The sequence below is a fragment of the Polypterus senegalus genome, chromosome 8 (genome assembly GCF_016835505.1).
Source record: "Polypterus senegalus isolate Bchr_013 chromosome 8, ASM1683550v1, whole genome shotgun sequence".
NCBI lineage: Eukaryota > Metazoa > Chordata > Cladistia > Polypteriformes > Polypteridae > Polypterus > Polypterus senegalus.
In genome coordinates this window covers 99,039,179-99,599,491 of record NC_053161.1, presented here as the reverse complement: position 1 = coordinate 99,599,491, position 560,313 = coordinate 99,039,179, and the positions used below count along the sequence as shown (strand labels likewise).

General features: G+C 37.9%; 2 protein-coding genes across 4 annotated transcripts; one reads left to right on the top strand and one right to left on the bottom strand.

The window, feature by feature from the left end:
- Positions 1-15,352: 15,352 nt before the first annotated feature.
- Positions 15,353-105,602, top strand: elapor2b (endosome-lysosome associated apoptosis and autophagy regulator family member 2b). Its single transcript, XM_039761477.1, has 22 exons — positions 15,353-15,675; positions 50,784-50,904; positions 54,477-54,666; positions 58,524-58,671; positions 63,154-63,240; positions 65,806-65,911; positions 66,314-66,466; positions 66,708-66,796; positions 67,376-67,556; positions 68,399-68,527; positions 69,477-69,567; positions 70,972-71,074; positions 74,399-74,536; positions 78,206-78,469; positions 80,490-80,663; positions 86,192-86,381; positions 92,099-92,195; positions 92,370-92,471; positions 95,379-95,505; positions 96,141-96,319; positions 99,426-99,588; positions 103,637-105,602. The coding sequence occupies exons 1-22, from the start codon at positions 15,541-15,543 to the stop codon at positions 103,694-103,696; spliced, it is 3,027 nt and encodes a 1,008-aa protein (XP_039617411.1). The 5' UTR covers positions 15,353-15,540; the 3' UTR covers positions 103,697-105,602.
- A 1,102-nt stretch (positions 105,603-106,704) lies between these two features.
- On the bottom strand, positions 106,705-374,516 carry grm3 (glutamate receptor, metabotropic 3). 3 transcript variants are annotated; one of them, XM_039761475.1, is made up of 6 exons: positions 373,777-374,516; positions 260,087-260,684; positions 254,350-255,205; positions 120,395-121,458; positions 115,368-115,542; positions 106,705-107,333 (listed from the first exon to the last, which is right to left on the bottom strand). In XM_039761475.1, exons 2-6 carry the CDS (start codon positions 260,546-260,548, stop codon positions 107,257-107,259), a joined length of 2,634 nt encoding a protein of 877 aa, XP_039617409.1. In that variant the 5' UTR covers positions 260,549-260,684; positions 373,777-374,516; the 3' UTR covers positions 106,705-107,256. The 3 variants fall into 3 exon arrangements, with proteins under 3 accessions (XP_039617409.1, XP_039617407.1, XP_039617410.1); XM_039761473.1 differs by lacking the exon at positions 106,705-107,333 and adding an exon at positions 115,076-115,218; XM_039761476.1 differs by lacking the exons at positions 106,705-107,333; positions 115,368-115,542; positions 120,395-121,458 and adding an exon at positions 229,313-230,089.
- Between the last annotated feature and the right edge of the window lie 185,797 nt (positions 374,517-560,313).

Below are 560,313 nucleotides of genomic sequence, written 5' to 3'. Positions count from 1 at the left end.
TGTACACTGAGGGAACATAGGTTTGTTTTAAATCACCAAATGTGATTAGCAGTGCCTTTTTTGTAAACAAAAAGGTGACAGTACATGTACATTGTGTCTGGATCAGGTTTGAGGTACTGTGAAGGTATATAGAAGGCCGAGAGTCCTAGAGCTGCATTTTGTTTATTTGGTTAGAAACATGTTTAAATATGAAATTTACCAATTGCCTAGTATAATAATACATTCTTTATATATAGAACACTTTACTGACTACTAAAAGCACTTTGCAAACTCCATTCAGGGAGAACCTGGTGAACCCATGATCTACTTATTGTAAAGCAGCAGCGGTACTATTGTACCAACTGTGCAGGTTTACCATACAACATAATATTGGGCTTGTTAGTTTAAATTTACAAATACAGAATTTCTAAAATCAAAGAATATCAACCACAGGTTAATAACAAACTCTTCATTCTACAAAAGAGTTATGTAGTCCCTCAAAGCAATCAGTGCTTAATTTGAGTTTTAAAGAAAATTCCAAACTTTTTGCATGTTTTTATTGAATACAGTCTTTCTAATTCGGTCTTTTCTTTGAGTGTCAATGGCTGATGTTGTTCTTATAACAGCTATAAATCAGCATGATCAAAGCATGTGAGTGGAGGGCCAACCAATCATTTGAAGAGAAGTTCTCATTGGAGTAACAATTAAATTAATTTGTGAAAACCCGCTTTATCACTTACTTGATGAAACTGGACTACATCTAAGACTCAGCACACAATTTATTATAGAATCATTTAATATGTACTCGATGCAATGAACAGCTGTCGCGGCTGAGGTGCCAGTATGACATGCAGGCAAGTACCATAATTTCTGGATACACAAAAACGTGCTGCGTTGTGGGTTGAATGTTGCTAGTCTACGCAGAGTGTTGCATTCATGGGCTGTACTGCTGTATGAATTTATGTAGGAATTTCTTAAGGTTCGCAAAATGTGTTTTCCTTGATTTTTTTCTTTTTCTGGTGAAACCACATCCTGGACCACTCTGAGGTTGCTTCTGGGCGGCATGTGGCCAGCGGGCTGCCATTTGAATAGGTCAGGTTTAGATCATCCTACATTACCTTAAGTAAATGTGGTTATGTAAGGATTTGCATGCTATAAGCTAAATGCTAAAGATGCTTTTCCATATTCATATCTATAAAAGCTTTGTATGAATAAAGAATATCAGTGCAGGCCTAGCAGCTTGGATGGTATGCTCCTTAGACATCTCTCTATTAAAAAGAAAATCTTGAGATGAGATGAGACTATTGGAAAGAACTTTTTTCAAGTCCCACAAAACGAGACTAATGCCAAGAGATTTTTTCAAGTCACGCCCTCTACTCAACCATTTCCAGTTAACAGCTCACATCCATGGTCCTCTCATCTGTGTGAATGCTTTTGTCAGATAAAGTTACTGCACTCTCAGCTCTTGTACATTTTTATGTTTTCCTCACTTTAATTTCCCAATAAAACAAGACTTGTTATGTCCAAATTGTATTGAAGAATTTCATCCCAAAGGGTTATCAACAGAAGAAATGAGTACATGGGCAATCCCAGCACCGAGAAACAATGAAGTCAAATAAATTAACGCGAATATTGTCGATTGGTTACATGGCAAATTGGTTAAATACGTATTAATAAACAATTAAGTCCAAACACGGAATCAAAATTCAATGTTGACGAAAAGTTAATTCCAAATATTGTTTTTACTAAAGTTTTACAGTAAAAGTTTAAGTTTAAAAAGTATTTGCGTGTTAATTTCAAAGCCAAACAGAATGAAAACGTATAATGCAACAAATACCTCTAAAGCAACATGAAACATAATTTCCTTTCAATTTATTACGTTTTACTATTTTTTACTATGGTTAATTACTCGCTGAAATGTAAAATAGTTACATCTATTATGCATATGTAACAATTCCCATGAAAATAACAATCTGTTTAAATTGTACATCCGCTTTCCCTTATATGAGCAGCAAAGTGGCATGTGCGTAGCGCCCGCCTGGGTGTTGGTGAGCGAAGCGAGCAGGGGGCAGAGCCCCCTAGTGTTTGTTAAATACATTTCTTGTAAGCTTGCTTGAGTCTTGAAACCCCTGAATGCTTGTGCCAAAGTTAGCTGAGGATCAAGAGGAATCTGAAATAAACCGAAGCCCTGACTCTCTATGGTCATAAAAGAACCCTGGGCGTCTTTTGTAAAGAGTAGAGTGTTTCATGACATGCTGGCTAAATTGCCCATCATGGCCTGTGTTTTATCTTGGTAGAATAATATATATATTGCTCTACTTTCCCCTATTGTATTATTAATATGTAGCCTTAGAATGCCTAATCTCACAGACTTACCACTGTTTATAAGGTATTATTGTATATAACTTATCCCCGCCTTCCCTTATATATCTATAACCTCAGGCAATTAGATGTAGTAAAAAGACAAGCAGGAGTTAAGTTACACATAAAATAATGTATTATTGGTAATATTCATCCTCATCATGATCTTCCTTATTACCAATAATACAAGCTAGTAAACCTCTTATAACAGCAGCTGTCTTCTTTAAACCTGATCTCTGTTTTCTTGCTTTTAATCCTTCCAGCCCCTTCCATTTTGTGGCATACTCAGCTCAGCTTCTGCTTTCTCTACCTGCACTACAGGTTTCATAGCTTTAGCCTGCTTGCCTCTGCCACTCCACTGGAAGATGGCTGACTTTAATATAAATTTAGGCATTTCTGAGTCTACAATTTTACTCTAATACAATTTGCCAAATTCATTATGGGTTGGCCTACTTTTGCCCCTGTAAACAAACATACATAAAGATCCTAAATAAATAAGTACCATATGAATGACGAATGCATGTCCCATCACTCCCTAGCACTTTAACCACTTAAATGCCATATGAATGACACATGCATCTTTCATCACTCCCTAGCACTTTAATTAGGGACTCACTACACCAGCACTAACAAACACGAGGGTGTCCTGGTGACACACATAAAGTCTCTACACTTTGTTGGTTATATTCCATTCAGCAACCAAACAATGTTTTACTTCCACTGCATTTGTACACTGGGTGCCCTAAAATTCACATGCATAAACAAACACATACATCAAAACAGTATTTGCAAACAGGGTGCAAAACATGGTTACCCCAAAATCCTGCTGGACTATGCCAATTGTTTTATCTTGGTAGAGTAATATATATATTGCTCTACTTTCCCCTATTGTATTATTAATATGTAGCCTTAGAATGCATAATCTCACAGATTTACCACTGTTTATAAGGTATTATTGAATATAACTTATCCCCACCTTCCCTTCTATATCTATAACCTCAGGCAATTAGATGTAGTAAAAAGACAAGCAGGAGTTAAGTTACACATAAAATAATGCATTATTGATAATATTCATAAATAATAACAAAATGCAAAATACGTTTGAATATTGGCAACCATACAACCTGATTAAATGAAGATGTGTAGTTTCAGGTGGCATACAGACTTATTAGTTACTTAATGTCTCTAGTTAAGGTATCATTGGTGCTCAGCTTTCAGCCACATGTCTGTTCAATATGTCTGCTGAGCTGTGCTCTTCATTGTGCTGTTCTTGTCAGTTCACATGATGTGATGGTCTTCATCAGTTCAGTAAGAGAGAGCTTCTTTCAGATGTTAGTAACAGAGATGCTTCTTCATCATATGTTGGTTAGTAAGAGAGAGATACTTCTACATCATCACAGGTTAGCAAGAGAGATGCTTCTTTCAGATGTTAGTAAGACAGAAAGCGTGAGATAAAGCAAGCAAATTTATGGGTTTTCTGTCCAGCACCTACAGCCAATAGGACATCATGGTACTTAGAGGCCTCTGAGACAAGCCAATTCCAAACAGCCATACCTCAGACCAATGGGGGAAATAGAACATCTTAACACCTGCCCCCAAACCATATGTTAACGTAACCTGGCTTCCTTGAGGGTGTTGAAAGACTTTAGCAGAGAAATACTTATCAAACTGGTTTAAGACACATCCCCCAAATCCTGTCGTAAAATTAGCCATAAACGGGGGGGCAAACACGAATGCCTCTCACCAAAGTAACACTAAATTACATTGCTTTGCCTAAATTATAAATAAAGACATACAAAATATTCAGTTATATGCAAAATCTCACATCACAACAGCCGGGTTGTTCTGGCCCATTAATCATCCCCTGTCCCTTCATCACTTAATAACTAATGTGTGGTGAGCATACTGGTGCAAAATGACTGCCGTAGCACATGCACATTGGTGGTGGATGAAGTGAATTGTCCTGTTAGATGATGTTTCTTTCTTTAATAAGATGTTAAATTTCAACCACAAAGGCCAGTTTAGAATCATCAATTAACCTAACCAGTAGATCTATGGAAATGTGGGAAGAAAACTGGAGTACCCAGAAGACAACCCATTCAGACACAGGCATAGCATGCAAACTCCAAAAAGACAACAGTCAGGGGCTTTTTGCAGACACTATAAGAAAACCGTTTCTCAGCTGTAAGTCAAGACAATTTTTAAATGTAAACATAAAGAGATAAATGACAAAACTATTCTTATATTGGTTCAAGAATCTTGCGATTATCCTGATTTTGTCATCTGGTCAATGTGAGTTAGTGGCTTATCACTATGTTAGTAGTCAGGTTTCAATGGTTTATTCACTTTGAAAGTTGTGGTCCCAAGGTACTATCTTGGGGGAATTTAGGTAAACTCTACACAGGCGGTAACCTGGCCTGGGGTATAAACCTTCAGTTCTGACACTGTAAGGCAATAGCACTAAACACTGCAATATCAGTAATTATAATTTCTGCAAAGCAATTGAGGTAACAGGTAACTTATTATGTTTTACTGTACTTGTTGCCCAGGTACTACTTTTGTTTTTATTACAGATTTGCAGTTAATTTGCCTCATTGAATATAGTACATTAAGATGTTATGTTGCTGGCAATGTACTATGTTGATCTTTAAGTCTTTATGAGTTAGACTGTTACTGTTACATTGTTGCATTTATTTAAAAAACAAGGTATGAAGTATTTAACCTGTAAACACATTTGTGTGCCTTCCTCTCAGGTTCTGTAATAATGTGTGCTATTAATGGCACACTGTATCCTACTGATTGCTACAATAGATGTGTCAACAAATATATCAATGTATTTGCATCAAGGAGTAAAAATAATTACATACTGTATTATAGCCAGAAGCCACATGGAGACCCCCTCCTGGGTTCAGGTAACTGGATCTGAATCCCAACATAATCATTGTCAAATGGAGATCTTACGTCTTATCAATGTGAGGTATTTCAGTTTCCTTCCAAATACTAAATATGTGCAGGGTAGGTTGACTGTTAATAAGTCATGTCTTTTGCCAAATTTTAGGCATGACAGACTGCAATAAAAATACAGTAGTATTATTTGTAATGCATTAACATTTGCAAACTTGTTAAGGTTGTGAATATTTTTGAGGGATTGCAAATTGTTCAAACCAACATGACGTAGCTCCAAGTGACTATAGGCCAGTAAGCATAACATGTATGACAGGTAAATTATTAAGGGAAAGACTGAGCATCACGTGGCTGTAACTGGAGTGTTAGTGAACTGTCAACTTGGGTTGACATGTGAAAGGTCATGCTTTACTAATATGATGGAATTGTTTGAAGAAGCAACAAAGGTATATGATCAGAGAGATGCACATGGTATTATTTATTTTGATTTTCAGATGAAATTTGATAAACACCCAAATGAGAGGTTGGGTATCAAACTTAAAGAAGCAGGAATTCTGGGCATAGTGTGTAGATGGCTCAAACACAGGAAACAAAGAATTATGGTGTAAGGAACTGTATTAGAATTAAATTTTAAAAGTGGTGACCCTCAGGGCTCGGTGCCTGGACCACGGCTATTTTTAATAACTATAAATGAGCTGCATAGGAATATACATAACAAGCTGGTTAAGTTGGCAGATAGCACCAAGCTAGGTGGAAGGTCAAATAAAGAATCAGTTAAATTGTTACAAAGAAATTTAGATAGAATACAGGCTTGGGCAGATTTGTGGCAGGTGTAGATTAATGTAAGTAAATGTAAAGTAATATATGTAGGAAGTAAAAATGTTAGATTCAAAGTCAAAGTCAAAATGAACTTTATTGTCATCTCAACCATATACAAGTATACAGATAGACGAAATTGCGAAGCTCAGGGTCCACAGTGTAACAACATGAAGTGCAAATAATACATTAAAAATAGAATTAAAAATTTTATTTAAATTTAAAACACAAACAAGACAAGACATTGTGCAAAGACAAGACAAAGAAGTAGCAGCAATATTGAAGTGTAGTTAGCAATATGAACATTGATGCAATGTATGGTATTTGCAATTTAGCAATATGAACATTGATGCAATGTATGGTATTTGCAATCTAGATACATAAATATAGTCAACAGATATGTAATATAATAAATAAATAATAAATAATAGATATAGATAATACAGAAATTATCAGTGTATGATAATAGTTGTTTAAGACGTGTAAACAATGACAGGTCAGAATGTTTCACAGCAGAAGGATATCAAGAGTGTCAAAATACTTAAAAGGTCAGTATGAGATTTTCAGTTCTTTTCTACATGCACACTCAATTCAAGTGTATAATGTACATAATGGGGGGTGTGAAACATGAATGTACACCTGATAATGAGGACCTAGTAGTCACAGTGGACTCATCACTATTTACATTAATAGCGTACAAATGTGATGATAATGTTGGGTTATAGATCACGAGGTTATCCTTAAGTTATATAAAGCATTATTGAGGCCTCACATGGAGTACTGTGTATAGTGTTAATCTCTATATTACAAAATAAAATGTAGCACCACTATATGAGATCCAGAGAAGAGCAAATAGGTTAATTCCAGGACTAAGAGGTATGAAATATGAAGAAACAGTAAAGGAGTTGAACCTTTTCAGTTTAACCAAACAGAAATTAAAAGGTGACATGACTGAAGTATTTAAAATTATTAAAGGAATTACTATAGTAGAACTCAGGTGTTACTTTAAAATAAATTCTGCAACATGAACATGGGAACACAGTTGGAAATGTTATCAAGAACAGATTTTGCACAAAATGTCCTTTACGCAGAGAACCATAGATGCATAAAATAAATTACCAAGTAGTGTGATGGAGTGTAGGACTTTAAGGACTTTCAAATCTCAACTTGATATCTAGCGGAACAGAACTGACTAGATTGTGGGCTGAATTACCTGTTCTATTCATAGTTGTTCTAATGCTGTAATGTTCTAACAAAAACAGTACGAAGCAAATCTCTGTTCACTTTCACTGCACGACAAATACAAATTCAATTTATTAAATACTGATTCTCTGGTGGGTACAAAGCAGAAAAAGTGTAAAGAAACATTTCTTTAAAAGTATTATTTGTCTAATTATAATTAATTTTATAACTACATTTTAATAGGAATGAGTCTTGTTCTCTTAACCTGTCCAATATTTTTATCAAAGTTGTTTTTAAATTTTTAGTGTGCACTAAATTGCAAAATCTCATTTTAAAAAATTATATATTTGAGTCTATCAATTTTACAAGAGTTCTTAATTTGCTAAATCTTTCAGAAAGTTTATATGGAATTGTACTTGTACGGTATTTTGTTTCACATCATGCTCAACCAGAATGTCATGTTTATCTGTTTCTCATGTGATGAATTAAATCAATACTCTATGAGACTCTCATTTCTGTAAAAGATGTAATTGAATACAATGTACCTGCATAAAAAAATACATGACAATAACGTCACAAAGCACCAACTGATTCATGGAACACCTTAACACAATTTACCAGTGCAGAGTTTCATTCCTATCTCTTTATCTTACTGCATTCACAAACACATATGTGGGGGAGGAAATAAGAAATAAAACACTGCTGTCAGTGCTGTACAGTCATAGCTGAATAAATGTTTCTTTAGCACTTTAGATACTATTCTTGGTATGTTCAAATATTTTCCTCTGACTTTTAGTAGGTATTGATGGCTAAATCATTTTCCACAGACCACCAAACCTCATAATATTTTAGATTTGTCATTTTTCTTATCACTTTAGCTATAAATTTCATGAAGTAACCTTTAAAATACTCTTTCTGAAGCTCTATGGTTGTAGTCGAGATCACCCTGATAGTGATGATCCTACCCTTCGCCCCTTAAGTTCATCAGTACCTTAAGGAACCATGAGTTCCCTTCCATGATTACGAGTAAAACAGGTACTTATCATCCAGTGGCATCCAACATTTACAGGAAAAAATGTCCTCCAAAATGCAGACATTCCAAGAAGAAGTTCTCTTTTTTCTCCTTAAAAGAAGATTCTCAAACTCATTGCTAGCAGGGTACAGGTTAGAAGCAGGTTTACATTCCAGACATTTTTTAATACATTGGAACATTTTTTTTTTGGCTGCGTTTAATTTACTTATTTCTTTAAATGTTAAAAGTCAAAAACCTAAATATATTGTAACCAAATGAAAATGTAAAATAAGATGCAAAAAAAGAGCAAAAAACAGCTAACCAGGTAAGTTAACCGCATTTACAACTTTGTGGATTTGTCACAGACGGTTAGTTTCAGTAGAATGTTTGGAAAGAACTGAGAAAACTGTAAAGCACAGAGAAGATCAAAACTGCAATGTCGGAAATGTTTTAAGACAGAATTAAGGAAGAGCACTAACAAGCCATGAAATTAAACACAACTTTTCAATAACAGCAATTTTGTTTTATAATTATGGAGCAAAAATGTGCCACTGCCATGGGCTTCCATAAACTCAAAATTATGTAAACATTTAGAGGGTGTGAGGGTTCATTTCCATGCAGCCACTACAAATAAGAAAATATCACATACAAATTAATTCAAAATTTAAGATAGCATCTGTATTACAGAAAAAAGGTATGCTGATTTATTCATTAATGGTCTTAGTTAAAGTTTTACATTCGGATGCAATTCCTGACAGTAACCTTTTCTCTTGGTGGCTAGATTAGTTAACATGTTCTTTTGACAAGACTTACAGTAGTTAAAGAAGAGAAGGCCAAATAGACTTTCCAATGTAAATAAAGAATTACAAGGTCATAAATTGGGAAAGTGTGACAGCACAGCATAAAGTGGTGGTGATGGACTGGGAGATTAGAATCAGCAAGAGAATGAAACCAGAGTAAGCAGCAACAAAAATAAAGTGGTGGAGATTAAAAGTGGAAGGGCTTAGGAACAGTTTAGAGAGAACGTTTCGAATGACATTGTGGAGGAACAATGGAAGAAGAACAGAAAGGTGTACTAAGAATAGGTAAAAAGGTGTTGGGTAGGACAACAGGAAGTAGACAATCTTGGGTACAAAGAGATATAGTGGATTGAACAGGGAGGTATAGGATATGATAAAAGCTAAGAAAAAGTAAAAGAAGACATGGTATCAATCAGGAAGGGAGTAAGATAAAGACATGTATAGGGTGACAAACAAGGAGACATAGAAGGCACTGTCAAAAGCCAGGGCATAGGCTTTGGAGGCGGTGTATGACAAATTGGTGTCATTATCGAGAGAGATTTTTTGACTGGAGATGGCTAGGAACAAGGCAGGGAAGGATTATTCAGATAAGGAGAAAGATGAGCAAGTTGTGGTGTTGAGTGTTCATGATAGCATCAATCATAGATGGAAGCAGTAGTCTAAAATTCTGTTGAATGACAAAAACCAAGGCTAGTAATTGGGGATGGAATCTCAAATGAAGGGTTAGTACCAAGAATAAGAATAATGGAGGCACTGAAAGAATGACTAATGGAAAGGCAACAGGACAAAATACCAGTGGAAGTCTGGAAGAGTTTAGACAGGAGAAAATGCCATTAGGAGTGGAGGAACAGTGTGATTGTACCCATTTATAACGACGAGGGAGATATTCAGGATTGTGGAAACTATAGTGGGATAAAACTTGCAACACACGATGAAAATCTGGGAAAGTGTTATAGAAAGAAGGCCTAGGTATATGACAACCATAAAGGAGGAGCAGTTTAGTTTTATGCCAGGCAGAGGAACAACTGCTACATTTTTTGCACTGAGTCAGTTCAAAAAGAAACACCAAAAAAAAAAAAACAAAAGAGAAAGGTATGAAAAAGCTGTTTACTGATTTGGAGAAGGCTGCCACATGAAGAGGACTGGAGGTTCATAAGAGAGAAAGCTGTACTAGAGAGAAAGCTGTACTAGAGAAGTATGTGAAGACTAAGGACCTGTGTAAAAAGCGGTGTCAGGTAACAGACATGATTCCAGTTATAGCAGGTTTGCAGCAGGGATCTTCTTTAAGATGTTACTTATTTGATCTAGATATGGATGTGTTGACACATGGCATAAAAGACAGATCCCCCTCATTTCATACTTTTTGCTGATGACATTTTGTTTTGTAGCGCCAGAAAGGAGGAAGTGGAGAGAAAGACAGAAAAATGCAGAAGGGCTTTAGAAGATAGAGGAAATACAAAAAATGGGAAAAAGTGCCTTTCAGACAGTCTTGGTGTCACAATCCCTCCTGACCAATTAACAGCTGTGTTTGGGGTTCTTCCATTTGGGTTTAAAGTGGAGAAGGACAAACAAACTATGACTGCATTCACTACACTTTTGGCACGCAGACTTATTTTGCTAAACTGGAAGAATCCTAATTCTCCTCTTTTAATTCAGTGGGAAACCGATGTTTTATACTATCTGAAATTGGAAAAAATCAAATACTCAGTTAGAGTATCTGTATAGATTTTTTTCAAAACATGGCAGGATCTAATCAATAATATTTTAGAATAAGCTTTTAAAGCACCGAGGAAGCAATTATTTGCGCATTTCTTTTTCTTCTCCATTCACCTCTATTGCTTATCAAAGTCATCAATTTAGGTATGTTTACAAGCCTAGTTTTACCCCATTGGCCATGCTCTCTCACTCAGGGGTGGGGGTCGACTTGTTCTCAATCCTGCTTTCTGTAAAAATTGATTGATTTGTATGGAATGATTACAATAAAATTAATTTTAAAAAATGGGAAAAAGAATATTTGAAGTTTAAATATGATTAGGATGCAGAGGTCAGGCTGCAGGGAGAGCTATTTAAAATTTAAATACCTACAATTAATGGTAAGCCAAGATGAAGAACTGGATGCAATGGAAATTTATACAGTGCAGTGTGGACAGAACAATTGAAAGAAGGCATTAGGAATACTGTGTTATCAAAGAATCAAGGCAAGGATGAAACGTAAGGTTTTTAAGAGAATGACAAGACCAGTAATAACATATGCAGCTGAGACATGGGCAGCAAAGGGAGTGCAGTAGCAGAAGCTGAATGTGGCAGAAATAAGAAATTACAGATGGATGTATGGAGTTGCAAAAAAGGACAGAATAAGAAATGAGACAATAAGAGGTACAACAAAAGTAGGAGAGATATATAAGAATGTTCATGAAGGTAGACTGAAGTGGTATGAACATTTGATGAGGAAAGACAATAAATATTTGAGCAAAAGAATGATGGTGATGAAAGTACAGGGGAAGAGAAAGTGGAAAAAGCTCACACTGAGGCAGATATAGAGTTAAGGAAAAGGTTTTAACTGGGAGGAGTTGCAGGACACAGCTGCATGGTGAAGGTTGGTCAAAAACTTTGACTCCAAGTAAAAGGAGGAAAAGGTGAAGATAAGATTAGTTGCCTAATCCCTTCGTTTTAGAGATTAATTTAATTTTCATGAGTGCATCACTACAGGTGTGTATTATTTTACTCTCTGCTTACCTGTAACGTGGTCAAGGCAACAGATGTTTCAAACCAACCCTACATATTTCTATAAAAAACATTTAAAAACAACTTTCTATCTATTTCTGGACAATAAAAGGGCATGTTTCTAACCTTCTAAATATAAATTTGAAAATAGTGATTTAGAGTAAAAAATGTGTAGGAAATGCTTGATTCAGGTTTGTTTCCACCTCAACTGACATTAATGATGAGGGCAACCGATGCTCATTTTTTCCCATGTGTTCAAGAAAGACTTTAAATTTGTTAAATTAGCTTTTCTTTTGATTTTGGTTTCCTTATATTATCCTTTGGTTTCTTTTTTATTTTTTGTGAGAAAAATGGTTGTGATTGAGTTGTTAAAGTATCAAGGCATTTTAGGACTTCAGTTTTGAATTCAATTAATTTTCCTTCATATTTATCCAGTGTGTGTAAAAATATAAAATAACAATACACCAAAAATTTTAAAATAGACTCTAAACTTATTTTAATATGTGAATATTGCCATAAATAATAGTAACCTAACAATCCAGTTTCTGAATCCCTATGTTTATGTCAGGGCTGTGAGAAATAAATAATAAAGCTTATGAAATGATAAAATTTGGTATTAATTAAAAGCAGGAAACAATATCTGATATTTCCTAGCATGATTTACATTTACAAAAGCTAATTAAATTATGCCCTTTGCCCATACAGAAAAAGAGGCTGTCAAAATCAAAAAGGATGCTGAAAAACAAGTAATAAAACATGCTGTGAGCCAAGATAGCAATTACTGAGATGTTGCCATGGAGGAATGGCACTGCTATGTTTTTGCTTCAACAAGAGGAAACAAAAAAGTAGCATCAAGAAGGAAATGTAAAACTGAAATGCATTTATTTATTTAGACAAAATTCTTATTCGTAAATAAATAAATTCACCCGTATGCTGTTCTTTATAAGTACTTATATTTTTCTACTGCTGGGTGACTAACATGTTAAGTGACTCGCTCAGTATCACATAGTGAATTAGTGGTGGGTTTTCAGTCCAATGCATTAGGCACTAGGTCAAACTACTAATGTAGAACATTGACAAACCCTGAAGCAACAACAGTGATATTAATGTTGCTATTTTGGAAGCCCTTAGAAGTACACGTGAGGTGTATTGCCCTAATAGGTGTTAACAGACATGAAATATTTAAAGTAAAATACACAGTTTAGGAAATGTAAAAGGAATGTAAAAAATAATTCAAAATAGATATATGTACAATGTGTAAAAGGAAATACAAAAAAGGCTACATCTGAAGGGAAGCTTAACAGGCAAATTTTTGCTGTCACCTGTAACCCATTACATGTAGCCAATAAGAGCCTCAAACTGTACGGTTTTTGGCCAGATTTGCTTTTGTATCGTACATAAATAAGACAAGAAGTGCTAATAAGGCCAAAACTGTACATTTTCTTTAGAAAAAAAGTGAACACACAAATTAGTCAATTAAGGATTAGGAAATCACTTATGTTGAATAAGGTAATATGTACAGGTGGGGATACAGTTTTGTTTAAAGCAAATTGTTAAGACAAAGTTTCCTGTACTGTACAGCAAAGTGAGAAAATGGCTATGAAAACCATTTTGCAAATGTGCTGAAAAAAACTTAAATGAAATATAAAGGAGTGGAAGTTATGATATATTATTTTAGCCGTTAAAAAGTAAGAAACATCAGAAATTACTCTACTTTATATTAATGATGGAGCCTTCAGACATTAAACTGATATCATATTTGTAATTATGTTGCTGATATGATCGACATATGATTGCTTGCAGGAAAAGCACAAAAAAGCAGTCTTGAGGACTGTGAAAAAGGCTACAGTACAAAAACTTGAGAATAAATAGAACCAAGTAAACAGATTTTCAGTTATTTTTATTTTGCAAAACAAACACATAGTAAAAGAAACAGCCAAATGGACCCAAGTGCTACAGATTTATTGAAAACCAAAACACAGGAAAGAGATGTGGTCATGAACAAGAAAGATGTCAGAAACCAGGAAAGACTTTGGCTCGAAAGAAGTGTGATCTACACTGATCATAAGAATTTAGCCTATAAGTCTTGTAAAAAACTGACTGCCAGGCAGATTAGATATTTTTTATTTTTCAGTTGGTTTGCTTTTGTAATTACCAAGAGCTGGTGAAAATCAATGCAAAGGAGACACATTTTCACATCAGTTTTAACCAGATCAGTTTTTCTTTTAAGAAGGACATAAAAACTGCACAGATATCTGACCAGATCCTGATCAGGACTTTCAATTGCATTGTACTGCTTAAACATAATCTGCACTCCATACTGTGTGCATTTTACCTCAACATCTCAGTTTAAAATGGTTTTATTATCCCTTCTTATTCTATAGTAATGTCAAATTCACTTACAACATCTGATGACACTTGACCAAGCTTAACTGTGTTTTGGAGCATTTTGACATTTTTTTTTTTTTTGCTTTTCCTTGATTGCACTTTGGTTTGATCTTTAAATCTTTTCATCTTAAGCAAACACAAGAAGTGTTAAAATCAGGAAGGGATGTAAGTAACATACATTACATTAAAATAATGTCTACTGTACAACAAGAACATGAAAACTAAATATCAGACACAAATGTTAGAAACTATTTCTCACAAAAAACTGGAGATTCATGATAAAGTTACCAAACAGGGTATTTAAAAGTTTTGGAACTATTTAGCAAACAAGAATTGATGAGCCTGTTCTAACTAAAATGTTCATATTCTCTTGGAGTGTAACAGAATTGTACAGTAATTGAAATAAATAATACTAATAATATTATGTCTGTCAGAACAGACAATGGCATTTATCAGTATGATGTACTATCGATCAATACATACCGTATAGTACCCATTACAATACTGAAATAAGAGTATTTGTATTTGTAAGGAACACATAAAACCAGGTAATTGTTTCCCCTTCCAGATTTACTTTAATTTTGGGACAGCTGGGAATTTGTGGTTCTGTATAGGCAGCGTCATCGTAACTTACTGGTTTTTAGTTTTTTTGTTTTCCCGAAATCCATTTTCATGAATTATTAATATTCAAAATTGAACTATTCATTTAAATACCTAACATCGGGACCGTGAACATACAACGCATCCATCAATATTCTGAGCTACGTTTACAAATAACGCACATCGCATTATCTTTAATATGGTTGATCACATTATAAGAACTGACGAAAGAATTAGAACACCACATAAAATGATTCCAAGATTTGTGCTTTCTACAAGACCAAGAAAATTACAATGCATCCATCAATATTCTGAGCTATTATTACAAATGAATAACGCATATCGTATTACCTTTAACATGGTTCGTTACATTATAAGAACCAAGGAAGAAAGACCGGGGTGTTCAAAAGGGATTCGACAAAGAGCATAAACTTGTTCAGCCCTCTCCCGTTGAAATATGTTAAGCTTTTATATAACCCAGTTATTTCGTAACGACCATTCCTCTCTTCCTTATGTATGTTCATCCCTCCTCATATACAGCCATGCACCTGCTCCCATCTCCAGCGGCGAATGTGCGCGTGCCCGTGACGTCATCACCAGAGCCTGTCAATCGGCCGAGGGACAGACAGACGAGCCTCAGGCCGGAGAAAGGGAGCGTGAACTAGCAGTACCTGGAACCGCTGGGATTGCTCATTTTAAACTAGTTTACCTGCTAAACATACCTAGAGAGTCACCGCAATTCCCTTTGCGTTGTACCCTGTGAAAGCGAAAGGAATGAAGACATATAGGGTGATACAAGCCCTCTGCTGCGTGCCTCCTTCATTCCGGCTTTGCCGTGTGGTAATCAGCTTGCTTTTACTCCTTCGGACAACCGTCGTTGTAGCCACGGACCTTCCTCAGTGTCAAGAGGTAAGATAATGTTGTTTTCTGAATTATGATTTCTCGCGTGTCTTCTTCAGTTGTACAGGTACAAGTGCTAGGATGCGCAACAAATCTCGAACCACTATAGGCGCTGTTTTGCCGCGACCGATGAGAGCAGTTTGAGATTGGTTTTAAGATACTTACAGGTAAAAATTTGGGAAAGACACTTTAGTCCACCCTTTACTCAAAAAAGAAACAAACAGTCTAGTTGTGTGGTCACTTTAAAGGGTTCGCCACAACAGTAACAGTACTAAAGTTTGTCCTATGTATGACTGGCATATCTAGAACGCCCAAAGATTCGTACTGTAAGAGTTTGTTTGCAGGTGCCTCATCAGCACAAAGAGTCGACCGGCCAAGCCCTAAAGCCGGCTCAATTTTCCAGAGGGAATCCCGTACGTAGTCACCCCCTCCTTTCACCACTAAACGTGTCAAACAGTCAGCCCGTCCATGTCAATATTATTAGATGACACTGTATCCATGAGCCTTAAGACCTCACAAAAGGATTTGGCATGACAACCCCCACCCGGCTGTTATCATCAGAAACAGGATCTGCACGCCCCAGGAAGCAAAAAAAAAATATCTTGTTACCCAGCACCGTCCAGTGATTGATTATTTTAGGTATTTTAACATCACAATAATGTCCTGGATGTTATGCCTTTCAATTCTGAAAGTACACGATGTATAACTTTAAAGAGGAAACCCACTATTTTTTTCCTTGCTGCTTTACGCCCCCTTAGTAGCTCACCAAACTGACGGACTACATTTCCAGAAACAGGAAAGTAGACAAGACGGTGGTGTGTATTATTTGCCTGGCCTGGCATGACTTTCAGCGCTTGATGTTCAAAACAGGAAAGCGTAATGTGGGGGAGGAATGTTGGCGCTGCATTGTTCTGACATACTTTAAAGAGACTGCTTGGCATAATGGTTAACGTAACTCCTTGGTGTTCATGTCCTAATGGATGGAGAGGCCATACATTGATTTGCGGTTTAATGTATCCAGTGCTAAGATAAGTGCACCAAAGAAGTAAATTAGAAAAATATTTTTTAACCGGAAAATGAAAAAAAAAAAGAAAAAAAAAAAATCAGTAGGTTAAGATTTTTTGACGCCAGTTTACATATTCAACACTTTTTCACAGCTGTGAAAATCCTGTTTTATTTATTGTAACGAGTACTGTTCTATGCTCTGTAATCAGAATCTTTCCTAATTTCAAATTATAGTTATTTGGTTTGAGTTTTTTTTTGTTTGCTTTGTTTTTGTATGATCTTTTTATTTTTAACCTTCTTCAATAGTATTTTGCTAATTTGGATCTTTTTGCAGTACATGCAAGAAAGCATCTGCCACAAATTTAGAGGCAAAATGAATTAATCTCTGACACCTTAATTTTTTTCTTTTCCAGTTTTGGTCATTTACTTGTTGCATTAAACAGAAATAATTAGTGGGCCTTTTAGTTTTAGTTCACAAAGATTTTAACAGAAGACCATTATCAGTGGAGAAAATAGTATAGATTTTTTGATTTTCAGAAATGGAGCAAGAAAAAGGGTCATACATTACAATGAATGTATTAATTGTGTAAGGGAGTGAGGCATTTGTGTCTAGGTTACTGAAATTTAAACCAGAGGTCACTGTCAGAATTCCCTATAAAATCTTGAAAAAATTAGTTTATTATATGTGTTCTTTGTCTTTATGTGGACTAATGTATTTAGTAATTTGTAAAATTTATACTTCCATTTTACCTGAGAACTTGTCATAGTGCTCTGTACCTACACTCAGTGAAGATCACTATACAAAAATAAACTGAAGTGAATTCAATTCTAGTTATTCACACCAATAAGTAATGTATATACATGCTTGTAAAAAAGTGTTCTCTATAAAAAGGGTTTTTTGTTTGTGTATTATTGTGTATATTGTATTGTGAGATGTTTAAATGTTGAAATAGCAAACTCTACTTTAGGTTAAAAAGAAATGTTTTTAGAATAATCCCAGAATATGTATATGTTTTAAGGTTTGATACCTGTAGAACACCTTTGAAGAGAGCATTTGAATAATCATATAATACACATATTTTGATTATTCTATCTTTGATGTTGGAAGCACACCAAAACCTTCTTCCAGTAAATTGTAGCTCACAAATCACCTAATGGCAATTTAATCTGAATGAATGTGGACTGTAAAATTAAGAAGGACTTCTGTGCTTGCTAAAAAATTTCAGAAGCTTAGTTAGAGATCATGGAATATATAGGGACTATTGAATGCCTTATCTGTTACTTTACTGCGCTAACTAAATTTCTATAAAGCTTAGGAACTTTGGTACTAGTGACTACTGTATATACAGTACATGTTATTGCTTTCAATGTTTTTATATTCAACACAATATCAAAAAATGTAAAACAAATTGACAAGGTACTGTAAAGTACCTATTTATAAACTCATTACCAAATGCTTCTCTTATGATCCCATTTATAACTAATTGTTTCTGGAGAAAATCATGATTTCAATAGAACTTGCAAATATTGTTGGTGATAATGGACAGCCTTGTCATCTTTCTCCTTCCATTATAAAATAGTCAGAATGTATATTTGTTTCATACAAAAAGATGCTACTGATCTTGAATATAAAATTTGGGTTGGAATTTGATCCAAACACCTGTATTGTGTCTGCCTTTTATTTGCACTATAATGAGATATACCCAGTCATCTCTACTAGAAGCTTTTTAATCAAGGATAATAGTGTCTCAGGAAGCTCTGATACTGCTTTGGTATATACGTATCCTACTAAATGGCTGCCAAACATTTGATCATAGATACCTACCTTTAATAAAGAGGGGAGCACTTTCTCCATTCTTTTGGCTAAATCATTTTCCAGGATCTTTGCATTGTTGTTCAGAGTAAAACAGGTCTGTAGACACATAAACAAGCATGTATTCCTTTCAGAAAAGACCGTATTTAGTGCCTGGATAGTGTTTTCTATTTTCCTTAAAACGAAGACAGCTTTTCAGCAGAATTCTACTGAATGGCTATCTGGACTTGTGGCTTTATATATTTAACTTTAGTAGTTTCTCTTTGGAAAAGTAATGCCAATATTTAAAAAATCCTGGCTGCCAAGGCCCAAGACAGGAAACAGTTGTTAATGGGACTGTCAAGTTTATTGTCTCGTGTACATGGTACAATGAAGTTTTAAACTAAAACTCTGTGTAGGACACTCATTCATCTGTCCAATTTCTAGTCAACTATGCATTTTCTGATCCTACCTTTTCCAGTTCATTGCTCTTCAGATCATTAGCTTTTCCTGATAGCATTTGAAGGTAGCAAGTGACTCTAAGTGAGGAACGTTCTATTACTAGATGCATTCATATAAGTATGTACACTTGGTCATAGATTTACCAAAAGGGACAGAGGAATAATGTATAATGTGTGAAAATCTAACTCAGATGTATGGAACAGTAAGGTAACACTACTGCACTACACTGTTGCCAATATTTCAGATAAAGGGTAGAGAAAAGGACCTTGATTTGTTATTGCTTTCTGTGTTATTGGATAACCAGCAGTAGAAGTCATACTCATTAATGTACCTTGGGGATGTCTTATTCCCTTTCTTTATAGATTTAAGCTAGCAGAATCAGTTTCAAAAATTAATTTACGTCTCTGGTTCCTTAAGTTTATTTATTTATTTTTCTTTGAAAGAATCATAGATACCCAGTAGGAAGAGGGAGCTTTATAGAATTAATACTGTAAGTCACCTTTAGCCAGATGTGCAAGTACATTGGTGGTATGCTTATGCTTTTTATATATAAAATAGCATTTTGTGTTGGGGACTTGTATTTTATGAACAAAATGTGCTCAAGGGTTTGCTTTTAAACTTACGCCATGCCAAGAAAAGAAAAAAAAAAAACAACTCGACCTTACAAAATGGTCCGTGTAGCAGAAGCTGTTGAGAAATCAGTTACCAATTTTTCTTTTGCTACCTGCTAACCATTATTCTGGCAATTCAAGGAGCCAACTTAGTCATTACGTTTTTGAAAGACCTTTAAATTTAGATGCATTTTGCTCATAAGCACACACATTTCTCCTTCGGCTTATTTGTTAAAGCTCTGACATATTTTCATTTGATCTGCAGGACAAAAACTTTTTGTTTAGAGCACTGAGAAATTTTGTTAAACACTGAGGAACAGTGCACAAAATTACCATTACACTATTTATATTAAGGTTTTTATATAATTATTATGTACTGTGTTTAGTAAGGATGATATGGTTGTACATTTGTTAACTCTCCTCTAACATCCCAAAAGTGTGAAGGTTTGATTAGCTGATTTCTTTAAATTTGCCTCTTATGAATGACTGTTATGTATTGTTCATAGCTAATTCTTTCCTTGTGCTCAATGTTGCTTGGACAGGCTGTGCCCTACTTTGACTCTGAATCAAATTAAGTGTTTTTGAAAATGATTGAATGCTTGGATAAAAAGTAGAATTCAGTTCTCACTATACCGTCATAAATCGGAGGAATATAACTTGCTTTTCTACTTTGTTTTGAAACATTCTAGGCTTTTTATAGTTTATAGAATCTCTCTTGATCTCTCTTGTATTAAATTTATTTTTTATAGCATTTTCACCAAGTGTAGGCTCAGGGCAAAGTAATAATTTCACCAGGAAAATGTAATTAAACTTTACTAATTCAGTAATGCATATACATAAAAACATGCATTAAAGCAAGTACATTCCAAACTGATAAAGATAAAAGGAACCTAACAATAACATTTACATAATTGTTGAACTATGGGTATTTGACAACGGAGGCTAGGAAGGCTCCAGTTAGCAGCATTCCTGTAGAAGATGCGCTGTTTTGGATGTCCTCAATTAGTTAAAATGTAAAAGACAATGTCAGACACAGTCACATTCTTGGAGATCAAAGCCAGCTGGCTGGCCTCCCACTCCTGGACATTCACTAATATAAGTCTGTGCTGGGCCATCTGGTATAAGAACATAATCCTTCCTTCTTTTGATTCTAAGATTCGGGTGTCTTTTCACCTGAAAAGCAGTAGAGCAGTGGCACCAAGAGCCACAGCAAAATGCCAAGAAGAGAAACAGAACAGAGGAGGGTTAGTAATGGTTCATAGTTAATTTTAATACTTCCATTTTTATACAAATGACTAACAAAGAGAGATAAAATACACACAGCTAATCCACCGCTCTAATCAGGGTATACTAGGCTAAAGTAGTATGTCTTCAGCCTGGATTTAATGCAGACACCATTTCTCATATAAGTGGGTAGATCATAGGTTTTGGGCCCTCTCAATATTATTTTGTTAATCCTTAAAATTTTCAGTAGGCCTGTATCATTACACAAGTAGATGTTAAATGCATGTTCCAGTTTATTAAAAATTATAAGTTCAGATAGTTTAGTGTGGCCTTGACTATTTAAATCCTTGAATGAATAAAGGGAGATTTTGAAGTCCATCCAAAGTTTATCTGGAGTCAAGGTACAGACCTAAGAACAGTAGTTTTGTTGTCCTACTTTGTAGCTGTTGAAATTATTCTTGCAACCTTATTTTGAATTTTCTGAAAGGATATAGAACAGTCAATGGCTAACACATCAAAACATTTAATCCTACTAAAAATAAAATGCATCAATTAATTTCTTGTTATACTCTATATTTTTGCCTTAATTCACCAAAAATTTCTTAACTGGAAAAAGAGGTTTTAGATAGCATTATATACAGAGTGAGTCAAAATTATGTTAATATTAATGGTACTGCTATGTATATACTTATATACAATTTTTGTGGACAATTTATGTGCCAGATATGGTACATGTGTTGAAAATGATGGCGAAAAGATTGAGACATTCCTGTAAATCATCTTGCACTTATGAAGTATGCTTTGTGAATAAATTGTTTCCGCCATTCAAATGTTAACATAATTTTGTCGCCCCCTGTATTTTAAAAGACATACAGGTGTAAAAAAGTAACACTCAAGTTGCGTGTTAATTTGGTCACACTGTCTTTCCCTAGCTTTAGATTGTGATCTTTCTCAAAATATGAAGTAGTAACTAGAACAGATACAGTATATTACTTACATCAGCAGCTATTCAAAATTTGATTCCAGATTTGTTAGGTTTACAGTAATCCCTCCTCGATCGCGGGGGTTGCGTTCCAGAACCCACCGCGATAGATGAAAATCCGCAAAGTAGAAACCATATGTTTGTATAGTTATTTTTATATATTTTAAGCCCTTATAAACTCTCCCACACTGTTAACATTATTAGAGCCCTCTAGACATGAAATAACACCCTTTAGTCAAAAGTTTAAACTGTGTTCCATGACAAGACAGAGATGACAGTTCTTTCTTACAATTAAAAGAATGCAAATATATCTTCTCTTCAAAGGAGTGTCCGCATCAGGAGCAGAGAATTTCAGAGAAAGAGAGTGCTCGCAAAGAAAAGCAAACAATCAAGAAATCAATACGTGTGCTTTTAAGTATGCTGAAGCACCGCAATAAAGTGGCATTTTTTAGAGGAGCGTCAGTATCCACTAGGCAAACAGCCTCTGTGCAAACAGCCCCTCTGCTCACACCCCCTCCGTCAGGCGCAGAGAATGTCAGAGAGGGTGAGAGAGAGGCAGAGACAAGCAAACAATCAAGCAACGCACGGGAAGCATATCTTATAGCATTGAGGAGTTTTAGTTAATATGTAATACATGCTCTGATTGGGTAGCTTCTAAGCCATCCACCAATAGCGCCCCTTGTATGAAATCAACTGGGCAAACAAACTGAGGAAGCATGTACCATAAATTAAAAGACCCATTGTCTGCAGAAATCCGTGAACCAGCGAAAAATCTGTGATATATATTTAGATATGCTTACATTTAAAATCCGCGAAAGTTGAATCGCGATATAGCGAGGGATTACTGTATTTGACTTTCAATGCATGAAAGTGCATTTTATCAGTAACAACTGCTTATGAGCAGGTATGTCTGCCTTTACTTGTAACACATTATGCAGTTCTTCACAGTGTGCCAAGTATATAATTTAGTGCATAGCCAACATCAGTTTTATGTGCAAAAAAGAGAACATGAGATATGACACATTGATCTAGAAGTGAATGTGTCTTACTTGCAATGTTTTTGCAGACACAGCAGACTTGACAATGCATGCAACCACAAGAATAAACGGATGCTTTTCTTTGCATTTGTACAAATCTGCCATCAGACCTTGTGTGTGATTCAGTATATGGGATTATGTGTTTGTAATTCAATACACGCATTGGTCTTCCAATTTTACAAAGAAAACCCTCCATTTTCACATTTGCATTCATTGTTGGGTGTGCAGCGTCAATGAAAACTTTGCGAGTGAGGTGATGTTCACTGCTGCAGTCTTTATTCATGGCTGAACGAGTCTGCCACTATGTGCCACTTCACATGTTCTCCCTTCACTTTGTCAAATTCATGCTGGCAGTGAACTATGAATTTCACAGTGTGTGGAAAACATTGCGATGCCAAGTGAGTTTAAAGTCAATTTTTTGCCTAATGACAAAACTGGAGTGCCAACAGTTTTCAAATTAGTTTTTTCTTTTTCACATGTAGTGAAACAATGTAAATAATTTTAATTGTGACTTTTTTTGTTGATTATTTTATATTTGTGTGTTGAAGACAGACAGCAATTCACATCTGGAAAACCATGTTCATTAATGGAGTGGATTTTCTGAAGTAAAAATAACAAATGCAGTCAAGTGCAAGCCAGGGGAGAAAGACAATGATTCACATCTGAGTATCAATGTTGGTTCTTTTGTAGTAATAAAACGGTCTTTTGAGTTTCAAAAAAAAAAAAAAAAATCTGTGACCTGTTTCATTTTCTGAACATAATTTCAGAGTTGCAACAACATGGACATTTGAAGTTCAGCTAATTAGGAGTGGTCAAGGAAGGAGAGGCCACTGCACACTGATTTAAAAAAAAAAATTTTTTTTAAAATTTGGTGTCAGCCATGGTCCTTCTAGTGTTTATGATCTCTTGTATTCAATTTCATATTTTAAATGTGAAATTGAGCCTGCTGTGTATTATACAAGAGCCGAAATCATCCTTGAAAATGAAGCTTAAAAATAAAAAAAAATTAACTTACCAACTGACATTATATCTGTAATTATGTGTTTTTCTTACACCATGTTTTTTGGAGGACGAAACAAAGTGCTTATTGATTGTTGAATTTGTAAGTTTGTTAGCGTATCTTCCAGTCTGGGCATGCTGCATTCTGTTGCACTCTTGGTGAAAGTTCAAACTTGGTTTTGTTTTGACATGTAGTACTTGAGTATTTAATTCTTTTATTGAATAAAACACTATGCATTGCTTGTAAACTTGCTGTGTAAACAGTGCTTTTTGAATTATATTCATCATTCCAAAGGTTTGAATATATAGAACTTAAAAATAAAAAACTGTTTATTATTACATCTGTTGCATGTAATGCTGTACACTGAATATATGATTATTGTTAAAACTTGATTTGTGAATATAAAATGTATGGTTTATATTTTACCTTTTAATACCCTCAAGAAAGTTGTCTGAAGCCTGCATATATCTGCCTGCAGTACAGGCTCTTATGTTCAGTCTGGAAATTTAATTTTCTATCCTTCCCTCTTTTATCCTGGAATACTATTTTGAGAAATATCTTCTTTTCCTCTGAAAATATTAATCCCCAATATGCCCAATTTAATTTTGTTTAACATCCATACCTTTCACCACAAAAGCTTAATGCCTATAAATGCCCCTGGCACATTTTTCAGATGTTTTAGCACTGACCCACCGCCGTCCCCATCATGTGTATATTCCTTCTGGTCTTTTATTTTAAATACAGTTGTAACTGTTTGCTATGCCAGCTAAATGTGTCTGTTGAATGCAGTAAACAATTGATCCCACAAAAAGGTAATGTCTGAAGCCCCATTTGAAGAAGCGAGCAACACAAAAGAATATGTAGTATGTGTGCTGAACTAGTATAGCATCGACTTTTGGCAGTTTAGAGCACATAAGTCCCTGAGAACAAGGGGATTGCAAAATTCCACACAGCATTTACTTTTGCTAGAGACTGAACTAATCATTGATGCACAGTAAAAGGCAAAAACACGGTGCAGAGTGGTTTTAGTTTCATAGAAAAATAGTTATGATTCATGAGAGTCACACTTTATGTCAGCTATTCTTCATTCAAAGAAATATTTTGAGGTTTGTTCTCACTTTTTTCATCAGTTAGAAGTAATAGACACAAGATGCTGAAGTATTAGGATTATGCATAGAATGTTAATACTTGCCATTTCAGGTATCATTGTTAATAAATAATGCAACATTTTAAGCTAGTACACAAATAATTCACATTTACAAACTCGCCAACTACAGTATATACAGTGTTTATGGAATGATTTTGATTCAGTTTAGTATTTCTACCTTTGTTTGCTTGTTTATCACAAATTAAGGAAATATATATTCAAAAAGTATAAACTTTAAATATATATAAACCCAAATTGTTGGAATTGAGTCACTATATGAAATATTAAAAAAGATTATATAACTGAATTTTCTTAAATGTTTTTTCTTCATTTTAATACCTGTAGATATTTCCGTTTCAACCAGACTGAGGTGTTCATATTGACCCTGCTTTTGTTCCTTCTGGCAAAGCTTTGAATAATAAGGGAAACTGTTAATATAAATTTATTTATTTATTTTTATATGTAAATATATATATATATATATGCCTGAGTGGGACCTGCAGTAGAACAGACAGGGTCCCAGTCCTGGGCTGTTTCCTCTCTTACACCCAGTGCTACAAATGAAAGGCTTTATTATCTTGATTAAGCAGTTATTACTAAACCAGGACTAACACAGTGCATGCCATTATATTGAAATATGAATGTGTGGAAAAGGGTGTGCCTGCCTTGAGCCAATATTGACATATTTTATTTAGAAATGTGTAAAGTGGCTTTCCATTTGCAATATACATATAAATGGGGAATTATTATTGTATTGTTTTATTTTAGGAAATCAAACTAATACTTTTATTTGTTGCTTATTAAGAATAATTATATTTAACTTGGCCTGGCATAGCCAATCATAATTCTGCTGTGATGGTTACTGTTGTATCTTTTTGTTTTTTCTCCTTAAACTCTATGTCATATTAAGTATGACCTGTATGAACAAATTATAGTTTCAGTTGTTATAGGTCAGTGTAGCCAAAAATGCCATAGTTAATGTCATTGATATGTTTTTAATAATTAGCTACTACAGATCACAAAGTGATAAATAAAAGTGTGCTTAACTGTGTAATAAACTTAGAAGCAAGTTTTAATTTTAGATTTCCAGGAATGTTGATCTCTAGAAAAAATGTAACATTTTTAATTTTTAATAATCTAGCATATTTACAATCTTCAGTCATCCAATTTTAGTAACCATGTTTCCTCTGTAGACTTATCTTCCTGCTCTTGGCTAACAACAGTAGAACCTGGTGAAGTTTTCAGTTTCTGTGGCCTGTCACCTTCAAGGTCCAACGCAATGTTTTTTTTCCAGAGATGACTTTCTTAACATCGCTGCTATAAAAAACACTCTGAGTATTTGAGACCTTTCAGTTAGCTTGGATGAGTCAGTCTAGTCGCCTCTGATCCTCCTCATTGATATTGTTGTTTATCCCACTATGGTCTGTAAACTATAGAAATGTAGTGGATGAAAATTACAGCTGTTTCAGAGATGCTTGAATCATAATCTCTTGTAATTGCAGTCATACTAAGGCCAATGTTGTTAAGTTTACACTTACCATTGTTGTGTTTAGTTGAGCAATCAGAAATGATAGTTCATGATTTAAAAAATACAATCAGTGCAATGCCATTAGTGCATTTTAAAGAACTAGCCAACTCGCGGCGTACCATACGCCGCATAATCAGGCTAGTTTTTTAATGATTTTTAAGCACAGGGAGAAAATGAACATTTGAAAAATCGATAATGTAATAAATCAGCAAGAAAAGCAACATTGTAACAATGCACGAAACGAACCAACACACAATTCTCCGTGACTGAAAACTGGCGGACCGCAATCGCGCCTTCTCTTGCCAGACGGAGGGATGGGGGTGCATGGCGCGGAGTGTGGAGCGGGAGGAGAGGAGAAGGACGTCCATTCAGCTTCTTCCGTCATGCTAGTCTCCTGAATTCTCGTTCGGTATGTACTGCCTGCTCATGTGCCCACCTCCAACTCGTCACTTGAGTCGTTTGCTGCTTTTCTAAATATAATCCACCAAGACACCCGACCACGGTAGTAACGAGGTGGGAGGGGGGTGTGTACAAAGGGTAGGGATGTAACCAGTGGGAGCGTATGAGTCACACTTAGTGGGAATTCCACGGTTTGCAGCCCGAATGGGGTTCAACGGCTTACTCACGCCTCTCTGCGCCGTGTAGACACACGCTCAATCTCATGCATAATTATTTATTGAATGCTAAACACTTCTGGAAAGACACGGTTGTCTAAAACGGGTTGGTGTGAGAATACAACAGTAAGTGAATGAGAAGATGGAACTCTGGAGAGAGCAAAATACAACACAATAGTGAACCCGCAGCATAACAAATGACGCATAATTATTTATTGATAGTTGAACACTTCTGGAAAGACACAGTTGTCCAAAAAGGGAGGGTTTGAGGATACAACAGAAAGTGAATGAAAAGATGGAACTCTGGAGAGAGCAACATATAATTGTCCGTGAGTGAAGAAGACGCATGTTTGTCGCGGATGCGAATTGCTGTAGGTAGCGTGTAAAACAGTTTTGTATGGTGCACGCAGCCATGCGTCGTAACCGAAAACTTGTTTTTTAAACACTGCTTACTTCATTGTGTTTTAACCTCAGTTGTAAAGGATTGTTTTAAGGATCCCGTGGGATACCCCTCGCAAACTGTTTTACACGCTGCATATGGCGACTCACCTCCGCGAGAAACATGCCTCTATGAACAGTCAAGGTGGCTTGGAGGTACATGAGTGCTCTACGACAGACGAATATAAATGACGCCGTTCTTTCTGTGTCGTCGCGCCCGAGTTGGTGGGCGTGGCTCTGCGAGTTGTCGTCCTATCCAGTGGTCTTGGAGTTGGTGGGCGTGGCTTCTCCCTGCATGAACCATAGGTGTCTTACTTGTCGGTAGCTTAGTGAATCCACGCCCCTTCCGGCGTGCTTTCCATGGGTGTCTTGCCTTAGTGAATTATATATATAGAAGATGTGTGAATTACAAATGAAAGTCTGCACCTATTTGTTTACAAAAGAAATGGGGAAAGGCCACAAGGCTCCTGTGTTAACAGTTTTTAGCAATGATAGAATGTAACAAGAATGAACTGTAATAGGACATGATCTTGGTATATACATTATTTTTTAAAACAAAGCATTTTTGGGTCATATGCTAGACTGATATGATGACACAATAATTCTAAGCCTTAGAAGTAAAAATGTTCACTGAACACTGTGGCTTGCTGGGTATAATGTTGGTTATATGGTAGTTTTTCACAGGGAATGTCACCAACAGCAAAAAGGAGTATGCAGCAATTGTTATGAAAATGATCTAAGTAATAATAGTAAATTGTAAGATAAAAAAATGCAACACATTTTAACCAGTAATACAAAATAACAGATTTGTCTTGGTTTTTGATATACAATATCACTTTTTACAATATATGGAGCAGCTGGTATATCCCTTAATTTGTTTATAGCCTTTTCCTATTCAAAATAAAATCCTTGCTATCACACCTACAACAGAAATTATTCAGGTTATTTGCAAAAATAAGTTCATTTTAACAGTCATACTGTGCATTTTATGCTTATTACATAAGGTGAAAGTAATTATAGGATTACATTTTCACACTTCAAATATACACTGTTATACAGTACATACACCATTTTTAAATTATTTAGACAAATACTCCTAACATAACAAGCTGTGTCCTAATGTATTACTGTATCTGCTAAGCAGTTGTACAATGTAAGATAGTAAATTCCTTGAGTTAAAATAGAGGGGAATCAGAGTTTAAAATAAAAGGTTTTCATTGTCATCATTTTTAGCAGGCTTTTTGAGCTTATCCATTGCAAGGAACTGTAGCTTTTCTTCATAACAGAGAACAAGACAGCAAGGTGACATAAGTCCTTTGCAATTTTCATTAAATCATTTGTCTTCTGAAACTCCCTGTACATTTTAAATTAGTATTTTGTATGTGATTCTGTTTAATTAAAAAAATAAAATCCTCTGGATGACTTGATTGATGTTTTTGAGAATTTTGAAACGTGGGTTAGGTCCCCATGTAGTCTTCCCTCCTTATGACTAAAAGGGATGATTCACATCTGACTGAGCAGGACATGCCCCAAAACCTAGAATGCACTTGGATGCTGCTGTTTCTCTTTGTAGTGTCGTGACCAGAACTGTGTATAATACTCCAGATGAAGCACACTATCATGGTATACAATCTAAGCATAACATTGTTTAATTTATATTTAAATAATTTTTTAGAGTTTGTTTCCTGTAAGACAGCATTGCTCATCATGTATTTTATTATTAATATCCCGTTTGCCTGCCAGTAACTCTTAAAAATTTCTACATTTTTATTTTCCTTTTTTTTGTTTCCTCAGTATATGCAAATCCTCTAGTTTTAGTATTATCTCAAAATGTAACAGATTTTCTAAATATTTATTTAAATTAGAAAAAGTGACAGTCCAAGCACAGACTCTTGAGGAACTCCACTGATGTCCTCACTCCACATGGATCATTCTTCTCTTAGCTGAACTCTTTGCCTTCTGTCAATTAGGCAACTTGAAATCCAGTTTTGTAAGCTACCTCCGATGCCAGTGCCCTCTAGATTCAAAATCAATCTTCAGTTGGAACTCTGTCAAATTCTTTTTGAAAGTCTGATGACATCTTGTGTGCTTTGTATTTGTCTGCTACTCCAGTTGTACATTACAAAATGTCTGACATATTGTTTTCAACCAAACTGGCTGTTATTTATTGTGTTATTTCACATACATTGTTTTCTAATTTATTTCTTACTAGCAAAATACCCGTGCTTAGCAGCGGAGTAGTGTGTTAAATAAGTTATGAAAAAGAAAAGGAAACATTTTAAAAATGATGTAACATGATTGTCAATGTAATTGTTTTGTCACTGTTATGAGTGTTGCTGTCATCAAGGATTTGATTATCCTGATTTCTTTCAATCACGTTCGTATTTGTATGACGTGTTGTGTTCAAGTTACATTCCGTGTTTGTCAACCGTTGTAAAGATAACAGGTTTCATTCATCGAAGTGTTCACTACCCTAATCGCTACTCGTGAATCTAAGATGTTTAACAGGCATTCCCGGTATTAAGTTGTGGATTTACCTGCAAATATTTAGCGGCAGTGTCTCTATTAAGTTGTGGATTTGCCTCTGAGTATTTAGCGACAGCGTGTCTATTAACTTGTAGATTTTTCTGCGAGTATTTGGTGGCAGAGTCACAAAGTTGTTTTCGTCTAGCTGCATCAGAAAATGTACCACGTCGTCTGAAACGCCTCCTTTTTACTGTTTTCTCACGGCTTAGATTGCTGATGTCATAATCGGTTCGAGTTTCATGGTTTGTTTCAATTACGTATTATTACGTATTTGCAGGAATTGTGTCGAAGTGACATTCGGCATCTGTCAAGCGTTGTAAGCATACAACCGGCTTCATCGATAACTTTGCATCCACCATATGGGTTAAAGGTTGCTAGTGGGACATACTACAACTGAAGTTCTTTAAAAATGGCAGTCTCATGAAAAATATGTATTAAGTAATTTCTGTGATATTTTGTTAAATTTTGGCTCTGATGCTCCATAGTCTTCATTTGTAAGTTGCTCTATATATATTTTTATTCATATCTTTATAAATTGCTGTTAATGAAGTTTTAATGTTTCTCAGACAGATGAATTTAGGCCATGATTGTAAAAAAACGTTTTCTTCAAAAAGCTAGTCTGATGTGAATGGATATGGTTTTTGATGAGCCAGGACCCTACATTATACCCACTGCTGCTGGAATAAGCTATGTATCTTCACAGTCTTATTCTGTATTGTACTTTAACCTCTGTGTGTTACTTTTTGTGGTGTTTTTTTTTAGGGCCTGATTTTTTTTTTTTTTGCCAGTTCAACAAAAATAGTCTCTGGTTTCCAATAACTGATAATAGTGGATAATAATAGTCCCCCCAGGCTTAGAAAAACAAGAACATAAATGTTGAAATAAATGTTTTATAACAAAATGTACCTACAAACTAGGTTATTTCATCTATGTACAAAAAAGTGTTAATTAAAAATTATTCAGGAAAATAATAATTAGAATAAATAAATACATATAACAGTAACAGTATAACTGAATTAGACTATATTAGTAAGTTAAATAAATAAAATCGTGAGTCAATATTATATTCTTAAATTGTATTCTAAATGCTCTATTTCCTCCATTGTGCCTTCAGATTAATTCTGGCTTCATGTTACTCCATATATGCTGTGCTGCAATACTTTGGTATTTTTCATATGTTTTGTACATCACTTCAACGATATGGATTTTTATAATTTAACATTTTTTTTAAAACTGTTAATTTGCTCATCTATACTAATAAAAGGCAAAGCCCTCACTCACTGACTGACTCACTGACTCACTCATCACTAATTCTCCAACTTCCCGTGTAGGTAGAAGGCTGAAATTTGGCAGGCTCATTCCTTACAGCTTACTTACAAAGTTAAGCAGGTTTCTTTTTGAAATTCTACACGTAACGGTCATAACTGAATCCTACTTACGTGCATTTATACGGCCATAGCCTGCAGCTCGGTCGCCGTGTGAGGCATAGTTGCGTCCCCCATCACCATGCCTGCCTATATTGCGTCCCCCATACGCACGCCTCCCACGTAATTGAGTGCCTGCCCATATAAGGCCGTCCGTCAGCAGCAATCCAATAGACACGCTGCCGCTAAATATTCGCAGGCAAATCAAAAAGTTAATACCGGGAATGCCTGTTAAACATCTTAGATTCACGAGTAGCGATTTGGGTGGTGAGATGTCTATTGAGGTGATCACTGTAATATTTATATGTCATTGAAATGTATTATTATCAGGCATGGTTTAGGCACCTATGTCATTAGGAAGGCACCAGAAAAATGGACCTCAAGGTTGCTATTATGGAAGTTAATTTAGAGCACAGATGCCGTGAATGTAAGAGCTATAATACATAAAGTTCCCCTGCATACTTTAAAAGAAAGTCTCCCCATCATTTAATTTTTCACAGTTTGTGAAAACAAGACATGATGTCAGAATAGAGGACAGTCATGGATTTTGTTGGAGTTCCCTCGCCACGAATTGACTGGGATTCTCTTAACCTGCCGGGAGAATGGAAAAAGTTCCGACAGCACGTGGAGCTGATGTTTTCTGGCCTGCTAAAAGGCAAAGGCGGGAGTGAGAAATGCAGTTACCTGCTCCTGTGGACTGGGGAAAAAGGAAGACACATTTTTAACATATGGACTCTCACCCAGGCGGAAGCCAAGGTACTGAAAACTTACTATGACCGTTTTGAGGCGTTTGTCATGCCTAAGACGAATACGATATTCACTAGATACAAGTTTAATGAGAAGACGCAGGGTATAAACGAGACTTTTGATCACTTTGTGATGGAGTTAAAATTGCTGGTGAAGGACTGTGCTTATGCAGACGAAGATGAGATGGTCAGGGATAGAATAGTGTTTGGCACAAACTCGACTAAAGTGTGACAGAAACTTTTAAGTACCGGGTCTGAGCTAACATTAAATAAAGCTGTGGACATCGCAAGATCGCACAAGATAGCACAAGCACAGCTGAGAACCTTCGATGCATGTACTTCGAGCAGCTCACGTGAACTGACTGTGAACGCAGTACGCAGACAACAAGTAAGAGCTCCAAAGAGCGCTGAACAAAAAACGCATTACACAATTGACAAGGCAGCAAAAGAATATGAAGCGAGTGACGCATACAAGCATATTCATGAGTGCAGCTACTGCGGAAACAAAGCACACGGAAAAAGTCAATGTCAAGCTAAAGGAAGACAGTGTAATAAATGTGGTAAATTAAACCACTTCGCTAAAGTTTGCAGGACTGGGAAAGGTAAACCCGTGCATGCAGTGTGTGATATCTCAGATAAAGAGGAGACAAGCTGTTTATTGATGCAGTAAGAAAGGAACAACCCTCTGAAGCTGAACAAGCCTTTGTAGACATATCAATATGAAAACAAGGTGTAAAGCTTAAGTTTAAATTAAGTTCAGAGACACACTGCCGCTAAATATTTGCAGGTAAATCCACAACTTAATACCGGGAATGCCTGTTAAACATCTTAGATTCACGAGTAGCGATTAGGGTAGTGAACACTTCGATGAATGAAACCTGTTATTTTTACAACGTTTGACAAACACAACTTGAATACAACACATCCTCCAAATACGAACCTGATTCAAAGAAATAATGATAGTCAAATCCTTGATGACAGCAACACTCATAACAGTCACAAAACAATTACATTGACAATCCTGTTACGTTATTTTTAAAATGTTTCCTTTTCTTTTTCATAACTTCTTTAACACATTACTTCTCCACTGCGAAGCTAGTAACTTATAAAACTGACACATTTTCTACTTCACTGCTCAGCTTTTTGATTAACTGGTGTATTTCTTATTGCAAATAAGAAAGGGCTCAAAGCTGATCCCTGATGTAATCCCACTTCTACCTTGAATGCATCCATCATTCCTATAGCAGACCTTACCACTGTCACATTTCCCTCCTACAAATTCTGTACAACTCCTACATTCTTCTCTGCCATTCCTGACCTCCTTGTACAATTTCACACTTCCTCTCAAGGCACCCTGTCATGGGCTTTCTCCAGGTCTACAAAGACACAATGCAACTCCTTCTGGCCCTCCTCTACCACCCCATCAACACCCTCAGGACAAACATTGCATCTGTGGTGCTATTTACCGGCATGAAACAATACTGCTGCTCACTAATCATTACCTCCCTTCTTAACCTAACTTCCACTAATTTTTTCCATAACCTAATTCTGTGGCTCATCAATTTTATCCCTCTGTAGTTACTACAGCTCTACACATCCCCTTTATTTTTTGTCTTCCTCTGTGTTCTCTCCTTAATTTCCCCATTCCACCACCAGGTTTCCTTTTCCTCCATCCTCTGTTCATATGTCACACCAAGCACCCTTCTTGCTGTCCTCCTTACTTATTCGGCTGTAGTTGCCCAGCTGTCTGGTAACTCTTCACTGCCAACTAGTGGCTGTCTTACCTCCTTTCTGAAATCAACCTTGCAGTCTTCATTTTTCAACTTCCATTTAATCCTTGACTCTGCCCTCTCCCTCCTCCTCTTCTTGATCTCCGAAGTCATCCTACAGACCACCATCCTATGCTGCCTAACTACACTATCCTCTGCCACCACTTTGTAGTCTATAATCTCCTTTAGACTGACTCTCCTACATAGGATATACTGTACCTATGTGTCTCTTCCTCCACTCTTATACATCGCCCTATGTTCCTCCCTTTTCTTAAAATACATATTCACCACAGCTGTGTCCATCCTTTTCGCGAAATCCACTACCATCTGACCTGCATTCTTCTCCTTAACACCATACCTACCCATCACCTCCTCATCTCCTCTTTTCCCTTCACCAACATGTCTATTGAAGTCTGCTCCAATCACCACTTTCTCTCCCTTGGGTCACACTTTCCACAACTTCAGCCAACTAACTCCAGAAATCATCTTTCTCATCAATCATACACCCAACTTGTGGGGCATATGCAGTAACAAAATTCATCATCACACCTACAATTCCCAGCTTCATAATCATCACTCTGTCTGACACTGTTTTCACCTCCAAAACACCCTTGACATGCAGTTTCTTCAGGATAACTCCAACCCCATTTCTCCTACCGTCCAAACCATGATAGTACAATTTGCTCCCACCAAGCCCTACTTCCCTTCCATTTAGTCTCTTGCACACACAGTATATCAACCTTCCTTCTCTCCATCACATCAGCTAACTCTCTCCCCTTACCAGTCATACTGCCAACATTCAAAGTTCCTACCCTCACTTCCACTTTCTTTACCTGCCTTCTCCCCTCCTCCTGCCTCTGGACATGCCTTCCTCCTCCTCTTCTCCTTCTTCGGCCAACAGTAGCCCAATTTCCGCCAGCACCCTGTTGGCTGACAGTACTGGTGAAGGCTGTTGTTAACCCGGGCCTCGAACGATCCAGTATGGAAATCTGTATTGTTGTCCGCTTATTTATCTGGCAAAGTTTACACGGATACCCTTCCTGACGTAACTCCCACCATTTTTCCTGGCTTGGGACCGGCACAAAGAAACACTTGTTTGTGCATTCCCTGTTGCTGAGTTCATTGTCTTTTTAAAGAACCTTTTCAGGTTCTGAAAAGCATACTTGGCTCACTCAACACTTTTGGATGCTACTGAAACATAATTCCTAATCAAAGCCATAATGAACAAGAAATAATGCGATTATATCTGTTATATTTTCACTGAGTCTGAAGTTAAAGAATCCAATTTAATTTTGTTTGTTTTTCTTTGATTGACTACTGGAGATCTGCCGCAGCACTTTGAAAAGCAGGAAAAAAATTCCTCTTCATGTGATTGAATAGTGAATTAACTTAAACAATTCATCGTCCATCATTGTTTAAAAATATAGGCAACATTTATGGCTCAATACATTGTAACTATATTGGAGTTTTTTTCAGTAACTTTTCAACAGGTTTCAGTAGCTGGCTGCATAACTGAACAGGAGTAAAGCGCATGTCAGGGTAGTGTTGTAATATCTACATAGTGTGATTGAAATGTATTCAAATACCATGAAATAAAAGTTTGCAATGTGCAGTTAATTTGCTTCCGAATAGTTTCATAATTTTAAACTGTAGAGCAGAGGGATAAATCAAGGAAAAAAAATTCTCTTTGTCAAATCATTATGGAGTGCACTGTATCTAATGTATAATAAAGACAGAGAAAATAGTAAGACCATGAGTACAGTAGAAATGCATTGCTGAAGTCTGAGGCAGGGAGGAGGTCAAATCACTTTGTCTCTTATATATGTTAGTTATAAGCCAAGCTGAAAACTTTTAGGATTTTATAGCTTTTTAATAAACAGCAAGTCTGTTTTCTTAAGTCAGTTTATGTTTTTGTTTGTGTATGGTATGATTCAGGCTTTTGCCATCAGTATTTTGAATTTTTCAGGCTTTATCGGACATCAGAGTGTTAAGAGTGAATACAGTTTTTAAGGTTCATGTTTGGATGATGTTGTATTTGAGCAGAAATTCAGCAATTAGCAATGCAGTCATGAATTGTTAAATTGCTAAAATCATTTACATAATCTGATCTTATATTTTGTTGTATATCGTTCGTGCAGATCCATTGTATTCCAATTTTATTTTTTTATTTTTGTCTGGACATCAATTGAACCCTTTAGCAATCTTCATGACATTGATACAACCTGTATATGGTGGGTCCCACATCTAAGGGAAGGGCATTAAGAATACTATTGGATTTGCACATTACCCCTATTAAATTTAAAGTTTCTGTCCAAATTTTGTGTATGTGATTGGAATGTCAGAGTAAAACTGAGATAAGTAGCCTGCTGAAGTAGGCTTAAAATGTTCCAGTAGCAGATTGTCTTTATTGCTGATACAGTTTATGACATTTGAGAATTAATATTCTTTAGGCAGTAAGATCTTCATGTGGATTTTGCACCTTCATATGTACAGAACATGAAACCACATTGTGGAGCCACATGCCAAAATGGAAAAATGTAGTAGAGAAATTTACTGAGCACAGAATTTTGAGAAGTACTAGGGCTGGGCAATATAGACAAAAAATCATATCTCGGTATATTTTGCCAGAATGGTGATTATCTATATCTATACTAATAAAAGGCAAAGCCCTCACTCACTCACTCACTCACTCACTCACTCACTCACTCACTCACTGACTCATCACTCCAACTTCCCGTGTGGGTGGAAGGCTGAAATTTGGCAGGTTCATTCCTTACAGCTTCCTTACAAAAGTTGGGCAGGTTTTATATTGAAATTCTACGCGTAATGGTCATAACTGGAAGCAGTTTTTCTCCATTTACTGTAATGGAGATGAGCTTCAACGCCGTGGGGGCGGAGTTTCGTGTGACATCATCACGCCTCCCACGTAATCACGCAGTACATAGAAAACCAGGAAGACCTCAAAAAGCGCTGAAGAAAACATGCATTATATAATTGAGAAGGCAGCTAAACAATAAGAAGCGGCGAAAGTGACATATACAACCATATTCATGAGTTCTGCTACTTCGGAAACAAAGCACGATGTAAACCTACACTTTAAATTAAGTTCATAGACAGGCTGCGCTGGCGTTTGTAATTTAGTGCCTGCCCATATAAGGCCGTCCGTCAGCGGCAATCCAATAGCAAACTGCCACGGGTAAATATTCACGGGTGAAGGACTGTGCTTATGGAGAGGAAGATGAGATGGTCAGGGTGGTGTTTGACACAAACTCAGCGAAACTGCGAGAGAAAGTTTTAAGTGCCAGGACTAAGGTAACATTAAATACAGCCATGGACATAGCACGAGATGGCACCAGCACAGCTGGGAACCTTCGATGCATGTACACCGAGTGGCTCACGTGAACTGGCGCAGTGCACAGATAAAAGGCAACAGTTCCAAAGAGCTGAACAAAACCGAATTACACAATTGAAAAGGCAGCAAAAAATATGAAGCGTCTCATACATACAAGCATATTCATAAATCCAACTACTGCGGAAACAAAGCACACGTTGGAAAAAGTCAATGTCCCGCTAAAGGAAGACAGTGTAAAAAACCCCTGCATGCAGTGTGTCAGGTCTCAGATAAAGAAGAAGACGAGCTGTTTATTGATGCAGTAAGAAACGAATCGATGAATGAAACCTGTCATCTTTACAACGATTGACAAACACGGAATGTAACTTGAACACAACACATCCTACAAATACGAACCTGATTGAAAGAAATAATGATAATCAAATCCTTGATGACAGCAACACTCAGTAACACTCACAAAACAAATACTGTATATTGACAGTCATGTTACGTTATTTTTAAAATGTTCCCTTTTCTTTTTCTAGCTTTTTTAACACACTACTTCTCCGCTGCGATATGCGGGTATATATATATATATGTATATATATATAACCCGATCTACATACTCGAATAATGGATACTTTATTCGCCATCAATGATTGTTTTGGTAAAGCCATACTCAGTGTATTCATTAGATGAACGGTAAAAAAGTAAGAGCGAGGGAGGATGACTTATTGAGGCATGCAGGCTGTAGTGCGCGTCAACTCTATCTGAATTGCGCGATCACATTTGAAAAAATATATCTTTTCAAGTTCTATTTAGTCCATATGTGTCAAACTCAAGGGCGCGGGCCACATCCGGCCGGCGTGTAATTATATCCGCCCGAGATCATTTTATATACTGTATTATTGTTATTAAAGCCCGGGTATATGAAGCGCTGGTAACACAATAAACTACAGATCCCATAATGCAGCGCTTCAGCTGCCTTGCCGAACAGTTACGCGTTAATCAAGTCTACCTTAAGATGCTGCAAGTTATTGCGAAGCTAGCTCACACGATGCTGAAGAGAAAAGTTGATTCTGAAAATAGAGCCTTTAAAACCGATGGGAGGCTGAGTATATGTTTACTGAACCCGTGTGTCTCATTTGTGGAGCTAATGTGGCTGTAATTACAGAATTTAATCTAAGACGGCACTATAAAACAAAACATCAGGGTAACCTGAAAGACCTGAATGCAATGCAGAAGATACAGAAAGCAGAAGAATTAAATAAGAATCTGACACTTCAGCGGACGTTTTACCGTGCACAATCACAAAGTGATTTCAATTGAGCTGCTTTTATGGGAGACACAACCACTTGCCCCACTTTCCCTATTACCAAGTAATGTTAAACCAAGTCGTCACTACGGTGTTCCCAAATCGCACTTTGCTGATAAACTGAGCGCACTGAGTTTGCACGGCGCTTTGGTGACTTTGAAGAACAAAAAGTCCGTCTACATGCGGCTCGAACCTTGTGCATGTTTGGTAGCACATATCTGTGTGAGAAGCTCTTCTCAGTGATAAAGACTAACAAAACAGCACACAGGAGTCGCCTCACTGATGAGCACCTGCAATCCATCCTGAGAATCTCCACAACACAGAACCTCACACCAAACAGAAACGAACCTGTGCCAAAAAGATGCCAGGCGTCCAGCTCTAAAATGACATATGAGCAAAGACAACTGAATGATTTGATTTGTTATTGCTGAAAGGAACACATTTTATTTATATTTCCAGGTTTTGTTATGCAGCATGTTCATATTTGAATTTGTATAATTTTGACAGGATATATTTTTATGGAGAGCAAAATCTTTTGGGATATTTAAAATCTAAGTTTATTTTTATAAAATATAAAATTACATAAGAGTAAAGAAATTTGAATGTTTGTTCTTTTAATGTTTACTTTATTTCTAACTTGTATAATTTAGACAGGATATATTTTTATGGAGAGCAAAATATTATAAGTTGTTTAAGGTTTGAGTTGATTTATTCAGGAATAATATTCCTGTCTGTTTTACCATTCCTACCAAAGATATTTCTGTCGACTAAATAAAAATTCCTTCTATTTAAAATTTAAATAGAACTTGAACAAATACGATAGTTCATAATATCCACAGACTTGCACGTAAGAGCGGGTGTCATCCGTTTTAACAAACAGCGTATTGCACTGATCTGAAATAGCTGTGTGTGTATATATGTAGATATGTATGTATATGTATATATATGTTTATATATGTGTGTGTGTGTATGTATATATATATATATGTATTTGTGTGTATGTATGTGTGTATGTATATGTATGTGTATATGTATAGATATGTATATATATATGTTTGTGTGTGTGTGTATATATATATATTTATATATATATATATATATATATATATATATATATATATATATATATATATATATGACAACAACACTCATCACTCACAACAGTGACAAAACAATAACATTGACAATCTTGTTACGTTATTTTCAAAATGTTTCCTTTTTTTTTTCATTGCTTCTTTAACACACTACTTCTCCGCTGCGAAGCGCGGGTATTTTGCTAGTCTATACTAATAAAAGGCAAAGCCCTCACTGACTGACTGACTTACTCACTGACTCATCACTAATTCTCCAACTTCCCGTGTAGGTAGAAGGCTGAAATTTGGCAGGCTTATTCCTTACAGTTTATTTACAAAAGTTAAGCAGGTTTCATTTCGAAATTCTACACGTAATGATCATAACGGTCGACAACGTCCGCCATTTTGAACTTTCTTATTTATGGCCCCATCTTCACGAAGTTTGGTAGGCGGCCTACCTGCGCTAACCGAAACCAATGTACGTACTTTTTTCAGTGGTATGACGCCACTGTCATCCGCCATATTGAATTTTCCAACGTCACTAATTCTCCAACTTCCCATGTAGGTAGAAGGCTGAAATTTGGTACTTGTTTCGGTGGTATGATGCCACTGTCGGCCGCCATATCGAACATTTCAACAGTCTTTGTTACTTATGGGCCCATCTTCAAGAAATTTGGTACGTGGGTTCCCAACGCTAACTGAATCCTACTTACGTACATATATACGTCCATAGCCTGCAGCTCAGTCACTGTGTGAGGCGGTGTTGGGTCCCCCATCCCAACGCCTCCCACATTGTTGGCTGCCTTCCTATATAAGGCCGTCCGTCGCTCCAGTCTCTACATTCCCTTCCTTGCTTCGCCACGGGATTCACGTCTCCCTGCTGATAACTACAGCCTTTTTATTTAATCCACGGCTTCTCCGCTGTTTTATTGTTCATTTATTACGATTATAGTTATTGTGTAGGTATTTTAGACTTACTGTACATTGTTCAGATACCCATTTCCTTTATCATTCCAACCGTACCCGCATTAACATGTCTATCGAGGTGATCACCATCGATCAAACAAATGTCACTTACCGAGTGGTTTCCATGCCCGGAGATGGCACCTACCTTTTCCATTCTCTTTGGTACATATTGCATGCCCATATCAGGCTCACTCTTGATATCCGGAGGAACATTGTGTCTTATTTATTGAATGACTGGGACAGGTTCAAGGTGTGGACTGATGGTACCGGAGATAATTATACTACACAGGAGCACAATAAGAGTGAAATGCTTAAGCCCTTCACCTATGCATCTGCATGTGAGTTGATGGCTGACGCTGAATTGTTCGGTTATCGCTTTCAAGTGTACCGAAATGACCAAATATTTTACACCTTTGGAGAACCGCCAATGCCTCTTAAACATCTTAGATTCACAGGTGATGATCTGAGTAGTGGACACTTTGATGTTTATGAATGTTTAAACTCTCAAAAGCTGGATGTGAAGTTATCGATGAAACCGGTTGTATACTTACAACGCTTGACAGATGCTGAATGTCACTTCAACAAAAGTCCTACAAATACTGTCGTAATTGAAACAAACCATGAAACTGAAACCGATTATTACAGCAGCAGTCTAAGCTGTGAGATTTGAGACAAGATTGCTTTTCACATGGCCAACTGTACATTGCATGCTTAAGAGTAAGCTCAGCACACAGCTTGGTCATATTACAACCGGAAGGCCAAACTCACAATGTGGTATACAAAGAGATCCTTAACAAATAATTATTGGTATATTTTCCCTCAGTTTATAAAGGTTTAATTTTCTTCTTAATAAAACTTTTAGGGCAGTACTTCGCCGCTGTGAAGCGTGGGTATTTCGCTAGTATACAGTATAAAAGCCAAATACCACTGACTCACTCATCACAAAATCTCCCGAACCATGAGGACTTAGGACTTGAAATTTGGAATGTAGGTTACCCTTGACCCATAGGTAAGAAACGGTTTTAAAAATTTTGTGGTCCAATTGTGTTCTGTCTGTATGTATGTCCACTTTTCTTGAGAGAATTACTTAATGAATTTAGATCTGGGTGCTTTCTAGAATTTTGCTTGAACTTTCTGGTTGATTTTGTGACTTTTATTTTTGCGCTAAGTACCATAGTTCACTTGTGGTACCGATGTATTTATGCAAATCCAAGAGAGTGGCTGTGGGCCGAGAGCGGGGGGGGGGGGGAGTGTGGGGCTTTCCTTATTCACTCGCCAGCCTCTGTTCGAATTGGTCTATGACTTGCAACATGTTGGAGTGCACCTTGCCACCACTTAGCTAGCGATACATGTTTATTCAACAGACCTTATCATCTACAGATTGTTAAGGAGCAATGTTTCAACATTTTTGAGAGAGAGTGCAGAGCTCCATGTGTTTTAGAGGGTAGCTGCTGATTGCCAGAGATATCACGGCCATGTGCTTTTCTCCCCATGCAGGAACACGATCAGATATACAGTACACCCTCAAAATTCGTGGGGGTTACATTCCTAGAGCACCCACAAATTGTGAAAAACCACGACTTAAAAATGCGTTTTACAGTGCATCTGGAAAGTATTCACAGCGCATCACTTTTTCCACATTTTGTTATGTTACAGCCTTATTCCAAAATGGATTAAATTCATTTTTTTCCTCAGAATTCTACACACAACACCCCCTAATGACAACATGAAAAAAGTTTATTTGAGGTTTTTACAAATTTATTAAAAATAAAAAAATTGAGAAAGCACATGTGCGTAAGTATTCACAGCCTTTGCCTTGAAGTTCAAAATTGAGCTCAGGTGCATCATGTTTCCCCTGATCATCCTTGAGATGTTTCTGTAGCTTAATTGGAGTCCACCTGTGGTAAATTCAGTTGATTAGACAGGATTTGGAAAGGCACACACCTGTCTGTATAAGGTCCCACAGTTGACAGTTCATGTCAGAGCACAAACCAAGCATGAAGTCAAAGGAATTGTCTGCAGACCTCCGAGACAGGGTTGTCTCGATGCACAAATCTGGGGACGGTTACAGAAAACTTTCTGCTGCTTTGAAGCTCCCAATGAGCACAGTGGCCTCCATCATCCGTAAGTGAAAGAAGTTCGAAACCACCAGGACTCTTCCTAGAGCTGGCTGGCCATCTAAACTGAGCGATCGGGGGAGAAGGGCCTTAGTCAAGGAGGTGACCAAGAACCTGATGGTCACTCTGTCAGAGCTCCAGAGGTCCTCTGTGTAGAGAGGAGAACCTTCCAGAAAGACAACCATCTCTGCAGCAATCCACCAATCAGGCCTGTATGGTAGAGTGGCCAGATGGAAGCCTCTCCTTAGTAAAAGGCACACGGCAGGTCCGCCTGGAGTTTGCCAAAAGGCACTTGAAGGACTCTCAGATCATGAGAAACAAAATTCTCTGGTCTGATGAGACAAAGATTGAACTCTTTGGTTTGAATGCCAGGCTTCACATTTGGAGGAAACCAGGCACCGCTCATCACCAGGCCAATACCATCCCTACAGTGATGCATGGTGGTGGCAGCATCATGCTGTGGGGATGTTTTTCAGCGGCATGAACTGGGAGACTAGTCAGGATAAAGGGAAAGATGACTGCAGCAATGTACAGAGACATCCTGGATGAAAACCTGCTCCAGAGCGCTCTTGACCTCAGACTGAGGCGACGGTTCATCTTTCAGCAGGACAACGACCCTAAGCACACAGCCAAGATATCAAAGGAGTGGCTTCAGGACAACTCTGTGAATGTCCTTGAGTGGCCCAGCCAGAGCCCAGACTTGAATCTGATTGAACATCTCTGGAGAGATCTTCAAATGGGTGTGCACTGATGTTTCCCATCCAACCTGATGGAGCTTGAGAGGTGCTGCAAAGAGGAATGGGTGAAACTGGCCAAGGATAGGTGTGCCAAGCTTGTGACATCATATTCAAAAAGACTTGAGGCTGTAATTGCTGCCAGAGGTGCATCAACAAAGTACAGTATTGAGCAAAGGCTGTGAATACTTACATACATGTGATTTCTCAGTTTTTTTATTTTTAATAAATTTGCAAAAACCTCAAGTAAACTTTTTTTCCACGTTGTCATTATGGGGTGTTGTGTGTAGAATTCTGAGGAAAAAATTAATTTAATCCATTTTGGAATAAGGCTGTGACATAACAAAATGTGGAAAAAGTGATGCACTGTGAATACTTTCCTGATGCACTATAAATGCCTATTTTTATAGTTTAAACCCTAAATACAGTATGCCCCCAAAGCACTTTAATTTCATGGCAAACTCAGCTTAATACATTAATACATAACCTAAAAATGACCTTAATATATTACCTATAAACCGAATGTAAAGGTAAACCTGTATACTGTACAATACTATACTGCTATGTCTTCCACGGTGCTAGAATGTAAAATACTGATGTTATCGCTATACGTATTGTAATTTCTGCAATTGCGATTTCTTTGGTATGCGCTGTTGTTTTCTTTGTTATAAGCAGAGTAAATACATAATTTAATTTAATTAAAACACAGTAAAATGTACGGGTACTTACTAATGATGAATGATATTGATGATGACAAAAACGATCAAACTATCCCTTACTGGCTTGAAAAATCTTCAGGCTCCGGTGCTGTTGATGGTCCTGGTTGCGGTTCATCTGTACTTTCTACACTGTCTCTTGCAGCGAACTGCTGGTACAATTTCCGTGCTTTCTCATGGATGATGCTACCGTCCAAGGGGATGTTCTTCATCCTGCAGTCGGTGATCTACAGTGCCAAGGCAGATTCCATCCTAATGATATTTTTATTCCTTACGGTCGTTACCTTTTTGGAACTATCACAGAAACTTACAGATACGGTACTCCGGATCGCTGGTTTGTTCTGCTTTATGTAGCGTACAGTGTTTTCATTAATGCCATAGTTACGCGCTACTGCAGCATAACTTTTTAGTTCCTGGAGAAAATCCAGTGGTTCAACCTTCTCCTGGAGTGTTTTACATTTCTTCTGGTGCTTAGGCTCAGTGCCAGAAGCCTTAGAAGGTGCAGGACGTTTCTGCGACATCTTGTGCGTTTAAGAATAACAAAATTAATACAATAACAAAATGGAAAACACGAGGACACTCAGCTGGAAATGTGTCACAGGTCAGCAATCAATCAGCAGCAAGGAGAAATGAATAACACTCTTGGATTGGCTACTTTCACCATCCCAAAACACGTTTCCCTCAGCGGTTGCTTCCTGTTCGCTCTACAGCACAGTATTGCCATGAGAAAGGCCATAAAAAATTGTGGAGGATATTTGCACTTTCCGCCAACAATTAATAGTTAGATTCTAAGGAAAAATCCATGAACGACTGAGTCTGCGAACCCTGAACCGCGTCTTCGCGGAGGCTTACTGTAGTGCCAAGGTCTATTGATTTTTAAAGTTTGTCCTGTTTCATTACTATGTGGGCACAGCCACAGGGTACAGCTATCTGTATATATAAAAATCAATGTATGTATGTATGTTCCAGCATCACTTCCGCACGGCTGGACCGAGTTTTCATGAAACTTGGTACATGTTTCTCATTGGTTGACTAAAAATACTGTAGGGTGAAATCAACCCTAACCAACCCCCTTTTGGGTAGGGTTGGGAGTGATCTTGCAGTTTTGTATGCATGTTATCATCCAGTTGACACTCGGAACCACCGCCAGAGGGGAACTGGAGGTGACTGCCGGCATTCTTTATGTTTGAGCACCATCATGCCCCTGTTGCTTTTAAAATTAAATATAGTTAACCAGTTCTGAGCGCCAACTGGATGATAACGTACATACAAGACCGCAAGACAAGCACATTAGTCTTCATTGTTTTTTAATTTATTTCTATTTTTAAAGTTGTGTTTTTTTAAATTATATTTTTCTCAAATAATTAAAAAAACACTTTATTTTCCTCCCAGACAATGCTGGGTATTTCAGCTAGTATAATATATGTAGATATTTTTATAAAGTGAGAAGAATTTTCAGTTGTAAGCCAAAGCCATACAAGATGTCACAAGAATGTATTTATTTATCAAAGTAAAGCTTGAAATACTCAACAAATGACAGAACATTCTCAATTTTTTGCCACTTTGATGCTGTGGAGGTAGGTGGGGGCTGTTGTCTGCATGAAAAAGCTTACAAAGGATTTTTTCGTTTTAAGTGGTTCCCCTGTTGGCTGGTCTGTAGGCTTAGACACAGTGTTGCTCACAGCTGAGTCACTTGTCTTGCAGCAGCTTTTCTCAGAGGCCAGTGATTCAATTTCCAATACAGCTCTGAGCTTCAGTGCCTTAATCCTGTCAACTGCAATATAACATGGATCAACAAATGTTGCCAAGTGCAACAGGTTGCTAGATGATGTGTCAGCATACTTTTTATTCAGGTAGCCCACAGTAGCAGATTTTATAGATTTGCCAGCTGACTGTCTCCTTCATCTTATACCAGGATAGTAGAGTTAAAAAGTTGGAGTACTGGCTTAACCTATAAAAGGGTGACCTAGTCCTCCAAAGATAACGCATCTTCAAATTCCTAAAGAAGTTTCAGAGCTTCTTCTCTCCTGCTCAAGAACCCTCTCTATCATTTTCTGCCTTGATCCCCATCATGTTGACATCTCTGCATGAACTGGTGAGCAGGCAGACCAGGCTGCATCTGAAATTCAGCCTCCTTTCAAGCTTTAGGAGTAGCTGCCGACAGTTCTTTTGAATAATTTTCATACTGTATTTTGTGTCACTGTTTTAAGTGATGAAAAAGATTGGCAGTGCTCCCACTTTTTAACACTACCTACTTTCGGAATTCCCTGCAGATTATGCGATTATGCTGCTCATCTGACCTGTGAAATCCAAACCATCTCCAAATAAATGATCCATTTTTCTTTTACTTAAGTCATCTTCAGTCATAACTTGTGTGTCATGTCCCTTCTTATTGCAATACAGTTGTTTGTATGCATGCGAGCAAGTAGGTCTCGCTATGGGTTGTAGGATGGGGCGGAGATGGAGCTCAGGTTGGCAGGGTACAGAGCTCAGAGGGGAGTGCACATACATGGCAGTGTTAGGATTTCAGACCCGCCTATGTAACTTTACCCATGTTTGCATAGTTAGATGTGGAAAGTTGGCAGAGCAGAAGTAGTGTAGCCTGGAGACAGCAGTGAGGCCACCAGGCAAGCACTCCCACAGTATCTTGAAATCTTGTTGTACCTGTTTGGCCTGTCTGGTTGCTTGTAAAAAGTGTAATGTGTTTGTTTTGAATTTGTAACGTATCCAGGTGTGTTCACCAGGTTTACAGTGTTGTGTTTATAATATATATATATATATATATATATATATATATATATATATATATATATATATATACACACACCTAAAGGATTATTAGGAACACCTGTTCAATTTCTCATTAATGCAATTACCTAATCAACCAATCACATGGCAGTTGCTTCAATGCATTTAGGGGTGTGGTCCTGGTCAAGACAATCTCCTGAACTCCAAACTGAATGTCAGAATGGGAAAGAAAGGTGATTTAAGCAATTTTGAGCGTGGCATGGTTGTTGGTGCCAGACGGGCCGGTCTGAGTATTTCACAATCTGCTCAGTTACTGGGATTTTCACGCACAACCATTTCTAGGGTTTACAAAGAATGGTGTGAAAAGGAAAAAACATCCAGTATGCGGCAGTCCTGTGGGCAAAAATGCCTTGTTGATGCTAGAGGTCAGAGGAGAATGGGCCGACTGATTCAAGCTGATAGAAGAGCAACTTTGACTGAAATAACCACTCGTTACAACTGAGGTATGCAGCAAAGCATTTGTGAAGCCACAACACGCACAACCTTGAGGCGGATGGGCTACAACAGCAGAAGACCCCACCGGGTTCCACTCATCTCCACTACAAATAGGAAAAAGACAAATCTCCATCAACTGCAAGATGCTATCCTATCAATATGGGCCAACATTTCTAAAGAATGCTTTCAGCACCTTGTTGAATCAATGCCACGTAGAATTAAGGCAGTTCTGAAGGCGAAAGGGGGTCAAACACCGTATTAGTATGGTGTTCCTAATAATCCTTTAGGTGAGTGTATACATACACACATACAGTATATATATATATATATATATATATATATATATATAATATATACAGTATATAAATAATAATTATTATATATATATATATATAAAATAATATATGTGTGTATATGTATGTATATGTACATATTAATCTGGTTATGCAATGCATTTCATAATTAAAATGCTGCTAAATGTGCTTTACTAATAAGAAAATGAAAAATGTAGAAAATCTATACAACAGGCAGATTACCTAATTGAAAAAATACAAACAAAAATAGGATAAATAGAAATATTTGCACTTGTACAGTATCTCTAAGTTGATGCTCCTATTTAATAAATATATATTTGTAGAGCACTTTGATAATAATTTAAATCAAAGTATCACAGTATTTCTTGTCACCAAGGTGGCAAAAATCTTTCCAGTTCAAAGCAGAGAATGCAACACTGATGGAAAGCAGTGTTTATTAATTTTTTTCCAGCTATACCAAATAAGTGGCCCAAACTTTCCTGTGCATTGTAAACCTATTGTGTATGCTGAACTTTTCTTTAATGGCGAAAACATTCCAAGAAGCAAAATAATGAAAAGTTATTTCTTTATGCTGCAATTAGGGTAATTTAGTAAGCCAGCATTTGATGTTCTGAGAAAACAATGAAACATAGGCACATTCTACGCAATTAAACTTATTTTAAAGTGAGCTCAAAGTTACAAATGAGTAAAGTGATTTTATACTGGTGTGATATGCTTAAATACTTGTTTTCTAATTTAAACTCTACTTGGTACATTTTGAAAATACTGCAGCATATTTGTTCCTTTCTTTGGACACTTTATTAAAACAAATTAAGTACATTACAGTTATCCTAATTGGTACAAGTAGGTTTCAAGTACATTTTGCCTTGCAGTTCCGTCCTTTTGTTTTTATCATCATCATCACCACAAATGTCATCAGGTTTATCATAAGCCATAGTCTGAACTATATATAATGAAATATTTTTAATTTTCTTGATATGAAGACAATTATAATAATACCACCTGTTCTTTTGAGCAAGTCCTGCTACCATATAGAAATATATTTGTGATGTTGGTTTGACATCTAAGGTTACCTTAGCCTGAAATTCACATGGGCAATGCAAGTATTTACTTCAAAAACTTCAAACATTTCTAGTTTATTTTGCCATTGACAAGCGTGCAGCTGTGACCAGAGATGGAGTCCTTATACAGACAACCATGTCATCACTTCTGGGATATATTTGATTTACAATGGTTATACCCGAACTTCTTACTGTTGTTAAAAATCTTCTGCCAACATCTGGGATCTTTGGTTTATATCTGGGTTTGCCATTTCATGAACAACACTCTTGCAGTCACTTTTTTTCATAAGACTCTCAGTCTATGATGTGCCCAGTTGTTTTGCTATTTTCTATATTACTTTGGCCCAAGAAGCCAAAATATTAATTATTTGTTGTGTTTTGCCACCCACAGCTATTTCTTTAAACTATATGACAGACTGGTCTCCCTACACTTTTAGGTGCTGTGCTGGCATTTAGAAGTATCTGGTATATCTTGTTTCTCCTAGAAGTCAGACAATTTCTTTGTTTGCACCCCTTTACTACACCCCAATCTCCAGGTTCAAATGAATGGGCTGTTAACTATTGATGGGCTAGGACACAGGAGTCAAACTCCAGTCCTGGAGGGCCGCAGTGGCTGCAGGTTTTCATTCTGACCACCTTCTTAATTAATGACCAGTGTTTGATGCTTATTAACTTCTTTTGCCTTAATTTTAATTAACGAGACTCAAGCCCCTTAGTTGTTTATTTTCCTTAATGATCAGCCAAACAATAAAGCGACACAAAATAAGATGCCACATGACCAGCTAACCTGTGCCTGTCACACAAGATCTGAAAATAAAAAAGGGGAAGTTCTCAGTAACGTTGATCTCTCAGGTCACCAACACATTTTGAGGATGTTCTCAGAAAAAATAGAAAATCAACAGTTTTGGAAATGTCTGATGTGGCAGAACGAGAGCATCAATGAGCCATGGAATTAAATAACGAGTTTAATTAACAGCAAGAATTGGCTTCTCTTTAAGAAACTGGTTGGAGTGAAATTGGCTGGAGTTTGACATTCCAATTTAGCTGGTCATTGGTTGGCTCGTTTCACATCTCAGTTCTGTTTGGCTGCCATTTAATGAAGAAACAAATCAATTCAGAACACTGAACCCTTAAAAACAGGGTTATTAAAATTAAAGAGAAAAGAAGTTAAATAGCAGTGGAAGTGCTCGTTGAGTAAGAAAAGGGTTAGAAAGAAAACCTGCAGCCACTACGGCCCTCCAGGCCTGGAGTTTGACACCCCTGGGCTAGGAAGAGCAGTGTTTACCTGCAGGAATAAAGGTGTACCAGTTTGCTCATTTTTAGTCAGTATTGCAATCCTTCATCTTTAATTACTAAAAGTTACTTATGTATCCCATAAAGCAGCAGAAGCCAGCTGTTGTACTCGTAATTCTATTAATATCTGATGAAGTGATAGTCCTGTTTCATTTGGGGTACCTCATTAATATTAATGTTAACAGTAAAACATATTAGTGTATATAAACATAAAGAATCATTATTATTATTACACGTGATAGTTTGTCAATTTCAAATTTTAAACGTCGTTTTTTCACCAAATAAATAAAATTTGTAGCACTAATACTGTCAGCCATTATATACCTTCACAGTACAGTACTTCAAATTTGACCCAAACGCAAAATATGTATTCTGCCACCTTTTTCACACATGTGGTGATTTAAAATGAACCTGTGTTCCCTCAGTGTGCAGCAGACATTGTACAACTTTTTTATTCTACTGTCCGCTTATTTTAATGCCGGAATAAATAAGTCTGTTTTGCAAACTAATTTTCATAATTTTTAAGTGTAGCTGTTTCTCGCTGTCTGTGTGCCATACTTTGTTTGCATAACAGAAATCTATTCACTGTTTTTGCAGTGCATATGAACTTTTTAACAATATGTTTATTTTAACTGTTATTATTTTGCAGGGTGATTATTATTTTGAATATACAGAATGTGACAGTACTGGGTCTCGTTGGAGAGTTGCAGTTCCAAACAGAGAAGGATCTTGCTCAGGGCTGCCTGATCCTGTAAGGGGCACAGAATGCAGTAAGTAAGAAGTTACACTACTAGTTTCCTGTAAACTCAGGAAGGCTAAAATTTGTCTACTACTGTTCTTCAACCTAGTAAGCTGTTCAGTTTAATCTAAATAATTAAACAATTTAGAAAAGTAATTTCATATAAGAATTGTGTACTTTGTTCTTTATACATAGCTCGAATCTAAAGGGAGGTTTGTGAATACTATGTAGATACATCACAACTTCCACAGATAATTAATTGTTCACACTATTGTTATTGTACAGGTACTCCTCACTTTATGACCTATTTGCTTAACGACCACTCGCACTTGCGACCAATCGAGTTTCGACCTGCAATTCGGGGAATCCCCTTTCTCAGCTTGAGTGTCGGTCAGTGGCGAATGGTGACATGCGCACTGAGCTTACTATAGGCTTGCTATGCATTTTTTCAGTCAGTTTCATTCCTACAAGCACTGTGTAACCTCGTTTTTTTTTTTTTTTACATATTTGTAACCACAAAATAGTACAGATGTTGACGAAAAGAAAAAGTATGGCATCATCTGAAGAAATTGTTAAGAAACGAAGGAAAGCTATCGACCTTGAAATGAAAATAAAAATCATACAAGACTACTAAGCTGGTAAAACAGTTAAAAAAATAGCATGTGACTTGAAATTGGCACATTCGACAATTTCAACGATTTTAAAGGATAAAGTTAGAGTGAAAGAGGCGGTGAAATTATCGACAGGATTTAAAGCCATAATAACTAGGCAGCAAAAAGGTCTTATTAAAGAGATGGAGAAATTATTGGCGATCTGGTTTGACAACCAAATGCAAAATAATATGCCAGTAAGCCTTTTAATAATTCAAGCTAAGGCACTCAGTATCTTTGAGACTTTGAAGGCACATGAAGGCGAAAAATCGACAGAATCATTTACAGCAAACCATGGATGGTTTCAACGGTTTAGGCAGAGATTCAACCTGCATAATTGGAGAATCAGCGGTGTGGCGGCAAGCGTGGATGTAGAAGCAGCAGAAAAATTTGTTGACGAATTGGATGGAATGATTAAAAAAGGCAGCTACTGCCCGAAACAGATATTCAATGTGGATGAAACCGGGCTTTGGTGGAAAAAAATGCCTGAAAAGTCCTATATGCACAAAGAAGCTAAGACAGTGCCCGGTTTCAAGGCTTTTAAAGACAGGATCACGTTGTTGGGAGGGAATGCCGCTGAGTTCAAGTTAAAGCCTTTCCTGGTCTATCGCTCTGAAAACCCACGTGCATTAAAGAACGTCAGTAAAAACAGTCTGCCCGTTTACTATCATGCAAATAAAAAGCCGTGGATGACACAAACTTTATTTTAAGATTGTTTTTTGAACTGCTTCATACCCCCAGTCCAGCATTATTGTTTGGAAATGGGAGTTCCTTTTAAAATTATTCTCCTGCTTGATAATGCTCCAGGCCACCCCAGCATCTTGATGATCTACACCCAGACGTAAAGGTAGCATATCTTCCTAAAAACACAACTGCTGTTCTACAGCCAATGGATCAGGGCGCTATAGCTATGTTCAAAGCGTTTTATTTGCGCACAACTTTTTCCCAAGCTGTAGCAGCAACAGAAAATGATGTAGTAACCCTTTGTGATTTATGGAAATTGTACAGTATTTTAGATTGCATTAAAAACATTAAATCAGCTTGGAACAAAGTGACAGATAAGTGTATGCAAGGCATATGGAAAAAATGCATAAAAAATTTCGATACTATATTCCCAACTCAAGCTCCTCGCTTATCGACCAATTCGCTTAACGACATTGTCAACAGAGCCCTTGTGCCTTCAACTCCAGGGAAGAAAGTGAAAGAATGTTTCCAAAGTTGTAAAAATGAGTACTAATATGCACAAAATTATTCATTATCAGTGTATCCAAAACTGCAGTAATGAAGTGAAAAGAAAATACAATGTGACCTATTTATTCATGGATTTTTTTATAGATCAGTAAAATGAGGATTTTAAGTCATATTTATCTGTGTTATGAAATTTGGAACAATGAACCAATGAAATCCTTAAAATTTTAAAATCTGCTTTTAATTTCAAACCTAGCCAGTAGTAAACTGTTGGATCTTATTTGTTTATTTATTTTTTTTTAGCAAAAATACAATACATTTTTTACAGAATAAGAGGATTACAGATTTTATTGCTTCTGTGACTAAAGAAGATAAAGCTACAGAGGCACCATATACGTTATTGCTATTGTTTGCAAAGATTGGAAAATATCAGAAAGCACTGCAGAACTTTGATCAAGACTGCTGCAGAAATATCTGCATATACTGTATAATGCTTTTGTGAAAAACTAAAACTACCATGGTGAACATATCCCTTTCAAAAATATTGTTCAGCTATAAAATAGAAGCCATGCCAGAGAATGTGTAATGCCAGCTCTTACCACAACTGTGTTAAAATCAGTATTCTGTTCTAAACCTTTATGAATCTGCCAATATACTGCATAATACTGACCACAGCAAGGTAACACTGCTCTCGGGGTTGTGTTCTTCCTCCTGCTCTGTTCAGTGCTTGCATTGACTGGGTGTTGGGCTGGGTCATGGGGTCCAGCGGCTGTGGGACGTCTGTTGGTTAAGAAAGATTCAGTGATCTTGACTTTGCCAACGATGCAGTGATCTTTGCAGAGTTAATGGAGGCTCTGATTGGGGCTCTCGAGAGACTGAGCGAAGAGTCTGAGTGTCTGGGCTTGCGAGAGAAATGAATATAAAGCAAGATCCAGGTCTTTAATATCCTTTTGGGAATAGACATTGTCAGTGTGTCTGTTTGTAGAGAGATTGTCAACCTTTGAGAGGTTTACTTACATGCAGCGACATTCATGTCTCTGGTGACTTTTCATAATTGGGAGAGCATATGGGGGGTTTATGAGGTAACTGGTGAGGGGTGTGTGGTGCTCCTGATATCTTCGCAGAAGGACAAATGTCCAAGTCTTAAGAGTCCTGGTGCTTCCTGTTTTGCTATATGGTTGCGAGACGTGGATGCTATCCAGTGACCAGATATGAAGACTGGACTCCTTCGGTACAGTGTCTCTTTGGAGGATCCTTGGGTACTCCTGGTTCAACTTTGTGTTGAACAAGTGGCTGCTCACGGAATCCGAAATGAGGCACATTACCCGCATTGCAAGGGAGTGTCAGTAACGGCACTATGGCCATGTGGCATGATTTCCCGCAGGTGGTCCTGCTCACAGGATCCTCATTGTTGAGGACCAGAGCGGCTGGCCAGGCTAAAGGGATGCCCATGTAACACTTTGCAGTGGCAGACAGGTGGCCATTTCTGTGGAGTGGGACAGGACCACATGTCTGCCTGGGGGGGTTGCCAACTAGGATCCCAAGCTGTTTTGTTGTGTGGTGGGTGCGGCAACATGCTGTACTAATGCATGCCCTCCAACTTAAACTGACCTGACTACCTGAAGCAACAAGATGAGGAAAGTGATTGTTTTTGCTACCTTTCTCATGTCGTAAACTATAGATGCCTTACAATGATAGATATATTAAAATTTATTTGTTATACAATATTTTAACATTATTTTTCTTGGTTTTGTTTTATTTTTAGCATTTTCATGTGAAGCAGGTCAGTTTCTGGAAATGTCTTCTCAGGAGTGCACAGAATGTGCTGCTGGGACATATTCTTTGGGTAGTGGTGTTCGCTTTGATGAATGGGATGATCTGCCCCCTGGATTCACTAATGTAGCTACGTACATGGATAATGGACCTGGAACTGGAGAAATTGTCAGTTGCAATAGGTTAGTGGTTTTACGGTTAAATTGCTTTGGTACCATCTTGCTGAAGACAATATGCCTTATAAACTGCTCAAAAAAAATGAAAGGAACACTTTGAAAACACATCAGATCTTAATGGGGAAAAAAATCATGCTGGATATCTATACTGATGGACTTGGTAATGTGTTAGGAACAAAAGGATGTCACATCGTTTGATGGAAATGAAAATTATCAATCTATAGAGGGCTGAATACAAAGTGAAAAAATGATGCGGCACACCATTTTGCCGAAATTTCATTGCATCAACTGCAAATGTAGTTTGTGTGACCCCCATGTGCTTGTATGCATGCCTGACAACATCGGGGCATGCTCCTAATGAGACAATGTATGGTGTCCTGGAGTATCTCCTCCCAGACCTGGATCAGGGCATCACTGAGCTCCTGGACAGTCTGAGGTGCAACACGGCAACGTCAGATGGACTGAAACAATGTCCCAGAGGTGTTCTATTGGATTTAGGTCAGGTGAGCATGGGAGCAGTCATGGTATCAATTCTTTCATCCTCCAGGAACTGCCTGCATACTCTCACCACATAAGGCTGGGCATTGTCATGCACCAGGAGGATCCCAGGACCCACTTCACCAACATCGGGTCTGACAATTGGTCCAAGGATTTCATCCCGATACCCACCGGCAGTCAAGGTGCCGTTGTCTAGCATGTATAGATCTGTGCATCCCTCCATGGATATACCTTCCCAGATTATCACTGACCCACCACCAAACTGATTATGCTGAACAATGTTACAGGCAGCATAAGGTTCTCCATGGTTTCTCCAGACCCTTTCACATCTGTCAAGTGTGCACAGGCTGAACCTGCTCTCATCTGTGAAAAGCACAGGGCACCAGTGGTGGACCTACCAATTTTGGTATTCTATGGCAAATGCCAATGCCTGTGCAGTGGGCACAGGGCCCACTAGAGAACGTTGGGGCCCTTAGACCACCTTCATGTAGCCTGTTTCTGATTGTTTGGTCAGAGACATTCACACCAGTGGCCCGCTGGAGGTCATTTTGTAGGGCTCTGGCAGTGTTCATCCTGTTCCTCCTTGCCCAAAGGAGCAGATCCCGGTCCTGCTGATGGGTTAAGGACCTTCTATGGCCATGTCCAGCTCTCCTAGAGTAACTGCCTGTCTCCTGGGATCTCCTCCATGCCCTTGAGACTGTGTTGGGAGACACCGCAGACCTTCTGCCAATGGCACATATTGCTGTGCCATCCTGCAGAAGTTGGACTACCTATGCAACCTTTGTAGGGTCCAGGTATCGCCTCATGCTACCAGTAGTGACACTGACCATAGCCAAATGCAAAACTAGTGAAAAAACAGTCAGAAAAGATGAGGAGGGAAAGATGTCATTCCTGTTTTAGGGGTTGTCTCATTGTTGCCCCTCTAGTGCACCTGTTCCTAATTTCATTAACACCAAAGCAGCTGAAACTGATTACCAATCCCCTCTGCTACTTAACTGACCAGATCAATATCCCAGAGGTGTCATTGACTTAATGCTATACTCTGAATAAAAAGTGTTTCTTTAATTTTTTGAGCAGTATATATACAGTATATATTTGTTCAATCAACCTTACCTTTTAATCGATTTTTTTTTTAACCGAAAATTAGTAACCATTTCTCCTTAAAATGAAGTGTTGGCTATGAAGCAACCTGCTCAGTATACTGTAGTAACAAGTATTATGATTTATATAAGATACAGTAGTGCATACAAATAAATAATACATAGAACTTAAAAACAGTAGAGAATAACTGATATAATAATGACAGTGATAGTACAGTTGTGCTTGAAAGTTTGTGAACCCTTTAGAATTTTCTATATTTCTGCATAAATATGACCTAAAACATCATCAGATTTTCACTCAAGTCCTAAAAGTAGATAAAGAGAAACCAGTTAAACAAAATGTAGACAAAAATATTTTACTTGGTCATTTATTTATTAAGGAAAATGATCGAATATTACATATTTGTGAGTGGCAAAAGTAAAACCTCTAGGATTAGCAGTTAGTTTGAAGGTGAAATTAGAGTCAGGTGCTTTTAATCAATGGGATGACAATCAGGTGTAAGTGGGCACCCCGTGTTATTTAAAGAACAGGGATCTATCAAAGTCTGCTCTTCACAACACATGTTTGAGGAAGTGTATCATGGCACGAACAAAGGAGATTTCTGAGGACCTCAGAAAAAGAGTTGTTGACGCTCATCAGGCTGGAAAAGGTTACAAAACCATCTCTAAAGAGTTTGGACTCCACCAATCCACAGACAGACAGATTGTGTACAAATGGAGGAAATTCAAGACCATTGTTACCCTCCCAAGGAGTGGTTGACCAACAAAGATCACTCCAAGAGCAAGGCGTGTAATAGTCGGCGAGGTCACAAAGGACCCCAGGGTAACTTCTAAGCAACTGAAGGCCTCTCTCACATTGGCTCATGTTCATAAGTCCACCATCAGGAGAACACTGAACAACAATGGTGTGCATGGCAGGGTTGCAAGGAGAAAGCCACTGCTCTCCAAAAAAAACATTGCTGCTCGTCTGCAGTTTGCTAAAGATCACGTGGGCAAACCAGATGGCTACTGGAAGAATGTTTTGTGGATGGAATGAGACAAAAATAGAACTTTTTGGTTTAAATGAAAAGCGTTATGTTTGGAGAAAGGAAAACACTGCATCCCAGCATAAGAACCTTATCCCATCTGTGAAACATGGTGGTGGTAGTATCATGGTTTGGTCCTGTTTCGCTGCATATGGGCCAGGACGGCTTGCCATCATTGATGGAACAATGAATTCTGAATTATATCAGAGAATTCTAAAAGAAAATGTCAGGACATCTGTCCATGAACTGAATCTCAAGAGAAGGTGGGTCATGTAGCAAGACAATGACCCTAAGCAGACAAGTCATTCTACCAAAGAATGGTTAAGGAAGTATAAAGTTAATGTTTTGGAATGGCCAAGTCAAAGTACTGACCTTAATCCAATCGAAATGTTGTGGAAGGACCTGAAGCGAGCAGTTAATGTGAGGAAACCCACCAACATCACAGAGTTGAAGCTGTTCTGTACGGAGGAATGGGCTAAAATTCCTCCAAGCCGGTGTGCAGGAATGATCAAATGTTACTGGATACGTTTAGTTGCAGTTATTGCTGCAAAGGGGGTGTCATACCAGATACAGTACTGAAAGCAAAGGTTCACATACTTTTGCCACTCACAAATATGTAATATTCGATCATTTTCCTCAATAAATAAATGACCAATTATAATATTTTTGTCTCATTGGTTTAACTGGTTTCTCTTTATCTACTTTTAGGACTTGAGTAAAAATCTGATGATGTTTTAGGTCATATCTATGAAGAAATATAGAAAATTCTAAAGGTTTCACAAACTTTCAAGCACAACTGTATATAAGGAATCAAAAGCCAAAAACCCTTTTAGTCCCTGTTCCCAGGATGCAGAGCACAGGCTTACCAAACAAACAAATGGCAATTAGTCAAACAAGAGATGGAATAGAGCTATTAGAAATTCTTACAAATTGACAGAAATGAACTTGTTACTATATTTTTTAGAATAAAACAACATGCTAGAATAGTTTTTATTTTGATATTCAAAAGATTTTTTTCTCTGGCCAATTAAAATTTTGTTTTGGAATTGGATAAGGGGTAAGTATGGGTATAGATGCCTCATGTGTCCAAAATGAACATGAAAGTATTTTTTTACAATTTACTTAACCTTAAGACTGCTTTGGGAGAGTGACAGTGGGCTGGGTGAGCATGTATGTTGATGTAAAACAATATTTAACTAGGATAATATGCATTAATTCATTTTTTTTTTGTTCTTTACAGTTCTACATGGGTTCCCCAGGGGAACTACTTGGAATCCAATAGAGATGATTGCACTGTTTCCTTGATCTATGCTGTGCATCTTAAAAAGCAAGGTTCGGTCACTTTTGAGTATCAATATGTGGACAATAACATCTTTTTTGAATTTTTTGTAAGTTCTCTTTTAATTTCTTACTGTATAATATCTAATATATACATTTTTAATCAAAATAGATGAGGTGTTGAAAAATCTAAAAATAGATTTCCTTTGTTAAGGTTTTCAAATTGTTCACTCTATGATAACTAAAACGTCTAATGTATTCTGTGCTACAAATGGGATACTTTTTTAAAGTTTATCATACTTATTAAAAATTGCAAAATACTTACTTACAAAATGCATACAAAATAAGTCCGAAATTTTAATTGATTTAAAATGTATGAATGTTTCAGTAGTCTGTATCTCAGCAATCAAAGCAAACGCATGTAGGTAGTGATATGTTTGATATCTAAAATTAGTTATATATTCTTTAATTTTAATGTTATGAGGGTCTCTCTTTGAATATTCAAAACCTAAGAAATAAAGTAAATAAAGAACTCAGATCAGTCAAAAAATAAAAAATAGTGCTTTTTTTGTAAAAAGTTGAGTGTATAGTTTTTGGGTCTGTACTGAAGTTATTTTTTTATTTTTTTGCTTTCACTTCACTTCAGCGAAATGTATGCATAGTTGTCCATTGGAAAACATAATATATGACTTATTTTTTAAGTTATGTAAAGTAGGAATAGAATGAATAAAGTTTTTTGGTGCAATATAAGAATAGTTGAAACTATGGTATGTATGAACCACGGTAGGGTTTTTTGCCAGCAAGCTTAGGAGTTATTCGAAACAAATAATGAAACTATATCCCTGACTTTCTCTGAAGTTTGCATTTTTTTTTCACTATATTTATGTGGACTCCCTCTTTTCTTTCTTTCTTTGGTTCCAAAGATTTGATGTTGCTTTTATTGCCAGTACCAAATTAGTTTGGATTCATTGTATGTGCATGTCCCCTAAGGTTGTTTGTTCATAGTATTTTAGATCATATTATTACATTTCTAGACTGCCACTCGTTTTTATAGCAATAAGTGTGTTCCAAAGAGTTCTTTTCACAATTTGTTGGTGTGCTTAATGTGTATCAGTTTTATATGTGCAGTGAAAAAGGCTAGGGAAAGCTACTTCTTAACCTTCTGCTGTCACAGCTTGCCGGCCTGGTAAATTCACCTGCAGCATCCATAAATAATAGATAAAAAGTTGAAAAACCTGTTTTTTTGCCAAGTGATTGATTTCTAATAGAAAGAAACAAATATTCTTGGGTTTCTGTTGCCATGTACAAAATCCTGTGATGTGATTCTATACATTTAAATGCAGCAAAGTAGAGATTTAGAGCTGGCAAAATAGATGCATTTATGCCAGTTACTCATTTATGTGTTAATCTGAGCAGCATTACATTCAATAGAACATGTCTGAAATATTTAGTTATGTTTTAAAAATTTAGCATGTTCAACACTCGGTATATTGGGAAACTTTAGTCTTTTACAAGGTACCTTTCTTCTTCTAATGTATTTATACAAGCAACTAACTCTATCTGCTCATGCCAGAAGAACTGAGATTCCCCAATGTTCCTGAGTTTAAGGCTTTAGCCTTTAAGTTCCTGCAGGAAACATTAGAACAGTAGTGATGAGAAAAGGTCATTCAGCCCAACAAGCTCTTTTTCAAATAGATTATCCAAAATAACATGAAGTTTGGATCTAAAGGTGTCAAATCTTGCTGTCTATCACACGTAACTGTAGTTTATTACATATACCTAGGATTCTTTTTGTGAAGAAAAGCTTTCAAACATTTCTGTGACATTTGCCCATAATATATTTTCAACCCTGTTCTTGTTGAAAGATTTATTTTAAAGTGACACTGTACTAATTCCATTCATGATTTTAAGAACTATAACCATGTCACCCTGAGTCTCGGCATACATATGCTGAAAAGGTTAATCTCCATCAATTTCTCCTCATAGCACATCCCTCCCAGTCCTGAAATCCGACAACTTACTCTCCTCTATAGTAAGGCTACATCCTTTTTGTAATTGTTGACCAAAACTGGTAAAAAGTACCCCAGGTGGGGCCTGCCTTAGTATGTTATCTAAGTTTAGCATATCCTTTCTTGACTTGTACTACAAAATTATGCTATACAACCTAATATTCTGGTAGCCTTTTTAATTGCTTCTGTACGCTGTCTTGATGTAGATAAAGATGAGTCCACTATGACTGCTAATTCCTTCTATGGTATTTTTAATATGATATATGTTAAAATTTCAAACCTGCACTTGTGTATTCAAATGTAACATGTCTACTTTCATTGTATTACATTCACTTACATTAAATTTCATGCAATAATAATAATAGTACAAATCTGCCCAATATTGTATGCTGCCCAAGGCCCTCTTCAGCAGTTCAACTGATTATACATTATATGCCCATCTGCCTAGTTTGGTATCACCTGCAAGCAACACCAGCTTGTTGTATATTTTCTTATCTATATTGTTTATGTATATTAAAAGATCAGTGGCTCCAGCGCTGATCCTGAGTTTTAACATTACCTAATTCTGAAAAAGTTCCTCTCATCTTAAGTCTCTTTCAGGTGTTTAAGCCAATTTTGTACTTGTCTACACACTGTGCCTTGAATTCCCCCTTCTTTTAGCTCTATAAATAACCTCACATATGGTACCTTATCCAAAATCTTCTAAAAATGCAGATAAATATCATATGCACCTTTTGTGGTCATATGCTTTTTTTGCTTCATCATTAAATACCAGCATATTGGTGAAAGACAATCTTATCCATATTAACCCAGGCTGAGTATATGCTAATACTACTTTTCGTACATGTGGTGTTTGATGTCAGTGAAGCACTGGGCTGTTGTTATTTGGATCATCCTTGTCATCTGTTTTATACAATGTGATATTTGCTAGCCTCCAGTCTTTCCCCATTGGGCAGATATTTATGAAATATGTGTCAATGGTTTATATGTACTCACTGACTGCTTAAGCATTTGATGATAAATATGAACTGGCCATGATGTTGCTAGATTTCAGTCGAATCTAAGCAGTACTACTTCGTCTTCAATTTCCAAATCAACATGTACCTACTTAGTAGTCTTAATTACTTTTGGGAGGATATTGGCTTTTTAGTTCTTAAAACTTAACATAAGTGCAGTTTCAGTGCTTTGCTTTTTAACTGAATTTTCTTGCTCGCATTGCTAATTACTAATACCTTCTTTCTTTTACTACTAAAATATTTACCTTTTTAACAGCATTTCAAGCTGCCTTTTTGCTTTCCAAATAAAACATAATTTTACATAATATTTGTTTTGTTAGTACACATTAAATCAAGAATTTATATCAGAATGCAACTCCCCAAACCCTAAGGTGGTAACATAGTCATATTATGCCTTTCTTAGGACATGCAATTTAAAAATGCATCATTGGTATGCAGGTTCCCTTGTTGTATTTGTCTTCCAATCATAGAGCACCTTTTTACACAGTTAACCAACACAGTGGATTTTACACAATACACAAGAATATAAATTAGTGCCTCAGAATAAAGGGTCAGTTTGCGATTTTAAGCCTTCAAAGAAAATATTGTAGTAATCTTGGCATTGTTGGATGCTAGTAAAAAGATGACATACCTGTGTCTGAAAAGACTCACACTTAGTGAAGTGAGCCAGTCGTATAGTAGAATCACTGTTTAAACACTGCTTAACAAATATTTTTTAAAATATGTTCCTCTTTGAAATAATATTTTGGTTACAATCTAAAAATAATGAAATCTTGGAAGAAAGTTTCACCTGTTCTAGAGGATTTTTCAAAGTGTTTTTGCAATTTAATTTTCTAAAAGATGTCTTAAATGATTTACTTCCCAGTATATGCATTCTTATGTCTAACCATTTTTGAGCATCTTTGTCTATTCATATACTTGTAAGCCAGTTAAAGCATAGTTCCCATAATGAGAGCCTATATGGATATGAATTTCAGATAATTTAACATCCTTTTTGGTACAAAATGCTAGATGTTTATTCATGTTGTTGACTTTATTAATAACTTGTATGCTAGTAGCATGTTCAATAGGAACAGCATTCTAAACCACAGATTATGTGTAGCAAACTCTTCATAAGCTACCACACGGAAATGGATGGGAAACAAATCATTGCTGAAACATTTTGAAAAATACTTATTTTCCCCAAAGTCAAATTTGAATGAATATTTTGTTTTTATTAATGTATTTTATTTTTGGCCCCTCAACTGAAACAGAAACACTTTCACTTTCTCGGTAGATCTCAAAAATGCTTTGGTTTAAATCCATTTGTTTTGTTACATTCTATTTTCTTAGTTGTCTTTTATACTCTTTCAACTATGTGAAGCTTGTGACAAAAGGTATGCTTATATCAAAGTAGCACAGTGCATATGATTTCCTTGTGTTTCTGTTTTCCTTTGACTGCATCAAAGTTGTCACTTATTGGACAGGCATGGACCAATAGAAACCCAAGGAAAGCATATTATTTGAGCAAAACAGCTGATTTTAATTGCTGATTGATAATTTATAATAATTTTTTTATTTGCCACAGATTCAGAATGATCAATGCCAGGAAATGGACACATCTGATCAAAAATTTGTGAAACTAACTGATAATGGTGAATGGGGAACTCACACTGTAAGTTTATATTTGTACCTTTTATGATTTAGTTTGTCAGTCATCTACAAATAAATATGGCATTGTTTAAGATATTTAGGGAAGCTCTTCAGTTTACTTGTTTGCTATTCTGCACTATCATTGAGCTTGACTAATAGTACAAATTAAGCAGCTGGGATAGGTATTTTTCTGCCCTACCTTTGCATTTAGTTCTTTGTTCAGTTTGAAATGTTTAACTTCTTTAAACATGTGACCAGAAATAATGCAATATTCTGCTTCTTGATATGATTACAAACATTATCCTGTTTCATTACTTATTAGGTAAAAAATAGTTAACATAAACTTAGAGGTCAGCATGTGCAAAATTAATTAAACTGTAATTTAATTTAGCTTAATTTAATAAACTGTACATTTAATCACTCAAACCATATGTTTCCTGTAGTGGATGATCAGGCCCTCTCATCTCCTTAGAGGGCCATTTTCCGTTTAATTCTTGTAAAACTTATTCAGCAACTTTACATTTGTTAGCCGATTTTCATGAACATCTTGACTTTGCAGCGCATCTAGTATTAAAACTGCCCATTCCAGAACACACAACATCTTTCTCTTTTCAAATCTGTGTTATATCTGCTAAAAATCTTCATGATCATTACTGTTGTGATGGTAGACAGATTTATGGATGAGAATTTAACTTTTAGCTCTAGAATATTGTGTTATAACTGAATTTATAATCTCCTCTGTGCTAACAAATGAGGGTAGAAACGCAGCCTTAAATCTTTGCATCCTTTATTTTGGTATTTTTTGCTGTGGTTGAAAAAAAATCACCTTGCAATTTGTTTTTCTATTTATATCCCAGGATCATCACACAGCCCTTTGCCAGCTTATTTTGAGCAGAAATATTCTTTATGAGAGTACAATTTTCACTTGGCAGTGCTCTGTGAAAGCCAGCGCTATGGAAATTATTTTGCATTATGGTGGTATAAACATGGACACAAGTGAAGCTTTATAGATCGGTAGATGCTTGGATGTGTTATTCCTCATTGCCTAATATTCTAAAATATCCACATCTACCTTGAAGCACTGTGGTGTGACCTTTTTTTTTTAAAATGTGTAAATGACTTTTTTTATGTTAGATTCAAAAACTCTAAACTGTTTTGATATAGTTTTGTAGCCCATCCAGATTTATGTCCTCTTCTTGTGGACTTTTTACCCAGTGGCGTAGCGTGTTTCCATTTTCAAGAACTGTTATAAAACCTAAAATTAACACAAAAATGTTTCTATGTACCGTAGTAAGCTACGATTTGCTTTTTTTATTGAATTTATTAAAAGCACGTAACATTCCATACTAACAAGTCAAACTTAACAAAACTAAATTCAGTTCAACCCCCCCCAAGGAAAAGAGGGAAGATAATCCTTTCCCTCAATATTCTAAAATGTTATTGATTAGATCCTGCCAGGCTTTTAAAAAGTTTTGAACAGATCGTCTTTGTGAGAATTTGATTTTTTTCTAATTTCAAATAGTATATGACATCAGTTACTCACTGACATAAAAGAGATGGGATAGGATTCTTCCAGTTGAACAAGAAAAGTCTATGTGCTAATAGTAAAGTAAAGGCAATTACAGTTTGTTTTTCCTACTCTAGTTTAAGCACATCTGGGAGTACACCAAACACAGCTGTTAAAGGATTATTAGTGATTGTAACACCAAGGTTGTTTGATAGGCATTTAAAGATTTTGGTCCAGAAAGATGTTATTTTTTTAATTCTCCCCTCCACCAAAACAGGATAGTTATTCATGATTTGAGAGTATGAGTATGAGATTTATATTCAAACTATAGCAAAGACATGAAAGGTGATTTAGTTAAAATATTGTGAAAACCATAAAGTTTAGAGAAAAAACAAACAACCAAAATAGAAAAAACAATATGAAAATGACTTAAGCATGCTTGATTTAAGCCAGCAGAATGATTTTGCTGAAAAATAATGGAATTAAGCAATAGCTATTATAATATACCAAGAGCCATGCCTTTAGAGCCAGGCACCCTTTAAGACTTCGACTAGCTGCAATCACATAATTCCAGTGAAGTGCATGTACGCTCTATGCTTGAGTTCTATGTAACAGGGTCCTTTAAGAAAAACCTTGTGTATAATTCTGAGTGTTCTGAGGGTTTTTTTACCCTTGCAGATTTTTGGTGATCTTCTCTTTCCTTGCTCTGAAGAATTATCCATTTTGTTTGAGCTACCAGATAGTAAGTTGCTAAAATTGCCTTCCTATAGCCAGTGTCATATCAGACATTTCAGTCTATATTGATAGAGATTCATTGTATATTTAGGGTATTCAAATTGCATTTTATTGATATGTTTTTAGGCAAATTCATCAGATTTGTACAAGTGAGCATAAATCACAAATTCTATAGTATCCTGCTGTGTTTCGTGAACTAACTACAAACTGTCGTGGTAGTACAGAATAAAAACTCATATTGTTTGATATATTTTAAAATTTTGTTTAGATAGGTAGAAGACTAGATATACTGTCTGCATAATCACATTTTTACATAAATTATATAATTAAACTATCTTAATGCAGGTAAATTTGAAGTCAGGTACTAATATTTTATACTGGAGGACTACTGGAATTCTGCTTGGAACGAAAATAGTAAAGCCAGTTCTCCTTAAGAATATAGAAATTCAAGGTAGGAGATTTTTACATTTTTTTTATTTCTCTTTCAAAATTGTTACACAAGATTATTTACATTTAAGATATGACTTCATTGCAGGAGTTGTAAGAATTAGCTCATAAGAATGATATCTCAAATTCAATGGGAGGTGTTTACCAATGTAAAAAGTGAACAATTAAGTACATTAATAATACAATTTTATGGCTTTTTTTTCTAATTTCGTCAGTAATGTTGGTTGTGTGTCTGCTTATCAGAGGGCTGTAAGCACTATGGCCATTGTTCAGGTTCAGTTTAGGGTCTTAGTAAACCCAGAGGCTGACTCTGTTTTTGGGTGAAACAAACTATTTTCAAAAAAATTACCCTAGTAAACTAACTTGTTTTAATGTTTACATTATTTTATTGTGTTAATATTTTTAGGAGTTGCTTACACATCTGAGTGTTTTCCATGTAAACCTGGAACTTACAGTGAAAAACCTGGTTCTACATCTTGTAATTTGTGTCCTATGAACACATTTTCAGGAAAAGGTGCAAGCTCATGTACAAAATGTAATGTAGCTGATGAATATTCAGGTTTGTATAATATTTAATTAAAGCCCGAGAGGCCTATTTTTGAGCAAATTAAGTTTTTACCTCATTTGAAAAAGCTTTATTTTATCAAGATTAAATTAAAATAGGATGTTACCATCAGAATCAATTATTTTAATGCAATAAGGTTCTTAAGAATGTCTGTTTTTTCTGACTGTTCATTAATTTTTCTCACATTTTTGTAATTGTCTTTTATGAGACAATTTTTTTGCTTTGTCACCTTTAGAGGAAGGATCAGCTGAATGCAAAAAAAGACCAGTATGTTCAGTAAGCGACTATTTTCAGATTCACACACCTTGTGATCAAGAAGGAAAAGTGAGTGTTAAATACACTACTGAGCTGTTATTAATTATTTAAACAATTTTCTTATTGCAGATTTTACTTTACATAATTCTCTCATACTGCACAGTACATTTCTTTTCTGTTTTATGTTCAGTGTTTTGTGTCAGTGTCATTACCAAAAAAAAAGAACAATTCTTTTGTATTGTCAGAGATTCAAAACAACCTATTATGTACTCATTTTTTGATTTATTGTTGAGTATGCTCTCTGTAGACCCCAATGAAAGTAGTTTTTGGTTATTCATTAGGTGCTATTCTATGCGTACACCACCCATGTATTTTTCAGGGTGCACAACTAACACACTGAAAAAGGCAGAATGAATTCATTACATGATATGCCAGTTTGTTAGGTGGAGATGTGTTGTTGAATAATCTCAGAAAAAAGAACTAAGACTAATGTTTAAAATTGATTTTATTTCAGCCATCCTTTCTTGGCATTTTACTCTCCAGGTCAATGTTGACTAATTGGAATGCATATTTGGAAAGGATTATGAATGTGTTTTTATTAATCAAAATTTTATTAGATTTATTTATTTTGTATACTATTCATTTTAGACTCAGATTATGTACAAATGGATAGAACCTAAAATCTGCTTACATGAAGCAGAAAACGCAGCAACGTTGCCTCCTTCTGGGGAGAAATTACCCTGTCCTCCCTGTAATCCTGGTTTCTTCAGCAATGACACAGCAAACTGTTTTCCCTGCCCTCCTGGTGCTTTTTCAAATGGATTAACAGGTATGGGTTTTTCCACTATTCAAATTAATTTTTTTCACTCAAAATTCAGAATTATATAACTCTGTCAATTGTCATACAAACATTTTGTCAATATGAATGTTCAATTTGTTTTCAGCTGGGCAATATTTTGATTTAAATCACTAAAAATTGTTAAGTATATCCATGCATTCATGATGCAGTAAATCTGGCAATTTAGACAAGAGTTCTGCAACAGTTTTGGAAACATTATAAGTCCTTGCCCTAAAAGGACAATGCCTCTTACTTTATTAAAATATATACTATATATATAAGTTCTTTCTCTTTAACAGTTTATATGTTATCCATATAAAGATTATTAAAAACAAAAATTCAAATTTCAGTAATTTATTTTGAATTAATAACTGAAGTGAAATAAAATTCACTGCCTCCTATTTTTTTTTTTTATCAGAGCCAACATTCAAATTGCTGTTGGAATTTGGTGTAGTTTTGATTGGAGGGCACAATAGTATGGCAGTTATTAGTCTACAATTTAAACTTAACAAGTCAGAGTGGTATGATAAAGTGATCTCTAATGGGGAGTCTTTAATTTTCCTAATGCACTGTTGAATTTTGTAATTATGATTTTCAAGAAGACTATGTTGAAAGTGCATGAAATTTACCAGACTGAATTCTCTTTTAAAAGCAGGTACTCCTTATTCCCACAGGGAAAAATCTGTGCAATTGAATGTTGTCAATTACATTTCAACATGCACTTTACAGAAATAAAGTAATAAAAATATCTAAAGTACATACTTGTAATGTTTATAATAATACATGATTGTGATTTCCTAATTATTTCTGCTTAAATATTTTTTTCTTTAAAGACTGTCAGAAATGTCCTGCTGGAACAGAACCACTTTTGGGATATGAATATAAATGGTGGAATGTTTTGCCTAAAAATATGAAAACTTCCTGCTTCAATGTTGCCAACTCAAAATGTGATGGCATGAATGGTAAATATCTTTTTTACATTTCCTATATGTTAGTATTATTGTGCTTAAACAACTACTTCACACTGTGAATGAAATGTTTCAAGTACTGTACTACTATACTACTGCTATAGTTTATAATGGGGTCGCCAAGTCCAGTCCTGGAGTACCACCATGGCTGCAGGTTTTCATTCTAACCCTTTTTTTAATAAGTGTCCTGTTTGTGCTGCTAATTAACTTCTTGTGAATTCATTTTAATTGAATTGCTTTTTTTTTAAAGATTTGTTCCCCTTAATTTCTTCATCATTCCTCTGAATTGTTTTGTTTCTTTTAATGGCACCCAAACAAAAATCAAATGTGAAGTGAGGAAGCCAACAGAAGACCAACTATGTCAGGGCCTCCAACTCCAACCAATTTTACTCCAACCAGCTGCTTAATGAGGTGCTGATTCTTGTCGTTAATTAAACCCGTTCTTTAATTCCGTGGCTTGTTGCTGCTCTCATGGTGCATTAGCAGACATTTCTGAAATTGTTGATTTTTCTCTTTCTAAGAGCCCTGTTAAAATGTTTTGGGGACCTGAGCAGATCAACATTCCTGATCATCTTTCTTTATTTTCAGATATTGTATAATAGACACCAGTTGTTTTGGCTCATTTTATATCTCATTATTGTTTGGCTGCTAATTACGGGAAAAGAAACAATTAAGGGGTCTGAGTCTTCAAGAACAAGTCAATTAGAATTAGTTCAAAAGAAGTGAATTAGCAGCAGAAACAGGTCACTCATTAAGAAAAGGGTTAGAATACCTGCAGCCACGGTGGTCCTCCAGGACCGGAGTTGGTGACCCCTGGTTTGTATAACTCCTAATTGTTGCCCAATTTTTCTATTCTCCATTCAAATTATTGAGTTGGTTATTTGTAAATAGGTTTTAAATGCAAATTATAAAAGTGTGATTTTTTTCCTTCTGTTTGTTACAGGGTGGGAAGTAGCTGGAGATTTTATTCATAGTGGATCTGGGGGATCGGACAATGATTACCTTATCTTAAATCTCCATGTTCCAGGTTTTAGGTAAGATTTATTTATTTACTTATTTATATTTTGTAGACTGAAGCATGTGCAATAATAGCAATAAAATTTTGATATTTTTTTAGCAATATGTATTTGTCATCCTTTGATACAAAATGTAATAATGCATTTGTGTGTTTATCCATCCATCTGTCCATTATCCAACCCGCTATATCCTAACTACAGGGTCACAGGAGTCTGCTGGAGCCAATCCCAGCCAACACAGGGCGCAAGGCAGGGAACAAACCCTGGGCACCGCGCCAGCCCACCACAGGGAACACACAAACACACACACACCCCAAGTACACACTAGGGACAATTTAGGATCGCCAATGCACCTAACCTGCATGTCTTTCGACTGTGGGAGGAAACCGGAGCACCCGGAGGAACCCCACGCAGACACGAGGAGAACATGCAAACTCCACGCAGGGATGACCTGGGAAGCAAACCCAGACCTCCTTTCTGCGAGGCAGCAGTGCTACCACTGCGCCACCGTGCCGCCCATTTGTGTGTGTGTTTTAGTTTTATTTTTTTGCTTTTTTATATTTTTGTCATGTTTGCAGATAATTACTGTATCTATTAGCATTTTAAATTGGGACTCGGATTTTGACTATTAGATCTCGGTACCAAAACAAATAACACATTACTTTCCAACCCATCCACCATCACCCACCTCAAGGTGGTGTAGTTGAGTCACTAACGTATATATTTACATATATATATATTTGTAGCATGATGAGCGGGTGGTTCTTAGCCCGCATATGTTTCATTGAAAAGCATACATCTTGCTTATATTTCCAAGCAGCATATAATGTAAAATCTCACAACATCAAGTTACACGTAGTATACATATTCATTTTCACATCTTTCATTTGCACTTATAGTTGTGAGTGCTGTGTACTCATCCAGTATTACAGCTTTGTTTCACAAATGGCAGGACTTGCTGTTATGGCTAGTATATATTGTCCTGTCCTGATATCTGAGTTGCAAAAAAGAAATTAATAAACAGATCTTTTGGAGCAAACTTTATTCTTGTAATTGCAAAAACAGTTTTGAAGTCTTCAATCAAAACTTGACTCTGATTCAATCTTCTCAGATTTCTTAAAATCCAAAACTGAATTTTTCTGAGCTTCTTTTATGGAGAGCGGTGGATATGCTACATTAGAACCACATCTGAAAGACAAAAGCACCCCTGCTAGGGCAAGGCTGTTTGCATTTGAGAAACAAGCACTTACTGTATAAAGATTTTTATTACTGTGAGATATGAGACTTGCATGTTAAGGCATTTGAAATAAAACTGATTGTCTTTCTGACTTTCGGATGTAATAAAGTATATGCACAAAATGTACAATTTACGCTTAAACACTGTTGTTTTTTTAATTGTATAGCCAATGTCTTGTGTTTTAGACCTCCTACATCACAAACAGGGGCTACAGGGAATGAAATTGGAAGAGTCACATTTGTTTTTGAAACTATATGTTCCACTGACTGTGAACTTTACTTTATGATGGTAAGTATCTGTGAAAAGTTCAATGGAAGTACTTTAAACTATACATTATTATTCTACTTTAGTAATTTACTTATATATAAATATATACATGTATGCACAGAAGTAAAACAGAAGCACACCAGAATACACAACAAAAGGAAAAAGTATATGCAATGATTATAGAATGTATCTTCTTACATTTAAATAGTGACCTCCATTATTTGTTTGTTTTTTTAAGTTTTTTTCTTACTGCCACATGTCACACATTCTTTTTCTTATTGTCATCACCCTCTCAATTAAATAGATCACCATTATTTGGTGATCTGCCAGCTTTTCCTGCTCCTGTTCAGCTCCTTTGACAGTGTTCTCAGTGACTGCATATATAGTCTACGTATATAACCTGTACACACATATATATATATATATATATATATATATATATATATATATATATATATATATATATATATATATATATATATATATATATATATATATTTATTAGTGACAGTAGGGGGCACTGTCGCACCTCCAAATCCACAGAAAATATGCCAAAACACCAGGTAAAAGTCCAATAATGTTATTTATTATAATAATGTGCACAAAACACTGATCTTCCGCAATACTCAATAGTAATCACAAACAGTAATCAATAGCAATATACAATCCTCCAACTCCCAACAGCTCAGTCACCCTTCCTCCCAACTTGGCCCAACCCTGGGATCTCCCGCAGTCCTTTTTAAAGTCCATGACCCGGAAGTGTTTCTGTCCCTCAGTCCATGTGACTTTGTAACACTTCCGGGTCTGGTGAAATCTCCTTTTCTTCGTTAGCCCGGAAGCTTCCGTCCTCGTGACATTGAAGTACTTCTGGGCTTTATGGAAAATAAACATCTCTGAGCCTCCCTGCAGCGGCCCCTGGCGGCCCCAACATTATCCAGCAGGGTTGTGCACATAGTCCATGATTTCCTGCTGGAATTTGGGGCATCTCCATGTTGCAGGGAGGGCTCCCTCTGGTGGCCTGGAGGTATTGGCCGGGATGAATGGCCGGCCATAGTCCACAATATATATATATATATATATACACACACACACACACACTAGCAAAATACCCGCGCTTCGCAGCGGAGAAGAAGTGTGTTTAAGAAATTATGAAACAGAAAAGGAAACATTTTAAAAATAACGTAACATTTGCTTTCTATTCGTTTGCATAAGCACAGTCCTTCACCAGCAATTATTTAATGTTAGCTCAGACCCGGCACTTAAAAGTTTCTGTCGCACTTTTGCTGAGTTTGTGCCAAACACTATTCTATCCCTGACCATCTAATTTTTGTTTGCATAAGCACAGTCTTTCACCAGCAATTTTAACTTAGTTACAAAGTGATCCAAAGTATCGTTTATACTTCTTGTCTTCTCATTAAACTTGTAGCGAATATTGTATTCATCGTAGGCATGAGAAACGCCAGCGGCACTCAATTGCATGGGAGGCGTGATGATGCGGGACGCAACTCCGCCTCACACGGCGACCGAGCTGCAGACTACGGCCCTATATATATGGTTGAAAGTAGGTTCCAGTTATGACCGTTACACGTAGAATTTCGAAATGAAACCTGCCTAACTTTTGTAACTAAGCTGTAAGGAATGAGCCTGCCAAATTTCAGCCTTCCACCTGCATGGGAAGTTGGAGAATTAGTGATGAGTGAGTGAGTCAGTCAGTCAATCAGTGAGGGCTTTGCCTTTTATTAGTATAGATATATATATATATATATACAATACACACACACACATTCTACAATAACTTAAAAGGATGAAAGTTAAAATAGAGAAACTGCTGACTTGGCAGTGACAGTCAGAGTGAGGCATTATGCATAATAATGCATAATAATCTGTCCAACCAGTGCCTTAAGTGGTAATACATGAGAGTCTGTGCTGTCTTTTAAAGTCTGATTTCTTAATAGAGTAGAGATTTTATCGTCCAGATTTACTTACAGTAGATCACAGAGTGGGGTTCCCTCTGGGAGTTTTGTCGGTCAAGATTGCTAACATCAGATCAAAGCTGTTGTCCTACCTCCAGATTCTTGAATCAAGATTTACTAACCTTTAAACCAAGTAGCGGGAGAGATATGGGTATGTACCCCTTAGAGTTTTAAGCGTCCAGATGTATTATGGTTGTAACATGATTACATTTTCATTCAAAATATTATCTAAAGTGTTCGCATTAGCTAAAAAACATGAACTGGGAGTTCAATGAGTTTTTTGGACCAGGAATGATATTCTACAAACTGGTATTGGTTGGGAAACAGTGCTGTTAATCGGCATGCATTCTTCTTTTTGTATTCTTACAGAAATGTAATACTTATTTTGTATTCATGAACATGTATGTTGTTGTATAGGGAGTATATATAAGTCCTAGTAGCAGCCTGTAAATTTGGTTTATATGTAGTTCTGGTGCAATATATAGAAACATTGTAACATATGAGAGGTCAGGCAACTTTTTTTAAGCCCAGTTAAGTATAATGAAGCAGAAATATAGACTTCAAGCCAGGTTAAGGCAGGTACTCCATGCATCTTTGTTTAAAGTTGTGGCAGATTAGTATCCTAGATTTATGCAATCAGGACCTCAGGTGTGTTTTAGGGTTTTGACTTTGGTGAAAGTGTTATTTGACCTGACCAGCAACAATTGTGGTCTTCATATAAATTGCTGCTAACAATCATGGCTATTTTCTTACTTACCAAGAAATAAGCCCAACACAAATTACTTCCTTCATACTGCTTCTCTTGTAACTAGACTTGCAAACAGTACAGTTATATAAGTCCAGAATGGTCTCTCTTTTTCCAGATCTTTTGGTTTTGACCAGAAATATACAGTATGCTAATGCTCACATTATGTCCTAAGCCCAATCACTGTCATAAGTCCAGGCCCATGAACAGTGTTCCAGTGGAAGTATTTGTTTTAGCTGATATTCATTTGCAAGTGCTGTAACTTGCATACTATAACTTCTGATTAATTCTGTGGACTTAACTAATAAACAGGGAGACAAGGCAACTAATTGAGTGAATGCAAGAATAAACAAGCAACTGCAGTGTAAATGTGATTTTCTATTACTCTCGTTCAATTCATTTTCAGTATGTACTGTATATAGGTTATAGCGAAAGGCATGTGATTCAGCTGTTTTTAATCACTAGTATTTTGATCGGTAGGTAGATAGTTTGGTACCGTGAAGAATTATTTTGTTACAATGGGATTGTAATAGACTACTTTTTAAACTAAAGTTTATAGACCATAACAAGTAAAGAAGTGTGTGAAGAAAATAGATAACACAGTTCTGACTTCTTTTTGTGTTTAAGGATGTAAACCGAAAGAGCACCAATGTTGTGGAATCTTGGGAGGGATCTAAAGAAAAACAGTCTTATTCTCACATTGTGACAAAAAATGCCTCTGTTTCTTATACATGGGCATTTCAGCGAACAAATCAGGCACAGGATGTAAGTAATGTATAACTAATGGTAATATATTTTCTTTAGAAAAGCAGCATCTTACCCACTAACATAATAACCATTTTATTTTTAGGGAGCATCTATTTTTCAGTCTCCTTTTATATTTTTGAGGATTTTCTAGTGTTCTTGTGTTTTTATCTATTTAATTTTTAAAGTGCTTCAAAAGTTTAAACTTGGTTTATCACCACTGAAGGATCCCAGTTTAGGTCATTATCCAAATGTACTTCTATGTAGTGTGAATGATCTCTGTCTATTTCAGGGAGTCTTAAAGGAACACCACCCAAAAATGATTTTTTTAACATGTTACTTACAATTTAATTTAATATTTTCTTGGAGAGAGTTCATAACATAGATTTCTTATGAATGGGATTGATTAATGCTTTGAAAACGATCTGTAGAGAAATGAGGGGAATAAAAATACTTGTGTTACTTGTGTTGCCTAATTCACATACAGTGTCTTTTTGACTTGAAAACTCACCTCTCCTCGTCATGTGTTGGTAAAGAACCCTGATTTCAATTCAAAGCATGCTGTTTCTCCTGGCTTGTGTTGTACCCAGGTCTTGAAATGAACTGGTACACTGTATGGCCCTTCACTGTTTCTGTTTTGCAAACAGGAGCGTAACTGTACAACGGGGTCTGACTTCCAGGTGGACACCCTAGTTCTTTGCAGTATTGCTTGTGTTTCACCACAAAGGGCTCATTGTTTCCCATCCATTTGTTTGAAGTATATGCATTATACATAATTCCAATTAACAATCTAAGGGGGACAATGTCCCTTTTAATTTGTATATATTTTTTATCAGATCACAAGGAATAAGAAGAAGTTGACAGAATAGGGAGTAATGTGTGTACCTAAGGAGTAATGTGTGTACCCAAGGAGGCAACTTACTAAACATGTGTGCTTTGACCTTCTTGGAACTTTCATCCTTTCCCTTCACTTCTGGTAGCAGTCCTCACTTCCATAAAATGTCAGTCCCAGTTCTCTGCGCAGTTCCTTCCCTTCCTTCATGGATTCTCAGCAGAAAAAGTATGCTGTCCCTAAGAATAGCCTACTCTTAATTATTTCCAACAAATAAAAAAATAATGTGTTGACTAATTTTCTTTTTTTCTGTAACTCAACAAACTTCAGTTAAATGTGTCAAGGCATTTTTGAGATTTTGGGGTATTTAGTTTTTCTATTGTGCTGTTTATCTCTAAATATAGGTATATCAAAATGAGTCTCTGCCATGTGATTAGATGATTAGATATTTGTATTAACAAGCAGTTGAGCAGATCTATAGTCACCAGATAGAGGTGAGTGAATGTATTTTGTATATACTGCTCAAAAAAATTAAAAGAACACTTTTTAATCAGAGTATAGCATCAAGTCAGTGAAACTTCTGGGGTATTGATCTGGTCAGTTAAGTAGCAGAGGGGGTTTTTAATCAGTTTTAGCTGCTTTGGTGTCAATGAAATGAACAAAGTGTGCACTAGAGGGGCAACGATGAGACAACCCCCTAAACAGAAATAGTTTAACAAGTGGAGGCCATTGACATTTTTCCCTCCTCATCTTTTCTGACTGTTTTTTCACTAGTTTTGCATTTGACCATGGTCAGTGTCACTACTGGTAGCATGAGGTGATACTTGGACCCTACAGAGGTTGCACAGGTAGTTCCAACTTCCCCAGGATGGTATATCAATATGTGCCATTGGCAGAAGGGCTGCTGTGTCTCCCAGCACAGTCTCAAGGGCATGGAGGAGATTCCAGAAGGCAGGCAGTTACTCTAGGAAAGCTGGACAGGGCCGTAGAAGGTCCTTAACCCATCAGCAGGACCGGTATCTGCTCCTTTGGGCAAGGAGGAACAGGATGAGCACTGCCAGAACCCTACAAAATGACCTCCAGCAGGCCACTGGTGTGAATGTCTCTGACCAAACAATCAGAAACAGACTTCATGAGGGTGGCCTGAGGCCCCAATGTCCTCTAGTGGGCCCTGTACTCCCTACTGGCACCATGGAGCTCAATTGGCATTTGCCATAGAATACCAAAATTGGCAGGTCCACCACTGGCGCCCTGTGCTTTTCACAGATGAGAGCAGGTTCACCCTGAGCACGTGACAGATGTGAAAGGGTCTGGAGAAGCCATGTAGAATGTTATGCTGCCTATAACATCATTCAGCGTGATCGGTTTGGTGGTGGGTTAGGCATATCCATGGAGGGATGCACAGACCTCTATGGGATAGGCAACCTTGACTGCAATTAGGTATCGGGATGAAATCCTTGGACCCATTGTCAGACCCTATGGTGGTGCAGTGAGTCCTAGGTTCCTCCTGGTGCACAACAATGCTTGGCCTCATGTGGCGAGAGTATGCAGGCAGTTCCTTGAGGATGAAGGAATTGATACCATTGACTGGCCCCCACGCTCGCCTGACCTAAATCCAATAAAACACCTTTGGAACATTATGTTTCAGTCCATTCGACTCTGCCAGATTGCACCTCAGACTGTCCAGGATCTCAGTGATGCCCTGCTCCAGATCTGAGTGGAGATCCCCCAGGACACCATCCGTCGTCTCATTAGGAGCATGCCCTGACTTTGTCAGGCATGCATACAAGCACGTGGGGACCATACAAACTACTTAATACGATTTTGAGTTGCCTCAGTGAAATTTTGGCAAAATGGAGTAGCCTGCCGCATCATTTTTTCACTTAGATTTTCAGGGTGTCTTTGAGTTCAGCCCCTCTGTAGGTTGATAATTTTCATTTTCATCAAACAATGTAGCATCCTTTCATTCCTAACACATTACCCAGTCCATATCAGTAGAGTTCCAGTATGATTTTTTTTTTTTCCCGTTGAGATCTGATGCGTTTTCAAAGCATTCCTTTAATTTTTTGGAGCTATATATATATATATATATATATATATATATATATATATATATATATAATGTGTGTGTGTGTGTCATAAATACATGGATCAGGCAGGTACAACAGTACATGGCATTTTAGAACTAAAATTTTTAATATGAAATTATTTTATTTAACTAAAACATGAGGTATTTTGATACAGTATATATTTCTTTGAGTAAAAATGAATAAAAGAGCACTTAATACTAGCTTTTTTAAGCTGTATGGTTATGGTAGAAATAATGAAAATATGTATAGAAATGTTTTAGACAGTAATTAATTAATAAATGCTACTTTCTGTTTCATTATTTTATTTATATTTGGAATTATTCTTTTAATGCAAGAATTTACAAAAAGCAAAACAAAAACAAAATTGTATTCAATTAATTATACTAAGTGTTTTATCCATACTCCTTGGTTGTTTCACAAAGGTTAATAGTGTTATAATTTCCACAACTCCATTAAAAGTTAATTACTACTGTAGACCTTTTATTAAGTTTATATCTTTGACGTATGTCATTGATAGTGTTAAGTTTTTAATTGGATTTAATTTGTTTTCAATTGGTGTGGGAGTTGGGGGGTGGCTTATTTATTTATATATTACTTTTCAACTAGGGCTCAACAGTTTTTTCCTGTTAATATTGTGATTACTTGTGATCTTTGTTTTCATATAAATCTTGAACTACGATCAATTAGATAATTAACACTAGTACTATTGTTAAATTAGTTATTTTTATTTCCTGATTCAATACTTTCCTTTTTTTTTTAATGTTACAGACCAGAAGATTTGTTAATGATGTGGCAAAAATATATTCTATCACTGTTACAAATGCTGTGGATGGTGTTGCTTCTTCATGCCATGCCTGTGCCCTGATATCAGAGCAGTCTGGGTCATCATGTGTACCTTGTCCACCAGGACATTATATTGACAAAGATAATAATCAATGTAAAGAATGTCCACCAAACACATACTTATCACCCCATCAGATTTTTGGCAAGGAGTCGTGTATTGCTTGTGGACCTGGCAGCCGAAGCAATAAGGTAGAATCCTTGTAGAGATATGTCATCATAACAGCCTTTACATTTTGATTTATGTATAGTTCTATTGCAAATAGTAGTAATATTATGACAGCATGACTGGTCAAGATTCCAATACTGAGTTTTTACTAAAATCAAGCTTAATAAGTATAGTGTGTTATAAAATTAGACCTATAATGAAATAGTTATTTTTCCCATACATACTGTGTAAACATGAGTGCTTACTCTTATGCTAAAGGTAACAAATGGTTTATACACCTTAAATGTGAACATCCTTGATTGGGAAAAAAAAAATATCTAAGCGGTAGCCATTACATACTATCATAGCCGAAAGAGAGCTGTTAAAATGAGAGGATTTATGCATTAAATGAGGGAAAAATTACACATCTTAAAGAGAATACAGTTTCTATTTAAATTTACTTTAAAGGTATCTAGTTCTTTTAATGTCAAAATAGACATCTGTTTTCAGATTACCCTTCAGTGCATATAGGTTAATAGGGAAGAGGAAGAATAGGAGCTGGAACTGACAGAAGTATATTTTGTTTGTTGTTTTGGGTTAATCAGTTGCAAATCTCCTTTCTAACATTACCTGTAATAGGTAAGAGCAATGTGCGTTTCATTATTTTGTCAATTTTTAGCACTCCCTCTGTACCTTTGTAAACAATTTTGTTTTGATATTTTTTCTAGAACCAGATATAAGGGAACTAGTGAGTATGTTTATTTTTGAAGTAATAAAAATCAAATCAGTCACTGAAACCAGACTACATTGTTCCTAAACTTTTATTTAGGGATATAGAATAAGGTTTATTAAGGCAAGTGTTTATAAAAGAGAGCTCTATAGTGTTAGTGTGGTAAGATAAAATCAGTTCATATTTGCACATGTCTTTGTTAGTAGTCTAAATAATATTTCTAATATAAAGTAACACACAACATTTCGTAACAGTGTAGAATATGGTATACAGTAATACGAATTTCAAATAACCTTTGACAAGTTATCCAATTACATTCTCATCAGTAAACTGCAGGAGACATACATTCATGGTGTAATGTGCAAATAGTTATAGAATCGTTTTAAACAGTGCACCGTGATAAGAAACCCTGAAGCAAATATATAAATTTAAATATAAGATTTACATTTAAATGTTTTAAACAAAGTGGATATGCAGATACTTTAGCTCCTGCAAGATTAATAAAGATTTTAATGCATAAAAATACATTTGTGACAGGTGTTTGGAAAGTGAAATTTAGTGTAAAAAGATGTAAAGCTTAAATTATTTTTATGGGAAGTAAATTAATTGGTTAGAATTACGCAATTGGAAGGTTTGGATATAGAAAATATGTCTTAAGCGAACTTGGAGTGGTGAACTAGTCATTCTCTACAGATACTACAGAAGTGCTTCAGAAGCAAACATAAATAAATTATGTATACTATACTTTGTAAAATACAAGTCAATGTTATTATGCATCTGGCAAATGCAAGTATTTTCAGTTCAAGCAAGTCACACTTAATAACACATATGATAGCAATTGCTTAAAATAATGAAGGCAGATGCCAGCTTTTTCCTTCAAAATACATTTTTAAGCAAGATCTTAGGGACAATGCTGGAATTTGGCTTTGGATAAAAATGGTAGGCATTTCTTTACACTGAATAAGACAAATTCAAGGAAGAAAGTACTTAGAAGTGTGAAAGTTGAGTATGGTTAATGTTATTTTGAAAAAGTTAATTACATTATAAGCTGATAAGCTGTCTTCAGATTAACGGTTGCTATTTGGAAAAAAGAAATGTGTGATTTCATTGGATACGAATGCTGTATTTATATAAATAACCTGTACAGTATTTTTGTATTGTTTTTTACTGTTCTTGCGCTATTTCACTGAAATTTAAAATAATTTAAATATACTGCTCTTGCTACTTATAGTCAATTTAAATTTGGAATAGTTTTATTATAAAGCTATTAAATAATTAACCGTACTTAAAAAAAAAATAAATAAATAAATTTACTCAAGCCCATTTTTTGGCAGGATCACTCTGCTTGCTTCAATGACTGCACCTTCAGATATCATTCTGACAATCATAGTTTGACTTATGATTTTAGTCTTCTGAGCCAAGTAGGATCTATAATGAATGGACCAAGTTTTACATCTAGAGGAACAAAGTACTACCATTTCTTTAACCTAAGCTTATGTGAACCTGAGGTAAGTCCTGAAGAGTTGCACTTTTTAATTAGTTAACCATATATTATGTATGTTGAAGTATTAAGGAACATTAAAATACAGGTTTTATATATATATATATATATATATATATATATATATATATATATATATATATATATATATATATATTCTTCAAAACACTCATTTGAAACAAAAATCTAAAGTGCAGTTTTTTCCCCTTTAATATTTCATCATAATGTTATGTATTGATTCTTTCTTAATTTTATTACAACAAAGGTATGAGTAAACATCTACAAAAGAACATAAATATAAATAGATTTTAAAAAATACAAAAGTAATTCATGGATGATATACATACAACCCAAAGATAAGTGTAATTGAGCTTGAGCTAAGGATTCATGGTTACATATTTAGTAATGTAGAAAATTAAATTTAAATTCAGTTTAGAACTGATCAAATGTCATCACTGTAACATAAAGATATAAAAAAATGTACAAGATAAAGTGGAAACAAAAGTTTCTACCCATGTAGTTATTTTCACAAAATAAATGAAATCCAGGACATATAAATAAATAGATAGATAGATACTTTATTAATCCCAAGGGGAAATTCACATAATCCAGCAGCAGTATACTGATACAAAGAAACAATATTAAATTAAATAGTAATTAAAATGAAAAAATTAAAATAAAATTAATGTTAGCATTTACTCCGGGTGGAATTGAAGAGTCGATAGTGTGGGGAGGAACGATCTCCTCAGTCTGTCAGTGGAGCAGGACAGTGACAAAAGTCTGTCACTGAAGCTACTCCTCTGTCTGGAGATGACACTGTTAAGTGGATGCAGTGGATTATTCATGATTGACAGGAGTTTGCTTAGTGCCCGTCGCTCTGCCACAGATGTTAAACTGTCCAACTTTAATCCTACAATAGAGCCTGCCTTCTTAACAAGTTTGTCCAGGCGTGAGGTGTCTTTCATCTTTATGCTGCCACCCCAGCACACCACCGCGTAGAAGAGGGCACTCGCCACAACCGTTTGGTAGAACATCTGCAGCATCTTACTGCAGATGTTGAAGGATGCCAACCTTCTCAGAAAGTATAGTCTGCTCTGACCTTTCTTACATAGAGCATCAGTATTGGCAGTCCAGTCCAATTTGTCATCCAGCTGCACTCCCAGATATTTATAGGTCTGTACCCTCTGCACACAGTCACCTCTGATGATCACAGGGTCCATGAGGGGCCTAGGCCTCCGCTGGTGTTAAGGTGTAAGTGGTTTGAGTCGCACCATTTAACAAAGTCTTTGATTAACTTTCTGTACTCCTCCTCCTGCCCACACCTGATGCAGCCCACAATAGCAGTGTCATCAGCGAATTTTTGGACGTGGCAGGACTCCGAGTCATATTGGAAGTCTGATGTATATAGATTGAACAGGACCGAGAAAGTACAGTCCCGCGGCGCCCTGTATTGCTGAACACAATGTCAGACCTGCAGTTCCCAAGACGCACATATTGAGGTCTGTCTGTAAGATAGTCCACAATCCATGCCACCAGGTGTGAGTCTACTCCCATCTCAGTCAGCTTGTCTCTAAGGAGCAGAGGTTGGATGGTGTTGAAGGCGCTAGAGAAGTCCAAAAACATAATTCTTACAGCACCACTGCCTCTGTCCAGGTGGGAGAGGGATCGTGTAGCATATAGATGATGGCATCCTCCGCTCCCACCTTCTCCTGGTATGCGAACTGCAGAGGGTCGAGGGCGTGACGGACCTGTGGCCTCAGGTGGTGAAGCAGCAGCCGTCCATGGTCTTCATCAGATGTGACGTCAGAGCAACAGGCCGGAAGTCATTCAGCTCACTAGGACGTGATACCTTTGGGACAGGGTGATACAAGATGTTTTCCAAAGCCTTGGGACTCTCCCCTGTTCCAGGCTCAGGTTGAAGATGCGCTGTAGAGGACTCCCAGTTCCAAGCACATGCCTTCAGCAGTCGTGGCGATACACCATCTGGACCCGCTGCTTTGCTGGCACAAAGTCTTTTCAGCTCTCTGCTCACATGGGCTGCTGTAATTGTGGGTGGGGATGTCTCACCTATGCTGGTATCAGCAGAAGGATGGTTGGAGGATGCAGTACTCGAGGTGAGAGTGGGTTACTGTGATCAAACCTATTAAAGAAGTTGTTCATTTGGTTTGCTCTCTCCACGTCTGTCTCGATGGTGGCACCCCGCTCGAGCTGCAGCCAGTGATAATCTTCATCCCATCCCACACTTCCTTCATGCTGTTGTTCTGCAACTTCTGCTCCAGCTTTCTCCTGTACTGCTCTTTCGCCCCCTGAGCTGGACTCGAGTTCCTTCTGCACGCACTTGAGCTCATGCTGATCACCACCTTTAAAAGCCCTTTTCTTCTGGTTCAAAAGGCCCTTGATGTCACTTGTAACCCATGGCTTGTTGTTAGCATAGCAGCATACTGTTCTTACTGGAACTACAATGTCCATACAGAAGTTGATGTAATCAGTTGTGCATTCAACAGCCTCTTCAATGTTCTCACTATGTGACCCAAGCAATATATCCCAGTCTGTAGTTCCAAAGCAGTCTCTCAGAGCCTGCTCTGCCTCAGGGGACCACTTCCTGAATGAGCGTGTAGTTGTAGGTATCGCCCTCACTCTTGGTTTGTATTGAGGCTGAAGCAGAACCAGGTTATGATCTGCTTTCCCAAGCGCAGGCAGCGGGTGGCGCTGTATGCCTTTAACGCTTGCATACAGTAGGTCGATAGTCCTGTTTCCCCGAGTGTTACAATCCACATACTGGGAGAAGGCAGGTAATGTTTTGTCCAGCGTTACATGGTTAAAGTCTCCAGCGATTAGCACAAGTGCCTCAGGGTGCTGCGTTTGTAACTTAGCAACTGCGGAATGGATGATGTCACTCGCCATCTCCGCGTTCGCTTGAGGGGGGATGTAAACGATAACAGCAATCACGTGTCCAAACTCTCTGGGCAAGTAATAGGGGCGCGGACTTACGGCCAACAGTTCGATGTCCCTGCAGCAAGTGGAGATTTTAACGTTTACATGTCCTGAGTTGCACCACTTTGTATTGACATAGAGAGCGAGTCCTCCTCCTCCTTTCTTCTTTCCGCAGGTACTTGCGTCTCTGTCCGCTCTAACTGTGCTAAACCCGGGTAGCTCCACGTTAGCATCTGGGATGGTAGACGTTAGCCACGTTTCACTAAAACACAGCAAGCTGCATTCTCTGTAGGTTAAATCACATAGTAAGTGAGGTAATACAAATCCGCTAAAACCCGCACGTTAAGAGCAAGTACTAAGAATAATCTAAATATCACTTTAAAAGGGGTTTGGTGCAAGATATAAAACAATTATATTATAAAACAGAAAATTCACAAAAACTGTTTTTAACATCCAAAATTCTTTTATTAAGAATTTTTTGTTATTATTGTATTATTATATGTTACCGATTTGTATTTGTTTACCTCAATTACTGAAGCATTATTTTTTCTGTTTTTTGTCTGTTGTATGCTCAAGCTTCTTTTTTTTTTTTTTTTCTTCGCCATAGCCAGCCAATAAAGCTGCAACACTGAATCATGCTTTACATTAACCTATTAAAAAAAAGCAACAACGTTTACAGGCTGCAAATTTAGTTGGCCTATGCAATGAATTAATTGTTTAAAATATTTAGGAATTAACACACAGCATACTGAAATGCACCTCTGCATGCCTTGTTGAGCCAGCCACACAGGAATTGGATTGATATGTAAAAATAGCATTTGACTAAAAACTTGTGTTTAATGGAACCTACAGTATCTGTAAAAATCCAATGGGTAGATTTTTCTGTGTTATGAGGAAAATAATATGCGTCATAAGATTTTTCAGTACAACATAACTCCACAGGGTGAGTTGGAGTAATGCTGCTCGGCAGGATGTTTACAGCATAACACAAATTCACAACTATCCTGATTTTTTTTTTTTTTTTAGATGTTACAGGTCTGCTATAATCAAGACAGTAAATGTTTCTATGTAGTGTATGAGAGAAAATATCAACATATGTTGATTACCAGAGAAAGAGAACATATTAATTATGAATTAATTGAATATTTATTAACACGGCAGATAATATATATATTTTAGTACACAATGTAAGCATTTCAGTATATTCTGCATGAAACAAAATATTAATTATATAATGTATGCTTTTCAGAATCTGGTGTATGTGCTGTTAAGAAAGAATTAAGTCCCAAACAACACCTTATAGAAAAGAAATAGTATTGTGAACTATATGTACAATCACTGTAGATGCTAGTATTTTTGGTACGCAAGGCCCAATGGATTCTCAATGGTCAATCCTCAGTCCTGGCTGCAGGTTTTTGTTCCAACCAGTTTTTCAATCAGTTTATCATTATTATTATAATTGATCTCATTGTTTAATTAGCTCACCCATTTTTCCTTTTATTTTGCATTTAGAAAAGTGCAGTAGTTTTTGATTTACGCTGAAAGAATATTAAACCATATTTGTATATTTTCTGTAACTTTAAATGTTTAATTTGTTTTATTTCAATTATATTTACTTTTTATGCTTCCTTTTTTAATTCTGTTTGAACGCAGACAATTAATGTTGAGCAGAGCAGACATCAGCAAAAAAAACACTGAAAGGAGCAGCAGCTTCGTTGTTAACCACTTCAGTGAATATTAGTAAATAATTTGCAACTTTCTAAATACAAAATCAAAGGGAAAAAAAAGGTCAACTAATTAAACAATGAGATCATTTAAAGATGATAATGACAGAATGATTGAGAAACTGATTGGAACAAAATCCTGAAACCACAGGGGGATCTGAGGAATGAAAGTTGAGAACCACTGCCCTAGGTGAAGGTGAATATTGCGGCCATACATGGTTGCTTTGATGCCGATGTTTTGCACATGGAGATGAATCGTCGCATGCAATGCAGTTTATATAAAAAAGTGAATTGGGCTGTGTTCCCCTTGGTGGAATGTTCATGCATAGGACTCAACTATGCACCTATATAGATAGATAGATAGATATATAGATATATATATATATATAGATATAGATATATAGATATATATATATATAGATATATAGATATGGAAGATACTGTTAAAAATGGAAAAACTATTTAGTTAAATGAGTAAAATCTGAATTTCTATATTGAAATACAGACATTGATAAAAAAAAAAAAAAACTGCATGTATAGTGTTTATCTGAAAAAGAAAAGTTTTGTTTCACTCAAAAAAAACTCAAAACAGTTTTTCTTTTATGGACTCATTAAAATCAAATGCAATAAATAGTTTGAATCATATGAATGAGTAGTGCTATTAAAATGTTTACTTTTGTTAGAAGTAGCTATGCAAACCTTTTTTATTTTTTTTTTATAACACAAAATGGAATCAACTTAGCCATTTGTCCATTTGTGCTAACTGGGTTATATTTTTATTTAAGGCAAATAATATACGTTATACCTAAACACAATTTTAAGTGATGGTTGACAATTCAGAGAAATATAATTTTACTATTTGTTTATTTTGATGCAGGGGAAAAGAATGGCAATTTGCATGGACAATGTTACAGATATTTCATCCAAGGATTCTCAAAATGAAGCAAATGACTATACTAATTTTGTGCAAACTTTTATCTGTCAATCAACCATTATTCCATCAGATGGACGAGGTTTCAAGACTGCACTTTCATCACAGTCCATCAGTCTTGCAGATTCCTTTATAGGTAAGTAGAAATTTCATCTGGGGTTATCTTACATTCTACCATCTCGTGTTTTATACTGTGGAGTCTAGCCTGAGGTGTTTTAAATAGACAGATTTTGCTGCATATAAGAATATAGACAAACCCATGTTTAATAATAATATTATGAAGACTTATTTTCACAGGGAATTACAAATTATCTTATAATTAGGAAGGTGAAAATAACGTTTGTAAAAGCACAAAATTGTATAGATAGATAGATTCTTTATCCCCTAGGGGAAATTCACATACTCCAGGGGCAGCATACTGATAAAAACAATATTAATTAAAGAGTGATAAAAATGCAGTGCAAGTTAAAAAATGCAAGGTGGAGAGTACATGGCAGGTATAACAGTCAATAACATTGTATAATGTTAACGTTTACCCCAAACACCGGGTGGAATTGAAGAGTCGCATGGTGTGGGGGAGGAACGATCTCCTTAGTCTGTCAGTGGAGCAGGACAGTGATAACAATCTGTCGCTGAAGCTGCTCCTCTGTCTGGAGATGACACTGTTCAGTGGATGCAGTGGATTCTCCATGATTGACAGGAGCCTGCGCAGCGCCCGTCGCTCCACCACAGATGTCAAACTGTCCTGCTCTGTGCCTACAATAGAGCCTGCCTCACCGGTTTGTCCAGGTGTAAGGTGTCCCTCTTCTTAATGCTGCTTCCCCAGTGCACCACCGCATAGAAGAGGGCACTTGCCACAACCATCTGATAGAACATCTGCAGTATCTTATTGCAGATGTTGAAGGACACCAGCCTTCTAACACTAGAATTATCAGAGCCTCCGAAAAAAACTCGTAAATCCGTCCCACCTTAAATCGCTTCTTAAATCCCTTCACACCTCTCCGCCAGCGTCCTTTGTCCTCTAAATGTGCTGATAAAGAGAAGGTAGAAGCAGCCGGCTATTCCATCCCCCCACCAATTTAGAACGTGCATGAACTTCTCTCAGCTCATGCCTTGATTGAGTATCTGGGAGTGAAGTGAAGTTTTAGAGTGGAAATAATAGATCGTTGTTTGGAACACACGCATTTCATGTCTGTTCCGTTTCTACAGTAATATGTGTAAACACATTGTTAAAACAGAAACGTTTTTTATATTCTAGTAGTAGATGACAAAATGTAGGCATAAACTATGTAATATATGAAGCCTGAAGTCCAGATATCAAAGAAACTTTTTCACAAAAGGTACAAATATAACACAACAGTTGCGCTTTTATTCAAAAATATAACTGCAGAAACAAAAAGTCGCCTTAACATGCGAGCATTGACACCCGTTTATTATGATTGCCTGCGTGGCGCAATAGATTCTGCTGCCGACTGGGAACCAAAGGGTCGCGAGTTCGAACCTGCACTGCTTCGTTTTGAGAAGTAATCTGCTCTTAGTCTTACTATTTTAGAATAAAAGCATACATTTGATTTCAGTCTGTAACAGCCGGTGTAATTTATGATCCTTATAAAGGTTAGCTTTGTTTTTTTTTTTTAATTCACTTTCCATTCTCTCAGTTGCGTTCAGAATCAATCCATACAACCCCATCTGACACGGCAGTTTTCACATAAAGACACGCTATAGCTCTGCAGTGTACTTGTGACTGCATTCTTGTACCAATGTTTGTGAAATGAAGTGTCTGCGTGCACTTTTCGTGGCATTACATGTGTATTTTTTGAGCATGCTCAATCACAGGAACATATTTTGGTGTAAAAGTATAACAAAACAAGTGCACTTTTATTCAAGACTACCTGTATAACCGAAGAAAAAAGAAAGCAAGTTACAGTAGGCGATTGATACGACAGCTTGCATGGTGCAATGCTAAGAAGTGCTGATTTCCATTCCGTGCTATATAAAATCATCAAATTCAAATATTAACAGTTCCCACACACCAAAGGACCATCCTTCCTATATTTACGACATGTGTACTTGTTGCAGTGTACACACCTCTCTGTGCTATGGTTCCTATTACACTGAATGAGCACCTGACACTGTACTTTCTTCCCTGGGGGAAGGTCCCACATCAGAGAATTTCCAGTTCCTACATAAATTCACACCCGATCTGACGCTGTTCATTTTCAAATGATATTGCATTAGTGCGGTGATGTTTTCACATATATTGTCTCTTTCTTTCAGGTGTATAATAGAAAGCACAGCATAGAGAGAAGTGTGTACATTGCTTCTTACAGGAAATACTTTTACACCAACATATGTTCCTGTGTTTGAGTGACACTTTTCATTCTCTCAGTCGCGTTCAGAATCAATCCATACAACCCCATCTGACATGGCTGTTTTCACATAAAGATGCGCTATAGCTCTGCAGTGTACTATGATGCATACTAACGCCCCCTCCCCCCCAAAGTGTTTTGACACACAAACGCTGGCGAAGCTGCCTTCTTTGTATCTCACTGTCACTTGATTTTCTTTTTATTCAGTTTTATTGAGTGTTCCTGCCAGTCCCCGCATGTTGCTGTATGCTGTTTCTTTTGTACTCCAGGACATGCAGAGGAGAGAATGGTAAAGAGCAGTAACTTCAGCGCTATATGCAATCATCAGACACTCCCCATATGCCCGTGTCACTCAAACACAGGAACTTATGTTGGTGTAAAAGTATAACAAAGTGCACATTTATTCAAGTGCACTTTTTCCATCTCCTTTTTCTGTAAGAAGCAATGTACACACTTCTCTCTATGCTGTGGTTTCTCCCGTTTGAGCATCAGCTCAAAAAATACACATGTAATGCCACGAAAAATGCGCGCAGACACTTCATTTCGCAAACATTGGTATGAGAATGCAGTCACAAGTACGCTGCAGTGCTATAGCAGGTCTTTATGTGAAAACAGCCGTGTCAGATGGGGTTGTATGGATTGATTCTGAACGCGACTGAGAAAATGAAAAGTGAATTAAAAAAAAAAAAAAACAAAGCTAAACTTTATAAGGATCATAAATTACATTGGCTGTTATAGACTGAAATCAAATGTATGCTTTTATACTAAAATAGTAAGACTAAGAGCAGTTTACTTCTCAAAACGGAGTAGTGCAGGTTCGAGCTCGCGACCCTTTGGTTTCCAGTCGGCAGCAGAATCTATTGCGCCACGCAGGCAATCATAATAAACGGGTGTCAATGTCGCATGTTAAGGCAGCTTTTTGTTTCTGCAGTTATATTTTTGAATAAAAGCGCAACTGTTGTGTTATATTTGTACCTTTTGTGAAAATGTTTCTTTGATATCTGGACCTCAGGCTTCATACATTATATAGTTTATGCCTACATTTTGTTATCTACTACTAGAATATAAAAAAATGTTTCTGTTTTAACAATGTGTTTACACGTATTACTGTAGAAACAGAACAGACATGAAATGCGTGTGTTCCAAATAACGACCTATTATTTCCACTCTAAAACTTCACTCCCAGATACTCAACCAAGGTATGAGCTGAGAGAAGTTTGTGCACGTTCTAAATTGGCGGGGGGGTGGAATAGCTGGCTGCTTCTACCTTCTCTTTATCAGCACATTTAGAGGACAAAGGATGCTGGCGGAGAGGTGTGAAGGGATTTAATAAGCGATTTAAGGTGGGATGGATTTACGAGTTTTTTCGTAGGCTCTGGTAATTCTAGTGCTAAGGAAGTATAGTCGGCTCTGTCCTCTCTTGCACAGAGCATCAGTATTGGCAGTCCAGTTCAATTTATCATCCAGCTGCACTCCCAGGTATGTATAGGTCTGCACTCTCTGCACACATTCACCTCTGAAGATCACAGGGTCCGTGAGGGGCCTGGGCCTTCTAAAGTCCACCACCAGCTCCTTGGTTTTGCTGGTGTTCAGTTGTAGGTGGTTTGAGTTGCACCATTTCACAAAGTCCTTGATTAGGTTCCTGTACTCTGCCTCCTGATGCCGCCCACAATAGCAGTGTCGTCAGCAAACTTTTGCACATGGCAGGACTCCGAGTTGTATTGGAAGTCCGATGTATATAGGCTGAACAGGACCGGAGAAAGCACAGTCCCCTGCAGCACTCCTGTGCTGCTGACCACAGTGTCAGACCTGCAGTTTCTGAGACGCACATACTGAGGTCTGTCTGTAAGATAGTCCACTATCTATGCCACAAGTTATGAATCTACTCCCATCTCTGTCAGCTTGTCCCTAAGGGGCAGAGGTTGGATGGTGTTGAAGGCACTACAGAAGTCCAGGAACATAATTATTACTGCAACACTGCCTCTGTCCAAGTGTGAGAGGGATTGGTGTAGCGTGTAGATGATGGCATCCTCCACTACCACATTCCCTTGGTCTGTGAACTGCAGAGGGTCGAGGGCATGGCAGACCTGTGGCCTCAGGTGGGAGAAGCAGCAGCCACTCCATGGTCTTCATCACATGTGTCGTCAGGGCAACAGGTCTGAAGTCATTCAGCACACCAGGACGTGATACCTTTGGTACTGGGGTGATACAAGATGTTTTCCAAAGCCTCGGGTCTCTTCCCTGTTCCAGGCTCAGGTTGAAGTTCCACTGTAGGGGACGCCCCAGCTCCAACACACACGCCTTCAGCAGTTGTGGCGATATTCCATCTGGACCCACTACTTTGCTGACACGAAGCCTCCTCAGCTCTCCGCTTACCTGAGCTGCTGTACTTGTCGGTGGGGGGAAACTCTCTCCTATGCTGGTATCAGCAGAAGAATGGGTAGAGGGTGCAGTACTCTGAGGTAAGGGTGAGAATGGGTTAGGGTGGTCAAACCTGCTAAAGTAAGTTCTTCATCAGGATTGCTTTCTCTACGTCCCTCTCAGTGGAGGCACCCCGCTTCAAGCTGCAGCCAGTGATGATCTTCATCCCATCCCACACTTCCTTCATGCTGTTATTCTGCAACTTTTGCTCCAACTTTCTCCTGTACTGCTTCTTCACCGCCCTGAGTTGGACTCAGAGTTTCTCCTGCATGCGCTTGAGCTCATGCTGATCACTGCCTTTAAAAGCCCTCTTCTGGTTCAAAAGGCCCTATAAATCTCATTTATACACTTTCTGAATTCCCCGATAAAATCTGAGAAATGGTAAGTGAGAACAGAAGAAAAGATACTTTTGAAGGAAACCACTTGGGTAATGCTATTGTACTACAATAAATCTGACAGAAGAATGAATATCAAATGATTAATATGCAGTTCTTGTCAATCATGAAGAAATATACTGTATCTATATGTTTATTAACGTATACCCCAATACCTCCTTGCATTTGTTGTTTTCAAAGTTTAAATTTTCCTCATTAGTGGAGAAGCTGTTGCTGATAAAGAATAAAGAGCCACTTGGAAAAAAATTGTTTATTTTAAGTACGCATACTGTGTGGATTGCATTGATCACACTAGTGTATTCATCTAGTGCTTTAGGTACCATAGAAAATGATGTTTGAGCAGAAGTAAAGCAATATAAATTCTCAGTACTGCTCTATATTTTTCATAAATCACTCTGAATTATACTTGTTTACCATGGTATGGGAGAGTGGAGCATTTTTATCTCGCATGTCTGTACACATGACAATACTATATTTCTACCACTACATATTTGTGATTATGTGAAAATTCTGCATCATTAAAAGCCTACTTTCGAAATTGTGTTATATTGTTACCAGTGAATGATGCTTTATACATTATCCTTGTGTGGCCTCACTTCTCATATGACACTGTTGCATCTAACTAAATATAATTAATTGTAGGTATTTGTTTTTTTTTTTTATTGTAGGGGCGACTACTGAAAATACTCTTAATGACATTACTGTAAAATCGGATATCTTCCCAGAAAATTCCAAGAAAATCCCCGATATTAATTTTTTTTATAGGTGAGTATATTTGGATTTGAAATAATACCTATTACTTTTTAAATAATTTTATTATAAATATTTTATATTACTATGGAAGGGCATTGAATTTTTGACTTGCATACGGTACTACATTTATGTTACCTTTTAGACAAACTTTTCTGATTATATTATAAAGAATTTCTTCATCCCTAGAGCACCCCAGCCAACCTCTTCTTGTGAAAATGGACGCAATTCTGTAATATCACTGAGATGCAACCCTGAGAAAACTGGGAGAGGGCAGCTTTCTGTACCAAGGTATTCAAAATAACTTCAGTCTTATTCAATCTTCTCCAATTACATTGAACTGTTTTTATTTTAATAATTGGATGAAATACTTTCAGATAGTTTTCTTTGTAAACATTAGCATTTTTTTCCATTTTCTAGACTGTACATGTACATAACTAACAGCTACATAATACAGCAGTCTTTTTTATGTTATGAAGTGCTTTACTCAGAGATCATTACAAGTGTTTTATCAACCATCGGATCATCTTTTTATTTCCTAATAAAACATAGCATTTCAATGCAGTTTTCATTGCTTATTGCTCAGATACTGAGATGCATGTGCAAAGAACTGTGATTTTTCTGGCTACTCCACTCTCATCAAAATTGAATGTAAAATTTCTAGGTTACTGTGCACAGCAGGAGAATATGCTGTATCAATGAACTAGGTTTAATGCTGGAAAATGCACTGTGGAATGGTTGTTCCACTTACATTATTGTCTCATTGTCAAAATGGTAACAAAATAACCACAACAACAACAAAAACCGATCATGGCCAAAATAACAATTTTATACTAATATTAAAGAAATACACAGCACAAACCCATGATCGGGATTGTAGGAGTTCCTTGATAAAAGTTGACAGAGATGCACGTGGCAGGTTGCTAAAGTGCCTTCAGAACACTACTAGTTACTTTCTCCAGATGATGGAAGAATTTGGAGTGGTAGAAGGTTACAGTGTACTGAAATTCATAAGTACCATGGTTGAGCAAGCAGGTTAGCAGCTACAGTATTCCAGTGTTTCCAGGATTCAGTAGTTGTGGGGTCTCAAAGGCCAGTGTGTGGGAATACTTTTTGTAACTTGAAGATAACTTTGTTTTGGTAAACCAATTTGTTTCTTACCTGCAGCTTTGCCACTGTCCCCATCCCTAATGACCTCGCTACTACAAGTCTCAAGAAAAAATGTTCTTAATGTTTCTCCTGGTATAGCCCAAGAAATACTGTACTTTCCCACAGTCTAATGAAGAATAATGACAAACACATGGCAAGAATACCTAAAAAAGGAAAAGCTAGCAATGTACCCAAATGATAGATAGAAATAACACACACAGGTATATGCAGTATATGCATACCCCTTCCTTTCTGCACACTTTGTGTTCTAGATTTGGTTTTTAATGGATACATTTGGTGTTTTTGCCTATTAATGTACACTCCATAAACCATAATGACAATGTGAAAATTTGTTTTTAGAAAGTTTTACAAATTTATTAAAAATCAAAACCAAAACTCATTCATATAAATATTCACAGATTTTGCTGTGGCACATGTGGCCGGGTGCATCCTGTTTGCTTTAATTATCCTTGATGTGTCTGAAACTTGATTGGGAGGCTACCTGTAGTAAATTGAATTGATTGGACACAATTCAGAAAGGCACACCCACTTATACATATAAAGTCCCACACTTCACACTGTATGTCAAGACAAAAAACAAACTATGAAGTCCAAAGAACTCTCTGTAGACCTTAGCACTAAAATTGTGGTGAAGCATATGTCAGGACAAAGGTATATGTCAGAAGAATGACTATCTCTGCATCACTCGGTCAATTAGGCATTTATGGTAAAGTGAGTAGATGGAAGACACTATTAAGTAAAAGGCAGATGACAGCCTGCTTGGAGTTCACCAAGTGGCATTTAAAGGACTTGAGAGTATAAAATAATTCTCTAGTCTAATGAGACAAAAGATTTAATTTTTTTCAATTCATTTGGGCAGAACTCCAAATTCTAATTCTGACAAAAACACACTGACCTAATACCATCCCCACTGTGCAGCATTGTGATGGCAGCATCGTGCTATGGAGGATCTTCTCAGTGGCAGGAACAGAAAGCAGAAATGTCATATCCATTTAAACATTAATTTGTGTGAATATCTATCGTACATAATAAGACTATGCAGTTCCTATAAAAAGTATTTACTTCCCATTTGACGTTTTTATATTGTTATACTGTATAACATTAAATTTCAGTGGATTTTATTTGGCTTTTTAACACTGATCATCAGAGAAGGACTTTTAATGTCAACATGAAAAGAGTTCTTTGCAATGTGGTCCAAATTAATTCTAGATATAAAACACAAAATAATTAATTGAATAAGTATTCACCCCTGTGAAGTTAGTATTTAACAGATGCAACTTTGGCAGCAATTTCAGTCTTGAGTATGTGTGACCAGGTCTTTATCAGTTTTGCACAACTGGACACTGCAGTTTCTCCATTTTTCTTTGTGAAACTGCTCTTTCAGCTTGGATTGTGGTTCAGTGTTTAATGTGGCCACTCCAGGACAATTAACATTGTTGTTTTCCTATGTAGCTTTGGCTTTATGCTTGGAACTCTCTCTAGGATTCTGTAGTATTTTGTTGCATTCATTTTATCCTGGACCCTCGTAAGCCTTCCAGGCCCTGCTGCAGAGAAGCATGATATGTTGCATTCCCGCTGCATGATGCTGCCACTCCCGTGATTCACAGTGAGAATCTGATGAACAAAAAGCTTAATTATTGCCAGTCCATAGAATTTTCTCCCATCTGCTTTCTGGCAAACTCTAGCCAAGATGTCATGGGGATTTGTTTTTTCTTCCTTTTGTTCAAACAGGAGTGTTCTCTATGACAGGTGAAGCACCCAGATAACAGCTGTTGTTTTGCTCATTCTCTCTAATCTGAGCCACTGTAGCTTGTAATTCCTTCAGAGTTATCATAGGTTTCTTGCTCAGCTTTTGGGGCCACACTCTTTCAATTTTTTAATTATTGATTTTACTCCAAGGGGTATTCTGTGATTTACATATTTTCTTGTATTACTCCCCTAACTTTTTCTTTAAGCACTTCTTAACAGAATTGCTTGGAAACATAAAGTTTCACAGATTTTAATAAAAAAATTGTTTTTTTTTTCCAGTCAGTGCCCAGCAGGAACCTGTGATGGTTGCAACTTCTATTTTTTATGGGAAAGCGCTGAAGCCTGTCCTCTCTGTACAGAGTCAGACTACCATGAAATAGAAGGTGCCTGCAAAGGTGGAATTCAGGTAAAGATGTTTTTATTTTACAAAAAAACAAAAGACAAAGATCGATATTCTTTGTTTTCCAAATTTTCTTTTTACACTCCATGCATGGAATATTAGCCAATTTGTTATTCTGTGTCAGTAGGTTGCTTCAGATACCATGCCACTAAACCAGGTTTTTAATTAAATTTAAGGTAAACGGATGTAACACCTTTCACTGCCATAATTTTTAGGTTTTGTATTTTGTGTATTTATAATTGGTGTAATATTCTTTTACAGGCTAGTAATTATAATAGGCAAGCAAGTAAGTGTAAATTTATGGGTCACAGCTGTAAAAGTAGAAATATTTCAAAGAAGCAACTGCGACAGCTGTTCTGAGATATCGAAATTCTGAGTTTTGTAGGTAATTAGCACTGTCTTGAAAATGGTTGTGGAATGATTAGCTAGCAGCTGTAGACAAATTACCTAAATCTTAGTAAAGTCAACTCAGTTATCTGTGTCAGAAAAAAAAGTGCAGTGGTTCAGAAGGGAAACATTACAATAAAAGATTTGTATGTACTGACTGTATCAGTTTCACATAAAAAGTGTGAATTTTTATTTATTTTTTTTTCCTCTATTGGTACTATAATTGACAATGCATCTTTTATTAACCCTTTAAGGAAACCTTATTTGTGTGGAGTGAACCCAAGCTTTGCAAAAATGGTGTACACCTTCCTGATAAAAAGAGATCCCAATGTGAGGCCATTGACTTCTGGTTAAAAGCTGGTGCTGGACTGGCTGCATTCATGGCTGTTCTTCTAATATCTTTAACATGCTATTTCTGGAAGAAAAACAAAAAGTAGGTACTTGCTACAAATATTATCACTGGGAATTAAAATGTAAACAGCACTGTTAAGTATTGAAATATGAAATACATTTAAGTACATCGGACTTTTTAAAGGACATTTCATTAATATAAACCCACAGTGGCGAGCACTACTGCTGCACTACACCATTGTCCCAGATTTAGATCCCTTACTGAGCCATTTTTGCCTTTGCTCGTTGAATGTGTTCTTTAGATACCGATTCTTCCTTCCTAATGCTGAGATTTGGTTGATTTCCCTATGGAAGTGAGAGGACAACATGAAGGACCGATGACCTGTGATGCAGTGGCATTTCACTTTGAGTTGATTTGATGCTGCAGGGTTTGGTATTCTGATTATTCCCTATTGATTTTAAAGTTTAATTCCGCTAGTTGTACAATACCAACAAGCTACCCTATCATTTTATTGTACAGTACACTAAATTGGCTGTAACAGAGTTTTACAGTTCCTGGGTTAACCCATACTTCTCTTAACTTCTCATCATTCTGTTTGTTCATAATCAATTATTGAGAGAATTACCTTTAGTTTACCATTATAAGAATTTACATCACAAGAAAAAGCTTCAGCAGTATTAATAACTTATTATATTTTAATTTTGTGTGAAGTTATTATGTGTAGTCCCTTCAGATTTTGTGTCCAATAATTATTTTACATATATAAACTATTAATTTCCAAGTCACAGTTGAAAGTGGAGAATGGACTAAACTTTCTCACAAAAAATTTTATCTGAAATGTTCTGATGTGTGGCTGTGTGTGTGTGCCCAGTGGTGGGCTGGCGCCCTGCCCGGGGTTTGTTTCCTGCCTTGCACCCTGTGATGGCTGGGATTGGCTCCAGCAGACCCCCGTGATCCTGTAGTTAGGATATAGCGGGTTGGATAATGGATGGATGGATGTTCTTATAGGCTGTCAGCTTCAGAGTAAAGGCCAAATACAGCTTTATTTGTAGTGCTTATTTTGCCCTAACACCAATAAGCATTAGGAATCAGAATCAAATGGAAAATTTGCTTCCAAATGTGTGTCGTGTTTTGTTTGTTTTTCTTTTACAAGCAAGACTATTGCCTAGGTTATATCAAACATAAGTAATTAACTTGTTTATTATTACACACTTTGCATGGTACTTTAACCTTTACCTTTTTATTTTTTCATTAAACATCAAAGTTTCCTACTTGTGCTCAACAATGTAGTGAGTGCATGCACTTTGCAGTATAGTACACTTGTGACACCATTTGTGTAAAATTTGAACAACTGATGTAGACAAAATCTACTGGAACCATTAAAGTGCATATGTATAAATGATGCCTAGTGCAACAACGTGAGAACTTCAGGATGCAAACTGCACTCAAAGCAAATTTGTCTGTGTCTTAAAGATGCACTGACATGACCTTGCAATCAACTGGTAAAAAGCTACAGATTTACAGCACTAGGCAGTAGTTTGCAATTATACCTTGAACATCCTTTGTGATAAAGTCCAGAGTAATGGAGTGAACAGACACCTCTAATCAGGATGTTTGGTCGAAGAGCCAATGCTGTACGTAGAAATAAGTAGGGAGGTCAGTTCCCTATTTCATTCTTTCAGTTTCTTCCAAATAGCCAGTCTTTATTTCCATGCGTTTGTCAGTCTTAATCAGCCATTAATCCTCATGGCACCTTCACCTTTCACTTTTGTTGGTTGCAGAAATGTAGAATAACCTCCCGTAATTTAGTCTGCTCCATTGTAATTTCATGCAGCCTGATCCCAGTCTGCTAAGTGTAATCTTTCTAGAAGCCCAAGCCTCCCCAAAACACCCCAGAGAGATTTAGGGCACATAGGTTCCTCCACAAAGGTATGCCAATTTTATTGACTGAGTTTATTTTTTCCAACCTAATATTAAATTGTGGGTGTTTGGTGGCTAGCACTGCCACCTCATTGCTTCAGGGACCCAGATTTGATGGACGATCCAGTCTCTGTCCATTTGGAGTTTACATATTCTCTCCATACCTAAGTGGGATTTCTTTTGGTACTCAGACTTTTTCTTTACATTTCCAAAGGTGAGTATATTAGATTATTTACCAACATAAAATTTGGTGTCCTGTCCTGGGATGTCTCCTGCTTTGCATTCAAAGCTGCTGGAATAGCTTCTGGTTTGCTACAACTGTGTTAAGTAAAACAGTATAAGGATTTATTGAATAAAAACTGTTATGTGAACTCTATTTTTAAATCTCTGTAAATGTTTATTTGGTATGCTGAATTATAATTACAAGCATTTAATGTTTGTAAGAATTTTTTTGACAATTACATTAAGTTTATGCAAAGAGTCAATATTTGCAGTGTTGGCCCTTCTTTTTCAAGACCTCTGCAGTTCATCCTGGCGTGCTGTCAGTCAACGTCTGGGCCAAAGTCTGATTGATGGTAGTCCATTTTTGCATAATTAATGCTTGGAGCTTGTCAGAATTTGTGGGTTTTTGTTTGCCCATCTGCCTCTTGAGGATTGACCACAAGTTATCATTGAGATTAAGTCCTGTGGAGTTTCCTGACCATGGGCCCAAAATTTTGATGTTTTGTTCCCCAAGCCGCTTAGTTATCACTTTTGCCTTATGGCTTAGTGCTCCACCATGCTGGAATGACATTGTTCTTCACCAAACTGTTCTTGGATGGTTGGGAGAAGTTACCCCCGAGGATGTTTTGGTAGAAACGTCCTACAAAAAGATCTGAAAACACTGCAGCAAACTTTGTGAAAACCAATACTTGTGTCATTCTCAAAACCTTTGGCCACTACTGACTGTCTGTCTGTCTCTCTCTGTCTCTCTATCTTATCTATCTACTCTGTCTTAAGTGATTTGAAATTACTGTAGGATTTGTCAGTCCTGGTCTTGGGATTTCAAGTGGAGTTGCTAGAAATTTTATTATTAATTTCTGTGTTTTTCCTGAATAAATATATACATACAAAAATTTTTATAATATAGAAAAATAAAATATTTTGTCTGTTAAGTAAAACTTATACATTTTTAAATGATTTTAACTCTGCAAGTATTTCATTTTCTTGTATCATATGTGCTCTAAATTCCAGAAAATAATTGCCATATATCACTTTAATTTTTAAGGCTTGAGTACAAATATTCAAAGCTGGTCATGACCTCTAATAAAGAATGTGAATTACCAGCAGCAGATAGCTGTGCCATTATGGAGGGTGAAGATAATGATGAAGATGTAGTATATTCAAATAAATCATCCTTGCTAGGAAAACTAAAATCTATTGCAACAAAAGTAAGTATTGAGTTTTAAACTTTTTATAACATAAGAGTAGTAAATGAAACCATTTAAACTTATTAATGATACTTTTAAAACACTGTTAAGTTAATTTTAAAATGAATTCTGCATGTCAGCTTTAATCAATTAATTGACCTGGTAGACGTGAGTGTAGCTAGCTGTTCATGAGTGTGTCCAAAAAAATGCTAACTTGTCCTTCATGAGATGTTTGTTGTTTTTTGCCCCATACTGCTGAGAGACTTCATTCACTTGTAACAATGTAACAGTCAAATTAAGTTTAATGCATGTGGCTTTTAATAGCACAGTAAAATAACTTCATTTAATTTGTAATGCATATCGTGGATATCATCTGTGAGCTGTTGCCAATGACTTTCATCAAATGCATTGGGTATTTTTCATTAAATGCAGTTTACATATTGATGGATGCTATTCATTCATTATACGGTTACTTATTTTTCAGTTTCACACTGCATTTCCACTTCTGAAAATGTTGTATTCTTCAGAAACATAACCTGACTGTGCAGATCACACCATCTTCTTTTGACATTTACACACTAGGTTTCCTTAGTGTATGTTTTACTTTTTAGCTGAAAGAAATTTCCATAGACCTCCCACCTTTGAGTTATATTCCCTCTAAGCCTTGTGCATGTTTGCTCTCACTACAGATTGTTAACCTTGTGTGCACAACAGAAGAGAGTGGGTACACAAGTAAAACATTATTACTTTATTACAGCGATTTTAGGAAATTCTCCATTGATTCAAAAATATTTTAGGTTTGCAATGCACCATTTTAAAAACTAAAACTACCCCAAATCCAGTCAAGTAGTGCAAGATGCCAAGTGCATGTTAGAATTATGTTTACCACTCACTTCTATATTCATGCTAGCATTTGATGTGAGAGTAGCACTCACTTCTACAAAACGATTACATTTGTAGACATACATACATTATTTTTCATGTCGGTCAAAATTAGTTAATTTTAATCACTGTGAGCATACTTGCAGGTCTCCTTACTTTTTGTATGCTTAACTAGGCAGTTTTGTCTGTCTTTATATAGTACACTTTGCAGTTGCTGGAAATCCCCAGGAATTATACTAGGTTTTGATCTGGTAATTACAGGATCAGGAATCCAGAGATGTGTGGATTCTAATTTGTTATAAATGCTCTTGACATATGAATTTACTGGAAAAGTTCACTGCATGTGAGATATGGTCTTTTGAGGAATCTTAACTCCTAGATCAGGTTTCTGTAAACTCTTCTCTGATGAGAAGTAAAAAAATTAGCTTCCCTGCATCTGTCAGAATAAGCCTTGCACTTTAGTTCTGGGGTGCGCTTGAATGTATGAAAGTTTATTTATACAAATGCACTTGTGTGTTTTCTGTAACAAAGTAGCCAACATGACACGCATCTTTCATTTAAAATTCCAGACTGATATTGCTTGTAGGATAAGGATGCATCAGATTAGACACCAGTATTTTATAGGTCTGTTACAAGTGACTTGGCTGCATGATGATAGTTTATAGTTTTACCTTTTTTTAGTTTAAATAAATAACTGAAAAAATCAGTACAGTCTATACTGCATTTTATGATTTTGAAGAGTTCTCTCATCTGATTGATGACATGCTGAATGAACAGACTGACCATCTTGCCTGTGTGCAGAGTATTATTGTTTTTTCTTTATTTTTATTGTAAGTATTCATTTTTTGTTTCTGTGCAAAGCAAATAAAATTACAATATTATAAAATTACAAAGGTAAAAGAAACATGACAATAATTAAATTTAAAATTACATTATACAGTACACAATAAATATTCTAGCCTGCAGATGTTTTAGGAAGTTGTCAAAAGTAAAAAGAATTAATCGAACAATGCACATTGTTTGGTAGTCCAGGTAAGGTAATTGCAATATTAAGACAGCACTGATTTTAATGTTGACAGTAAACATCAAAAATAGATTTAAGAAGATAGGGTCAAGATTAGGAGCCATTAGGTCAAATGAACATCTGCCAAAAGATGAGCAGAAGGGCCTTTGGCTGACATCAGGTGTTCGCAAATGTCTGTCAGGTTTTTTATGAGATAGACAGGGAAGATAAGTGTAAAGTTTTTGACATTTTAAAAGAAACCTATTTAGGTAAGCCAGCTTGAGGGCTGATGTGATCAGAATATTGTGTTTGAATTATGAGAGGAGCAGAAGAATTATGCACTTATAACCTTTTGAATCTTTATGCAAGAAGACCATTTAAAAGAAAACAACGATAGCCAAGTCAAGATGTATGACAGAAAAAAGGCATCTGAAACAGAAAGTAGGGACTTGACTTTTAGCATAGCAGTGAAATAGAGGTCAATTGGCAAATTAAGCATCATAGTGACAGCATGAAGAGCTTAAAAGTATTAAGTACAAAACCTCTGTGTATGCAACCATAGGAGAGGAACTGCAGGCTCGAGTCATTGTTGTAAATGACTTATTGAAAAGAATCAGTGAAGCAGGAAGACATCCCAAGAGTAGAATAGCCCTCTCAGTTCACTAAACATCCTTAGACTTGTAGGAAGATCTTACTTGCTTGTAGTGTTATATTGGAGGCTTCTATGTAACGTGTATAGTATAAATGGTTTCTAAAGTGTAATACATTTATACTGGCCAGAAGGTGTGTATTCAAGACTTTACAATGTGATTTACATAATAGCTGACAAAAGACCTTATTTTGTATAAGTTTACTTATATCTGCTAAATAATTAAATGCAATTATTTTGTAGAAAGAAGTCATCGTTTCAGTATATTCCTTTTCTCACACTGGTAATTATAATATTAAATTGAAATAGAATATAATAAACATACAATAAAAATGTGATGACTTTTAATTGTTCATATTTAATGATTATTTACTTTAGAACCACCTCATCTGAACTACTAAAAGTTCAGATCAGGGTATGTTGTTCACTTCCTAGCAGGATATTTTTTGTATGTTGTATGTGCATGTTCTTTTTTCCTTCTTTTCTAGCAGCTTTCTTCCTATAGTATACACTGTTAGGATAATTATTGAATATCTGCTCTGAAATGGCTGTGAGTTGGTGTTTATGTGGCTATGTTGTTGAGTCCCCAATAGTGGAGTATAATTATAATACTGGATTGTTACTCTCAGGTTAAGCTCCAGCTTGATAAATCAGCAAATGAAGTCAATTACACTCTGAAAGTACAAATGTTATAAATCACTGAGCAGACACTATCTGACTAAAATCTCTGTTCTCCCCTTGTCTATGCAGGTTTTTCTTTTGGTTCTCTGGTTTTCTATCTCAAATGCATGCATATGAAATCAAAACTGATCCCATATGAGTGAGAATAGATTTATTTTAATGTGCCATGATATTTGTTGCTGTCCTTTTGACTCTGAAGTGGGTTATATGGATTTACAAATGGATGTATTGAAGGACAAATGACTGTTCTTTTCTACTATTTGAATTTTCAAGTTGTTTTCATTTGTTATGTAATAATTTCATATTTACATTACATGTAGAAAAAAAACTCAATTTTTTATTTTAACTTTAAAGGCACCTGTACTCACCTTAAAATATGCACAAAGTGGCTATTTTATAACAAATCTATAGTGCAGTATACATTGAAGCAGGAGATATCAAACTTTTTCAAGCATATTATTCATAATTTTAAACAGATTTTGTGGGACAGGCAGATTGTAAAGTGTGCTATTGGGCTGTTGAGGACTGAGCATTACAAATGAGATACATCTTTACACTTGTCTTTTCTTATTCAAATGTTTGATAACTGCCTTACTGCTGTCACATACTGAATGTGGGAGAATGTTAAATTCCTAGATGTATGCCTATGTATTAATTACTGGCTCATACAGTAAGTAATTCTGATTCTGGAAATGAGTAACTATTGGTACACACTATTATGAATCCGCCATAGGCAAGAAGGAATGGATGTAGCTTGCTAATTTTGGAACTGTAACATTATTTCAGACATTAATAAATATTTGTTAGTAATGTTACTGTATTTACCCTGTTAACTGTGGGATTTTTTTTTTAAGGGAAATGGAGACATTTTTGAATCTGTTCAACTGAAGTCATCCAGAGCCCACAATATATGAAAAATAGAAAATGTTTTACATGTGTCATATACTAATTCTAAAAGGAAAACCTGTGCAAAACCACCTTGTGCCCCATCCTGGGTGATGTGGAAGTCAGCAATGCAGTTACAAAAGATTATAAACAATTGGTTGCCTTATTACCGGGAATTCATTCCTTGCCAAAGGGATTTTTGGACATGTAATTGCCAGGCTGGTGATAAGTTCAACTCAGGAAGAGACATAGAACTTGAATTTGCCAGAGAAAGGAACATTTTAATATATTTTACATTTTGGTTCTTGAACAATTTTGAACATTGATTTCAGCATTTCTATACATGTAAGTTTTGAAAAGAATGAGAGGTATATAAAGATTAAACTACCAGTTATGAGTGGAAAGGGAAGATCCAATTTTAACATTGGCTGTTTGTGATGCTCATGTTAAAATGATAGAAAGGTATTGGAATAAATGGAAATTTATTTACAGTTGACATATTTCATAATACATTAACTGCATTCACTAAAATGGGTGGCATGAATTATTAACATTTTGATTGGAAACCAACATAGAGAAAAAGATTATTTTTCATTTTAAATCAGTAACCTGTAAAATAAGAATCCTATAACCTAAGAAAGTTTATTTATGTTTGTTGTTAGTCTAATTTGCTTTACCTTGGGGTAAATCTTATCTTTTTCTTTAAAACTGAAGATTGGGAATGTTTGGATGAACATTTTATTATTAATGAAACATAATTTTACAGAAAGGAAATATATATATGTCTCCTTCTAAAAGCAACTTAGAATTTTAGAACTTTGCTTTGTCTTGTACAAATCAGAATATTTAGTCTTTTTGGCAAACTGTACTAAATACGGTCACATTTATATCATTTATCTTCATAATCCTGGGAATACAACAATGTGTTTCCATACAAATGGAAACTATCTTTTGGATTTTCATTTGAATACATTCAGTAAGTAAAAGTCAATTTCTTTATCGATGATATAATTTTAATAAGGTTTGTTAAAGACCTGAATATTTAAAATTAAAAAGAAATGTTTGTTTTTCAAAAAAAAAAAAAACTTATGTGCCCACACCAAAGTGCATAGACCTCTGAAAGGAAATAGCAACACATCAACAAAGATTTGATCATGTAATCATAATTCAAGGAACATAATGCTATGCAAAATTAATTCAAGAATAGGAAATAGGTGCCATGTGCTTGGTAAGATACACAAAGCAAAAGCTTGCCAGTTTGCTAATATATGGAAGCATGTTTCATAAGAATGAGCCATGCATTAAAAGGAGAATTGGAAAGTAGAATGTCCTGACCATTTGTTAATAAGAACACGATCTGGTACAATGCATAAGCTTGAAAAAAGTGCATCCCATCTCAAAGTTGGTTATTGCTGACAGTACTGCTTTAAATTATTTCTTGCACTTTGTTTCAATATATAGATATTGGCTAAAATAAAAAGAAACATCAATGTTTATATGCTGCAATGTATCAGAGTATATATTATTCCATTTTTCTTTATTTTTGTCCAATTTTCAGAATTGTATGTTTAAAATTCTTTTTGATTAATGCTTTTACTTGTCTGTATTGCATAATATTTTTACTTTATAAACTGTGTTATGTGCTTTATTGTAAATCCTCTTGTTACATTCAGCATATTCCCTTCTTTGAAAAAGATGGTAAGCATAAAAGGCAAATTACCTCTCATTCAGAAACATATAATATGTATATTTTTTATTATTTTTAAGTGTATTTTTTGTACAAGTTGTTAAATAATTTGTTTTAAGTGTTTATACATCAATAAATTGTGTTTTTATTTGTATAAAATAGTTGGTAAATTGTTAAGATAAAAGTCTCCCACCCCTTTTTTGCTGGAGAATTGATTTATGTAAATAAAGTTTATTGGTCATCATTTATTTGCGTTATTGAATATTTTCACATTTTGAAGTCATGTATGCCTTTCTTTGGCAGAACCAATTCCTTATAACCTTAGACATTGTTTACATGCAGTTTAATATTTTGGTTATTTGTAGCATACGTATGCAACTGGAATATAATTCCTTAACATTATTAAAGGATAAAAAGCCAATTCCCTTTTTAATTAACTTAGTGCAGCTATAAAAATAAAAAGTTGCCCTTTTTAAAATTTTTCTTGGTAATGCTGCTTATGTCTTGGGGGTTTATATTTTTTGGTACTAAAGCCACTGCACCATATGATATATACAGTGTATGTGCAGTATATTTAGAATGTGTGAATATTATATAGATGCATACATGCACATAAATTATATATGTGATGTATGTGTGTGTATATAATGCTTATATAAATGGAATAATGGAATGAATTGGTTAATTCCATGCAGAAAATAAAAAAGAATGTTTGAGCCATCAACAAGTGTACGGCATATCTGAGGAGTCTTTCTAACCCTTTATTTTGCAGTACGGAATTTACTGTTATTTTTTTTATTTTTTTGAGATACACACATACAGCCATTAAACGTGGTCTATACACTGTGTGTTTATATATATATATATATATATATATATATATATATATATATATATATATATATATATATATATATATATATATATATATATATATATATATATATATAGTTAAGTGTATCTGTTTTTTTTTTTAAATTGTCATTACTGTAAAATCTGAAAAAAATTATTTGTGAATCACTTTGTATGTAATTTATGTTGTTTGTTTGTATATGTTGTGGTGTACATTAAATGCTGGGTTATATATGCTCATTGTCAAAGAATTGTTTTTGGTTGTTGGTCAATATCTAATAAACTATTTTGGAAGTATTTATGTATTTCACCAAGATTTTTTTTGTTTTCTTGATTTGTTACAGTACAATTGTTCATGATATTCTGTAGATTGTATAGCTTGTTTGTTTTTTTTTAATCTTTTGTCAAGAAAAGTAGCAAATTATTTTTAATATTCATACTTTATACCTCACAGGATACAGTATATTGTTAATAATGTTAAAAGTGTGCAAGTTATTTTTTATTTATTCTTGAATACTTGGTAATTAGTTTTCCCAATTTAAAAAAATAAAATTTTACATGCAAGACATATTTTACCTAATACTTATTTTGCTTAATAATGTTCAAGAGAACTATTGTGGTCTTTATACAGGTTTTATTATAAAATCTTGCTTAAATCTGTCAGTTTATATAAGTTGTAACACATTTTATTTACATTTTTTAATAATTATGCATCAATGAGACCTACAAAAGTAGTTCATGTCAAAGAAATTTGTCTAATATTGCAAATGCAATAGGTCATTCCTTTACTGCTAAGTAAAATTCACAATATTCATCAGTGCAGGTCATGGTTATTTACAGAGTTTTAATAAAACTATCAAAAACATAAAATGCTAAAAACATTCTAGAAAGTTTTCTACAACACTGTCAGTTTTTATATTTACAGCTCTTAGAAATAATTTAATACACAATTTTCTACATACAGAATCAAATTCACTGCAAATGCACAATATGTGCAATTTTTCTAACAGTCTAACAGCTTGAAACTATGATCAGGCTATTCAATGTAGGTCACAGAGACGAAGTGGTTGAGTCAATTATTTCTCTTCCATTACATACAGTTGGAACGTAGTGAGCACTCACTGATGCTGAAAGGCATAGAAAAAAAAGAAGTTAGAAAGTTTTTGTCTGCTTTCTGTTGTGTAATTATTAAAGTTTACATTAAATTTGCCATGACCATGTGAACGCCATTACTTTTTTTAAAAAGCAATAAAATTGGTGAAATGTAATTTTATTCCAAAAACACAACAAATCTAAAAGCAACCTTTTGTTTTTGATATGTTTTTGAAATCAGCTGTTTTCAATTGTTTTTTTGTTCCAGATTTAATTTGACACAGCTATGTTCTAATACCACCAGGTAACATGTTTTGTATAGCAACATATTGTAAACTCTTTGATAGATTTAGTAATGTAAATAACATCAAAACGGTACTTCCATATATTCTAAAAAGGTAGCAATGTTAACTTATGATCATAAACAATTCAGCATATTTTGATACATTTTGGTGGATTGTAAGCATGTGTTCAAATGTCTTCTGACAATAAAACTGCATTTTTAATTTAGTCACAGCCAATTGTTAAATAGTTTACAGTATTTGCCTGCACTGCTCCGCTAACAAAAGGGCTGACCACCCATAGGTGGCGCATTCATAAGTTAGTTGAGGGCTTTTTATACTAGTCAGTGTACTGGAGAAGGCTTAGGAGAGAGCAGGTTTAACAACAACAACATTTATTTCTATAGCACATTTTAATACAAAGTGTGCTACTCAAAGTGCTTTGCAAGAAAATGTTACAAAGGAAGAAAATCAAATTAGAACTTGATAAAAAAAAAAAAATAAGAATGAGTAAATACCAAAACTGCATATTAACAGTATTAGTAACATTAAGAGAAGGAGGATAATAGAAATAGCTGAAGTAAAATCTAACATTTCCAGTACTGTATACGAAAGTAAATACTGTTTGTCTTAATGTTAAATATAAAAAAACTAAAAACAAAGTTGGAGACAATGCATGTCAATCGGTCTTCAAAATTAACAGCAATAAAAGGCTGATGGGAAATGAAGATGGGGTGGGAGGTTAGAAGAAAGACATCACTATGATGCTTATAAGAAAAAATAACTGACAGTTTTCTAGGGCTTAGGGACATATGCACGGAAAACTGTTAAAATGGAAACTAGAAATGTCAAATAGCAGGTGGTAATAAAGAATACCACTAGTGGATAAAGTGTCAAGCACAGCTGAAGAAGATGTAAAGTGTTTTAAGGAGAGCAATAGTTTAAATATAGAAGTAAGCAAATAGCAAATATACTGAATTTGTATTTTGAGGCGGTCACCTCTGTAGAAGTCAGTAGGAAAAAGAAATATGAAAGAAATGCTAAATTAGAGATTACAGGAAATAGAGTACAATTAGGATTGGAAATGTTACTAGTAAATACACCATTCAACCTAGAGGGAGGAAGAAAAGCAATCTTGTATTAACAGGAATAACAACTTGTATAAACAAATAATGCTATGATTTATTTTACCCAAAATTTGTCATAATGATATAGTGGTTTCCAAACATGATTTTAAATAAGGAATGCTATATTTTCTTTGCAGAAATTTGGGAGAGCTACAGCATTTGTAGCACAAAGCTTTTTATTATTGTGTTTAATATGAAGGGCTCTTGACCCATTCCTGTATGTATAAATGTCCTTAAAACATCACTTATTGAGATCCCCAAGTTCTTAAAACGGTTTTGACTCTGGAAAATGCAATTTTGTTTTCAGTCAACTAGTTGTTTGTTACAGTGAGTTTAGGGCCAATGTGAAGTTTTAGATTTAAGATTCAGAGCTTAGTGAGCAGGTGCCATGTTGGCTTAAAGAGAAGGTGCTATGGCACAGAGAAATTTATTAGCATCATTTATTAGGTCAGTGCAAGGATGTAGTTCTTATTAATTTACATAAACATTTTAGATTAAAGTGTAACTGAAAATGTAGTTACATTTGCTAATGACACTTGGCAGGTAAGTCATCAATATCAACAAACAGAGACCTGGAGGGAATGTAAACAGCATAATATCAAATCAGCTACACAATAATATGTCTGCAACTAATGGATTTACCTTGTAGGAAAGTTTGGGTGTCCTAGTGGACAGGCCACTGTCTTAAATGGGACTGGGTCAATTATTAAGGAAGTAAGTGTGGTAAGTTACCAACTGCTTATTTACCATTTGTCTGAAATGAGGGAAAGTTGGGAGCACGCACTGATAGAGCGCACTACCACATCCACCACCATCACATTCAGTTTTAGACAAAAGGAATTATTTCATGATGTGAAGAACTTTGGGTTAATGTATCGTGTCAACATAGCAGAGAGTAGCACTTTGAGGACTTCACATCTTAATATTATTTCAAGATGTCACACAAACTGACAACAAATAATGAAGCTAGGCCATTCTTATTAGTCAGCAGTCATGTCCTTTCTTCACTTGTTTTCCTAATTTAATTTAACTGAATATTTTGCAAGTTTTTGCTTTCTGCATTTGCTAAATCAGTCCAAAAGTACCTTACTGGAATATGCTTTACTGATATAAATTAATTTTCCTAAAATTATTTCAAGTATTTCTCTTTTTAGCCCACAGTATTATTAGGTTGACCACTTGCTGATAAGTGCAAAGGCTAGAGTGGATGTGAATCAACAGTTCCATTTAGGACACATTGGCATTTAGGTTTGTTTTTAATTTTTGAAATTGCCATTCTGACAACAGAGGTGCACCCACATGAGGAATGGTATGGATTGGAAGTGGTTGACTTGGTTTAGGATTAACAATTACATTTTTTTTTTTTTTTTATTTCTCATTCAAGAAAGGGTTCAATGCAAAATCAGTCAGATGCTATATTTTTATAACTTGCATGTTTATATATTAATTTACTGGGTGTTTCAAAGTTTTAGTTAGAATAAGGTTAACAAGGAGGAATGAATCCACACTCCCAGGATCAGCGTATTGTTGCCTAATCAATGATAGATTTAAACCAGTGCGAAGGTCTTTTCTACCTGAGAATAACAAAAACCTGCTGTGCGGCTGCATCTGCTGTGACTACAAAATGAGCCACCTGGATGGAGAACAGCAGATTCTATTGGCTTCTAATTTAGGTAACTAGGTTAGAGCAAAAACCCACAGGCACCATGGTTGTTGAACGTGAAGACTCCTGCAGTACTCTGTTTTGTACAATTTCTAGGCATTTTGTCCTTAATCTAAACAGGACGACAGGAGCTTTAAATTTCATAGAAAAGTGTATATGCCTGTACAAAGTTTAATATACAGTAGACACAACACATTTACACATGGTGATTTGCAGGAGGAATTAGCCAAAAGATAATCCATTAACCACAGTGACAGAGCTGAGGAACATCTGCATTATAGTGTTAAGCTGGAGCATATATAGCAGCATAAAGTACAAAAAAAGATACCAGACAGGACATTTGAATTATTTTCATGTTGGGCCACTTCTGTTGGGTTAGTATCAACAGTTAGTCTAACATGAACGTTTTGATATGTGCAAGGAAACCACAGGACATGGTGAATGTGTGTGGGGCATCATGTATAAATCCTTGCATAGATTCCAACTAAAATTTGTGTTCAAACAAAAAAAAAAATTGTATTCTTAAAACCACACATACAACATGTGCCACACCAAACTCCTTTATAAATCTCAAATCAATTTAAGCCATGTGTACATGCACAAGCTTTTTATCTATTCTGTATCGCCTCCCCCCAGTGACCATGTATGGCTTAAAAAATGGCTTTTTAAATTAATCGTCACATAAATTTGTTTGTGCTCCTAATTGCCATCTTTATGACAAACCATAGAAAAATGAAAGTTCAGTGAATGTGAACTTGAGGTATTACTGACTGAAGTGGTGACCCGCAGAAACCTTATTTTTTCTGGCCTCTCTGTAGGAGTCACTGATAAAAGAAAAAAAGGAGTAAGAGCAGCTCCTCAATTGCCTCAGGCAAGCTAAGCACCTATCAGCTTCATTCAAGATCCAGATTTTCCACACTTTGTGTCTGAGCATCATTCTCTATGACAGCGAAACATGTACACTCAACAATTAATTCAAAACTATCTTAGACAGTTACATAATGAACTGCTATAGAATCATGTTCAGAATTTAGTACATCAACCATACTATGATTTTTACAAGCACATGAATCAAAAACCGTTGCCAAGAGGTAGCTCATATGGGAACGACATATGTACTGTGAAGTATAGCGGCCCGGACACACACAGACGGACACCGTTTTAATCATCACCCACGTTTATTTACACAATGCTATACAAAAGTCAAGTGCACCGCCACCAAACCCCCAGCTCCCCAAAGTCCACAAACACAGTCCTCTTCACACAAATACTCAGGCCTCTCTTCGCCTCCTCTGCCTCGACCTTGTCCTCCTCCTTACCCGACTCCAGCCTTGATTGCTGGGCGGCGGCTCCTTAAGTAGGTGGCTGATTGGTGACCACGCCCAGCCACCTGCCACAGTACATTGAGACCCATTAGAAGATGCATCCTCTACCAACTATTGGAACAATTCGGAATTCCCAAAATCGGGCAACAAACAATGTTTTTCTGACAGCATATCGCCAATACCATCAATAAAGATGTTTGTCTCTACCCCCCATGAGATTGGAAAAGTGGCACTGGATCAGGAGATGTGGAGGAAGCTTATTCTCGACTGGATTAAATCTGTCAACAGTCAAATGAAACATGTAGCTGATTGATGACAATGAAGTTAAGAGCAGCTGAGTGGAGAGAGACCGAGATAGTAATGTGCTATACTGCAGCAGACCCAAAAGGAAACCCAGTGTGAATTGATGCAAGTGCCATGCACAGGCCTGAGTAGCTTGTTAAACTTATTTAAATTGAGATCACTTTGCAAAATGAATGTCAGAGTGCAATACTTTACTTACAAATCTGTTTACATTTGACATACATGATCTTAGAATTGCCACTGCATTGATGTCCTGAAGGACAGGGTGTAGGTCATCGGTGTGCCTGTATCCGGTGGCAGAGGCAGTTCATATTTCTGCGCTACCTTGTGCAGCACTACTCAGGCCATCACAATGCGGCTAACCTTAGTGGGGCTGTACAGCAGTTTGCCACCTTACGAATCCAAAACCCTGTCATCTACCTTTAAATGAACCAACGGTCTGTTCCGTCTCCGACTGTGTGCCGGAGTGCCTTTCATTATTTCTCCTCTCTTGTGGTGTTTGCCTGTTGGTGAATGGTGTAAGAAACCAGGCTTCGAAAGGACAAACACTATCTCCTTCACTTTTAGGGTATTTGGTGATGGGTGCATTTATAATGGGATGTTATGATTAAGAAGCTACTCAGAAGAAAAAATGAAAAGGCAATTTGTAGTGATTATTGAATTACCTAATGTGATCAGCCCAATTGAATACACACATGTCACAGAATGACTTTGCCTTTGTAAACATAAATCACTTTTTTTTCACTTAATATACAACTAATATGCGATGTTCAAATGTGCCTGAATAACAATCAATAACAATCTTATCAAATAGTAGGAAGCAGGGTCATGCTGTGTGTAATTGTTGGCTTGTTAGTAACACTGCTATTGCCAGTCATGCTGTAAAGCACACACCTTCTGTATAAAAACAGATTGACTGCACACTAAGGTAACTAACATTACGTGTATGCATTAATCGTTATTACCAATAATGAAGGCATCTGTATTTAGAAAACCTGTCAATAACTGTGATATAATCAGTTCAAGAATATGGCTAAATGTGTAATGACATGAGATATTCTTTCTTATTTCGTTGTCATGCTGCCTACAATTCCTAAAATGCCAACACCAAAGGTTTCTGCGTAGGACTTACAGTTCGGCAAAATTTTCTGTAACCGTATGCCATTTTTCACGCAGAGTTCGTGTTTTATAAACCCTGAATTTTGTGCAAGAAATGGCATAAGCACGTTTCTGAGTGTAAGCAAGTCCATAGTTCAGTGAAGTAGCAGCATTATGCTCTGAGCCACACAAACAAAATTATTTTACTTTCTTATTATGTTCAACGTTTATTCAACACCTCTTCTTAAGTGTATATATAATGTGGTAAAAATTGCAATGACAATGCAACACCACCATCTCACACACAGTAGAACAGTAACCCGCAAGAACTCAGATTATCTATACCCCAATTTATAAAAGTTATGCATTATCTGAGGTGAACCTGTAAGTCTAATATATTGCTTTTTCTTATAATTCATAAAAGCTTTACCGTGTATACTGTACCAAGCATGTAAATACTGTAGTTTTAACCTCGACTATACAGAGCGAGCGGTCATGGAGCTGGTAACTTTGGGAATGTGGGTGTGACTTACTCACTCCTCCCTCGACTACTGTCAGTGTAACGCCGGCGTTGAGCGTTTACACATGCTGTATTGTTTCAGATTTTTGTGTTTATACATTTAAAGCCACTGTCATGAACTGCAGGTGGGAACTACAAACGCACGTTCTCCGGCTGAGAGGTAAGCACTTTGCGACATGAGCTAAATAGGGAGCTCCATCCATGAGCCACACAGAACCTGTCATTGACCACTGCGAGTGGTGCATTTTCCATGGTGACATCAGCTGATGAGACCTCAGCAGCTCCACGATTCAGTATCTCTGCTGGACAGCCAATTGGATTAAGGTTTTCTGTCACTTGGATTACTTGATTTATGTCAGGTAACCCCATCCTAATCTTAACCATAGTGTTAAGTGTTATCACTGATGCAAGTGACAAACTCCTGAATGGAGTGGGACTCAGGTGGTCCACGGCTTGACTCTGTTGCAGCTGATCTCTCTCTGTGTCAGCCCCCACCTTCTCTGCGTTGTTTTGCCACTGCACTGCACCCGTCCACGATGCAAATCCCACCCTTATTGCCAACTGAATTTCTGTGGACTGACACCACCTCAGTTCGAAGATTTGCACTGTGGTGAGCTGTGAACTCACAGTCTCTGGCTCAGAGATGAGTGCTTTGCAGTGTGAGCTTAATGGAGTGCTCCATCAGCTGTGCAGAGCTCATCTCTGGCCAATGGGAGCACTGCACTTCCCTGGTGACAATCAGCTGATTGCTCTCTGTATCAGCACCCACCTCCTCTGCGAATCAACATCACTACAGGGGCCATTTGTTTTTTTCCGTTTTCAGCTGTCCAAGGTAGCATTAGTCCACATTACCTCAGATAAACAGGATTTTACTGTATGCAAAAAATATGTTCATTCCTTTTGGAAGTTTTCACATTTTGTTCTTAAACATTGTATATTAAATACTTTTTTATAGGCACAGTGTTGTGAGACTTTTGAATGTGTTAGGTGTTGCCTAGCATAACAGCAATAATGTAAAGTAGACAATTACAAATTATTATTATAGGGTGTTGTGAAGCATTGTGGTGCAGAGGTCTGAACTAACTACATCACACCCCAAAGATCATCTGCTTGATGCTTGGCTTGATCACTGTGTGTGTGGAGTGCAAATTCTGTCCTTGCCTGTGTCATATTCTAATATCCTCCTACATCTCAGACACATGAGAGTTTGCATAGTTGGCCTGAGATGAATTACATGTGTCCGGAGAGGGACTGGATGCGGTCTTGGTCGGGTTCCTTCTTTGCACCTGATGCTATGGGGAATATGCTCCAGCATCTCACAAGTGGGTAATGGAAAATTAAATGCTTTTTTTTATGTACCATAAGAAAGCTCCATTTTTTGTTTATTTTTGGTAACAATTTCAAATTCCCTAAAGTAAGGACAAATTTTGAACACATCTCCACACCACCCATTCGTGACGTTTAGAAGAAAATATTTACATGTTAGTTGGGCACATATTCTGGTTTTTGTAGTAGCAATATTTACCACTCTCTTGGATAAGTGACCACCATGAAAGCTTAGAGGCTCTCCACAGTCTTGGGAGGAGCACAACTGTGCTACAGGCTGTTAAAAAGACACTTTTTTTTATAAGGGTTTCACAGAGAACAAATTACAATATCCTCACACAAATCTGTAGGTAAACATTTGTGATATAAATAAAGCTGGACATTGGAGTAGCCATGTAAATCAGAATTTAAATGCATGCTACTTACAGTGTGAATATGTGGTTCCTGTCCCACTGACGCTGAATCTGTTCATATGCAGTCTGTGACTTGCTACATTCTTCTGAGGCTGAAACATGATGATGTGCACCTTTGGGGCAAACATACAGCCCAACACTACAAACCCACTGAGGCTGACAGAAATACACATGGTGGTAATTTGGACCTGTGAAAATAACAAATGGTGTTCCAAGTTAAAACCTACAAGTATAATTACTTAAAAGTCAAGTGTTGCATATTTTATACATGCAAGAATATTAGGCAGTACCTATATGCAGATGATTGCTTTTCATTAACAAAGTCAGCACATAGTTTTAAGATGAAAACACATTCTTAAATTAGAAACAATTTTGTGATTATTCATTCACTCTTTTAAAACATCTCCAGTAATCACACTTGTAGCTCTTGGTTCTTTTATCCAGCACCCCACAAAGTCTAATCTCCCTTTTAGAGTGGCCCTCTCCAATATGACCTTATAGCGTCTTGTCTGCTAACAAGTGAGTCCACCAACCTACATCACTGATCAAGAGTTAATGCCATTTTTATTGAAACATTTCACGTTAGTTCTTTTGAAACTTGTCCTCCTTGTCCTACCATCTTGTTCTTTGCCTTAGACAACACATGTGGGGTTCTCAGTGCTAGATCAATCACGTTTCATGAATGAAATGTATGAAATTTTTTTAACTCGCATCCATAAAAATGGGTCACATAGTGGCATTTAGTGTGATGGTGTGCCATGCTGTGTTTTCATCTTCTTTCTTTCAATTTCATCTTCTTTCTGTCAATTTTTTGCTTTGTTAAATTGTGCTATAAAAAAGTGTGACGAGTTGGGTTTACTGCATTTCAAATAATTACAAGTATGAGGTTAAATGAAAAAGTAATTGCAATTTAAAAATTATGTGGTAACTGCAATGGATAGAAGCTGACGCAATACAACACGTTTGCGATGACTTATGGGTGGTTTGAACACACACTTAGTGGAACCTGCTATTAACTTTACTGACCCTAAAGTGTGAGAGTAAATAAGACAGAGAAGAGTGAAACTTTGTTTTGTCAGAGTGCCATCTGAGCAGCATTCAAAACGTAAGTATGTCTCCTCCTTTATTCTGGCAATATTAAAGGTGCTGCATATGTTCTGGGGCCTCATGTATAAACAGTGCATATGCACAGAAATGTTGCGTACACCTGTTTCCACGCTCACATCTCAATGCATAAAAACTAAACTTGGCATAAAGCCATGCACATTTCCATGCCAGCTCAATCCCTGGCGTATACAAGTTCTCTGCTCAGTTTTGCAAACTGCCGGTACCCAGCATCAAAGTAGTGCTACTGTTCCTGTGTGGTTTCCCTTTATTTTTTAGATTCACATCCCTGACACAGCTTTATCAAATTCACTGAAATTAACCACATATCATTTATTAGTTTAAGGCATCTGATTGTAATTAACCTGTAACCATTTAATAGTGCACAGATTGGCCAAATTATTCCAAATACTATAGTATAGCTGCTTTAGCGTTGTTACTCTCAGTGCTCCACTCAGAGTATTTTAACCCAGTGTATCTGAGTGTGGAATCACAGCTCTACAGCAGCTGATTGGAAAGCTCTACCTCAAATTGTGTCAAGAGTGGGGAGAAATATCGGGATAGAGCCTCTACCACACGCTGCCTCAGCCATGCACACAGTCTATTTAAACATCTCCCATTCAGCAAATGCTTCAGAGCCTTTCCTGCACGAACCTCGCGGTTCAGAAACAGTTTCATCCCAAGAGTTCTAAATGCACTCAATCAGTCCATCAAGTGATCCTGGTAGAACTGTTTCTACTCATAAGTACAATTGCCTTACTGCAGACTTGCATTACAGTTGTAATATTGCGCAACCTGAGCCACTTATGTTTTCATATTGTATATTTTTCCCTGTTTTTCATCCTATTATTATTATTATTATTGTTTTTGTTGTTATTTTACCATTTTACAGGAAAATAAGTTTATGGAGGATTTGCATATTGAATCTCTCTGTACCATACAATAACAATAAAGGAATTCAATTCAATTGAGAGCGCGTATTTACAGATGATGACGAATGGCTTCTAAGTGGATTTAGATTTCCAGGCGCTATCTTGATATCATTTTAAAGATGAAATGCATTAAAATATATGTATTACATTATACAGATACATTTTAAACTTCATTTAAAAAATTTATATTTTTAATGATTAAATATGCGAGGACTCGGTGGCACAGCGTCAGCAATGAGCTGGCACCCTGTTCAGGGATTGTTCCTGACTTGCACTGTATGCTTGCTGGGGTTGGCACGACCCTGGATGGATAAATGGATGGAATAATTAAACATGTACTACGAAGATATTTCAATGTTCCTTAAAGGTTTTCAAGAATTGGCGTTCTACGCTTACAGATGGTTTGATATTTATTAAAGAGCTGATTGTGTGGCGATTGGTTATTTGGACAAAGAAAAGGAAGTACAGGAATCGGGGGTTAGTATGTTTGAAAGAGACAGTGCTGCTGTAATAAATTATTTTATTGAGGGTCGTGCATGGGGCAGCAAGCATCTTGTGGGTGGCAGGAACAATTTCTGGAAGGAGCGCTAGCTTGTCACTACCACTGCGCCAACATGCCTCAATATTTTTTACATGCATATACATCTTAGTATGTAAATTGTTCAAAGAGCTGTAACATCATGAATGTAATGTATTCTGTGTTCTGTCAGCGTAAGAGAAAGCCCGTTTAAGAAGTACGTAGTGGATCAAACACATAAGAGTACATAGAATACGAAGCATTTAACGTGCTACTTTAGTTATGATGGGATTTGAGAAACTATTAAATTAAACAATTTTAAGATAAAGTTTATGACGCTCTACTTTAATGACAAAATAAACTATGTGATTAAAGTGGAAATTTCGACCTTTTCTTCACACTGTGTCCCAGTTTTTTTTTCCTTTCTCCGTACCCTACTACGCTTTCATATAACACTCAGATGGTGAGCTACGATTTTCAAAGCGACTTTAATATCTGACCACTTCTTATTTATTTCGGGCACTGTGCGACTTTCTTAACTTGAACCTTTAATTTTCTCCTCCACTCTGTCAAATTCAATCAACTTCCTTTTGTTGTTATATCACTGCTTAAACCAAAAAATAATATGTTTTTTCCTTGCCTCTACTTGGTATTCGCTGAAATTCTTTTTCCCTGTGTTTTTGCCATTGTCTTTTCACAGAACGCAAAACATAAAGGGCTATTAATATTGATTTGCATATTCAAAGAGGCGTAATTCTGGGGCGGAGAAACAAGAGCGTGCACGAATGTTATTTTTCACGCTGACCGGGATTTATGGAGCGGAAGAACGTGGAAGTTGGTGTATGCACAGATTTCTGCACCTGGATTTTTTTGTGCATATACACATTTCTGCTTTTGTCCGTACAACATGTTTTAGTGTGAATTCTATGCACGCCATAATGTATGAGGCCCCTGGTCTTTTATCTGTGGCTTTGCCTCTGAGACCATGGCTCCTCATTTTTGGGGATAACAATTATAAACATTATAAATACATGAAATATTCTTAGTTTAACGTATCTCATAAAATATAGTAAACTTACTTATTCGCTTTACATATTTAACTTTAACAGAGAGTTTACTCCCTGGCACTTTAGGTATAAAAAGACAACTTACACAATAAACCAGACATATTAACTGAACTGCCACACATTATTTGTAAGCATAATAAAATCTTCTCTCTATATATAAAATGACAAAATGTCCACCGTTCATCTGATGCTGGGCAGAATATACAATACTTACTGGTGTCTGTCCTTGCCTGGGTGTAACACAGCAGTATTTACATCTGTCAACATTGCTCATATGGCCCGGTGTCCACAAGAATATCTTTGAACTATTAGTTACTTTGAATTAATCCCCTCCAGAATTAATAAAACCTCAAATGATTTCTTCTTTTGATGAGGCTTCCAGTGTCAGTCTATGCCCAGGTGTAACAAAGCAAACTGTCCAGCTTTCGTCAGTGCTCATGCGAAGCAGCATGCAACACTTATATTAATGTCAATCATGTCATCCAGCATCCACAACAATAAAATAAGAATAGAACCTGATCTATCAAACAATTGTATAGAAATGGGGCATTATTCAATCTTAATATCACTATAAGATAAACCTTCCCTCTTCCTGTTTTTTTACTTCAGTTACCTTCCTATTCTACCACTGTACCATTGTGCCCATTTTGCTGAAGGGGCTTTTTGCTAATGCGCTACTGTAGCAGAACAAACAGAATTGATTGACAAAAGTGGACCTTCGAACACATGAATTGAGTTCAGATCAGTTTACATTCCTTTAAAAGATCTTAATATTAACTGCTGTTTCAAACTGAAACAGTAGAAAATACATCAACTTTTCTAACATTATAGGTTAGTGGAATCCAGTCCCTCTACCAGTGGGTACAAGGCAGGAGCCAGATTTGAATGTATTAGGTGTTAATCTTGCCCACATCTGCACTTGACTATAAAGTTTAGAATATATACTTAGCAGGTTCATTTTTAAGAAAAACCCAGACATCTATAATGACACAGAAACTGAGTCCAGGTCTCTGGATTTGTAAGTCAGCAGTGCCAATCACTGGTCCACTGCACCACACCGGCAAACTTTATGAATATTTTAACTCCAGTTTTTCCAAACCAGGGTCATGGATTCTCAAGAAAATTGGTCTCAAGGAGGGGATCCATCCAGACAGGTCTCCAGTCTATCACAAAGCCCACTGACTCAAAAATCCGTGATCAGTTATACAAGTTAATTTTAGACTGCATGACAGGGAAACAGACAAAAGTCCAAAGCATCCACAGCACAGACACAAGGAAAATGTGAAGACTCTAGATAAGATTTTTTTTTTCTGGTCATGAATCTGATTCGGTGGCTCTGGAACCGTGAAGCTGTAGAATTCCTCTCTATATCCCTAAGAGAAAAACACAAATATTGAAACAAAAGAAATGCACTACTTACCCTATAATCACTAGACGTCACATAAAATATTGGCAGGAAGGCCAGCCAAATGATGCAGGTGGTGTACATTGTAAAGCCAATGAATTTTGCCTCGTTAAAGTTTTCTGGACACTTCCTAGTTTTAAAAGCATACACAGTACACAGAATTACTAGCACAACATCATATGACAAAGAGATTAACATGCTAGAGTCTCTGACGTTACATTTCAGAATCACGGTTTCTCTCTTTTCAGGCAGAGTGAACCGTCTCGTGCCAGGTACTTCCAGTATAAGCCATATTGACACAATAACTATCTGCACAGATATCAGACTCATGCAGATAAACACCTGCGAGCTTGGGCTAATAAATTTGGGCCTCTGGGTCCCTTCCTTGACACCATTGAAAATTCTAGCAATACGGTTAGTTTTGGTGAGGAGAGCAGAATAGCAGACAGCAAAAGATGTCCCAAGGCCAAGGCGACGCAAGGTACAAATAGCTGGAGAAGGCTTTGCTATGAAGAAAAAAGTCATGCAGTAGGACATAAATACACCAAACAATAAAATGTAACAAAGTTCACGGCCAGAAGCTTTAACCAGCGGTGTGTTGTTATGTTTAATGAAAACTGCTGTAACCATAAAGGTGCAAATGAAGCCAACACAAGCAATGGTGATTGGACCAATAGCCCAGGCATCTTCCCACATAATGTAATCTTCAGGCAAGTCATAGCAACCTGTCAGGTCTTCAGTGGGCCACTGTCCTGGATTGCAGCCCATACAGGTAAATTCGTCGGCCAGATATTCGTAAGGTTCGCAGGGGATACAAATCCAGCAGCAGTAGTCGCCCGCCTGCATGTTTTTCATTTCATTTCTTGCACATGGATCACTGCACTGTGAGGTGGGGACTGAGTAGTGAGGCCAGTGGATCAGCTCTGTGTTGAGGGACAAGGTTTCAGCCCACTGGCCAACCTTAACATAAGAGTATTTGCCAGATGTTTTCTGGAAGTTAAACACATTGTATCGGCCAATTCCGTCTCCAAAACTATCAAATTTTATGATATTGTCTGCATCAGGAGGCCAGTAGGGAGCTGTAAAATAAAATAATGGTAATTAGCAACAATTCTTGAAGCTACTATAATGCTTTTTGACATTCTTCACAGTGTTTCTGTATTTTTATAACACAAAGATAACATAACATAACCATTAACAGAATAATGTTGATATATCTGTAACCACTTACAGCAATATAGATCTAAAGTGAGATGAGACTCACCTTTAAAACACTAAATAGAAAATGCATTAAAATGATGTTGCTAGAGAGAAAAAAATTAAAACAACAGGGCTGTGATTTGTGGCCTTTCCCTTAAAGATAGGGTGAGAAGCTCAGTCATCCGGGAGGGGCTCAGAGTAGAGCCGCTGCTCCTCCGCATCGAGAGGAGTCAGATGAGGTGGCTCGGGCATCTGATCAGGATGCCTCCTGGACGCCTCCCTGGTGAGGTGTTCCGGGCACGTCCAACCGGGAGGAGGCCCCGGGGAAGACCCAGGACACGCTGGAGGGACTATGTCTCCCGGCTGGCCTGGGAACGCTTGGGATTCTCCCGGAAGAGCTGGAAGAAGTGGCCGGGAGAGGGAAGTCTGGGCCTCTCTGCTTAAGCTGCTGCCCCCGCGACCCGACCTCGGATAAGCGGAAGAGAATGGATGGATGGATGGATGGGCTGTGATTTTATATCAGCCATATAATAATGTTTTTGTTATTTTTTTCTGAGCTTGGGGAGAGGTGCTAGCCATTTAGGAGTTGTACCCCTCTAGCTCAGGAGTGGGTAGAGAACAAAATAAAAAAACCTTGAAGCCTGCTTATCTTTTAAGCAAGAATTTGGTAGAAGTTTGTGGAGAGCTCGCCATTCTAGATATGGCTGACCTGATGTTATTATTTCAAACCATCTCACAATTTCAGTCTCCCATTTTTACTTAGCTTGATCCATCACGTTTGGTCTCTTTTGTGATCTCATCGCTGTTACCCTTTTGAAAATTATTTTATGCCCCATTTAAAATTTTAATCGAGAAACCCAATCAAGAGTATATTTCTCCTTTGACAGCTGTGCAAGGATGAATAAATCACACTAATGATGGGAGAAGTGTGGGGATAATCTTTACTGGTAATGTCACCTAAAGCCTTGCAGCATAATATTACAATTATAATATTCCTGATGTTTTAAATCACAATTGTGTACTAATAACCCAAAGGAGAGATATTAAACACATTAAAATATAAATAATCATCCACACATATATTAAAGAAGCTGCGATCCCCTGAAGTTAATATACTGAAAGAAATCCCATAAAAATCCTGGAAGAAATGTAATTTTATGCACAGTACAAATGGTATCAAATCACAGAAGATACTGTAAGGGTAACAAAGTCATTTAATGTTTAATAATGAAAAAATGGAAACCAGGCATTACATGACATTTAAGATTAAAATTTGCCTTTTCAAGACTGAAGCTTACACAATACTTAATAACTGAAAATGCAATTGGTATCAGGAATCGTAATTTATACACATCCATTAGCTTTTACCTGAACTGTTGCTAACCTTTTTATGGTTAATGACTAGTTTTATATCACAGACAGTAGTAATGATCAGCACAAGAAATTATTAAATGTGCAGTATTCCCCCTAATGTACCAGGCGTCTGTAACAAAAAGAACAGGACTGATAAATGATCGTCTTTTCAGTGGCGCTGTTTCTCTGCTTCCAAAAGTCTGATGGCCAACAGTTTTCAGAAACAAAAAGTATTAGTTGAATCAAACTGAGTGAAACAACACATAAAGCAGTGTTCTTCAACCTCACTACTATGGGCCCACCATGGTTGCAGTTTTTTTGCTTCCCAATCAGTGAGCTGCTTTTATATCAAATTGACCTCATTCTTCAATTAGCCTGTCTTTTTTCTTCTCTTTTGCTGCATTCAGGAGAGTAAAGTATGAGAGATTTAGTTTTCTCAGAAATTTAGAAATTTTTGTATTTTTAGCATAGCTTTGTATGTTAAACTGTGTGACAGATTGGGACCGTATCGCTCCCTTGAACCCCTGTCCACGACTCCAGACACCAGGTAAAAGTCCACAAGTTGACTTTATTTAATCGCCACAGTGCACAACGCACCTTCTCCTCCACTATACTCATACAAACACAAACACAATTACAAATACAGTAAATCAATCCTCCAACTCCCAGACGCGTTGCCACCCTTCCACCCAGCTCAGCTCGCCGTCTGGGAGTTCTCACAGTCCTTTTATACTCCCTGACCCGGAAGTGTTCCCAATCTCCAGTCCATATGATCTCGCATCACTTCCGGGTCACGCACCCGTCGTTTTCCTTCAACCCGGAAGCACGTCGCTTTTCCTCTGACAAACTTCCGGGTTATAGGGCACAAAGGTATCCTCCCTGCAGCTCCCTCTTGCAGCCCCTGTGGTATCCAAATGACAAACCGGCCAGATACCACAACTGTTGTGGTCAGTAGTAGGGTTGCCACTGACTTACTAACCCCAGACACAACTACACAAAGACAATCTAGGCTGCAACCAAAGGTTATTTTTATTTTCAGACAGTAAGCCAATTCAATCCAAATCTTTTCTCTTTCACTCTTCCCAAGCAAGTGCTACCCAGCCCCTCTCCCAACTCTGACTCCTTTTAACACAGAATCCAACACAGTATCTCCATGGGACTACAACTCCAATGCTGCCCTGTGGGTGTGCATACTGGAGCTTGCTAGGTACTCAGTGTACAGGGGGACTACTCTGCTCATAGCCGGCAGTCACCCACTGTCCTATACTTCCAGCCTATCAGCCTCTCCTGGGCTGCTTGAACATCAGCTCCAGAGTAATTGCTGGAGTAGCATCCTTCCATGTCCACATTCTGGTGCAGAAAGGGAATATCACAGCTCCCTCTCTAACCTTCCATTATAATGGTCAGAATAAGTGCCAGATATACTCTGCTGTGCCATGGACCTGACTGGGATAATTTATCATGAGCATATTAGCACAAAATCCTGAGCAGAGGTGTTTCCTCAAGTGTTGTGGATGTGCACATAGCTTGCAGGTTAGTAAGACATGTTCAGTGTCATAGGAAGACAGGACACTACCAAGAAGGAAAATAAAAAAAAAATCTGTCCATCCATTGTGAAATCTGTTCAATCCAGTTAAGGGTAAATTAACAAAATAATCGCAGAATTTCAGCTACTTAGTGTTGTCTATGTATAGTGTTTTATGAATTTTATTACAATAACTCCAACAATATTCAATAGGTTAACAAAAAAATAAAGAAAGAAAAAACACCACCAGACTGTGAACTGCACCAGAATAATGATGTTACAGCTGGAAGTCGTTATTGCATAATTGTTCGTCAACTTTGTATATCGTCATGAAGGTTTTTAATTCTTCTTGCACCAAATCTGTCTGAGGATCATTGATTGACAGGAATTTTCATAAAATATGTTCTTTGGATTGCTGTCTAAAGATGATCTGGGTTACTCAAGCAAATTTTCTCTCTTCATGATTAGAAAGTCTACTGCTCCTCTGACACCATACGTTTGAATTGAACTTTATGCAAATTTTTACACCAGTAGTTCTTAAGCAGACTAAAGTAAAATGTCCTCTGCTGTTTGTGCTTGCTGTATTCATTTTCTTCTCTTTTTGGACAGCTTTTTAACATTTTTTACTGATGTGTTTGAGTTACTGGACACCTGAATTTCCCAGAGGGGATGAATAAAGTATCTATCTATCTATCTATCTATCTATCTATCTATCTATCTATCTATCTATCTATCTATCTATCTATCTATCTATCTATCTATCTATCTATCTATCTGTCTGTCTGTCTGTCTGTCTATTGTTATCTATGCATTAGATAATGCTATCATTGTTATTTATTATGGAATGAATAATTCTGAAAATGTTTTGTAACAGAAGACTTTTTCAAAAGGTAGAAACAACTCAGGGCAGTACAGTGGTGGGCATTGCTGCTGCTCCATGATTCTAGCATCCTCTGATTGAATTCAATGCTAAGTTGTCTGTTATGGGGTATGCTTATTCCTTCCATATTTATACATTACCTGCTGTGGAAAGCAACCCGGACACAGACAGGCAGACATCGTTTGAATCACCCAACATCACGCTTTATTGACACTAATATATACAGTGTAGCACACACAAACTCAAACTCTCCCAAAGTCCAGGCCTTCACCAAATGCCTTTCTCTCTTCAGGCTGCCTCCTTTCCTCTCCTCCCAAGCTCCGTCCTTCTCCGCTCCTGACTCTAGCCCCTGAACGGAGGGACGCGGCCCCTTTTATAATCGCCCGGATGTGCTCCAGGTGCCTCCCGATAATCTTCCACCGGCCCTCCACAATGTGGCGGAAATACCGGCTGCACACCTGGAAACACTCTGGGTGTCCCTGGTCTTCTTCCCCCCAGCACTTCCAGGTGTGGCGGAAGTGCTGAGGGCCAGGGGTCCTCAGGCATTGGGGCGCCCCCTGGCGGTGACCATGGGTCCCTATAAGGTTGAGCTTCTAAGCTCTGTTCCTGTGGTCCCCAAAGCCACCAGGGCGGTCACCCCCTCATGGTGGTCTGGAGGAGGCAGAAGCCCTCCTTCGGTCTTCCAGGGCGTCCCGGCTGGGTACCACCCCCAGCCACTCGCCACACTGGCTAAATTTATAACATCTGAGAATAAAAGAGACTCTGAAGAATGTAAAATAGGTTATATTAAACATTCCCGTATTCACCTGGTATTACTGCGGTCACCGCCAACTAAAAGCTGCTTGTCCAAAAATGAAAAGGGGCGAATATCCGGAGCAAAGATAAAAGTTACGAGCTTATCTAGAAATGGAAGAGATGAAGATCCCAAGTGAGGATAAAAGTAAGGCAGAAAGAATTCAGATCAGGCCTGACTTCATATACTGAGAAATGTTCTATTACTTTCATTTAAATTGTTTGAACTGTTATATTTCATAGTGATATTTACTGGAATATTTGGGTAGTGTGGAGAACAGGCTTACCCCTCTTATTTTAGGTGATATTTTAATGCTGGACAGGATTCATCAGACTGAGTAGAAAAAGCAGGAGGAGGACTGAAGAATTTTGTGAATGTGTAATGATGAAAAAAGGCAGTAAAATTAAAGCTAAAATGTGTGATCAAAACATTGAAATTCAGGCTGAATTTGTCCTTGATACTGTCCCGGAAAGTAAGTTACATCATCCTGGCTGACTCAGCAACAGAAAATGTGTCAATATCTTAATGATTAATCATTCTGAATGCTGGTGACTTCAAACAAGGAATCAAGTATCCATTACACATGTTTCATTCTTGGACACTGCAAGCTGGTCCTGCTCTAGTCAAGTATTAATGACTTTAAATTAAACCTGTGGCACAATCCGAGCCAGTCTGACCTAATTGTACTGCCACATATATGCCTGGTTTTGACAGCTGCAGCTCTCTGTTATCCAAGCCACAATTTGTTATGTGTGTATGGGGGAATTGCTGTTTCATTTTTATTGGATTTATTTTTCTTTGGTAGCTTTGCAAAATTTTAATTTCCCCTTGGGGACAAATAGATAGATAGATAGATAGATAGATAGATAGATAGATAGATAGATAGATAAATTATCTATCTATCTATCTATCTATCTATCTATCTATCTATCTATCTATCTATCTATCTATCTATCTATCTATCTATCTACACTCACCTAAAGGATTATTAGGAACACAATACTAATACGGTGTTTGACCCCCTTTCGCCTTCAGAACTGCCTTAATTCTACGTGGCATTGATTCAACAAGGTGCTGAAAGCATTCTTTAGAAATGTTGGCTCATATTGATAGGATAGCATCTTGCAGTTGATGGAGATTTGTGGGATGCACATCCAGGGCACGAAGCTCCCGTTCCACCACATCCCAAAGATGCTCTATTGGGTTGAGATCTGGTGACTGTGGCGGCCATTTTAGTACAGTGAACTCATTGTCATGTTCAAGAAACCAATTTGAAATGATTCAAGCTTTGTGACATGGTGCATTATCCTGCTGGAAGTAGCCATCAGAGGATGGGTACATGGTGGTCATGAAGGGATGGACATGGTCAGAAACAATGCTCAGGTAGCCTGTGGCATTTAAACGATGCCCAATTGGCACTAAGGGGCCTAAAGTGTGCCAAGAAATCATCCCCCACACCATTACACCACCACCACCAGCCTGCACAGTGGTAACAAGGCATGATGGATCCATGTTCTCATTCTGTTTACGCCAAATTCTGACTCTACCATTTGAATGTCTCAACAGAAATCGAGACTTCATCAGACCAGGCAACATTTTTTCAGTCTTCAACTGTCCAATTTTGGTGAGCTTGTGCAAATTGTAGCCTTTTTTTCCTATTTGTAGTGGAGATGAGTGATACCCGGAGGGGTCTTCTGCTGTTGTAGCCCATCTGCCTCAAGTTTGTGCGTGTTGTGGCTTCACAAATGCTTTGCTGCATACCTCGGTTGTAGCGAGTGGTTATTTCAGTCAAAGTTGCTCTTCTATCAGCTTGAATCAGTCGGCCCATTCTCCTCTGACCTATAGCATCAACAAGGGATTTTTGCCCACAGGACTGCTGCATACTGGATGTTTTTCCCTTTTCACACCATTCTTTGTAAACCCTAGAAATGGTTGTGCGTGAAAATCCCAGTGACTGAGCAGATTGTGAAATACTCAGACTGGCCCGTCTGGCACCAACAACCATGCCACGCTCAGAAATGCTTAAATCACCTTTCTTTCCCATTCTGACATTCAGTTTGGAGTTCAGGAGATTGTCTTGACCAGGACCACACCCCTAAATGCATTGAAGCAACTGCCATGTGATTGGTTGATTAGATAATTGCATTAATGAGAAATTGAACAGGTGTTCCTAATAATCCTTTAGGTGAGTGTATCTATCTATCTATCTATCTATCTGCCTGTGTTTGTGGACACTCGGGTTCTCCTCTCACGTGGCGGCTTTAAACTGACCTCATGGATGTGTGCATAAGTGGGCTCTGCAATGAATTGGACCTCTGTGCAGGGCCTTGTACCCAGTGCTGCTGGGGTAGTCTCTTGCAGTCTGTGATTCTGAATTATATTATATTATATTATATTATATTATATTATATTATATTATATTATACCAGTAAACCCCTGATTCTCTAAAGAATCACAAATCCAAGAATGCCAATCACTTTCTGTTCCCTCCGATATTTGGAGAGATGAAAAATCATGGATGGTGGGAGCGTCCTGGGAAAGTTTTTATTTAATGAAATAAATATTTTTGTACTAAAACTAACCAAGTTATTAAAACTAAAATTGACATTTAATTGTTATATCATTTAAGTCCAAAATGTGTTTGAGTTGCTGAACTCATAAGTAAAAAAAATATTGGAGTGCAAAGGTTTAAATGAAGTAAATTGGAAATAAAAAATTCATGTTAGGAATCATAATTCAACTTACTTTTAATACTGAATTACCCTAATGTGATTCAAATAAACCACACTGACAGCTGCCACACTGACTGTTGGCACAGTGGATTAGAGCACACTGACTGTTGGCACTGTGTAGTACAGTAGCTGCTGGTACTTTGGAGTGGAGTACTGCTGGCACTGTGTTTACAGGTTGTGTTGTGTTGTTTTGGCGCCACCTACTGACTCTGGGAAGCCGCTGGATTTGACTCTGGGGCGCTAAGGTGCTGTGTGCATGTGCTTTCGCCGCTGCTTGCTTCTGGCGTCTGGCATCCGTGCGCACGGCTTGCTTCTGGCCTCTGGCATCCGTGCTTACAACCCTCAGTTAGTAATGTATTATTAAAGAAATTAGCCTTCATATCTAGAGATACAGAAACAGGATCTTGAAATAACTCAGGACTGAATCATGGTGCAATCAAAAACCATGCCCACTACCACCCTATTCATCTACAGCCCATGTCGACTGTATCTCACTGTTAAATTTCCATGTATCTTTTTCTGGCAGATTATAACTGAGATAGCTTATGCCAGTTGAGGAGAGAAGAAAGTATTTCAGCCAGCATTTGCCTCCATCTAGTGTGAGGTCACTGTGCTTCCTTATGATTCCATCTTTTGACTGCATAACAATAATTATTCCAAAATATTTTCATCAAAAAGAAAACAAATAAAATTATGTAAATGTGATCTGAAAAGAATAGATAGATTGAGGACCTTTCTGTTATGGTTTCTCTGACTTTTATTCTTTGTTTTCACATTTGTTTCAGTTTGATCTTTTGGTGTTCTGACCCCAGTCTGACTCTTGATTCCTCTTTCAGCAGTTGCTTTTTTGTGTCTTCCTTTTCCTGTTGTTCTTTATCACATAAATTCTGCATGAACACTTACTTTTTGAGATGTAATTATCTATGTTCCTTCTAAGCTGTTATCTCTAAGCCGTGTGCCTGTTTTCAGAATGCTGTGCAGCACTTCTGTACCACCATGCAGCTGTTATCTCACTGCTAACTCTCCATCCTGCTCAGCAACTCTTTGGTAAGGCAACAATGGCTCTCGATACTCCACAGGGGACTAAGTGCTTGTCGGTTGTGTGTTGTTGCTTTGCGGTGCTTGCTACTTCATGAAAGAACCCCAAACTCATGTAGTGGTGCTTCACACCACTAGAAATTCAAATAGATTTGAGGAAATCAATTGTAAACAGTTAAGTATCAGCTCATTTGTTATTCACATCCACTCATCAGTGCAAAAAGTTAGAGGGAATATTAGTGGTCATAAAACCTTTATTCTGCATCTCTGAAACCCAGGGCTCATTAATGCATTCATCCATGTTCGCACAGCGCCAAAGGACTCATTTGAAGGTGAGCTATGTCTCCTGAAATAAATTATGGGCATTGCGTCAGCACCACAAAGAGTGAATTAACTACTTGGACAATGCTTGATGATGATATCTGTTATGGTGACACAAGATAACAGGAATACCAACTGCAAAAACTTTGGGAGATTTTCTTTAGCATTGCTTGTTCGGTCTGAGGTTGGCCTGGGAGTGTCCTTAGGTTTCATCTCAAAAGGGAAATAGGCTGTGGTGGGGGTGAAGGGCAAAAAAATCTTCATTTGCAGTGTTTTATGTCAAGAAAGACTTTTCTTTCAGTTTTTTTAATTAGTGGTACGAATTTAAAGCATTGTCTTTTGTAACCTGATGCAGTAGCATTTCTGGACAATAAACAAAATGGAAGCAGATCAATAAATTGTGTGAATGTTGATGTACAGATTTCAATCACCAAGCTATTGCTTTCTTGAATAATTCCAGTTATAATGCAAAAATTGACTATGAGAGCAATGGCACTCTGTTAAAGACTCACTTACGCCAAGACAGTTTGGAGTTGCCAGTTAACCTTACCTCTTCATGCTGGAAAATAAAAGGAAACTAAAGTACCCAGAGGAAACCCACAAAGACAAGAGGTGAAGTTGCAACACCACAGATAATAACAAAGTCAGTTCTTAACAGTCTTTCATTCATTTTACAACCCTACTTATTTCTAGTAAAAACCATATAGATTTATTCAATTTAACACTCAATCTTATATGATTGCAATGTTTGGAAGGTGCAAAAAAAGCCTCCTATACTCCAGAACTACATTACCTTAAATCAGTGGCGTGCTCAGTGTGAATTCTGCAGTGTATTCTGCAGCTCCTTCAGTTTCTAAAAGCTGCGCTGTTGCAGTTGCCTAACTTCGGCGACCAGGAGCCTGTGCCTTATGTGACTGTGCAGTCAAGGCTGTATTGCTGGAAGTCACCTCTGATTGTCTAGTGGTTCAGTTTTAGCTAACACAAAATCAACATTAGTGGATTCAGTGTTGAAAGGCCAATGAAAGTCCCACAACTCCCAGGTACATGTGCACATCCTTCTCAGGAGTCTGCTGGAAATATCACTTGATAAACGAAAGGCCTCCAGTAGCTCTTGGATGGCCTGACACTGCAAGCAATGTTTTCAGCTCCTGGGGATCTCTGAAAGTGAAATGTCAGTTCAGGACCACATCTAAGACTGCATTCAAAATCAGCAGAGAGTTTCTTTTAGACAAGAAAGTTTCTGTTTTCATAATAATCTGTGTGCTGCGTATGGTAAACTGTGAATCAGCACCTAAAGAATTACCTGTAAAGTGGAAGTTGACCTTCAATATTTCTCTTTGCAATTTGCTAGAATAACTTGAAATCCTGTGCTGGCCTGGAGCTCCATCTAGGGCTGGTTACCCCCTTCCACAAAGATAACCTCTGGTGTCGCTCGAACCTCGCACTGAAATAACAGGTTGGTCAATGGAGACAAAGTGAGAAAGAGATGAGCACTGCTGTCTAGCAGTTCCAGAATCCTGACGTTAAGTTACAGTCCAGTCACTGCTTGGGTGTGAAGTCTGCTCCTTCTACTTGAGTGTGTGTATGTCTTCCCTCTGCCTTCCAAAGACTAAAGTTAACACATAACTCTTAGATGGCCATGTGTAAATCAATGAAGGTATCCAGAATAGGTTCCTGCTTTGGCCTTTCCTACTACTCTGAACTGGATTAAACAGGTTCAGTAATGGATGACTTCAAAGGTCAATAAAACTGATGATGTCAGTGTTAGAAGTGGACTCTGCAAATCAATCTCCTTGATATAGGAGCTGGTTTAACTCCATGTGCTTGATATCAATTAGAATTAGTTATTTTATGTCTGCAGCTGCTTAATGCCAGTAATCACCTGCAAAACCAGTTAAATCAGTTCTATTTACAGTTCTTGTTCACATCACTTTGGAGGTGAAGTGCATTTTTTTTTTAATTTGACATGGGGTGTATTTTCCACCTGAACACACATCAAAACGCACCACTGTGCACATTACTGTATTTTATCCATAGGAAAGCTCACTACGATCATTACTCGGTTAACAATGTCCCGACTAATGAAGCTGTGCTTTAACCACGCAGCTTCCACAAAGATACAATAAATGAAATTGAATTGAATTACAAGTAGTCATTATACAGTATTAATATTGTTAGATAGATAGATAGATAGATAGATAGATAGATAGATAGATAGATAGATACTTTATTAATCCCAAGGGGAAATTCACATAATCCAGCAGCAGTATACTGATACAAAAAACAATATTAAATTAAAGAGTAATAAAAATGCATGTAAAAGCAGACAATAACTTTGAGTAATGTTAGCATTTACTCCCCTGGGTGGAATTGAAGAGTCACATAGTGTGGGAGAGGAACGATCTCCTCAGTCTGTCAGTGGAGCAGGACGGTGACAAAAGTCTGTCACTGAAGCTACTCCTCTGTCTGGAGATGACACTGTTCAGTGGATGCAGTGGATTCTCCATGATTGACAGGAGTTTGCTTAGTGCCCGTCACTCTGCCACAGATGTTAAACTGTCCAACTTTACTCCTACAATAGAGCCTGCCTTCCTCACAAGTTTGTCCAGGCGTGAGGCGTCTTTCATCTTTATGCTGCCTCCCCAGCACACCACGGCGTAGAAGAGGGCACTCGCCACAACCGTCTGGTAGAACATCTGCAGCATCTTACTGCAGATGTTGAAGGATGCCAACCTTCTAAGAAAGTATAGTCTGCTTTGACCTTTCTTACATAGAGCATCAGTATTGGCAGTCCAGTCCAATTTGTCATCCAGCTGCACTCCCAGATATTTAAAGCTCTGCACCCTCTGCACACAGTCACCTCTGATGATCACAGGGTCCATGAGGGGCCTAGGCCTCCTAAAATCCACCACCAGTTCCTTGGTCTTGCTGGTGTTCAGTAAGTGGTTTGAGTCGCACCATTTAACAAAGTCTTTGATTAGCTTCCTGTACTCCTCCTCCTGCCCACTCCTGATGCAGCCCATAATAGCAGTTTCATCAGCAAACTGTTATTATTCATGCATTATTTTTTACTGTACTTCAATAATTATTATTCATTCATTCATGTTATGTATATATTATGCTAATGTTAGATTAGGTTACTTGAAGTTAGGTTACGTTATGTCAGGTCAGGTCAGGTCAGGTCAGGTCAGGTGAGGTGTATAAGTGATGTGTCATCTCAGTGAAAATGACACAAAAGTGCATCCCTGCATGCAGCTGGCGCTCAGCTAAGTTTTCACCATGCACTGTGAGTGGTGAAAATAACATCATACACAGATGCACACCACCATCCCCTTAATGTTGAAATCGACTAACAGCGTACTGGTTGGAGCCATATGCTGTCATTTAGTGAGATATGACTGTACATGGAAAGCCACTTGTTTACACCTGTCAACCCTCCTCCCGCTGTGACCTAGCAACTGCCTTATCCTGTTTTATATGCTTGTCCGCTGTATTTAATTTCTGTCTCCAATGCATCTTTAGGATTGCGATCACCAAGATTGACATCATAATTTGCAAAGTGGCCATCCTCTTACCAGTACATACACAAAACATGATTTATGGCTCAAGAAAATGTTCACACTTGACAGGATATTATATATTTTTTTCACTATTTCTTTATTTACTGTAAATACTACATTACAGGGCACATACTTGTGTAATTAATGCGTGAAAACTCTTTCAAACAGGAAATAAACACTTTTCTTCTTGCGTCAAAGGAACAAATTTAGCAGGAAGTGGAATGCCAATTGTTTTGCTCATCGCCATGTTTAATCCAGTTCAGAGTCACAGGTAGCCAATGCATGTATGGATGAAGTCCATCATGGACAGCAGTTAGGCTATGTTCGCACTGTTGCTCAATATAACACTTTTTAGAGACACTTGAAGAGTAAATAGGTATCAATTTTCAGATAAGATTTAGAACACCGTCATATGTGATACGAAATCTGATATTGACATACACAACTTGAGTGTGACTAATGAGCACTTGAATCAGAATTGTCTGGAAATGTACACTATTTTATGTCACTGCTAATGCAATGTTTTTCATAATTTGGCATTGAAAGTCAATATGAGTGAGAGTACCAATTCATTGTGCCATTTGAAGGTAAGCCAAGTGGCTGGTTTAGTAAGAATTTGGATGTTTTCAGCCAAAATTGCAGATTGCTATTCATTTTCCAGCAGAAATAGTATACCTCATGTGCAGCGTTTTTCAGAGAATCTTACAGACAGATACCCATATAGGTAACTAAACATTCCCCTTAACATTCTGGAACTGCCAAACTACTGTTTTGAATCAAACTCCAACACATCTCAATCTTAGCAGTTCTGGCTCTTCTCTCATGTATCAGCTGACAATGTCAACCCAACTAGGATCATTTAAAGTCTGTTTTATGTGCTTGTATGCTGTAAGGGGAGGACAGGCATCCTGACCAGGAAAGGGGATAATTTCATACCTGGAAGGGAAGCCAGAAAGGAATGAAAGTCAAAATGGCCGGCGGAACAAGAATTTAACTTTGTGTCTGTACAGTATCCAATAATGGAAGAGAAAGCAATAGCTCGGAGCAGTTCAATCCCCCGTACACCAGGTGGCAGTGGTCCTCACACTCGCAGCGGTGCTTGGGATATGGAGTCTGAAAGTGCAATCCTGTCAGGGTCGCTATGTTCCAATAGAGGGCACTGTCAGGGCCAGGACCTCCCTACATTCGTTATGACCCAGAAGACAAGGCTTGGCCCTGGAGGCAACCCAGATCATGGCATAAAAGAAAGCCACTCAGTGGGAGGTATAGAGGAGGAAGAATTGTTGAATTTATTTGTATTGTTACTGCGGCTGATTACTGGGGGATTGTGAAGAAGTGTTATTGTTTGAATAAATATTCTGGAGGGCATTACTTGTGTCTTGAGTTTGGGGCTCAGTGGTGCCCTCTACTGGTGACAATACTTGTTTGAGTTGGGCAAAAATCAGACACAAGAAGAAAAATAAAACACGAAGGAGGTAGTGATCCAATAAAAGCAAAACTGAGCTTCAGTCAAATATATTGTAGCGTTCTGTTCTTTATTGTAGAGTTCTGTTTTGCAGTTTGTGTTCTGTGATTTGCATCCCTCAGTTATTTATTCTGTTGTCCCTGTTATTTCTCATGTAATAGAGTGGAAGGTAAAGGAGGTTCCGGAGGGATGGGGGGGTGGAGCCGAGGAGGAGGGCGGGAGCGCTGGGGTTGTAACGAGGAGGGTGGAGACAGGAGAGAAGTTCGGTCATGTCGCTCTCGCTGTGAGATTGTTTTTTTTAAGTTCTGTCTGTTCGGCGTGGTTGCGGCCAACAGCAACCGTTTTTTTATTTATTAAAGAAAGGACTAACCAAGTGACCGTCTCGGATCGTCATTACGTCTGGGAAGACGCTACACTGGTGTCAGAAGTAAACACCGGCGGATTGTGCTCGGCTTTCGGGTGAGCTATCTAGCAGCTTCCAGCTAACCCTGCTATCACCGTGAGCAGCATGGCCGCACAGCGGGACAACGCAGGCGCTCGACCAAAAGTCAAGGAGGAGGTGGAGTACGGTGATAACGCTGATTATCCGGGACGTGGGATAGACGCTCTCTGGGATACGGAGCACGAGCTCGCCTGAGGCAGACGGCCAGGAAGCTAGCTGCTGACGCCGGATTCAGCGCGGGGTTGGCGGGGGACGGCGCTGGCGCGCAAATACTCACCAGGAAGGAGGGGAAGCCGAACGGAAACAGAAATGGCGGCCCCCTATGTGTCCAGCCGCAGATGAAAACGCCGAAATATTCTGGTAAGACTGACTGGGAGGCCTTTTATGCCCAATTTGAACTGCTGGCGAAGGCTGCGGGATGGTCCGAAGACATCAAAGCACTTCAGCTGGCTCTGTGCCTCACGGATGATGCCTCGCGCTGTCTGCTGTTACTTAGCCCAGAAGAACGGGGTGACTATGAGGCCTTAGTTGGGGCCTTGCAGCGCGGTTTGGACAATTTAATCAGCCCGCTGTCCTGCGCTCTGAACTAGCTAATAGACAGAGACTGACAGGGAGCGCTCCGCGTTTAGCTGCAGAGATTGAAACACTGACGAGGAGGGCTTACTCGCACATGCCAGCCGTGGTGCAGAGCGAGCTTGCAAGGGACCAATTCATCCGGGCTCTGTCCCGAGGGATCTGCGGTACAGACGCAGCTGGCCCACCCTCGCACGCTGCAGAACGCTTTAGAGATAGCGCTGGAGAGGGAGCTAGTGGGAGCTACGGTTGAGACTGATGCCTTCACCTGTAGCCCTGTTGCAAGGGCCGTGGGTAGCGAAATTCAAGGACCAGAGAGGCGGCGTGGGTCAGCGAGCTGACAGAGATGATTCGAGCTGTGTCACTCCAGCCCCCGCAGAGCAGCCGACCTCGCCGGAGATCTTGTCTGCTGGGTGTGCGGCCAGGGCGGCCACATCAGCGTACAGTGCCCAAAGCGTGCTGACCGACAGGGAAACGGCCCAGGGTCTGCGTAGAAGGGACGGCGCAGACCCCTACTCATCCGTCCCACTCCGTGGGTCCGTCGGGGGGTAGAGCCCACTTGCAAAGCCGGGAAAGTATGGCTCAGCTTTCCCCAGAAGCAGACGACGGCGCGAATGGATCAGGGTCGTCGGCTGGACTCATGTTGGGGACTTCTGCCATGTCCCTATCACCCTGAAGGGGGCGCTCTGTGTAGCTCTAATAGATACGGGCTCCACTGCCACGCTCCTCAGACCCGACATGGTTCCAGCAGGGACGCAGTTGGAAGCCACATCTGTCAAGCTTCGAACTGTGACGGGGGAGTTAACTCCCATGCTGGGGCGGGGGCTGGTGAACATCCGGGTAGGTGGCCTAGTAGTGGACTTTAAGGTGTGGGTTGCAGCTGTACAGGATGAGTGCATATTAGGCCTAGACTTTCTAAGGGCAGCTCGGTGTGTACTGGACTTGGGGAAAAACACACTACAGTTCCCGGAGGGTCCCATGGTGCAGATGGTCCGACCTGCGCAGTCCCAAAGCTCACCTCCAGCGGCATCGAAAGCAGCGGGACCCATCAGATGGAGGACTTACCCCTGCAGGTGGCCCCGCCTGTCCCCGTGCACCCTGTCATCCACACCAGGGGAGATGTACAGCCACAGTCCTTGGTCCAACAGCCGTGTCGGGGAGGCTGACAGGTTGACGGCAGTGAAAGAGATCTGGAGGCGCAGCTGTGATGGCCTGCAACCCGAGCAACAAGGGCAGCTGTGGCAGGTGTTGTGGGAATTCAAGGACATCTTCGCACTCTCAGAAGAGACCGGCCTGACACACCTGGTCCACCATGAGATCGACACAGGGGACGCCGGCCGATCAAGACACGCCCCCGCCGCCTCCCCCTGGCACATCAGGAGGCCGCTGACACGGCGATTGAGGAAATGCTCAACGCAGGGATCATTGAGCGTCCAATAGCCCGTGGGCTTCGGGGGTTGTGATGGTCCACAAAAAGAAGAGTCAGAAAATGAGGTTCTGCGTAGACTACAGGCCTCTGAACAGTGTGACTAAAAAGACTGCACCCGCTACCCGCATAGATGAGTCCTTGGATCTGGTGTCGGGTCATCGTGGTTCTCCTCATTAGACCTACGCAGCGGTTATTGGCAGGTCCCACTCAGCCCAGAGGCCCGTCCAAGACCGCTTTCTGCACCGGGCGGGGGTTGTGGCAGTTCAAGGTCCTCAGCTTTGGCCTTTGTAACGCCCCAGCCACATTTGAGCGGCTAATGGAAAGGGTCCTGGATGCCATTCCCCGCCAAGAATGCTTGGTTTATTTGGACGATATTCTTGTGCATGGGGGCTCCTTCGAGGCGGCACTGAGTTCGCTGAGGAGAGTCCTACAGAGGATAGCAGCAGCAGGACTGAAGCTGCACCCAGAAAAGTGCTGCTTCATGAGGAAGGAACTGGAATTTTGGGACACAGGATCGGGGTGAGGGATCAGCACTTTGGAGGACAAGGTCCGATCGGTAAGGACTGGTCGACGCCTACCAGCATCAAGGACTTGAAGAGCTTCCTTGGGCTGGCCTCCTATTACAGGCGGTTCGTCAGGGGGTTCTCCTGTATAGCTGCACCCCTGTTCCGCCTGCAGGGAAAGGGCTGTGACTTTGTGTGGACACCAGAGTGCGAGCAGGCCTTCAGCTCCTTGAAGATGGCACTGACAAACGCTCCGATCCTCACCCCCCCCGACCCCAGTCGGCCGTTCATCCTTGACACGGATGCCAGTGGTGTTGGGATGGGGGCGGTGCTGAGCCAAGTAGGGGAAGAAGGGGAAAAAGTAGTGGCCTATTTTAGCAGGACTTTCAACAAAGCTGAGCGGCGCTATTGCGTGACCGCAGGGAGCTCCTTGCAGTTGTTAAGGCCATAGGACATTTCAGGTACTACCTGTGCGGCCTCCCTTTCACCGTCCGTTCCGACCACTCTGCCCTACAGTGGCTGATGTCCTTTAAAGAACCAGAGGGCCAGATAGCCCGCTGGCTTGAGGAGCTGGCATCGTATTCCTTCACAGTGGAGCACAGGGCGGGAACCCGGCACACTAATGCTGACGCCATGTCCCGACGCCCTTGTGTGCATGCGGGCTGCAAGTACTGTGAGAAGAGAGAGGCCAGGGAGGCCGAGATCAAGGGGGAGGAGGAGCAAGATGCTACATGTGAGGGGGGTGGACCGGTTTGCAGATTGACTCAAATGTTGGACCAAACAGAGTGGAGAGCTCAACAAGGGCTAGACGCTGATCTACAGCCGGTGCTACGCTGGGTGGAGGCAGGCCGCAAACCACAGTGGGAGGAGGTGGCAGGGTGTTCTCCTGCCTCCAAAGGACTATTTGAGAAATTTGATGCCCTTAGGGTAGAGAACGGGTACTGCAGAGGGCCTGGAAGGAGCCGGCCACTGGAGAGGAGAGGTGGCAGGTGGTGGTTCCCGGTCCCTGAGGGACTATATCCTCCAGGCATGCCATGGTGCCACAGGGACTGGTCACTTTGGGGTGGCAAAGACTCTCCGTCGCATCAGGCAAGGGTTTTACTGGGGTCAGGTCAGGAGGGACGTGGAAGACTTCTGCCGTCGCTGTGACCTCTGCACAGCGCACAAGGGTCCCCCTCATCAGTCCCATGCCGAACTTCAGCAGATGGCAGTGGGAGCCCCGATGGAGAGAGTCGCGGTGGACATAGTGGGCCCGTTCCCCTGTACAGATAAGGGGAACCGTTATATCCTTGTTGCAATGGACTACTTTACCAAGTGGCCAGAGGCTATGCCATTCCAGACCAGGAGGCAGAGACCGTGGCTGATGCCCTGGTGGAGGGCATGTTTGCAAGGTTTGGAGCCGCAGAGACCATCCACAGTGACCAGGGAAGGAACTTTGAGTCGGCTGTGTTTTCAGCCATGTGCGCGCCTGGGCATGCGGAAGACCCGGACCACACCATTGCACCCCAGAGCGACGGCTTGGTTGAACGCTTCAATCGAACCCTGGTGAAACAGTTAGCCATCCTCACGGCAGAGCACCAGCGGGACTGGGACACTCACCTTCCCTCGTCTTATTGGCCTACAGGTCTGCGGTACAGGACTCCACCCTATGCACACCAGCCCTGCTCATGTTGGGACGAGAACTGCGCACACCACCGGAGATGACCTTTGGGAGACCCCTGACGTGGCCGCTGTTCCGCCAGGGCCGGAATATGCTAGCAAGCTCCAGCACAGAATGGATTCAGCTCATGCCTTTGCCCGTGACCAGCTACAAAAAGCAGGCATAAGACAGAAGAGGTGTTATGACATGCGGGCTAAAGGTCATGACTTCCAGGCCGGGGATCTGGTCTGGGTCTATAGCCCAAAAAAAAAGAAGGGTCTCTGTCCTAAGTTGGACTGCCACTGGGTGGGCCCTTGTAGAGTGCTTGAAAGACTGGGAGAGGTGGTTTATAGAGTTCAGCTCCCTCCTAGGGGAAGGCGGGTGGCCCTCCACAGGGACAGGTTGGCACCCTACAGGGGCACTGGTCAGCCTCAACAGAGCCCTAGGCGGCCCATGCCCTCTCAAAGGGACCGGGTGGCCACCACCCCCTTCCCAGCTGCTATTCCATCTGCTGACCCTTTGACTTCCCCCCCTGCGCTGCACCCTCCTGCTGCGGGACCACAGGCACAGCCACCTGCGTTCACACCCCGCAGGCCTCGGAGACTGAGAAGACCCCCCGGGCACCTCAGGGACTTTTGTGGGACCCTCGGGACGAGGGTCTTAGTGGGGAGGGAGCAGTGTAGCGTTCTGTTCTTTATTGTAGAGTTCTGTTTTGCAGTTTGTGTTCTGTGATTTGCATCCCTCAGTTATTTATTCTGTTGTCCCTGTTATTTCTCATGTAATAGAGTGGAAGGTAAAGGAGGTTCCGGAGGGATGGGGGGGTGGAGCCGAGGAGGAGGGCGGGAGCGCTGGGGTTGTAACGAGGAGGGTGGAGACAGGAGAGAAGTTCGGTCATGTCGCTCTCGCTGTGAGATTGTTTTTTTTAAGTTCTGTCTGTTCGGCGTGGTTGCGGCCAACAGCAACCGTTTTATCTATTAAAGAAAGGACTAACCAAGTGACCGTCTCGGATCGTCATTACGTCTGGGAAGACGCTACAATATTATGAAATGTACAACATGTAATAAATTTGGGGAGGACTCATGTTTCAACTGGGAGTTTGTTGTCATCAAAATTTTGCACCTGGAAAAATGCAAGTTGAACACAAAGTTGTACAGAACAAGAAGTTCAATTATAACAGAATATACTTAGAAACTTTGAATACAATAAATACGTTGCTTGCCAGTTTAGATCACCTTAGTGGAGTGCCATGACACCCATGCTTAGCTCTAAATGAAACTCAAGTCACAACCTTTAGCACAAATGAATTAATTGAATATTTCAGTCTTGATTTAATAAAAACTTGGTAAATCTTTCAGAAGAGGTGGTCAGGACTTTTTGAATGGAATATTGGCTGGAAGCATATGTACACAATGCTCAACAGTTTTCTAGCCGCTCGACAGTCTGCTTGTAAAATTAGAAATGCAACAGATAGAAATTGCTTGTACAGGGAGAGATAAGCTGAGTGAATGAGCTGAAGTAAACTGGAGCTACTACGTCATCAGGAACATGACAATTAAAATAAGCACATACATTACAGCTCTTTAATGAAATGGAGCATTTATATTTCTTCTTTCGAATGTTCAGTACATAGCTTAAAGAATTCATGGGTAGCAACACCAGTTGAATCACACCAGACATTAATTTAAATAGGAGAATTCCTGAACGAAATGAACATATCTTCATGTCCTCAAGCCGTTATAGGGCAATATAATAGCTTTGTGGTGTTGTGGTGAGGACAGACTCTTACATTTTGTTCTGCTGTTTAATTTACCCTCTAGTCCCCCCACCCCCAAAAGAAGATATAGAAATATTTAACTGTATATTTTTTAAACCAACTAATGCAAATATGTTTAAATGCCACAGCTTCAGTGGCTGCTGCTTAAAGCATATGTAATACAGATTTGTTCTGCATCAGTGAAATGTTAATCTACACTCTTGACATTAATGTGAAGGCCTGCTGTGAATCACTATTTTCACAGATTCAAGTGTGAATAAATTTCAGTAAAATACATGGAAAAAGTTCTGGTCTTCCAAATGTCATACAATAAATGAATATAAAGTACAGGGTGGTTAAAATTGCACATTATTATACTCATGAATTTAACATGCCAATAATTTTTCAGTCTACTGAATTCCCCAAAAGTCAGTGATTAGCAGGGTATTGTTAAAGCAATAAGAAGACATTTCTTTGAGTATTCCAATATCTTGCTACCTTCCAAAGATGAGTGTGCTAGCTTGATCAATGACTCTGAACTGGACTACCATGACTACAGCATGCACACCGCCAACTGATGGCGTTCAAGCTCAGCAACTATAGCATACACCTCTATACAGCTATGGATTTTACTTTATGTAGAAACATGGATGGATATTTTTACTGAGGTTTTAGAATTGACCACTAGGTGGCAATGTTGTATTTCTGAATTAAGGGAGGTACTCCAGAAATTCGTTTGATAGTTAATAGATATTTACAGTACTGGGTACCATTTCTTGAAATATAAAAATATTCAAAAAATCTCACTAAGGTTATTAGTTATTAATCTTCTTGGAAGAAGAAAGTTATGCTGTAGCACACATTGGTAAACTCTCTTTAAGAATGCAATTTTTGATTTATTGTTTTACACTTTGTGGCTTTATTGAAGTGAATGTGTTTACTTCTCCTCTCTCCCTATATTGAGTACATTGGCTGAGTCCCTCTGTTTCCTGTGTGAAGCACTTTATAACTATGCTCACTAAAGATGGCACTGATATTTTTTATACAGTATATATATTTATATATATATACACCAGCTCAAGTAGCTATTCGGTGCATATATTACAGCCTTTTGTAAATAGTATTTGATAACTGAATCACAAATGCTTTTTAAAGAAATTCTATAGTGCCTTCTGTTTTTACATTTTGGGATTGAAATTTAGCAATAAAGTCTGAGGTGGTCTGATCTACACACAACTCAAAGTTTTAACTTTGGCCTCAAGTACGTGCATACATTCATACATAGATTCACACAAGTGCGAGAAGGGGAGCAGACTGGACTGGGAACCTTGAATCGCTAAATGAAACAGTGATGGATTATGTGGTAGCACGCATTCTAATCTTTCTAATAATTCAAGAGTGACCATAAAACCCTGCAGACATAAAATTGAGTCTCCCACCAGAAGTAGGTAGTCAGTCTGTACCCAGCAACTGTAGGAACCAAACTCAGCAGCTCTTGGTCGCCTCACTGTAAAGAGCCCTAGCAATAGTGAATATTGCTTTTCTTTATTTTTGCTGTTATTTTAAGTTGTATAGTTGTTGCAAGTTGCGACAATTATATGAGGTGTGGCAGACCAACCTTTACCTTCCTCCTTGCAGAGTCACTATGTATGTACATATATTACACTAGACATGGTGTCAGCACCCTTCCTTTGTAGTTGCCTGTGTGAACATCACTTCACTGGTGCTCCCTCTCTCAAGTGCATTCCTGTAAAGCTTGCATCTCAGATTCTCATTATTTTCAGGGCATCTTTCCGCTTCCACCTGTCCGCTTTTATACTTGCCATCTTTGAAAGCAACTCTCTCAGTTTGGCTTGTACACCTTTACTGCTCCCTGTGCGTCTCACACTTGCACTTCCTCTTTCGTCACATCACCAAAGCCAAGCTGACCAATCAGATTGCTATGAGGGGCTGGCCACACAGACCTTAGTGTTTTATTATATAGTAGATATACTATATATAGTTATGCATGTGCATCTGGGGACCTTCCTGACTCTGGTAAGATAAGGTAACAAGTTCCACCCTGATATGAGATGGGGCACTGGTACTAACATTGTGTCTTCCTTCTGCCTCCATAGCCAAAAAAAAATGCTCACGAAGAATGACTGACCCCGCCCCACAAAACCCGGAGAAAACCCCGCCCCACCACCCAGAGAAAACCCCGCCCCTTCCAGTCTCAGTCCTATGAAGCTGGCCCATCCCTGGAAGATGACATCAGATACAAAAGTGACTCTAGCAAAGGACAGAGCTTCTGTAAGCTCACTCGAGTGCTGAAGCCTTGAAATATTGCCTTTTTCTTCGAGCCACTGTTGCTGTCATTTTGTTACAATTAAAAGGGTTTCCCAGGGTGGTACACCATCCTTTCTTTGACTCCTTGCCATTGTCTGTTTAGCTGACCACCCTTATAATATATATGTATGTGTGTGTGTGTACATTTTTTCATTTAGATATTCAAAGTAAAGTATTGTAAACAGACATTTCCAGAACATATAGAGTGATCAGGTAAAGCATTACAGTACAACACTTCCTGATAAACACATTTTTTATTATGTTATGAGAGTAATTACAGATTGCCTGATTGTTGCTCAGCACCAAGCAAGCCACACAAAGCTGGCCTCGGGTGAGCATCTTGAGCATTAAGTCGATGTGCTCTGAAAGCCTTGCCCCATGCCTTAGTAACAGTCAGAGTAAAGCAGAGACTGACAGGCAACTGATGATGTTTGAAGAGGAATGGCTAATTAGATCATATCAAAGGACTTTGGGGATGAATACTGAATACCACATTCCAGAAAAATTGTTGCCTCGATCACCTTTTGGTGGAGGGTTTTAACTCAAAGTCATCATGCTCCTTGTCATACTTTTGGAGGGCTTAAATTGCATAACATGATTATCAGCACTCACCGATTTTCAGGCCCACATCAGCTATACCTCTTAATCTCCTGCTCCCACTAAATTGGTTAAATTTGAATGTATCAGTTATAAAACTGACCTACTAATCAAATGCTCACCTGTTTGTTTATTTGTATGGGCACTATTGTGAATTTATGGCAGCCATTTTCTTTTCAGACAATTACCAGACCATACCTTTTTCTAAGTTCACTTACACAGGGATGGGTCAATAGGTTAGGGCTGGAGCCTATCCCAGCAAGCACAGGGTGCAGGGGTAGGAACAATTCCTGGACAAAACAGACACACACATTCACATGCAAATGCCTTCACACACACTACAACCAATTTTAGCATCGCCAGTCCACCTAAACTGCATCTAAACTGAGCACATTTACAGCTTCCTCTTAAACTTCATAAAAATCAGTCAAGCAAATATTAACAAACACATAGGAAGAAGCATAATGGGTGAGTTAAGATGTAATATTGTATGTATTGGTAACACAGGATTTATTCATTGTAATACAATCCTTAAATTAATGCAGTATGTTAAAATATCATTGTAATGCAATCAATAAAATTAATAGAATATATTAAAACAATTCAAAGACTGAGTCACTGATTCATTGACACCTCCAAGTTAATGGCATCTTGCATTTCAAGATACTTTGCTCTCCTTTATAGTACAGAAACACTCAGCCACTTTTTATTTGATCCAAGCAGAGGGTCACAGGGGGACAAAAATGGGGTACAAAGTAGGGTCCAGCTATGGAACAGGTACCAATTCAACACATTTCTCATACTTCCCTACCTTAAACCACAAATTCAACTTTACACAGACTGGGGCATAACTTAAATAAGTAGAAGAGTGTAAAAAACTTAAATTGGCATGGCACAAGAAGTGTTAAATGCTCACTGCTGCATGCTGTGGTGTGAGAAGAACTGAGGCTCAATCCTTCTATATGCTTACTCCATCTCACTTAACATGGTGCACTTAGCCACGAGAGAGAGTAGGACATGTTCCTTGTATACAATTGCCCCGTCTCACATACTGTAGCATGAGAAGAAGCAAAATGCACCGCTTCCATAGAATTGCCCACTGTGGTGGTGTGAGAACAAGGTAAATGTGACCCTCTTATACTATCACTCTGCCTTAATCTGCTCCATGTATCTTCTTATCTGCAGCTCTTGCTGGGCTAACTGTGATTTTCATGAAACAGCATAATGCTGCTTTGAACTTCTACAAGGTCAGATGTCTGCAACTGCTGCAGACTCATATGTGGATGAGGAGTTGTCCACAAAATAGCAGTGTACTCTATTTATAGCTGTTGATGTAAATGCCTGTGGTAAACATGTGTTACTGAAGAGTGGCAAAGTCAAGTTAGCTGTAGTTTAAAGGCAATGTGTTGTTTAGGGACATTTCACTATTCATAATAACTTTCTACCATACATGGTGTCTATAAGGGTATCCTTCGTGCAGAGGAATTCTTCAATAATTATCAGCAAAATAGGCAAAATGTAGAGCTGGAGTGTTCCATCTCATTTTTAACATTAGCATTCAAATTATAATCCTTTTGTAATTTAAATTTATATTCCAGAAAGAGCAGCTCATACTTCTGCCAGCCTTAGAGAATTTTTCAGTATGTTGCTAGGATACATAATTGATAATACTTTTATTACAGAACAAGAGAGGCAATAACTTTATGATAGATAGATAGATAGATAGATAGATAGATAGATAGATAGATAGATAGATAGATAGATAGATAGATAATGTTTTGTCATTTTTGTGTAGGTTTTCTAACCTACGTAAAAATATCTCAGTTCACACATTACTTGTCCAGATCTTCAATTTAAAAGTGGCCTATGTGTGTATGCATTTTTCAACATAATCCCAGCACACAAAGATTTCATTAGAATGCAGCAGCATTCTCGGCTAGCTCACGCTTTACCACCCTTACACTGAAGCCTTTAATGCCGAATACCCATGCCGTAAACACAAACCACATTTTTTTTTGTTAACACAAGCTCTTTCCCACTGTAAAGTTAAGAGCACCTCGCTAAGCACAGCAGGAGTTTCAGACCTCAACCACTACAAATCAACTAGAGCAGTATATGCTACAATACAGCTAGCCAATGCCCTATTAATGTGATTCGACAGACAATGGTCATATTCTGCAGTAATAAAAGTCTGAATTGCTTTAAATAATATAAAATGCAATGAATATTTTGGATATTATTCACCACTTTGTCACAAGTAAAGGGTTCAGTACACTGAAAGAATAAAAAAGTCCATAAAGTTAATAAAAAATCTAAAAAAAATGTAAAAAACAAATAATCCTCTCAGATTATGGAAGATCTGCAAATGGCTGACTTGGAATAGATAAGCTGACGGATGAGACAGAAGACTGATGATGAAACTACATCACTGGGAAGCTTTGTTGAGACAGGTTACTGAAAAATCATAGTTGTGAATAATTTAGCTGGTAGTGCGTCAAAGATGTCCCGTATCTTAATGGATGTACAGAAATAACGCTGTACAAAATGGTGAAAACCATAAATCAATGTATGGTGGTTGATGGGAAAACTTCTGAAGGACTTCACTATCAGTGGTTACAAGTTACAAAATATCCAACTTTCAGATGCTGCAGTGCATCACAGAAAAGGAAATATGAGAAAGGAATTAATGAAAATATTGGCACTGACGTAGTGAGGCCTTCTTGTCGCTACTCGACCCTGGATAGATTTCTTGTCAGCCCTAATCCAGCCCTTTGTTCTGTGTGTGACCACATTAGTAACTTGCACAGAGCTAGTGTTGCGTTAAAGGTTTGACTTGCCTTCCATAGAAAAAAAAAATGCTAGCAAATATTAATTGCAGCTTTTTGGATGGGGAAGCAGATAACAAAGATGATTAGTCTGCCTCTTCTGTCTGTTATTTACTTTAGCTGGCATGACACTACCAACCTTTTTCCAGCAATGTTCATTTGCAGCTATCACTTACATAATCTTTCCAGCAGTTGTGTAATGTGGCAGCCCTTTCAACTCACTACTACAGGCTCAAACTGGATCCACTACAACCTACGGAGTCACAATGTGGGCTGTTATAGCTGCAAGATGTAACAATCATTGCATGCTTAATTAGAAGTACTGTACAAGGCACATAAGGCTCATAAACAGTGACAACATTTTGGAAATGGAGGGGAGGCCCATGGAACTTTACAGGCTGCACAGGTGCCCATTTTGATGTTTCGTATTTCTTGTATCAAGATGGATGGACTGAGATTACAGATTATTATGGTGTGATTACTTTGATCAAGTGACAAGATGAAGGCACATTGTGGTACTTTTGAGGCTAAACATGAGATTAGAAACTGTGACAAAAACACATAAGAGGACTGTGTGACCAGTCACCCCCAATTTTTGAAAGTGAATCAGAGGTTTGCAATGTAATGCCATCCTTATTATGTTCCTCTTGACCTGTCTGTATTGCTGACCTTATGTTTCTTTTTATTTTCAACCAAGAATCCCTGTACCATGTTGTTACAACTCAGTTTCTTCATCTTATTATTAACAAGATTCCCACTTCTTTAGATACTGATCCCAAAACAGCCATTAAAACTTCATACTTCTTCACAACTGAACTGTGCTTTTTGGATGCCTGCAAGATTGTTTTGAAATACCAGAAGTCCTACAGTATGTTGTAATGGCTTTAATCCTCAATGGTGATTCATTTCCAGTCGTGATAGTAGCCACTTATTGACTATCTCTCTCACCCCTTTGCAATCTAGTAGCTAATGTGTGGTGAGGATACAAGGGGAAAGAATAGCTGCCATCGCATCATCCAAGGGGATGCTCCACATTCTTCTTCACCTTCTTTTGGCTGCTCCAGTTAGGGATTCCCACAGCAGATCATCTTCTTCCATATCTTTCTGTCCTCTGCATCTTGTTCTATTACACCCATCACCTGCATGTCCTCTCTCACCACATCCATAAACCTTCTCTTAGGCCTTCCTCTTGCCTGGTAGCTCTATCCTTAGCATCCTTTTCCCAATATACCCAGCATATCTCCACATTGGTGGTGGTTAAAGTGGATCCTCACTGTCTATGTAAAATGCTTTGAACAGGTTAGGAAATTGGTATGTTAATGTAATTAATTATTGATTATTATATCGTCACACAAATCTACAGTGCTGTCCTATAAGTTCCATACTTAGCCCACTTTAGTGAAATATCTACAAGCATCCATTGGGTCACCAAATTTTCCAAAGCTGTATTATGCCTCACAATACTGCCTGCTGGTCGTATTCATAGATAACTTCTGCACTTTGGTATGTTTCCATATTAAATAGCTTCAGAGCAGCATGGTGGTACAATGGTTAGAGCAGCTGCTTCATATGTTGACTGCTAGCTTCAGCAGGGGTCTACAAGTCCTTCTTGCAACTATGTGATGTTTTTCTCCAGGTCCTTCAGTTTTTCTTCAAAATTCCTAAATCATGTACTTGAGCACTCTTAGATGAGTGAATGTGGATTTTGTACATCAATGTGAGTAGCAATTCACCCTGGATTATTTCCCACCTTGTGCTCAGTTCTGGTATAGGTGGTATAGCTGACCTCAAACTGGGTTAACTGGGCTTAGTGATGGATGAATGAATATAAGGAGAAATCAGCCAAACCATTATGTGTCACCACTATTTGCTCTATTCTTAAATATTTGTTAAAACAAATATCTCCATACAAAAAGAGCATCATTCCTTTTTAGATTTATAAATACATATGGAAAATGAAGGCAGTCATGCACAGAATTCACTGTAGATCCGTATGTGGCAAAGCATACAATGATTCAACTTAAAATATTTTATCGAGCTCATCGATCGCTTACAAAATTGTCGAAAATATTTTCAAGGCAAGATCCAACCTGTGAACGTTGCAATCGAGCTCCAGCCTCACTGAGTAATGTGTTTTGGGTGTGCACCAAATTAATATTATTCTGGACCAAAATCTTTAAATGTCTATCAGACAGCCTTGGTGTCACAATCTCTCCTAATCCATTAATAGCTGTGTTTGGTGGATTCCCAGATGGGCTTAAAGTGGAGAAAAACAAACTGTAATTGCCTTTACTTCACTATTGGCACGTAGACTTATGTTGCTCAACTGGAAGGATCCTACCCCACCTCTTTTAAGTCAGTGGGTAACTGATGTTATATACATTAAATTCACTCTTAGGGAATCTGTTTTAAAACCTGGTAGGATCTAATCAATAACATTTTTTTTACTGGGGAAAAGGATTTTCTTTCCTCTTTACTACTCTCAAAATTTTAATCTAGCTGTTGGCCTTCTTCATTTTCTGTTGGGTGGGGGTTAAATTTACTTTTGTTAAGCTTGACTTGACTTGCTTTTAATAAAATCAATTAAAAAAAAAAAAAGATTTATAAATACATAAACCACTGCAGTCTTTCACTCCTTACCTAGATAAGGCCAGGTTTATACCTGTAATGTTTGCAATGTTTGCACTTGCACATGTACTTTACCTAAATCTGGAAGATTCCCCCAGGTGGCAGTGCGAAATATCATCATGGTGAGAAAACAACGTCTGGCTTCCCTGTGTTGTGTATTGCCTGAAACACCCATTAAATTCCGAGGACACCTAGGCACAATATCCCTGAAAAGGATGTTTAATGATAACATCCATCAATCTAGGGATGCACCAACTCCAGCATGCATCAGGCGCGAGAAAGATACAATCTCTGGATGGGGCATCAGCTCATCGCAAGCTGAATACAAGCACACACATACACTAGCGTCATTTTAGTGTCACCAAATCCCCAAAACCTGCATGTCCTTGGAAAGAAATTGGAGCACACTGTGGAAACCCAACAGGAAAACATGTTAACTCCAGGCAGCGAACACCAGCAACGTGACTCCCTGTGAGGCAGCAGTGTTACCGCTCCCGTAACCGTGTCGCCACCACATGTGTAATTATTAACAGTATTCATTATTTAAACAAAGTTAACGACTTATGTGTAAAATGTAATCTACATACTTTAATGCGTTTCATCATGAAAGTGATATGAAGTATAAATCTAAGGATTATAAATGTACAGAGAGCTAGAATATCATAGATTTAATGTGTTCTGTGTGATAATTGCTGCTTGCTGCTGCTGTGAACGCAGGAGGGAGCCTCAGAATCACGTAGCAATTAAGAACGGGGTCGGTTTGAAGATGACGTTTACGACGGTACTTTAATGACAAAACAAACTATGAGATTAAAGTGGACATTTCAAGATTAAAGACGAAATTTCCACTTCAATCAAAAAATAGACCTTTTCACTGTATCTTTAATTTTTTTTTCAGTGTTGCAAAATAATAAAAAAAAGATGGTAATAGAGAATATGGTATGCATCATGTAATTGTGTTGGGGAATATGCAACACTTAAATATAAAAGCACCACAAATGCATTTGTATGTCGGCATTTTGCTTCACCACAGCGAACCATTCGTCAAGCACACACATTGATCCTGTAGAATCCATAAAATGGCTTTCTGTCACAAGTAGATAGTAAACAGAGACTCTGATGTCACGTTCTGACTTGATCACACTGCGCCCACCGACTTTTTGCTGGTACTGCAACTTGTGCACATGTCGCGTTAATTTCTGAGGACGTGCTCAGAGGATGCATCAAATGAACACTGGAAACGCGTGGTAGCCATGATGAGTGGATGTATGCTTTCTGAGCGTGAAGTACAATCCGGCTCTAAGCCTGCCTTGTATTACCTATACCTGTCCTTACCTATAAACTACAATATCAAAAGGTCATGACTTACAGAGATTGTGTGCCTGTCTCACATTATGAACACAAGCTTCTTTAAACATTCTCAAAATCATCTAGAAAATTATGAGGACAACCTATAAAACTTTGAAAAGCAACATCCCCCATTTTCTTCTCTAAACTTCTCACATCATTTAAATACATTTTTTCTGTGTCTTCGGAATTTTGATTCTTTTTCCATTCATAAGATTACAAATTGTAAGTGAATCCATCTATTTTTTCAATCAATTCATTTAAGGTGTTCAATTTCAGACTTATGGAAGAGTCTGCATGACCACTATACAGTGGCATAGCTAGGGGGCGGTCCGCCCCGGGCGGCACATTTTTGGGGGTGGCATTATTGGCCACAAGGCTTAGCACAATTTGTGTGTAAGCAGCAGGGTTCGGAAAAATATCACTCATGTATGAAAAAAGTCAAATTCTCTGATTTTTTAACCACAAATGCTTGAAAAATAATGTTCAGACTGTCCTTCTGCATCAGACACAGCAGTTGAAATGTATGAGGCAATGACAAAAATAAACATAAACATTACACCGATAACAATTTCTAGGAAGATAAAAAACTAATTTACAATTTATAATTCCATTATTAATCCATTTGTGTTCTTGTTCTGTGCAGAAAATATCCCCACCAATCACTGGTACCCTACTTTGGTTGTGGTTTTCGTAGTGTAATTATATTAAACTAATAATCAGAACACGGCTTATCAGCACGTCTATACTATATTCTTGTCTAGTTGATGCTTATAAATGTATATAAAAAAAATTACTGTTTCTTTACATATGAATACATATATGCAAAATGTATCTTAATTTTTCTCTATACGTCATTTTAATTTTCTATTTAAATAGTTAAATATATTCAGATATGTTGGAGGGCGGCAAATTGAAGCACCGCCCTGCCCCGCCCCGCCCCGAGCGGCACGAACTCCAGCTACACCACTGCCACTATAAAAACAAACTACTGCAATTTTCATTTTTCATTGTGTATTCTCCATAGTGTCATGTGTATAGAGTACAGGGCAATTCTTACTTGCTTGTGCTAAACAAGTCAAGTTCCTTTTTATTGTCAAATAACTTCTCAAGAATGTATAAGTGAATGAAAAATGTGTGGGAAAGGCCCACCATAGTAGATCAATATTAACACAATGGAGTATACACTTAATAAATACATTAAATTATGAATTCACCAATCAACATGCAACATGTCACCACTCCAGTGCTATGATCAGTGAGTATTACTACCTTAACTCAACATTTCTCTCTTCCTAACCCCAAAAAATCTCAGAACGCCTTTGTCATTGCCATTGCAAGTTAAATCCAATACAATCTTGAAACATGTACAGTGTATAAATTAGAGCTTAAAAACAGGTACATGAGCTGGCAGATTACGATAATGACCAAGCAGGCACAGCGTTTAGTGCTGCTGCCTCACATCCCCAGGGACTTGGGCTTGTTTCCCAGTTGAACCACAGTGTGTGTGGAGTTTAAACATGCCTCCTGTGTCCATGAGGGTGTCTCTGCAGTTACTCTACTTTCCTCCCATATGCCAAACTCTAAATTAGACAGGTATGAATTTGCTTGTGTGTGCATTATGATGGACTTGAATTGTTCTCCACTTCATGTCCAGTTGGTCATTGTAATGGAAAAAAAGTGCTTCGAACTGCCTGCCTGTTAAACTAAGCCATCCCAACTTCATTTTTACTAGCACCCATATATAAGGATATTATATAACATTTTATTTTGTGCTTTTTCTAAGGAAGCAGTTTACATATAAGAAGTCCTATCCTGTAAACCAAATATTTAGACAAGACTTTTAATGATTAGCTATTTTGGGACCTTGGGATGTTACTTAGTGGCAGAGGGGTGTTGCTAGAATGTTCAATTTGTCTGAGTACTCATTGGTGGGAATGAAGTGTTTATTTGCTACTATATGTAAATGAACCTAAGTGATAACAGAAGCTGTTCTCTTAAGATCTCTAAGTGTTTATGTATTGTTCATTTGCTTACCTAAATGGTTTAATTGTAAAATACTAATAATATACTGTAGTATATTGTCTTTGTATTGCTGTAGAATTCAGATGATGTGATGAGCACAGGACATAAAAATAAATGAGGTCTGACAAAGTATGGCACATGACTGGTGCTTTGTTCTTGATTGCATCATGGTTATATCTTTAAATGTACTCCAGACTAGCCAGACTTGCTATGGAGAGCCTTGGAGAGAGTGAATGTCCACCATTTGGTGTAAATAAAGGGCACTCTTGGGTTTCCCTTATAGTGATGACTCAAGACTTTTTCATTAGTATTAGTAAGTATTTTCCACAACAGTTATGACAGATTTTGTTTGGGTTCATAAAACGAATGCATAGATTATCATTACCATCACTACTGTATTGGATATTTTATTTGGAGATAGTCAGTAATCACTTATTCTGGCACTAAAAACTCAGATATACAGGACACAAGAAAATATAATGACTGACAACATCACAAAAAATGACTAGTCATTTACATTTACTGTACTCATTATATTTAGATGTAGTGCTTATTTGGGAAGATTCTTGGATGATTGGCAAGTCATGTGCATACAACATATGGTATAGACACACCGTGCAGAAAAGATCACAAAAGAATGGATATGTTTACTGAAAAAGGAATCTCTGTCCTCTTCGCTCATTAACTCCTCACTCTCGGTTCACCTCCTCATTTTTCTGGGAGTGTTACATTTCAACCACCTTTAAATACCATCACTTTTAAGGCAAACAATAGTATTATTATATGGTATTAAATCAGAACAGCTTCTAAACATTTTCTTCCAGATGGCAGCAAATTGGAGTCTTATCGACATTCTGTTGTCAAAATCAGGGAGAAAACAATTGAAATAACAAATTGGGAGGAAACAAGTGCTTAGGACTTGTTTCACTTGTTCCTTTTCACTTCTCCTTCCCCTGCCCTGCTATCCATGTTTTTTTACTTACTTACTTCCATTCATCCTTTTGACATCAAAGTATTCCTATTCATCGATGCACCTCTCCCCGAATTCCGCAGGCAAGCAGCCCTATGAATGCATGTACCAATTTAACACAAAAATCGTCAAGGGATGTAACACCAAGATGAGAGAAAATGCTTTTTGCACCATTATCTTAGGCCATCTTTCGGTGTCACTGCACAAAGTGAAATCAGAATTATGCCACTCAGAATTAATTGAAAAACATTTGTTAGAACTAAAACATGTATTTTGTTAACATGGCTTGTTAAAAGTAATTATCACTTCAGAAATTACAAACACAGTGTTTTGCATTGGTAAAGGTAGATACTGTATTTATTGGTCTTCCATCAATTGTATGTTAGATTTTTTTCAACAGGGAAAGTGAATTTTCAAAATAAACATGGAATTGTCAATAATTAATAGATTTACCTGGAATTATACATTAAATGCAACTAAGTGGCAAAAGTGTGCAATGCGTAGCCCTGTCACCTTAAGGATCCATATTCCTCATTATGTGTTTGGAGATTGCATATTGTCCCCATGTCTCTGTGGGCTTTTCTCCAGAAATTCTGGCCCCTTCACACATCCAAAGAAGACGGCAATCAATTTATTTGGTGGTTCTAAACTGGGACTGTGTGAATGAAGATGGGTGTTTTTGTGAATGAGTCATGTGATACACTGGCACACTCTGTCTAGCGCTGTTCCTTGCCTTATGATTAATGCTGTTGGGATAGACTCCGCCCCCCTATGACTCTCGAATGGATTAAGCAGATTTGAAAATATTATGTTATGTTATTTGTATCTCTCCTGCAGAGTTTGCTATGTGGTGATGCAACTGCCCACTAATCCTGAAACTAGGACCTTCAGATAACAAAGAAGCCATTGCATTTTGATGAGTTAAAGGAAGATGCCCTCCTACCCACACTCTGTGAACAGGACAGTTTTTAACCCTCAATGGCACAATATGAGATGTCAGGCAGGCTCTGTCCCAGTCCTGGCTCCTATACATGCCTGGATTGTTACAATTATCTTTGTATACATATATTTATACATACACACACACACACACACATATAATCCATTCATCTATTATCCATTCTGCTATATCCTAACTACAGGGTCACAGGGGTCTGCTGGAGCAAATCCCAGCCAAAACAGGGTGCAAGGCAGGAAACAAACCCTGGGCAGGGCGCCAGCCCACCACAGGATGTACACACACACACACACACACACACACCAAGGACAATTTAGAATCACCAGTGCACCTAACCTGCATGTCTTTGGACTGTGGGAAGAAAGCAGAGTACCTGGAGGAAACCTATGTAGGCACGGGGAGAACATGCAAACTCCATGCAGGGAGGACCCAGGAAGCGAACCCGGGTCTCCTAACTATAAGGTAGCAGCACTACCTACTGCACCACCGTACCACCCACACACATATAATAAAAGGGGAAAATATAATTAAAAGTATCAATTACACACATAAGCAGTTAAAATGTTGTTTATTGTGATTTTTCAAACCTGCTCACTTCCCTGTGGAATCTAATTAGCATTATCTTTATTCCCAGAAAAACATGCCAAAAAATGTAGAATATTTTTCAACAAGAAAAAATATTATGTGTACTAAAACATGTAAATATCAAAAAGTCAATATAAATACAGTAGGAGAGTTATCCCTAATGTGACATGTTTTAAAACATTCACCAAGGTACAGACCGATGTTGCAATCAGGACAGCAGAATTGTGTTTCTTTGCGCACATTTCAGTATTTAGTATTTTTATTCGCTGCATGCACATGGAAGGCTAGAATGTCAGGGCCTAAACAACATAATCGATGTGCCTAATGTGTTATTGTAGTCTGCCACAGCACAAGGCTTAGTCACTTCCACATTTCCACTGACACGAACATTTACAGGTGTTGCATTGTCAACAGTGCTGATGGCTAACGTGTTTCTTGTTCTTTACATGATCGCAATCATTTTTGAAGATGTCACCAAACTTTGCTGCATTCAGGTTTCCCTCTACCTCATACACCTTTCAGGGTCTTCTGCAGAGCAGCATCCCTCAGAGCATGACGCTGCTGCCACCACCATACTTCACAGTGGGTATCTGATGGCCAAGAAGCTCAATTTTATTTTAATTAGACCATGAAACCTTCTTCCAGCTGATTTCAGAGTCTCCTACGTGACCTCTGGCAAACTCCAGTGAAGAGGTCATGTCTCTTTTTTTGCCTCTTTCTCATGAAGCTATGACTTGGGAAGCACCAGGCAACAGCTTCTTTTACACACAGCTCATTCACTTTCAGATTTATCATAGCTCTCTTGGTTGTCTTTCTCAATAGTCTTCTTCTTGCACAATCGCTCATTTGTGGATGGCCTGTTCTAGCCAGATTTACAGCTATGAAACACTCTTTACATTTTTTAATGATTCATATAATCAAATTCCAAAAGATGTTTTCTTGTCTCCATCCTGACTTGTGCTTTTTGAGTCCCTTTTCTCGCAGAGCTGCTTTGAGTGTTCTTTTTCCCTTTATTGTGTATGTAGGTGTAACTCACTTGATCATTTATATTATGATCAAATATATTATTATGTGACTTGTAAATTGGGTCCGCTAGTAATGAGTCAGGTGTGTCATAATAATGGGGGGGGAGGGGGATATTAATATGTATTTATATTTGTAATTCATTTAGACTACTTTGCAAAGATCTGTTTGACATTAAAAGGTCTTTATCTGCTAACCAGTGTGAAAAAACAAATTAAATCCACTGTGATTCAGTGTTGTATAGTAGAGGTGGCCCATTCTGACCCTGGAGGGGCACAGTGGCTACAGGTTTTCATTCTAACCCTTTCCTTAATTAGTGGCCTTCTTTGCCTTCATTTTAATCTACGTTATTTAGGATTTAGACCCCTTAATTGCTCCATTTTTTTAATATTAGCAGCCAGAGATACAACCCATGACCAGCTAACCTGTATCCACCATACAATATCTGAAAACCAGTAGTGGCACACTGTACGATAATGTGCAGTGAGTACACTTGACTTGAACATCCCTAGTTTTCCTCCTCTTTCTCTGTATGTTTAGCATTCATTTGCTCAGAGGTTGATGTGCCTGCTGATTTCTGAGCAGCTCTTCTCTTCTCCACCCTAGCGACCTGCTTCTTCTCTTCTTTCGTCTTTTCGCATTAAAACTGATTAAGTTAGTTTTTGTGTTGCAATTACTTAGTACATTGTCTTTAATTTTTCACTTAAGCTGGCACTTAAGTCTTCAATTTGCCTCAAGGATGATTTAAGATATGAATAGGTAAGGGAAGTGACGGCGAAGGTGGTAGGGATGAGAACGGCACTCATATGCATGCACTGCATGGCCGCCCTGCTGGCTGATGCCGAGAGTTGATTCTATAATACAATAAAATAAAATTAAAAGGAGGAATAACCTTGGAGGTCAATCATCACCCCTAAAGCAGATAGTAGACGTCACATAGTATATGTGTACCAGATTTCAGGTCAGTAGTTCAAACGGTTTGCAAGCTACATGTGATTTTAAATCCTGGACAGACAAACGAACAGTGTATTATATATAAGGATAAAGAAAGGTGACGGTCTCAGTAATGTTGATTTGCTCAGCTTTTCAAAAAATTTTAACGGGGTGAACACCAACAAGCCGTGGAATTTAATAATGGGTTTAATTAACAAGAATTGGCTTCTACTTGAAAAAACTGGCTGGAGTGAAATTGGTTGTAGTTTGTGGCCCAAACATAGCAGTTCATCTGTTGGATCACTTAACATCTCAATTTCATTTGGAAAAAAGAGTAAATTCAGAGGACAGAGTTGCAAAAAAACATGGCAATTAAAATGTGGGGAAAAGAAAGTCAATAAATAGCACAAGTTTCTCACTGATGAAGAAAGTGGCAGGATGAAAAACATTCAGCCATTTTGTAAAGCAATAACATTTCTAAGGTGGTGAATAATTTCTTAAGGTACTGTATATGGTGTAAGGACATTTGGAGGCAACACAACACTGATGCTGACAACAGACCATCTGTAGCCATGAAACAAAATCACCAGAAAGACAGTAAACAAAAAAGTGTTGTGATGGCATTATTAAAATAACAGTAACATTTCATAACAAAACAACACGGTAACATAGCATAACACGGTACAGCACTCTACTGCTATAACAAAACAAAAAATGCATCCCTACCATGTGGAAGGCAAATTTGCTTTTAAACAAAATTATGGTGTGATAATTCATTTTTATAGTCATTCTTGAATATGAGAAAGACGGAGGCAATTTCAGGAAAGCCATAGCAACTCTTCCAAATGCCATTACTTGAAGTCTGTTTGTGTTATTTGGGGCCAAGTTACAGTCAGAGTAAATGTGGCCGAGTAGATAAGACACTTGACGTTATACTCCAAGGATGCTGATTGAACCCTTCCTCTGCCCATGCTCCAAGTGTTGTTTACTTCTATACTTTTAAAGCATCTTGGAAAGGTGCTCCCTACAAAAATGTTTTATACGGAATCAGAGTTATTTAGTGAAACATAATGAACCTATTAAAAAAAGTCAGCAAAGGTTCTATTGTTAAGGAAATGTAATATTTGATTTTAAAATGATTATTGTATTTGTCTTCAGGACAGATACCTGAGAGTTTTCCTGCCTCATCAGGGAAGCTCTTTGACATTATTACATCCCTGAAATAACGATTTACACAAGACAATCATCTCTTTAAGGAGTTTGATCTCTCTGTTTCCTGGAGCATCAGAACCCCAACTGATGGTGATGAATGGCTTTTAATGTCCAACAACTGGGTGGAGTTGAAATGGAAATAAAATACTTGTGATAATGGTGACATATTATCTGTCTGATTGGAGACAATAATTCACTGTTTTTTGTTTTTTTTGTTCCTTTAAAAATAATCTCTATTGGCGCTAATGAATAGTCACATTTGCAACTAGCATTTGATTTATGTTTTTGCTTCTATGTGTTTCACTCCCTGTGCTACTTTCAAGTTTATATGCAGTACTTTTTAGCCCTGACACATGGTTGCCAGGCATTCCTTCTCCCCAAAGATGTTCAACATATTATTGTGTTTAAAGCCTTTAAAAACATGATTGTTTCAAATTGCTAATTACTGTAAATCTAATTTGCAAATTCTTATGCTAAAATTATGGAAATACCAATCAATGAAATTCAGATTGCCCAGGAAACTGTAGACCAACAGGGCCTTCGAATGATGCACTGTATACAGCAGCACAGAGTGATGGAAGTCACTCTGAGGTTGTTGGTCGATTCCGGACAGGACTGGGAACCGTTTCTGAGTGTTTTTTGCTTTTGGAAACATTAACACTGACAGATAGCTTTTGGCACATATCTACTGAGAAAAAAGAAAAACCTTCATTTGAAGGACAAATTGGCAAATAAGAATCTATTTCAATTTGTCAAGGATAAAGAAAACCCGAAAATGAAAGGCATGGCCTAGGGCATGCAGTAGTTTCCAGGATGAAAACCTACTAAAAATGTGATGAGGGAATAAGGAATCCATGTAGTGGCCATTGGTGCCCACACAGCTGATATCCCATTAATGTTGTGAAGCTGTAAAGGGCAATCATCCTGACTCAAACTGAAATCTAGAGAGTGCTGGTGTGGTTACAGGATCAGGGGCTCTAAAAGTGCACTTGCCATTGTGATTTGCTTAAGGCTGTTAGAGTGTTAGTCGAGCTAACATGTATAAACAAATGATGATGAAAGCCAGAATTTTTTGTTTGACTGGGAGCAGGGCACATCTGGCACACTGATTACCTGGATATACAGTATAAGGATGATCTCTCATAAGAGTCTATAATCCAGATTAATCAATTCATTTTTTTCTGCCTGTTAGCATGGCTTATTCTAAGCATCAATGAGTAAATGATGGAAACCACCTTTGGACAGGATACCTGTTAAATAAAGGGTACTAACATATAAAACACACACCCACAGTGAGGCTAAGCGACATGGCACATTTTCTTTAGCAGTAAGGGAAAGAAATATCTTAGTCAGGTGAACACAGACAAGAAAAGCAAACTTCTCAAAGGAAGGGCAACCACCTGGAAGTGGACCATTACCCACAGAGCTACTGTATTAGTACTGCTACAACACGGGATGTGAAAATGTCACAGACGCCACATAATAGGCCTTATTCATTGTCTTCACTTTCATAGCCAACTTTGGCTCACAAGGACTGGGGCTTTTTTTACCTTAGCATCTAATTTCCCCTTGGGATTAAATAAGTATCTATCTATCTATCTATCTATCTATCTATCTATCTATCTATCTATCTATCTATCTATCTATCTATCTATCTATCTATCTATCTATCTAACATGGCACCAACACTAGACTGGATGCATATTCATTCAATGTATAGTCACTGTTTAATCTAACATGCACGTGTTTGAGAATAACCAGAGAAAAAAATCACAGTGGAAATGTACACACTCCACACAAAGACTATTGACCAGGAATCACACACACTGTCGTCCATAGGTGTGAGACAGAAGTGCGAACCAATGGCCTTGACTACACCTTTTTGTAGTCCTTGCTAAAATTAATGAAGATGGCAGGGAGTGAGAATTTTTCTGCTTGTCGCACTGCTCACGGATCATTTAAAAGCCTGTACAGCAGCTGTCCTTTTGTCTTACTGCCTTGTCTTGCGGGACGTCAAATTGTCTTCCGAGAAGATCATGTATCGTCTCCTTCCAAGCCTTCCAAGATTTTTTTTATAATAGAGATATTTAAAAGGACTATCTTCATATTTTTTGTGCTTAGTTATCAGGCGCCATGTGTCCTGTAATTTTTACTATTCTAGTTACAGGTTTCAATTTCTTGTCTAAAGTTTTTTCATGAGTAGGGTGTTGTAGATAGATAGATAGATAGATAGATAGATAGATAGATAGATAGATAGATAGATAGATACTTTATTAATCCCAAGGGGAAATTCACATAATCCAGCAGCAGTATACTGATACAAAAAACAATATTAAATTAAAGAGTAATAAAAATGCATGTAAAAGCAGACAATAACTTTGAGTAATGTTAGCATTTACTCCCCCAGGTGGAATTGAAGAGTCGCATAGTGTGGGGGAGGAACGATCTCCTCAGTCTGTCAGTGGAGCAGGACGGTGACAAAAGTCTGTCACTGAAGCTACTCCTCTGTCTGGAGATGACACTGTTCAGTGGATGCCACGTATGGGGCTGTCCATTTTTAGTATGTCCTGTTTAATTGTAGGTGTATGTGACTGAAAATAGTGAATGTACAGAGATGCCTGGGTTATAAATTTAAGGTCTGAGTATTTTAACAAGGATGTTGCAAGGCTTATGAGAATTAGTGTTTATTTGTATGCACTGTAAATATTAAAGCCGGAAGTGGAGGATATGGTGAAACGTTTTTGAATTTCAATCAACATACCAAACTTTCTGCAAACTGCAATATACTGCTGAGATGACTTCAGTTTCTAAGGACTGTGGTGAGCATTTGTGCCATACCTGCCTGGGGTGCTCTTAATGGATGGAGGCACCTCAGAAGATATTTCACAACTTCTGTATACAGATGGTAGGGCTGTGATGTTAATCCTTTTATCAGCAAGCAGTTTACAAAGGGAAAACCATATATTACATCTTTTATACCAGATAAACTGTTTATTTCACTTTGGGAATCATAGGGCTTTCAAGACTCTGGGGAGATACTGCAAATGAACGTCTTACACATTTACAGTCGTTTGTTGTTGCTGTGTTTATAAATAGCTATACAGCATACATTTTGGTGTTTGTTATTTAGTTTATTTAGACATTCCTTGGTGTGATTATATCAAAATTGGGGTGGTGGAGTGGAAAAATATATTAGGGCTTAGGTGTTGGTCCCTCATTTTTAAAGCATAGCAGCACAGTCGTTATACAAATCTGTGATCTCATCAGTATTCAGAGGTAGGGATCATTGGAGTGTGAACCTTTGTGTATTGGGAAGGTAGCTTCTGGATGGAAGAATAAGATCATGAGCACTATTGGTGTACATTTTTGTCATCCAGGTTATTACATTCATCCTGTACCCACTGATTCCTAGTTTTTGATTATAAGGGGATGGTTGCTCTTAGGCACAACAAATTAACAATTCAATTAATATCAAATTTAGTAGCTGGTTTCAGGAACTCATGCCATCTATACAAAACAACAGATATGGATAAATATTAGGAAAATAAATCTTAAAGGACAAGACATGTAATTGTCATTTTGCTGAGGGGAATGTTTATATAATCGATTGAAAGCAGCATGGTGGCACACTGGTGGGTAAGGCTGTCTAACTCTTTATGGAAATTAGTTTACTTTAGTCATTGCTTTTGTAGAGCTTCTATCTGTCTACATGAGTTCTTTTTCTATTGAGCCTTGCATCCTTAACACATGTGTTTGCTTTTTGAACCCCTATTTTCCTTTACAAGGTCTTTGGCAGTAATTGTTTGTTCCAGCAGCTTCAGGTGCAAGACAACAGACAATATTGGATGTGATGCCAGTCCTTCATAGGGCTGAAGTACAAATGTTGGAATTGCCTCCTATTTTCCAGGCTTTCGATGACATACAAAGCCTGTTCTCTGCTAAGAAATAACAGAGATACAGAACGTTATCTGCATATCCCCACCTGCTTTTCAGAAGAATTTCTAGTAGTTGGCTGAGCTGTTCTGCAACTATATGGATAGCCATTATCTGATCCACTCACTTTCTGAGTTTCATTTGATACCCAGAAGTGTTACTCAAGGATAAGCCCCTGCAGACAAAGTGGCACCTAAAAGAACAATTAATCCTAAATTTGTAAGTGCATGCTGACCCTTTTTACCTTGATGGACAAAATAACATACCCATAAGCAGCTATTGAATCTGTAGCTAGAAGAGACCTTGACTCAATCACTAGAAGCTACAACTTCTCTAACACTAGGTGCATACATGTCTTCCTTATTTTTTGAGAAAGAGGCTAACAAGTTCTCTTGTCAGCAGGTAGGACAGCTAGACTCTAAAGCCTGAAAGCTTCTTTCAACAGCAATGTTGGAGAAGGAAACTGTGAAATCTCCCTGAACACACAGTGTAGGTGTGTGTGTTTTGGGGTGGGGAATACCTTTGAATTCCATTTTTCCAAGTTAACAAGCAGCGCCACTGATTGAGCCCAAACTTAGAAGACTGAGAAGATGCCATGCTCCAAGAAGATAATTTCTGCACCAATAATCCTAACCCTAAGCCTAACTGTATGCAGCTTTACACTACATGGGAAAGAGCCTAACATTAAGAATGAAGATAACAGCTTAGATATGAACACAGAATCGTGCATCAAGAACAAGAAGTGCACACCACTGCAAGGAAATTTCTTTACTTGAAACCTGGGGGAATCATGAGCAGCTATACAAAACATCGTATATTATCCTAAAAAGGCTTGGGATTGAAAAATTATTATTTTTGTCAACATAAATTACAACTCTAGGTAGACATTCATCTTATGACATAATGAGCCCATGACTGCCTGTATCTGGTTAAACTTCTAGTTTTCATCAATTTTGAATACAGTTGGAAACAAAAGTCTTGCGCTGTCATCTAAACGTTTTAACTCTCTTTCACCCACAGTTGTGGATCTCAGCAAGTGCAAACTGAAGTGACATCATGGTAAAATTCCAAACGTGAAAAACTAACAAAAAGCTTATACAAACAAGAAAACCCAGAGAACACCGTAAATGAGTAAAGAGAAGTTTGTGATAACTTATGTCTTGTCCGTTTTGCATTTCATCTTTATGTCAATATAACAGCAATTATTGTATTTCTATTAGCTGTTTTCATTAATACATGGTATAATTGTTTCTTAAAATGAGTATGCTTTAGTTACTATGATAAAATCCGGAAGGCCAGTCAACAAGAAGTTAAGGAAATAAAGCAGGGGCATTACCAAAATGTATTATTAATTGTATTTCCAGTGCCTAAATGGGATTTTCTCTGGTTTTCCTCCCAAGTTTTTAAAGTTGTGCAGGATAGCTTTATTGTGGATTGCAAATTTGCTTTGTAAGTGTGACTTCTGTGATGGCCTGGCATAACATCCAACTATCATGTCACAGTCAGGGTTCCTCTTCTGGTTGAAGTTCTATTCCTGTTTGGTGTCTCTTTTGTTAATTTTTGATTCTTCTATTTAGATTGATTATGTATATCATTTATGTTTGGTTTTGTCTATGTACATCAGTTGCCTTTACTATGTTACATGTGTTTTGTGGGTGTTCCTCCAACAGGCGGGGCCACCTCACAGTCACTGCCAGGAACTACCCTTCACCCTATAAATCCGGAGGATATTCCAAAGTTCCTGGCAGTTTATTTCAAACATGCTAGGGAGTTAGTGAGTTTACTTGTATTCCTTTGATTTGTTTGGATTTTTATTCCTATACATTATTCCTCTGTGTTTTGACTACTTTTCTGGATTTGTATATTGAGACTTATTTACAATAGATTGTCTTAATGTTTATGGGCAATTCCTTTGCTTCTTGTGTTCTGTGGAGCTTTTTTGTTATAGAAGACTATTTTGAGAATAAAGTTTTTATTTTAATAAAGATTCAATGCGTGTCCTTATTACTAGCTGGGGTTTGATGGTGATGTCCCCCTCTAGTGGGTATTTTTTGGATGTGCTTATTGGGATTTTTGTGCTTTGAGACTCCTAGAGGACAGGCTCTGGCTTAGGTGTGACTCTGATTGGAAAGATTATGAATTAACTGATTGGAATATTTATGTCAATAAGACCTAATTTTTTACAAGTATTTGACTTTCATTAGCTTTTATGCTGTTTGTACTTTTTTTATTATACTTATGATCTGCAATAGAAGGCCTTTGATGTCTGGCCTTTCAGCAATTGGCCACAATGATGTTTGGTTCAATACACCTATACCTTTAACAATGTACTGTTCTCTGGAACTGAGGATTGTTTAGGATTTGTGGGTACAGAATGTTATACAAACAAACTTTGTCATGTATGTGTAAAGAAAAGTAAAATAATGTATCTCATTGTATGATGTGGATGCTACAAATAAACTAGGAAAACATATGAAAATGGCTCAAGAATTCACTAGCAGGAGTTGGTCAAATTGGTCCATGTAACAGCAGTATTAAGATATGAGGGTCAGAGTGAAAATCTGCAGCAAAGCTACTGCATTATATTAAAATCGACTTCAAGGTAAGTGACAAATGGCTTTTGTGATTTTGCATGGAATTATGAACAAGAGTACTGATGGAGAATATTTAAGTACTTCAAAAACTGAAATATAGCCATTTTGACAAAACATTCTAAGTATGATAGATGATGAAAACTCAGAAGAGACTGGTTGGTTTTGGTATTCACGTCCTGAAAACAACCAAACTATAATGCCAACTCCTAGAAAAGAAATAAATAAGGAGAGGATGATGGATCTCAAATCAAGATGCCCAAAACTCCCATTAGATTGTACTGAATCAACTCCCAGTCATATGTATATTAAGATTCATAAAATACAACACATACCACCACAACATTTTAAAACTCTTTTACTATTATACAACGCTATTGATAAGTGCAAATCTTAGGTGTATATGTTTGCCAAAAAAGGCATCCAACATCCAGCCCATTCAACAGATGATAATTCTTTCAATGAAAAAGACTGTATACGAAAAGATTTTTGAGTATTTTCTTGTTAAAATCATTAAGCTGGCAAGCCTTTGGGCCTTTTCTCCAAACCAAGCTACTAAGCTACAGCAGAAGAAATAAGATGTCAGCCATAGACTAGAAGGTTTCCCATGATCCTGTTGTGCCAGAGACAGAAACACTTCTGGTGATGTGTTGAGCCTTAACAGGTGTTTATTTTAGGAAGTTAAATCTGCGTTAAAACTCAAGCTAAGAGCTACTTTTTTCCTGCAATGTCTGAGTTTTTTGTCCTTCCATCACCTCTTTGAAGATATATACAGTAATAGCTGTCCCCTGCGGCACTCCTGGTGTAGTTGTGAAACAGGACAAACTTTAAAAATCAATAAAAAACAGGTATAACTATCTAAGTGGAGGCAAGGTATGCTCCAAAACGTGGTCAGTGGTAGACCGTTTTGAACGGAGGCTGGCACAATAGTGAAGAGGACCCCACCCGACTCCCCACTTCTGATGTCATACTTCCCCCTTCCCTCGGCCTGCAGCCTCTATCTCGAATTAGCATGAATAAGTTGCTTTTGCAAGCGAACTGTGATACTTAGCGTGATGAGAGAAGTAACACAATCAACCGGAATGTTCAAGCAAATTATACAAAAAAAACCCGATCTAAACCCGTTAAGTAGTTCTCTCATGAAAAGCAGACGGTCATACAGACAAACAGGTGTTGCATTTTATATATATAGAGATATGTGTAGAAGGATGACACCTCTTGGCATTTCTTGTTTCAATTTTGTATATTTCTCCCTCATTTGCTACCCCTGCCTTTTACTGTACAATAAAACCCTTATTCATTTGAAAACTGGGGTGGTCTAACATTCATTTACTTTGACTTGTGGTAAGTGCCAAGTGAGGCTGTTGTAATATCACACAAATCAATTACTCATATGACACTTCTAGTTAATAACAAAACAAAAAAACAAAACTACAATCTCATATGCCAATGTCACAATATAAGGTGTTAGGACCAGCTGTGACCTTCTGAAGTCTGCTATCCTAAAGCTCCTCTGGGTAAATGCTCTTCTGGGTTTGTAGCACCTACTCAATCCTCTCCATCACCCATTTCAAACATCAGCTTCTTTCCACTTTTTTCCCTTACTTCCTTTATAATGTCTCATACTTTGTCCCTGTGGCTTACCTCTAGTTCTCTGTTATGCCCCGCAGCGCATCTCACCGTCTTGATTTTGCTATTTTGTATATGCAATACATTGTTTTAATATGATACTTTCAGTAAGCACTCCGAGGTATTAAATAAAATAAACAATTAATGCCACCCCCACCCCCAAATCCCACTAGATCGATAAAGTACAATATACACATGAGGACCAGAAACACTGCTAGTAGGTTGATGATGTGCCATTAAAGGGGTTAAGAAAAGTAATTGATTCTTGTAAGAGACCTGAAAGCAAATGCCTTTTCTGTAATAGATCTTTTAGAAACTGACATACATCAACCACGTATTCAGATTCAGGTTATAGAGCCATAAGTTCCCCTCGGTGAAAATGGTGGGAATTTAATTAGCCCCCATGTACTATATCACTGGCTATGCAAAGAAAAGTAATTGGAAATGATTTTTCCCCAGGTAAGAATGCACACAACCGTTCAATTGATTTTGAGTGCTGATTTAAATATCAATGCGCATATTGAAGTATTTCCAAACACACACACACACGCACACACCCACACACTCCACAGTTCTACCTGGTTGCCTAAAAATATATTGCAAGCAACATTCCAATAGCTCAAATGCTATCACTGCATTGCACCAAAAAAGCGTTGCAGCTACAAACACTTAAATTACTTCTATTCTCTTTTGAATCAACTCAGCTTATCATGAAAATTTACCATGCAATTTTGTTTTTACATTTTTATTAATTCTTTAGCTGACACTTAGAGAACAAAAGTATATGATTTGAATGTTTAGAAAATTGAGCGACCTAAGTTTAGTTCACCAAAAGAGTCTTAATAATAAAACTAAAAAGCAGCAAACAACTCTGAACGGGGGTCTCTGTTATTGGAGAAAAAGCAAAAAGTCCAATTTCATGACCAAATGGCATATAAGATTGTACGATACAAAATTAAAGAGAAAAAATAAGGCTATAGTATTTTCAGCACTGCAAGAGCACAACAATATGGTAATTTGTTTCATGTATTTTAATATGGTAATAACTTGTACTGTACTGACTTAATCCTCTTTTATGGAAATATATAATATGTGGATTGCACTTATCCCAGAAAAGCATCCATGTTACAGAATACACTTTTGTCATACTTTTTGAAGAAAAAGTAGCCCTGTGGCTTTTTTTTCCAGCTCAATATTATATTAGAGCAAGGATCTTTTCCCTGGCTAGTATTTGTTGTATGTTTTCATACTTTTGATAAATCTGAATTATTATTTTTCATGTTATTTTTGTTCACACAAATAAAATTCTATCTATTCATCCATCCATCTATCTTCTATAATTATGTACTGTCACTTTAACTTTGTGTCTGTTTCGTGTTTTCTGTGACTGGCACCACAATGGACGGTGCCATCTGAGACCACCCTCTTGCTATTTAAGAATTTGAATTTGCAGGAGGGTAAATATAAGACATATTTATGTAAACTTATCCAGACACCAAATTATTCCCACTTATTTTCTCTGTTTTTTATTGTTAGACTTATGCAAAAATATATACCTGACTGTTACTGTAACTGCCAAGTCAAAAGTTTTTTTTTTGGTTTTTTAGCTTTTCTTCTTTTCAGTTTTTAGTTTGCTTCCTTTTTAGTCATTCTTGTTTACATTTGAAAGGGGTTTGTTGTTTGTCATGGTGTAATAATTCTAGCTGATCTAGGCCTCGGAGATAACGTTAGCAGTGCACCATCTAAAGAAAAATTTCCAAATGTTTGTGCAAAATTTATCTTTAACAAGTTTGCAGCTGTGTCCCCGTGTTTTTGATGAACTGTCTCAATATACTGTATTAATTCACTTCATAATTTTAAACACTTCAATCATGTCACCTCTTAATCTTCTCTTGCTTAAACTGTATAGGCTCAGCTCTTTTAATCTTTCCTCATAACTCATCCCCTGTAGCCCTGGAATTAGCCCAGTTGCTCTTCTCTGGACCTTTTCTAGCACTGCTATGTCCTTTTTGTAGCCTGGAGACCAAAACTGCACGCAGGACCCCAGATAAAGCCTCACCAGTGCATTATAAAGGTTGAGCAGAACCTCCTTGGACTTGTACTCCACGTATCGTACTATATAACCTAACATTCTGTTAGCCTTCTTAACGGCTTCTGAAGACTGTCGGGAAGTTGATAGCTTAGAGTCCACTATGACTTCTAAAAACTTCTCCTCTTGTGCTCCTCCATTTGCAAGGTCATCCAAGTTAATATTCAGATAATTAAAGCCCCCCATGACTAAATGTCACCCTGTAATCTTGCCTTTTTAATATTACTTAAAAGATGTGGGTGGTCTATAACACACTCCTAAAATAAGGCCTCTTTACCTAATGCTTTCCAGGTAAAGCCACGTGTCCTCACTTAGATGGGGCCCATCGTCCAACTACAGAGGACTTGCATTTAAATTCTGTTTGACATAAACAGCAACTCCACCTCCTTTTCTTTTCTGTTTTAACATTCCTAAAAATGTGTATCCCTCTATGTTATACTCATCCCCAGCTTTGTTATTTAGCCAGATTTCTGTTATTACTAAAATATCATAATTATGCTCGCTAGATATAGCTCCAACTCAATTGCTTATTTTTGATACTTCTAGCATTAAAGAAATTTATTTTTAATGTGTGACTCCTTCTATATTTAGATGTTTGCTTAGAATTTATATTACTATGCATTTTTATTTCTTTACCGTTGATCTATCTATCTATCTATCTATCTATCTATCTATCTATCTATCTATCTATCTATCTACTTATTTTTTAATTATGGAAGCAAATAATAAAATGTAGAAAATACTTAGTCAAGTAGCCCACATTTCTAGCATGAAGAGCTGTTATCCATCCAGGTTGTACTTTTATGAATTGTCACATCTATTTACTTTGCATCTGCTTTTGGCACATTAAGAACTATAGAAAATGTTGTTCTATACTCAGTGCATTAACTTCTAAACCCACTTGTCTAGTTTGCTTTAAAGTCTTTCTGAGTTGTCCTAAGTCCCGAGATAAGAGAAGGGAGGAAGTATTTTAACATTAGATGCAGTCAACCCGAGTTCATCCAGAAGGCAACCACATGTGTAACTACAGATTTCAGCTGCATCTCCATTACAGGCTGGTAAAGTTAAAGGTTTGGGATACGTAGATCTACATAGACAGTCATAAAGCAAAGATAGGGTCACCATTGGACCCTTCTATGACAAAACAGCTTATTATGGTCTCTGTCTAAACAGCTTTAAAATTGGAAAGTATAGTTTCAAAAATGTATGCAATAGTCTTGTAGTGGTGCCATGTTACTCAAACTTGTGATGTACAAATTGCCAGCACATTAGAAAAAGAATAAGCACAAAATATTAATAAGCATTTGGAATAGATATCTTGTTGAAATTTAAATGTATAGCTTTGCCAAATTACTTTATTCTTTATTCTCTAATAAGAAAGTAGACCAACCATGCAGCCCAATTAAACCAAACCACAACAAGGGGATCTATAGAGATACTGTTCTAGAATTTACTGTACATACTGTACACTATACTCTTTCTCTATATACACACTATATAAACACTATACACAGTAGAGATTTTGGGCCCTATGAAAGGACAGCATATTGCAGTTTAATCAGGGTTTTGGAGGGGCATCGCGTCTCCTTAGGGTGCATTCAGCCCCCCTCTTCACAACGGCACATAACAGTCAACTGGAAGGGGTTGACAAGCAAAACGAGCACCGGGCGAAGAATTGAAACACACTTTATTTATTTAATGGACACTGGATGTTTAAATAAATCTGTACAATTCACTAATTTAAATCCGCACAATGCACTAATTTGTACCAACACTTGTTTTTTGTCCTAATGGCTTCAGCATTCCCAGTCATGACTATCGATGTACAGGTTGAAGGAGAAGATGCCAAGGCTGAGGGCAACCTGGGCATCACAGACAATTTCTGTTACATAAGCTGAGACACTGTGACTGAATTGAATGAAACGATACACAAACACAGGCAACTGAATATATTAAATGTGGCACTGTAATGACCTGCAAATGTTTAGTACTCCTTAGAAGTTTTATTTAGATGTTTTGAAAGCAAATTCAATTCTGTAAAATGGGTCTGAGTGTTTACCAGGAAAGTACTAAGTTAACAAACAACAGAGAGCAAAATTTTGAATGAAAATTACAAGAAGCATAGAATGCATTTAGCTTAAAAAAATGCAGTGGGTGCAACAACCCTGTAAATTGATTTGCTTGCACCTCATATGGAGAAGGGACTAATGTAATGAGAAAAATTAAGTGACCAACTGTTGCCCCTCTCTTCTCTTTTTCAAGCTTTTCTTGTCTTTCTTTGCTGGAACTTAAAATCTGGCTTCAGCATTTCAATATATAAGCAAAATAAAAACACGTCTAATGTTAGCTAGCAAGTGTATGGATTACTACTCTGCGATTCAAGTGGTAAAGAGAGCAGAGAAAATACAACATAGAGACTGCCTGGATTACTACTTTTAGCAAATACCATTAGTTTGTAAATTGTAAGTAAATTATTCTTTTAAATATAATTTCAATAAATGGACAATTATACATTGCAATAATATTGTGGGCCCCTGGCAGTCCGATGCCCTTAGAATCATCCTAACCTCCTAACCCCCAACACCCCCCCAAAATGCTGCATTTGTTCAAGATAGATAACCGTGATTTTTGCATTTGAATGTATATTTTATTTTTTGATGCACTCATTAAAAGCAATACCAATATTTCTTAAGGTACTTTATTATAGCAACTAGTTATAAGTGGTATAAATTACCAGTTGATTAAAAAAAACACTCTTTTAATTACAGGAGGGATTGGGAACTCATTTGCAATACTAATTATACTCGCACAACATAATTTGTCATAATATTTGTACACAGCATCTGTGAAGCCATGAAGAAGCTGGCCAAGGTCTCACAGCTTTTCTCACACAGCCTTCTGGGTTCTTTGGAGGCTCATTGACAAATTAAAGAAGCTCATGCTGCTTTCTAGGTAAACAGAGAGCCATGTTTGTATGACTCTCTACTAAAGGTGCTCTAAATATATTTTTTAAAATATGTACTGCCATTCTTATTCCTTCCTTCCAGGCAAGCCAGCATATAGAGGAAGAAGCTCTCAGTATATTTCAAAGCAGTGAGTGTGAGGTGGCCTCTATGAAGGTTCATTTGCAGCAAAATAATACCCATCCCCAGAAGGATGGCAGTCAACCTACACCCTTTAGATATATAGCCATTCTCAACTGGAGGACATCTCCCAGGCCTGTGAAATCCCCAAACAAATTCTATTGTGTCATTCAGTCTTAAAGGCTATTTTGTGTGGTTCAGTCTGATGTCACCATTTTGGAAGCTATCATCATCTATTAATGATAGAACTATTCTTTTAAGTACAGCATATTCTTCACAGAATTAATTTGGAAGTTGCTCCTAAGTATGTGGGATTGAAAAAATTATGATATGAGAGAATGCCATTCAATTAATAGTATCCTTAAGCAGCTACTCTGCTTTTATCAAACAGCAATTACAGCCTCAAATGTGACTCAGGATAGAAGCAATGTTTAGTGTTAAATGCAGAAAACAGTATTTGACAATAGCCTTCTATAATGGAGTTCATTATGACGGCCATATGGTCGATTTGTTTGCTCACCTATCACTTGATAAACTATTCGCTCAAACATAAACTAGCTCATATAGAGCAAAAAACACCATATGCTCAAATAACAGAAAGGGTGAAACAAAAAAGTGTTATGATCTTGCCACTCTAAAATATTAAAATCCTGCACCAGAGGTAGCCTTATCCCAAACTCAAAATGCAGGGTTATGGCCTGCACAGGCACAACATAAGGCAAAACCTTTGAAATTTAAAAATGTCCACAAAAGGAGTACAGTAATTCCTCGCTATATCGCGCTTCGAGTTTCACGGCTTCAATCTACCGCAGATTTTATATGTAAGCATATCTACATATATAATGCAGATTTTTCTCTGCTTCGCGGGTTCTGCGGACAATGGGTCTTTTTACTTCCTGTACATGCTTCCTCAGTTAGTTTGCCCAGTTGATTTCATACAAGGGACGCTATTGGAGGATGGCTGAGAAGCTAACCAATCAGAGCACGCAGTTAAGTTCCTGTGTGCTGAATGCAGTGTTAACCAGGAAGTCTTGTCTCGCTCATTCAGCATCAACGTGTTTCACTGTGTAAAGAGTTAACTTTTCTGCTCTTTTATGTTTATCTTTGTGCATAGTCAAGCCCTTCATTAAGGCTCCAAAACGATCTGCTCCTGCTACTGCTTCAGGGTCTGTGCCCAAGTGCCAATGGAAGATGTTAATGATTGCCGAAAAGGTAAACATTTTGGATATGTTGAAGGAAGGGAAAAGCTACAGCTACAGACGCAGTGTCCTTTTAACCAGGGTGCTAAATGAGTTGTAAGTGGATGTAATAAGGCAGTAGTCCAGATGGAATCTGCTTTAGGGATTTGGATTGAAGAAGAACAACGGCGGTGCTACACAGTTGCCTGAAAAGGCTCCTTTAGAAGAGCTGTAACGCTCTCCTTTGTTGTGCAGTAAAACTAAACTCATCGTTATCGGATAAGTCATCGTGTCATTGTTGGTGAGTAACTATAATTAATTTTGTACTTACAGTACTTAGTACATGTACGTACGTTTAGTGTCACTGTACACACATTTACTGTATACAATTTTTCTTGCATTGTACGTATTTATTGCTGGTGGCCTGTCTATCGTAATGGCTGTAACATGTGATATCGGAGACACTCGATATCTTTAAAATAATATTTAGGGTTTACTGTATATAAACAGTGTGTTTACATACATAATTTCAATGAATCTTACCTAATATCTAAGAGAATGCAAAGGGTTTATGCTGTATAACTCTGCGGGGAATATTTATAAACAGTGTGGGAGAGTTTGTAAGGGCTTAAAATATATAAAAATAACCATACAAACATATGGTTTCTACTTCGCAGATTTTCACCTATCGTGGGGGGTCTGGAACGCAACCCCCGCGATCGAGGAGGGATTACTGTAAATGAAAACTGGCACAATGTCTGGTCCAAATAAAAAACAGAGTTTTTAAAATATTTATCTAAAGGTCTATTCAGAATTGTAGCAATGTGGCAAAATAAGCCAAAGGCAGGAAAACAGAAAAAAAAGTGCTTTGCCTAAAAGTCAAGTCTAATCATAATGTATTCTGGTGGGAAATCAAAAGACAGTACCTTAAAATGAAAGAGGGAGTTGAAAAGCTTGGTCCAATAACAAAAGCACAAATCAAAGATCAACACCTAAAGGAGCAGTCCCCTGCAGCAAACTCAGGTGGCCCCGTCTCCCTGGGCTCCATGAAAAGAATACTAGGAACATACTTTCAAAAAACTTGATGCAACGAAACTTTCTGTATACATAAATGCAAAATAATTTAAAAGGGAAATACTCACTAGCCGACAATACATACAACAGAAAACAAAAACAAACTCGATACTATTTAAAAAATAATTTATAAAAATTCACGGAAAGATCAAACAAAAAAGGAACAATTAAGCCAGGGATGAAAAATTGAAACAGTTACAAAAACAAATAGTGGATCTGTAACTGCACAGTATTGCTGACTGCAGAACGATTAATGCTGCCTAACTTGTTGCTGCTTGCACATTGCTAAAAGCATGTATGAGAGGTGTATTGCCAACAGTAATGGTGTCATACACATCTAACGGTAATACACAAGTGTTCACTTCTCAGCATTACAAAGCATAACTGTTTATTCAATCTGTGCTGTGAAATGTCAAAACCTTTACTGATGTCTGCAGCCAATGGACATTAGCAATAACTGGCATGCATTCATAAATTCTTTGGGAATTACATTGTGACATTGACCAAGAGTAAGAGAATCTGGCTGCTCAGTGATAATCCTTCTACAATAAAGTCTAAAAATATACCCAATGAATTACAACATATACAAAGTAGCTCTTTATCCAAACAAATGAAAAATTTTATGTTTGAAGGACATAACCTCAATGTAAGTAAACAAACTTCTACCTAAATAACATTGTTTGACACCCAGTAATAATGCAAATGTCCTTGAATATACATGTATTTACGTTATAACATGACAGCTTTGTTACCTTTCAAAGACAGGTAATAGAATATATTTAAAAATATTTAATATCTCTTGCCTTACGTGTACCCTCAGCGTTCATCCTATGTGTTTCTTTGGTAACCTTGTGTGTCTAAAGCTCATGCCCTTCCTTTCTTGATTGTGTTCACGTAAAGCTTGCTTTTCAGACTCCGCCATTTCAAGGCAGTCTACTTTTTCATTGCCACTGTTATCCGTTGTGAAAACAATATTTTTTTTTCTTGTAAATACTTCCCATCTTTGAAGGTGACTCTCAGCATTCCTCCTATTCCTTTACCTGAGCAATCACAGCAAAGCTGATCAAACAGACCAAAGCCAAAATAACCAATCAGATTGCTTTAAGGGACTGGGTACACATACAGACATTAGAGCTTTGATTAATTTCTCATCCATTGACTATTTTCTGATACTGTTTTTTTCCCATCACGGGATTACAGGTAGCATTATGGAGATCCAGACAGGAACCAGCCCTGGACATGAGGTCAATCTACCACAAGGTCCAGCCACTCATACCAAAGCATTTAGAACTGTAAAAATGCCCTCTTACACATGTATTTGACCTGGCAATGAACTGAAGTCAAATCCCTAGAACTTTGAAGCAAGTGGCTTTTGATGACACAACTTTTGTCACCTTATTACCTAAATAATAGTTTATTTTTTCATTCATTATTTTTCCATCCTTCCATCCATCCACCCATCCATTTTCTAAACATGCTTATCAGAGCATAGTTGCAAAGAAGTTGACGTCTATCCTAGCACACACTGGGCAGAATCCCTTGATAGTGCATTAGTCCATTATAAGGTGATTCCTTAATTATCTGACAAGCAAACATGAATAAATTCAGAACAATGAAAAATGGACAATAGTTCCCCCCTAACAGAAACAATTAAAAAATATCAAATGTATTCAGATTTTATGCCTTTACAGTATAACACAAAACATAGCATTTCAAAATCTCAAGCACTGTATCCAGAAATATTATTAGCTTTTAATAATATAATATAATATAATATAATATAATATAATATAATATAATATAATATAATATAATATAATATAATATATAAACATCTACGTGTGGAAGTGTGTGTGTGTCTGCCTGGCCTGGAAGTGACAGGTAGAGTCTGGGTAAGGGTTCATCCTCCGAGGAAACAGAAAACTTGCTTAGCTGCTAATAACACAAGTGAGGCCAGCATGTCAGCAAAATGAAACCTCTGAAGAAAGACAAAGTCACTTAGCTGCTAACATCGGCAAAACAGTACCCCTTTTACTTTTCCTCCCGCCGCTAATAATCAAGAGATGCGAGCACATCAGGCTAAACGAATCCTCCTAGGAAAGAGACGCCCAGAGTATCTGATGATTTCAATAGTTTCTAGGACCCTGGGCTTTTTACAGCATAGGCTTATACAGCTAGTATAATATAATAAACTTTTATTGTATTTTTGGCACTGTTCTGAAAAGACACAAGTAAGAATTTAATTGTACTACGTTCACATGACAATGAAGTGTCTTGATTTGATGGTTTTGCAGAGCTGCAAGCTTTGCTGCCTCATAACTCTAGCAGACTAGGTTCAAAAAATGATTGAGAGTTTGTACATTCTTCCCATGTTTGTGTGGATTTTACTCTGGCTGCTTTGGTCTTCCTCCCCAACACCAAAGAGGATTGTTGACTCTAAACTGGCCTGATGTGAGTGGATCTGAATGTGTTCCGGGTTAGATCCTCCCTTGCGCCCATTACTGTTGTGATAGGCTCCCTGTGTCCTCATAGTTTAGGGTTAAACTGGCTCAGCAATGGATAGATACTTTTAAAAATACTTTATTTATCTGGCAAACATCCATCCATCCATTATCCAACCCGCTATATCCTAACTACAGGGTCACGGGGGTCTGCTGGAGCCAATCCCAGCCAACACAGGACATAAGGCAGAAAACAAACACTGGGCAGGGTGCCATTCCACTGCAGGGCACACACACACACACCAAGCACACACTAGGGACAATTTACAATTGCCTATGCACCTAACCTGCATGTCTTTGGACTGTGGGAGGAAACCGGAGCACCCGGAGGAAACCCACAGAGACACGGGGAGAACATGCAAACTCCACACAGGGAGGACCTGGGTCTCCTAACTGTGAGGCAGCAGCGCTACCCACTGTGCCACCATGCTGCCCCTGGCAAACATACTTGTGTAAATATTGATTGTTATAAGTGTTCTAAACGTTTCCTTTGCATGAGCTATTAATAAGAAAATCTAGTAGACATGCATTTCTTTACATGTATAAACTCAGCTGAACAAAGGGAGCACATGCAAATTTCACACTGAAGGTGACTCAGCACAGGAATCAAAGTTGGACCCAAGTGCTTATTCATGTGGTGAGATGCAACTAAATGAAGCAGCCTAGAATTAAACTTCAGGTTTTGAGATTAAGCCTAAAAAAATTTTGGAAGATTTTTGTTAATTCTGCTTAGTGTGAGGCTGGTGCCCAGCTGGCAGTACTTTAATGCCCATAAAAAGTATTTACTTCCTTAGAGGTTTTCACATTTTATTGTTGTACAGCATTGAATCACAGTGGATTTAATTTTGCTTTTTTGACATTCATCAACAGAAAAAGATTCTTTAATGTCAAAGTGAAAACTGATCTTTGCAAAAATGTTCAAATAACAATATCTGAATTGGTAAAATTGTTATAATGTCCAATTTAGTCATGCATAAACTGCTGCATTTCATCACTGTAAAATGCATTTAAATGGGCTTCTCTGTAAATGCTGTTTAAGGTTGAAATCATTATGAAAGTGTCAAAAAATGAAGAAGAGAATGAACACAGCAGCTGTGCACCACTAAGTTTATTCTCAGTCTCTCAGCAGATTTCATTTGATCAAGGCACCATAGGTAGCTTGAGTTGTATTTTGTGGAAGCCATTGCCGTTCACTCCAGAAAAAAAAAATATAAAAGTACATTTTAAATGCTTCAAAGCACACTTTAACAACAAAATCCGGACATTTTCTAAATGTTGGTTTCATTTCCTTGCTCTCATTTTGAAATGAGGTGGTTTAATGCATGCTAAGAGCAGGCTAGCTCCTGCTGCTTCTGTTCGTGCTTGTCGGATGAGGAATGGTATTGTGAAAGAATAGGACATTTTGCTTTGTTTCCAGCATCTCATTGTTTCTATAACAATGGCACTTTTCTCCTGCATCACACTACCTTGTACAAGCCACTAGAATATCAGTGAGAGCATCCCTTTAAAATCCTTTTAACTTTTTACTGGAGTACACAGCAGCGTGGGAACACAGGGTGCTTGTATACCAGGAAAAATCTAATTGCATTTTATCACATATACTGCTACCATATATGGTGTCATCATTCTTTTCTCTGTTGAAAATGATGGAGCAAAGCATTCTTTGTTCATATTCGTTTTACAGCATGTAAGATAATGCATTTTTTAAACATCTTGTCAGCCACAGATCGCATTCTGCATTTACAAGTGTCAGCTGTTTGAAAAAAACCAATTATTTGCTCAATTTATTAAATTGTGCCTATCTAAAATTAGGCATGATTAACCATTTTAGTCAATTAAGAGCTGCTGAGCCCAGTGCTGCTATCAGTGCCAAGGGTTTATTCAGAGTGTGAAAGACTGCAGTGGGTACTAACTTGTATGGCTAGCTTGGAAGCCTTTGCATGAAAATTTCCAAATTACTTTTTAAATCCATAGATAAAGAGCTGAATGAAAGGAATGATTGAGAGTTTAATGGTGGAAACTTTATTAAAGACTACACATCTCAGTCCTTGAGTGCAACTGTTAGATGTTAATGATAGATAGATAGATAGATAGATAGATAGATAGATAGATAGATAGATAGATAGATAGATAGATAGATAGATAGATAGATAGATAGATAAAACTTTATTTGTCCTCAGGGGGAATTTGTTTTTTCTAAATAAATATTAGTATAACAAGCAACAAATACACACTACAACAGTGCTGTTCAATTACAATTTCAGTTGGGCCAGATTTTCAAACCAAGAAATTTAGCTGAGCCAGACATTTTCAGCGGCCGGAAAGCAGCAAGAAATGGCAAATTTTAAATCAACACAAACTAATGTATTTAAAAACAAATAATGTTTAGTCATTGATTTACCTGAATTACATAGTATAATCTCTCAACTGAAACCCTCCACCTGCGTCCTTGACCCAATACCAACAAGGTTTTTCAAAGAAATATCAGGCGTGCTAATTGACAATATTCTGGACATAGTTAATTCGTCATTAGATACGGGGGTCTTTCCAGACTGTCTTAAGACTGCTGTAGTTAAACCCCTGCTCAAGAAAAATAATCTTGACCCCTCTGCTTTTGAAAATTTTAGACCCATCTCTAACCTGCCCTTCTTAAGTAAAATTCTAGAGAAGGCAGTCATTATGCAGTTAAATGACCACCTAAATAAACATGCTATTCTTGATAAATTTCAGTCAGGTTTCAGAACAAATCACAGCACAGAAACTGCACTTGTTAAAGTAGTAAATGACTTGCGGGTAAATGCAGACAGAGGCCATTTATCTGTTCTCATCCTCTTAGATCTGAGTGCTGCATTTGACACCATTGATCATAATATTCTTAGAAATCGCCTTAGTCAATGGGTGGGCCTCTCTGGCAGTGTCTTAAATTGGTTTGAATCCTACCTGGCAGGGAGAAAATTCTTTGTGAGTTGTGGTAATTAAATCTCAAAGACAAATGATATCCGATATGGTGTTCCACAAGGCTCTATCCTGGGTCTGCTGCTCTTCTCAATCTACATGCTTCCGTTAGGTCAGATTATCTCAGGTTACAACGTGAGCTACCACAGCTATGCTGATGACACACAGCTGTACTTATCAATAGCACCTGATGACTCCGACTCTTTCGATACACTAACACAATGTCTGACTTGTATTTCTGAATGGATGAATAGTAATTTTCTCAAACTAAATAAAGAGAAAACTGAAATTTTAGTAATTGGCAATAATGGATTCAATGAGGTTATCAGAAATAAACTTGATGCACTAGGATTGAAAGTTAAGACGGAAGTAAAAAAATTAGGGGTAACCGTTGACTGTAATCTGAATTTTAAATCGCATATTCATCAGACCACTAGGACAGCATTTTTTCACTTAAGAAACATAGCTAAAGTTAGACCTCTTATATCATTGAAAGATGCTGAGAAATTAATTCACGCTTTTGTTTTCAGTCGACTAGATTACTGTAATGCACTCCTCTCAGGACTACCCAAAAAAGACATAAATCACTTGCAACGAGTGCAGAATGCAGCTGCTAGAATCCTAACTGGGAAAAGAAAATCCGAACACATTTCTCCAGTTTTGATGTCACTACACTGGTTGCCTGTGTCATTCAGGATTGACTTTAAAATACTGCTTATGGTTTATAAAGCCTTAAATAATCGCTCCATCTTATATATCGGAATGCCTGACACGTTATATTCCAAATCGTAACCTTAGATCTTCAAATGAGTGCCTCCTTATAATTCCAAAAGCTAAACTTAAAAGAAGTGGTGAGGCGGCCTTCTGCTGTTATGCACCTAAAATCTGGAATAGCCTGCCAATAGGAATTCGCCAGGCAAATACAGTGGAGCACTTTAAAACACTGCTGAAAACACATTACTTTAACATGGCCTTCTCATAACTTCACTTTAACTTAATCCTGATACTCTGTATGTTCAATTCTTCATAATAACTATTCACAGTGGCTCCAAAATCCATACTGACCCCAACTCTCTCTTCTGTTTCTTTTTCCGGTTTCTTTGTGGTGGCGGCCTGCGCCACCACCACCTACTCAAAGCATCATGATGCACCAACATTGATGGACTGAAAGCCAGAAGTCTACGTGACCATCATCATCAGGTCCTTCCATGAAAACCCTAAATACAAAGAGGACTGTTTGACTTATGTTAGGTAGATTGCCCAGAGGGGACTGGGCGGTCTCGTGGTCTGGAACTCCTACAGATTTTTTTTTTTTTTCTCCAGCCTTTGGAGTTTTTTTTTTTTTTTTTTTTCCACCCTGGCCATCGGACCTTACTCTTATTCTATGTTAATTAATGTTGACTTATGTTTATTTTTTATTGTGTCTTCTATTTTTCTATTCATTTTGTAAAGCACTTTGAGCTACATTTTTTTGTATGAATATGTGCTATATAAATAAATGTTGATTGATAAATGTTGATTGATTGTTTCCCTTTTAAATTTGGTCTGACACAGGTACATAAAAAATGTATTAAAAAAACACAACAAAAATCTATACCTGAACAGAATCTGAGGTAGCAGCAATATTTTTCTCCTACTTTTTGAAATAAAAAAATAAACATTTGGCTCTCATCTGACCCAGGCACATCTCAAAGTGCATAAAATCAAAGAACTGCACAGTATTACAACATATAACATTTGTTTCCCTTTTGAAATATGAGCTCCTCCCCCAATCTAAAGGGGGCAAGTGATTTTTTTTTTCACAGAACTTAACACTAGAATTACCAGAGACAATGAACAAACTTGTAAATCCGTCCCACCTTAAATCCCTTCGCACCTCTCCGTCAGTGTCTTTTGTCTTGTAAATGTGTCGATAAGCAGCAAGCAGCCTGCTATACCATCCCAAACCCTCCCCCGGCCCCCCACCACCTCAGAACAAGCAAGAAATTCTCCCAGATCCTGCCTTGATTGATTATTTGGGAGTGAGCTACTCATAATTGTAAGGGGAAATAATCTGATGTGTGTTTTGTGTCTATAACAATCTACAGTATGTAAAGACCGTTAAAATAGAAATGTTTTTCATGTTTTAGTAATAAACAGCAAATATAGACATGAATTGTATAATGTGTGAAGGCTGATGGTCAAATATCAAATAAACACTTTCACAAAAGGTGCAAGTACACCATTGGTTAGAACTGCTGACTTTAAATCCAGAGGTTGTGAGTTCGAAGCCAGCTCCCCGGCATAATTTATCGTTTTGAGTAGTGAACTGCTATTATTGTTAATATTATACAATAAAAACATACATTTGATTTGTGTTTGTAACAGCCGGTGTAAATTTATAGTACTTGTAAAAGTTAGTGTTTTTTTTTTCACTTTTATTCTATCAGTCCCAATCACGATACATACTAACGCCCCCCCAGAGGGATCTGTTAGTTTTTATTTGAAACTGGGAATAACTGTAGATGTGAGTGGTGTTTTGAGACAATGGAAATGGTCATTCTCTGATCTGGAGGGATAAAAGCTGACACACAAATGCTGGTGAATCTGCCTTCTTCGTATCTCACCGTCACTTGAATTTTTTTTATTCAGTTTCATTAAGTGTTCCTCCTCACGCTGAATTAGTATGCACCTTATGGTCCATGATGTCAAAGCCACACTGACAAAAAATCAGAGAGATAGGTATATAAGATATTTGGAATAACTCATTTTATGACCTGTATAGTACATTTCGGAAAACATTGTGGCACTGATGCAACATTTTATTCATATTCATTCTCATGCCTTCTTGCGCTTGTAATCAGTGACCGTGTTTTTTTTTTTTGATCTTGCCCGTGCAGTCTTGATGCATGGGGGTGTTTCTTTTGTACTCCAGGACATGCAGTGGAAAGAATAGTACAGAAAGGTCAGTTCCACACTATATGCAATCAATACCCAAACTATTCTGAAGCAACGTTTGCACTGATTTGTATTTTTTGTATCTCACATCCTCATACACCTTTATCGTAAGAGCATCCCTTATCTGTGAAGGAGCGTTTGATCAGAAGGAAATATGAAACTGGTTTTAAATTAAAAGTCGTTGACGTGGCAAAAGAAATTGGTAACTGCGCTGCTGCAACAAACTTCAATGCACCCGAGAAACTGATGCGAGATTGGAGGAGGCAAGAATAGGAACAAAAAAAATTGTACAGTAAGTGTCACATTTTTTGAACAGGCACATAAGTTGGTGTCTGATTTTATGTATTGTGATAAGATGCTACATTACTCTTCAGCTGGGGTGCACGTCTTCCCCGTACTCCCCCCAGCCACAACACAGTCCCAAACACCAGTACAATAAAGCACAGCACAAGCACTCTTCCCTTCCTTGGCACTACCACTCCTCCCTCGCAACCTTGTCCTCCTCCACCCCACTCTGGCCGATGAGTGGTGGTTGCTGGCTCCCTTTTATAGGTCACCTGGAAGTGCTCCAGGTGTTTGATCACCAAGATCCGGCGGCACTTCCAGGTGTGATGAAGCTGTTGCCCACACGGGCTCAGGAGTCCCAAACACAGCACCCCCTGGCAGTACCTGCGGGACCCAACAGGGCTGCCCCCAACTCCAATTCCCAGGGAGCCCTGTAGGAAACCGAGGCACTACACCATCCCAGGAGGGTGGCCATCTAGCGTCCAAGGGGAGGTATTGCACAGTGTGCAGGGGCGTCCCGGCAGGGCATGGACGCCAGGTGCCTGTCACAGTATATATACGGCAAGTGAATTCAGAGTTACAGAAAGCAGTGTCTATATTGGCAGCAAAGGGTTCAAAACCAGAATCAGTCCCTGATGGGGACAAAAAAACAAAATCCACGAGCTATATAAAGAACGTGCAAACTCCATGCAAATATCAACCAGACGCAGGATTTGAACCTAGCAATGCTAACTATATTGCCATAGTAAACACTTTACCAATACAACAATTAGTTTATTTTCAGTTTAAAACATTTACTTTCAGATTATTGATAAAACCTTGTACTTCACAATTTAATGTATAATATTTTATAAGGTCTTTGCAAATTAATTGTTCCAGATCTATTTTGTGTGCTGTGCCTCTCACTTACTGCATGTGGTAAATGTGTATTCATAGGAACATGAAAGAGAAAAATGAAGTGGTTAAGGCTAAAATATTAATGATTAAAGAAAGAAAAAGTGTGTATGGAAATTCAAATGCAGGGACCAAATTATATTAAGCTCTTTAACTCTGAATTATACTCAATAATTTTCAGTTTAAAAGGACAAAAATGCTGAGAGGGAAATCTTGCTGCATATAGGCTAAATAGCATGATTAACTCTTTCAATACAATGTCCAGCTTTAAACAAGACAAAAAAATATATATTTTTGAATTTCTGAAGGCACTTTTTTGGAAATAAGGAAAGAAGAAAGAAAACATTTTGGAATGCATCATACTCTTCTGAACCCCTTCCTCCCAGTTCCAAGGAGAATGTTACTGTACTGCAGAGTCAATAATAGGGAAATAGGGAAGAGAGGAGTGTTTAAAAAACAAAGGACTGAACAGAAAGAGGCAGAGAGAGCATTCCAGCTGGCACTGAATCACAGAGCATTCTCAAACCTGCTTGCTTTAGGATGAAGGGGTAGGATGAAACCAATCCTGACAGTCAGACACAAAGCAAAAACCAAACCAGGGTGCCTACCTTTGGAATGAAAGAGGCATTGAGAAGACATGTAAGCTCCACAGTGACAGGACTCAAATAAAGGATTCAGGACGTGCAAGGCAGTGATGCTGAAAACAAAGCCATTCATGACTGATTGCATGATTGCCCACAACATACGGCCACATTGAGATATGAAATATTGCAAGAAGGTGCTTCAATTATCAGACATCTGATTCATTGGATTTCAACATTCCAGACAATGAACGGAAAAGCTCCACCAGAAACACAGAAGAGGAAATCAAAATGTTGACCATGCAACAGATTCCTCTCTCATCTAGATTGTCTCAAGGTTAAGAAGGGCAAAGCCTTTGTAGATCCTATCAATTCTGACAACAAAGGACAGAGTAAGGGAAACAGAAGTGATTGATTCTTTGATCAACTTCAGACACACTATGGGTTACAATGAAAGAGTTTTTAAAACACCCAAATGCAGAAATCAGTGACATTGAATGAGGAGACATCTGCTAAAGGTAAATGAAGAAATGAAGATACTTAAAATAACCGTGGTACAAAGTAAAAATGTTCCAAAAGCAAACAAAATTAAAATATAAAATAAATGGAGGAATGACAACATGCAGATACCTAATTCAGTTATGGAAATTTCTCAATGTTTTTAAAAAGGTTTATGCTCCTATTAAATGGCAGTTTATGTCACTTGGAAATAGATAGATAGATAGATAGATAGATAGATAGATAGATACTTTATTAATCCCATGTTAAGGAACATATAGAGTTTTGGCAATCTGGAAAAAGCAACTAAGAAAGAAGCTGAAGAGGACACTCTGAGAGCTGTAAAAATATCTGAGATATTTAAAATATCTTACCTATTGTCTACTTAAATAATTGTGATGGACTGAAAAGTCTCCACTCGTTTGTAAAAATATCAATGTTTGTTCCATTTCATGCTCCAGGAAACCCACACAGACTTTAGGATAGAATGTGAATTCTACAAAGAAGTCACCAAATTGAGACAAAGTCCATGTCCTGAAATCCACCTTTTCACCACCATGCCCCTTCATGTGAAAATACTTAATCAGCACTTTACAAAACTAATCGAATACTTTCACCTGAGCTTCTGAGTGATGTCTCTGTGCTTAGAGTGACTTCTTCATGATTGTACTTGCAATTAGCTGCATGATATGAACAGGGGTGTGTTAGAGGAAGTTTGACTGCAAATGGACTTCTCTTTCAGATCTTCATTTTTGAAATTGTAGCATCCAATGATCAAGGGACATAAAGAAAACTTAGGACAGGTGGCCAACTCCACAATATTAAAGTAATCCGAAGCACAATGAACACTAGAGTCTTATCATTTTATCTGAATCAATGTCATTTTGTGTGTCGCTTTTAAGGAAGTAGATCCTCAAGCTCTAAGACTGAGGTATAGTTAAGGAAAGAAACGAAAGGTGCAGGAGTTCATTGTGGTGAATGGTGATGATGGTGGTGGCAGGGAGATTCAAAATGACAGCAGTTTTCTTTTTTTTTCTGTTGCCTTAAAAGTTGGGAGTGTGAGACATTTCAATTTTCGTGATAAGATGAATAGAGGAAAAGAGGGAAGGTGTGGTAATTCTGACTAATTTTAAAATTGTCTGTGTCTTTACAAAACAAAAACTTGTTGGGGTGAACTGCAAGACACCATTGCTTATTTTACACTGTAGCATTGAGGTGCATTGTTCATTTTATGAGTTATATTTAAACAAAATATAATAAGCATTTGTCTTGTATAATATCCTTAGCAAACCTTAAATACTGTACATAGTTATCCAGCATGGACCATAATGCATCATGCAAAGATGCTACCATAGTGTAGGACAGGAGTCAAGTCATGTGACAATTATAACATTGCTGCTATGTTTTAGAAGTTTCTTTTTTTTCCTCCTGGCTTATGCTTACTAGTGATGACTGAACCGTTCTGAATCTGCTTTGTCTCAAGTTTATTCGAGAAGCTCAGCAAACTGCTTGGAAGACAACTGGGGAGAAAAAGCTGAAATAGTTTTTATGGTGCAACTGTCTATTAAGTGTTCCTGATGGCTAGGAAAATGTCTGCCAACTATGTTGGACTCATTTTTCTGGCCAAAAATGTGGTCTGACCTGTGAGGAAGCAGTGCGAACCACTGTACTATGATGTCTCCCAGAGATCAAATTAATAGAATTAAATCTCAGAACAGTAAGATTTCCTGCAGACAGTGGCAGACATGAAGCATGAATTCGCTAAGTTTATACCCTCCACCTATTCGATAGCTGGTATTCATCCCTGTTGAACTGAAAAGTATAGTTTGTCTTTCTTCTCCCGATGATTTTGTCGGTTCACTGCTACTGCTTCCAAATAAGTGCAACATTAAAGATTGTGGGTATTAAAGGGGTAAGCTCATGCATTACACACAGGTCACATACAAGTCCATACAAAAAACTATTACCTTTAAGATTCAAATACACTAACACATTTCCAGTTTTCCTCTGCTTTCACATTTTGTGTTCAAATGTATTCACAGGTTCTCTGATAATTCTTAGTACTACTACGGTCAGTGTTATATACTCATGGGGCTGTCTTATCTGACATTGGCTCATCCAGCTTTGTGATGTCATGCTGGCCTCGTAAAGCATCATGGCACGCTTAGAAAAAAAGTTTGTCTAAGCCTGCCACACAGTGAACTTGCAGGAAAATATTCAGTGAATAAAGTCACTGACAAACACGGCATATTCATGCTTTGCCAAATTTTGCAGATCAACACTAATGTTCACGTGATTTTTCTATGTCTTTTTCATTTATTTTAAAATACTTGTCATACATTAATATATAACTTGTATTAATATTGTTCTTTTTTTAGATATATTTTGTATTGTCATCTCAAGTTATTTGTGTTTGTAGGTGAATACCAAAAAAGTGAGGCCACCTTTATGTCACTGCTGTGGTCAAACCTCAACCTTTATATTCAGGCTGAGAGTTGAGTGTTGAGGCGGTCATTAAGTTTGTGTTTGTTCCTTATTGATTGCAATTTATAAGTACTTCTTTTCTGTTACTGAATGTTTGCTATTATTCTGGTTTTTTTTTTGCTCCTGGATTGCAATATGGATTGCTTTGCTCTGCATTGTCTTTTTCAGGCAAATCCATTTTTAGCTTTTTTTCTGCCTTTGCCTTATTTTTCTTTTTCATCTACTAAATGTATTATTCATAAAATGGTTGTGGCCTTGTCCTTCTCAAGCCAGAGGTTTTTATGGTTTCTCTCTATCTGAATAGGGATTTTTTTTTTGATCTTCCTAGACTATTTTTGAGCTGTGTCTTTAATTTCATTTTAGGCCTTGGTAGGCCGAGACCTGCTGATTACTTGAAGCTCATGCTACCCTAGGGCAAGGCCTAAATTTGGGGCAGGCCAATAAGGTTCTTTGTTTTTGAAAGCCTCACCCATTTTGCTATTTTGTGGTGCCTGAATGATATCAATTACAGTACAGTTACAGTAGGCCACCATCAACATGGGGACTTAGGCCTCAATTCTGTGAGCAGAGCCCTTAAGGTTCAGTTCTGGGCAGTGCGGGGATGATGCGAATGAAACATGTGGGTTCTGGATTGCAGGGTTGCCTGAGACCAGTAGGGAGAGTTCTTGACATTACCATTGACCTTGAAATGGTCTCAGGATCTGTCCCAGAAGTGCCTGGCACTTAAAAGTCCCTTTGGGTGACCGGTTCAGGAAGTGTGAAATTAAGTGTAAAAGGGATAGTCAAGAGCTCATTTGGTAAGAAGATTAGAAAGAAAGAAAAATAGGAACACTTGGGACGTGAATCAATGTAGACAGAAACAAAGTTGTAGGGTTTTGTTATCTTAATTACTATTTTTCTGTTTTGTGTCTCCTAACCCTGGCACCCCTGAATGTACTTACCTTTTAAGAATGGGCTACACATCCTGCTGTTTTTCTGGTTACTACTGTATATTCATTCTTACCTTGTTACCTCTATAAAATTTCCAGATAACTTATAAATATAAGTATAAATATAAATTTCTGTACGTAAATATGTTTAAATGTATGGAGCATGCTTATAAAACATCATTGAAAGCTATGAACAAAACAATATCACTGAATGCAGCATTACTGCCTCACAGAGTGGAAACAAGTTTTAACTCTGTAATTATACGTCAAAAACCTAGGATATGAATACCAGCCATTTTTTATAACTCACAACACACTGTCCTCTATCTTTTCATCTAAAATCCTTTCATTATCTTGCAGGGGCCTGGACTGTAATTCTAAAAGGCATAGAAAAAGAAACTGCATGAAAATTTTTAATGAAGGATCCTCTTTGTTATTTTTTCTCTTCTCTATCTGGCGTCCTTTTTATTTAGCAGGATGTCTAAAAGTTACCCTGTGTTAAAACATTCCACAGAACCTACCACAATTATAATGAATTTAAGGCTCCTAGTATTTGTTTATCATGGAAGATTATTATGCACATAATATAATGGACATAATTTACAGTATCACTGATGCTGAGCAGACAGTTCTCAAAGCTGTTTGTAAGCTAAGGGATGCCAAGCTGTCATGATGTAATTTTTTGTGTGCATACACAATGTAGCAGGTGCCTCATGTACTTTTCGGCCTTTTATTAGCTTGACTCCCCTTAATGTATTCCAGAAAAAATGGGTTGCTGTTGGTTTGCCCCATAATGGGGGTCTGCATCTTTAAGGAGGAGATAACAACACAGATGGGACTGATTACCTAAAGACGATTTAAACCAGAAAAAGGAGGAGGAGAGAGAGGGACAGTGGGTGGTGAAGCAAAGAGCTACGACATGTTAGCACAGAAAATCTGCAACGGGAGCCAGCTGCTGGAAGATGGATTTTTGACTTCGGGATACAAGAGAGACACGTCTCAGAAGATGAAAATTACCATTGGTATTTATTCTCGCGCAACCAGCTTGTGTAGGTCAGAATGTTAGCAATATCGGTGTAATCTATTTGTGTATTCCATTTTGCTTTTCATTGTCCTCTTCTAACTTTAAAGACAGTAAAACCAGACTGTGCGATTTTTGGGTGCTATCTCACACCATAATTTAATACCTTCTGACTATGTGCTAGTAATGTATTGATTGTTTGGTTGGAAATGTCCAAAGTATTTGTCTTATCTATATATAAATATACTTCATTTCCTTACTGCTTCCTTGAGTGCTGGTCTGGGATTTGTGGTGAGTGGGTTAAATAGGACAAGTGTTGGTCACGGAACCCCTAAAGATTTCTGTTAAGATTTTCAAGTATTACTGCTATTGCGATAGCGGTGTTCTGATCTTGTGCTGCACTGGGCTTTCCTAGTCTCCTGGGGTAGCGGTACACACACACCCACCAGGGTGGTCTGGGTTCAGCAATCAACCCAATACATTTTTTAAACATAAGAGAAAGTTCCCAGAGAAACCACAATGAAAAAAAAATAAAAGAGACCTCAAATACAGCAATCCAAATTCAACAAATGAGCTCACTTGTGCTGAGAGTGAATACTGCTTTCTTCCATTTCATTCTGTTTACCATTCCTTTCTATATGCAAATTTTCACATTCAAAAGTTGCATTGTTCATACATAAAAACCTGACAGTAATTAATGATGGATCTCCAGAAACTGGGAAGTCATGTCTTCATGGGTTCATAAAATGTCATCCAAATAGCACAAAATATATAATGAAAAAAAAATATTTGAAATCCTCATAATCCAAAGCCTAATTAAGGCCAATTAAAGAAAAGAACATTTCTGAGAGCATAACACTTCCAAAAGTAAGAACAAAAAAAAAAACATAAAATTGGCCCGGTACTAAAAATGTTCAGGTACTGCCATAAATACGACACAACAGGTGTTACTAACCCTCTTTTCACTAGATGGCGCTGGAAATGCAGGTTTAGCTATTTCATAGCCAATGCTAGTGGCTCTCCAGTTCAATCCTGGGGTCCACCCAACCAACTTCTACTCTTAACTGGACTTCCACTTTATGTTATTTTTGAATTTTTGCATGTTGGCATCATTCCAGAAATTACAAAATTGGGTTTGCTAAATTTTTGTAGGAATGTGTTTTGTACCTCTGTGTGCTTTTAAAATATTCACCAGCTATCATCATGATTTTCGTTGCACTTTACCACATGTTCTGGTTACTGAAGCCATAATTTCCTAATGAGCATGCAAGTGAGTATGACACAGAAGTAGCTGCAGCATTTTGGGATTCTATATCATTTGCTCTGGAGTCTACCTCAGTAATTGTTGATTATCATCCTTTATTTGCATAAAAGTAAGGAAGAAAACTTCTTGTTAATGGTTAATTAATAGGAAAATTAAAAAAGACAGTTAAGCATTTAAAGCTCTTGCAAAAATACAAATATTTCCAAATTTCTTAATAAATGTAAATCTCACACTATTTCTGAATATAGAAAAAGTGAAGAAATGAAAGATCAGTTAAATAAAGAACAAGGCCAGTTAAAGTTAAAAATGACTGACTGATTGTAAAGCTGGTTAGAGCAAAAACGGTGGGCCCAGGAATAAACTTGAGAACTAGTGGCCTAAAGTATGTCTGTATACTTAATTCATGTAAATATAATGAACAAAATAGATCCAGAACTTAACACCATTCTTTGAAGCTAGATTTGGACTTTCTAACTGGCAGACCTCAGCATCTGCAGACTGGAAGCATGACTTCCTTCACATTGACTTTGAGGGCAGAGACATCTCAAATGCCATCTTTCCATCACCTGATGACACCACCATCAAATGCCTGATCATCAAAAATGGTAAGACAGAAAAGAGACTTGCTTTCTGACACAGTTGCCCGTTAACCCATAAAAACCAAGGAGATGGTCATAGACTTCAGGAAGCAGCAGGCAGACCATGTTCCCATCAGCTCATTTTTAAATTTCTTGGAATTACCATCACTGCTGACCTAACAGTAGCATACCACATCTCAGTTATCACTAAGAAGGCTCTCCAACACATTAACATCAAACATTTCAGCTCTTGGTCTATGCTTACTTAAATGCACAGTCTATCCCCACTAGCTGCATAACATCCTGGAACATCATCTGCTCAGATTGAGACCTCAAAGTCCTGCAGAGTGTTGTGAGGTCAGGTTATAATATTGTTAGAATGCAGCTTGCATACTACCTTATAGAGGCAAAGAGTAGCATTAAATATCTCAGCCATGTTACATTATCACCCTTCTGCCTTCTCTCTTCTGCCAAATAGTTCAGGACCATTAGTGCTTACACCATTAAATTCAGTGACAGATTTTACCCTCAGGCCATAAGGCTACTCAAGGGTCACTCACTAACACTACTGCATTGACATGACAACTGTACGTATGAACTAATTTTAAGGTAACTAAAAAGATTTTCTTCAAATAAAGCAACCTAACTTTTTTTAAAGCACAAAGGCAATGAGATAGCAATGTAAATTACTTAGTAAAATACCCTGCTATATTTGTATTAGGGGATTGTTAGTTTTGTGCTGTCTTCAGCATATATATACAATATATATAATCTGCTAGTTTTAACAGCAAGGTATCTAAATTTTGGGTTTTTTCCAAAAATAAAGTTGAAGTTGTTTTTAAATGAAAAAAAAAAAGACTGAAACAGAGTTAAAGTAGAAGGCTTTCATTGGTACCCCACAAATAATATGAGGCACTGTCAGGGCGAGTTCACAGTTCTCCCTGCACCACCTACCAAAATCCTCAGCCAACTCTGGAGGAGTCTTCTGAGTATGCCTGTAAATATCATAAATTGAAATTGTACATCATAACAATTGCACACAGGGTGAAAAGAGGGACACTGGACAGTTTACAGGGGTTCCTCCAATCCCCCCAAGGCATTATTGATGGCCCTCTCTGCCAAACAATTAAGTAGTCACACAAGCTGTCATTTAGTAGTTAACTCCCATTAAATATTCTATTTAATGTGCCCCAACCGTCTCTTAAAGCATTCAGCAATTCAGGAATGAGTACTACTGACCACTAAACATTTGGCACAGGGATTACTACCGTCTTTTTGAAGCAGGTGGAAACTATTAATTCTCTCAGTGAAATATTCAAAACCATCAGCCAGTTGCTTTCTACAGGTTTTTAAAGCTTGACATCTGCACATACCTTTTTGTCCTGTTCGTAGGATGTTAGTTTTATATTGTGAAGGACAGGCAAGACCCTTGCCTGGCAGAACTCTCTCATTGCGGAAAAACAGCATGCACAGGGCATTGTCTCCCTGAAATGATAGATAACAGCCTCCCTGCGTTGCAGCAGTGCCACAGATTTCCTCAGGGCATCATGGAAAATGGGGTTCTTTGGCTCAGCCCTGTTGGGTTCTGTGGCTGCCACCAAGGGGTGTTGCAGGCATTAATGAGCCCTACTTGTGGGGCTCCCACTTTAACTGGCAGTGCTCCCGGGCCAAACCTTTGGGACACCAGAAATACTTCCTGGGATTACTTAAAAGAAGCTGCCTGACACAACTCCAGGAGCCGGGGGCAGAAGGCAAGGAGGAAGCAGAGAAAGAGAGAGAGAGAAACATAGAAGAAGATAAAGGATTGCTGTTTGCTGTGCTTACTGTACTGTGTTTGAGTTATTGGAAACACTTGCTGGAAGAGTTTCCAACGAAATAAAAAGAATCTTCTTATTTACTGACAACTTGTGTCCAGAGTGTGTCGGGTATTTGGGGAAATGGAGCACCCCCGGTGTTCATTCTTCCACGTTCCAAACCGGTTTTGTTTCATTAAAATGTTACAGGAAAGAATAAGGCTTATGCTAGCCCACCAACATTGCAGTGCTGGACAGACCCAAACACTTGCACACAGTCTCATCACACCCAGCCAGTTACGTGCCAACGGATGAATAAAACAGGAATTGGCCCCTGAAGCTGTGAAGTGTGTGAGAATGTGCCTTCTGCTATGCTCCCTATCCAAAGGTGGCTCCTGCTTTATGCCTGATGCTGCTCTCTGTGGTCTCTGATTTGGAAAAAAAGCGTTACATTAATGAATGGAAAGACACTTTTAAAACTAAACTATAACAAAAGAAAAATGTGAGATTAAAATGAAAAACATATTTAGTTATGTTGTCTCCATTAATATTAGATAAACACAACATTGATTCTTGTTATTTTTTTATCGCATTTGAATAATTACAAATGGAATTTAAAAAAAAATCTATATAGAATTTTAATTGTATATCAAAACATACCACAGGGGCACCATTGTGGGGTACTTTAATCTGCCTCTTTACAGCTTCAGGGACTGGCTTTATCTCCTGCTCATTTATTATCTACAGTATGTGCCTGGGTTTTCTCTGGGTACTCAGATTCCTCCCACACTTCAGAAATGTGGGAAGAAAACAGAACGATTCAAAGATCAAACACCTGAACCATTTAATGTATAGAATAACAATTCATGTAAGATACAGTGAATACAAGCATTTTGTAGGTTGAAATAATCTGTATACAGTGAAAAAAATGTGAATCTAACCTGTACCTTTGCAGAATGTTATTAAATGGCAACAAAGCAATAAAGTAAATCATTTAAGTTAATAAAGCAAACCAACTGTTTCTTGGAGAAATAGATTTTTTTTATCTGGAATCTTGAGTGTGTTGCAAGCTGGAGAAGTGTACATAGACACTAGGTCTTTTTTATCTCATTCATAGATAAATGCGGTATTTGACCTCAATTGGGCTGAGTAAATTCACTCCCCAAACTATAATGAAGAGAGAGAGAGAGAGAAACTGGCTCTGTGGTGGGTAAAAAACATGTTTAGCAATGACCTCTTTGGACTGCATGGAAAAAGACTACAAAGCACTTGTCGCAGCAAGTGAAGGCTTTGTGAAAGTCTTGTCAGCGAGAATGGCACAATTTACCCTTGTAAGGCCATAATGTGAAAGTAGGGCAATTTCATTAACTCCTTTAAATGGTTGATTCTAGCTACTTCAAACATCAGAATAATTTAAGAAAAAAAAGATACTTTTTTTCCTCGGAAGCATTGTTTTTAATGGAGTAGAATAGAATATTCACTTCATTCCTTTTTCTTTTTTTTATTGATGGTTATATCAGTATAAGCACTGCAACTTATAATGTATTACAAAGGCAAGGGCCCCTTTAAAATGCAGCATCCTGCATTATTGTATTTCATTTGATTTCTGGATAGTTAAAATAAAAGTATTTGGATGTTGGCATTTTCATAAGATGAGGAACATACCATGACTTTGCACCTCATTAAATTTCTATTAGCAGCATTATATGGCTGACTTTAATAAAAGCATAGATACTATGTTAATAATTTAAAGGGAGCATGAAAGGTGGCGGGTGTATGATGTTTACATTCAGGAATAATGTATCAAAGAATTATTTTAGCATGAATATTATCATGCAAAAGACATAATATGATTTGGTTCTTCGGATATTGTCATTTTGTTCCTTCAGTATCGAATCATTCCAAGATCTATATTTAAATTGTGCTTATTATACTACATAAGATACCTTTTCTTGCCAACTTGACAAAAACATGAATAATGATTTTATTCTCAATAAATCAATCTATTTTATTTTTGGCACTTTGCATTGTGTATGGTATTGCAAGTGCTGTAATTCATTACAATAAAACTCAAAGAAATTTGCCAGATATACAGTAAGCAGCTGCAGGATTTGAACCATTCCCTTAATCGGTGCTGCCATTATTTGTGTTGACATTGGTGTCTGCAGCAGAAACATTTCCTACTGAATATGAAATGCTGTTGTCAGGATGTCATGTTAAAGAATGGCTACTGGACTGTGCAGTGATCTGTCACTGCTAAGGTAATGTCAAACCCCTGGACCTCAGCTAACATGGACTGCTATAAAGTTTGATCCTCAGGCAAGGTTTTATTTAATCTGAAGTCAGGCAGGACAAAGTGAAAATTTATTCTGGAAACAACCTCACATAGCATTTTAGTCCTGGAATATATTATATGATTATAAAACGGTGATTAGTGAATAAATCATGTTAAGATAAAAGATTTGCAATACAAGACCTTTTTGATACAGACCATGTTTTATTCTTTCCCTAGTATTCTCAATAGTCAATCTACACTTCAATTGTCCATATACTGCAGAATAAGCAAAATGATCTACCTGACACATGTTTTAGAGTTACCTGGAGCACAAAATCTATTTTATCATCCAGCATAGTATAGTATCTAATCTTGTATATAAACGTCTATGCGTGGAAGTGTGTGTGTCTGTCTGTCCGGCCCTGAAGTGCGAGGCTACAGCATGAAGCTCTAAGAAAGCGAGTCTGTCGCCAAAGTGAAACCGCCGAAAAAATCGAGAAACTAGCTTAGCCGCTAATACACAAGCGAGGTGAGCACATCAGCAAAATGAAACATCCGAGGAGAGAGAAACTCACGTAGCCACTGCTAGACAATGGAGGCAAGCATGTCAGCAAAATGAAATCACAGAGAAAATAGGACCTTAAATGCTTAACTGCTAATGCACAACCGATGCGATTGATTGATTGATTGAAGTGCCAGAATCCATGGTTTCTAGGAGCCCGGGCTTTTTACAGCATGGGCTTATACAGCTAGCAAATAATAATAATTAATTACATTTAAATAGAGCTTTTCTCGTTACTCAAAGCTCTTTACATAGACAGAGGATGCCCATGGATCTTTTATGACCACAGAAAGTCAGGACCTCGGTTTTACGTCTCATCCAAAGGATGGCACTATTTTTCCAGCACAGTATCCCAGTAGTCATCTAACTGGGGCATTGGGATCTTCATACAGACCACAGGGTAAGTGCTCCTTGCTGGCTTCACCAACATCTCTTCCAGCAGCAACCCAAACATTTCCTGGTTGGTCTCCCATCCCAGGTGGATGACCTCTTCTGAAGTGCATTGGGTTTGGCTGTTGACGAATGTGGGAAGCACCTCCTAACCTGATATCAGACCAAAGAACCTAAGCCTAACATTTATGCTGATTAACTTGCAGTTTCTAAAAAAGTCAGTATTTAAAAGTCTCTAAAGTCTCAGTTATGTAAACCCTAACTGATAACCTCTTTATATTATACAATGCCCTGATAAACATGGGTGGTGGTAGTCCCCATTTTTAAATAGAGGACTAGACAGTTTGTTCCAATAAATGAGTGATCATACTCTTCGGGCTCACAGGAAAAGCCTATACCACAGCTCAGAGAAACCCAGATTAAGAAAGAACAGTGCAGGTTCCGTGCTTTCTGTGGAAATGTACACCAACTCTTTGTCCACCTTGCATTTATATGTAACTAGCAAAATACCCGCGCTTCGCAGCGGAGAAGTAGTGTGTTAAAGAAGTAAAGAAAAAGAAAAGGAAACATTTTGAAAATAACGTAACATGATTGTCAATGTAATTGTTTTGTCACTGTTATGAGTGTTGCTGTCATATATATTTATATATATATATATATATATATAGCAAAATACCCGCGCTTCACAGCGAAATTGTGCGTTAAAGAAGTTATGAAAAAGAAAAGGAAACATTTTAAAAATAACGTAACATGATTGTCAAAGTAATTGTTTTGTATTTTTGGCGGCAGCGTCACGAAGTTGTTTTCGTCTAGCTGCATCAGAAAATGTCCCACGACGTCTGACACGCCTCCTTTTTAGTATTTTCTCACAGCTTGGATTGCTGCTGTCATAATCGGTTTGAGTATACATACATATATATATATATACACATACATATCTTCATATCTATATACATATATACATATCTATATACGTATCTACATATACACATATATATATATATATACATACCTATGTACATCATATATAAACACACATACATACATACATACATACATACACACACATATATAGTGCCGATGACCGAGGTTCGATTCCCGAGAGGGGATGCACTGAGTATGTACGCACGCATTTTTATTCATTTTAACTTCGCATCCCCTTGGTTTGAGACGTATGAAAAAATATGCGGTTAACGCAGAAAGACAGATCACCAATTGAAGCTTTATGAATAATGGATACTTTATTCGCGATCAATGATTGTTTTGGTAAAGCCATACTCAGTGTATTCATTAGATGAACGGTAAAAAAGTAAGAGCGAGGGGAGGGTAACTTATTGAGGCACGCAGGCAAAACCACAATAGCACGCGGGCTGGATGTACTGTAGTGCGTATCAACTCGATCTGAATTACGCAATCACGTTTGAAAAAATATATCTTTTCAAGTTCTATTTAGTCCATATGTGTCAAACTCAAGGCCCACGGGCCACATCTGGCCCGGTGTGTAATTAAATCTGGCCTGCGAGATCATTTTATATATACTGTATTATTGTTATTAATGGCCCAGGGAGATGAAGCGCTGGTAACACAATAAACTATAGATCCCATAATGCAGCACTTCAGCTGCCTTGCCGAACACTTACCGCGTTAATCAAGTCTAGCTTAGGATGCTGCAAGTTATTGCGAAGCTATCCCACACGATGCCGAAGAGAAAAGGTGATTCTGAACATAGAGCCTTTAAAAACCGATGGGAGGCTGAGTATATGTTTACTGACATTGCCGGTAAACCCGTGTGTCTCATTTGTGGAGCTAATGTGGCTGTAATTACAGAATTTAATCTAAGACGGCACTATGAGACAAACATCAAGATACCCTGAAAGACCTGAATGCAATGCAGAAGATACAGAAAGCAGAAGAGTTAAAGAAGAATCTGACACTTCAGCAGACGTTTTTACCCGTACAAAATCACAAAGTGATTTCAAGTGAAGCTGCTTTTATGGGAGACACAAATGCACCAGTGCAACTTGCCCCACTTTCCCTGTTGCCAAGTAATGTTGAACCAAGTCGGCACAACGGTGTTCCCAAATACGCACTTTGCTGATAAACTGAGCGCACTGCGCACTGAGTTCACACGGCGCTTTGGTGGCTTTGAAGAACAAAAAAAGAATTTTGAGTTGTTTCGCAACCCATTTGCCGTCGATGTGGAAACTGCACCTGTGCAGATTCAGATGGAGGTGATTGAGCTGCAGTGTAATGGCACACTGAAGGCAAAGTACGATACTCCATTCCCGCACAAATGCTCCAGCTCCGTCTACATGCGGCTCGAACCTTGTGCACCACATATCTGTGTGAGAAGCTCTTCTCAGTCATGAAGACTAACAAAACAGCACACAGGAGTCACCTCACCGATGAGCACCTGCAGTCCATCCTGAGAATCTCCACAACACAGAACCTCACACCAAACATAAACGAACTTGTTGCCAAAAAAAGATGCCAGGCTTCCAGCTCTGATAAAATGACATAAGAGCAAAGACAACTGAATGATTTGATTTGTTATTGCTGAAAAGAAAAAATTTTATTTATATTTCCAGGTTTTGTTATGCACCATGTTCATATTTGAATTTGTATAATTTTGACAGGATATATTTTTATGGAGAGCAAAATCTTTTGGGATATTTAAAATTTAAGTTTATTTTTTATATAAAATTACATAAGAGTAAAGAAATTTGAATGTTTGTTCTTTTAACATTTACTTTATTTCTAACTTGTATAATTTAGACAGGATATATTTTTATGGAGAGCAAAATATTATAAGTTATTTAAGGTTTGAGTTGATTTATTCTGGAATAATATTCTGTCGACTAAATAAAAATTCCTTCTATTTAAAATTTAAATAGAACTTGAACAGAAACGTAATAATCATAATATCCACGCAGACTTGCACGTAAGAGCACCCCCAGCAACAGTTACTCGCACCCCAAAGACTGTATATATGTGTATATATATGTATATATATATATATATATATGTGTGTGTGTGTGTGCACATGTGTGTGTGTGTGTGTGTGTGTGTGTGTGTGTGTATATGTATATATGTAGATATGTATATATATATATATGTTTATATACTCAGCAGAAAAAGAAACGTTCCTTTTTCAGGACTGTGTATTTCAACAATAATGTTTTAAAAATCCAAATAACTTTACAGATCTTCATTGTAAAGGGTTTAAACAATGTTTTCCATGCATGTTCAATTAACCATAATCAATTAATTAACATGCACCTGTGGAATGGTCGTTAAGACCTTAACAGCTTACAGAAAGTAGGCATTTAAGGTCACAGTTCTAAAAACGCAGGACACTAAAGAGACTTGTCTACCGACTGTGAAAAACACCCAAAGAAAGATGCCAAGGGTCCCTGCTCATCTGCGTGAACGTGCATTAGGCATGCTGCAGGAAGGCATGAGGACTGCTGATGTGGCTAGGGCAATAAATTGCCATGTCCGCACTGTGAGACGCCTAAGACAGCGCTACAAGGAGACAGGAAGGACAGCTGATCATCCTCGCAGTGGAAGAGCCCGGATCTCAATCCCATTGAGCACGTCTGGGACCTGTTGGATCGCACGGTGAGGGCTAGGGCCATTCCCCCCAGAAATGTCCAGGAACTTGCAGGTGCCTTGGTGGAAGAGTGGGGTAACATCTCACAGCAAGAACTGACAAATCTGGTCCAGTCCATGAGGAGGAGATGCACTGCAGTACTTCAAGCAGCTGGTGGCCACACCAGATACTGACTGGTACTTTTGATTTTGAGCCTCCCTTCATTCAGGGACACATTGTGAAACATTTTTAGTTTTGTCTTATGGTGTTGACTCTTTTAGTGTTCATACAAATATTTACACATTAAGTTTACTGAAAGTAAAAACAGTTGAAAGTCAGAGGACGTTTCTTTTTTTGCTGAGTATATGTGTGTGTGTGTGTGTATGTGTGTATATGTAGATATGTATATATATATGTATATATATGTGGATGTATATGTATATATGTATGGATATGTATATATATATGTTTATATGTGTGTGTGTGTATATACTGTATGTATATATATATATATATATATATATATATATATATATATATATATATATATATATGTCAGCAACACTCATGACAATGACAAAACAATTACATTGTCAATCATGTTACGTTATTATTAAAATGTTTCCTTTTCTTTTTCATTACTTCTTTAACACACTACTTCTCCTCTGCGAAGCGCGGGTATTTTGCTAGTGTGTATATATATGTATGTGTCTATATATGTGTGTGTATAGCTTTGGTCACTGAGTGCAAGGGAAAATTAATAAAATGTAGTCTATAAGTTATTAAACTGTAAAACATTAACGTTTTAAGAAGTAAAGCTACATTGAGCACTACTGGAGTGGTTTTGAGTAAGCTACATTTTAAAGACGGTGTAACACAACAGGTAAGTAGTACTAACAGCAGCTAAAATGTATATGGATCATCTCTCAGTAATAGATCCACTTTGAAAGGCGCTACAGGACAGCTGTGGTATAGAAATTATATTTTCTATGTGAACGTCCAAATTTCTGCCTCTGGTAATGTGCCTTACCGGCATTACCAGCAATTAAAGAAAATTAGTTTTGTGTCCTCTGCAGTGTTAAGAGAGAAAGACATTGGTTTGGGATAAAAGGAAAAAGGGTGTAAAGAAAGGAAAGTTGCCTTCTTCTTTTATATAGTGTAGAGAGACGTCTTCGCTGATGATATGAGCGCCTTTTGGGGACAGTCTTGGGGTGGGTCTTGTGTAGACTGTTGAGACGTCCCAGCCATTAATTGGCTGTGATGGCACTGTCAGTCCTCCACTCCTGTGCGTGTCTTCATAATCCGAGCTGACGACCTCATAATTGTATACGTGAAAAAGAAAGTGCGAAGCGCCTTAATATTAGTTTCCCGCAGTGTAGAAAAGGGGTCCCGTGTTTGCACTTGTCTGGGCTATAACTCGGGGGAGGATGAAAAAAATTAAAAGTGCTCACTTTGACTTAAGGCAGAAGCGCAGTCAGCGTCTCAAAGGCCGGCACAGCTATGCGCGCGGACCGGCTGCTCGAGTTTTGTAGGGCAGGAGACGCCACTTTTTGCAGACACGTTCACGTGATCAAAAGTCTCAGCTCTTTGAGGTCATTCATATATATATATATATATATATATATATATATATATATATATATATATATATATATATATATATATATATATATATATATATATATATATATATATATATATATATATATATATAGTAAAATACCAAGCCAGAGCGGAGAAGTAGTGTGTTAAAGAAGTAATGAAAAAGAAAAGGAAACATTTTAATAATAACGTAACATGATTGACATTGTCATTGTCATGAGTGTTGCTGTCATACATATATATATATATACATATATACACACACACACATAAACATATATATATATACATATACACACATATATACAGTATATATACATATACATCCATATATATATACATACAGTATATATATGTGCACAAAACCACACTTTTATCAAGGCTTCCATAAGGTAGTCTTTTGAAATAAAATTTTCCTCCAATCAGTCGTAGCAACGCGCTTTCTTCCGACTGTTACATTTTTGTAGTTTTGATGTGTACATCAATGTAATCGGTGTACCAGGAAATCATGTACTGCCAGAAGTTCCCCTTTGCTTAGAATGCAAAGTGTGAGTAATTGTGTTATTTTTTAACACGTTATGGAGCACATGCATCGAAGCTTCTCAGCTGTGCTTGTGCTAAGAAAAGGAAACATTTTAAAAATAACGTAACACGATTGTCAATGTAACCTTTTGTAAGTAGTGCCTGGAGGTTTTAGAATGTGGAGAAAGTTTAGAGACAGCATGTGTATTAACTTGTGGATTTTTCTGTGAGTATTTGGTGGCAGCGTCACAAAGTTGGTTCGTCAAGACTGCGTTAGCTGCGGAGCTCAGCTCACAGCGAAATGAGGTGAATGGGAGGGGAGATGATGACGTGACTCTCCCACCCGCCTTAACTGTCAATCCCCCCCCAAAGACAGTCTCTCGGAATTTGCATAAGCACAGCCCCTCACCAGTAATTTTAATTTAGTTTCAAAGTGATCAAAACTCTTGTTTATATCCTGCGTCCTCTCATTAAACTTGTATCCCGCATTAGCTTTGGGCATGACAAACGCCAGCGGCAGCCTGTCTATGAAGTTAATTTAAATTTTAGGTTTACACCGTGCTTTGTTTCTGAAGTAGCTGTACTCATGAATATGGTTGTATGTGTGACTCGGTCCCTTCTTATTGTTTCGCTGCCTTCTCAATTGTATAATGCATGTTTTCTTCAGTGCTTTTTGGAGCTCTTCCTTGTTTTCTACATATTGCATTGACAGTCAGTTCACGTGATTACGTGGGAGGCGTGATAATGTAACACGAAAGTCCGCCCCCCACGGCCATCGAGCTCAACTCCATTACATTATTTGGATAAAAATAGCTTTCAGTTATGACCATTACGCGTAAAATTTCGAAAATGAAACCTGCCCAACTTTTGTAAGTAAGCTGTAAGTAATGAGCCTGCCAAATTTCAGCCTTCTTCCTACACGGGAAGTTGGAGAATTAGTGATGATTGAGTGAGTGAGTGAGTGAGTGAGTCAGTCAGTGAGGGCTTTGCCTTTTATTAGTATAGATAAGTCACAAGATTTTTCTAATACTTTCATTATGGAGGTGGGAAACGCATATGACTGTAGGACAAAGTATCATATGGACGGAGCTAGAAGAGTCCAGGGTTTTGGAGCCACTCCTGTGTTCACTGATGTGATGTTCAATAAGACATGTACTAATCAAGGACTAATCAATGAACTGATACAGCTCATTGCCGCACCCACATAAAGTAAAAGGCAGTGTGTTCCGTGGTTGCTTTCTCTGTTGGGCATCTCTTGAACCAATAGCGTGAGTTTTCTGCATTCGACTTATACGAATGACATTATAAAATACCAGAAATTATATGGTAAAATCAAGTCCCGACTTATCCGCGGGAGAACTTATCCACGAGTACATACAGTACTAAAATCAAAACACTGCAGAAAAAGTCATTTGTTTTTAACATAACGGAAAACACTTCAAATAAAATATTTAACGATTAAATACCTTGACATCTAAAACATAAGATGACACTAAAGAAAACATATAGAAAGACACTTAAAAAACACAATCCTGTTTTTTCTTGTTGAAGTCCAATAAAAAGTTGATCATGAAAAAAAAGGGAGTGACTTGGGCAAACTCCCAGCCAAATCCTCAAATAAAATACCAACCAAGGTTGTGTTTCCAGACATATCCTAAAATATAAAAGAAAACAAAGAAATAAGTGAGGATTGGCCTCCACAATGAACAGGGTCAGGCACACCTTGTCCTGTGGTCTAATACTTAGGTATGCTCCCTCTGGGAGGCAAGAATTAGTGTACATCTCATAAAACATACAAAAGATACTTGGGAAAAGCCAATCCCTTGGAAAATGGAGCTCAGGAAACACATGCTCAGAAAATCATATCTACTTTATGGGGACTTGGTCACAGGAACACATTCAGTGGAGATTTTAACACTGGAACTGGACACTGGAACCAGACAGTATGGGAAATCTAGAACCTCTGGATACTCAGGTAGTGACCAAAAATATAAGGCACATTTTCAGGTTCAAGCAACTGAAGTGTAACTCCTGAGCTGGGTCATTGGCCAGAGTAGTGAGGTTGAGTGTTTGAACCAACACTGTTTGGACTACCAGGAACAGCCCACAGTGACAAAAGCCAGGACAGTGTCAAAGAATGGGGTTTTCTCTCTCTAATGCCATGGAGGAACCTGAGAAATTACCTAGGAAGAGTTGGGGACTACTGCTAAGAATATTCTTGTATGCTCGGTTGGTTTGTTGCCACTGTGACCCTCATCAAAACAGCAGATGGAAAGTTTTTTTCTAATATATTTGCTCAAGTCTGAGTTCAGTCTTAGCCCACCTCAAATGATTTTCATGATTCTATGGTATCTGCTAATCCACTTGGTTCAGTACCTTCTGTTCATTTAATTAGTTAATAACATTTTAATCAGACCATTTAAATTAATTAATTTAACAGCAACTACCCATTAAATGCTGCCTTTTTAAACATCACTATGTTTAAAGAGAGATTTCTCGCACCATATCCAGTGTTCTGTGTTTAACCAGGTTTTTCACTATTTCTTCATAATGTGCCCTAAAGTCTACCACTTTAATATGATTAATATTCTCTTACAAGTGTACTTTTTCAAAAACCTTTAGAAAATCAAGATAAATATCCTCATAAAATTCTACAATATTTGTTAAACACAATATTCACTATGGGTGGCACAGTGGTGCAGTGGGTAGCGCTGCTGCCTCGCAGTTAGGAGACCCAGGTTCGCTTCCCAGGTCCTCCCTGCATAGAGTCTGCATGTTCTCCCCGTGTCTGCGTGGGTTTCCTCCCACAGTTCAAAGACATGCAGGATAGGTGTATTGGCGATCCTAAATTGTCCCTGGTGTGTGTGTGCGCCCTGTGGTGGGCTTGCGCCCTGTTAGGGGTTTGTTTCCTGCCTTGTGCCCTGTGTTGGCTGGGATTGGCTCCAGCAGACCCCCCACGACCCTGTAGTTAGGATATAGTGGGTTGGATGAGTGGATGGATATCCACTATGAGTTATTGCTAATATCTCTGTATTGAATGTGGTTCTTTATCTAAGTGCTTCCGTTATTTTTCCCATGACACAGGTTAAGCTTTTTGATTAAAATGCAACTTGGTTGCATGTTTTACGCAACAGAATACTATTTGCTAAATTTTATCTTTATGACATTACCTAGTACGTATTTATTTCCATAAAATGTGTTAAAGATATACATGAAATCAGAAAATTTTCCAGTAATGGTGATTTATTTTAGCCTGTTTAACACAAGTAGTACAATTTTATCTCACATCAACATTATTTACTGTTTCTTTAGTAATTCCTGGAGGCTTCTAATGTCTCCAATTCTGAAAAAAACATTCTTTTTGTTTTAGTTTTTTGGGCTATTGTGACCATAAGTAAAACCCTGCTAAGACCAAGGAAAATCATATTTAAAATCTAACAAGAGTTTTAAGTCTCTCACTCTCTGTATATGATTGAAGCGATTATTTCCTGATTGCAGAATAAGTCCTACAGGCTATAGTTATAATACTAAAATTATTTAAAATGCTTTGGGACCTTGCATTGGGTAATAAATTAGTAAAACAATCAAGCACACTGCTGAAAAAGAATATAACAAAAAAGAATATAACACTGTCAAACCCTCTTAAACCAATTCAAGGCTATTGAGAACTACAGTCCATGCAGATACCCTGTACAGGGTGCTAGTCCTTCACAGGATGCATTCACGCACCAACACTCTCAGTAGAATTACCAGTTAATTTCATCTGCACATCTTCGGTGATTTTAAAAGAAAACCGTAGTACCCTGAGCATAACCAACACATCTACTTAGATTTTCCTTGAAATTTCCCTGACAGGGTACTTCTCTCATTTGAGTTACATAACAATCATTAATCACATCTATGAACTCTTGTTCATGTGCGTAGCCCTTTACTGAATTTTCCCATTTTAAATTAGGGTAATTAAGGTTTTCTATTATTATAACATTCACAGCTAAACTTGTTTATATAAAAATTGTTTCTAACACTGCTACCAGCATTGAGAAAACTGTAGTACACTCCCCATCTTAATAACTTTCCATTCAAACTCAAATATCTTTGGTAGGGTGTAGTTCACCTCTGTTTGAAGCAGTCTTACAGTATATCTATATTTTCTTTATTATACCATATACAGGTGCCGGTCATAAAATTAGAATATCATGATAAAGTTGATTTATTTCAGTAATTCCATTCAAAAAAGTGAAACTTGTATATTAGATTCATTCATTACACACAGACTGATGTATTTCAAATGTTTATTTCTGTTAATTTTGATGATTATAACTGACAACTAATGAAAGTCCGAAATTCAGTATCTCGGAAAATTAGAATATTGTGAAAAGGTTCAATATTGAAGACACCTGGTGCCACACTCTAATCAGCTAATTAACTCAAAACACCTGCAAAAGCCTTTAAATGGTCTCTCCGTCTAGTTCTGTAGGCTACACAATCATGGGGAAGACTGCTGACTTGACAGTTGTCCAAAAGACGACCATTGACACCTTGCACAAGGAGGGCAAGACACAAAAGGTCATTGCTAAAGAGGCTGGCTGTTCACAGAGCTCTGTGTCCAAGCACATTAATAGAGAGGTGAAGGGAAGGACAAGATGTGGTAGAAAAAAGTGTACAAGCAATAGGGATAACCGCACCCTGGAGAGGATTGTGAAACAAAACCCATTCAAAACTGTGGGGGAGATTCACAAAGAGTGGACTGCAGCTGGAGTCAGTGCTTCAAGAACCACCACGTGCAGACGTATGCAAGACATGGGTTTCAGCTGTCGAATTCCTTGTGTCAAGCGACTCTTGAACAAGAGACAGCGTCAGAAGCATCTGCCTGGGCTAAAGACAAAACTGCTGCTGAGTGGTCCAAAGTTATGTTCTCTGATGAAAGTAAATTTTGCATTTCCTTTGGAAATCAAGGTCCCAGAGTCTGGAGGAAGAGAGAGAGGCACAGAATCCACATTGCTTGAGGTCCAGTGTAAAGTTTCCACAGTCAGTGATAGTTTGGGGTGCCGTGTCATCTGCTGGTGTTGGTCCATTGTGTTTTCTGAGGTCCAAAGTCAACGCAGCCATCTACCAGGAAGTTTTAGAGCACTTCATGCTTCCTGCTGCTGATGTTCTTTATGGAGATGCAGATTTCATTTTCCAACAGGACCTGGCACCTGCACAAAGTGCCAAAGCTACCAGTACCTGGTTTAAGGACCATGGTATCCCTGTTCTTGATTGGCCAGCAAACTCGCCTGACCTTAACCCCATAGAAAATCTATGGGGTATTGTGAAGAGGAAGATGCAATACGCCAGACCCAACAATTCAGAAGAGCTGAAGGCCACTATCAGAGCAACATGGGCTCTCATAACACCTGAGCAGTGCCACAGACTGATCGACTCCATGCCATGCCGCATTGCTGCAGTAATCCAGGCCAAAGGAGCCCCAACTAAATACTGAGTGCTGTACATGCTCATACTTTTCATGTTCATACCTTTCAGTTGGCCAACATTTCTAAAAATCCTTTTTTTGCATTGGTCTTAATTGATATTCTAATTTTCCGAGATACTGAATTTGGGACTTTCATTAGTTGTCAGTTATAATAACCAAAATTAAAAAAATAAACATTTTCAAATACATCACTCTGTGTGTAATGAATGAATCTAATATACAAGTTTCACTTTTTGAATGGAATTACTGAAATAAATCACCTTTGTCATGATATTCTAATTTTATGACCGGCACCTGTATATACTCATGTATAAGTTGGGTCTTAAAACCCGAAAAATCAGATCCCAACTTATGCACCCGTTCAAAATGCAACACTTACATTTGTTCTTTGTTTTACATCTTTTAGCCTCCTACAATCTCTCAACAGTTTCTCAGGCACATTGAAGTTTGTTGCAGCAGCGCAGTTACCAATTTCTTTCACTACTTCAACGACATTTAATTTAAAGCCAGCATCATATTTTCTTCTGATCGAACGCTCCATTGTAGATAAGGGATGCTCTTACGATAAAGGTGTATGAGGGTGAGAGATACAAAAAATACAAAACAGTGCAAATGTCGCTTCGGAAGAGTTCAGGTGTTACTGTGTGGTCACGTAGGCACAATAGAGAGAGATAGAGAGAGAGAGAGGTTGTAAGCACATGCTGATACAGCGCATTGCCGCACCCACATAGAAAAATAAGGCAGTGTGCTCCGCAGTTACTTTCTCAGGTGGGCGTTAGCATATCATAATCTCTTGGACCAATAGTGTGAGATTTCTAAATTCCAACCAACATTATAAAATACCAGAAATTATACATTAAAATCAACTCCCGACTTATCCGCGGGAGAACCTTTCTGCGCGTATATACGGTAAGTGGAATTTTTGATCTTGATTGTCCAGTTGCATTATACTTATTAACATCTCTAGGATTCAGCCAGGTTCTTTAAAAAGAGTATATTATTGTATTCATGTGTAGGGATACACAATTCAAATTAATTAGATTTTTGATATTTAAAACAAGGCAAATAGATTTTAGTCTATTACTGATTCTATGTCTGCTTATTCCCTACTGGTTGGTAATTTTAAAGCAATATTGTAGTGTTTTTAATAACTTTTCAGTATTATTGCAATACCTTACAAAATCTGCCATACTTGGCCTCTGTTAGGTCAGCCCATTCCTTGATTTAAAAGGATCTCAACTAATCTGCATATATGTCATGCTATTACATTACTGCTCTGCTTCTGAGATGTAACTTGTTCTGGTGAAACAAGTTTTATTTGCCCTAAAGCAGCTCCCCTATGACACATAAGCCTGTTTCACCTTTTTCCTATACCAATACCAAACATGAAACCATCTGGCCTTCCTAATCTTATCTGTACTGGCATTTAGCAGGGAAGACCATAACTTTTACCAAGAAAATCCATGCACACTGCAGCAAACAAACCCTAATAACACAAAGAGAAGATCGCAAAGTCCACAATCTGTATGTCAGCAAAGCAAAGGCTATTTCTCTGCCAAGTATATTTACCAATCAACCTAACAGCATATGTTTAGATTGTGAGAATCTGTGTTGCGAGAGAACATTAAAATTTCAAAGGGATTGAGAACCTCTGGTGTCAATCTACTGTAATGTGCTCAAAGTGTTTTGCATGCAGAACACTACCCTCTGTGCTACCATGCTGCTTGGTACTACTCATCCCCATTATATTTAGTAGCATTGTTTGGCTGGAAATACAGTACTTAAACAATAGGTCTAGTTTGTTCTCTTTAGTGAAGCTTATACTGTAACACTGAAGAAGAAACACACTCTGGCCAATAAAATTCTTGGCATCTAATTAATATATTTTAATTTTATTCATAAGTCTTATCTGTCTCTCAGGAGACACTTCTCTGTGGATTTTAATAACATTCCTAATTATGCATTGTTTTCCCTGGGTACCAATCTTAAATCTTTTCCATAATGTGGGCATTCCCAGTGTTTTGGGAAAGATCTCTTTATTAATCATGTTACTTTTGGGAAAATCTACTGCTGTACTCCACTGCCTTTGCCAGATAACAAAAACCCTGCTGTATATTTACCAGTGCATCAAAAGCAAATCTTGTTTCACTGTTATTAAAAAGATTTTGTCCAAGCCCTGGAGGGCATGGGAGGCTTCTAGTGTTACCTGACCAGTCTTGTTCAAAACTGCAGTGACGAAAGATAGTTTTTTATATTTAAAAACAGTGTAAATTGTTTCATATACTTCAGGAGACTTAAATAATAATTGAAAATGGTTAAATTAATGTCATATTTAAATGTTAATTAGTTCTACACTTTCTATTTTCTTTTTATGGCTTTTGAAAGACTGCAACAAAAAAGAAATATTTTATTAGAAATCTACCATCTTTATACAGTTTGACAATATAAATATCTTTGTAACAAATTATTCGGATGCTAATATTTTAATTGTAATTGTTTCACTATAAGTAAATTAAAAATCCTTATCACATAGTAATTAAATCGGAACTGTTTAGTTCCTGACACACAAAAGTTATAAACAGGTTCCACATTTAGGTCTAATCTTTGTCCTATGTGAAATAAAATATATAAGGTGCTTGAAACATATATGACTTTGTCTTTGGTGACACGCAAAGGCAGTTGAATCAGCTGGGATGGCTCAAGGTACCTTACCTAGATGGGAGGCCAGCATTTGAATGGCCCAAGAAAGAAGGCAAAGATCATCCTGGCTCGGCAAACACAAAGGCGAAAGATGCCAGTGCAGCAGAGGGGCTACAGGATTGAACCAAAGAACAATACCCGGCTGGGAGATCAGTGTGGCAGAAGGACAAACAGAAACAACCTGACAGGGCTACATGTTCTGTGACACGTTATGTGGCAGCCTAAATGTGCAGACACCCACAAAGCATACTGGGAGCTGTAGTCCCATAGAGCAGCCTGGTCTGGTTCTGCGTGTGCTGCTAGGGAATGCTGCAGGGATCCATCATCCCTACTTTTTGGGACTTCCTTTTGACTTGGAAGTACTTCCAAAGGGCTATGACCTAGCACTGGAAGAACTTCTGGGTCTAAGACAGAAGAAATATCTCAACCTCATCGAGGCGAACTGGAGTCGGGTGGAAGATGGGCAAAGCCCACCTGGAGGAGTGGAAGGACAGGGAAAAGAGAAAAGGAGAAGAATAAGTGCTTATGTCACTTTCATTGCCTTTTGTAAGGTATTTGTGCTAATAAATCTTTTATCTGAACCCAGGACTTTTGTCGGTACAATTGTGTCTGGTGTTTGGGGTATGGCAATGCCTACTACTGGTCTTATATTCAAAAAGGAAAAGTCAGGAAAAAAGAGTACCTGCCCTCAAATATTAATAACAAGAAATATCAAGCTCCAAATCCTCAACATGAACAATCTATAAATTTACTTTCATTAAATAATAGTTTTTAGCTAGGTTATCATAAAATAAAATAAAATTCAAGCCTCAAAGTCAATAAAATATTCTTATATACATATGTAGAATTTGGTAGACACATATTTAGGTGAATTAACAAAGAATAATGCCTGAATTCTACATATTGCAATTTTTCAAATATAAGTGAATAAATAATGTTATATATTTAATAGCCATAGCACATGCAACTCAGAAGAGGTCATCCACCTGAAGCTAAGCATGTTTGGGCCCTGCCTGTACTTTGATGGGAGACCATCTAGGAAAAGATTTGGATTGCTGCTGGATGAGGTGTTGGTGTGGCCAGCAGAAGGCGCTAACCTCGTGGTCTGTGTGTGTATCCCAATGCCCCAGTGCAGTGATGGGGGCACTGTGTTTCTTAAAGATTGCTGGGCATCCTTCATAAAGAGCTGGGTGTAGCTCGATGTCCTGGCTAAATTGCCCACCATGGCCTAATTATTCTGGACCCCTAATCACCCCCTGTCTCTAACTGGCTATCTTTCTCTCTCACCTCTTTATCACCTAAAAGTTAATATGTACTGGTGCTAAAATGGCTGCCATTGCAATATCCATGTGGAGACTACATATTGGTGGTGGCTGAAACCGCTCCCCACACACTGAACTGGTGAGAAATGTGCTATATATATGTAAAGAATTATTAAACCAAATTGTATATTAGAATCAAAATAATCTCATACATAAACTGAAAATAATGTGCTATCATTTTTTAAATATAAAAGTATAATTTTAAAAACTAAAACTATTTTGTAAGCATGATGGACTGGAGGAAAATTACTTTTATAACAACAACAACATTTATTTATATAGCACATTTTCATACAAACAGTAGCTCAAAGTGCTTTACATAATAAAGAATAGAAAAATAAAAGACACAATAAGAAAACAAAATAAATCAACATTAATTAACATCAAATAAGAGTAAGGTTCAATGGCCAGGGGGGACAGAAAAAACAAAAAAACTCCAGATGGCTATATACTATATGTAATGTACATCATCCATTTTCAAGCATTTATCATGAGCGGGGCTGCAGGGAAGCAGGAGCCTATTTCAGCAAGCAACATACATAAGGCAGGAACCATCCCTTGGCGGTCTTTTGCAGGGTGAACACACTCGGACACATCCATACACTAGAGCCAGTTAAATAATATAATAATAATAGGAATGTTTGCCCAAAAATGATAATGTTAATTTTTTATTTTTACTAGTTCTAGATGTTTTCCTATTAAGTAAAACCCAACAGAATGCTAAATGGAGAATGTCACTGTAACTGTACTTCTGCTTGATGAGCGACATTAATTATATTTCATGCTGTATTGTTCCTTCAGTAGTGGACAAAAGGCATCAGTCCTGAACAGGAAGACAGCTCATATTTTAAGAATTCACCTGATGTTTGCAGAAAATGCTCCACAAAGTTTTGTTACCAAAAACACACACTACTTGGTAATTTCTTAGACCTCTGTGAAGAAATACAAGCGGGAGTCAAGCTAAAGCTAGAAAATTTATTACAGAATGGAACGAACCTTAACAAAGTTTATAATGGCATTTCTCAATGTAATCTCCACACTTTTCAATGCACTTGCCTGGATGTGCCTGGATTCTAGCAGAATAAAAGGCTTTGTCTTGTCTTCACAACCACTTGTGCACCCGAGTTATTGTCGAACACTACATGCTGAGGAGTACTACAGTCTCTTGTACAAGTTACTGTGACTTGCTGGAGACCAATGTGAAGCCTGCTATTTGATCCAAGCAGCGGGGACAGTGGTCTCAAGGAGTCCTTTTGCTACAAGACACTGCCCATCCACATACTGTTAAGAACACCAAGGCTTGTCTGGAGAAACTGAAGTTTGAGGTATAGCCACATCCTCCTTATTCACCAGATTTGGCAACTGGTGATTTCCACCTTTTTGCACCGCTAAAAAAAAACATCTTGGTGGTCGTCGATTCAAGACAGATGATAACGTAAAGAAAGCAGTGCATGAGTGCCACATGAGAGGTTGGGCATCAAGTTAAAAGAAGTGGGAGTTCAGGGTGATGTTTTTAGATGGGTGCAGAACTGTCTCAGACACAGGAAGCAGAGGGTGATGGTGTGAGGAATCTCATCAGAACTGGCCGATGTTAAGAGTGGTGTTCCACAGGGGTCAGTGCTAGGGCCGCTGCTATTTTTACTATATATAAATGATTTAGATAGGAATATAAGTAACAAGCTGGTTAAGTTTGCAGATGATACCAAGATAGATGGATTAGCAGATACACTGTGTGCACAATTATTAGGCAAGTGAGTATTTTGACCATATCATCATTTTTATGCGTATATTCCAACTCCAAGCTGTATTGACTTGAATGCTTATTGGATTTAAGCACGTCAGGTGATGTGTATTTGTGTAATGAGGGAGGGTGTGGCCTAAGGACATCAACACCCTATATCAAGGTGTGCAGAATTATTAGGCAGCTAGTTTTCCTCGGGCAAAACGGGCCAAAAAAGAGATTTAACTGACTCTGAAAAGTCAAAAATTGTAAAAAGTCTTTCAGAGGGATGCAGCACTTTTGGAATTGCTAAGATATTGGTGTGTGATCACAGAACCATCAAACATTTTGTTGCAAATAGTCAACAGGGTCGCAAGAAACGTGTTGAGAACAAAAGATGCAAATTAGCTGCCGAAGATTTGAGAAGAATCAAACGTGAAGCTACCAGGAACCCATTATCCTCCAGTACTTTCATATTCCAGAGCTGCAACCTACCTGGAGTGCCCAGAAGTACAAGGTGTTCAGTGCTCAAAGACATGGCCAAGGTAAGGAGGGCTGAAACCCAACCACCACTGAACAAGAAACATAAGTTGAAACGTCAAAACTGGGCCAAGAAATATCTGAAGACAGATTTTTTTCAAAGGTTTTATGGACCGATGAGATGAGAGTGACTCTTGATGGACCAGATGGATGGACCTGTGGATCAGTAATGGGCACAGAGCTCCACTCCAACGTGGAGGTGGGGTACTGGTATGAGCTGGTATTTTTAAAGATGAGCTAGTTGGACCTTTTTGCATTGAAGATGAACTCAAAATCAACTCCCAAACCTACTGCCAGTTTTTCAAGACACTTTCTTCAAACAGTGATACAGGAAAAGACCATGATTTTTATGCAGGCCAATGCTCCATCACTTGCATCGAAGTTCTCCACTGCGTGGCCAGCCAGTAAAGGCCTTAAAGATGAAGGAATAATGACATGGCCCCCCTTCCTCATCTGACCTAAACCCTATCGAGAACTTGTGGACACTTCTTAAACGCTAGATTTACGGGGGAGAAAAACAATACACCTCTCTGAAGAGTGTCTGGGAGGCTGTAGTCACTGCTCCACAAAAAGCTGATCGTCAACAGATCAAGAAACTGACAGACTCCATGAATGGAAAGGCTTATGACTGTTATTGGAAAGAAGGGTGGCTATATTGGTCATTGATTGATTGATTTATTTTTTTTTGAAATGTCAGAGATGTTTATTTGTAAATTTTGAGGTGTTTGTTTATTATTCTCACTATAACAGATGAAAATAAACAAGTGAGATGGGAAAATTTTCATTCAATTTGCATAATAAATCTGCACACTAATAGTTGCCTGATAATTGTGCGCACATATGTATTCTCCTGATGATGTTCACATTCACATTTCCGTTGTGAAACATTCAGGTTTCAGGTTTATTAACATTTTGGATTGACTGATAGCACTGTGTTTGTTCCATATTAAAATTAATCCTCAAAAATACAACTTGCCTAATAATTGTGCACACAGTGTAATTTGGAATCTATTATATCATTACAGAAGGACTTGGATAGCATACAGGCTTGGGCAGATTTGTGGCAGATGAAATTTAATGTCAGTAAATGTAAAGTATTACACATAGGAAGTCAAAATGTTAGGTTTGAATACACAATGGCCGGTCAGAAAATCGAGAGTACACCTTATGAGAAGGATTTAGGAGTCATAGTTGACTCTAAGCTATCGACTTCCCGACAGTGTTCAGAAGCCATTAAGAAGGCTAACAGAATGTTAGGTTATATAGCATGATATGTGGAGTACAAGTCCAAGGAGGTTCTGCTCAACCTTTATAATGCACTGGTGAGGCCTCATCTTGAGTACTGTGTGCAGTTTTGGTCTCCAGGCTACAAAAAGGACATAGCAGAGCTAGAAAAGGTCCAGAGAAGAGCGACTAGGCTGATTCCAGGTCTACAGGGGTTGAATTATGAGGAAAGATTAAAAGAGCTGAGCCTTTACAGTTTAAGCAAAAGAAGATTAAGAGGTGACATGATTGAAGTGTTTAAAATTATGAAGGGAATTAGTACAGTGGATCGAGACTGTTATTTTAAAATGAGTTCATCAAGAACACGGGGACACAGTTGGAAACTTGTTAAGGGTAAATTTCGCACAAACATTAAGAAGTTTTTCTTTACACAAAGAACGATAGACACTTGGAATAAGCTACCAAGTAGTGTGGTAGACAGTAAGACGTTAGGGACTTTCAAAACTCGACTTGATGTTTTCTTGGAGGAAACAAGCGGATAGGACTGGTGAGCTTTGTTGGGCTGAATGTCCTGTTCTCGTCTAGATTGTTCTAATGTTCTAATGAGTGGTTGCGAGGACAAGACAAAACCTTTTATTCTGCTGGAATTCAGGCACTTCCAGGCAGGTGGCACAAGTGCATTGAGAAGGGTGGAAACTACATTGAGAAATGACATTATCAGTTTTCTTAAGGCTCATTCCATTTTCTGATAAATCCCATTTTTTAACTTTAGCTTCACTCCCACTCATACACTGTAACACAGGTGATTGTACCCTTACCCTGTTATATTATCAGTTAAAGTAGAGTGAACATTTATCATGTCTGGAAATGTTTTCTGTATCCTCAGTGAGTGTATGATATAGGCTTACTGCTCTAGTAAACCTTAGGAAGAAGATATTATCCAAGGTTTTATTCCATCTAAATTCATTTTATGAGGTCAGTGAGCTTGTGCCAAAGGGCCAGCCTCTACTTCAAAGAAAGACCTCTTCAGTCATCAGACAAAATTGGATCTGTCGAATGTACTGTACTATAGATCAAAAATGTTCAAGCACTGAGTTAAAAACAAACCCTCTGTAGTTCTTGGGTGGTTGTCATAGCACTCAGATGCTCATGTCGTGAGCACCTGTACATGAAATACCTCTGCTCTTGCCACAGCTGCCTTGCAGACCAAATCAGTTGCTGCACAGCTGGGGTTATATCATTTACTTCTGTTTGATGAAATCTAAGGCAACAGACCTTGGCAGTAGCACTGGCACATCACTTTAAAATGAACATGGAAGCTAAGCAAGCAGGACAGAAAAAAAGACTGAAGTAAGACATGTCAGTTTAAGTAGCAGGAAATAAAGGACTAAGAATAAATGAACATTCAACACATTTCTATAGAAACACCTAACCTCTTATCACCAAGGTTTGGCCCAATTTCCTTATTATGTAATGGTACAATTCTAAATTTTGCTATTATTACAGAATATCAAGTTAGGATTTGTACTTTATATAAACCAATGCCCAGGTTGAATTAGTTCCAAAACACACAGCAATGCCCGATACGTTTCTTTTTACAACAACATTTCAGATTTGATTACATCCTAACCTCTTCATTCCTATATTGCACGCGAAGAATTCAAAAGACCATCTTGTCAGTTGTTTCTTTACCCTTTTCATTTATCTCTCTATATCTGTTTTGTCGTTGTGTCTTGATTTGCTCCTGCATGGACAATGAAAGGTGAATCTAGCCCACATGTTTTCACAATATTTTTACAATACATGCTCAAGGTTGCCAGAGAATCATTTGAGATTCCCTATCATTCCTGAAAGCCTACATTTCAGAACACCTCATAATGAAGTTCCTTACAATCATGACTTCCTTGTGTATAAAACTGACACACACACACAACTACTACATAATAAAACGCTACCATCTGTGTGTGTGTCCGGTCCTTGGAGTAACCCTGATTAGTCTGTTTGACTTTGGTCTGGTTGGTGTTAACATATGACTGTGAAATGCTCTCAATTGCAAGATATGTTCCTTTGTTTAATACTCAAGTGATTTTGCTGAACAGTGGTGCGCATGTGCGTGTAAACGTGTGTGTGTTTATAATACAAGGTAACTGCAAGACCGGTGTGTTCCCTGGTCGAGAAGTTTCAGAGAGTGTTGAGTTATTTTTCCTCCATCAGTATATTATCTTCCCTATATCCAGTGTTTATTTTCACCTTATTCCTAAGCATACATTGTTAATAATTTTCTTGCCGTTGCACAGACATTTAGTCTATGAGTCAACATTTGGTGAGTTTGACTTTAGTATGATTGGTCAGTTTCACTTTGGTTGCTACGTCAAACATGATCAAGACAGGAAGTGCTGGGCAAGACACACAAAAGGATACCAAGGAGAAACAATGAGAGTCAACATCAAACACAGGACGTATTCTTAAGGCTATGAATGAGGTTTTCACAGCAGGTAATAAGGGCCCTTCTACAATTGGTGGTAGTCAAAAAGCAGACAAGAGGTGAACAACATGCCTTGAGATGACAGAGTCTGAGAAGGAAGGTTTGCAGGAAAGTGATCAAGACAGGATGCGCCAGGCATGACAGGTTAAGACACATGAGGATACAGAAGAAAGGCGCAGGTGGGATTCTGGCAGTACACATAAGGCAAGAGATGTCAGATATTTTAAAATGTATTCAATTACTTGTCTTTAACAGATAACATAGATAATATAAATTTAAAAACCGAAGCCAACTTAGTCCTTTAAGGTCCTCAGGATCCCAAAAAGATTCTAACTGCAAAACTAAATAATTGTTATTAATAATTGTTATGATTGGTTATGTTTACTATTTTTTTTGCTTGTTTCTGATGGTCTATATGTTTGGTGGTTTGAAAGCCTGAGATTTCATTTCTTAATTATCTTTTCATGTTTTTTTATGTTGCATATTAATCCTCAACTCATTATGCTACAAATAAGATTACCCAGCAGATGCTCAGCATGACTACTAATGCACACAAAAAGTCACGCATAATGCACAGTATTTTTATGTAGTTACATCGCTCCCATGCTGTATCACATTCAAACCTCATGCGAACCAGTCCATGGTTTGCTTGGAACTGCACCAAGACCACCTTTTCCAAAGGGTCTTAGCGTAGTTGTTTTGGTGAACATGAGAGTGAGTTTGGGATGTTCACATCTGCATAAGAAAAACTGACTTTCAGGGAAATCGCAGCAGGGTTTGAAAAAACGTGTCCACATGAACAAGATGTGAAAATGTCTTACAAATCCTCAGAGATGTGCATCAAAACATGAGCAGCAAGCAGCAAATTAGTTATAATTATTAAAATAAAAAGGTCTTAGACAAGAGTGAAAAACAACATCCAAATTAAAAAATATTACATAAAGAAACAATACACATATTTTTTTGGGTGTAATGAAGACTAGCAAATCTCCTGAATCTGAGGAACTTTTATTGCTAGCACCAAAACAAAGTTGTGTCAAAGTCATTTTTAATACATTTTCAGTAAGCACATTTTTGTAATTGCAGAAGTATTTAGTGACCAATAATGTGACTCAATTTCTTAAAAAAGGAAACCAAGAGGATATTAAAAAATAAAGATGTGGGTGGGCTTCTCATTCAAATGGATGAAAATGTCATTCTCAAGGGAGTCTGATGGCAGGATGAGGGGGTGGATATTGCCAATTGCAAAAGTCCAGTCTGTCCGACTATTCAATTATTAGCATAGATATTTAATGTTTTATGAAATTATAAGGGAATAAATGGGCAAATGCCTTATGCCTAAGTAATATATCTGTTTATCTGAAATGTATGAAGAAAAAAAATGTGTCAGCTTTCAGTTTACGTTTTGTGGCTCTGCTATCTTCTGTAATATATCTTTAGTGTGGCAAGCTGCACTGCTACACAATAGACAGATCTGTTTAGTCCTATTAGTTTAGTTGTTTGGACTACTATAGTACCATAAAACACAAACATTAACATTTGGGATATAAGGCATTGAGGAGTGAGCTTGCTGTAACATAGCACAAACATCAAAAAAAATTCGGGGTCTGTTCATTTAAAAATTATATTTAGGTCACGCTATAAGTCCCTGTCTTACACCTAAAAACACGAGGCTTAGTCTTAGTACTTTATCAAAACCAGCTTTATTTAGCTTGAAACAAGAACAGCACAGTTATTTATTGTAGCATGATCTGCCACTCTCCTATACACAGACACAGCAGTTAGGCAGGGACATGGCCAGGTTAGTGAACAAGAAATTCTGTTCCCTGCGTTTACAATGTTCCTTGCATCACCCATCGAGATCTTTTCCGTTTGCTTTTGTGGAGAGACGCAGTAGAGCTGTAAGCCTGCTGTTGCCCTGGCAACATATAAACAATCTTCCACAGACACAGTGATTGCACTTCGGGACGCTCTTTGGCGTGTTGTCCAATTGGGGGAGGTTCCAAGAGAGTTTAGAAACCTCACATTTTCTTGAATAAATGCCGCATTAATAGGAATGTTTCTTGAATGAGCATCACTGAACCACATAAAACTGCTTTTACGACGTCTTCAAATGCAGCAGTTCACATACATTTGCAACCCGAGATTTTTCTTCTTTTTTTGGCTCGGTCCTTCAAGCTGACAGTGTCGATGGCAAAATTCCAAATTCAGTGGCAACATCTTTTTCTTTTTGCTGCAATCAAGTGCTACAAAAATTTTGATTTTTTTTTCTAATATGAACTGTTATCGTTTTTTGGTGTCTGCCGTTTCTATAGGAGGGTGACAATGAGTTAAATTCCAATGGATGTTTTTCAAATGTTGATGAGCAATAAGCAAAAGGTATCACTGAAAACCACAGAAAACAAAAACAGCAAAAAACAATATGAGCAAAGTTCAAAGAAAGACATTTTTTTTACAATGTTTCTGTTTGGGGATTGTTGTGCACAACTGAGCTGCGACCACAGAACTAACTGCTCTGCGGATGATTCATTCAGGCATTTTAAGGTCTTTTGGACACTTCGTTGTAATGAAAGTATGTGCTGAATGTACTTCATAGTAACAACATTTCTATAGACTCGTGCAATATGGGGAAACTGTCTGGACCGTAAAAATACTTTGTTGTAATGAAAATTTCATTGTATAGATATTTCCTCTCCTTCTACTCCTTCAGGCAAGCTTTGTCCTCCTCAACCAGACTCTGATTCCTGGATGAGGCCGAGTGGCTCCTTTTATTTTGGACCCTGGAGTACTTCCAGTGCCAGGGCATAGCCTGATGAAAGTACTGCAGGGTGAATTGGAAGTCCCAAAAAGTAGGGGATTGGGATTGGGAATCCCTTCATCTCCAACAGGCAGCCTCCACTGAACCCAACAGGGCTGCCCGACAGGCATACCGGTCCCAGCATGCCCTGCGTGCATCCAGGAATCCTAAATCAGTCAGTCTGCGACCTCTCATACTGGGGGAAATAATAATCAGCAATCCTCATCTAACACAGTCCATCCAATACAGTGGCCTCCCGACCCGATAAGGATCCCTGTTTTACCTGACTGGGTTGCCATTACCTATATGGTGTCTGTTACACTATTAAAATGACAAAAGGAAAATTAGGCATATGGCATTTATTTTGCCATGAAATCACATAATGATACATCCCAGGTTGCACATTTGCGCCGTGGTAACTTTCAGTGATCTGCCACTAACCTGTGTAGCATAAAGTTGGCATGCCCATTCTGCAAGGTCTTTTAAGACTGCAGAATTAACAGAGATGCAGAAATTCAGGTGCACCTCCCCTCCCACAATTTCTGAATGAATGGTTTAGCAGCTCATACCACACTTGGTTATCCCTGTACTTCATCTTATAACCAATATGTAAATCAGAGTTGAGCTGAAACCTTTACAGAGGCACTTTGAGACATGAAGGCACCAAACAGACATTCATCTTAGGCTTATAATTATAAATGTAACCATTTCTGGATGTGATGGAAAAAATAATGCACATATAAGCAAACACTGGTTCTGTAACTGACCTGACCTTGATCTAGTCACCAGAGGTTACAGCTTCCTTCAAAACTAGCTGCATTAATCTTTTCTCTTATTGTTTCTCTGAAAACAAAAAAGCTGATGAGCCGCTCCCTCTTTGGGGACCTCAAAGCTGACAATCCTATTCTCTTTGGGGATCTGAAAGCTGAGATCCACTCCTCTGCCATGCAAAGCTCTGTACCAGTGACTGAGCCCAGTCTGAGAAGACCGAGAAGCAGCCATTACTTCTACCATCTAAATTCTCAAGCTGGAAAGATGCAGAGGGTACAGCAAAGAGCCTTACGGCAAACCATGGAAGGTGGCATCAAACCACAGGCAGGGGGACATGTGGCAAAGAGAAAGAGTGCTCTCGTCATATTAACCTGGAGCAACAACAGCAATAGCTCCATACAACATAAGAACATCCTCTTTAAAGACTTGGTATTGTAAAACTGGTTATCTTTATGAAGATAGATTAGCATTCTAAATAGCCATAAACAGCCGTCCCTCTCTGTGTTATATGTTAGACTTTCTTGTCTGTCTTGCATCCTGCCTTACATGTTAATATATGTAGTTATTATATTTCTATAATCCTTGTGCTTCTCAATAAATTGTATTATTCTCATTCTTAAAACAAGTGTATCTTCAAACAAGTCTAATGGCTGGGGACCCGCTTCTACAGAGAAAGGTAAATAAAGTGGGACCCTTACCAAATTGTTTAATTAATTACTGGCATTGCTGAAGGCAAAACTAAAAATAAAGTACAAATCCCTCTTCCTACACCTGTGACTTCTGGATTACAAAGGCAGTCAGAAGCAGCTCTGCTTTCTATGCCGTGAGGAATAAGAGATTTCTTATCCTCGGGTGCACAGGGACTTCCTTTCTGGTGATGTCAGCTGAGCTTTCTCTCACTCAGCCCCCAGCTTCAGTGTACCATCACCAGTATAGCACTAATGGCAGTTATTTTTAAAGAAAACAAGCTGCCATTTGTTTGTTTGGATTGCTGTTTAAAATGTTTTAGTGCATATATGCCCTAAGTCAGGCTTCTTAGGTCTAAGCCATCACTTAAACACCATAATCAAAGGCCAAACTAAATTGAAATTCACATTAAACACAAAAGTAAGCAAAAAAAAAAAAAAAAAGTATTTTTTTATTGAAATAATGTGGTCCGTAGCAAAGGTTTATTGAATCCATGAGGCATGTGACTGGCACTATGAGGCACACATTCTGATAGTTGCCCCAGTTGCAGGACACAACTTGATATGGGGCATGATGAAAGGGTGGTTTTGTGGGTTACACTGTGATTGGGAAGCTTTTAATGACTCTTATAGGCCTACATTATATCCTGTGTTTGCTGTCAGGCAAACAGTCACAGGAGATAAAACCACAAATACTGAACTCCTAGTGGGGTTTACAGATATGGTAAGGATTATTGTTTATGTTCATGGCATACATTAAATAAATAACATGCATAATTTTTGAAAATGACCTAGCTAGCCAGTTTTGACCCTTCAGCCTTGGTTTGGGCACACTGTTATAGATCAATAAGCCTCCTTTATATCAAATGTAGGGTTGTATAATTGACTGCTAGAATTAAATGTTGGCTAATTATCTGAAAATAATATTCTATTTTTTATAACATTTTATTGAATTTATTAAAAGCAAATAACATTCCATATAAGCAAGTCAAACTTGACAAAACTAAGTTCAACCCCTACCCATTAGAAAGAGAGCAAGGCCAAAAGCCTGAGTAAAACCTTAAGAGTGGAAAAAAAGGGGGAAGAAATGTTATTGATTAGATCTTGCCAGGTTTTAAAAAAGTTTTGAACAAATCCACTACGTGAGAATTAGATTTTTTCCAATTACAAATAGTATATAACATCAGTTACCCACTGACTTAAAAGAGGTGGGCTAGGATTCTTCCAGTTGAGCAAGATAAGTGCTAATAGTGAAGTAAAGGCGATTACAGTTTGTTTGTCCTTCTCCACTTTAAGCCCATCTGGGTGTACACCAAACACAGCTGTTAATGGGTTAAGAGTGATTGTGACATCAAGGCTGTCTGGAAGGCATTTAAAGATTTTGTTTCCAGAATGATGTTAATTTGGTGCATGCCGAAAACATGTGGCCCAGTGAGACAGGCGCTCGACTGCAATATTCACAGGCTGGATCTTGACCTGGTAACACTTTGGAAAATAATATTCTAACTAACGTAATGTGGCTATTTGAGAAAGATCCTCCTAAACAAGTTGTTGGAATGAGAATTGGAAAACTGTGTGGAACTTAAAGCTTAGATTATTCTAAATGTGAGTATATTGGAGGAATCTGAGACAACGGGAAACATTAGCTATAACCCAATCAAATGAACATGAAGGACCGCATAATGTACTCTTGTTCATCAAATGCTACTCTTATATTATTCTGAAGCTGACCCTGAGGCAGTTTGCAAACTCTTGTCCTGAGTTTACATTTATTGATGATAATCTTGTCTCTTTTTTCAAACTTGAGTCTCTTGTCAAAGTATTGATGTTTTTCACATTATCTCCCTGAAGACTGTGTGGGCAAATTCTACTTTGCAGAAAATTATTTTCTAACATTCTATGATTTTGATCTGAAAATGTTGCAGAAACAGATGTAGTCTTTTTGGAATGCTTTATTTTATGGACCCAAATGTCTAACAAATCTGACACTGCAAAGTCTTCATTTATCAGTTTTTAGGGAATATTTTTTATAAGAAATCAATTCAAAGCTGCAAAATACAATTAGCATTGTATAATTTTCCCCCAAGTAACAAGTTGTGTAGCAAGTCTCTAACACTTGAGCTATTAATTCAAATATTACTATGCACAGAAGGAAATCAGTAGAGCCTTGAGACTTGTTAGGAACTGTCCAATACATATACAAAAAATTACAGACGTAAAAAGTAACATTCTCAAAAATAACATATAGTTAAGAACATGACTATATATGAGAAAATATTAAATTGTTGTGAGTAAAAAACAGAAATTGGAAAAATGATTACTAGTATTTGAAATAATCTTCTTTCTGTACATTAATGCTCCTTAACCTTAAACACTGATGACAAAAAAAGCTTGAATTCCAAATATGCTGGAATGGTGCTATTTGAACAAGTGCCCTCTGCTTTCAGAATTTTTAGCACCAATTATCTGTCTTACACTTTAATATTTTTACAAGCTGCTAGGCCTCTGAGGTCATCTGATCAGTATCTCTCCACTATCTTTAAACTCACATACATATACTTACAGTGGATTAACATTTTGCAAGTCTTTCATATCTTCTCTCCTGATTGAGAATTTATCACTATGTGCCAGTAGCTCACATGGATTAACTTTTATACTATTCTACTCCTCCAAGTTTACCCCATGTCATCACGTCTTTCTACAGCAGATTAAACTTCAACTTAAAAGTCCGTTGCCTACTGGCTTTGCAGTGAACATCTACTCATACACATGATTGCTGTGCAGGCATTTAAATCCTAAAGAGAAAGGAGCTGCAATCTATACATATGTCCTTAGATGCTGATATTCATAGCAACATTTTTAAATGAACACACATATTATACACAGCACATCAAGTAAGTGAAGTCACATAGATAGATAGATAGATAGATAGATAGATAGATAGATAAATAGATAAATAGATAGATAGATAGATAGATAGATAGATAGATAGAAAAAACAAACAAGTAGATAAGTAATTTAAATAAATAAATAAATAAATAAAGAAATAAATAAATAAATAAACACACACACTTTGATCTGAACACACACCAGAATGACTAAAAAGGAAGAAAATACACAAAGAAAGAAAAGTTCTGACTTGGCTGTCACAGTCACAGTGTGGCTTTATGCAGATATATTGCTGTTGGTATAAAGGTAGCGCTTCTTGACACACTTCTGCTGAGTGATTCACTGGCTGAAAGTACACAGTGGTAGTTATAATAATAGCCAGGCTGGTGAGATAGAGTGTAGCCCTCACAACCCCCTGACTCTGAGGTGGATTTGCATTTTGTGTTATAATAGAGTTCTAGGTTCAAACTCCTGAGTATTATCCGTGCACAGTTAATAACTTCTCTCTGTGTTTGCACGAATGTTCTTCCCACATCATAATGATGTGGCATTTGAAATTTTAAAAAATTGCTTATGACAATATAATTAGTTTTGTGTTAACTGTGAACTTTTTATGTCTATTTGTTAAGGATTTCTTCTGGTTTAAAACATGAAAAATGCCATCCTGTCTTACGGTGCTGCTGATAAGTCTCCATTGTTTAAGGCATCAGTATTTAGCTGTTTTGTCCTTCTGAGACATGCAAACCGCTCATGCAGCACTCCCAAAGGTCTAAGTGTAAGAACTGTTTTCTTTCTGATATTCTTTGAACTGTTGCATTAGGAAATGCTTCTGTTCCCTTGCTGGAAATATTAATAAATGACCTCCCATTGTTAATTAATATTGTGGCTTATTTTTCTTCCACATTAGGTAACTGGGGCTAAGTAAGTGTGCAAGTGTTTGTGAGTGATGAACTGGCATGCTGATAAGGTGGGTTTCATCTCCAAAAATCCTAAACTGTATTAAGCGGTATGACTAATCAGTAGATGAATAATGCAATATAATACTGAGCAACATGGTGTGCAGCAGTTAGCGTTGGTCAAGGAGAATTAATCATTTTATTAAATGGACAGATAATTTATTAGTATTCTAAATTTATCTTATAAAACATTTATTCCATTTTAACAGTTGATTCCTGATGAAATGATCATGCTTACCTTTCTCAGTGTGGATAAGAATTTCTGTGATTTCTTAACAGAAAAGTGTTGCAGTTTTTTTGAGTCTGATTTGTTTGTTGTATTTGTAAACATTAGAGTGCCTTCAATAATCATTTACTTTATTTAGTCAAGAAATTGTTAATAATTGTCGGATCTTGTCCGTTACACTTATCAGTACCATTTCATTATACACGTAGGGTGTTCATTTATTTAATGGATGCTTCACTATGTGAAGCAATTAAAAATGCATGACGGAAAGATGAAATAATTCCTGGATAAGGGTGAATATCAGCAAAGTTAGGGTGTCTTCATGATGCAGGTGAAAGTGTCATGGAGTTGTTCTATTTTAGATGGACAAATTTAATACATTTTGGAAAATGAGATTCTGAGAAATATCATTTTCTGATGCTTTCACAGGAAGGGAAAGTCAAGTCTTGGAAAGTCTGAATCCTTTCCGGGTCCATCTACAATGAGTAGACTCTATCTACCATTTCACCTGGGGCCTTATGTATAAACAGTGCGTACGCACAAAAATGTTGCGCACTCCCGTTTCCATGCTCAAATCACGATGTATAAAGCCTAAACTTGGCATAAAGCCCTGCACATTTTCACAGTAGCTCAAACCCTGGCGCACGCAAGTTCTCCGCTTAGTTTTGTAAACTGGTGGCACCCAGCGTCAAAGCAGGGCTGCTGATCCTGTGTGGTTTCCCTTTCTTTTTTAGATCCACATCCGTGATGTGGCTTTATCAGATACACTGACATTAACTGCATATTGTTTATTAATTTAAGGCATCTGATTGTAATTAACCTGTAACAATATAATGGTCCATGGAATGGCCAAACTATTCCAAATACCATAGCTGCTTTAGAGTTGTTACTCTCACTGCACCTTTTTCTTCTTCTTTTAGCTGCTCCTGTTAGGAGTTGCCACAGCCTATCATCTTTATCCATATTACTCTCACTGCACCACTCAGAATATTTATATCATTGTATCTGAGTGTGGAATCACATATCTATATCCGCTGATTGGAAAGAGAAAAATCGGTATACAGCATCAAGCACACGCTGCCTCAGCCATGGTGTCTATTGAACTGCTCTCATATAACAAATGCTTCAGAGCCTTTCCTGTACTGACCTCGCAGATCAGAAACAGTTTCATCCCAAGAACTATAAACGCACTCAATCAGTCCATCAAGTGCTCCTTGTAGAACTGTTTGTATTTATAAGTACAATTACGTCACTGTAAACTTGCAATACAGTTATAATATTTGCAGCTGGAAATCTACAAAGGGAGAAAATGAATCAGGTATCATAAAGTAGTTTTTATTCCTGAGCTTTCAGCCCCTGCCAGAGGCCTTCATCAGAGGATAATGCTTAGACTTACAAGAATCAAAGGAAATAAATAGCAAAAATTACATTGGGGTGGGGGGGGGGTATTGGTGTAAAGTTTTATTTATTATGAACATGTTCTTCTTAAGTTTGCATATGCTGGGTTTATGTCCAAATGTCTGTTGATGCCGTTCTCGTTTGATAGCCATGATTCAGCCAGCTCTCTGGCACTTTTAGTACTGGCCTTAAATCTTACTTGTGCATTGTCCCAGTTAAATGTATGTCCTGTTGATTTAGTATGCGTATAGATCAGTGATCGTGAGTCCTTTCTTCTGATGGCATTGCGATGTTCATGTATACATGTTTATCTTTAATGCTAAAAACAATAAATCGACAGCACAAACAAGAAATGCAGTTTATAGCATTCCATGCAGTTCTTGCCAAGCTACATACATAGGACAAACATCAAAAAGAATTGCAACACGTATACATGAACATCGCAACGCCATCAATAAAACTTTACAACCAATACCCCCCTACCCGAGCACACTGACCTACACATCCTCACATAATTTTTGCTATTTATTGCCTTTGAAGCTTAAGGACTATTTATATTGATATGCATATTAAAAGAGGCGCAATTCTGGGAGGAGCTTAGGGAGTTGCGGCAGGCACGTGCACGCGCATTACTTTTCACGATGACCGGGATTTATGGAGCGGAAGAACGTGGAAGTTGCCAAACGCACAAATTTATGCATCTGGATTTTTTTGTGCATACGAACATTTCCACTTTTGTCTGTACACCATGTTATAATGGGAATTCTACGCACGCCGTTATGCATGAGGCCTCTGGTCATCTTCTATGTTAAATTTTTTTTAGTTACTTTGTTTATCAAGATTATGTAAAAAAAAGTCACAGACCTGGCGCGAGAAGCACACTTTTAACATAATCTAATTCACAAAATTTTCCAAACCATAATTTGTTAGTCTCTATGTTTAAGTTAGTCTTTTACTCATCTGCACACAGTCTTTTGAGTTTCCATAACTTGTGGTTTTATCACTAGCTTCTCATGCGGTAACTTATAAAGAACTTTTTAAAAATCAAATAACATTGTTTGTACCACTAGTGCTTACTTTGTTACCTCACAGTATACTGTATTAGTGAAACAAACTTGAGCTCTCCCATCTACAGCCATGCTTGGTCTTTGTTTGTAGACCCATACTTGACATGGTACTCAATCTTGTCTTAACAGTTGCTTCTATTAATTTTACCACAAAACATGCTAAGATAACTGGCCTGTAATTACTATGGTTGCCCTGATTGATTTTTAATATAATAACACAGTATGCCATCTTAAAGTCATTAAGAATTTCCCAGGTATGCAACAACTGAAATATCTACAGTATGTTACAAGTTTATATACTGTATGTAATGAGTAACTCCCTGAAAGCACTCTTGAGGAAATGTTTTCCTACACCAGCAATTTATTTGATTGCATGCATTTTATGACTTGCAGTACATTTCTCTCATCTCTCTTCTCTCAATCCCCATCTCTAACCTTTTTGTTTATTAATATTCCACAAAGGTTTTTAATGTCTATACAGGTGTCAATTTAAAAATAAACTGACAACAACTGTTATTAAGATTCCTATTTATTTCATTTCTCCCTTCCTTTTTTTTTACACACTTCACCTCCTTGTTGATCTTGTTGTCTTAGTATTAAATACAAAAATAACCTCTTCAGCTGATATTTGTACTTTCAGCAATACTCCCCATTAGTTGTGTAACTTTTTTAGATTGCTTTTTTATTTGGGTAGTAGTCAAAAATTAGACAGAAGGTGAGCAACGCACCTCAAAATGAATCTGAGAAAGAGAGAGCAAGCGCAGGCCAAGACAGGCTGAGACACACAAGAATACCAAAGAAGTGTGTAGAATGAACGCTGTGGGTATCTGTAAGGCAAAAGACATCAAATATCCAATTTTTTAAAATTTATTTAATTACTTGTCTTTAACAGGTTTAACTAGTTGCTAATAAAATTGGAAACAAAAAAAAAGTAAACCTTTTTGAGCACTATAATCTGTTGTTCCAGCCAGAGGGTTTAAAAGTAATCATTGCCAGGAGAGGAATGCAGGAGTAGAAGTTGAACAGACTGGAATTATTGATTTTGTAGGCTGGAATTGATATCCTGGCTTAGTGAGATGCTGCCAAACAGTTATTGTTGGCTTAAAAGTCTCAGTTTGCCTGACAGTTCCTACCTTTAGACTGCCTCTGCAACCTTATCCAATACAGTGATCAATACCAGACCCTATAATAGCCAGGAACATCTCTGTTGTGAGTGCAAACTGAACACTCAAGTTCTAAACAAAGCACCATAAATCAAGGATGAGGAATATTGATGGATAGAACTTTTCACCAGTGGTCAACCAAAAGGATGGGCTCATGTGTACCTGAAATGCAAATGGCAAGACCTCTGTTCCTAATTATAGAAACACACCCCAACTGCTCTTTCCCAACAAGTTACACCTCAACCTGGCCAACTTTCACTGCTCATTGCCGGAATCTATAATTGATGGGATGTGGCATAAGCTGAAGAAATAATTTTTACTCCAAAGTGCTTAACTGGAAGGGTGTAATACTTGACAGTAATGAAGTCTGGACAAGGCTTCCATTAGCCCAAACTTGCTCTGGACAGCAAGCACATCTGCAAAAGAGACAGAGACATACATTAACCACATGTTCGTCTTGCTGTAACAGTTTCACCAGTTGCTCAGAAGATGTAAATTTGCTAGCTATATAAAACCTTTGAAAAGAAACTGTAGTACCTCCTGTATCCAGAAGGTGTGCTTGAGGAGGGGGATGAAAAAAAAAGAAAGCACACTTAAAATTTCTGCAAGTGTCTGGAGAAAGTTGACCTAGAAAGGAACAAGAATCATTCACCTTAACCATAAGTATTACTTTGATTTCGAGAACTATTAATTGTAATTTAATAGGACAAAGCCAGCTGATGTGTTATGGTAATGTAACTGTAACTAAAGACAATAACCTTGTGAAGGATAAGTTCTAGCACTATGTTAAAAGTTTCTTCTAAATTCAGTCAGAAAGTGCACAGCAGTATATCACATGCTCATGCACACATAGAGAGAGAGAGAGAGAGAGAGAGAGAGAGAGAGAGAGAGAGAGAGAGAGAGAGAGAGAGCTCTGTGTCGGGGTTGGTGGCAAGCCAAGGCAGGGGCTCACTGCTGCAAGCAAATGAGTGCCGCTTGCAGACAAAAGAAGCTTCACAACCAGCCAAAGAACTTATCTATCTTAACCACATGAATTGAAAAATAAAAGTTCATTAAATTATGTGCCTTTTCCTATAAGACAGAAAAGACTTCATAGGTTTTTTGCCTTTCTCTTTGTGAGCAAAAAAGTTAAACAAAACTTTATTTTTGTCTCTGAAATAACTTGAAACTGACAAAAGTAATTGGCACCCATCATTGTTCATTCTGTATTTAACAAAAATCATCCTTGCTTTAGAGTTTTGATTCAGCAGAATATTTCAAATAATAACACAAATAAAAATGGCATGCACAAAAATGATGGGACCCTTAACCTAATATTTTTTGTATAATCTTTGGAGACAATCACTGCTAACAAGCAATTCCTGTAGTTCTCAATGAGAAGCATTGAGGCTTATTAATTTGCATTTTAGCATATTGTAGCTTGCACTTGTATCAGAAAGGCGGGCCCTAGCAACAAGACAAAGGGCTTCATGTATAAACGGTGCAAACATACAAAAATGTTGCGTACGCCCGTTTCCACACTCACTTAGAGATGTATGGAAATTAAACTTGCCATAAAGTCACATACATTTTTACAGCAGTCTCAGACCTTGCATGAGCACTTTTCTGCTTGGTTTTGCAAACTGGCAGCACCCAGCGTCAAAGAAGTGCTACTGTTTCTGTGTCGTTTACCATTCTTTTTCATATTTGCAACCATGAAGATAGCTTTATCAAATACACCAAAATGAATTAAATGCATATCATTTACAAATTTAATTCACTTGATTGTAATCATTTTGCAGCAATATAATGGTGTATGATATGACTAAACTATTCCAATTACCATAGCTGCTTTAAGGTTGTTAGAAGACATCGCAAATGGAGGAATTAGAAGAGAGCGCATATTTAGAGATGATGACGACTGGCTTCTAAGTCGATTTCAATTTCTAAGAGCTATCCTCTTTTAATTCACAACTCGGATTGAAATAGCTGAAAATTTAGCTGCCAGTGCTGAAGAAAAAGCAATAAACGTCAGCTCCAAATGCAAAAAACTCGGAGACAGACTGGCTTCTTTGGAAGATGGAAGCAGAAGGAGTAATGTCAGAATTGAAGGTCTGCCTGAGAATCGAGAAAGTCCAAACCCTGTGAAGCAGATTCTGAGACAGCTGCGGCTTACCACGTACGTGGATGAAATACCGTTAGACCTAAATGTTTTATTATTCTCTATGAAAGATTATCATTTAAGCTAGATGTGATTGCACTCCTCAGAAACAAGCAAAAGATTATATATGAAAATAACCACATTCGTATCTTCCCTGACTTCTCTCCAGGAAAAGCTACTAAATGCGCAGCCTTCTACAACATTAAACAGCGGTTACGGCAAGCCAACGTCAAATACAGCCTCTTGTATCCGGCTAAACTGAAAGTGGAATTGCAGGGTCAATTCTATGTCTTCGCTAGCAAGGAAGAAGCAGAAAAGGAATTAAGAAAGCTGATCCTGGGACTATTCTGATACATAATAGTTAGTCATGGCCGTTAATGATATGGCAAGGATTAATAATCTACTGTCTGATCTATTTGTTTAAAATACGAGTTTTTATCATCATATTGTGGTGTTATGGGTCCACAGCTCGTTGAGAAAAGGCCATTCATTTTAATAAATAATCACCGCACCCGAGGCGGCTTCGTGAGGGGGTTGTTGTAGTAGAGCGCTGGCGATGTCGTCGATGTGGGCGTTTCTCACCGTGTGCACAGGTGAGGAACTGCCCACATTTGTGGTTGCTCCCGTGGCTAATGCTACAGCTGTAATGGCCCCTCACGTTTTAAAAGAAGCGCGAGTTGGTTTTATTGGGAGAAAGAAACGTTCGGTGAAAAAGAAACGATCGGAGAGAAAAAAAGGAAAGGAAAGAGGACGGAGGTTACAGGGAGCGAGGAAGCAGGCAGGCGGTGCGTGCGTGTGGTGAGCGTGCGATCGAGCGCTCGAGGGCAGCTGTATGGAAGCTGGGTGTTAGGCCAACACCCAGACGTTTGAGTTGATGTTGCTCCCGCTGAGTGACCAGGTAGCGGGAGTGCCCAGAAGAAAGCGATGAGCCGCAGAAGGCCGCGGAAAGGCAGTGGAAGTCGGGAGGCTTGGTGGTGGAGTCCCCAATGTGTGCGTCCTGGCTATTGGGGTAATCAAGTCTCGGGGACTGGGATGAGAGCCAAACCGAAGCCAGGGATCGGGAGGTCTCCAGTCTCGCGAAAGTGTAAGAGGAGGGCAGCTGCAGAGAGCGTCTTGCCTGCTGCTAAGCCCAAACGGGATAAGCAAGTGAGACGCTAACAGAAACGTTACACCGGATTTGTTGTTGTTTTAAGACTGCTTCCATAAGAAGATTTTAACCTCTGGTTTTAAAGGATTGTTTTTTCTATTGTTGTTTTAACCTCCACGTTTTTTTCATTTTATGGATTTATTTATTGAAAAACTGCACTATTTATTGGAACACTGTTTTTGTTGACTGTTTTTAATAAAAGCACTTTTGCACTTTCTACCTTCCCCTTGCTCAGTAATTTGCCTCCATTGACTAGCTCACTCGGTTACATTATCGACGGTGTTGGGTTCAAGGGTTCCCAAACAGCCATGGGAGTGTGGAGCCAGAACCCACATCGTCACACATATGTTCTCATAATTACTTATTATTACTAGGGCGCTATCTGTTTATGTTTTATTGTGCTTAATTACTTTTTCTTTTTTCTCTTTTTTTTATTATGTAACTAGCAAAATACCCACGCTTCGCAGCGCCGAAGTACTGCATTAAAATTTTTATTAAGAAGAAAATTTAACCTTTTTTAAACTGAGGGAAAATATGCCAATAATTATTTGTTAAGGATCTCTTTGTATACCATGTTGTCAGTTCGGCCCTCCGGTTGTTACATGACCAAGCTGTGCGCTGAGCTTACTCTTGAGCATGTAACTTACAGTTGGCCATGTGAACAGTAATCTTGTCTCAAATCTCACAGCTTGGATTGCTGCTGTCATAATCGGTTTGAGTTTCATGGTTTGTTTCAATTATGACAGTATTTCCAGGATTTGTTGTATTGAAGTGACATTCGGCATCTGTCAAGCGTTGTAAGCACACAACCGGTTTCAGCGATAAAATGACATCCAGCTTTTCACAGTTTAAACATTCATAAACATCAAAGTGTCCACTACTGAAATCGTCACCTGTGAATCTAAGATGTTTAAGAGGCATTAGCGGTTGTAGAAAGGTGTAAAATATTTGGCCATTTCGGTACACTTGAAAGCGACAACCAAACAATTCAGCGGCAGCCATCAACTCACATGCAGAACCATAGGTGAAGGGCTTAAGCATTTCACTCTTATAGTGCTACTGTGTAGTATAATTATCTCCTGTACCGTCATCAGTCCACACCTTGAACCTGTCCCAGTCATTCAATACATAAGACACAATGTTCCTCCGGATATCAAGAGTGAGCCCGATATGGCCGTGCAATATGTAACAAAGAGAATGGAAAAGGTAGGTGGTATATCCGGGCATGGAAACCACTCGGTAAGTGATAGTTCTTTGATCGATAGTGATCATCTCGATAACCATGGTAATGGGGGTTGGAATGATAAAGGAAATGGGTACCTGAGCAATGTAAAGTAAGTGTAAAATACCTATACAATAACTATATTTGTAATAAACAAACAATAAAACAGCGGAGAAGCTGTGGATTAAACAAAAAGGCTGTAGTTATCAGTAGGGAGATGTGAATCCTGTGGCGAAGCAAGGAAGGGAATGTAGAGACCGGAGCGACGGACGGCCTTATATAAGCAGGCAGCCAACAACGTGGGAGGCATTGGGATGGGGGACCCAACACCGCCTCACATGGTAACCGAGCTGCAGGCTATGGACGTATATATGTACGTAAGTAGGATTCAGTTAGCGTTGGGAACCCGTGTACCAAATTTCTTGAAGATGGGCCTATAAGTAACAAAGACTGTTGGAAAGTTCAATATGGCAGCCGACAGTGGCATCATACCACCGAAATAAGTACATACATTGGTTTCGGTTAGTGCAGGGAAGCCGCCTACCAAATTTCGAGAAGATAGGGCCATAAATAAGAAAGTTCAACATGGCGGACGTTGTTGACCGTTATGACCATTACGCGTAGAATTTCGAAATGAAACCTGCTTAACTTTTGTAAGTAAGCTGTAAGGAATGAGCCTGCCAAATTTCAGCCTTCTACCTATATGGGAAGTTGGAGAATTAGTGATGTTGGAAAATTCAATATGGCAGCTGACAGTGGCGTCATACCACCGAAATAAGTACGTACATTGGTTTCGGTTAGCTCAGGGAAGCCACCTACCAAATTTCGTGAAGATGGGGCCGTAAATAATAAAGTTCAACTTGGCGGACGTTGTTGATCGTTATGACCGTTACGCCTAGAATTTTGAAATGAAACCTGCTTCACTTTTGTAAGTAAGCTGTAAGGAATGGGCCTGCCAAATTTCAGCCTTCTACCTACACGGGAAGTTGGAGAATTAGTGATGTTGGAAAGTTCAATATGGCGGCCGACAGTGGCGTCATACTATCGAAAATAAGTAAGTACATCGGTTTTGGTTAGCGCAGGGAAGCCGCCTACCAAATTTCGTGAAGATGGGGCCATAAATAAGAGAATTCAACATGGCGGACGTTGTCGACCGTTATGACCGTTATGTGTAGAATTTCGAAATGAAACCTGCTTACCTTTTGTAAGTAAGCTGTAAGGAATAAGCCTGCCAAATTTCAGCCTTCTACCTACATGGGAAGTTGGAGAATTAGTGATGAGTCAGTGAGTCAGTGAGTCAGTCAGTCAGTGAGGGCTTTGCCTTTTATCATTATAGATTATTTTCTCTCCAACCTAAACGAGACTGTTCAACATCATACCCTTGGTTTATTGTTATTGCTATTATTGCATTAAGACTTATTATGATTATTCTGGACAAATTTCTAACACAAATCCCCAGGTTTATTATCTTGGTGTATTATCTTAATACACTAAGATTGCTGAAGATTATATATATTTTAAGAGCACAATTTTTTAGACTATATTGGTAATAGATATCTCTATTTTTTAACCCTAAAACGCCGCTCTGTGGGGGCTTGTTTTGCTTTGGGCGTGCTCTGTCTCTGGGTATGTCAAAGGACTGGGACTGTGTGAAGTGGGTTCTAGCCTCACGTGGGGAGGCAAAAAGGGAGGGTGGGGGTTAAGAAAGAGAGCAGGCTTGATCTATACCTAATTTATCCTTTTAATCTTTACTAGCCAACCCGCAGCATAGCATACGCCGCATAATCAGGCCGCTTTTTAAATGATTTTTAAGCACAGAGGAAAAAATAAATATTTGAAAAATCCGTAATTAAGGCCTTGTTCACACGGGCGTTAAAATCAAGCGTTTTTTTTGCATTCGTAGCGTCCGGGGAGCGCGGATCAAGCGCCGAGTGTTTTCTACACGTAGGAGTCAATGAGACAGCGTGTTTATACGGCATCAAAAAAACATTGCATGCAGCATTTTCTTGGCGTTCAAAACCCAACGAACGCAAGGAAACTGCTTCTAGTTCGTTTTCTGCGCATTTATTTTACGCTTCGGAGGCACGGATATATCCCAATAATAATAATAAAATAAAATAATAATAATAATAATAAATAAAATAATAATAAAATAATAATAATAAAAATAAATATTGTTTATGATGAAAAATTCAATGAAAGTAATTTTATTATAAAATAAACAATATAAAAGTTTACATGTTGTATATGAAAAAATATTATTTTTATGTTTTCATATACAACATATATATTTTCATATTGCTTATTTTATTTTATTGTCTCATGTAATTTGTAAACCATGAACCTATTAATTTATGTTCAAATATAATATTTGATAACGATTATGTAGGGGGGGCAATCCATGGCGGGGGGGGGATTTCAGTGCATAACACCGGTGTAAGCGTACACTCGACTACTGTTTCCTTACCTCCAAGTGACAAGTAGTCTCTTCGGGCTAACACCAAGTCGCATATTGGTTGATCGGCGTGCAATGTAGCATTGCACCAGCTGCAGCAGACAATCAAAAGTGGAAACCGACATCCGACAGTAATTAAAAAACTTGCGCGGAAATTTTCGCATTTCTTCATTAAGCACAAAAAAACTTCCTTTAACCCGACGTTGTGCAGTCAGAGGATGAACCCAGTAGCGGGCGATTTTTCTCTCCCTACGCCAGATTACGCAGTATTTTAAAACAAGAAGATTAATATCTAACATAGCAAAATGGTCCATATTGAAAGGAGGCACCTCAAATAAAACGACAAGGGCTTTCATATCCAGTTCCCGACACTGCCTCCACAGGTTAACACATAAACTACAATTTGGGCTGCAGGCTGGCGTTAGACAGAGACAAACGAACGCCGGTGTAGAAGTCAATCGATCGCCACCACAAAATGCAACATAAACGTCTAGGACATTCAGAGCAAGTTCGTTTATCCAAAAACTTAACGCCCGTGTGAACAAGGCCTTAATAAACCACCAAGAAATGTAACATTGCAACAATGCACGCTACAAACCAACATACAATTGTCCGTGACTGAGAACCGGAGGAGCGCCAAAGCGAAGGGGTTGAACAGCACTCGTTCAGTACGCACTGCCCGCTTATGTGTCTGCCCCCAACTCCCTACTTGAGTCGCTTTCGTCTGTGTACAGTCCACACGAACCTGTGAGTCACGTTGACTGTTAATTTTCCAAACACGAATGGGGTTCAAAGGCTTACCTACGCCTCCCCGCGCCGGGTAGACACACGTTGATCCATTCAGTGTAGCGCGCGTGCAGTACCGGACATACAAGTGCATCACAGACCTGTTAATGCTCAATCTCACGTGGCTGAAAGCCACTTGTCCCTCTAAGAATTTGGACACCGACCGCTGTTGGGTCGTGTAACTATTTGGCAGGCGGGAGTCTCGTTCGTTTTTCGGAAATAACCAGCCAAATCACTCCACCAACTAAGACTGCCATACACCACCACCCACAGAATCGAGAAAGAGCTATCAATCTGTCAATCCTCTTTGGCTGCCTTTCTATATATAATCCACCAAGACACCCGACCACGGTAGTAGCGAGGTGGGAGGGGGGTGTGTACAAAGTTTAGGAGCATCTAAGAAGACGCATGTTTGTCGCGGATGCGAATTGCTGTATGTAGCATGTAAAACAGTTTGCTAAGCTGCACGCGGTCGTGCGTCGTAACCGAAAACTCGTTTTTTAAAGACTGCTCACTTCATTGTGTTTTAACCTCAGTTGTAAAGGAATGTTTTAATGATCCCATGGGATACCCCTCGCAAACAGTTTTACACGCTGCATATGGCGATTCACCTCCGAGAAACATGCCTCTATTAACAGTCAATGTGTGGGAGGGGGGTGTGTACAAAGGGTACGGATGAAAACAGTGGGAGCGTATGAGTCGCACTTAGTGGCAATTCCACGGTTTGCAGCCCGAATGGGGTTCAACAGCTTACCCACGCCTAGACACACGCTCAATCTCATGCATAGTTATTTATTGAATGGTAAACACTTCTGGAAAGACATGGTTTTCTAAAACAGGTTAGTGTGAGAATACAACAGTAAGTGAATGAAAAGATGGAACTCTGGAGAGAGCAAAATACAACACAATAGTGAACCCTCGGCATAACAAACGCCGCATAATTATTTATTGATGGTTGAACACTTCTGGAAAGACACAGGGACACCCCTCGCAAACTGTTCTACACGCCGCATACAGCGATTCACATCTGCGACAAACTGTTTTACACGCTGCATACAGCGGATCACATCCTCGACATGATTTTTCCTAGATGGTCCTGTCGCGTCCACCCTCGCACTCGAAGTATACACACTGCCTGCTCATGTGCCCGGTCGCAAGCGCTCCAGCCTCATTCTCGAAGCATACACACCGAGAATGCTCACAGAGAAACTCACGGAGAGCCGCCCACCAGCTGCCTGTGTGTGTGCCTCTGTCTGTCTCTGGCGCGGCTTTCTCTTGCGCTGCCTCTGTGTGAACTAGTCAGGCACAGAGAAGGTCAGCTGCTGACAGAGCGTCTCGACTGTTGCAGGGCCTGCATTGGTGAAGCAGGTGAGACGGTAATGAAACAGAGGCACAGGGCTTATTGGTTTTTAAAGACTGATTCCTTCATTGTGCTTTAACCTCAGTTTTAAAGGATTGTTTTAAGGATCCCATGGGATACCCCTCGCAAACCGTTTCACACGCTGCATATGGCGATTCACCTCCGCGAGAAACATGCCTCTATGAACAGTCAATGTAGCTCGGAGGTACATGACATTAACCTGACCTGCACTGCATGTGGCCTCTACGACAGACAAACATAAATGACACTATTTTTTCTGTGTTGTCGTGTCCGAGTTGGTGGGTGTGGCCCTGCGAGTTGTCGTTGTATCCAATGGTCTTGGAGTTGGTGGGCGTGGCTCCTTCCTGTGTGCGCCATAGGTGTCTCACTTGTCTTAGTAAATCCACACCCCTTCCGGCGTGCTTTTAATGGTTGTCTTGCCTTAGTGAATTATATATATAGATAATTATAACCACCAACTTAATAATAAGCTGCATGGCAATAACTCTAGGGGAAATAGGAAATTAAGGCCAAAGCTGTCTCACTTCCAGTTAAGACTATAAAATGACATCAAAAACTCAGAATCAATGTCCCCATGATGGGACAGTTAACTTCGTGAGCTGGAATGTTAAAGGCCTGAATCACAAATTAAAGAGAAAGAATGTAGTCTAACAGGTCTAAACACTAAAATAGTATTTTTACAAGAGGCCCATTTACTAAGCAAGGATCAGTTCCGGCTGCAAAAAGACTGGACTGGCCAAATGTTCCATTCTAGTTTTACAAAGAAAACTACGAGGTGTGGCAGAAAAGTAATGAGATTGGCAACACTGCAAGCGATCTGGCAACGCTGTGCTGTTGTCCTTGATAGACCACGTGTATCAGTACCCTTCCATAGCTCAGTGCGAGTTTCAACTCCTTCTGTTAACTACGTGATTTTTGTGACTGCTATTAGCGAAGTTGTGTTTTTGGTTGTACATCACGCAAAATGGAACAGCGGAATTTGGAGCAACGTTGTGCCATTAAATTTTGTGTTAAGCTTGGAGAATCGGCAAGTGTGACGTTTGAAAAGTTAAAACAGGCCTATGGGGAACATTCTTTATCCCCTCAAGTTTTTCGCTGGCACAAATCATTTTTGGAAGGCAGAAAACACGTTGAACGATGAACACCGTTCAGGGAGGCCTTCCACTTTGAAAACCAATGAAAACCTCGAACGTGTGAACACTCTTGTGAGATCAGACCGTCGTTTAACATTAAGAATGTTGAGTGAACAATTAAATTTGAACAGATTTACCGTTCATCAAATTTTGACTGAACATTTGCACATGCGAAAGGTCTGTGCCAAAATGGTGCAGAAAAACTGCCCTCTCCATAATAGAATTTTTGACCGCAAAAGGCATTCCTGTGGTTCCCCAGCCCCCTTATTCACCTGACCTCAGTCCGTGTGACTTTTTCCTTTTTCCTAAACTGAAAAATGTCCTCAAAGGACGTCATTTCAGAAAACATCCAAAAGAGTGTAACGGACATGCTGAAGACCTTACCGGTTGAAGACTTCCAGCGCTGGTACCAACAGTGGGAACAATGTCTCCATCGGTGTGTATCTGTCCATGGGAACTACTTTGAAGGGGATAACATTGATGTTTGAAAAAAATAAAAACTTTGGTAAATAAAAAATCAGTCTCATTACTTTTCTGCGGTGTGGGAATTTTCTTACATAGAACAGTATCATTTGTAGCATCAGATGTAGTATTGGATCCTGAAGGGAGATATGTAATGGTCATGGGAGACTTATCTAACTGTAAAATGATTTTGATAAATGTTTATGCACCTAATGTTGATGATAAGGAATTTATACAAAATTTATTTGCATCCATTCCCAATCTGAACACTCATAAAGTTATAATGGCTGGGGACTTTAATTGTGTTCTAAATCCACTTTTAGATAGGACTTCTCCACAGGGGAACGCATCTAACACCACAAAGATAATTACAAAGTTTATAACTGATCACAACTTATCAGACCCTGGAGGTTTTAAACCCAAATTCAAGAACGTATTCTTTCTACTCACCTGTACATCATTGCTACTCAAGGATTGATTACTTCTTTATAGACAATAACTTCTGGCCTATGATTAAATCTTGCAAATACAATGCTATTGTTATTTCTGACCATGCACCTATGATCTTTTCAGCTAAAATTACTAAGCCCCATACACTCACCCTGCAGATGGCGTCTTAACCCACTTCTATTAGCAGATGAGAATTGTACAGAATTTATATCCAAACAAATCAAATTCTTTCTAGAGACAAATACATCCTCTGAGATCTCTGCAGGAATACTCTGGGAAACTCTTAAGGCCTTCTTAAGAGGACAGATTATCTCATATCTTTCCCACAGAAATAAATTCAAAGCCAAGAAAGTAGCAGAGATAAAAAGCGAAATTACTAAAATAGATGAAGAACATGCCAGACTACCAAGCGAGACTCTACATAGGAAAAGGCAGGCTCTACATTCAGAATTAAACCTCTTGACAACTAAAGAAACTGAACAACTAATTTACAAATCCAGACATCATTACTATGAACATGGAGAGAAAGCTAATAAGCTTTTAGCTCAACAAATTCACAAGCAAAAAGTGCGAAATGCAATCTCAGTAATCACCAACGAATGGAGATAAAATCATCGACCACAAAAATATAATGCACACTTTCAGAGACTACTATAAATCCCTATATACTACTGAGTTTAAAGAAGACAATACACTAATGCATTTCTGGATACATTACAGATACCACAAATAGACACTTTTAGTGGAGGAACTTGATAAACCTCTGGCATTATCAGAATTACTAGATGCTATAAAGTCACTCCAAGACGGGAAAGCAGCAGGCCCTGATGGCTACCCTGCAGAATTTTACAAGAAATTCTCCGCTCAGCTAGCTCCTCTCCTATTAGCAACATTTACAGAAGCCAGAGATAACCAATCTCTTCCTCAAACCTTTCACCAAGCACTAATCACTGTTTTTCCAAAACAAAATAAGGACTTATTACAATGTGCATCATACAGACCAATTTCACTTCTGAATAATGACGTTAAAATACTCTCTAAAATCATAGCTAGAAGGATGGAGAAAGTGCTCCCCTTAGTAATATCACAAGACCAAACTGGATTTATTAGGGGCCGACACTTATCTTCAAATCTTCGACGCCTGTTTAATGTAATATACTCACCAACTAAATCAAACACCCCAGAAATATTATTATCATTGGATGCAGAAAAAGCATTGACATGATTGAATGGAAATACCTTTTACTACATTGGAGAAGTTTGGGTTTGGCCCAACATTTGTGCATGGATTAAATTACTGTATACTAACCCAGAAGCTTCAGTTTGCATCAACAACATTTGCTCAGACTACTTTAAACTAGAACGTGGCACTAGACAAGGATGCCCTTTGTCACCGCTACTGTTTGCAATTGCCATTGAACCACTGGCAATACATTGTCGAAATACTGATCAGATAAAGGGGATTAGCAGAGAAGGACTGGAACAGAAAATCTCATTATATGCAGATGATATGGTACTGTATATATATCGGACCCAGAAAATTCTGTGCCTGCAGTCTTAGCAGCACTCACAGAATTTCAAAAGATCTCTGGTCTCAGAATTAATCTGAATAAAAGTGTACTCTTTCCAGTGAATTCTCAAGCATATAATATTAGATTAGATACCCTACCTTTTATCATTGCAGAACAGTTTAAATACCTCGGGTAAACATCACAAGTAAACATAAAACTCTTCATCAACAAAATTTCTTCGTCTCCATTGAAAAAATTAAGCAAGACTTGCATAGATGGTCAACCCTTCATCTCACACTAGCTGGAAGAATTAACACTGTTAAGATGAATATTCTTCCTAAGCTCCTTTTTTTATTTCAAAACATTCCAATATACATTAATAAATCATTCTTTAAGCAATTAGATTCAACAATAACCTCATTTATTTGGAATTCAAAACATCCACACATCCAAAGAGCGACCCTACAAAGACAAAAGGCAGAATGCGGCATGGCTCTACCTAACTTCCAGTTTTATTAATGGGCAGCAAATATACAGGCGATAAGAACCTGGACACAAATAGAAGAACATACACAGGCTTGGTCCGCAATAGAAGTAAAATCCTGCAGTACTTCTTTGTATTCCTTGCTCTGTGCTCCAATAAACACGTTATCGGCAATATACTAATAACCCAATTGTGCTTCACTCACTTAGAATCTGGAACCAATGTAGAAAGCATTTTAAGACGGAGAAGCTTCTATCTGTGGCACCTCTGCAAGAGAGCCACCTCTTTCAACCTTCGCAAACATATGCAGTTTTTAATATCTGGAAAAAAACTGGAATTAACTTTATATAGACAACGTCTTTGCATCCTATGAACAAGTACATTCCTAATTTAACATTCCAGCTACACATTTCTTTCACTATCTTCAAATAAAAAGTCTTTAAAACTCAGTCAAAAGAACACTTGGTGAGTTTTGCAATTGTGGACCTGCCCGTAAATTTTGTGAAACTGTGCAAAACAAACCTTGCTTTATTCAGTCATCACTAGTCTTTTGCAACTAGCATGGAGATTTCCTAACTACGTATGAGTACAAAAATAACATACATCATTTAGGTGCTAGAAAATAATTGTCCTGTTGCTTTTGTCTTCACTTAGACTGAGTATAAATTTAGGAGTCATGCTGACATGTATGCCTGGCCACAATTTAACAAGCAATCTAATATTCTACTGTAAATACCTATACCACTAAGCCTAATTGCCTCCCATTATATGCGACCATGTTTATATTCTGGTGTTCATTCATCAGATCAGTGCTGTACTGTGTTAGCCATTTATCGATATCATGAGAATGAAACAAAATGACACCAGTCATCAGTTCTGATATTTGTCTTTATTTTAAAAGGTATACTATTTTGGGAAAAAGCAAAACAACAGAAAGAAACAAAGCAAATTAAAAGAATAAGGATGGGTGTCTGAAGTGGGCAAAACTGTGAAAGAATGGCTCCTGGCCAATGCCTTCACTTATATAATTATTTAACAAAAGTAAAAAAAAAAAAAAAAAAAAGCTGTTTACATGCTCAGCTTGAATACAATCACTCTTATGTATGTATGTGTTTTATGTGTCAGGTTACTTTAGAAAGCACACTGGGCGGTTAAGCAAGGACCTGACGAGGTGGGTGTTGATTATCAATGTAAACAATGAGGAGTAAATTGAACAAACATCCTAGAAAACACTGCTGCTTAAATGAACTATGTAGGATTAGTGGTCAAAAGTGTAGGATGCTTATGAACAGCTTAGCCTACACTCCCTTCAGGCTAGTATAAACAAACATTTAACAAGATTGTGATGGTTGTAACTGCCTTAAATCATCAATTTAAAGAACTATATTTTATAAATTGTGAATTTTAAGCCATTTTCCGTTTATGTGTCAATCTGATCCATGTACAGTATTTATTACCATTTTTAAAGTGGTATTTCTCATGACATATTGTTTGGACTTTTGGATTTCTAACTATATTTGTGTACATAGGACTACATGATGCTTTGCCACAGCATAGCAGATGCACTCAAAAATTCAAGTTCAGAAAGTCACACAGTGCCTGAAATAAAAAAGAAGTGGTCAAATATCAAAGTCGATGTGAAAAGGCAAGTTACAGCCCACCATCTGAGTGTCAACACCATTGGAGGGGGGAGCGGAATTCCGGGGCTCACACTGTTTGAGCTGCAAGCTGTTGCAATTATTGACAAGGCACTTATAACCAGCATTTTACAATCACCTGAGCCTGAAAATGGAGGTCATTAATAATATCGCTCTTGTTCAGTCAGTAGGTTGGCAAGCAGGGTGAGAAGCCATGTTTTCAGTGGGTAACCGCTGTCACCAAAATATTCATGTTATTTGGTTACATCATACAGATAACTTAAAATTTTTAATTATCTTTCTAAGAAGCCAGTAATCAAACACATCATTTTCAAGTTTGTTCTCAGCACTCCTTTTTCTCAAAATGAATGAGCCAGGCCATCTTGCCATCTTGCCACAACATTATTGAGACACATTTTCACATCACAGGTAATTTGAACATTAATAGAGTGGAAATGCTTTCTATTTACATAAGCAAATTCTTTCTCTGAAGGCATCTTTATAGCAACGTGTGTGCAGTCGATTACTCTGATTACATTTGGAAAACCGGACATTGCTGTGAATTGCACTTTAATGATAGTTTCAAAGATAGTTTAAGGAAACCTTATATATGTCGATGAAAAACAGATTATACCATACCATACAGCTGGCATGGTGCAACTCAGTGGTAAATACCCAATCAGTCAGCCAGCTCACATTGAAAAGCTCCTGTGGCTAAAAACCCTAGAGTGGACAGAGCTTGCAAAGGAGCAGGTAGAGCACAATTCCTCAAATTCTGCGTTTGTAAAGCTGGCCCCAGTTCATCACAAAGCTCCGTGAGGATATCTTTTGGAAATTTAAATCCATGTAAGAGCCAGTCATCATCATGGAACAAAAAAAACAGTATGATCTTCTAATTCTTCCATTTGCAATGTCTACTAGCAATTCTATAGCAGCCATGGTAGATGGAATAGCTTGGTCATACTGTGCACTATTACATTGTTGCAGACTGATTACAATCAAGTGCCATAAATTTGTAAACAATATGCAATTAATTTTGTCGTATTTGATAAAGCCCACATCATAGATGCAAATCTAAAAAAGAAATGGAAACCACGCAGAAATAGTAGCACTGCTTTGATGCTCTGTGCCATCCGTTACAAAACCGAGCAGAAATCTGTGTACACATGGTCTGAGGCTGTTGTAAAATTGTGCATAGCATTATAGCATTACACTAAGTTTAGTTTTTATACATCTCCATGTGAGTGTGGAAATGGACATATGCAACATTTTTGTGTGTTTGCACCAGTTATATATGAGACCCCAGGTCATGTGCAAAAACCTGCTTAAGGTGGAGGCAGATATGTTTTCTTTTGGAGGGGTCTACCATCCAAAACCAGCTAGTCTATGCAGTTAGCAATATAATGAGAGAACTTATTTTACTTCTAATACAGAATCAACAAGGGTCTCATGACTATCCACACCCAGATGAGAAATCATCAGTTATCCACCAAAATCAGCTTCCTGTTTGACCACCAGTGGAAGTTTTACTCAGATCTGAATGTATCACTGACCCCAGAAAAATAAGGAGATCTTTCTGGGGATGTCAATGTAAATGTATGTGCAAGTATGGTGCAGTATAATTGGATGGGGAGGTATATGGAAGGCCAACTCCAAAGGTATGCTTTTTCTAAACAAATTCAAAGAAAACAACCCTGTCATTGTTAGCATCCTGTTCCTTCAGAAGAACAAAAGCAAGACATCACGATCCATCCCTAATCCAAACACTGACATCCACTGTACTGTGTAATCACCTATGCCTTTCACTTGAAGGATGTTCACATCATACAGACTAGGTGTGGAATTGTTTGCTTGACCATTGTCTACTTTGCACAGTAGAATTTTTGTCTGGTCTGCAAATTCTAAAGACATCCAAAGCATGAAGAAACTTAACATCAGAGCACTCCAAAAGACCACAAAGAAGGTCAATCTTCAGAAATGCCTCTCTGTTCAACCTGAAGACCTTGATCCTCACTTGTACTAATCTCAGCGTTTCTCAACCATCATCTATGAGACAGTTCCAGTCTTCTACTAACACCAGGTGCCTCACTTATAAATGGTGCATATGCAAATAAATGTTGCGTAAGCCCATTTCAACACTCACATTGCGATGTATAAAAATTAAACTTTGCATAAAGCCAAGCATATTCTCATGGCAGCCCAAACCCTTGCATACACACTTTTCTGCTCTGTTTTGCAAACTAGCGGCACCCAGCATCAAAGTTGTGCAACTGTTTCTGTGAGGTCTCCCAGTGACAAGGGATTTATCAAATTCAACAAAATTAATTGCATATCATTTACAAATTGAATTCCCTTGATTGTAATCATTCTGTAACAATGTAATGGAGCATGGTAGGAACAAAGTATTCCAGATACCGTAGCTGATTTAGCGTTGTTACTCTCAGTACACCACTCAGCATATTTTAACCCATTGTATGTGTGTGTGGTATCATAGCTGCAAAGCAGCTGATCAGAAAGCTCTACGGCGGGTTGTGTCGAGAATGAAGAGGATTATCAGGATACAGCTTCCAGCCCTGGAGAATATTTATAGCACACTGTATGTACATGTTTATTGTACTTATGCTTTCATATTGTATATTTTTCATTATTTTTTATTATATTGTTATTATTGTTATTTTATCATTTTATAGGGAAATAGGTTTATGGAGGATTTGCAAATTGAATCTCATTATACCATACAATGACAATAAATGATTTCAGTTCTATTCAATAGAGTAGAGTGCATATTTACAGGTGATGATGACTGACTTCTAAGTTGATTTATGATTTCTAAGAGCTGTCCTCTTGGAACTGTGTACTGGTAGAATACTAGGGTGTATACTTGTAATAATTTTTATGATGAAATCCATTAAACTATGTGTATTACATTTTACAGATAAATCGTTACCTTCATTTAAATAATGTATACTGTTAATAATTAAACATGTGAGGGCACAATGAGGCAGCAGTAACGATGAACTGCCACCCCATCCAGAGATTGTTTCCATAATTTTCACTTGGTGCTTGCTGGGACTGGCACAACCCTGAATGGATGAAGAAATTAAACATGTAAAATGAAGATTTTTCAATGTTCTATGAAAGTTTTGAAGAATCTGCATTCTAAGCTTACAGCTGGTTTTACATTTATTACAGAGCATATTGTGTGGTGATTAGTTATGTGAAGAAAGAAAACGAAAGGACAGGAATTGAGGGTTGGTAAGTTTGACGGAGACCGTACTGCTGCATTAAATTATTCGATTCAGGGTCACACATGTCCCAGCAATTATCTTGTGGGAGGCATGAACAATCTGTGGACAGGGCACCTAGCTCATTGCTACCACTGTGCCACCATACCCTCACATATTTAATACTGTACTTGCTTTAATGCATTACATCATGAAAATGATATCAAGTATACAACTTACTATTCTGAAATGTTCAGGGAGCTGTAATATCATGAATGTATTGCACAGTGCACCCCCAAAATTCGTGGGGATTATGTTTCTAGAGCACCTGCAAATTGTGAAAAACTACGACTTTTGGATGTGGTTAAAATGCCTTTTAAATGCCTATTTTTATAGTTTAAACCCTAAATACAGTATGCTGCAAACCACTTTAATTTCATTGCAAACCCAGCTTAATACATTAATACATTACCTAAAAAATTACCTTAATACATTACCTAAAAACAGAATGTAAAGGTAAACCCCTATACTGTATAGTACTGTACTGCTGTGTCTCCCGTGGTGCTAGAATGTAAAATACCGATGTTACCACTATACGTAGTATACTTCATGCAAGCCTGTTTTCTTTGGTATGCGCTGTCGTTTTCTTTGTTATAAGTAGAGTAAATACATAATAATTTAATTTAATTAAAATACAGTAAAATGTATGGGTACTCACCAATGATGAATGATGTTGATGATGAAGTAGCTGTGCAGTACAATGCAGAGGATTTAAAACTCCTCGGGTAGCGCCTCTTCTTCAGGCTGGCTTTTCTTTACAGGTTTTAGGAACATTGTGATGGGAAGTTGCTACATTGTCTCCTGTAGCGAACTGCTGGTACAGTTTCCCTGCTTTCTCACGGATGATGTTACCATCCAAGGGGATGTTCTTCTTCCTGCAGTCAGTGATCCACAATGCCATGGCAGGTTTCTTCCTAACGATATTTTTATTCCTTACGGTCGTTATCTTTTTGACACTATCACAAAAACTTACAGATACAGTACTCCAGATTGCTGCTTTGTTCTTCTTTATGTAGTGTACGGTGCTTTCATTAATGGTAAACCCACTCACCTGGAGATGCGTCACAGGGCAGCAGTCAATCAGCAGCAAGGAGAAATGAATAACACTCTCAGATTGGCTACTTTCACCATCCCAATTACCTCAGTTGCTTCCTGTTCTCTCTACTGCACAGTATTGCCACGAAAAAAGCCATAAAAATTGCGGAGGATATTTGTGCTTTCCGCTAACAATTAATAGTTAGGTTCTAAGGAAAAATCCGCGAATGACTGAGTCCACGAATTCTGAAACGCGTCTTTGCGGGAGTCTACTGTGTTCTGTGTGATGATCTCTGCCTGTGCGCTCTTGTCAACGAAAAAGAAAGACAGTTTAAAAAGCATGTAGTGATTAATGACTGGGTTGGGCAACACATAGAATACAAAGCATTTAATTTGCTACTTTAGTTATGATGGGATTTGAGAAACTCCAGTAACGATTCATTTTAAGATGAGGTTTACAATGCTCTACTTTAATGAGAAAATAAACTATAAGATTAAAGTGGAAATTTTGAGATTAAAGTGAAAATTATGAGATTAAGTTCTACATTTAGACCATTTTTTTCTTCACTGTGTGCCTCATTTTTTTTTTTTTTCCCTGTGCCCTAATATGCTTCCGAATGACACTCTGAAGGCAGGCTACGACTCGCCTGTTCAACACAACTTTGCCATTTGACCACTCCTTTTTTATTTCGGCACTGAGCGACTTTCTGAAATTGAACTTTTGAGTGCCACTCCATCACTTTCCTTTTGTTGCTCATACCAATGCCTAAGCCACAAAAAAGTATGTTCTTCCTTGTCTCCACTTCACCGAGTAATACCTCCATTTTGCATTCACTGAAGTTTTTTTTTTCCCCTGTGCTTTTGCCATTGTCTTTTCACAAAACACTGAATGTAAGGGGCTATTTATATTGATTAGCATATTTAAAGGGGCGTAATTCTGTGAGAAGTCAGGGTTATGTGGCAGGTGTGTGCTCTGCACGTGCATTACATTTCATGCTGACTGGGATTTATGGATCTGAAATCTGTGGAAGTTGACTTATGCACATTTTTGTGCATCTGAATTTTTTTCTTTTGTCCATATGCCATGTTTTAGCCAGGACTAGTATGAGGTGAATGAAATAGAAATCCAGATCAAAAATTCAGCACATTAAAATGATAGCATATAATTTATCTAAGAATAAATTTTATTAGGAGAATTCTAAGGAAATGTAAAGTTCTACCAGCTGCCATGATATAATGTAAACAGTTTCTTCCAAATGATGAAACCTCTGTACAGACTAAGACTCACTTGGTTCCAACTTTTCCTCTGCTCGTTCCAAGGTAAAATCCTCCTGAAAGCTAATGTTTTCATTTTGCAATGCCAGAAGAAGCACTTTGAACAATGGATAACTTTTGAATCTATAGCATAGTGATTCCTCAACATCCAGAAAATCTCTCTGGACAAGCCACCTACCTTACAAGAGATCCATCAAGCCAATAAACCTAATAAATAAAGGACAACAACACCTGCGGCTGAGGGGATTTTGCAGTCGGGTGCATGCAAACTTCAGGAAGTCACTAACAAGATGTGGAACGTCAGAAATGGCAAAAATATTCACGAAGTGTGGCAAGTCAGAGTGTGAAACCTACTGCGGTATTGTTCTGCTCTCTATCACACCGGTACCTTGTCTGTGCTCTCCTAAACTATTTGCTTTCATTTGCCAAAGGAAATATTTCCTTTTTATCAGCGTGGCTGTAGTCCATGTCAATGCCCTACCAGGATGATACAAGCAAATTCCTAAGAGCAGCAATGTAAAGTATGCTTTTGACTGAAGAAACTAACTAAGATTTTGTCTAGATCCAAATGTCTTGTGAAATTTATCTCTATCTGGAGGGTGCTCTATAATCAGGTACCATTCAACTCTTCTTTGCAAAGAGACAGAAAGAAATCCCTTCATCATCTGAACAAAGGTTACCCACTAACCCAACTCATGGTTTACTTCCATTTTATTTTCCTTGTGATCTTTGAGTGCTCTCATTGTGACACAGAGACTGAAAACTTTTTTGATGAAAGGTTTGTTAACTTAACATACCACCATTAAGAGTTTAGGTCTAACGTTCTAGACTGGAAAAAAATATAACAATATTTCTTGGGTGCCATTACAGTGTGTCTTTACACTGCTTAATGCATCTACAACGATCAATGAAGGCAATACCATCTTGATCTCAAAGACAAAGATGCCCTACACTCTGCACTTCGACTGAAAACAGAAATCAAATGGGTCACATTCCTGATGCTGCAATATCAAGATGTTAACAGTTCATTATAACTAGTGTTGTATTTAATGATAATGCAAGAAGTTCTTGTCCATGTGTTGTGCTTAATGTGCCTTTGGTGATTTATTTTTTCTATTAATCCTATACCCAAACTAGTAATGAAGAACTTGATGATTATCATTACTGACAAATGGTAAATTTAACCCATGTTTAGAATGGAAAATAAAAATGAAAGATTCACATAAGAAAAGTAAGAGAAAGAAAGGTCCATGTGGAATACAGGAGAAATCATTTTAAAAATGTCTGGACATTCCCATAGTGCACTAAGCTGGTCTAAAAATTAGATGCAAAATTATTTTTTTTCACATTTGAGAGGTCTTCTGGTCAAACCCTAATGTAGTTTCTTGTTTGTTTATAACCTTTTGAAAAGCCTTGTGTAGGTATCTAAACATGGAAAAAAAAATCAGCAGGCTGCATCAGTTAAACTATGCTTTCTGAAAGCCTAAACATGACAAAGCCAAAGACGCAAAATATTTTTTTTTACATTTTTGAAGGTCTGCTCCTACCAAGTGGTGTCATCTGGACCAAACATTTTGATTTTGTTAAATATTTTATATATAAAGGTACAGAGCCTGCTAGGTGGTTTATTTCTTGAGACATGGTCTTGTGAAATTGATGAAAAAACAAAGCTGTGTCAAAAATTGGCTTATCTTGGAAAGTATTGATCTTACATCAAAATAATTTTACAGGGTGTCTCCTGGTATTTTTTTCAGAATTGTGTGAAGTGTGTGGTGTTTCTGGAAAATAAGCATGATTTGACATGGAATGAACCATAAGCAGAAGATTCAATTTATCAACTGTTAGGATTACCACACAAATTCTAGTATCCTCAGCCATGATCCAGATGAACCAACTTCCTTTGATGGGCCACTGCTTCAAAATGACAAATGCTCTGCTCCCACCATAGCTTACCTGGGTTTCAGAGTCATCATGAATGGCAGAGAATGTGGTTCAAAGACATCATCAAGGCCTACCTTACAAATGATCAGATCTAGATCACCAGTTAGGAAACCCCGGCATTGCAACATCCTTTATCATGCCACAGGATTCATAAAGCAACATTGCACTTTCAGAACTTTCTAATGAGGTGAACAATACACATGAACAGAAGGCGAGGAAGGAGAATGTAGAATCAACCCTCATACTAAACCTCAAGACCTTATTTTACCAAGATCTACGATGTAAAGATTACACTACTCAGCCATCTAGACGCACAGGTAACCTTGATGAGTGTCAGATTCATTTTTAGTGATTGCCAAAACTCCAAGCATATTTAATTGTCAGTCAAATTATAAGAGCAGAGATTTCAGAGATCATGCTTGTGTTATAGGAGAACACTTCATCTTTTGTTCAAACAGAAGGTATCTTATAATACTGCAGTGAAAAAGTGCTTGATGTTTAGATGCAAAACATATTCCTCAAGGGAACACAATTATGGATATAGTACTTTCGGCAAATGTTTTCAATATTTAACTTAACTGTTCTTTATCAGATTTTTTTTAGACTTGTACTGCAGCAAACTATACGTTTTTTTAATAATTTTGTTAAAAAGGAACATTCTTTATTCTGTTCTTTCAGAAATGACTAATATGAAAAACAGAAAAACAAAATAGTTAAATATGAAATCATTAGCAGCTCAGCCTTCAGACATAGGTTTGACTGTGGGTATGAATTTTAATGAGGCTGCACGAAGGTATCCATAATTGGCTGGGAATACAACAAAAGTGCTATGTTAATTAATCAGACTCACTCAGGGAACCAAGTCTGGGGATTTCAATTTGCAAACTTGTGTATTCAAGGTCAAATCCTTAGCCTCCAGAAGGCTCTGGCTGCCAAAGTTGTAAACATTCATGGGAAGTAGGGTTTTCCTTCATTTGAGACACCCAATGCATGATGTGTTTTTGTGACAGACTACACAGCATTTAAAAATGAAAGTAAAAATAATTTTCTTTTGTTCAAAAAATGTATATCACATGACCAAGTTATGCTATTAATATGTTTTAACACTTTGCAAAAAGAGTATGTGTTTTTTTTAGAATTCATAATTACATCTGCTATTGCTCATCTATACGTGCATTTTCACAGGTGCAGCAGATTTCTCTCCCAAAAGCTTACATTTTAATTGTAAACCTGCTGACATCATCATTTATTTAGCCATCGCTCTAGAGATAAATCCAAATGGTATAAAATAAACTGTCCTAGGTGGATACCCATGTGGCCCATCTTATTATAACTGAAATAATTATAATCGTGTATATTTAGTCCATCCTGCAGATGTTATAACGGCCCTTTGGATTGCACAGATTGTGCAACAGTTTTTTATTAATAACCATTCCACGAAATTTTCTCTTGGATAATGAATCTTCTGCAGCCTAAGGATAGACAGCATTGAATGTGTTAGGAAGGAACTACAGAGGGGGTTACCACATAGAGATCTCTGCTTCCAGCTGGTTCACCATTTCTGTCACTTTAAATAAGAGGATAGGCTGCTCTCTCATTTTTACATCACTGTTACTGCTGGGATTTAACAATACTACAGAATGAATAAAAGTCCCTAAAGGTCTTATTTTAATTAATACAGCCTCTGGAGTACCTTTAATCCTACCATACATACATTGTAATGCTGAATTTCTGGTTAAATTTCTTAAACTTGTCATCAAAATAAGACCAGCATACAGTTTGCATATTTTTATATAAACTGAACAAAGTACAATGATGTTTGATCACTTTCAAACTGCAATGATCTTTTTGGACAAAGCTGTGAGGATGCACTCTCATAAATCTATCTGAACACTAATACAAATATGAGGGAACAATATATTTAATAACTATATATTTTAAAATAACAAGACTCAACATTTTTGACTTGTGCTAAACACATCATGACGTAATTCATATATTTTATCTTTCTTAAAAACCTTAAAGGTTTTTCATTGCTTTTCTTTGTTCGCAACCTTAATTCTCGATAACTGTACCCTTCATGATATTGTTCAATATCTTTGTAAGAGGTAATCCACATAATAGGTCTTAAACAAAAGAACTGAAATTATATCCTGCAAGCCAACAATTATCTGCATCTTAGCTTGAGAAAATTCTTACAGCATTTCTGCTCATGTAGCTTTAAAATATGATTCCTTCTGTGAGGATCTGCTTTATAGTCATTTTCAAGGTTTCTTAGCTATACATTTAAGATCAATTAAACGTAAGCAATGAAAAAATAAAAAGTAACTTACCACTAAAATTTACTTTCAGTAAAAAATCCTTGTATAATCTTTTCCCATCAAGTGGTTTAACAGCATCGCACAACTTTGTAGTGTTAGAGCACAAAGTTCTCTGCATCTTGTGTAAGGCATGAGCCATCGCATACACAGCATTGATGACAAACATAATTTTAGACTCTTGTTCATAATTGGAGCTGTCAATTGACAGATGTTTGTCACACACTTTCACCTGAGAATGTCCGTTTTGCAAGACGCACTGGAATTTCTGCTCCCAGAAATCCTTGAACCATGGGTTACGTCTGTTACTACTGGGATGCAGACTCTGGAAATATCTATCAAACTCTTTAACAGGATGTGCTGCAAGTTCCAGCGTTATTGCTCCATTTGCCACATTTTCATTCCCTTTTACAACACTTTCCTGAGCTCCCCATCCATCACTAGCTATCCAGGTAAAGGAGGCGTTGAGTCGGTTGGCAGCTGCCAGTAATTCCCTTGTGTCATCACTGCGCATGAAGAGTACCACCACCTTTGCATTTGGTTTTTGAAGCAGTTCCCTGATGACTGCATCTGAGGACTTTTTAACATTTGAACTTCCAACTTTTTCAGATGTCGCAATACAGATGTTTCGGAGTCTGGCCTCTTGCTCAAAAGCTTCAATTCCGGTTTCACCATAATCTCCTTCAGAGGCCACTGTGGAGACATATGTCCAGTTAAAGAATCTTAAAATCTCGGCCATTGCTTTCGCCTGATAAAAATCAGGTGGCACTGTTCTTGCAAAGTAGTCATATCTGGATTTATCGCTCAGCTTTGCACTAGTGGAAGCATAACTTATTTGTGGAATCTGAAATAACCTTAGCAAATTTGCAACCTGCAGGAAGAAACAAGATAACATTTTACATTTTGAAAATTAGTTGTTTTTTTTTTATTTTATTAAATGTAAATGACGGTACTTTCCTTTTGATATTTCATTCCAGTTTTATATGTAACATATTTAACTATTCAGTCATCCAATTACCATGATCAGCCAAGGGTACTACAACTAAGGCCTATTCACCTAGAAAATTTCACACAGCTAATAACCTATAAAACAAATGAAGTAAGACTCTTTAATACTTTCATTTGGTGGTTGTATTGTATGATTATGTGTTGATAGATCCTTATTTTAATTTCTTATGGCATTATTCAGCTGCCATTTTATTATTACTTGTGGAGGTATTCTAATATATTGTGAAATATAGTTTAACTCTTTGGGTTCCTCATAATTTAACAAAGGCCCTCTAACTTCACCGGCCACCCTCAAATGCTTCTGTGGCTCATCTACTTCACTTTTTTTAAATAATGTAAACCAATAATTGAGGTTTGCATTTAAAAATATATAAAAATGTGTTATTAAAAATAATGGGGCTATGAAGATACCTTTGGATTAACGTACTGTTTTCACAATAAATTATTAAGCTTTCATACAGAAGTATAATCGGTTAAACACTTCTCAATTCTCAAATACAGATAAAAATTGTAATTAACCACAAGGGAAAAAAATCATTCTTTTACTTTACTTTTTTAGAGGACAATAACCTTCATTAGCTTTTTTTACAGCTCACACAAGGTGAAATTGGCCATAGCATCTGCAGGAGTTTGTGACTTCTACTCTAATGTCAGTGTAAATCAGCTTTCAAGCTAAGCCTACGTTAGAGAGACAGCTGTGGTTTGTAGTTTACCAGAGTACTTTATTTTAAAATGACGCTGCTCACAAATCGCAATTGCTTTTAATTAAGCTTATTCCTTGCAGTAACATTGTGAAAACCAAAATTAACCCAGGCACTGGACCAAAATGAGCATTTGACAAGCAAAGCTCTGCAGCAGTACTAATGTTTATAGTGCAATGTTTGTGCTTAAAGTAGAAAGAATGCATTTTATTATGCAATTACCATAAAATATATTGCCTCTGCAAGGAAGAAAAACCCAAATTTTAGCATTGCTGCATCAATTGTTATACCTTTATATGACTGAAAAACCCCAGAAAAAAAAATTTTGACAATCACCCTCACTGTAGATATAAGATAACACAATATTGCAATAATCTGCTGTATTGATTTTTCCCAATGTACTCAAGTGCTGCTCTAAAATTAGGTTTTACTGTAATAGTTTGTTATTTTCTGACTGGACATTAACTTTTTATTTCGCTTTCTTCCTGCTAAACAAAGGTCATAGAAAAGTTTTTTTTAACACCACACAAAACAAAATTCACTCTTTCCAATATTGACTTCGCCTTGCAGTGGCAAGGTTCTGACAGTGTCTGTCACATTCTTTATATAATATGACATCCATTATCCAACCCACTATATCCTAACTACAGGGTCACAGGGCTCTGCTGGAGCCAATCCCAGCCAACACAGGGCACAAGGTAGGAAACAAACCCTGGGCAGGGCGCCAGCCTACCATAGGGCACACATACACACACACACACACACTAGGGACAATTTAGAATCGCCAATGCATCTAACCTGCATGTCTTTGGACTGTGGGAGGAAACCGGAGTACTCGGAGGAAACCCATGCAGACACAGAGAGAACATGCAAACTCCACGCAGGAAGGACCCAGGGTCTCCTAATTGTGAGGCAGCAGTGCTACCCACTGCGCCACCCCTATAATATGACACTCATTGCAATATCATCAAAATGCAGAAATAAGACATAGCATGGAATTCAATTAAAACCAAATCTAATGAGAACAAAACACACTCAGGCTTCACCAAATCCTGACAGACCCCCTCACACAAAATAAATAAATATGGCGTTTAAGGGTACATGGTGTACCAAGAAGTGTATGCCTTATGACAACTCCAAAACAACTGGACCTGATCCCCAGCTACTTATGGTAGCTCAAGTACAAGGGCTCTGACTGTCCTTAGCAAACACTACGTTTAAATATGCTGTATTTCATGGTCATTAGTGGCAGCCAGAGACTTGGCATTTATTGGGAATTTAAACAAACGTCTTATTATAATTCTTTTCTCTTCATTAAAATCCCACTCGTCTTTTTCGATTGCAAGAATTCAAAAACGTTAGTCTAAGAAAAATGAATTAAGATATTCTTTTAGACCCAAATGTTCATCTTCTGTACCTGAAATGAAAAGAATCTGAAATGTTGTGTTTGTTACTTACAGAGTACAGAATTAACTTGAATTTTAAAGTTCGTTCGCAGGTGCATGCTGATGTGGCTCCCTCTTAGCTGTTTAATGCCCAAGCATATGTTTTAGAAAAATAAAACCAGATAGTTAGACCTAGTTGTAACACTTTTGTTGGCAACTGTGGTGTGAAAATATATGGAAAGTGCATAAAATAAAAACTGTAATTGTGGTCAGAGCAGTCTACAAAGTTAAGAGAACTATTGCTACTCCACTGCATGTTAAAAAGTTTATCCAGATGTTTGAAACACACAATTTATGTAAGATGATTGCTATTATAAATAAGCTCTATGTGGCAGAAAAATTATAGTTATTAACAAACTGTATTTATCATTAGCCAAAAATGAAGTTCCTTATTTTTACAAAAACATGGGGCTACTCTTTGCATTGTATTATTTTACAGCCTAACTTCTGATGGTTTTCCCGAATTTTGAAACTGTCATTTGAAATGTACATTGTGTTTTGAAATGCAAAAATTTTTATGTGTTGGATGTGACAGTACACATAGCAATTTACTTGACAACACCATAGTTATATGTATTTATACTGAAATTGCATATCTTTTGGAAAATGATCAAAGTTAACACTATGAAATATTGGGCAATTAAATAACGGTCTGTACCAAGCCAGAAGAGAAATAGTCCCATTGTAAAATAGTGCCATCTAACTTGGGTTCTTGAGGTCAGATTCAGCTTGGCAAATGAAGGCTTGCATACTCAGATTAAAAAAAAAATAAACCTTGTATGTATATATAGAAGCAGAGTAGAAAAATTGCTTTCTTGCAAAGTCCACTGAGCTAGATAAGAGTCTTTATACTAATATATGCAAAAAATCTAAACTCTTTTACAAAGGCTGACAGAAATCATTAGTATTCCACTGTACACTGCAAAAATATATCCTATCAGATAAAGGTAATGATCTATAGACCTTCTGAGGCAGGGTGCAGTACTGGTAGAGATGCATAAAAGCTATTGCCAGTGTTAACAAGGACATCTCATATATTTAATATGTAATACAAGTTACTGAACAACAATGCAAAAAAAAAATATATTTTTTAACATAAGGTGTTCCAAACATAGAACTAAGTTTTAAATTAGAAAGAAAGTGGAAAAGTCCATCTCTTGAGAATTTGTCTATCCTGGGACGAATCCTCAAGAGATTTAGACAATTCTTTCTTTTATCTGCAATGAGATGTGCATCACTTAAATCTGGCAATTGTGGAAACAGTTCTCTCCATTACTTTTATCTATCCATCCTTCTTCCATCACAGGGTCTCAGAAGACCCTATTACTTTAAGTAATTTATCATATCTTTTTAACATTAAAATAACTGAATGAATTACCCAATTCATTTATAAATAATTTAATTAATCTGTCTAATCATACAAAGCTGCTACTGTGAATCTGCATTCTAAAAAGGTATGTCTTTAACAGATTCCTCAGGTGATCAGTATTCTGAAATGGTGAACAAGTGTGGATGCAAGCAGTTCATGCAAATGACTGCACACAGACAAAGACTGACCTGGGAATTTAACCCAAGCTCCTTAAATTGTATGGCAGCAGTGCTAATTTTTATCTATTTATGGAAACAAAATCTAGCAATTACAAGTACAATGCTTACCTAGTCTAGTTTAGAGGAGCTGGTGTCTATTCTGGGAGCACCAGGCACAAAGAAAAGAGGATTGTGGCAAAATTGGATGCTATCATGAAAAGTCCCCTTTATGCTCTCCAGGAGGCGCTCTCTTGGATCACTGTTAGCCACAGGCTCATTCCACCATGGTGCAATAAGAAGCACCTCTGGGGTCTTTTCATCCCACTGCTATCAGACAACTCAATGCTTCCTCCCCAGTGTATTTGTTTAGTTCATTTTGAAATATTTGCACAATATAAATGTATTTATTTATCAATTGATTGATTGGCTGTATTATTTCCCTTGTGAACCTGTATCCTTGTTTATTATGTTTCTGCTGCCGTATGAATCTGAATTTCCCCAGGGGATTAATAAAGGCTATCTAATCTAATCTAATCTAATCTAATCTAATCTAATCTAATCTAATCTAATCTAATCTAAACCTAACCAGGTCTGGGCTCCAGTCCACAACAGGGCATACCTGCTTATACACCCACACTCACTCACAATGAATAACTCATTCTGAAATAAATTTCTTTGGGACAGAGGAGGATAACCAGTGAATCCAAACAAAAGCCATGCAGTCATGAAAATCAACTCCAGTCCCTTGGAGTTTACAGACAGGAACATTGACTGCTGTCGAAGCACGCACTCCTCACCTAAAGGCGAATGTAACAATTTAAAAATGACCCTATTGTCACTGACTTTTGTGCACTGAAATTAGGTTGAATTTAAAATGTGTTGCTCCAGAGGAACACTGTGTAAGGCTGAATCTACGTAAATGCTCTTTACTCTTTTGAAGAGTATATAAATGAGACAATGATTTCAGTGAATTATATACTTTGAAGAATGATAAATATCCTTACAGTTCTATTTTTTATATTATCATGTTTTGAGATTATGCAATTTTTAAATATTTAAAGAAATATTTACCTGAATAGAAACACTACTATATGATCCTCCAATTACTCCAGCAATAACTAAAGGATTGTTGCCTTGAATGGCATAGGATCCATCAGGGCAGATGTACTCAGTTTCATCAACCTTAGTTAGAGATGCCCTGACAAATTCCAGCGACTGCTCTAAAGCATAAGTATCCCGAGAGCATGTATCCAATATGTGAACACCAAGAGCAACTCCAGGGAGTAAATAAGTGTCTTTGTTGATTTCATCAATTGCAAAAAGCATTGCTTCCAGTCGTTGTATTCCTCGATCTTCATTTATTCTTCCACATTCATCCATTCCTGCTCCTTTCTCATGTATGGGAAACAGGCCACCTAAAACAATGTCCCCGTCTATTTTGATTTCCTTTCTGACAAAGTTCAAGTCGCATAAGGATAATAAAATCCCTTTTAGAAATAAAATTAAACTTAATGTTTGAAGTGTGGTTATCATTTTCAGAGGATCTCTTTACAGACAAAGAAAGACATCAGTTGTTGAGGGGCAACTTTTTGTCATCCATTGGAATTCAAAGGAAACGGTCTTCCCTCGGTGCATGGAAATGTCAGTGCAGATCCTTTTGAAGAAACCCCTATTAAAAAAATCAAAAACAATTGAGATTATGATCCAAATAAATAACATTACACAATACCTAAAATGCCACACTTGAATAACGGAAACTTTTAATCTTGCTTAATGTATATGTATATGCCCTTTGTGAGGCATGCTACAAAAATGTCATCCTGCTTCTACAGAAACTAGTGATGCTGCACAGTATCAAATTAGTTCTCCAGAAGATTTTTGCCAAATTACTGATGCTCAAATTTTACTGGTTTTATAACTGATCATTAGGGCCCATGAATTTACAGAATTTAATACCACGCCGCGGAATTTAGGGTTTTGCTGCTGTGAAACACCACGCTGTGGAATTAACCTAACTGCCACGGAAAATACCAAATCTGAATGAAATCTCACCATTCGTGGCATATTGATATTAGTACGATTAGTTTTGATTACTTCTTTAAGTTCTTTCTTTAGCCTATTGCATCATCTCATTAATATCTCGTTTGTTGCTACTGAAATCGAACACAGTGGAGCTACAGTCCAGTTAAAGAAGCTGTCGGCGTTGCTGCAAAGTACTGATAAATTTAACGAGCTGAGAGCTGAACTTGAATTTTTTATCTGTGCACTGCCAGCCAATTATGAACACTCTGACTTCTTTTGAGGCACAGTCATTCATGTCTGTCAATGTCTACAACAAAGTGTCTGACTTACTGTCTTGCCTGAAATCATCCGGATTTCCAATTGCAACCAGCAGCTGTGAAGATGCAAAGCACAATGCTGCTGCTAAACTTGAAGAATATTTTGTGCGAACCAAACAGCCGGCAATAGACCTATTCACATCTGTGAGAATATTTGATACACGACAGCTGCCACTCTTATCGAAGAATTTTGCTGATCATGCACAATCAGTGCCAACAATGATGGTTGCAGCAGATGAATGGCAAGCTTATCTGGACATAGCATCTCGTGAAGTAATTCCAGCTGATATCACTGCTATTTGGCATGCCTTGGAGGACAGACTGCCTCACTTAGCAGCTCTTGGTAAAGTTTACATTGCGTTGACGATCTCTTCTGTTGATGTGGAACGTTCGTTCTCAAAATATGGATCGGTGTTGTCACCACTGCAATATTCTCTGTCACAAGAAAACCTACGAGCTTACAGTGCCGTTTTCTTTGACAATAAATAAACAATAACTTTAGAAATTATAGAAATTTAGATTATTCGATAGTTTGTTGAGAATAATATTATACCCACATATGTTTCAGCATTGTTTGCCTAAAGCAAATCTGTGGATTAAAATGTGCGGCTGTGAATCCTTTGATAAACCTATTTGATTAGTATTACGAATTATAACTGATTATTATTAAGGATTAAGAATAATAAAAATTGCATTTATTTTACTTGGGTTATGAATTAGTCTTATGGAGTTCTGGTACTGCATTTGCCACACCGCGGAATTTAAAAAAACGCCGCGGAATTTACGATTTCTTGCCGCGGTAAATAGTGGGCCCTACTGATCATTCAAACAGTTTGCACCAAAGCTACAGAACAGTGTCACAACTGTCCTGTGTCACAGTCAAATGCTCGGCATTTCAATGAACTGTAAAATATAAGCACATTAGAACTTCAGTTGTCATTCTAAGTCAAGTAATTTTATTGTCACATCACTTAACATGGATGTACAGGTGAGCGCATACCTCATTTAGAACAAAAAAAAATAGCCTTCTATAACAATAATTAATAGCCTTTCCAGATACTTCTAGTTGTCCACTTTGAATACTCCTGTATCCTGCTATAGCTGCGTGACCTGTTTATTTCAGTCAATGAAAACTACTCTGTTAAACCTCTGTGTACAACTGTGTCCTAGGCCAGCTCTGTTTCTGCCTTTTAGTTAATCAGTTTTATTACTTACTAGCCATCTCCCTTGGCTTTGCCCACGTATTAGTAAAACAGGACAGTAAGTAGGGCATCGCCCAGCTCCCTACTCCTGACGTCACGCTTCCCCCTCCCCTCAGCCCACAGCCTCTATCTCGGATTAGCGAGCATATATCACTCCTGCAAGTGAACTATGATTCTTAGCGCAATGACAGAACTCACAGAATCAACTGGACTGTTGAAGCAAATTATAGAAAAAAAAAAAAATCTAAATCTGTTAAGTAATTGTCTCGTTCTCTAGCTAAGCAGAGGTAAGGAATACCCCGTGGAAGACGCGTGAGTGAGGAGGCCCCGCCACCCTCGCCACAGTCCAATGAGTCTCTCTCGGATTCGCGCTAATAAATCGGTACCACAAGCGAACTATGATATTTAGCTCAATGAGAAAGTCGCAAAATCAATGGACTGTTCAAGCAAATTATAGAAAAAAACCTGATCTAAATCTGTTAAGTAGTTCTCTCGTGAAAAGCGGACAGACATACAAATGGGTCTAAAAAACTATAAGAAATTTCGACCACAAAACTTTTAAAACCATTTCTTATCGAACATCTATGGGCCAAGGAAACCTACATTCCAAATTTCAAGTCCCAAATCCTTCTGGTTCGGGAGATTTTGTGATGAGTGAGCGTGTCAGTGGTATTTGGCTTTTATATATATATAGATTAGCAGATTCTTTTAACTATTATAATATACTGTATATGTGTGGGGTCAGTGCGAGTTTATCTATTAGCAGAAGTGCAGTTAGAAAGCTTGAACACTACCAAGATGAATAATGAAGAACTGGAAGCTGTAGGGTAGTTATGAGAAACTTTTTTCACGTTTGAGACTGAAGAAATAAGAAAAAGTCATAGAAAGTGCAGTTAACAGGTAGGATTATTATATTCAAATAAGACAAAGGTGAGTGTATAGTGCAAATTGGTAGGTAGAGAACAAAAAAGTTCTTTCTTCGGGGGACAAACTGGAAGAAGGCTGTCCTTTGTGGAAGTTGTGAAATCATTTATGAAAATCCTTTCCTACATTTGTTTCTGACAACTACTTAAACACTAGTCTCTTGCAAGGCCTTTCCTGTACAAGTAAAGATTGAACGCTGCTTAAGATGCACAGCCTTCTTTTATAATGTGGCATTATAATGTTTTATTTAATACACTGTGTCTATTTTGTATAAAAAGGCAGCTCCCTTAGAACAACAAACACCATATGAAGATATGACACTGTAATAAGGATAAAATATAAACATAATGAAATAAAAATTACTATTGTACAAAAACAAAGCTAAAAGCACAAAAAAGAAGGATACATTTCTGACAGACTTACACAGAAAAAAACTTCTTGAAGGGGCATAAAGATAGTCCAGAGATTGTGGGCGGCAAGGAGCACAACTCTGCACAGACCTTTAGGCCAAGGTTCCAAGGAACACCTCAAAGTAAGCTAAGGAAATGAGGAGTGTGTGTGTTTGTGAGTGTGTAATGGAAGTATGGAAACAATACAATGAAACTTTTTTATTTATGTAAAAAATAGTTAAGGAAATCATTTGGTAGGAACAAGTTTTTATCCTGTAATACAATAATATAATTTAATCATTTGATGTTGAGGAATCCATCCAATATTAGGATATATCAACTATTTCATATCAACTGTGATCTGTCAATGTTTATTCAAAGTGTCCTTCCTCTCACATGACTTCAGAACTGTCACAGAAATACAAATTTAACTCTTTAATATACAAATGTAGATACCAACCTGTTTATCTAGTCAATTTGCTTCATTGTGTTATAAATGCTCTTTTGGGAAACATTTTTGTGTTGAGTTGAACAGTGCACTACTGCATTGTGTTGAAGGCTCAAAGAAAATTAAAATGTAAACCTAGACCAAGTGTGTGTCAATATCACTTCCTTAAACGAATTTGAAAAATACAGATGTTATTGGGATTCTGCAGGGTCAGCAATGAAATGTGGTGATTGAAGATAAAGGAACAATCCAAGGTTAGACCAAAATTTCTAACAGTTGTTGCAGGCAGTGTGCCATAGTGGTTAAGGGTTTGGACTTCAAACCCTGAGGTTGTAGATTCTGATATTGTTTGTCCATGAGGAAGTCACTTGACCTGTCTGTGCTTCAGTTGGAAAACCAAAAAAAATGTAACCAATTGTATCCTTGTATGAATGTTGTAAGTCATCTTGGATAAAGGTGCCAGCAAAATAAATAAATGTAATGTTGTTTGTGAAAGTGTTATATTACCTAGAATATTACAAATAGAGGGGAAGGTAACTTGTGGAGGTTAAGCTTCAGATCATGTTTTATTTATCTACATTAAGATGACAGAGAGGTATTTGGAATGAAAAATGAGGGTTGATAGAAGGGATATTAGACAGACCTGAACATCATCAGTATCAATATGGTACAAGCACTCAGGAAAAAATGAGTGTTTACTGAAGAAAGAGTGGAAGGTCTGGGTTTGACCTATGAAGCACACCAATGGAAGCCTTCTGAGAGGAAGACAGCAAGTCATGTCATGAGAAAATGAGAGGATCACTGTGAAGGGCAGGGCTTGAACCAATATGGCATACATTGCAAAAAGCCTCATTCCATGTTTAGAAAGTGATGAGGTCGATGGGATTCAGTTATAGTATTAAAAGGTGATAGAAGCTTGAGAAGCAGAAAGAGGGGGCGAGAGGGAAGCTGCTCAAGCAGAGTCAATATAATTTTCTAATGAAAATAAAGAATAGAATTACTACTGTATTGATGAATTATTGAGTTAAGTACTAATTCATCTCATAACTAGGAGAGAAGGCAGAACCTGAATGAGCACATGAAAATCGCAAAAAAGGAAAGAAGGTGGAGAAGCTGGACTCAGCGGGGGTATTTCACAATTTTCAGATCAAGCTGGTGTTCCTTTATGGTGATTAGCAGATTAGCAATTCATATCCATAAGGCTACAAGCATCAAACCACAAAATTAACTGTGTACCACTGGTGAATACTCCAGTGCAGTGGATAAAAAAAACACTGAGAGTGCCATGCAGGAAACAAGCATGAATGGTCTATCAAATCCATCATAAAACACTTAGCCTGCAGCATATTCCAGTAGCTTTTGGCATGGGAAGGGGGATGCCAAGGGTGCTATAAAACAGCATACTGGAGCACACAGTATTCAATGTTTTATGTGAATATAAAATTAATCCAAAGGTAAAACTGCTGTCAAGTGATAATGGTGAAAACAGCAGGGTGAAGATGAAAATGTATGTTTTGAGTAATTTACACAATTACTTGTATAATTTTGAACAATTATGATGCAATACAGGCATCAAAGCAAGAAAGCTGTATAGAAAATCTGTAAAAATGGCCATTGGCTAGAAATAAATTTCAGAATTTTCTGTTATAAATAATATTATCCACTAATATCAAACTCACTTAATCACTTTAAGGTCATGAGTGATGTAGTTTTTCTTCATTGTTGCGTATTCTTGTCTGTTGCTGTGTATTCTTGTTTATTGCTGGAGGACTCACAGAAGAAGATTTTCATTGTACTGAGTATGTATGTCAATTAAGTTGAAGTTAAAGTATCACACACCCTGGCAGTATTGGTCACAAGGTAGAAATCAATACAAATAATTGTAGATTTCAAATGTGAATGAAAAGTCAAAAAATTGAAGTCTCAACACAAATAACTGAAAGCATTTTGCTGTTTTCACAGTAGCTAGTGATGGGCTGAGCACGAGCACAGCATGTAATCTGGAGAAACAGCAGGACAGAATTGCACCTGTGACTGTTATAACCACTACCAGATTTGCTGAGACACTGCAAGTAAGACATCAGCTTTATTTATTTATTGTTCATATGTAGTGGTTTTTATAATAATGCTGGAACTGCCCTGTATTTTTGTTTTCTTAGTGTTTTGAATTAGTTCATATTTTTTATGCTGTTACAGTCAACACCTCCTCATATAAGGCAGCGTTTACACATTTGTTTTGACAGATTGGTTGCTCATTTAACTACCTATTCTTCAGGAGAAAAGCGGAGTCCTGTAGTGAACTAATATGAAAGCAAAGAATTTAATTTTCTCATTTATAAAGCTTAAGTGTTTATCGTTACATGATCTCACAGCAAAGGTGCACCTTTCACTAAATTCTCTAAAATTTGCATACAACACTGTAACATTAGTAGGTTACTTATATTAAGTAAAAGCAAATTGAGCTGTGTGCTTCATATTTAACATTGATGATGCCTACCTGTAGTTATATTTCTGCAGAACATGTCTTCTATTATTTAAAAATGTAATGACATCACAAATTTACTTTCTTCTGATAGAAACCTTATCCATGTCCTACCATGCCTCTAGAAGCTTTGATAACACAGGGGTTTAATGACATTGAAAGGTTTGCTGCTTTGGTATCTGAGAGGGGTTAAGATGAGCCAGCATGCAACCTGAGCATAAGTGGTAGAAAGTTGTTGCCCTACATGTATCTTCAGTGCCTTTTCTTCGTATTTGCACATGTATGAACGACTCTTCACCGGCAATCCCTCTCTTGAGCGTATTCCTGTAAAACCTCATACTCTTTCCTTGTTTGTGAGGCATGTTTCTTGTCTCCTGTCTGGGTTATACTTGACGTCTTTTAAGGCGACTCTCTTGGTGTGCTCCATACACCTTTACTCCTCCACTTTGTCTCACACTCACACTTCCTTTCTTCAGTCACCAGAGCCAAACTGACCAATCAGATTGCTCTGAGGGATTGGACACTGAGACTTTGGCATTTTACCATGCAGTAGATAAACAGTATTTTTAAAATCACACTTTTGCCTTCTTTCTTTATGAAAAAATTAAAATAGTCTAAAGAATTTGAAACCGTTGCATCAACAACAAAAATTAATATAACAAAGATTTTAGGGGCAGGAGTTTTTTGAAGGGAACAATTTATTTCATTGCGCTGCATTTGCCATTCTTGCCATTAATTCTCCTGTTAGTCTCAAAGTCTTTGAACAAGACGCTTAGTCTGCTTTATCCATTAACACTTCATTATCTAATGTTTTTCCAGTTAAAAGAAAACATCAAAAGAAAGCATTACTTGTATGCTGATTAAATGAAGCTTAGACAGATGCCCACAAAAATGGAGAAAATTATTAGGATGCTAACAGTACTTTTTGCTGCTATTTATGCTTTACTTTTATCTATTTATTTACCTTTTCCTGTCCTTGTTCAGTGCTCCACATGCAGGAGAGTTGTTTATATTTTATTTATTGGTTCCAATAACCAATAAAACAAGAAGACTAAATATATTCCAAAATTGATAATTAAATGATAATAATTACAAAAAAATACAAACTGAAAAGATTACCATAGAAGACAGTTAAGAAAATAAAAAATTGTAACTTAGATAAATACCAGAGACCAAAACAGCATTTAAAGTTCAAAACAGAAACACAAAAAATTGCTAGTGAAGTAAAAATAAACAGCAAGCAATTTTTTGAACACTATTCCAGTAAAAAGACAGGAAGTGAGAATTTAAGAAATCTCTGGGACACAAAAGAGGAAATCATTGAAAATGAGAAGGGAATGGAAAATGAATTAAATAAAAATTTCACTGACGTATTTGTAAACTAATAACCAAAAGGAATGCCTCATGCAGAAGTAAAATCAAGGCCTTGGTGTGTAGATTTGAAAATAGATGTGCTCCAAGACTAATAAAACCTTCAGGCCTGATGGGATTTTACTTGTTATATTGAAAGAAAAGAAAGACATCATCTTTAAACCTTATTAGGCATATCTGTGCAATCATTTTAGAAAGAAGTGTTAGGAGACTTAAAAATTGTAAATGTGTCTCCAGTCTACAAGAAGGGAGACCAAATAGATCCTGGTAATTACAGATCAATTAAGTCTTAATTCTAGGACATGTAAAACTATGGACAAATATTAACAAAAAAACTACAAAAGTATCTGCATGAAAACAGCACGAAAGGAAGATCCTGTAAAACCAATCTTTTAGATTTTTGAAGCTGGAACAGTTTACAAAAATGAAACATAACACTTAATTCACTTAGACTTCCCACTCCAAAGATTAATTTTGAAACTAGAAGCTGTAGACATCACAGATAACCTAGAAAATTATATCTCACATTGGTTAACCATCAGGAGGCAAAGAATACAGATAAGAGGAGAATGCTCCTCGTGGTGCGAGCTCATCACTGGAGTCCTTCAGGTGTCTGGCCATGGGTTTCTTCTTTTTCTAATTTATATTAATGACATTAATTCAGGTGTATGTAATAAACTTGTGAAATTTGCAAAAGATACTAACATTGGATGATCAACAGATACTGATTCAGAGACCTGGGGCCTCATGTATAACGGCGTGCGTAGAACTCGCACTATAACATGGCGTAAGCACAAAAGCCGAAATGTGCTTACGCACAGAAAAATCCAGATGTAGGAATCTGTGCGTACTCCAACTTCCACGTCCTTCCGTTACATAAATCCCGATCAGCGTGAAAACTAACGCTCGTGCACGCGCATTATGTAACGCCCCAAATCCTCCCAGAATTACGCCTCTTTGAATATGCAAATCAATAAATCAGAAGCGCAGCCTTCTGTGAAAAGACAATGGGAAAAGCACGGGGAAAATATAAGAATTTCAGCGAATACCAAGTGGAGGCAAAGGAAAAACATACTATTTGTTCAAATAAACCGTGGTATAATCAACAAAATGAAGTTGATCAGGTGACATAGCGTGTTGGAGTAATTTGAAAGCTCACATTCACAAAATCGCACCGTGCCGAAAATAAAAAGAAGTCACATATCAAAGTTGCCGTGAAAAGAAGAGTTGTAAGCCCACTGTCTGAGTGTCATATGAAAGTTTATTAGGGTACAGAGAAAAAAGGCACGGTGGGGAAAAAGCACGAAATGTCAACTTTAATCTCGAATTTTCCACTTTAATCACGTAGTTTATTTTGTCATTTAGTAGAACATTATAAACTTCATCTTAAAATCGTTTAATTAACCAGTTTCTCAAAATTACATCGTAATTAAAGTAGCACGTTAAATGCTTTGTTTTGTATTTGATCTTCTACTCGTATGTGATCTATGTGTGTGAATCACTACTTGCTTCTTAAACTGGCTCTCTTCCTCCAACTGGACACAGAGTCCATTACATTTGTGATATTACAGCTCTCTGAATAACTAAAATACTGAGATGTATACGTGATATCATTTTCATGATGATAGGAGCTAAAGCACATTATTAAACATGTGTTTCATGAGCCTCGTGCTCATGACAAACATTTATCTTTTGTCGAAATTTGTCGCTGCGTTTTTAGCTGTGTTGTTATTTTCTCTTTCTGTTTTATATTCAATATATATTGGCGTAGCCGTCACTGCAGTCCTTGCTTTTCTTTCCCCAAGTAACCGATCGCCATACAATCAGCTCTGTAATAGACATTAAGCCATCTGTAAGCTTAGCGCCGATTCTTCAAAACGTTTAAAGAACATTGAAATATCTTCGTAGTACATGTTTAATTATTCTATCCTTCACGACACTCCCAGTGAAGAATATAGATTATTTAAATGAAGTTAAAGTTTTATGTGTATAATTTAACAAACATATTTTGCTGCATTTCACCTTAAAAATGATATCGTCATCATATGTAAATCGCGCTTTATAAAGTGGCCCAGGTTGTGAGATATTATAACTGTAGTGCAAGTTTACAGTGGGGTGATTGTACTTATAAGTACAAACCGTTCTTCAAGGAGCAATTGATTGAGTGCATTTAAAGTTCTTGGGATTAAACTGTTTCTGAACCGCGAGGTCCGTACAGGAAAGGCTTTAAAACATTTTGCAGTGGCTGAGACAGCGTGTCCTTAAAGCTGTATACCGATAATTCTCTTTCCGATCAGCTTCTGCTGTGATTCACACTCAAATACAGTGATATAAATACTCCGAGTCGTGCAGTGAGAGTAATATGGAAAAAGATGATCCGCTGTGGCAACTCCTAACGGGAGGAGCTGAAAGAAGAAGAAGAAGAAGAAGTGAGAGTAACAACGCTAAAACAGTTATGGTATTTGGAATACTATGGCTGTTCCCTGGACCATTATATTGTTACGAGTTAATTACAATCAGATGCATTACACTAATAAACAATATGCGGTTAGTTTCTGTGTATTTATAAAGCCGCGTCATGAAAATAATGAGTAATCACACAAGAACAGTACCATTGCTTTGACGCTGGGTGCCGCCAGTTTGCAAAACCGAGCGGAGAACTTGCGTACGACAAGGTATGAGGTACCGTGGAAAAGTGCGTGGCTTTACGCCAAGTGTAGGTTTTATACATCGCGATTTGAACGTGGAAAAGTTCTTACGCAACATTTCTGTGCGTACGCATCGTTTATACATGAGGCCCCAGGACAATCTTGAGAAATATGCAAACACACTGAAAAGTACAAAGTGCTAGACATGGACAAAAGGAACATCAATTATAGATACAAGATAGGAGACACTACCATACAAGAAGCGCACTCTGGAAAGCATTTAGGGCCACTTTGAATATGTAAATCAATATAAATAGGCCCTAACATTCAGCGTTTTTTGAAAAGACAATGGCAAAAGCACCGGAAAAAAGAAACTTCAGCGAATGCAAAGTGGAGGTCCTACTCAGTGAAGTGGAGGCAAGGAAAAGCATACTTTTTAGTGGCTTAGGCAGTGGTATGAGCAACGAAAGGAACTTGATGGAATGACACTCAAAATTTAAAGTTCAAAAAGTCGCACAGTGCCCAGAATTAAAAAGTGGTCAGAAGTAAAGTTAGAAGTCAGAAAAGACGAGTCGCAGCCCACTCTCAGAGTGCCATACTAAAGCATATTAGGGCAAAGAGAAAAGAAAAAAACATAGGGACACAGTGAAGAAACAAATGTTACGACAGTCCCAGCAAGCATCAAGCATGAGCAGTCTCTGGATGGGGCCACAGCTCACACTGCACCACCACACCTTCACATGTTTAATTATTAACAGTATAAATTATTTGAATGAAGTGAACAATTTATCTGTAAAATGTAATCTATATACTTAAATGCATTTCATCTTAAAAATGATATCAACTATACATCCTAGTATTCTAAGAGCACAGGGCTCCAAGAGGATAGCTCTTGGAAATCTAAATTGATTTATAAGCCAGTCATGGTCATCTGTAAATAAACAATCTCTTCTGTTGAATTCCTTTATTGTCATTGTATGGAACAATGAGATTCAATATGGAAATTCTCCATAAACTTATTTTCCTATAAAGTGATAAAATAACATCAATAATAATACAATAAAAAGTAATTAAAAATATATAATATGAAAGTATAAGTATAATAAACATGTACATACAGTGCAGACAGTGCAATTCTTCATTCATTCCGTGCACCATTATATTGTTACAGAATGATGACAATCAAGTGATAAGCAATTCATTTCGGTGTATTTGACAAATCCTGCGTCACTGATGCAAATTTGAAAAAAGTGAGACCACACAGAAACAGTAGCACTGCTTGACGTTGGGTGCCACCAGTGGGCACAACTGAGCAGAAAAGTGTGTACGCAAGGGGGTTGGGGAGGGCTGCCGTAAAAATGGGCGTGGCTTTAGTTTTTATACATTGCAAAGTGAGCATGGAAAAGGGAGTATGCAATATTCTTGTGCGATGCACCATTTATACATGAGGCCCCTGGTTAACACCTATAAAAAACACATAGCAGCTTGTGAAGCTGCACCGAGGAGAACGATAAGGGGCATCTCTAAGGAGGAATAGTTTGGACAAAATTAAATAAACAAACATACAGTTAAATAAAAGTACTGTAAAAGTGAAATAAATAACTAATAACAAAATGAATATGAGTATAATTGTATGTATCACAAAATACAATTTTTTTGCTTATTTCTTTATCTATATATTTAGTTATTTCATTTATTTATAGCAATCAAAAAAACAGTACTTGCTAGAGCTCGTCCACTCAACTTTGACGAGTGAAATTGGTAGGTTCCATTTTAGGGCTATTTTAAATTGCATGGATTGTCACTGAAATAAATAAATGTAGAAAAAATGTAATAAATAAAAAAATAAACAACAAAAATATGTATTCTGTGACATATTTAATTATTTATCCAAACATTTCATGTTGTTATTATTCATTTATTGTCACATTTCACTGTACTTTTACTTATTTGCGTATTTATATATTTGTTCATTTAATTTTGTCCGAAACATTCCTCAATACATCCCAGAACTTAAGGACATGCCCTTCTCTGGCAGAACCAGAGAATTAAAACTTTATTTTCGACCAGAGGAGACTGGGTGATAACCTAATCCAGGTATTTAAAATTCTCAAAGGCATTGATAAACTAAATGCAGCAGAACTCTTGAACCTAAATGGTGAATCCTGTTCTTGAGGGCACCAGTGCTAATTAAGTGGAACTTCATTAAAGACTGAGCCAGAAGGGTCATTAAAATAATGTTCTAAGCAAAAAAAGAAAGAATTTGAAAATGGAATGATTATCAATAATTCTTTCAGTACAGTCTAGTCATGTATTGTATGACAGAAACTAGAATCAATCAGTTTAACATGGGTTCCACATACAAAGCAAGCAACTATCCACAGCACAAAACTTCACAGAGATGGAGTCAGGAACCTTTGGAAAAAATGTAATGGAAACAAAACAGTAAGCACATGAGTTCTGGTGCTAGTGGGAAAACAGCATAGGAGGAAAAATCAGGTTCAGTTATTATCGATTGCGGCATTCTATCCTCTTGTAAAGGAGAAACAGGCATTATGAATAAAAATTACCCAATAAATAAACTAAAAAAATGCCATTTTTTATCTTGTAAATTGATTGTTTGCGTTTTTTCATTCAACTTAAAGAATTCATTTTTCTTAAAAATGTACATATACCTACTTTTCACATTTTTACAGTTTGTAAATGCATTAAGTGCATGTTTAAATGCATTTACCCAATAGTTAAATGACTTAAACTTAAAAAGTATTTTTTGATCAATCAAATGGACAGTAGGAAATTCTCTGGAATTTGTTTTCCTATCCTATTGTACCATTTTTTAAACACAATTTTATTTTAAAAACCTGCTACATAAGAGTAACGTAAGGAAGACCGACAATAAAAATCTAACATTCCTTCTTTTACAGGACTATGTGGAGGCTTTCCTGACATCCTGAGGCAAAAATAGGTAAAGATACTAGTTAGGATGGCAGTTCATCACAAGCCACACGCAGAAACACACACAAACTTACAAAGATACAGCCAATAAATCTGTTGATCCAGTGTAGAGGACGTGCAAGAAAACTGGTGTATACCGATAACATTTGAGCCTTAAAAGAACGTCCTGACTCAGCACTGAGAGTTAAGAGGCCAATGATCACAGTAAGGTTCCTGGAGTTGTGAGGCAGCAATGAAAACAACATGCCACCAACAACAAAGGTGTTGTTGTTTATTTTTTTTGGAGGCCAAATCAATATTTACAGTGGTGTGAAAAAGTAATTGCCCCCTTGTTAAAAAATAACCTAACTGTGGTGTATCACACCTGAGTTCAATTTCCGTAGCCACCCCCAGGCCTGATTACTGCCACACCTGTTTCAATCAAGAAATCACTTAAATAGGAGCTGCCTGACACAGAGAAGTAGACCAAAAGCACCTCAAAAGCTAGACATCATGCCAAGATCCAAAGAAATTCAGGAACAAATGAGAACAGAAGTAATTGAGATCTATCAGTCTGGTAAAGGTTATAAAGCCATTTCTAAAGCTTTGGGACTCCAGCGAACCACAGTGAGAGCCATTATCCACAAATGGCAAAAACATGGAACAGTGGTGAACCTTCCCAGGAGTGGCCGGCCGACCAAAATTATCCCAAGAGCGCAGAGACGACTAATCCGAGAGGCCACAAAAGACCCCAGGACAACATCTAAAGAACTGCAGGCCTCACTTGCCACAATTAAGGTCAGTGTTCACGACTCCACCATAAGAAAGAGACTGGGCAAAAATGGCCTGCATGGCAGATTTCCAAGACGCAAATCACTGTTAAGCAAAAAGAACATTAGGGCTCGTCTCAATTTTGCTAAGAAACATCTCAATGATTGCCAAGACTTTTGGGAAAATACCTTGTGGACTGATGAGACAAAAGTTCAACTTTATGGAAGGCAAATGTCCCATTACATCTGGCGTAAAAGGAACACAGCATTTCAGAAAAAGAACATCATACCAACAGTAAAATATGGTGGTGGTAGTGTGATGGTCTGGGGTTGTTTTGCTGCTTCAGGACCTGGAAGGCTTGCTGTGATAGATGGAACCATGAATTCTATTGTCTACCAAAAAATCCTGAAGGAGAATGTCCGGCCATCTGTTCGTCAACTCAAGCTGAAGCGATCTTGGGTCCTGCAACAGGACAATGACCCAAAACACACCAGCAAATCCACCTCTGAATGGCTGAAGAAAAACAAAATGAAGACTTTGGAGTGGCCTAGTCAAAGTCCTGACCTGAATCAAATTGAGATGCTATGGCATGACCTTAAAAATGGTGTTCATGCTAGAAAACCCTCAAATAAAGCTGAATTACAACAATTCTGCAAAGATGAGTGGGCCAAAATTCCTCCAGAGTGCTGTAAAAGACTCATTGCAAGTTATCGCAAACGCTTGATTGCAGTTATTGCTGCTAAGGGTGGCCCAACCAGTTATTAGGTTCAGGGGGCAATTACATTTTCACACAGGGCCATGTAGGTTTGGATTTTTTCTCCTAAATAATAAAACCATCATTTAAAAACTGCATTTTGTGTTTACTTGTGTTATATTTGACTAATGGTTAAATGTGTTTGATGATCAGAAACATTTTGTGTGACAAACATGCAAAAGAATAAGAAATCAGGAAATGGGCAAATAGTTTTTCACACCACTGTATTTATTATTTATATATCATACTTTTAACAGATAGTTTTTTATATATTTAGTCATTTTTTATTCAGAATTCTGATTGACTTTAGAAATTTTTATGATTTCAAAGAAATGGGTTAGTAAACGTAATACAAATGCATACCTTTAATTGGCTTCTCTCATACAGTATATATATATATATATATATATATATATATATATATATATATATATATATATATATATATATATATATATATATATATATATATATATATATATATATATATATGTCAATCTAAACAGGAAAACAATTTACAGTATTTTGCTAAACACAACTCTGTTGCCATATGTTCTGTCAAGCTGATGAAATGTACCTCATCTATCTCCTTCATCTGTCTTTTGAAACTGTGAAAGCTGCTGCAATGGGAGTATAAATCCTTGTCAATGCAAGAGAGTGAAGTGCTAGGTGCACACCAGCTGGAAGAGCTCCTGAAGCACGGCAGGAGCCAGGGTTTCAGGGAAAACTTGCTGCATTTGACAGGCACTGTGTAAGAAATGGCTTTTGTCATTGTGACCAGTCTATACTGAAGGCTTTTGGATTTGAATCTGGCCACAGCATCCCGAATAAAATTATACTGCTGTGTGCTCCAGTGTTATCCCTCCAACATGCTAAAAGACTAATAAAATGCAAAAACAAGAAATGAATTCTGTACAAAAAGACATTATCTTCAAATAACACTATTAAAAGTTTACTTACACAACTAATGATAATACAGAAATAATTACAGTTAATATGACTGTAAATTGAACTTTTGTAATTGTTTTTTGCCTCTGAATTTATCCTCTTGCTGAGATACTAGTAGAAACTGGGCTTCATGAAATAACAATAAGAGGAAAATAATAATTTATAATGTAATAGTATAAAATGTAATTTCATATAATTTAATTTTGACATACTACAAAGAGCAATATATGGACCTTAGGTGGAACCATGAAGGAACCATATTTCTGAGTTTTTTAGAGGCTTCAGCTCTTTGTTTCCTGATGGAAGGAGAGGATTTTCTCCTGTGATAACACTGTACATTGGTTAAAGTATTACAACCACTTTAATATATTTTAGCTCTGTTTTAATAGAATTTGGTCTTTATTTATCATGTGTTGTTCATAACAATTTGTTTGGTTTGGCATTGTGGCATCACACAAAGGGGGTAGCCGAATGTATCATTTGATTTCATTTTCCCTTCGAAAGAATGTTTGGTGATATGGCATTATCTTATCTTTGTTAGGAAAATCATTGCATTGGTTTGGTGATCTTTACATTGCAATGTGTATCATGCATTTCCTCTTTGTTGATTTTGCACAGTGTTTTGTGGTTTATTTTTTGCTTCTTTTTTCAGCCCAGTGGTTTCCAGCACTTAGTTAGGTGAGCAAAGCAAGCCCTTGCAGGCTCATCCATTAGTAATGTGTACCTTAACCAATGCAAGTGTTTCTAACACCATGTGCTGCTTTCTGTAATCTTACCATTACAGCAGTATTTTTTGACTAATAAGAGTCAACATTTGAGTTTTGCACTTCCTAGAAAATGTATTTTGTATTTTTGGTGCAGCTCAGTTTTGACAGTTGCAGTGATTTTTAAGGCCGATTGGAACATTTCTGTAAAATTAACAAGTACACAAACATGATGTAGATAGCCACTTTTGTCTATTCAATTTATGATAATTTGGAGTGCTTCATTATGCATCTTACCTAGCATATACAGTTATTTTTAATCATTCTTGGTTGACTTAGCAGAGGACATATTGCTTGAATAATCCTTGTTCTACAATCAAAGCTCAATTACAGTAGATCCACAAATGCAAAGTGTTTCTCGTTAACTCAAGAAGGGCAATGAATATATGCACACTCATGATATTCAAACAGCTCTGAGACAGGATTGTTGAGAATATCCATCATTGCTCAGAAAGACACAGAGGACAGTGTAACAGCTACAGATTAAGTTCCCATAACATTAAGTGTAAAGCTGATGGGATGTATGGTGTGAGATATGGTATGAGACAGAGAAAATCTTATTTTTTTACTAATGGTATAAAAGCCCAATATACAAAATACTCCTTCATCTATCGGATTTTCAAGAAATGGCTATGTCATATTTGGGTAGTAGAGAGCATACCAAATTCTTATCTGCTGAATTTAACCATAAAAAAATCTGCATGCAATTCATCAGGATGGATACCCATAACTGTATGTTTTATAATTAATGTTTCTATTTTACTGGAAGATACTCAATTATAAAACATTCTGCATCTCTACAACCTTACTAACGAAAAGGAGAACATGGATTCTTAAAAATAATAATGAGGATGTTTGGAATTGTTATTGAGCTGTGTAATGCAGTCTATTAATATACATGAATATGTTCTACAAATAGTTTACTTTTTATAATTCCACAGTATGCTTACAGATATTGTCATTACATATACTGTATTTTAAAAATATGCTGGTGGTCTAAAAGCTCTACATGTCATATGAGCTCTGACCACATTGTGGTTGATCCTAAAAGGTTATGAATTGTTTACTCTACATTACTGTGAATGTTCCTATACTACTTACTGTTAGAATAAATTTTAGCTTAAGGAAACACAACATTATACAACTATTTGTATTACTATTTTATATATTTGTTTTCTTTTCCCTTTCATTGACAAACAATGGCAATGAATGACATTATTTAAATATAACACTTAGTGTTTAATGTTTTACCATTTTGTAATGGCAATTTCATATTTATAAAAATTGCAGTACCAATAAGACTGCAACAATATTTCATATGCAGAAAAAGGTGAGAATCTTTTCCTGAGGTTTTGTTTCTCACTAAATGGGGGTTTCAGGCCATAACCCTCTGTTAAGTGACATCCTTAGCCTGCTACTTGCCTATTCAGAATGAAAAGCTTGAAATAAGTGTGACTTGTCAGTTAAGCAAGACTTTTCCTCTTAGCTGACCTTGTGGAATACCCCAAAACTGAGAGACATGTGCAGTCTCTCCTTCAGACAAATATTTAGAATTTTGTATTGCTTTTTACTTGCAGTGCCATTGTCCTCTATAAGAATCACTTTGGTGGGTTTTTATAAAAGCTATTGGTATTTTAAAGATTTTAAATCACATTTTGCTAAAAAAACAAAGTGCTGAAATGTATACATTCCTAGCAGCTCAAAATGTTGTAAAAGCTGGCCTCCCTGCAACATCAATTAATTACAGAGAATTTTCCCATGTATGTTTTTTAATTGCTGACTATAACATATGTCTAATTAAAAACTGACAGGCACTGAACATAGATATAATCAGAATAGTTCTAAATGCAATGGAAGAAGAAAATAAAGAAAAATCGGCAGAATAACCTACCAGCATCTGACTTTGTCACACTGTTGCAAGTTCAGTTGGCGTATTTCATTTCAGACAAGAAGTTTATGTATTGACATACTAAAGAAGGATTTAAACAAATACAAAGGCACACTCAAGTGTGCACTAGTGCACCTAAAACAACAGTACTAACTAGTTTATAGTAGTTGTAGTGATTTCATGACACCTCTTCTTTTACCATTAAATACCATCTGCTATTGTTTGCTTTTTTTTTTTTATTTTTATTAATTTTATTACAATCAATACATAGCAATCAAGTTTTTACAAAAAAAAAAGAATTATGCTAAGAACAGATCGATCCCCACCCTTGAGAGAGAGAGCAAGCCAAACGGTGTAAAATTTAAGGCTTTTAAAAATACCTAAATCAACAAATTCTATGTGCTTTATGAAATCATTTCAAAATATTACTGATTAGATCCTGCCATGTTTTGAAAAAAGTCTGCACAGATTGTTTGCTTTTTTACTGTATATTGAAAACACTCCCTTAAAAGTGGAGTATCTTGTAACATATGTGAATTTAAGGAGATCTGATTCTCGCTTCAATATTATCCATACAAATGGTAATTCAGTAAAAAAATAATACTATAATATTATATCAATCAATGAAAAAAAAAAAAAAACAGAAAAACAATATTTAGGAATATAGTCAGGATAACCCTTATTACTTATCATCGTCTGCGCAGATTACAACTCTATCAGATGCACCTAAACAACTGCAAACCATTAAGAGTGTACCATTCTTTAGTGTGGTCTGAAGTACACAGGTGAGTACTAACACATCACGCTAAGATTAATAGTGTCCCCAGGGGTCTCAGAAGAAATCTGCAAATTCTCATGTGAATAGGTGGAAATAAAAATATTTATTCCTGAGCATGACACATAATCAACACATGGAGAAAATGAAGATCAGCAGCAATCTACCAGGAGAAGGTTGTCATGCTAAATTATGTGTACTGAATGAAAGATAATGAAAATAATAATCTTCAGAAACCCTTCATTAAGATCACAGGACCTATAGGCATCTATATCCAGTCTAAGTCAAAATGGCGGCATCCACTTGAAATTGGAAAAAATCAAATACTCAGTTAGAGGATCTGTACAGATTTTTTTCAGAACATGGCAGGATCTAATCAGTAATGTTTTAGAATAAGCACTTAAAGCACAGAGGAAGCAATTATTTCTGTATTTCTTTTTCTTCTCCATTCATCTCTATTGGCTTATCAAACTCATCAATTTAGGTATGTTTACAAGCCTTAAATTTTACTCTGTTGGCCATGCTCTCTCTCTCAGGGGTGGGGGTCGATTTGCTCTCAATCCTGCTTTTTGTAAAAATTGATTGATTTGTATAAAAATGAGTGCAATAAAATGAATAACATTTCAACAAAAAAAAAACAAAATGGCGGCATCCATGAAAAACAAAAGGTCATCGCAATACGAAATGAAATATTTTTTGCCACCGTAAAACAAACTCAAAATTGCAATTAAAGTAAATAGTTGGACTCCTCATATTTGAAACCCCTGCAAAGGGAAGAAAAATTAAGAGATTTCAAAAATGCTAAACCAAACAAAAATTAAAAAGAAACCAAAATCAAGACAATCAATGGGTTCTTATTTCCACCAAATTGCAAAGACACAAACATTCTGAAGGTGTAGCATTGTGAAGGGGTGATGTTGCATCTGATGCACTGTTTAATGAAATGCTTGTGCTGGCTAATTTGTGGAAACAACAGGTACTGAAGCGAAACACTTACGGGGGTTTTATCTTTTCTGCATTGTTTTTTCTTTTTTTTTTGTTTCTGGATCTGTGCACTACAATTGCTACATCTAACAAAAAATGCTCTGAAAGCATTTTTAAAAAAGTGATTGAAAACAATACCATGATATGGCGGAGTCACAAGACTACATACCACAAGACTGCAATTTCAATTACAGTCTCTGCCAAACTAACCCTAAATAAAAATTAACTCTAGATACTGTAGGATCTAATCTAGTATTCTACTCAAACAGCAAGCCATATGGAGAATGCCCTGCTGCTAAACAACATTTCTAAACATCTAAACATCAGTTTTGGGATGCACTCTGGAGGCCTTGAAGATTGTAGCAAAGGAGAAATAAAAAAAAACAAAAATAAACTGAATGTCATTATGAACATTGCTGTATATCCTGAGGACTTTCAGCCAACAAGTTACCCAACAGAAGTGTATTAAGAAACACTGGTGGGGCTCCTTTATACCAACAGCAATACACCAGCATGATTATATACTGTGATTGTGACAAGTTTTTTTTTCTTTTTTTTATATTTTCTCCCTTTAAGTCATTCTGGTGTGTATTCAGAGCACAGTATGGGTATATTATATATTTATTTATTTATATAGAGGTTCTGTAAAAACATAAATTCCCCCTTGGGTCAAATATCTATCTATCTATCTATCTATCTATCTATCTATCTATCTATCTATCTATCTATCTATCTATCTATCTATCTATCTACTCAAGATTGTATTTACAGGATTTAAAAATGAATTCAGTACAAATCAGTTGCATATTCTGATTGAGAGGTTGCCCTGCAAGCACTCTGCAAGTCATAATCTCCATATTCTATTCTATAGACAATTAAGTGTCATCTTCCGACTAATACAATTTTTTACATATGCTAATGATACAGCATTGATTTTATTTTAATCTGACATTTCATTCCAAGAGTATTTTCTAAGTAAGACATGAAATGGTGCTCTGATAACTTTCTCAAGGTAAAAGACAGACATCCCACCTACTCAAAAGAAAATGGCAAATTAATTAAATGTGTTTTATCTTAAATATTTAATTTAATGATTAATTTAAATATTCTGATTATACCTTGATTGTAGTTAAGAAATTTCAATATATATATTTTTTTCGAATACTGAATAATTTATGTGTTAACTACTATACACCTGTCTGCTTTGCAGCATGTTCTGTCCCCTGGACTGATCTGTGTTTTTGGAAACGTAAACCAGATGATGTACCTTGAAGTTGATGAAAAGGTTGTTGAGCATTTATTAGAACTTTGGACCAAATGTGATGAGAACAAGTCATTCAGCCCATCATGCTCGCTAACCTCATTCATCCAGTTTTTCTACAACATCAAGATGAGACCTTAACATACAAAGGTTGTACCAAAAAAAAAGTGTAATGTAAACATGATGAGGTATCTTGTTGATCAAATGTTATACACACATTTTGTACTAAAAATGTAAAATATATAACCTTAGCGACTCAGTTTATCCTCTATAATATAAATACTATTTTAACAATTTGATACAAAATGGAATCCAACAGTACAGAATAAAAATACAGTAATGCAAAAGAAGATCATTTGTATCTTCAGAAATTAGGATAAGACTAGCTCATATGTAGACTGCAAAGCATTACTTAGATCAAAAAAAAAACTGCACATTTTTAATAACCTTCCTATAGACAGTATGACTTAGTTTTTCTTATTATCTAATATTTTGTCATTTATTTGTAATATATGTGAACAAGAATGTCTCATTGTCACATAATGCAGTTTTCTTTAGCCTCGACCTGACCTCTTTTTTCTAACCTACAAATTGCAATTCTCTTCTGTTTTTGACTAAATAACTAGAAAGTGCATTACTTCAGTATAAATTTTGATATAAACCACATGGTCAACTATTGATCAAATTGTCTATTGACAGCATTGAATTGGCCATAAGATGTCCATGCTTAAATATATTAAAAGATACAGTGCTTTTTATGCTGTCTACCATTCTCAAATCACTATACATTTTATTATAATTATGGTGTTCAGTAAGAATTAAATTATAAATATGCATTTATACTGAATATGGTGGGGATGGTGTGAGAGTTGGTCTCTGCCAGGGCTGTCCTTTGTGACCGATTCTGTTCATAACTTTTATGGACGGAATTTCTAGGTGCAGCCAGGGTGTTGAGGGGGTCCAGTTTGGTGGACTCAGGATTGGGTCACTGCTTTTTGCAGATGATGTTGTCCTGTTTGCTTCATCAGGCCATGATCTTCAGCTCTCTCTGGATCGGTTTGCAGCTGAGTGTGAAGTGGCTGGGATGGTAATCAGCACCTCCAAATCCGAGACCATGGTCCTCAGCCGGAAAAGGGTGGAGTGCCCTCTAAGGGTTGGGAGCGAGATCCTGCCCTAAGTGGAGGAGTTCAAGTATCTTGGGGTCTTGTTCACGAGTGAGGGAAGAATGGAGCGTGAGATTGACAGGCAGATCGGCGTGGCGTCCTCAGTGCTGCGGGCTCTGCATCGGTCTGTCGTGGTGAAAAAGGAGCTGAGCTATAAGACGAAGCTCTCAATTTACCAGTCGATCTACGCTCCTACCCACACCTATGGTCAAGAGCTATGGGTAGTGACCGAAAGAACAAGATTGCAAATACAAGCGTCTGAAATGAGTTTCCTCTGCAGAGTGTCTGGGCTTTCCCTTAAGGATAGGGTGAGAAGCTCAGTCATCCTGGAGGGGCTCAGAGTAGAGCTGCTGCTCTTCAGTATCGAGAGGAATCGGATGAGGTGGCTTGGGCATGTGATGCTTCCTGGACACCTCCCTGGTGAGGTATTCTGGGCACGTCTTACTTTAAGGAGGCTCCAGGGAAGACCCAGGACACGCTAGAGGGATTATGTCTCCCGGCTGGCCTGGGAACGCCTCGGAATTCCCCTAGAGCTAGAAGAAGTGGCCGGGGAGAAGGAAGTCTGGGCATCTCTGCTCAAGTTGCTGCCCCTGCGACCCGACCTCGGATAAGCGGAAGAAAATGGATGGATGGATGGCATTTACAAATAAAAGTAAAAATCTGATCTAATGTCATTCTTTTAAGTTTTAAGTTTTTTTCTCTACAGTACTCCTTTACTGTGAACTGTTTTCGACCTTTAGGTGTTATCTTTATAATAGGCACTGTCATGTTTTTCAGATCTAAAACCTTACCTTTTTAAGGTGTTAAAATTCTGAAAGGTTTTAAGTTATTGTGCATGAGTATAGTTTTAGTTTGTTTTTATTTAATGGTCACTTTTGCTCAAGTTCTATGCATCCACCACTTTTGAAGCCTAAAAGTATATGGGCTACATGTTCATATGTATAATACATGCACATACGCGTACACTGCACTGGTAGTGCCTTGCATCCATAATTTATAATTCCCCAAATGTAATATATACATACATCTTTTTCATTTGGAATTCGGTTCAAAGCTAAGGGAATCACACTTTATTTTGATAATAAGATGCAATGTTAGTCCACATGGAGGGCACTCATACACATAAGCCTATAAATGTAATCAGAGTGCATAAAAGGCATTTAGAAAAAACAATATAAAATGTAACAGGTACAACATGAGTGCAGTGATGTGTGCTATGACCCTGATCTTCAGCTGTGTCACAGTTTGTATTGCATTTGTATGGTCTCTGCTTGTTCACATTGGTTTTCTCCTAACACTCTGGGCTCCTCTCGCATTCCAGAGATTTAGTGACACAGGGAAGGTGACATTTCAAAGCCCCCTGAATGAAATATGCAGGTGCCAATGAATAAGGAGATTATGGAAACATCCAACAATGCATTATCCAACCCGCTGTATCCTAACTACAGGGTCATGGGGGTCTGCCCTAGCCAAAACAGGGCGCAAGGCAGGAAACAAACCCTGGGCAGGGTGCCAGCCCACCACAGGTTATGGAAACAGAAAAAATTAATAAAACTTGAAAGCAAAATGAAACAAACAATCTATGGTTGAACCCAGTGTTAAGCTCGCAAAGGGCTGGAGACTAGGCCAGCAACATTTGGCTGAAAGAAGTCCAGTCCTGAATCGGCTGGAAATAAAAGCCTTTATACCTATAATCAGGCAGGCAGATCTCTAGAAAAGCAGTATAATTAATGCTGGATGGTCCACCATTTTAATAGCTTGTTCAACTTACTTCCTAAATGATATAAACACATCAAATGAGATACATTGTACAAACCCAGCTGTTGTCACCTTACGCACTTAACACAGAAATCAATATTTCTCTTTTGCCCTTCTGCCTAAAGAATAATAAAATCAGTTTATATGTAAGGAATAAAAAAAGAAAACCAGAGGATCAGTATTTCATTCTAGTGCCCTTTTGCTGTGGGTCTCTTTTCAAATGTTTGAATGAATCTGAATAAACTAGAGGAAGCATCATTGTTGGTTCCATTTTTTTAAATGCAGCTGCACCAGCTATCCATACACTGAAACATAATATGGATTCTTGTTGTGCTCTACAAAGACCCAGCAGTTTTTATTCCTTCCTTGCAGGCATAGTCGTTTTCCCAGGGTACCCTCTTACTGTATGACCTGGTGAGCATGCCTTCTATTTAGTTGAGATTGCTGGGGGTGCACTCTTAAATAACCATGAAAGGTGGGATGAGGAGCATCTCCTTTCCTATTCTGAAATAAAGTAAATTCAGAGGAATGTTCATGTCATATTTTTAAGATGATACAGTGGAGACTATTTATGTGTTCTACCCCAAGATTTTTTCAATCTAAATAGTGGTGGTCTTGTTCAATAGTTGTAAGACTTGTTAATATTGCATGTTTTAATGCAACCTATAGTGTAGTGTGGTCCTTCAATACCTAAAAAGTATTTAATATCCCAGTAGTATTCATGAAATTAAACTATTATTTAAAAAAAATAAATTATTATAACATTAGTGTTTAGTCTCCTCTTATTGCTTTTTACTTAATCTGAAAACCTTCATAATAATTATCTAAGCCTTCTGTGTGTGACTTATTTAGCAGTTCACAGTCAGGACACCATTTGGTGGGGAAGAACAGTCCAGACACAGCAAGAAACCAACACAGGAGGTAGGAATCCAGCAGAAAGCCTTAAATCAAGTGACATGATTAGAAAATGATGCTCTGAGATTGACAAACACCATTTTCAGCATTAGACTGTGCCTTGCATCCACTGATGGTGGTGGAAAAGGTTCCACATCCCAGTAACTCTGAATTTAGATTAAGAAGAATTAAGAGGATTAATTTAATAAAGGACATCTCCTGTAACTTTAGATTGATAGGTGACTCTGACTTGGCTCAGAAGATATCCATCCATCCATCCATTATCCAACACGCTATATCCTAACTACAGGGTCACTGGGGTCTGCTGGAGCCAATCCTAGCCAACACAGGGTGCAAGGCAGGAAATAAACCCACCGCAGCATGAAGGTATCATGACTTTAATTGTGTATATTAAAATATTCTGGCATAAACTTTGAAGTTTTGTTTTTTTACCATATGTTTCATACTGCCAGAGCCCAAGATCAAGTCATAGGAAAAGAGAGTAACAATTAGATGAATTAATCAGTGAAAAGATTTAACCTTCAACGTCTGATATGCATAAAAAAGTTCACTTAAAATATCTAGTCTTCTGTAAGAATGGCAAAATGAAAGCAGAAAGTGGAAAGTCAATGAGTACCAGAAAGTAGTTGATGGCAAGTAGAAGAAAGTTCTCTTTAGTGTGTGTTGAAACCTGACTTTTACAGGTTTAGCGTTAAGTGATAAATTTGGCACAAGCACAACGTGTCATCCTCAGACTCTCTTTAAGTTAACCATGAGAGCTACAAATCTTAAGGGATTCTGCTTTGCAAGCCAAAGAAAGCCTGGAGGAAATCATGTGGCAATTTGAAAACCAGAGTTGGGGGTATTGCAATACAAAGTAATGTGTTGCTTCAGTCTAATTACATTTCACAGTAGCAAAGTAGTGTAACACATTACAGTTTAAATTCTTGTAATCGCATCACAGTTACTGATTTAGCTAGAATTTCTTTACTTGCCTTACACATGTTCCTAAGCAAATACTACACTACATAAAAACATTACTAATATCAAAGCAATAATAATAATACCAGACTTAGCCACACAAATGCATACAGATATGGTGTTGTTAAGCCTGTGTCATTAATAATATCCGTATCTGCAATTGGGCACGTATGTGCTCTCTGCCACAGCTGATTTGTACAATGAGGACTATAGATGAAACCAATACAAGAACAAACATGGGGGAAACGGAATATAGCTGAGAGGAAGGAAAGTGGAATGTTTTTTTACTATTTTTAATTAATTGCACATAGAGATAAAAACATTACCGTAAAATATAAACTGTGTCCAAGCTGGAAACTATGTTCCACTGTGACGCGATTGTCCCAACCACAAATGAGGAAGTCAGACTTGATTTTGTTTTTAAGATAGATAGATAGATAGATAGATAGATAGATAGATAGATAGATAGATAGATAGATAGATAGATAGAATACAAATAACTTTATTTGTCCCGAGTGTGAAATTTGCCTTTTTACTGAAGCTCTTTAAATAAATAAACACATAAATAGATAGATAAATAAATAGATAAATAAATAAATAAATAAATAAATACATACATACAAACATAAATAAATACACACTTTGGTCTGAACACACACTATATAACCCAATAAAAGAGGAGGGAACTTATTGCAAGATACATAGTCGAGGAAATGATGCATTTGTTTACCATACAGCCACCATAATTTACAGTAGGTGAAAATATTGATACCTATGACTAAGAGATGAGTAGCACCATCTGACCTAAAAACATTTGCAAACTGCAGCTTAAATGCTATGCTGACATGGGGTCTGAACTTACAAAACACTTGAGGGTTTGGAACATGTGTATGGAGAAGCCATGACAAGTCACAATAAACGTTTTCTTGGGATGACAGCCCACTGGATAAACCCAATGAATCAGTAACAGAAAAAAAAACTGCAATAACTTGTAAAACATTTAAGAAAAGGTACGACAAATTCAATTAAGCAGGTACATTCAGCTTACAGACTGTCACATTAAGTCACTGCAATTGTCACAAATAATGGATCAGATTATCTCAAAACCTTTAAAACATTTGAGCCTGCCCAGTAGATGGGAATCAGACTCTATTAAGGAGCCAGGTGACTAAAGGTTTGATATTCACAGATATTTCCCAGGCTCTCTCTACTGATTCCCCCCATGACATGCATGTAACTTGATATCAAGTAATGAGAATAAATGACTAACAACCAAAAATAAGTCCAAAGCAATCTAAAGAAATGTAATCAGAAAATGCTCAGCTATTTGGAAAAAGGCCAGCCATTTTCCTTAGAGCACGTTACGGATGTGACAAAAAAAGCTTAATTTACAACTGTAGCCAGATCAAACTCACTCTCTGATGCCCTTTTTTGCATCACTGAAATCCTAATCATAGACCTAAACACCATTTGAACTTGACTGGCGATAAAATCTTTCTCAGAAAGGGAGTATCAGTTTCTGGAGGTAATACTGCACACTGCTAAAGCTATTCACCGATGCACTAGACATATTACAAGAAGAAGATAACTGCTATTATTGAACGCTCCTACCACTTTTGGAGAGTTTCACGTCTAGGAGACAGCCACTGCAGTGTGGACTTTCTTGGTTGACAGCTGGCTTGCCTGTTGCTGCTGTACAGGTAAGCCTTTAGATTATATGATATGAAGCAGACTTATGTAAACTAACCTTCTACTATTAAGAGGTACCTCTAGAGAATTTTACATAGGGTGGCAAAAGGGTGGTAGGACGATGGCTGCAACATGAACACCAGCTTGTTCCACCAGCAAATCTAATATTAATTATTAATTGCTCAGAAATGGCACAGTTGTTTAGATTCAATTGCCCTACCTTCTGTGAAATTCCTCTTTCTTGGTGGTTATTTGATTCTGTCTTAGAAAGACAGTGTGTGTGTTTCTAAGCAGACACAGCTTCAAAGCTTTGCCATTATGTGCACATTCTCCAATGCTAAGACGATAGCCCCTCTGTACCGAAAAAAAGGCTTGAAATCTCCATTATTTGCACTAGTCTCAGCTCAAAGCCACGATGTGTGACACGTGTCATGTTTTAGAAGGTTGCTTAGACCTCAGATATAAAATGGTAACGTTAATGTCTGATCGCAGTCTAATTACTTCTTTCTTGGTAGAATTTGGTAAAGGGAGTTGTGGTTTTATGCAGACTGTTCACTCAGGAAGGGCATGACATTTTCAACATTTTGTCTTTTTTTGTTTCCTAAAAAGTGCAGCTGGGATCAGCATTTCTGACATGACATTTACTGACTTTGACCTTATGATTCGATGTTCTAATTCTTAATTACAGTATGGAGGCTACACAGTGTTAAACCTGCTGTTTTGCAGATTAGATTCAGAGCATTGGTTGCCCCAGTAACTGAGCTGGGCTTCATCAAATCTTTCTTTTTGGAACTAGTAAATCCTGAGCCTATTTCAAAAAGCAGGATTAATGAGTTATCTGTATCCTTTGGACTCAAGGATCATGTAATTCTGGCTTAATCTATTCTAGAAATGTAAGTTTTGCTTAATCCATTCTTTCTGGAACAGAATTAGCCCAATTTCCATAAATCCCATCTTAGATTTCACATGAATCCTGCTTTCTGGAACAGACCCCTGATTTCTGTTTTCACTGGGTTACTCACCTTAACTTCGTTTAAGTTTGTTCTCGTAAACATGCTGAGTGTTAAGTAACTGCTGACTTCCCAGTCATCTGAGAAGCACGTATTGAGGCCTGCAGAACAGAATCTGCCACATCCAATCACAGTGATGAGGAAAATTCTTCTTATTCTGTGGAAACTAAAGTCATGGAGTATATCTGCTGGACCAGATCTGGAAGTTCTCACTCAGTTCCCCATGATAAAGGTTTTTCAATAAATAAAACACTGTAAAAACATAAAGTGCTCCTGTAAACAAAAACACAAACTAGTTTCACAAAAATAATATGTTTTCAAGTTAAATACTACTGCCCATGAAACTCAGCTATGGCCCGATCTAAACAGAGCTCTAGTATAGCAAGAATGTCTCCAGTATATTTTTATCAGTCATATGAAACTTAGTGAGCTAAAATAGGTCAATGGTTGAGCTCAAGGAAGTGATGAGATCAGTCCAGGAAATTGTGGCATGCTAGCTATATTGATATGAAGGCTAGAGGATTCTGGGAAAATACCTATGAAAGTCTGTTTTGAAACACCTGGAAGGCGCTGAAGAAAAACTTCTTTAGAGTAGTTGCAGATCGTTTAGGAGTATGTCAGAGCACATTTGTCAATGTGGATGAAATGACATACTCCAAATGTAGCAACATGAATGAGCCAACATCTTGTAGATATGGATTATGGAATGCCATTCACAAAGCCCATTGCAATGCATGCTGTTAATTGTCTAATTTTGGTGTTAGGATTGAGCAACCTGGATGAGTACTGAATCATCTTCAGCATATCATACATGGGGAATGATGTCCAGCAAATGTGAACACAGAGACAACATTGCTATCTTGATGAGATCTTTGAGTGGCATACCGAACATATCAAAACAGCCCATGTAAATGTGTAGGGCACCAATGCATGCTATAGCACATATCACACTCTCAGCTTTTTATCTGGGCAGTGTCACTGCACATCTACAACATATGTTTATACGATCCTGACATCTGTGGACCCATCTCCAACAGTGTTTGTGTGGAACATTCTTTTAAGTTAATCAGTCTCCGGCTCATCACCCATGAAACACTGCATCCTTGGAGAAACAGCTACACAATTCTAGGTTGGATTTGCCATAAAGAGTTCATTATTCACAGTTTGTATGAAGTTTACATATGTCAGCATGGTGTTTCCTCCAACTTCTCTTAGATTAAACAAGTACTGTAACATATCTCCATCATGAGAATGGTGAATATTATTCTCTCCAATGGACTAGTCTCCTATCAGTAACTTATTCCTACTATTTTGCAAGGGATTCGGGCTTACTATATGTACGTCACAATAAAGGCAGCCTCAGAAAATAACATAGCCTTCTTAAAGCTGCTTAATCCAATTCAGAATCATGGGGGCTGAAGCTATCCCTGCATCAGATGCAAGGCTCTGAAGAAAATAAGATGGATAAAAATGTTACTGAAAAATGGACATTATTGTATTTTATTCCATAAACAAATATTTTTAATGTAATGAGTAGTAACTTAGTTTTTTTATGTGTCAGACTTTGGTATAGAATATTATTAAGCTATTTTACCATAAGCAGCTTTATCAATTTATAATAACTGCAACTGCACACCAATGCAAAATTCTACATTTTGTTTCAAAAGCACACTGACTTTTTTCCTCAGATATCTGTATTTAGTACATATAGCTAAAAGGCTTAAGATTAAAACTTATTTCCTCTAGGGTTTCATGCATGGTGAGTAATGGTCTCTAGACCTTTCTCTTACTCTCTGCATGCAAGAGGCGAATTCTTGTTGTTTCATTAGTATGTTCCCTGTGGTTTTCTTGGGGAACCTTGATGATCAGACTGATCAGCAGCTACCTGCTCTTTGCAGCAGTTCTGTCAAGTGAACAAATTAATAACCTTCACTTGCAAGAAAAAAGACTCTTAGGTTAAAGTCAGTCAGAAATAAAGGTTTAGACTATATAAGGCAAGTACTGTATATTAATACACTGGATAAAAGACCCCTCCTCCAACTATCTTTTTATGTATAAACACATCTGATGAACAGAAAGCAAGTAATTGAATAATATGTATGTGCTCAAGTGACACCTCATTAGTGAGAATGCTATGAGACCTGAATTACAGCACAAGATTTGTTTCTGTCCTTATGTGCATGAATCTATTTTTGTATGCATACATGCTGTAAACTGCATATGTTATGGAGCTCTATTACATTCTGGGTGTAGTCGTGCCTTATTTGAAGTGTGTGTGCAAGCTGGCATAGTGCTTTTCCACTCTATTCAGGAAGTTTAGACTAATATTCTTAATGTTACTTGTGGTATCTAATCCATTTCATTATTTTGACACATAAACTACAGAAAGTCATAAACAGTAACTAGAATAATGGACATTTCTTTAGCCTATGTAATATAGTAGGATAAAATCCTCAAGATACTCAAATCAACAATCAAAGGAGGTGACATTACTTGTTGCTGTGGGAAGCCTCTGATAGCTCCATGAATTTTAGATAATGTAATGTAAACTACCATCAACTGGCAATAATGTGAACAAATGTCCTTCACCCCTTCTTGTGGAAAACATAATAATAATTATAAATAACTTGACACTATTTTAAATTTTATATAGCACATTGTGCTTTTAAGTGGAAATGTGCTTAAGCACATTATATTGAAGTACCCGGCATTGCCCTGGTATATTTTAATAATGGGTTAAGGTAAGACAGCAAACATTAATGCGTTCTTCAAATGTAGACCCTTTTGCCATTGCTGGCTGAAATAGAAAGTGTCCCAGCTGTCATGTACACTACCACTCATCAACATCAATTCCTCATCTCTCATCTTTTTGTGTATGACTGGATTCCATAACTGCTATAACTCTTTGCTGTGTAGGAACCATGAACGCTACTTGTTTGTATTTCGTGGTTTAGTGTGGTTGCTTAAATAGATTTTTATTCCTATATAAATAAACTGGGTGGATTTCTAGCATGTAAGCTGGGCAAAACTACCTATTTTTGTACTGTTCCCTCCATTGAACCCTTGTTCATAATAAAACATTTGACACTCCACAGACTCTATATGTTAACTTGTGTTAACTATAATATACATGTAAAATTTCATGAACATCCCCTCAGCCATTTTGAAGTAATGCATGGTTTTTGTGGTGTTGATCTTCCCATTAAGACTTAGAACAAAAAGTATATATAGCCATTTTTAGGTGATGCACCATTTTTGTGATGGTCCCTGATTACAACACCACCATCCACACCCTCTTGATTCCATTGAATCACTGATGTGGTATGTAGGCCTTCACTGTAAGCTGGACCAGACCTAAACAGTATGCCAAATTCATTACCATCAGCTGAGCTACTTTGGCTTGATAATGTGGTTTTGGTTTTACCACCAATCCCATTATAACTTCATTTCCTAAAGAAACTTTTGAAAGTCCTTAAAGTCTAGACTTTAGGTTGCATTAGCACTAATATGCATGTACTTTTTTTAGATAGATTATCCAATTAAGAATAATGCATAGTTTTTAGTTTATTCCTCCATTACAACCCCCTGTGGTATAGCGGGTCCAAGCCTCTCGCTAGAAAAGCCCAGTTTTAAATGGATAATCGCCGCACTTGTGGCTTATAGAGGGGATGTGGTAGTGTGGCCAGAGTGGTTCCCGGGTGCTTTGTGATGCAGGCGGTCCTCGCTTAAGTTCACAGGTGAAGAGTCATCTGCATCTGTAATTGATACCGGGAGCTGCTAATCGCCACACCTGAACCACGTCCCCATTATAAATAGTAGGAGTGCGAGTGTGGAGGGGGAAGTTAAAAGAAAAAGAAAAAGTGAACAGAGGTTAAGGGAGAAGAAGGTTGGCAAGAAGCAGGAAGGAGAAAGCCGGTGCGTGAGCGAGCGAATGCACACTCGCTGTAGAGAGCAGAAGGCAGGTGAGCAGTGAGCTCTAGCGGGGTGTTTGGCCGGCACCTGGGGTAGTCAGTGGTGGTCGTTTCTGCTGAGCATTTAGTGAGGAGCAGGAGTGACCAGAAGGAGGATGGCTCGCCGTGGATGACAGCAGGAGTTGGGAGGCTTGAGAAGTGGAAATCGAGGCTTGGTCTGGAGATAGCAGAACAAAGCCAGGGATCGGGAAGCCATCAGTCCAGAAGGCAGAGAAGGTCAGCTGCAGGTAGGGTGACTCCCCGGTGCATATCCTGAATGGGAGAAGCAGGGGAGTCACCAGCAGAAGAATGCACTAGGATTTGTTTTAAAAGACTGCTTCCAGCCATTGTTTTTAACCTCGCTTTTATGGATTTATTTATGGGATTTTAACCTCCACCCTTTCACTGGTTTTATTGGATTATTTATTTACAGTATTTGAAGCACTGCACTATTTATTTGAACACTTTGTTTGAACAGGTTTTAAATAAAAGCACTCTTGCATTTTTTTTTGCACCATCCCCTTGCTTCGTTGTGTCTTCATTGATCAGCTCATCCGGTGACATTACCGACAGTGTCGGGTTCAAAAGCTCCTAAAAAGGTAGTGGGAGCATGGAGCAAGAACTCACATCGTCACAACCCCTCCCAAATGAAAGTTTTGAAATGCCATGTTGGTCATATTTTAATTTAAACCCACGGCAAATTACATACCTAATGTCATTAAAATTGTTTCTGCTGTTTTTGTGTGACTGGTGAAGAAAAAAACAAACAAATGGATTCCATTAAGTACATGGAGATAAAAAAGACTTATCCAACAGATGTGCATATTGTGGTGCAAGGGCAGTAATGCCTCCTTATAGTAAGCATTGCAAGGGATTTGCCATTTTTTGGTGAGCATTTTGGGGAGTATAGATATATTCTATGAATACATGCAGATGTAGTAGTACTGGGTGCAAGGCAGGAGTCAATATTCAATTCACATCTCAGAGTACTCACATTTATATACCCATAATCCATCATTTTTAGCCAAGTTGGAGCTGTTAATTAACCTTGCATTTGCTTTGGATGTGACAAAATGAGAATAAAACACACAGATCCAAGGGGAGGACATTGAGGTGGTTGTACTCTTCTTTACTGTCATGTGTTAGGGAGGCAGTACGACTGATAAACACATAAAGAGACAAGACAAGGCAAGACAAGAGGCAAGACGAAGGTATAGGCCATCCTTGACAATGGCAGTCACTCTCTACTCAACATTTTGGCAGGTCAGAGAAGTAAACGTAGCAGTCGTCTTCTCTCACAGTACTGTAGAAGAGAATGCTTTAGAAGATCATTTGTTCCCACTGCTGTGACAAGTGATTCATGATCTGGTGACCACTCTTCCTTCCGACACTGTAACAATTGACCATTTGTTTTTATTCCTATTTATTTATGTATGTGTATGTATGTTTGTTTGGTTCTGCTTATTTTTTTTTTTTTTGATGCTTTGAGCTACTGGACACTTGAATTTTCCTTCCCTGAGGGGAAGAATAAAGTACCTGTCTATCTATATTGGGAAAATGTGCAAATTACACATAAATAAAGAACACACTGGAATTTGAACACAGCCTTAGAGGTAGAGACATGGGCCAGTGCTAAATGTTTGCCACTCATCTGTTATTTTTTTCTTTTTAATTGTCTTCTCTTTTTGCTTTGCCTTGTCTTTGTGCATCTGTCTGTCACATTAACTGACAGCATAACAAAACTTAGAAAGTACCTTTTCAAGAGTGCCTTTTGAGTTGTTTTAATAAGCGAATTGGCAATGAGCAGGATCAACAAGCATGTTCCGCACTCTGCCACATGAACATGTATTATTAATACATCACATATTTTTCTCTTTGTCTGACACTTTTCTCTTGAAATGTGAATATGGTGCATTTAAGTTAGTTGCACCTTAGTGATCACAATCCATCACTATACAACTGTATTGTTAAAGAAGTAAAAAATATGAACAGAAAATATTTATGTCATCATATTTTTAACTCTTTTAAAACACTACAGCAAAAGCTAATTTATTTTCTGGAATAATTTGTATATTACAAAATTTATGTTAGCAAATAGCTCACTTGCTGTGCTCGAAGTAGCTTAATTCAGCTCTTTGGCTGTTGTTAATTTATTTGACTTACAGGATGAGACCAAAAATATTTATTTACATAATGGGAGCATTTTTAAATGATCAATGTATAAATTATATTGCCTTATAAAGCAAAACTTTACTATAAATATACTTATCAAAAATAAGATGTATTAAAGATATACAAACTTTTTCTAAGACTGGATGTTGCAGATGGCACACAGTGGAAACAACTGTGGCAGATAGCCTGCAGCTCATCATGGCCGGGATGCCCCTGAGACGGAAGGATGGGGAAAGGCAGCTTTTCCAGGACACTGCCTCCCCCAAAATGCTAGATGGCAGCTCCCTTGGAGTGTAACAGTGCCCCGGATTCCCACAGGGCATCCTGGAACTTGGAGTACGGTTTCTCAGCCCTGTTGAGTACTGTGGGTGCTGCCAGGTGGAGCTGTAGAAGGACCGGAGGAGCCATGCCTCATCCATAGGCTGAAGATTAAAACCAATTCTCCATCTGACCTGGAAGTGCTAGCAAGTCACATGAGCAGAAGGACAGAAGCACTTCTGGGTCAAGGACTATTTAAAGGACTGCTGGAGACCCAGCAAGGGAGCCTGAGTTGTGAGGAGGTGGACAACACTCGCTGGGAGGTGGAGGAGAAAGAGTATTGTGTTTATTGTGCTTATTACCGTATTTACTCATGTACCACTCACCATCGTGTAAGACGCACACCCAAATTTTTACAAAGAAAATCATGAAAACTGTTTTTCCCTGTGTACGAGGTGCGTTGTGGTTGTATATGAAGCGTTTAGAGAGAGAAAGAGCACGAGAGAGAGAGAGCGCGAGTCCACGAGCAAGAGCACAAGTGCGCGAGTAAGCGAGAGAGAGAGAGCACAAGCAAGCGAGAGCGCAAGCAAGCGAGCGAGAGTGAGTGGGAGTGCTCGAGCAAGTGAGCGAGAGAGAGAGAGCGAGGAGTGCGCGAGAGAGAGAGAGCGCGAGCAAGCAAGCGAGAGAGAGCGCGAGTGAGAGAGAGAGCACGGAGTGCACGTGCAAGCGAGCGAGAAAGAGAACATGAGTGTGTGAGCAAGCGAGAGAGAGAGAGAGAGTGCGAGCGAGAGTGCGAGCCCAAGCAGTTTCCTTGTGTATGACGCGCAGTTTCCTTGTGTATGACATGTACCTGATTTTCTAATGCTAATTTTCGGAAAAGCATATGCGCGTGGTACACGTGTAAATGCGGTATTATGGCTGTGGTGCTTTGGAGGCACTTTGCAGGAAAAAAATTATTTAAAAAATCTTCTTGGTGTTTTTACCCTGTGTCCTGTGTGTCTGTCTGTTGGGAATAAAGGTGGGCAAGAGTGCCTGGGCAATCACGCATGAAATTACCAAGCGTTACTGTTTGTGGCTGTGTATTGGAACCTCCAAATCCTGCTACCTCCTGCTATGCTTTATGCTGCTTTGCTATCGCCGCTCATCTCATCTACACTACCACACCCTCCTGTCCTAATGGTTCCGCTATGCTGTGCTGCTTCTCCACTGCTTTTCAGATAAGTATTGCCAAGTATCATGCTAAAATACTCTCATGACAAACTCCTTCTTATTAAACAGTTTGCCCAGAGCAAATGGTCTGATTGGAACATCCTAAAAGACGCTGGTATTTTGCAGCGCCCGAAATATATACATCTCGGGTCAGGTCACCGCCACCGCCGTGCTGCGAATGAAAAGACAACCGGCAGCATTTGCTCAGGAATAAGCCTTCCTTATCATGGCCCTGGAAATACAAGTATCAGTGTGCCAAATTTACATTGTGTGGAAATAAACCCTGATCATGGCTCTGTGCAAAAAGATGCCTCATTAACTAATATTGCACTGTTTAACTCGAGATCTCTTAATGGCAAAGCATTGGTGCTGTCAGAACTCATCACTGACACCAAACTTGATATACTGTGTTTAACGGAGACTTGGCAAAAACCAAACGAATTGACGTCTCTCATGGAGGTGACTCCACCTGGTTTCATTTTCCATACAGAACCTCGCAGCTCTAGACAAGAAGGTGGGCTTACAGTAATAATCAGAGCAGACTTAAATATCAAACGAATCCCAATTGACTGTCCACTGTCTTTTGAGTGCCTGGCTCTTAAACTAATAACGGAAACAGGTCCTGTCTCACTCATTGTTCTTTATCGTCCCCCAAAATACAATGCATCCTTCTTATCTGATCTGATTGAACTTTTAACCCACCTAAGCTCTCTACTCTCAGAGAATTATCCTTCTTGGTGATTTCAACATCCATATTGACACTACTACATCTAAACTGAGAAATGAATTCCTATCCTTACTGGACTGTTTTGACTTGACACAACATGTTGATTTTCCCACCCACTCTGGTGGTCATATATTGGATCTGATCTGCACTTCTGGACTATCTGTTGCCAATATTTACAGCACTGATTTGGGACTCTCTGACCATAAAGCAGTATTTTTCACTGTCTCACTGCCTTTTCCCTCCTCTTACCTGTAAACGACAAATTTCTTACAGAAACCTTAAAAATATCTGTCCCTCTATCCTTTCTGGATCCATTTCTGATCTTTTACTGTCTGCACCTATTCCGTCAACACTAGATAGTCTTGTTGACCACTATAACTCAGCCCTTCATTCAGCATTAGATAAAACAGCTCCTTTAAAACATAAGGAGGTTTCCTTTAAACGTTCAGCTCCTTGGTATAACTCAGAATTGCGATCTATGAAAGCAGCTGGCCGACGCCTTGAGAGAATGTCACGTAAGACTGGCCTTACCGTGCACATCCAGGCTTTCTCTGACCACCAAAGAGCTTACAGAGAAGCACTAACTGCTGCTAAGAACACCCACTATGGCAGAATAATAGAAAGTGGCCACGATAACCCAAGGGTTTTGTTTTCTGTAGTTAATAAACTACTCGAACCTGCATCTGGCCCAACTACCTCTTCTACTGAAGTCTGTGAGGATTTCCTCCACTTTTCCGTAACAAAATTAAAGATCTAAATAATTCAACTAACATAAATACATCATCTGTTTATATCTCTCCCTGTTTTCCCACTCCATCCAGCTCCTTCTCTAAGTTCTCACCAGTCACATCTGCTTTGTTAATAACCTGCTTTGTAAGATGACCGACTACTTGTGTACTGGACCCCATCCCCAGCACACTACTTAAATCCTGCCTTCATGCCATAATCCCGACTGTTACAACAATAATAAACTCATCCCTTGACACTGGCTCTGTGCCTCTCAGTTTTAAAATCGCTTGTGTAACCCCAATGTTAAAAAAGTCTGGTCTTGATGCTGACAATCTTAACAATTTCCGGCCTATTTCCCACTTACCTTTCCTGTCAAAAGCTCTTGAGTGTGTTGTAGCCTCCCAGCTCACCAATTACTTAACCACTAATAATTTGATTGAACCCTTTCAGTCTGGTTTCAGGGTGCAGCACAGCTGTGAAACTGCTCTGCTACGGGTAACCAATGATTTGCTTATGGCAGCAGACTCTGGACAAACCAGCATATTAATTCTATTAGACCTCAGTGCAGCATTTGACACTGTCAGACATGACATTCTACTGTCCAGAATGGAGAACATGCTGGGTATCTCTGGCACTGCCCTCCAGTGGTTCAAGTCCTATCTGACTGATAGGCAAGAGTTTGTTAGTCTTGGCAACAGCAGATCCAGCTGGCGCCAGTCACACAAGGAGTTCCTCAGGGCTCTGTCCTGGCCCTCTTCTCTTCTGTATTTATATGCTTCCCTTGGCCATATTATTCGTAGCTATGGACTGGGTTATCATTTTATGCAGATGATACTCAACTCTACTTCAATGTTAAAAGTGGAACTTCATCAGAGCTTTCTCAGCTCACAACCTGCCTTAGTGAAATTAAAACCTGGATGGAGCAGAACTCTTTAAAATTAAACTGCAACAAAACTGAACTCCTGCAAATTGGGACTAAAATGCAACTTAATAAAATGAGCTCCTTCCCAGTCCATCTTGGCGGTGATCTCATCAGACCTGCCTCTACTGCAAAGAATCTTGGTGTCATTTTTGATTCCTCCCTTTCTTACTCCGCCCACATAAATCACATTAAGAAACTTTCTTACTTTCACCTCCGTAACATATCCCGTGTTCGCTCCTTCCTCTCCTTTTCTAATGCTGAGAAACTTGTCCATGCTTTTATCACATCCCGCATAGATTATTGTAACTCACTGCTGGCAGGTGCCCCTTCTAATCTTATATCACAGCTCCAGCTTATTCAAAACTCAGCTGCAAGAGTCCTTACTCGAACCAGCAGCAGCGAGCACATCACACCCATCCTGCTCCGTCTTCACTGGCTCCCTGTGTCTTACAGAATCGAATATAAAATCCTACTAATAACCTACAAAGCCTTAAATAACCTCGCCAAACTACATCATTGACCTTCTCCATCGCTACGTGCTTGTCCGCCCACTAAGGTCCTCAGATTCTGGAAATCTTGTTGTGCCCCACACTAATCTACACTCCATGGGTGACAGGGCCTTCAGCTGTATAGCCCAGACTCTGGAATGACCTGCCGAAATTAATCAGATCAGCTGACTCCATGAATTCTTTTAAAAAACAACTCAAAACTCATCTGTTCAGGAAGGCTTTTAGCTCTACTTGACTTTATTACCCTTCTCTCAGTTTACCTCTCTGTCAAGATGCTCATGTAACCTGTATGTGTGTGTGCTAGACCATCAATTATGTTGTCTGTTAGGCTTTCTCTGAATTTACTGTCTTAATCTTCTTTATTTATCTATTTGGTTTGTACAATGCTATACACTGTATACCCTGCCGTTCTTTCTTCTGTAAGTGCCTTGAGCATGGGAAAGGTGCTATATAAATAAAATGTATTATTATTATTATTATTATTATTATTATATTAATATTCTACTACTGACCTTTTAAATTCCAGCTTAAGCTCTTTAAACATTCTTCCATGATGATTCTTTAAGCTCTGAGGATCTCTCACACTTTTTGTTGAAGAGACTGCCTACTAAGAGACTGTCCAATAAGGATCAGTTAATTCCATCATAGTGGTCATGCTACATTTCTGAAAGACATACTACTGAAACACTTAAAAAGAAGAATCACGTGCAGTGGATTTAGAAAGTATTTAGACCCCCTCAAATATTTTACATTTTGCTATGCTGCAGCCTTGTTGCTATAATAAACATAATAAAAAAACAGTTTTTCCCTACATCAAATAACACTTAATGCCATAGAAAGACAGAAAGCAAAAAGAGGATTTTATAAATTTTAAAAATAAACAAAGTGAAATATCACAAAAGGCAAAGGAGTCTGAACACTTTCTGAATCTACTATATGTAACACGAAAATCCAAAGGCATTTTATTTTGAATTATTTTTCTATAATCTACTAGGGAGCTTTGCCCCCTGCTCGCTTCGCTTGCCAACCCCCTGTCCTGCTCTACACGCTAGCCACTTCGCCTCTCTGCCGCTAGCGTATGTGTTTTTCACTTTCACCAAACAACAAATCTTTTAATTCTTGCGGATACGCCTCTTCATTGGGAAGAAACACTACTTTTCCCTGATGGCAACAGAATTAGACATTCTACATGTCTCCGACTTAAAGTTTAAATCTGAACAATACAGTATATTCCATCTCTTTTCACTGTTCCATTATTTCACAGAGTAATAATTTCCGTTTGTTTGCGCTAATGCGATCTTTACTATCATTTTTTTGAGACTTTCGAATTTTAGTAGTTTCATTATCTCTAACCTGTGTATTGCACCAACATTTTTGAACCTCTTTACAATGTTCTACTTTGTCATCTACTCTTTGTCATTTATTTCTGGCCCCGGGTGTGGTTAAATTTCTTGGCACAAAATCTTGTCTCTGGGACTTCAAAGTATCTCTCTGAAAAAGTCATGTCTTGTCCCAGGCTAAAAAGTCTCATCTTGTCCCCGGATTTTTTTTTTATAATAGAGAGATATAACTTACAGTATGTGTTTCATACAATTTTGGTCTCTGCTTTGTTTTTAGCAAGTTTTTTTTTTTTAACATTACTATTATCACTGTGATTATGTATGTCACCAATAACACAACTGTTCAGTTGAACCAAAAGAAGATTAAATTAAGACATGACTGAAGTATTTAAATGAGTTCATGAGCAACACAGGGACATGGCTGGAAACTTGTTAAGGGTCAATCTTGCACAAACATTTGGAGATTTTTCTTTACATAGAGAACCACAGACACTTGGAATAAGCTACCAAGCAGTACATCAGGACTTCAAAACTAGACAAAACTAGACTAGACACACCACCTTCAAATTAAGACTTACTGTAATGTTATTTTAGAAGAATTAAGTGGATAAGACTGGTGAACTTAATAACAATAAAATTAATGATACATTTTATTTATAGAGCACCTTTCCCATGCTCAAGGTGCTTGTTGGGCAGAATGGCCTATTCCTGTCTAGATTGTTCTAATGCTCTAAATGTTCTAACCTGTAATTGTAAAACTATTTCTCCTATGGCACTGGACCTTCTTAAATCACAAACAAACTTGCTGCATTTTCAAATCACACCAGTAGATGCTGCTGTAGTAATCACTACACTGATATGCTCATACATACATACATACATACATACATACATACATACATACTTTACCCTTATTAACCATTTTCGATTGCAAATGTACAACTGTGAATGTGCAAACAGGTTTGAAGGAAAATGGTACTATACTGTAGTTCAAGGAATGGAGGAGAAGTATATTTTGCAAAATTGGAAAACTAAAATATAAACAGAAGATATACAAAACATTGTGCATTTCTTTGTTCTTAATGCTTTCACTGGCAAAAGCAGAATCCTACGGTATGAAGTTAATTGTTTAAAAAGTCCCCTTACTTTTTACATACTCAACTTTATAAATCTAAAAGTGATTGAAGAGTGATGTCTTATGTTACAAACAGTAAAGAGTAGCATAATTTACGTCTGTATCATTGATGATGTGACAGGTTTATTTTCACAGCTGGCTTACCAAACTGTTATAATTCAAAATGCAATCCTCTTTGAGACACCACTGAAACAATAAGGGTTGAAACACATTTCTGAAACTGATTGCATCTCAATCTAAATTCAAGAAAGGTCCAGATGCCATTCCATCGCTTAATACAGTAACCATCATTTTCATTTAGGGCAGCAAGATTTTTAAAAATACACAAAGCAAAGGTCTAATGTCTAGAGTATGTAAAGACTGTCTACAGTTAAACCAGGGTTGAAACTTGAGGTAATAGTTGCTTTTTTAGCTTCTATAGCATTTCTACTGATTTTGGTTCAGTTAAGCAAGTCTTGAAATATAAATGTATGACTAACATAGGTAATATAACAAGTTATAAAAAATATTTGCTGCTTTGTTACAAAAAAGGTAACCATGTTTCTTGAACTCCTTTTGCTGTTAAAAAAGAACAAAACAGGAATTAAGTTAAAATGATCAAGCCTTTTATATAACAACTATGAACAGATGAGGTTATCTGTTTGATTTCAACCAACAATGACTGATTCTGTGAGCCCATGCTACTGTAACATCGTGCTTTCCTGATGAAATTATGTACTCATATTAAAAAAAAAAAAACTCCGATTGAAATAGAACATTTACTGTACTAAAGGCTTTACACCTAACACTATGCTGAATTGGAAATTAGCAGATTTTAAATGTACTTGTTTCATATTTAAGATAGATCTGTCAAAAATACCATCATTACAGTAATACAATCACTGTTTTCCGTCAGACTGCACACTCAGCTTTCTTCCCCTACCAAAATTAGAGAGCTACCTGGCATGATAGCCCAGTCTAATGCACTTCCCCATTTATAGAACATTAAGACAGCTGAAAAGGTTTAGCAGAGACCTGATGTGATCATTTTAGAATAATATTAACAAATTAATTCCAAATTCTGCAAAAGAAAATCTTACCCTGTTCCTTGCAAAGATATTTTTGTCAAAAGGATAAGATAAGATAAGATAAGTAAGATATTACTTCTCGTTGAGTTAAGGGAGGCGGTTAGGATTCTTCTTGTTGGTTATCCATGGCTACTGTTTAACATCATTCCCTGGGTTTACTCTTTCAGGACTGTTTAAAATTATATTTAACATTTATAGTACTTGGACTGTATTGTCAATAGATATCCCTATTTTAATCCTTATACACCGCTGCAGGGGGGCTTGTTTTGTTTTGGATGTGCTCTGTCTCTAGGAATGTCATAGGACTGGGACTTTGTGAAATGTGGTCTAGCCTCATGTGGGGAGGCAAAATTGGGGGCTTTGGGAAGAGAGCAAGCTATCTGTAATCTATCCTTTTAATCCTTATAATTGTAAGTGCCAATGTAACAATAGGCTTCACGGCAATAATTCCTGGAAAAATTGGAAATTAAGTTTGTTAGCTGCAATGTTAAGGGTCTCAATTCACAAATTAATGAGAAAGAAACAGGTCTAAACGCTAAAATAGTATTTTTGCAGGAGACCCACTTATTAAGCAAGGATCAGTTTTGGTTGCACAGAGATTGAACTGGCCATATATTCCATTCCAGCTATACAAAGAAAACTAGAGGTGTGGGAATTCTTATACACAGAACAATTTAATTTGTAGTATCTGATTCTGAAGGGCAATATGAAATCATCATGGATAATTTATTTAACTGTAAAGCGATTTTGATAAATGTTTATGCACCCAATGTGGATGATAGGGACTTCATCCAATATGTGTTTGCATCTATTCCTAATGTGGATACTCATAAAATTATAATGGCTGGTGACTTTAATTGTCTTTTAAATCCAGATCTGGATAGGTCTCCTTCCACAGGGGCGTTGACATCTAACATTGCAAAAACAATTAAATAGTTTGTAACTGATGACAACTTATCAGACCCCTGAAGATTTCTAAACCCAAACTCAATCACTGTTACTCAAGAACTGATTATTTCTTTATAGATAACAATTTCTTGCCTACGATTAAATCTTGCAAGTACGACGCTATTGTATCTCTGACCACGCCCCTCTGATCATGGCGATCAAATCATTAAGCCCCACATACTCATCTCACAGCTGGCATCTTAACCCCCTTTTATTAGCAGATGATTCTTCTTATTAAACAAATTGAGTCTCTGTGTTCCCAATAATGTAGTGTTATAAATCAAATCATATTTTTTCACAGCACACTCTTATTCCATCTGGTGTTAGTCTGAATATAGCTGATTATAGCCGAAAGGATATCTATATGATTTGCAATTATTCTAACCAAGTGCTTCCAAAACTCAGTCCTGGGGACCCCCTGTGGCTGCAGGTTTTTGTTCCAACCAGCTTCATAATCAGCGAAAACACCTGATAACACTAACCGTATTTAATTAGCTGGTATTTTTTTTCTCTTATTCTACATTCAGAAAAGCACAGCAGCATGATTTTTATATTTATAAGACATTTGGAAATATTTCTGCTTTTGCTATAGATTTAAAGGCTTAACTCTCTTTCGTTGATTTCATTATATTTGACTCTTTTTCTGTGCAATTTCCCCCCTTTGCTGTATCTTAATAATGACAATTAAAAATGAGCACAGCAGATACGCTGGCAAACAACATTGAATAATCAAAGGCTGCTACTTTAGGGTTAGACCCACTGATTGGTAAATAATGGATTAATTAAGCAATTATAACACCTGGAAAAGTAGAATGAAAATCAAAATGAAAAATATTGTTAGAAAGAAAAAAAATGCATTATTCCCATATAACTACTTGGTTCATTTTAATATATCTATATATATTACCAGACTTAGTTTATTGTTCTCAAAAAATATAACATGGGAAATAACAGTTCACTTAATTATCCCAGGAGTCCAATTAAAAAAAGAAGCTGGTTGGAACAAAACCCTGCAGCCACAGTGGGTCCCCGGGACAGAGTTTGGGAAGCACTGTTCTAACCCAAAACGATCTAAGTGTAGAGAATTCCTGAACCGTATGACCTACCATTTGGATATTGTCCAGGATACATCTATCTTCATCAAAACAGGCATCTTGTAGTAATTCAGGCACAGATACTGAAGGAAGATAAGGGAAGTTTATGTCATAGATTCCAGATCGTATATTGAAAAATCATGTGTTGCTGGATGATTGTATTTGAGATATAGTAGTACAAAGTATACATACACATTATTTATGTAAAAATAATTCAGGTCCACTTACCAAACAATATAAATATAATGAATGCTGTACCATGTATAGATTAAAGAAGGCTGAAATGTTATTATTATACACCCACTTTGCTGATATAAGCATCTCTGCCTTGAAGTATAGCATACAGTGGTACCATATCTTGAGTGAGCTGTGGACCACAGGGTTGCTAATAAATTGATGCTAACTAGTGTTGACTGAAGCACAGTGCAAAGCATACAGAGTGGCTTTTGAATAGTTCAGCAACAGAACTGAACATTAAGCAGTGCCATATCCCCTTCTGTTTTAGATCTCTATAGAATCATTCATTTAATGACAAAAGTTTGAATTTCACTTAGACACGTACTGTCCAACTTTGTTTAACATAATAAAAAACAGACCTTTAATATACACTATTTGGCCAAACATTTATGAATGCAAGACCATCACATCTATATGAACTTGTTTGACATTTCATTTCAAAACCATAGACATTAATATGGAGTTGACCAAGCTTGTGTCTATAACAGGTTCCACTCTTCTGACAATACTTTCCACAAGATTTTGGATTGTATTTGTGGGAATTTGTGATAGAGCAAGATGCAGATGACACAGAACAAGATACAGAAGACAGGAAGATGTGGAAAAAGATGATCTGCTGTGGCAACCCCTAATGGAAGCAGCCAAAAGATGACGTTTGTGGGAATTTGTGCCCATTCAGCTAAAAGAGCATTTGTAAAGGCAGGTACTGTTGTTAGACAAGAAGACCTGGCTTGCAATCAGTATTTCAGTTTATCCCGGAATTGTTAAATAGGGTTGAGGTCCGGACTCTGTTCAGGCCAATCCAGTTCCTCCACACCAAACTCACAAGGCTTGGACATGGGGGCACAGTCTTGCTGTACAAGACAAAGGGCTTGCCCAAACTGTTGGCACAAAATTGGAAACACACAATTGTTTAAAGTGTCTTTTTACACTGTAGCATTAAGAATTCTTTTCACTAGAACCAATGGGCCTAGCCCAAATCCTTGAAAACAACCCCACATCATTATCTGTCCTCCACCAAAGTTTACACTACAGAAGATAGTGTTCTCCTAGCATCCACCAAACCCAGATTCATCCATCAGACTACTAGATCATGAAGCATGATTCATCATCCCAGAGAACACATTTCCACTGCTCCAGAGTGCAATGGTGGCATGCTTTACACAACTATAGCTGGCAATTTTTAAGCATTATATGGTTCAGCATTTGGCAGCCCAGCTCTTTGAGACTGTGTGGTTTACAATGTCCTGGCTAAGCTCTTGTTGCTGCTAGACACTTCATAATAATAGCACTAACAGTTGACTGGGGTAGATCTAAATTTCACATACTGATTTGTGGTAAAGGAGGCATTCTATGACTGTGCCATGTTTAAATTCAACAAACTCTTCAGTACGACCTATTCTACTGCCAATGTTCGTCAATGGAGATTGAATGGCTATGCATTTGATTTTATGCACCTGTTTACAATGGGTGTAGATGAAACCCCTGAACTTAATAATTTGGTGTATATCATGGTGCTCTGAAAACAAAATAGATTCTACACAGAAAAAAATATCATTTTCTTTAGTTAAAGTAAAACTGAGGAATGACGATCTGCAATAATCTTGCTTAATGCTTTCACTCAAGCCCAGATTAAGACCCACACAGGCCCCTCAACAATCAGTCGACCATACTTTGAACAATGCAGTGCACAAACACAAAGTGGTTTAATGCTGCATTGTACTTTCCACTCCGCATTCACCATGTGGATGCTTGTTCATTTCATCAAGCAGGTTGTCCCACCCTTGGTCATTTTGGCATGCAGGGGTTCTATTGTTTCAAAGTTTTGATTGGTGAAAAGACCTTTGCTGCCACACCCAGAAGACTCTGATGGTAGATCCACCCCATACTTTCTCTTCTGAAATTGAGCTCAAAGTAATCTTGAAGTTTTCTTGTAGTAATAACTGTTGTAACTGTTCTAAGACAATCAACAAAAAGTGATCTAGTTTACTCTAACAAATCTAATACAAGTGTCAATGATGGGTATGCTTTCTACAAACAGTTGTAGTTGTAGAGTTGTGCAGAGTGCAGTTAAATTTTACATATGCAACACATCACTACTCTCTACGGCCAAAAGAAACAAGTATGATTCAGATAGATCTACCACCTTGGCTAATGTCAAGTAACGCATATAGTGGCCATCAATAAGATGTGCTGATTTCAGGGTAAATTAATCAAAAAGAAGACATTCAGCTACAGTATATGACTTGGGTGTTTGTCCAAGATATTTATGACCCTTTGCACTTCCTGTATTTCATCATGTATGCTGCTCCTGTTAATATCCAACAGTTCTATGGATTTACTATTTACTATTATCCATCCATCCATTATCCGACCAGCTATATCTTAACTACAGGGTCACGGGGGTCTGCTGGAGCCAATCCCAGCCAACACAGGGAGCAAGGCAGGAAACAAACCCCGGGCAGGGCGCCAGCCCACCGCAGCTATTTACTCTTACTACTGGTATAATTTGAGTTCACCAATTTTATTGATGACTTTGAATTAGGTCACTAAGCAGTATTTTCTGCCCCAATACTCATTGTATGACTTTCTGTATTTCTGAAGCACCTTGGGATAGTGCTATAATAAATTTAAAAAAAAAAAAAGAAAGGTTTATTTACTTGCTCAGATGAATATTTCCCTCCTGATGTAAAAAACATGAGAATGATATCTGCAAGTGCTGTGCATATTAGAATGGCCTGTTATATTTTACACATATTTCTATTTTAGTTCTGTTTATGTCAAGCAGGAACTTTTTTGTCTAAATAATGTTACTGTAACTGCGTGTCAACATGAAGGTGCATAAAAGACGCCTGACATTTTTTGCTTCCTCTAGCTATGTGATTTCAGAAAATATGAATATGTCTCTTGAGAGCAACTGCTGAAAAACTCTAAGCAGGAAAAGTTCAGTTGCTAATCGGGTTAAAAATGTACAAACTGCTCTCAAAAGTAAGTTAGAAATCAGCAGTGATATGCTCATGCTTAGAAATGTTGCATATTCAAGTTTACCAAAATGAAAATTAACACTGAGGAACTCCTACAGGAGTTTGATTAAAAAAATGCCAGAGAAAAATAAAGTAAATTTTATCAAAAGAGAAATAGCAAATATCTGAAAGAGAGTAGGATGAAATACATACAAATGATTCATCTCTGTTAACTATTTATGTTATGCGTTTTTGTTCTCTGGCTTTAATATACTTCGGTACACATTGCGAGTAATGCATAGTGTAAGACTTGTGCTTCCATCTCAACATATAAGCAAAATCCAAATTTGTTTTGTCAATGTACCTATTGTTTCAAATACAATGCAGAAGAGAAAGAAATAACGTTAAGAAATCTTCAGGCTGGCATGATTAGTCATGGCCAAGCTTTCACGTTGTAATAACTGGAATATTGGGTTGACAGGCAACTGTAAAATGGCCTGGAGTAAGTAAGGAGATGTTCGTTTATGTATTGTCTTACTTAGGACACAGACATACATACTCATACACACTTATGTACTTCTGGCTATTTCACAGTTGACATTCAACCTAGTTTAGCAGTTATTGCAATATGAGGGGAAACAGGAGAATCCTGGACCTAGGACCAGAAAGCAGTACTGTCAATGAAAAGGAAAATAGTTTGATACTGCAATTGATAACTGTCAAATTAGCAACTAATCAAAGCAGTACATGAGGGTCAAGACAAATTTAACAATTAAGAAAAGAAGGTTATCCTTTTCCCCAAAATGGAAGTTTATTCTAGAATGTTATTGATTAAATCCTGCTATATTTTAAAAAAGTTTTCAACAGATCCGCTAAGTGAAAATTTTATTTTTTCCAATTTCAGGTAGTACTGAACATCAGTTATCTACTGACTTAAGAGTGGTGAGCTGGGATTCTTCCAGTTGAGCAAGATAAGTCTACATGCTAGTAGTGTAGTAAAAGGAAATTACAGTTTTTTTGTCCTTCTGCACTTTAAGGTTGTCTGGGAGTAAACCAAACACAGCTGTTAATAGATTAGGAGTGATTGTGACACCAAGGCTGTCTGATAGGCATGCAAAGATTTTTGTTCAAAATATTGCTAAATTGGTGCAGGCCTAAAACATGTGGCTTAGTGAGGCTGGAGCTCAATTGCAATGTTCACAGGTTGAATCTTGCCCTGGAAGCATTTTGGACAATTTTAAACGAGATAAATGTACATGATAAAAGATTTTAAGTTGAATGACTGAATGCTTTGCACATATGGAGCTCGAGTTTATTCTGTGAATGGCTACCTTGCACTCCTTTTCTGAAATATTCTTCTGGAATACAACAAGGTAAAAGGCAAGGAAAATTGGGCAGGTTCTGTTTAGCAAAGTTTCTAGCTTGAAAGTAGTGGAGGAATTGTGTTGATGAGAAGATGTTTTTGAAGCATAATTGTTCATAAGATGCAAAGACATTATTTTTGCACAAGTCTCTAAGTGTTTAATTCCAGACATTTTCCAGACATTGAATAGTGTATATGTTTGAGAGGGTGGAAAAAGGTGGCTGTTTTGTAGAGATGCAACAGATAAAAGCTTTTCTGTCTTAAAGTGCTTCTTACACTGGGTACATATTCTGACAGAATGAAGGGTAATTGGATTTTTAGTGTAATGACAGTATTTTCTATTATCTGGGGCAAAGAGCAGGGAATTCTATTTCTATTGCAGACGTGGGGCCTCATGCATAAATGGTGCATACACACAGAAATGTTGCATAAGAACGTTTCCGCGTTTAAATCTCGATGTATAAAACCTACACTTGGCGTAAAGCCACACACTTTTCCACAGTACCTCATACCCTGTCGTACGCAAGTTCTCCGCTCGGTTTTGCAGACTGGCGGCACCCAGCGTCAAAGCAGTGCTACTGTTCCTGTGTGGTTACCCTTTATTTCTTAGAACCACATTTCTGACGCGGCTTTATAAATACACTGAAACTAACCGCATATTGTTTATTAGTGTAATGCATCTGATTGTAGATTACCTGTAACAATATAATGGCCCAGGGAATAGCCATAGTATTCCAAATACCATAACTGCTTTAGCATTGTTACTCTCAGTGCACCATATTCTTCTTCTTTTTCTTCTTTCACCTGCTCCCTTTAAGGTTTGCCACAGCAGATCATTTTTTTCCATATTACTCTCACTGCATCACTCAGAGTATTTATATCACTGTATCTGAGTGGGGAATCACAGCAGCAGCTGATCGGAAAGAGAATTATCGGTATACAGCATCAAGCACAAGCTGCCAAAGCCACGGCAAAACGTTTCAAAGCCTTTCCTGTACGGACTTCGTGGTTCAGAAACAGTTTCATCCCAAGAACTATAAACGCACTCAATCAAGTGCTCCTTGTAGAACTGTTTGTACTTATAAGTACAATTACCTCACTGTAAACTTGCACTACAGTTATAATATTACACAACCTGCGGCACTTTATAAAGCGCGTGTTTACATATGATGACGATATCATTTTTAAGATGAAATGCAGCAAAATATGTTGATTATATTATACAGATAAAACTTTAACTTCATTTAAATAATCTGTATTGTTAATAATTAAACATGTGAGGACACGGTGCCGTATATTTGCTAACGCTGGCGTGACACTGGAAGGATAGATGGATAGAATAATTAAACACGTACTATGAAGATATTTCAATGTTCCTTAAAAGTTTTGAAGAATTGTCGTTGTAAGCTTACAGATGGCTTAACATCTATTACAGAGCTGATTGTGTGGTGATTGGGTATTTGGGGAAAGAAAAGTAATGACAGGAATTGGAGGTTAGTACGTTTGAAAGAGACAGTACTGCTGCAATAAATTATTTCATCGAAGGTCGCTCATGGCACAGTAGAATCTTGTGAGAGACATGAACAAATACTGCGCCATCGTGTTTCCATGTTTAATAACATGCTTTCATTCCAATCATCATGAAAATGATATAACGTATACTGTACATCTCAGTATTTTAATTATTCAGAGAGCTGTAATATCACGAATGTAATGGATTCTGTGTCCTGTCGGAGAAAGAGAAAGAACAGAAGCACGTAGTGATTCACACACATAGAGCACATTGAAGATCAAATACAAAACAAAGCATTTAACGTGCTACTTTAGTTAAGATGGGATTTGAGAAACTAGTAAATTAAATGAATTTAAGATGAAGTTTATGATGTTCTACTTTAATGACAACATAAACTATGTGATTAAAGTGGAAATTTTGAGATTAAAGTTGACATTTCGTGCTTTTTTCCCACTGTGTGCCTATTTTTTTGTCTGTACCCTAATAAGCTCAGACGGTGGGCTACAACTCGCCTTTTCACGGCGACTTTTTATTTTGGCACTGTGTGACTTGGGAACTTGATCTTTTGAGATTCTCAGACACGCTATGTCACTTGATCAGCTTCCTTGTGTTGTTTATTCCATTGTTTAAATCAACAAATAGTATGTTTTTCCTTTGCCTCCACTTGGTTTTAGCTGAAATTCTTATATTTTCTCCTGTGCTTTTCTCATTGTCTTTTTACAGACCGCTGAGCTTAAGGGCTATTTATTTGCATATTTAAAGAGGCGTAATTCTGGGAGGAGTTTGGGTGGGACAACACGCGCGTGCATGAGGATTACTTTTCATGCTGACTGGGATTTATGGAGCGGAAGAATGCGGAACTTGGAGTCCCCACAGATTCCTGCATCTGGATTTTTCTGTGCATAAGCACATTTTGGCTTTTGTGCTTACGTCATGTTATAGTGCAAATTCTACACATGGCGTTATACATGAGGCCCCAGGCTTGTGGATATTCATCAATTTGTGTCAATGTCCAGGACTTTATAGCTTTTTTTTTGACGTCCAGTAATAAAGTTGAAAGTTGGGTAGTTCTTCTTTAGGTCGTTGTAGAGTCGCCCCTTGGATGTGTAGATGTTTTGAATTCCAAATAAATAAAATTATGATTTGTGGATTCTTTGAAATAGGAAGAGCAGCTTGGGAAGGATGGTCATCTTAACAGTATTTATGCTTTTTGCTAATATAAGGTGGAGGGTAGACCACCTAGTTACATCTAGTTTATTTTTTTCCATGAAGACAGCAAAATTTTGTTGAAAAAGAGCTTTATATTCAGTTGTAATATTTATGGCTAAATATTTAAGCTGATTTGCTAAGATAAATGGGAACATGTCCAGTCCGATATTATGTGCTAGAGAATTCACTGGAAAAAGAATGCTTTTATTTAAATTAATTTTAAGTCCAGATATCTTTTGAAAATCTGCTAATGCCTTTAGGACTGCTGGCAAAGAATTTTATGGGTCTGATATACCATTGTGGGTCTGGGTACCATATTATGTGTATACAGTTATATTTCCTGTTCAAGTCCTTCTCTGAAAATCCTCTTTATCTCTGATGCATTTCGAAATTGTATAGCAAACAGTTCAATGGCAATTGCAAAAAGCAAAGGTGATAAGGGGCATCCTTGTCAAGTACCATGTTCTAGTTTGAAGTTAGCTGAAATAATGTTGTTAATACGAACTGAGGTTTCGAGACTAGTACAGTATAAAGTAGTTTGATCCATACACAAATGTTCTCATTCAACCATATCAAATGCTTTTTCTGCATCTAAAGATAATAGCATCTGTGGGGTGTTAGATATAATGGGTGAATATATTATATTAAACAAACGTTGAAGGTTAGAAATTTAAGTATCTGCCTTTAATAAATCCAATTTTGGGCTTGTGATATTACAGAAAGAAGCACTTTCTCTATCCTTCTGGATAGAACTTTGGAGAGTAACTTAACATTATTATTCAGAAGAGAGATTGGACTGTATGATGCACATTGTAGTAGATCCTTATTCCTCTTAGGTAAGATGGTAATTAATGCTTGGCGAAAAGTTTTAGTTAGACTTTTTTTTTGTCTTTAGCTTCTATAAACAGTGCTAATAATAGTGGCACTAATTTATCTGAATTTTTTTTTTTTTATAAAATTCCACTGGGTAGCAATCAGGGCTGGCTGCTTTCCCAGTTTTCCCAGTTTTTCCCGTGAGTTTATAGCATCTAGTAATTCTGAAAGTTTCACAGGTTTATCCAGTTCCACAGTATTGAGTATTTAACTGTGGTATCTTTAATGAATCAAGAAACTCGTTAAATGGTGTCTTATCTTCTTTAAACTGAGTAGGACTTTAAACTAAGGACTTATAGTGCTCTCTAAATGTGTCAGTTATATTTTTCTGGTCAGTAATTTTATCTCCATCTGTCTTGTTAATTGCTGTTATTGCATTACGGACTTCCTGCTTCCTCTGGTTTTTAATATTCTAATTTAGAGGTGTGGTTGCTTTTATTAAATCAAGGTTAGCTTATTTATGCTAAGATCACTTTTGTTTTTAAAATGGCTACTATATATAAGGCCTCTTTTAGATACACATTACAATCATGTGTCAATTGACCTACAGTATGGTGTTCTCCATAATGTTTTAAATGATTTCATAAATGTAGATATTAGAGTTGTATGTCACAGTGTTCTTACTTTAATCTGTAATTGTAATTATAATGATAAGAGCAGGAATAAGTGAAATGTAATAAAGGAATGATTACAAATCATTTTACATAGTGGAGTGATAATTATATCTCATGTATGATTATGAGAGCACAAAAAGTATGTAAAACATTTTCTAAAGGTGTCTGTTTCCACATTTATAAAAGTACTAACCATGCTCTTGTCAAATATAGGTAATAAAATAATTTAAAAAATATTTACTATCTCTTACCCTTCAACACACCTCTACCGCTGTGTCTAAACATCTCTTAACCAGCACTCCATTTCTCAAGTACATTGCCATAAAGCCCACTTCTCAGACTCTGTTATTATATTGCAGAGTTCCTGAGGCAGCGCGGAAAGTGTATGAGCGGCATTAAGTACTTTTTGCATTGTGTTAGTATCTTCGGTGGCTATTTTTGGTCTAGAAAATTCATTATACTGAGATTTTGTTAAAATGAGAACATTTTGTTATTATGATGCTCTATAAACATTTGTTTGGTATTCGCTGTAACAGGATTTAACCTGTATATATATATATTGTGGCAGACGGCTGGGACACCCCTTTGACACTGGGACTGGGAAGCAGACATGGGATGCACACTACGTCCCCTGGAACGTGTGGTGTCAGCTCTCCTGGGTTACATTGGGGCCACAGGTGAGGGATTTCAGTACTCAGATCTGTTGTGCTCCGTGGCCACCACCCAGAGGAGCTGCATGGCTTAACGAACCTATGTGGGCTGGAATACAGCCACATGGGGAAGACGTGCCCCACAGGTGAAGAAAATAATTCTTTTTGTTAATTTATATGTGCTTCTGGTGTCAGTCTGTGTCAGGTCGGCGCCAACAGAGCACTTATTCCACTCTATATATATATATATATATATATATATATATATATATATATATATATATATATATATATATATATATATACTTGTACACACAGAGTTCTAATCTTGGGCCACACATTAGCTGTGGAACAAAGCAGGTGAGACGGGCTCATTCCATTTTTGCTTTCGATCTCAGTATGGATGCTTTGCACTTTTTTCTTCCATGAAGAAATAGAAATGCCTTGTAAACAGTAATAAATCTTTCCGTTTTTATTATTCCACAGGGTGATGTGTGTCTTCTTTATTGGGGGGAGTAAGGGTTTTGGATGGTAGCTATCCATGAAAATTAGGCTGAAGTACAGATTGGGCATTAATGTTCTGTGCTTGGCTGCTACAGCTCAGTGATATCTCACTGGCTTCATAAAGCATAATGGAGTACTGGGAAAAAAATGTCTGTCGAAGCGGACCACTAGGCAAATTTATGTGAACAAGATCACTGGCAAACACAGCATATTCACTAAGAAAAATGTTTTGGTGAAATTCAACGATCAACACTAGTCATAGACAAGAGTAAAAACTAGAAAATCAAAAATCCTCAAAATAGTATCACCCAAGAAAAAACAAAATGTCATTTGAGGCAAAACACAAATAATGTATACATTTCTCATAACTGCATTAAACCAGAAACCAGAAACCAGAATCCTTCAGTTTTAAAAACTCAGAATACGCATAAAATAAAAATACAAATTAGGCAGAAATTATTCAGGATAAAGCATTAAATATTTATGAAAACTACTAACCATAACACACTACAGTTAGGATGGTGAACATCTCTCTAGAATAATCCAAGTTTTTCAGAAAGCTACATAATTAATAATTCAGAGACAACTAGTCTGCCATGGTCAAACATAAGGTGGCTGATAAGCTGACAGGCCAAAAGGGTTGCCATATTGGCTGTCAGGTAGGCAAAAACCAAGATGTGGGAGGAGTTTGGAGAGACCATCGATCAGGCTTAAAGAGGTTCTGGCAAACCATCAGGTGACTCAGAAAGGGAAGGCAGGGATTCACCCAGAATAGTCTCAGCAAGTGAGAAATGCTGACCCATTTCTCACTTGCTGAGGATATTGTCTGTTGGTAGAAGGAACAATTTGAGGAGCTCCTGAACACCTCCGCTGAGTAGGAAACAGAACCAGAAGCTAACAGGGGATCGATCCCCATTTCCCTGAGGGAAGTCACTGTAGTTAAGTAACCCCGCAGTGGTATAGACCCAGTGGTTGAAGAATGCTGAAGGCTTTGGACATTTTTGGGCTGTCACGGCTTAAAGGCCTTTTTCAGTGTTGCATGGTCATGGAGACCTGTGCCTCTGGAGGGAATTGGGGTTGTGGTCGCGTTTTTGAAAAGGGGCACAAGACAACACAACTATCAGGGGATCACATTCCACAGCCTCCCTGGAAAAGATTATGCCAGAGTACTAGGAAGAAGACGGCACCAAATCATGGAACCTCAGATTCAGGAGGAGCAATGTGGATTCTGTCCAGACTGTGGAATGATGTACCAGCTCTTTACCCTCATGTGGATTCTAGAGGGGGTATAGATGTATTCCCAGTCTATTTGCATGTGTTTTCTGGACTTGGAGAAGGTGTATGACAGTGTTCCTCGAGGGATTCTGTAGGGGGTGCTGGGAGAGTATGGGGTTCTGGGGCATCTAATAGTGAAAGCTGTGTCCACATATTTGGAAAAACATTAGCACAGTTTCCAGTGGGTGTGAGACTCCATCAGGGTTGTGCTTTGTTTCCTGTACTGTTTGTGATGTTCAAGGACAGAATATCAGGGCACAGCTGGAGAGGGGAGGGGGTCCAGTTCGGTGGCCTTAGAATCACATCATTGCTTTTTGCAGATGATGTGGTTCTGCTGGCTTCATTGGGCTTTGAACTCCAGCATGCACTGGAACAATTTGCGACTGAGTATGAGGTGGCGGGGATGAGGATTAACACCTCCAAATATGAGTCTATGGCTCTCTGTAGGAAAAATTCGGGCTGTCCTCTCCAAATGGGTGGTCAGTTACTGCCTTAAGTGAAGAAGCTTAAGTACCTTGGGATCTTTCTCACGAGTGAGGAGAAAGGGATGGTGAAATCAACAAATGGATTGGGGCAGCAAGCACAGTTACATAGGCATTGTACACATCTGTAGTGGTGAAAAAAGAGCTAATACAGAAGGCAAAGCTCTCTATTTATATGTCGATCTATGTCCCTACCCTCACCTATGGTCATTAGCTTTGGGTAATGAATGAAAGAATGAGGTTGCTGTTGCTGAAATGAGCTTTTTCCGCCGGGTGGTTGGTCTCTTCCATAAAGATAGTTTGAGAAGCACATACATCTAAGAGAGGCTTGTAGTATCTGCATGTAGAGGAGCCAATTGAGGGACTTCAGGCATCTGATACAGATTCCTCCTGGACATCCCTTTGGAAGTTTAACTGGCACAACCAGCTGGGAGGAGGCCATGGGAAAGACCCAGGGCTGGGAGGATTATATCTTCCAGATGGACTGGGAACGCCTTGGGATCCCACAGTATGAGTTGGCAAGTGTGGCTGAGGAAAAGGACATGTGTACCTCACTGCCAAAACTGTTGCCCCTGTGACCTGGCTTTGAATAAGTGGTGAAAAATGACTGAATAAATTAATGAATGAGAGACAATTAACAGAAAAAATAATGGATTTACATAGCTTAGAATTATAACATTCCACTCTATTGAATCACCAATGATTATAATTTTATATTCATATTAATGACCTAATTGCCATTGGACTGCACATTGACTTCCTAGACCCCATCACACGTTTACCCAGTCATCATCGGGCTGTACTGATGGTGCTGATTTTGGTAATGCACTGACTACGGTTGGACCTGGAGAACATGAACCTGAATCAGAAATATGAGAATTATCTAAATAAACAGAGTTAGTCCAATTTTCAGTTTGTCTAATGACTATCAGGATCTCCTAATACAGTAGTATATTAAGACCATGGTCAAAATGAACTCCCTGAGCCACTGTGTTTCCCTCTCACTTTCCTGCATGCCTGCTGTTGCTTCAGCCTAATGCTTTTCTGGGACACACACATGTAGATCTTAATGCCCCTGGCTGGGTACAGCACTGCCCTGTGTAATTATGGCCCTGTCTTTGCCTCTGGCATTATTTTGTCAGCCAGGTATTCCCTCATATTATCTATAAGATTATTCGGATATTTTTTAAATAAGTACTGCTAAAATAATATTTATTAAATAATGAAAAATTGTGCAGAATTAACTATTTCTCAATTTGTTTCTTTTTAACAATATTGTGACAACTTGCAGTGAAACTTACTGGGATTCAGAAAGAGAAGAATAATGGAAGTTGTCAGCCTTTTGTATGTTAGGGTCATGTGTAGGTTACTTAATCACTACATTGCTGGACTCAGATGAGTGAGAGGAGAAAGAGAAGCAGGTTCAACTGAGAAGTTAGGCAGCCAAGCATTGACAGTCATTATTTTCAGAAGTGCCTTTGGGAACCATGATAACCTGCAATTGGAGGAAAAATGCAATTGTATCGATTAGGTGTTAAAAAAATAAACATTGTTCAAATAGATATTTTGTTCATATTATTTGCTTTGTATCTTTTTCATTTGGCAACACTTTTATTTTATATAGATGTAAGATAAAAAGAATAACATGAATTAACAGAGAGCAGGAAAGAGTAAAGCCTGAGGGGAAGTAAAAACTGGAATAGGGTCTTGATGTGTGCTTTTGAAAACACTGCTCACAAATGCAGCCAAAAGCTCAGCATATTTATAGTATAGTGATGGGCCCCAGGAAAATGGATAGTTAACAGGTCATTGGAGTGTGAATTATGTGCCCTTACTAGTATTCATTTTTATTAAATGCACTAAAGAAGGACTAAAGGCATGCTAAATTTAACTGTTTTGCTTTCAGCATAACACGACTTATAAGAATATTCTTTCATTGTTAGTTTATATTACTATTATTATTCTTTCTTGCATTATATGTCTGGTAGTACTTGGTAAAAATACCTTAAAGTGTGTCATGTGTGTAAGATCTTGTTCACTACTCCCACTGTTTGTTATAGTGGGTTATTTTGGTATGGATACTTATGAAAGGAATTCTTAAGTATAAATATCAATAATTTCAGTGTAAACGTGCAAACTAGTAAAAACAATTTGGAACAATTCTGCTGGAACTCATTCACTGTTTATTTACGTAGAAATATCAATGGATTGCTTTAAAAGGAGCTGTAGTTTTGGATGGCAAGCAGAAATGTGTATGCACTAGATGTAGTGTGCATCGTAACATTTGTATGTGTGTTTTATTTATTCATTTTTTCCTTAGATACCTATTTATGAATTTATTTATTTAAAGAACTTCTGTAAAAAGACAAATTTCTCCAGGGGACAAATAAAGTTCTATCTATCTATCTATCTATTATACTTAAATACTGACAAAAAGTTCCTTTTGAAGGAAAAAGATGATAAAAATCAATTTCAGCACCAATAGGATGCCTTGCATGACTCTTCATGAAGAACAACATAACTAAACATTGTTGGCCCACTGACTAAACACACTTCTTATTTGAGTTGCTGACACATCTGCTCACCATAAAACACACAAAGCATTCCTATCCCCAGCCACACTAAATGCTTACTGACCATTTTCACTGCTTGGCTCCCAATACTTGATTCCACGGATGTCATAGGGATTGGTCATTTGGAATGAATGTTGTGGTTAAGTAGCTACAGTTTATTATGGGGGTGCTAAACCTTAGCATGCACTGATGCCCTTTTGATTAACATGAACCCTGTCTCAAATGTAAAGTTACAAACACCTATAATTGAGCCTGGAATGTGTGGATAGCTATGTTCTTAGTGTGAAGATGCCAAATTAACAACCCTGGATAAATCCTTACATTTGCACCACTAAACCTAGGACTATTCACTTGATGAAGAAAAGTACAAGAAATCCACATACTTTATGACATTGAAGATGCTACCATACAGAACATAACAAACTTGACAAACCAGAGGAGACCATTCAGTTCTTCAAGCCTGTTTGATTAACTAATATCTAAGCTGTCCAAATATCAGCCGACCACTTGAAAGATGGGGACTGTGTTTCAATAGGATAAGGCAGGAAGAAAAGCAACAGCACTGAGTCAACAAGGGGAAGCAGTATGGACTTTTACTCCATTACTGAAGTGGGCAGCTTCAGTCCCATACATTTGGGGTGCTGCTATAGAATGGGCAAACCTGCCATGGTCATGGCCACTATCAAAAGTGAGCATTTCTTATAAGAATAGTACGATGTCTAAAAGAACAATAAAGTGAGCATCAATCCATTTGGTCGCCACTAGCAAGATCTGTGTAGTACTTCATTATTAACTGCCAAGAGTCATGCAAGAGTTATTATGAAGAGTTGCAGTACCAAGGTGGCAAGAAAAGGAAGAAGAAAAAAGATAGTAAGAGTATTGGGCAGCAATGCTCTGCCCATCCTCACTAAGTTTGTGTGTGAACTCACTCCATCTGGGAGGTGGTGGTGTTTAAAATAATGAGTGATCAGAAAAGTCAGGAACAGAAGTAAGAAGAATATGTTCAACAGTCCTGGTCTGGGTCTTCATATTCCTGGATGCAGGTGGAAGAGAACATTGGTAAGCTAAGATGTTAAATGAAAATCATTCCCCTGTGTACCTTTTAAAGATGGTTTGTACTTTATTTATACTTTTACCAGATGTGCTCTCTCTCTCACTCTCTCTCTCTCTCTCTCTTTATTTCTCTTTCTCGGTTCTTCAGTTCAGGAATGGCACTCTTCTGTTTCTTAGATGTTGCAGTGGAGACTAACATTTGAAAATGTAAAAAAAAAAAGAAAGGAAAAATAACCAAGGAAGAAAAAGTTTTTTTAGAAATTGCATTTTATCCACTAAGGAACTATATATAGTAACTAAGGTGAAAGGAACCTTGTGTTTGATTTCTATCATGGTTCATAGAAAAAAAATGAAGTAAGACCTGTGAAAAATCAGTTGCTCTGCAGGCTGACATGTGTCTGATATCCAAAATGCATTTCATTCTTCATCTGCAGGTAGTGAGCCTGCACATCGCTCGCAATTTCTATTCTGAATGAAAGTTCCTGTGCTCCTACTTGAACTGTTACACAAGTCACACTTTTGTATGACCAGTCTCTTTAAATCAGTTTTTCAAAGACAACCCTAACCCTAGAAGCACTTGTCTCCCAGCAACATAGCTCTTAAGGGTCACACCATGGCTGTTTAGTTAATTTGACCCTGTATTCACTTTCAGATTTCATCTTGCTTTTTTGTATGAATATACATATTTCACGGTATTCTCTTAGGTAAAGAGGGCTGACAGTCTGAGGCTTACAGAGCAGTATGGATGAGGTCCTGTGTTTAGAATCGGCAGGATGATATTTTGCTGTGTAACTTTACAAGGCCCTGATCTGTTAATTTTGACGACCGGCAGATGTGACAGAGCTGATGGTGAAACTCTAATCAAGGAAGAGAATAATAATAAACTCCTTATTTTTCAAAAGTTTCAGGGACAACGTGGAAGTACAAAAAATTATGTCATCCTATAAATTTAGACTAGCAATAGTGTTTCTTACGTAATCCTTTACTTATTATTCCAGGTGTTTTGAAGCCAAGTGACTGTCAGTTGTCAGACAATAACTAAATCCTGTTGCTTTTTGTGGGCAATATTTTTAATGTTTTTCTGAAAGAATGAATGTACACCAGATAAGAACAGCCAGAAGGTAAAATGTGCTTGAAATCAAGTGATAACTGACCGTTAATGCCTTTGGGGATACTTGGGTCAGTGAAACTCCTAAAGGATTGTTATGAGAGTTGTCAGAAGATTTCATTGGCACTGTCTTTACAGTTGATCTTGGCTTTCCACTTGGATCGGTGTCCTCAAGTGCATTTACAGTGACTGTTGGGAATCTAAGTTTTTCCTCTCAAACATTAATTTCACTTAATTTTCATACTTACTCAGTTTGTTTTTCTTATCGTTATTTATATTTATTGTAATTCTCACACTAGTATTATTGTAAAATATTCTTCTCAGGGATCACTATTTTTATTACATAGTGTAAGATATGGCTGGCCATGTACCCCAGCCAATACCCCCAAGCCGCCAGGTGGAGCCCTCCTTGCAGCATGGAGGTCCCCAGAAGACCAGCAGGGCATCATGGACAATGGAGTTTTTATGCACCGCCCTGCTGGATGCCATGGGGGCCACGAGAGGGAGCTGCAGGAGGACCGAAGAGTTCGTGCCCTATGACCCGGAAGTTCGTCATAGGAAGAGCGACGGGCTTCCGGGGTGAGAAAAAGCATTGTTTACCCTGACCCGGAAGGAATAAGGACTTGTGGACTGTTGGATTGGGAACACTTCCGGGTTGGGGAATATAAAAGGACTGTGGGAACTCCCAGGCAATGAGCTGAGTTGGGAGGTAGGGTGGCTAAGCGTCTGGGAGAATGGAGGATTATTATTGGTTTATTGTATTGTTATTGGAGTATTTGGGAGTGGAGAGTGCTTTGTGCACATTATTGTTATAATAAATATCACTATTGGACTTTTACCTGGTGTCTGACGTGGTGTCTGAGGGTGCAAGGGTGTGAGAAAACCCTAATCTGTCACAATAGAAATGGTCTCTCTTTGCTAGCCAGAGGTCCTCAAACTTGCAACACAAGATATCATGATGCTGTGTTTTAAAGGGTGGCAGTGCTCTTTCCCATGAGTTTAATCTTTAGGTTTAAAATGTCTTTGCAGATTATTGATTGTTTGATATTTGTAGGTTTTTGGGGATTCTTTTTATTTTGTTATCTTTGGGTCCATTACTCTATTCTTTGCCTTTGGGTTTTCATTATTCTCACAATGTCCTTAACAATGAACCCTTGTATTTCCTTTATTAAAATAAAACTGTGAAATATAAATCACATTATGGTCAGACTATGTAATGCTCAAGTAGAACCACATCTGGAGTGTTGTGTGCAGTTCAGGTCACCATGCTGAAAGACATAGCAACCAAATGCATCCCAGGAATTATGGGCATGTCCTACTCTGACAGACTCAAAGGATTAAACCTGTTTAGTCTCGAGAAAAGGAGACTGTGTGGGGACCTAATCCAGGGGCCTCATGTATAAATGGTGCAAACGCACAAAAGTGTTACGTATGAACATTTCTACGTGATGTATAAAACCTAAACTTGCCGTAAAGCCACGCAAATTTCCACGGTAGCTCAAACCCTGGCGTACGCAAGTTCTCCACTCTGTTTTGCAGACTGGCGGCACCCAGCGTCAAAGCAGTGCTGCTGTTCCTGTGTGGTTACCCTTTCTTTTTCCCTGACGCGGCTTTATAAATATTGTTTATTAGTTTAATGCATCTGATTGTAATTAACACTATAATGGCCACAGAATGGTCAAACTATGTTAAATACCATAGATGTTTTAGCGTTGTTACTCTCACTGCACCTTCTTCTTCTTCTTCTTTCAGCTGCTCCCATTTGGGGTTGACACAGCGGATCATCTTTTTCCATATTACTCTAACTGGAACAATCGGAGTATTTATATCACTGTATTTGAGTGGGGAATCACAGATCTACAGCAGCTGATCGGAAAGAGAATTATCAGTATATAGCATCAAGCACACGCTGCTTTAGCCATGCTGTCAATTGAACTGCTTCTCACACAGCAAACACTTCAGAGCCTTTCCTGTATAGACCTCGCGGTTCAGGAACAGTTTCATCCCAAGAACTATAAATGTACTCAATCAGTCCATCAAGTGCTCCTTGTAGAACTGTTTGTACTTATAAGTACAATCACCTCACTGTAAACTTGCGATACAGTTATAATATTGCACAACCTGAACCACTTTATAAAGTGCGTATTTACATATGACGACAATATCATTTTTAAGATGAAATGCAGCAAAATAAAACTTTAACTTAATTTAAAAAAATCTATAATGTTAATAATTAAACATGTGAAGATACAGTGTTGCAGCGCTAGCAAGGAGCTGGCACTCCATTCACGGATTGTTCATGCCTCGCGCTGTATTCTTGCTGGGACTGGCGCAAAATTGGATGGATAGAATAGTTTTACATGTACTACGAAGATATTTCAATGTTCCTTAAAAGTTTTGAAGAATCGGCGTTCTAAGCTTACAGATGGCTTAACGTCTATTACAGAGCTGATTGTGTGGTGATTGGGAATTTGGAGAAAGAAAAGGAAGGACAAGAATTTTGGTTAGTACGTTTGAAAGAGACAGTACTGCTGCAATAAATTATTTCATGGAAGGTAGCACACGGCAGAGCAAGCATCTTGCATGAGGCATGAACAATCACTGTGCCACCGCGTTCCCATGTTTAATAACATGCTTTAACTCCTATCATCATGAAAATGATATCAAGTATACTTCTCAGTTTTTTTTAATTTTGAGAGAGCTGTAATATCATGAATGCAATGGATTCTGTGTCCTGTCGGAGGAAGAGAAAGCCGGGTTAAGAAGCACGTAGTGATTCACACATATAGAGCACATAGAAGATCAAATACAAAACAAAGCATTTAATGTGCTACTTTAGTTATGATGGGATTTGAGAAACGAGTAAATTAAATGATTTTAAGATGAAGTTTATGATGTTCTACTTTAATGACAAAATAAACTACATGATTAAAGTGGAAATTTCGAGATTAAAGTTTCGTGCTTTTTTCTCACTGTGTGCGTATTTTTTTTTCTCTGTACCCTAATAAGCTTTCATATGACACTCAGATGGTGGGCTATGACTCGCCTTTTCACGGCGACTTTGATATTTTTGAACTTAAACTTTCGAGTTTCTCTGACACTCTATGTCACTCGATCAACTTCCTTTTGTTGTTTATACCACTGTTTAAACCAACAAATAGTATTTTTTTCCTTCCCTCCACTTGGTATTCGCTGAAATTCTTCTATTTTCTCCAATGCTTTTGCCATTGCCTTTTCACAGAACGCTGAGCTTGAGGGCTGTTTATATTGATTTGCATATTCAAAGAGGTGTAATTCTGGGAGGAGACGGGGCAGGACAGCAGGTGAGTGCATGAGTGCTACCATGTTAGAGTGTAATTTCTACGCATGGCGTTATGCATGAGGCCCCAGGTATTTAAAATCCTCAGAGTCATTGATAAAGAAGAGACTGAACAGCATTCTTTCCATTTAAAGGTGAATCAAAACCCAGGACATCAGTGAAAATTAAGGGGAAGTGTATGTAAAATTACTCTACAGTATGCAAAGAGTTGTGGGAATCCAGAACAAACTCACAAGATATGTAGTTGAAGCAGAAACTTTGACAACCTTTAAGAAGAATCTGGATGAGATTTTGGGTGAGCTTAGCTATTAGCTAGTGTTAAAAGCAGTGTTAATGTTTGTGACAAATGCACTGCATTTTATTACTAAAATGTTTGTGATGTGCCATCTTTTGCAATGATAGAGACATAGCAACAGGGTGGAGACACAGATTCTTATCCTTTTATTAAGGCGGATGTGAAGTATTTCCTGCATTATAATATATGCAAAGACTGTAAATGCAAAGCAGTTAATCATTTAAATATAAAATTTTAATTGTATTATATCTGTGTGAGCTATACATATCAACATATGGCAGATAGTAAGTACACACCACAATGTTCATTTTGTTAATTTACCTTAAGTGAGTAAGCACTGGATTTTTCCATCTGAAACTCATTATCTTAATTATGCTAACAATGTTGAAGTGTTACCATGCGAAGAATTAAGCACTTAGGCTTTATCCGTTTTTTAGATCCTACATTTTATTCATAAGGAATGTGTAGTTTTAGATGTATCAATATATTACATAATTACTAAGAACAAATAGCCGAGAAAGTGTGCAACAAGGAATTCAGATGAACAGCAAACAGAACGGTGTAAATGCAATAAAAATAAAAAAGAGGGGCAAATGGAGTGTGTTCAAAAAAAAAGAACAAGCAGATGAGTAAATGTTGAGAGCAAGGCATTTATATCTTTTGGGTGCAGCTGGTCAGTGAAAAAACTGATTACTACAACTAACGTGACATGCTTTGAAAAGGCTATTAAATGTTCTAAAACTGAGCTACTGTCATGTGTTCTAGGGTAGTTGGGTATGAAAGCAATGCTGAATGCTATTTTTGCGTAAAGCAGGCATTATATCACAATATTTATGAGGGTTACCTAAATGTACACTTTGTTTTTAAAGAAAAGTACTGGTGTTTATTTCTTCTAACAGCCATTTCCACAACAGAGATTAAGTGATGGAGGTTAGCTACAGCTGACAACATGCAGCAGTTCCTGTACATCCACTGTACTATCACTGACTGGCCTAAAAACTGTTGCATGTGTTGTTTTGCACTTCACATCCCAATACTCAAATTCATATTCAGGTTGTAGTCTTATGTTCCTTATATGGTTTAATTGGCCCAGAATGTACTATTGACAATGTTATTATTTCTGCCTCTGAGGTTAGTGTTCTTGGATACCATTAGGTGCGTTTCTACAGTTCAATAATAAAAAAAACTGAAGCATTACGTTCAGTATTTATATGAACAATATAGCAAGAGAAATAAAGATTACTGTAGCCATCACCAGGGGGTGCTGAAGGGCTTCACAATCCCTACTTTTTAGGACTTACGCCTGACTCTGAAGTGCTTCCTTTGGGCACTAGTACCAGAAGAACTCCCGGGTCCAACATAAAAGGAAGCCGTCTGATAATTTAGAGTCAGAAGGAAAGATAACAACACTCGCTGGAAGGAGGTGAACAGAGAGAGAAAAGACAGAAGGTAGAAAGAAAGAAGAATGTTTATACTTGTGCTTGTGTGACCTGGGAGAATCCTTTCGTGAAGTTATTTAGTTTAGTTTTTATTTAGTTCCCCGAAGCTATATATATATATATATATATATATATATATATATATATATATATATATGTATATGGTATATAGCGGAGGCGTGACCACGGGGGGGGGGCTGTGGTGGGCACTGCTCCCCCAGAGACAAGCCGTGCCCACCCTGCGAAATGATCTGTCTGTCCAATGAAAACTCTGGAGAAGAATAACATTTTATTTTCAAAGTTCACTTCGCCGCACATTTTGCAGCACGTTTTGAACCTGTTGACTGCATTCTTTAATTAAAACAGCGCATACGTTCCATTCTTCTTTTATTTTCTGGTTGGTAACACCAAAGGCTATGCATAGGTAGCTTATTAAAAAGCAGACATCTTAACCTCTGTCCCTCCGTAAGCTGCTGGCTCCATGGTTGAGCCCAGCACCACTGCTACCATCACGGAGCACAGCGCACCCACGTCTGGAACTGAAACTCCAAAAGATGTAGATAAGCCTACACAATCCTCCACCTCTGCGCCCGTGTCGGGTACTCCAAACTTCTGCCTTCAACAAAATATACAGTCCGGTCTGCCTGACTTAAATATGGATAGCCCATCCCAGCCAATTTTAATTAATTATCCCAAGCGCGCATTCGGAAAGACACTCAGATGTTTTAGTGCAAGCGTGGCTTGGCTTGAATATTCTGTTGTCCGTGATGCCAGCTTTTGCTTTGCCTGCCTCAAATTTAGTATTTCTAAATACTGATCGCGAGGACATATTCACCAAACACGGCTACACTAATTGGAAAAAGCTCTAGAAAGAGACAGTGGCGGCTTCCACAAACATGCGTCTAGTATCCCGCATGTCGGAGCTATGTCTGCATGGCAAGAGTATCGGCGCTGGGCAGAGATGGGTGAAAGCATAGTTGAACTACTGGGTCCAGCCAAAGATAGAAAAGAATAGATATTATTTGAAAAGAATTGGGGAGGCCGTTCAGTTCTTTGCAGTCAATGAACTGGCACTGTGTGGTCACAATCACGAAGGTGGGGAGGAGGGACTTTTCCTTAAGTTCTTTGATTACACAATCAAAAAAGATGCCAAACTTGCAGAAATTATAAAATACATGTCAGACAATGCAAAATACTCATCCAATGTAATTCAAAATGTAATAATTAAGACTTTTGCCAAAATGGTGGTAAAAGATATCAGGACCAAATATGAAAAAGCTGACTCTCTTGCACTTTGCATTAAAAGTGATGGTACCAGGGAATGTAACATTGAGAATTAGTCTGTAGTGATTAGATTTGTCCAGAACTTCATCCCCGAAGAACACCTGATTGGCTTAATTGAACTGAATCAGCTTGATGTTGAATATATTTGTAACCAAATTCTGTCACATCTCTCTCAGCTAGGTTACAGCCCAGACAATTTAGCGTGTCACAGACATTATGTTTCACACACATACAATACACCCACACTGAAAAGACTTCTAGAAATACGATGGACCAGTCATTATGATGTCACAAAGTCCATTGTCAACAATGAGGAAGCTATAAGGGGGCTTCTCTCAGAGGTAGCAGAGGCTGACACTGCCCCTTTTGACATTTGCATAGAGGCATGTGGTCATTTGACCCAATAAAAAAGCAAAATTTCTTCAATACAGGAAAATTCCTCCTTCCTGTGCTTGGTGTGCTGAAACCAGACAATGCAATTCTACAGGCACATGCAGTGGATTTGTGCACTGCTGGGGAGGTGGTGACAGCTTCACTGGCCACACTGAAGGAGGTGAGATGCCACTCATTCTAGGAGAAGCATTTCTCTCAGTGTTTGAAAGTAGGCCTACCAATTCGCTCAAAAGGAAATGTAAAGTTAATTCACAGCTTGATGATAGTATTGTTGTGTCTACGCTTGGGCATCGTGACTCTCAAGAACAAATTGCTCCTAATTAGACTTTTAAAAGGGCTATGTTCAGCATTCTTGATAGAGCTATTGTGGAAATGGAGACAAGATTCTCTCAGAGAAATGTTGAATTATTGAGGGCCACATCGCTTCTCCTGCCAAAATCAGAATTATTTCTTGATCATTCTCTCCTGAAACCACTTCAGGCCCTTGCAGGCACAGAGCAAAACAGCATGAGCTTGTAAAATGAAATTGCTGTGGCAAAAGCAATGTTGATCAATAAACTACCAGTTGATGCTAATCTCTCTGAAGCATGCAAATGCATTCAGCAGTACAAAGAGGCCTTCCCTATGTTGCATTCGCTATATGTCGCAGCACTCATCATTGGTGTGTCTTCAGCTGCATGCAAAAACTCTTCTCTACTTTGAACTGCATTCTCACTCCACTCTGCCGAACAATGCTACATTAAAGGAAGAGAAATTTAGTCATTCTGGCACATGAGAAAAACATCGCAGAAAATCTAGACACGATTGAATTTATTTCAGAATTTGCCAAGAGTAACCGCAGACTGGTCCTGTAGATAATATCCAGGTTAAACACTGGAAACTGATATCCTATAACCTCCCTAATGACTACAATGAGCCACGTTTCTGTTCTTGCTCTCATATGTTGTATACATTTGACTTTATTGATATTTACCTTGTAGATGTAGTTCTATATTTGTTCACAAAAAATAATAATACAAGTTCTATTGCCTTTTTTTTATTGAACAATAGGTTATGATTTATGCCACATTTTTTTGCTTTTATATGTTATAGAAAAAACTATGTTGTTATTATTATTTGACCCCCCTACAAAAATAGGAATGGATTGATGGATATTTTTTGCCCCCCCAGACAAGCCAAATGCCCACCCACACATGATGTTCTGGTCACACCTCTGGTGTATAGTATACAGTTCATATATGCACAGTAATGTGACTAAAAATGTTTATTGATTATTTCCACCGTGAAATCTGTTGTCCTTGTTTGTTTCTCCAGGTGCTGTTGTAACATCCCACTAAACCAAACTTGCAAACTGACTTGGTATGATTGTGTGTGGGTCTGTGTGGGAGTTCAGAGTACACTGTAATGGACTGGTGTCTTTGCCCCATGTCTGATGTTGCTATGATAAGCTCCAGATATCCTGCACACTTTTTATATTAGAAGTTGATTTAAAATTGGATGGATGGATGGAAACAATAATTATGTTTCTATAATCCAGTGATTACAGCTACTCATCATTGAACCATTCTCTTACCATAATGGGCTGACAAAGTCCTATACAGATGATAAGATTACACTTTCTTTTGTAAGGCAAGCAAGATATAATGTAAGAGAATAACCTTTGTGAATTATGCTTCTAAAGCTCCCCTCTATATCTGCAACAAAATTCAGGAGTGCCCCAGTATTTCTTTCATCTTTTTATTTACAATAACTTATAGGACTTGCATTTTGACAGACAACCTTTGTGTTGCAGTTGCTTTTTTTCATTTCAAACAGTCTCTCTGGTGGCTGGGATGCCCATTGATATTCTGGTTAAGATCTTTGGTTTTGCTTTGTAGGTTGATGCAATGGAAGCACACTTTTTTTTGTTACAGAGCTTGGGTAGCCATGGCCTTTTTCAGGAATATCTGATTTTATATCTGTCTTAGCGTGAAGATGAAGAATATAGTTAATTTACAGATTCACTAAATAATTATTTTGCATGACGAGTGATTAATGTTAATAAATATATGATATACAGGAACATTGCTTTGTATTTTCCTGCTTAATAACCGTTTCTGAAATCTCACTCCACTGCAGTCAATTTACTAAAAGAGTGCAGGTTTTCCTGTTCAATAAACTTGTCCACAAAGAAGAAAAATAAGTCATTAGGCGAGAGAGACAAAACACAATAAAAGATGAGAAATGCTCTCTTTTATACCTAACACATTTTGACTGTAGTGATTCAGCGCACAAGTGAAATCTAATAAATAATGATAAATGACTTGTGTCTTGAAAGAACTATAAACAATTTTAACTAAATATATATTTTTATATTTTAAATATTAAAACCACAATGGACAAGGCAAATCTGGAAGGATTTGTCACGAGTTACTCTTTTGGTAGTATTAACAGTTTGCTCTTTAATACTGCAATTCTTTAAACATTTTAAATGATAACAAATATGTTTGGGTGGCATGGTGGTACAGTGGGTAATGCTGCTATCTCACGTATACAGCATTCTTAGTTGAATTCGCACTCCAGGATTTTGTCAGTGTGATGCTTGCACATTTGCCCCATTTCCGTGTGGAGTTCTCCTCCCATATTCTCAAGGTTAGACTACTTGACAGTTCTAAATTAGTTCCTGTGTGAGGGTGGATATGTGCATGAGTAGGCCACCTGATGGACTGGAGGTCCAGGGCTGCATTCTCCCTTGTGTCCAGTGATGCTGGGAAAGATGAATGCCTGCTACCCCCAGTAACACTAAATTAAAAGTAAACAGGTCTGAGAAGGTTATGTAATAAATTTGTGTGATTACATGAAATGCCAAACATGGTTTATTTGTCTTTGCCTGTGTAATTGCATGCATGTATTTCTTGACAATCATTACTAAATTTGCAGATGGCTTCTATTAACGTTATTAATGTCTGTGTATTCTTAGACAATCTTATGCATCATGATCATACTAAAGTCTTTATTATATCGCTAGAGATATAAGAATCAGCATGTGACAGGTTAAGCTGCACTGAAAGCCAAGACTAATAAATAATGCAGTAAGCGTTGTTATCTTCATCTATCCCAGTTTTTATTCTCTTTATCTTCATCACACGGCATATTGTGGTAATATATATTAAACTGCATTATTTCATTGCAATCTGTAACTGTTGTGGCAGTCAACTGCCTAACTGGATTAATTGAGCAAATCTTTTGAATTTAAAGAGTAAAATTCTGCCAAATTTGGGCTATACAATAACTCAGACATATAGATGCTTCATCATGAATGAGGTAAAAACAATTATAATTAAAGAAATTATTTGATGAAAATAAAGGTATATTGAAATATTAGTCCTCAGATGAAATATCAAAAAGGGAAAATATATGAGTAGCTATAACTGGTCAAAACATTCAATTCTTGTAGGGTGCTATTTCTTCCATGTACAGTATATACACACGCACACACTCACACATTACACACACACACACACATATATATATGGATGCCTCCATGCTGGGAGGACCATTGCATCCAGCCTACCCAGAGTCATAGATGGCAGTCCCTCTGGGTTGCAGCAGTGCCTAGGACTAGGGCTTCATGCAAGTTTGGTGCAGCGCTGTTGGGATCTGTGGGCTCCACAAGGTGGTGCTGTAGCTGCTTCTCAGCCCTACAGAGCAGCTCTTCCGCTACACCCGGAAGTGCTGCCAAAAATAGGTGCATTATAAAAGGAGCTAGCAGCCAGTACTCTGACAGCTAGAGTCTGGAGTAGGAAGACGAAGCTTGCCGGGAGGAGTGGAGGAGAAGGAGAAAGAAAAGAAATTTATTCATTGTGTGCTTGTGCTATTTGGACTGTGTTGTGCCTGTGGGAAATGGGGAAGGCGTTTCCAACAAGGTAGAAGAAAATAAAAATGCATGTGTGCTTTGACCTTGTACCTCTTGTATCTGACTGTGTCACGGTTGGCTTTCACACTATATATATATATATATATATACAGTATATATATATATATATATATATATATATATATATATATATAGTGATATATGGCAGGGATACATTCCGGCCAATACCCCCATGCCGCTAGGTGGAGTCCTCCCTTCAACCTGGAGGTGCCCTGAATTCCCGCAGGGCGTCATGGATACTGGAGTTTTCCTTCACAGCCCTGCTGGATACCATGAGGACCACCAGGAGACGTTGCAGGGAGGCACAAGGATTTATATTTTAACTATAACCCGGAAGTACTACATTGTCATGAGGACGGAAGAAATAAAGTACTTCTGGGCTGAAGAAAGAAGTGTTTTGATTTGACCCGGAAGTGCTAGGAAGGCACATGGACTGAGGTGCAGAGGCACTTCTGGGTCAAGGACTTTTAAAAGGACTGTGGGAGATCCAAGTGGGGAGCCAAGCTGGGAGGAAGAGTGACTGTATTTATTGGATTATTATTATTGTATTGTTGAGAATAGTGGAGGTGGAGGTGCTTTGTGCACATTATTGTACTAATAAATCGTCATTTTGGACTTTTATCTGGTGTCTAGCGTCTGGTCTGAGGGTTCAAGGGGATGACAGCGCCCCCTATCTGTCACAGTGGCGTAACCGGCAGGATCCTCTGGCCTTTGGTTTGGCAGAGGACCTGGAAAATAAATTTCTATGGACAGAAAACCCCAAGAAGACAGTGTCACAACACGCAGAAAAATCGCCACAAACTTCGTTTACCAAGTCCATCATGGGGAAGAAAAAGGCAAAGCAAAGTAACAGCCAAAGCGGAGGTCCCATGCTCATCATGGCCGACGCTCGGGATGAGCTATGGCGCAGCTACATGGGTTGGGAAAGACCTCCAGAGAAAGACGACTACCACAAGGTATGTGCCGGGGATTTAATTGATAACATATTTAAAATAACACATTTTGTCCCGTGCACATACCACGGAGAAGGTCATCCAAAGGCCCTGCAAGAGGCAGGAGAAAATCCCGAAGATGGTGGTGTGCTCCTATTCGAACAGATGAGCAAGAAGGACTTCCACATGTCATATGCCGGCAAGGATCATGTGACCAACCCCGAGGGACTCTGGGAAGGAGAAGGTCCGCGTCCTGCTGCGTACTGCTTCGCCCGAAAGAAGATGGACTTGGACTTTCCAAAGGGGAAGGGAGAGGCGAGCGAAGTACCACTCACCCCACGAAAAGGTAAGGAAGTCCGGGAAATGACTGATCGGTCTGCCGATAAATTAATAAGGCGGATTGCAGTCAGCCAAAGATGGCAGCCCAATCCTCCGGAAATGACAACTCCAAATCACAGATGCCCTTGCGAAGCCCAACAGAGCATGTGCCAGGAGCGGGCGTGCTCATTGGCTCCCGGCCGGAAGGTAAGACAAATGATGAATCGAGTCCACCTCTGGCCGATTTAAATAAAATTATGGACGTGTGGGAACTGGAGAAATTGCTTGAGCCCATTCATAGTTTTTTCCAGATTTCCAGAATACCTACAGTAGTTTGGTTGGAAGTCTCCCGTATTAATTGATTCGGCAGTACAGATGAGTATTACCAGTACCGTACAGGAAACAGGGACGCAGAGTGACACGGGCCCGCGATTAATCCATTGCGGGTGCCAAGTTGCTGCGTGCTCTACAAGGGAGTCGGGCATGTTGACAGAGTGCTTGGGGGAAGGGTCGATCGAGCCGGAGCAGCTGAATAATGCTGCCTCCAGGAGCGATACGATCCTGAAGACCCCGACACCGGTTATGTTTAAATCAAAGGGGGTTTAAACAGTGAAGGGTCTCTCTCTGGCAAATAAAGAGACTCTGACTGTAGATAAACCCCAGAATAAACAGGAGATCCCAAAAGAGAAATGGGGGTCTCCTGACAAAATAGAGAGTAGAGCTGAAAGCGCATCTGTGGCAGTGGGTCCCACCTTAGCGGATACAGGGGCGAAGCGTAAATTTCCAGACTGTTTTCAGTCATGCAGAGGGAGACCAGGAGGAGACTGGCGGATGTGTTATGAATGCCGCCGGCCAGGCCATATATACAAGGGTGGGCCATTTATATGGATACACCTTAATAAAATGGGAATGGTTGGTGATATTAACTTCCTGTTTGTGGCACATTAGTATATGTGAGGGGGAAAACTTTTCAAGATGGCTGGTGACCATGGTGGTCATTTTGAAGTCAGCCATTTTGGATCCAACTTTTGTTTTTTCAATAGGAAGAGGGTCATGTGACACATCAAACTTACTGGGAATTTCACAAGAAAAACAATGGTGTGCTTGGTTTTAACGTAACTTTATTCTTTCATGAGTTATTTACAAGTTTCTGACCACTTATAAAATGTGTTCAATGTGCTGCCCATTGTGTTGGATTGTCAATGCAACCCTCTTCTCCCACTCTTCACACACTGATAGCAACACCACAGGAGAAATGCTAGCACAGGCTTCTAGTATCCATAGTTTCAGGTGCTGCACATTTCGTATCTTCACAGCATAGACAATTGCCTTCAGATGACCCCAAAGATAAAAGTCTAAGGGGGTCAGATCGGGAGACCTTGGGGCCATTCAACTGGCCCACGACTACCAATCCACTTTCCAGGAAACTGTTCATCTAGGAATGCTCGGACCTGACACCCATAATGTGGTGGTGCACCATCTTGCTGGAAAAACTCAGGGAACGTGCCAGCTTCAGTGCATAAAGAGGGAAACACATCATCATGTAGCAATTTCGCATATCCAGTGGCCTTGAGGTTTCCATTGATGAAGAATGGCCCCACTATCTTTGTACCCCATATACCACACCCTACCATCAATTTTTTTGTTCCAACATTCTTGGAGGGATCTATCCAATGTGGGTTAGTGTCAGACCAATAGCGGTGGTTTTGTTTGTTAACTTCACCATTCACATAAAAGTTTGCCTCATCACTGAACAAAATCTTCTGAGTAAACTGAGGGTCCTGTTCCAATTTTTGTTTTGCCCATTCTGCAAATTCAGTGCGCCGATCTGGGTCATCCTCGTTGAGATGCTGCAGTAGCTGGAGTTTGTAAGGGTGCCATTTGTGAGTAGCTAATATTCGTCGAAGGGATGTTCGACTAATGCCACTCTCCAGTGACATGCGGCGAGTGCTACGCTGTGGGCTCTTGCTGAATGAAGCTAGGACAGCCACTGATGTTTCTTCATTAGTGACAGTTTTCATGCGTCCACATTTTGGCAAATCCAACACTGAACCAGTTTCACGAAACTTAGCAAGCAGTTTGCTAACTGTAGCATGGGAGATGGGTGGTCTCGTAGGGTGTCTTGCATTGAAATCTGCTGCAATGACCCGGTTACTGCGTTCACCAGACATCAACACAATTTCTATCCGCTCCTCACGTGTTAACCTCTGCAACATGTCAATGGCTGTAAACAAAGAGAAACTTGTAAATAACTCATGAAAGAATAAAGTTACGTTAAAACCAAGCACATCATTGTTTTTCTTGTGAAATTCCCAATAAGTTTGATGTGTCACATCATCCAAGTTGGATCCAAAATGGCCGACTTCAAAATGGCCACCATGGTCACCACCCATCTTGAAAAGTTTTCCCCGACACATATACTAATGTGCCACAAACAGAAAGTTAATATCGCCAACTATTCCCATTTTATTAAGGTGTATCCATATAAATGGCCCACCCTGTAGTATGGCATAACTGTCCCCACCAAAGAACCAGGGAAAGTTTGACTGATTTATATAATGTTCTCCCTAGGTTTTCCAAGGAATATTTTTCAGGAGATAGCCAAGGCCCGACCAGAACCTCCTCCTGGAGGAACACGTCCCTCAAGGGTCTGGACGCTTTGAACCACGGTTCTTTGCTGAGGGGAGGGAATTGTGATATATGGCCAGCAGTGTATCCAGGTCAATATCCCCATGCTGCTAGGTGGAGACCTCCCTGCAACCTGTAGATGCCCCGAATTCCTGCAGGGCAACATGGATATTGGCATGTTCCTTCACAGCCTTGCTGGATACCATGGGGACCACCAGGGAACGCTGCTGGGAGGCACAAGAATTTATATTTTAACTATAACCCAAAAGTACTACATCGTCACGAGGACGGAAGAAATAAAGTACTAATCATCATTTTGGACTTTTATCTGGTGTTTGGCATCTGATCTGAGGGTTCAAGGGTGACGACAGTGCCCCCTATCTGTCACTCTGTCACTATATATATATATAGTGAGGATTCTAAATTCTTTTGGGATAAAACGGGATGACACAGCAAAGTGCAATTGCTGCGTCTGTGAAGGGCTGCTTGTCCACCGCCGAGGCAACAATCTGAGCCGATCGCAGTAGCACTATAAGCGCCTGTTGCTAATGGGTGATGCAAGGAACATTAAAAATACAGGGAACAGTATTACTTGGCTACTGACCTGGCCACTACCCTGCCCATTTGCTGTGTCTGTGTATAGGAGGGTGGTAGATCCTGCTGCAATAAATGACCATGCTGTTCTGGTTTCAAGTAGAATAAAGCTGGTTTTGCTAAAGTACTGAGATGGCCTCGTGTGCAAGAAAATGACTCTCTCTCTCTGTCTCCCTTTCAATATATATAATACAAAGTATAATGAATAGAATTTTCAAGTTACAATATCTCATTACTATGCTTTTTCATACTTTTGCTTGTAAAATATTGGATTAGGATAGAAGGATAGCGTTTAAGAAGTTTTTCCTGTCCTGCTTAGTCCAAATCTTTCTCAGGGGATAGCATTTTCTCTCCTGTTAACACTTGTTGTTATGCTTAACCTCTTAAGGTTTTGGTTGTTTTTCTACTGTTTTTAGGACGATACGTGAGACTTCAGGAATTTCATACAGATTTACATGTTAGGTAGTGTTGATGAAGTTTTATTCTTAGGTGATGTTGATATGTTGATTGTCCTTTGCTTATTCTGTGTAAAGATACTGGGAAAGAATGTGTTGCTCTTGCCTGCTATGGGGTTTATTGATAATGTGCACTAGTGTATATGTGACTGTTTAGGCTTCCACAGTGCAATGGAAGGGTGTGATAGTGTTTTAGTTAATTAGTCTTAGTCTGTTACTTGCTTATGTTTGGTTGTGGCGATGGTAATGCTGAATTTGTGAGAGGTGCAGGGGTATCCTGCATGACTGGGTTTGTTATTTTTAGTTGGTTCTGAAATTTTCTTTACTTTATGTTGCCTAACCTGATTTCTATTAAATATGCTTCTTACTAGTGGCATGGCTAACTTAACTGAAGCAACTTGGAATACTGAGGGGTTTGGTTCAAATATTAGAAGAAGCAGTGTTCACAGGTTACCTGTGGTGAAAAAAAATAGGTTGCACTTCTACAATAAACCTAGTTACAAGGTAAAAATAATTTCAAATCACGTATGATCATGTGTCTTCACAGATAATATACTGCAGTTACTCAACTGTTTGTAAGTTGGTGTCTCATGCCCTTTGCGTTTCGCTTGGGTGTTCAGGTGTCTATTCTTTTTGGTTTAAAAAATACTCTAAAAGTGTCTCCAAAGAACCTAAAAGTGCAAGTACTCTTCTTTTTGATCTGTTTTTCTTCAAACACCATCCAAATCTACAAAAAGTTCTTGACAGTCTAAAGTCTTTTCAGTCTATTCGGTAGGCACAATAACCTTTTATTGACTTGTTCAAATGTTTATTAATTACAAAATAGATATGTGACAAATGAAGTCACATCCCACAGGCAATATTCTGCAATCACAACTTTGTTATACCGTCACTCACCTGCTTTCCATTGGTAAGAATTCATCTTTTCTAGATAGCATAGGAAAGCTAATTAATATTAGAATTTGTTATTCATGAAAATGTAACAGCTTAATCTAGCAAACTCTAGAGGGTCATTCAGGTTATCGATTAAGCAAACAAACGTGATTTTGTTCTTGCAAATTGTTAAATGGTATTGGTAATTCTTATAAAGATTTGGTTTAAAAATATTAAACATATATTGATTTACTTTCAAAGGAAATATTTTATATGTAAGCCTAACATTAAGTGCCTTTTCAAGGAAACATTTTGATTTCTTATTGTGCAGCCCACTTAGCTTATTGACAACTAGAGCTGTAGCCCTCTGTAAAAAAAGGTCACGAGCCTCTGGATTAATAGACACGCTGAAAGAAAACGAGCAAAAGTGTAGAAAAGCAGCCTTATTACAAATTGTGCCTGAAATCACTAGATTTTTCTCATAAAAGATGAAGCTTCACAACTCTTAGGATTTTAGCATTAGTAGGAGTAAGAGAATATTAGCTGGGCCAGGTCTGAGGGTGAGGCTAATGTTACAGCAATCTAAAATACTGCAACGAAACTCTCCAGTGCGAAGAAGGTAACATTACTGATGACAATGATGGTAATCCCCTAACTCATGATCAACCATAGAATTCTTGTCACATACTGTATCTTTAGACCCAGTATTATTAGGACCAGGAACAGAGCAAAGTTGGAAAGACACCATTTTGGCCTTTGTCAATTTTTTGATTTCTTGTTCTGCTCTCTGTTCAGATTTATAGATTATCTAGCTTTTGTACCAACAGCTAAAATGTACTTTATTCTCTGTTCTATTTATTTGCCATTTTTTTGGACTTTTAAGAAGTTAAATATCCATCCATCACCCAACCCGCTATATCTTAACTACAGGGTCACGGGAGTCTGCTGGAGCCAATCCCAGCCAGTACTGAATCAGCCCGCAATCTAGGAGTTATCTTTGATTCTAGCATGTCATTTAAAGCACATATTACAAAGTCGTCCAAAACATGTTTTTTCCATCTTAAAAATGTTAGGAAATTAAGGCGCTTTCTAAATAAACAGGATTGTGAGAAATTAATTCATGCATTTTTCTCTAGTAGGATTGACTACTGCACTGCGGTGTTCACTGGCTGTTCAAACTGTTCTCTATACAGCCTCCAGTTAATCCAAAATGCCGCTGCAACAATTATTACAAGAACAAGAAAATATGAACACATAACCCCAGTTCTTAAATCTTTACACTGGCTCCCAGTTAAGTTCAGGGCAGATTTCAAAATCCTCCTTTTAACATATAAAGCATTAAATGGCCAAGGTCCGGCTTACTTGTCTGAACTTATCATGACTTACAAACCTGAGCGCACATTAAGATTTCAAGATGCCGGTCTGCTTCTGATTCCAAGGATTAATAAAATAACAGTGGGAGGTCGAGCTTTTAGTTACAGGGCCCCTAAACTGTGGAATGGTCTTCCTGCTTCCATAAGAGATGTCCTTCAGTCTCAGCCTTTAAATCCCGGCTGAAGACTCACTACTTCAGTTTAGCATATCCTGACTAGAGCTGCTGATTAACTGTACAGACTGCATCTCTGTTGTTAGTCATTAGCACTATAACATAAGTAACATGATAATTATATTTGAATACTAACCCTCACCTATTCTGTTTCTTTTCTCGGTACCCAAATGTGGCAATTGGTGCCACGGCCCACCTGCCAAGTTGTTTGCCTGCCTATGGTAAAGTCATCCCTGATGGAGGATCACAGGAATCATGGGAAAGAGGGGTCCTTTCATCGGAGCAACGTTTCAGCCGTGGCATGGCCAAATGGGGAGGCAGCTAGATGGATGAGGTCTCCAGGACTCTAAAAATATCCAAACCTAATTATGTCATATCATCTACTGTTAAACCGTACTTCTAAAATTTTTATTATTATGCTGTCTTAAGGAATTGTTCTGTTCTGTATATTGTATTGTATTGACCCCCTACTTTTGACACCCACTGCACGCCCAACCTACCTGGAAAGGGTCTCTTTGAACTGCCTTTCCGAGGTTTCTTCCATTTTTCCCTACAAGGTTTTTATTGGGAGTTTTTCCTTGTCTTCTCAGAGAGTCAAGGCTGGGGGGCTGTCAAAAGGCAGGGCCTGTTGAAGCCCATTGCGGCACTTCCTGTGTGATTTTGGGCTATACAAAAATAAACAGTATTGTATTGTACAAGGCGCGAAACAACCCCTGGGCAGGGCGCCAACCCACCGCAGGGTACGTGCACACTAGGAACAATTTAGAATCACCAATGCACCTAACCTGCATGTCTTTGGACTGTGGGAGGAAACCCACACAGACACGGGGAGAACATGAAAACTCCACGCAGGGAGGACCCGGGAAGCGAACCCGAGTCTCTTTAATGCAAGACAGCAGCGCTACCACTGCGCCACAAGTTGAATACTGTAGTAATAATAGTTCTTTTTCTATTTCTTGTTGTGCATTTTGTTCACATAATTTTAACCTGCTTTAGTACATATAATTACAAGGGATTTAGCTTAGGCTTATTTTGTTTGTTGGCTTTTATTTTTTTGGATTATTGGAACTTCAAGAAAATTCTTAAGAAGTCGAAGGTGATAATCTGAAAGAAAGTAAACTTATGCTGTGGGTTGCTTATTTTTGAAAATGTTGTGTATGCTGAATAAAAAAACGGTGATTTCCAAATGTGGAACAAATATGCCTGATTGTACAGATTCTAACAGCAACTCCTATGGACCTTCATTTAGAATTCAAGAAAATATAAACAGGTTGCAAGTGTTTGTCTTTTACTTTGGCTTTAATACTGGCTTATTACGTTTTTTTGATTTAAAGTATATTGCTTTTGATTTATTTACGTGTGTGTGTGTGTGTATGTGTGTGTGCACAGGGTGGCATGAGAAGCGCTGCCCAGATGAGACTGGGATAGATGACCAATATTGTCATCTACGTGGAATCCTTCCACAATGCTAGTGGGGAGGAAGAAAATGAATTTGCTGCATTGCATTCATATATGGTAGTCATCAATAAATGTCAATGTGATGCACTGTTAAAGTGAAACACTGCAAAAACACTCATATTTCTGATCAGTCAGTGCAGGGAGGAGCAGAATTTGAGCAAACAGGAAGGGTGACTTTTATTTCCTCATTTCACGTATAATTCTGGACTTGTGTAGGATTATGTGCATACACATGTACAGAACGGTACATGAAATAATAATCATGCACAAAAAAGAAGAGAAAGGAAAACATTTTATTTTCTAAGTTGTTAAGAGTCTTAGCTTTCTCAAGTTAAACTTCATCTATGTTCTGTGCTTAAAATTAGGCTACTTTCCCGTGGTATATTCTAATAAACCTATAACAGATACGTGGTACAGGTTTCATTTTGAAGCTGTTTGCAGTTGGCCAGGCATGGAGTAAAGTATTTCCTCTGTATGACAAAAAATAGGCTAGAACATTCCTTTTGCATGTTAGCTTCTAGAGGTTAAAGTAAAATCTTCCAGTACCAATTTAACTATGTGTTTTATATTGTACTATAAAGCCAACTATTTAATATCTAGGTGAATACTTATATAATTTAAAATAACATTAACTTAATAAAAATGGCTCCCACAACTTTATTTAATTGGAACTTGGCGTTCACAGTAAAGGTTTTAAAAAATGAGATTAGTGATGCTTTAAAATAGCCCAAAGCAGTTGTTAAAATTCATCCTATAAGCAAGTATCAACATTTTTTGCTCTCACATTTCAAACAAAAAATTACTATAAGCCACACAGGATGATTACTTTTTACAGGGATTTTTATTTTATACAATACTGTAAAGGTTGAAAAACATACTGATACTTTTTATAGACACTTTTCTACTTTAAGAACTGAAAAATCTAAAGAAAAAATGGCCACTCCAGTAAAATATACTGGAACGTGCCATGTATAGGAACTTCCCTTATCACACTTCTCTCCACACGCATGCCACATCTACTGCCATGTGCCAGAGAGGGTTGCTACAGAAATAATGACCTCTTCAAAGCTAAAACATCAAGCAGGGTGCTCCAGTGACAAGTATATTAGCTATACTGGGAATTTGTCTATTACTCTGTATTAGTTGTCGGTCAAATTTTATTCAAAATGGTGCTGTAACAGACGGCAATAGGAGATTTAAAAGCATTTTCAGACCATTTTATTGTGTGCTTGATTTCTGAGTTTTTTGTTTAAATCTTTTCTGCTTGACCACATTCAAAATTTTGTTATATAAAACACAACAGAGACTTCACTTTTGACTACAACTCTAAGCAAACAGAAGAAGTAAATGGCATTTCCATTGTTTCACATATTACTCTACACTTGTGTCTGATTATATATGCGCAGAAAAACTGAATTATTTTCTTCATTAAAATGCAGTGTTTTGTTTGCACACTTTCTGTTGTTTAACTGATCTCCTTCAAAATGTTTAAGCAAGGAAAAAAAAAAACACAACATATTAATTCATTGTTGATATCTGAAATTTGCAATTTATTTAAAGAATTAACCTTTACCATCAATACCACTTTTCAATTCAACAATTACCATATATCTTTGTGCAAAAAACTGCCTATTCAGTAGTGTACATTACTTGCACAATGACAAATATCTCTAAACTTATTTATGGAAGCTTTAAGTAACTTTCCAAATTCTGTTTTTCAAATAGTTACATGAGAAACAAAGTCTGATTTAGATGCATTGGGACAAAAGGAAGGAGAAAAAACAGGTAACGAAAGTGCATAATAACATAATTAATGTTGACACCACAAAAAATATTTGAAGGATTGCATCAATTTGTATAGCACCTATGCATTTTAATTTTATACAGTAACATCGTTCAAGGGTGGTAAACTTAATACACAAACCATTTGTTCAAAACGCATTCAGAAGTCAAAACATAAACTTGCCTGAAAAAGCAAAATCAACATATAGCAGGCATCTAACAGTTATGATTCCTTTTAGAATGACACCAGCACAGTTACTTTTCATTTATGTTATCTACAGTATATGGACCTAGCACCGCTAGTAGCAGGGTTCTACTTCCATTTGGTTTTTGAAGAAGCTGCTTGAACACTTTGAGATTAAACTGGTTTATTCAGTTCCTGAACTCCATTAATCCAGGTTAGAGATATTTGAAAGCCAGACGTTATACACACTGTATCGGGGCAAGATGGAAACCAGTCCTGTATGGGGCACTGATCTATCACAGAGTACACCAAAGACTCATTTTAAACCACTAGTGGTATGAGAGGAAGACACGCAGTTCCCAGTGAAAGCCCATGCAGACCTACAGAGAAGCAAAGCAAGTGAGGGGTCAGACTCATTGTCCTGGAACTGGGAAAAAAGTGCTAACCACTGTTCTACTGTGCATTCCTTAAAACAGCATGGTTACGTAAATGTCATTTGCTTACACTTTATTGCAGTATAAATCTAAAAGAGGCAATTTTTTCATCAAATTTGATAGAAACAAGTAATCTAAAAAAGAATCTAAATGCAAGAATCCTGCCTTCCTGCAAAATCTCCTCAACCTACAAGTCAGGTATTGTACATTTATCAATTAATTTCTCAAGATACTGATACTCTATAAAAATCATTTACTTTTATTATTGATGTTAGAGTAATGATAAGTAGTTTTGCAAGTAAACAGTATTAATGCACATTAATACCAAATATAAATTAACATAGAAGAAGAGCATTTTTCTTTTCAGATTACCATCAATTAAATACAAAAATACATATGTTGCAGAGTATATGATTAAATATTAATCATTGCTTACTATACCATAAATTACTTATACATTCTGTGAGCAGTGTTTCACTATGTGTTTATAATGGCAGAAAAACTATGTGACTGATAACATCTGTTCAAATAAGTGATAACAAACTGATTGAGTGAGTATGTTATACAAGCAGTTGCCTTTCTCCAGCTGGTAACTCAGGTCTGAGTGCCATTATTTTTCCATAATAGGAAAAAAAAATTATAAGAATATTATACCAGTAATATTTCTTGCCACTGTTATTCATGAATATATAAAGTAGTAAAAACCCTTTTGTACCAGAGGATTACTGGAAATAGAAAATAAAAGTTGCAATTCCTTCCCCATTTTTCATAGAAGCAATTTTGTAAATCTTTTGCACTGCGATTTTAATGGGAACTAAGGGCTAGATGCTACCTGGAAGGTTCCAGGTTTTACCATTAACAGGGCAAATGGAAAGTGACAATGGTTCACAAGAACAGCACACAATAGGCATTGTCTGTAGGTCTTTGCATTACCTATACCTTACCTTAACTTTAATTTCATGTATAGATGTCGGGTTAAACAAAATGAGTGCAGACAATGGTCTTGGCTCATTGTTCTGGGTAAGGTGAGTGACCTCATTTTGGATTACTATCGCAATTTCAATCTGAGAGTCACCTCCAGTTCAGTGACATCTGAGTGGCACCGGATAGACAAAGAGATCACTAGATGCACAATTTCAGCACCCGTGCAATCGTTGGCCATGAAGATGTTGGTCAAGTCAGCTGAAATAGAGTGTAAAGGCGCTCTTACCAAATCCAGAGTTCAGCAATCCCCCAATTAAACCTTTATGGATGAAATAAGAATAGCAGCAACATCAGTATCATAATGTAGATGGATTATCCTAGGCTTGGAGAGGCTAACGACATGGACTCAGACGGGTTTTAAGCCAGTAAAGTCCAAGTGTCTGGTACCAAAGAGAGAAAAGATGACTTTCTCTGCAAGGCACCCAGATTCCATTAATTACAGAGAAACCCATAAAGAGTTTTGGCTAGATGCTTCAACTGCACGATGATTTACAATGCATAGATCAAGGCCAGAATCTAGAAGCTGGAGGCATGGTTGACAGCAGTGGGTAAGGCAAGTCTTCTGGGGAAATTTAATGCTTTGATTCTTCAGCATGGCATTCTGGCCAGAATTTTACAGCCCTTACTCGTGTACAAATTCCCACTGTCCACTGCTGAGTTGATTTGACAAGAGGATCAGTCATTACCCCCAGAGGCGGCTAGAAAATCTCAATAAAATGAAAGCCCCCAGACCACTAGTTGGTCAGGAAAGGATTATGAACTGCTTAAACTGAAATGGCAACACCTCCAGATTAGAATTGAACAGCTTTGAGGTGAAAAAATGGAAGGAATACACAGACTGCACACACTACCCAACTCAAACTGCACCTTAGATATCTATGGGCAGGAATGTCTAAATCAACAGTATTAACTGTCCTGCAGAACTCAAATATATCTTTTCCTTTTATACTCTAATACTAGTTCTCAATGTAAATCACATACATTTCTCCTTTTTGAATAAGGACAGATTTTCATCATAATTTATGGAATGGTCTAGTTTAAAAAATTGTCATAGTGTGGGTTGCATGGTACTGGCATTGTCCAAATTCAATTATCTCTTCAGAAGCCAAGATTGATCCTAATCACTGCTTAAGGATACAAAGTTCTCATGTTCACTTAATATTGCAGCTTTTCTTTCTGCACACATATTTTCTTTTTCCTGAACAACTAACAACCTCTACAACACAGCATGTGCTTATTGTACTGAATGCATTTGGTGTTTCAGATTTATGTCAATTGACTTGGCACTGGAGTTTCTAATTTGTAGTTCATTATGCTGTGGCTGTAACCTGTTTTGTAATGCACAGATACTGAACTATTTAGAATCAGTTTAGCAATTAGCTCACTGTCCTGGTTTTGTATATTTACAAATATTATTTAATTTATCATGGTATGCATAAAAATGACTGTTATCATTTCTATATGCTCATTATTTCAGTTTGTTAAAATAAACCTGGGTATGCATTTCAGTTTTAATATCTAAAGCATTACATGAATGGTATGTCAGAGGTACTTAACAAAGTACTCCATATAAGGTGTTAATGTAATGAAAGGAGATTGGGAAATTCTAAAACACATCCCCAAAGATTATTAGTCAATTTGTGTTAACATGAACATGATATTTTAACTCTTACTTCCTACATCATGAAGACCTTTGAGAAGCTGCTCCTAAAACAGCTACAATCAATGGTTTCAGAACATGTCGGTCCTCTGCAGTTTGCCTATCAGGCACATATAGGTGTGGTGGATGCTCTCATCTTCAAGCTCCACAGAGCCTACTTTCAGTTGGGCAAAGCCGGTACCACAGTCAGGATAATGCTCTTTGACTTTCCCAATGCTTTCCTCACAATTCTGCCTCATCGACTGGGTAAAAAGCTCAAGGCTTTAAATCTTGATGCTCCCACAACCTCCAAGATCATGGAATACTGTCCTGTCTCAATTCAGGCTTACCCTCTATACAACAGACTTCCAGCACAATATGAGTGCTTGCCATGTACAGATATTTTCAAATGACTTGTCCATCATAGGCTGATACCAGCATAGGAGAGACATCCCCACCCACAATTACAGCAGTGCAGATGAGCAGAGAGCTGAGGAGACTTCATGCCAGCAGTGGGTCCAGATGGAGTATCACCATGACTGCTGAAGGCCTGTATACTGGAGCTGGGGAGTCCTCTACAGCGCATCTTGAACCTGAGCCTGGAACAGGGGAGAGTGCCGAGGCTTTGGAAAACATCTTGTATCACCCCAGTCCCAAAGGTATCACGTCCTAGTGATCTGAATGACTTCCAGCCTGTCACTCTGACGTCACATATGATGAAGACCATGGAGCGGATGCTGCTTCACCACCTGAGGCCACAGGTCTGCCACGCCCTCGACGCTCTGCAGTTCGCATACCAGGAGAAGATGGGAATGGAGGATGCCATCATCTATATGCTACACCAATCCCTCTCCCACTTGGACAGAGGCAGTGGTGCTGTAAGAATTATGTTTCTGGACTTCTCTAGCGCCTTCAACACCAACCAAACTCTGCTCCTTAGGGACAAGCTGACAGAGATGGGAGTAGATTCATACCTGGTGGCATGGATTGTGGACTATCTTACAGACAGACCTCAGCGTCTCAGGAACTGCAGGTCTGACATTGTGGTCAGCAACACAGGAGCGCCACAGGGGACTGTACTTTCTCCGGTCCTGTTTAGCCTATATACATTGGACTTCCAAAACAACTCTGAGTCCTGCCATGTACAAAAGTTCGCTGATGACACTGCTATCGTAAGCTGCATCAGGAGTGGGCAGGAGGAGTATAGGAAGTTAATCAAGAACTTTTGTTAAATGGTGCGACTCTAACCACCTACACCTGAACACCAGCAAAACCAAGGAACTGCTGGTGGATTTTAGGAAGCCCAGGCCCCTCATGGACCCCGTGATTATCAGAGGAGACTGTGTGCAGAGGGTGCAGACCTATAAATACCTGGGAGTGCAGCTGGATGATAAATTGGACTGGACTGCAAATACTGATGCTCTGTATGAGAAAGGACAGAGCCGACTATACTTCCTTAGAAGGCTGGCGTCCTTCAACATCTGCAATAAGATGCTGCAGATGTTCTACCAGACGGTTGTGGCAAGAGCCCTCTTCTACACATTGGTGTGCTGGGGAGGCAACATAAAGAAGAAAGACGCCTCACACCTGGACAAACTGGTGAGAAAGGCAGGCTCTATTGTAGGCATGAAGCTGGACAGTTTGGCATCCGTGGCAGAGCGACGGGCGCTGAGCAGGCTCTTGTCAATCATGGAGAATCCACTGCATCCACTGAACAGGATCATCTCCAGGCAGAGGAGCAGCTTCAGCGACAGACTGCTGTCACTGTCCTACTCCACTAATAGACTGAGGAGATTGTTCCTTCCCCACACTCTGCGACTCTTCAATTCCACCCAAGGGATAAACGTTAACATTATTCAAAGTTATTGTCTGTTTTTACAGCCATTCTTATTACTCATTAATTTAATATTGTTTTTTGTATCAGTATGCTACTGCTGGATTATATGAATTTCCCCTTGGGATTTATAAAGTATCTGTCTATCTATCTATTTAATAATCGAGATGAGTCAGACTACAGGAAGTTGTGGAGGACTTCATCTTGTGATGCATGGAACACAATCTGCAACTCAGCATAAGCAAGACAAAAGAGTTGGTGGTGGACTTCCAACATGCTAAGAAGTCTCAGCGACCAGTTACCATTCAGGGGGAAGACATGAAAGTACCTTTAAGTACTTTCAAGTACCTGGGAGTTCACATAAACAACAAACTGGACTGGTCTGACAACACCGTGGCTCTGTATAAGAAGGGCCCTAGCAGACTGCTCTTGCTAAGGAGACTCAGGTCTTTTGATATGTGAAGCAAGCTGCTGGAAATGTTTAATCAGTCCTTGGTGTGCTGTTCTATGTTGCAGTCTCCTGAGGAAGCAACCTGAGCACAACAGAAGCACAATACCTAAACAAAATTATCTGGAAAGCCTGCTCCATCACAGGGCAAACCCTGGACAAAGTGGAAGCTGTTGTGGAAAAGAGGATGATGGAAAAATTGAATGCAGTCTCTTGGAGCACATTTACCCACAGGCTCATTCCACCTTGGTGTGCTAAGAAGAACTTCTAGACTTCTGCTATCAGGCAATTCAAATGGCAAAGCGCTTGTTAAGTTTATTTATTTATTTATTCTTTGACTGGCTGTATTATCTGTCCTGTAGGTCTGCATTTTTATGTTTCTGCTGCTGTATTCATTTGAATTTCCCCATGGGATTAATGAAGGTTATCTAATCTAATCTAACCAGAACCATATGCATCAAGTGCAGAGCTACTGTATTCTTCTTCTCACATTACTGTGGTGTCCATTTATATTGCTCTTCAGAATATATTATACTTGCTGCACATATACATAAAACAATCGTAGTGAAAAGATGAAAAGCAAAATCCATTTGGGATGATCCATTATTTTATATGTTAAAAAGGATTTCTTATTCTACAAAATATTTTTACTAAATATGACTTTTGATAATAACCTTTTTTCTTTGTTATGATATTTGCATTAGTTGAGTTTGTAGTTGAAATATTTTTTGCATTTACAACAGCCTAAGAAGTCCGACATACAAGTCCACCAACTTGTTTGGTTTGTAAAAGGTAATTTTTCCCAAAATCTCATTTAGACATGTTTCAAAAGTTGACATTTCCACATTCATACGATCCGTTTTATGAAGATGTCTTAGTACATATTATGATTCTAGCTTTATATTTTATTTTGTTCATTCAATATTTGTAATTCTACATTAAAAATCAATTTTTGTATGCAAATATTTATTAAAACACTTTAAGCATCAATACAGGCTCTAATGTAAAAATATTCATATTATGTGTGCTGCACTCTGTGCCATAATTAAACTAAATGTAACTGTCAGGTGATATATACTGTATCAAAGTGAGGTCAGCGTGGGCCTGAAGGATTTTCTCAAGTTGCCAATACATACAATAAGTATGTTGTATTTTTATTGTCACTGTTTTTCAGTGATCAATTATTCAGTCTTTTTTTCAAATAGCATTGTTCACATTGTGCACTGTTGCACTGATCTTTAAAAAGCATATACTGGGACTAAATGAATGAAAGTACAGTAAATAATTTATGCAGATATTACATTGCAGTAGATGATATATAAATATATATATTGCAAATAGATATAGGAAGTGTGATATATGCTATGTGATAAACCATCAACATTGTAACATATCAAAAAAACAACAGTAGAAGTTCAAAACTGATAATGAAAATATTAAGAGCAAAAGCAGCAGTTTTAACATTTTATGACACATTTGGTTAATATTAACACTGAAAGCAGTTTTCAAAATTATACTTTTTCTGTTCAAAGGACAGAGGTATACAATAAGCTTGGAGCTTCTAAGGTTTCTGAAATCTGTAATTCTGTCCTAAGCTATGGCATAAACTGCCCTAGTTTATCGCCCTCCTCTTTTTCAGTCAATTAAATTTTCTTTCTTTGGGTGGCAATGGTTCATCATGTGTTAATGGCTTTGCTGAGAGTTGAGATCTATATCTGGACAGAGGGCTAGGCTTGCAAATGATGGGTCATGAGTTCATATTTCACTAAGGTCAAATGGAATTCAAAAATCCACTCTCACAGTACTGTGGCTATAAATGCATACAGAACAGGTCAGTCAAGCATTACCAACTTGACATCAGGATTTTTAAAGAAACTGTAGTGATACTTTGCTTAACAACACTTTAAACACATTTTAAGCCTTGAAGGTCAATCACAACACGCATTGTTGTTACTAAAATTTTTGCCAAATATTACACAAGTTATTTTAGAAGTACTCTAAACTGGTAAATTACATACTATAAAAATGCAGGACATTCAAATATTCAAGCCTGGTTTATACTTACCGTGTGAAACCGGTGCACGGACCACACCGCAAAGCGATTAAAACACATTTATACTTGTTGCAGTCAGTTCAATAGTTGTGTTGATATTCTCCTAATCAGTAAGTGATAGTGTTTGGTCAGTGTCGCATAGCTAATAATGTCACAGCCAAGGAGGTGAGACTCTACTGAAGGAAGAAGAATTATGGCCACTATTGCTTACTTTAAGAGGAAGGAAAGGAGAAGGCAGTGTGTCAGAGCTATTGATCAAAAGTAGTAAAGAAAGGGCAAGTGTAATATTCTCATGAGTAAGAAAACCTATGTGATGAGCAGGTGCATTTCAAAGGCTTTTGCATACCTTCCTCGTGTTTTGATAACCTAATCCTATTCAGCCCTCTGTTCATCATTCTGACACCTATTTCTCCTTGAAAGTCAGCATTTTGGATACACAGACACTGTGTTCACCACGTCGTGTAGTTAGAAACATTTTTGTGTGCAATGCATGGCAAAAACACTATGGGCCAGGATATACTTGACACTATGCGGCACAAACACTTGCACATGCTGCTGCTACGCACTGACTATACTTGCATGCTTACTTTATGTAAATCTTGGGGATTCCACCAGGTGGCACTGCAAGATGCTGTTGCAAAGGTCCAAAAAAAGAACTGAAGATGGCATGTGAGATCATTAAATGTATCACATCATTATGATGTGGAATATGCAACACTTGTATTGCCTATGCAAGAAGCAGATGAAGAAAAGCACCATGAATACTTTCGTATGTCAGCATTTAAGTTTGATGATTTGCTTTACCACATCAAACCATTCATCAAACATTGAAGCACACACATTGATCCTTTTGGAGTTGCAATGCACCATCAGACTGTGTTATCTTGCAACAGCAAAGTCCCCACTTCTTTTCTCAGACATTTTCCATTTTTTGATGGACACATCTGTCTCAAATTAGCTTCCAAATGTATTATGTTATTGGCATGTGGTAGGTAAAGTACAATATCATTGAAAGAAACTCATGCATATTGGGACATTTTTTCAAGTTCTACCGAGGCAATGTCCAGAGCGGGAGCTGAACCTCTGACTCTGAACTCTCAAACAACAGGACCAACCACAGTGTCGCATGACACCAAAAAGACAAATACAGTACTAACACTTCTAATACGAGTAGATTTTAAAATTGAAAATCGACTGCTTAAAAATGTTTTTTCTGAAAAAATCCATAATTTAAAAGTATACACATAATGGTGAAGGTAGTAAAACAGTCTGCAGAAACAAATTATTCTGGACCAAATGATGGACTATTAATCTAAATCATCTTCTTATATAATACGCTACCGTGGCTGCCCATTTGTCTGTCCAGGATTTTAAATCACCTGTAGCTCGTAAATCGTTTGACCTATTGCCCTGAAATTTGGTCAAAGGTCAACCCAGGGCAGGTGAAGGTCAAAAATCAAATAACCTGTAGCCTGAAATTTGGTACACATATACTACGCTGAAACTCTGCACTACAGCTTTAAAAGCGAACAGTTTTGGAATTATTATTCTTTTTATTTTTATTTTATTGTAGAATCAGCTTTTGGCAGTGGGCAGCAGGGTGGTCGTGCAGCGCATGTGTCTCATCCATACCACCTTTGCCATCACTTCCCCTACCTCTTCATATCTTAAATCATTATTGAGGCAGATTGAAGACTTAAGTGTCAGCTTAAGTGAAAAATCAAAGAAAACATACTTGCAAAACAAAAACTAACAATCAGTTTAAACACGAAAAGAAGCGGGCTGCTAGGGTGCAGAAAAGAAGAGCTGCTCAGGAAGCAGCAAGTGCATCAACCTCTGAGCAAACAAATTCTAAACGTACAGAGAAATGAAAACTATGAAGAGCGCACACAGCATTTACGACAGGCTGACACAGATTGAAAGAGAAGTGCTTGTTCAACTGAGAGCAAAGAACAGAATATACAACGAAGACAGGCCGACACTGAGCAAAAGAGAATCGCAAGAGCAAATGCGACTAAGGAACAGGCTAATTGGGGTCGGCAATCAGTGGTTAAATGTGCCAGAATTGCAAAAGCAAATGAGAGAGAACAAAATGCCATCCAGCGATGACAAAGAGACTAAATAGCTAGAATGCTCTCAGTCAAGTGTATTCACTGCACATTATCGTGCAGTGCGCCGTTACTGGTATTATTATAAAGTGAAATGTTTTAATTTAGCTAATTTCTCTTTTTGATGTCATTCTCAGAATGCCCCTCTCAGATTCTATTATCTGTTTTACTGCTCTTTCCCCATTACAGTTATGATTGATAACTTTAACATGGAATATTTAACAGTAGCTCTCCTAACTGTCTGTATGCCACTGGTCTTTTTTAATTAGTTTTATTATAATGGCATCACTAGATACATTATCGTCCCAACTAATGCTAAAAGACACACTTTTAATTGATTTTGCTTTTCTGATTTTTGATTCTTTTCATTTTAACGTAACTACTATCACCAACATAGTTTTGACAGTGTTCTGTTCAGTTAATAATAATTTTTGTCCTAAACTAATACAGTAAGGGCTCATTTATACTTGTGTTCCCATTGTTCATTTGACGTGTTCTCTCAGCAGGTTCTCAGAAATTAACGAGGCGCATGCGCATGTTGCAGTCCCAGCAAAAAGTCTGGGGGCACAGTGTGTTAAAAGTTGCAATGTGACGTCAGAGTCTCCGTTTACTATTTACATATGACAGCCACTTTGAGGATCCTATGGGATCGATGTGCCTGCTTTGATGTTTGATGAATGGTTCAATGTGGTGAAGCAAAATGCCGACATACAAATGCATTCGTGGTGCATTCATATTCAAGTGTTGCATATTCCCCATCATAATGACATGATACATTTTAAAGATCTTCTGTGCCGTCTTTTTTTTTTTTGCACCTTCACAATAGCAACAGAATATACAGCGCTGTATTTGAGCAACAGGGAAAAAAATTAAGGACACAGTGAAAAGGTGTATTTTGTGATTAAATTGAACATTTCCACTTTAACCTTGTAGTTTACTTTATTATTAAAGTAGACCGTCGTAAATGTCATCTTAAAATCAAGCCGGTTGTTAATCGCTATGTGCTTCCGGGGCTTCCTCCTGACCTAACAGCAGCGGCAAGCAGCAATAGATCACCACACAGAACACATCAAATGTATGATATTCCAACTCTCTGCACATTTAGAATCTTTAGATTTATACTTGATATCACTTTCATGATGAAATGCATTAGAGTATGTATGTTACATTTTACAGATAAATCGTTAATTTTGTTTAAATAATGAATACTGTTAATAATTACACAAATGGGGGGTTACATGGTGGAGGAGGGGTAGTGCTGCTGTTTCGCAGGAAGTCACGTCGCTGGTGTTCCCTGCCTGGAGTTTACATGTTTCCTGCTGGGTTTCCGCAGTGTGTTCAAGTTTCCTTCCAAAGATATGCAGATTTGGGGATTTGGTGACGCTAAAATGACGCCAGTGTATGTGAATGCTTGTATTCACCTTGCAATGAACTGATGCCCCATCCAGGGATTGTATCTACCTCGTGCCCAATGTTAGCTGGAATGGTTGCATCCCTGGATTGATGGATTTAATCATTAAAGATCCTTTTCAGAGATATTGCGGCAAGGTGTCCTTGCAATTTAATGGGTGTTTCAGGCAATTCACAACCCGGTGAAGCCAAACGTTTTATCACTGTGATGATATGTTGCACTGCCATCTCGTGGAATCTTCCAGATTTACTTAAAGTACGTGAGCAAGTATGAACAGTAAAACACTTGTGTAGCAGTAGCATATCGTGTCACATGAAGTATAAATCTGGCCTAAGTCTTCATAACTCCCTTGATATTATTTCCATAATGAAAATGGTCACAATCACCTGCTTGTCATAGCCAGAGTAGATACCTCAAATTATTTTTTTTATGTCTGTGGATAGTACTAAAAGACAGAATTAATAAGTTATGGGAAAATGTATGCTTTCCAAAAGTATATAGAAACCCATTCAAAGTAAAAATCGATTTTACTTAATCATGAACTGACCCATCTTCTTCCCATGGTTGCATCTGTCTTTGCAAATCAAGTCTTGGCACTTCATAAATATTTTCCGGCATATTTCTGATGTTTATATTTAAAAATTTTGCAAGTAAAGCCATATCATTTTATGACTTTTAATAAGACATATTGTACCTGATGTTAACTTTACTTCTCATATTATGCAAAAATCACTTTCTAAGGTAGTGACTACTTCTACTCATTGCAAGCTGTTTGTGCCTGATTGCAGCCAACTCTCATTTTTAAGCTTGAGCAGTTTTGTTTAATCACAGTGCATCCTGGTAAATGGCAGAACATCGTCTTGTGAAAGGAATCACTATGTGTTTGGAATAACTATGCATGTCTTAGTCGACCACTACGTTAAACTAAAAAAAAAAATGTTTTCTGCCAGATATATGCATTACTCAATCTACATTAGTACTTGTCAGGGGAACCCAAAAGTGTTGTCCTGTACATGCTTTTGCCATCCCCGTACAACTTCCTTCTTATCATTTCTGCAAAACTTTGTTGTTCTATCTTAAATTATTTCCAAAATAAAATTGCTACAATCATACACAGTTCCAAGATGCATCTTTGAATCCACTTAGATGAGTGGACAGCATGTTTATGAGATTTTTCCTCCAGTCAATTACATTTTTTAGAATCTGAAATCAAATGTAGTCTAATTCATTAGCTTGCCCAAATGGCCCTATTCCCACTGTTGTTAATCTTCTCCCTTCATTCATTACTATTGATAATTCATCTTTTTCTAAAGGTATACTCAGGGTTTTTGTTAAAACTATTGTTACCACTCTAATGAAGACTTTTAGTATTAATCTCAATATTTCCAGATTTAGAATATGTTCTTCGTTGCCAAAACATTGCTGCTTCCCAACCAGATTCACTGAAATTCTAATAAATATTTTTGAAACTTTACAATCTGATTTTCATTCCAAATATTTCACTCAAACGTGTACCTTTGGTAAATAAATATGTCTAATGGCCCACTTTTTGCTGATAATTTTTTCAAATAAGCAAATTAACGTGAAAGAATACTTTCAGACACACTTAATCCAATTCAGGATGTGAGGGGTTTGGAGAGTTCTGCAGAGTGTGCCAGTCCATGTTTAGACTGATATAAAGGCCAGTTTCGAATTGCCATTCAACATCTTAGGTACCTAGATTAGAAATCCATGTAGGAATGGGAAAAATGTATATACTCCACACAGAAAACCTCAAAATGTAGGATTCTAAACAGGAAACTCTAGGCATAAGGCAGATGTTCTACCGGCTATGCTACCATGCAGCCCATCTGAAAGTCAAAAATGTTATTTAATTTATGAATGTTTACAAAGCATGTCCAATTAGGAGAAGACCCAGGACATATCTGAAGGATTATATCTCTTGATTATACTGGGAGTGTCTGCATATTCCCCAGGAATGGCTGGAAGATGTTATTCCTGATCAGGAACGTAGTCAGCTCAGCTTAGTGTTTTACTACTGCAATCCCCACCAAGAAAATCGAAATGAAAATGATGATGATAATTTATTTGATTAAAATGTTATTAAAAATTGAAATTAATTGTGAATTAAATTAATTTGTTCAATAATTCTTGGTCTCAATGAATCTTTTGACACCATATTTCACACACAATTATTGGAACACCTCTGAATGAGAGTGCTCATTTATTTTTTCACCCATAATTGACATTTTAATTTTTTTCTATTTTTGTTATAGTGATTTACAGGTTTATATCCCTTGGCTGTTTGAAACATCCTCTCTGTCCTCTTCAGTCAGCTGTCTCCATGATTTGGATTACATATCATCTCTTAAAGCTTAATTGTAATAAATTTAAAAATCTTCCTAAGAGCTTAAAATCCAAGATAATAAAAAATGGCAGCCTCCGTATCTTCCCTATGGGATGCTGTACTCCATTAGGCCATCAGGTTAATACCCTGCTTTTGCTGTTACTTTTAACAGAAGTTGTTCTCTGAACATTTCAATTACTACCTACCAAACATTTCTTGATTCTAGCGTATTCAGGCTACTGAAAAGTTGAATACTACTGATTTCATGCACTTATAATCACAAGATTATATTATTGTAATGCTTTTTTTGTCTTATATTATTGTTAAACTTTTATATACAGTACAAAGTGTCTGGAATTCTTCTGCAAATGTTTCTTATGTAGACTTACTAAGCCGTAAGACCACATTACACCTATCCTTTATAAACTCTGCTGGCTCCAAATACATTAAGTTAACTATAACAATCTTCTCAGTTACAAAGCACTCGATCTTCTGGTCACTTTTTATTAAATGGATGTTCTTTTGGATTAAAACCCATCTTGTTCGCTTGTGTTTTTCTCATTATGTCATCATTCTTATTATCTTATTGATGTGTTCCTTAAATGGTTCTTCTCATCATTACAACACTAGTATAGAAGGTGTTAAAAATGTAAATAAAAAAGCTCAAAACACTACTCGTCTCTCTGTCTACTTTAATGTTTTCATTGGAATGTTTTAGTTTTATTCTAATGCATTAATTGTAGAATATTTATGCATTTTCTGTCTTTCTAACTTGAATGTCCTTAAAGGTGCAATGATATATTACTGCTAAATTATTATGACTTTTAAAGCTGTTAAATACAAAACATTGGTGGCACAGTGGTTAGGCCTCTTGTCTGAGAGCACCAGAACCACCAGCTGTGAGGGAAACTGTTAAGTTACTGGCTACCCAAAACAAAAGCTAAGAAAATACATTAAATCTGAGAATTATAAAGACAAAGTACACAGCTACATAAAATAAACTTAATAAACACTTTTACCCTGAAGTCTGATGAGCCATAACCTGTACGGAAGAGGGCCATTGCCAGGCAAGCAGAGTTGGTAGAGAAGCCAGGGCAGATGATAATCAACAAAATGAAGACAGTTTCATCTTACTATGTGTTTTTTTTTAAATCCTACACTGTTTCCCAAAAAAAAATAACATAACAGTCATTACCAATTCTTACAGCTTTTCATGAGCTGTCAAGTTTAGAGTAAGTATAAAAAATTAAACTACTATTTATATTTCAACAGTTGAGTTGCCAAAACCCTACTGATGAACTAAATCTCATAAAAAATCAGGATCACACATTCTGAACAGAAAATCTTGGGTTAAATTCCTGTCCATTATATTTATCTTTTTCTTTAAAATTTTTCTTTAATCAAGCACTTTTCTTACTAATTTTTGTCATAGTCCCAAGCGACCTCATGGGGGCTATGTTGTCTCTAGTTATTTGAGGAAATCTGTTTCTTTGTACCAAAAGGAAAAGCCAAGAATATCAAATACGAAGACACTCTCTAATTCTAATAATAGTTACATATTAAATGCGTCAAACTTAGGAATAAAAAAGTTTGGTAATATATAACTAAGGGGATCCTAGAATGAATTGAAATCGTCAGAACTACTCTGGGCATCTGTCTGCTATGAGGATTCGTGTTGCCAATGTGCTCGCATCGTTTGTGCATTAGCAGCTAAGCGACTGTCTTTCTTAGGAGGTCTCGTTTTGCTGGTGTGCTGGCCTCGCTTGCGTATCCTCAAAGCTGGAGCCCTCTCGCCGACTCTACGTGTCACTTCCAAGCCGGAGGGAGACACAAACTTGTGTAGAACTCTATTTAATTTCAAAAGCAACAGGGTTGCGGTGGTGCTCAAACATAAAGAATGTTGGCAGTCACCTATAGGTCACCCTCTAGTGGTCGTTCTGAGTGTCAACTGGATGATAACATGCATACAAGACCGTAAGATCACCCCCACCCTACCCAGAAGGGGGTGGGTTAGGGATGATTTAACCCTTCAGTATTTTTAGTTCACCACTGAAAAACATGTGTACCAAGTTTCACGAAAATCGCTACATCCGTTCGGACGTGATGCTGGAACATACATACATACATTGACTTTTATATATATAGATATATACATATAACTTGTCCAATGTCTATTTATACACATAGAGAGACTAGATATGTCATAAGCTTTTACTATTCCACCTTTCCGCTTTCTCACTTTGGTAATTTCTCAGGTTAGTCAGCTAGTGTATTAATAAAAGCTATTTCTTTTAAAACTTTGGCTGCTCTTGGCATCACTTTGAGTTTAGGAATGCTACAATAGGGTCCCCACACTGTATTGCTGCATGTCATCTAGTATTTGTCTAGATAAACATAATGCCATTAATATATTGTAGTTATTACAAACTCCATTCTATTTCTCTGCCAAACTCAAGGTACTTAAACAAGTAAGATGTTTGAGTGTTTATTTTTTGAACAGACATTGTATAAAGAATGTCAAAGCAGGCATATCATCAGAAAGCCCACTATCTTGTGTTTTAGCACTGGTGTCCTTATTCTTTTACAGACACTAAAAAATACACCTAGCATTCAGAACCATCTTCTTCTGAGAGTCCTATTCCTCCTCTACAGTTTGTGTCTCCTGCTGCTTCTACTGCAGTGCATTGTTGAGGTCATGACTTATTGATTGCAGGTCACAGTGGGGTTGAGCCAAAACCAGAACTAATGTTGCATCTTTTTTTGATGTTTCTTTATTTTTAATGACATAACTGACTTCATAGCTTGTACTACGTGCTGCTGTTCTAAAGACTCACATAAATACTATGGTAGCGTTTAATGTCTACATTCCTATCTTCAGCAGCACCAGCTCACAACTCCTTGTAGATCTTGTAGCCTCAATATTCCTTTTCTAACATGTGTTTGAAAAACACCTCTTAGTTTTAACTTGAAATGCTGCAATAAAATTTATCTGTGCAGGCATTTCAGTAGAAGTGCATTTATTTTGTGAAAAAGACTATTTGTGTGGCTTACTGGTGTTCACCATAATGGTATAAAAGTCTTGTTCACCAATTTTTCATCAGAGGTGAAGGGCTTATAAAAGATGACATCTTTGCAAAATGAGACTTAAAAACTATTGGATAAAAACAGCAACTATGTAACATTTCATAGTCTTGGCTTGGTCAATACTGAGTCCTTCACCTCATGCCAAAATAACACAACCTGCTGAGGACCTACCTCATCTCTGGTCGACAAAGACATTTCCTTTGCACTTCTAAATCCTAATGCAGTTAATCTCTCACTAAAATGTCTTAAATACAGTAAAATGTTTAGATAAATTATCATCACATACTTCACATATATACTATATCTTTATATACAGTATATACATAAAATCCAACATCTATGTTTCCGTATGTCTGTCCGCTTTTCATGAGAGAAATACTTGATGGATTTAGATCGGTTTTTTTTTCTATAATTTGCTTGAACATCCCGGTTGATTTTGCTACTTCTCTCATCACACTAAGCATTATAGTTCGGTTGCTGCAGCGATTTATTTGCACGATCAGAGAGACAGGCTGCAGGCCGAGGAGTGGGGGAGGCGGTACCTCAGGAGTAGAGAGTTAGGCGGGGCCATCCTCACTCATGTGCCAGCCGCTGTTCGAGTTGCTCTATCTCTCACCACATGTTGGAGCATACTTGCTTTCGCTTAGCTAGTGATACCTGTTTGTTCAGCAGACATTATCATATAGAGATTGTTAAAAAGTAATGTTTGACATTTTTGATAGAGAGATAAGAGCTACTTGTGTTTTAGAGGGCACCTGCTCATTGGCAGAGATATCATGGTCACATGCTCTTCTCCCCACATGGGGGATGCTCTCCCATCAGAGCTGAACACGATCAGATACAGTGGCAATGTTTGACGTTGGAGCGTACTTACCTTCCAATTGGCCAGAGATTCCTTGCCAACTTTTTACATTTTTGGTAAAGAGATCATAGCTACATTCTTGCCCCTGATAACAAAAACAAAAATATTGTATATCAAGAGGCCCTTGGATACGAAAGCTATGAATATAAATTAATCTCAATACAAATGATTACATTTTTTAAAAAAATTTGAATTGATTTTTAAATTTTGTCCTGTTTCACTACTATGTGGGTGGAGCTGCGGGGGACTGGTAATGCTATATACACATACTTGCCTGTATTTATATGCTACATGTTTTTTGTAAAATGCAGAAGTATACAATAAACAAAGAAAATGACAATACTGTTGCCTTTCTTTTCTGTGAGGCGGTACACTAACTTGTTCACTGTCAAAATAATCCCCATTCTTATGTTAACTCTCTCTCTCTCTCTCTTTTACACACACACACTCAATGAACCTTTGGCCCAGCAAATCTCTAAGCTCAAAGAACTTATGGCTAAGCTCAGCATCACTTGCATGGTCAGAGCTGATCTGGAATGGCTAAGAACCACTTTCTTTCAAGTAGCCCATGTAAGCAATGCAACCCTGAGTTTTCCATAGGCTTGAAAGGATCACAAAACATGGACTTGCTTACAGTTCTCAGTATGGCAGCCAAAACACTGTGTAAGTTTAACCAGTTTGAGACAGCCTCCTTTCCGTCTAAGGGGCCAGGGGGAAGCTAAAATCCCCCTAGCAGTTATAAGACTTAAAAGGGCACAGTTATCCTCCTTTTCTCAATTTGGACTCATGTGATACCTTCTGTCAATCTAGAGGTGTTCTGATTCATGCTGACCCTTAGCAGCCTTATCGTATCTATATAACAATGGTCAGTCAGTCTAGCTGATAGGTCTCCTGGAATCTGAAGTCCTAGGGGAATATTATATGCTTCACTTTCAGGCTGACGACTCTGCAAAGTCTAACAGGAAGGAATAGGCCAATTTATGCTGTCAACCATGATGCTTTGGACAAAAGATACTATACAATGCTCAGTTGAGGATCTCCAGGAATGCTTAAACATGTCACTCAAAGAAAAGCACTTAGCAGTAAATAATAAAGATCATGGCTTTCTGAGCAAAGGAAGCACTCTTAGTGCAGTGTGTTAGTGCAGCCAGCTAAGCCCATCAAACAGGTAATGTACTGCATGAATATAGCGTATTATGATTATTTACCTTTGTGTTTTTTTACCATGGTTATGGTTCTTATTTGTTGCTCTTCAATTGTAATTTATGCACTTAATTTATCATATTTATTTTTCATGCAAATACATAGTTAATTGGTCTAATTAAATTTCATTTAAGATAAATACTTCACAATTGTTGTATACAGTATAACTCTAAAGGCTTAGCTTATTTGCTTGCACAATGCTCTGATGCACTTTTCCAAAATTCTGATGCATATTTCTATTGATCTAATTGCTTTCCTCACTGTCATTCTGCTTCCCGCTCAATTAATTTCAAAATGTTCCTTCCATAATTTCTTCTTCATAATGAGACAATGGCTGTCACAAAACTCTAAATGACATTTCCAGGGTCAAACATATGTCTTACTCACTCAATTTATTTCCATACATTTTACAAAGATTGCTGTAATTTAAACAACAGCATAATTTAGAAGTGTTCTAGCACTATTGCTGCAATTTTAATGACACAGAAAAACCAAGAAAGCCTAGCAAACGTTCTAGTTCCATAAACCTGAAGCTCCTAACAAACTGAAATAAAATCCAAATTATGCCACATGATACAGGTCTAGGTACATCTCTATATCAAGATTGCATATAGAGGTTTTTTAACATAAATATTATGAATATGTAAATCATAAGAGATGCAAGGCATTACTGTGCTTATGTGTAACTTAAAAACAATTACAGTCACTGAACATTTTTGAATCTGCACATTTTTATATCAAAGTGGCTTATCATATTTGCTGTTTACTTTTCATGTAAGAAAAATAAGTTGCATTGTGACACAGTGCTTAGTATCATTTTCTCATAGAATCTGGTTTTAATTGTCTGTGCAGCTTGCACAAAATAAACCAAAGTTTAGGAGTCCTTCTTTTCCTGAAAATATCCTTGACCAGGTAATTGAAAAGCCTCAATTGGCCCAGTCTGTTTGTGTGAACGTGCACTGTGATGAATGGGAGTTCCATCCAGCATGGGGTCCTGGCCTGTAGCTTGTGCTGCTACATTATTATACTTCAGCTCTATACAAGTCTATAATCAAACAAGCATATTAGGAAAATGGTTGGATTACGACTGAAAAATAGTCAAAAATGTAAGTGAATGAAGAATAACATGTATGCATTTCTTTCTAAGGAATCTCTCCTAAACAGAAAATTACTTCAGAAGACAAAAAGTGCAAGTCAAGTATTTCACGTTTTTTTCTTTGATTGACATGTGTTATTTAGCCTTAAACAATGAGATTTTGACAAAGAGGTACTGCATATCAGTGAGGTTTCAAAGTGTAGAAGTCTTTCACTGTCATTGTTTTATTGATGTCTTTTTATTTTTGGTCATTTAATTGTTCTCTGTCTTAATGCTCGTATGTCTGACATCAATAATTAGGCTGTATATTATTGCACAAATGTGTAATAACCTGACACTCTGATGGAATCAAATTTTATGAGACCTTCAAAAGGTCACTGAGCAAATCTTTCCCATACAACTTTGCACTTTTTGGCATTTCTGCACTAGTTTAAGTGCCCACTTTGTAGAATAGTACACTGAAGCAAATGGATTTCTGACAAATTAAACCCTGGGATTACATCTGTTCATCACCTGAACTAATATTTGTAGTTTTCTTTGGAGAAATTCACCAAAGGGTTTTTCATAGCAAATATGCTGTATGCACTGTTGACCTCGTTCACAGAATATTTTCATGAAAATTAACCATGCAGCCAGCTTAGACAAACATTTTTTTTCCTAAAGCCCCATGATCCTTTGAAGGCCAAAATGACATCACAGAGCTGTAGCAGCCATGCGAAATACTTACACATATGCTTACTGTTAGCTTGTTGGCAATCTGTATCAGCAGATGTCACAACCCGATCCTCCAGCCTTCCACACCATATGCGTATAAAAAAAAGCATTATTTTCATTTGAGGGGTATGTTAGCCGATCATAACACTGATCCTTATGTGCTGCAAATTCAGCCATGTGCTGGAGCTATGATGCAAAACTTATCATAAAGGAGCACTTCCCTTCCTTGAGAAAGAAAACACATGCAAACCTGCAAAATAATGATAATAGTCAAAGATATTTCACTGATTATAAGGCATTTCTACCGATAAGTAGTGAAGAAAAAGTGCAAAGAATCTGCAAAGATAGTTTGCAAAAAAAAAAATATTCTAGCTGCACCCAGAGTCACTTCATTGCACAGCTATTGTGTGCGCTAAGTTTGGAACTCTCTGAGTATAAAGGTCATTTTTTTTTTAACTTATTACTAGTTTATGGCAATTTGTTGTTTTTGTTGTGGTTACCATTCTGTGTGTTTAATGTCTTGTATTGTTTGAGACATGGTGTTGGCAATCATTAGCACTGCCACCACACAGCTCAGATCACACTGGCCACAATAATCAGTCCATCATAGTTGGAAGATACTTTTGTAGCCTTCACAGACACTTGAAACACCATTGCACCATTATAGTCCAGTCAAAACTAGTTCAGTTCCTCCTTCTCTATTGACTTCAATCATTCCCATGATTTTGTTGGCCTCACGGTGAAACAAATTCAAAGGGGTTTGTTCATCAGTCTTTCCCAGGGCAAACTTCATGCACACACAAAAATCCTTTTATATACTCACTGGCCTCTTTATTAGGTACACCTTGCTAGTATCAGGTTGGACTTCCTTTTGCCTTCAGAAATGCAGTAATTCCTCAGGGCATAGATTCAGAAAGGTGCTGGAAAAATTGCTCAGGGATATTGGTCCATATTAATATGATAGCATTATGCAGTAGCTGCAGAATTGTCAGCTGCAAATCTGTGATGTGAATCTTCCATTCCACCACACCCCAAAGGTGCTCTATTGGTTTGAAATCTGTTGACTGTGGAGGCCGAGTACAGTGAACTCATTGTCATGTTAAAGAAACCAGTTTGAGATGATCTAAACTGTGACATGGTGCGGTGTACTGCTGGAAGTAGCCATCAGAAGATGGGTACACTGTAGCCATAAAGTGATGGACATGGTCGGCAGCAATACTCAGGTAGACTGTGGCATTTAAAAGATGCTCAGTTACTACTAAGGGGCCCAAAGTATGCCAAGTAAATATCCCCCACACCATTGCACCACCACCACCAGCCTGAACCATTAATGCTAGGTAGGACGGATCCATGCTTTCATGTTGTAGACACCAAATTCTGACCCTACCATCTGAATGTTGAGACTCATCAGACCAGGTAGCGTTTTTCCAATTTTCTTTTGTCCAATTTTGTTGAGCCCATGCAAACTGTAACCAGAGTTACCTGTTCTCAGCTCACAGGAGTGGGGCCCGGTGTGGTCTCCTGCTGCTGTAGTCCATCTGCTTCAAGGTTCAACATGTTGTGTGTTCAGAGATGCTATTCTGCATACCTCAATTGTAAAGAGTGGTTATTTCAGTTACTGTTGCCTTTTTATTAGGTCAAACCAGTCTGGTCATTCTGCTCTGATCTCTGGCATCAACAAGGCATTTTCACCCAGAGAACTGACACTACACTGGATATTTTCCTTCTTTCGGACCATTCACTGTAAACCCAGTAGATTAGCAATTTCTGAAATACTCAGACCAGCCCATCTGGCACCAACAACCATGCCACATTCAAAGTCACTTTAATCACCTTTCTTCCCCAATCTGATGCTCAGTCTGAACTTCAGCAGGTTGTCTTGACAAAGCCTACATGCCTAAATGCGTTGAGTTGCTGCCATGTGATTGGCTAATTTGGTAGTTCTGTTAAAAAGCAGTTGAATAGCTGTACCTAATAAAGTGTACATAATACAGTTGCCAGAAATTAATTTGTGTATTTCGGAAAATTTCAGTGAAACGTTTATCAGCAATCATTCTGGTTGTGAATACAATGAAAAGGAACACATTTTAGCCTACTTGAAAACTAGGGTAGTAAATAGACTATGAAAATAAATTACACAGCTATTGATCACACAGCTGATTTAACAATAAAGGACATTTAACTCAAAGCTGCCAAACTAAATGTTAGAAGTGCAAAGTTTTAATTGTTGAATCATATATCATCTCGTTTTTGAAGGATGAACAGATTTTGTTTAAAATTAAAACATATCTATTATGCAGCAACTATGTTCCATGGCACTCAAAATGGATTTATTCATCTATTCTATTTCTAAACAAGGTCATTCTTATACAGGGTCACAAAGGACACAGTCTATCATGAAAATATTACCTACCCAATAATTATCCGCAAATAATGTGTATATCATGTAATTACAGGTTTTGTAAAGAGTCAGGTCATGATGCTTGTGAAAGCTCGCTTATCTCCACAATTGTTCTACAGAGAATAAAATATCTTTTACAATGCATATGGTCTTAGTAATAAAAACTGCTGTGCCAGAGTACTGTCACTATACTACAGTTTAGCATTTAACATTGTTATATCATTAAACACCTCAGCTAAGGACTCAGTTCCACCTTTTGCAACGAGACACTGAATTTGTTAACTGGAAGGCACCAGCATGTACAGTTTGACAGCATCATTTCTCCATATTGATCCTCAACACAGGCACCCCATAGAGTAGTGTGCTGAGCTACCAACTTTACACCTTGCTCAACTACAATTACTTGGACAATGTTTCAACTACATTATTACTTTTTCTGGTGAAACAACCATCACAGAACTACCTACCAACACTAATGAGCCAGCTTATAGAAATCAGATTTGCCTTCTGACACAGACATGCCATCCAAAACTTCTCTTTCTTAAGGTCAATCAAACCAAAGAGCTGCTCATAGACTTCAGAATTTAGAGGGCAAATCACAGTCACATTTATAGTAGTAGGAATGTGACAAAGTTTAACATCTTGAAGTTAATATCACAAATGACCTAAAGTGGGCACAATACATCAAAGCCTTATCAAGAAGACTCACCAATTGTATTACTGCATTAGGCAAAACAGAAGACCCTGGATGTTTCCTCCTATGCTACCAACTTCTACAGTTACACAGTGTTGTCCATCCTCACTGGTTGCACACCTCAGCATGGCAACTGCTTGGCACAGGATTACACAGCACTAATGAATGGCGTTATGTTGGCTCAAGATATTAATGGAACAGGACACAGACATAAAGGAAAACGATATTGTTAAAACTTTAGCCATTTGTTAACTCCACTGTTTAAGGCTACTCAACAGCTGTTTGTATTGACAACTACATGTGTTAACCTAATGTGTACTTCTGTTTAATGCTTTAGGTTCTGTTCATCTGTTCTTAGTAGTATTACTGCCACTAATTTGTACGAGTCAGGCAAGTAACCCTGTACTGTTTACATATGACGATACAATTGAACTTGAACTAGAATCATGTATTAATTGAACTTCCAGCTATGTGCACAGTTTTAAATTCTTTGAGCATACAAATCCTAATTTTTGGTGATAGACAATTGGTTTGATAGTTCATGATATCATCTCATATGGGAAGGATATGTGCATTTCATGTGTTTATCATCCATCTATTTCCTAAGTCTGCTTATCCTGAGCAGGGTTGTGGGGCAGTTGAAGCCTATCCCAGCAAACATTGAGCACAAAGTAAGAACAACCCCTGGACAGGGCACCAGTCCATCACAGGCTAAATACACAAACACACACACATACATACCGGCCAATTTAATATCAATTCATGTAACCTGCATGTCTTTTGACTATACAGTGTAGGAGGAAACCAGAGCACCTGGAGGAAACCCATTAAGATAAGGGAAGAGCATGGATGTATCTGGATGTAATACCTGGCCTCCTTGTTGAAAGGTAGCATAGTTATCGCTGTGCCACCATGAGACCCATGTGTTTATCAAACCTTTAAAAACAACAGTCATTACTAAAAACCTAGCAGTTGCTCAGTGCAAAAGAAGAAAAAGAAAAAAAATGCAACTAGAATTCAATAACATCACATAAACACGAAATTAATTCCAGGATGAATTTCTTTCTTCAGGCATACAGTTTATATATATATATATATATATATATATATATATATATATATATATATATATATATATATATATATATATATATATATATATATATATATATAGGATGTAAAGATATCTATCCACACCTATGGTGTCTTATGAGTTTCTTTTTGTAAAATTAACAGTGTAAATTAATGTATTATATGAAATGATTAATATGTCAGGGAATGGTGTGGGGCATTCTTTCTCCCTGAGATATTTTAACTGAGAACAGAAACTACAGGAAGACAAACCAAATGCAAAGAAAGCTGTGTGTTCCAGAGTGAAACTAAATAGTTTAGAACACTGAAAAGAAGAGAATATCGTTTCAAGTCCCACATGCAGTTCTAAACCAGTATGCAGTATCTATGAACATTTGTACACAGGATTAATTTTGCTCTCCAACAAATGGTGAGCTATGTAATTTACAATAGACACCTTGAAATCATCATACACTCTTAAATGACACCGTACATTGATCTAGAAAGCAAGCACAGTGGCAAAGTGCTACAGTCTAGTAGGTCCAGTGTCCTGGGTTTGAGCCTCACAGCCAGACATTGTCTGTGTTAAGTTTGCATCTGCATGAAGTTTTCCTTCTTTGGCCATTATGGTTTTCCATCCACATTCCAAATATGTGTGTGTTAGACTGACTACTATTTCCTAATTGGTCTTGTGTGGATGTGTGTGAGTGGGCCCTGTGATTCCCGATCTAGGGTTGGTCCTTGCTTTGCACACAATGCTGCACTGAACAGATTTAAGAATTTTTTGTTATACTTGCCCCCTGCTCGCTTCACTCGCCAACCCCTCCCCCTGTCAGCGGCCGCATCCCTGAAACCCCTCTTAAACTGTGATACAATGGTAAACAAATACTTTTTTTGCTTAAATGGTGATACAATGGGAAACAAATACATGTTTGTTTTTAACTCCTCTTTGCTCGAGCAGCTGCTGGCGTGCTGCTGCTGCCCTCACTGTAATTCCCTCACCTATCCCATTCATCCCTTCCAGCGGTAGGCAGCGTTGTGAAGAGGGGGGCTTAGCACACCCCAAGGAGACGTGGCTGGTCCTCCGAAACCCCTCTTAAGCAGTGATACATTGGGAAACAAGTAACAGGTGTTTTGTTCACCTCCTCTTTGCTCAAGAATCTGTTGGCTTGCTGCTGATACATGCCGTGTGATCTGCATTTCGTATGGAGAGTCAAACGTTTAAAAGCTTGTAAAGCACCTCAATATTCAATCTTTTTTTGCTGTTCCGTTATTTCCCCTAGTAATATTTTCAGTTTGTTTGCACTAATACGACCTTTACTCTTATGTTTTTAGATTTTTTAATTTTCATACTTCCATTATCTCTAACCTGCTCTGCATGTGTATCATGGGATTTGTGTCTGAAGGTTGTAAGTATGACGTGATTTGTCCGGCTCGTGGGAAGTGAAAGTGTGTCTGTCTCTCTGTCTCTCTGTTCAAAAGATCATGTCTCATCCCTGGGAAAAAGTCTTGTTTCGTTGCAAGTTTTTTTTTTTTTTTATAATAGAGAGATTTTGAAAATAAATTGATTGTATACTAAGACATCAAAATGTAAGCCTGTACATTCATTAGGTATAATTATAATTTTCTGTTATTTATAAGCTTTATTTGTGGTAGTCTGGTTGTACGCCTAAGAAGTCTACCATCGACCACGTCCTGGCACTGAGGGTTCTCTCTAAGTGCAAACATGAATATCAGCAGAGTTTCTTTGCAGCCTTTGTTGATTTTCATAAAGCATTTGACTCAGTTGATTGAACTTCCCTGTGCGACATCCTGAGACTTTGCGGGATTCTCCTGAAGTCGCTGGATATCATGACCACCTGTACACTGGTACTGTGAGTGCTGTGCTGAGTGGAAGCAGAACCTCTACATTTTTCCAAGTTGATTCTGGAGTTCATCAGGAGTGTGTTCTTGCTCCCGTTCTGTTCAATGCTTCCATGGACTTAGTTTTGGGCAGGGTTCATGTGGTCCAGCAGTTATGGGTCATCTGTTATTGAAGAGAGATTCACTGATCTTGACTTTGCTGATAATGCTGTAATCTTTAATGGAGGCTCTGATTGGGGCTGTCAAGAGACTGAGTGAGGATTCTGAGTGACTGGGCTTGCGAGTGTCCTAGATAAAAACCAAGATCCAGGTTTTTAACAACCTCTTGGGTACGGCCATCAGCAGTGTGTTTGTCTGTGGTAAGAATGTCTACTGTGTTGAAAGGTTTACCTATCCTGTCAGCCACATTCATGTCTCTGGTGACTATTTCTATGAAGTCAGTAGACTGACTGGGAGAGCATGGAGAGAGCATGGAGAGCATGGAGTCATCAGGTGCTGGAAAGGGGTGTGTGGCGCTCCCGATATTTTTGCAAAAGGATGAAGGTCTTTAGAGTCCTGGTGCTTCTTGTCTTGCTATATGGACACTATCCAGTGACCTGAGATGAAGACTGGACTCCTTCGGTACTGTGTCTGTTCAGAGAATCCTAGGGTAATGCTGGTTTGACTTTGTGTCAAATGAACAGTTGCTCAAGGAGTCCCACATGAGGCATGTTACCTGCATTGTGAGGGAGCAGCAACTACGCCACTAGTGCCATGTGAGATGATTCCCTGAGGGTGATCCAGCTGCCTGAGCAGCTGGACCAGACCAAGGGGATGTCCACGTAACATCTGGATACGGCAGATAGAGGGTCATTTCCAGAGGGTGGAACTGGACCGGGTGTTTGCCTTGGGTGTTGCAAACTGGGATCCTGAGCTGTTTCATCATGTGGTGGGTGGGGCAACGCGCTGTAGCAGTGCATGCTCACCCACCTGACCTGAATTGATTTATGGCTAAGCATATTTTTTTGCTATTGCAAATTTAGATTTTTACAGCTCCTTAAAACTGACAAAGTATATACATAAACATTGAGAAATGAAAAACTACAGATTAAAATTAACTTCAGAGAGGTACTTATTTCACTTTATATTACCAACTTTCATTGTACTCCCTTATACTTGCTTTTTCCTGTTAGGCAGATCAGTGTGTATGTTTCTGAATTATATGAAAAGAACACAAGCACGTACTAGGTTTTGAACATACATTCCAGGTCTACATTCCGACACACAAATTCCCTTTTAACGAATACCTGGGTTATTCATATCCTTTGAATGTGTTTTATCTAAATATATTTACTGAAAATCTGTGTGGTAAATTGATCATTGCAAGGATATTTAAAGTTCACTCTTTAAAAATGATTTATTTTTGAAAACTTGCATTTTTAGTAGTCCCAAGAACCCTAAGCAGAATACAATAAATTGAACTGTTATTTCAAGGCTGTTCTTTCTTCCTGCATGTTTCCCTTAGAGTATTTTAAAGATCTTTAGGGAAAATATCAGACTTTTATGGCAAACTGAATTAGCAATTTGAGATATTTGAAAATGAATGCTATTTTCAAAGATATTTTGATATCCATTTTAAAATATGTTAAAATGAATTTACATTAATTTCCAGATGCAATTTGAGATATTTTGAAGTAACATGGTGTGCATTTTGAAGTGTCTGATATCTTATAATTTCAATAAGACTTCCTGTCATTTTAATATATTTCAGATACCTTCACATTGCCTCAAGTTTGAGAAACCGAAATAAATGTTTAAATATCTTAAACTCATTTCCTGATACCTTAAATTTGGTTTCTCCCCCACTTAAAAATGTATCGTGTATTTAAAGGTTTTTCAAAATTTGATTTCAAGATATCAGAAATACATTTCAATATATTTTTTAAAAAAACACGTCATATTGAAATTTGTAAAATACAGCTAAAGATATCCGGAATGTGCTTCAAGATATCTCAAAATGACTTAGACAGACAGACATTTTCATAAAAAGATTTTAAAATATTTTGCAATCCACTTTAGATATCTTAAACTGCATAGGCAGTATTATATATATCTTAAAATATTGGGAAATGTACAATATTTGAGGTATATTGCAACGAATGTCAGACATCTGAAATGCTGGACTGCATTACTTTATATCGATTTTGAGATAGCTCTTTGGTTTGACATATACTTAAAAGAGGCACACTTTTAACTATATACAGTAAGCAATATATTTGGGAAAACATTCCTGCAAAACATCTGAAAACAAAAGGTGACGAATAAGCAGCAAATTTGTACATAATGGGACAGCCCAACACTTGCGGTTCTGTTTATGAGCATTGATCAGCTACACAAATTTAGCATCTGCTAAAAGATCCTTAAGCTAATTAGTAGTGTTAATGCATAAAGTATTTAAGGTCAATAAAAAAAATCTATATCTAACTAACTTTTCAAAATATTGACCCATGGTCACAGAGCAAGCTAGTATTATTGGTAGAGACCACATTGGCATTCAAGAATATGACTGTGGTGAAAAACTGTATATCAGAAATGAAATCTATACCACCTAGCAGACTCTCATTGGCAATTTATGAACTGTATCATGAATTCAAAAATATGTAAATACTGCAGCTAGTTTGTTGAACTTTGCATTTCATTGTTTTTATTTGTCATGAAAATTTTCCACAATGCATTTTTCAGTTTTGTTCGTTTTTATCAGCTCACCTGGATAACTTAAGATCAATTATTAGAGTCAATGATCCACAACAGGTTTCTATTATTCTTTGTAAGTCACCATTTCACATGCATTTTCAAAAAGAATTTAGTCTGCATTTTAAATTACCTTTATAGCCTAAGGAAAGTGAAAACATTTGCATTGTTATAAAATTAATTCAGTAATATCTGAACTAAATAGAGTACAAATTGCATAGAGCAGCCCCTAATAACATTTGATTTTGGATACATACGTTACTTTACAAAGTTGTAATTTGCATTCCTATTGAACAGAACATAAAACAGTTAACTTATACTGTACACGATGGAAACATTGCTTAAAATGCTGACTTAATTCTGGAATGATTGGTTGAATATTATTTGAATTCTCCACTATTTTATTCAGTGTTAAAGAGGGGAAAATAAATAGGCATTGTTATTCCCCGTATGAATCCCCAGTGTTACATAACAGCTCATGCAGTGAAAGCAGCTTGAAATAAACTCAGTACACACCAGATCTGCAGTGCTTACTTCGATACATAAAAAATGGTATCTGACAAAACACCTCTGAAAATTATATTATTTTTACAATGGTGAGCAACACTTTTATAACCAATTCGAAAGCAAATACATTGGAAACCTTTAGATTAATGATCAGCATGTGTTAGCCTAATTATTTGTGACATTACAGACAAAGTAAAATAGCAAGCACTAGATGTAATAAGTGTGTCCGAGCACTGACAACAAGGAATTCCTAACAGGCAAGAGCACTAAAATATATAAAAACGTTTATCATGTTTATTTCGGTTTACCTCATGATGTAATACCAGTAGAGCACTATAATCGCCCTCTTTTGTTAAGAACTTGTTAGACTACGACGCATAGAAACAGCTTGGCAAAAGAAAAAGAGACAACACAAACTGCCCTTGCCATTGAAAGCGTCCTTTACAGATCCACAGTGGCACAATGCGATTCTATTTGCTTGTCTGATTTTCTCCCTGCTGGCAAGCTCCAGGCATCCGCCAACTTCAAACTTTCTGTATTCACAGCCCTGGAAAGGTTTTACTTTAATCCCATGGGACATTTTCGTACAAGCTTTGATCGCCCAGGAAAAGCCATTTTCTAATTTAAAATGTCAACTATATTTTCAGCAGAAATCTTCTTCATCATGTGTGGTCATATTTTTTGAGAGTTTTTTTTTAAAGAGGCTTTTAAAAATGCCGTGCTGCAAAGTTTAGAACAAAATCAATCTGTAATGCATGTATAAAACACTTGCATTATTCAACATTCCAAGTATAGAGAGACACACATCATAGATATATAAACAGATACAGCAGATAGGAAATGCATTATAATAATAGATATGAAAGGCACTATATAATACATAATGTATGCAAACGTTTCAATATTTTAAGTGCATCAGATTCCTGACTACAGTCTGATAGCAATAACGGTACATTAAACTGGGTTATAAAACTGTCATTCTGAAAACGCTAAAAACAGTTAACCTACCAGAACCGGTTCTTCCGATACACTTGTTGGTGCACAGCCGCATATGAGGTGGTCAAGCCAACTTTTTGACCTTGTCGTTTTTTTTAATGTTTCTTGCGAAAGAAACGCAAGTACATTATCACTCTGTAAAGTCCTTTTATCGCTCAAGCTTCAAAAAGGTATAGTCAACATGCAAGTGTCTCTCAACTTTCCACACTTTTTTTCCGTTGCTTATTACGCCTCCTTATGACAAGCTGTTAATTTAAAACGAAATAAGTAATACAAATTAAATACATAAAAATATGAAATTATAAAGGGCTATGCCATCGGCGTCGAGAAACTTGTTCGAAATCCTCTGTACTGTGTGCACAGGTCGCCTGGTTGCGCAGCGCAGTTTCCAGCCCTTGCCCCCTCATATCATTCTACACCGCTTCTTCATTATTTAAACTAACTGTTTAGTTGTTAGACACATACTGCCTTCACTCGACTCTGCTTGCTTTCTACTCAGAGGGCAGTTTTGTCTTTTTGTTTTTCTATCCCTCAGGTCTCCTTCGATTGTGTGGATTTGCTTAGTTTGGCAGCAGTTCTCCTGCCGCAAGTCCCATGGAGTCCGCACGCCAGCCCTTCTCTCGGGCTCCGATGTGCAAGGAGAAGAAAGTAGAAAAGCCCCCCACCTCGATACTGACAGGCAAAGGCTGCTGCTGCTGCTGCTACTACTACTGTTGCTGCCGCGGCGGCTACTGCTCTTTCCAAAGGATGCTTCTGTTTCCCATAGCAACAACAATCAGTCTCACCCGCTTATCTACTTTCTCATTGGAGAAAGACGCTTCGGTTTCGCCCCTCCCATAATTAAAAGTATAGAAGACAAGAAGGAAAAAAATACCTTTTCGTATTTTACAGTAATATTCTTTGGTGTCCATTTGTTACAGACAATGATGTTTAACAAACTAGTTATCCGTCGTCACCCCTTAATTTTGATTCCAATTTATAGTCACAGGGTGTCGGAGCCACTTCCCACAGAATCGGGTGTAAAGCGGGATCCAATCTTAAATCCGTCGCTCGACTTAATGTGTTCTTTCAAAGCGGTAAACTTTTTTTTATTAGCCTTATCAATACTCCTGTATCAAAAACGTCACAAAAAGCTGCACTCGCTGTCTGTGTAGCGCGATACTTAATTGTTTACATGTTCCTGGAAGGCAATGCAGTGTCATGTCAACAAGTTTCAAGAACCCTGGTAACATTACCTTAAGATTTTATTAATTTTCAAATTTGTAGAATTTGCATCAAATAGCTAGCTAGCTAGATAGATAGATAGATAGATAGATAGATAGATAGATAGATAGATAGATAGATAGATAGATAGATAAGTAATTTATGTTAATGTTACCCACAGTACCACTCATTTAAGCTGACCCATTCCTCCTCATACTGGGCCATTTTAAATTCATCAGTCAACCTAATCCCCATGCTGTCAGAATGTGGGAAGAAAAAGAATACTTGAAAAACTACCATACAGGCTCAGGAATAACACAAATATTTGAGACAGCATTGCTAACAACTCTGCCACTATAATTCAAAGTAGCACACTTAGGATCTTTATATGTCAACATGACATTGTTCTAAAAATTGTGAATAGATATTGAGCATCTGCTACACTAAATAGCCTGCTCTTTTCAAACACCTCTTTGTCAGTATAAAAGCAGTAAAATGAATACAAGCCTATTGTATGTAGTAAGACAGAACTTAAGTATATTCATTATTTAATTGTTTACATTACTGATTTATGTAACTTTCTTTCCATGCCTTTGTTTCCATATTATGTTGTGTAGTTTTTTTTGCACTGTAACACTTTTTATATATATGATTAGCTTTTCCTTCCCTTTTTTTGCGACTTACTTCTCATTGATCATTATTTATCATACCATCACCACAGACCATACCATTAAGTCTTCAAGTTGGTAAAGTTAAATTATCGCATTAAGTCAATAATTATTTCCTATTGTAAAAAATGTGCTCTAGGTTATTTTATTACATCTTTTTCAAATGTAAATGTATTCATGTTTCTGTCAGTGAAAATGAGCAACTCCTCATGATTTTCTATATTTGAAAATTTTCTATGTTTGCAGAAATTATTTCTGTTTTGGATTACACCCCATTTATGTCTCGGATGATTTTTTTAATAGAGTAAATTCCATAATCCTGAGTCCTTGGGTTCAAATCATGACTTAGAAATTATCTAGCTGCAGTGTGCATGGCCTCACGAGATCTGTATTAGTGAGTGTGAACTTGTGTATGCTGCAGTGAACAGGCCACAACTCCAAGGTGGGTTATGCCTAAATGCCAGTCCTCCACAACACTGATTTGGAATGCATAAGATCAGAAATAATTGAAATAATACATGCAAGTATACAGTATAGCAGAGTCACAGCAAAACTTTTTAAACGGCCTAAATTCGTATATCCTTTCCCACAGGGCACACTAGGAGCTCGAGTTTGCTACATCCCTTTTGGGTTCCATGAGGGCTGCCAGGGGGAGCTGCAGAGCCCTACTTCAGACTTCCACCACACATGGGAGTGATTCCAGGTCTGATTAACAAGTCACTTCCAACATTCCCAGGACGAGCTGAAAAGGAGCCGTCTTGCTTCACTCAGGGAGCCAGAATCGGGAGAAAGAGGGATGAAGATTGCCATGGAGGAGAATTTGGTGCTGCTTTGTATTGTACTGCTGTGGGAAGTGAGACAAGAGTGCTTCCTACTTGTAAATAAATGTTGTGTTGTATCTCTGCCTGTCTGTGTTAGGATTGGGGCAGCTGGAGCACCACTGGTTTCCACTATATATATATGTATATACAGAATATAATATATACAGAATATAGTGGCAGATTGTCAGAGCCCTTGTCTGGCCATGATGCCTACTTAAAGGAAGGACTGCGAGAGAAAGCATACACAGAGTATTATCTCTCCTGGATCGCAAGATGGCAGCCCCTTTGGGTTGCTGCTGGGTTGCTGTAGAGATTGCAGAGCCCTACTTTGTTGGGCTTCTGCCTCACCCAGAAGTGCTTCCAGACCACGCCATCTACTCTTGAGAGCAGGATAAAAGAAGCCTGTTGCCACTGTTTCAGGAGCCAGAGTCAGGGGATGGAGGACAAAGCTTGCGGAAAGAGGATCACAGGCAGAGAGAGGAAGAGAAAAGACAGATAAAAGAAGGCAAAGACAAAGTGCTGTGTGTTTTATTACTGTGCTTATTCAGTGTACTGCGCATTATAGGTGGAAAATTATTGGGAAGACTTTCCCACACGTGAATAAAAACCTGTGTGCAGTGCTGAACTTGTGTCCACATCTGTTCGTGTCAGGTTAGGTGTAAGAAATGGACAAAAGTAGTTTATATTATGAAGGTAAAAATATGCAGACTAGGCAATACCATTGAGGTGTATTGTGAAGGACAGAGTGCTATCAAGGATGGCACCCTAGCTCTTAACCTGTGGAGAAGAAGAAACTGTAGAACCATCAATTATCAAAGAAAAACTGTCTAGTCTAGTGAGAGTAGATGTACTGCAAATGCGGAGACCTCAGTTTTATCATTGTTAAGTTGAGACTGATAAAATTGGAGGAGAATCACAGTTCCATATATACACGTAGACCCTTTATACCTGCAATTTTTGTGCCATTTTGTGTTTCAAGCTATGGTTGGAATAAAAGCACACTTCCAAAAAGAGAAAATTGCCACAAATACATTATTTGTATACTTCATATTTCTCAACATTCCACTTGATGTGATTTCTAAGCATCATTTAACAATGGGTATGCATTTCATTGCTGGTTTTTAGGGAAATAAAAAGGCCTTTATGTTTGTTTCTGAGTCACAAATTTAAATAAGAAACAGTCATTAAATAATTTCAACTGAAACATTATTGTTTACCTTGTGGCTGTGTTTTTTTTTTCTGGGAAAATATTCTTACTGTTCTGTTTCTAACAATTTGTCTTTCTTATTTTTGTTATGTTGCTTTCCACAGGCGTCTTTTTGGTTGAGTTCACATCCTCTCCTTTTTCTGAGTGTTCCTATATGCTGTGTTTACAGTTCCGTCTGTTTTTAAGCAAAAGAGTTTGAAATGTTGGCTGGCAGGATAATGGCCCCATTGTGCTTTCTAGCTAGTGAGCAAGCCAAAGAGGCTAGCTCAGTCCTGTCAGGGACAGTGACACTTGGAACAATTTCTTTTGTATTCTGGTACCCTTTACTGGGCTTACCACATACCGAGGAAAGCTAAGAGATCTAAACTTTCCCATTGACTTCAGTCTGTGACTGCATTTAAAAGAAACACGCTGCTCCCGTATAGCGGCAACACTTTGGAAGCTGAAATCCCCTACTGGCAACCCGTTTTAGGAGACAACTGTGGGCTGATTTCCGACTTCCCCTTCACACTGCGAACCTATCTGTTCATCCAGCAATCAAAATATTGTGCACTTTTGAAAATGGCCTCTAGCTTAAGTTGACTGTTCAAGCAGTCACGTGTCACAAGTCAGCTGAAAGCCATGCATGCATCCGTTTAAATTTTATATTATTTTTACATTTCTAAATTCAATTTTACTGCACTCAAAGCAGCAGAATTAAGACTGAAAATAGGGTTTTGTTAAGGCTTTGGTATTACAGCCTGAAGGCTTCTTAAACAGTGGGATTCAGTGTTTGATAACATATGTGAATCCTGCTTGTAATTTATTATTTAACATATTTTACTGTACAATGACACATGTGTGACAGGCATGCTAAAATGAAACCACTGTTAAAGATAAATCTAAGTTGCTTTGTTTTTCATATACAAAAAATAATAAAAACAGCACTCTATAGTATTGATTAAATTATTTAATCCTTAATTGATTAAATGCAGCACTTAAAAATACATAATGCTAAAGTGCACCCCGAATATTCTTTTATCTAGAATCAAGCTTTCTACATTTTGATGTTTATATTCAGGCCTCAGTTATTTGTTATCAGATTGTTATTTCCAAGCATTTGAAAAGAACTGTGCCATAGAGCATGCGCTGATTGCTCATTGCCGCACCCACCACACATTGAACCACCTGGATTGGGACCCGAGTGCACAGTGTGAGGTTGTTTACAGTGGCTGGAGTGCCAATCCTGCCACCAACCCCCACGTTTTCCCTTTGAGTTGGAGGACCTGCTTGCAGGATTGGATGAAGATTATTGTCATATCCAAGATGGAGCAATTGCAGGTTAAGGGCCTAGCTCAAGAGTCACTTCTGGCGTTTTACAGGATTTGAACTGGCAACCTTCTAATTGAGCCTCCTCCCCATCATAGCTATACTACACTATATAACATAATGAACAAGTGTATTTGAAAATTTGAGAAGAGGTTAATACTGAATAAGATTTTGTTGAATTTCTAGAACTGATGTTTGGAGAGACTTCTGTCTCAATACACCATTGGGTGTTGTACAGCTGCAACCCCCCGATCTACAAAACGGATTGTCAATTCACATAATACATAAGAGAGAAGTTGTAGCAATGCTGAAAGTTTTAAACTGTGAGTAACAATATGACAGTGCATTCTGATTCTAATCAGCAATCCTTCAACATTGTGAGAATGGGGTAGACATATCATCTAATATTTCAATTTCAATTAATTACTTTGTTAGATAACTCAAACTTATGCCATCCTTCCATTTATCAATCTATTCATTTTCTAACTCGCTTAACCAATTCAGGGACATGGGGCCACAGCCCACCTTAGTAGTGTCAGCCACTAGGCAAGGGCTAACCTTGGATACAGAAAGCAGCGTATACATTAAAGTAATTTTTACAATATTCCACAAGTAAAGGGAATAAATATACTAGTCTGAGCGCTGACTTAGTTACAAAATGTGAAGTCTGGGCCAGTCAAAATATTAATTCAATTGAATGGAATGTAATATCAGTTCTTAATGTGAAAAATAGAGTCTAATGATTTTAAATGGTAAACTAATGAAGAAACAGAATCTTTTCTGGCTCGCGGTGAGTGCACAAGCAGATTTATTTGTAGTGGGGCTCATGTTGCATGGCAAGAAACCTTGAACTGAGTTGCTTACCTTCTGAGATTTGAACAAAAGGCTGCTGGAGTGTGAAAAGCGACTTCTCAGCAATTAGGATGAAGGATTTCTTTTAACTATGAGTGGCTCTTCTGGCTTTGCATACTTGTACTCTCACTTGTAACGACCCCATTTCACTTGAGCCTTACTGTACATCCTTATAAGGGAAATTATAAATCATCATAAAATGGACAGAAAAAACAGAGGAATACACTGCTTGGGTATTTATAATAGATGTTCTTTCTCTTGTGGGTGTGCGGCAGCTATTTATTGATTATTTATTGATTCAAAAATCATCCCACAACACCAAGTTAAAAGTCTTTTTTCATGGCTATAATAGAAGGATAATACTGTATATGATAAATAAAGGCACACAATTGAGTAACTTCATTAGATACATCCATTATTCAACCCACTATATCCTAACTACAGTGTCATGGGGACCTGCTGGAGCCAATCCCAGCCAACATAGGGCGCAAGGCAGGAAACAAATCCCGGGCAGGGCTCCAGCCCACTGCAGGACACCCACACCAAACACACACTAGGGACAATTTAGGATCGCCAATGCACCTAACCTGCATGTCTTTGGACTGTGGGAGGGAACCGGAGCACCTGGAGGAAACCCAAGCAGACATGGGGAGAACATGCAAACTCCACGCAGAGAGGGACCTGAGAAGTGAACCCAGGTCTCCTTACTGCGACGTAGAAGCGCTACCCACTGTGCCGACCTCATCACAGTAGATACATTCTTCTCAAAATATTTCTGGTGGTTAAGTTAGATGCATCACTGTGAATGAATAAATAACTAAACATCAGTACAACAGTCTACAGAATTGGTGTCTAATAAACTATCTGAAGCTAAAAAAAATAATTTATATTAAACTAAGTATAATGGTTAAAATAATAATAATTAAATACAATTGTATGGTGCTTTTCTCGGGACTTGAAGCACTTTATATAGAAGTGGGGAACCACTACCAATATTTACCACCAGCATGCTCACCACATATTAGCTATTAGGCCGTGAAGGAGTAAGAGAGATAGCCAGTTAGAGACAGGGGATGATTAGGGAGCCAGAACAGATGAGGACATGATGGGCAAGTCAGGAAACAATCTACTCTTTATGAAACATGTCCAGGGATCTTTTATGACACAAAGAGTCAGTACCCTCAGTTTTATGTCTCATCCAAAGAACAGTGCCATATTTACAGCACAGTGTCCCCATTAATGCAGTGTGGCATTCAGAACCACATACAGACCACAGGTAATTGCTCCCGGGTGGACTAACACCTCATCAGCAGCAATCCAAGCTTTTCCTAGATGGTCTCCCATCCAAGTACTAGCCAGGCCCAAACATGCTTAGCTTCAGGTGGAGGACCTGTTCTGAAACACAGGAGGTATGTATTGATTCCTCCGATTCCTCACAGCAATTGCACCATAATTTTAATCTAAGGTGAAGTACCTTCTATCCTCCATTAAGGAGGATCACTTAAACAAACAGTTATGTTTTATTACTGAAACTTGTTTTCAACATACAGAAAGCTTTGACTGGTATGTGCTATTTGTGCTAGATTTTGTTTATACACCAGTTTTGATTCCAGTTTCCTAGTCTGGTATTTGGTTGTCTTTGTTTTCATTGTTTGATAATTTTGTTTATGAAGATTATAAAAATAACTTTGGTTAATGAGCCCCCTTGTTTTATTCCTCTCATAACTCAAAATCATTCTATTTGCGTTTGTATTCTAACCTTACCTTTTACAATTTTATGCACATGTTCTGTGACTCTTTGTAATTTACTGGGTGCAGTAATCTCATTCAAGGTTCACCTTACACATTTTTGTCAACATATCAAAGGTAGCATACAGATCCAAGAATGCTAGAAAGACATCCTTATCCTTATTTAGAATTCTTTTAGTTATAGTACGGATAATATATATATGACCATGGGTTTGTCTTTTTGTTCTGAATGCTGCCTGTTCTTTTTCAAATGTTTATCTTACATGTCTCCTTCGTTTTGGTTTTGATTGTTCTGGGGTATAACTTTTGAATAACTAAGGAAAGGGAGACTGCTCGATAATTTTGACATTTGTTGGAATTTCCCTTCTTATCTATTGGTATATGCTACAGACACAAGAAATAAGTTACAAAGTTGTTTGGAAGAGAGTGGTACCTTATGAACTTTCAAAGTCAACTCTTTGATATTTTGGGGAAATTAGGTAAATTGGATTGTCAAGATTATTGGGCTGGATAGCTTGTTCTTGTCAAAGGTTTCTTGGCATTCTAGTTTTGTACATCTTTAACAAAAATTTACCATTCCTAATAGATTATGTGAGATTTCTACAAATTATAAAAGGTCATATACTGCATCTTCTCATAATCATGCTTTACATTTTATTATCAGATATGGTGTTAAAATTTCAAAATATAGTTATTTTAATTAATTACACTGTTAAAGATCATCGTTTGATAACTTTCTACTCCTGCCGCTGCCAAAATGTTCACATAATAGCACTGTTTTGAAATTTATTGACATCTGGAATAGTTGCAATAAATCTACTACCTGCTGTTCTATGGATTATCCTGTCTCATCTCATGATACGGCTAGGCAATGTGAACCTTATTCAGTATTCTACCATTATTACAGAGGCAGCATTTACATCAAAGCTGAAGGCTCATTTTTCTGAATAGGGTACTATTGTTAGAGCTGTTCAAATTGCATTGTAACAACCGTAGCAACTGTTTTCATTGACTGCTTCAAAGTGTTTCCTTCTTCTCCTATTTTAGTCTAAAGATTGAATTTAGCATACTTTGGTGTTGATGTGTCAAAGCCAACAATGGACCCAATGCAAAATATTTATGGTATTCTGGTAAACCATCATCATTTACCTGAAGCATGAAAAGCACAGGAAAAATAAACTCCATATACTGTGATATTAAATATTGAAATCATAGAAATCATAGAGCAAATTCATTAGTATGAAAATAATTTTCATTATAAGCAACAATGATAGGGTCTAGTCCAGCAATTAATTTAATTTAGAGGACATTTATAATCAGCACCAGACTACACTCTCCTACAGAGTCTCTTGTAGTGCAAAGTGCACTGTTTCTGTTAAGATTGATTTTTTTGGTTGACATTATTAAATCTGCTTAATTTGCTAGGTCATAATTATCCCATCAATGAATATATTTAATAGTGGAATGATTTACACTCAACCACAGTAGGAAACCTACAGTATCTGCAACCTTTGACTTCTCAGTGAAGCACTCATCTATGAGTTAAATTGCTTGTCTCTAAAGGGTCTTTTATTGAGATTGATTACTCAACTCACAAGCCAACCTAAGACATATGTTACTGTTACTAATTTGTAAGTGTTTATGGCTTGCGATATGTTACTGGAAAACATAAATATTAAATGAGCACAAAAATAAGTAAGAAGAACTAAAAATGGATACAAAATGGGTGCCACTCTGCTTTTTACATTACCTTTGCAAGGCAATTTAGTTTTAAGAACTTGGCAATGAATGTTTTGACAATGATCTCCTGATCTAATTTTCCAGAACACATAGCATATCTCTTCTCATCTATTCTTCATATCTGTTTTTCTGGTGAGGGTCACAGTGGCAGCAGGAAAAGCAGATCAACTCAATTTTCCCTGTCCACAGTTACAGATTCCAGCTATTCCTAGGGTATTTCCAGGAATTTCCAAGCCAGGCAAGTGATATAATTCCTCCAGCATGTCTTAGGTTTACTGCAGGGTTTTGACCTAGTTGGATGTGTCTAGAGCAGCCTGAATTGGGGGGGCTAACCCCATGGCATTCTTACAACATGCTCAAACCACCTCAACTGGCTCTACTCAGTTTGGTGGAGCAGCAACTCTATTCTAAGGATCTCCAGAATTGTTGAGCTTCTCACCCTATCATGGAGTGTCACCCTGTAAAGAAACCTAATTTCTGATGCTTGTATTCACAGTCTCAGTCTTTTGATTATTACCCACAGCTCCTGACTACAAATGAAGACAGGGATGTCGCTTGACTAGCGAACTGAGAGCTTTGCTTTTAAACCCAGTTTTCGCTTCACCGCCATAAATCGATACAGTGCCTTCAGGCCAGCTGCTGCTACTGCAATCTGCTTGTTGATCTCACATTTCCTTTTGCCGTCATGAACATGATAAACATGATGCCTGCCCGACCCCCCATCCCTCACCTGAAGAGAGCAATTGACTCTTTTCCTAGACAGAACAACAACCTCAGACATGGGATGGCTGACCCTCATCCCAGCCACTTCATACTTGGCAATGGATCATTTAAGAGCATGCCAAAGGTCACAGTCGAATGATGCCAAGAGGATGACATTGTCTGCATAAAGCAACAATGCTACCTAGCCTCCCAAACTGGACACTTTTGAATCCTTGAATGCACCTTGATATCTTGTCCATGAAAACCACAAACAGGAGTGGTGATACAGCCTTGATGGAGTCTGACACACATAGTGAAAGAATTCAACTTAACACCAAGTATTCGGGCACAACTATCTCCACATTCATATAAGGAATGAGCAGCACAAAAGAGCTGCCCCGTTAGTCCATATTCCTGCAGTACCTCCCACAACACATGCCGTAGAAGTCATATGCTTTTTCAGATTTTTAGAGTTTTTAGATATTACTGGGTTAACATGCTCCCATGTACCCTCCAGTAACTGCTACCATGGTTTACAGGTTTACTGTTCCATGGCCAATAATAGAATCCACATTGTTCCTCTGTAACTTTGGCTCAATTATCGGATGGAGTCTTCCCTCCAGTACTCCTGCAATTGACTTACCAGGGAGGCTAAAGGAGAATGATATAGCTGGAACTACTGGTCTCTTTTTTTAAATATTGGGATCACCATACCAGTCTGCCACTCCAAGAGTGCTTTATCTGCCTTCCATGCAACATTGAAAACTCTGACTGTTGTTTGTGTGTATGCACCAAACAGGTGTTTAAAGAATTTAGCCTCTCTATGTAAGGTAGGTGAGGTGCGTGAAAGGATGTGGCCCACTGGCTCAGTAGTATTACTAGGTGTCGTCTTTCCTCATGATGTCATGTTGAGAATGACAGAGATAACTGAAGAGGCATAATTTGACGGAACAGCCTGCCAAATCTGAACCAGAATAGTGAGTTGTTATTGGATTTCTGTGCTAGTCATTTATTGTCCATAACAAACACAATGTTTAAACACAAAAACCATAATGACACTTTTTGTCCTTTATTGAATCCATTGTTACATTTGCTTTGATCTGTTGGTTTGGCAACCTCAGTTATAAGAAGTTAAACCATCGTAACAACGTTTTAAAAATTAGCAGGAAAATTATTGGTTCATAGCAGACCTCCATCACTGAAATGTATTGCACACAGGTTAGTAAGAAAGGCCACTCAGTTCTGTCAGACAGTAGCCATTCTCTTTTCACTGATTCCAGCTGTTGCCATCAGGCTGCAGATTTAGGCATCCAAAGGTAAAGAGCAACTGGTTTAAGAACCCTTTTATTCCTAAAGCTAAAAGCATTTTAAATTCTGTTGCTAGTAGGGATGCTACTAAATGTTACATTATGTATTACTGTTGTGTGTACTGTTGAAAGTAATTATTCTTTCTTGTACTAATCTTACAGTAAGTATGTGTTTATGCAATAATACTGGTTGTCAAATGTTTCTTTGTTTGTATATTGAATCTATGTAAAAATGTCTTCTTTTTTATATTTTTCTACTGCAAAAAAAAATTCTCTTGGATAATAAAGTCTACCTAACCTAACTTAACCTGGCAAGGAAACTCATAAGTGTACCTGTTACCAGAGCAGCTTGGGCCAAAGGTCAATGATAGACTTTGTAGTTGTGCCATCTAACCTGATGCCAAATGTTTTGGATACTTGGGTGAAGAGAGGAGCAGACCTGACAACTGATCACACCTTGGAGTTCAATTCGAAGCAAGGGGCATAGGGCAGGGAAGCCTAGATAAGCAGGTAGACTTTCTTGGGAACATCTATCCGAGGCTTCCATTCATGATGAGTTGAATTCCCTCCTTCCAAAAGAACTTCTTCCATGTATGTAATTTCTCCTCGCGTATGGGAAGAGTTTACAGAGGAAATGGAGAAAGACTATTGGATGGCCTTGACATTGTTCTGTCAAACTGTTAAGCAGCTATGGACAGGTGCTGACATCTTCTGGGGAATTGTCAAGTGATGGAAGGAACACTATGAGGAACTCCTCAACCTGGTGGACATGCCCTCATATAAAGAGGCAGTGGTGGACACATTTAGTGGGGGGATCCAGTCACTACTGTCAAAGTCACTCCGTAGAGGTAAGGTTGCTGGAGTGGATGAAATCTGACTGGAGATAATGAAAGTACTGAACAATGTTAGGATAACTTGGCTAATGCATCTATTCAATGTACAGTCTAACCATTTCTTAATTGTTCACAAAACTGTTATTATTTACCTAGATATTCTATTTTTCCCCTACATTGCAATATTAATATTGTGTTGCAAACAACTAGGACTTCTGATACAAATTCCTGTATTACCCTAATAATTAGAAATTGTGCCAAATGAAATATGAATCAAGACTCACCTACAATCCTGAATTGTATTTAGTGGTTTTGTAAATGTAATGTTATGTCATATTCAATCAGATCTAGGGATCCTTGCGATCAAATGGTTCTGAAAATATATTTCTCAGGAAGAAAAATATTTGACTTAACAGGAAACATTTTTTTATTGCTAAAGGTCATAAGCAATCAAACTCAAGTGACTTATTTTGTCAGCAGTACAACATTGAAAGGAATTGACATAAGTCCACTTCTGTATTATTCACTCTAAAGAATATGAAAAGTGAAATAAAGTATTTGTTAAAAGCTTAGGTTAAGTAAAATGAAAATGAAAAAAATAAAAATACAGTTTGGCTAAGGAGTTTGAATCTAAATTAGAAATTCACTAACCCAACTGCTTTTCTAATAGTATGAACGTCTATCCTGTCTTATAATACATTGATCGTGAATGGCCTACATAACATTTAGATAGATTAAGGAACATTTGTATGCAACTAACATTATGAAATACTTTTCAAAACAACATGAATTCGGAAGGTTTATATTGAAATAACTTTCTCAAGCCCCAGGCAATGCCAGCAGCAAATAAAAGGGCCAGAAAAATTTGGTAATACAGAAACTCTTACACACTAGTCAAGGAAACCTTCAGCATAATGTATGATATGGTAATGAGATATCTTGTAGAGTACTGTGTGCAATTCTGAAAACTATTCTAGAAAAAAAGCACGGTGACAGAAGAAGAACACAAAAGTGCATTCTTGAATCACAGACATATAAGTTTTGATGTGAAAAGAACTGTTCAACACAACACTACTTGTCTAATTGAGTTCATACAGTACGAGTCCAAAATAACGATAAACATAATTATGTAACTGCATGAATTTGTAGTTTTCAGATACCTGTGATGAATTGTCTGCCCTTGTGTGCATACTGACTAATCTGTAAAGCACGGATGCTCCATTTAGACCCTGGAGGGCCAGAGAAGCTGCAGGTTTTTGTTCCAATCAAATTTCTTAATTATAAGATAATTATTGTTCCTGTAGCAATTATTGCTCAAGAAAAATGTTTGTGATTCATTTTCTTTAAATTGCTCATTAAGATTCATTGATTGCTTCTTTTAGACTTAAACAACTACAGTCACTTTTTAAAATTATTTCTTGTTCCCTTAACCAGCTGCCAATTAACAATAAGATGAAAAGGGACCAGCAGCTTACCCTCACACTTAGTCCCATTACACCTATGTATTCATCATCAAATATCTGTTTTAATAAAATAATTGTAAAGAAATGGAAATGAAAAAAATGGTAGAGTGAGAAGTAATTATTTACTGTGGTTTACAAATCATTTGGATGATATTCTCAGAAAGAAAAATCTACAGTATTAGAATCACTTGACATGGCTTGGTGACAGCATGGACTGACCATAACATAACAATAAATTATCAGTAAGTATTGGCCTATAATTAAGAAATTGTGCAGTCAATTCAATTCAAGTCAATCCTCCAGGACCAAACTTGAGGACCACCACTTTAAAGCCTCTATACTGTAACTTTTTATTACTCAATTATTGAAACTGAAAAGATATATTGGTTTTGAAAAACCAAAAACAAAACTGTCTCAGCACCACAGATACTAAAGTTATTGGTCAATAAAGCATTCCTTCTTCGCTAATTTTAGGATTGGATGGCATTTAATTTTTCCTACCCTAACACTAACGGTGATTAGCAGACCCTGTCAGTGAGCTAGATGGTAGACTCAGAATGCCATTTCGGAAATGCAGATCAAAGAAAAGTCACAACAAGCAGTTAAAAACCATTTGTTTCAATTCCAAACAAACAGGTAAAAGGTCATTCATAAGCAAGGCACATAAAGGTTTATCAAATATCAACACAGAGAAAAAGTCAAAAAACAACATAAAAATATAAAACATGAGAGAGTAATGAATAAAGACAAAGGCAGTAAAACTCTATGCCTGAGGAATGTCATTGGTGGAACTGCAAAGTTTGTATTTTTTTTTCCTTGCCATCATTTTGTTGAGTTTAAGCCAGTGTTCCCGGCTTAGGTTCATATTCATGTTTAAGGCTTATTTTTTTCATTTTTGTTTCTTTTATTTACGAAAATGTTACTTCTGTTGATTATCTGGATTATTCTTTGTTTTTGATTGTGTCTATGTATGTAAGCTGGATGAGTTATGTTTCATGTGTTTTGTGAGGCCACCTGCCAATCACAGCCAGAGACTGCCATCTGCCCTATAAATAAGGAGGGTCTCCCATAGTTCCTGGCAGTTCCTTTTGGTGAGTTCTTGTATTTTACAATGCTTTTGTGATTTTTTTTTGTGATTTATTTGGATTTCTCATCTTTTTTGCTCTGTTTTCCAAACATTCTCTGGATTTGTGATTTGGGACTTTGATGGCCTTGCATTGTGCCATCCTGCAGTTTGGAACTTCAGAGTATCACCTATGACCTTATGTGTAAATAAAATCTTTTTATTTCTAGAATGTTTCTGTGTTTGCCTGTTTTTTGTACCTGGAGTTTGGCAGTGTTTGGGATTACAACACATTTGCTACATCAACTTTTATGTTGTTTGGCGAATTGCAACAAAAACAGAATTTAGAGACATACTGCAGGTAAAACAAAAGAATACGGCCTGCACTCCAGCTCAATTCAAGTGACTGAGGTTTCCGTAAGACCAACTCTTTCCTATCAGACAGCAGTGATTCCTTAATTTCTAAATTTTAGGTATTACCATGAGTTTCATGAAGATTAGATTACATACTGTGCATCAGTATGGGGTTTGACTCTAAACAACAGTGCAGCATAAAAATTAAATGTTCTTATAGGTGGAAACCTCTGATATTTAACTGGATAAGGGCAATGCATCTAATTTTTTTCTTTTCTATTTTTCTTCTATTTGTCCTTAATATATAAATGAGTACTGAAATCTGTCGGTGGTCTAACAAGTAAGCAGCTTATGCATGATACCCCAATGACTCGTGCCCATATTTTTCAAGCATCTCATAGTAGGAAAACAGTCCTTACTGGCTCATAATACTCAAAATAACATAAATGTGGTCCTAGTCTTATGAGTATGGAGTAAAAGCATTTTATTAATTTTCCTAATTTAGGAAACTACTCCTAAATTCACCAGGATTTAGGACAGCTTGTGAGGAAAATGTAAAATGTTTTGGAAATACTGGAAAGCAATGAACTTGTTAAAAGATATTGATTTGGCAGTGATGAAATAATATTCATAACAAATCTTATTCGTTTTGGGATTGTTAAATGTACAAAGAGAAACCATGTGCTTTCAGCCAAAATGAAAGCATTGATAATGTTTTGGCCATAGGAAAAATGCAGCTTTGCAATAGCAATAATTTGCGTAAGTCACAACCAACCATTTCTCGAATTTTGCACCAAACTTTGAATGCAGATTATACATTTCCTCATGACAGCCCATGAATTAATATTAAAGCAAGCTTCATTCATGCAAATCGGAATGCTCATTAAGATTATTGCCCCAGGTGTGGATGAGCATGCATATGTGAATTGCAGGAGATATTGCAGTTTGAAACCAAAGGTAGTTATGGGTACAAACAGTACTGTAGTAGCCAGCATATTACCCTGAATATAAGCAGTACTGGATGGGTGATTGATAGCAAAATTTCATATAGATATGCTGAGCGCTGCATTCAACAAACCCCTAGAATATTCATGTTATACTCTAAAAACTCAGCACTGTTCAAGGAGAAAGGCGGAGATTCTCAGGGAAATGGATAAATAGAACCCTGCAGACGATAAAGGGAGATCATGGACATGGCACAAGATTCTGGAAGATAGACAGACCTGGAAGAGTGGCCATGATTTATAGCCCCAGTTAGGTTCAGTGATGGTTACTTTATGAGGCACTTCCCTAGGCCATAAGTAGGAAGGGATTCTTCTAAAAGAACAGCTGCAGAGCATTCGTTGTCAAATAAACATACCAGTTATTGGGCTTTTCTCTCATTTAGTGTGTTTGTCTCAGATGTTCCATCTCAGTGCTAGTTACTGTATTATTCCTGATTTTGTTGCGATCAAGTGGCAACAATTACAAGCAGATTAGGGCAGTATCCAACCTTATTATGTTTTAATTCTTCTTCTTCTCCTACTACTTTGAATATTATTATTATTATCATTGTGATTAAGCCTTAGTGTTGGTATCAGAAAATTACAAAAAATCATCACGAGTGGCAACTTACAGCAAGCGGTGCCATAAAATCATGACATCATTCATTCTCAGGCATGAATCCCTTATCTTAGTTGGAACTGGGACTAGGACACTTCATAAATACTTCATATCTCCTACTTTGAGGTAGAAATTTTTTTTTTATCCTAGTGTGACTTTTGTTGCAATTCTTAGAAGTAATTCTCAGATCTGTATCCTAAATATGGGCTTTGGACTTCACATAGCACATTATGCTGAAAAACTCAGCAATCTATTAGCCTTTTGATCATTTTTGTGGGCTGTCTGACTGTGTACAGTAAAGAGTCCAGTACAGTGCACTTTTTAGTTGCAAGGACATTATTGTATAATCGCATCAAATATTTTACTTTTTATGTTCAGTCAATAAAATGTTGCTATCCACTGTGTGTGCACCTTTTCCACTTACCAATTGAAAAATGCCTTTCCTCTTGTACATGGTGACAGAGCACCAGCATAAACCCGTTTGCATTCAGCCATCACTCGCACCAGCAATTTTCTGCTTTGGTGTGAGAATTTTACCACTTGTAATATCTCACCTTCCTACATCTTTCTATGCCTGAGAATTTCTAATCAGTGTTTTAGAAGAAAATTTAGCTTGCTGCTGACTTTCTGCTCAATGTGAATAAAACAAAATTGTAGATTCACAATTTTGACTCAATCATTTCCTAATCCTTTACTCCTCTCTTAGCCCTGCTTCAGATCAGCATAACAATACCCAGGTGACAACAGGTGCTCAATGATGTAATTTAGCCAGAAGAAGCTACAAGTAGAATTAGGAATAGATTGTAACATAATCAAAAAGGCAAAATAGTTGTCAGCACCTTGTACCAATACACCATACAGGTCAAAATAATTGTTGCAATGATCCTGAAACTAACATTTTCACAGAAGTGCCTTATAACTTCCAATAATGCTAATTAAAAGAGGTTGAGGGTTTTAATAAGAGATCCAATACTGCTTGGTGTTGCCATCTTATATAGGTGAAGCATGATGACACTGCATGTCATGTGACATCTGTATCATATGACCAGCAAAAAGCATAGCAACTATAAACAACATAGCATCACCAAAAAAAACTATATATACTCTCTACTCGACTAAACACGGAGTACTGGTTGATAAGTGTCAGGAAGAAGAGAGGTAAAAACTAGCTACACAGCTACACAAAGGCCTGAAATTACAGCAAAGTCATTTTCACCAAACAAAAAAGGATGCTAATGTTGAGGTGGAAACAAATTATGTGGTAAGTGAGTTAATCGCTAAGGCAGGAAAGAGATTCACCGAAAGGCAGTTTCTTACGGACTATATGATAAAAGTCACTGAAATATTGTCCAGAAAAGACAGGCTTGTTCAAAAATATGTCCTTATTAGCAAACACCATGCCAGAGTAAATAAGTGAGTTATCAAATGAAATTTATGATCAGTTATGTGAGAAAGCTAAAGTTTTTACTGCATACTCCATGGCGCTTGACAAAAGTACTGACAAACCCGACACTGCTCAACTAGCAATTTGTAATAGGGGTGTTAACTCCCACTTCGATGTGAGTGAAGAATTGCTAAGTTTATGTCCGATGCATGGCCGTACCACAGGCAATGATATATATCAGCTTCTGTGCATGCTGGTTTGCAATGGAACAAACTGGTAGGCATCACCACAGATGGAGCCCCATCCATGACATGCAAACAAAATGAACTGGTAGCATTGGTTCAAAAAAATTAGAAGAGGAAAAAGCTGATCCAGCAGTAGTTTTACACTGCATTATTCATCAACAAGCACTGTGTAGCAAATGCTTAAAATTTGAACATGTCATGTCTGTTGTTCTGAAATGTATTAATTACATCAGGTCAAGGAGTTTACAGCATCGCCAGTTCAGAGCCTTTTAAGAAGAAACTGAGTCAACTTATGGTTCATGTACTTTACTTTACTGGCTCAGCTTGGAAATATCCTGAAAAGATTTTTTGTGTTGAGAACAGAGGTGAATCATTTCATGGCAGATGGCAGAATGTATGTTGCCGAGTTGGAAGATCCACAATGGGTCATGGACCTTGCTTTCTTATTGGGCATTGCACAGGAGTCGAACATACTTAACTTGAAGCTCCAGGGCCCTCATCAACTCATCACAGCAGCTTATGAAATTGTGAAAGCCTTCAACCACAAAATTGATATTATGGAAAACACAGCTTTCTGCCAAAAATCTGATTCATTTCCCAACATGTAGATCTCTTTTGGAGACTGGCACAGCATTCAGAAGTGACACATACATCTGTCATTGAAAATCTACTTCAGGAACTTGATCACCATTTTGCTGACTTTAGGTCACACCACAACACCTTCCAGCTGTTTGCAGACCTCTTTTCAGCTGATGTAGCGAATGTTCCAAGTTTGATCTAAATGGAACCTATTGACTTGCAGTGCAAACAGTGAGCTAAAATCTAAGTTCAGAGAGGCAAAGGGAAAGACAGACTTGACTGGACAGTTTCTGAGAGAATTACCTCCATCCTTTCCAGAGCTGTCCAAAGTGTTCAATCAGGTAATGTGCTATTTTGGAAGCACATACAGTATCTGTGTGGGAAACTTTTCTCAACTGTGAACTTTAATAAATGCAAGTACATGTGTAGGTTTACTACTGTTAATCCTGAAGCTGTACTCAGCGTTTCAACTGTAAACTCCATTAGGGCAAAAATAGCAAGGCTGTATGAGCAGAAACACTGCCAGGTTTCTGGACAGAAAAAGAATATAAGTTCAAATGTATTCAGGTATTGCATGTGTTAGGTTAATACAAAGTTTTGTTAATTTATTTAAGTTAATTTAATGGAAAAAGAATTGCACATTCAAAAGTAATGCATTTAGAGTACAGTTTGCTTTTTGAAATAATATGTTAGTAATGGAAATAAAAATAGATTTAAAGAATATTACTATCTTTTGTTGTACTTGAACATTCATGTGGCCCCTGTATGACATGACAATACCAGCAGTGGCCCGAAGTCAATTCGAGTTTGAGACCACTGATCTAGAACATATCATTAACTAATATGGTACAAGAAAAGACCTTAATGACTTTTGCAAAAAATATCCTAATAAGATATTGGGATAATGCATCTATTAAGTACTAAATTAAGTTACTTACTTCAATGAAATTAACAACAAAGAAACCTTTTTCTCAATTTTCCATTAACTTCATGTGACAAATAATATGTTTACCTAACGTATAAAACCAACAGGAATGGCGTTACAATGTTTTTCACACAACTTGGAGTAATTAGCACACATGGAGAAAAGAGAAAATACCATGTAGTGTAAGTATCCTACAGTTTTCCTTCACTTGACACTAACACACATTTGAGATAGTAGTCGGAAGGACCAATGCAAGTGGAACCTGACTGTATATAAAACACTGTTTAGGAAAAAAAATGATCTGAGTATGCATCTGCCCTCAAACCACTCTGTCTGCTTTACATATTGTGATGTGTGAGTCCCTGTCTTGCACCCCAAAACACGAGGCGGAGTCTCAGTACTTTAGCAAAACCAGCTTTCATTCAGCTTGAAACAGGAACAGCACAGTTATTTATTGTAGCAGGATCTACTACTCTCTTATACACAGACACAGCAATCAGGCGGGGTCGTGGTCAGGTTAGTGGCCAAGTAATCCTGTTCTCTGCGTTTATAATGTTCCTTGAATCACCAATCAATGGCAGGCGCTTATAGCATGACTGTGATTGGCTCGGATTTCTTTTGCAGTGAGCTGATACAGCATTGGAAGCCTGTGGTTGCCTCGGCAACTGATAGGCTGTCTTCCACAGACGTGGTGATTGCGCTTCGGGACACTCTTCAGCATGTCATCCTGTTAGGGGGAGTCCCAAAAGAGTTTAGAAACCTTACAATATGAAAATGTGATTTGAGTGTATATTGCACAGAAAAAAATATGATTTCAGTTTGCATACAAATTCCAAATCTGAAACTAGCAAATAAAAAAAAAAATTAAATCAGCAAAAATGTGGGATCACCCAGAAATCCACCCTCCAATATCTGTGTTCTTTTATGCCTTCTTAACCTTTTTAACCACTGGTGGAGATGACACTGATATTTGTCATGTATTTAAGGAAGCAGCCACCTGAAGATTTGCAAGTCATTTGTTTCTCATACTACAGCTTTGATGTACTTATCCTCTTATGCAGTTGTGCATCTGGGCCTTCATCCTTATTTTTCTGTCCAGGTCAGATCCAGATTGCCCTCTTTCCATGGAATAACCCTCATTTAGCAAAGCAAAAATAAAATTTTATTTTTCTTGAGAAAGCAGTTTCATTCTGACCATTTTTGATCTTAGAACTGCAGTACCTTGCAGCCTAAGGAAAGACAATTTAGTTGCTTTATGAAACTGAAATAGAGGTTTGAGTTGTACTAATAAAACAACAAAGGATTCTCTAATAACCAAGAAACATTTACACATGATTAACTAAAAACTAGCTAAAAATACTTACCATTAATGTGACAGATGTCTGGTCATATTTATAGATAATCTAACCTAGACAGTTAAAATATCTGACTATGTCTCCCATTTTCATTAAGAGACTGGGAATTCTTGAGATTTACACAAAATAGCACACAGGTTTCTTTAGGGAGGTGAGTAAGCACACAGTGAAAGAAACGGCAGCAATTTCAAGAAAATCAATAGTAACATGTATTACACCAGACAATATAAAATACACCAAGAAAAAAGGTAGACAAGAATTTAAAAATATCAGGAACGAAAACCTTTTTTTTTTTAAAAAAATATACACATTGCACACTATAAAAGTCCATTAAAAGCATAACAGTGGGGAATACACCCTTTGATGGTGTGAAGTCCAGTCTATCCACTGTGTACCAAATGTTCCCTGGACATTTGTTTCCCAACAGAAGTTTTGCTGAACTGTCAAATCCCAGTCGGCGCCTATTCCTCGTGGAGTGAGCGTTCTTTTTTCCACTTCTGGGCTTCTTGTGTTGCTGCAACAAGTTAGTCATGCTTCGCTATCTGTCCACCAGCTTTGCTTGGTCCCTTCATGAGTCTTTCCTCTCTCACTGCTGTCCGTGTTCCTTGCGTCTTGTCAGGCACATACCTTTGTCTGCCTGCGAGCCCCTGTGCTCTGTGTGAGTGGTCTTGACAGTGTTCTCAGAGAACTGTCCGTCACTGCGCCACCCACTGACCAGAAGAACTGTATATATTTGCTTCAGTACCTGCTTAGACTAACAACAACAACATTTATTTATATAGCACATTTTCATACAAAAAATGTAGCTCAAAGTGCTTTACAAAATGAAGAATAGAAAAATAGAAGACAGAATAAAAAATAAACATAAGTCAACATTATTTAAAATAGAATAAGTAAGGTCCGATGGCCAGGGTGGACAGAAAAAACAAACAAACAAAAAAAAAACTCCAGAGGCTGGAGAAAAAAAAAAATTAAAATCTGTAGGATTCCAGACCAAGAGACCGCCCAGTCCTCTCAATCTACCTAACATAAATTCAACAGTCGTCTTTGTATTTAGGGTTCTCACGGAAGGACTTGATGATGATGGTCACGTAGACTTCTGGCTTTCAGTCCATCAATGTTGGAGCATCATGATGCTTTGAGTAGGTGGTGGTGGCGCAGGCCACCACCACAAAGAAACCGGAAAAAGAAACAGACGAGAGAGTAGGGGTCAGTACGGATGTTAGAGCCACCATGAATAGTTATTATGATGAATTGAATATACAGAGTATCAGGATTAAGTTAAAGTGAAGTTATAAAAAGGCCATGTTAAAGTAATGTGTTTTCAGCAGTGTTTTAAAGTGCTCTACTGTATTAGCCTGGTGAATTCCTATTGGCAGGCTATTCCAGATTTTAGGTGCATAACAGCAGAAGGCCGCCTCACCACTTCTTTTAAGTTTAGCTTTTGGAATTATAAGGAGACACTCATTTGAAGATCTGAGGTTACGATTTGGAATATAAGGTGTCAGACATTCCGATAGATAAGATGGAGTGAGATTATTTAATTATTTAGACTAAAACAATGGTACATAACAATTTGCTTTGATCAGCAGTAGTGTAAACATATTTTCATTGTTTAAACAGCAGAATCAAAGCAGGTAAATATATGCAGCCTGTAGACAGCCAGCAACAATAATCTGTAATACAATTACTCAGGAAATTTGCCTTTTCACTAATCACGTACCAACTAAGTGTGCTTATTTCCCCTTCATCTATTGGTTTTTGCCTTTAATATTTTCATGTTTCTTTGCCTAAAACAAACAAGAAAACCACCCAAAGTACAAAAATGTTCCACTTCTGAAACCAAAATACGATCATATCTGAATTGTAAATTAAAAATCTTTTCTTTCTCTAGTAAAAGCCATTTGCAACATTGTAATGTCTTGGGTATTTTTTAAATCAATTAAATGATATTTGATAAAAAAAGGTGTAAATTTCTATCTTAAAAATTAAAATTGCAGGGTGATTACGAACTTTCGAATGCTAGTTTTTGTAGTTTTCAGCACCACAAAAATTAAACAGAATGAAAAAAAGAGATAGTAGTGAATTTAGATGTGTTTTTGGCTTCACAATGAGGTTGGAGCATATAGATGCTATTTTCATTAGGGTTATGTTAAAAAGGATAAGTGCTCTGTAAATAACTGACAAAATCATTGCTGTTAATGACAAAAATTAATAACATAGAACAACTCTGTCACCATTCTAAATGTAATATGTATGAGCACCACAAAAAAAAGTCACAGAATTGTGCCAACCACCCAAAAGAGAGACCTCTTCACATTTACTTTACTTCTAAACGTATATTTTTTAAAGGCTAAATGCTCAAAACTTCCATTATTATGCAGCACAACTGCAGAAGCGTGTTAAATGCAGTCAGTTATAACATTGACAGTATCTGGCAAATGGCTGTCCCTTTTTGAAGAGCATTACATTTACAAAAGTAAATGATGTTACGTTGCTGCAGCAATTACTGCTTGTCTGGTTTGAGGTATGGTAAGGCAGAAAGCAACATAACTGAAGCATATCGTCTACAGTTCAGTAACCAAATCCTCTGCTTAAAGTCACTTAAAGGAACAGGATAACTGTTTGATCAGAGGAGTTATGCTAGTTTTCAGTTCACTTGGGAACTGAAAAAGATTCAGCAAAGATATTAATAATTCCAAGTTTCAAACTGGAATGAACAAAACTGAATACAAAAATATATATATTTTGGATTTTAAGCACAGAGAATTACACAAAGACAAAGTGCAGCTTTGAAGAAAAAGCTATCATCTTTGTCTTTGTTGGTGCTGTGAAATACAAACTGTGTATCTTACTTTTGGGATAAATGAATACAGCAAGGCAGCACAGTGATTCATATTGTTAGTTCACTTACTTGAGTATGGACTTGAACCATGTGTCCACGTGTTTTCTCCTTGTCTGGGTGGATTTTCCTCTCACATTCCCAAACACATGCAGGCCAGAATATTTGCAGACTCCAGATTCACACAAGTATGTAAATATATATGCTCTGTGATGGATTGAGACCCCTGCTGCGGTTGATTTCTGTCTGTCGTCCAGCACTGACTGGTTTGCCTCCTCACAACCTTGAATTGAACTGGTTGTTTTTTTAGAATGTTATAAATAAAAGGGGCTTGGTTTTTATGACTAAAATGCAGAAATGATATGAAGTTAATAGTATTCTAGAGTTTGATTTTCACATTAGTTTAACAGGAAATAAACAGACATTCAGTGCTATATGCAGGCAGTAGACTCACTCAGAATGACAGTGAATGAAGTTTCTTTATTTATAATAGTCAACAGGCTATTCTTAAATGTTTTCAGTTTAATTAATTTAACTGCCCTACTTTAGTAACTGTCCGATTTTTTCCTTTTTGTTCTGCTATTTTAAGATTCAGGTACAAATGCTCAACAAATACTGTATAAACTTAGAAGTAAAACTGAGAATGATCATATTTCTAGAGGGGTTTCTTCAAAATCAATCACAAAGTGTTTGTAGTTGCATGCCTTGAGTATGCAGAAGCTCTGGCACAGTTTTGTTACCTGAATATTTTTGTGTGAAACAGAGCTATGAGAAATGAGAAAACAAAGACTACCAAATATGTGTAAACCATTGTTATAGTGAATAATCACTAAGGAGAGTATAAAAATATATGTTTATATCAACAAGAAATATTGATATACTCAAAGGAGAAATGCATTTCCAATTTTTGTTCAATTAGAAAAGTGATAAATTATTTGTATATATGTATTTAATGATATGGTGATGACGACTACTTTAAAACAAGAAACATTCACATGTTCACACACACTTTTGTTGTGCTTTTGCCTCCGTTTTTTCCCCAGGCTATTATATATCTTTATTTGTTGTTTTTGTTATTTTTGAATTTTTACTATTCATGTTTTTAATATCATTTCTGTTATGATTATCTATGATTTATTATATTATTATTTATGTGTTCTGTTACTTTAAATATGCAATCATTCCATGTACTTTGTGAGTTGATACAAAGGAGGCAGGGCCACTCTTAATGTCACTACTGCTGAGATCTTTCTCTTGGACTATTAAATCAGTGAGATTCTCAGCAGTGGAAGCTGAAAGTTGTTGGGAGTCTTTTGGCGAGTATTGTTATTTCTTTGGATGTCCTGTTATTTGTGATTTATTTGCTCTATATACTAGATTTGCAGTTGGATTTGCATTTTGGGGCTTGTTTGCTTTAGATTGCCATTAAGGGCTCCTTTGAGTATCTTATTGTATTTTTTATTTTTTTTTTATTTAGAAAGAGTCTTCATCTGGATTCTTTTTACAAGCTATTTTGGCATTTTTTCTTTCTTCCTTGGGAGAATTTTCTAAATTTTAAGTCAAATTTATTTATATTTTGAACTTTAATACTTCACATTGTAAGGCCTTTTAGGCCACAGTCTATAGGAAACATTCTGATGACTTGCAACTTAGAAGTGAGCCTCTTCTGAGCTGCCCAGTAAAGGTTGTAGCTAGTTTTATGGTCATTTTGGAGTCCTCACAACCCTACTCACCTTGTTTAACACTTTAAACACTTTAACATCTTTAAACTGCATCACAAAACGTTAAACAATGCTGAAAAGAGCTCTAGCCTACTGTCCACGAGGCAGAACTGTGAGCAAAGATATGCCTGGAGCAATGCAGCATCAAGGGGTCTCTCGAAGCATCTCAAAATAGGGTTGTGGCACCAGACACACTTTTCACAAATTCCAAAAAGAAGTAGTTTCTAGATAAAAAAGAACATCATGGAAAGCTGGGAAAATGTGACTATACCAACTAAGTTGTGTTTGCTATAAAATTTTAATAACATGTTAAACCAGCTGTGTGTGGTCTTCGGGGAAAAAAAACAACCCAAAGACTCCCTAGCAGTTTTGGAGAGGTGTCCGCTAATTGTTAAGAATTACCGAGTACAGAGGACGTGAATCCACCTTGTGCTTGCTGCCCCACTGGCCATACCATATCTTAGCCGTATCAAAGGCATACAAGTCATATTAATCTTTATTTTGAAAAAATACCTCCAGATAGACAATGTTTTTACACAAAACGTTAAGCCTTGCCCTCCATTACTCTGTTGTTTCACTTGCACCTTATTGAGATGTGGCAATTGTTTCGTTACGACGTTGTGTCTCTCCATCTGTATCGTTATCATGATGTTGTTGTTGGGCAGCAGCATTTGCTGCACACAGGTCTTTTGTAGCAAGCATGAACTGCTCTATACATACACAGGTCTTTCGTTGATATATGTCTAATTGTTGAGGTGAGTTTACTACTTATCTAGATGAGAAGCAATATGTTTACAAATACTTCGTCAAGCAAAGCTGATTACCTTACAGAGATGTGCTCTGGCATCATATCCCAGAACTGAATAATCAGGTTTGATAGATCTGTAAATTGAAATCTTGTATAATATGGTTTTCTATCATATTACTTTATTTGTTGAGTTACCCAGTATGTGTGACATATCTAATACATTGTGGATGACATGTGACAAAATTCTAAGACAAAATAAAAAATTATTCAAGCCAGATGTTAATTCAGTGGAATATGTTAAACTTAACTTCTTTATTTTACTATTAAGGTCAAACACATATTTTTCCCATCTCCTTATTCTTGTACACGGTTGCTGTTTATAAAAGTAACTAATCTCCAAATTAATGAATGCCTTCTGTATCAAATACCATTTATTGAGTTTTAGTGCTGAACATAGGCAAGGCAAGACATACTGGAAATAGCAGACATTTAATCTGAACAGGCATGCCCAGAAGAATAATCTTTGAAAATATTTTTAAAATATCTGAAAAGTCTTGCACAGTAAAGAAGTATGAGGTTTTGTAATAATGAAAACAACAGTTAATTCCAATAGTATTGCAATTTATTGAGTAATTTGAATTTTTTCAACATTTTTTTAACAATAAGAACATTTCTAATTTAAAATCAGCCTCTTTATCTCAAGTGCAAGGGATTAAGATGGCAGATACAAGATGGGTGTGTAGGAAGCTATAATTTAAGCTCCATGATCAGAGGGGCATGATCAGAGATAATGATAGCGTCATACTTACAAGATTTAAAAATGAGCAAAAAATTAATGTCTGTGAGGAAATAAACAAAATTAGAGTGAAAAATTTGGCCAGACTTCTCTCTTTGCAACTGAAACTGGTCCTGGCTTAATAAGTGAGTCTCCTGTAAAAATACTATCTTGGCATTTAGACTTGTTAAGTGCGAGAGTACTCTTTAATTCATGATTGAGACCCTTGACATTCCAGCTCACAAAGTTCATTATTAGGTCATGGAAATATTTCTCCTGAACTTTTGTTGACATTTTGTAGTCTTAGGTTAAGGTAGTACATTGTACATATGATAGCTTTGGCATAGATTTCATATGATTGCCAAATTATACAGCTATGAAGCATATTATTATGTTTTTACTAACGGTTATTAGGGTATATTAGACTGATCAGAAATGTTATTGCTTTCTTTCTCTCCACAAATCTCCATTGTGCCTCTGCAAGTGAGACAAGTCACAATTCCCGGTCCCCTGACATGCCAAGGGAATAAGCATGCCTAGATCAAAATGGACTGTTCAGAAGCAGCGTGAAGAAGGTTAAAACTGAGATACCTTGTGAAGATACAGTTCAAATACAATAGACTAATAATGTAATCTTAAACAAACTAAATATAATAGACCATGGGTATGATGTTTAAAGAAACTGTAAAAAACACTGTAAAAGGTTGGTTATTTAAATAAAGTTTAATAAAAAGAATAGCTTGTTACTTTGTGGTAGCCAAAGTGTTCATATAATTAATGAAAGAAATTTCAATATAATAACTGACACTTAAACAATAACTGTTTACTTTTTAGTAACCAATTAGCCAAGATGTAGCCATTAACTAGCAATTTAAACAAGCGGTAATGGCTTTCATATGTAACAGCTGAGTTGAATTACAATATATTAAAATACTGAAATACTTTTTCAATTAACTTTGCTTTAAACACACAGTCAAATCTACAGACACAAAGGAGGACAAAGCTCAAAAAATTCTGCATTATCTTACAGCAACTCAACACAATGGTTCACTTAATCAGTAATAGTTCTGCTGGTATGCAATGTCATGTTATAGAACAGTTTCTTATCCGCATGGAATTTGAGGGTTTTTAAAACTGAGAAGAAAATGACAAAAATGGATGGAATAAAGTATGAGCAAAACTACAAGAAAATGAAATGCAATAGGCATAAAGCCTAAACCTGAAAAGACAAATTTTCACAAACAATTACAAAGCTGCAATAGACTTGTATCTGCTTAATTAGTGCAATGTGAATGTGCTTGAGTGCATTCACCAACATCCTCGCTTAAATTTATCTGAAAGTCTTTGCCTAGAAATTGTTCATTGAAGATTTCCAACTTATATGACAGAAAATTCTGTACCACAAGGAGTGAGTAAGAAGTTGAAATTAGGAGTCAATGGACTAGCTTTTCGTCATACTTTACAAAAGCAATTATTTTTGTTAAAATTAATGTTTATGTTGAAAATATTTTGTACACACTTGTGAAAGAAGGGTTTAAAGTAAATCTAATTACACTGATGAAAATAAAATAGGGCCACTGCTTTGAGTAAATAAAAAAAATTCAAATGTTTCAGAAAATCCTCATCTCTACATCAAATTCACAAATTTTTAAACAATAATAGATTGCTGTAATTGCAAAACACTTCAGTAGGAGCACTTAACTACTGTATTGCTTACAACAAAATCACCATACTTAATGCTGTTTTAATGAAAAATGCAAATATGACTGAGATTATGGTGCTGATGATAATTAAAAAGAAAAAAAAAGTTTAAACGCAAACTCATATATATATATTTTTTCTATGTACTTATGTATGTTTATGTAGATACTATACATATGTGTTATTTCACATAGAAGGTATTACTGATGGGTAACATGAGTTGGTGAAAGGATGGTTCCTCAGTGTGTGACACCAACTGTCAAACATGGAGGAGGAAGTGTGATGGTCTGGCAGAATTTGAAACTAGCACAGAGTGACTGACATTCTGAATCAAAAGGGTTACCACAGTTTGGCTTTTATATCAACAAGGCTACTTTGATGAATGAATAATTTGAATAAAATGTTGTGCACGTAATGATTCCTTGACTTATTTTTTTATTTGCCATTGTTTACTTGTTCTATGCCTTGATTTTGTGAAGACATTAAACTGTGTGCGTTTTAATAAAAACGGAGGTGTTCTAAAACATTTGACCTATACTGTATGTGTAAAGGCTTCATTTTTGAAGTGTTTCCTGCTGTAACAAAGGTACAGTGCCTTAATTAAATAATCTTTTTGGACCACAGCCTGGTCAGTTGTTTTTGTGATTGGGATGCAAGACGCCCCTTACAGACCCAAACATGACTGAAACAATTTACAAAATGTGTAATAAAGATCTAACTGCTTACAGCTAATAATCTCTGTGAGTGGGCAAATCCCTTTCATGGGAAGAACTGCTGCAGAAACATTACACTCTAACCAGTGCTCACATTAGTGAGCATGATGATCACCATAGTGACAACATAATGGAGAAGCCATCTTCAAACCTGGAAGATAACTGGGGTATTATCAAAACTCCAAAATAGAGGGGAATACAAGAATAATAAACATTTTAAAAACAGTGCTGTACACCCTGATATCTACAAGTACTTTGACAGGAAAATCAAATAAATATAATTTTATATACTTGTTGGAACCTTAATGCCTTGAATCTTTATATAAATTAAAATTCATTCCATATAAAACAAAATTTATTTCTGTTCTGGTAATGATTAAATACATTTGATTAAGTTTTGTAAATAATTAAACTTATTGAATAATTGTTTTTAATAAACAGTACTCAACAATGGCACACACTACCTAATATATGGTTCTTTTATTTGTACCCACAGCTAACAGCCCAAGTGTTACAGTCACCAAAACCAGATACACAAAAGAAGTATTAAACAAATTAGAGTAAAGATTGCAGTTAATGTAGCTTGATTTGCCTTTTAGCAGATATCAATTACAATTTTATATTTCACATAGAAAATTAGTCCAATTAAAGATTTACAAAACAATTACAAAATTCGTTTTACTTTTCCCTCTCACTTTCCAGCTACTGTATAATAAATCACAAAGGTCTGTGTGGCCAGGCCCTAAAAGCAATCTAATTGGTTAGTTCGGCTTGGGTTTGATAGTCAGTTTAGCTTTGGTGACGCAAAGAAAAAGGAAATGCAAGTATGAGATGCACAAGGAGGAGTAAAGGTGCATACTGAGAGAGTTCCCTTCAAAGACGGAAAGCATAAAACCAGACAGGTTGAGAAAGCAGCCTCACTATAAAGACAGAGTCTGAAAAGCAGATTTTACAAGAACTCATTTGAGAAAAGGAGTGTTCGTGAAGAGACCTTCAGACAAATGTGAATATATATACATATATAGTGTGGTCCAGATCTTATTATGCAATTTTCATTATGCTATAACTTATTAAAGTTTATTACATAAAAAAATCACCCAAAAAATCCTGGGCCATCGAGAAGTGTGCGAACTGACAAAGAATTGTCTTTGAGCCTAACTGGAATTGTCCACGCATAAATCAAAGTCAACCAGACGATCTGGATCTGCATAATTAGATCTGGACCACCCTTTACAGTATGTATGAATATTATTTAGAGCATAATGAGTGTGTATTTGTCTGTGAAATCATTTAAAACACATCACAGGCAATGTGTTGATTTATTTAACTGCTTGCTACAAGCACTACTATTTATGGTGAGTGAAACTGATTTAGGAAATCAATTACTGGCAGGTAGTACATGATGAGCATGAATTAGTTTTAAAAACGTAGTCTTTAAACTCAATGAATCATAGTAGTGTAATTCCAGCTTTGCTTCTTCACACCTCACCAAATGTATGTTACTAGTATGGTAGCTAACATCCTTTTACACTATTAAGGTCAATGCTGTAATTTGGAAAAATGTGTTAGGCCTCATTTACAAGGAAATCATAAAACACATTTGCCAACTGTGCATTCATTTTGATATTTCTTAATATGAACATTATTATACTACCCCTCTTGGATTTACAGATGCACATTTTACCCAATGGAATTAATGCAGTGCATGGTGGTTCCGGTGTAGCAGTTGTCAATCATAAATCAGTTCTGTATGTTTCACTTTTGTCAGGTTGTAAGCTTCAGATTAGGTGAAATAGTGAGCTTGATTTTGAGAATGCTGGGTGATAAGGAAATGTCCAGGCAGTGGCAAACAAATCACTTTAATATTTTGTGGCAGTAGGGGGCAGTATCGCTCCCTTGAACCCTCAGGTACCACGCCAGACACCAGGTAAAAATGCAATAATTCTTTGTTTTATTATAATAATTATGTGCACCAAGCACCCTCCACTCCACACTATTCATTAACCAAATACAATACTAAATAATCAATAAACCAATCCTCCACTCCCAGACGCGTTGCCCACCTACCACCCAGCCTGCCGTCTGGGAGCTCCCACAGTCCTTTTATACTCCCTGACCCGGAAGTGTTCCTGACCAAAAGTCCACAAGTCCTTATTCCTTTCCGGGTCAGGGTAAATAGTACTTTTTCTTCACCCCGGAAGCCCGTTGCTTTTCATGTGACGAACTTCCGGGTCATAGTGCATAAATTAGTGTACTGGCCTCCTGACAGCGACTCCCAGTGGTCTCCAAGATATCCAGCAGGGCTGCGCATAAAAACTACATAGTCCATGAGGCCCTGCAGGAATTCGGGACCCGTCCATGCTCTCGGGAGAGCTCCTCCTGGCGGCCTGGGGGTGAGGGCCGGAATATGAAGCCGGCCATCCATCACAATTTACTCATATTTTCTGTGATATTAAATGAATACTGTATTAGGGTGCTGCATTTTAATGATGAGCTAAAATGAATGAGCAAAGACAAAGAAAAGGTAACTAACTGAAAATGCCTTAATGTAATTCAAGTGTGTGCATTTTGTAGTAGACTTTAAAAAGTGATTATACTTTAATATAAATATTTTTCACGTTGTGTTTGTTGAAGCTTCCAAATTTTAATATCAAATCTTCAAACATGGCTAAAGGTGCATATCCCAGCAAGTTGTTCTCTGAGATGATAATAATTTTGCCAGTTCTAATCAAAGCAAGTAGATCCTGCTTCTGTAATTATTATGCCTTTTTCAGTAAACAAACAATTTATTACACCATTATCTCAGAAATCTTTATGAATATGTAAAGCAGATATATTTAAAGAAAGTAGAACTAGGCAAAAATATAAAACTGAATTTACTATTTGACCTTTTAGCTAAAAACAAGTTGTGACCAGTAGGACACCCTCCAAACCGACGAACACAACCTCACTGACACAATCCCGAGTTTAAATATGTATGTTTTACTCAACAAAATACCTTTAACAGGTGTCAATATGTGGACGCTTGATGGCGCTGTTGCCCAATGAAACCCAACGGACAAATGCAGACACTGGGTTAAAAGTGCCAAGAAGTATTTTAATTTTCTTCAATACAGTGCCTCTAAAGCACCTCATCCACCACAATACACAAATAATCAATCATACAATTCAATAAATCAATCCTCTTCTCCCAGCAGCTCCGTCACACTCCCTCCCAACTCCGGCTCTTTAACAGAATGATGGGTCGAAGCATACTCAAGCTTTCCCTGACACGCCTCTCTATACCGAGTCCAAAACAGAACTGTCAATGGTTTGTCAAGATGGTGGTTTTAAGGGATAGGACAAGAAGTGACGTAAGGGAACCGGAAGTGATGATCTTTAGTAGTCAGAGTAGGTGCAGGAAGTTATAATCTTCTAGATGCCGGAACCGAAAGTGATATTCTTCTGGGCTCCGGAACTGGAAGTGATATTCTTCTGGGTGCCAGAACCGGAAATGACATCATCTGTTTTAAATCAGACAGGTTTTCCCGTGGCTGGTCCGTAGAGATAACAGGAAAAGGTTTAGTGTACCCCGCTACCCCCTGGCCTGGTGTGGAATTACCTTTGCTTGGTCCATACAACATCTTCTTAGTCACACGTGTGTGACACAGGCTTCTTCTTTTATAGCACAACACAGGACAGCAAAATAAGCTTTCTCTTCTCTCTCTCTTTAATTCTTGCAGGCGAGTGTTGTTCAGCTCCTCTTCCAACTTTGATTCGCCTGGATGAGATCAAGCGCCTTCATTATCTTTGCCCCAGGAGCACTTCTGGTGCTAGGGCATAGCCTGCTGGAAGCACTTCTAGGTCAAATGGAAGAACCGAAAGTAGCAATTGTGAATCCTGGCAGCCCCAACAGAACCCAAAATGTCTGCCTCATGGGATTACAGGTTCCAGCATGCACTGTGGGTGTCTGTGTGGAAATCCTAACCCAGAGATCCTGCAATCTAGCATATTGGAGGAGAAAATATTCACCAGTCCTCATGTCCCCTGGTCATACCACAGCACTGGGCTCCTAACCAGGTGAGGGTCCCTGTTCAATCCTGGCCTGGATGCCAGCCCATGTGTGCCATCCATTACAGTTTAGTATCTGCTCTTATCAGTTTACTACTTGAAATGTGTTATATGCATCACATATTAATCAATGCGTCTGTGGGTAAGACTGCTGCTTCATGGATCCAATTTCCTGGGTTTGATGTCTGTATTTATTTTGCATTTTATATCTGTGTTTGCTTGGGTTTTTCTCTCACATTACTAAAACCATTCCAACTAGGTGTATACATGAGTGATCTCTACGACTGAGAATTCTGTCTTCCTTTTCGTTTTTACATCCAGTGCTGCTTGGATAGGCTCTTGTCACCCATGTTACTGACTTGGGTTATGCAGTTTTAAGAGAAAATGCCATATAAAGGAATAAGTGTTAATTGCAGTTTCTTTTAAATTGTTCTAATGCATCTGAACAGGAGCATGTGATATAGCTATTTTATTGGTCATACCAGTTACTAATTTAAGTTATTTACTCTAACATTGCGATGTTATATTACTTTTTTTTACTGACATTAGACTGTGTTAGGGTAAAAAAAAAACTATTAAAACATTTTTAAGCCAGTCAGTAAAACTAATTAGTCCATTAAACATTTATTAATAACTATTTATCCATTTACCATTGTCTGTATTATGTGCTCCCATTACTATCAAAACGTTAATACTGTGTCACACACGTGCACTTTAGGGACACCTTAAATGCTCTGGTGGTGTTAATTCCAGGCCAATCCCCAGGGTGATGCTTTATACTAATGCCTCTTCTCTTCCTCACGCTGCAAACCAGATGATTGACAACCTTAACACCTCTGATGTCACTTCCAGTGTCCATCCACCAGGACCCACCTCTTCCTGCCAGGCCTGCATTTAACCGGAAGTGTTGTCATCTTTGAGCAATCATTCTTGTGACTTGAGTCTGTGAAGTAGTTTCTTTTCTTTTCTTTTCTGTGTAGAACTTGTTTTGTTTCAGTTATGTGGGGTTTGCCTGTGGGTCCCGCAACTCTTTATAATTGTTTGTGGTTTTCCTTACAACTGCTACCTATATGCCTAACATTTCATTTACTTGTTGACTGCTGTCAGACCACAGCCTCACTATTGTTTTACTTCTAAGTCCTGTTGCGCATGATAACACATTTCCTTCACAAGCACATTGATGTGTCTACAACACTGCAAATCCTCAGTTACTATGTTGCTGTGTTATACCACATAAAATAACTTAAAATTGAAAACAAATAAAACCAAAAAAAAAAAATAATACAATGGAGCATATTGAAAAAAAAACAAATTGTACAATATAACAAATGCTCTAAATATGCTTGATAAATACATATCAACAATCTGTCAAACTCTTGGCTGCAGCTCTCACTTCTGAGTAAGTGAAGATCTACTTGTTATATTATTTAGCAGACAAATATGAAATCTGTGTCTTGCTTGACATGCAACATTAAACAAAAAATACTGATGTATTTATTGCTTCTCATTTTTTATTAAAGAAAAACACATTCACTTGTAGTATATGTACATTTCCAATCCAAATAATAATAGAGGCAGATTATCCATAGAATACCTGAAAGAATGTCATTGGTTTTCGTGAAAATGGCTCAGAGCACTGCATTGGCATCAAATGATGTTGATACTCTGGCATTTAAGAAACCTTTCATCATGAACTTATGAAATATATTAATTCATGACGGTGTGTAGGAAAAAATCATTTCTGAGTTTAAAAATATGAAATAATGACTGTTTGGCATCGTGCAGGTTATTACTACGTTACCACTATAGGAAGGTTCTTAAATTATGACCTCATTTCAATATTTCTTTGTTTTTTTTTTTTATCTCAAAATCAAGGTTGCAAAGTTGAATTATTCTCATGTTTTAAGTGATTTGCTTTGGGAAGAATAGACTGATAGCCTTGCACTTTACAGTTTAATTCTCCTACAACAAGACCATTTTGCTTGTTATAGTTAAACCATGCATTTTCTTAAATCTATTTTTTATTATTATTATTATACCCTGGGGAAAGCTCAGCATGATTTTGAAATGGAAAACCTAAAGTTGCAGGTGCAAATCACTTTCATTGTTATAATCTACTGCTGCCATTATTATTTTTTTTTATGTAGAGACTTGTATAATGAGTGGCACAATGGTGCTGCTTCTGCCTCACAGCAAGGACACCAGAGTTTGTGTCCTGGGTCCTACCTGTGTGGAGTTTGCCTGTTCTAGCAGCCAGTGTGGTGTAGTAGTTAAGGCTTTGGACTTCCAACCCTGATATTTTGTGACCATGAGCAAGTCACTTCATCTGCTTATGCTCCAACTGAAAAACCAAAAGAAATGTATCGTAATTGTATACTGTAACTAATGATAACTTATTGTATCATAAATGTTGTAAGTCACCTTGGATAAACACATCAGCCAATTAAGTAAATGTAAATGTCTGTGTGGGTTTCCTCCTACAGTCCAAAAAGTGAATTAGCGGTACTGAATTGACCCTAGCGTGTGTTTGGGGTGTGTGTGTTTACCCTGTGAAGGATTGGCACCCAGTTCAGGGTTTATTCCTGCCTTGTCTCCTGTGCTAGCTGGGGTAGATTCCAGCAACCCTCATGACCCTGTTCAGGACTAAGAGGCTTTGACGTTGACTGAATCTTATGTTACGCATATTAGTTGAAAATTTCACTAAAATTAAAAGTAAAACATCAGGTGTTTTGTTTAACCAAACATAAATTTGTTTACTAATACTGAGGCCATTTGCTTCTTTAACTTGAACTGGTTTGTTTGATTTAACCTTACATAGTGTAATGACTTCTTTAACTTTGATTCAGTCTGTTGTACTGCAAATTGCAATATGCTAACAGCAGGGTTTCCAGTTGACTTGAATAAACATGTGTGAATTGAAAGCCATTGTGTCTTCTTTTAATAGCAATTCTTTAAATAACTATTAGTACCTGTCATCCTTATTGTATCAGCATATGTTTGAATCTCACAATAAAGGACCTTGAAATACATGTAAACAAAAGCAACATGATAAAAGAACATGTCTAACACTTTATTTATCTATTTGTTGAGCCCACGTTTCCAGTACATGGTTTTAGGAAGTTATATCATTTCCCAGCCAATTTAAGCTTAAAGAAGGGACCAGCTTGGAAAGAAACACTATACCACTGCAAGACTTATGTTCAGTGGTGTAAAGAAAACACAAAAATAGAAAAAAGATTTGGGGTTTCACCCCATATATTGTCGATGTTATCAAGTGATTCTCTGTAGAGTTGTCTCAAAAGACTGAGTCCAGATTGGGACTGAATGGGGGATGCAAGTAGCTGTCTTTAAAGGCCGTGGAAAGGAATAGGTGGGTGCAATGGGGTACAGGCAGAATTGAGGTCAGCAGGAAGTTGTGGTTTGAAGACCGAAGTGGAACCTGGTTGAGATTCTGCTGGTCTTTCCTTCTGGTTGTCTGCAGAGGAGAGAGAGAAAAGACACTTCGTCAACCACTGACCTGGCGTTTTACCTTTAGTTAAGCCCAGTGTTCCTGTTTTATTATCATAGCAATGTCCTATTATTGTCATATCATGGTAGAAATTCTATATATTGCACCACAACCATTTGATCACATTTGGCATATGTTAAGTTATTTTGTAATAAACATTTTTTTTGCCTACACACTATCTGATACTCATTTCAGTGGATTTTGACAACTAGTAAGAATAAATAGTAAGAGCATAGTAATAATTTGAAAGTTTATCTTCTTTTTTCTTCTATGTCTTTTGGCTGCTCCTGCTAGGTGTTGCCACAGCGGATCATCTTCTTCCACATCTTTCTGTCCTCTGAATCTTGTTCTGTTACACCCATCACCTGCATGTCCTCTCTCACCACATCCATAAACCTTCTCTTAAACCTTCCTCTTTTCTTTTTGCCTGGCAGCTCTATCCTGAGCATCCTTCTCCCAATATACACAGCATCTCTCCTCTGCACATGTCCAAATAAACGCAATCTCGCTTCTCTGACTTTGTCTCCCAACCATTCAACTTGAGCTGACCCTCAAATATACTCACTACCATCCTGTAGACCATCCTTTTCACTCTTGCTGATATCCGTCTGTCACAAATCACTCCTAACAATCTTCTCCACCCATTCCATCCTGCCTGTACTCTCTTTTTCACCTCTTTTCTACAATCCCCATTACTGTATATTGTTGATCCCAAGTATTTAAACTCATCCACCTTCGCCAACTCTACTCCTTGCATCCTCACCATTCCACTGACCTCCCTCTCATTTACACATGTATTCTGTCTTGTTCCTACTGACCTTCATTCCTTCCTCTCTAGAGCATATCTCCACCTCTCCACGGTCTTCTCAACCTGCTCCTTACTATCGCTACAGATCACAATGTCTTCAGCAAACATCATAGTCCACGGGGACTCCTGTCTAATCTCGTCTGTCATCCTGTCCATCACCATTGCAAATAAGAAAGGGAAGTGAACAGAGACGATCCCTGATGTAATCCCACCTCCGCCTTGAATGCATCCGTTACTCCTACCGCGGACCTCACCACAGTCACACTTCCCTCATACATATCCTGCACCACTCTTACGTACTTCTCTGCCACTCCCGACTTCCTCATACAATACCACAACTCCTCTTGAGGCACCCTGTCATATGCTTTCTCACAAGGTCCACAAAGATGCAATGCAATTCCTTCTGGCCTTCTCTATACTTCTCCATCAACACCCTCAAAGCAACTTCCCCATTCCACCAACACATTTCCTTTTCCTCCTTCCTCTGTCCAAATGTCACTCCAAGCACCCTTCTTGCTGTCACACTTACTGCATCTTCTGTAGTTGCTCAACTGTCTGGTAACTCTTCACTACCACTCAGTGCCTGTCTTACCTACTCCCTAAACTCAACCTTCAGTCTTCCTTTTTCAACTTCCACCATTTGATCCTTGGCTCTGCCCTCACTCTCTTCCTCTTCTTGATCTCTAACGTCATCTTACAAACCACCATCCTATGCTGCTTAACTACACTTTCCCCTTCCACTACTTTGCAGTCTTCAATCTCCATCAGATTGACTCTTCTGCATAGGATGTAATCTACCTGTGTGCATTTCCCTCCACTCTTGCATGTAACCCTCTTCTTAAAATACGTATTCACCACAGCTATGTCCATCCTTTTGTCATAATCCACTATCCTCTGACCTTCTTCATTCCTCTCCTTGACACAATACCTACCCATCACTTCCTCGTCTCCTCTGTTCCCTTCACCAACATGCCCATTGAAATCCGCTCCAATCACCACTTTCTGTCGCTTGGGTACACTGTTCATCATTTCATCCAACTCACTCTAAAAATCTTCTTTCTCACCCATTGCACGCCCAAATTGCGGGGCATATGCACTAACAACATTCTTCATCACACCTTCAACTTCCAGCTTCATAATCATTAGTCTGTTTGACACTCTTTTCACCTCCAGAACACTCTTGACATACTGTTCCTTCAGAATAACCCCTACTCCATTTCTCCTCCTATCCACACAATGATAGAACAATTTGAATCCACCTCCGATTCACCTGGCCTTACTCCCCTTCCATTTAGTCTCTTGCACGCACAATATATCAACCTTCCTTCTCTCCATCATAGCTGCTAACTCTTTCCTCTTACCAGTCATACTGCCAACATTCAAAGTTCCTACTTTTAATTCCACTCTCTTTACCTCTTCCTCTCCTCCTGCCTCTGGACACGTCTCCCCCCTCTTCTTTTCCTTCTTCTTCTTCTTTGGCCAACAGTAGCCCAATTTCTGCCAGCACCCTGTTGGCTAACAGTACTGGTGGTGGTCGTTGTTAACCCGGGGCTCGACCAATCCGGTATGGAAATTTGTATTATTGTCCGCACATTGATTTTGCAAAATTTGACACCGGATGCCCTTCCTGACGTAACCCTCCCCATTTATCCAGGCTTGGGACCGGCACAAAGAAACACACTGGTTTGTGCATCCCCTGTGGCTGGGTTAATTTTTAAATTTGAAAGTTTATGTACAGACTAAAAATTCAAAATGGGGTAAAGGTGCTATGAAATGGTAGCATTGTCTAGTAGCTTACATCATACTATGTACAGTACAATGATTTTGAAAATGTATTTGAGCGTGTATATGTTTTTTGGTATTTTGTTAACTTATATTGCAGCTTTGGATTATACATTTTTATTTTTTGATATTTTAAAGATATTTTATATCATGTTGCTGTCAACTTTGGACCAAATGTCCCTGTGGTTGTAGGTCCTTGTCCTAAAACATTCTCATTTTTCTTATTTATCACCTGTGATATGGTTACTTCATGTATCGTGGCTAATGCTGCCAGCAGGCCGCAATTCAATTAAGCAGGACTCTGAATGTATGTACACTTCTTTGAAAAAGTATTTACTCTCTTCCTGATAATTGCATATTTGTCACAATCAACAGCTTCAGGTCTTTAGACAAAGTGTAATATTAGATGGGAGGGAACTGGAAAAGACATATAAAATCACCTGTAAATTTCTATGTGATATATTTAAGTAATACAGATAAGCAATACCTGTATAACCCTATAAAAATGAATCCCCCCCCTTAGTTACTCACTAAAACAGCTAACCAAAATGAATTGATAATTGGACTCCACTTACTAAACAAATCCACACGTGACTGCAGCCAGCCTTGTTCATTCTAAACTTCACCATATATTGATCCTTACCACAAGAGTGAGGTAGTCACTACATGGTTTTTATGTTAGAAAAACACAATGTTACCTTCATAGGATGTACCAATTTCAATAAGAAAAAAGCTCCTGAAACATGCAGTGCAAATCAGGAAAGGGTTTCAGACACATTTTTAAGGCTCCTTGCCTTCACCACAACACACTGACAGCCATTAGTTTCAAATAGCAAATTTTTGGAACAGTGGTGTCCATAACAAGCACCATCTTTGAATATTAAGAGGTTCATAAGTGTTCCTTGGTACCAGAGCACCTTGGCCCTAAATCTATGATTGACTTTGTAATTGTGTCATATGACCTGAAGCCATAAGTTTTGAAGTGTCGAGTAAAGTGTGGGGCAGAGCTGTCAACCATTCACCACTTTGCAGTGAGTTAGATTAGAAGTGAGGATCATATGCCAGATAGACAGGGGAAGCCTAGACGAGCACTTAGGGTGTTTGCAGAATGTCTGGCTGAGACTTCCGTTTTATGAGGATTTCAGCTTCTGGCCGAGGAACAGTAAACCAGCGCTTCTCCCTGGCACAATTGCTAAAGGGTGGGTGGCTATATTGATAACTCATTCTATTTATGTTTTCTAGATTTGGGAAAAGCATATGAGCATGTTCCTTGGCATACGTTGTGGGACGTGCTATAGAAATCTATGGTAACAGGGTCGTTTCTGCATGCCTTACGTTCCTTATGTGAATGTAATAAGATCTGTGTCTGAGTACTTAACAATAAGTCGGATATTTTTACTGTGAGTGTTTGACTCTTTCAAGGCTGTGTCTTGTTTAGGTGTTTCATAGACTGGATATCAAGGCGTGGAAGAGGATGTGAGGGTGTCCATTTAGGGAAGCTAGGGGTAGCATTGTTGCTTTAATCACATAATGTTGTGCATTTGCCTCATCTAACTGTGATCTTCATAGCGCATTCAATTGATTCACTGCTGAGTCTGAAGTGGCAGAAATGTGGAATCATTACCTCCAGGTCTAAGGGTCTGTGGGGGGAATTGCCTTTACTGGAAGAGTTCAAGTATCTCAGGATCCTGTTCATGAGGGATGGAAGAAGGGAATGAGAGATCAGTAAACAGATTGGAGCGGCGTCAGCTATTATATGAGTGCAGTCCATGTTGGTGAAATACGAGCTGAGTATAAAGATAAACTTCTGTTTTTATGGGTTAATCTACATTCTTGTCCTCGCCTATAGTCCTGAGCTGTTGGTAACGACCAAAAGAATGAGACTGCGAGTACAAACAGCAGAAATTAGGTCTATTTTCAGGGTCACTGGGCTGGCATTCTGTGATAGTAAAGTCATTTCTCCTCCTGGATCTGCTCTGGGTATGTCCTACTGGGCAGAGACCCTGTGGAAGAACCATGACACACCGGAGGGATTATATCTCATGGCTGGCCTGGGGAAATCCTGGGAATTTCTTTGGAAGAGCTGAAATTTATAGTTGGGAACAGGGAAGTCAGGGCTGACCTGCTTGGCTAGCTGCCGCCATAACTTTCACCAGGAGAAGTGGATTCAGATGATGAGATAAGATGAAATCCTTTTCATATGCTTATTGTTATTGGCATCTGTATTAAAATAAAACTGGGAATTGTCAAATATGAATATGTTTACACTCATTTCCTCTCCATACTGACCATGATCAAGCACAAATGTTCTACTTTTCAGACATTTTTTTTTACAACGTCCAAGAACGCAACTGACTCTGATAAACCTTCAACACAAGACTGCATTATTTTGTAAAAGATTTAACAAAATGAATGCCAGCAGAGAGCCTGCCCATGTTGTCTCTGGGTATGTGTGGGTATTTCCCCAGGTAATCCAGTCTTCTTTCCATAATCCAAAGATTTGCAACTTTTCTTATATGCAGTAACATGAGTACAGTATGTGGGTTGTATGTGTCCTAGGATGGACCTGCCACCACTCCCTTGTCAGACATTAACGCTTAGGGGGTGTCTTCAAGGCTTTCAGGATACATGTAATTCTCCTCCAGACAAAGTTGGGGTGTTGTCACTTTTCCTTGCTTTCATCTGCAATCCTACTGGCTCAGTTAGTCTGACATCAGTTCTGCATCAAGCCTCCCAAAGGACCATCTAAATCATTTGAGAAACCTGATCCCTTCAGACCTCAAGTTTTCTATAACCTTGCATTTTTTTTCTCTTTCTAGTTTTTGCCTATTAAAAGGGGGGTTTTCATATTGATACCCCAAGCCTTCTATGTTTGTTTTACATCTGTTTCAGACAGGACACTGGCTGTGGACTCGTCACACAAAATGGCTACAGAAAACAGATGAATTGATAGATTTGCCTTCTGTTCTGCTAAAATTATATATGTGGTTGAAACATGTGATATTGCTTGTAATTTGGATTCCCTATTATTTACTGCATATATTTTTTTACATTTTTGCTTCCTGTTTCTTAATATGTGAAGGAGGGTTGTAATGTATGTTCTTTGTGGCAGAATTCTTGCTTTATGCAGTTTTCTCGAGTGGGAAGATAACAGTTCTAAAAATGCCTGTTACCCCGCTGAGAGAAAAAAAAGAGATCTGGCAACATTTACCATATGCAAAAACAGTATATAAAATAGAAATAAAGAATAGCAATCTGACAGAACACTTAAATAAGTGAGAACCGTATGTCTCAGGAAGAAAAAAAAAAACAGTAAGATGTACTCCTGTAACATTGAAACTGTTTACCAGTAAATTGAGTTAAGTGTGGGGTGGCAAGGTGGCTCAGTGATAGTGCTGCTGCCTTGCAGTAAAGAGACCTGGGTTCGCTTCCTGGGTCCTACCTGCATGGAGTTTGCATGTTCTCTCAGTGTCTGCATGGTTTCCTTCCACAGTTCAAAGACATGCAGGTTAGGTGCATTGGCGATCCTAAATTGTCCCTAGTGTGTGTCCTGCAGTGGGCTGGCGCCCTGCCTGGGATTTGTTCCTGCCTTGCGCCCTGTGCTGGCTGGGAGTGGCTCCAGCAGACCCCCCATGACCCTGTGTTAGGATATAGTGGGTTGGAAAATGACTGAGTTAAGTGTGATAACTGGCAAAAGTTATTCAAACTGTTTTTTTTATTAATATGGTCATTTTCTAAAAATGTTCTATTAATTGAACAACTTTAAAAAGGCTCGTTTGTAACCTATGAGGAGTCTGAGACAGCCATTGGTAGTGTTTTCTTATTGCACTCCTGTTTTTCCTTTTCAAAAGACAATTTTAATTATATTTATGAATTAACATTATTAAAGTATTACAGTTTTAGAACTACTGCCAATAATAAATATTTGCAGATGGATCTGAATATTTTATTTAATTAATCTATACGATGTGCATTAACTTAGTTATCCAGTTTATTTTACTGTTAATTTTGGATTCTTATTCACAATTATTATTCATTACTTGAAAACTAGGAATGAAAAGGGAAATCGGTACTATGCTATCCAACACAGAACAGAAAATTCTAGCAACATTAAACAAAGCCAAGACCTGTTTAGTATTCAGTGCATGTGACTTATGTCCTCTTTGTAAGCAGGTCCCAAAACTGGATATGTGGTGCTTTATATAGTGGTCACGTCGGAAGATGGGGGTTTGCAGTGCTAAGCCAGGAGTAATGTTAGATGTCTTTCAGATGTTCTCCTCCATTTTAACTGGATTGGCACTTGTGTTTCACTCTCAATCCTTCTCCATTATGACACATGTCATGGTGTCCTCAGCTGTTGAGTCTTTTTTCTTTGTATTTGGTTTTCGTTTTTGAGTAATATATATGTTGCAATCCAAGCTTCAATTAGTCAGTTATTTAAACTGAGGTTAAACCAGAATCTGCTATATGCAATGTATATGCCAAGCACAAACATACATAAAGGCATACTGGAAAAAAAAAACGCGGCAGTCTGTGTCTGGGCAGGCCCGTTTAACTGCGCTAACTAGATACAAACAGCCACTCTGCAAATGAGAAAGAAAAAAGGCATAGGTTAACACTGACAGGACATAAGCAACTCATTTGCTTATTTATTGTCATCCAGCTGCTCTGAAATGACAAAAATGATGATTGCTTACACTGAACTTTTGAAGAAAATTTTGACTCTAAGAAGAGAGCAACAAGATAGGCTTTTGGAAGTCACCAAAATAATATAGCATTTTGCAGGTCACATTATAGTCAGAAGTCCTTAAGGATTATTGTTAACACATATTAGCTATACAGTATGTTCCAGAACAGATGTGGTATCTGTGTTTGTCCAAAGTTTCCAAAATTCTACAGCTGCAATTTCTTCACTGAATTATTCAGGCGGTAGTGTGACACATTTATAAATAATTCCAGTGTCCAAGTATCTTTGTTTTAAGCATTTTAATAAAATGTAAAGCAAAAACATTTCACACAAAAATAAAGAGAAAAACTGATATTACAAAGTAAAGGAGCGTTCTTGCATAAGATGTTGCATAAGATGCTTTTGTATCTTGCTACAATATATCCTGTAATTACAGGACATTGTTCAGGGCATACCTTCATACAACTGTCAGAAAACTGTATACCATTCTATTTGTAAGCTAATCTAACAGTCCACAGTTCTAGCAAAGACATGATGTCTGTAACTGGCGAATTCACATTCTGTCATTGAAGAATTGACTGAGAAACCTGTATTACCTGTTAGCTTTCAGGAGGTAGAACATTAAACCAATAGCTGAATAACTATGTGAACGTTTGTTGTGATGTGAAATTTTGCATACAAGTTGATAAATATTTTGTAGCGGCATTTTGTAGAGGAGCGTCTGTATCCTCTAGGCAAACAGCCTCTGTGCAAACAGCCCCTCTGCTCACACCCCCTCTGTTAGGCGCAGAGAATGTCAGAGAGGGTGAGAGAGAGAGAAAAGCAAACAATCAAACACCGCGCGGGAAGCATATCTTATATCATTGAGGAGTTTTAGTTAATATGTAATACATGCTCTGATTGGGGTAGCTTCTCAGCCATCCGCCAATAGCGTCCCTTGTATGAAATCAACTGGGCAAACAAACCGATTAAGCATGTACCATAAATTAAAAGACACATTGTCTGCAGAAATCCGCGAACCAGCGAAAAATCCGTGATATATATTTAGATATGCTTACATTTAAAATCCGCGATAGAGTGAAACCGCGAAAGTCGAAGCGCGATATAGCGAGGGATTACTGTAATACAAAAGGGGAACGTAGAGTAATACATTACTCTACCAAGACAAAACAACTTTACAGTATATTTTTTTTAAATTAAGTAAACACTTGGGTAAATGTAACTTACTATAATTGGCTCTTACAGATGTACTTAAAAAATATTTGGAAATGCAATCAGACTGTTTTATGTTTAAATTATGTTTTGTTTTCTTTAAAAATATACAGTATGTCAATAAATCTATTGAGAATAGACAATTTCAAACCACACAGCATTAAAATATGTATTCTTTTTTATGATCTTACTCTCTTTTGAATTGATATTACCAATTCAGCACACCACAGTGTAGAAATTCACTCTGGCTATCACAGAGTAATAGAAGATGTGAAGGATGTCACTTCCCACATTAAAGGAACACAGTTCCCTAAGGTCTGCCCTTTTATAGAAAATTGCATTCTTAAAATTTGTAATCTCTATGTATTAGAAAAGTATTATAAGCATATGAGAAAATTAGACACTATATTTTACTAAGCATTAAGATGCAAGAGTTAGGATTAAAAAGACTTATGCCTACATATTTTTTATTATTGTGTAGGAGCTAGAAACCACCAATAGTTTATTAAGCCAAGGGTTAGATGTGCAGGAGAGCTAGAGAAAGATGGGCCCTCGCTTAGAGAGAGAATGTGAACTCTTTGGCTATAAATGATAGTAGCAAGCAAGAATAGTCCTTGCCAAACAAATACGATAGACAAAGTGGGGTTTGACACCCCCTTAACTAAGAATTATTGGTGGAATCAATGAGAATCAGGAATAGTGCAATGGAATGCTAGAAGTCAGATGAGTCACAGCACAGTGCAATAAAAAAACTTTTCCTTAACCACATGTGATAGTTTGTTAATTATCCTGATTACGTGGCTCAGTGGTATTGCAACTGTCTCTCAGTAAAAACACCAGGGGTTCGCGTCAGTGATCCTCCTCTTGTGAAAGGCTTTTTTTCAATTCCTCCATTTAACAAAAGTTTCAAACTTGGACGGATAACGAGCGAATCGAGCTATCAAGGGAAGGTTGGGCCGCCATAGCCGGCCAGAGGGTACACGTCCCTAATTATATTGTGTATGTAAAGAGTTTCACTGTAAAATGTAATAAGCTTCATATTTGTGTGTTTGGAAACCCTGGTGTCATGCTGAATTTGTATTGTAGAAAAACAAACTACTGTCCAGCATGCCTAAATATGTCTTTTCATTTCCAACTTGGGACAATTTGCTATAAACAGTTTCAGCCAATCAGCGCCTTCTAAACATGCAGAATGACAGTGTGAACCTTTATTGTAGCGGCGCAGCATCTCCATTTCAGTCAGTCATTGTCCTGTTAGACTATTTACTGTTTATACAATTTCTTGTATTAGGAATTTGTTAGTTTTCGCATACCCCTTGGGGTCGGCCCAGGGTCAGCCATTGTACAGTGCCCCTGGAGCAATTGAAGGTTAAGGGTCTTGCTCAAGGGCCCAGCAGAGTAGGATCTCTTTTGGCAGTGACGTGGATTCGAACCGGCAACCTTCAGGATACCAGCACAGATCCTTAGCCTCATATCGATATTGAAATGCACACACAAGCCTCCTAAAGTATTTATTGAAATGCCTATGTTTACAGTGTCCGTTTTAGAAAGTCGTAGTTTTTACTTGTTCCCGTTATTAGGAATTATTATTTCTCAGTGTCACATATTATTCGTTACTACCTGCGAGTCCCGCAACATTGAGATTCTGTTTTATATTCTGTATAAGCAAACTTTTTAAAAGGAGCGTTAATTGAACTGACTATAGCAGACTTGTCATCTTCTTAAAATGACTTTATTGATTTGATATTGACAATTAATCATAAGGTCAAAAATCAAGGAGGATATGAGTTTTCATGGACTGTGCTGTTTCTTTTTTTTCATGACATCGTGTTAGTAGAGAGTGCGTCACGTTAACCATGCATTCTGTCCTAAATGACAGCGCACACGCTTTTTTATATTTCCTAAAGGCCAATGTGTCTCAATTTGCTCATTAATATATTTTGACAGTGTATTTTAATGAGAATGATTATAAACATATTACCCATTTTCATTTTCCATGTAGATATGTAACATTTGGTGAGAATAAATAAAAAAGTAACAACAAATATTCTAGTTATGTTGCATTGTTTATGAATAACAAAATTCATCGTTTGCTTGAAATGTTCTACATATACAGTCGATTTATTCGACTTCTGAAGATGTACATTGTCGGTTTTCTCCATTGCATTTGCCCCCAGTGTAACGTGTGCCAGTGCAACTGAGGGGTTTCAGACGAGCTCACGTAATGGGTGACAAGGCACATCCTCACCCTGATGCCCAGGCTCTTGTCATGAATATTCCTATCTTGTGCTTTTTCTCGTTCCTGTCAGTTTACTATTATTATTGGACAAGTATGTAGAGGAAATGTGTGTCTTATTTTATGTCTATGAAAGGAAGCACGGTAAAACCTTGAATGAAGCTGAGTGTTGATGCATTGGGTAACAAGACAGGTTAAGGAGCAGGAAACGTTAAATGTGACAGTGACTGAGGAGGATTGTGTAACTGGAAGATGGTTTAAGAATACAGAAACGATAAAAGCTTAGTCTTTTAATAATTCTATTTACATCAATGATTTACCCTGTTGTGCTGCAGTTCAGAAGATTACTGATTTACCCCCCACCGCAGCTTTTGATAAGATGCATTCACAAGGAAACGATGTTGCTGACAAAGTCAGGTGCTTTTTTGAAAGTTTGGCTCCAGATGTGCTTATCCAGTTGTGCATTCTTATCAGTACTTTAGTGATCTATGTCCATCTCTGGATGAATTCGCAAAGTTTCTTTACAACTTTTTTGTCTCATTAATACAAAAATCCCGAGGCTTTCCTTAAATTGCAGAAAACATTGTTGATGGTGCTGAAAGACAGTTGTGATTAGTGATGCAGCACACGCTTTTACTCACATTGCTTTTTGGAAATCAATAATACAAATCAGCTACAGATCTGGGAATCACTGAATATTAAAAATGTTTAATGAGGAGTGTCTTGCGCATATACTGGTGTAATGATCACGTCAGCTTTAGTGAAGAGTTTCTTAGCCTCTTTGATATGATCAACATGGGGTAGAATAGATTCTGGATTGTTATAATACGTGCTACCTTACACAAAATATGCTCATCAATTTGTTACAGATTATAGGTGGACACGATTCCACAACAATGAAAAAGTTGCCCTGTGTAAATTGTTTATAATGTCTCCAAAATATATTTGTTAAATTACAGACAAGTACTACATAACTGTTTTATACAAAGTTCTCTCATTTTAACATACGCACGTCAGCACACCTTATCGCTGTAGCAGGGACAACTGCTTTTACGCTTTAAGCCAAAGCATTTCAGCAGACGAGTGAGTGACCAAGTCGACTGCTGACTGTGCAGATATCAATAATGTCATTACGCTAGTGTGCCTCAAAATCACGTGACGGGCGCATTTGAAACAAGCCTCGAAGCAGTGCTTTGAAAGCTCGATGCAGTGTTGAAACCTCAGTATCGAGCAGCCCATTACTAGTGTTGCTCACATCTGTGTCAGAGACACAGCCCTTGAGTCTCACAAACTTTTTTCTACCCAACAGATAGACCATTATCCAGGACAACAAAAGCTCATAGGTGATGCTGATAATTAAATAATATGGTAAGGCTCCCACTTTATTTTCCTTAGCTTACTCTGTTGTAGGAGGCAATCCAGTTAACTGAACACACTTGTTTTATGAAACAAAATAATAGAACTTATTGATAAACACAAGGATTATGGAAATATGATAGCTGCAAATATATATTTACACATAAGACAGAATTCAGACAGACAAGACCAGGGGTTCTTAACCTTTTGATGACTCCAGACCCACAATGGATTGTCTAATATGGTCCCCTACCCCCTTTACTTGACTGTCGAAATAATCATCACCATTCCTTATATTAGTTGCCAGTGTGAATTACAAATATGTCAACAGCTTGAATTTACTGTACTTTATATATGGATAGCTAGGAAGAGAACATGAAATAAAAGCATAAGCATTGATAACTTTATCATATTTATTTACAAAAAGCAAAATTAAAAAATGACAAATATACAAACAGCTACAACTATTTTACAATATAATTTTGATTCATCTGTTTCAGATTATAAACCAATAATTTTACTTCTTACAGTTGAGTATTGCGCAAAAGAAGAAAACAAACTTAAATGTGCAAGATTTTTCAATATCTCGACCACATAACACAGACTTTCATTAATCTAGCGAGATATTTGCTGTTGTTTTTGCGCAATCAAAGCATGGAATCGGGGTACAATTACGGACAAAGCTACCTGCATGTCATCTGACACATCAAGTCAATTTCTCCACTTCGATTTCAGATTTAATAATGCAGAGAATCCTGTTTCACAGAGATACTTAGTTGTGAAGAGAACCAAAACGTTCATTGCCCTCATTGCCAAGCTTGGGTAAGCTGGGATTTGATCACACCAAAACTGCTTGAAATCCATCCCAGCCCTTTCGAAATTAGGTTTCATTCTTGGGTCTTCTTGGAAGTCAATTAAATCTTCCTTTACTAAATTGTTATTACTCAATCTCAATACATCAAACGGAAAGGGTTTTGTATCCAAATGGATTCCATGCTAAGATCATCAATATCTGGAAAGTAATCCTCAAATTTTGTACTTAGAACTTCCAAATGATTTTTGACTTCTTGAAGTATTTCTACAGGTAGTGTTTTACCCTCTCCAATAAGGATATTGTCAAGGATTGGAAAGTTTGCCAGGTTTCCGCTTTCAAAATGGCGATCGCAGATAGGCAATTTCCTTGCAAATGAGACAACTTTTCCCCTGGCTTGAACAATGTCCACATCCCTTCCCTTCATTGATATGTTCAAATCATCGAGGAGACTGATAATATCAGCCAAATATCCCATGCTAACAATAAAATGTTCATCTTCAAAATGATCAGCTAGGGGGGATTGTTGATGCCTGAGGAATTCGAGAATTTCATTCTGAAGTTCTACTACATGGCCATGACTCAGCCAACGTACCTCTGTGTGGTTCAGTAACAGACTGTGTTCCGCTCCAATTTCATCACAGAATTTTTTAAATAATTGATAATTCAATGCACATCCACGGATAAAGTTGACTGTTTGCACAAGTATTCCCATCACTTCTTTAAGTTTCTTTGGCAATGTTTTTGATACTAGAGCATGGCGATGTAGAAAACAGTGTGTACAGAGCACATGTGAAGCTTTCTCGTTGACCATAGCAACAAATCCAGATTTTTTGCCAATCATGGTAGGAGCTCCATCTGTACAAATAGATCCAATCAAATCCCATGCCAACTCATGGCGATCAAAGAACGATTGGATCAGCTTGAATACATAAACTGCTTTAGTTGTTGTTTCGAGTCATTGACAGAATAAAAACTCTTCCTTAATGTTCTTTTTATGTACATAGCGTACAAACACAAGCAATTGACTGTGGTTTGAAACATCAGTTGATTCATTGATCTGCATGCTGATTTTTGTAGGACTTTGCTTAATCTCGCTGACAACTTGGGTTATTATGTCCTGACTCATGTCTTTAATTCTCTGGTGTACAGTGTCATTGGACAAGGACACCTGACTCAATTGCTTTGCGGCATCCTCTCCCAGCACGATTTTTGCCATCTCCAGCGCACAAGGTTTCACAAAGGCCTCCTCAAGTGTGTGAGGCTACTTTTCTTTTAACAATCATGTATGAAACTTTGTAGGAGGCTTCCAAAAAAGGTTTAACAGGAGCAGCAAACCCATATGATGAAAGAGTTGCTTTCTAATCATAACAAACTCTTCTCAACTTAAAAGCATCAATCGATGTACCAACATGATTACTGTGTTTGCTTTTGAGATGTTCCCTCAGTCCTGATGGCTTCAAATTTCCATTGCTTATTACCAAATTGCAAATCATGCATTGAGGTCTTTCAGTTCCATCTCATTCTGTCACACAGGTGAAGTCAAAACCAACATATGAATCATTCCACTTCCATTTTTTAACAGATAACATTTTGCAGAAAATCTGTAAAAGGAAAAAAGAAAAACTGCAAAAAAGCACTATGTACACAACGGTAGTGAAATACAGAATGAATGGCGGCGTGCAGTCTCCGCCTTTATATACAATGCAAAACACGCTTCTAGACTCTGCCTTTGAAAATTTTAGACCCATTTCTAACCTGCCTTTCTTAAGTAAAATTCTAGAGAAGGCAGTCATTATGCAGTTAAATGACCACCTCAATAAACATGCTATTCTTGATACATTTCAGTCGGGTTTTAGAACAAATCACAGCACAGAAACTGCACTTGTTAAAGTAGTAAATGACTTGCGGGTAAATGCAGACAGAGGCCATTTATCTGTTCTCATCCTCTTAGATCTGAGTGCTGCATTTGACACCATTGATCACAATATTCTTAGAAATCACCTTAGTCAATGGGTGGGCCTCTCTGGCAGTGTCTTAAATTGGTTTGAATCCTACCTGGCAGGGAGAAAATTCTTTGTGAGTTGTGGTAATCAAATCTCAAAGACACATGATATCCGATATGGTGTTCCACAAGGCTCTATCCTGGGTCCGCTGTTATTCTCAATCTACATGCTTCCGTTAGGTCAGATTATCTCAGGTTACAACGTGAGCTACCACAGCTATGCTGATGACACACAGCTGTACTTATCAATAGCACCTGATGACTCTGACTCTTTCGATTCATTAACACAATGTCTTACTGGTATTTCTGAATGGATGAATAGTAATTTTCTCAAACTAAATAAAGAAAAAACTGAAATTTTAGTAATTGGCAATAATGGATTCAGTGAGGTTATCAGAAATTAACTTGATGCACTAGGATTAAAAGTTAAGACGGAAGTAAAAAATTTAGGGGTAACTGTTGACTGTAATCTGAATTTTAAATCGCATATTTATCAGACCACTAGGACAGCATTTTTTCACTTAAGAAACATAGCAAAAGTTAGACCTCTTATATCTTTGAAAGATGCGGAGAATTTAATTCACTCTTTTGTTTTCAGTAGACTAGATTACTGTAACGCACTCCTCTCAGGACTACCCAAAAAAGACATAAATCATTTGCAACAAGTGCAGAATGCAGCTGCTAGAATCCTAACTAGGAAAAGAAAATCCGAACACATTTCTCCAGTTTTGATGTCACTACACTGGTTGCCTGTGTCATTCAGGATTGACTTTAAAATACTGCTTATGGTTTATAAAGCCTTAAATAATCTCGCTCCATCTTATATATCAGAATGCCTGACGCGTTATATTCCAAATCGTAACCTTAGATCTTCAAATGAGTGTCTCCTTATAATTCCAAAAGCTAAACTTAAAAGAAGTGGTGAGGCGGCCTTCTGCTGTTATGCACCCAAAATCTGGAATAGCCTGCCAATAGGAATTCGCCAGGCAAATACAGTAGAGCACTTTAAAACACTGCTGAAAACACATTACTTTAACATGGCCTTTTATAACTTCACTTTAACTTAATACTGATACTCTGTATGTTCAATTCTTCATAATAATTATTCACAGTGGCTCCAAAATCCATACTGACCCCTACTCTCTCTTCTGTTTCTTTTTCCGGTTTCTTTGTGGTGGCGGCCTGCGCCATCACCACCTACTCAAAGCATCATGATGCACCAACATTGATGGACTGAAAGCCAGAAGTCTACGTGACCATCATCATCAGGTCCTTCCATGAAAACCCTAAATACAAAGAGGACTGTTTGACTTATGTTAGGTAGATTGCCCAGAGGGGACTGGGCGGTCTCTTGGTCTGGAACCCCTACAGATTTTATTTTTTTCTCCAGCCTTTGGAGTTTTTTGTTTTTTCTGTCCACCCTGGCCATCGGACCTTACTCTTATTCTATGTTAATTAATGTTGACTTATGTTTATCTTTTATTGTGTCTTCTATTTTTCTATTCATTTTGTAAAGCACTTTGAGCTACATTTTTTTGTTTGAATATGTGCTATATAAATAAATGTTGATTGATTGATTGATAGAGTCTTCGAGATATATACAGTACATTTCCAATAAACGAGTAAATACACGCTTGTTCAGTAAATATACATTTATTAAATTTAAATATTAAAATTAAAATGTATTAAATTTAAAATTAAAGTTGTAGTAAATACACATGTGTAAAATTAAATACAAGCATTTGCAGGAAATGTCAAATGTTCTCGAAGATTCTATCGCATTCCATTCACGTACTATCCAAGTACAAATTAATAAATTAAATTAAATAATTACCAGTACCCAAAGATCAAGTCCCATACCCCCAGCATTTGGTTCCCATACCCCCAAGGGGTATGAGTACCCCGGTTAAGAACCCCTGAACTAGACAAACAAACATATAAAATCAAGAGGTTGGCTGTTTACTTGCTATTTATAGTTCTGATTTTTGGCACAGATAAATAGTTTTAAGATACCAAGTCTTTAAAGATAATATCCAATGTTGTGTGAAGTTGTTGCTTTTATTGCTGCTCCTAGTTCAAGTTGAGGATTCTTCATGCATTGGCATGCACTTCTCTTTGCAACATTATCCTTCGTCTGTGAAGTGCTGTGCTTTTCTCAGGTCACTTTCTGCTGTTTCTTCTGTAGCTTTATAGGGAAAAAGCATTACTTTTAGTTTAGATTCTAACATTCCATTTTTTTTAGCCTTTCAGACTGGCCTCAGTGCTTGGTATGGCTAACTCAAGCTTTCAGGTCCATAAAAAGAAGATATTTTCAGTTTTCAGTTCCACAAAGGGAAACCTGATCATCAGATTTCTTGTTTCACAGAGAGGTAGTTTTGGAGTGGTAGTTCCCTCAGAATTATGTTAAGAGAGTGTCCAGGGAGATGAGTCATGATTGGATTAAAGTCACTTCCAGTTACAAAATCAGTGCCTTCCCATAGGTGTATTATTTTGTTAATCACAGTTTTATTCATTTATTTAATTATAGCTCTTTGTCTGGGTTTAGTGTCTTGGTGGCTCCTGGCCTAAAAGGGACTTCTACAGAGATGTCAGTTCAACTTTTATTTACATCTTTGATATCAGATGAAGTACAAGCTGGTCCTGGTACAAGTTCATGCAACTTTCTGGAGTGAAGGCTGGGGGAAGTTTAACCTGAATGTCTGCTTCCCAATTAAATTGGTTTTCTTAACTTGCCTGGTGTGCCACTAAAGCCTAGCAGTTTTGGCAATGTCCGCTTTGTCCTACAGTGCACTAGAGATAGTCCAAAGAAAAATGACTAGGTTAATTCCAGGACTGCAAGGTATTAGCAATGAGTAAAGACTGAAGAATTTGAAACTTTTTAATTTAAGCAAACAAAGATTAAGAAGTGACACAGTTAGTGTTTAAAGTGTTTAAGTATTTAAAAATATGAAGGGAATTAGTACAGAGTATCAGTGTTGTCACTTTTAAATTTTGGAATTTTGCTAAGGGCACATTTTACATATGTTACATGTTATTGCGGTGAGCTGGCACCCTGCCCGGGGTTTATTTCCTGTCTTATGCCCTGTGTTGGCTGGGACTGGCTCCAGCAGACCCCCATTTCCCTGTAGTTAGGATATAGCGGGTTGGATAATGGATGGATGGATGGATGTTAGATGTTATGGTTTCTTGTGGGTCTTGCCCAAAAGTATATTCTAGAAAGGAGGATTAGTGTGAAATCCTCCTAATGTAAGTCAGCATCCTTAGAAATCAGGTTAACTCTTTTCAAGAAAAACCTGGATTTTACCAGACATGTGTTACTGGAACAGATAAACTCAGAATTACAAGATCTATGAGTCCAATGATATAAAAAATTCACTAATTCTCCTTTCCAGAATAAGCTCAGACTTTCTCTTTTCCAGAAGTAAAAATCTGATGAAATCCAATAGTTACTTCGGCAACCAGTGCCATGAAATTAAAATGCAAAATAGAAGGCTTAACATGATGGATTAATGTTTTGTGGCCACAATAATTAATAAGAGGAGAATTTAATCATAGAACGAAATATTTAAAATGTCTTGTCAGAAATGATGATCCCTATTTCACTATTTAAGAAGCAAAGAAATCTAACAAAAAGTTGAAAATGTCATGTCCCTTACTAAAAGACCATATACTGCCTAGAGAAAGCGCAGAGAAAGATCAGACCATACCTGGAAGTACCTGCATGAATGTTGCTGTTTTACATTGGAAACTATAATATATTTGAACAACCATCTAACACATGATGTTTGCAATGTTATACATTGTGGTTTTAAGGTGACAGCAATACAAATGTTGTGCATTGTCCATTGTTATTTACTCTATTCAACTTTATGCAGCACATATCAGCAAAGAGATGGTATGCAGGGCGATCTGAAAATTGTGTCTAAATTTGAAGAGGTGTCTGAACATATAGTTGTCTTCTTGTGACTGAAAGAAGTAAATACCATTAAAGAAGAATGCTACAGAATTACAAGGTGGAACACAGCTGCATCCCTTCTACTGAGCTCCTTACCATAACTGTTCTGAATGGCTCTATTCTTTTGCAAATAACTATACTTACTGTATATGCAAATTAACGCACTTTCGAATTGGGGTTCACTGATGGAATAAGGCAATAGGAATACTTCTGCATTTTATTGTACTTCATTTTATTGATTGATTTTACTATTGTCTATAGCACTTATAGCTACCAGCTTAGTTGCCCTTTTCCTTCTTGCTTTTACTCATTTAGGTACCTCATTTAGGCACTTCAGCTCAACAAATGTTTTCTCAGCTATACTTTACCTTTATATAATTCACTTTGGATAAAAGCTTCTGCTAAATGAGTACATTTTGGAGGATTTCCCAATGTAACTAGGTGGGCTAATGGAATATACATAGTATCAAAGCATCAAGTGTGAATGAAGTAGACCATTGATAGTAGACCATAGATCAGGCAGGCTGTTACAGCACTTTTCTGCTTTTGCAACAGATAGTGGATGCGTATGGGTTGCACATCCATTCTGACCTTGCAAGTACAGTATTTAATCACAAATGAACTACCAATAGGAACACTCCGTGCCCCAGTCTCCCACTGCCTGCTTTCACCCCCTGCTCTTCTATATGATACATATCATACAGATGATATGACATGGCTCAAAGATGACTGCAAGATTCATAATCATTCAGCCATTTCATGATGAAAAGTTTCTGTCACCAAATACCCTAGGGTTGTTAAATTCCGTAATGAATAGGAATCACATAATTTTTATGTGTTGGTCACTCTAATGTAGGCTCCAATTCAGCACACAACTCCAAGCTCCAGGAAATCCTAAATCAGCTTACAAGCCAGTCATCATCAAGAGTCATTGGCAATTTCCTCCAAATAAGCTAATAATGCCACTGCAGTTATACTGTAGAACATGCAGCACAACTGGTATACGATATATACTTGTGAATAAGCCAAGAATTTTAGGGTCCAAAATGGACTGATATCCCTATACAGAAAGTAATAATGAAGAGAGGTACTGTACACATTAGTAGAATTGTATCTGAAGCATAATTAATTTGCCAATTACATAGATAACAGAAGATCTGTCATCAATTATTCTCCCAGCTTTTCCTAATAACCTAATTAATCCAGCAGTCACCAAAGCATATGAAATTCCTAATCAGAGTTTAGACAGTATCTATAAATAATGTCTAAGTGAAGAGTACTCTTCATAATAGAGCACAAGAGCACAAATCATAGGTTAGGTTCAGGTAGACTTTATTATCCCAGAGGGAAATGTGTTTGCAGCAGGACAGTACAAAATATAAGGCATTGTTACATAAATACAAGAACATAAACAAAAACACAACAACTAATGACAAATGTTGTCATAAGTACACATACTCAAGATTAGCACAAAGATTATTACCTGTAACAGTGCACAAAATCAGAATTTAGCATTTTGTAGCAGCATCACTACAAATAACAGAATTTCGAAATGCTTATACCACTGGAAATAAAAGAGTTCTTAAATCTGTTGTTCTTTACCCTTGAAAACCTAAATCTGCAGCCTAATTACAAAAAACTGAAATTTAGAAAAAAGAGGATGGCCACTTTCTGACAGAACTAAATTGGCCCTCTTTTAAGCTTCTTTGTAATACAGATCAGTAACAGTGACCTGCTATAGGCCAATACCTTTACTGCTAGTTGTCACAAAGTTGTTAAAATGGTGTATATTCTTAATGGTGAGATTTCCAAAACCAGCAAATAAAAGAAAATCTGTTCAACAATAAAGGACACAAAGTATCATTATAGTTTTGTCCACTTTCAAACTATTGAGTTTACTAAGAAAGAAAAGCTGTGTCTGCCCCTTCTTACAGATTTGTTGTGAAAGATCAAAGTTTAGCATATTATCAATGCTTGTCCCCAGATATTTGTAGAGCTCTACCATTTTCATTCTCTCCTCTTTAGTTAAGGTTGAGACCATGGAAGGAGGGGAGCAATTGAGATCACTAGCCATATCCTTTGTCTTAGAAATGTTTAGCTGTAAAAAGGAACAATCACACCATTGCACAAACTCCTCAACAATAGGGCTACGGTCCTCATAGGTGCTCAGCAATATGTCCATATAATACATTTTATGAGAGATCTCATATTAGAGCTGGAAGACGCAGGAAAAGATATCTCCAAAACACTTCAAGGTAATACATAACGGAAGAAACTGGATCCATCCTTCAATGTGCACTTTCTGAACAGGCAGCCAAGCAGCTTCTTAATTTGGGACAATGAAGTTTTGCTTTCTGTGTCCTCTCATGATTTGTAATAATGATGTCACTCAGCGACATGGTGAAATTTATATGGTGATTAGATAAAAGATACAGTGTTTTTTTAAGCTGTACATGGTTAATGGAGAGAGGTGAAGGGGACTGTGTGTGAGTGCATAGTATTAAGTTGATTTGAAATTTATAAAGGAACTTGGCGTGGCTTGTCGGTTACATACAGTTTTTTTAAATCCATTTTTTGCCTTGTGAGTTCAAACAAAACTTAAGTAAGGAATCTAAACAAGGTTTTATTCATGAGGCCCCTGGAGTTTTCTTATTTTCTCACTTTGTTTCCTGTTTATTGCCTTGCTGTTTTTAGTTTTATTTCTGTTAATTGGTTCATTATTGTTAACGATCTTCTTTAGTTAGTTTAATTGTGTACCCTCTGTTTCATGTTAATTGACCTATTATATTTGATGGAGGTAGGGCAAAACCCCCTAATTAAATTACAGGCCCTAAATAGATTAATTATAATTACTGCAGCACCTGGGACACATTTAAGAGTTCTGCAACAAATGCCTCAAGTGTGGTTGCATTGTCTTTGTTGTAGTTTTCATCTGCTCTCTTTTGTGCTTTGTTCATTTCTTTAGTTTAGTTTTATTGCCCATTAACCTGTTTTAATAATTTGATTATTATTAATCTTATTTTAATTTGATATTTCATTAACATTTCTTATTCCTTTCATAATTTAAACCCTCTCCAGGTGGTCTGCACTCAGTTTTGAATGATTTACTTTGAGAGTTCAGACCTTGTTATGTTTTTCATAACTCAATATCATTCATTCCCTAATTAAAAAACGGTATCTCAAGAGATTTTCTTTAATACCATTATAATCATTTTGTGACATGCAATCTACAATTTCAATCAAGATACTTGTTGTAAACTGGCTATTCTAGTTGTCATGTACAAGTTGTTATGATCAATTGTTTATACACATATGTAAATACACATACTAACAGTTTGCAATTAAAGATAATTTAACAAAGCAAGACCAAAACACAAACCAGGAGAATTCAGTCATTATGTTGCCTGTTTACACTCCACCTACTACCACCTGTCCAGCAGGAGCCTGTAAAGCTGGGACAACATTAGACATCACTATGCCGTTAGATGTTTCTAATAATTTTAAATAGATGGAGGCAACAACTGTTTCCTAAAATTGTACAGTTTATTTGCAGTGTTGTTAATCCTGTTCGTAAAAAGTTCAGGTAGAACAATCCAATCAAATCAGTATCTATGTTCCTTCTACATAATCAGACATCACAGAGCTTTACACTGAAGCATTTTGTTCAGCTTAACTCAACATTAATAAATTTTATCTAAATACTTAAAAAAAAAAAACAATCTTTGGACCATACCTCTGTTGGGGGTCATACATCTGCCAGACCAGTCAGTCTAAAAGGCAGTAGAAGAGTATAATGTTGAAGACAAATAATACAAGTAAATAATACAATAATTAAATAATAATACCAGAGTAAATTCGGTGTTTTGCATACTCACAACAGTAAACCTACTTTTATCCATCCCTGTATATATCCTTGGAATAGGATTCTTCTAATTGAGTAAAATAAGACAATTTGACAATTCTCAAATTTTAAACATCCATCCATTATCCAACCAAATATATCCTAACTACAGGGTCATGGGGGTCTGCTGGAGCCAATCCCAGCCAACACAGGGTGCAAGGCAGGAAACAAACCCCAGGCAGGAGATTTGGAATATTTGTAAATCTATCATCATCTGACAAATGATCAAAGATTTCTTTTTTTTTTTTAAATAAGATTTGTGTGTAGGCCATCTCCCAACATTTGTTCTAGAGAGGCAAGCACTTACTTAAAAAAATTGTTTATAATTTTGGTCTTATCATGAATATTTATTGTTTCATTTATATTAATTAACTAATCTGTTTCCACCATTGCCTTATAAACAAGTGATATGGAAACAAAGGTAAGGAGTACATTAGGTATGTGTTTTCTATTAAATAAAATGAATGTGTATATTGTTATCCTTGTTTATCATGATGCTGGATATTGGTGAGTGCTCAGTAAGACATGCAAGTAAGAATTTTGTTGCATTCTGTACATGTGACAATACTACTACTACTACTAATACTGCTACTACCAGTATCATAATCTAGGAGCACACTTTTTGGGATTGGTTGGTAAAATTAGTAAATGTTGTCCATAATCTCAACATTACTACACAGTACACTTTCCACCATGCAAAATTAATTGAAGATCATTTAAGGTTGGGCTTGTTTATCTGAATACAGTTTCTGACTTGAACATAGTAAAAGCAGTGTGCTATTGGAAGACTGTATATGAAGCATAATTGGTCAAAGGACAGAAATATATTGAAACTGTAATATTCTGTAAAGGTCCAGTTACCAAGACACTTCCATGAGTTAAAGACTGCATAGAATAAGGATGGCTACAATAAATGATTACCATACACAGTATTAACAGATAATAGTTTCAGGTTTTAAGTGTTTCCTACATTGTAATTATATTTTGAGTAGTTGCAGCACCACAGCATTGCTGGTAAATTGACACAATTTAGTTACTAAAGAGGTACAGAACAGTACATACAGTGAAAAGTCTCAATAGGATTTTCATTCCCTGAATAACCAAGTTTGTTAGTATTTGTTTCCTTCCACTGACATAAATTGAATATATTATCAACTTAGTTATAAAATTGAAAATTCTTTCCAAAATTATTTTTTGTACTCGTGTATAAAAATTATTTTTAATAAATATAGAGAAAGATTCTGAGAAAGATCTAGGAACCTTAGAAGGATACTCATATTTAACTATATTAATTCTCCCAGCTAAAATAAGATTAAATAATTACCTTCTATTAACACATTGTATTACATTACAAATAATATTTTTTATATAACTATAACACCTAGATTTTTTTAACTGTTCCGTGATAATCAGCAAAAACTAATTTAGTTTAGTCTGGTGTACAAGACTGTTCACTGGGGAAAGCACACTCATATTCAAGTTAATTCTGGCTCAGCACTCCCTAGCATTCCTCCCAACCCAAGTTAATACAACCGCAAGCTTCTGGGACAGAAATAAATAATTTAATCTATATACATATGTTAAGTCTAAATATAATTTACTTAGCACCCAAAAATAACAAAACATCTGCCTGCTTAAATACTAAGAAGTATATACTGTATTTTACAAAACAATCATTGAACGCTTGGTAATAGGTGCTGCCAAAGTCTGCTCATCCACATTGTAACATCTGAGCCAGGGGCGCAGGTAGAAACCGAGGCTAGTACAAGGAACTCTAGATGCCTCAAAGTGTGCCTACTCTTTTTCTCAGGAGTGGTCCTGAACACAGCACAATGCTGCTATGCCCAGGGACATCCTGATGATATCTGGTTAGAGCACACACTTTGTTACAGCCACATGAAGATAATCTATGCCTAAATCTTCCAGCCTCATGACACATTATGGACTTTTAAAAGAAAATACTAGAACAGAGGAGAGCAATTTCTTTTTTTTTTTTTTTTTATTAATTTTATTACACTCCATACAAAGCAATCAAGTTTTTACAAAAAGAAAAATAGAGTTAAGAACAGATCGATCCCCACCCTTGAGAGAGAGAGCAAGCCAAACGGCATAAAATTTTACAGCTTTTAAACATACCTAAATTAATAAATTCTCTGTGCTTCATGAACTTATTTTAAAATATTACTGATTAGATCCTGCCATGTTTTGAAAAACATCTGTACGGATCCTCTAACTGAGTATTTGATTTTTTCCAATTTCAAATAATATAACACATCAGTTTCCCACTGACTTAAAAGAGGAGAGTTTGGATTCTTCCAGTTTATCAGAATGAGTCTGCATGCCAAAAGTGTAGTAAATGCAATCACAATTTGTTTGTCTTTCTCCACTTTAAGCCCCTCTGGAAGAACCCCAAACACAGCTGTTAATGGGTTAGGAGGGATTGTGAGTCCAAGGCTGTCTGAGAGGTAATTAAAAATTTTTGTCCAGAATAATGTTAATTTGGTGCAGGCCCAGAACATGTGACCTAGTGAGGCTGGAACTAATTTGCAGCGTTCGCAGGTTGGATCATGCCCTGGATACATTTTGGAGAGTTTTAGTCGAGACAGATGTGCTTGATAAATAATTTTAAGTTGTATAATTGTATGCTTTGCGCATATGGAGCTCGAGTGAATTCTCTGCATTGCTACTTTCCACTCCTCTTCTGATATATTAATTGAGAGATCTTTTTCCCAGTGTCCTCTTGGATCTTTGAAAGGAAGGGATTGTAAAATGATTTTATATATTGCAGAGATGGAGTCTAAGTCCTTGAGATTGAGCAATATTTTTTCCAGCATGGATGAGGGTGCAAGATGAGGAAAATCTGGAAGGTTCTGTTTAACAAAGTTCCTGATTTGAAGATAGTGAAAGAAATGTGTAGCTGGAATGTTAAATTTGGAATGTAATTGTTCATAGGAAGCAAAGACGTTGTCTATATAAAGATCTCTAAGCAAGTTAATTCCAAATTTTTCCAGATATTAAAACTGCATATGTTTGTGAAGGTTGAAAGAGGTGGTTCTCTTGCAGGGGTGCCACAGATAGAAGCTTCTCCGTCTTAAAATGCTTTCTACATTGGTTCCAGATTCTAAGTGAGTGGAGCACAATTGGGTTATTTGTATATTGCCGATAGCGTGTGTTTATTGGAGCGCATAGCAGGGAATACAAAGAAGTACTGCAGGATTTTACTTCTATTGTGGTCCATGCCTGTGTATGTTCTTCTATTTGTGTCCAGGTTCTTATCGACTGTATATTTGCTGCCCAGTAATAAAACTGGAAGTTAGGTAGAGCCATGCCACCTTCTGCCTTTTGTCTTTGTAGGGTCGCTCTTTTGATGCGTGGATGTTTTGAATTCCAAATAAATGAGGTTATTGTTGAATCTAATTGCCTAAAGAATGATTTATTAATGTATATTGGGATGTTTTGAAATAAAAAAGGAGTTTAGGAAGAATATTCATCTTAACAGTGTTAATTCTTCCAGCTAGTGTAAGATGAAGGGTTGACCATCTATGCAAGTCTTGTTTAATTTTTTCCATGCAGACGGCGAAATTTTGTTGATATAGAGCTTTATGTTTACTTGTGATGTTTACCCGAGGTATTTAAACTGTTCTGCAATGATAAAAGGTAGGGTGTCTAATCTAATATTATATGCTTGAGAATTCACTGGAAAGAGTACACTTTTATTCAGATTAATTCTGAGACCAGAGATCTTTTGAAATTCTGTGAGTGCTGCTAAGACTGCAGGCACAGAATTTTCTGGGTCTGATATATACAGTACCATGTCATCTGCATATAATGAGATTTTCTGTTCCAGTCCTTCTCTGCTAATCCCCTTTATCTGATCAGTATTTCGACAATGTATTGCCAGTGGTTCAATGGCAATCGCAAACAGCAGCGTGACAAGGGCATCCTTGTCTAGTGCCACGTTCTAGTTTAAAGTAGTCTGAGCAAATGTTATTGATACAAACTGAAGCTTCTGGGTTAGTATACAGTAATTTAATCCATGCACAAATGCTTGGGCCAAACCCAAACTTCTCCAATGTAGTAAAAAGGTATTTCCATTCAATCATGTCGAATGCTTTTTCTGCATCCAATGATAATAATATTTCTGGGGTGTTTGATTTAGTTGGTGAGTACATTACATTAAACAGGCGTCGAAGATTTGAAGATAAGTGCCGGCCCCACTGGTGCCCAGGAGAGCAATTTCTATCTGGCTGCATTCAACTGGGGAACACCACTCTATGTTTAGTGTTTTATTTGCTCCCATAAGGAGAAGTAAAGACTTCTGTTTGAAAAGACTTTAAATTACTCTTCAAGAGCCTCAGGAGTATCTAGGAGAGTCTTACATGCTGGTAATGCCTGTTTTGAATATATACATAGACCTTTTAATTCTCTTCACTCTGGTCAGAGCAACCCCTAATGGTCACAGTGTCACCTTTAAATTCGAATTAATAATATTAAAGAAGGAAGCACTTTTACATTCATTTTGCTGAGTCTTTCATCAGAATCTTGATGTTGTTGTTCAGTGGAAAGATTGGTCTGTAGGTTGCAGGATTTTAATATGATTGGAAAAACAGTGATAGACAACTGTAATTGTGTTTTGGCAATGTTATTTCACTAGCTTGCTTAAACATTAACTAATTTAATTTAACATATAGCTTTTTTTTTTTTTTTTACAAAACTTGGCGATCTTTATTTGTATGGAATTCTATGCATTTCAGAGAAACTAAATGCATAGTTTATCTAGCTGTGGCATTTGTTTTATTCAGTAAATCATTGGTAAGGGTGTTATTTAATTCCATTCTTATGTGTTTAGCAGGCCTTAATTGGAACACAATATTTTGACTAGAACAGACCACTCAGCCCACCTCATCAATTGTATTAAACAGTTTGTTTTACAAAATAACATGAAGTTCCTAAAATAAAGCTGTCTATCACACTACTTTGCAAATTATTCCATATGTCTTTGTTTTTCTTCTAGATGAAAACTCTTAACATTTGTGTGAAATCTACCCTTGACAAGTTTTTATCTGTGTTCTTGGTAAAGAACTTTTAAGCTAGCTTCTGCGATCCATTGTACTAATGATTTTCATTATTTTGAAAACATCAATTTCTTCAATGCATAATCTCCTTTTCTTAAATTTAACTTTGTGGTTCCTTCAGTCTTTCTTCATAACTCATACTTCAGAACCCTGAGATCAGCCTACTCTCTCTTCTCTGGATCTTCAATGGTGTTGTTACTTCCTTTTTGCAAAAACTACACACAGTACTCCAGATCAGGCCTTACAAGTGCATTATATACCAGTATGCAGTATGCAGTATAATTTCCTCTTGACTTATACTATACACAACACACTATGTAACCTCACATCACGTTAGCCTTCTCAAAGGCTTCTATATACTGTCAAGATGTAGAAAGTAAGGACTGCAATGTGACTCCTACATCCTTAGTTGTACTTTCAGATTTTTAACCTCCCATTGATAGATAGATAGATAGATAGATAGATACTTTATTAATCCCAAGGGGAAATTCACATAATCCAGCAGCAGTATGCTGATTGTGTATGCAAATGTAATATTTTTATGTCCTATGTGTAACAGTTTTCAATGAATCAAGATTTTCTATTATGGAAACATAATGATTTGATTTTTAGAATGAAAAAAAAAACACTTTGTCAATTATAAGTGGAAAAACACTGTGTCCAAGAAGTGTGCTTACACTAAAACATATTCGGTACTGGGAAATCATCAACAATGTGTAATGTTTTATTACATACTTTTAGAGAAAAACATGTCGAACTCATGTCAGTTGAAGGAATTTACTTAAATCACCAAACACAAATCATTTAAACTAAAGTTTAAACCATGAGTATGTACAGTATGGCAACCTTATGTATAAATATCTTGTAGTTTTTGATAATGAAAACGTACCATGTGAAGTTGAAAAAGCATAGTGATGGCTCAAAAATTCACCATTATTGGACAATTAGGAAACATGTGCTGTGTTTTGGAACTGCTCAGAGGATTGCTTCCCATTTCCAGTTGCTGCTCTCCCTGTGGAGGAACGGCTATGAGGTGTACTTAGGATTCTGAAAATTACCACAAGTAGATTCTATGATTCAGCTATACAAGCAGTTCCCAATTTACCTCCTTATCTGTGACTTAGGTTATTGGGACAAAGTATACACAGTCAACTCTACTTACCTGAAATTCGATTAGCTGCAATCTCTGCCTAGCTGCAATGCATGTTTTGGGCTCGTTTTTTTTTTGCTATAGACTCCATTGCTAACTGCATTCGATTAGCTGCAATTCACTTATCTGCAATTTCTGGTTTGCTGCAATGCCATTAATATTACCGTTTCATGATTTTCAGGTCAGTTGGCTTATATATATTTAAAGTAAAGACCAGCCCTGACACAGACAGACATAGGACGCAAGCTCAAAGCACGCAGGAGAATGTCTTCCCCATTCCCACAAGCACACAACACAGTCCGAAGCACAATACAACATTTTTCTTTCTCCTTTTCTCTTTCTTCCTCCTCCACTCTCCCTCCGGCAAGCTTCGTATTCCTCCTTCCAACTCCCTCCCGGCTCCCGGAGTAGTAACTGACGACCTATTTAAGAGCAGCACCCCCTGTGGCGGAAGAGCAGCACCCCCTGGCAGCTCCCACAGATCCCCAGCAGGGTTGCACCAAACTCCAACTCCCATGAAGCCCTGCGGGAGTCCTAGGCACTGCTGCAACCCAGGGGGGCTGCCATCTAGCATTCCGGGGAAGGTACTGTGGTTATCAGGCTTTCTCCCCCCGGTCCATACAAGGGAGAGGTGTCCCAGCCGGGTAAGGGCCCCGGCCATTAACCACACTGCCTCTCCCTCAGCTGAGCCATGTGGGGCAAAGCGGCCAGTTCCGCGAGCGCCGGCTTTCTCCAGGACGGAGAGTCAACGCTCTGCAGTCCAAATACGGGAAAACCTGTCTGATTTAACAAAAACAATGTCACTTCCAGTTTTGACACCAAGCATGACGTCATTTCCAGTTCCAGCGCCAAGAAAGACATCACATCCTGTTCCGGCGGACAGAAAAACATTACTTCCAGTTCTGGCGCCAAGAAAGATGTCACTTCCTGTTTCTGGCCTCAGATGACATCACTTCTGTCCTCACCCTTTAAAACCGCAATCTTCTCCACCACCAAATCAGTTCAATCTAGTTCTCAACCTATGTACAGTACATCAGTGCTTTTCTTAAAACCCTTTTGTTGCCAGGGACAATATACAGGAGGCCACCTTAAATCTTTCCAGTGTGTTGAGACTCATTCTTTTACAATGTATGTATATAAATATATATGTGTGTATATATGTATATATTGTGGTCCGTGGCCGGCCTTTTATCCCGGGCCAATACCCCCAGGCCGCCAGAGGGAGCCATCCCTATGACATGGAGATGCTTCAGATTCCAGCAGGGCATCATGGACTATGGAGTTTTCCTGTAAAGCCCTGCTGGATAACATCGGGACCACCAGAGGTCGCTCCAGGGAGAACCAGGGACTGCTATTTGCCCTACGCTCCGGAAGTACTTCCAAGTCACATGAACGGAAGGAATGATGTACTTTTGGGGTGAAAAAAAGGACTTTTATCTGACCCGGAAGTGATAAGGAATTATGGACTGAAGGATGAGAAACACTTCTGGGTCAGGAACTATATAAGAACTTTGGGAACTCCCAGATGACGAGCTGAGCTGGGAGGAAGGGTGGCTAAGTGTCTGGGAGTTGGAGGATTGGTTTATTGATTATTGTTTATTAATAAGTAGTGTGGAGTGGAGGGTGCTTAGTTCACATAATTATTGCAATAAAGAAGAATTATTGGACTTTTACCTGGTGTTTGGCGTGGTACCTGCGTGTTCAAGGGTGCGATAACGCCCCCTACTGTCACAATATACATGTATGTATACAATTTAATTACTTTTGAAAATATAAAATAAAAATAACACTGTTCTGGTCTTCTAAACTAAGCACAACTGGATCTCCTTATTACCTGTTTGTGTCTGAGCAAATAGCAAAAGAGTCATCAGTATCATCAGACTGAGCTAAGTATTTTAAATTACTCGTTACGTTGTTTTAGAATGATAACACCTCACTTAAGTGAGCTTGCAGAGGAAGAGGCACCTACAAGGTAGTACTTACTTCTGAACTGGGCACATCCTTGACTAAAATCATGAACGCTTGTTAGAATGCAATTTGTTTTCTGTTTTTCACCAGAGGCAATCAAGGATGCAATCTTTAAATATTTAAACTAAGACCTTGAATGTTCCAGGAGGCAATAATTAAATTAGCTATAAAAATGCAAGTGGGAAGCAAAAACAGAAGGTAAGAAATAAGAAAAAAAAAAAATCAAAATAAGGTTTGGCCTTGTTTTCACAGCCAGTCCCCCTACACTCAGGCTGCATAGGCACCAGGAATCACTCACAATATTTCTGCCTACTTACAAGCCAATATGAAACTCAAAATAAATCAAGATAAATAGCCTGACATGATTTCCAGTAGTGCCGAAATAGGCATAATGTGTGAAAATCTTGCTCTTGTCCTACACTTGTGAAATCCACCCATCCTTTATCATCATTAGAGTATAGTTTAATCCAGAGGTGATAATGGAAGATTATTGGGTGGGTTTCTTTTAAAAAGTTTTTAACTTGCACGTAACCAAAGAAAATATGTTACTAGAAAATTGCGTTTATGGTATACTTGCTGAAACATAGAAAACATAATGTTAATATAGAGATCTGTCAACTTGCAATTATCAAGTGTCTTCTATGAATTAAATAACATTATAGGTTAAGTTATGCAGGCTAAAATAAATGCTTTATGTGCATTGGCAAAATAGTTTCAATTGAGCCTTAAATTGCTAGGTATTTTGATTACATGATAACCATCATATTGCTCTTTAATTGGTGATAATTAGTAACAGCAGGTGTAAAGAAGGATTTATGAAATAATTTTAATAGATTCCATGCCTAACTAAACAGAAAGTTTCTTTACTTTATTTTCAATCCATAGTTCCAGAGTACATATACTTATAACCCAGTAATAAAGCTGGATGTTAGGTAATGCCAAGTCTCCCTCTACTTTGCATCTTCTACTTTGTCCATTTGATGTCTTATTTTTTGTTTTCCAAATGAACTTCTAAAAAGGATTTGTTAATAGATAGGAATACATTGAAATAGAATTTAAAAAGAATGTTGATTTTAATAATATTAATTCTCCCATTTATTGCAAAATGAAGAGATGACCATCTATTTATATGATGTTTGACCTTTTGTAACATTCTCAAAACTGGTGTTATTTGTTGATATTGTTGTTGTGAGACAATTAATAAACTGATTCAGTTCAGGGTGACATGCAGGGCTACTTACTGGGAACAATATGCTTTTGTTCAAGCTCATTTTGAACGCTGAAGTTCTATAGGATTTTTAAATAGATTGATTACATGTGGTAGTGATGAATATAGATTAGCAATATTCAGTACCATATCTCTAGCATAGAGAAACGAGTCCTGCCTTTACAATCCCTTGAATTTGCTATTGTTTATGGGGGCAAATAGCGAAGGGTTCAATAGCAATAGTAAATTGCATTGGTGATAAAGGATCTCTCTTTTCAAATCCTGTATTCTAAGATGAAAAATTCAGAATAAATATTTATATAAACAGAAATTTGATGGCTGGAATATGGTCATTTAATCTATGCACATTTGTTGGGTCCAAACTCAGTAAAACTCACAAATCTAGCCCTGACCAAAATATGTAAAATAGTTTTAAAAGTAATGACAAACATCAGGCATAACACTATAGAGTGTATCTGAGGGGCTGAGGGGAGCTTTCAAACAGGAAGACATTTTTTTTAATTAATTCTGAAGCCTAGAAAAATCTAATTTGGAATTTAGTAATCTTTATTATTCAAAATGCAATCTTTTGTATTCACGAAATCTACTTGCAGCTTTGGGCACAAGACAGAAACCAAATCTTGGATGGGATGGATTGAGAATACACTGAATTTTAAAGATTAGGAGGTAAGAAAGGTATTGTAAGTGTCACATAATTTCAGTTAAGAGTAAATGCAAATTATTTAAAGAAACGCTTTATCTAATCATAAAGCACAACGTGGATATCATTCAGTGATCTGAGAGTTAGCATGTCAGAATGTACAAAACCTCGTATATATTTGCACAGTGGGCAAATAAATATCAACCATTTCAAAATTTCAATCTATTAAAATTTCTGACACTACCTTTGCTCATATTTCTTTGCTTCTAAAGACTTGTTTTACTTTTCCACCAAGCAGTATCTGTAAGAGTGTACACTGTTTTGTTTTTTGTTCATATATTGATGGTTGAAGACTGAAATAATTGCATGGAATCATACAAAAAAAAAAAAAATCTCTGATACTATGATGAGCAGACCCCTGACACTTGGTGTAAAATTTAGATGGTCCAGAATCTATAAGGCTGCTTTCTCTAAGAGTCGTTCTTCTTTTTTCTAAAACACTCTTTTGTTTCATAAATTAAACCTGAATATCTGGGAGTTTCTTGGTAATACTTAGCCATAGTTAAAGAGGCCCCAGATGGGACCAGGCCTGCTCTGGCACTTGTGGTGCTTCTAACAGCCAATTTTCTCAACTGCATTCTCAGTCTGCATTTGCTTTTCTCATCTTTGAAATTCCTTTAAAAGGAGTTTCACAAAGCTGTACTTGATCTGGTCCTAATTAGCTTCCAGCTGCCGATATGCATTGTGCACATGGAAAGTAACCCACTAATTATGGGCACCCATACATTCTGTAAATAGCAGTGTCTGTAGCAAATGAGTGTGACCATAGCACTGCGTCTGTGAGTTCAGCTAACGAATGTGCTAGAAATTATTAGCTACCCTATATATGATAACTTTTCAGTCGCTTTATATGGCTAACTAACTCATGGTTTATTTGGATTGTTTTTTGCAAATGCAAATAACTTGGCTTCCTTGAACAAATTGCTGGCAAATTCTACTTATGAATAAGACGGAAATAAAGATGGCAAAGCCAGAAAAATCAGTGTTTATACAGAAGCAATGAAACAACTGTAATGAAAATTATGAATAAAAATAGACATGAAAGATAAATAAAATATCTCAGTGATGTTTTAACAATTGATTGTGCATATTAAAGTGTTTCTTGTTAAAGGGAAACAGAAGAATTTATGACAAAGAAAATCTCCTGATTCAAATGTTTAATGGTTGGCATATAAATGTGTTTTCTTCTTTCTTCAATTTAATGCATTTTGCTCAACAAATGCCATGCATTACTTGTAGGTTATAAGCAATCAGTATTTTTGGATTTATTATTCAATTTTTCAGATTGCTTCAGTTTAGCAGATCCTTATAATAAGCAATTATTTTTGAATATCTTGTTTCATAATAATTACAATTTGTACAGTATATACATATTATTTTTAAAGAACATTAATAGGTATCTATGCAAGGCCCTTGGTACAATCCTGAGACTGCCTTCAGTATGGATCTGGAGTGTTCTTTCATGTATTTTTGTAGGTTTCCTCCAGAGAATTTGTTTTCTTCAAACATTTCAAAGACAAGCTGTGAGAATGACTGACAGCTCTAAATTGCCTCCGTGTTACTGGATGTGTGTGTTCTCTCATGGAATGTTATCATATCCAGGGCTGGCATGTGGCACTCAGCTGATTGCTGTAGGGGGAATGCTCCAACTGCCTATGACCCTGAACTGGATGGGTGGATAGCTTTATGAACAGATATAGCCTTCAGAATATGCTTGCTCCATCTTGCTATTTTATTTACCTTTGGGGCTGCTTGCCCAAGAATTTCATTGATATATTTCAGGTAATGATATTTTATTTATATACTTATTACTTTCAGCACACATCCCCATCAAACTTGGTCATTTTAGAGTCACAAGTCACACTAATCATATATTTTGAGGATGTTGAAGGAAATTGAAGTACTTCAAGAAAACCCAAGCAGAAATGTTCATACTTCTCAAAGACTATGACATGACTGTAATTTGAATTGAGGACCCTAGAGTTGTGAGGCAATGTCATTAACCACTGTGTCACCCTCATGCAGTAATTGTCATTCTAATTAATATTTCTTTTGCGTCTGGGAGCTTTATGAAATTCATTACTATTATTGCAAGTGTGCTCTCAAACGGGTTACTAAACCTGACAAGCAGGCTTAGAAGACAATTAAACCATTTGCTGAATTAAGGCAAAGAGCAACTGTTTCGCAAAGTAATTTTTTTTTCCAAGATAATACTTTAACTTTACATTAATGTGTGCTCAACTGTGAAGTTCCTCATTTAAAAGGGACTGGTGGTTGTTCAGTGATGCGAGGTAATGTGGTCATTTCCTCAAGAGCTTATCTGTGGCTTAAAATATAAAGTGATTAAAGTGTTGTTTCCAAAGGATTGCCTGGTATACAAGTATTAGGATAAGATAAGAGTGGCAGGCCCAGATTATAATAAATATGATTTCAAAGCAAGTCTGCACCTCTTCACAAAATGATGAGAAAGCCTTCTTCATTCAGAATGTTTTTTTTTTTTTTTGTCATGTTTGTTTTGTTTACACTAAGGCATCATCACATTTTCTAAGTGGTCCTGCACAAACACGTAAATGGATTGAAAGGTGACAAACTACCCCTGCACCCTTTACTGTGTGACACAGTGGTGCATGTCTCAGAAGAAAGAATGCCTGAGATAACTGGCATGCTTCAGAACACAAATGAAAAGCTGCTTTTCAGTAGCTAATTGATTCAAGAACAGCGTGCCATCTATTTGTTTCACGAAAGATTGCAGGTTAGCCTACTTTAGCACTGTAGCAGTGCAGTTTCTCTGTTCCCTATTCTGTTTAAAGAAGTACTAAGTGCTTCCTAATTATGCTTTAAATGCACTAACCAGTGGTGTATTTGATTGCAATTTTCTTTTAGCCTAGCAAATGTCTGCTGGATTTAGTTTGTTGATGTTTGGAGAAGTTTAAAGTTTTGCCATAAACATCTGCACTTTCTCTTGTCTTCTTTTCGATTAATTTCTATGGAAAAACAACTACATTTTAATAGAAAAAGTTACTAACAGCTATGACACATTATTAAGATGTACTTGTAGAAGAGAAGAGGTAATACATTACAGCATTTTTAATGCAATTTCATCCCAATTCACTTTCATACAATTATGAAAACTTTACTATTATCTTTATTTTATGAAACGTAAATTTTTTTTTTGTTCTACTAAAAGGCCCCTTGTCTGCAACATGTTTGCATAAACAAGCAGAAATCTGAAGACTGGGTCCTTATTTCAGTGCCAGAAGAAAGGTCGTAGTATAACATGTATAGGAAATGTGATAGCTGCATTGTTACAGAATCTTATCTTTAAAGCACCATGTTTAAAAAAAAAATCTTGAATAAATAGTGTGAAATGCCTTTTTAGAGGGATTTACATGTAAAACCAGAAGAGCTACACAGGATTTGTGAAAGATGAACTGAATCAGCAGCACTAATATCTATCAACGAAAGTTCAAAAAGACAAAAATACAAACCAAGGCATCTTCGAAAGTCAACTGAGAGTCAGAAAAGTATATTTTTGAGTAACTGGGGGACATTTATAGCTGTGAAACAACACCAAAACCAAGCTGATTCAAATGCAATGAACTGGATGGTCAGGAAACAGCCTGATCAGTGCTGACATTATATTTGGTAAATATGGTGGCACAGTAGCACAGTGGTTACCTTGGCCTCTTTATAGAAATAACATTCTGGGTTCAAATGCCATGTTTGAATGTTATAAGTGCTGCGTTTGCATATTCTCCATCTGCCTTCTTGGGGTTTGTTCTGTGTACTCTGGTTTCCCTCCCACATCCCAAAATATGCAGGGGTTAGGTTGACTGAAAGTTCCAGATAATCAACTCTCCAGGATTGTATCCTTCCTTGAGCTAAGTGTTTCAAGGATAGGTTGTGGTCCTCCTGGCCTTTCCTTGAATTAAGCAGGTTTTAAAGTGACTAAAACTTCTAAAATGAGAGACTAAGATAACTGCTAAGAAGCCGCCAAATATATGCGTTGTGACATAGAGCAGTGTTTCTCAACCTTTATGATCCTGTGACCACACAAAACTGGTGTGTTTCCTCCAGTGACTTTGATTTGCCTATCTTATGACTGCTGTTATTTCCTTACCACCTATTTCTACAGAACTTTGTAATTATTTCTCGTACAGTCTAACTTGGAATATAGGCTTATAAAATTTTAGATTTCCTATGCATAAATATCTAGAAAAATAAAATGAAAATTAAGACAGCCACACTATTTCCACCTTTCTACCCAACTGCAATCAGACTCGTGAACAATCGGTAACCTTGTGTCATCTCCACTGCTACCTGCACATATACTTCAGCCACTGTCTCTATTATATTTATTTATTGTATATTGTATTTATTTCTAGGATTCTGGTTTTATTTATTTACTTATTTATATTAATTTATTTATTGAGTGTTTTTTGTCTATGTTCACTGTCTGCGGGAGCACATGCAAGCAAGCATTTCATTGTACATGGTACTTGTACTTGTACACATGACAATAAAGAATTGAATTGAATATAAATAGCTCCTTCTTTTCAGTATTTTGTCAAAAGACAATGGCAAAAGTACATGTAAAAAATAATTTCAGAAAATGCGATGTTGAGGCAGGAAAAAATGTACTATTTGTTGGCTTAAGCAGTGGTATTAGCAACAAAAGTGTGGCAGAGACACTCGAAAGTTCAGAAAATCACACAGCGCCCAAAATAAAAAAAGGAGTGGTCAGATATTGACATGAAAAGGTGAGTTGTAGCCCACTGTCTGTTTATTCTTTTTCAGACAATATTACAAAAGCTGACCCCATGCCAAACACGCGACTCCAGGTGGTGATGGTGCTGCTGTGCCCAGCATATCTTTACAGGCTCTGGCTGTATACTGTTCTGGAGTTATAATATTCAATAGTGTATGCTGTAAGAGATGTGGCCAATGAGCTAAGGAATATAAGGTGATATAGACAACAAATTAAATGAATTGGTTAAAAAACAAATGCTGCATCTGATTACTTGTTTGTAACGCTGTCCGATTTGGCTGAACATTTGGTGGTTTAGGGTTAGTTTCATGATAGTGCATCTCCTTTGAGCAGGTCCAGCTAGGAGGGCTGCTGAGGGAGGAAGTGTCTCCCACTCCACCCACATTTCTCTCAGTAACTGAGTTGCACGTTACGAATTTTATTTTTTTCTCCAGCCTTTGGAGTTTTTTTTTGTTTTTTTCTGTCCACCCTGGCCATCGGACCTTACTCTTATTCTAAGTTAATTAATGTTGACTTATGTTTATCTTTTATTGTGTCTTCTATTTTTCTATTCATTTTGTAAAGCACTTTGAGCTACATTTTTTTGTATGAATATGTGCTATATAAATAAATGTTGATTGATTGATTGAATGTGGTGTATTCTGCACACTCTATATCATTTCAATATTATTACTGAACTATTGGCATAATGTTATTACAGTTGTATGAAATACTTTTTGGTGCAAAATTACTTCTACTTCTCAAAATTTTACATTAATTTTCACATTTAAAGGGGGCTTAACAACTGATTAAGGAAGTTACACCAGCTTAACAGAGATGATTTGCTTTATTATTGAATGTCTGTAAACTTTACATTTTAACAGATACATAGCTTGTTGGAGCAGTGGTCAATGCTGCTACGTTCCAGCTCCATGAATCTGAATTTATTTTGCACCTGAATGCCATCTGCATGGATTTTACATGTTCACTCCATGATCACTTAGATCCACCAGTTTTGCAAAACAAATGCATACATTCGGTTAATTAGTTGCTGTAATTTGTACCGCTGTTTATAAGTATGGGCACGTGAATGAGTATAATGGCATTCCATTCAGGGTCCAGTTCTCCACAAATTTCAAAGAGAAAAAGCTGGAGAAGAAAATGGATTACTTCATCGATCTGTAGATACACTATACAGACTAGCTGGATGGCACAGTGGGCAGCAGTGCCATCTGAAAGCACTTTAGACCTTGGCTCACTTTAGGCCTGCTGCAGTTTCAAGTTCTTTTGGGGTTAGCTGAGGTTTCATTTCTTCTCACAGTTCATTAACATATGCATGTGTGTGAGACAATGTTCAGATGTGACTTACAATGGCCTGGCATTGGTGGCTGGTTCCTACCTTGAACTTACTGCTATCATGATAGCCTCAAATTCTCTGCCATGTCAGTAGTTTGCAGATGAATATACAGTAGTATGAATACAATTCCCAGTTAAACAATATCTGAACTGAAATCTAAATAGATACCTTTTTGTTTCATTTTATTCCTGCCTGATAAAAGTGTTGTGACTATGCAGGTACAATATATGCCCAAAATAAAGTATGCGCAGGAATTGATCTTGAAATTAATAAGAAAGAAAATCCTCATCCCTCTCTCTCTTTCTCTAAGATACATAAAAGGAGCTCAACAATAAAGCCTAAATCCCATTTAACATTTAAATTTAATACATCCAACAGGCATGAAAACATGCTGAATCTCTCTGCTCTAGATAGGCAGCTTAAATACAACTATCTCACAAATCTACACCATTGATAACAACTAATTTAAAGTGCCCTCTCTATTGTTACAAAGGTCTCATAAAATGTTCCTGTCAGGGGAGCTCCAGAACTTCATTTGCAAGAAGTCCTTTTAATTATTGATGCTCTCTGTTCATCTAATTTGCAGTAGACCTTAATGCCTTCAGATTTATAGTAGACATATACAGTATTAGTAATAGAACTGAGATGAAGCATGATTTAAAACAGTCTTCTATTTCTAATAATAATTTTTTATTGCTATTTTCAGAAGGGTGTTCTGACAGAAACATTTTATACAATCTAAAATATATGCCCTTTACGTTTTTCTTTTGACCTCATTACTTCTGAGTTTTCAAAAAAAAAAAAAGAGAGATTTTGTAGTTCAAAAATAGTGTTTGAGCCACTAAACCATTTAGATATTTTTAACCTGTTTTATTTATTCTGTATTTTCTTGTAATACCTGGTTGTATAGGTTTGGACTGGGCAGTCACAACTCACTAAAACTGTAAAATCTCTTTCTGGGATATTTTCATTTCAAGACACTGAACTCCACAACCATTTCATGTATCCTTTGTTTGTATTGTATGTGTGTTTTTCTTTAACAGAATTGTCCTCAGATCAAAGGAAAAGGTGATAACCGTGGTATCAAGCTGAGCTAGACCTCTTCTAGACCTATACCATTACTTGCATCAGGGGCATGAAAAAAGACTAAAAAGCAAATGCATCCTTCCGGAAATTATGTTGCTTCCTTTCATCATGTGCATCTGTACACAGACGATTTGCTGTTTTCTCTCTGTACAAATTGTTTGACCATCTTTAGCTTAAACTTGTATCTTCCATTATATTTCAAATCCTTGCAATTGTGTTCACAATGAAAGTTGCTTTTCAGTGCTGTACTTTAAAGTTGTGAAGAGCCACCAGTGCAAACTTTTATGCTTAGCAGCTGCTTTTCACAGATCCATTCAAGCTAAAAGATCATTCCTTCAGTCTGAATGACTAACCGTACATTAGGGCATGAGTAATGATGTCACTCGTACATTTATTAACTTACATAACTCTTCAGCTCACTTATAATCTCTCTGCTAAATTCTGACCCGTATAGCAAATGGCCCAGAAGTGTCAGTAAACACCAATCAGTTATTTTAGGATCGCAGCACTGATAGGCCTGACACTTCACCATTACGGATCACTGCTCCTCTACAACATGGACTCAGATTCTGGTATCTGCTTCTCCATTCCCACAGAACCCAAGAAACAACCACATACCCTGCTGAATAAAAGACAGATTTTTCTGAGTAGCAAAGTTGGCTTTACATTGCTGGTAATCATGAGCCTCAATACTCATAATATCAAACTGCTATTTTATATAAATTAAAGAGAGTTGACTAATTTTACAGTGTAAATCGCCCTTTCTGCAGGTGCTTATAAACTAACAGTTGAAGATAGTTTAAATAAAATGTGCTGCAGCTTTAATTTCCTATTCCTGTGTATAAGAAGGGATACAGTCTCAAGGCTTAAATACAACCTGGTGTAAATGTTAAAGTCCATGTAGCAACTTAAGCTCTAAATGAGTATCAATTCAGGGCTTGGGCCTATCCAGGCAGCATTAGGCAGAAGGCAGTGAGGTGGACAACCAATTCTGCATATCCTACATATTTTATTAGATCAGAGCTCCAGTCACATATGTCTGTGTTTCCAGTGGAGACTCACTGTGTTACATTCCGCATCCTCTGCCACACACTCAAGCCAACTTCTACATGTTATTCAGCCTCACTGACCTGGTGCCTTGTCATTTCACTTACTATTTTCTGGGTTAAGACCAGCTTTCTACTGTCCTAAAGTTCTCCTGTATCACAATTTTGGGATACCAATTAATGTAGCTGTGCTTGTGAGCCCAGCCAAGGGGCATTACCCAGGGAAGGAAAAATAACCGTGTTAAATATTGTTAGGGTTAAGGAATAGAGAACAGCAAAGAAAGGCACATACCATTTTTGTTCACCAGAAGTAAAGGTGAGAAGACACTTTTGCTAGTGTTTTAGTGCTGCTCCAGTGGAATGACGTGGTAAGGAGCTTGTGGCTTAGCGTCTGTGTCCCTATGGGGGCATAAATAGTATCACATGGTGTTGATTTCCAATGCTAGCGGTTCATGGCCTCCTACCAATGGAATAAGAAAGTGTTGTGAAGCATTTGGTTTATTTTACCAAAGAAAATACAAAGGATTCCTACGGTTGACCGAATTATAGTTTTTTAAAGTGAGGTATTATCTTATCCTCAGTTTGGAGAAGGAGAGTGTTTGAGCCATGGACCATTCACACCCAGCCCAGCAAGGTCTCTTGTATTATAATAGAGGCAGGAATTGATGTGATGCATGAAAGTGCCTGCTTCACCCGCAATTTTTTAGAGGGTGAAACTCCAGGATTGGTTAGTAAAGCGTTGCAGAGTATAAAAGGAACCTCCTGCTTGCACAAGTTGTCGCTTCCCTAGAGTGTCGTAGAGGTCTTTGGTGTAGCTCAGTTTTAAAAGTAAATTAAGCATTGCAGCTTCTGCCTTATTTTTTATGTATTTTCTTTCTGTAAATGCAAATATCTCCTTGCATAGTTTTTGGTGGAAGTATTTATATCATTTGGGTTTTTGGTGCCCTTTTTGTCTCTTTTTTTTCTTTGTAAATATTTTTGTGGATCATATTATTTGGTGGACTTGTTATTGTGGAGTATCTTCCTTTCATTGAGGAAGGCTGTCAATGTTTGCATATATACATTTATTGTTCTTGTTTACTTATTCTTTTGGGACTTGTCTTAATCACTGTAAATATCGTACAGTTTCATTGTTTTTTGGGGAATACTGTTCTTTGTGTTTTGTATGTCAGTTGATGTGTGGACTGTGCAAAAAGCCCACCTGACACTTGTTGATGTACACCTGTAAATAAAAACCCACTTTTATTTTTGCAACTCAGCCTTTTTGTGTCTAAACTGGTTAGTCCCGAACTACAAGACGCCCAGTTTGAAGTTCCTACTATATGGGGTGTTGCAGTAACACAATCGTATTTGGAAAGTGGAAGGACTCAGAGACAATTCTATGCAGAGATGGGACAACATGTAATTTTGCACAGATAGTGCTTGTCTGGTATCGAAAAGAGGCTAGGACTAAGCACAATACAGAATGATGTTACTACATTACTATAATAAGAGTGTAACAGCTCCATTAATATTACACAATTGGTTTTACGGTCCACATCAAACGTCTAAGACGTGTGGCACCCTTTGCACTTGATGGTAAGGGCTGCAGTGTGTACTGTTGTGTGAGCTCACCTCACACTGGATGAAGATATTTGATGTAGTACTGTACCCCATCTGTTCAGTACTGAGAAAGACCAAACAAATATGAATGATAATTGTATTAACTAATTTAAATTTTAATAAAAATTTCATCATTTTTCAAGTGATTTATAAGATCTGAGAACTCTGCACTGAACAAGGAAAAGGTTACAATCACTACTGGGGCAATTTCCTGCTCAGGAGCGTCTTCCTTTGTAGCAGAGTCAACAAAGTAACTGATCCTAATTAAATCTACAGCATGTACACCTGTGACTCAATTAAAAGGCAATTTGTACTCCAATGATTAACTCCGCTTACAGGCTTTAAGACAGCAGAAATTACCTTCTGTTGCTATTTAAAAACACTCCTCTACCAAATAGAGCGAGCCATATGACTCCATCTGTCACCAACGCAAAACCACACAGAGACAGAGACATTTTACAAACAAAAGTTTTGAAACTTTATTCCAGGACAAAAGCAGTTGTCATATTCCTAGAAAAATGATCTCAATTTGTTTCAGTGGTATTTGTTTTTCACACAGTGTTTTTTACAAACACCAGAGATGTCAGATATACAAAGATTGTACTCAGATTATAAAATCATTAAGTGAGACACTCAAGGTCAGTGGAATGTTTTGTAGCATCTTGTGGAATGAATAATAAAGAACCTCCAAACATTAAATAAATGATAAATCTAATTACAATAAGGGTAAGACAAGTCTTGTCCTTAGAGCAGCCATGAAAACATGTGATTGCTTAGCTCATGTTGAAAGTGCAGTGTTAGTCAGTGTGTATTTTAGCCAGAATTAATCAGCTGTTAAGAAAAACAAAGCCCTCATTAAGGTTAATGTGACAGAAAATGCACTGTTGGCTGTGAAATTAGAAAATGTGTTAGACTGTTTTGCATGTGTCGCAGTTTTTACTGAGTAACTTCTTCTAGGTATAATTGGTTCAATATTGCCCTAAAAACATCAGAAAGGCAAGAAAACATTAGACCCATGCTGGATTGTTATTGCATTTAAAATTTTCAATTATAGTAAAAGGCGGTATTTGTGCCATTCCTGTTGAAACTTTGCTTGGAAAAAAATTAAAACTTGACAAGAATTATAAACTGTTACTGAACCTTTTCTACTCCAGTTTTCTTCTCAGTATCATGCTTTGGTACTTGAGGCTGCCTCTGCTATTGCCAAGGTAGCATCAAAAATACTGTCATTAAAGATTTTGGAAGACTTTGGATCAGTGGGATTCAATTTGCCTGTTGTTATACTTTAGTTGTTTTACATTGGGTATTTTACCATTTATTTATGATATTGTGGAACATATTGAGTTAGTTGGGCCCAGTCATCAGACATGAGCCTTTGCCTATTATAACTCATTGCGGACTGCCTTGAGCTTCCTCTGTAACACAAGCATATCACAATTATTTTCTAACCAGTAATGGCGTACTGCATGATAATGTCCAGTGAATACACTTGACTTGAGCATTCCTAGTTTTCATACTCTTTCTCTGTATGTTTAGCATTCATTTGCTCAGAGGTTGATGCACTTGCTGCTTCCTCAGCAGCTCTTCATTTCTCCACTCTAGCGGCCCGCTTCTTCTCTTCTTTCGTTGGCATCTTTTCGCATTAAAACTGAAGTCCGTATTTGTGTTGCAATTACTTAGTACATTTTCTTTAATTTTTCACTTAAGCTGGCATGTGAGTCTTCAATCTGCCTCAAGAATGATTTAAGATATGAAGAGGTGGGGGAAGTGGAGGCGAAGGTGGTAGGGATGAGAATGGCACCCGTACATATGCGCTGCACGGCTGCCCTGCTGCCCACTGCCGAGAGTTGATTCTACAAAAAAAATTAAAAAAAAAAAGTGGAATAACCTTGGAGGTCAATCATCACCCCAAAAGCGGATAGTAGATGTCACATAGTATATGTGTACCAAATTTCAGGTCAATCGGTCAAACAGTTTGTGAGCTACAGGTGATTTAAAATCCTGGACAGACAAATGGACAGCCATGGTAGTGTATTATATAAAAAGATGGGACTTTATATGTGAGTTGAAGAAGAAAGGGAGAATATAAACACCATATCAATATTCCTGATAGTATAATTATACTACACTCAGACTGAATGAAATGTGGTTAATTTTCTAAAGCTGAGATTAAGTAACAATTTATTTGAGTTTATTTGCAGTTTAATTTTAAACATTTGCGCTCCAACCAGAATTTAATTCCTTCAAGAAAAAATTCTGAACCAAGATACAGTAATTCTGGTGAACTATACTGTAAATAATTTTACTAAAGGGAAGCATGTAAATACAGAAGTCAAAGGGTAAAAACTTGAGTGACTTGCACCATCCTGGACCTGCTGCTTCAAAGAGTAACAAACTCCTGCCTTAAATCGCTGGAAAGCCGTGTTAGAAATACCCTGGATGCTCTTTAGTCTGGGTAGAGAAATATTGTAAATGATATTATCTAGTGCTCCACTAAGGTCTAATAGAATTAATATGCTGATTTGGCCAATGTCTGCTGCAATAATTAAATTACTATTTCAAGTTCAATTCTTTATTTTCATGTGTACAAGAACAAGTACCATGTACAATGAAATGCTTGCTTGCATGTGCCCCTGCAGAGAGTGAACATAGACCAAAAAACACCCTTACTGGATCGCAGGGAGCTGTGTGCCCGTGATCTGCTGTGCTGTGTTCACCACACACTGCAGAGCTCTGCAGTCCTGAACTGAGCATTTGCTGTACCAGGATGTGATGCCTCCTGTCAGGATGGACTCCACAGTACACCTGTAGAATATACACAGGGTTGTGGGGGACATCCGGGCCTTACTCAGTCTCCTGAGGAAGTAGAGGCATTGTTGGGCTTTCTTGACTACTGCCGCAGTGTGACTTGACCATTTAAGGCCATCAGTGAGGGTGACTCCGAGGAACCTAAAGCCACTGACCTGCTCCACAGCCTCATCTTCGATGTAGATGGGGCTGCGCTCTGTTGCCTGTTTGCAGAAATCCACAATCACCTACTTAATTTTGCTAACGTTGAGGGTGAGGTTGTTGTCCTGACACCATTCTGACAGGAGTCTGACCTCCTCCCTGTAGGTTGTCTCGTCGTCCTCGCTGATCAGACCTATTACAATGGTATCATCAGCAAACTTGAGGATGGTGTTAGAACTGTACTTAGCTACACAATCATGGGTGTAGAGAGAGTAAAGCAAGGGGCTCAGCACGCAGCCCTGCGGGGTGCCAGTGTTGATGGTGATGATAGAGGAGGTTTTTCCACCAATATGCACTTGCTGAGGTCTACCGATGAGGAAGTCTAGTACTCAGTTGCACAGTGAAGAGCTAAGCCTCAGAATGGAATGGCAGCGTTAAAGGCAGAGCTGTAGTCCACAGACAGCAGCCTGGAATAACAGTTCTTGTTCTCCAGATGAGACAGGGTGGTGTGAAGTGTTATGGAGATGGCATCCTCAGTGGACCTGTTGCAACAGTAGGCAAACTGAAGGGGGTCCAGACTGTCAGGAATGATGTCCTTGATGTGTTCTAGCACCAGTCTTTCAAAGCACTTCATGGCTAAGGGAGTAAGTGCTACTGGGCGGTAATCATTAGGGCGGTCTACTTTATTTTTCTTTGGGACAGGGATGATGGCTGTGAGCTTGAAGCAGGTGGGGGCAGATGAAACTCTCAGAGATGTGTTAAAAATATTGTAAACACAGCAGCTAGCTGGTCGCAACATGTTTTTAAAACACAACCTGAGACTCTGTCTGGGCCAGGTGCTTTGCGGATGCTGAGTCGGGAAAAAGTCTTCCTCACGTCATCCTCGGAGAGCCTCAGGCTGGACTCTTGTGGCGCTGCATAGGGTCACATGGGCCTGTCCGTGTTAATGAGCTAGAAAAAAGGGAAAAACACGTTCAACTCATCCGGGAGTGAAGTGGCGGTAGCTGTGGCTGCGTGTGTCCAGGGTTTTTAGCCTGTGATCAGCTGAATACCCTGCCACATCTGACGAGCATCTGCTGTGCTGTTAAACGGAGAGTCCAGTTTGTGGGCTACTGGCGCTTTACGTATTTAATGGCTTTTTAGAGATCATACCTACTCTTTTTGCATGCCTGTGTATCTCCAGGGTGAAATTTACTGCTGCGCTCACGGATCCGCCAGCATACTTCAGCACACATCCAGGGCTTCTGCTAGGGAAATACGCGTACAACCTTTGTGGGTACGCAGTCATCCACACATTTTCTGATGAAGCCTGTGACAACGGCAGGTAAAGCGGCCGGAACTTGATGATCAGACACTGCAGGTCCGGTGAACAGCTTTTGAAATGACTTCCACACCCATACACCATGCGTTGTTGATGAGGAAGCATACCATTGCCACCTCTCTTTTTCCCAGAGGTGACCAGCTGATCAGCGCGGTGGATAGAGAAGCCATCTGGCTGAACAGCCAAATCCAGTATGCAGGCAGTGAGCCATGTTTCTGTGAGGCAGAAAACATAACAGAAAAAGTCTACCACGGAAATCATCTAGTTTGTTGTCCAGAGACTGGGCATTGGCCAGGAAAATGCTAGGCAGTGGAAGTTGCAGTCCTCTGCGTTTCGTCCTCGTTTGGATCCCGGCACGCCAGCCACGTTTTCTCCTTCACGTCCTCCGGGCATGGTTGGGTGGATCGCATTACCACCTTGGTCTCGAGTTATTGTGGTGAGCAGCCGCTGGTCGATAACTTCAAAAGTAGTGACTTGTGCCTTTGTTGCTCCAATGTTTACCAATGTTGTACGGTCGTACTTAATAAAACAGCGAACAGGCAGTACAAACAGCGACAATAACAAAAATACAGACACAAAAACAAAAAGTCTGCGAGGAGCAGCACACAACACGTCGCCTCTCTCTGGCGCCATGTTCCATATCTAATTACTCAAATACTCAATCGGTGAGTTAGGAATAAACCACATACTGTATACTCAAAAATTTTAAATAGTAAGCATAGATAGAATGAAAATTATTTTGATCACCACCATCAGGATCTGATTATTTTTAACACTGAGGCTGAAGACACAATTGCATTTAGGATTGTTGTGACAGCCAGGACTATTGCATGAAGTGCATGATTTGATCAGTGTAATGATGAAGGGATCTTTAACCTTTTCAGCTGACAGATTTCAGGTAAAAGCCTTAAACATGAAAGTCATGTCATGTTAAATAGGAATGCAATGTATTCTGAGAAAAGCTATAAGACTATGCAGTACCTTGTTTTGTATAGACACGCTGTTTGCAGATTATTGCAGCTTTTGATTCCTTGAGATTGGGTGATGGCCATTTTACATGTTTTGAGAAAGTGTCTGCTTTTCTAGCTGGAGAAATCCAGGTTCTTACTTTGGACGTGAAGGGAAGAGAGAGTGACTTTGTTTTATTTGAGTTTTTTTTATAAAAGAGTTCCCTCAGTTTTCAGTTTAGTTCAGTTGATGCTTGTTGCAAAAGGGAACTCTCAGTTGCTTTCTGACATATTTGGAAAGAGCTCATATCATCTGCAAATATAAACATTTAAATGGAGCTTACTTTCTGCTTAGTTGTTGGACACATTCGAAGGACCTGTGTCTCTGTCAAAAAATATTTTTTTCATTTTTCAATTAAGGATATATACGTAACTTCCACCTAAAGTAAGCTGCTGGACAAGCCAGGAAATGTCATCTGGGACTGAATGAAGACTGGATAAGCCCACTTGGATTGTTTAATTCTTTGTATTACTTATAATTTCTGCTATTGGTTATTATGCAAATAAATATATTTTTAAGTAAAATCTTAAACTCAATGTCTCTGTCTACTATTGATGAGAAGTGTTGGAAAGTGCTATGATTGATCAGTCCATATCTAGTTGTCCTAAAATGTACAGTTCTGTATTGGTCATAAATTGTGTTGAAGTAATGGAGTGAAATTTAAAGACTGTCCCGTTCAATGAACAGCCTGCCATTAAAGGTTAGTAGGGTTCAGTCGGGGTATCTTACCAGTAAAACAGGTAAGAGATTGTGGGTAACCGGTAAATAGCTCTTAAATCTCTAAACTCTTGATTTAGTCCTAAAATTCTTGGCTTATCAGAGGAGGACTTCCTTTGCCTGGCCGGCTGTGATGTTAGTGGTCCTCTGTCATCATCTTTTCAATTCTAGGCCTAATCATTTGAGGCTGACTCCCACTTGACCCCCTAGGATCCCAGATGACCTACCCGAGAGGTTCTTCATTTGGGAGCAAGCATCAATGTTGGAATATAAAGTGTCCTTTTAGTGGATTACTGTGAACTTCAAAAGGTGCTGGTCCAGAAACCAGCAGGTAACCCTCAGGTTGGCTTCCATATGTGCAGCCATCCACTGCAGGGTGGCATGGTCTGTAGTCAGTGTTCTTGCCCAAAACATAGTAGAAGAGCGAGAGAATCACCCATTTGATCACCTGTGCTTCATTCTCTACTCTCAAACACCTCTTCCCGATCCAACGCTTTCCTGTCTGGTGCTTGTTTAAATAGCGGCCTTGCTAGAAGACACAGAATTTCCTTCACTGGGATGGAAATAACAACAACAACAGCAACATTTATTTATATAGCAAATTTTCATACAAAAAGTAGCTCAAAGTGCTTTACATAATGAAGAATAGAAAAATAAAAGACACAGTAAGAAAATAAAATAAGTCAACATTAATTAACATAGAATAAGAGTAAGGTCCAATGGCCAGGGTGGACAGAAAAAACAAAAAAAACTCCAGACGGCTGGAGAAAAAAAAAAAATCTGTAGGGATTCCAGACCATTAGACTGCCCAGTCCCCTCTGGGCATTCTACCTAACATAAATGAAACAGTCCTCTTTGGATTTAGGGTTCTCACGGAAGGGCTTGATGATGATGGTCACGTAGACTTCTGGCTTTTGATCCATCTATAATTGTTGGAACATCATGATGCTTTGAGTAGGTGGAGGTGGCGCAGGCTACCACCACAAAGAAACCGGAAAAAGAAACAGAAGAGAGAGTAGGGGTCAGTACAGATTTTAGAGCCACGATGAATAGTTATTATGAGGAAATTGAACATATAGAGTATCAGGATTAAGTTAAATTGAAGTTATAAAAAGGCCATGTTAGTGGCCAAGTAATGTGTTTTCAGCAGTGTTTTAAAGTGCTCCACTGTATTAGCCTGGCGAATTCCTATTGGCAGGCTATTCCAGATTTTAGGTGCATAGCAGCAGAAGGCAGCCTCACCACTTCTTTTAAGTTTTGTTCTTGGAATTCTAAGGACACACTCATTTGAGGATCTGAGGTTACGATTTGGAATATAAGGTGTCAGACATCCTGATATATAAGATGGGGCGAGATTATTTAAGGCTTTATAAACCATAAGCAGAATTTTAAAGTCAATCCTGAATGACACAGGTAACCAGTGTAGTGACATCAAAACTGGAGAGATGTGCTCAGATTTTCCTTTTCCTGGTTAGGATTCTAGCAGCTGCATTCTGCACTAGTTGCAAATGATTTATGTCTTTCTTGGGTAGTCCTGAGAGGAGTGCATTACAGTAATCTAGTCGACTGAAAACAAATGCGTGAACTAATTTCTCAGCATGACATCAGTGATGTTCCTCCATGTTTTTCTCCCATTCTAGGTTGAAAGAGGGGAAAGTAGTTAACAACTCTGTCACAGCCCAATCCTAAAACATCTGAAGGAGACTTTTCTGTGTTTAAACAAGCCAATCTATTTTAGCCAAAGAAGAGTGGGGGGTAAGTGACAGTAGTCAACAACATTTTCTAATATAGATGTCAAAGGGGAGTAACACACCAAGATCACAAATGGAAACATCGAACCTAGATAAAATAAGTTTTTAAAGGTGTTTTGAAAAAAGTTAAGAAAAGTGATGGAGGGAAAAGTGATGCCAAAAGATATGTCAAATGTTCAAACCAGGTCCAATATATGACCATAAGGCTGGGCTGAAAAATGAACATGTTGCACCAAGTCCAAAAAGTCAAGCAGTGACAGAAATTCAGTGTTATGTTTACATGCAGACATATCAATGCAGAAGTTAAAATCTCTAAGAAGAATGATTGTTTTGGAAAGTGAGTTTAACTGAGTTAATAATTCAGTCAGATCACTTAAATAGTTCTATTGTGTTTTGGAAGAGAATAAGACAACGACAAGATGGAACCTGAATTTTTTACCAGTTTCAAATTCAAACACACTGAACATTTAATGGATATTCTTTTTGTGGCAAGCGCCTGGGTGTGGTACCCAGCCGGGACACCCAGAAGGACTGGAGGAGGGGTTATGCCTCCTCCAGACCACAAGGGGGTGACCGCCCAGGTGGCTATGGGGACCACAGGAAAGGAGCATGGAAGCTCAACCCTACAGGGCCTTATGGTCACCGCCAGTGGGTGCCTAAATGCCTGAGGAGCCCTGGCCCTCAGCACTTCCGCCATACCCAGAAGAGCAGGGAGGAAGTAGACCAGGGACACCCGGAGTGCTTCCGGGTGCACAGCCGGCACTTCCGCCGCACCTGGGAGTACCGGCAGTAGCTCATTGGGAGGCACCTGGAGCACGTCCGGGTGGGTTTAAAAGGGGCCGCCTCCCTCCATTCGATGGCTGGAGTCGGGTGGAAGAAGGACCGAGCTCGGAGGAGAGGAGTGGAGGTGGACCTGAAGAGAGAGGCATTGGATAAGACACCTGACTTTGTGGGTGAATAGTACGGGAGTACTGGGTTGTGTGCTGTCACTTTGTAAATATGTATAATAAACATGTGTTGGTTGGTGATCCATCGGTGTCCACCTGTCTGTGTCCGGGCCAGCTTCCACACTTTAATGTTCAACTAGAGCACAGCCATGGCCTAAGCTGGAAACTGGGTAAACATTACCAGACATCCATGCCACATTTAGACATTCAGAATCTCAGGGTTTTCTATATTTCAGTTAAGCATAATGTGAAGATTACAGTGAAGCCCTAGAAATGGACTGGCACCCTATCCAGGAGTTGTTCCTGACTTGCACTTAAAAATTACCTAAATAGGATCCTGCTGCCCCATGACCCTGCCCATGACCCTGCCCTGGATAAACAGGTTAGGTACGTGAATGGCTGGATTATAGTTCATAATGAATTGTGAAAGTACCGGTCCTTTCCCACTGATGGTAAACTGGTGGTGCCCCGATCCCAAGCCATGAATTAAGAATGGTACCAACACATCCTCCGAGAGCAACTTCTCCCAACCATCCAAGAACAGTTTGGTGATGAAACATGCCTTTTCCAGCATGATGTAGCACCGTGCCATAAAGCAAAAGTGATAACTAAGTGGCTCGGGGAACAAAACATCGAAATTTTGGGTCCATGGCCAGGAAACTCCCCAGACCTTAATCCCATTGAGAACTTGTGGTCAATCCTCAAGAGGCAGGTGGAGAAACAAAAACCCACGAATTCTGACAAGCTACATGCATTGATTATGCAAGAATGGGCTGCCATCAGTCAGGATTTGGCCCAGAAGTTGATTGACAGAATGCCAGGGCGAATTGCAGAGGTCTTGAAAAAGAATGGCCAACACTGCAAATATTGACTCTTTGCATAAACTTAATGTAATTGTCAATGAAAGCCTTTGAAACTTAAGAAATGCTTGTAATTATACTTCATTATACCATAGAAACATCTGAAAAAAGATCTAAAAACACTGAAGCAGCAAATTAATACTTGTGTCATTCTCAAAACCTTTGGCCATGACTATAGACAGAGAAACATACTGATAATGAGTTTGGATTTTACATCGTGACCCTTGGGAGCATAATCACAAAAGAGGGTAATGTAGCAAAAGAAGTTAAGTCAATAACCAAAGGTGCGTTCAACAAAAGAAAAGTCTTCCTCACCAGCAGACCAACAGAAAATTGAACAAAAACAAATGATTGTAACATGAAGTGTTTTATGTTATGGGTCAGAGACTTAGACAATAAGGAAAGCTGATATAAATGTTTGAAATCATGTAAGATGTGCTTTTGGAGAAGAATGGCGAGACTGGGCTAGAAAGAAGGCGTGACTACTGAGAAAAGTAGGAGAGGAAAGGGAGTTAATTAGAACAATTGAAATGAGACTAGAGAATAGATGGAAATGACTAGAACACATATATAGGCATGGCCATCTGCTAACAGATGTGATTGAAGGGAAAAGGTTGTGGTAAACAGACAATGAAGCTACTGTACAATGCAAAAGAGAACAAAACACACCAGCATGGGAAAAGAAAGGCACAAAATAGGAAAAGTTGGCATTGACACTCCAAAACAAGGACTTACCTTCAGGAGGAATTGTAATAATGGCTCCATATATAACCTCTCTGTGACATTTTGGAACAGTACCCAAAGACTATTGGCCTCTCACTTCTAAATTGTGATGGATAGGCCAATAGTTGTTTCTGTATAGATACAGTATACCACTGGCTGTGCTAACTGTACATACAGTAAGTGTCAATGTGAACTCTGCATGGGTTTTCACCATATGGACATTTGTGGAGCTGCATTATTTGGTTTTGTATTTCAAACATATTATAAACGTTTGAATCATTATTTGTTTATATTTCTTTATTGCTTAATTTCTATTTATCTGAATTCTTAAGAGAGACTTTGCCTGTTACTCGGAAATTTGAATGTCTTTTTAAAGAATTATACTTTGAAATTCAAAGTTTCACTGAGCCTTGCTATGATTTATTTGCTCCTAAAGATTTTGCCTTAGCACTGTTAAAAATGTCATTTTTGAGTTTTGATAGATTTTTATGTGTTCTCAATATTTAATTGCAATATGAACGTTAGTTGGTATAATTGAAATATTCTTGTTTAATTTAGTTCAGAGTCACCAAACCACAACATTACAAGGAACTTTAAAAAGTAAACATTGCAGTTATAGTATAAAATAAAAAATCATTTAATACATGAATGAGCTGGAGATAAGAAAAGCAATTTTAGTTTAGTTTCAGCTTTAGGAAGTTAACATACATCACTGATGTCATTGAGGCAGAGAGTAAGATTAACTACATTTATTATATATCCAGGAGTCAGTTGTGTATTCTCTATGAAGTCATTGTGATGAATAATGTATCCTAGTGACAAGTTTGTATTAATGAACAGAAGTGGACCAAACAAAACAAGCAAACCAACAAATAAATGTGTCCCAAAATGTACAACTTTGTTTTGCCTATCAAAGTTTCAGGAGTTCTTTGCACCATTCCTGACATTGAAAGAACTCTACTGGGCTGCAGCAAAAGTATCACCTGGCTTGGACTTAAAAGTCCTTTCTGGTTTGCAAGCCAGCATACCTAGAGCTGAGAGGTATAGTAGTATCAGGAGTATGACTGGCCAGAATGGACTGAAAAGAGGTCAGAGGGAGAATAGTGGAAGGATCAAGCAGGAGCTTATAAAATGAAGTAAAGGATGATAAGCAAGTGGGTCAGCCACCTCACCAAAATTTAACCTTTGTTTAGTTGCATTAAGTACATTAAGTTTCAGATTTTTCTAGCATTTTTGTACCCTAATTTCCAAATTATCCTGTACTCTTTAGTATGTTTATATTTCTGTTATAATAAAATCTTTGCTTTATATATAAGCCTCTATAGCTTTATTTAGGCTAGGGCTCTGATTTTGAACAAACCTTTCAGATCCTTACAGGAAAAATACTAACCTACAAATAGGAGACCTGGAAGAAGAGTAAGCTTTATAATTTAATAAACATAATTTCATTCACAAAAAACTTGAAAGATGGGCTATCTTCAGGTATGTGAAGTGTTAGTTCCTGGCTTATGTCCATTCCTACTGTAGGCTTCAGCTCCTCACAACACTCAACTGGAATAAGGAGGAGGTTGGAATCATGCGCTGATAGTGTGTTGCCACACCCACCACATGACAGACCCCCTGGTTTAGGACTTGAGTGCAGCAGGTGATACCTCAGCACCACAGAGGAACAGTGTGAGTTTTTTTTTACGGTGGCTGGTGTGCCAATCCTGGCATCCTGCCCCAAGTGTTCCTTGTAAGTTGGAGGACCTGTTTGCAGGTTAATGTCATAACCAGGATAAAGCAATTGTAGGTTACAAGCCTTGCTAAAGAGCCCAACGCAGCAGAGTCACTTCTGGAGTTTATGGGATTTGAACCGGCAACCTTGTGATTGCCAGCAGAGATTCTTAGGCTCAGCGCCACCACTCTGCCACTGGAATTGAATAAAAATGGGTTATAAAATGGATTGATCTTCCGAGACACACACAAGAAGAGTCTTAGAGGATAGAAGCTAGAAAGACAAATAATGAGAGTGGTTTAAGAATGTTTTGAAGAGTTAGAAGGCCTATTCCAGAAGATCTGACTTGCCTTAGAGTATTATGTAAGGTAACTAGCAAAGCAAGCTTTTCAGTTTTAGACATTTGTCAGGGAGTATTAGTGTACTGATGATTTTGAAACGGACAGAAAACCAGTGAAGTGCAGAACTGCATATTTATGAAGTTTAATGGATGTTAGTACTCCAGCAGGAACATTCTGAACCAGAAGGATCTGGAGTTAATACTTTTTTCAGAAAGACCTTTGAGAAAAGACTTTTAGTAATCCAACAGACAGGTAGTGAAAGCCAAGCTAAACCAGTCTACATTCAAGATGTTAAAGTCAGACTCCTGAGGTTTTTGATAGATAACTGAATTATGTCCTGACAGCAGTCAAGATGTGAGGGTCAAAGTTCAAGCTGCTACACAGGAAGATTTAATGCTTACCATTGGGTGGAGACTTAAAGTCTAAGTATTTATCAAAATCAGAAAAAAACTATTATAAGAGGTTTAGAAATGGATGGATGGATTTATTATGCAGGTGATATACAAGAAAGTGATTATATATTGTATGTATACAATTAACACTGTCCATGCTGATGATGTCAATCCAAAATATTGATCTCCATTTTGTAAGCCATTATTTGGTTGAACTAGTTGTATGCTTTGGATCATTATTTTTATGTTGAAAAGTAAAGTTCATGTTTACTTTTAGCTTTCTGGCAAACGGCTGCAGATTTTGTGTAAAAATATCTTGATATTTGGAACTGTTCATTACCCACTAAATCCTGACAAAAGCCCCTGCACCCACTGAAGAAATCTGACCCCATTGCATGATGCTGCTACCACCATTTTGCACTTTGAATGAATAAACATTTCTGGAAATAATTTTGGAAGACTGAATGTATGTTCTTATAAAATGTATACCAATATATATGTGTTTTGCTGAGACATTGATCCAGTATTGCCACCATTCTTCACTGCCTAAATTAGCAGGGAATATGCAAAATGGTTGTAATTTTCAAGAAGTGGCCAGTTACTGCTGTATCAAATTTGGATGGATGTGCTCATTTTTGCAACGTCCTGGAAGTGTCATATTTACTCTAATTCTTAATGTTGATTTTCATGACAATCCATTATCTATCATCACTGGCATTATTAGAATTTGATGGGCCCAAGTGCAAAAAATAAGTTAGGCTTCCTTAATGTGACTTTAAATCTAATTAAGAAAATGGTCACCGGATTTGTAGGAATGATAATACAATTAATCTTAAATTCTGATGTCAAGTAAGCAAGCATGTTAATAAATAGATAGATAGATAGATAGATAGATAGATAGATAGATAGATAGATAGATAGATAGATAGATAGATAGATAGATAGATAGATAGATAGATACTTTATTAATCCCAAAATAACACCTTGTGAAACAACAACCATGCAGTCAACCGTCAAGCTGACCCTCTCACACAGCCTACAGTTCCTCCATTGACTATATATTTATATCCTTCTCTTGATCTGTACCCTTCAACAATAAGAACCCGTGGATCTTTTTGTAGATACAGCTGTATTTAGGTTCACTCAGAAGCATTCAATCAGAAGTCAGATGAAGGAAAATTACTTTGATCCACGATTTGGTACATGGATGGTTAAGTCCAAATGCACTTGCACTTATGCAACTATGAAGGCATATTTCTTTATTTTTATTCTTTTGCCCTAAAATAATTCAAGTTGTTTGTCACTTAAATATTGTCAACCACAAAATCTTATTAAAAATGAAAATAAAATAACATGATTTGTCTTGGGTTCAGTCTTGACATCAATAAAAGACAAATTTTCAATTAGAGCATGTAGACTTTTGATATCCACTGTGTATGGTGAATGCCTAATGTTTCCATGGCTGCTTAGTGGGCTGTAAATTCCGGGAGACCCAAGTCTAGCAAATCTTATTAACCTTTTGAGCTGTATGGTTTTCAATACTCAAGTGAATTAGGGGTTGTATAATGTGCTTATTAATTCATTGAATGCTGAATGCAAATTTACATTTCTCTTGAGCTGTGGCTTATTGAAAAAAATGAATCTTTCTTTTAAAAACATTTGCTTTAGAGTTTTCACATTTGTAGAGAGATTATGGCCAAATAATCTATCATATATATTACCATTCTGTATGTCCTGTGCCGTTTTCAAATAACAAGACCGCAATGCTTTTCAAACCTCTCTTGCATTAAATGAGTCTCATTTGTAACATATTAATCTGAGCTTTTAAACAAGCTGTTACTTGCTTGTAGTTTTGAGAAAGGCTGATTTCCATTAGCACTGAATATTTTTGTATATGCTCTGCTGTTCCGAGGGAAATTTTGATTGATTAACCCTTACCCAATATTATGCCTTAAGTTTTTCCTGTTTTAAACCAATGGAATAGCCCAGAATACTGATTCAATCCAGCTCGCCCTCCAGCATCTTCTGAATCTAGTTAATCCAGTATATTGTTAAAGAGAGCTGGAGCCTGTTACTGAACCATCTATAGTGGAAAGGCCTGTCATCACACTCATATACACACTCCCCACTCATTGGCAATTAATTTAGCCAGCATGTACATCTTTGGCTTATGTGAGAAAACCTGTTAAATTCTACACAAACATGGGGAGGGTGAACAAACTGCATTATTCCCATGAACCTGGGAAATGAACTCAGATTCCTGGAGATGTATAACACAAAACACAAAAGACTTTGCTACCTAAAGGATAATATAATATGTAGAAACATAATATCTATTAAAAGTAATGTATAAAACTGTTAAAAGAATCCATTCCTTTATTTCAAAATAGGTTTGAGACAAGACAGAGCTTTTCCCCGAGGCACTATGCACAAGGCAAGAACATATCCTACACTTAATATCAGATCATACAAGGCTGACATGGATTTGCCTATATAATTAACATGAATATTTCTGAGATGTAGTAACTAAGTAGAAAATAACTGATATAGTAAAAATAGGGAGTGATCAAGCTTAACATTGGTAGCATCCAGATCAGGATCCACAAATATGGCATGTCCCTGAAGGTGTAAGGCTGCAGTGCTAACAACAGTGCAACCCTGTCATCTGTAAGACATCATGTTATGGATTATTACAAAATGAAAAAAAAATGAACATGTAATTTTAAAAATGTACAGTACTTTTCATATTTAATGCATAATGGATTTTCTTACATCAATACAAATATTACAGTAGAAGAGTTAGTTTATAATTTTCCAGTCTAAAATCTGCCGCATATACTGTGTATGATCCTCACTTTTCCTTTTCTATCAAATATTCGGCTTAATATTTCTTAATAATTGATGTGGAAATGAATATTCTCTTGGATTTTTTTTCTCAACTTCTTTAGTGTCCCAAGAGCACAATGCTGTACACGTACCGTTTTCTGCTTCTTATCAAAAGTAATCTGCAGCAATCAATGTGACTGATGTTTGGCATTTTGATAACCTGTCTAATATAGATTTTCCTTTTCATTAAGCTTGACAGAGAGATCATGTTTGAGGATTGACTACAGGTCTCTTGCTTAATCCTGTATTCCTGGAATATTTCAAATTGTTGTTCTCCATATGTCATTACAGGAGCATTATACTGTATATTGGAGCATGCTATTGTATAACTGCGTTCAATCCAAGATGTCATATTCTAGTAGATTCTGTCCTAAATTCACCACATTTATTGTTTAATATGAAGGACCTAACAGTCTGTGGAAGAAATGTGTCTGTAGTGTCATCTAATTAATTCATCATGTTTTAGAATTGAGCTCCATTTGGAAAAACTAGACTATTACAATTTGCCTAGGATGGCCTTTGTTATGTTTTCTTGGTATTTTACCAATCCTTTCTTTTCAAAATTTAGAATTACCAAATGAACATTTTATAATTACTTGGATGTCAAATGGGCCAGGATTTGTACAACTTTTACATGAAAATCCATCCTTCCATTATCCAACCCACTATATCCTAACTACAGGGTCACGGGGGTCTGCTGGAGCTAATCCCAGCCAACACAGGGTGCAAGGCAGGAAACAAACCCCAGGCAGGGCTAATTAATAATTAATCTGCAAGCAACAAAAATGTAAGGTGTAGTGTGCGCATAGTTACAAAACTGGCTTAAAGACAAAACACCTGCAAAAGATGTTGGGGCTATTGTTGTTTTCAACATATGACATTTTAATAAGGAATATATTCATTTTTCAGTTATTAAATAGTTAAATAGCTCAATGACAGATCACATACCTTGGCAACACATAAATCAATACCTATGTTGAGAACAAAATTGATAATAGGTGCAAGTCTCTAAAAGACTGCATCAGGTTTCACAGAGGATTTCCCTGTATTTTAAAGCATTAATTTAACCTCTACCCTCACAAGCCTTCCAGGCACTTCTGCAGAAAGGCATCTCAACAACATGATGTTGCTACCACCATGCTTCACGATGAGGATGATGTATTTATTATTCCACCTAACTTTTGTCTAGCCCGTGTGCCTTCTGGCACACTCTAGCCCAAATGGCACGTGTATTTTCCATTAACAGTGGCTTTCTCTTTGTCACTGTCCTATAAAGCTGCAACTGGTGAAGTACCCAGGCAACAGTAGCTTGTACCTTCCTCAGAGTTAGCATATCGTATCATATTAGTGGCCTCCCTCACTAGTCTTCTTGTTGCACAATAAGTTTTTGTGGATGGCCTGCTCTTGGCAGATTTACAAATTTACATGTTCTTTATAGTTCTTAATGATTGATTTAACCTGGATATTTTATTGTTTCTATCCCCTTTTGTTCTTAAGCACTTTTTCACAGAGTTGCTTGGAGAGATAATTGACTTTATTGTGTAGGTAAAGCCACAACATGGCCTCAACACAAGGTGGACCATTCAGACAAGGGTATTTTAAACTGTAATCAACTGAAATCCCAGACGGATGATATTGATTGAACTAATAATGTCACATCTAAAAAACTGGCTGCACTATAGGTTCCCAGGCAAAGCAATGCACTCGGACCTCTACCTACACAATCACTCACAGGAATAAAAATGTAAATGGTGAATAAAATTAAACATATATTTATTGTATTGGTACTTCCAACAAAATCAGTGTTTAAACATTACAAAACATGCTGTACAGCAAAGTGTAATCAACAAGTTACAACATACATAAATTAGCATGGGGACCCTATGCTGGTGGAGCCCCTGGGCAAATGCCCAGCATCCCCATATATTAAGACGGCCCTGTGTGTCATAATAAAGGGAATGAGTACTTACTGTACATAATTAATTATTTTGAATTTACTATTTGCCATTAATTTAGACTACTTTGCAAAGATCTGTTTTCACTTTGACATTAAAGAGTTGTTTTCTGTTGATAAGTGTCAAAATGTCCACTGTGATTCAATCTTTTATAAAATGTAAACACTTTTTATAGGTGCCGTAAATAGTACTTTATTTCTCCAAAGGTGAAATTTATATTTTCCATACAAAAATGATGTTTAATGCATGCCAAAGTTTCCTTCAGATACTTTGGTTTTCTTCCTGAATCCCAAGGATGTGTGTAATGAATTTTAATTCACTCTACGTTTTGGTCCTTCATGACCCTGAATTGGTTAAAGTGGATTTTAGAATGTTATGTTACCCATTGTCAAGTGCACGATCATCGGGAGTGTCTTACAAGTTTGGGCCCATCTAGAAGAAGGGTTTCTAACCTGGGGTGTGTGAGATGGCATTTCAGGGGGTGTGACCAAAGAGGAAGACTGCATTGTGAATGGCCAAATTTGAATGAGATGTGCCCAACTTTATCCTGGTGCAGCTGGTGTCTTGCAGTGTGCTGTCATTTGTAGGTCATTTATTAGTTAGTGCTCCTGCTCTATGATATGAAAAGAATCAAGCACTACACTTGCAATTGTCGCTTGTGAATGAGGTACAGAAATGTACATTCTTGTAGAGTATGTAAAGGCAAATAACTTTCTTATAAGATGCGTACCTTGCAATGATCCATAGAAAAGGGTGAGGTCTAGTATTGATTTCTGTGCAAGCCCTGAAATGTCACTGATTTTGAGGTTTGATTGATATCCTTTCCTACCAAAGTGGTCGAAACATCTGCTGCTTACACTTAGCCCATCTCTCCTGCTGGTGGTCCTGGCAGTTGCGCAGCAATTTCAACTGTGTGGCGCATCTGTTTTTGAACTGCAATGCAGGTGTTACTGGGGGCAAAGCTTGTCGACTGTGTTTCATTGCTTACTGGCACACTGGCACCCATTGCCGCATCGGGGTTTCAAATCCTCCAAACTCCCCAATTGTTGATTACATATCATTTCCTTGCACAGCTTGATGCTTTGTGAGATACCCCAACCCCTAGACCGTGAATTAAGTGTCTAATTTGCAGGATTACTGAGATTTATAAAGATAAATTACTCAATTTATATTTAAATCTTATGTACTGAGTTAAAAGCTTATTTTTTTATTTCAACTAGGGGGTTCTGCCCCCTGCTCTCTTTACTCGCCAACCCCTGTGTTTGGTTAATCGGATATACAATTTTAAAAGCTTTTATTTTCTTTGGAATTGTTTCAATTTCATCATTTGTACTTTTACTTTAAAGCTTCACTAAAAACAATATTTGGAATTACCTTTTCTTCAAGATCACAATTTTGATTCTATTTTTGGAGACACATTGTGACAACGCAACGTATAACTGCCCGTGAGTGAATATTGTTTCTGTTTCTCTAATAAATAATTTGACCTTTTCTAATGTTTGTCCCTGTGATTTGTTAATTATCATAGCAAAAGCTATTCTCATGGGAAACTGTAAGCATTTTAATACGAATGGCATATTAAGATGTCCTTTGGTGTCTAATGTTATTCGCGGAATATATACATTACCTTTCTTGTCGCCTTTAAAAACTTGTATCGCTTCTCTGTGATCAGAAATATACACCTGACTGAATTGTGTTTTCTTTGAAATGAAACTTGTCGTTACTTTAACTATTGCGGAACCACAGATTCTCATAGCGTATGGTCCATTATTGTGTAAATCTACGTTTTATGCATTGAATGATGCGAAGGCGAAAAGACTTTGTTTTCTGCTCTTTGCCTTTTATTTCTGACTTCGCTTTGTCCTGCTATTTTTTCAATTACACCTGGTCCTGATGATTATTTCCTTTTGTTTGTGCTAATGCGATCTTTACTATCTTTTTTTTGATACTGTAGCGACTGACGTAATAAAGTGTCACAAAAGTTTTACTTGAACAATCGCCAACTTCATAACCCCAAACACAACTTTCTAGTACCCTCTTCAACCCTTCATTCCCCTGGTCTCGCCCCTCCCTTACCGCATCAATCAATACCCCGCTATCAGTCTTCCGTGCTGTACTCCGCCCTCCCTCAATCGGACCTAACAGTCACTTAAAACAAAAAAGGCTTCAACCTGGCTGGTACGCTACAATACTTTCAAATTTTACTGCTTTCATATTCTTTACCTCTCTCTGCATGTGTATCGCACCATCGTTTTTTTTTGAGCCTTTTGAATTCCACTGTTTTCATAATCACTTATCTGCCTTTTTCTCTCCATCGCTTTTAGGTCTCATCTCCGCATTGCTCTTTCTTCTTTGCTTAGTCATTGACATTTCATCTAGAACGTATTGTCCTTATATGTTTTATATGTGCTGAGAGCACAGGATCTGTGTGTGCTACGTGCCATTACACGACTGAGAGTTTTGCTGGCCGTGCTCTTATTTGATATTGTTTGTGTCTCGTGGGTCTTTTAAGTGTCTTCCGAGCTTCCGAGAAGATCACGTCTCGTCACCCTGCTTTTCCTTTCCAGGATTTTTTTTATAATAGAGAGATTTGTTCTCCAGCAGAACTGTATGTGGTTCAAAAATCTGAAATTTTACTTCTTCATCTTCAAATGTCATGGCACTTTTGAAGGGGATGCGAATATATATTAAACATTTTCAAGGGATGTGGGGCACAGAAATGTTTGAGAACCAATAATCTAGAAATACAGGTAAGGAATTGGATGTTACACTGCCAATAACACAGTTTCCATTTGCTGTAGAATGGAGGAGAATTTGCCAGATGATATATAATATAAAATGATGATATCATTTCTTATAAGTGTGTTGACTCTGTCCCTTAAAATACCTCACCTCTAAACCCTCACAACCGTCAATAGTAAAAGATTCTTTCTTTTCTTATACATTTTGGAGCATTTCATAACTGAACATTAAGCAGGGCAACCTGTAGTTTTCTGTTCATTTCTCTATTTTTGACACTACAGTATGTTCATACTGACCCCTTTTATTCTTATGGGAAAGTGATTTGGTGCTATTCTTACTTCACATTGACAGGCAAATATCATATGAGACTGTATTTGTATTATTTTGGAAACTGGTTTGAGGTTTTAGTATTATACACATTTAGTTAAGGTTGCACAGCGTCTGTGTGACTTTTGAGACAACATAGATGTGAAACTCCTAAACCATGACTATAAATGTTATGCACATCATCATATTGTCATGTTTTTGTTCATTTGATTGTTTGATTTGCATTATCTTGAATTTCTCTGAAACATTTGTAATTCTATTGTGACAGTTAGAGTATATCAAGGAGTCTTTCGAGATAGCATGCTAATAAAGTTACAAAGGTCACTAAAATTGCAAACATTTTATCTTTTTAAATGATTTTGAAGCCATTTTCTTTAGAAATATCTGAAAGATAAAACAACACTACGTTCAAAAGAACATGGGTGATTTTCCATTTCAATACACACACAATTGTATATCCTTCAATATTTTACCTTTTCTAATGTCCCATTGGATTTATTTTATAGTTCCAAAGAATTTGTTTCAGTGCTTTATTGAATTTGCAAAATAAGAAAGTGCCTTACAGAAAATATAAAGCCATGGCAAACCTGGACAAGCGGTGAAATCCGGAGATGTTGCATTGACACTGAAAAAATTGAATAAATCAAATGCTTTTTCAGTAGAGACAAATAAAAGTGAAAGACCAATTATCAGAAAAGGAGAGCAAAAGAAATGTGATGCATTTATGCTGTGAAGCTGTAGAAGATTACTGCGCATACTAATTTTAAATAAGAGAGTTCCATTGTGTAATCAGGTTTTATCTATTATCACAGTGAAAAATGGAATATCATGAAAATGACTTTCACTTAAAAGTCAAAGTAAAAGACAAGAAGACAGACAAAGCAAATAGACAGATGAATCAACTTTGTTTCAAAAATACAATATAATCTAGCATATTTGAAAAGTAAAAACCACACAAACATTACAGGCACATTAATGGCATTTCATCTGCTTGCTGCTGTTTTGTTGCATTTGGAAGCCTGTGAGGTTAAGTGCTTTGGTCAGGGTCACAGAGTGAATCAGTGGCGGGAAGTGAACCAGCAACCTTGTGGTTTACAGTTCAGTGCTTTAGTGTTGTTCCGCCTAGAACAAGATAGATAGATACTATCATGCAAGATGCTGAAATGGAACTTGGCAAATTAAATGCCAGTATTATTGACAAAAAAGCTGCTCAAGCTATTGTTCAAGTAGATGACAAAAGTCAAAAGTGATTTAATAAGTGAAACAGAATCATCATCCAAAAATGAGCAAATGTAAAACAGAAAATCTCAAAACTTGAATTAATATGCTTTAGTTGACAGAATCAATGGCTTTTCATTAAGTTGCATAAAGCACCAATTCAATTTATGAATAAAACCTCAAGATGTCAAAAACCTATATAAGTTTAAAAAATCATTAAATTACATAGAATAATGTAGGTTCTAATCCACCATATGAATCAGACAAGTATAATCATCCATTTCTTTATTATATCCTATTACCTTATTTTCATTTTTAATACATTGTCCTTTGCGGCTGGAGCCTATATCATCATCAATAAGCATAGGGTAGAAAGTATCCCTGGAAGAGAAGCTCGTCCATTGCAGAGAACACTCTGTCATCACACCAGAACTCAACAAAGTATTATACCACCTGGCGTTTCTGTGTACAATGTTTTCAACAAATTTCCAAAAGCAAATGTCCAAGCTAGCAGGAGGCATGATTGTTCTTTTGTATTTTACCCTGAATTTGGATAACTGATGAAAATGTATTTTGTCAAGTGTCAATTCCCATTCATTATCTGAGGTTCTAACTAAAAGGTCCTGTTCCCAGCATTGCATTGTAAACAAGTGGTATGGAAATAAGGGTCAGACATTGGATTTTATACTATATATATATATATATATATATATATATATATATATATATATATATATATATATATATATATATATATATATATATATATATATATATATATATATATATATATATATATATATATATTTCTGTGATTTGTGTGGGCAGAATAAGAGAGGGAGGAATCAAAAATGACATCAAGATTCTTTGCAGTAGAGGCAGGTCTGATGAGATCACCGCCAAGATGGACTGGGAAGGAGCTCATTTTATTAAGTTGCATTTTAGTCCCAATTTGCAGGAGTTCAGTTTTGTTGCAATTTAATTTTAAAGAGTTCTGCTCCATCCAGGTTTTAATTTCACTAAGGCAGGTTGTGAGCTGAGAAAGCTCTGATGAAGTTCCACTTTTAACATTGAAGTAGAGTTGAGTATCATCTGCATAAAAATGATAGCCCAGTCCATAGCTACGAATAATATGGCCAAGGGGAAGCATATAAATACAGAAGAGAAGAGGGCCAAGGACAGAGCCCTGAGGAACTCCTTGTGTGACTGGCGCTGAGCTGGATCTGCTGTTGCCAAGACTAACAAACTCTTGCCTATCAGTCAGATAGGACTTGAACCACTGGAGGGCAGTGCCAGAGATACCCAGCATGTTCTCCATTCTGGACAGTAGAATGTCATGTCTGACAGTGTCAAATGCTGCACTGAGGTCTAATAGAATTAATATGCTGGTTTGTCCAGAGTCTGCTGCCATAAGCAAATCATTGGTTACCCGTAGCAGAGCAGTTTCACAGCTGTGCTACGCCCTGAAACCAGATTGAAAGGGTTCCATCAAGTTATTAGTGGTTAAGTAACTGGTAAATTCTTAAGCTACAATATGCTCAAGAGCTTTTGACAGGAAAGGTAAGTGGGACATAGGCAGGAAACTGTTAAGATTGTCAGCATCAAGACCAGACTTTTTTAACATTGGGGTTACACAAGCGATTTTAAAACTGAGAGGCACAGAGCCAGTGTCAAGGGATGAGTTTATTATTGTTGTAACAGTCGGGATAATGGCATGAAGGCAGGATTTAAGTAGTGTGCTGGGGATGGGGTCCAGTACACAAGTAGTCGGCCTCATCTTACAAAGCAGGTATTAACAAACGCAGATGTGACTGGTGAGAACTTAGAGAAGGAGCTGGATGGAGTGGGAAAACAGGGAGAGATATAAACAGATGATGTATTTATGTTAGTTGAATTATTTAGATCTTTAATTTTGTTACGGAAAAAGTGGAGGAAATCCTCACAGACTTCAGTAGAAGAGGTAGTTGGGCCAGATGCAGGTTCGAGTAGTTTATTAACTACAGAAAACAAAACCCTTGGGTTATCGTGGCCACTTTCTATTATTCTGCCATAGTGGGTGTTCTTAGCAGCAGTTAGTGCTTCAATGGTGGTCAGAGAAAGCCTGGATGTGCACGGTAAGACCAGTCTTACGTGACATCCTCTCAAGGCGTCGGCCAGCTGCCTTCATAGATCGCAATTCTGAGTTATACCATGGAGCTGAACGCTTAAAGGAAACCTCCTTATGTTTTAAAGGAGCTGTTTTATCTAATGCTGAATGAAGGGCTGAGTTATAGTGGTCAACAAGACTATCTAGTGTTGACGGAATAGGTGAAGACAGTAAAAGATCAGAAATGGATCCAGAAAGGATAGAGGGACAGATATTTTTAAGGTTTCTGTAAGAAATTTGTCGTTTACAGGTAAGAGGAGGGAAGGCAGTGAGACAGTGAAAAATACTGCTTTATGGTCAGAGAGTCCCAAATCAGTGCTGTAAATGTTGGCAACAGATAGTCCAGAAGTGCAGATCAGATCCAGTATATGACCACCAGAGTGGGTGGGAAAATCAACATGTTGTGTCAAGTCAAAACAGTCCAGTAAGGATAGGAATTCATTCTCAGTTTAGATGTAGTAATGTCAATATGGATGTTGAAATCACCAAGAAGGATAATTCTCTGAGAATAAGAGCTTAGGTGGGTTAAAAGTTCAATCAGATCAGATAAGAAGGATGCATTGTATTTTGGGGGACGATAAAGAACAATGAGTGAGACAGGACCTGTTTCCGTTATTAGTTTAAGAGCCAGGCACTCAAAAGACAGTGGACAGTCAATTGGGATTCGTTTGATATTTAAGTCTGCTCTGATAATTACTGCTAGCCCACCGCCTTGTCTAGAGCTGCGAGGTTCTGTATGGAAAGTGAAACCAGGTGGAGGTGCCTCCGTGAGTAACGTAAATTTGTTCGGTTTTTGCCGAGTCTCCGTTAAACACAGTATATCTAGTTCTCTTTTCTCTGATGTGGAAATAAACCAAACTATGCATGAAAACAACAGGGACTGGGGTGTAGAAAAATGGTAACAAGTGTGCTGCACAGATGATTTAAAATTGGAAGTTTTTTGCTGTAACAGAAAGCCGTTTTTCTGCTGAAGAGCTTGAGAATGGTACACATATTAATTTCTGAAGATAAAAGTTAAGCACAGTGAATGTTCCCTGTAGATTTGATGCTGCGTTTCCACAGAGTTGGTGATTTTATCAAAACTGATGGCTCCCTCACTGCTGAGAAGTCCATAATGCAATACCATCAAGGAGACATCTGATCCATTCCAACTTCATTTTTCAGCATGACAATGGCCACAAACACATGAACAAAATAAGACAGTGTGGCCCCCACAGAGCCCTGATCTCAGCATTGTTGAGATAGTCTGGGATTACAGTCAGCAACAGAAGGAAGTAAGATGGCCAAAGGCTACAAGGGAAATGGAGCAAGTTCTCCAACAGGCTTGGAACAACTGACCACGTGAGTATTTTCAGAACTTGTATGTAAGTGGACCTAAGGGAATTGCTGGGGTGGTCATACCAAATATTGATTTAATTTGTGTTTTTTTCTGCTTACTGCTCTTTCTAGGGAGCTTATTAATTAACACAACCTATTTGTGGCATTATTTTTGAAAGCATTTTTGCTTTATACCATTTTTCACAAGTGTCTAAGAGTTTAAGACAGTACTGTATGTTTACTGGTAGGGAATGCACAAATCGAAACTATTCATGTTTACAGTATCTGCCATTTTATAATACTGAACTTTGCATTGGTTGATGCAGTTTTTGTGCCGTTACATGTTAAGAATGGAAAAATACCAACTTACTGTTTAGTTGCCAAGCAACACTTCCATATTTCTCCTTTCATTGCACATTATAAGTTAAAGATAATATGGGCAGTTTAAAAATTTGTGTGCATCACGTTTGAGGATTTTACTGACATACAGTACATTCACTCATTGTGAAATGATGTCTTCAGTCATGCTCAATTTTTCACCTAAAAAGTATGTTTTTTTTTTATTCATCTTGTGCAAAATGTGCTGAGACCACATGCCAGCATGCTTCAGAATAAGCATAAAATCTGTTCAAATTTTGTATTTGTCTTAACATGTCTTTTAATTTTAGAATAAGGTTGTGATATATATTGAATCCAATATCTGAAGAGCCTTCTTTACAGTATGTTAATTAATTAAAACATTTACCTAAAAAGATATACATATGCAATATTCAGAGCTTATTGTTTTTATTTTTGCATTAACAAAAGAAAAGCAATTGAAGATGTTCTTAAGCCTATTCATAGAATATAAAAAAGGCCATAATAAACAATGAGATGATTAAACTATAAATGAAAATTTCTGCATTTTGTTCCTGAGGTCAGTTGTTCTGTGAGAAGTTTAATTGCTCCTCTAAATATCATGGCTGAGTAGCAGCTAATGTTGAACATGCTAACAGCATTTCTGTCAAACATCAGACTTCCTAACAGCTGCTTAACAAAGCCAGTTCAATGCAGACTGACCACAGTAGTGTCCCTCATAAAATATTAACATTGCCATTGTGAATTATTGATTAATGATGTCATGAGATACAGCAGATGTGCAGGCAATCTGACAATAAACTGCATCAATAAAAAGTACAACCTGCCACAATCAATGCAATAACATTTCAGCTCTGATTGGCTTCCCCTTTCATCTATTTTATTTGCATGTTTCTTTTAAAATGAAAAAAAAAATCACAATGGCAAAGAAAAAGATGAATAAACATAATTGCATAAACTGATGTATGATCATAAGATTTTAGAAAATGTGTTGAACATTTCAGGATTGCTTCTTTATTGTGTTGGGGGAAAAAAATACAGCACAGTATGTGCCATAGTGACACTGTTGCTGGTGCAGCCTCAAAGCTGTAACAGAATTGAGTCTGAATTCCGCCATAGGATTTTGTGGTGGCTGCACGTGTGTCTGTGTGTGTTGGTTTTGTTGTGTTTTTCCGCTGACATCCTTATAATGTGCAGGTTAGATTGATAAATAATTAAATGTCTCTAGAAGGATAGTGGTGGATACATGCATATATATATATATATAAACTGATCAAAAAAATTAAAGGAACACTTTGAAAACACATCAGATCTCAATGGGAAAAAGAAATCCTCCTGGATATCTATACTGATATAGACTGGGTAATGTGTTAGGAACGAAAGGATGCCACATCGTTTGATGGAAATGAAAATGATCAACCTACAGAGCCCTGAATTCAAAGACGCCCCAAAAATCAGAGTGAAAAAATTATGTGGCAGGCTATTCCATTTTGCCAAAATGTAATTGCAGCAACTCAAAATTGTACACAGCACTTTGTATGGCCCCTGTGTTCTTGTATACATGCCTGACAACATCGGTGCATACTTCTAATGAGATGACAGATGGTGTTGTGGGGGATCTCCTCCCAGATCTGGACCAGGGCATCACTGAGCTCCTGGACAGTCTGAGGTGCAACCTGGCATTGGATGGACCAAAACATAATGTCCCAGAGGTGTTCTATTGGATTTAGGTCAGGAAAGTGTGGTGGCCAGTCAATGGTATCAATTCCTTCATCCTCCAGGAACTGCCTGCATACTCTCACCACATGAGGCCAGGAATTGTCGTGCACCAGGAGCCACTGTACCAGCATAGGGTCTGACAATGGGTCCAAGGATTTCATCCTGATACCTAATGGCAGCCAAGGTGCCTTTGTCAAGCCTGTAGCGGTCTGTGTGACCCTCCATGGATATGCCTCCCCAGACAATCATTAACCCACCACCAAACTGCTCATGCTGAATGATGTTACAGGCAGCATAATGTTCTCCATGGCTTCTCCAGACCCTTTCACTTCTGTCACGTGCTCAGGGTGAACCTGCTCTCATCTGTAAAAAGCACAGGGCACCAGTGGTGCATCTGCCAATTCTGGTATTCTATGGCGAATGTTAAACCATTCCTGTTTTGGTGGTCATCTTATTGTTGCCCCTCTAGTGCATCTGTTGTTAATTTCATTAACACCACAGCAGCTGAAACTGATTAACAACCCCCTCTGCTACTTAACTGACCAGATTAATATCCCATAAGTTTCATTGACTTTATGCTATACTCTGATTAAAAGTGTTCCTTTAATTCTTTTGAGCAGTATATATATATATATATATATATATATATATATACTGTATATATATATACTGTATATACTGTGTATATATATATATATATATATATATATATATATATATGCTCTGTGATGGATTGGTGCCCAGAATCGGTAGCCCCTGCAAACATCTCTGAAATGGATTAGGTATCCTCAGAATAAGGCCAGATAGATCTACATCATCACCATCAGTGAGAATGGACATTTTCTGGGTTTAGCAAGTTTACCATTAATCCATTGAGCTGAACCCCATTCTGGCCATATCATAAGACACCACTTCCAGACACATTTTCTTTGACTTCCCTCTGGGCCTCTTCTCTTCCACCTCCATCTTAGTGCACCGCTCCTCTCAATCATTTTCTGCATTTTACTACACATGCAGGACTTTTAATCTGTTACTGTCCAACAAAACACTGATCACCTCCCTAAAAAGGCTTTCTCTTAACTTGTCATTCATCTTCCTCTCACTCTGTGTCACTCCACACACCCATGTAATCATTCTCGTCTGAGTACTTTCCAGCTCTACATCATGTTCCACTTTGTTTCAGCTATCTCTCACTACCATATTGTATACTACTGCTAGCACATCCTTCATAAATTTTACACTTCAAGTACAGGGAGAATCTTTGTGATATCACAGGAGCATTTTGATTAAATAGAACATTAGAGAAATCTAGACAGAAAACAGGCTATTCAGCCCAACAAAGCTCACCAGTCCTAACTACTAAATTCCTCCAAAAAAGATCAGGTCCAGTTTTGAAAGTCACTAAAGTCCTACTGTCTACCACACTACTTAGTAGCTTCTTCCATATGTCTATTGTTTTGTGTGAAGAAAAACTTCCTGTTTGTGTAAAATTTACCCTTAATAAGTTATCAACTGTGTCCCCATGTTCTTGATGGACTAATTTTAAAATAACAGTCTTGATTCACTGTACTAATTCTCTTTATAATTTTAACACTTCAATCATGTCTCCTCTTAATCTTCTTTTGCTTAAACTAAAAAGGTTCAGCTCTTTTTATTTTTTTTTTCATAATTTATCCCAAGTCTGGAATCAGACTCTGTTCACTGGACTTTTTCTAGTGTTTCCTATTGTGTATTCAAATCTAACATTGTTACTTCCTACATTTAATAATTTATATTTACTTACATTAACTTTCATCTGCCCAAGCATGTATGCTGTCCAAGTCCCTCTGTAACAATACAAAGGATTCCAGATTATCTGCCAATCCATCTAACTTGGTATCATCTGCAAACTTTACAAGGTTGTTATTTATAATCCTCTCTAAATCTTTTATTTAAATTAAAAATAGCAGTGGCCATAGCATTGAACCCAATGGAACACCACTCTTAAAATCAGCCAATTTTGATAGGGTTTCTCAAACCATAACCCTCTGCTTCCTGTGCCTGACCTGATTTTCCACCCATCTACAAACAACACCTTGAATTCCCACTTCTTATAATTTAATACTCAAGCTTGGCTCCTTATCAAGTGCTTTCCAAAAGTCAAGATGAATGATATCATATGTTCCAATTTGATCATATCCTTTTGTTGCTAATACCAGCATGTTCATAAAACATGACCTCCCTCTTCTAAACCCATGCTGACTGTCCAATGAAACTCCTGTTCTTGCCATGTGTTGCTCATTCATTCCCTTAATAATTCCTTCTATAAATTTGCCTGTGAATCATATTAAGCTTACTGGCCTATAATTGCTTGGATCTGCCCGGTCACCCTTTTAATATAATGAGATAATATTTGATGTAGCCTCACAGAGCCTAATGTATAATATTTACATCTGGAGACCACCATGAATGAATTCTGCTTAAAGATGGGTGGGAACAACTGCACAACTCATTGAATGTCACATTTCTAAATCAATCCAATGCCTCATGAAGGTGGGGCACAAAGTAGGGGTGATGATTTAAACAGAAAAGTGTAATTCTGGAAAGTTGATTCTGTTCATCTGGACATTTTTTCCGATGCATTTCATCAATCATCCATGTGACTTCCTCAGTCTCAGTTGACTGCAGGTTTCTAAAACCTTATAAACTGTACCTTGGCCTAATGATCGAACTAGCACCATTAACTAACAATGGGCTGTGTGATCAATGATATGCAAATTGTCCATTGATCAATGGCCATGAGTACCATTCACAGAGAGTTGGGGAATGGCTGCAATCACCGCATTGAAAGATTTTGAAAGATGTACCCTTAGGCCCCCTCCTCAGTTCAGAGATGGTTGTTCCTTTTTCACGTAAATGGCCTCCTTGACTCCTCACTCAGACCAGCATTCCTCCCTGTCCAGGAAGTGGGTGAAGAACCTGTCTGACAGACAACTCACCCAAGCAGAAAAAAAACATCCTTGCTAAAGGGTTAAACTTTGCTGTCACACCGAAACAAATCCCACTAGTGGAACTGATCACAGCCACAGAGTCAGCAATTAGAAATAAAAACATTGCAGATGTGGAAGCGGAACAACTGTGGATAAAAGTTTCGGCATGTCTAAGCAATGCTAAGCCCCCTGCACCCAATATCAGTATTGAGGAGAGGAAGGATCTATTGGCACTCAGTAAGGACGACAACATCATCATCCTTCCAGCAGACAAGGGGAGATGCACAGTGGTGCTAAACCAGATGGACTATCATAAGAAAATTTTGTCTATGCTTAGTGAACTCCTAAAACGAGATCCAGGTAGTGGTTACAGGAAAAAGGTGATAGATTGTCTCAAGCAGTTAGTGCATGACAACGCTATTGACCGGTCTTCATACCACAGATTATACCCAGGGGAAGCTACACCAAGTCTGTATGGTTTACCAAAGATACATAAACAGGATTCATTGTTAAGACCCATTGTCTGCATGTTCAATTCGGTTACATATAACATCTCAATGTTCCTGTCATCAACCCATTGGTAGGCAACTCAAAACACCATATTCAGAACATTTTGGATTTTGTGGAGAAGGTGAGATATGTCATTATGGAGGCAGATGAAACTATGGTCTCGTATGATGTTACATCTCTATTCACTTGTGTTCCAGTTACGGAAGCAGTGGAGGTGGTCTGTAGGAGACTACAGGATGACCCCACACTCAGAAAAAGGACCACTCTCAGCACCAACCAAATGTGTTTGCTCTTGGAACTGTGTCTTCAATCCACATATTTCATATGCAAAGGCCAGTACTACAGGCAGAAATATGGGTGAGCCATGGGTTCCTCAGTTTCCGCTATTGTGGCCAATCTGTATATGGAAGAAGTGGAACACCAACGAGCCGTTGGTTCTGGTATGTGGACGACACCAGGGTGAAAATCAAATCTCAGGAGGTACCTCAATTCACTGACCAAATCAACTCAGTGGACAAACATATCCAGTTCACCAGTGAGGACATGAAACGTGACAGGCTAGCCTTCTTAGACTGTGAAATTTCCATCAGCGATGGGGGACATTTGAAAGTTGATGTGTACTGTAAAACAACACATACGGATCAGTATTTAATGCTTGACTCTCACCATCCGCTACAGCACAGAAAAGGTGTCATCAGGACTCTACAACACAGAGCAAACACCATACCCACAGACTCAGCGGCTAGGGAAGTAGAAGAACATTATATCAAAAAGGCCCTGAGTAAATGTGGTTATCCCAGCTGGACTTTTGTCAAAGCAGGGAAGACACCAAAAGAATCCTCTAAGCAATCCAAGAGAGAGGAAGGACAGCTGCTGCCCAAGTGAAAACCTTTGGTGATCCCTTATATGTCAGGAGTATCGGAACAGCTGAGACACATTTTTTCAAAACACCAGGGGCCTCATGTATAAACGGTGCGTACGCACAGAAATGTTGTAAGAACTTTTCCACGTTCAAATCGCGATGTATAAAACCTACACTTGGCATAAAGCCACGCACTTTTCCACGGTACCTCATGCCTTGTCGTACGCAAGTTCTCCGCTCGGTTTTGCAGACTGGCGGCACCCAGCATCAAAGCAATGCTACTGTTCCTGTGTGGTTACTCATTATTTTCCTGACGTGGCTTCATAAATATACTGAAACTAACCGCATATTGTTTATTAGTGTAACGCATCTGATTGTAATTAACTTGTAACAATATAATGGTCCAGGGAACAGCCATAGTATTCCAAATACCATAACTGCTTTAGTGTTGTTACTCTCACTTCTCCTTCTTCTTCTTTTTTTTCTTCTTTCAGCTCCTCCCGTTAGGAGTTGCCACAGCGGATCATCTGTTTCCATATTACTCTCACTGCACCACTCGGAGTATTTATATCACTGTATTTGAGTGTGAATCACAGCAGCAGCTGATCGGAAAGAGAATTATCGGTATACAGTTTCATGGACACGCTGTTTCTTTCTAATAAGCTTTCATATGACACTCACTGTGCAATTTTGTGAACGTGAGCTTTCAAGTTTCTTCAACACGCTATGTCACTCGATCAACTTCCTTTTGTTGATTATACCACGGTTTATTTGAACAAATAGTATGTTTTTCCTTTGCCTCCACTTGGTATTCGCTGAAATTGTTATATTTTCCCCCGTGCTTTTCCCATTGTCTTTTCACAGAAGGCTGAGCTGAAGGGCGATTTATATTGATTTGCATATTCAAAGAGGCGTAATTCTTGGAGGAATTGGGGCGTTACATAAAGCGCGTGCACGAGCGTTACTTTTCACGCTGATCGGGATTTATGTAGCAGAAGAATGTGGAAGATGGAGTACGCACAGATTCCTGCATCTGGATTTTTCTGTGTGTAAGCACATTTCGGCTTTTGTGCTTACGCCATGTTATAGTGCGAGTTCTACGCACGGCGTTATACATGAGGCCCCAGGTCTCGGTGGCTTTCAAACCCCAAAACACGATACAGCAAAAATTGGTTCACCCCAAGGATCGGGTGCCCCGGCACAAACAGAGTTATATAATATAGTTTAAAAAGTTAAGTGCTGTGGAAGATGAATGTTCTCTTTGTTCCCTTGTACTAATTCATGTCTGAGAAGTAAGCTTTACGAAACCAAGTAACAGCATGCTTTGTTTTAGCAAACAGAAAAATATTTGTGCAAAGGACTCAAGGTCTGAGCATTCCACACATGAGTCTGCCTTATCACGTTTTCCCTTAGCTTACATCTGAACGCCATAACAAAAGGGGCCAAGAAATCAAGTTGCATAAGGGGCATTGAAGGGCCTCAAGGATTGTGTATAATAAAGTGTTGACTGTTACATTTTATAATGATAATAAATTATGCATTATTGGGGTATAAAACTGGACCCCACCCAACAGACGGGGTTCAGAAGAGCCCTGACGCTGTCATGTATATTTGATTGTCTGCTTTTCTGAAACTCTTCTCACCGTGACTCTGAAAATAAAACTGCTTTATAACCGCACCTGCTGTCGGGTTTGAGTTTTCGTCCACAGTGCCAAGAGGATTGCCGTGAATCATACATTGGGGAAACCAAACAACCACTGACAAAGCGGATGGCACAACACAGAAGAGCTACCTCATCAGGCCAGGACTCCGCAGTCTATTTACATCTACAGTACAGTGGTCACTCTTTCAGTGATGAAGATGTGCACATCCTGGACAGGGAGGAACGCTGGTTTGAACGAGGAGTCAAAGAGGCCATTTACGTGAATAAGGAACAAACATCTCTAAACCGAGGAGGGGGCTTAAGGGTACATCTTTCACCATCTTACAATGCGGTGATTGCAGCCATTCTCCAACTCTGTGAATGGTACTCATAGCCATTGATCAATGGACAATTTGCATATCATTGATCACACGACCCATTGTTGGTTAATGGTGCTAGTTCGATCATTAGGCCAAGGTACTGTTTATAAGGTTGGAGAAACCTGCAGTCAACTGAGACTGAGGAAGTCACTTGGATGAGTGATGAAACGTATTGGAAAAAAAACATGTCCAGATGAAAAGAATCAACTTTCTAGAATTTCTTTACCTGGATTATTGAGCATGCATCAAGAAAGAAAAGCGTAATGGTACTCTTGTTAACCTAGTCCAACAGATAACAATAATCATTCTGATTATGATAAACTGTTTTCAGCCAAAAAGACCCCTATTACACACATACATGTGTGTCGTATTTGCAGAGAGTGAATTGCATGTGTTAAAATATATGCAACCTGTTACAAAGTAAAAACAGTTCGTAAAATCAGATTATACTTTGTCATTCAAAAACATTCATGGACAAGTGGTTAAAGTAAATGATACACTGTTGCAATTGCTGTTTCTTCTGTTCAGTTACGATGATAGTGTCATAGTCAATGTAAGGTTGAAAGAATTGAGAGCTATGCTTGTGAAAATTTGAATTGCAAAATATACATTAAAATTAAAAGATGGAATGGACTGCCATTACAAAAGGTGATATCAAAGAGAGAAATACAAAATTCGGTACTCAACACACCCAAATCAACCAATTTGCCTAATGACAACAACAGACAAGGCTATACAACATCCGGCTGCTGACTGCATGTCTAAGTGAATAACTAAAGTAAGTTAATATTACTGTCTAATTGGAAATGTGAGCATACAATGAGTAGAGTATAGCTGCAGCATTTTATTTAACACATAATATATATAAAGACCACATCACTTATAAAAATGTATTTGCTTTGTTGTGCCATATAGTGATACAATACTCAAAATGACAGAAAGGTATTGTAGTTGACAGAAGCACTTATCAAAGGCATGGAGCCAGCTGCATTGGTCTACATTTGTGTGTGTGTCTTGTCACCTCCATAGCCATACTCATTACAATAATTCAAATAATCAGCTTTTTATTTTCACTCAGCATCAAGCCTTTTGCTCAGTTTATTTTACTGTCTCCCAGAAAACATGGCTGTTTAAATTGCATGAACTGCAGAAATTGGGAAGAGTATTTCAGGAAGAAGCTCTGTGAGTGGATTCTTTGTAGTGTCAGATATACAATACAATGCAATTTATTTTTTGTATAGCCCAAAATCACACAAGAAGTGCCGCAATGGGCTTTAACAGGCCCTGCCTCTTGACAGCCCTCCAGCCTTGACTCTCTAAGAAGACAAGGAAAAACTTCCAAAAACCCCTTGTTGGGAAAAAATTGAAGAAACCTTGGGAAAGGCAGTTCAAAAAGAGACCCCTTTCCACGTAGGGTGGGCGTGCAGTTTGGTGTCAAAAAGAAGGGGGTCAATACAATACAATACACAGAACAGAACAAATCCTCAATACAGTATAAAAAATAAAAAATGTACAAGTATGGAGCAGAATTTAACAGTAGATGATATTATATACAGTAATCCCTCGCTATATTGCGCTTCGACTTTCGCGGCTTCACTCCATCGCAGATTTTAAATGTAAGCATATCTAAATATATATCACAGATTTTTCGCTGGTTCTCGGATTTCTACGGACAATGGGTCTTTTAATTTAAAGTACATGCTTCCTCAGTTTGTTTGCCCAGTTGATTTCATACAAGGGACGCTATTGGCGGATGGCTTAGAAGCTACCCAATCAGAGCATGTATTACGTATTAACTAAAACTCCTCAATGATATATGATGTGCTTCCCGCACGGTGCTTGATTGTTTGCTTTTCTGTCTCTCTCACTCTGACATTCTCTGCGCCTGACGGAGGGGGTGTGAGCAGAGGGGCTGTTTGCACAGAGGCTGTTTGCCTAGAGGATACGGACGCTCCTCTACAAAATGCCGCTTTATCGCGGTGCTTCGGCATACTTAAAAGCACGTATTGATTTTTTGATTGTTTTCTTTTATCTCGCTCTCTCTCTGTCTCTCTGACATTCTCTGCTCCTGATGGTGCTCCTTTGAAGAGAAGATATGTTTGCATTCTTTTAATTGTGAGAAAGAACTGTCATCTCTGTCTTGTCATGGAGCACAGTTTACACTTTTGACTAAAGGGTGTTATTTCATGTCTAGAGGGCTCTAATAATGTTAACAGTGTGGGAGAGTTTATAAGGGCTTAAAATATATAAAAATAACCATACAAACATATGGTTTCTACTTCGCGGATTTTCATCTATCGAGGAGGGATTACTGTAATATGATTTGGATTTGTTCAGGTATCACCGTTTTTCACTAAAAATGTTTTAACAAGTTGTCCCCAGATGTGTATTCTTGTTTGAGAATTATGTTTGACCCCACAATACTAAAGTAAATCTAACTAAGTATGGCGTTTATTTTTTTATAGTAATATAAAGTGCTTTTACTGGTGGTATAGGTGACAAGACTTTGGGAGAACGGCTTTGGTGGCAGAAAAGCACACCAAAGATGAAGGTGCTGCTGGTGGTTGAATTAGTGCAAGGAAGCCTGTTGCCATTTTGAACCTGGCACACTGACAACCCCGCACCACTTCATACCATTCCAGGGAAGGAGTTTTACAGGCTGATAAAAATCGGTAGTGGTCTCCCCTAGACTTTCCTGTACACTTAGATATGGGGATGGATATTTAAAGAGTAAACCAAAAAACAATGATTACAATTTTATATTATGTACATTAGAGAACCATCAACAACAAATCCAATCAACTTAATATATTTAACAATTATTATAACAGTAAAGTTGAATAAATCGGACACTGCAGCTGCATAAATAATAAAGTACTACTTCCAGTTAGTGGAAATAGCTCAAATGTTGATTGAAATCTACGTTTTGTACCTAATACTTGTATGCAAAATTTGGTTGACCTAACTAAAAGCTTACTAAAAATATTGTGTTAACATGAACACACTGTGACGGGCGAAGACATGCCCCACGGCTGAAGAGAAAAATAAAACTTTATTTATTGAACACGTGCCTCAGTATGAACCTGTGCCGGGTCGGGCGCCTATATAGCGCCTTATTCACAACACAAACAGATAAACACACAGACATAATTCCAAAAATGGTAATTTCAGACACAGACAAAATCTCGAAATCAAATTTTTGGATGTTTACAATACTTTCCCTATATTTCATATATGAGAAAGCAAAAAGTGAAGCAAGTAAGCCACTCTTACAGAGGAGCTATAGGATTTAAGTCCCAGAGAGAGAACAAAAGTGTAGGTAACTTCACTGTTCCCATCTGTTGTCTTGACCACCATTCATACTATATTCTTCTTTGACATCACTGCAAATGCTAACCACTCATTCACACCTAAATTTCTCAATGCCTACCTCACCACCTCCTTTGCAACCTTGTCAAATGCCTTCTTCAGATCTACAAATACATAATACAGTGGAACCTCGGTTCAAGACCATAATTCATTTCAAAACTCTGGTCGTAAACCGATTTTGCCGTGAACCAAAGTAATTTCTCCCATAGGATCGTAAATACAATTAATCCATTCCAGACCATATGAACTGTTTTAAATATATTTTTTTAAAGATTTTTAGCACAAATACAGTTAATTGTACCATAGATTGCACAGCGTAATAGTAAACTAAATGTAAAAACATAGAATAACACTGAGAAAACCTTGAACAACAGAGAAAACTAATACTGCAAGAGTTTGCACTGTAGCGCTATGAACCGCTCACTAAAAACACTTTTTTTAATGAGTTTTAAGCACAGGGAAAAAAATGAACATTTGAAAAATCCGTAATTTAATAAACCACCAAGAAAAGTAACATTGCAACAATGCACACTACGAACCAATCGCTGTAAACAGAAGTGAAGTGGAGGTTAAAATCCAACAGAAAAAAGACTTCATTAAATACGAGGTTAAAAGAATGCTCGAATCTGTCTCTTTAAAAACAAGCCTGGTGCATTCTTTAACTGCCTTCTTGGCCTTATGCGTCCAGCAGTCTCTTTCTCCCTCGCGCATGCGTGTGTCTGTCTCTCTAGTTCGCCCATGCCTAACTGTGTGTGTGTCTGTCTCTCGCACGTGCCTGTGTGTGTGTGTGTGTGTGTGTGTGTGTGTGTGTGTGTGTGTGTGTGTGTGTCTCTCGCGCGTGCCTGTCTGTGTGTGTGCATGTGTGTGTGTCTCTCTCGCACGCCAGTCTGTGTGTGTGTGTGTCTCTCGTGCGCCTGTCTGTGTGTGTTTGTCTCTCGCGCGCCTGTCTGTGTGTGTGTGTGTCTCTCTCTCGCGCCACCTGTCTGTGTGTGTGTGTCTGTGTCTCTCTCTCTCGCTCACTTGCTGCATAGGGAATGCACATGGAGAGACTGAACACGTTCGGAAATTATCGGCGTGCATAAACCAAAAGGGAAACTGGCTTGTTTGTATATCGAGTGTATGGTCGTGAACAGATGCAAAAGTTTGGTGAACCTTTTGGTCGTAAACCGATTTGTACGTGTACCGAGACGTTCGTGAACCAAGGTTCCACTGTATACCTTTTTCTTCTTTCATATTTATATGTACTGTATATGCAGATACTTTCAGCCCTGCATCAAATTTAGGGTGGTCATATACTACACCCTATTCAAACTGCATTGAACATAAGACAATAATCATTCTTTGGACAGGGTGCCAGTACATTACTGAATCCTTCTATGCACCCGTGGGGCCAATTTACAGTTGCTAACTCATCTAACCTGAACATTGTTGAAATATGAGAGGAAAACCAACATAAAAATGAAGAGAACATGCAAACAGGCAATGACATGCATTCAACCATGGACTTTGAAGAAGAGAGGGGCACATTATTCAGACCTATGATGTTTGATCCATGAGGATGCAATGCTACCCATTGCCCCCACCAAGCCAATTCAGCTTAATTGTATCATTAATAACAAACAACAAAGGATGTAATTGTGGGGGAAATTAAACTATTTTTAATATGTTGTTGATGTATGTGAACAAAGTATGTTGCCTTAAATGCATTAAATACAAGGACCTAAACTATGATTATCATCTTCTTTAATCAATGTTACTTTCTTTTCTTTGCAGGCATACACACACAATCTTGCAAATCTGTTAATTCAAGATTGTTGGTGCATATTAAGGTCCTGCAAATCCTGTTTGTCTTTTTATGTACTCGCTAATTTTTGGGTGTAACATTTTTCATGTTAAGCAATTCTATTTTTCCAGTACTACTGTTTATTTTTCTCCATTTGGTTACCTTGCAGGAATACACACTGTATTTACCATTCAATGATTTATTATGACTTATTTCTCCCTTCCCATAAAATACATGAATACCCTTAATCCAAGGTCACCAGCCGTAACAGCTGTATCAGTCCATTAAAAGTCCCACTCATACATGCATCCAAATCCACACAGTGGGCAATTTAGAATCAATAATAATATATCACAGTCATTTGTGGAATGCAGAAGGGAAGTAATACTACATGCCAATCAAAGGAGAATGTCTAAACTCAACACTGACAGTAACTGGCACTAGCTTTAGCCCAGGCTTCTGGCAGCAGTGTTAAACTCTGTGCCACTGTGCTAGCCAATAAATCATTTTCGGCTGTTAAATTAAAACATTAAAGTTAATATCAATGCTAATGTATACTTTGTTAAAGGATTTTGCATATTGTGGCACATATCTTAGATACACAAAGACAAGTAGAGAGCTGCAGCTTCAATGTAAACAAGGAAAATCTGAGTCTACAATGTAAATATTTAGATGCAGCTTTGATCCAGCATGGTATTGGATGTAAAAGCCACACCACACTAGAAATGTGTGACTCATATTTTCCTTGCAAACACTTAAATGGGTTGGCCCGCTCCCTCCAATCCTATACGATACCAGCTCAACATTGTTGTCGATTAATATTTCAAATCAGCCCACTCTGAAATGCCACTTCTTGTAAAACTAACCTTAACAAACTGAAAGTCAGGTTAAAATATTTAGGTGCATAGCAGTGAACAACAATCTTACACACAGAAACAGCTTGACTAATTTGAATGGACTATTTGCCTCATGCAGTAAATGGAGTGTGGCATGTATGCACCAATTTGAAACATTCTTCTGTCCATTTATTTTCTAAACCATTTATCCAGATCAGCGTCACAGAAGCCTGTTTGAAACAGCTATTTACAACAAGGTCTAGGCTCCTGGCAAACAGCCTTATTTCTCAGCTCATTTGTCACTACTGTATTGCCAGAGCTATTAAAATTAAATGCAGTGAATGGCAAACTTTACCTCTGATAAACTGTTTAAATCAAAGATAATCTTATATAATTCAATCAAAATATGATAGTTTCATTGTGATTTTTTTTTTTATTTTTAAGAGTGGGGTTATTAGCAATAGTGTAAAAAATTGATGCTCTTAGACTTCTGCTTAAGTTCTTTGACACCACCATTTGATTCACCAGCCAGAAGACCATCATAAAGCAAAGTACTGGAGGAGCAGATGTGCAGTCCCCCGGGGTTGCAGTGGTGCCTCAGATTCACACACAGGGCTCCATGAGAGTTTGAGTTGAGCACGGCCCTGTTGGGTTCCATGGGGGCCCCCAGGAGGAGCTGGATAGGCTTCCACCACACCTGGGAGTACTTCCAGATAATGCTGGTGGGACACCTGAAGTGCTTCTAGGTTCAGCATAAAAGGGGCCGCCTCACTTCAATGGAGTCGGGAGGAGGAGGACGACGAAGAAGCTTGCTGGAGGAGGAGGAGGAGGAGGAGGAGAAGGAGAAGTGAAGGCAGAAGGAGAAAAAAAGACCTTTGTTATTTATTATCTATGCTGGTTGTTGCTTTTACACTGTGCATTAGTGGGAAACAATTTGGGAAGTGTTTCCCACAGAATAAAGCCTTTGTGTGTGCTGGACTTGTGCTTAGTGTCTGTCTGTTTCAGGTTTGGGGAGCTGGTATGCCCCCTGTGGCCACACTGGGTTCTTTCTTAATTTCCAATCTGCTCTGCTATATCACATCCTTAAAATGTTTCCTTTAGAGTCTGAGAGACAAGGAATTAGGTGGCACAAGTTAGAAACAGACTTTCAGACCTGGCACTTTAAGGTGTGATCAGAGTCACTAGCAGGAATGCAAACTTGGAGTAACTGTAGCAAACATAAGGTTGTTATTCTACTACTCAGCTAGAAGGGAACCCAGGAGAGGGTCGATTTAGAGTCACCAACTAACCTAACCAGTAAGCTGTTGGCAATATGGTTAAAAAAAAACACTCAATCATGAAGAGACTACAAATTCCACACAGAAAACAATCAAGGTGTAGGATCTAAACCCAGGTTACTGAATCTGTTAAGTGGCAGTGCTGCTTAATTATTCTACTTGGAGGAGCCACCGTTGCACTCTCTGGTATGCAAAGAACACTTCTTAGAAGTTACTCTAACTACCTGTTGAAATCTCACTTCTCAGATTGGAAAAAGGTATGCAGTTCACTGCTTTTATTTTTGTAAGCTATCTAATCACTAAAAGAAGCAAAATTACCAACGTGACTTCACATATGAAAATGGCTCAGTATAACACCATAAAACCGTCTTGAAGATGCTATTTAATATGGTAATAGTAGCCATTAATTTTCTTAAAATAACTAAAGTTTCCAAATACAAATCAATGTATTAAAACACATTACTTCAGCTCTAATATGTGAGAAGCTGGCATTTCGTTGAACAATGAAATGTGAGACAATTTTCAGGACATTTCAACAAGAATTTGTACTTCTTTCACACTGTAAAACTGGAGTTACAGTAACACTGTCTGATGCACACTATAGAATATCAGCACTCACAATTTAATTCTACACACCAGCACTGGGATTTTAATTTGTTGTGCAGTGAATCCTTTAAAACACAGGTGCTGAACTCCATGGCTGCAGGTTTTCATTCTAATCACCTTCTTCATTTGTGACCAGTTTTCGCTGCTAAATAATTTCATTTGCCTTATTTTTAATTAAGCCGACTCAGGCCCCTTAGTTGTCTCTTTTCCTTAATTATCAGCAAAACAATAATGAGACATGGATGGCACAGTTGGTAGAGTTGCTGCCTCACAGGACACCGGCATTCACTTCCCGGGGCCTCCCTGAGTGAAGATTGCATGTTCTCCCCCTGTCTGCGTGGGTGTCCTCTGGGTACTCCAGTTTCCTCCCACAGCCCAAAGACACGCAGATTAGGTGCACTGGCGATCCTAAATTGTCCCTAGCGTGTGCTTGTTGTGCATGTGTGTGCCCTGCAGTGGGCTGGCACCCTGCCCAGGGTTTGTTCCTGCTTTGCGCCCTGTGTTGGCTGGGATTGGCTCCAGTAAACCCCCGTGATCCTGTGTTAGGATGTAGCCGGTTGGACAATTACTGACTGACAATAATGAGGCACAAAACAAGTCGTCACATTACCAGCTCACCTGTGCACAATATCTGAAATTAAAAAAGGTGATGGTCTTGGTAAGGTTGATCTCTCAGGTCACCAAAACAGTTTGATGGTAATCTTAGAAAAAACAGAAAAATCAACAGATTTGGAAATGTCTGTTATGGCAGATTGAAAACAGTAACAAGCCATGAAATTAAATAATGGGTTTAATTAACAGCAAGAATCAGCTTCTCATTAAGAGATTGGTTGGAATGAAATTGGTTGGAGTTTGAAATCCCAGTTTAGCTGGTCATTTGTTGGTTTGTTTCTTATTTCTGTTTGGCTGTCATTTAATGAAGACAGGAAAAAAATTCAGAGGACTGAATTCTTAAAAACAAGGCTATTAAAGTTAAGGTAAAAGAAGTTAATAACCAGTGAAAACTGATTAGGAAAAAGGTTAGAATGAAAACCTGCAGCCAATGCGGCCTTCCAGGCCCAGAGCTTGACACCCCTGCTTGAAAACATTTGCAATTAAGAGGTATTGTCACTAGCGACTGTGTCATTCTTCAGCTAAATAAAGTGTTGTTCAACCCAAGAAAATTATTTTTAAAACTAGCTGTCGGGGTAGTAAATGTTTCAATGAGCGTGAAAGCACTATAAAACATTAGAGTAAATCCAAAATGACACTCCTTCAATAACAAAGTAACCCAAATTTCTTGTGTTTTCAAAATAATTAACTATCTTATGAGAGAGCTACAACAGAACAGGCTTGATTCCTATACTTCTCCTCAAGTATGCCAGACATGCCATGTATTTCTTAAATTCAACTAATGGCACTCAGGATTTAAATTAATGAGGTAATGAGTAGCTAAGCTAAGCGTGCTGATGGTCAATTTAACAAACACATGGAATGGCTGAAGTGTGTCCTGCCAAGGGAGATCAGAAGGCAGTTTGCATTTAATTTTGGACCAGTAGATAAAATGCTGTCAAAAAAACAAGCTAAAGTTAACACCAGTATGTCAATTAAACCACATAATAAAGCCAAACTACTAAGCCCAAAATGTAATAGAGAAAACAAAGCAAAATGATCCAAACCAGCAACTTAATGAAACTCACACAAAAAGTCTAGTGGAATCCATCATCTTGGATAATGACAGAAATTGAGTCAGCGAAATAAAAAAAACTATTCTGTAAACTAAATTTCAAAGGAAAAAAATGTTTATATTTAGTCTGAATCATAACAGGGTTCTTCAGGAAAGCTTTGGAAATGACTAAACTAACACAATTTCACAGATTTAAAATCCTAGTTGTGTGCCAACAAGGCTAAAGTCAGTTTGCAAAAGCACAAAGCCAGAATTGCCAGTGTTGTGTTAAAAAATTTTGAAGAAACAGGGTAAGCTGAAGAAAAAAAATGTTGTGAAAGACCCCAAAAGACATCTGTATCTGATGAACAGAGCATACTGTATATAGTAGGCCTCTTCCTTAAAGATGAGAAGGAAAGTGAAGAACTTATTAAGCATTTAGCAAAATCATCTGAACTTAAAGTACATACTTCACAAGAAATTCTTAAAAGAAATGCGGTGTGGCCGCTAAGTAACCATTGTTGTGGAAGAGTAACAAGCAGAAGCGATTGCACTAGGTGAAAAATCATAAAACATAGAATGAGAGTCAGTGGCAGAACATCTTCTGGAACAAGGTGTCCAAAAGTAACATTTTTGGTTAACAAAGATGTCATTATGTCAAAAGAAAACTTTAAATACCTGTCTACAGCCTTCTGTGAGGAACAGTGATGAACGAAGCCTGTTGAATAAATTTTGCCCTAAAGTTTGGCGAAATTGTTTGGAAATTTCAGCAAACTCAGCAAAATGCATTGAAGTCAAAGGGGAAGGAGAAGCTGTGCTAGTGTTGAGTTCATTATAATAGTGCAATTGTGTTTTAATTGTTCCTGCGGGCTAGGGAAGCACCTGTCAACTGTGCAGGACCAATTATTGAGGCCAAAATGTGACCTGAGATAAACGTATACTCCAAGTCCACAATAGTCTGAGTCTGTTATGTCTCTCTCTGGTTCCCCAAACTCAGCTATCACTACATCTAAGTAGAAGTATGTTAAACCCTATTATTACTACTGTTTCTTGTGAACTTCTTTTACATTTTTTCATGATATGAACTTTTCTGTATTGTTCACTAATTCAAAGTGTTTCCATTGCAGCCTTCTGCTTAAACTACTTGCAGGTGGCAATCAATAAGGAAACCCTCATTTTGTGTTACATTGGTGAAAAATAGTGAGGAACATAAATGAAAGTGGTCAAACATATAAAGTGGTACATAGCAAAGGCAAAACAATAATTATAATGAAGAATACAAACCCTAGTGAGAAAAATAGGTAAAATTCAAGAACCAGGAAGAAAACACTGAGTAATAATCTTACAGTCAAACAAAAAAGACAAACTTCTTTTACAGGTATATTAAGGGCAATGTCCAATAACAGGCATGGTCAACTGCGCTAAGAAGAATAGTTGAGTGAATGTCAAATGATTACATATCCGAAGAGTTAATATACCAAAATCTAATTTTAGATTTATCAGAATGTCAGACTATAAAAGGAACCAGTTTGGAAGTAGTCTTTATTCTAACTAAATATGGACAGGTAAAACAACATAAAAATACATTTACCACCATGCCTTTGAAAGAGATGCACTTATTCTCTCTACGTAATATCAACTTATAAAGTAAACGTATCTTTTCAATGCAAAAGGAAATACTTTAGTCTGAAAATGAAAGTATCTCCTTCAGTTTTAATTATTAAGAGACCAATTCTTACGGGCATGATTCCTCAAGACAATTACTCCTTGGCAGAATGATTAACTGAGAAAAGCATCTGTACTTGATAGACAAGGTCTTTAGTAATGCTGTCTTAGCATTGTTGGTGATTAGGCCTATAATGATTGTGTCATCAGGAACTTTAATAATGGGGTTGAAGCTACGGTATATCTGGCTATAAAAATGATAATGTGTACATAAGAGGGCTCAGCACACTACCTTCTGGAGTACCTGTGATGACAGTCACCACAGAGAATGTGATGCTACCAATCCATATCTGCTGTGGTCTATTGGTCAGGAAGTCGAAAATCCAGTTGCAGTTTTTCTCTGTAAGTCCTAAACTGAGGAATTTGATGATGTGACTTTATTAAATGCTGAGCTTTAACCTATGAACAGGACTAACAGTTTTTATTATTCTTTTTAATTTATCCTAGCACTAGTCTGTCAAAGAAATTCATCTTAATTGGAGTGAGTGTCAGCATACTTATTCAGACTGTCCACTTTTGTTTTCTTCTGAATAGGGATAATCAACCACAAATTCACAGATTCTCTCAACAAAATATTAAAGTTGTCACTAAAGACATCAAAACATTTGTAGCTACAGATTTTTAAAACACACCCTGAAATTCCATCCAAACAGAATACCTTCTGGACATTAACTCCTATAAATTTCCTACTTATGCAAAATACAGAAACAAAGAAGGATGAATCATATTGTGCTGAGACAATTGCTATTGCAATCAATGTGGGTGTAGAAAAACTTAAGTTTCGAAGGGAGTAACAATGTAGAGGAGATTGGATTAGGAATTATCATACGCATCTCCAAAACCTTCCTGTTAACACCAGAGCCTACGAAAAAAACTTGTAGATCTGTCCCACCTTAAATCGCTTCTCACCTCTTCGTCAGCGTCCTTTAAATCTGTTGATAAGCAGCAAGCAGTCTGCTATCACATCCCCCACCAGCGCACAGTTCTCTCAGCTCAAGTCTGTTTACCTGCTTGTCAGTTGCTTGGAGTTGTATAGAGTGAGACATCTAGCAAAATCACACCTATTATAAATACTGTATCGTTATTTGGAACACATGCATTTCATGTGTGTTCCGTGTCTACAATGATCTATGTAAACACATCATTAAAAAATAAATGTTTTTCATGTTTTAGTAGTAAGTGACAAAATGTAGACTTGAAGTTTGTGTCAAGCCTGAAGTCCAAATATCAAAGAAACACTTTCACAAAAGGTTTTTTCGTAGACTCTGGTAATTCTAGTGTTAACCAGTTGAATTGCTTTTTAAGCTTGTATCTGTATTTTTCATATTTCCATATTATAATTTCGAAATGCATTGCTTTGTGTCTTTAGTAACTTCCTGATGTCACTCATAATCCCATGTTTCTTAATTGTTTTCATAAGCACACAGTCATAGTCATTACACACATTTTAGCTTATTTTATTACAACGTTTTCTTACTCTTCAAGATATAATGAGGGGTCTCTAAATATGCCCCAGTTTACACAATCAAACCAGTCTTGCAGCTTTGCAGCTGAACCACATTTCTTGCTGGCTCTGCATATTTCAGCCTCTGTTTGTTTGGATCGTCGAAAGTGGGGACACAGTAACAGGCAGTAAACGTCTTTCATAGAGGTGTGGGACCAATTCAGCGCATTCGCACCTCTTGTGGAGCAGGTGACATGTTGATGATTTGTTGTAGATGGTCTTTTTTATAATAAACAGGATGTACTGAATTAAAACCTTTATGTTGCTTAGCCTGCACAGTCATTATTATATGTTATAAAAGGTTTGAGTATTTGTGTGAGTGTAATAATTACTGGAACTAAGAAATTTCAAGTGAATACTTTCTATATAACCAGAAAAGATGATGAAATAAAAGCGTGCAACACTTAAAAAGAGCCCAGATGGAACAAATACCAACTTATTTGAACCAATATCTACCTATTGTAGATATACTAGGATTATACTATTACTACATGGCAAATATAAAAAATAAAGAAGAGTAGCAACACTAATGATCTTAAATAGCCACCTTAGAAATTTATATTGTAATAATGATTGACTTTTTTTAAGAACTTAAGCAGGTTTTATTTTGTGAAATTTGTTAGTCATACTAGGATGCTATGGTTAATTTTCTATCATGTTAGGATGTTTATAAGAGAAAACGGTTATGATTTATTTGTTATATTTTATGTTGAAATAATCCAATGGTAGAAATATTTTCTGCATTGTGCAATTTACCGAATACTGGAAATATTAAATTATTGCTGCAAATTGTATCTAAAGCCTATAAACATTGCCTAAAATTAGAATAATTTATTATTTGAATCCTTCAGAAGTAATTCTAAAGTTATGAAAGCTTCTGGGACTTCATATGGATTCTGAATAACAAGTTTTTATGTTATCAGCATATATGTCATAGCCTGATTATATCAATTTAATAGATTTGCATTTTAACATAAACAGAGATAAAGTAAGCATTTTAAAAGAAAACCTACAATTCAAGTCAAAAACCAAAGAAATTAAAATATGACAGCAATTTCCTAGGTAAGTCATTTCACAGATATGGAGGCTATGATTAAAAAAAATGATTGGATCCAATTTTATTGGATTAAAAACAGCAATACTTGTCAAATAAAGGACACAAATATGTGACAGCCTGACACTTATGCTTTTCTTTCCAATGATGACTTTTTGGCCTTTAAAAAAGGTAGCATTCTAATTCTGTGCTTATTGTTAGTTTCAGTTTATTTTTGTGCGTTGATAATTTGTGCTATAAAATGATTGTTTTCAAAAGTATATTATAAAATAAGCTAAACTGAATGCAATATAAAAAATTATATTACACGGCAATCATTAAAATGAACATAAATTAGCATGTGGAAAGCTGCTCTTATAAACTTAAAGTAACTATATACTAAACTGTTAAGCAATTAACTGTTCAGAAAAAAAGCATGCTCATGTTTATCAACATTTAATAGGAACAGTTAATACATTATAAAAATATATTAACATAAACCAGTATTTTTATGTTTATGCAATACACAGTACTAGTCTTTAAACATTTTGATAAGTTTGGGATATGATATTTCCTTGTAATTTTCTAGTGTTAAAATAGACCTAATTTATATTTTATTTAATTGTGAATTATCATTATATTATCAATGCTTTTTGTTGAACATCAATTCTTGGTGAAATTTCAATAGACTACAGGTTATGTTGAGCCATTTATGAGAAAACTCATAATTCAACATATATTTAGCTTCAATAAAGAAAAATTCTAAGTTGCTGCAACCTATAATTACAGAAGATGTCGAAGTCATCTGTTAGAAATTAATATTCTAAAACTAATTTATTTCTCAATCAGCCACTCTGGCAAACAGCTGTAGGGAGGAAGAGTCCTTACTGAAAGACAACAGTCAAGACGGGTGAAAGCCCTAAACTGGACTTCAATTTGAACATATTGGTCCAGTACGGAACTTACAGTATATCCTATGCAAATATGGTCATCTACAGAACAGATTTGAAGATAAAGCTCTCTGTGGTGAGGTGGCACACCACCATCCACACATATATCATTTCCAATATTAATTGATCACATTTCTAATCAGTAACTAAATGCTATTGCTGATTTACATGAAGTGTCTTTGGAACATATGTTTTATTATTGTTTTATTTCTTAAATTAAAAAAAAAATCCAATTTCTGGATCACGTACATCTATTTATATACATGAATCTAGTACAGTAGAACCTCGGTTCATGACCATAATTCGTTCCAAAACTCTAGTCATAAACTGATTTGGTCGTGAACCAAAGCAATTTCCCCCATAGGACTGTATGTAAATACAATTAATCCGTTCCAGACCATACAAACTGTATGTAAATATATATATTTTTTAAGTTTTAGCGTAATAGTAAACTAAATGTAAAAACATTGAATAACACTGAGAAAACCTTGAACAACAGAGAAAACTAACACTGCAATAGTTCGCGCTATAGCGCTAACCAACCGCTGGCTAAAACCACTTTTTAAATGAGTTTTAAGCACTGGGGGAAAAAAATGAACATTTGAAAAAATCCGTACTGTAATTTAATAAACCACCAAGAAAAATAACATTGCAACAATGCACGCTACGAACCGATCGCTGGAAACAGAAGTGAAAACAAAATCAAGCCCAGTGCATTCTTTAACTGCCTTCCTACCTTAATGTGTCCAGCTCTCGCTCGTGCTGCCTGTGTGTGTGCGCGTCTCTCTCGCGCTGCCTGTGTGTATGTCACGCTCTCTCTCTCGTGCTGCCTGTGTGTGTATGCATCTCTCTCACGCTGTCTGTGTGTGTGTTGCGCTCTCTCTCGCGCTACCTGTGTGTGTGTGTCGTGCTCTCTCTCTTGCTCGCTGCACAGGAAATGCACAGGGAGAGACTGAACATGTACAAATCGAAAGGGAAACTGGCTTGTTCGTATACTGGGTGTGTGGTCGTGAACCGAGGCAAAAGTTTGGCGAACTTTTTAGTCGTAAACCGAGTTGTACATGTACCAAGATGTTCGTGAACCGAGGTTCCACTGTATAAGTCAGACAGACCAGAGTTTCTAGCATCAATTGGTGTTCAGTTTAGTAATGGAACTGTCAAAATAAGTAACCTTAGTGGCTTTGAATGTGGCATCATAGTTAGCACTAGGGAATCCATTCCCGGGAATTTGGGAATCCCGCATGTCATTCCAAGGAATCCCGGGCGGCTGGGGATGACACAGTGCACGGGCATCTCACATGTGAACGGTTTTAGAATGACCGACACTTATTTTTTAATAAAACTACTGCAATATGTTGACACCAATAAAAGACTAACCTTATCTACAAGCAGTTCATGCTGTCATATAAGTACATGTATCTAGTTAGTTGCGGTAATAAGAGCATAGAAAGCACAACATGTCCAGTGTGCGGTCTTCCAGGCGAGAGTGCATATTCATAAGCGCAGAGTAAGCCAGCCGCTGAGAAAGCATGCTCTTCCTCCACTGAAGTAGGCAGCACAGTCATCAGATACTGATACACTTGTTCTAAACAATGCCCTCACCCGCACTTGCCGTTGCTCTGAAACACCGCCATTTCAGCTTTTACTGATGCATCCAGTTTCTTGTCATCATTCTGTGATGGTAAGTTTCTTGGCACAGATAATGCGGATGCAACAGACTGACGCATTGCAATTTCAAGTTGCTGTTCAAAGCTGTTGTCTGACAGACGTCAATGAAGTCTGCCCTGTCCCAGCATTCGTGAGCTGCAGAGTGAAGACTCCGCCCAGTCCACTGTGCTCAGTCTTAGTCGGAGCCGGGAGACTGACGACTGCTGCTGGTCTGTTGTTGACTGAATTAATTGGCAACACACTACACCGTGGGCCAAAAAAACGTGCCACTTAATTATTTTCAACTATAACTTAGTTATTTCTCGATCAATTTTTACACTTTTACACGCTATATATGCAAGCTTGGCCGTTCCCGGTTTCCCGGGAATTACAGCAGTTTCATCTCCCAGGCATGCAGGAATGAAAAATGTCCGGGAATCCCAAGCTCCCGGTAATCGGGAGTCCAGGAACGGATTCCCTAGTTGGCACTAAGCATGTTGGTTCTAGCATCTTCCTGGCTGCCAAGCACAAATCTATGAAGAGCTTACTAAGACTAGTGCAAAGAGCCAAAAAAAGAAAAAACTATCCTGTAGTCAAAACTGTTTATGGATCAAAGGGGTCAAATAAGAGTAATGAGAGTCATAAAAGAAAACAGACGGATCACAACCAGGCAAATCACATTTGAATTCCAGTTTGGTGTTCAGAATGCATCACTTATCAGACTTTATCAGGAGTTTGATACATCAGTTGAAAACTACATTGTGTGCTGATGTTGTTAGTGAAAAAAAAGGAAACACATTTCCAGTGAGCACAAAGGCATTAAAAATTGACCACCGAGGAGTTGAAAAAAGTTGCTTAGACAGATGAATGCAGGTTCCTTTTGCATCGTGCTTAGGAATGGGTTACAATTTGAAGCAAACAACATAAATCCATGGAGCCATCTTTGTTTAGTACAGGCATGTGGTGGTTGTATGATGATTTGGGGAATGTTTTGATGGCACACATTAAAACTCCTAATAACTATTAAAGAACAATTAAAGAACTGTTCTGAAAACTATTGTTCAACAAGTGCATGACTACTGTTTATTAACTTTCATATGAACACTTTCTGCATTCAAAACATGTATAATCACTGAATTTCCATGAAACATGTTTTTATTGATTCAATGGTCTGTACAGCGCCCAGATCTCAACCATAATAATCATCTTTGGATGCTTTGAGGGGGAAATGGCAGGTCACTGCAGGACTGTGCAGCCAACAAAATTTTGCTGTCTGCATGGAAAAACCTAAGCAAGACTTGCATAGATGATCTACCCTTCATCTCACTTTAGTTGGAAGAATTAACACTGTCAAGATTATTATCCTTCCTAAGCTTCTTTTTCTATTTCAAAGTATTCCAAAATACATCAATAAATCATTTATTAAGATGTTTGATTCTATCATAACCTTTAAAATTCAAAACATCCATGTATTCAAAGGCCGACCCTACAAAGACCCAAGACAGAAGGTGGCATGGCTCTGTCTAACTTTCAATTTTATTACTGGGCAGCAAATATACAAGCTATAAAAACCTTGACATTGACACAAATAGATGAACACACACCAGCTTCATCTGCAATAGAAATGAAATCCTGAAGTGCTTCTTCACATCCCTTGCTTTGTGCCCCAATAAATACAAGCTATCACCAATATAATAACAACCCAATTGTGCTTAATCAATTGGAACCAATGTAGGAAGCATTTCAAGACAGAGAAGGTTTTATCTGTGGCACCTCTGCATGATAACCACCTTTTTCCAACCTCTGAAACGTACGCAGTTTTTAATGTTTGGAAAACTTTTGGGACTAAATCACTTAGAGATTTAATCTTCGTTTCATTTTCGTATCCTATGAATGATTACACTCCAAATTTAACTTTCCAGCAACACATTTCTTTCACTATCTCCAAGTTAAAATCTCTACTAAACAAAATTTGCCCAATTTCCCTTACCTCCTACCTACTTCTATTCCAGAAAAAATTTCTATCATTTCCGAGGACTCAGACAGTAATTCTATAATATATAAAAATATTTTTAAGTCCCTCCCTTTCAAAAGTCCCAGAGTACAGTGGGAAAAGGATCTCTCACTCAAAATTTCAGAAAAGGAGTGGAAGGCAGCCATGCATAGAACTCATTCTAGCTCCATATGCACAAAGCATATAATTACCCAACTTATAATCATCTTTCGAGCACATCTGTCATGTTTAAAACTGTCCACAATGTTTCCAGGGCAAGATCCAACCTGCGAATGCTGCAATCAAGTTCCAGCTTCACTAGGCCACATGTTTTGGGTCTGCACCAAATTAACATAATTTTGGACCAAAATCTTTAAATGCCTTTCAGATAGCCTTGGTATCACAATCCCACCTAATCCATTGACAGCTGTGTTTGGTGTACTTCCAGATGGGCTTAAGGTGGAGAAGGACAAACAAACTGTTATTGCCTTTACTATACTATTGGCACGTAGACTTACTGTATCTTGCTCAACTGGAAGAATCCTAACTCACCTATTCTAAGTCAGTGGGTAACTGGTGTTAAATACTATTTGTAACCTGAATAAATCAAATTCTCACATAGAGGATCTGTGTAAAGCTTTTTGAAAACCTAGCAGGATCTAGTCAATAACATTGTAGAATAAACATTTAAATTTAGAAAGCATATTCACTTCCCTTTATTTATTTATTTATTAATTTATTTATCTATCTATCCATCCTACTATTAAAGTTTTACTCTGTTGGCCCAGCTCTTTTTCTCATGAGTGGGGTCTGATTTGACTTGAACTTACATTTGTAAAAGTTTACTTGCTTATATGGAATGTTATTTGCTTTTAATAAAATCAATAAAATGTTTAAAAAAAATGCTGTAGCTGCGAAATGCAATCACTTCTGTATGGTGCAACTAGATGGTTGCTGTGAAGGCTAAACAAAATGCTACTAGATAGATGTACCTAATAAACTTAAAACATTTTTATATATATATTCATCCATCCATCCATTATCCAACCCACTATATCCTAACTACAGGCTCACCATGATACCTGCATAGCACTGACTTCTTCTTTCCCTACCTACTTCTATGGACTCTGACCATTTCCTCCTCCTTCTATCATGTGAGTTTTTGCCAATGTTTTGCTTCCGACCCCAAACTCAAATGGTAAGTTGCCTCTGGGCCCGTGGTGACATCATAAAACTCTTAGGCTGTATGACTAAAGCTCCACCTAGCAGCTCCACATGTCCCCTCAATTTTTCAGCACCATAGAGGCAAATTGGCTGTTCTCTTCAGCATACCAGAGGAGTCACAGAAATATTTGCTGTGTCTTCTTAGCACCCTCTGTCAGCCTGTGCAACTCCATTTAAATTATCTGGAGTTCTATATTTTTGTACAGCCTCATTTGGTATTTGTAGCACCTCCTGCCAACTACAAACGGTGATATACCAGGCATTCCTTTACTGTATATATCTGTCAATTCATCCATTTTCCAAAACAGGATGATCCAGAGCAGGGTCATAGGGAAGCTGAAGCCTACGGTTTGCCAGCAAGCATTGGGCGCAAGGCAAGAACAATCACTGGACATGGCACTGTCCATCACAGGGTGAACACACAAATCAGGGACCAATTTAGCATTACCAATCCACCTAACCTACATGTCTTTGGACTGTGTAAGGAAACCTGAACACCCAGAGAAAACCGAAAAGGACATGGGGAGAACATGCAAATTCAACACAGAGAGCAACAAGGACATGAGCCCCATCTCCTGGTTGCAAAGCAGTAGCACAACCACTGCGCCATCCTACCTCCCCTACTTTATATGATTAAACATACAAATCAAACTCCTTTACATCCTGATGATCAAACTTTAGAAGTACAGTATAACTTAAAGATCTTCATAGCCACCATTTCTAGCACTCAATAATTAAAGGTCAAAACATCCACAATAATAAAAAACAGTCATAAGTTTTTATTCTTTTTTGAAAAAGTTAAAGACATTCAGAGTTTCACAAGAAACTCCCTTATCCGATCTGCAATTGCAAATATCTGACATCTTGTCACTGACACTAATAACAACATAGATGATCTGATAACATGTACTATTGATCAATAATATTGTACCTTGCAGAATAGATCATCAAAGATTCAAATCAGTTTAATTACTTATTGTGGTATAACCTCCTTTTGTTTATACAATATTGATTGTGATGCAGTTAAAATGCTTTATTTTGAATGATCTGTCAGGCAAAATTTAATGGCCCAATGTTGCTTCTTGATGGAATTTTATATATAAATATTGTATTTCTTGTCTTGTTACGTAAGTATATGGAAGAATGCTCTGACAAAAATATGCTGCTCTCTCTAGTGTATGAGATACAGATATATTGTGCATGTTCTACATGTTCTTTCATGCCGCCCAAAATGATATCTGTTTTAGATCCATTTGTGTCTCTGGCAGGAGCTTCTCTTTGGTGAGTTTGTCTTGGGATGCAGCAGAATTTTCAAATGGATGTCTCTGTATCAAATAAAAGATCTAAGACTGAGAGAATTAATTTTTTAATGTTTTCTAGGGCTGAATGACTGAATACGTCTTCTTCTTTCGGCTGCTCCCGTTAGGGGTTGCCGCAGCAGATCATCTTCTTCCATATCTTTCTGTCCTCATCATCTTGTTCAGTTACACCCATCACCTGTATATTTTCTCTCACCACATCCATAACACTAGAATTACCAGAGCCAATGAAAAAACTCGCAATTCCGGCCCACCTTAAATTCCTTCGCACCTCTCCGTCAGCCTCTTTTGTCTTCTAAATGTGTTGATAAGCCCAAGCAGCAAGCAGCCTTATACCAACCACCCCATCGCCTCAGAACGGCCAAGAAGTTCTTCCAGTTCCTGCCTTGATTGATTATTTGGGAGTGAGCTACTCAGAATTGTCAGGGGAAATAACTTGATGTGCATTTTGTGTCTAAGCAATCCATGTAAACAAATTGTTAAAACAGAAATGTTTTTCATGTTTTAGTAATAAATGACAAAATGTACACATGGGGGGGCATTGGATATTATATCGTGATCGTGACTGAGAAAATATGAGTGAAAAAAAAATGCTAACTTTTACAAGTCCTATAAATTTATACCGGCTGTTACAGACACAAATGAAATGTATGTGTTTATTGTATAATAGTAACAATAACAGCAGCTCACTACTCAAAACAGTAAATTTGCAGGGGAGCTGGTTTCGAACTCACAACCTTCGGATTATAAGTCAACAGCTCTAACTGCTGCACCACAGAAGCTGTTGAATTATAGTTGCCCTTTTTATGGAAGTGTTTATTTGATATTTGGCCATCAGCCTTTACATATTATATAGTTCATGAGAACATTTTGTCATTTATTACTAAAACACGAAAAGCATTTCTGTTTTAACAATTTGTTTACATTGTTTAGACACAAAACACACATCAAGTTATTTCCCCCTTACAATTCTGAGTAGCTCACTCCCAGATAATCAATCAAGGCAGGAACTGGGAGAACTTCTTGGCCGTTCTGAGGTGATGGGGGGATGGTATAATCTGCTTGCTGCTTGGGCTTATCGACATATTTAGAAGACAAAAGAGGCAGACGGTGAGGTGTGAAGGGATTTAAGGTGGGCCGGAATTCCAAGTTTTTTTGTTGGCTCTGGTAATTCTAGTGATAAACCTCCTCTTAAGCCTTCCTCTTTTCCTCTCCCTGGCAGCTCTATCCTTAGCATCCTTCTCCCAATATACTCAGCATCTCTCCTCTGCATATGCCCAAATTAAAGCAATCTCGCCTCTCCGACTTTGTTTCCCAACCGTCCAACTTGAGCTGACCCTCTAATGTACTAATTTCTAATCCTGTCTATCCTTGTCACACCCAGTGCAAATCTTAGAATCTTTAACTCTGCTACCTCCAGCTCGAATGACTGAATACAGTACATCATAAGAAGAAATTTAAGGTTATTTCTTTTGCAGGAAAAGCCTTGGTCACTGTTTATTGTAATGCAAATAAGTAAACTATTCTGACTACAGTTTTTCATTTGGGCGAGCAGATCATGTCATAGCAGAACAGTTTTGCATATCAATGCAATACTGGTACATTTTTGAAATGTTGAAATTTGGTCCAAATTATCCATAAAGTGATAATCCATCTGTCTGTTTCAACTTAAACAATGCTATTATTAAAATGGGAGAAAGAGAGAAACTTTTACCATTTGCTGTGATTAACAGGAAATAGAGCAAATATCAGATTGAGAACCCCATTTTTAGATGCAAATCAGACATTGCACGTATCTAAGCCCTCACTCACTCACTGACTGACTCATCACTAATTCTCCAACTTCCCGTGTAGGTAGAAGGCTGAAATTTGGCAGGCTTATTCCTTACAGCTTACTTACAAAAGTTGGACAGGTTACATTTCGAAATTCTACGCATAAGGGTCATAACTGGAAGCTATTTTTCCCCATATAATGTAATGGAGTCTTGAGTTGGAGATGGCCGTGGGGGGCGGAGTTTCGTGTGACATCATCACGCCTCCTACGTAAGTACGTAGATAACAAGGAAGAACTCCAAACAGCGATCAGCACAAAACGCCATTTCACAATTGAGAATGCAGAAAAACATTGAAGCAAATGATGCATACAAGCATATTCATAAGTACAGCTACTGCGGAAACAAAGCACGGCGTGAACCGTAAGTTTATATTAAATTAAGTTCATAGACAGGCTGCCACTAGCGTTTGTAATTTAGTGCCTGCCCATATAAGGCCGTCCATCAGTGGCAATCCAATACAAACACTGCCAGTAAATGTTCACGGGTGAAGGACTGTACTTATGCAGAGAAAGATGAGATGGTCAGGGTGGTGTTTGGCACAAACTCATTGAAACTGCGAGAGAAACTTTTAAGTGCCGGGTCTTAGCTGACATTATACGAGATGGCACCAGTACAGCTGGGAACCTTCGATGCAAGAACACCAAGCGGCTCACGTGAACTGACGCAATGCGCAGACAAAAAGCAACAGTTCCAAAGAGTGCTGAACAAAAACCGAATTACACAATTGAGAAGGCAGCAAAAAATATGAAGCGTCTTATACATACAATCATATTCATAAGTGCAGCTACTGCGAAACAAAGCACACGGTGGAAAAAGTGAATGTCCTGCTAAAGGAAGACAGTGTAAAAAAACCCTGTGCATGCAGTTTGTCACATCACAGATAAAAAGGAAGACGAGCTGTTTATTGATGCAGTAAGGAACTAATCGATGAATGAAACCTCTTATCTTTACAACGATTGACAAACAGGGAATGTAACTTGAACACATCCTACAAATACGAGCCTGATTGAAAGAAATAATGATAATCAAATCCTTGATGACAGCAACATTCAATAACACTCACAAAACAATTACTGTATATTGACAATCATGTTACGTTATTTTTAAAATGTTCCCTTTTCTTTTTCATAACTTCTACTTCTCCACTGCGGTACGCGGGTATATATATAAATGTATATATATACCCCGATCTACAATACGTACTTTAGCATAGACAAGCCACACGCTGTGCTAATTGTAGAGTCTTCGCCTCTAACGCCGACATTCGCGGTTCGATTCCCGAGAGGGGGTGTACTGACTACGTACGCGTGCTACCCGATTCATTTTACCTTCGCATCTCCTTGGTTTGGGACGTATGAAAAAATATTAGGTTAACGCAGAATCATGTTACATTATTTTTAAAATTTTTCCTTTCTTAGCACAAGCACAGCTGAGAAGCTTCGATGCATGTACTCCATAACGCGTTAAAAAATAACGCATTTAATCACACTTTCAATTCCAAGCAAACGGAACTTTTGTCAATGCATGATTTCCTGGTACATCCATTACACTGATGCACACATCACAGCTACAAAAATGTTAGAGTCGGAATAAAGCGCTTCCTACGACTGATCATTTCGACTACCCGAGCCCTTGATAAAAGCATGGTTTTGTGCACACTGAAAAGCAAGCAAAATTAGATGCATTACAGAAAGCGGACTTTGTGGCTCTTACTGGGGATCATTGGACTTCCGTGACCGTTAGTAATTCTAAATACATCTAATTACAAAATGTTCAATGATCACACTGTTTTAGCCTAATGTACAAAATAATTTTGGCTAAGGTTACTCAGAGTTTAAAGATTAAGTTGGTCAAATTACCTTTTATGTTTCTGACTTATTATTTTAAGAACAAAACTGCACTTTATGTTGAAATTTTGGTTATTATTATTTAAAGACAATACTATTCTGAAAATGTACTTAAAGTACTTAAACTACCACTTTATTTTTAAGTCTGCCCAATTTTAACCAGGGATGATATTTTTGTTTCTGTTTTGAATTCAAATGCAGTTTAAAAGCTTTTTTTCAGAAATTAAAACAGCTTCAGTTTACAATATTCATGTCCATGTCTATTATTTGATTCTGTCGCCCACTAAAACCGTTTTAAATTAAAAAAAAAAAAAACATTTGCGATTTGGGGCAAATTTACGTGTGCGATTACATACGATTAATCAAGATTAATTCTTACACAGCCTCTAATTAATTGGATTAATTTTTTAATCGAGTCCACCCTAATATATATATATGTAGATATATATATGTAGATTTGTATATGTTGTATATACAGTATGTATATATGTGTGTGTGTGTATATATACAGTATGTGTATATATGTATATGTATATTGTAAGAACTGGAGACCAGAGGCGTGGAAAGGTTTGGGGCAGCCACCCGTTTAATGCGGTTTCCCGGCTGCAAAAGTCTTTGAGGCATTTTAAATAGTTTACACAACAGAGTCCAAAACAGAACTGCCTGCCTAAGCAAAGGCAGTGAGCTTTATAGCATAGAGGGCGGAAATGATGTCGTCCTCTGGGCCGGAACTGGAAGTGACATCATCCTTGGGGCCGGAACCGGAAGTGACCTCATTCTTGGGGCCGGAACCGGAAGTGATGTGTCCTTCCTGGAAATGGCGGGTCCTGGTGGGATTTCCCGGGTAAGACCTGCAGAGAACTCAGAAAGAGCGTCAGCGTACCCCGCCCCCCCCCGGGCAGATGTATAAACAGTATTGTCTAAGCCCTTCAGCTGCTTCCCATGCACACGCAGTGTGACAAGACTCCCCTCAGCCCAGACCCGTGGGTCGGGCGACCTGCACCGAGAGGTCGTGGGCCGGGAGAGGGCATCGGCGTTGGCATGAAGGGACCCCTGTCGATGAACGAGCGATATTTGTACTGCTGCAGGTCAAGAAACCACCTCGTGACCCGTGGATTCGACTCCCTGTGAAGGGCCATCCACTTCAGAGGTGCATGATCCGTCACCAGAGTGAACACGCCACCCAAGAGGTAGTACCGCAGCTGAGTCACCGCCCATTTGATCGCCAGAGCCTCTTCTCCACCGCCCGCACCTGGTCTCCCGGTCCAACAGTTTCCGCTCAGGTACATAACGGGTGTTCAACACCGCCGACGCTTTGGCTCAACACGGCTCCCAAGCCTGTGTCCGGCGTCCGCCTGGAGGACAAAAGGGAGAGAGAAGTTAGGGGAGATTAAGATAGGTGCTGAAGTCAGAGCCCTTTTTAAGTCACTGAATGCAGCCCCCGCTTTATCAGACCATACCACCGTATTAGGAGCTCTTTTCTTTGTCAAGTCGGTCAAGGGCGCCGCTCTCTCGGAGAAACGAGGCACAAACCGGCGGTAGTACCCGGCCAAACCGAGAAAGGATTGGACTTGCCGCTTGGTTTGGACGGGCCAGGCCATTATGGCTTGCAACTTGGAACACTGTGGCCTCACAGTACCCGCCCACTAGGTAGCCCAAATATTTGGCTTCTCTCAACCCGAAGAAACATTTCTTGGGGTTGATGCGGAGCCCGGCCTCTCCCAATGTCCGTAATACTGCTGTGACCTGCTGTATGTGCTCCTTCCAGGTGCTGGAATAGATGACAACGCCATCCAGATAGGCAGCACAGAACGAGTTATGGGGCCGGAGCACTTTGTCCACCAGACGCTGAAAAGTCGCAGGCGCCCCGTGTAACCCGAATGGAAGGACACGATACTGCCAGTGTCCGCTAGGAGTGCTAAACGCGTTTTTTTCCTTCGCGGACTCCGTTAAAGGAACCTGCCAGTACCCCTTTGTCATGTCAAGTGTAGTCAAGAATTTGGCTGGTCCCAGTCTCGAGGAGGTCGTCCACGCGAGGCATGGGATAAGCATCAAATCGGGAAACTTGGTTGAGCCGACGGAAGTCATTGCAAAACCTCCAACTGCCGTCAGGCTTAGCAATCAAGACGATGGGACTGGACCAGGGACTACTACTTTCCTCGATCACTCCTAGTGCCAGCATTCGCTTGATTTCCAGTTCCACTTCTACTTTCTTTGCCTCCGGGAGTCTGTAGGGTCGCCACGGACGATCACCCCCGGGTCAGTCAATATGTCGTGCGCAATCAGAGAGGTCCGACCTGGCTGTTCACTTACCACCTCTGGGACCGAGCGGATAGCTGCTTCGAGCTCCTGTCTCTGTCTGGGAGATAGCTGTTCGCGAAATTAAGGGAACTTACTTCCGCAAGAGAGAGCAGGGCTGTCCGGAGGAGGGATCGATCCCTCTCCTTCCACGGTTTCAGCAGGTTTACATGATATATTCGCCAGCTGGTCGGCGATTGGGCTGTTTCACCAAATAGTCGACCAATCCCTTCCTCTCCTTAATTTCAGAGGGGCCTAGCCAATGTGCGAGCAGTTTAGAGTGTGAAGTAGGAACCAATACCATGACGCGATCCCCGGTTGGAACTCCCGAGAGTCGTACACGGTCATACAGGGGCCTGTGCTGATTGTGCCTCCTCGATATGACTTTTAGAATAGGTCTTATTGCATCAAATCTATGCGCAATTGGGCGATATACTCCAAAATATTAGTGGAGGGCTGTGCCTCCCCTTCCCAGCCCTCTTTAAAATATCTAATAAGCCCCGGGCTGTCTTCCGTATAGTAATTCAAAGGGAGAGAACCCGTAGAGGCTTGAGGAACTTCCCGTAGGCAAAGAGGACAAGGGGAGGAGTTGGTCCCAATTCCTCCCATCCTTGCTGACTACCTTACGTAGCATTTGCTTGAGAGTTTGGTTAAATCTCTCCACTAGCCCATCGGTTTGAGGATGATACACCGAGGTTTTTAAATGCTTTATTTTCAGTAACTTGGCAGTCTCCTTGAACGCTTCCGAGGTGAAAGGCGTTCCTTGGTCCGTCAGGACTTCTCTAGGAATGCCCACCCGTGAAAAGACTCCTACTAGTTCCCGTGCAATATTTTTAGTGGTAGCCGAGCAATGGAACGGCTTTAGGGGATCCGGGTTGCATAATCCACGAGGACGAGTATATATTTATATCCTCGGCTGAGGGCTCAGGGTCCTACTATATCCACCCCAATCCTGTCAAAGGGAACGTCAATAAGGGGAAGGGGAATCAGAGGAGCACGGTCCTTCCTAGGAATTTGCCGCAGTTGACACTCCGGACAGGAAATGCAAAAGCGCTAACCTCCTCATTAATCCCCGGCCAAAAAACGGAGCTTAATGCGCTCTAATGTTTTATCGGAGCCGAGATGGCCTCCAAGAAGGTGAGAGTGTGCTAACTCGCAAACCTGCCGCCGTAGGTCCGCGGACTAGCAACAACTTCCGACCTTCCCCTCATGTTCAGCAACCCGATACAATAATTCATTATCCATGACAAAGTGAGGTCCCTGTGGCATGGGCAAATGCGTCGTTGGCGTTAACGAGAACCACTGCATTCTTTATGTGCTTCAGAGAGTCGCCATTCCACTGTTCTCTTGAAAGAAGCCGGTGTCGCTCTAAACTGAAAGTGCAACTCAGAGAGGGGTCCGGTCTGACCTCAAGGGGCGGAGAATCCTCCTCGCTGCCGGGCGCTTAGTGGATGACGTAGTAGCCCGCGACGGTCCGGGAGTGTCTTCGTCACTCTCTTGGCCTACCGCCCCACTCCCTGTCGGCTGATTACACGGTGTGGAAGCAGCTTGAGATGAATCTTTATCATCTATAACGAGGCCAAAAGCTTTTCGGGGAATGCTTTCTAAACTACCGCGGTTACTGTCAGACCAGTCCCGCCCGAGGATTACGGGAAACGGAGGATCCGGGTGTACCGCTACGGTAAGCTGCCGAAGGGTTCCTCCGAGACATACGTAACACCGGGCGGTATTGTACGAGCGGATATCTCCGTGTATACATTTTAGACTGGTCTTTTTCTTAATCCATTGTTGCGGTAGAACAAAACGGCGAGCAACGACAGACACGCTACTGCCGGAATCAAACAGCGCTGTTATCATATGTCCATTAATAAGAAGCTCTCCCGTATGTTTATCCGCCAGGGATTGCTAAGGGCACACAAACAACCCCGCCATTGTCCCCTACGGTCCGCCTTGTTCCTCGACAGGTCGCAAGCCAGACGGCCCGCGACTTCGAACAGGCTCTGGATTGCGTGGAAGGGACTGCTTTTGTAGGACATAACTCCCGGTAGTCCACAGAGCGGCTGTTCTGCCTCCCGGTTTCACAGCCGGCCTCTGGGGTTGCAAGAGCTGTAGCAGCTCGTCCATAGAATGGAATTCGCCCCAGGCCGGCTGGGCAAATTCCTGGGGTATCCGCTGTAGCAGCAAAAAACAGGCCACTTGCTGCACTATTTGCAAGGGGGTCAAATCAAATGGCCGTAGCCACTCACCCACCTGTTGCCAGAGAGCCATAGCCTGCTCTGACAGCCCTTTGTTGGGTTAAACTCCCAGTCTATTATATTCTTCACCTGCCGGCCTGGGGACAGCCCATCGTTAACAGGGACCTTGGTCCCGATGGGCGGCTCGGCTTTCCTACCCAGAAGAGCATACTGAGCCACTCGTGTGTTTTCCCCAGAAGCCAGCCCACGCCTGTGGGTCCCCTCTACCTTCTCCACGAGATGGGTTGGTAGCCCCGGTTATGCTCGTGGAGCAGAGCCTGCACCGCGTCCTTCCTGACCCTCCGCGCACTCCCTGCCCCAAACTCGCCCCGTACTCACCCACCTGGTTCCTTGAAAGTTCGTGTCCCGGTTCTTCGGGACACCATCCTGCCGACTACGCCACTGTAAGAACTGGAGACCAGAGGCGGAAAGGTTTGGGGCAGCCACCCGCTTAATGCGGTTTCCGCTGCAAAGTCTTTGAGGCATTTTAAATAGTTTACACAACAGAGTCCAAAACAGAACTGCCTGCCTAAGCAAAGGCAGTGAGCTTTATAGCACAGAGGGCGGAAATGATGTCGTCCTCTGGGCCGGAACTGGAAGTGACATCATCCTTGGGGCCGGAACCGGAAGTGACCTCATTCTTGGGGCCGGCACCGGAAGTGATGTGTCCTTCCTGGAAATGGCGGTCCTGGTGGGATTTCCGGTAAGACCTGCAGAGAACTCAGAAAGAGCGTCAGCGTACCCGCCCGGCAGATGTATAAACAGTATTGTCTGAGCCCTTCAGCTGCTTCCCATGCACACGTGTGTGACAATATATGTATGTGTGTATATGTATATATATAACTGTATATATATATATATATTTATATATATGTTTATATATGTGTCTGTGTGTGTATATATATATATATATATATATATATATATATATGCCAGCAACACTCATGACAATGACAAAACAATTACATTGTCAATCATGTTACATTATTATTAAAATGTTTCCTTTTCTTTTTACTTCTCACCAATCGCAGGTATTTTGCTATATATATATATATATATTTATATATATATATATATATATATATATATATATATATATAATATAAATAGATAGATATGACAACAACACTCATATCAATGACAAAACAATTACATTAACAATCATCTTACGTTATTTTTAAAATGTTTGCTTTTCTTTTTCATAACTTCTTTAACACACTACTTCTCCGCTGCGAAGTGTGGGTATTCTGCTAGTCACTAATAAAGCTCATTCAAAACTCCTTGCAGACTGCACAAACATTTAGGTGTAGTATACAAATGGTCTTTATAAATACAAACTAAATCTTCAACATTTTCAAATGTATAATATTGACAGATTATATTTAAACCATCATAAGCTGTTTACAAAAATGAACACATGGAGTAAAGTTCCTGAAGTCAATGGTTCTATCTGTATTTTAAACATTCCAATCCTGTTATTTCAATGTCAGTGTGTAGTGTTTAATACAAAGCACTTTTGGTTCTTTGCCTTCTTAGATATAACATTTTGTCTGGAACTCCCAGCTCATTAATTTTAGTAAGCAGCTCATCCTGCCATTACAGTAAACAAAAAATATAAATAAATATATAACAAAATAAAAGAAGCATAACCGAGATTCAATTTCACTTCATCTGTGGGTGAAATGAAATTGTGGAACCATAGCAGTAAGCTATTAATCTGATCAAATGAACTTGGCTTATTTATACCTGAGAAACGTATTGATGAGTTATAAAAAAAAAACATGTTTTATTATTAACATTCAGCAAAGTTTAGGCATATCATTCATATCTATTAATGACCATGATATCAATGAAAAGCTTTGAAGCTTCAGGTTTATTTTAAGTTTTTCCACATTGGCTAGTGCAAACAGTATATAATCGAGTGTTATAGTATTTATTGCCATACTCCAATGTAGTAGAAATATTTATGGGGTTAATCAAGTAAAAAAATGAATGGATGTATAATGAAGAAGTTAAGCCTATTTTAATTTTAATAGTATTACATCTCATATGATACCATCCATTGGATGAGATGTAAAACCGAGGTCCTGACTCTCTGTGGTCATTTAAGATCCCTGGGAATCTTTAGATAGGAGTTGGATTTATCCCAATGCCCTGGCTAATTTGCTCATTAATGGCTTGTCCATTCTGCCTCCCTAATCATTGCCTTTCTCTAATTGATCTGTTTCACCCCTTCACCACCTACTTTGATGCAATAATGGTTGCTGTTGTATCATCCAGGTGGGTGCTACACATTGGTGATGACTAAAGTGGTTTTCCTCTGTCTATGTAAAGTGCTTTGAATAGCAATAAAAGAGCTAAATAAATTAATTATTATCATCATGGAAGCCTTGGGCCACACTCTGGCACAGTGGTAGCACCATTGCTTCACAGTAAGGAGACCAGTGTCCTCGTCCCGGGTCCTCCCTGCATGGACCTTGCATGTTCTCCCTATGTTTGCATAGGTTTCCTCCCACAGTCCAAAAATACAAGTTAGGTGGATTAGCATTACTAAGTTTGCCCTAGCGTGTGATTGGGGTGTGTGTGTGTGTGTGTGTGTATGTTTGCCTTGTGATGGTCTAAGCACCCTATCCAGTGTTTGTTCCTGCCTTGCACCCTATACTAGTTGGGATACGTTCCAGCACCTCCTGTGACCCTGTTCAGGACAAAGCAAGCTACAAAATGACTGACTGGGAGCCTTGTTTTAGTAATCATTAAATTACTGAGCCTCAACTTTAAATTCCCTACACAGTCTATCTATTCATCCATTTTTCATTATAATATATTTAGCTCACAGAAGCATGTACTGATGCTGTCAAATTTCTATATGTGGGTGTCATAAGAATGCAAGTACAACAATGTATGTAAAATAAATATTAAACAGCAGTCTCTAAAAAACACAACACTGTACTGCCGTCCATGAAAGTCATATCTGCCTGAGACATCATTGTTGTGATTGTGAGAGTTACATTTACAAAATATATGAAAATGATCAAAATCAAAATTACACGAAGGTATAAACAAGGAGAAAACAAAAGATATTAAAGAAAATTTAAATAAACCAAAATCCTGACTCATCATTGACTTTTGAAATTTTGTCAGACAAAATGGATGGCTTGCACACTTACTTACCAAAAATTACCCCACCACAACACTCAGTTTACTTCCCATCTCTCTCTGCCTCTCTCCTTTGAATACCTAGTGCCTCAACTTCCAGACAGATGAGGACTTGCCCCCACTGTCCTCCGAACTTTGCACTCAAATTCTCCTATAGGCCTGGGCTTGTCTTAAACCAGAACCACAGCCTCCATACCTTATCTTGGAAGAGATTGACAATCTCCAAGTCTGCATTCAAGTGTCCTCTGATAGCCAAAAGGTGTCGTCACTCCTGACGTTTCCTCTTCTGCCTCCTTCTCTTCATTGGCCGAGGGACAGATTTTCTCTTCTGCCATCTAGGAAGAGTGTATTATGCTAGCCACTCCATTCTTTTTCCAAAGTGGGTGTCTCTGCTTACTGCTCTCTCATGCTCTGGAAATATTCTCATCCCTGCACCGGTGTGGGGTATGCTGTTCTAGAAAATGATGACATCTCTCTGTTCCTGGAAAAACTGCACTATCCTGCAATTGCCCACCATAACCTTTTTTTGCCTGTAGTTTATTTGTTCACATGAATGCCTGCAACTCGGCTACATCATGACACCCATCAACAATGTGCCACAATCTTTCTCAATTCTGTCATCTTTCCAGTGCAATAACTGAATGTAAATCCCCCCAACCACCAATATTCTTATCATAACAGCAGCAGCATTTCCTTTTTTTTTTAAATATATACAGTGCATGCACTAATAAATAGAGCACAGTATGACTTGACAGTAAGTCCTTACTACACATTAAAGTATGAATTTTATATCCTACACAAAATAATAGTATGATCAAATAGGGTCACATATCTAAATTATACTAAAATTAATCATAAGAATTCAAAGAATGAACAGCAACAAAAATAATAATTACACTCTCCCATTGCATGTAATTCAGCCTCCTGAATTAGCCAACCCTGGGAACCAACTCCTGCTGTGTTTATTAGAAATCAAATTCTGCACTTGTTTTTCTAATATAACAGAGGCAGCGTATCTGGAATTTGTTTTACCTTTACCTTTATAATATATTTCCTTTAAAAAGCTACTATATATTTTCAGTGCAAGGCATTTTTCAGGAGGTTTCTTCTGGTGATTTTTTTTGCACAAAAAGATGTGTCAATACTTAAAATCATCTTTTTAGAGATAAAGAGATGTCTCACAGAAATCTATCAAAAATCCACTCAAACCTGGCATTATTTAAATAATTAAAATATGTGAGGGAATCTGTAAAATTGGTATTGAAGCTTACGCAAAAATGCAAGAGAACATTTGGAAATAGTTCTGACTGATTATAAGACAATCTTCAAAGAGGCTCATAAAGCCCTTTAATATTATTGTTATTATTTTCTTGTCTAAAATTATTGGAGGTTTTTCCTAGGGGCAAAACTAGTTATGGATATATGAATAACTTTATCCAAATGCTTTAATTCTAAAATAGTGGAAATAATCAGACTAATGAATTCCAAAGTGAATCTCCAGACTGCAGGGCTCCCCAAAATTGATGATGTGACTGAAAGGTACTTTGAAGATGGGGAAATTTTAATGCAGAAATATGCACTTTCTTACTCTCGCTTCATGCATTGGAGTGGTTGCTACATCAAAGCCGAAGACTATTAATTTACAGGAACTATATGAGTAAGCATAATGCATTGCTCATTAAAATGAAAAAAAGATGTATTTTTTTGCCTTTTTCATGACTCTTTTTTATTATAAAATATTATTATCAGAAATTCAAACTGTAATTTTCTGAGAAAATGTTCTAAAATATGTTGTTATACATTGTGGGGGGTTACCAGGTTGGGACCAGAATTACAGGCAACAGGAGGTTCTGCAAGACATAGAAGGTCCCAGGAAATAAAGAGAATCTACAAAAATACCCATGCCATGCCAGCAACAGAAAACAAAATACTGTCTGGGCATTTCCAGAAGTAATTACTCCAAGGGCACCAAATCAAGAAAAGAACATAGGAGATCCTGGTTTAGTGGCTTAAAAGTCCTTGCACAAGATGGCAAGGGAGTCACATACACCATACCTGGTCCGTTGATGTAGGTGTTTATGTAGGACTGGCTATCTAAGATTTCCCTAACACTTTATGTATGCTGGCCTGTATGTAAACCAGAGCTCTCTTACTAGGCATGGACTTAGTTACATCTATGAAAATATGCATCAAAGCTAATACAGGGCTTAACCCTGCATCTGCTCCTTCAGTCCCAGTGCTACAGTTATCTCCCACTTCATGAAACGGCCAAGGATATGCAAAAGGGTTTGTACATTAGGTAAGAGTCTGGCCTGAAATCCCACCAGTGCAACTGCTTGCTGATATCTGTACAGACTGCTGTTTCTGCTGGACTGTGCCCTTAACATTATTGAGTCTGTGGATGCTTTTTTATGGGTATCTACTGACAGTAACCACACAAAAGAAATCTGGCGGTACACACTAATGTGTAGACCTCTGTGAGCCTCCTAGGGCTGTTGTTGTTCATTCTTTCCTGCTGTCACCAATTGATGAACTACTTTCTCAGTTACGAGGTTCTACTGTATTCTCTAGTATAGATATTGCCGGCACTTACCATGAAGTGTTCTTGCATGAGAAGAGATCTGGCCGCATTTGTAACACATGATGGATTGTTCTATTTTTGCCGTGTCCCCTGTGAGCTGGCATTAGTTCCGGCCACACTTCAAAGATGCTATCAACCCTACTCCTTCATCTTCCAGGTATTCAGAGTTACCTTGGTGATATTATTATCTATGGATCTACATTTGCTGAACATAGTCATCACCTCTCTGCAGTTTTAGAACACCTGAAGAAGGCAAGGCTATAGTTACACAAGGACAAATGTCTTTTCGATTAGTTATCTTTTTGTCTTTTAGGACATGTCATTTCTGCAAAGGGTATATGGACAGACAATCACATACAAATTTCAATCCTCCTTTGCTTTTGACTAAAGCAACTGATGCTTCAGACTATGGGTTGGGTGCAGTGTTCAAACAAATGCATGTAGATGGAACATTGTGCACTGTTGCCTGCACTTCTGATACACTTTTTCAGGTGGAGGAGAAGTACACTTCAGTGAAAAAAGAGGCATTAAATTGCACTTGGACAGTTGAAAATTGGCATACATATATCTGGGAACATCATTTCAACCTGAAAATGAACCATCAGGCCCTTACAACACCTCTCACTATGGAAAATGTAGAAACAGCTGGTGTACATAATAGCCTGTTGGCCAGCATGCCTCCTTTGCTTTAATTGTGATGTGCTTTTCCATCCAGTAGTGGAAAACCTGACTGCAGATTGCTTGTTCTGCCTCCCTAAATATGCTCCTGATGTGCAATCTGTCTCAGAGCCAGAGTATGTTACCCCTCTGTCTTCAGCCATGAAGGCAATAAGCCACACAGAATTGTCGGCTTCTTCTGCATTGTGTCAAGAACTGAGTGCTGTACAGGATCGTATATATTTTAGACAGCCTGCAAATAGTAAACCTTAATTAATTTTGATTAAGGCATTCACTTTCTGTTAAAGATGACATATTGAAAGGATTGGATTAGTTTGTTTTGCCAGTTAAACTGCGATAGGTGATTGTGGACTTATCACATGAAGATCACCAAGGAAATGTCTGCACAAAGTAGAAGTTTTGTGGCCTGTACTTTTGGCCGAAAATGGATGATCTTGTCATGACAGCAATCAAGTCCTGTCAGCATTATCAATCTAATGATAAGACGCCAAAGGTGTTTGTTGCACCATTACAACCTGTGCCTTGGCCAAACGGCCTGTGCCAGAAAGTGTTAGGTAATGTGATAGGGCCCTTTGAAATTACACCTGCAGACTGCTGCATTGCTTTCACACTTACAGAGTACTACTCTCAATGGTTAGAAGTTTGTTTTACTGCGTATATTACTGATTCAGCTGTAATTGCTTTTGTAAACAGTTTTTAGTAATCATGGCATCCCCCAATACTTGGCGTCAGATAAGTCCTCAGTTCCCATCCTATATGCTGGCTACATTCTGAAAGAAGGAGAACATTAAACACACAAGATCTGCTAATTGTTACCATCAGGCGAATGGGGCAGTTGAAATATTTAATACAGTACTCAAGGATACTATCAGTTTACAATACAGGCCCAGGAAATCATTCATTACAGAATTCTGTCATATTTTTATAGCCATGCCAAATACAGCAATGGGTGTTTCACCATTTGAGCTGCTTCATGTATGCAAGATGTTTGCTAAATTGAATGTGTTGCCTTTGTCAACATCAGTTGAAGTAGTTGATGCAGTTATAAGACAGCAAATTTCAGCAAGTGTGAGTAAAAATGCATGCCCATGTGACTAAAGGATTACCATAATATGGTAATCCCATGCCTGCATGTGACACAATTGGAGAGATTAGCCAAGTGCTTTTTGACAGAGAAGCATGGAATGCATCATGATTGTTTTCCTTTGCACCATCCACAGATTCAGCTGGTGACACACCACCCGCAGATCCATCCTGTGACTTGGCTCCTGCAGCTCTCCTGGAATTGCATTGTGATTCTCTCTTTGGCGGGCTCTGCCTTCAATTCCAACAAAGAACCAAGCTTCTTTGTGGGCCCCAGAAGGAAATGTGGAGACCAACTTGAGGGGCTGGGTATGCTGCTGTTGAAATCGATTCATTGTTTTATTTAATTGTTGTTTTCTCTGTAGCCAAAGATTTTCAGATGGGGAGATAGATACATCAAAAAATGGGCGGGGGTTGTTATGTTGAGTTATTAATATTATTAATATTGGATGGTAGGTGGCACTGTAAAAATGAAGATATACAGAGAACTGCACTCTTAGAATAAAGGTGCCAGAGTGGTTCTTCAGAGCAATGTCATAGGGGAACCATTTTTGGGTTCACAGTTTATGAAATGTCACTTGCAGCTGCCATCACAAAAAGGCATTAAACCTCTGTATATGATGACCCAAGGACTAACAATATTTGATCGTATTGCTGGTGTATATAATCTTACAGGCTCTAGAATGTAGTAATAATAGAAGTGTTATGTATACAGTATAATAAAATTTTCTCATACATGTCTGACCAGCGTGCAACATGTTGTCACTCTCTGGCACCATGATGCACAAGCATGATTAAGTTTGGCTTATCATAAGGGTTGAAGAAACCTTAACAGTTTTTACAATCTAGATGAAATATTGGGGCAGAGTAAATGCTGGGGCAAAGAAACATATCTTATTTTACTCTTTCTAGAGAAGCTGGAGTAAGGGGTATGTGCTGTGTTATTAAATAACAGACTTTCAATTTTTGTCCTTGGCACAAATGAGAGCAGCTCCCTTACTTATGATTCTTACCAATTTGCAGACATCTTTGAAAAAGCTAACCTTGCAAAATAAAAATATTAAATCATATTACACACTGTGAAAATGTTCAAGTTATTCAGACTAAATATACAGTAAATCATTGCCTGAATGTCTTGTATGAAGGAAACAATGTATGCATTACTTCCACAGGATACTAGGAGAAAGACAATCTATCTACTAGTAGGGATACTTGCCTATATCCTTGCAGAGATAATAAAGACATGAGATGGACATAAGAGATGGCAACACCTGCTGGCCTTTGAAGGGGGTACAGTCCTAAAATGGGCCTGAGTTGTTCCTCAGCACAGGAATTGCCCTTGGAGATCTGTGCCACATGTATAAAATATGCTTATGCTCGAAATGTGTCTAAGCCATTTTATACTAAAAAGTCAGGATTTATAAAATGTGAACTTGACGTGAAAATTGCCCTACCATTATAAAAGATTTCAACCATTCTGGAAGCCCTACACTGACTTTTTAGAGATTGGCATTTTAGCAACTGTAGGTAACTGGATGATAACATGAACATTGCACATTTCAATGATGTGTCAGTCCCATTCAGATTTTTTTTAACTAATTCTATCAAAGTTAACTGACATGTTATCTCAATGCAGTGGTATCTAATATTGATTCTAATGCCTAATGCATATGCTTAATGTTAATTGCCTTACTGGGTTTCCTTTATATTTTGTCTATAAAAAGGCTGTGCTATGGTGCATAACTGACAATGGCAGTGTTAGCTCTTTTGGACAATATTGCAAATGGCAGGCTACACAAGGAGTGAATTTTCAGGTGTCACAATACTTTTTTGGCTAATGGTGTAGGAAGGCTTATAAGCTGATCTGGACTTCCTGGAGCTATCCTCTGCTGAGTTAGAATCTATATTAGAACAACCGTCACTGAGAAATCACATGATCTCTGTTTGGCGACAATTGCTTTCAGCGTGAATTGGCTGACCAGTTAGGAATCCCTGAGCCATGTTGTGCCTTCTGTATGGGGCAGTATAATTATGACGCTACCCAGATACATCCAATTTTCTTACAGGCAGGGGGAGCAAACCAAGATCAAAAGGAAATTTCCAGCGATTCCTGAATTTCCTAATGTGATTGGTGCAATTGGCTGCACCAATGTTGTGATAATGGCACCATCACAAAATGAACCTACTTTAACAGAAAGCTCTTTCATTCAATTAATTTATAACTAAAATGTAATGCTCAGGTGTGTCTGACTAATGTTGTTGCGAGGTGGCCTGGCTACAAGCACCATTCCTTTATCTTGCATAGTTATAAGCTGATTTGAAATTTGCAAAGCAACTGGGCATACATATGGTTATATAAATTCGATTTTGTATGTGAGTGTATGCCAATTTTGCCTTTTGAGCATAATGCAAGCAATCCATGAGGCCTTTATGGTCAACAGAAGTTTCTGGGCTGCACGGACACTGGGATCTTCTAGAGATAGTCTTAGCCTGGTGACTTTGGAATAAATAGTAGGTTGGTGTCTGGTTGAATGTTACAGAGGGAGTGATTTTAAAGCTGTCTGAGTAACAGAGTTAAGCTGAGTAGAGACTGGAGAACAGTGATCTTTAGAGCAGCTGTTGGTTTTGAAAATGGAGCTGATTAAGACTGACATTTCAACAAGGGAGCACTGGGTTTGATTTCAGGGTACTTAAAATACAAAGAGTTTTGTTAGGAAAAAAACAAACTTTAGTGTCAGATAGGTAAATTGAAGTTAATCGGGCCCTTTGCCTATAAGGTGAATTAATGTGTTTGACTATGAGCATGAACTAAGAAAAGATAAGAGAAGGATTTGATGTTTGATGAGAAGCAAAAAAAAGGTATAATTAGCAGTTGTCAGGGGTAAAAAATGAAAATCTTAAGTGTTTTGACAGGAAAAGAACAAAGAAAAACTTTCATGCTGAGAAGAATAAAATAGAGAAGCTTTAATGTCATTTGGAGAAAAGAACAAAGGAGAGTTGTTGGGTTTAGTACAATGAAAGCTAAGGAAGACTTAAGTGTTTTGGAAAAAAAAAATAGGTAAAAATATGTTATTACTTAAGGGAAAGAATGATGGTGTTGGGCTCATATGTTTTATCCATCCATCCATTTTCAATCCCACTATATCCTAACTACAGTGTCACGGGGGTCTGCTGGAGCCAATCCCAGCCTACACAGGGCTCAAGGCAGTAAACAAACCCTGGCAAGGGCGCCAGCCCACACACACCAAGCGACAATTTAGAATCGCCAATGCACCTAACCTGCATGTCTTTGGACGGAAACCGGAGTACCTGGAGGAAACCCACAGAGACACAGGGAGAACATGCAAACTCCACGTAGGGAGGACCTTCATATGTTTTAAACTGCACAAAATCAAGTAGAATCAGTCAAGCAAACAAGGTGCTTTGAATTCCATCATGACTATTTAGCTTTGTTCTTACCCTTTCTCCTTTGAAAAGTGTTGGGCATCCCTTCACGACTTGACATTTTATAAATGATTTACTTAATCGGGTCTTATTCTGTCTTTGATGCAAATTTTTTGGGACTCTTTTTTGGTTTAAGTCAACATCCCAATATAATAAGAATTACTGGCTCTATCGTTAGTATTCCTGTTTGTAATTTGTATTGTGTGCTGTCTTTCCTCACAGTGTAGACATTTATATAACAAGTATTTACTGGTTTTGACCTTAGCATTCTCTTAATAAAGAATTTTGGATACTACCCTACCCAATTACTTTTAGTTCCAATGAATTGATTATAATATATTTTTTTACAATTTCTATTACATTTATGTCTAGTATATATAGTATGTTACATACAAAAAGAATAATCAATAATTTTTCACAGCCTTTTATCTTCCATTTGTTGCCTACCATAAATAAGCCTGACAGTCTCCAATTTGTAGGCTGTATTGTGATCTTAGTGTTCAAACTGTCATATACATTTGATGTGATTATAATAGCTTAAATACCTGATATTAAATTTAAACTTAATTTAATTTAAACATAATGACTTTTCTTTGTGTGTCTGCTTTCATGATATATTGCTTCTCATAGATACTGCATTGGTTGACAGCTTGTCATTTTCTTTTACTTTCACATACACTTAAGTTCTTTCTTTTGATTTGGAACACTGCACCTTTGCGCATTTTCTGAATTATAAGAACTGTTTTTTTTATTTTGGATATATTTTTTTGTCAGTATTAAGCTTTAGTTGAGTTGTAAGCTTCATTATTAACACACTAGCAGAATGCACCCTTTATACTTGTGGACTACTCAGACTGCTGACTATTATTTATAGTTGGGTTAGCCCCTTTTTCTGATTTGGTACCTGTGATTTTTAACCAGCTTGGGCAAAAAATGCCTTTTGACATACTGATGTGGTACAAAGATGAATAATGATTAATAATTCTCTGTATAGATGCAGATCACTGCCACTCCTAATTGCTGTCTTTTGATTGAGCATTCACAATATGGCCATCTTTAAACTCTTGACTTCTCAGTGTCCATCAGGTGCAAATCATGCTATTACTATGTGAATGTTATATCAATCAGGAATAATTATTAATAGCATCAATTCTATCTAAGATGCCCACTGTTCAATTGCACTTTAGTCAACTGCACATGAGATTTTAATTTGAAAATACTGAGAGTAATACTGTGATCAGTTCGTCAGCAACACATATTGATGGATTAATAAGTCTTCTCATCTTCATTTCAGTTCCTGCTTTTTCATTTATAATATTAAAGAAAAACAACATCTAAAGAGAACAAGAAGGTGTGAAAAGTGATATGAAGAAAAGATACTGGGGTACTTAAGTGGAATCCAACATTAAGTAACATAAGTAGGCTAATAATTGTTCAAGAGTAAAAAGACAAGAATGGTGTCAGCAATGACTTGGACACAGGAGCAAGAGTTGGAATACCAGTCTGGCAATCCCCTTTTAATGCCAAAAATGAAAGATAAAGAGAACAAAGATATATTGGCTACAATCAGCTTGAGATCTTGGCTTCTTTATCCTTGATCGGCCCTTCTCCCTTTAGTGGATCCCTTAGAATGAGCGCCCTTGCGAGTGGCCTGGAAGGAACAGGGCTTCTAGAGGCTGAAGAATGGTCAGGAGTTGTCTGTGTTTTGCTGCACAGAACTGCAGGTAAAAGAGGAGAAAATGATAGTGACAGCAACCCCTCTCACCCCAAAGTGGAAACTGCAGAGAGCCTTGAAGGTGTCCCCTAGGCACACATGTGTGACAGATGGATAAGTAAAAACCCATTGCATTCAGTCTTCAATATATAGGGAGTAATGTGTTTCTGTCTAGAAAACAAAAATTATGCCTTGAAGAACCAGCAGAGACTATTAGGTGTACTATACCCCACATTAGTCACTTTAACATTTAAAGGGTCATGCTTACAAACCTACCCTTGAGCAGATTACCTCTGAATTTTAACATTACAGTTCATTGGCCAGATTCACTGGGTAGTAATACTAGTAGTAGCAGCAGTAGAGGTAATGGTTACATGTAGAGAAGTCAGAGAAATTTTTACTTGTATGTCTGCACAGGATAGCAGAAGTTCAACACTAGAAGTCCTGAAGCCTACAAAAAAACTTGTAATCCTGGTCCACCTTAAATCCCTTCGCACATCTCCATCAGCGTCTTTTGTTTTGTAAATGTGTCGATCAGCAAAAGCAGCAAGCAGCCTGCTATCCCATCCCCCGCCTTATCGGAGGTCAACTCTCCCAGCTTAAGCCAAGGCTCCTTATTTGTGTGTGGGGTGCATGGAGTTGTATACAGTAAATAACACAGTATATCATTATTTCAAATACATGCATTTCATGTATATTCCATGTTTACAAAGATCTGGGTAAGTGTAAGAAATGAAACAAATGCTGAACACATACGTAAAGCAGAAACGTTTTCCATATTATACTAATAATGATGAGAAGTGAATAATGTGTGAAGACTTTAGTGCAAATATCAAATAAACATGTGCGCTTTTATTCAAGAATAGCAGAATACCTGCGCTTCGCAGCGGAGAAGTAGTGTGTTAAAGAAGTTATGAAAAAGAAAAGGAAAAATGTTTAAAATAACGTAACATGATTGTTAATGTAATTGTTTTGTCATTGATATGAGTGTTCTTGTCATATCTAATATATATATATATATATATATATATATATATATATATTGTGAAGGATGGCGCCATTTATCCCGCCAATACCCCAGGTCAGCCAGGTGGAGCCCTCCTTGCAGCATGGAGGTCCCCAGAAGACCAGCAGGGCATCATGGACAATGGAGTTTTTATGCAAAGCCCTGCTGGATGCCGTGGGGGCCACAGGAGGGAGCTGCAGGGAGAACCGAGGGCTTCTTCGTGCCCTGTGACCCGGAGGTTCAACATAGGAAGAGCGACGGACTTCCGGGTTGAAGAAAAGGACTATTTACCCTGACCCGGAAGGAATAAGGACTTGTGGACTGTTGGGCAGAAACACCTCCGGGTCAGGGAGTATAAAGGACTATGGGAACTCCCAGACAATGAGCTGAGCTGGGTGGAAGGGTGGCAACGCGTCTGGGAGCTGGAGGATTGTGTATTAGTAGTTTATTGTGATTTACATGAGTATTGTGGTGGAGAGTGTGCTTTGTGCACTGTGGAAGAAAAATAAAGTCAACATTTGAACTTTTACCTGGTGTCTGGAGTCATGGACAGGGGTTCAAGGGAGCGAGCGCTTGTTCACTATATATATATATATATATATATATATATAGTGAATATATATATATATATATATCTCAAAATACCCGCGCTTGGCAGCGGAGAAGTAAAAAGAACAGGAAACATTTTAATAATAACGTAACATGATTGACAATGTAATTGTTTTGTCATTGTCATGAGTGTTGCTATATATATATATATATATACACATACATGTGTACATACAGTATATACACACACTCATATACTATGGGGTGCCAAAGAGGCAAATACATTGATTTTCTGAATATATAAAGTCAGCGTCAGAATATATAAAGTCAAAACTTGAATATATAAAGTCAGCATCAGTATATATAAAGTCAAAACTTGAATGTATGAAGTCATCGCTGGAATATATAAAGTAAAAACCTGAATATATAAAGTCAGTGTCGGAATATATAAAGTCATTCCTGATTATATAAAGTCAACATCGGAGTATATAAACTCACTCCTGAATATATAAAGTCAAAGTCAAAATACAGTATATTGATTGAAACGACTCTGAACTGAACTAAGTTAACAAAAACGTATTCAGAAAAATAAATTAAAAAAACACTGTTCAGTTAATGTTTTGAAAATGATGCATGTGCCCTGCCCAGGATTGGTTCCTGCCTTGCGCCCAGTGTTGGCTGGGATTGGCTCCAGCAGACCCCCGTGACCCTGTGGTCGGATTCAATGGGTTGGGAAATGGATGGATATTCCAGCGCTGAGTTTATATATTCCGACGCTGACTTTATATATTTAAGTTTTGACTTTATATATTCCAGCTTACTTTATATATTCCGAAATATTCCAACGCCGTCTTTATATACTCAGGTTTTGACTTTATATATTTGGGAATGACTTTATATATTCAAGTTTTGACTTTATATATTCCAGCGCTGACTTTATATACAGTGATCCCTCGCTATATCGCGCTTCGACTTTCGCGGCTTCACTCTATTGCGGATTTTAAATGTAAGCTTATCTAAATATATATCACGGATTTTTCGCTGATTCGCGGCTTTCTGTGGACAATGGGTCTTTTAATTTATGGTACATGCTTCCTCAGTTTGTTTGCCCAGTTGATTTCATACAAGGGACTCTATTGGCGGATGGCTTAGAAGCTACCCAATCAGAGCATGTATTACATATTAAATAAAACTCCTCAATGCTACACGTTCGCACATTTCAAAGCTCTAACAGCCTGTACTGATTTTTGAGTGTTTGCTTTACTCTGCGCCTGACAGAGGGGGTGTGAGCAGAGGGGCTGTTTGCACAGAGGACACGGACGCTCCTCTACAAAATGCCGCTTTATCGCGGTGCTTCTGTATACTTAAAAGCACGTATTGATTTTTTGATTGTTTGCTTTTCTTAGCGAGCGCTCTCTCTGACATTCTCTGCTCCTGACGGCGCTCCTTTATGACGGTGCTCCTTTGAAGATAAGATATGTTTGCTTTCTTTTAATTGTGAGAAAGAACTGTCATCTCTGTCTTGTATTTAAGCACAGTTTAAACGTTTGACTAAAGGGTGTTATTTCATGTCTAGAGGGCTCTAATAATGTTAAAATCGTATTTAGAAAGTCGTAAACAGGTTTTCTATGCTCTAACTGCGCAAATATTTATAAATTAAGATTCATAAATAAAGAATCCTACTTCGTGGAAATTCATTTATCTGTCTGGAGCGGATTAACCGCGATAAATAAGGGTTTACTGTATAACTGTGCAGAGAATATTTATAAACAGTGTGGGAGAGTTTCTAAGGGCTTAAAATATATAAAAATAACCATACAAACATATGATTTCTACTTCGCGGATTTTCACCTATCGCAGGGGGTCTGGATCGAGGAGGGATTACTGTATTCAAGTTTTGACTTTATATATTTAGAAACAAGTTTTGACTTTATATATACCGATGCTGACTTTATATAATCAAGTTTTGACTTTATATATTCGGCAATGACTTTATATATACAAGTTTTGATTTTATATAGTTAAATTTAGTCATCATTGCATAACTTTTTCTTTACCATAGAAATTTAAAGACTAAATTCAACTTCCATTCCTAACAAAGATATTTCTTACGACTAAATAGAAGCTACTTATATCCAAATTCGAGCTATTGAGCTGTTGCCTGCCTGCCTGAATAAGTCACCCTCGCTTCGCTCTTACTTTTTTACCGTTCATTTAATCATGGCTAGTGGCGGAAAAATTATAAAATGGAAGGAGGATTACACTGAGTATGGCTTTACCAAAACAATTATTGATGGCGAATCGATTATTCATAAAGCTTCAATTGGTGATCTATTTTTCTGTGTTAACCTCATATTTTTTCATACTTGTTCTCAAACCAAGGGGGTGCGAGGGTAAAATGAATCGGGAAGCGCTGATCAATGTAATCGGTGTACCAGGAAATCATGCATTGACAGAAGTTCCCCTTTGCTTGTAATGCAAAGTGTGATTAAATGCATTATTTTTTAACGCGTTATGGAGCACATGCATCGAAGCTTCTCAGCTGTGCTTGTGCTAAGAAAAGGAAACATTTTAAAAATAACATAACACGATTGTCAATGTAACCTTTTGTAATTAGTGCCTTGAGAATTCAGTGTGGAGAAACTGTAGAGACAGCGTGTGTATTTACTTGTGGATTTTTCTGTGAGTATTTGGTGGCAGCGTCACAAAGTCGCTTCCGTAACACTGCGTTAGCTGCGGAGCTCAGCTCAGAGCGAAATGAGGTGAATGGGAGGGGGGATGATGACGTGACTCCCCACCCGCCTTAACTGTCAATCCCCCACAAACACAATCTCTCGGAATTTGCATAAGCACAGCCCTTCACCTGCAATTTTAACTTAGTTACAAAGTGAAGAAAACTCTCGTTTATATCCTGCATCCTCTCATTAAACTTGTATCCCGCATTAGCCGTGGGCATGACAAACGCCAGCGGCAGCCTGTCTATGAACTTAATTTAAACTTTAAGTTTACACCGTGCTTTGTTTCCGAAGTAGCAGCACTCATGAATATGGTTGTATATGTCACTCGCTCGCTTCTTATTGTTTTGCTGCCTTCTCAATTATATAATGGAGCTCTTCCTGATTTTCAATGTACTGCGTTGACAGTCAGTTCACGTGAGTACGTGGGAGGCGTGATGATGTCACACGAAACTCCGCCCTCCACGGCTTTCGAGCTCAACTCCATTACAGTATATGGAGAAAAATAGCTTCCAGTTATGACCATTACGCGTAGAATTTCGAAATTAAACCTGCCCAACTTTTGTAAGGAAGCTGTAAGGAATGAGCCTGCCAAATTTCAGCCTTTTACCTACACGGGAAGTTGGAGAATTAGTGATGAGTCAGTGAGTGAGTGAGTCAGTGAGGGCTTTGCCTTTTATTAGTATAGATATAACCAAAGGCATAAAAATCAAATAAATAAAAATCAAATGCTTTTTACATTTCATCTATTCTTGGCAATTTTCAGTCAGGTTTAAGAACAAACTATAGTACAGAAACTGCTCTGACTAAAGTAGTAAATGATTTTGGAAATATTGTAGACAGAGGCCATATATCTGTTCTTGTTCTCTTAGACTTGAGTGAAGCATTTGACACCATGGACCACAGTATTCTTATAAATCGCCTTAGACAATGGATGGGCCTCTCCAGCAGCATCTTAAATTGGTTTTAGTCTTACTTAACAGATAGAAAATTCTTAATTAGTTGTGGTGATTGTACCTCAGAGATACATGATACTATATAGTGTGCCATAAGGATCTATTCTGGGTCCGCTGCTCTTTTCAGTCTAACTGCTTCCATTATGTCAGATTATCTCAAAACGCAAGGTAAGCTACCACAGATATGCAAACAACACACATCTGTATTTATCTATAGCGCCTGATGAACCTGATGCTCTTAGCTTTCTGATCCAATGTCTTAGCAGTATTTCCGAATGGATGAGTAGTAACTTTCTCAAACTAAATAAGGAAAAAACAGAAATCTTAGTGATTGGAACACATGGATATAGCAAGGATGTTAGAAATAAATTTGATCCCTTAGTTTTAAAAATTAAGGCAGAGGTAAAGAATTTTGGGGTAATTATCGATTCTGGTTGAAACTTTAAATAACACATTAACCAGATTATTTAGACTGCATTTTTTCACTTAAGGAATACAGCAAAAGTTAGACTTCTTACAACTTTACAAGGTCAAGTCAGGTTGCATGATGAAATGGCTTGGAATCCCAGTTGGCAACCCCCCCAGGTAAAAATGCGGATTAGTCCTACCCTCCGGAACTGACCTTCTATCTGCCAAGTATTACGTGGGCATCCCCTTGGCGTGGTCCATCCATTTGGGTCCTCAGCAATGAGGATCCTGTTAGCCGGATCACCCTTTGGGGGATAGTGCCACAATGCAAGTAATGTGCCTCATTCGGGACTCCATGAGCAACTGCTCATTCGACACATGAGCAAACCAGTGGTATTCAAAGATTTTCTGAAACAACACAGTACCAAAGGAGTCCAATCTTCAGGTCACTTGATAGTGTCCATGTCTAGCAACCATATACCAAAACAGGAAGCACCAGAAATCTAAAGTCTTGGACCTTCGTTGTTTTGCAGAAATATCAGGAGTGCCACACACCCCTTTCCAGTGACCTCATGACCGCCAATGCTCTCCCAATCCGTCTACTGACTTCATAGAAAAAGTCACCAGAGACATGAATGTTGCTGCTGAGGTATGTAAAAATCTTGATGAGGTTGACATTTTCTTTGCATACAGAATCACTGATGATGACTGTGCCCAAGAGGTCATTAAAGGCATGGATCTTAATTTTTATCCAGGACACTCTCAAGCTCAGACACTCAGACTCCTCAGTCAGTCTCTCGAGAGCCAGAGAATGGGATAAACTGCCAAATCCAGGTGTGCAAAGCTTCTAAAGACATGAATTGAAGCTGCAATTGGTGCTAAAGGGGCATCTTAAAAGGTACTGAATACTTATAAGAATGATTTCAGTTTTTACTTCTTAATACATTTGTGAAAACATGTTTTGGGTTTTGTTATTATGGGTTATTGAGTGTAGATTGATGGACAAAATGGTAACATTATCCATTTAAAATTAAATCTACAACACAATAAAGTATACAAAAAGTAAATGAGTTTGAATACTTTCCTGAATCCACTGTAAGCTGCACAGACACAACCTCTTCTTGATTTTGGGCTCTTAGCTGTTGCAAATGCACTCTCAGGGATATTTAATGTAAATCAAAATTACTGCAGGTTGAATCTGTATTGTAATAATCCATCATCTGCAAAGTCCTACACTTACACCTGAAACCGAATGCAACCCTGCTGTATTTTTTCTGGTGCTGAACGTGAGGATGGAGGAAAGCAATTCAAGTGAACAGGTCATGCAAATGAGAAAAGAATTTTATTTTACTGTTGCTTTACTTCTGAAAGTAGTGAAATAAGTAACATAATTGCAGTATTGGTACAGGAAAGATACAGGGGTCAGCAAAAAAGAGAATTAAAGAGAAAGAGACTCACTGAAGTGGCATACAGGTACATTTCAGCATGTCAATAGTGAGCCTTCTCAGAACAGCGCACTGGGTGTCCTGAAAAGGCAACAGGCAGGGAACAGAGCAGAGGATCGAGAGTGACACAGAGAGTAAAAGAGTCCTGTGCTCCCCCAGGATGCTAGAGGGCAGATTTCTCAGCAGGTGCTAGCAACATTTGACAAGTCTTTTATAAATATGGCAAGAGCCCAAATGCTAATTTTAGAGAGCATATGGTCGAAAGGCAGGACAATGTTGTACCACATTGAATTTTAAAGGTATCGGGGGGACATCCTGTAAATATACCTTCTAGCCTTTAAAATACATTCTAGCCTTTTAGGTGGCATGGTCCCATTCTTTCTTCATGTTCCTGCTGCACACATTAAGTGAGACAGCCTAAGAGCCCTTACATTTTTAACACTAGAATCCCTGAAACCTATGAAAAAACTCATAATCCCGGTCTACCTTAAATCCCTTCACACCTCTACAATCAGCGTCTTTTGCTTTGTAAATGTGTCAATCAGCACAAGCAGCCTGCTGTCCCATCCCCCATCTTGATGGAGCTCAACTCGGGCAAAAAGTTCTCCCAGATCAAGCCGAGGCTCCTTATCTGCGTAGGAGGTTCCTGGAGTTGTATACAGTAAATAATATAGTATATCTTTATTTGGAATACATGCATTTCATGTTGCTCCGTATCTACAAAGATCTGGGTAAGTGTAGGATGAAAGGAAATGCGAGAAATGCAAGAAATGCTGAACACATGCCTAAAGCAAAAACTTTTTCCATGTTATCCTAAAAATGACATGAAGTGTATCTTGTGTGAAGACTTTAGTTTAAATATCAAATAAACCAGTGCACTTTTATCAATACTAATAAAAGGCAAAGCCCTCACTGACTGACTGACTGGCCGCCATATTGAACTTTCCAAGGTCACTAATTCTCCAACTTCCCGTGTAGGTAGAAGGCTGAAATTTGGCAGGCTCATTCCTTACAGCTTACTTACAAAAGTTAAGCAGGTTTCATTTCAAAATTCTATGCATAACGGTCATAACAGTTGACAACATTTGCCATGTTGAACTTTCTTATTTATGGCCCCATCTTTACGAAATTTGGTAGGTGGCTTCCCTGCGCTAACCAAAACCGATGTACGTACTTATTTCAGTGGTATGATGCCACTGTCGTCAGCCATATTGAACTTTCCAATTTCACTAATTCTCCAACTTCCCGTGTAGGTAGAAGGCAGAAATTTGTCAGGCTTATTCCTTACAGCTTACTTACAAAAGTTAAGCAGGTTTCATTTCGAAAATCTACACGTAATGGTCGACAACGTCCGCCATGTTGAACTTTCTTATTTATGGCCCCATGTTCACGAATTTTGGTAGGTGGCTTCCCTGCGCTAACCGAAACCGATGTACGTACTTATTTCGGTGGTATGATGCCACTGTCGGCCACCATATTGAACTTTCCAAGGTCACTAATTCTCCAACTTCCCGTATAGGTAAAAGGCTGAAATTTGGCAGGCTCATTCCTTACAGCTTACTTACAAAAGTTAAGCAGGTTTCATTTCAAAATTCTATGCATAACGGTCATAACGGTTGACAACATTTGCCATGTTGAACTTTCTTATTTATGGCCCCATCTTTACGAAATTTGGTAGGTGGCTTCCCTGCGCTAACCAAAACCGATGTACGTACTTATTTCAGTGGTATGATGCCACTGTCGGCCGCCATATTGAACTTTCCAATTTCACAAATTCTCCAACTTCCCGTGTAGGTAGAAGGCTGAAATTTGTCAGGCTTATTCCTTACAGCTTACTTACAAAAGTTAAGCAGGTTTCGTTACGAAATTCTACGCGTAATGGTCATAACGGTCGACAACGTCCGCCATGTTGAACTTTCTTATTTATGGCCCCATCTTCATGAAATTTGGTCGGTGGCTTCCCTACGCTAACCGAAACCAATGTCCGTACTTATTTCGGTGGTATGAATCCACAGTCAGCCGCCATATTGAACTTTTCAACGGTCTTTGTTACTTATGGGCCCATCTTCAAGAAATTTGGTACGCGGGTTCCCAACGTTAACTGAATCCTAGTTATGTACATATACGTACATAGCCTGCAGCTTGGTCACCGTGTGAGGCAGTGTTGGGTCCCCCATCCCAACGCTTCCCACGTTGTTGGCTGCCTGCCTATATAAGGCCATCCATCGCTCCGGTCTCTACATTCCCTTCCTTGCTTTGCCATGGGATTCACGTCTCACTGCTGATAACTTCAGCCTTTTTATTTAATCCACGGCTTCTCCGCTGTTTTATTGTTTGTTTATTACGATTATAGTTATTGTATAGGTATTTTAGACTTACTTTACATTGTTCAGGTACCCATTTCCTTTATCATTCCAACCGTACCCCCATTAACATGTCTATCGAGGTCATCACCATCGATCAAAGAACCTGTCACTTACCGAGTGGTTTCCATGCCCGGACATGGCACCTACCTTTTCCATTCTCTTTGTTACATATTGCACGGCCATATCGGGCTTACTCTTGATATCTGGAAGAACATTGTGTCTTATGTATTGAATGACTGGGACAGGAGATAATTATACTACACAGGAGCACTATAAGAGTGAAATGCTTAAGCTCTTCACCTATGGTTCTGCATGTGAGTTGATGGCTTCAAGTGTACCGAAATGGTCAAATATTTTACACCTTTCGACAACCGCCAATGCCTCTTAAACATCTTAAATTGACAGGTGACGATTTCAGTAGTGGACACTTTGATGTTTATGAATATTTAAACTCTCAAAAGCTGGATGTAAAGTTATCGATGAAACCGGTTGTATGCTTACAACGCTTGACAGATGCCGAATGTCACTTCAACACAAGTCCTGCAAATACTGTCTTAATTGAAACAAATTATGAAACTCAAACCAATTATGACAGCAGCAATCCAATCTGTGAGATTTCAGACAAGATTACTTTTCACATGGCCAACTATATGTTGCATGCTCAAGAGTAAGCTCAGCGCACAGCTTGGTCATATTACAACTGGAGGGCCGAACTGACAATGTGGTATACAAAGAGATCCTTAACAAATAATTATTGGTATATTTTCTCTCAGTTTAAAAGAAGGTTTAATTTTCTTCTTAATAAAAATTTTAAGGCAGTACTTCGCCGCTGCGAAGCGCGGGTATTTTGCTAGTTCAGGAATATAACCAAAGAAAAAAACATTTGATTTACATGTTGCTGTCAATGAGTTAAAACCCAAGCTCAAATGTCGTTTTGAGTAGTGAGCTGCAATTATTTATATATATAATTCACTAAGGGCACACAAGACAGTGAACGCAAGCAAGACAGTGAGCACAAGCAAGACAGAGAGTGCACGCAAAAGAGATAGCCACGCCTGCTAACTCACAGAGCCCCGCCAACTAACTCTAAGACCATGAGATATGCTGGACAGAGCCCCGCCCACCAACTCTGACTAAGGGGCAAGCAAGACAGAGAGCGTGCGCAAGACAGAGAGCCATGCCTGCCAAAGCCCGCCCGCCAACTCTAACTAAGGGCTAGCAAGACAGAGAGCACACGCAAGACAGAGAGACACGCCCGCCAACTCACAGAGCCCCACCCAACAACTCTAAGACCATGGGATACACACGACAGAGCCCCGCCTGCCATCTCTAATCCTACTTCAGCGTCTACCATCGCTCTCGATCAAACAGCAATAATTAGCAAACAAACAAACATAACTGGCAGTAACAGTGCAAAATTCACAACTGGTATGCCAGTTTGAAAAGATAAGTTTCGAGGGTAGTTTTAAAATGTGTTATTGAATCGAGCTGATGTATATGAGAGAGAAGAGAATTCCCGAGTTGAGGAGCACTATGAGAGATGCTCGAGCTCCCATAGCACAGTTTGATGTGTGGTACAGAAAGTACAGCTGCAGATGAGAATCAGAGTGACTGAGACGAGTGTCAGTCTATAGGAGATCAGTGAGGTTGTGGAGAGCTTTAAATGATAAGAGTGGTATTTAATATTGTATTCTGTAGTTAACAGGGAGCCAGTGAAGTTGAGAGAGAATAGGTGTAGTATGTTCAGTGGATTTGGAACAGCAGGTTATTATCCTTGCGGCAGAATTTTGAATAAATTGTGATCGATGGATACGTTTTTGTGGGATAACAGATACATTACAGTAATGTATACGTGAGGTGACTCAGGCATTAACCAATACTTTAGTGCTGTGTTGCGTAAGAACAGGACGAAGTCTAGAAATGCTTCCGAGATGGAAGAAAACAGTCAGAGAAATGTTACTTATACGGGAGGAACTGACTGACTGACTGACTGACTCATCACTAATTCTCCAACTTCCCGTGTAGGTAGAAGGCTGAAATTTGGCAGGCTCATTCCTTATAGCTTACTTACAAAAGTTAGGCAGGTTTCTTTTTGAAATTCTACACTTAATGATCATAACTGGAACCTACTTACGTACATATATACACTCATAGCCTGCAGCTCGGTCGCCGTGTGAGGCGCAGTTGTGTCCCTCACCGTCACGCCTCCCACGTAATTGAGTGCCTGCCCATATAAGGCCGTCCATCAGCAGCAATCCAATAGACAAGCTGGCGCTAAAAATATTCGCGGGTAAAGGACTGTGCTTATGCAAATGAACATGAGAAGGTCAGGGGTAGACTAGTGTTTGGCACAAACTCAGCGAAAGTGCTGAGCTAACATTAAATAAAGCTGTGGACATCGCAAAATCGCACGAGATAGCACAAGCACAGCTGAGAACCTTCGATGCATGTACTCCGAGCGGCTCACGTGACCTGACTGTGAACACAGTACGCAGAGAACAAGCAAGAGCTCCAAAGAGCGCTGAACAAAAAACGCATTATACAATTGAGAAGGTAGCAAAAGAATATGAAGCGAGTGACGCATACAAACATATTCATAAGTGCAGGTACTGCGGAAACAAAGCATACGGTGGAAAAAGTCAATGTCCAGCTAAAGGAAGTCAGTGTAAAAAATGTGGTAAATTGAACCACGTTTGTTAAAGTTTGCAGGACTGTTAAAGGTAAACCCGTGCATGCTGTGTGTGATGTCTCAGATAAAGAGGAAGACGAGCTGTTTATTGATGCAGTAAGAAAGGAACAACTCTCTGAATCTGAACAAGCCTTTGTAGACATATCAATAAGAAAGCAAGGTGTAAAGCTTAAGTTTAAATTAAGTTCATAGACAAGCTGCCGCTAAATATTCGCAGACAAATCCACAAATTAATATTGGGAATGCCTGTTAAACATCTTAGATTCACGAGTAACGATTTGGGTAGTGAACACTTCGATGAATGAAACCTGTTATCTTTACAATGGTTGACACACACGGAATATAACTTGAACACAACACATCCTCCAAATACGAAAATCTGATTGAAAGAAATAATGATAATCAACTCCTTGATGACAGCAACACTCATAACAGTCACAAAACAATTACATTGAAAATCATGTTATGTTAATTTTAAAATGTTTCCTTTTCTTTTTCATAACTTCTTTAACACACTACTTCTCTGCTGCGAAGCGCGGGTATTTTGCTAGTTATTAAATAATTGCCATTATTAGTGTATAAATGGATATAAATAAGTGCATGTAAACGATTTGCCAAAATCTGTTGTATGTAAATGATACTGTTTAAAACGTTATTGTTTTTTCATCAGAAAACCCGGTTTCCATGTCTACAGTATTAGTTTAAGTGGCACTTTTACCACTCGCAATAGGGCGGACGCGCTGACTTATCATTTCGACTGTGCAACACAGTGAATGCGGCGTCTATCTATATACTGTATGTCTATGATTTCCGCAGCCTGCTACAGGAAGGTACTTTCTCGACCATTGGCATTGGTTTGGCTCCTTGCTATTTTCGTTATACTGCAACGGTGGTTTCCTAAGCCTTTCTTATACTGAATTCCTTTCTCACCGTTTTCTGTTCCTATTCTTACACCGTCGTTCGCTACGGCGGGCTTCAGCTAGTTATTTTTATTATTGTTACTATGATATAATAAAAACATACATGTAATCTGAATATTTCACACCCAGTGTAAATTTTAGCTACTTGTTAAAGTTACCACTTGTTTTTTTATTATTCTTTTTTATTCTCTCAGTGACGTTCACATGGTACAACAAAGTTTCCTCTCCCTCTCTGAGTTGATGGCATTTATCTCTAATCTTTTCACAAGAGCAGCGATAATCACAGTGGGTGCTGTGGCTCATAACTGTTCAGAATTATTTGTTGTACCCGTAATCAAAGATACAATGTTCCGTGACTGCTAACAGACTGGACAAAGGCAGGACCATAATAACAGACAGCTTCTTCACAGCACTTTTGCTGGCTAATAGACTACTGCACCGCAATGCAACTCTGTTTGGCACCATAAAGTAAAATGGGACTTCCACCTGCAACTATATTCACTTTAGTACATGAGTGTTCAGATCTGGCAGTGTCATGCTGATGATGTATACACCCAAAAAGAAGAAGCCTTTGATTTCAGTCTGTAACAGCCAGTGTAAAGTTTTGCTCCATGTAAAAATCATTGTTGAAGGAATATAAGCAGACACAGAAACACTGGTGAAACATGTCTCTACTGGTATCTTGTTGTCACTTGATTTTATTGTTTTTCAGGTTTATTCTTGAATAAAAGTACACTAGTATACTTTGCAAAAGTGTTTATTTTATAGTCCAGTAACCACTTGAATGACATCAAATCAGTTTCTGCCTTTCTCATGCATGCACACAGACATTCATACATGAAAACATCACATTCATAGACAGATTGATAGACAGTAAGAACTTTATTTGTTTCCTAAGCTCAAGACATATTTCACCTAACAACAAAAGACACAAACAAGAGATACAGGTGTAATGGAAAAGCATACATTTACAATGTGAGACAACCAGACAAACACTCCATTCCTAACATGCCTACATGAACTATTTTTATAATTATCCAAAGAGCTGACTGATGGCTACTGATGGGTTTAACACATCTAAACAAAATGTGTGAACCCTTGACTAATAAGAAAATAGAAAATTATCCTCTTTGCTTTGGATTAAAAAGGGCAGAAATAATCAGAGGCAGTTTACATCCTAGTATTCACATTATTACAACTGAATATGCTCAATCAGTTGACTTATTCAAATGTACTTAAAGCACATAAAACACATAATGCAGTACTGTTTCAGAGGTGTCATTTCCCTCTTAGTTTCTCATCTTTTTTCCCACAAATCTTGCAAATTATTCCAAGATATTTAAAAGATGCTTTATTCCTTCAGTAAAACCCATATTGTTTACATAGTTGGATCTTAGACTAACAGGGCACAAAGCAATGTATTTAAAGCAGTAAAGAGAGGGATAAGAGAATAACAATCTCATCTCCTTTAGTGCGTCTCTGAATTTCAAGCAGTGAACCTTGGAAAAGTGACTATAGGCTTTTGGAAATTGGTTCATTGGGAAACTTTCAGATGAAGAATGTTAATTCAGATGATGGTGGGAATATTTACATGAACAATTGGGAGAAATGTCTTGTTCAGCATACCACCTTCAATTACAAGCACTCAACGACTAGGCTCTTTTTATTTAAAAGTGACCAGGGGCATATTGGTAAGGATCCAGCTAAGCCATTTCCCCACTACACTGAATAGTCCGTGTCTCAGAGCTTTTTGGATATAGCTGGCTCTTAGCTACCATCCTGAAGCACTTTACCTTATTAAACTGTTGTCTGGCTATCGGCATGAAGAGGGCAAGGATTTACTTGAGAGGTCTTGGATTTAATGAGCATAAGGAGTAAGTACATTGGCATCTTATTAAAAAAATATTTTGGAGGTGAGCCAAACCGTGTGAAGCTAGTGTGGTGAGAATAGGATGTTCTGTTGTCATATTTTTTAGATGCTCTTAAGTAGTGAAGAGTAATATTTTTGATGAAATAGCTGAAAAGGCATTAATCTATAAAACCATACCATACAAATGCAGTTAAAGATTTTGTTGTTTACTTCAGAAAAGAAAAAACATAATGTTTAAAATATTTTACTTAGATGTTCAAAGAATAATTGCTTCTACTATTCTTCACAATTTTGCATCGTTCTGCATGTGTTGCATCCATGTCTGTAATGGGCTATTTTAACCTATACAGTTCACGTCACCTTTTTTTTCTAATTTTGATAGTACTAACTTTCTCATAGATGACTGTGACTGTTCTTTAGTAAGTGCATGCATAATAATAATTGCTTTCCCTTAGTTTGTAGTTTTAATACTAACAGATACTTCTAGCATCATGCTAACAGCCACTTTTGTCCTTGTGCTGCTGCACAATAGGGTGTTAAAAATGGCCTGCCTCATCCTGGCAAACTTGCCTCCAGCCAACTGCTTCTACTAACAAAAATGAGCCAGCTGCTGCTACTTCTGAGCTACTGCATTTCGGAAACAAAATAATACTACAGAAAAGGGTTTATTTATTTTATATTTCTGCTTGTTTGCTGAAATTTACTTTATAGATTATGTTATGTTATAAAAAGCTCATAAAGACTTGTTATAAACTTTGTAGAGTATAATAAACCCTACACAACTATATCTGTTAAAGTAAATACTTTTAACTTTCAAATTATTTTACAACATATACATAACAGAACATATAAAATGTATTTGAAGTTTTAAAAGAAATGTGAAATCAAAGAGTTTTCAATTATTGAACATAATGGGTCAGTTGCAGTGTGCTATGAGCAAGGGATGATCCTGTGCTGGTCTGTTCTTAGTACGTATTTACGGTAACAAGACTAACTTTGAGGATTAGCGGCATTGCAATGTACCTTAGAGCTGCAGTCTAGCAGAGGACTAAGACAAGGACTATGTGATGTTTCTACGTGCTTCTTGGAGTCAAAAAGTGGAACAAAATTGCATATTAACTTAGCCAACCTCATTAGCAGGTTTAATGGACTTGGTACAACAACAACAACATTTATTTATATAGCACATTTTCATACAAAAAAATGTAGCTCAAAGTGCTTTACAAAATGAAGAATAGAAAAATAGAAGACAATAAAAAATAAAAATAAGTCAACATTAATTAACATAGAATATGTAAGGTCCGATGGCCAGGGTGGACAGAAAAAACAAAACAAAACAAAAAAAACTCCAGAGGCTGGAGAAAAAAAAATAAAATCTGTAGGGATTCCAGACCAAGAGACCGCCCAGTCCCCTCTGGGCAATCTACCTAACATAAATCAAACAGTCCTCTTTGTATTTAGGGTTTTCATGGAAGGACTTGATGATGATGGTCACGTAGACGTCTGGCTTTCAGTCCATCAATGTTGGTGCATCATGATGCTTTGAGTAGGTGGTGGTGGCGCAGGCCGCCACCACAAAGAAACTGGAAAAAGAAACAGAAGAGAGAGTAGGGGTCAGTACAGATTTTGGAGCCACTATGAATAGTTATTATGATGAATTGAACATACAGAGTATCAGGATTAAGTTAAGGTGAAGTTATAAAAAGGCCATTTTAAAGTAATCTGTTTTCAGCAGTTTTTTAAAGTGCTCTATTGTATTTGGCTGGCAAATTCCCATTGGCAGGCTATTCCAGATTTTAGGTTACCCCTAAATTTTTTACTTCTGTCTTAACTTTTAATCCTAATGCATCAAGTTTATTTCTGATAACCTCATTGAATCCATTGTTGGCAACTACTAAAATTTCAGTTTTCTCTTTATTTAGTTTGAGAAAATTACTATTCATCCATTCAGAAATACCAGTAAGACATTGTATTAGTGAATCGAGAGAGTCGGTGTCATCAGGTACTATTGATAAGTACAGCTGTGTGTCATCAGCATAGCTGTGGTAGCTCACGTTGTAACCTGAGATAATCTGACCTAACAATAGGTAATGTAATAAAATAAATTCCGCACGCATCAGACACGTTAAAGACATGAAAATGCATAAATATGCCATTAAAAAAATTGAAACCATATTTGACATTAATGTTTGGACTGAAGTATAGCATGATATCAAATCAAATTTATTTAACTCAAGCAATGCATGAAAATGTTTTTATTGTGTAATTTAAGAAATATAAAAATATAGATCAACTTAAATTCAGCCACTACTCTTCAGTAAAATGATGTTCAGACAGTGTACATTAAAAATACAGCCAGCTTCCTCCATACGGCATTCCTTTGGAGCGTCTTGCAGGTATCTTTACAAGCGTTCTCTAAATCTGATCTGAGATCTCTAGCACCATGTATTGTATAGCAACTGTGCTCTACATTGTGGTGAGGCATTCTTTATGAATATTGACCAGCCTCTGACTAAGATCTTAATACGCTTTTGTTGACTGTTGGATTAATTTGATTATTAGGAAAAACTGGGTGTAACATAAATGACAACTATTAAGTGTGCTGTATTATCTTTGTAAAGATGTAAAAATTGTATAGCATTACCAGATTAAGATCCTCACAGGCTTTAACTGTCACATGCATATATTTACACACTATGAATCTAATGAGCTGGTGGTGATGTCTTGGAGATTTAAGCTACCAGTCACTCGTACATTAGATTTAGGGTCCAACAACATAATGTACGTATAGCTGAGTACGTGTATTGCATAAATGAGTGTGAGGTACTGTTGAAACAGATGTGCTTGCGTTATTGTGAGAGGGCAAAACATTCGAAATTTCATGACTAGCATAGTCTCTACGAGAGAAATTTCTAGGGCATAATTTACAGATCACTCAGAAAAAGCAGATGGGATCTGAAGTGATTCTGGCCTTCAGCCTAGAGTTGGAATGGTGGGGATTATTTCCACTGGGGTGATATCGACATCCTAAAATCTGTTACAGAAGGCGTCAGCTTATTCAGTGCAGCAGTTTCAACGCACAGTACATGCAATATTATCTGAAAACGTACAGCGTTAGATCGGGTGCATATTCAAACCCGATCTGACGCTGTTCGTTTTCAAATAATATTGCATGTACTGTACTATTTTAGAATAAAAACATACATTTGATTTCAGTCAGTCTGTAAGAGCCAGTGTAAATGCATGATAATTGTAAAGGTTAGATTTTTTTTTTAATTCAGTTCCATTCTCTCAGTTGTGTTCACGATCCCCCCCATCTAACACTGCTGTTTTCACATAAAGACGCGCTATATCTCAAATGTGATTTATCTGGAGACACGCTATAGCTCGAATGTTATTTATATAGGGAAGAAAGTACACTGTCAGGTGCTCATTCAATGTAATAGGAACCATAGCACAGAGAGATGTGTACACTGCAACAAGTACACATGTCATAAATGTAGGAAGGGTGTGTGGGAATTGTTAATATTTGAATGTGATGATTTTATATAGATCGGAAATCAGCAGTTCTTAGCATTGCAACACGCAAGCTGTCGTATCAACCGCCTACTGTAACTTGCTTTATTTTTTCTTCACTTATAGTCTAGAATAAAAGTGCACTTGTTTTGTTATACTTGTACACCAACATATGTTCCTGTGTTTGAGCAACACGGGCATGCTCAAAAAATAGACGTGTAATGCCACGAAAAGTGCACGCAGGCACTGCAGTTCGCAAGCATTGGTACGAGAATGCAGTCACAAGTACGCTGCAGAGCTACAGCGCATCTTTATGTGAAAACAGCAGTTTCAGATTGGGGAGGGTGGAGGTAAGGAAGGATCTTGAACACGACTGAGAGAATGAAAAGTGAATAAAAAAAAACAAACTAACCTTTACAAGTATCATAAATTACACTGGCTTAACAATTACACACTGAAATCAAATGTATGTTTATATTTTAAAATAGTAAGAGTAAGAGCAGTTTACTTCTCAAAACTGAATCGCGCAGGATCGAACTCATGACCTTTTGATTACTAGTTAGCAGCTGATACCATTACACTACCATGGCAGTTGTAATAAGTATGTGTCAATGTGGCATGCTAAGGCGGCTATTTTTCTGCAGTTATATTTTTGAATAAAAGCATACTTGTTCTGTTATATTTGTACCTTTTGTGAAACTGTTTCTTTGATATTTGGACTTCAGGCTTCATACATTATATAGTTTATGCCTACATTTTGTCATTTACTACTACAATATGAAAAACGTTTCTGTTTTAAAAATGTGTTTACACAGATTACTGTAGAAACGGAACACATGTGAAAAGCGTGTATTCCAAATAATGATCTATTATTTCCACTCTAAAACTCCACTTCACTCACAGATAATCATTCAAGGCATGAGCTGGAAGAAGTTTGTGCACGTTCTAAGTCGGTGGGGGATGGAATAGCCGACTACTTGCTTTTCTTTATCAGTACATTTAGATTAACAAAAGACGCTGGCGGAGAGGTGAGAATGGTTTTAAGAAGCGATTTAAGGTGGGACGGACCTACGAGTTTTTTCATAGGCCCTGGTAATTCTAGTGTTAATAAAACTGGGTGGTGTAGTCGGATATTTTAATGGTATCTAAGTTAGATTACCTGTGAGTGTGACCAGACACCTGTCACAGTAAGCTAAAATGGAGGCCATATCAATATTCAATATACATCAATATACAATTATAACTTTGCGTTATGTTTATATTTCATCAAATTGTTGTGACATATTAATGTTATTCAACGGTTATTAGTCACTAACCAGCACACCTGTGAGTTGGAAATGGAACACTTCTGTATTACTTCAACTTTTCATTGTTTGTTTAATGAGATACTGTAGATAAACATACAAAATACATCATTATTACTATATTGTTGCAAAAGATACAAAATAATTACAATAAAGTTAATAGTTTAACTTTCCTTGAATTTAAAAATAAAGTTCTGAAACAACTTTTTTGACTGACCATCTAAGTATTTAATTTCTACTAATAATGGAAAATTTTGTTGCAACTGGGCTTAAGTATAGCCTACAGGCTGAACTTCTGATTATATGTTACTTTTAGGTCATTGCAATTGACCCATTGACCCCTTTATGTACATGACGCTGTATTGGACCAAGTGGGTTTATGAATTCTACCTTGTTATAATAACTTTAATATCTTAAATAAATTGTTTTACGCCTGAGATATCCAACTTTGTGACTATGGAGGAAAAGATCAGGACAATCAAAATGGAACATCTGAAGAGGAGACAAATGAGGTTTCTTTTTTTTTCTTGTTCTTCTTCTCCTTTGCACCACCAAGTCCTATGGACCATCAGGGACATGGTGGGGGCATTGTCTCTTGATCAGGGTTCTTTCCACTCTATAGCTAAGCACACTGCACTTCGGATATGTATTGTAGTACATTCCTGGATATCATCTAGCCATTTTCTTGTCTGCCTTCCTCATTTCCTTGTTTTTTCAGGTCTTCCAAGCATTACTCTCCTCATGAATTTGATATCCATCATCCTACAGACATGTCCAAGCATTGCCAGTTTCCTCACTTTGATCTACTGTTACATTTCTAATCGCTTTATTGCTGACCATGTACATTCAAGTTATTCAAATGCATTCAACTTAACAATGTCAGCTTTCTTCAGAGTCCATATTTGCATGCATATAGAAAATTAGGCATCATGCATGTGTCTATTATTCTTAGTTTGGTCTACACAGAAATGTTTTTGCTTTTCCAGGTCAGGTTTGCAGTTCAAATTCGCAGTCCTATTTCCTTGCTGCAGTTGTTATCTGAAGCTATCATGCTCACCAGGCATATGAATTGGTCTAAACACATAAGTTTATTAACTTTCTATGAAAATCTATTCTGCTTTGCTTTTTTCTCAGTCTCACCACTTTTGTCTCATCCTTGTTAATGTAGAGTTCAAAGCCTTTGTTAACCTAATTAATTTTTGTCAGCAGCACCTGCCAATGCTCCTCTTTTTCTGGCAAAAAATGTATATCATTAACAAATCGCAGATCCTTAACATTCCTTCCCTGTATCACCACACCTTCAAGTTCTTGCACTTCCATTTCTTTTACTAGCTTCTCCTGAATTGCTACAAGCAGTAGGAGGGACATTGTATCTTCTTGTCTACTGTCTTGTTGCTCTGATCCATTCACTTACTCCTTTCTTGGTCTTCATAGCCATCTGTGAAATTTTATGTACAAGCTTCTTGACACTCTGATGATTTTCTCTGTACTTCCCATACTTACCACATTTATTTGAAAGCCTTCTTGAAGTCAGTGAAGCAGTACTAAAGGTTTTTTGACATATCTTCAGCATTTAATCAAAGAGTCCATATCTGTTGTATAGTGTTTCTGTCCTTCCTGGATTATTTTGTTTGGCATTCAAGTTTTCTGAAGTGCGTTAATCAGTTTTTCCTGCCTGACATTCAGCATTATTTTGCATAAATCTGGGATTAAAGTTATTGTTCAGTAATTTGCACAGCTTATCATAAGTCCTTTTTTATATAGTGCCACCATAATGGATTTACACCTAAGTTCCGCCCATTGTGCTGTATCCCAAATTTCATAACAGATTGTTCCTTAATTAGTTCTGCTGGTCTCTCGTTGATTCTGCCATTGTTGATTTTCAGCTTGCTGATTGCTCTCTCTACTTCGGAATTCAGTGTGCCATTTTCACTGCTTATTTACTTTGGCTTGCCATCATTTTTCTTTAGCTTTTCCAAGACATCATTACCATACATGTTTGTGTCTGTATAGAGTGTTTTGATGCGATTGGGCCATTAGTTTTTATTTCATTTTAGTTTTTAGTAAGTAACTTTTAGTTTTTGTCACATTTTATTAGTTTTGTGTTACTAACCAAAATATTGTGTGAACGCTGGCCCCGGCACAGACAGACGGACAACATTTTCTGCTCCACACACTGTTTATTTACACTATGTACAATAATATATAAATGTCACGTGCACTCACAACCCCAGCGCCCTTGGCACTGAATCCCCCAAAGTCCAGGGCCCACAGTCTCTGTGCCTTTGTCCTGGCTGCCTCCTGTCCTCTCTCCAGCTCCGTCTACTTCCTCCCGACTTCCACTAAATGACTGGAGGGAGGCGGCCCCTTAAATAATGCCCCGGATGAGCCCCAGGTGTTTCCGGCCTCTTCTCCTTAGCCACGCCCCAGCGGGGCGGAAGTGTCGGCTGCTTTCCTGGCAGCTCTCCGGGCGCCACACAAAGTCTTCCCCCCGGCACTTCCTGGTGTGGCGGAAGTGCCGGGCTCCCGGATACTAGGCACGGGCGCCGCCTGGCGGTGGCCACGGGTCCCTACAGGGCTGGGCTTCCAAGCCCTGTACCCAGGCCCCTGCCTAACCAGGACGGACGCCCCCACTCAGTCTGGAGGAGGCACACGCCCTCCTCCGGTCTTCCAAGGCGTCCCGGCCAGGCTCCATCCCCGGCCAAAGACCACACAGGGTAAACCGGCATCAGGGCGCCGCCCGGCGGTGTCCACAGGTCCCTACAGGGCTGGGCTTCCAAACCCTGTACCCGTGGTCCCCTACACAACCAAGACGGACGCCCCCTCGCGGTCTGGAGGAGGCACAAGCCCTCCTCTCCTCCTCCTGGGCGTCCCGGCCGGGCTCCAGCCCCGGCCGGGGGCCACAATTGACACAGACACTGTTTTGCAAGTGTAAAAAACAATTATCTTTATAGTTGTCAAATTTTATATCATTCATATTGTACCTGTACAACTTTTTTTAATTGAGTGATTCTCTTTGCACGCTCTAAGTACAATGCACACATTTACCCTTATCTATATAATAAAAGCGCAGCACGGTGTCCGTGTCTGGGTCCGCGTTCCTTTTGGCTGTATAGCCGCCTCGTAGAAAAGCCCCAGTCCGTCCCCTCTCAGAATTCCTGCTTACCCTCCTCCATTCTTTCACCTTTGCTTTTATTTTTCCTGTTCCCGAAAATCTTTTCAAAACAAAAGTAAAGAAATTGACAGAGCGTCACATTAACGTCTTCTCCCCTCTCCCTATTAAATAATCAATAAAATGAAATAAAAAAATCACGAAAGAAACAGAAACCACAACCTACCCTTACAGCGTCCACCGCGCTTCTGGCGTTACAGCCAAACACGTGGTATATGCAGGTTATGAGGTGTGACGCTAATTAACGCCCATACTACAACAGATTATATTGTTAATATACTATTAACTATTTACAGGGATCAACTCTTTTGGGGAAGTTCATAACAAAAAAAAAAATTTTATTACAAATAACATGTGCACTTGAGTATTTCGAGCCCTCCGTCTGAGTCGGATGGTTCCCCTGGTCACCAATTCGTGTGTTTCACTATGCCCACTATGCCTTTCCGTCTTCAGCTACCCATGTGCACTTGTACGGAGGAGACCTTATGGAACAATGCCGAAACGAAACGCAACTAAACCTGCTGCTGCGAGAGAGGACACATTACAGCATGATCACTAAACAAAGAGGTAAAGACGTGACAGTCGCTCGCAAGAAACGGACACTCAGCATTCACACAGATTAGCTCAACGACGCGTCTCTGCCGCTGGCGAAAGGCAACTGAAACCCCTACAGAGAGAGAAGACAGATTACTCCATGATCGCGAAAGAAAGAGGCAAAAGCGTGCCAATGAGGCACCCGACAAGAGGTCCTTACGATTGAGTCCTTCAACTGTGGTCATCCAACGCGCAGCATAGCGCGCGGCAAGTTGCAAGTTTTATAATAATTTTGATTATACGTATGTCATTTACCCATTTTGAAACTTTAAAAGTGTATTTTTTCAGGGAATTCTGACTTTGTATACGTTTTGAAATACTATTGAAGTCACTACTTTAATTATGTTAACAACAGTAATAGCAGAAAGTCATGAAAGTGTTTCCATGTATATACTGCATTTCTCCAAGCATATTATTTACATTAAACACTGAACATCTGTTATAGCAATATCTCAGAAAAATCACTTAATAAGCAGCATGCAAAACTTGGGGAGCTTCCTCTGCCCCTAAACTGAGAGGATGTAATTTAGAAAAATATTAGGATTAAATAGATTTTGGAAATTGAGTGTTTAATTATACATCTAATATCAATCTGTAAAGCAATATCTGCAGTTACACACACAGTCAACTTACACGTGCAAAGAACATGCAAACTCCATACACACACACACACACTGACCAGGTTAGCAATCAAATCTGAACCAATGGCACTGTGAAATAATAATAATAATAATAATAATAATAATATATTTTATTCATATAGCACCTTTCCCATGCTCAAAGAGCTTTACAAATATTCAATGGAATAGGAATAAAAGGAAAGATCACATTAATAACACACCATACAAACTATCATCAAACATTAAAAAACAAATAATATACAGATATTTGAAAGTCAAAGTTCTGAATTAGTTTAAAAAACAAGCAGGGAAAAAGAAGAAAGCTATGAATAAAATAACACATGTATACACTTACATGTAGGAATATAAATGTTTATATTACAATCACCCACTATGATAAGGGACAATGAATACGATAAGAACAGAAATCATGAGCAGTTTTATACATAAACCCTGAAAGGACATTGACCATTCAATGGCTACTTGTTTGATGATCATTTCAGATCTTACAGTAACAATCCAAATCAGACTACCATGCCACTGCAAAGTAAACACTCAAACTGAGTCAACTCACTTAGAGATGTAAACATTTGAAGTTTTTTTTTCATTTTTGTATAACATATTAAGATTGCATTCCATGATCAATCCAATAGTTCTAGTGCTTTGCCAATGAGGTGCTGTATAATAAGTATGGCGATGTTAGATAAAGAAAGTTTGCTGCACAAAAATCCATTGTAGGAGTTTATTTCAATATAGAGCAGATTTGGTACATTACTCTTGTTAAAATAAACCCTGAGCGGGATGATATACTTTAAAACTAAGAGTACTAAGCATCATGGTGACGTCACAATCCCCTGTTAAAAACTTTGCAATACTGTGGTAGTCTAAATATGTTAAGATTATTGGAATCATTTACAATTACTGCAGCTCATTTACAATTGATGAAGCATTAAACATAGAGAAGTTCATCACAATGGGATGATAGGAACTTGCTCTACGACACAGCAGCACCACCCACGTTGAAACATCAGCATTAATAGCCAGATAAAACCTATAGTAAATGTATGCATGAAGCTTTGGCTCAGTTGATAACATTGATTGCATGGTACATACCTGCTTAATCTGTCACTGCAATAATACAGCCAATAATCAATCAATACCTGTAATAAATTAGGGTGAAACTGACAAAATTCCTTCCTTGCTTGCCGTATGGAAATACAGTAACTTTTTATCCCATTGTAAATACTGACTAAATTTGAAGCTGAGGTGGCTATTCAAACTTCTTCCATGGCTCTGATTTTCAAGTTACTTACTTGTATCTTCCAAAGTTGCCTTCTTTAATCTCTCTCTTTATCACAAGGCACTGTCCCCAAATGCCTTACGTCTACCATTGTGTCTGTTCCAAAGAAGGAAGTAATAAGCAGTCTTAATGACTACAGATCTGTAGTTGTTACCCCCATTGTAATGAAGTGCTTCATAATGCTAGTTCTGAAGCACATGAAATCTTCACTTCCACCCACCTTGGATCAGCATCATTTCACCTACAGCCAATAGATGCCATTAATAAACCTCTCCACACTACACTGACTCATTTGTAACACCAGGATACATACGTGAGAATGTTATTTGTGGAATTTAATTGCGCATTTAGCATGATCGTCCCCAGAGGGAAGGACAACCAAACTGCTCAACCTTTGTGTCAATCAGCACACATGTAGAAGGATGAAGGGCTTCTTAACAAACTGATCACAGACTCTTAGGCTGTGGACCTACCACTCCCTGACACTCAGCTTTGGAGCTCCACAGGGCTTTGTGCTGCGCCCACATTGTCATTCCTTAAATACCCAATATTGTGCACTACTGCATAGCAGAAATATAATCAAATTTGTAGATGACACCACTGTACTAGGGTTGATAAATATGATGTGTTTGTCAATAGCGATAAGGTCAGCAAACTGTGTGAATCGTGCTTCATTAACAACCTGGCAGTCAACACCTCCAAAAAAAAGGAGCTGAATATCAGTCAGGAGGCAAGAAGGGGAACCTGCTCCTCTATACATTAGAGGAAACGTAGTGGAGAGAGTGCCTAGCTTTAAATTTCTTAGCACATACATCTCCCAGGACCTCACATGGTCTGTTAACACAACTTCTCTGGTGAAGAGGCCACAGACGTGGCTCTACTTCTTAAGGATGATGAGGAAGGCTAGCCTGTCCAATCAGTTGGTGTCTTCCTATCGCTGCTCTGTGGAAAGCATGCTTACTTGAGGCATCCTGGTATGGTATGCTGGCTGCTACGTGGTTGACAAGAAGGCTCTTCAAAGAGTCATCAATCAGCACAAAAAAATTACCAACACCCAGTTACCTTCACTAGAGGATATATATAACTCAAAATTTATAACAGGCCAAAAAATCATTAGGGACCTACTTCACCTGGGCCACCACCTTTACACTGCTGCCTTCTGGGAGGCGATATAGGTCTATTAAGGCACACACTTCCAGACTACTGAAAAACTTCTACCCAAGCACTATCAGAGAACTAAATTTTGTTAAACAACTGTTTGCTGAATCTAAGTGCGAGATTCTGATCTTATGTCTTTCATGCTCATTCAGTAGGTGGTCCCCTGAGGCATAGCAGGCTCTGAGAGACTGCTTTGGAACTACAGACTGGGATATACTGCAGGGGGCACATAGTGAGAACATTGAAGACGCTGTTGAATGCACAACTGATTACATCAACTTCTGTATGGACATTGTAGTTCCAGTAAGAACAGTACGCTGCTATGCTAACAACAAGACATGGATTACATATGACATCAAGGGCCTTTTGAACCAGAAGAAAAGGGCTTTTAAAGACGGTGATCAGCATGAGCTCAAGCACGTGCAGAAGGAACTCCGAGTTCACCTCAGGGCGGGGAAGGAGCAGTACAGGAGAAAGCTGGAGCAGAAGTTGCAGAATAACAGCATGAAGGAAGTGTGGGATGGGATGAAGATCATCACTGGCTGCAGCTCGAAGCGGGGTGCCACCATCGAGAGAAACATGGAGAGAGCAAACCAAATGAACAATTTCTTTAGCAGGTTTGACCACTCTAACCCACTCACAACTCGGAGTACTGCATCCTCAAACCATCCTTCTGCTGATGCCAGCATAGGAGAGACATCCCCATCCACAATTACTGCAGCGCAGGTGAGCAGAGAGCTGAGGAGACTTCGTGCCAGCAAAGCAGCGGGTCCAGATGGAGTATCGCCACAATTGCTGAAGTCCTGTGCGTTGGAACTGGGGAGTCCTCTACAGCGCATCTTCAACCTGAGCCTGGAACAGGGGAGAGTCCTGAGGCTTTAGGAAACATCTTGTATCACCCCAGTCCCAAAGGTATCACGTCCTAGTGAGCTGAATGACTTCTGGCCTGTTGCTCTGACGTCACATCTGATGAAGACCATGGAGTGGCTGCTGCTTCACCACCTGAGGCCACAGGTCTGCAACGCCCTCGACCCTCTGCAGTTCACATACCAGGAGAAGGTGGGAGCGGAGGATGCCATTATCTATATGCTACACCGATCCCTCTCCCACCTGGACAGAGGCAGTGGTGCTGTAAGAATTATGTTTTTGGACTTCTCTAGCGCCTTCAACACCATCCAACCTCTGCTCCTTAGGGACAAGCTAACAGAGATGGGAGTAGATTCACACCTGGTGGCATGGATCGTGTACTGTCTTACAGACAGACCTCAGTATGTGCGTGTTGGGAACTGCAGGTCTGACATTGTGTTTAGCAACAAAGGAGTGCCGCAGGGGACTGTACTTTCTCCGGTCCTGTTCAGCCTATATACATTGGACTTCCAATACGATTCGGAGTCCTGCCACGTGCAAAAGTTCGCTGATGACACTGCTATTGTGGGCTGCATCAGGAGTGGGCAGGAGGAGGAGTACAGGAAGCTAATCAAAGCCTTTGTTAAATGGTGTGACTCAAACCACTTACACCTGAACACCAGCAAGACCAAGGAACTGGTGGTGGATTTTAGGAGGCCCAGGCCCCTCATGGACCCCGTGATCATCAGAGGAGACTGTGTGCAGAGGGTACAGACCTATAAATACCAGGGGGTGCAGCTGGATGACAAATTGGACTGGTTTGCCAATACTGATACTCAGTGTAAGAAAGGACAGAGCCGACTATACTTCCTTAGAAAGTTGGTGTCCTTCAACATCTGCAATAAAATGCTGCAGATGTTCTACCAGACGGTTGTGGCGAGTGCCCTCCTCTGCGCTGTGGTTGCTGGGGAGGCAGCACAAAGAAGAAGGACGTCTCACGCCTGGACAAACTTGTTAGGAAGGCTGGCTCTATTGTACGAATAAAGCTGGACAGTTTAACATCTGTATCAGAGCGACGGGCATTAAGCAAACTCCTGTCAATCATGGAGAATCCACTGCATCCACTGAACAGTGTCATCTCCAGGCAGAGAAGTAGCTTCAGTGACAGACTTTTGTCACTGTCTTGCTCCATTGACAGACTGAGGAGATCGTTCCTCCCCCTCACTATGCAACTCTTCAATTCCACCCAGGGGAGTAAATGCTAACATTATTCAAAGTTATTTTCTGCTTTTACATGCATTTTTATTACTCTTTAATTTAATATTGTTTTTTGTATCAGTATACTGCTGCTGGATTATGTGAATTTCACCTTGGGATTAATAAAGTATCTATCTATCTATCTTTCTATCTATCTATCTATCTATCTATCTATCTATCTATCTATCTATCTATCTATCATTGTCAACCCATGGCATCAATGGAACAACAACAACAACAAAATTTATTTATATAGCACATTTTCATACAAAAAAATTTAGCTCAAAGTGCTTTACATAATGAAGAATAGAAAAATAAAAGACACAGTAAGAAAATAAAATAAGTCAACAAAAAATAATATCGAATAAGAGTAAGGTCCAATGGCCAGGGTGGACAGAAAAAAAACTCCAGACGGCTGGAGAAAAAAATAAAATCTGCAGGGATTCCAAACCACGAGACCGCCCAGTCCCCTCTGGGCATTCTACCTAACATAAATGAAATAGTCCTCTTTGTATTTAGGGTTCTCACGGAAGGACTTTATGATGATGGTCAAGTAGACTTCTGGCTTTTAGTCCATCAATGTCGGAGCATCATGATGTTTTGAGTAGGTGGTGGTGGTGGTGCAGGCCGCCACCACAAAGAAACCAGAAAAAGAAACAGAAGAGAGAGTAGGGGTCAGTACGGATGTTAGAGCCACCATGAATAGTTATTATGATGAATTGAACATACAGAGTATCAGGATTAAGTTAAAGTGAAGTTATAAAAAGGCCATGTTAAAGTAATGTGTTTTCAGCAGTTTTTTAAAGTGCTCCACTGTATTAGCCTGGCGAATTCCTATTGGCAGGCTATTCCAGATTTTAGGTGCATAACAGCAGAAGGCCGCCTCACCACTTCTTTTAAGTTTAGCTTTTGGAATTCTAAGGAGACACTCATTTGAGGATCTAAGGTTACGATTTGGAATATAAAGTGTCAGACATTCCGATATATAAGATGGGGCGAGATTATTTAAGGCTTTATAAACCATAAGCAGAATTTTAAAGTCAATCCTGAATGACACAGGTAACCAGTGTAGTGACATCAAAACTGGAGAGATATGCTCGGATTTTCTTTTCCTAGTTAGGATTCTAGCAGCTGCATTCTGCACTCGTTGCAAACGGTTTATGTCTTTTTTGGGTAGTCCTGAGAGGAGTGCGTTACAGTAATCTAGGCGACTGAAAACAAAAGCGTGAATTAATTTCTCAGCATTTTTCAATGATATAAGAGGTCTAACTTTTGCTATGTTTCTTAAGTGAAAAAATGCTGTCCTAGTGGTCTGATGAATATGCGATTTAAAATTCAGGTTACAGTCAACAGTTACCCCTAAGTTTTTTTACTTCCGCCTTAACTTTTAATCCTAATGCATCAAGTTTATTTCTGATAACCTCATTGAATCCATTATTGCCAATCAGTAAAATTTCAGTTTTCTCTTTATTTAGCGTGAGAAAATTACTATTCATCCATTCAGAAATACCAGTAAGACATTGTGTTAATGAATCGAGAGAGTCGGTGTCATCAGGTGCTATTGATAAGTACAGCTGTGTGTCATCAGCATAGCTGTGGTAACTCACGTTGTAACCTGAGATAATCTGACCTAACGGAAGCATATAGATTGAGAAGAGAAGCGAACCCAGGATAGAGCCTTGTGGAACACCATATAGGATATCATGTGTCTTTGAGATGTGATTACCACAACTAACAAAGAATTTTCTCCCTACTAGGTAGGATTCAAACCAATTTAAGACACTGCCAGATAGGCCCACCCATTGACTAAGGCGATTTCTAAGAATATTGTGATCAATGGTGTCAAATGTGTCACTCAGATCGAGGAGGATGAGAACAGATAAATGGCCTCTGTCTGCATTTACCCGCAAGTCATTTACTACTTAACGAGTGCAGTTTCTGTGCTGTGATTTGTTCTAAAACCTGACTGAAATTTATCAAGAATAGCATGTTTATTGAGGTGGTCATTTAACTGCTGTGGTGGGTTGCCGGCATTTTACTCCGGCCCTCACCCCCAGGCCGCCAGGAGGAGAGCATATACGGGCCCCGAATTCTAGCAGGGCCTCATGGACTATGTAGTTTTTATACACAGCCCTGCTGGATACCTTGGCGGCCACTGGGAGTCGCTGTCG

Bases quoted from the DNA above. Each gene is read 5' to 3' on its own strand.
- grm3 (XM_039761473.1), bottom strand. From the start codon at position 260,548: ATGATAACCACACTTCAAACATTAAGTTTAATTTTATTTCTAAAAGGG. The intron at 255,206-260,086 runs GTAAATATTTCT...TTCTTCCTGCAG, and splicing joins ATAGTAGTGTTTCTATTCAG to GTTGCAAATTTGCTAAGGTT. The intron at 115,543-120,394 runs GTAAGTAGTGCA...TTATTTTCACAG, and splicing joins TGACGTCTAGTGATTATAGG to GTCCAAATTACCACCATGTG.
- elapor2b (XM_039761477.1), top strand. From the start codon at position 15,541: ATGAAGACATATAGGGTGATACAAGCCCTCTGCTGCGTGCCTCCTTCA. The intron at 69,568-70,971 runs GTAAGATTTATT...CTTGTGTTTTAG, and splicing joins CTCCATGTTCCAGGTTTTAG to ACCTCCTACATCACAAACAG. The intron at 80,664-86,191 runs GTAAGTCCTGAA...ATTTTGATGCAG, and splicing joins TAAGCTTATGTGAACCTGAG to GGGAAAAGAATGGCAATTTG.